At 43.4% G+C, this 576,716-nt stretch overlaps 1 protein-coding gene across 2 annotated transcripts; it reads left to right on the forward strand.

The window, feature by feature from the left end:
- The first annotated feature begins 129,685 nt into the window (after nt 1–129,685).
- Nucleotides 129,686–433,949, forward strand: adamts18 (ADAM metallopeptidase with thrombospondin type 1 motif, 18). Of its 2 annotated transcripts, XM_073070409.1 has the most exons (23): nt 129,686–130,000; nt 130,164–130,239; nt 131,207–131,505; nt 272,501–272,768; nt 288,030–288,229; nt 289,086–289,169; nt 290,675–290,834; nt 291,884–291,989; nt 299,939–300,076; nt 305,331–305,484; nt 323,389–323,484; nt 328,905–329,053; nt 351,520–351,692; nt 356,051–356,181; nt 357,877–358,000; nt 363,384–363,628; nt 376,342–376,483; nt 378,147–378,273; nt 409,231–409,435; nt 420,613–420,807; nt 424,454–424,678; nt 426,108–426,252; nt 428,331–433,949. In XM_073070409.1, the coding sequence occupies exons 1-23, from the start codon at nt 129,902–129,904 to the stop codon at nt 428,444–428,446; spliced, it is 3,657 nt and encodes a 1,218-aa protein (XP_072926510.1). In that variant the 5' UTR covers nt 129,686–129,901; the 3' UTR covers nt 428,447–433,949. The 2 variants fall into 2 exon arrangements, with proteins under 2 accessions (XP_072926510.1, XP_072926511.1); XM_073070410.1 differs by lacking the exons at nt 129,686–130,000; nt 130,164–130,239; nt 131,207–131,505 and having other exon boundaries at nt 272,518–272,772.
- The last annotated feature ends 142,767 nt before the right edge of the window (nt 433,950–576,716 follow it).

Here is a 576,716-nt window from a genome sequence, read left to right on the forward strand (position 1 = left end):
TTCTACTGACAGGAGAAGTGGCAAAGTCTGGTGCCTTAAAAACAGTCACTTTGGGCAGATGGGGCTTATCAGCCATGATTGACAGCTCATCTAGGAGAAGGAAAACTCTGATCCCTAGCCTGCACTGCCTTGAAGCTATACCCACTCATGGGGAAGGCTTCGGGAGTAAACCCCGAGGGAAAAATTCAGAGCTGGAATCCCTAGGGCAGCTCCACGTTGAGTTCAATGCTGACTGGCAGCTTCTGTGGTGGTGCTGGTAGCAAACAGTAATGGTCAGGTGTGTGGAGAGGGGGAGCTTGCTACATGGGCCCCAGCTTGCTCTGTATATTGTTCTGCCCAGGCTTGCATATCTAAACAGCCAGGACGCAACGTCCACGGTCGACCCTGACCAACGTAGATCACACGTAGATCTTCAATATGAATCGAATAGGTACATTCTCTCTTTTCACCATCTTTGTGGATCCTTCTGATTTGATGTGAAATAACATTACTAGTCAGATATTCAAGGGATTCAGTCCTCACCAGGGAGACAGACAGTGCAGTGTGAAGTGCATTTGGTTTCAGGCACTAAATATTGCTGTGGTCTCTTCAATTCATGTGTGAGCAGTGTCTCGGACCAGTTCCTTCCTGTGCTACCATTAGCTGTACGAGAACTTGGCCAAAGGCAACAAAAATGGTTTTGTGTTGAAAGACATTTCTAAGACAGGTCAGTGGTTGCCACTGCTTTATAACCTTCTATCTATACTTGGCAAAGGGCAGAATCTCCCTTCAGGGCCAACAACTGACATTTGAAACTCCAGAATACAACACCAATGTCTCTTGTCCTTTTATAAATATTTTAACAAGTTTATTGAGTTGAGAATACTCTTTTAAAAAAAAACACTCATGATTTTTGTGAAGAAAATAGTAATGAAAACCTACAGGGAATTAGAAACACACAGAAAAATCTCAAAAATGATATAGCATTTAGCGTATTTAACAAAGCAGAAGGTATCAGGACACTTCACAGGAATGTTTTCACAGAAAATTTGACACAAAAACTCTTAAGGCCAAAATAGGACTGATGACCAGAGGCTTAGGAAGAGTATTTCAGAGTTTAGGGCTTTGTCAGCTTGTAAAGAATGCATGGATTCCTATTCTAAGTGTAGTGTCAGGAACATGATGTATCAGTAAGGGCTGTGGAAGACTGCTGAAACACATGTAGCAGGAGCAAAAGATGTTGGAAATACTCAGCAGCTCAAACACTTTCAGACAAAGACAGCCAGCGTCCTAGCTGAAGGTTTTCTTTAGAATTCTGATGACAGCCATCAACATTAAGAAGGGACACGAGACCTGAGCGGAGATGGTGACCTCAAAACTTGATTGCCTCTTTCTCTTTCAATGCATGAGACCAGCATTTTCCATTTTTGTTTTAGCTTTCCAGAATTTACTAGCTGCTGGTGTAGTGGCATCCACAGCAGACTTCGAGGAGAATGATCCCGGATTCGGATCCTGCCGGCTCCTTGCACGCTTTCCACCTGCGGCGAGTTGAATGTCAAGTTAGCAATTCAGTCTCGTATAAATCAGACAGATGCTAAAGAAGTGGCAAAGTTGCCGTCCGATGCACCACAAGATGCGGAGAGGAACAAACATTTCCACTATCTGAAGTATTTTGGTTTTCTAAACTATATGTAGATTTTTTGTTCCAAGTTCATGGACATCTGTCATACATACTCATAAGCTGTTACATAAGTGATCCAGCATACAGTTTTAGAAAATAAATTTATTCTTAATATTTAACTTCCACAAAAGGTTTCAAAACCTCTTTCATCTTCTCAAAGGAACACATTGGTGATTCTGTCTCCAGAACTGAGGAAGATGGGTCTTTATTTATTTAGGCTGCACGATAGCGTAGTGGTTAATGCAATGTTTTATAGTACAGGGCACCGCAGGCTCAATTCCTGCTGCTGCCTGTAACGAATTTGTGCATTCACCCCATGACCGCGGAGGGTTCCTCCCACAGGCCAAAGATGTGCCGGTTGGTGGGTTAATTGGCCATTGTAAATTGTCCATGATTAATTCAGGGAATTGCTGGGTGGCGCAGGTCAAAAGGCTCAACACTGTATCTCAATAAATAAATATAGTGTGGAATAAGCCATTCTGGCCCTTCGATTCTAGCTGTCCAGCAACCCTGATTTAACCCCACTGTAATCACAGGGCCAATTAACCTACTAACTGCTGCATCTTTGGACTGTGGGAGGAAACCATAGCAGCTGGAGGAAACCCATGCATTTCACTAGAAGGACATACAGACTCTTTACAGACGCGGCTGGATTAAACTCCAAACTCCAGCGCCCCAAACTGTAATAGCATCATTTTTACTGCTACGCTAACGTGGTGCCCTATTGACTGGATTTGGTAGAATGTTGTGTTATTTCTTCCTCTCTTCCCTGTGGAACATCGTCTGGAGGCACTTTGAGTTCCATGACATCATTATTCTCCAGTATTTTTGTCATAGGATGTATGAGGTGTCCAGGGAGGAGTGCCTTTTCTCTGTCCATTCCAGGGCAGCTCACTCACTCATTTGGTCCACTTTGGAGACTCAGCTCTCACCTGTGGCTCCAGCTGTTTGCATGTGACAGCTGCCACACCATAAGACAGTAAGACCATAAGACGTAAGAACAGAATTAGGCCATTCAGCCCATCGAGTCTGCTCCACCATTCCATCATGGTTGACCCCATACACCTGCCTTCTCACCATATCCTTTGATGCCCTGACCAATCAGGAAACAATCAACCTCCACCTTAAATATACTCACAGACTTGGCCTCCACCACAGTCTGTAGCAGAGCATCCCACAGATTTACTACTCTCTGGCTAAAATAAATTCTCCTTACCTCTGTTCTAAAAGGTCGCTCCTCAATTTTGAGGCTGTACCCTCTAGTTCTAGATGCCCTCAACATAGGAAGCATCCTTTCCACATCCACGTACCTAGTAGTTTCAATATCAGCATCAGAATCAAGTTTATTATCACCTGCATGTGACGTGAAATTTGTTAACTTAGCAGAAGCAGCTCAAAGTAATACATAAAATAGAAGAGAAAAAATAAATAAATAAAATAATAACAATAATAAATAAGCAAGTAAATCAATTGCAGTATACGTATAAAACAGATTTTTTTAAAGTGCAATAAACAGAAATACTGTATATTTTAAAAAAGTGAGGTAGTGTTCACGGATTTAGGAATTCCATTTAGGAATCGGATGGCAGAGGGGAAGAAGCTGTTCCTGAATCATTGATTGTGTGCCTTCCAGCTTGCGTATCTCCTACCTGATGGTAACAGTGAGAGTGAGGTAGGTAGGTTTCAATGAGATTCCCCCCCCCCCCCCACCCTACACCCACCACATTTTTTCTAAATTCCAGCAAATACAGGCCCAAAGCTGCCAAAAGCTCTTCATTCCCACACTCCAGGTCACCGCTTCGACAGACAAGCTAAACGCGGTGAGGGTAGCCGGCACCCGCATACCCCGATGAGATCGGGACATGCCTGTCCTCGCGTGCAAAGTCAGCTCCAGCGGACTGGATGGATGAGTGAGATCCAACGGCCAGGAGGGCAGTTCTGTAACGCTCCGTGGAGAGCGAAGGGCATGACAAGGTACAGAAGTCATGGTCATTAACTGCAAAAAAGGAAGACCCTAGTTTGTGACACTCGTTCGACCACTAAACCCAGATGTCTGAGGTCAAGAGAGTGAAACTGCCCCAGTGCAATGGCTTTTCTACTTTAAAATCTCTCTCACAGAGGTTTCCTGACATCATCAGACACAATGGACAACCACCACCAGAATTAATTGTTTCAAATACTGCTTCCCATCTAACTGTATACCTTTGCTATCACTCCAATATCCCATTTCCAAACAACATTATTCTTAGACGGTGATAACACATGAACTCTGTCATTTTGTTTAAGATGTTTCTCTTCGTAGCTTGTGCCATTAACATTTTTGTCTCATCTGCCTCTCTTCCAGAAGTTTGGCTGAACTATGCTTAACTTTGGTCTGAGTTTTCCAAGACTTGGTATCTTAGCAGGGAAGAGAACCTATTATGGGATGTGGCCTTGTTCTACTGTTTAGCAAAACATTAGCTAATTGATGTCTCCTTGTTAAACTCAAGCACCTGTGTAACAAGCTGATGCACCGTCAATAACTCTCGGAGATGGGAGGCGAACGATAGGCTTTTATTAGCTGCAAGAGACCACGATTAGCAGCAAGAGACCACCACACAACATCCTGGAGACTGAGGGAGGAGCAGTGCCTCCAATCGCCTTTATACAGGGGTCTGTGGCAGGAGCCACAGGAGCAGTCAGCAGAGGGGCGTGTCCAGACAGGTATATGTAGTTCACCACATGAGCACAAGAAGTTCTGCAGATGCTGGAAATCTTGAGCAATACACAAAATGCTGGAGGAACTCAGCAGATCAGGCAGTATCCATGGAGGGGAATAAACAGTTGATGTTTTGGGCCGGGACTCTTCATCGGGACTGAAAAATAAGGGAGAGGAAAGCAGAATAAGATGGTGGAGAGGAGAGAAGGAGTGGAAGCTGGCAAGTGGTAGGTGAAACCAGGTGAGGGGAGAGGTAGGTGGGTGGTGTGTAATATTTGTTTTTTCAGTTTTTCTTTGACAGTTCTCACTGATCCCTCAGTTGCAGCACTTGACACTGGATGATCTACTGAAATAAGTGTGTGCTTACTTTTATTTTGATTTATAAACATCCTAAGTATAAGTGAACAAAACTAAAGAGCATTATCCAAAGCTAACTTCTATTGTAAATAATGACGTGAGGATATATTTCTCCTTTCTTTAGTGATATATTTATTGGTCGTAGTAAATCCAAAAATATTTTTGTTTGACTCATTTCATAGAGCTCTGGAGGAATGCAGTCTGCTTTTATTGATTTATTTACTTATTTGAGATACGGCATGGAATTGTCCTTTCCAGCCCTTTGAACCACACCACCCAGCAAACCCTGATTTAACTCTAGCCAAATCCCAGGACAATGTACAATGAACAATTAACCTACGAACCAGTACGTCTTTGGACCATGGGAGGAAACCAGAGCATCTGGAGGAAACACATGCAGTCACGGAGAGAACTTTCAAACTCCTTACAGGCAGCAGCAGGAATTGAACCCAGGTTGGCTGTACTGTAAAGTGTTGTGCTAACCACTATGTTACCATGCTGTCCCACGGTAATATTGTGTGGAATAATTAACAGTATGAAGAAGATTCCAGTTTAAGATGGCGTGTGACAACCTACTGGTGGTTTGAAAGCAAAGGAATTTGATTCAAAACATTACTAGTAAGACTTTTTTTGAAGTAATTTGTAGTAAGCTACCACCACAAGCAACGAAGAGGCGAGCAAAGGCAAAGCAAATCTGCGGGATGTGCCCTGCTGGTGCACTGCAGAATCAACACAATTGGAGTCGGCGCCATGCTGTGGGAAGTGAACAATTTGGAGAGAAAATGTTGAGACAGGGGAGTTCTGACTCCTGTCCAACTCTCCCGAGTGTAAGGGTGAACCGCTCTAAGTGCCATGCTGATTTGCAGAGGTTGAGAACAGCGTCTTTGGCAGCAAAATGCAGGGTGGCGCTTTCTAGGCCTAGAGTGACTGCGCCAGAGTCCGAGTCCCAAAGCGAGTACAATCCACAGTTTGGATAATTTAAATGCCAGCCCAGATTGACTGGAAAGGCAAGGTGTCGAGAGTCAGGAGAGGTTGGATCACTCTAAGTGCCGTACCGATTTGGATAGGCTCGAGAACAGCTTCTTCAGCTGCAAAATCTAGGCCCGGTGCATTTCACTGTGGCAGAACCCATGTCCTAATGCGAAGTATGATCCATTGTTCAGAAAAATAGCAATATACAAATTCACACTTGTATTTTTTTTAGCTATATGTTGTGTTTCAACACTTCCTGGTATTTTGGAAATTTTCTTCCTTGGGACTGGTAGCTGTTAATACACGTTGACTGCACTGGCCGTAATCTTTACCACTGCCTTGGGAAAGCATAATCAAAGACCTCTCCCAGCCTGGGAATTCTCTCTTCTCTGCTCTTCCATTGGGCAGAAGGTAGAAAAACTTGAAAGTACACACCATTAGGCTCGGAGACAGTTTCTATCCTGCTGTTAAATCGATGTCTCAATAGACCTCTTTATTATTTATTTAGCATGCAATGCAGAGTAGGCCCTTCCAGCCCTTTGAGCCATGCCATGCAACCCCCTGACAAACCCAATTACCCTAACCTAATCACAGGACAATTTGCAATGACCAGTTATCCTACCCGGTACTGTGGGAGGAAACCAGAGCACCCGGGGAAAACCACACATTCCACAGGGAGGGTGTACAGGCTCCTTACAGAATGGCACTGGAAATTAACCGCAGAGTACCCCAAGTTATATTGGCGTTGCACTAACCACTACACTACCGTGGCTCCCTCTTGTATGATAATGATAACTCTTGATCTCTCACTCTACCTCATCATGTTCATTTCCTTTGTAACTGTAACAATATATTCTTCATTCTGGTACTGCTTCTCCCTTTGTACTTATGTTTGGAACATGAGGGAAGGGGGCATCTCATTGAAAATTATCAAATGTTGAAAGGCCTTGATAGAGTGGAGGTGGAGAGGATGTTTCCTATGGTAGTGAGCCTAGGGCCAGAGGACACAGCTACAGAATTGAGGGATGTCCACTTAGAATGGAGATGAGGAAAAATTTCTTTAGCCAGAGGGTGGTGATTCGCTGGAATTTGTTGCCACAGGCGGATGTGGTGGCCAAGTCATTGGGTGTAGTTAAGAAAGAGTTTGATTAATCAGGGTGTGAGAGGTTTCAGGGAGAAGGGAGGAGAATGGGATTGAGAGGGAAATGGATCAGCCATGATGATATGACAGAGTAGACTCGATGGGCCAAATGGCCTAATTCTGCTCCTATGTCTTCTGGTCATATGATCTGTCTGGAAGACATGTAAAACAATGTTTTTCACCGTATCTTGGTACATGTGACAATAATTACTTCATAGTATCTTGTTCCTGCTCATCTACAAATTTTTACACAACACTGCAGCTTTGCGAAAAAATGAGTACTAATGCCAGGCGCTCTCGTACGATAAGAGTGAACTCTTGACCGTACCTTGTGATGCACCATCAATAACTCTCGGAGACGGGAGGCGAACGATAGGCTTTTATTAGCAGCAAAATGGAGCACAGCATCTCGGAGACTGAGGGAGAGGCAGTGCCTCCAATCGCCTTTATACAGGGGTCTGTGGGAGGAGCCAGAGGGGCATGTCCAGACAGGTATACACATAGTTTACCACACCTTGTTATGGCCTTGCAGCTTATTGTACACATGAACTGCACTTTATCCCTAACTGTACCCAGACGTGTGGTATTGTTTTATCTTCTGCTACATCAACACGGCATTATAATGAACTGATCAGAATGATCATTTCCTGTCAGTTTCCTTATGTACAGCCACTCCTGAAGCTAGCATCACTTTATGGACATACAAACAATCTATCTATGTATAAAAGGTATCTTATCATTTATATTTATTGTGTATTTTTATTATTGTGTTCTTTATCTTTGTGTGACTCTTTTGTGCTGCATCAGATCCGGAGCAACAATTACTTTTTTCTCCTTTGTATTAGTGCACTGTAAGATGGTCGTAGCAGCCTCTCTGGGTCCAACCAAAGGTGCTTGTCCTTTACGGCCTATTTACAATTGCAAGACGCTGCTGCTTATTGAGAACGTCAGGTAATGCAGGTCGACCCCATCAGTCAGTTGGAGGAGCTGGACTTGGTGCTGACCATGTCTCCCCCTGCTGCAGGAAGGAGTCAGAGTTTGTGTGCGAAGTCTAACAAATGGAGCCAGTGATTGTCTTGGACTTTTCTCATGTGATCACAAGACCCTGTTGGACATTGGTAATGTAGAATACTGCAAGTCCAGTTTACTGGTTCATTGAGGGGGAGCTGTGTAGCCTCAATTGTAATACGGATTAGGCACAAATGCTGCGGGGTCACCTGGTGCAGCCGCCCAAGGGAGAGACACCAGCGAGCTGGGGTGCAACATGTGTGCTGCAGTCAACTCTGGGCTGGGGACTGGCCCCTCTTGTCAGTTTTGCCCTCCAGTGTTCGCTCAGCGGAAGGCAAGCTACACTGCCTTCATCTGCGACAGTGCTAGGGCGTGATGCTTGGACTGCTGACTACATCCCATGCACATCAATCTGCAGAATGTGGCACTCAGGCAGTTGGGCTATGTTGTGCTTTCCTTTGTGTGACTGTTGTCTTATATGTGCTCTATGTGCCTTGTGCTGTGTATGGCTGTTGGCATTGTGTTTTGCACCTGGGCCCTGGAGGAAAGCTGTTTTGTTTGGCTGTATTCATGGGTATTCATGTATGGTTGAATGACAATTAAACTTGAACTCGAATTTGAACTTGAACTTGAAATAACATTAAACAATTTTGAATCTGTACAAGTGATATGCAAGACAGCTTTTTCACTGTACCTGAATACATGTGACAAATATAAACCATTTTACAATTTAACTAATTACTCCCATCTGCGTTCAGTGGGAGAATATGCATGTGATGTAACTGGCATGACAACTACCTCTTGACTACACTGTATAGGCAGGAAACAGATATTTTCATCAACTGATAAGCTCACTGTATTTGTCATATTGTCAGATATTATTCAGCTACTTATGCATTCATTTTGAACTGTCTTCGCTAGACCTCTATTTTACTCTGATTTACCTTTCTCCGTTTCCATCTGCTTTTTAATGCAAATCGGACGGGTTGAGGCTTGATGTAGATTGCTTATGCACCTGGCTTTAGATTGGAAAGGCAAACTGTGTCTTGTATACACAAGGGATTCTGCAGGTGCTGGAAACCCAGAGCAACGCACACAAAATGCTGGAGGAACTCAGCAGGTCAGGCAGCATCTACGGAGCGGAATAAAGTGTTGATGTTTCAGGCCAAGACCCTTTATTAGGACTGGAGAGGAAGGGGGCAGAGGTCAAAATAGGTAGGTGGGAGGAGGGGGAAGGAGTACAAACTGGCAGGTGAAAGGTGAGACCAGGTGGTTGGGGATGCTGGGTGGGAGGGGGAAGGAGGGATAAAGGACGAATCTGGGAGGTGATAGGTGGAAGAGGTAAAGGGCTGAAGAAGATGGGATCTGATAAGAGAGGACAGCGGATCATGGAAGAAAGGGAAGGAAGAGAGGCACCAGAGCGAGGTGATGGGCTGGTGAGGAGAAGAGAAGAGGTAAGAGGGAAACTGGAATGAGGAATGGAGAAAGAGAAAAGCAAGAAGGAGAGAACTTACTACGACTTAGAGAAATTGACATTCATCCCATTAGGTTGGAGACTACCCAGACAGAATATGAGGAGTTGGTCCTCCAACCAGAGGGTGGCCTCATATTGGCAGCAGAGGAGGCCATGGACCAACATGTCAGAATGGGAATAGAAAGCCGATTTGAAATAGGTGGGCACTTACGCAATATTATACTTGTGTGATTTTGAAGCATTCCTATTCAACACTCTGATTCAGCTTGAATCTTTGCCAAGATGCTGGAAGTCTGAACTAAAAACAGGAAATGCTGGAAACACAGGCAACATCTGAGGAGAAAGAAACAGTTAATATAATATATATTAAAAATTAAATTTATTGTAAAAATAAATAGAAATGGCCAATCACTGACATCAAACCAACTAGAGAAGGGCAGTGTTGGATCTCCTGTTAGGGAATGAGATAGGTGAGGTAACGGAGGTATGTGTTGGGGAGCACTTCGGGTCCAGTGATCACAATACCATTAATTTCAATATAATTATGGAGAAGGATAGGACTGGACCCAGGGTTGAGATTTTTGATTGGAGAAAGGCTAACTTTGAGGAGATGCGAAAGGATTTAGAAGGAGTGGATTGGGACAATTTGTTTTATGGGAAGGATGTAATAGAGAAATAGAGGTCATTTAAAGGTGAAATTTTGAGGGTACAGAATCTTTATTTTCCTGTTAGGTTGAAAGGAAAGGTTAAAAGTTTGACAGCGCCATGGTTTTCAAGGGATATTGGAAACTTGGTTCGGAAAAAGAGGGAGATCTACAATAAATATAGGCAGCATGGAGTAAATGAGGTGCTCGAGGAATATAAAGAATGTAAAAAGAATCTTAAGAAAGAAATTAGAAAAGCTAAAAGAAGATACGAGGTTGCTTTAACAAGTAAGGTGAAAATAAATCCAAAGGGTTTCTACAGTTATATTAATAGCAAAAGGATAGTGAGGGATAAAATTGGCCCCTTAGGGAATCAGAGTGGACAGCTATGTGTGGAGCCAAAAGAGATGGGGGAGATTTTGAACAATTTCTTTTCTTTGGTATTCATTAAGGAGAAGGATATTGAATTGTGAAAGGTAAGGGAAACAAGTAGGAAAGTTATGGAAACTATGACAATTAAAGAGGAGGAAGTACTGGCACTTAAGGAATATAAAAGTGGATAAATCTCCAGATCCTGACAGGACATTCCCTAGGACCTTGAGGAAAGCTGGTGTAGAAATAGCAAGGGCTCTGACAGAAATATTTCAAATGTCATTAGAAACGGGGATGGTGCCGGAGGATTGGCATATTGCTCATGTGGTTCCATTGTTTAAAAAGGGTTCTAAGAGTAAACCTAGCAATTATAGGCCTGTCAGTTTGACGTCAGTGGTGGGTAAATTAATGAAGAGTATTCTTAGAGATGATATATATAATTATCTGGATAGACAGAGTCTGATTAGGAATAGTCAGCATGGATTTGTGCGTGGAAGGTCATGTTTGACAAATCTTATTGAATTTTTTGAAGAGGTTACAAGGAAAGTTGACGAGGGTAAAGCAGTGGATGTTGTCTATATGGACTTCAGTAAGGCCTTTGACAAGGTTCCGCATGAAAGGTTAGTTAGGAAGGTTCAATCATTAGGTATTAATATTGAAGTAGTAAAATGGACTCAACAGTGGCTGGATGGGAGATGACAGAGAGTAGTGGTGGATAACTGTTTGTCAGGTTGGAGGCCGGTGACTAGTGGTGTGCCTCAGGGATCTGTACTGGGTCCAATGTTGTTTGTCATATACATTAATGATCTGGATGATGGGGTGGTAAATTGGATTAGTAAATATGCAGATGATACTAAGGTAGGAGGCATTGTGGATAATGAAGTAGGTTTTCAAAGCTTGCAGAGAGATTTAGGCCAGCTAGAAGAGTGGGCTGAGCGATGGCAGATGGCGTTTAATGCTGATAAGTGTGAGGTGCTACATTTTGGTAGGAATAATCTAAATAGGACATACATAATAAATGGTAGGGTGTTGAAGAATGCAGTAGAACAGAGTGATCTAGGAATAATGGTGCATAGTTCCCTAAAGGTGGAATCTCATGTGGATAGGGTGGTGAAGAAAGCTTTTGGTATGCTGGCCTTTATAAATCAGAGCATTGAGTATAGGAGTTGGGATGTAATGTTAAAATTGTACAAGGCATTGGTGAGGCCGGATTTGGAGTATTGTGTACAGTTCTGGTCACCAAATTATAGGAAAGATATCAACAAAATAGAGAGAGTACAGAGAAGATTTACTAAAATGTTACCTGGGTTTCAGCACCTAAGTTACAGGGAAAGGTTGAATAAACAACACACACAAAATGCTGGTGGAACACAGCAGGCCAGGCAGCATCTATAAGGAGCAGCACTGTCGACGTTTCGGGCCGAGACCCTTCGTCAGGACTAACTGAAAGGAAAGATAGTAAGAGAAGACTCCTGACGAAGGGTCTCGGCTGGAAACGTCGACAGTGCTTCTTCTTATAGATGCTGCCTGGCGTGCTGCGTTCCACCAGCATTTTGTGTGTGTTTTTCGAATTTCCAGCATCTGCAGATTTCCTCGTGTTTGCTCTGTAAAAGTTGAACAAGTTAGGTCTTTATTCTTTGGAGCGTAGAAGGTTGAGGGGGGACTTGATAGAGGTATTTAAAATAATGAGGGGGATAGATCGAGTTGACGTGGATAGGCTTTTTCCATTGAGAGTAGGGGAGATTCAAACAAGAGGACATGATTTGAGAGTTAGGGGGCAAAAGTTTAAGGGTAACACGTGGGGGAATTTCTTTACTGAGAGAGTGGTAGCTGTGTGGAATGAGCTTCCAGTAATAAGTGGTAGAGGCAGGTTCGGTATTGTCATTTAAAGTAAAATTGGATAGATATATGGACAGGAAAGGAATGGAGGGTTATGGGCTGAGTGCGGGCCAGTGGGACTAGGTGAGTGTAAGCGTCAGCACAAACTAGAAGGGCCGAGATGGCCTGTTTCCGTGCTGTAATTGGTATATGATTATATGTTTATTCAAGCATGCATATGGATGGGTTCATTGTCCATTCAGAAATCTGACAGAAGAGGGGAAGAAGCTGATCCTAAAACCTCTTGACCATGTCTGCATGCCTTTATGCAATGAGTTGCTGCCACGTGATTGGCTGATTAGATATCTGCATTAAAAAGCAGGTGTACAAGTGCACCTGATAAAGAATTAGCGACCTAAGTGTAGTTCAGGTCAATAACTTTTCAACGGAACTATTCATCTTGATTGGTGAATCTGATCAGGTATAATTCTTTATAATAACTCTTTTTGCTGAAAACTGAGAAGTAAGAAGCATTCCAAATTCCCTATCAGTGACTTCTGGCGAAACTTTCAAAGATAGGTATACTTGCCCTTAACTGACCTGTCTGTTACTGTGTCATAGCCCATGTTGATGCAGGACTGATGTTAGATTACTAAATCTTCAACTGATTTGGAATGGTGTGATGTACATTCCTTTGACTTTATGAGGTTGTTGCATTAATGCTGAGATTTTCAAATTGGGACTTAGATCCCTGGCTGATGCCTCATTGAAGTACACGCACTATAAAAAATATATTATTTCCATTATAATTAAAGAGAACAAGGTCATGGTAAAAAGAAAAGCTCTTCCCGGTAACTTTTAGTTTGCAGGTTGGATAAGTTAGGGGTAGAGTGCAGGAAAATGAGGGAAGATCTTCTGGAGGTAAACAAAATTATGAGGGGTATAGATAAGGTGACTGCATGCAGGCTGTTTCCCCTCAAGTTGGGTGAGACCGAAAAGAGAGATCACAGGTTTAAGGGAACTTGAGGGAAAAATTCCTACACTCAGAGGGTGGAGCGAGTGTGGAATGAGCTGCAGGTGGAAGTGCTGGATGCGGGTTCAAATTGTAACATTTAAGATAGTTTTGCTTTAGTATATGGAACAGTATGGAGGAACCAGGTGCAAGTAGATAGGACTAGGCAGAAAATCAGGTCAGCATGGACTAGATGGGCCAAAGGGCTTGTTTTGGTATTGACTTATTATTATCAAATATACAACAATGCGGTGAAAAGCTTGTTTTGGATACAGATCAAAATGATTGCACAGCGCATTTAAGGTAAAAAATGTAATAATGCAGAATCAAGTGTAAAAGCTACCGAAAAAGTGAGGTACAATATGACTCTAAATAAGGAAATAGTAATCAGGCATAAAGCAATGAATCCGGTGGAGCTTGTAATGATTTGATGTCAGTGATTGGCCATTTCTATTGATTTGTTATTTAGAGATCCAGCATGGAACAGGTCCTTTTGGCCCAACGAGTTGTGCCGCACAGCAACCCACCTAGCCCTACCACAGGACAATTTACAATGAACAATTCACCTAATAACTGGTACGTCTTGGACTGTGCGAGGAAATGGGAACACCCAGAGGAAACCCACAAGGTCACGAGGAGAACGTAGAAACTCCTCACAGACGGCACCAGAATAAATTCTGAACTCCAAAAACACACTAGTAGCAGCACGCTAACTGCGACACAACCGTGGCACCCTAAGTAGTTGGGGAAAAGCTTGGACTTGCTCAGCACAGATTTGGGCCACTTTCATCTCTGAAGCTGTAGAGAATGTGGAAGCAGCGGTCACTTTGAGTGGTTAAGGGTAAATAGTCCCCTTAAAGGAAGGTTGGGTAAGTGCATGAGGGGAATGAACGATTTGCTAAGAGCTATTTTGGAGGAGAGTGGATGTAGGCTGTAAATATCAGTTTAGACCTAATCATCACCTACTGGAGAGCATTTTGTGTGCGTTGCTCAAGATGTTTCATGAAGCAGACTCCCAAACTTTGTTCATTTATTCTTAAGAAAAGATAGATATCACTGGCAAATATTATCATAAATATTATTCATTATAATAGATAGGCATATGGATGATAGAAAAATGGAGGGTTATATAGGAGGGAAAGGTTAGATTGATCTTAGAGAAGATTAAAAGATTGGCACAACATCGTGGGTCAAAGAGCCCACCCACTGCTGTACTGTTCTATGTTCTATACATATTATAAATGTTATTAATTACTAATTGTCACTGATTGGAGGGGGCAATTAAGAGCCAGCCCAGTTGGGGGTTTTGAAGTCACATATGAGCAAGACCAGGTAAGGACATCAGATGTAATCGAAGACCCCACCCACCCAGCCTGGCCATTCTCTCTTCGCCCCTTTCCCATTGGGTAGAAGATGCAGGAGTCTGAAAGCACATGCCACTAGGCTGATGGACAGTTTCTATCCTGCTGTTATGCAAGGGCAAGGGGGCAGACTCTATGGACCAAATGGCTTAATTCTGCTCCTATATCTCAGATTGAACTGATTCAAGAGCTACTTTTTGATATATAGGTAGAGGAGAAGGCCTTTCATCTCTTAATGTCTGATGCACCAGACTGTGAGCAAGTTATTTGCCTCTTGAGGTTCTTATATAGAAGAAGAGGCCATTCAGCCCATTGATCGGGAGTAAGAACAGGAGCCAAACTCCTGGAGGAAATCAGTGGGTCAGGCAATATTAATGGAAATGAAAAAAAACAATCAAAGTTTCTGCCTTATATACTGTCTGGGGAGCCTCCAACCTGATGGCATGCATATTGATTTCTCCTTCCGGTAAAAAAAATCCCTCCTTCTCTCCTTTTCTTTTATTTCCCACTCTGAGCTTTTACCTTTTCCCACCTGCCTATCACTCCCCCTAGGCCCCTCCTCCTTCCCTTTCTCCTGTGGTGCACTGTCCACTCCTATCAGATTCCTTCCTCTCCAGCCCTTTACCTTTCCTACCCACCTGGCTTCACCTATCACCTTCCAGCTATCTTCCATCTCCTTCCCCCAACTTTTCATTCTGGCATCTTCCCCCTTCCTTTCCAGTCCTGAAGAAGGCTTGAAACGTCGACTGTTTTTTCATTACCATTGACGCTGCCTGACTTGCTGAGCTCCGCCACCATTTTGTGTGACAAGAAATTTGTTGTTTCGTGACAGCATTTCAGTGCAATTCATAAAAAATGCTGTAATTTACAATTAGAAATTCAGTATATAAAATTGTTGAATTAGATAAGTGGTGATAATGGGATAATTAGATCATGGGAACTGATAGGAAAGGAAGGTGGTGGGTGGAACCAGATCAGGGAGGGGTGCTGGGGAGCAGGGGAACAGTGCTGAGTAGGAGAGGGGATAAAGGAGTGTGTAGCTGATTGGCAGGTTGGAACAGGCGGAGGAGGGGAAAGGGACTGCGAAGTAAGGAACTTGATTGGGGGAGGTTCAAACTTCAAAGTAAATTTATTACCAAAGAATCAGAATCAAGTTTAATATGACCAGCATATTTTGTGAAATTTATTGTTCTACAGCAGCAGTACATTGCAATACATAATAATAAAAATTGTAAACTACAATAAAACGTGTGTGCGTCTATATAAGTTAAATTAACTAAATAGTGCAAAAAGTAGTGAGGTAGTGTTCTTGGGTTCAATGTCCACTCAGAAATCTGACAGCAGAGGAGAAGAAGCTGTTCCTGCAACGTTGAGAGCGTGTGTCTTCAGGCTCCTGTACCTCCTTCCTGGTGAGAATCAGGTACATTTACTACCTTGAGATTCATTCTCTTTCAGGTATTTGCAGGAAAAAAAAGAAATATAACAGAATTTTACAAAATGCTACAAATAAACAAACAAACACTGATAAACTACCAATGTGCAAAAGAAAGACTGCAAATAAAAATAATTGTGGGAATATGAGTTGTAAAGAATCTTTGAAAGTGAGTCTTTAGTGATAGAATCAGACCAGAATCATGGGTTCACAAGAGGAATCACAATCAAGTTTATTATCGCTGACACATCGTGAAATTTGTTGTTTTGTGTCAGTACTACTGGGCAAGACATAAAAAATTACTGTAAGCTGCTATGTATAAAAAAATAAATAGTGCGAAAGAAGAATAGTGAGGGGGTGTTCATGGGTGTATGGACCATTCAGAAATCTGATTGTAGAGGTGAAGAAGCTGTTCCTAAAAGGTTGAGTGGGAGGGTGTCTTCAGGCACCTGTACCTCCTTGTTGATGGTGGTAATGAAAAGAAGACATAATGATACAGAAGAGCAGAACAAGCTACTGACCTCTTTAGATCTCTTGACAGGAACTGGAGAAGGTCAAATGGTTAGTCAAACATAAAAAGAGTTCCCCAAAAAATAACCTTTCTATCCTTGTGCCTGTTCTCAAAGACTTCTTGGAGTCTCTTCCTTCAAGGTATGAGCAGCATGAATCTCTCCAGCTTCGGAGTCTGCTGGCAAGAACATATCATGTTGTGCCTTGCGTTCCCAATGAAAGCGGTGGAGTTCTCAGTGTGTGGTTACGTGCTGGTATGTGTGGCACTGCACTCGTTGCCAGGGACCAGATGTGGATTTCCGGTCCCGTTGTGTGCCCACTGGTGTCACTGGCAGAGCAGGGCCCTGCAGCACCTCAATCATTGTGTGATTCTGACAGCAGTAAAATTGTGCCCGGCTTGTTAAACACTGAACCGCAGTAATCTGTGTTTCAGGATTTCAGCTGGTGACACTGGCTACGTTTCTCACGGTGCTCATCTGCAGCTGAATAAAGCTGAGCACATTTCTGAGTTAATTAGCGGTGCAGTTTGTTAAAACAATGAGCAGATGACAGAACAGTGGTGACGCTCGTAACGACACTGCCTCGCTGCTCCAAAGACTCTGGGACAATCCTGATTTCCCGTGCTGACTGACTGCTCAGAGTTTACACATTATTCACCAGACTAAGTGTTTTTTCTGTGACTGCTCCTAGGTTCCTTAAGGTTGTTGAAGCCAGATGTGGTACCTATTAAATGTTCCCAATGATGAGCATCTCAAATAGCCTCTGACAACCAAGTCCAGCTCTTGGCCTTCATGTGTCATTTAGCTACTAAGCCCATTGGAACTGTTTCTACTGACAGGAGGAGAAGCGAAGGTGGGTTACTAGCAACTTAAAACCCAGTTGCCTTGGGCAGACGGAGCTCATCAGCCGTGGTTGGCAGCTATCTAGGAGGAGGAAAATTCTGATCTCAAACCTCCGCTGCCTTGCAGCTGTACCCCCTCATGGGAAAGTCTTTGACAGTAAACCTCAAGGGAAACGTCTGGAGATGCAGTCCATAAGGCAGTCCTATGTTGAGTTCAATGCTGACTGGCAGCACCCACTCAACACACAGTGCTCCAAGCCCCAGGGCAGCTGGTCCCTGGCCTCCAGTCTCAAATGGACTCGTAGATTCACAGTCCTTGGGTTTTGACTTCCCCAGTGGCCTCACAGACCCAAACTCTGGCATCAGGATATAATGGAGACTTCATGAGGTGAGTCTGAGTGACTGCCTAAGAAGTGGATATGTCTACAGAGCCTCATTTAGAGTCAGAGGTACAGAAAAAGCTGGAGGAACTCAGCAGGCCAGGCAGCATCTATGGAAAAGAGTTAACAGTCAATGAAGAGATGCCGCCTGCTGAGTTCCTCCAGCATTTTGTTTGAATTGCTTGGATTTCCAGCATCAGCAGTTTTCCTCCAGTTTATGATTAGAGTCAGAGATATAATGTTTGTGAACAATCAGCTTCAGACAGTTTGCAGGGAGATTGAACCAGTCATTTTGTCTCCATAAGACCCTGCAACCAATCAGTTTGTCTCCACAAGTCACCACAACCAATCAGTTTGTCTCCATAAAACCCTGCAACCAATCAGTTTGTCTCCACCATTACCTTTCACAGATGCTGTCTGACTCACTGAGTTTCCCCAGTGGTTTGATTCTCAGCTCCTAATGACTGTTGTTGTGTCCTATCAGAGAAATTCCCTTCATTCCATCTGATCTCTCCCAACTTCTCTGCTTCCTGACTAAACTGCTTTATCTCTTCCCCAGTTCTGAAATGATTTCAATCTTCTTGTTAATGCTATGTACATCTACCATTAACCGAGGGGGAGGTGTGTCTATGGACCCCAGGTTGGGAAACCCTGCCCTAGACGGACACTGTTCATTCATCCACAAAAAAGGATGGGATTTCCAGCAGTCCACCATTTCAATTCACCTGCCCATTCGCATTCCAGCATTTCAGTCCATGGTTTCTTCTGACATGATGAGGCTATATGCCAGTTGGAAGAGTAAAACCTCATATTCGGGCTGGGTGGCCTCCAAACTGATATGAATTTCTCCAACTTCCAGTAATTTCTCCCCCTATCCCTTCTCTCCTTTTCCATTCCCTATTCTGTTGTCCCACACACCCTTTCTCGTATCCTTACCTACCCATCGCCACCTTCAGGTGCCCCTCTTCTTTCCCTTTATCCTATGGTCCACTGTCCTATCAGACTCCTTCTTTTTCAGCCTACCTCTTCCACCTATCATCTTCCAAGTTCTTACTTCATCCCCCACCCTACCCCACCTATCCATCTTACTCAGCAGGTCTCACCTATCACCAGCAAGCTTGTACTTCTTCCCCTCCACCTACCTTCTTATTCCAACATTTTTCCCCTTTCTTTCTAGTCCTGATGAAGGGTCTCTGACCAAAATATTGACTGTTTATTCCTAGAGTTTTATGTCTCATTCTTGACTTTTGAAGAGCCTTTGGATCACAAAAGCATTGCCATCCAACAAGCCTATACCGTCTCCCTCAAGTACATTCTTTTACATCTTCTGAAGGAAGAGTGCTCTCTGAGCAATGATTGCATTCTCCAGGTTATTTGACTGTTATTATATTGTTGTTCGTGAGAGTCTTCTGTGTGCGACTAGAATATAAAAGCAAGGATGGAATGTTGAGGCTTTATAAGGCACTGGTCAGGCCTCACTTGGAGTATTGTGAGCAGTTTTGGGCCGCTTATCTAAGAAAGGATGAGCTGACATTGGAGAGGGTTCAAAGGAGGCTCATGAAAATGATTCCGGGATTGAAAAAGTTAGCATACCAGGGGCATTTGATGGCTTTGGGCCTATACTCACTGTAATTCAGAAGAATGAGGGGGAATCTCACTCAAACCTATTGAATATTAAAAGGCCTCGATGTGAAAAGGATGTTTTCTTTGGTGGGGGGAATCTAAGAGCAGAGGACACAGCCTCAGAAAAGAGGGGCGTCTTTTAAGAATGGAGATGAGGAGGAATTTCTTTAGCCAGAGAGTGGTAAATCTGTGGAATTTTTTGCCACAGGCAGTTGTGACAGCCAAGTCATTGGTCAAATTTAAGGCAATTTGAAAGATTCTTGATTAGTCAGGACATGAAGGAATAAGGAGAGAAGGCAGGAGATTGGGGCTGAGAGGGAAAATGGATCAACCATGATGAAATGGAGGAGCAGGCTCAATGAGTCAAATGGCCTAACTCTGCTCTGACATCTTATCGTCTTATGGTCTTATTGTCAGAAGTGTTTCCAAAAACAGCGACTGCATTTCATAAGTGTCTCACTGGCCATGAAGCATATTGGGACCTCAGATAGTGAAACTTCCACTGGAGACTGATTCCAGTGATAGCAATTAACCTATGAAATAGTCGCTTGAATCTGGTTATTTTCTAGGTTAAGTGTTATCAGTGGAATCTTTTTATCTCTCATCTGAATCTGAGAAGACCACAGCTGTTTTTTCCCTTTGTCTTCTCTTTGTTCTCTCAGCTCCTCTTTCTTTGTTCTTTTGTTCTTGTAAAACTTAATAAAATTGCCATTAGCAACATGAAAGGTGCTAAATAAATTCAGATCCTCCTCTAGTTCTTATCTGGGAGTGAAATCTAATCAGAGGCCAGCTCAGGGGCACTGCTGCTCTAAGCAAATACCTGTTCAACAGGCGAAACAGACCACGACTGAAACCCTTCCCGCTGACCAAAGGGCTGTCTCTCGATAATATCAGAAAACAAACATGCTTTTTTCTCACATCTTGACTTTTTCCCCACTCCCTCTCCAATTATTAAGTCTGGGGAAATAAAACATGCTGAATATCGCAAACTGTAATGAGGAGAAATCACATACACATTGCACATGTCTCTGTTTATGGTCCAGTTCAAGGAAAAAATATGAAAAGCAATAATTTGATATTGCTCTTGGACCTGGTACAGAAAGGCTACTACTGGTCTTCCTGCAGCTAATGAGCCTCGGCCTAATTTGACACCAAATCAGACTGTAATTCCACAGGAATTAACTCACTCAATTGCAACCACCTCAACTGTTTGGATCCCAATCACATTCCAACCTCGTCCCAATGAATTCTTGCCTGCAGTGTTCTGCGAGGACACATGTGTGTCACAGTTTCAATGATTGCAGATTCAGAAGTGTCCTGATTTAAAATATCAAAGCTTCAGGAAGGCAAAGAGGCCAAGTCATTGGGTATATTTAAAGCGGGGTCGATAGGTTCTTGATTAGACAGGGTGTCAAAGGTTATGGGGATGAGAGGGATCATAAATCAGCCATGATGGTGGGGTAAACTCTTTGGGCCGGTTGGCCTGATTCTGATCTAATGTCTTGTCATTTTATGGTCGAAGAGTATCATCAATGATGCAGACCATCTTTAACATTCATTTTTCACTCTCCTACTTTAAGACCATGCTTACATCTTCGTTGTGAGAGGTGGAAATCGATGTCCAGCCAACAGGGCACTGGTGAAGCTGTTGGTAAAGCTGTTTAGGCCAATCCCCTGTACAGTGGATACAACGGATTACAGAAAAATTATGAACAGCCATACCATTGACTTCGGAGGATCGCTGTGGGAAGTCATCAATGGCCTATACTCCACTGCAAGCTAAGGGTCCAAGAAGATGACTTTAAGACTATAGGATATTGCAGCAGAATTAGGCCATTTGGCCCATTGAGTCTGCTGTGCCATTTCATCATGGTTGATCCATTTTCCTCTCAGCTCCAATCTACCCAATGACTTGACCTCCACGGCCACCTTTTGCAACAAATTCCACAGATTCACCACTCCCTGGCTAAAGAAGTTCCCCTAATCTCTGTTCTAAATGGACATTCCTCTATTCTGAGGCTGTGTCTTCAGGTCTTAGACTCTCCCACCAAAGGAAACATCCTCTTCGCGTCCACTCTACCAAGGACTTTCAACATTCAATAGGTCTGAATGAGATCCCCCCTCATTCTCCCGAATTGCAGAGAGTACAGGCCCAGTGCCATCAAATGCTCCTCATATGATAAGCCTTTCAATCCCAGAATAATTTAAGTGAACCTCCTTTGAACCCTCTCCAATGTCAGTACATCCTTTCTTAGATGAGGAGCCAACGCTGCTCTGGGAGAAGACACAAGAGCTTGAAAGGCAGGACAGCCAGACTTAAAAACAGCTTTATACACACTGCATCCATGTTCCCATACTCTTAATTCTACCTCTCTTGGTTATTCTGTTGCTATTTTAGCATTTTATTTGTACTAGTTCAGAACTCACTACAGTTTTTGCACCATTCTGTTGTTTTGCACTTGTTGTAGTGTTTATTATTACCAGGTACATTCTGTAGACCCTTTATTAGGTACAGTAGTAGATCCCTGTGTGGTCTTCCGCTGCTGTAGCCAATTGCGGTAATGCCTGGTTGTTTGAGTTACTCTCACCTTCCTGTCAGCTTGAACCACTCTGGCCATTCTCCTCTGACTTCTCTCATTAACAAAGCATTTCCGTCCACAGAACTGCCACACACTGGATGTTTTTTACTTTTCACACCATTCTCTATAAATCTCAAACAGGGGTTTCCAACCTGGGGACCATGGACCTCTCAGTTAACGGTAGGGTCCGTGGCATAAAGAAGGTTGGGAACCCCTGCTCTAGGGACTCTCGTGCATGAAAATCCCAGGAGATCAGCAGTTTCTGAGACACTCAAACCACTTCATCCGGCACCAACAACCATTTCATAGCCAAAGTCACTTAGATCACATTTCTTTCCCCATTCTAATGTTTGGTTTTAAAAACAACTGAACCTCTTAACCATGTCTGGTGCCTTTATGCATTGAATTGCTGCAACATGATTGGCTGATTAGATATATGCACTATTGAGCAGATGTACTGGTGTACCTAATAAAGAGGCCGCAGAGTGTATATACTATAATGTCTCTCATTCGTCTCCATTTAACATCCTATTTCAACAAACGATGCAATGGTCTCAATAATTTGTGAGATCTGAACTGAATTGTGCCCAATTCTGTACTGTAACTCAGATAAACTTGAGCTCTGCTACACTTGCAGTTTGTGGCAGAGTTGTGATGGCCTCTGCTTTTTCTTTCACTGGCTTCACACCAAGGTACACAACACATTTCCAAAGTAGGCACCTGCTTCACATTCTCCTCAGGTACTCTCCCAAATGCTCCTTCCAAAAGCAGAAGCTATTTCTTCTGTGTTCTTGGCAATTAACAGTCCATCTTGGTTACACAAGCAATAATATGTCCATGGGTGGTCTGAGGCCTCAAACAGGGGTTCCCAGCCTGGGGTTCATGGACCCTTCAGTTAATGGTAAGGCTCCATAGTATAAAGAAGGTTGGGAACCCTTACTGTATTATGGTAAGAAGCTGGCACAACATGATTCTCTCGTCTATCACATTACAGGATTTCCAAACACCGAGATGATTGCAGTCTCCGCCTCTCCATCAGTTCCACATACCCAGAATCAGATTCAGGTTCATTATCACTGACATCCAGCATAGCATGAAATTTATTATTTTGTGATAGTAGTACCACACAATACCTAAACAATAACTGTAAACTACAATAAGAATGTATATTAACAGTAGTTCAAAACGAGAGCAACATACTGAGGTAGTGTTTGCGGGTTCATGGACCATTCAGGAATATGAAGGAGAGGAAGAAGCTGTTCCTAAAACACATGATAATTTAGGCTCCTATACGTCCTCCCTGATGGTGATAATGAGAAGAGGTCATGTCCTGGATGGTGAACATCCTTCTTGACGGATGCCGTCTTCTTAAGGCTGTGCATTTTGATGCTGGCCTTGATGGTGAGGAGGGTAGAGTCCAAGATGGGGCTAGCTGAGTTTACAACCCTCTGCAGCTCTTTTTCCCAATCCTGTGAATTGGAGCCTCCACACCAGATGGAGGTGCAACCAGACCATATGCTCTCCACAGTACATCTGTTGAAATTTGTCAGTGTTGTGACACCTTAGGAGCTGTACAGAAAGCAAGCACCTTGAAGATGGATGCTTATGCATATGGAGAGGTTTGTGAATCAGTGAGGAGGTAAATTGGCAGTTGATTGTTAAGAAAATCCTATGGAAAGTTAACCTATATTGCAAGGGAAATTGGCTACAAAACTGAAGAATTCTTACTACAGACAGTTGCTTTTTTTCTTTGAACAGGTTCCATGGTTCTTCTTTCTTGTTTTTCTTCGTTTCTTGGCTGTCTGTGGAGAAGATGAATCTCGGGGTTGAATACTACATGCACACTTTGATAATAAAGGTACTTTGACTTTGGTGATACTGCAGAGAGAACAGATAGAAGAAAATGTACCGCTTTTGTCTCCTTGTATGCACAGGAGCAGTTCAGACAAGGTTGTTACTGTGATAAAGGTGCTGACTTAAGATGAAATTAAACCCACACTCATTAGAGTTCAGATCTCATTGAAACACTCCAAAATTTGGGGTGCGTGACAAAATGAATGCTGCGAACTTGTTTCCCCTTTTGGAGAAATCTAGGTTGAGGGAGCAAAAATTAAGAATAAGGTGTCAACCATCTGAGATGGGGAGCCTTTAAAATCCTGACGAGACTGGACAGACTTGTGTAATGGTGGAGAGGTAGATTGCAGCTTTGGGGAAATTCAGAACTCTAAGGATAGAAGATGAAGCTAGTCAGTACTGAGATGCAGAGAAACGTTTATGGAATTCCCTGCCACAGAATAGAGTTGGGATCAACTAATTAAATAGATAGTGATCTAAAGATTAGAGAGGTCAAGGGACACTGGGAGAAAAGGGGAATAGGATCCTGAATTTGGAAGATCGGCTGTGATTTGGTTAAAGTTTATTACTCTACTCCTGGTCCTATTTTCTGTGTTTCTATGAAGAGGAAATGCAAAATTTTTGGAATTCTCTACCCCAAAGAGCTATGCAGGTTGAATCATTGATTAGATTCAAGACTGAGGTAGTTAAATCCATGGACTGTAAGGAAACAAGGGATGTTGGGAAAGGAGAGCAATGTAGACATAAGGCAAAGGTAACTTCAGACATAATCTGAAAATCAAAAGATGGCCAACTAGAAATCTAAAACAAGAACAAAATCCCTCAGCAGATCAGTCAGTTTCTACAGAAAGAAAAACAAAGCTGACTTTCACCATGATCTCTTGAGTGGCAAAGCAGACTTAGTCATGTGATCTATTCCTGTTCATATTTCTGATGTTCTTAATTCATAAACAGCAAAATTTTCTTTTCAGCACATAACCCATAATCTTTTTATTGTCTCCCTGTACATAACTGGCTCAATTTGCTTCATCACTGATGGTCATTCCATCAAGTTTTAAAATTCCCTCATTAGGCTCTCTTCAACGTATACAGCACTGTGCCTAAGGCACATACATATTGCAATGGTGCATAAGGCTTTTGCACAGCACTGTAACTTCAATTTACAACTTTCATTAAGAACTGAAAACTGTTTATTGCTTGAATTATTATCTACTATTTTCACATAACTGCAGAATACTCCCTAACAGTGAGCATAAAAGGCATTGAGCTCATCAGGGAGCGAACCTCACTTCCATTTACAGTTCTGTATATTATGTCTTTCCTGTTACCAAATCAGGCTTATCGTCACTCACACATGTCATGAAATTTGTTTTTTTTTGTGGCAGCTGTACAGTGCATTACATTAAATTACTACAGTACTGTCCAAATGTTTAGGCACCATAGCTACATATATGTGCCTAAGAATTTGCAGAGTACTGTAGCTCATTTAATTCACCTCTAATTGTTACTTCCTTGTGTGTTTTGATATCAATATTTCCCCTGAGTATGCTCTTGGGATGCATTATTATGTTAAAGGTTCTACATATTGATACGTCAGTGATAATAAACCTGATTCTGATCGTGATTCATGGATATTGTCAATAATGATTGGCTCAAAGTTGAGCCCTGATCCCAGGATAACCCTGCTTGTATCCTTCTCATACTATGTTTAGGAATTAGCAGCGACATCAAAGGAGAGATTGGTCAAAGGAGAGTATCGATTGTCCACACAATAGATTCAAAGCCTAGCCATAGAGAGGCAAGGTTTTCTATTCTTTTAGTGTCCAATTCAGGGCAAAAACAAAGTCATTCAGTTACTGGAAAGTGGGAACCAAGGCTTTTGAAATTTAATTATTTACTATGAAGTTTGGGTGGCGGGGTAGAGATATATCTCCTCCAAAGGAGATGTAAGGTGAACCTTTCTTCCACCAGCCTGCAGGTCACCCTTGGACAAAGTGTAGCACATGCATATCATCCTCCCTCCCCCCACCTCCAATCAGGATCATGTGAAGCCATGGAAGCAGGTGGTGAATGGTCATATGAGCAGCCGGTGCACATTACAAGCCCTGGTTACGCGACCAGTGACGCCAGGCAGACTAACTGAGGTCACCCTCTTGTTAAGTCACTGCCCAGAAGAAGGCAATGGCAAACTAGTCTGTGGAAAAATTTGCCAAGAACAGAGATGATCACGGAAAGATGATGATTGCCCACGTCATATGACACAGCACATAATGATGATGAATATGGAATATAAAATTGGTTTCAGACAATGAAACCACCAGATCAAAGGGAAGTTCTTTCTGACTCTTTGATTTTCTTTAGGGGAAGTGATCAGCAAATGTGATTTGTCTGGGTCTCCACACACTCCACTAGTACAACGGACTCTTTGTATTGCTCCATACTGCTCAAGCAGGTTATTTGGGTTGATCTATTGTACCAATACCTCCAAGAGGACCACAACCTTGTAATGAGGCTTGCGTGCCTCAGTGACCTGGAGAGCTAAGTTGGCTGGAGTCAGGGCTTTATGCTTTAGCTCTTGGTAGGGTCACCCATGCCGAACAGGTCAAAGGTTAGAGGCAAGACTAATAATCAACTGGTCCTCCAAGGTTGAGAGTTCACCTCAGGTCTATCAAACCTGACAGGTCCAAACAAAATTGTTACGGAAACAGCAATGAAGATTCCTTCTTTATCTGTATGCGACTGCAGATGGAGGAGCTTCTTTGCTGCCCTAAATGGCAACAGCGTAATGGGCAGTAAGCATTGTAGAGAGGTACAGTGCAAAAATTTGTTTGTGTACCGTCCAATCAGATCATGCCATATGTAAGTATATTGACATCGTACAAAGAAAAACTGAATGCAGAACGTAGAGTTGCAGTCACAAAATGCAGTGCAGGTAGCCTAGCAGTTACTGTAACACTTTACAGCACCGGTGATCTGGGTTTAATTCCTGCCACGGTCCGTTCTACGTTCTCCCCATTGCCAAGTGGATTTCCTCCAAATGCTCCAGTTTCCGCCCACATTCCAGAGACAAACGGGCAAGGATAAGTATGCTGTTGGTGCCGGAAGTGTGGAGACACTTGCTGGCCACCCCAGCGCATCCTCGGACACTTTTGGTTGTTAACACAAACGGCGCATTTCATGGATGGTTTCGATGTTTCGATGTACATGTGACAAATACAGCTGATCTTTATAAATCAATTGCAACAGATATGACAAGATAGACAAAAAAATCAAGAGTTCATCTTTTAGTGTATGTTAGTCCATCCAAGAGTCAGACAGCAGTGGGATAGAAGCTGTCCTTGTGTGTGTCAGTGGCTGTGAAGACTGCGATAATTTCAACCTTGCCTGTGATGCCCACACACGGTGGAAGCCTAAGTCAATCAGTAAGATGTATCTTTAAACGTCTTGATTAAATGAGAGCCATGTAATAATGTTAAAGGTACTTAACATTTGCATGCACATATATTTTAATTAACAAAATACTGGAATTCTTACAATCTCAGAATTATTCTGAGAGTAATTTATAATTTGTCAAAATAATGCAAGCAACATCGTGCGTGATGTGACTTTTCTAATGAGTCTGAAATTAAATCTGGTGTAATTTGAGGCAACTTTACTAATCGGAGCATATCCCAATAGCACAGACGCTGCAATCAACATCGCACATGGAATGTGCATGTTTTACATCAATTTATTCTTATACAAATATTGACAATACATATTTTCCATTTATTAAGCACCTGGTTTGAATATTAATAAGGATTGAGCACAAAGCGAGCAATCTTGCAATGTTTAAGTTAAAATAGCAAACAAATTGTGTTATTAATGGTGTTACATTGTAATGTAGTTTGGCATCGTCCATGCATTGAAATAACTTTGAATATTCCTGCATAAAAATGTTTTGAATCTTTGCATCCCTTTTATTCTTCTCCACTTGCTTCACTCACTTGACATCCACTCAGTGGCCACTTTAATAGTGGCCAGTGAGTGTATGCTCATGGTCTTCTGCCGCTGTAACCCATCCACTTCAAAGTTTGATGTGTTGTGTGTTTAGAGATATTCTCCTGCACACCACTGTTGTAATGCAGGGTTAATTGCGTTACTGTCGCCGTCCTGTCAGCTTGAAACAGTTTGGCCATTCTCCTCCAACCTCTCTCATCAACAAGGCATTTTCACCCACAGAACTGCTGCTCATCGGATGTTTTTTCTGTGTGTTTCTCATCATTCTCTATAGACTCTAGAGACTGTTATGCAGAAAAATCCCAGGAGGTTAGCAGTTTTTGAGATACTCAAACCACCCAATCTGGCACCAAAAATCATTCACTGTCAAAGTCACATTTCTTCCCCATTCTGATGTTTGGTCTGAACAACAACTGGACCTCTTGACCACTGAGTTGCTGCCACATGATTAGCTAATCAGATATTTGCATAAACAAGCAGGTGTATAGGTGTACCTAACCAAGTGGCCACTGAATGTTTGCCCATTATACCCCAGCCCCGGCAGAATCAGAATCAGTTTTATTGTCACTAACCTGTGAAATTTTAAAGAGCTGCATCTAAGTCATTGAGTGTGAGTCTTCAGGCTCCTGTACTTCCTCCCGGATGGTAGTGATGAGAAGAAGACATGTCTTGGATGGTGAGGGTCCTTAACAATGGATGTGATCACCTCTTGAAGATGTCCTCAATGGTGTGTGGGGTTGCATCTGTGATGGAGCTGGCTGAATCTACAACCTTCTGCCTGCCTCTTGCAATCCTGTACATTGGAGCCTCCATAACGGGCTTTGATACAACCTGTCAAAGTGGCCTCCACCATACATCTGTAGAAATTTCTGAGACTATTTTGTGGAGCTCCCCAAGTGATATGTGCTGCTGTGAACATTTCAAGCCAGCTTTGTACCGTATGGACAGAGTCTGCCGCACACTTGGGATGGAAATGTATCAGCGGTATCAGAGTTGGCCTTCCCACCAGTGATGTGGTAACATTGCATACTACTGGGAGGATGCCACTAGAGTGCAACTCCAGTCAGAGTAACCATGAATCGATATAAGGCCTGATGGTGCTGATGGCAAGCTGCTAGTTTAATGGAGGACTGGATGAAATAGATGTGTTAACCTATTTCAGAATCCCATACACTAAAGGTACATGCACACAGTGCCTTGTTCTCCATTAGACCTACCATTGAGTATGGGTGCAGTTCTGAGTAATTCTCAGCTAATGGCCTGGATGGACCAGAATTTTGATGGAGAAGTATTAAACAGTGATTCGCTAAGCTTGTTATAGCCAGGAGTGGTAATGGGGATAAGTTCCCACTACCTATTAAATACTCCCAAAGTCATGAATCTTGAATAGCCTCTTGCTGTTGGCCTTCGCATGTGGCTTAGCTACTAAGCCTGGCGGAACTATTCCTACCAACAGGAGAAGGGGCAAAGGCGTGATAGCAGTGCCTTAAAACCAGTCACTTCAGGCAGGTGGGGCTCGTCAGCCACGGCTGGCAGCTCATCTAGGTGAAGGAAAATTCTGATCTCCAACCTCCGCTGCCTTGTGGCCATACCCACTCTTAGGGAAGGCTTTGGAAGTAAACCCTGAAGAAAAATCCAGAGCTGGAATCCCGAAGGCTGTCATACATTGAGTTACAAGCTGAGCGGCAACTTCTGTGATGCCACTGGTGCCAAACCATATCGTTCTCAGGCGTTCCTTTGGATTCATCAGCTGCGTAGAGAGGGGGAGCCTGAGACACGGGCAATAGCTTGTTCTTCCTATCATACTGCCCTGGCTTGTATACCACGTAGACAGCTGGGATGCAACATCCATGGATGATCCTGACCAATAGAGGGGACTCAATAAGTAGTATTGCTCTATTCATCTGAAGAAGGTTACTGATCTTCATTGGAAAAAGTCCATTTAGTTAAGCATAAGAGATTGTGCAGTTGGTGGAAATCCAGAGTAACACACATGAACTGCTGGAGTAAATCAGCAGGTCAGGCAGCATTTGAGAAGAAGAATAAAGAGCCAACATTTCAGGCCAGGGCCCTTCATAAGGACTCAAACAACTGACCTGCTGAGTTCCTTCAGCATTTTGCATGTGTCAGTTTAGCTAAGTTCTTTATTTTTCATTATTTTTCTTTATTTCGCTGTATATTTATATTTTAGTTAAATAGTTAATTAATGCACTTTAAATACATGATTTGCTCATTAATATTTGGAAGAACCTTACTGTGTTCTTGCCTGGCTTGGAGGCGATGTTCTATAAGGAGAGGTTGGACAAACTGGAGCGACGGAGCCTGAGGGGAAATTTGATGGAGGTTTATTAGATAAAAAGAGGCATAGATAGTGTAGTCAGCCAGTAGCTATATCCCAGGGTTGAAATGTCAAATGGAAGAGGGCATGCAGTTAAGGAGAGAGGGTAAAAGTTCAAAAGGTTCTTGCTGTGCAAGGTTTATAGCATAGAGAGTTGTGAGCACTTGGAATGCAGTGCCAGGGGTAGCGTTGGAGGAAAATATGATATTGAAGAGACAGGCATGTGAATGTACAGAGAATGGTGTGGGAAGGGAGTTATGGACATTAAGTACGCACAAGCAATTAATTTAGTTAGGTGGTTAATTGCCAGTTGATTTAGTCCAGCATATTGTGCACCAAAGAGCCTGTTCCTGTGTTGTACTGTTCTGTGTTTTAACTCAACACAACCTTAACAAAACTGATGATCAGTTTACTAGCCTCAAATACCTGTACTGTTTCTCTATCTACATGAGACCCCTACCTGTCTCGGCCACATTAATCAGTTTCTTTCTTGAATCAATTAATGCTTACGTGGTAAAAGTCTGAGGGCTTACTTCTGGCTCTGATGCAAAGCTCATTCACAACTTGTGAGCCTTTCACCTGATTTCAGTGTAGATATTAAAGTTGAAATTCCAAGCCTGTGCAAGGACTGAGTTTGACATGCCCACTTTACATAATGGAAAGCAGGCAGAGGTTCTATCTGTGGATTCAATTCCCTAACCTTGGACCAGAACATTGATAGAACAAAAGTCAGTGTTTGCTATTCCGATAGTTGCTTGCCAGGCCTGTCATGCTCCACCCTGTGTACACTGAAGCCCACATCCTGACTCACATTAAGTTGTCTGTCGAGAAGCAAAATGCTGCATAAGCTGGATATTTGAGTAAATACAGCAAATTCTGGAAACCCTCAGCAGGACAGGGAGAAGCTGTGGTGAAGGAAGCAAAATTAATATTTCAGTTGAAAGGCTCTTCCTTCTCTCTCCAAGGATGCTGCCTGACCTGCTGAGTTTTTCCATCATTTTACTTGCACTCTCAGTCCCTCACACCATCTCCTCAGTCCTCACCAATTTACATCGGCTACTGGCCTAGAAAGGCTACAGTGCATTACCTTACTTTCAGATCTATTCGTACCCTTTCCCCCTCCATCCTCTACATCCTCCAGGCCTACAGTACTTCAAGGTCTTAATGTTCTTCCAGATTTTGGCTCTCCAAAATTGCAGTGATTTTTGACATTCTAGAAGCCCTGAACACCCACACTCCACCAAGCTTCTCAACCTTTCTGCACCCTTGTGAAGATGTTCCTTAAAACACATGTTTTTATCCAAGAAAACTACTCTCTACCTTTCAGTCAGCGTTAAATTTAAGTCCTGATGAAGGGTCCTGGCCTATTTATTCCTCTCCGTATATGCTGTCTGACCTGCTGAGTTCCTCCTGCATTTTGTGTGTGTTCAATATTCCTGGCATCTGCAAAATCTCAATTTTTTATGATAGTGCCCCAATAAGAATGCTTTACGTCACTGGTTTTTACATTACTGCAAGTTATGGTCAAGTCAGAATTAACTACCAACTTCTACTTTTTCTTTGCACATGACTCACTCATAATATTGAAGTAGTCCCTCCCAGCTACTGAGCTACATGGAGTGCTGTTGCAAGAAAGCAGCATCCATCATCAAGGACCTCCTTCACCCAGGTCATACTCTCCTCCCGCTGCTGCCATCAAGAAGAAGGTGCAGGAGTCTCAAAGCACACACCACCAGGTTTAGGAATAGTTATTAACACTCAACCATCAGGCTCTTAAACCAGCGTGGATCACTTCACCGAACATCACTCAACTTCACTCAGCCCCACACTTGAACTGTTCCCAAAACCAATGGCCTCACTTTCAAGGACTCTTCATCTCATGTCCCTGATACTTATTGCTTATTTATTATAATTATTTTGGTTTGTTTTGTTTGTTTCTTTGCATTTACTGTGAATGCCCGCAAGGATATTAATCTCAGGGTTGTATATGGTGACATATATGTCCATTGATAATAAATTTACATTGAACTTTGATCTTTATTTCATCTTACTGTCAGTATTTAACAAGCCACTAGGTGTCAGGTAGGAGCACGTTCACCAAATATCACCAAAAATTATTTGAGTAAGTGCTGTAATATTCTTTGTATTCGGCATGTCACCGAAAACTTGAACAAACAGAGTGGAGAGTAGCCTAACTGGTTGCATCACGGCCTGGTATGGATGCACCAAAGCCCAGGAATGGAAAAATTACAGGAAGTGGTGGATACAGCCCACTCCATCACAGGCAAAGTCCTTCCCACCATGGTGCACATCTACAAGGAGTGTCACCACAGGAAGGCAGCATCCATTATCAAGGACCGCCACCATCCAGGCCGTGCTTGCTTTTTGCTACTACCACTGGGCAGGACATACAGAATCCTTAGGTCCCTCACCACCAGGTTCAGGAACAGTTATTATCCTACAACCACCACCGCTCTGAACTGATCCTACAACCTACAAAATCACTTCGAAGGACTCTTCACAATGCATTTTCTCAGTATTATCAAAATGAATCTCAAGGTAGAATAGGGTGACATATGTGTACTTTGATAATAAATTTACTTTGACTTGAGTTTATAAAGGGCCCTGGTGAGAGCACACATTGAGTACAGGGTTGGTCTCCCCACCTAATAAAGGTTAGAAGAGATGGCAACAAAGATTTCCAAGTGTCACTCCTTGAATGACGGGGCTTTCTTATGAGGAGAGGGTAAGCAGATTGGGCAATGCTTTCTAGAGTTTAGAAGAACAAGAGATGAGCTCATTGAAATATACAAAGTTTTTATGGAGCTTGACAGATTATATGAAGGGATAATGTTTCTCTTAGCTGGGGCATTGATAATCAGAAGTTAGAATCTCAAAATGGTCACTAAGGTGAGGAATTTCTCCTGCTATGGAATAGTGAATTTTTTGAATTCTCTATGCAGAACTATGGAATTGTAAGACCATAAAAATAAAGAGATGGGAGCAAAATTGGCCCATTTGGCCCATTGAGTGAACTGTTGAGTATATTTGGGCTAGAGATTTACAGATATACTCAGAGACGACTTTATTAGATACACCTGTATACCTGCTCATTAATGCAAATATCTAATCAGCCAATCATGTTACAGCAACTCACTCCATTAAAAACTTGCAGATATGGTGAAGTGGTTCGGTTGTTTAGACCAAACATCAGAATGGGAAGGAAATGTGATTTAAATCACTTGGACTTGGTGCCAGACGGGGTAGTTTGAGTTACTGGGAAACTGCCGATCTGTTGGGATTTTCACACATACAACAGTGTCTGCATTTCAGGATCAGCAGAATCTCTTGTGTTTACTGTCCCCATGGCAAAGCTTCTCTGCAAATAGGAACACAGACAGACAGGGTAGTAAAGTTCAAAGTAAATTTATTATCAAAGTTCATATATGTCACCATATACAACACTGAGATCTATTTTCTTGTGGGCATACTCAATAATCCATAATAGAATAACAACTATAATAGAATCAATGAAAGACCTAACCAACTTGGGCATTCAACCAAAGTGCAAAAGACAACAACCTGTGCAAATACAGAAAGAAAAAAATAAGCAATAAATATTGAGAATATGAGCTGGAGTCCTGGAAAGTGATAGGAAGTTGAAAACTGCTACAGAAAAACCATGACATTAGCAGTGAAACCTTTCCCAGGTGGTACATACGCTTCTCCACATCTACTCTGTCGTGGCCTTTCAACATTTGTTTGGTTTCGATTCCTCCTCATTCTTCTAACTTCCAGCGATTACAGGCCCAGAGCCATCAAATGCTCCTCAGATGATGATCCTTTCAATCCCTGAATCATTTTCATGAACCTCCTTTGAACCCTGTCCGGTTTCAGCACAGCTTTCCTAAGATAAGGGTTCAAAAACTGCTCACAATACCCTTGCTTTTATATTCAAGTACATACAGTACAGAGCTGTACAGGCCCTTTGGCCCATCATGTTGTGCTAACCTATAATAAACCTATTCCATCCTCCCAGTTTCTTACTTCATTCCTCCTTTCCCCATCCACCCACCTTCTCCCTCACCTGCCAGCTTGTACTTCCACTCCTCCCCACCTGCTTATTCTGGTTTCTGCCTTCTTCATTTCTATCCTTGATGAATAGTCTCAGCCTGAAACATCAGCTGGTTATTCCCCTGAATTGTTGCCTCCTGACTTGCTGAGTTCCCACAGCATTTTGTGTGTGTTGCTCATGATCAATCTAACCCTTCCGTCTGAGGGAACCATACCTTTCCATTTTTCATTCATCCACGTGCCCATCTGAGAGTTGATTTAATGTCCCTAGTGTACCTGCCTCAACCATTAGCTCCAGTAGTGCATTCCAGACACTTACCACTCCTTCTGTATAAAAAAACCTAATAAAACTCTGGCATCTCCCCCTAGCATTCGTCCACTCACCTTAGAAGGATGGTCTTTGGTTCATCCTGGGAAAATGGTGCTTCCGGTCCACTCTATTTGTGTCTCTTATAATCTTAAACATTTCTATCAAGTACATCTCATCCTCCTTTGCTCCAAAGAGCTCCCTCAATCTATCCTCATAAGGCACGCTCTCTAACTAAAGCACCATACTGGTAAATTTTCTCTGCACCCTCTCTAAAAGCTTCTACATCTGTCCAATAATGAGGTGACCAGAATTGAACAAAAAACTCAAGGTGTGGTCAAATTAGAGTTTTATAAAGTGGCACCATTGCCTGGTGGCTTTGAACTCAATTGCCCAACTAATGAAGGTATCTGACATACCTCTACACTTCCCTCCAATCAGTTTAAAATTATGCCCTTCATATTAGCTATTTCTAGGAAAAAGTCTCTCCCTGTCCATTCTATGTATGCCTCTTATCACCTTATACAATTCTATCAAGTCACCTCTCATACTCCTTCAATCCAAAGAGAAAAGGCCTAGACCAGGAGGTCCCAACTATTCTTATGCCATAGATCAATACATAGAAACATAGAAAATAGGTGCAGGAGTAGGCGATTCGGCCCTTCAAGCCTGCACCACCATTCAGTATGATCATGGCTGATCATCCAACTCAGAACCCTGTACCTGCTTTCTCTCCATACCCACTGATCCCTTTAGCCACAAGGGCCATATCTAACTTCCTCTTAAATATAGCCAATGAACTGGCCTCAACTGTTTCCTGTGGCAGAGAATTCCACAGATTCACCACTCTCTGTGTGAAGAAGTTTTTCCTCAACTCGGTCCTAAAAGGCTTCCCCTTTATCTTTAAACTGTGACCCCTTGTTCTGGACTTCCCCAACATCGGAAACAATCTTCCTGCATCTAGCCTGTCCAATCCCTTTAGAATTTTATACGTTTCAATAAGATCGCCCCTCAATCTTCTAAATTCCAGTGAGGATAAGCCTAGTCGATCCAGTCTTTCTTCATATGAAAGTCCTGCCATCCCAGGAATCAATCTGGTGAACCTTCTTTGTACTCCCTCTATGGCAAGAATGTCTTTCCTCAGATTAGGGGACCAAGACTGCACACAATACTCTAGGTGCGGTCTCACCAAGGTCTTGTACAACTGCAGTAGAACCTCCCTGCTCCTGTACTCAAATCCTTTTGCTATGAATGTCAACATACCATTTGCCTTTTTCACCGCCTGTTGTACCTGCATGGTCACCTTCAATGACTGGTGTACAATAACACCCAGGTCTCGTTGCACCTCCCCTTTTCCTAATCAGCCACCGTTCAGATAATAATCTGTTTTCCTGTTCTTGCAACCAAAGTGGATAACCTCACACACATTAAATTGCATCTGCCATGAATTTGCCCACTCACCTAACCTATCCAAGTCACCCTGCATCCTCTTTGCATCCTCCTCACTGCTAACACTGCCGCCCAGTTTCGTGTCATCCACAAACTTGGAGATGCTGCATTTAATTCCCTCGTCTAAATCATTAATATATATTGTAAACAACTGGGGTCCCAGCACTAAGCCTTGCCCCACTATTCACTGCCTGCCATTCTGAAAAGGTCCTGTTTACTCCCACTCTTTGCTTCCTGTCTGCCAACCAATTCTCTATCCACATCAATACCATACCCCCAATACCGTGTGCTTTAAGTTTGCACACTAATCTCCTGTGTGGGACCTTGTCAAAAGCCTTTTGAAAATCTAAATATACCACATCCACTGGCTCTCCCCTATCCACTCTACTAGTTACATCTTCAAAAAATTCTATAAGATTCGTCAGACCATTAAGCTAGGGATCATGGACGCTGGGTTGGGATCTCCTGCGCTAGAGACTTGAAAGCAGGAACAGTAAAAACATTTAGAATTAATGCTGGCAAGCAGGATTAGTATAGGTAGCCATAATAGCATGAATATATCGGGCCGAAGGGCCTGTTTCTCTGCTGTACATGTCCATGACTTATAAACGTTACTCCCCCATCCAACCACTAATAATACATGGCTCAAAGTTTTAAATACACATTTAATGAAATGTCTGAGCTTCAACATAAGATCCAATTAGTTAACATCCCAGACAAAATTGGATGCCTGTACATTATCCTGTGAAATGTTTTGGCATTTTCACAAACCACCATTTGTCGACATGTCTGTTGGGTGGAAGATAAGTTCTTCCCAACATCTCCTGAACAATTTTTTTTCAATTATTGCTGGGTTTTCTAGTGGGCCACAAAGAAATTACACAATTTCACATTGATCATTGTCCTTCTAACTTTCCAAGCCCAGAGGAGAAAAAGAGCTTAAAAATATAATTAAAAAAAATAAATATTCTTTCCTTTCCCACATTTTCCTCTGTAATCCAGGCAGCTGGCTTATACACATTGATTGCTTTTTTTTCAGCATTTGCAATTCAGTGTGCACAACATGCTTCTGGTTTACTCATTCTAGCCCAGATTGCTGGGCCCCTCAAAGTCATCCAGTCAGACTCATTTTTCTGATATTTTACCGCAACTCACAAAAACCTCCCATGGGCTGAGAACACACCAGACGCAATCACGAAAACTCACCTCACCAGTGTCTCTACTTTCTGAGGAGGCTGAAGAGAGCTGGGCTATGCACATCTACACTCACGTCACTCTACAGATGCACAGTATCGAGCGTCCTAACAAGCTGCATCAGGTACTGCATGGTACGGAAAATGTACTGTGACGAACAGGAAGGCTCGGCAGTGGGAAGTCAGAAGTTGCCAACCAACACACACAAAATGCTGGTGGAACTCAGCAGACCAGGCAGCATCTATGGAAAAAAGTACAGTCGACGTTTCAGGCTGAGACCCTTCGGCAAGACTGGAGAAAAAAAAATGAGGAGTAGCTTTAAAAGGTGGTTACCCCTCATCTTTTTTCTCCAGTCCTGCGGAAGGGTTTTGGCCTGAAACGTCGACTATACTTTTTCCATCGATGCTGCCTGGCCTGCTGAGCTCCTCCAGCATTTTGTGTGTGTCGCTTGGATTTCCAGCATCCGCAGATTTTCTCTTGTTAATCAGAAGTTGCCAACGCGACATCGGCACCAGCCTATCCTCCATCAAGGACATACATGCAGAAAGGCGTCAGAAAAGAACGAGTAACATCATGAAGGATCCAACCCACCCAGCTCATGCACTGTTTGTCCCACTCCAATCAGAGAGGAGGCTGCGGAGCATCCGCGGCGCCCGGATCATCGGAGTCAGAAACAGCTACTTTCATCAAGCAGTGAAGCTGATTAACACCTCCACCCTTAAAATCACCACTATTTCTCATTTCCTGTCAGTCACCTTTTATATAGATACTCCTGTGCCAGGCATCACTTAATGGACATCCAGAGCATTGAAAATGTATTCAGTTCCCACTGCTCTTTTAACATTTTGCCGTCTCATTTTCTAAATTTAAAAACTATTGAAGTAGGATTTTTTGAGCAAGTCTGCAAAACATGGTGCAACTTGTCAAATCAAAAGAGAAATTTCAAAGCATGTCAACAATTTACTGAAGTCAAGTCAACCAAGTCAAGTCACTTATATTGTCATTTCAACCATAACTGCTGGTACAGTACACAGTAAAAACGAGACAACGTTTTTCAGGATCATGGTGTTACATGACACAGTGCAAAAACTAGACTGAGCTACGTAAAAAAAAACAACACAGAGAAAGCTAAACTACAGACCTATACTGGACAGCGTAAAGTGCACAAAAACAGTGCAGGCATTACAATAAATAATAAACAGGACAATAGGGCAAGGTGTCAGTCCAGGCTTCGGGTATGGAGGAGTCTTCACCAAGACCAAGGAGATGGTGGTGGACTTTAGGAGATCTAGGCCTCATATGGAGCCAGTGATCATTAATGGAGAATGTGTGGAGCAGGTTAAGACCTACAAGTATCTGGGAGTACAGTTAGATGAGAAGCTAGACTGGACTGCCAACACAGATGCCTTGTGCAGGAAGGCACAGAGTCGACTGTACTTCCTTAGAAGGTTGGCGTCATTCAATGTCTGTAATGAGATGCTGAAGACGTTCTATAGGTCAGTTGTGGAGAGCGCCCTCTTCTTTGTGGTGGCGTGTTGGGGAGGAAGCATTAAGAAGAGGGACGCCTCACGTCTTAATAAGCTGGTAAGGAAGGCGGGCTCTGTCGTGGGCAAAGTACTGGAGAGTTTAACATCGGTAGCTGAGCGAAGGGCGCTGAGTAGGCTACGGTCAATTATGGAAAACTCTGAACATCCTCTACATAGCACCATCCAGAGACAGAGAAGCAGTTTCAGCGACAGGTTACTATCGATGCAATGCTCCTCAGACAGGATGAAGAGGTCAATACTCCCCAATGCCATTAGGCTTTACAATTCAACCGCCAGGACTTAAGAACTTTTTAAAAGCTATTATTAATGCTTTTTGAGATAGTGATTTAGATGCATATCATATTTTTTTTTACTGAGTTAAGTATTGTATGTAATTAGTTTTGCTACAACAAGTGTATGGGACATTGGAAAAAAAAGTTGAATTTCCCCATGGGGATGAATAAAGTATCTATCTATCTATCTATCTATCTATCTATCTATCTATCTATCTATCTATCTATCTATCTGATAGCTTGGGGGAAGAAACTGTTACATAGTCTGGTCGTGAGAACCCGAATGCTTCGGAGCCTTTTCCCAGACGGCAGGAGGGAGAAGAGATTGTATGAGGGGTGCATGGGGTCCTTCATAATGCTGCTTCCTTTGCAGATGCAGCGTGTAGTGTAAATATCTGTGATAGTGGGAAGAGAGACCCCGATGATCTTATCAGCTGACCTCACTATTCGCTGCAGGGTCTTGCAATCCAAGATGGTGCAATTTCCAAACCAGGCAGTGATGCAGTTGCTCAGGATACTCTCAATACAACCCCTGTAGAATGTGATGAGGATGGGGGGGGTGGGAGATGGACTTTCCTCAGACTTCGCAGGAAGTAGAGACGCTGCTGGGCTTTCTTTGCTATGGAGCTGGTGTTGAGGGACCAGGTGAGATTCTCCATCAGGTAAACAACAAGAAATTTGGTGCTCTTAACAATCTCTACTGAGGAGCCGTCGATGTTCAGCGGGGAGTGGTTGCTCCGTGCCCTCCTGAAGTCAACAACCATCTCTTTTGTTTTGTTCACATTAAGAGACAGGTTGTTGGCTCTGCACCAGTCCGTTAGCCACTGCACCTCCTCTCTGTAAGCTGACTCGTCGTTCTTGCTGATGAGACCCACCACGGTCATGTCATCGGCCCACAGCCGTGTCATCAGCCCACGGTTGTGTCATCGGTTTTTAATTTATAATTAAAAACCAAAATTGCAAGGCTGAAAAAGTATCCATTGCCTTTTTTAATCACTACACTAACATTCCTCAGGTGCAATACTGTCTATTACCTTACCAACTAACCCAAATTGTTGATGTAGAAAATTGGAGGATCACGTGAACAAATACCCTATCTCTCTGTAAGGTCCAGCCGTACGGTGGATTTTCAACAGACCAGGTCAAAATGAAAGCAAAAAAAGCATTTAAGAAGAATCAGGGAAATGATAATAGAGAAGCAGAGATCAGGGAAAGGGTGCAAGATCATCTCAAAGGCAGTTCAGAGCAGTCCATCGTGAAAAAGTGGAAAAAAATATGAAAACCCAGTCACACTGTCTAAGCCAGGCCATCCCTCTAAACTTAGTTTTCAGAGAAGAATGACACTTGTAAGAGGCTACTGTGAGCTGCAGAAATCGGTGGCTGCAACAGAAGATGAAGTTCATGGCTCCACCAACTCTAATATCCTTGCACAGAAAGGGTATTTATCGAAGAGTGGCAAGGAAGAAGCCCTGGCTAAAAAGAAACGCATACGCTTCCCTGCAAAGACTTTGCAAAGTGTCACTTAGATGCCGGCTGGTGGCGTAGTGGCATCAGCGCTGGACTTTGGGGCGAGAGGTCCCGAGTTCGAATCTGGCCGGCTCCCTCGCACGCTCTCCATCCGTGCCTGGGTTGAGTGTCGAGCTAGCAACTCGACCTCGTAAAAAAAAACCTGGAGAGGGATGGGCTCCACCAGGTTTCAGATGCCCAACACATGCTGTAGGATGAGAAATTACCAAAAAAGAGACAGCAATTACCAAAAAAGAGATCAGTGCAAAAAGCTTGTCATGACGGCACCCCAACAACTCCACCAGGAGTTAAGGGCACACACACACTTAGAAGATACCACAAAGATGTGGAAGAAGGATGGGTGAAACTAAAGTGGAACTTTTAGGCATAATTACTAAGCATTATGTGTGGCATAAATCTAACACTGTGCATCAACTAGATAACATCATCCCGACTGTAAAGTATGGTGGAGGTTGCATCATGCTACAAGGATACTTTTCAGCAGCAGGGACTGGAAATCTGGTCTGGATTGAAGGGAAGATGACTGCTGCTAAATACAGAGAGATCCTGGATAAAAACCTGCTAGCTTCTGCCAGAAAGCTTAAACTGGGGAGGAAATTCATCTTGCAGCAGGACAACGCCCCAAAACACATTGGCAGAGCAAACATGGAGTGGCTTCAAATGAAGAAAATTGATGTCATTAAGTGGCCCAGTCAGAGTCCTGACCTTAACCTAATCGAACATCTCTGGCAAGATCTCAAGATTGCTGTCCACCACCGCTCCCCAACTAATCTGGCACAGCTTGAGCAATTTTGCAAGAAGGAATGGGCAAATTTTGTTCCATCACTTTGTGCAAAGCAAATAGAGACTTCTCCAAAAAGACTACTGGCTGTAATAGCTGTGAGAGGTGGTTCAGCTAAGTACTGAGCAAGGGGGAGTTGAACACGTTTGAATTGCTGACATTTCCGTTTTTGAATTTTTAGTTTTTCATGCTTTACAATTTTCCCTGCTTTTTTGGGCTCTTCTATGAAAAAAAGAGCTTGTGATTCACAAATCAAAAATTTCAGTTAAATTGATTAAAATCTCTGGCTGTAATACTTATTTATGTGAAGAAAGGGTTGGGGGATGAACAATTCTACAAGGTACTGAACAATCAATCTATGTATATGTAGCCTCCGTGCCCCCAGTTGACCCCCGTCCGCCTCAGGTAAACCACCAGTAGTGCAATACTTCAGTGTAATGCCCCCCTAGTACACACTCACAATACCCAAAAGCGAGTAAATAATTGCAACTTTATAGTGATTTCTTAGTGATGGGTTAGTAGAAACAGATAACCTAAAGGCGCCAAAGTAATAACCAGTTTGTCAGTTTGTGCACATATTTTAATACGCTGGAGCTCACGCCTCCGGTTCCCTTCCACAACGACCTTCCGAGCCTTCCTCCACCGTCCGAACCGCCGACGTCCAGCATCCGTTGCTCTGGAACCGCCGTCTGCTCCTCACACGCCTGTCCTTCTCGCTTTCCTCCCGAAAAAGACCGCGAACTCCCATTCAGCTTACACGGACAAGATAGCATAACAATTCTCCATTGGTTAGTTTTCCCCTTATCAATACCCATAACCCAAACATATGAGACACAGGATCCCATTACAACATTACAGAGAAGCCATTTCATTAGCCTGAACAGTTAACACCACCGTTACTGGTACTGAGAAACCTACATATATAAACTACACTATGTGTTTATATTTATTGTGATTTATTATTATTATTGTGTTCTTTATCTTTTGTGTTTTTGTGCTTCATGGAATCCAGAGTAACCATTATTTCATTCTCCTTCACAGTTGTGTACAGTAAATGACATAAAGCAGTCTTGAGTCTAGAAGCTTGATTCACAGGAGCAGAATTAGACCACTCAGTCCATTGGTTTTGTTCCGCCATTTGATCAAGACTGAATTATTTTTCCTCCCAATCCCACACTCCTACATTCTCCCGACAACCTTTAACGCCCTCACTAACTAATCCATCAATTTGCACTTTGAGTATACCCAATGACATTATCTTTCACAGTACCCAGTGACAATGAATACCACAGATTCACCACCCTCTAGCTAAATGAATTCCTCCGCATCTCTGTTCAAAAGGGATGTCCTTCTCTTCTGAGGCTGGTCCTAGACTCTCTGAGTCTGCGTTGTCTGTCCGCCACCCACTATGGTTAGTCTTTCTCATACATTCCCTCAGACTCTACCTGTTCACCCACAAAGGCATTTAAAGTAGCCACTTCACCCTTCAACTTGCATATCCTTCGGTTAAAAATTGTCAATGTTGATTGGAAGTGGTCGGCAAAGCCATAATAGAACAATAAAACATTGTTCATTGTGTTGTAATCTCAGGACTATGAAGTGTAAAGTTAGAACTTTTTGAATGATGAAAGATATAGACATTAAAATTTAAACAAATAAAAATTGCAGTCATAATACTGTGACAAACCAATTCTTCTGTCAACTCCGAAACAATCACAGCACAGGTATGAAGCCTACAGAGCCTGAAATGGGCTCTTTTGTGATACACAAGTACCAAAGGTCAGGTTTGGATTGATTTGGCCACCTCGGTGGTGTAGCGGTTAGTGTGACTCTGTTACAGCTCGGGTGTCGGAGCTCAGAGTTCAATTCCAGAGCTGTCTGTAAGGAGTTTGTACGTTCTCCCTGTGACCACGTGTGTTCCCTCAGTATACTCTGGTTTTCTCCCACAGTCCAAAGATGCACCAGTTAGTTGGTTAATTGGTCATTGTAAGTTGTCCTGTAATTAAGCTCGGGTTAAAAGGTGGGTTTACTGGGCAATGTGGCTCGTTAGGCCAAAAAGTGCCTGTTCTGTGATGTTTCTATAAATAAATAAATTATCACACATACATCAAAGCATACAGTATAATGAGTCATTTGCAGTAACAAACAACACATCCTAAGGATGTGCTGGGGTCAGGCCACAAGGGTGGCATCACATTCCAATGCCAATATTGCATGCCCACAATGTTCAGGAGAACAACACAAGTGACAAAAAAACCAACAAAACAAGGCAACAACAGCAAAATAAGCCCCCTTTCCAAACTCCCACCTATCCACCTAGTTACACACAGAGACAGGCCTCCAACCCAATACAGGTTGCCTCTGGGCCACCAGGTCTTGGCCCCAGACAAGGTGGGCTTGTGTCTGTCAGCTCAAATAAAAGGGCAAGTCTAATGGATTGAGGAGGAGGTGATTTTTATAGTGATACAGCGCAAAGTAGGCCCTACGGTCCTTCGAGGCACACCGCTCCAGAAACCCCTGAAAAACCTGATTAACCCTAACCTATTCATGGGACAATTTACAATGACCAATTAACTACCCGGTATATCTTTGCACCTTGGACTTCAGATGCAACACAGAGTCATATCATCTGCAGAAGTTCTCTGATGACTGAGCAATAATTGGGTGTGTAAAGGGAGGACGGGAGGATGAATTCAGGACCCTGGTGTAGGACTTTGTTAAATGGTGCAAGCTGAATCATCTACAGCTCAACATCAGTAAGACAAAGGAAATGGTGATGGACTTTAGGAAGACTAAGTCTGCACTGCTCCCTGCTACTATTGATGGTGAAGACGTGAATACGGTGAGGACCTACAGGTGCTGTACTTGGGGGTGCACCTGGATGACAGACTTGAGTGGAGCACCAATAAAGAGGCTGTGTACAAAAAGGGCCAGAGTCGCCTCTATTTCCTGAGGAGACTGAGGTCGTTTGGAGCATGCAGGCTTCTCCTTCAGATGTTCTACCAGTCTGTTGTTGCCAGTGCAACCTTCTATGTGGTGGTGGGCTAGGGCAATGACATCAACACTGGTGATGCCAACAGGCTCAATAACCTGATTAGAAAGGCTGGCTCTGTTATAGAAGTCAAACTTGGCACACTGGAGGCTGTGATAGAACACAAGACCCTACGGAAAATCCTGGCAATTCTGGACAATGTTTCTCATCCTCTGTATGCCACCTTGGCTGAACAGAGAGGTATTTTTAGTAATAGACTAAGACAATTGCACTGCTCCAAAGAGTGCTATATGAGGTCATTCTTACCCTCAGCCATTAGGCTCTATAATGAGTCAACCTACAGCCGGGGAAGTGATGACCCTCTCCTGTTAGACTGTTTGAGGTAACTTACCTTTTACTCTTTTTTACTTCTCTTCTAATATTTGTTATATTTGTATATCTGTGCACTTGTAATGCTATTGTGACACTGTAATTTCCTTTGGGATCAATAACGTTTCTACCTATCTATCGATATTGGACTGCGGGAGGAAACTGGAGGACCTGCATTCCACAGGGAATAAGTACAGGGACTCTTTAAAGAATGGTGCCAGAATTGAACTCTGAACTCCAGAACGCCCTGAGCTGTAATAGTGTTGCGGTAACTGCTATGCTACAGTGATATTGGCTGAGATACAAAGGTATAGATATATCTTAAAGGTATAGGTACAGTAATGTGCAAAAGGTTTGGGCACTTACATATAGCTGGGGTGCCTAAGAGTTTTGCTTAGTGCTGTATTTGTCAATGTGGCGCGGAAAGCAAGTTTGTAAACCTGGTGGGAGCAAAGGATGTTGGGGATGGTGAGGGTGGGGAGCTGCTGGGGTGGTGGGGGGGTGTGGGACAAGTTGCAGAGAAAGAGTGCCGGGGCAGGTGGCATTGGGTACAGACACACCCAGCCCTGAGACACCAGGCAAGGTCATTTGATTCCATACAATTAGTTTATTGATCATTACAAAATGTCTCTCCGGTGCTTCCCGTTCCCTCCCTCTCCTCTCCCCTTTTTCCTACCATGTTTCACCTCTCCCTGCTCCCTTCCCTCTCTCAGTCCACAAGACCCATATCAGAATCAGGTTTATCATCACTCACATTTGTCATGCAAATTGTCTTGCTGACAGCTATACAACATTTCCAGAATTGCTACAGTACTGTGCAAAAGTCTTAGGCACCCTAACTATATACCGTAGATTCCGGATTTTAAGCCGCTACTTTTTTCCCACATTTTGAACAGCTTTGAACTTTGCGGCCTTTAAAACGGAGCGGCTAATACATGATTTTTTTTCATGCCGCCTCGTAAACATTTTGCCTCGTAACAGTAGACCAATAAAATTGATGAGTAGTTCACAGAGGTCCAATGAAATTGTACGATAAATCAAGCGCACTTTCACAATTAAATTATTGTAAATCAGTCATTTGTACTCACCCTCATCAACATGGAAAACACTCGAAGAAAAGCATTGTGCTGCCTTTATGGCAGTTATTTAGTTTATAATATTTTCGCTTAGTAATTCATTTTCTAGTTAAAGTTAGAAGAGTTTTAACTATATTTGTTTTCTGTACTACATCGCGGGATGCTATGACGTCACACCCGGTTTCGCCGCGTCTTGTGGGATACCAGTTTGCGATAAACGGAAAGGAGAGGGCGAGCAGCGGAGCGAAACGCTGCTTTTAAATGCCGTTTGCGATAAACGGAAAGGAGAGGGCGAGCGGCGGAGCGAAAACGCTGCTTTTAAGTTAAAGGCGATCAATAACTTTTCCTGGTAGGCTGCAGTATATATATTTTTTACCAGTCGTTAGGAGATATTGGAATGTTGTTCAGTAAAGAAGTATACGCAACGTATATTTAAAAGTAGCCGCGTTACGGGCACGGTTCGAAAAAAAGCATTTGCAATATGTATTTGTTTTTGTTACCATATGGATTTAATTAAAAGTTAAAAAATCCTCACGTGTAATATCTTTCTGTGTAAATATCTCATATTACAACGTGGGACACCTGCGGCCGAAAATCCGGTGCGGCCTAAAATCCGGTACGGCCTTTACAAGTAAAAAATTGATTTTATTTCTAAAATTAGAGCCAGCGGCTTTTAATCAGGTGCGCTCTGTAGTCCGGAATCTACGGTATATGTGCCTAAGTCTTTTGCACAGTACTGTATATTTAGATAAAAGACCCACAAAGGTTGGAATTCTGAGGAATTCTAGCACCTCCGGGTTTATGTTGGGCTCTACATTGTGTCCTGCAGTGCAGCAAATGTGACAAATGTGCCAGTACCATCGCTCTGTTTATCTTGGACGTTGAAAAGGTCCTTGAAGATGCAGCTGCAGGATTTCAACCTGAAATGTTGACAGTTCCTTTCCTTCTACAGGTGCTGGCCAACCCGCTGATTTCCTCCAGCAGACTGTTTGTTGCTCCGGATTCCAACATCTCCACGTCTCCATCCAGGATTTACTTACCAGAGAGCAGAAGGAAGCTGTGCTAGCCACGGAAATAAAAGGGAAGTGCGTTTTGCAAACTACCTCCTGAGAAGGCGGAGGAGAGCTGGACAACGTGCACCCATACTCACGCCATCTTACAGATGCGCAGTCGAGAGCATCCTAACAAGGTGCATCGCTGCACCGTGCGGGAATTGAACTGCAGTGTACAGGAAGGTTCGACAACGGGTAGTCAAACCTGCCCAGTGCATCTCTGGCACCAGCCTACACACCATCAGGGACATATATACAGAAAGGTGCTGGAAAACCGCTAGTAACATTATGAAGTATCCCACCCACCCGGCTCATGGACTCTTCATCCCACCCTCATCATGGAGGAGGCTATGTAGCATCCACTCCAGGACCACCGGACTCAAAAACAGTTACTTTCCCCAAGCAGTAAGGCTGATCAACACCTACATAGCCCCAATCTCCACCACTTTATCATTTTCTGTCAGTCACCTTATGTACAGACACTCTTGTGTTTAGCATCACTTTATCGACATACATTTGATCAATGCATATGAGCTATCATATATTTATATTTATTGTATTTTTAAATTATTCTTATTCTTGTGTTCTTTATCTTATTGTGTTTTTTTTGGCTACATCGGATCTGGAGTAACAATGATTTCATTCTCCTTTGCACTTCTGTACTGGAAATGATATTAAACAATTTTAAAACACTCAGAAACTTAAAAACTTCATACCCTGAGTATTTAATAATTATCAGCTATACCAAAATTTGCACATAATAGAATCTTGCTGCTGAAGTGAAACAGTAAGATTGAGAGATTTTGCAGCCTTAATAGCAACAATGTTAATTGCTTCTGCATTCATTACTCTGTGAAACTAACTGCAGTTTGGGGAGTTCTGTACATGAACCGCACAGCATTTAAACCTGTCCCTATTGACCACGACCACAGAAGCCGATAACAAAGCAGCCAATCTTTCTTCAGAGTGGAGGGAATTGTAAAGGTTATAATCCACTGCAAAGTAGATAAAGTAAGATTTAAGACCAGATGACTTCGTGAAATGGAAATAATGACTGAAAACACTGATCAATCTTCATGATGAAATAATTGAAATTGACTAAGTTACCTGTTGGTGTTTCAAAGAGTGATGAGTTTAACACAATGGGCATTCTTGCATTATTCATGCTCCTGGGATGAATGAGGCCTCAATATAAAGGTAGCTAATGAAAGGAAAGCAGACTGCTGAAAGGCTGTTTTTTTAGTTGAGGGGAAGTAAACAGTATTATTTTTCAGGATAATATCTAGATCACAGTTCCAGCAACCCAGGTTTTATCCTGAGACAATTCTGGTGACCCACTCGCCCCCTTCTATTCCGCTCCCCTGACCTTGCGAATTGCTATCACCTCCCTCTGGTTCCTCACCTCCTTCCCTTTATTCCATGCACGTTGAATTCTCCTGCTTGATTTTTTTCTTCTTTGGCCCTGTATCTGTTCTTCCTATCACTTCTCAGCTTCTCACATCATCCCCTTCCCCACCCATCCCTGTCACTTAGTCTGACATATTACCTACCAGCTTGCTTTCCAGTGCTGATGAAGGATCTCTGACATGAGGCAGTGATATAGAGCAATGCGTAAAAGTTATTGTAGATTACAATATAAGTTACAGCTCTGAACCTCAGTTTTGCCCTCCAGACTTCACTAATCCCAGAACTCACCGATCATGTGTTTGACCTTTGGGCCACAACTCAGAATTTGCCAATCGCTGACCCTTGGGACTGCCACCCATATGGACTCACCCACCTGGAGATCTTTGGTCTCTGTCCTTAGCGCCAATCACAAGTTTTACCAGGATTCACCGATGCTGGGTTTGACCTTTGAGCATTGACTGCCAGACTCGCTTGGACCTCCAACCCAGGGACTTTCCAATCCTCGGGATTTTGGCCCTCCAATCTGCGACTGGCCGATCTGAGATCACTGTTCTCTCCTGCACGTGCTGAGCCAACCCCCAGCAACACTGATCTTCAACCGTGAAACACTTCGACCTAGACTCCAAGTACTGGCTCCTGCTCCTGTCTCTTTATTCTCCACACATCCCTGTCCTTAAACTTAATCTGATTCCTAACTCCCCGTGCTGTCCCAAAAACTATCCACACAAACCTAATGAAAACAACTAAATCTGAGCCATAACGCTGACTAATCTCTCAGCTTGGCACCATCTTGAACAGACATTGAAGGAGCCTCCACACAATCTCTTGGGACTGACTTCCAAAGATGAACATTGCATTGAAGTGGAGTTTAGTTACATTCAGGGATAAGACAGAAGACAAAACAAGGCATTTAGACAGGCACATGAACAGACAAGGAATAGATGGGTACACAGACAAAATGCTGGACGAGCTTAGCAGGTCAGGCAGCATCTATGGAAATCAATAAACAGTCGACATTTCAGGTCTTGATCCTATCCTGAAGAAGTACGAACTGCGAGCTTGTCCTCCTTCCTCTCCCCCATCTTCTTCTTCGGGCTTCTTTCCCCTTCCTTTCCTGTCCAGATGAAGGGTCTTGGCCCTTTATTCCTCTCCATTACATGCTGCCTGTCCTACTGAGTTCCTCCACATTGTGTGTGTTGCTTTGGAATATTCATTTATTCATTCATTCATTCATTGATTCGTGTATTGGGATGCAGTGCAGAATAAGTCCTCTGGCACTTCAAGCCCCGCTGCCCAGCAATCCCCAATTTAATCGGAGCCTAATCACAAGGCAATTGACAATGAACAACTAATCTACTAAAGAGTACGGCTTTGGACCTGAGGAAACCCATGTGGTCACTGGGAGAACGTACAAACTCCTTACAGGCAGTGGGAATGAACCCATGTCATCACTACTGTAAAGCAGTGTGCTAACCACTACGCTACTGTGCCGCCTTCCAGCATCTGCAGAGTTTGTTCTGTCATAGAAGGGTATAGAACATTTGCTGGCAAATAAGGTTTGTCAGAGTGACATCAGGGCCAGTACAGACATGATGGGGTGAAGGGCCACTTCCTATGCTGCAATGTTTGACTTTCTATGATAGGGGGTGAGGTTTGTGCCCTAACAAAAGGGATTCCCAAAAAGGAAAAAAAGATGTGTTGACTCTGAATTGTCCTGTCAGGAATTCATGCAACATGACAGGATGGGGCTGCAAACCCTCCAGTTCTCTGTGATTAATCTCTTGAACAGTGCAAAGGGAAGAAAAAGGAGAGGTAATACGTTGACAGGCAAAGCTCAGGACACAACAGGAAGGTAGTGGGATCAGTGAGAGGTGTTTAATTTAATTTCTCGCCGCCTCCTCACTACACATGCTATTCACCATGTTGGACGGAAGAGTGGAAGATTAAAAAGCCATCAGTTTCTAATTTTCTCTGTACGTTAATGCTGTCACCTCCTTCTCCTGCCCAAGGGAACATTTCTATAGAACCACTCTTTCCACTTTCTTTAATTTACATTATGGGAAGGCGAGTGTTTGTAACTATTCTACAATGTTAAATCCACATCCCTTCAGCCCCGTCCTGCCAACTCTGGTTGGATGTATTCCTGGAGGCTCTGTCACACCACATCCCTGTTCATTCAAACAGATTCCTTCTCCAGTGCTTGGAGAATATTGAATAAAGCCGATGGAAAAATTTAAAATGTTGGTACAATTTTTGAGTTTTCTTTTTTTCTCTCCTGGGATCATTCATAACAATGTCCTCAAATTAATCTTTAGTTCCTGGAGATTTCAGAGGAATTGTAGACCCATTTTTTAAATTTCTCTGCCAGTTTCTGATTTTGCCATTGGAATGGGAGGTCTAAATTTCAACAGGGCAAAGAAAGGAGCACAACTCCAACAGACACCCTGTCTCCCGATCCAAACTAAACCAGCATGAAATTACAACTGTGAAACTGAGGTATGCTGGTGCAGGCGCTAACACCCTCACTGAATGAAACCTGGCCAAATGTTTACCCAAGGAAATGAGCAAGAGTAGCAGGAATCCCATTGAGCTGGTGTTAGTGTGTCCTGTGCAGGAGAAAATGACTTCTTCACACTTGGGTTAAATGTTCCTGTTGTGTGGGATTGGCACCATCACATCCATGTGAGACAACTGTGTTAATGAACAACAAACCCTGTTTCTCTTGGATAAAAGCTAAACTGGTTTGCATATTTTTCCTAAAGCTCTTCTATTTATATCGGGAGTTATTTTCTCCCCCTCCTCTACCAAGCTATACACCTCCAGCCCTCCTCCCTCCCATCCTGCTTTGGTTGGTAGGATAGGACAGAGAGTTTTAATATACTTTGATTAGTTTAGCACTTACAGATCTTTGGGATGTTGGATTGCAGCCAATAAAGTGGAGCCATAGAGCACTACAGTACAGAAATGGGACAGTCAGCACATCCACATTTTGGAAGAGTAGGCCCTCTAATAATGTAGGGAATGCAGCAGCCAATTCGTATGCGGTGAGAGGTGCTGAGTGAGGAAGAGATGTTCGCCAAGTCAAAGTGGGCGCTGCTTGCTCCTCAGAGTGCTCAGGACTTCATAAACAAGGCTCCTTTATCTCAGGTGGCCCCTTATGATTGAAGATCATGTTCTTTAACTCCTACCTACAGGAAAGATGTAAACAAGGCTGAAAGAGTAAGAGAAAGTTCATAAGGATGCCAGGTTGGGAAGACCTGAGTTACAAAGAATACTTGAATAGGTTAGGACTTTATTCCTTTGAATGTAGGAGACTGAGAGGAGATTTGACAGGGATATACAAAATTACAAGGGGTAAATGCAAGCAGACTTTTTCCAGGGGCTGGGTGGGACTACAACCAGAGGTCATGGGTTAAGGGGGAAAGTTGAAAAGTTTAAGAGGAACATAAGGGAAAACATTTTTGTGAGAGTGTGGAATGAGCTGCCAGCACAAGTGGTGCATGCGAGCTTGATTTTAACATTTAAGAGAAGTTTTTGGATAGGTACATGGATAGTAGGGATTTGGAGGGCAGTGGTCCTGCTGCAGGTCGATGGGAGTAGGCTGGTTAAATGGTTAAGGCACAGACTAAATGGTATGAAGGGCCTGTTTATGGGCTGTACTTTTCCATGACTCTATCGGACCAATTGACTCTACCACAGTATGGAGTAGGTGGGGTTGAATGTGGTGCATCGTTGGGAGGTGCTATACTCCATGCCTAGTTTACCATGGTCTTGTGTGTTTTACCAGCAATTAGACCCAAGGTTCTCTATGTCATTCCGAATGCTGCTTCTGTTTATAAATAGCTAATGATTAGGGTTAGGGTTAGGGGTTATTATTACCTTTATACGTCAAAGTCAAAGTAAATTTCTTTTCAAAGTACAATATACTAACTTGCGATTCATTTTTATGCAGACATTTACAGGAAAATAAAGAAATACAATAGAATTTACAAAAACCATGCAAAATAAAGACAGAACAGCAAGTAAAATAAGTATTTTTAAAGGAAAATTACAGGCTGCAGATTGCAGCAGTAAAAATTAAGATATACTGTACAGTCCTGTACAAAAGCCTTAGGCACATATACAGTATATTGCTAGATTGCCTAAGATATTTGCTCAGTACTGTAGCAATTTTAAGTATTACACTGTACGGCTCAAAAATACAAATTTCATGACATATGTGAGTGATGATAAACCTGATTCTGATATGGATCTCTGTCGTGGACTGAGAGTCGGAAAGGAGCAGGGAGAGGGGAATCAAGATTGGGAAAAGGGGAGGGAGCAGGAAGCACCAGAGAGATATTCTGTACCGATCACTAAACCAATTGCTTGGAGTCAAATGACCTTGCCTGGTGTCTCCAGTCTGATGTGTCTGCACCCAGGCCACCCCCCCCCCCCCCCACCGGCAATCCATATCTGCCACATGCCCACACCCGTCCCTCAGTGGTTCACCTTCACCATTCCCAACATCCTTTGCTCCCACCAGAATAACAAACTCACTCTCCACTCTGTGTTGTCAAATACAGTACTATATACCCTAGCTACAGCATACAGTACATGTGTCTAAGACTTTTGCACAGTACTGTAACTTCAATTTACTGCTTGCAGTTTACAATTTACATTAAGAACTGAAGACTAGTTCTTGTTTGAATTAATATCTGCGTTATTCACTTAACTCCAGAGTACTCCCTAACAGCAAGAACAAAAGCTCATCAGGGAGTGAACTTCATTGCCATTTAAAGTACTGTAAATAACATCTTTCCAATTGTCTAATCATGTTCATCGTCACTCACATATGTCATGAACTTTGTTATATTTTGTGGCAACAATACAGTGCAATACATACAATTACTACAGTACTGAGCAAAAGCCTCAGGCACTTAGCATGCCTAAGGCTTTTGCACAGTACTGTGTACCTAGTAGCTTATTAAGGTGCCAAAGAAACCTCACCCTATCTTGTCAGCTTTTCCACTTGCATATCAATACAGTGAAAAGCATTGTCTGTGTCAATAGCCAAAACGGTGTGCTGGGGGCAGCCCACAAGTGTCACCATGCTTCTGTGCCATAATTTATTATCGCTGATCTGTCTTTGGAACATGGGAGGAAACCAGAGCACCTGGACGAAACCCACGCCATCCCAGCAAGAATGTACAAACTCCTTACAGGCAGTGACGACTATTGAACCCCGATCAGTGATCGATCGCCGGTTATGTAAAGCATTGTGCTAACCACTACCCTACCACGCAAACCCACAGGAGTTCTTCCCAGTAGCCATCCCTGCAATTTTTTGGGAAGGCTTCAGGAACATCCTTGAATATGTTTTCCATCTGATAATCTCTTGCTCTGACACAAAGTGTTTAAGGAATCTGTGTCATTATGAACAATAGGGCCTGCCTACTGGAACTGATTGTGCATAATTAGAGCCTCAGGGTTGGAGATATTGGCAAGGGATACACTCAAAATAACACACACAAATACTGGAGGAATACGCACAACACGCTGGAGGAACTCAACGGGGGCAGCACCCATGGAAACGAACAGTCAACATTTCAGGCCGAGACCCTTCATCAGGACCCGGCCCGAAACATTGACTGTTCGTTTCCACGGATACTGCCCAACCTGCTGAGTTCCTCCAGCATGTTGTGCGTATTGCTTTGACCCCAGCATCTGCAGTGTACTTTGTGTTTACAAATACTGGAGGAACTGATGTTGATATCGTGAGTCTAGACTCTTCATCAGGACTGAGCTCTGAAGGATCTCAGCTAGAAACATCAACTCCTTATTCCGCTCTATAGATGCTGCCTGACCTCCAGCGTTTTGTGTGTTACTCTGGATTTCCAGCATCTGCAAATCTCTTGTGTCTAAGATTCCCTCACAGGTTGGTTAGTTCTGTGTTAGCTCAATGTAACATGAACATTTTGTGTGCTTTAGCACAGAATCCAGGCTTCATTGCAGTCTACAGAGACCTTCAGTATCAAGGGGCTGTCTTTTGTATATTATAATGAGGGCCAACTAGCTACTGTGGATATAAAATATCCTGTTGTATTGTTTCCACAAGCAACAGAAAATCTGCAGATGCTGGAAATCCAAGCAACACACACAAATTGCTGGAGGAACTCAGCAGGCCAGGCAGCATCTATGGAAAAGAGTGCAGTCGACGTTTCGGGCTGAGACCCTTCAGCAGGTGTGGAGAAAAAAAGATTTAAAAGGTGGGGGGGAGGGGAGGAAGAAACACAATATGATAGGTGAAACCAGGAGGGGGAGAGGTGAAGTAAAGAGCTGGGAAGTTGATTGTGAAAGAGTTAAGGGCTGGAGAAGGGAGAAGGGGGAATATAATAGGACAGGACAGAAAGCCATGGAAGAAAGTAAGGAGGGGAGGAGCACCAGAGGGAGGCGATAAGGTGAGAGAGGGAAAAGGGGATAGCGATGGTGAAGAAGAAGGGCGGGGACATTACCGGAAGTTCGAGAAATTGTTTTTCATGTCATCAGGTTGGATCTCCCAGTGGCCACCCATTTTAATCCCACTTCCCATTCCCATTCTAATATGTCAATCCATGGGCTCCTCTAAAGTCACGATGATGCCACACTCAGGTTGGACGAACAACACCTTATATTCCGCCTGGGTAGCCTCCAACCCGCCAGCACGAACATCGAATCCGCAAGTGTCACCACAGATTCCAGTGCTGACATAGCCAACACAGAACACAACACAACAAGCGACAACAGCAAAACAGGCCCTTTATCCTGCCGATAGATTGGGAAGGTTTTGCAGGATAGGTGCTGGTGGTATCTCTCCAGTGCTTGAAGGTGCCCCCCTGGAACACACAGGAGGAAGATAGTCATGCAGTGGTTAAGTTACTGGGCTAGCAGCCAGGTTTCCGGCCTATTGATGCAGAGATACGAGTTAAGTTCCCACCATGGCAGCTGGGGAATTTTGGTCCAATTAATTATATTCAAAAATTTGAAAATATATTAAAACAAAAGCCAATCTCAGAAACAGTAACCATGAAACACCCAGACTGTCACAAAAATCCTTCAAGTAAAGGAACTGCCCTCTTTACCCATTCCAGTATATACATTAATCTAGACTCAAACAATGGAATAGGCTCTTTGCCCTTCCGACAGTAGTCGTAGGACAGTAGGGCATGTCCTGGATGGTGAGGGCCTTTAATCATGGATACCGCCTTCCTGAAGCACCGTCTCTTGAAGATGTCCCCAGTGGCAGAGAGGGTTGTGCCCGTTATGGAACTGGCTGAGTCTGTAACCCTCTGCAGCTGCTCGCAACCCTGTGAACTGGAGATTACACATCAGACTGGGATGCAACATGCCTTAGAAAATGAGTAAAGCTCTTACCTTTCAGGCTAACACACCAGACATGGATCCTGTGGCTGTTCAGCCCTCTAAGAAAACAATCTGAGGACTGGATTTTTTTTGTCATTCTGGCGCCTCCATAACTTTGGATCACTCTTCATTCGCCCACACTTCAGTGAAAGAAGTCACAACCTGCTCAATCTCTCTCAAGTCCTGGCAACGTCCTTATGAATCTCCACTGCACTCTTTCTATTTCACCATGCAGTGACAAACCTTGTGTGCCAGGCACTCGCAGAACCACATTGCACAAACAGTCACGATGTGGTCGACTAGCTCATTCAAAATTCAAAATAAATTTGTTATCGAAGTACATATACGTTGCAATATTCTACCCCGAGACTCATTTTCTTGTGGGCACTCACAGTAAATCAAAGAAATACAATAGAATCAATGAAAAACTACAAAGTAATACAGACAAGCAACCAATGTGGAAAGGGTGACTAACTGTACCCTACAATAATAATAATCATAATAATCATCATCATCATCATAACAAATAAATAAATAGTACTGAGAACATGAGTTGTAGAGTCCTTGAAAGTGAGTCTACAGGTTGTGGAATCAGTTCACTGTTGAGGTGAATGAAGTTACCTACGCTGGTTCATTCAGAAGCCTGATGCTGGTAGGGTAATTACTGTGCTTCAACTTGGTGCTGTGACATCGAAGACTCCCGTACCTCCTTCCCGATGGCAGCAATGAGAAAAGAGCGTGGCCTAAATGGTGGGGTTCCTTACTGATAGATGCTGCTTTCTTGTGACAGTGCTCCTTGTCTACATGCTCAGTGGTGGAACTACGCGTGGGTGAGTGATGGAATCTGTGGGATAAAGGTGCCAAGAAGAAAGCAGAGAGAGTAAAATGCAATGAAGTGGGAGCTCAATGATCAGCATGGACTTGATGGTTCAAAGGAGAGTGTCTTTCTAGGTATTTTTTTCTACAGAAGTGGTTTGCCATTGCCTTGTGAGCAGTGACTTTGCAAGACGGGTGACTCCAGTCATTATCAATACTCTCCAGAGATTGTCTGCCGGGTGTCGGTGGTTACATAACCTAGATGCACAATCTGCTTATATAACCATCCACCACCTCTTTCCATAGCTTCGTCTGACCCTGATTGGGGGCTAAGCAGGTGCTACGCCTCACCTGCAGGCTACTGGAAGAAAGGAGCTCCTTGTACCTCCTTCGGTAGAGACCTATCTCCACCCACCCTGCTACCTAGACCGAGGTAGTGCAAAAAGAACTGTTCAAATGTCAAAAACAGAAGTAGTAAATCGAGGATTCAAGGACATGCCAGCATCACCGGGAATAGGCGGCACGCTTGACACCACCACTGACCCGGGTTCAAATCCCACCGCTTCTGTAAGGAATCTGTACATTCTCCCCGTGTCCATGTGGATACCCTCCCGGTGCTCCTGTTTCCTCCCAGATCCCAGAGTCGTACGGGTTAGTAGGTTAACTGGTCACTCATTAGGCTAATTGGGCAGTGTGGGCTCATTGAGCCAGAAGGGGCCTGTTACCGTGCTATATCTCTAAATAAATAAAAGAAGTAGTTGTTTCAGAGGACTGATAGCAGTGGAGAAGAAACTTCTCCTTTGAGTCTAGTGTCCGGGTTTTCAAGCTCTTGAAACTTCTTGCAGGTAGAGGAGAAAGAAGGGAAATGTCGAAGACATGACTGGAGAGTGTTTAAAATCAGATCTGACCCTTGTGTTCTGTACTCAGCTATCTGGTATGCAAGAGGCTAATGGCACCTCATTAATGATCAAAGCTTCTATTTTCCTTAAAATTTGCTTTTTTGAAAGTTACATTTTGATGTGGTTGCTTTTATAATTTAAATTCCTAAACTGATGTAAATCCATGATTTAGTGGACGGAACACTGCCCGTCAGGCAATTACAGCCTCAAACACTAGCCTCACCGAGGCAAGTGCTTAGGCTCAGTATGTGATGTTCTTACTAAAAGAGGCAATCTCAAAGTTCAAAGTAAATTTATTATCAAAGTACATCTCTGTCATCATATACAACATGTAGATTCATGTTCTTAAGACCATAAGACAAAGGAGCAGAAGTCGGCCATTCGGCCCATCGTGTCTGCTCCGCCATTTCATCATGAGCTGATCCAATCTCCCCTTTAGTCCCACTCCCCCGCCTTCTCACCATAACCTTTGATGCCCTGACTACTCAGATACCTATCAATCTCTGCCTTAAATACACCCAATGACTTGGCCTCCACTGCCGCCCGTGGCAACAAATTCCATGGATTCACCACTCTCTGGCTAAAAAATTTTTTTCGCATCTCTGCTCTGAATGGGCGCCCTGCAATCCTCAAGTCATGTCCTCTCGTACTAAACTCCACCACCATGGGAAACAACTTTGCCACATCCACTCTGTCCATGCCTTTCAACATTCAAAATGTTTCTATGAGGTCCCCCCTCATTCTTCTAAACTCCAAGCAGTACAGTCCAAGAACGGTCAAACATTCCTCATATGTTAACCCTCTCATTCCCGGAATCATTCTAGTGAATCTTCTCTGAACCCTCTCCAATGTCAGCACATCCTTTCTTAAATGAGGAACCCAAAACTGCACACAATATTCCAAGTGAGGTCTTACTAGTGCCTTATAGAGCCTCAATATCACATATTCCTATATTCTATTCCTCTAGAAATGAATGCCAACATTGCATTCGCCTTCTTCACCACCAACTCAACCTGGAGGTTAACCTTAAGGGTATCCTGCCTGAGGACTCACAAGTCCCGTTGCATCTCAGAACTTCGAATTCTCTCCCCATTAAAATAATAGTCTGCCCATTTATTTCTTCTACCAAAGTGCATGACCATACACTTTCCGACATTGTAATTCATTTGCCACTTATTTGCCCATTCCCCCAATCTATCCAAGTCACTCTGCAGACTCTCTGTTTCCTCAGCACTACCGGCCCCTCCACCTATCTTTGCATCATCAGCAAACTTAGCTACAAAGCCTTCTATTCCATAATCCAAATCGTTGACATACAAAGTAAAAAGAAGCGGCCCCAACACGGACCCCTTTAGAACACCACTGGTAACTGGCAGCCAACCAGAATGGGATCCCTTTATTCCCACTCTCTGTTTCCTGCCAATCAACCAACACTCTATCCACGTATGTAACTTTCCCGTAATTCCATGGGCTTTTATCTTGTTTAGCAGCCTCACGTGTGGCACCTTGTCAAAGGCCTTCTGAAAATCCAAATACACAACATTCACTGCATCTCCCTTGTCTAGCCTACTTGTAATTTGCTCAAAAAATTGCACTAGGTTTGTCAGGCAGGATTTTCCTTTAAGGAAACCATGCTGAGTTCTGTCTATCTTGTCATATGCCTCCAGGTACTCCATAACCTCATCCTTGACAATTGACTCCAACAACTTCCCAACCACCGATGTCAAGCTAACAGGTCTATAATTTCCTTTTTGCTTCCTTGCCCCCTTCTTAAATAGCGGAGTGACATTTGCAATCTTCCAGTCCTCCGGAACCAGGCCAGAATCTATCGACTTTTGAAAGATCATTGCTAATGCCTCCACAATCTCCACTGCTACTTCCTTCAGAACACGAGGGTGCATTCCATCTGGTCCAGGAGATTTATCTACACTTAGACTATTCAGCTTCCTGAGTACTTTCTCTGTCGTAATTGTGACTGAGCATATTTCTCTTCCCTGACACCCTTGGATGTCCGGTATATTGCTGATGTCTTCCTCAGTGAAGACTGATGCAAAATACTCATTCAGTTCCTCCGCCATCTCCTTATCTCCCATTACAATTTCTCCAGCATCATTTTCTATCGGTCCTATGTCTACTTTCACCTGTCTTTTACTCTTTATATACTTGAAAAAGCTTTTAGTATCCTCTTTGATATTATTTGCTAGCTTCCTTTCATAGTTCATCTTTTCCCTCTTAATGACCTTCTTCGTTTCCTTTTGTAAGCTTTTAAAAACTTCCCAATCCTCTGTCTTCCCACTAGTTTTTGCTTCCTTGTATGCCCTCTGCTTTGCTTTTACTTTGGCTTTGACTTCTTTTTTCAGCCACGGTTGGATCCTTTTTCCATTCGAAAATTTCTTTTTCTTTGGAATATATCTGTTTTACACCTTCCTTACTTCTCGCATAAACTCCAGCCACTGCTGCTCTGCTGTCCTTCCCACTAGTGTCCCTTTCCAGTCAACCTTGGCCAGTTCCTCTCTCATGTCACTGTAATTTCCTTTACTCCACTGAAATATCGACACATCGGATTTTGGCTTCTCTTTCTCAAATTTCACAGGAACTCAATCCTGTTATGATCACTGCCTCCTAAGGGTTCCTTCACTTCCATCTCTCTAATCACCTCTGGTTCATTACACAATACCCAATCCAGTACAGCTGATCCCCTAGTGGGCTTGACAACAAGCTGTTCTAAAAAGCCATCTCATAGACATTCTACAAATTCTCAATCTTGAGATCCAATGCCGACCTAATTTTCCCAATCCACTCACATGTTAAAATCCCCTACTATGATCATAACACTGCCCTTCTGGCAACCCTTTTGTATTTCCTGTTGTAATTTATAGTCCACATCACTGCAGCTGTTTGGAGGCCTGTAGATAACTGCCATTAGGGTCCTTTTACCCCTGCGATTTCTTAGCTCAACCCATAAAAATTCTGTACCTTCCAATCCTATGTCAACTCTTATTAATGATTTAATATCATTTCTTACCATTAAAGCCACGCTACCCATTCTACCTACCTGCCTATCCTTCCGATACACCGTGTATCCTTGGATGTTCAGCTCCCAGAGACATGCATCCTTTAGCCACGTCTCAGTGATGGCCACAATATCATACCTGCCAATCGTAACTGTACAACAAGATCATCCACCTTATTCCTTATGCTGCGTGCATTTAAGTATAACACCTCAAGTCCAGTATTTGGTACTTTTTGCATTGATTGCACTGCAACTCATCTGAATGGCTGCAAATTTGCACCATCACCTACCTGTCCTTCCTGACATCCTTACTGCTCACTACCTTAGATCTATTTCTGTTTTCCCTTTCCTCCGCTTCATCATTCCAGTTCCCATCCCCCTGCCAAATCAGTTTAAACCCTCCTTAACAGCTCTATTAAACCTTCCCGTCAGGATATTGGTCCCCCTAGGATTCAAGTGCAACCTGTCCTTTTTGTACAGGTCACACCTGCCCCAAAAGAGGTCCCAATGATCCAGACACTTGAATCCCTGACTCCTGCTCCAATCCCTCAGCCATGCATTTATCCTCCACCTAATTCCATTCCTACTCTCACTGTGGCATGGCACAGGCAGTAATCCCGAGATTACTACCTTTGCGGTCCTTCTTCTCAACTGCCTTCCTAACTCCCTATATTCTCCTTTCAGGACCTCTTCCTTTTTCCTACCTATGTCATTGGTACCTATATGTACCACGACCTCTGGCTCCTCACCCTCCCACTTCAGGATATCTTGGACACGATCAGAAACATCCCGGACCCTAGCACCAGGGAGGCAAACTACCACTCGGGTCTCCTGATCGCGTCCACAGAATCATCTATCTGACCCCCTAACTATTGAGTCCTCTATCACTACTGCCTTCCTCTTCCTTTCCCTACCCTTCTGAGCTACAGGGCTGGAATCTGTGCCGGAGGCACGGCCACTGTTGCTCCCCCCAGGTAGGCTGTCCCCCCCAAAAGTACTCAAACAGGAGTACTTATTGTCAAAGGGTACAGCCACTGTGGTACTTTCTAGTACTTGACTCTTCCCCTTCCCTCTCCTAACCGTGACCCACCTGTCTGCCTCCCGTGGCCCCAGTGTGACCACCTGCCTGTAACTCCTCACTCTCCCTGACCAGATGAAGGTCATCGAGCTGCAGCTCCAGTTCCCTAACACAGTCCCTTAGGAGCTGCAGCTCGGCGCACCTGGCGCAGATGTGGACGTCCGGGAGGCTAGGAGACTCCAGGACCTCCCACGTCCGACACCAAGAACAACAAGCTGCCCTCACACTCATAATTCCCCCTTTCCTCAAATAACAGGAAAAACTGAAACCTAAACCTACCTTGCCTTGCCCGCTTCTGCCTAAACCCGTTGAGCCCAAGCCCTTAAGTCTTCACTCCGCTCCCGGCTCACTCCGCTGCCCGCAAACAGCACTGCCCGCTGTATAAGGCTGTGTCCTTTTTAAATCTTCCCCGTTTCACTGCCCAACGTCACACGCCTGCGCAGTCCGGCCTCTCTTAACTCCGATGAGAAGAAAAGATGAAAATGGCTCCCGCTGCATATTTACGGGCATACTCAGTAAATCCAATAACCAAAATAGAATCATTGGAAGTCCACACCCAACAGAGCGGACAGCCAGTGTGCAAAAGACAACAAACTGTGCAAATACAACAAAAGAAGAAGAAAAATAATAACAATAATAAATAAATAAGCAATAACTATCAAGAACATGAGATGAAGAGTCCTTGAAAGTGAGTCCATAGGTTGTGGGAGTGGCTCAGTGATGGCGCGAGTGAAGTTGAATGAGGTTATCCCCTGTGGTTCAAGAGCCTGATGGTTGAGGGGTAACAACTGTTCCTGAACCTGGTGGTGTAAGTCCTGAGGCTCCTGTGCCTTCTCCCTGATGGCAGCAACAAGAAGAGAGGATTACCTGTGTGGTGGAGATCCCTGATGATTGATGCTGCTTTCCTGTGTCAACCTGTCCTGTAGACGTGCTCCATGGTGGAGAGAGATTTACCCATGAGTGATGGACTGGGCCGTACCCTGGACTGTTATGTAAACTTGCATAAAAAATATTCATCCTTTGCAATATTTTGAACTGTTTATTCTTTTATTCAAATAAGCGACTCCATTTTCTTTTCTGGCCTTCAAAGAAATGTTACAAAGTATCCTTCATCCTATTATTATGAATTATTTGAAGATATCAACTGCAAGAAATATGTAATTAGGAGTATTAAATCCACTTTGTTGTATGCTCTACATTACTCTTATACCTTCTAATTTGTTGCAAACATGTTTCACCTTGAAATCAAATCTGAGGAGTCACTCCAGATAAAATGGAAATGCCTGTCTCTATGGAACTATCTACATTCCTGTTCTATATTTCAACCAATCACATATTACAGAGGTTCCAAATTCACAACCTGGCGGCTGGCAACTGAAAATGACATTTTGGTCATTGTGGACAAGTGATCAGTAATTTTTCACACACATTAATAGACAGGAAATCATCATTTCCCCAGATGTGTTTCCCACATCTGATCTTGGAATTAGCCCAATACATTTCTTCATCTGTCAAACTACCTGTAAAAAGATTCCTTTCCTTCCAAGACTTTTTCTACCCGTTTCCCCTCTTGCTATGCAGCTACACGGCGGCACAGCAATTAGCACAACACTTTACAAGCCAGCAATCACCAATCAGGATCCCATTCCATTCCCGCCGCTGCCTGCGGGAAGTTAGTACGTTCTCCCCTGACCGTATGGGTTTCTTCCAGGAAAGAATGCATGCATTAAGACTAGCACTAGTAAGCTGTGGGTGTGCTATGTTGGTTTGTCGTAAGCATGGCAACACCTGTGGGCTACCCCCCAGCACAATGCTTGCACTGTGTTAGCCACTACGCAAAAGATGCATTTCACAGTATGTTTCGATGTAAATGTGACAAATAAAACTAATCTTTCACCTTTAAATTTTATCCTCCTGGATGTTTTCCTGTTGTCTTATCAACAAGCACCTATTGCCAGTAAAATCATTTTATCACCTTTGGCATTGAAACATCACTGTTTGCTGCCATAGATGGGGGCATCTGTATCCACATAATTTTCCCAATCAGCGACCACATAGAAGTGGATTTGTGGTCAGTTTGGCACCCAGAAGGTGGCACCTTGGTCAATGGACCCTCTCCAGCCCTATACTGAACCGAAGTCCATTGTACATCAACCAACTTGAGAAAGTAGACATCAGTCTTAAGCAGCTCTTAATGCTCAGCTATTCACTAACTTGATCAATGAGAAGAAAAACACATTTCTGCAGCCCCTTTCAGGATTTCATGTTGTTGCAGAGAACTTTGCAACCAATTTGCTTTTCTGGATGTGTTTTTAAAAAAATACAGGTCTTTTGCTATGAAGTTTCCACAAGCAACATTGGACAATATAATACAGACAATTCCCAATGATATTGCTTGTAGGATGTGAGTTCCAAAACTAAGACACAATCGTTGCATAGTTTATGATCCACATGATATCCCCCCCCTCCCCCTCCCCCGTTGTCTGTTATCTAGCTCTATCTGCATGAACTTCTGTTCCCTTCTCCTTAATATGTACAGTGTACCTATCTTTCTGTGTAGATGCATCAAGTATTGATAAGGGAAATGTGTTAATCCCCCCACCCTCTAAACCCACTCCCACCAACTCATCACTGATTAGTCCTCTGGAATTTTTCATATCTCCCTAAGAGAGCCTCAACTTAGCAGCTCATTTGAAAGAACATACGAACAGAATTAGGCCATTTGACCCATCGAGTCTGCTCTGTCATTCCATCACATCTGACTTATTATCCCTCTCAACCCTATTCTGCCTTCTCCCCATAACTTTGGACATTCTTATTAATCAAGAAACCATCAAACTCTGCTTTAAGTATATCCAGTAATTTGACTCCACAGTTATTCGTGGTACTGAATTCCACAGATTCTCCACCCTCTTGCTAAAGAAATTCCTCCTTATCTAAATTTTGAAAGGATGTCCTTCTATTCTGAGGTTGTGCCCCCTGTCCTAGACTCTTCTAATATTGGAAACATCCTCTCCATGTCCACCCTATCTAGGCCTTTCAACATGTAATGGGTTTCAATGAGCTCCTCTTCATTCTTCTCAACTCCAGTAAGTACAGGCCCAGTGCCATCAAATGCTCCTCGTATCTTTACCCTTTCATTCCTGGGATCAATCTTGTAAATCTCTTAAGGGCCCTCACAAATGGTATTACATCCTTTATAAGAGGCCCAAAACTGCTTACAATACTCTAAATGTGGTCTGGCCAATGCCTTATCTTGATAACTCCTCATGTACTCCAACGGCACTGCACGTTCTCTGTAGCTGTTACAATGAATTATGTAATGATTTGATCTGTATGAAGACTGTGCAAGTGACTTGGTACATGTGACCATATTTCCAAGTCACGTGTACCAATGAATTGAATATTCACATGTACATGATCACTGGAAACACTAATCTGTTGACTCCCTTTGGATTTGGAGTCAATTTGATGTGGCAGAACTGGGGCAAGGTGAGGCAGCAGGCCCGAGGCCAAGAGCAAGGAAGAACCAAGGTTCGATTGTTTTAAGCACTGGGCTGAGTCGGAAATGTTCGCTACAGAGTGAATCAAGGTGGCAGCGTATGACCCCAGAGGGTATTGAAGCAACTGCCCCTGATGTTTGGATGATGGTTTAAGCACCAGGCCAGATTGCAAAGATTAAGGTGTTGGGGCCCGAGGCGAGGGATTGGCCAGTTCAGCTGACTGCTCCTTTCTGCACTGAACTAAATGAAATGAAATATCTTTATTGTGATTACATAGTACAATTTTCATGCACCAATACAGCAAAAATGGGTTTGCAACTCTCATAATCAATGCTATAAAACAACAACAAATAAAATAAATAAATAAACAATAAATAAAATCAAGTAACCAGCCAGTACAAGCAATGTCCAGCAGTACAAAAGCACAACTCAGATGCATGACAGCCATAAAACCAGTATTAAAAGTAGCAATAGAACAAATTTATGATGATGCTTGATCGATTGGTTCAGAGCTATTATAGCTCTGGGAAAAAAGCTATTTTTCAGTCTGGAAGCGCGAGCATAGAAAATCTTATAATGTCTGCCAGATGGAAGAAGTTTAAACAGATGAATGTATGGGTGTGTATCATCCTTACAGATGCTTGTAGCTTTCCTTAGGCAGCGTGAGCTGTAGGTGTCCTGCAGGGCTGGGAGCTGTGTCCCGATGATCCTCTGTCCGCTAGAGACGACCCACTGAAGTGCTTTCCTATCAGCTGCTGTACAACTGAGATGCCACACAGAGATGCAGTATGTTAAGATGCTCTCTAAGGTACAGTGGTAAAAGGTCACCAGCATCGGTTCAGGTAGACCAGCTTTCTTCAGCGTTCTGAGGAAAAACAAGCAATGCTCTGCTTTCTTAACTATTGTTGTGGTGTTAGTGGACCACGTAAGGTCTTCTGAGATGTGTATTCCCAGAAACGTGAAACTGGACGTGAAACTCTCTCCACTATGTCTCCGTTAATGTAGACTGGAGCGTACTCGTCATCCTGTGACTTCCCAAAGTTGATAATTAGCTCCTTAGTCTTTGCTGTATTAAGAGACAGGTTGTTCCCTGCGCATGCAGCTCACTAAATTCTGTACCTCCGCTTTGTACATTGATTCGTCTCGGTTGGAGATCAACTGATCACTGTTTTGTCATCTGTGAATTTGACGATGGTATTTGTGTTAAATGCAGGTACACAGTCGTAAGTGAAGAGGGAGTAGAGTATGGGACCCGATACACAACCTCGTGGTGTACCAGTGTTCAGGATAGTAGTGGAGGACAGGTGAGGACCCAGTCTCACTGCCTGTGAACGTCCTGACAAGAAATTCAGGACCCAGTTGCAGAGTGACGAGCTGAGGCCTAGCTGGTGGAGTTTGGAGATGAGCTTGCTGGGGATGACAGTATTAAAAGCAGAGCTATAGTCAACAAACAACATCCTCACATATGTGCCCTTTCCCCCCAGATGTGTCAGGACAGTGTGAAGAGCTAATGAGGTGGCATCCTCCGCGGACCTGTTTGCTTTATAGCATCTTTATAATAGTCTGGGGACAGACTCTGTGGACTTCAGTTCAGAACGCTCCTTGCTTGCATTTTTTGTTTGAATGATTTGTTTTTCTCTTCTCTGCACATTGGGTATTCAATGGGGTTCTTCTTTTTCATGGGTTCTTTTGGGTTTCTTTGTTTCATGGCAGTTAGGAGACTAATCTCAAGGTTTATAATGTATATGTTCATTGATAATAAATACATTTTGAACTTTGAACTTTGAATTTTGAATTGAATATTGTCAATTCCAAGTCACTGGAGGGAACACTGCATTTTCAGAGTTGGGCCCTTGAATCCAAACCATGAGATGTGGTGTGAAAGAGATGCCGAATGAACCAAGGTTGAGCCAGGTTATAAAAGAAATAAGACCATAAGGCATAGGAGCAGAATTAGGCCATTTGGCCCATTGTGTTTGCTCCGCCACTCAATCATGGTTGATCCTTCCCCCCACCCCACTCCCTGCCCTTCTTCCCAATACCTTTGATGCCATGTCCAATCAAGAACCTATTAATCTCTGCCTTAAATACACCCAACGACCTGGCCTCCACAGCTGCCTGTGGTAATGAATTCCACAAGTTCACCGCCCTCTGACTAAAGGAATCTCTCCACATCTGTTTCAAATGGATGCCCTCTATCCTGAGTATATGCCCTCCCTGTGAGGGAGCTTTCTTGCTTCCAGTGATCTATGTCCATATCCACCTATGAGCTCAAAGAACTGGGAACAACTATAGAAATAAATAGGCATCCGTTTGTCTGTGAGACCATGGATTTGCACCTTGGAAAGTTTCCAGGGCGCAGGCCTGGGCAGACTGGCAGTTGCCCACACTGCAAGCCTTCCCCTCTCCACGGTACCAATGTTGTCCAAGTGAAGGGCACTAGGACCCAAGCAGCTTAGCACCAGTGTTGTCGCAGAGCAATGTGTTGTTAAGTGCCTTGCTCAAGGACACAACGCGCTGCCTCAGCTGAGGCTCGAACTAGTGACCTTCAGATCATTAGACCAATGCCTTATCCACTAGGCCACACACCAACACAACTACTTCTTCATCATTTCTTCGGAGAAGTTACCCACTGAGTGAGGAGATCTCAATAAATTCATAAGCAACACACACAAAATGCTGGAGGAACTGCATTATTAGTCAGTTAGAATCAAACGGCATGTGAACAGACCCTCGGCCCATTGCAAACATGCACACGATCACGCACACATTTACACTCATTCTGTTCTCATTTATTTTATTTAGAGACACGGTGCACAACCGGCCTTCCAGCCCAATGAGCTGCACCACCCAAGATCCCACCTAGTTAACCCTAGCCTAATCACAGGACAAGTTTTTTACGATGACCAATTGAACCAGAGGAAACCTATGTTGTCACGGGGAGAACGTACAAACTTCTTCCAGATGGCGCCAGAATTAAACTCCAAACCGTAAAGGTGTCGCAGTGACCACTGGACCATTCTCCACACAGTCCTGCCCATTCCAGCCAGATTCCACCATCTGTCTACGCACTGGGAAGAATCTACAGTGGTTAGTTAACCTGCAAGTCTTTGGAATGTGGAAGGAGACTGGAGCTGTCACGAGCCCTGCGGACCCCTGTAGCCTGCCGTAGAATGCTGGGCTTCAAGGTTTTTCAAGCACGTGCATTTACTAATTGTTGTCTTAACTAGAATCTTTAAGTCCTTGTGCTTCCTGTTTGATCTTGTCATGTTAATTGTGACTGGCATGGGATTTTGGTTTTCTATGATTATTTTATGCAAACTCTCATTTAACGCAGTGGGCGGAGAATGATTTATCTTGCGGTGTCGCTCGGTCGTGCCAGCAAAGCTCTTGTTGGTGTTCCTTCGTAAAGCCTCTTGTTTCTGTCTCTGTGTGGCAGTCTGCCATTCCTCCGCACCTGGGCTGAGTCGTTGCCAGCGCTCACAGTGAAAGAGTCTGCCGTTACCCCGCACTTGGGTTGAGTCATTGTGAGTGCACACCGTGACAGAGTCTGCCGTTCCCCCGCACTTGGGTTGAGTCATTGTGAGTGCACACCGTGACAGGAGCATCCTGAGGACTCCTGTGCAGTCACAAGGTGACTGTGCAAACTCCAGACTGGCAGGATTGAACTGCTGGCACTGCAAGGCAGCAGCTTTACAAGTTGTACAACTGTCCTCCCACAGCCTTCTTCTTGTAGTTACGATGTGGGTCATAATTTACTCTCTATGTACGCAATTAAAATAAAATTAGTGCTAGAGTTATGTCAGTAGGTTGGATAATCTCAGTGCATTGCAAACAGAAGCCCTAGTTTAGAGAGGCCTTTGGCCAGGATCATGCGATTCATGGTAATGGAGGTTATGTCATCCATGTATTCACAGGGTTTTCCTCTGGCAACACCTCTTGCCTGAAGCAGAGAGACACAAGAGACTGCAGATGTTAGAAACAAGGCCAACAAGTAAACTGCTGGAGGAGCTCAGTGGGTCGAGCAGCCTTTGTGGGCGAAAGGAATTGTCAACGTTTCAAGTTAACATTGCATCAGAAGTGCCACCATCCAGTCCTAGTGCATAATCTCAATTCAAAGCATCAATATTGCCCTCGAACTCACCCCCAACACACAGATTTTACTTAACCTAGTCAGTAAGCAAACTGCCTTTGCTTTAAATACAAGAGAAGCCACAGGATCACCTGATCACCAGGTCAGTCTGATGAAATTCCATTCTCTGTCTCCCTCTCCCTCCATCACACATACATTCTCACACTCTCTCACTCTCACTCACACACATTCACTCACTCTCTCTCCCACTCTCTCTCTCCCACTTTCACTCTCTCACACACATTCACGCTCACTCTCACACATCCACTCTCTCTCACACACATTCACTCTCTCTCTCTCACACACACATTCATTCTCTCTCTCTCCCACTTGCTCTGTCTCTCTCTCTCTCACACACACTACCTCTCTCACCCATGTACATTCTCTCCACACACCCACACACCCAAACACACACACATTCTTGCTGTCTCTCTCACTTTTCTCTTTCTCACACATACAGACACATACACTCTCTCTCCCCCACTCACTCTGTCTGTCTGTCTCTCTCTCTCTCTCACACACACACACACTCTCTCCCTCCCACTCATTCTGTCTCTCTCTCACACACACACAGACACATACACTCTCTCTCTCCCACTCACTCTGTCTCTCTCTCTCTCTCTCTTTCTCTCATACACACAGACACATACACACTCTCTCTCTCCCACTCAGTCTCTCTCTCACACACACAAACACAGAAGCACATACACTCTCTCCCACTCACTCTCTCTCTCACACACACACACACACATACACTCTCTCTCACACACACACACACACATACACTCTCTCTCTCCCACTCACTCTGTCTCTCTCACAAACACTCTCTCTCACCCATGTACATTTTCTCCACGCACCCACACACGCACACTCTCTCTCTCACACACACTCGCTCTTTCACACACACCATCACGCCCGCACTATATTTCATGAAGTGGTGTCAGGTGTCCTCTGTACTGCGTGGAATGATAAGTTACTGTTGCAGTGAGGACTGCTGTATCAAGCACAAAGGCCCAGATGCAGTGGTCAATTATGAATTAGTTATTTGCTTTGCAATCCTCTAGTGATTAAAATTATTAACTCATGACTTACCTGCAGATAATCACATCTGTCATTCTGCCACTAATTGTATAATAACTGCAAAAATGAGAGGAATGCAATGGATCGAGCCTTTAATGCTGCCTTTGATGAATCTGACAGGAACCATGTTCCTCATGAAAGCTGCATTATCCTTTGCCCGCTGAAATGTTTGCTTTTTTTTAAGACTTTATTTTTACTTTAATGGTAAAAAATGACCTGAAAGACAATTTGAAATGGATAAGCCAAGCATTCACCTTTTTAAGGAGAATGGAGGAAAGTAAAGTGGAGGGGAGGATGTGAGGGGTAGGTTTCTACACAGTGAGTGGTGGGCACATGGAACGTACTGCCAGGGCTGTGCTAGAGTCTCAGATTTATGTTAGATAGGCACTCGGATGATGGGAAAATGAAGGGCTTTGTAGGAAGGAAGGGTTAGATTGAACTTCATCATTATTTGCCTGTAGGGAAACAATGAAGGTTCTTCATCTGTCTGTCCATACAGTTGCACACAGATGTAGAAGGATTCTTTATTGCTGTTTCTGTAACATTTTTTTTTACCAGTTGGGGTGTTAGCCCTGAGCGAAACCCCTGAACCTGGAGGGCCAGTGAGCCACCCTTAGTTTGGTCTCTACCCTTTGACCTGTTTGGCATAGGTGACCCTATCAAGAATCAAAGCATGAGGCCCTGACTCCAGCCGGCATAGCTCCCCGGGGCACTGAGGCACACAAGTCTCCAAACCCTATGAGAAGATTGTGGTCCTCTTGGAGGTAGAGTGACCTCAGAGTAAGACACAACATCATGGGCCAAAGAGTCTGCACTGTGCTCTTTGCAGACTGAGACCAGTTCACTAGTTCAACCACACATTATACAATAATCCTACATTTATCCCGAATATTTCATTCCCAACAATTGTCCCCAGATTCTACCATTCACTTGAACACTGGAGGAGTTTTACAATTGCCAATTATCTGCGTGTCTTTGGAATATGAGAGGAAAACAGATCTCCCAAAAGAAACCCCGGCAATTATAGAGAGAATATGCAAACTCTACATGGACAGCACGCAAGGTCAGGATTGGACCCCGCTCTCTGATACTACAAGGCAATGGTTCTACGACCTGTGCCATACTGTAAATAATTACTATAAATAAGCCATGTAAATAGGTTTATTATTATCAAATGGAATGAAGCACAGTGAGAAACTTTGTATGCTGCACATACAGATTGTTTCATTATACAGTGCATTGAGCTAGAACGAGGGAAACCAATAAAGTGTTCGAGTTACAGACAAAAGTGCAGTGCACACAGACAACAAGTTGCAGGTCCATGGGGAGGGAGGTTATGATGTCAGGATTCCATATTATCGTACTTGGGTACCGTTGAATGGTCTTGTAATAGTGGGCTAGAAGCTGTCCTTGAACTTGGTGGTATGTACTATTTTTTATCTTCTGCCTGATGGGGGAGGTGAGAAGAGAGGAATATCCAGGGTAGGTGACGGTCGCTTTAACCAAGGCAGTGAGAAGGGAGAGGGAGCCCCACAGCTGCCTGTAAGCAGCTTGTACATGCTGAAACCCCTGAGCTTCCTCGGGGTGCTCCCGTTTCCTTCCACAGTCCAAAGATGTACAAGCTTGGCCATTGTAAATCGTCCCGTGATTAGGCAAGGATTAAATCGAGGGTTTGCTGGGCAGTGCGGCCTGAATTGTCTATTCCACGTCGTATCTCAATAATTAACATAATTAATACATGCTCCACCCTCGGTGGGGAAGACATTGCAGCTCAAGTCCCTTTTAAATCTTCTCCCTCTCAGTTTAAGTCAGTGTTCTCTCATTTTAGACCCCCCTGAAGTGGAAAAGGGAATGTGACTATTCTACACCTTTCATGATTTTATACATCTAAGGTCACTCCTTCTGTAAGCAAGTGAGAATTACCGAAAAGAGAGGATTCCAGTCCTCTGTATGACCACGAGCTCAAACTTCAAAGTAAATTTATTGTCAAAGTGAATGTATGTCACCAGATAGAACCCTGAGATTCATTTCCCTTTGGGCCCACACAGTAACTCCAAGAAACACAATCGTATCAGTTAAACACTGGACCCAACAGGAAGGACAAACAGTGTACAAAGGACAACTGTATAAGTATGAAAGAAAAAAATAATAATAGTAATAATAATAATAATGATGATGATGATTATATATAAGCAATAAATATCAAGGACATCAGATGAAGAAAGTAAGCCTATTGGTTGCAGGAACAGTTCAGTGATGGGGCAAGTGAAGTTATCCCCTCTAGTTCAAGAGCCTGATAGTTGAGGGATAATAACTGTACCTAAACCTGGTTTGTTTTTGTTTCATATTGGTTGTTTGGTTGTTCGGTTGTTATATAATATACAAATACTATATTTGTATGTAGTTTTTCATGAATTCTGTTGTATTTCTTTATTCAACTGTGAATAGAAATATAGAGAACCTACAGCACAATACAGGCCCTTCGGCCCAAAAAACCTGTGCTGGACATGTCCTTACCTTAGAAATTACCTTGGGTTACCCATAACCTCGATTTTTCTAAGCCCCATGTACCTGCCTGCAAATAAATGATATCAAGGTAGTATATCATGAGTTCTATGTCCTAGGATAATAAATTTACTTCAAACTTTAAAGTTGGTTGAAAGGAACATGGAGGGCCATGTGGGTGGAAGGGTTAGATTGATCTTGGAGTAGGTTAAAGGATCAGCACAAGATCGTGACCGAAAGGCCTGTACTATGCTGTACTGTTCTAACACTCTATGCTCATTACTGAACCTGTGGTCCACCCTCCCTTACTTTGGGGGTCCTGAGCCAGATTTGCCAAGAAATTCTATCAAAGCTGATCCTCGTAACCGCAGTATACAGTAGCAGTAGCAAGCTGGCTCTGCTTCTGAACTCAATGTTATTGAAACTAATCAGACCAAATCTCAAAGACAGAGTACAAGGTATTGATACCATTATCTAATACTAACTCAGGGTGGGCATCTCAATTTCTGAACAAATTTGATGTAAGAAAGGAACAACCTCAGGTAATACCTTCCACAGGAGTGGCACAGTAGAGTCACTGCCTCATTGCACCAGAGACACGGGTTCAACCCTGACTCCAAGTGATATCTGCATTGTTTGTTTGTTTGTTTGTTTATTTATTTATTGCATTTGCACAGTTTGTCTTCTTTTTCACTTTGGTTGTTTGTTAGTCTTAGCTTGTATGTAGTTTTTCATTGATTCTATTGTGTTCTACTGTGAATGCCTGCGTAAATGAATCTCAGGGTAGTATATTGTGGCATATACGTACCGATAGTAAATTTAATTCGAACTTTGAACTTTGAACATATACCTGTAATACTTCGATAATAAGTTTGATTTAAATTTTGAACTTCGATCTGTGTGAAGTCTGCACATTGTCCTCATGATCTTTTGGGTAATCTTTCCACATCCAAAAGATTTGCAGGTCGGTGGGTTAACTGGTCGCTGTTAGTTGTCCCTCACGTGTAGGTCAGTGATAGAACCTGAGGAGAATAAGGTGGGATTTGTGGAATTGGGTAACAAGCAAGAAGGAGGAGGAGCTTGAGGCAGTGTCACTGGAGGGAAATGAACCTTTCATCGTGAGTGAACACTTCCCTGCACAAAGCCAATGATTTTCTCCATCTTTTTCTTTGTTCCAGCATCTGTAGCCCCTTGTGGCTCCAGGTTGTAAATGGGTGGTTGATGGTTAGTGTGGGCTTAATGAGCTGGAGGGTACGTTTCTCTGCCCCACCTAGAACTGTATAATGTCCCAAACCGTTTTATTGCCATTCATGTTCAGATCCTCTTGGCCCAAAATGTCGACTGTTCTCTTTCCACTAAAGAAAATGTTCCCTCCCCCTCCCTTCTTCTTCTGTTCTCCACTCTGGCCTCTTTCCTCTTCTAACTCAGTGGTCCCCAACCACCAGGCCGCGGACCAGCACCAGGCCGCAAAGCATGTGCTACTGGGCCGTGAATAAACGATATGATTTGTCGATATGAAACTATATGAGTCAGCTGCACCTTTCCTCATTCCCTGTCACGCCCACTGTTGGAACTTGAATGCATGCGAGGTCATGACCCACGCGTCATCCATGTCAGAGCGGGAAGAAGATCAACTCCTCGAGCTTGCAAATGACGGTGGGCTGAAAAGTATGTTTGACATAACATTTCTGCCGGCATTCTGGATCAAAGTCAAGGCAGAATATCCTGAGGTAGCCACGAAAGCACTGAAAACGTTGCTTCCATTTCCAACATCATATCTCTGCGAAGCGGGGTTTTCTGCAGTGAATGCAATGGAAACTAAATTGCGGAATATACTGGACATAAGGAACCCCCTTTGAGTATCGTGGTCTCCCATCACCCCTCGATGGGACCGTCTTGTTGCAGGGAAACAACCCCCGGGCTCCCACTGATTCAGCGATATTGCTGTGTTGCAATGATTTTATATGTTCATACTGGGAAAATATGTGCTGTGTGTTTAATATTGAATTCGTTAGATAAACCCTTTTAGAAATGAAACTGAGTGTATTAGCCACTTATAAGTGACTTAGTTGACTTACCACCTATGTTCCAGTCGTGATTAACACCTCCCCACCCCACCAAGCGGTCGGCAAGAATATTGTCAATATTAAACTGGTCCACGGTGCAAAAAAAGTTGGGAACCCCTGTTCTAACTTGCCTATCACCTCTCCCGGGGTCCCCTCCTCCTTCCCTTTCTCCTACAGTCCACTAACCTCTCCTATCAGATTCCTCTCTCCAGTCCTTCATTTTTCTACCCATCTGGCTTCACCTATCAGTTTCTAGCTAACCTCTCTCCCGCCCCTCCCCCACCCGTTTTGTTCTGGTATCTTCCCCCTTCCTTTCCAGTGCTGAAGAAGGGTCTCGGCCCAAAACGTCGACTATTTATTCATTTCCATAGAGGCTGCCTGACCTGCTGAGGTCTTCCAGCATTTTGTGTGTGTAATCTAGATTTCTAGCGTCTGCAGAATCTCGTGTTTATGTTTACACAACAAGTCTATGGTAATGGAAAGTAACGTGATTTGATTTTTTGTGATAAAGTTAATGCATAAATATTTGTCTGGACACCGAGGTATTTTCCTTGCTTCTCTGTCAAATAATCCCTCACAATATTTTTTCAGGTGCAGACCATATCTTAGTCTAAAGTTTCATTAAAAGGACATCCCATCAAAGATCATGGTACTGCATCAGTTCTCATTAGAGTATCAGCCAGGATCTTGCGATCAAATCTCGAGTGGGATTGGAACACACAAAGGGAAAGTGGTCCCGACTAAGCCATGATAAATACCTGAGGCAATTTTAATGCAAAGCAGCTGCTCCAAGTGCCTAATTATTATAAAATCATACAAATTGATGGACCTTGGGCTTACACCATGGGAATTAAATAATCAATGGGAGATTGTGTCTGTCATACAAAAAATGATACTGATTAAATCTGTCACCCACAACAGGATCACGGAATTAAAACCCAGAAATAAAGGTTTAGATATATACAGTTTGGAAATGGGCCCTTTGGCCCAACTTCTTCATGCTAACCAAGTTACCTAAGTTCAATCCATTTGCCTACATTTGGCCCATATCCCTCTAAACCTTTCCTATCCAAGTAACTGTCCAAATGCCTTTTAGATATTGTGATTGTACCCAGCTCTACCACTTCCTCTGGCAGCTTGCCCCATATCCTCATCACTCTCTGTGTGGGAAAATAGTTGCCCCTTGGGTCTTTTTTGAAAGCTTTCCCCACTTCGTTTAAACCTTTGCCCCTTTGTTTTGTATTCCTCTACCCATGCAAAGAGTGCTGTGGCTATACACCTTCTCCATGCCCCTCATATTTTGTGTAACCCTCCATACACAGCAGCTGAATCAGTTCACAGCCTTGGCGCTGCAGAGAAAGAATGAACATTCAAGGGAGAGTGAGTGAAATCAGCCCGGCCCTCATCTCCGTTCCTGACACTCAGGCTTCCAGTCTATCTCTGTCGGTGTTTAAATTGTCCAAACACCAGGTTGTGCTTCACTCTAGGATCCCCAACCCGGCTCTACGATACCGTTGGACCGCCCAGCATGAAGCCACTCCTGATCTCACCAAATCGGCTTGGCACTTGGAGTGATCCAACCTCACACCCGGGTTAGGTGGGTGGGTGTCAAACCTCTTCCACCGCGACTCCCCTCTAAATCACTCACTCCATCTCCAGCGATGATACCACCAACTCCGCCTGCAACCCCAGCTCGAGCAAATTGCACCTCGCAATGCCCCAGCACGGCTCATCTCCTGAACCAGACTCACTTTCGCCTGCTTCCTCACTGTCTGCAGCGATTGTTCACAAAAATTTGTTTCAGAAAAGATGTTATCAGTAATGTTTTTCATCAAATCTCTTGCCTTCCAATCTACCAGTAAGCTGTTGCACATCTTCGGTAGCATCATCTTAAACTGGAAGGGTGCCCTCTTCGATTTTACCAGCTTCTTGTTTTCAACTACTCTACCCTTGCAAAAAAAGATTGTGACTCTCCACCTTATCTGTGCCCCTCAGAATATTCTAAACCTCCGTAAGTGACCCCTCAGCTTCCTGCATTCCAGGAGAAAAAATCCCGCTCTCTCCAGCCTCTCCTTATAACCCAAGCCCTGCAGTCCCTGTAGCATCTTCATAAAACCTCTTTGCACCCTCTCCAGTATAGTAACAAATACTAGCAAGTGAACTGGGGTTGGGGGGTGATGCGGATCACATTAAAACCTGCTTGTTATTGACAGGCCAAGATGGAGTGGATGTGGAGAGGGTATTTCCTATAGTGGAAAAGACTAGGACCAGAGGGCACAATTTCAGGGGACATCCCTTTAGAACAGAGATAAGGAGAATTTCTGTCACCAAGAGGGTGGTGATTCTGTGGAATTCATTGCCACAGATGGCTGTGGAGGCCAAGTCATTGGATATATTTAAAGCCGAGGTTGGTAGGTTCTTGATCAGTTAGGGCATCAAAGGTTATAAGAATAGAGGAGAACGTTCAAAGATAATCAAAGTATGTATACTATACAGTCGGCCCTCCTTATCCGCGAGTTCCGTATGCGCGAATTCAACCAACCGCAAATCGAGAAAACCCAGAAGTTCTCTTCCAGCACTTGTTGTTCGAGCATATACAGCATTTTTTCTTGTCATTACTGTATTCCCTAAACAATGCAGTATAACAACTATTTACATAGCATTTACATTGTATTAGGTATGATAAGTAGAGATGATTTAAAGTATACGGGAGATGTGTGTAGGTTATCATGGATCGAGATCGAAAAAAATCAGAAGTTCTCTTACTAAGTAAGTCAGAACAGCTACATCCAGTATTATTTAGCATCAGTCAAACGTTTGTCTGGGAAAATAGTATATATTTTACCTTTCAGTGCATATAAAACACTTAAGAAACGTATGTATTTCAATAATTAAACCACTGCGTTGCTTAGTATTAATTGTAGCTTTCATCAGGGTAAGGCCTTTCTCACTTTATCCTTTAAAATTGTTCCGATCATTGACTGACTGTAGCCTAACGCTTTTCCAATGACCGATGGCGTTTCACCTCTTCCCGATCGCTTTATTATTTCCACTTTATTTTCAATCGTGATCGTGATTATTTTTGTGAACAGAAACTTTGCGGATTCAGAGCTCTGCCAGGTCCTAAAGACCACCGATCTGAGACAGGTTAAATAAGTTCTGGGGTTCTGCTGGGTCCTAAAGTCCACCGCACTAAAACAGGTTAAATAAGGGATTTGAGCATCCATGTTTTCTGCGAGGGGTCCTGGAACCAATCCCTCGCGGATAAGGAGGGCTGACTGTATTCAACCTTAGGATTTGTCTCCTTAAAGGCAGCCACAAAACAAAGAACTCCAGCAGAACCCATTAAAAACAAAGACCATAAACACTCAATGTGCAGAAAAAAAACAAATCATGCAAACAAAAAAGTAAGTAATTAACACTCAGAACTGAAGTTTGCGAGAGTGAGTCCACAGCCACGAAGCCAGTCATCACTGCAGCCAATCCGGGAGTCCATTAGTTGCAGGCCGCAGCCTCAGCTCAACACAGAGCTGAGAAAACCTCACAGAGCAGCAAGCTGAACACTGGCCCATCCCTTGCCTTTGGCACCAACACTCTGACCTTTTCAATCTGCCCCAGCACTTAAGTCAGCCAGACTATTAGGTCATTCCACGCTCTTTGACCCAGTGTCCTGCCTCCTCGGTTCTGCCATATTGAATTGCTATCAAGCCCGCTCCAGCAAAGGCTAAACATAGGCTCATTTGCTGTACTCGGGCCCAGGCCCCACTACCTCAACTTGGCATGTATCCACCATGTCACAACCATCCTGCACCTTCAAGAGTGTGTTTGAGAGAGATAATAAATCAGCCATGATTGAATGATGGTAAAGACTTGGTGGCTTGATTGGCCTAACTCTGCTCCTATGTCTTATGGTCTATGATCTAAATCTCAAAAAATCAGGCAATATGTCTGAGGAGGAAGAGAGTGTATATTTCAGAATTTGTCATTTTACCCAGAGGCCCGGAGGGGAAGTTCTCCATTCGTTGCCGTTGATCCCAAATTTTTTCTTCTCTGTATAGATGCCAACCCCCAGCATCTCTGGTTTTTGTTTCATATTTACAGCAATCCATATTGTCTTGCTTCTGTCACAGAATTTCTCTTTGATTACAGAGATTTTGATTTTGTGCGTTGGTCGTTGTTTTAATGCAGGGGATGATGGTGCAGGTTGGCTATTTCTTTCTTCTTCTTGTGCCCATTTCGCCACTGGCATTTAGGGTAGCAACAAAGGACCATCTCTGGCAGCGTTCATTGTTGTTTCCATGACAGTTTTGTTTGACCAGTCAGGGTTGTTAGCCCTGAGCTGAACCCCCGAACCTGGAGAATTGGGGGGGAACCACTCTTAGTCTGACCTCTACCCTTTGACCTATTTAGTATGGTTGACCCTACCAAAAGCCAAAGCATTAACCCCTGATTCCAGCCAGCATAACTCTCCGGATCATTGAGGCATGGAACTTCCAAACCATGACAAGGTTGTGGTCCTTTTGGAGGGTGGGTTGGAAATAGACATGCTTAATTCACGTGATGCTGTGATATCCTGAATGCACAGATCTGGTGCCGGGTCCATGAAAGAATTTAATGATGTGGCAGTTTACTGGAAAACCAAAATTACTACATATACTTTGAAATAAAGAAAATAGTAGCAATGCAAGTATGTCTAGGTGGATCTTTATAATCTTAAATCCTACTTAATATGACTGAAAGTATATCTGGTACAGTGGCACTGTGGTTTTGATAATGAACATAACAAGATAATTTGGATACATTCACAAATTCCTCCAAAACAGAAGAGGAATTTAAAATAATTAGATCTATAACTGTACCGTGAGTGTCAGTAATAGTGACTGGAAAACAACTAGATATTGTAAGAAACTACTTGGCTCGTTGACATCCTTGGGTTTAGTAACTAGTTACTAAATTGGCTTTTCTTCTCTAGTCTGGTCTATAAGTGATCCCAGACCAACAATGTGGCAGCGTCTCAACCATCTTGGTTTGAAGGCAATTAGACATGTTCCAAGGAAAGTAATGAGGACACGGCAGACCATTTGGCCCATCACATCAATTCTGATCATCAAAAAGGCCTTCAGTCCAATCCCACGCTCCAACATAAGGTGTGTAGTCTTGCAAGTCACTTTTCTTCATTTGTAAAGAGGATTTTGCACACCCCCCCCCCCCCACCCCACTTACCTACCAGACAGCAAGTTTGAAACCTCGCCATCTCTGGAAGATAAAATCTTTCCTCATCTGCCTTCTATAAATCTATGCCATTTCCATCCAGATTTCTAAACCTGAAGGAAGATCTATGCCCTTCAATATATTATAAACTTTAATTCTCTCTTCAGCCTCACCTATAAGAAAACAACCCCAGCATATCCAACCCTTCCTAATAGTCACGATTTTTCACTCCTCGTAAATCTCTGCACCATTTGTCATATACTTTCTCTTATTCTGCCAAAACCTCACTGTTGCTGCTGCTCTTTGTAGCATTTGTAATCCACAAATTAGTGAAAGAGCAGCTCGGGATGAGATGTCAGCTCCTCATGCTGCATATGTAGACAATGGCTGGTCCACATTCTATTGCCACCTGCCCATCTTTGATCTACATCCACTGTTGCCTTTAACTGGTATGGATTTTGTTGGCTTAAATCTCAGGTTTTCCAGCTGAAGCCGATACATATGATTGATAGAAAAGAAAGCAAATTCTAGATTTCTAACATTCTTAATAGTAATCTGGCCCAACCATGCCAACCAAGATACCCATAGAGGGTAGTTCCAATTGTCAGCATTTGGCCTGTATCCCCTCTGAACTCTTCCCATCCTTATACCTGTCCAAACATCTTTGAAATGTTGTTGTGCTGCTGCAGCAAATTTCTCTGACTGCTAGTTCCATGTATTTACACCACCCTCTCTGTGTGAATAATCTCACCCCCTCAGGTCCCTTTCAAATCTTTCCACTTCCATGTTAAACCTCTAGTTTGTTGATTCCCTTTCCTGGGGAAAAAGATTGTGTGCATTCACCCCATCTGTGCCCCTCATGATTGCAGACACTTCAAAAAGGTAACCTCTTATTCTCCTAGATACCTAGGAATAAGGTCCTAGCCTTCTCAACTTTTTCCTGAAGGAGTTCTGGCAACATTCCCATAAATGAAGAAAATGATATCTTTGCATAATGGGTTCACTCAACTTTCAACCCTCGTGGATTTTCAAAAATTCTCCGTACATTTTGATAAAAACTTGTTTTATTTTAAAGAATTCCCACAGGACATTTCCATACACATAATTTTAGCAGAAAGCGATTGTTATGCACATTTAAGTGCAGATTTAATGGGTAGTGCCAAATGCTGAGCCAACTGACTAACTACAAGCATGAGAACTACCACCAAAAGCAACAAGGGACGAGGTCCCTGGTCAACACTCTCAGCTTCTGAAAGGCTTGGCTTTTTCTATGCTGAATGCAGCTCCTTGTGTACGAACAGACCTCTGGTAGTTTGGCTAATCCATTTCTCTGTCAAGTGTTGGTCTGGTTAGTGAGTGTCAGCGAGCTCATTCTAAGCACAGAGTGTTGTAGTATCAAAGCCAAAACTGATTCATTTCCTATTGGGGAACCCTCGCCTTCCTGGACGGTTTAATGGATTAGGACTAAGCATAGGTCCCTGGCTGATCCTGGACTCGAGAGGACTAGAAGGTGAATGCAAGATGTAATGCTGAAGCTCTATAAGGCTTTGCTCAGACTATGCTTGCAGTATTGTGAGCAGTTTTGGATCCCTTATCTAAGAAAGGGTGTAGTGGCACTGGAGAAGGTTCAGAGGAGGTTCATGAGAACAATCCTGGGAATGAAAGAGTTAATATATGAGGAATGTTCAATGACTCTGGCCTGTACTCGCTGGCGTTTAGAACAATGGGGGATGGGAGAGGGTGCTCATTGAAACCTATCCAATATTGAAAGAACTAGATAGAGTGGACATTGAGAGGATGTTTCCTATAGTGGGGGAATCTAAGACCAGAGGACACAACCTCTGAATAGAAAGATGACCCTTGAGAACAAAGGTGAAGAGGAATTTATTCAGCCAGAATCTGTGGCATTTATTGCCAAATAGGGTTGTGGAGACCAAAGTCATTGGGTATATCTAAAGCAGAGGTTGATGGGTTCTTTTTTGTAAGGACCTCAAAGGTTGCAGGGTGAAGATAAAGTTCAAAGTTCCAAGTAAATTAATTACCAGAGTGCATACATATATGTCCCCATATACAACCCAGAGATTCATTTTCTTGCAGGCATACACAGTAAATCCAAGAAGCACAACAGAATCAATGAAAGACAGCACCCAACAGGACAGATAAACAGCCAATATGAAAAAGACAACAAACTGTACAAGTAAAAAAGGAAACAATAGATATAATAATAATAATAAATAAATAAGCAATAAATATTAAGAACGTGAGATGAAGAGTCCTAGAAAGTGTATTCATAGATGGTGGGAAATTTTCAGTGATAGAGAGAGAGAAGTTGAGTGAAGTTATCCCCTCTGGTGGAGAGGGATAATAAATCAGCCATGATAAAATGGCAGTGAAGACTCTATGGAGAAGTGGCCTAATTCTGCTCCTATGTCTTATGGACTTATGACCTTATGCTTCAACCTGAGATCTACCAATTAACACCATTCAGTAATTAACTGAAAGCCATTTAGTCTTTAGTCACAGGAGCAGAATTAGGCCATTCCGCACATCGAGTCTGCTTCACCATTCAATCATAGCTTATTTATTTTTTATATCAACTATTCTCCTACCTTGTACCCATAACGTTTGATGCATTTACTAATCAAGAACCCATCAATATCATATACCATACCCAGTGACTTGGTCTCCACAGCCATCTGTGGTAATGACAACTAAATGTTTGCTCAAAGTTAGCTGTTTTTAACCTGGTCTTTGCCAAACAGCCGTTTCAGAGCCTGATAGAATGAAAACTCAATGCTGAAGGTTTTGAGATAGACCAGCTGAGACAAGATCTCCTTTCACTGAAGGTACAAATGAATGAGATGCGATCTTTATTAACAATGAAGTGCTTTCATGGCTATCACTTCTGTTCTATTCCCTGGTTGAATCCCAGAATTCACGTTGTGGGATCATTCAGCAGAGAAATTAATCAAATATTTTTCACCATTAAACCAGTACCGCGTTACCATAGTATTGTCAATGAAAGTTATATAAAGAGCAAGATCCACAAAATGATTACTGGATCTTCTTGACTAAGTTGACAGTTATGATTTCAGCATGAAGGCATAGGACAGAAGGGCAGTCAACCTCCGTGAGAAGGAACTTGACTCCATCCCATAGCAGCCTAGTTAATTCAATCTTTTGGGCAACCCTAATCGACAAAAAGTTGGGAGGAGTATGTCACATCTCAATAGTAACAAGGTCTTGTGAACAGAGTATGCCAAAATCCTAAAACTAAGCACCAAAGAACTTTAGCTTCCAATGCACAACATCATCGCTCCCATCTAGGAAAAGGGAGGTTATTCTGGGGATCCCAGAGGTACTGCAATTGTAATTGTAAAGCATCCTCAGGAAAGGAGTCACTGGTAATTACAATAGGATAGGCTTTCTCTGTTGTTGGTCACAGGCTACACCATTGCCAGCTTCTTCCTCATCCACCTCCTCTCTGCGGCCGAAGATCTGCTCCCTAAGTGACAGCTGAATCGTAATGCTATCCATCCATCTGGAAGCAGTGTGCACAAAGAAAGGTACAGCACAGCACAGGCACTTCAGACCACAATGTTTTGCCAACCTTTTAACCATCTCCAACATCTATCTAACACTTCACTGCCACATAGTCCTCCATTTTTCTTCATCCTTGTGCTTGTCTGAAAGTCTCTTTAATGTCCCTGATGAATCTGGCTCTACCACCAACCTGGCAACTTGATCCACATACCCACCCTGCTCTGTGTAAATAGCATACTCTCTGACAACCCCATACTTTCCTCCAATCACCTTAAATTATGCCCTCTCGTATTAGCCATTGATGCCCTGGGATAAAGGTGTTGTCCATCTACTTGATCTATGCCTCTTATTGTCTTGTACATCTCTATCAGGTGAGTTCTCATCTTCCTTTGCTCTAAAGAGGAAAGCTCTTGCTTGCTCAATGACATGATCATCATTGCAGAACTCCATCAAAGCTGTAGGAAGCAGCAAAAGACACGACATAAACTCTTGAAAAATTTCTGGGCCCAGGCAGATATATTTGTGCTTTCCTTAGCCATAGATAAGATCCTGTAAGTCTGAGGGTAGCAAAGGTTGTACCTTAATCTAAAAAGGTCTCGAAGGGAAGCCAGATAACTATAAGCTGCTAAACAAGATAAAATATTGTCTACATGGACTTGTAGCATGACTCTACATGACAAGAGCCTGCTCAGTCAGCTGGTCTGGAGGACAAGGTTACATGAGTGCCAAAGTGAACTAGACAAGTAGATATAAGATTGACTTGGTTTGGTGGAAGGATTCAGGGGTTGCAGTAGACGGTTGTTTTTAAGACTGGAGACCTCTTATCGATGGTGTGCCACCAGGATTGGAACTGGGTCCCTGTTGTTTGTCGTCTATATTAAGAGTATAGATTAGAATGTAGGTCAAAGTCAATGTAGACAAAGTAATTTTATTATCTCAGCTCATATGTGAGACAATATACAACCCTGAGATTCATTTACTTGTGAGCATTTACAGCAAAATAAAAAAATACAATAGAATTTATGAAAAACTATGCAGAAATAAATATTGACAAAACTACCAATGCACAAAATAATACAAATCGTGCATATAAAAGAATAAATAAGACTGAGAACATCAGCTGTAGAGTCCTTGAAAGTAACACTTTTGATGACACATTGAGAACTTTGATTGTGTGCCAGTCTAGTTAAATTTTGCTCAACCATTCACGTCCAAAAGGGTTGCCCCTCCACCTTTCAACACATAAAGCTCTAACTGCGGCGTTTGGCCTTCATACATCATATTCACTTTCAGCTGGCCTTTGGGAGACTCTTTTTCACCTGTGTAGGTGTTTAGCATCATCGAAGTTTTTTCTGAAGGTAACTTAGAAAACAGTCTGTTGTAGTCAGCCTCTGAATCGCAGACAAAGCTGACCCTGTATCCAGCTCCATTTTCAGTTTTACACCAGACACATCTGTTGTGATCCATATGATTTTGCAGTCTGCTTCAGTAATGCTAGGCATAAGAGCTCACTTTTGTCAGACTTTATGTTGTCTGATTCAGTTTCACATTCCGTCACTTTATGCATTTCTTTGGTTTTATGTTTGAAACTTTTCACTCTGTGTGGTTTTTATCTTTGGTTGTGCTTTTTATCTGACTTGCACATTCTCTCTATGCAGTCTTGTTTGTGACACTTTCTGCAAACCTTTTCTTTGAACCAATGGTCATTTGCATCATGGGAAGATTTGCCACATTGGTAACATTTTGGCTTTAGTAGCCTTTTTTGAGTGCTTTAACAATGCATGACACATACAAGTCTGTCCTTTAATTCATCAGAAAGTCTATCTCCAAAGTCACGGTTTTGGGAAAGTTTGTGAAATTCTGAAATGTGTTCAGAAATGCTTTCATCTTTTGACTGGTTCCTTCTGTGTATTGTAAATATCTCAGCTATTACTAGCGGTTTTGAACTCGTGATTTTGCTTGCTGGTTTTTCAAGAGTTACTAAGTTACTGTATGTTCTAGCACATTAAGCTAGGAAATGTGGACACTTTCTTTACCTTATCCACATCACTTGTATTAAAGTACAGTTCAACCCTCTCGATATATAATACCCAGTTCTCATCAGCACTATCAAATTTATCAACTTCCCCAACTAAGCCCAACCTCATATTATTTTTACTTTAGCTTTGCTCGTTGTGCGTCTTTCACAGTGTACTCTGCACTGTTGCTCATGCGCCCTTTTCTTACATCCGTGACTGCCTTTTCCTTCTCCATACTGGTTCAGTTCACTCTTTCCTCTCGCTGCCTCTCTTCCTTCCTCTGAACTCTGTTGTCTCGTAACTTTGGCGCAGTTGGTGATATCCATGGACATTCAGGTTCATACTTGTTGCCAGTTTGTTGTTTCTGTACAACTACATATCAAATAAATAAAGGCATATGCTTAGAGGAAAGTTAACTCATATATTCACTTTGCAAGGAGAACCACAGTTCAATGTGCATGCGTAAGTCAGCAATTAGTGTGAGTGATGATAAAACTGATTCTGATATGGGTCTCTATTGTGGACTGAGAGTGGGAAGGGGGTAAGGAGAAAGGAATCATGGCTGGGAAAAGGGGAAAAGAGAGGGGAGAGCAGAAAGCACCAGAGTGACATTCTGTAACAGTCAATCAATCAAATGACCTCCCCTGGTTTTTTCAGCTTTGGGTGTGTCTACACACAGGCCACCCCCCCCCCCCACTGTTACCCTGGCACTCCTTCTCTGCCACCTATCCCAAACTTCTCCTGTGGCACTCCACCCTCGCTATTCTCAACATCCTTTGCTCCCTCCAGATTTACAACCTTGCCCTGCATGTTAACAAATACAGTACTGTGCAAAATTCCTAGGCACCCGAGCTATATATATTGCATGTGCCTGCAACTTTTGCTCAGTGCTGTAATTCTCCTTTATTTTATTCCAGACTCAAACCCATAAATTCACCAAGATAAGAGATTTTTAAAGTATCTCCGTAGAGTCATTAAATTGTGTAATTATTAGCAATTACTGTCGAAAATGCATGCTGGGAAAATCTGATGAGTTTTCCTACTCGTAATAATTGCAAGAGCAAATTCGGCAAAAGTGTACATTGTCTTTTGATGAAAGAGGAAAATTAATTAAAAGTTGAAAAACTGATTGAAACAGGTGAAGTTGCTAAACCTATTAAAAACTAAAAATGAAATTTGTAAAAAATCATTTCGAGTTCTCCCTATGGGAGATTACTTAAAAAACTGAAAAATAATTATCTGTCAAAAGACAATGATTTTTGGGGGGGAAAGGTAGCTGGTATCTTATTTCAATGTTGATACAAATATCTGCTACCCTCCCCCTGCTCTCTGCTCACACGGTGTGAAGTTAGTTTCTGATTCGGTATCTTGCTCTAAAAGAAATGTGTTAGTGATTTTGGCTTTGAAGTACGCTTGGGTTTTATTGCTGATTTCGACCATTTCAATACTCGTCTCACACTTTTGGATTAAATGCTTGGGGCATTGTCCGAGGAGCTCCAATGAGCTGTGGAGAGTGGATGAATATGTTTTAGCAGTTGAGCCGGAAAACACCAGACCCCAAATTTAAATTCTATCTTAAAACTGCATAGCCCCAGGCGATCTGAATTCAATCCAAGTCATCCACCTGGCTCACCAAGCCCATAGTTACTGCTGTCTGTCATCATGCATATTACTGTCTTCAGCCCAGACTGTGGGTCATTGAAGAGATCAGTCTTGCTCACTATGAATTAAAGAAATATTCCAGAATAAACTCATGTAATGGCCTATCCTGGACTTGCCTTTTATGTTTTTGCAGCTTGTGTGAAATTCTACCTTTTTGAGCAGGCAATATATTTTTTAAAATTCTTGTCTTTATTGCAATGTATGGCTTACTTTTCTCATTAATAAGGGAATGATTTCTATTCTAATGCAACAACTCCCCCACCCCAAGCATTGAGAAGGGGTAAGGAAGATGGGGAGCTGTGGGACACAGATTTCCTCCAGAAGCAACAATGTCTGGGGGCGGCAAGGTAGTGTAGTGGTTAGCACAATGGTTTACAGTACCAGTGACAGGGGTTCGATTCCCACCACCGCCTGTAAGGAGTTTGTCCATTTTCCCCGTGACCACGTGTGTTTCCTCCAGGTGCTCTGGTTCTGGGACAGACCGGTTGGGGGTTATTTGGATATTGTAAATTGTCCCATAATTAGGAGTGAATCAGAACAGAATTAAATCCAGGGATTGCTGGGCAGTGCAACTTGAAGGACTGGAAAGGCCTATTCCACACTGTATGTCAATGAATAAATGAATAATCTCTCAACATTAAATATCTAAACATTAATTTTCATCACATCTATGCTGTCCTGCCTAAGGTCAGCATAACATTGTGGGCCAAAGGGCCTGTACTGTGCTGTAATACTCTCTGGTCCATATTCTACCTTGTCGTCCCACTCTCCATGACTGTGTAGGTTTCCTCCAGGTGCTCTGGTTTCCTCCTGAAGTCCACAAACATATTGGTTCGTAGTTTAATTGGTCATGGTAAATTACCTCATGATTAGGCCAGGGGTAAATTGGGGGATGTTGGGCAGTGTGTCTTGAAGGGCCAGAAAGACCTTCACTACACTGTATCTAAGTAAATAAACACTAGACCACAGGTTTTGTGTCAACTTGGAGGCTTGCCTCAGACTTTGGACAATCAGGAGCCTTGTGGCATCACACCGGATGATGAAGGAACTCAGTTCAGGCAGCATCTGGAGAGGGAAATGGACAATCGATGTTTTGGGTTGAGATGGCTCACCTGGTCTGAGGGAAAGTTAGCATAAGAAGGTGACAGGAAGGGCTGGAACATAAGCTAGCAGATGATTGATGAATCCAGGAGCTGAGCACTTGCTGGCATGGAAGGATTTCTATTCTAGTCCAATCCTCACTCAAAGAACTGAGCAGGGTAGGTTAGGTAGGGTAGTGTAGGATGCAGAGTTCCTCCAGGACCAATAATATGCCTCTGCACTAAATATCTAAATGATAATTCTCATCACATTCTCCTCCCACTCCCTGTCTTTCCACTCTCCCCTTCTTCATTGCCAATCATCCCTCCTCACCTGTCACTGGCCAGCTCTTGTTCCACCTCTTTACACTGGCTATCTTTCTCTCTATCTTCCAGTCCAGATAAATGGTCTCAACCCAGAACATCCACTGTCCATTTCCCTCCATGGATGCTGGCTGACCCATTGAGTTCCTCCATCATCTTGTGTGTTGATCCAGATTCCAGCATCTGAAGTCTCTTATGTCAACTCATCCATTGTATTTGGCTCAACATAAGAACAAAGACACAGTAAGTTCTCAGTCTTTCATTCATTCACAAGACCAAATATTGCTCTTGACTGAGCGGCTTCCAAGAACATTAAAAAAAAGGGCTTAAGAGTCACCCACTTTATTGCGGGTCTAGAGTCACATAGTATGGAGGGAAAACATGCAAACTCCTTATAGACAGCGACAGATTTGAACCTGGGTCACTGGTGCTGTTACAAGTTTACATTAATGGCTACATTACACCCCAGAATTTTCTAATGCATTTCACCTATGGAATGTAGAACAATTGCACTGCAGGTGGAGGGAGAGAGGGTTGTGGTGATGGATGGAGTTCCAGCCAAGCAGGCTACTTCATCAGAAGGAGAATGAGCATCTTCAGAGTTGTTGAAACAACACTCATCCAGACAAGTTGACAGAGCTGGGCCTTTCACTCTGGTGCCTTACATTTATTTCCTCGTGTCATACAGGGAGGTAATTTGGCCCATTGAATGTAGGTTGGTTTGGAGTTCAATTCTATCGCCCATTTCCCCACTGATTTCTTTTGGGCCTGTACTTTCTTATCCCTTCAATTCCCCTGCTAAAGGCACTAAGGGTATTTATAGCAGCTGATTAACCCACCAACACCTACTTGGGACATGGGAAGAAATGAGAGCATTAGAAGGTCACAGTGAGAGCATATAAACCCAACACTCACTGGAGGTATGAGGCAAAAGCACCAACCTGTGCTATTGACCATCTCCGGTGGAAAGGCATCAGGGTGACATGGAGTGTCCCCCTTGTCACCGCCTAACATTTGTCAGTAAATATTAAGTTGCTCCCCAAGTTTCTAACCTTCTGAAAGCAGTTAGCTTACATTTAGAGAACAGAGGTCTTCTTTCAGTTAGCCCTGATGAAGGGTCTCAGCCCGAAATGTCAATTGTACTTCTTCCGATAGATGCTGCCTGGCCTGCTGTGTTCCACCACCATTTTGTGTGTGTTGCTTGAATTTCCAGCATCTGCAGATTTCCTCGTATAGAGCTCTTCTTAAACAGGTCCACTGCATTATGAAAGGATAAACACAAGAGATTCTGCAGATGGTGGAAATCCAGGGTAACAAACACAAAATACTGGAGGAACTCAGCAGCATCAAGGTCTTGGCCAGAAGTGCCGACTCATTATTCATTGGTTCATTCATACATTAGTGAGATCCATCATAAACTGGGGGACCGCTTCGTCGAGCACTCCATCTGCCAAAAGCGGAACCTCCCAATTGCCAAACATTTTAATTCCGTTTCAAACATGTTTGCTCATGGGCTCCTTTTGTGCCACAATGAGCCTACCCTCAGGGTGGAGGAATATTCACCCTGTGTAGTCTCCAACCTGATGGCATGCATATTGATTTCCCTCTCCCACCCTTCTATTCCTCACTGTAGCCCATTACCTCCTCTCACCTGCCTATCAGCTCCCCCTGGGTCTGCTCCTCCTTCCTTTCTCCTATGGTAAATTCTCCTCTCCTATCAGATTCCTTCCTCTCCAGCCCTTCACCTTTCCTACTCACCTGCCTGTCACCTTCTTCTCACTGAGCACACCTGCAATGCAATCCCTCATCTCCTAACAAGCAAACGTGATCAAAAATCATGGCTTAGTTTGGCATTGTTGCACAGCGGTTAGCTGTGGACCAGGTTTCAATCTCGACAACTTCTGCTTGTCTGTGACCACTCAGATGCTCCAGTTCCTCCTTACACCACAAAGATTAGATCATCTTCATTTGTCACACGTGCATTGAAACATCAAAATGTACAGTGAAGTGTATCATTTGTGTCAATGACCAACAAAGTTCGACGATATGCTTGGACGACACAATAGCGTATGGGTGGCACGATCACACAGTAGTTAACGTACTGCTTTACCGCACCAGCTGTAAGATCAGAGTTCAGTTTCCACCACTCTCTGTAAGGGGTTTGTAACATCGCCCCTGACCTTGTGGGTTTCCTTGAGATGGCCACATTCCAAAGACATAATCTTAGTGAGTTGTGGGCATGATATGTTGATGCTGGAAGCATAGTGACACTTGTGAAGTTAGGTCCTCTTGCAGGGTTTTGATGGTTGCTTTCCACCATTAAGTTCCTCCTGCAAATTGTTTTTTGCTGCAAGATGTACAGGGGGTAAATTGATCAGGGCATGTTCTGCCTTACTAAGCCAACTAACTTGGAACAGAAAACAAACTGCTGGAGGAACTCAGCAAGTCAGGTAGCATCTGTGGAAGCAGAGAACTGGACAACCTTTTGAGTTAAGACCTTGAATCAATGCAGGGTCTCAACCGAAAAGATATGCTGGCATTGGAGAGGCTTCAGACAGAGGTTCATGAGAATGACCCCAGGAATGGAAGAGTTAACGCATGAAAAGCGTTTGATGGGTCTGGGCCTGTACTCACTGGGGTTTAGAACAATGAGGAGCAATCTCATTGAAACCTATTGAATATTGAAAGGCCTAGCTACAGTAGACAAGGAGAGGATGTTTCCTATAGTGAGGGAGTTGAAGATCGGTGGGCACAGCCTCAATATTGAGGGACGGCCATTTAGAATGGAGATGAGGAGGAATTCCTACAGGCAGAAGTTGGTGAATCTGTGGAATTCATTGTCACAGATCGCTGTGGAGGTCAAGTCATTGAGTATTCTTAAAGTGGAAGTTGATAGGTTCTTGATTAGTAAGGGCATCAAAGGTTACAGAGAGAAGGCAGGAGATTGGGATTGAGAGGGATAATAAATCAGCCAGGATCAATGGCAGAGCAGACTCGTTGGGCTGAATGGCCTAATTCTCCTCCTAAGTCTTTTGGTCATATTGACTACCCTTCTGCCTCCACAGATTCTACCCAATCTATAGAGTTCCTCCAGCTGTTTATCTTTTCTGTTCTTGATTTGAGCATCTGCAGTTTCTTATGTCTCCAACTATTTCAGAGGTATTGGTTCAAGCCCCTCACTGAAGTGGCGAAGTAAATTGAAGTAGGCAGACCAATAGAGTTTTCAGGAATGGTGCCTGAAATGTCTGAACCCTCTCAGCTGTATCCCAAAGATCCCACAGTATTCTTGTAAAGATATTGCTGGACAATTTCCCTAGGTGTTCAAATTAATACTTATCAGTCAAGTTGTGTCTAAAACTAGATTAACTTGCTCATTCTAGGATCCTGTTGCAAATTCAGGAACCAATTTTGTACAATATTATTAATCAAAATAAAATTGACCATAAACCATTTTGCGAACTCCCACAGCTCTTTTTTTGCCATTAGTGTATTTGTTTTTGTTAATGAGGGTTTGAAGTTTTTCTCTGAATGAGTTCCATGCTTCCATAGTTTTCTTTGGCTCATGGCTTCCAATCTCAGGGTTGGAACCTATGGGCGCCTCCCCCGATCTTCTCTTCTCTTCTCTGCATATCCTGCCAAAAGACCAGCAACCCCTCCACAGTCCATCACAAATCTCTCTCCACCCAGCTCTCTCTAGAACCTTCTGATCCTACCATCCTGATTGGCTGACACAAAATTCCCAAGTTGAACAACATGGCTCCTTATCTTTAGCCAAAGCCAAAAGGTTCTACCAGCAGTGCGCAATGCACCTACAGAAAACTACTAAAATAAAATACCTCACAGCATACCAGTAGAAATCTTAACCAGGGCATTACAAACACATTTTACTGTATGCTACAATGTCCAGGTGATAAATAAATTTAAATCTGAATGTTGCTGAAATCAATTCACAAATAAGAGAAAATCTGCAGATGCTAGAAATCTGAGCAACACACACAAAATGTTGAAGGAACTCAGCAGTCCAGGCAGCATCTATGGAAAAAAGTACAGTCAATGTTTCCGGCTGAAACCCTTTGGCAGGACTGGAGAATAAAGAGCAAGAACCCCTCCCAAGTGTTGCTGAAATCATTTGGTTTATTGTTATTATTTTCACACGTGCCATGCTACAGTGAAAAATTGTCAGAATTTGGAGCTCAGTTAGAAGTTTGTACATCTTTCCCATGAGCATGTGGCTTTCCTTTGGGTCTTCCATTTTCCTCTCACAGTACAAAGATGTATCGATTAATAAGATGATTGGTCATTGTGATTGGGCTGGGCTTCAATGGATGGGTTACTGGGTGGTTGCAACTCATTTTTCTGGAAAGGCCTGTTCCAGAAAAGAGTCCATCTATTTTCTACAAGAGGTCTGTTCAATCGTCTGCCAGAAGCTGTCCTTGAGCCTGGTGATGGATGTTTTCAGACTCTTGAGAATAAAGAATGCTGAGGGTGGGTGGGGTCTTTGATTCTACTGGTGGCTTTTCCAAGCCAGCAAGAGGTGGAGACAGAGTGCATGAAGGAGCTTTTCTGATTTGCTGAGTGGTACCCACAACTGTTTGCAGTTGTTTGCAGTCTTGGGCAGAGCAGTCACCACGCCAAGCTGTTGTGAAGCTTCTACAACCTGCAAGTCTGTGTAATTCAGGTGAGTGTAGTGATGCAATGGCCTAGTGCTGGAATGTAAATAAGATGTTCATTCAGGCTCCCGGATGAAATTGGTTACTTGAGTGAGGCAACAGACAACTCGAGAACTGCACCTCCATATTATGGTTTAGCATCTTGCTTGGATGAGGGTGCCTTGGACAGCACTCACAGCTGCCTGGTCTTTGAGCTCTATAATGCCCTCCCTAAATCTCTCACCTCTCAAGCTCTTGGCCAGGCTCAGTCTATCGCCTGCGACCTCTTTATGTAGCACACTGATGAAATGGCTCAGAGCCCTTTGCAGGGTTAAGGTGATAGTATAAATACAAAGTTCTGGTGCACAATGAGTGAAGTAAAGAGCTAAGCCATTTAGGAGGGAAATCAGGAAGCCTCTCTATAAAGGAAGGGTGATACAAGGTTTCCTTTCTCACCCAAAAGGCTGTGATAATCAAAATTTTCAAAGCTGAGAGTGATTGGCTAAGGTTGGACAAGGGAGTCAATAGAGCAAAGGAGGTGGGTAAATGGAATCCAGCCATGATCTAGTGGTATGACAGAACAACTTTGTGCTCTCCAAAATGCCTACGTTCATCTGTGTAAACTCTGAGGGAGGATAAATATATCTTGAGCCACTGGCACAACCTCACTAGAGAACATTGGCCATTAATTCCAGCCAGTCTATACATTCAGTTCCACTCAGTCTATACATTCAGCCCCATAGAACCCAATGAAACAGAACATTTGTGAGAGAATATACTGTAACTAGCTGCCAACATTTACACAACCATTCTAACAACCAAAGACAAACTTTACCTTCATAACTTGCCAACAATGTTCCCTCTAATTTGTAATGACTGGTGTGTGCAAAAATCCGGTGCTGTACAGTTTTCTGCCCAGTGACATCATGTGCGCACTGAATAATTCCTTCAATAAAAACGGTATAAATAAGCCAGTCCTAAAATCTGCAGACAAATCATTGCAAAATCCATGTTGACAACGCCATCCCCATCAGAATCCGGAAAAGGAAATGTGATTGTGTACAATCGTGAAATACACTGAACATGCCAACAAGATAGAGGGTGACAACCTTTTATGTGCAGTTTGAATTCCTTTGTGCACTAGTAGCAACAGGAGAGTGCACACGCACACGTGCACACTTCAGTGGGAACATTGCTCACCGATATTCAAAATCCTACTATATCTTTTTGTCATAAGGTCATCAAACAATACAGCACTGATACAGGACCTTCAGCCAAACCAAAGCATCTTGTCCATCCAGCTAGTCTCAATTTCCTGTCTTCAGCCCATATCCCTCCAATTTCCACTCCACTATGCACCTGTCCGAGAGCTTCTTAAATGATACTACTGTATCTGCCTCAAACACTTCCTCTGGCAGCTGGTTCCATATACTCACCACCCTCTGCATGTAAAAGTTGTCCTTCAGGTCCCATTTTCGGAATCAGGTTTAATATCGCTGGCATATGGTGTGAAATTTGTTGTCTTTGTGGCAGCAGTAAATGCAATACATAATAATTTTTAAAAACTGGATTACAGTAAGTATATATATTAAATAGTCAAATAAGTAGTGCAAAAATAGAAATAAAAAAGTAATGAGGTAGTGTTCAAGGGTTCAATGTCTATTCAGAAATTGGATGGCAGGGGGGAAGAAGCTGTCCCTGAATCACTGAGTGTGTGTCTTCAAGCTTCTGAATCTCCTTCCTGATGGTAGCAATGAGAACAAGACTTGACCTGGATGAAGGGGTTTCTTAATGCTGTCCTTTTGAGGAATTGCTCCTTGAAGATGTCCTGGATACTACAGAGGATAGTGCCCATGATGGAGCTGACTACATCTTTTCCCTCTCACACATAAGCTAGGCACCCTCGTGTTGAATTCCCCTATACTGGGGTAAGGATTGTTACCATCAATGTTTATTCCTCTCATAATGTTAAACACTTCCATAAACTCATCCTTCATTCTCCTACATTCCAAGGAATGAAGACCTAGCCCACCCTACCTGTCCCTATAGCTCAGCACCGCTTTCAACACTGTTCCATTACTTTTCACGTCACCATAAGTATATTTTACATGACGTATATCTCCAGTTCAGAGGAAAGGTAAGTTCATCAACTAATTGGATTTAGTATCCTAATATTTCTGCCTTGGTCGTAAGGTACCTTATCGAGTTTGATACTTCACTCGCAATCAAATATGGGTGGCGAGGTAGCATAGCAGTTCGGATTATGCTCTACAGCACCAGTGATCAGAAGATCGGGGTCACTGTCCACAAGAAGTTTATACGTTCTTTCCGTGATCGTGTGGGTTTCTTCTGGGTGCTCTAGATACCTCCCACATTCCAAAAAGGATAGAACTCTTTGTAGTTTCTTGTAGTCCCGTGCAGAGCAGTTGTCATATCAAGCTGCACAGGTTGGAGTAGTAAGTTGTGGGCATGCTATGCCACCACAGGAAGTGTGGTGACAGTGGTGACTTCCCCAAGCAACATCTTCAGACAGGGTCTCGGCCCGAAACCTCGAGAACGCTTCTCCCTATAGATGCTGCCTGGCCTGCTTTGTTCCACCAGCATTTTGTGTGTGTTGATCTTCAGACTGTGTTGGTCGTTAATGCAAGCAACACAATTCTTGGCAATCTTTAAGACCGTAGGATACAGGAGCAGGGTTAGGCTATTTGGCCCATCAAGTCTGCTCTGCTGATCCATTCCCCTCTCAGCCCAATCTCCTTTCTTCTCTCTGTACCCTTTTATGCCATGTCTAATCAAGAACCTATCAACCTCTGCCTTAAATATACCCAATGACTCGGCCTCCACAGCCGTCTGCGGCAATGAATTCCACAGTTTCACCACTCTCTGGCTAAAGAAATTCCTTCTCACCCCGTTCCATAAGGACGTCCTTCTATTCTGAGGCTGTTTCCTCTGGTCTTAGACTCCCCCACTATAGGAAACATCATCTCCACATCCACTCTATAGAGGCCTTTCAACATTTGATGGGTTTCAATGTAATCCCCTCTCATTATTTGAAATCCAGTGAGTACAAGCCCAGAGCCATCAAACGCTTCTCATGTGATAAGTCTATTAATCCTGGAGTCATTTTCGCGAACCTCCTTTGAACCTTCTCCAGCTTCAGTACTTCCTTTCCTAGATAAGGGGCTCAAGACTGCTCTCAGTACTCAAGTCAGACTTCATCAGTGCTTTGTAAAGCCTGAACATTACATCCCTGCTTTTATATTCTAGTCCTTCTGAAATGAATGTTAAAATTGCATTTGACTTCCTCACCACTGACTCAACCTGCAAATTAACCTTTAGGGAATCCTACACAAGAACAGCCAAGTCCCTTTGCACCTCAGATTTTTGAATTTTCTCTCCATTTAGAAAATAGACTATATTTATATTTCTTCTACCGAAGTGCATGACCATACACTTCCCAACACTGTATTCCATTTGCCACTTCTTTGCCCATTCTCCTAATCTATTTCATCCCTTATGTCACCTCTCTGCTTCCTCAATGATTCCTGCCACTCCATCTGTCTTCGTATCGTCTGAAACTTAGCTACAAAGCCATCAATTCCTTCATCCAAATCATTGATATACAATGTTTTATGTTTCAACATCCGTGAGACAAATAAAGCTAATCCCTATTGTTTAAATTTACAGGGCTGCCTTCTCAGGTAGAAAAGAAGTTCATTCTACACTTTTAAGGATGAGCTTTGTAATTATTGCTCATATTAGTCAAACAGGAAATGCCCTTAAATCAGAGTCCAGTCAACGTAACTTCAAAAAGCAGGCAATAAACTTTATACAATAAATACTGGCGATCGGGAATCTGAAGAGAAAATGTTGGAAATGTACCTCGGACTAGTTTAGATCTGCAAACAGACAATGCAGGTACAAACCCTTCAGTCCCGTAATGATTGATGTTCTGGATGTTGCCTGCTTGAACTCATCATGTTTGCTTCTATAATTAACTTTCCTGAAGCTCTCCAATTTTCCAAGCTGAGGGAAAAGACCCCTCACACAGACATTGACTTTTTTAAAAATATCTGTGTCTAAAAAAAATCCCAGCACTTCACTGAACTGGATGAATCCACTCCTCGTATCCCACAACCGTCAGGTTCCCGAACCAGCATGGACAACCTCACTCACTCCAACTCCGTACAGATTCCACACACACTTTCAAGGACCCTGCAACTCATGTTCTCAATATTATTTTTTTATTTGCACAATTTGTCTCCTTTTGCACTTTACTTATTTGTCTTTGATTATGTATAGTTTTTCATAATTTCAATTGTATTTTTTCCTGATAAGTGTTTGCAAGAAAATAAATCTCAAGTTAGTCTATGGTAACGTATTTATACTTCGATAGTAAATTTACTTTGACTTTGGCCTAAGTTTATCACAAATTTGGGAATGTCATCCCAACTCAGTAGTTGCTCTGAGATTATAGGTTCAAGCTGCATTCCAGAGAGTTCAGGATAAAATCTATTTGGAATGTTCCTTCTTCAGGGGTATTAGAGAAGCAACGTCTGCAGTATTGGTCTTCTTCAACGAGATCTATAGAAGCAGCAAAGCTATATTTGGAATGGGAGGGATGTATTCTAAGGAAATATTCGACAGGCTATTCTTGTATCCACTTGAGCTTGGAACAGGGAAAGGGAATTTGATAGAAACATATTAGATGCAGATGAGATGCAGACACCATTTCGCTGATTAAAGCAATGATTGATTCACCAGGACTAAATGATAGAAGAGAAATATCCAGCTATTTGCTTCATCTTTCAAGCTAGATGAAGGGTTCTGACTCAAAATGTTGACTGTTCATTTTGTTCCTTAGATGCTGTTTGACCCAAAGTCTTGATGGAGTATATATGGAGAAGATGTCTCCTTTGTGGGAGAACCTATCACTAGTCATCACCCATTTGAAACAACATCATTTGTTCTTTCAGAGAATTATGAGTCTTAAAAATTCTGTTTCTTAAGGGGCAGTGGAACTGAGGTCTTTCAGTATCTTAAGATCAGAATTAGATAGAAACAGAATCAGGTTAATATCACCAACACACGTTATGAAATTTGTTGCTTTGCGACAACAGGATATTATAATACATAATAATAAAAACTGTAAATTGTAATAAGAAGTATATATAAAAAATAAGTTAAATAAGCAGCGCAAAAAGAGAGGGGAAAACATTGAGAGAGGTTTCATGGGTTCGTTGTCCATTTGGAAATCAGGAAGAAGCTATTCTTGAAACGTTGAGTATGTGTCTTTAGTCTCCTGTCCCCCTCATTTATGCTAGCAAAGAGAAGAGGGGATGTCCTGGGTGATGGAAGTCCATAATAGTGGATGCCGCCTTTTTGAGGTATCGCCTTTTGAAAGTGTCCTGGGTGCTGAGGAGGCTAGTTCCCATGATGGAGCGAGCTGATTTTTAAATCTTTCTGCAATGTTTTCCAATCCTGTGAAGTGGCCTCTTCATATCAAATGGTGATGCAACCAGTTCGACTGCCCTCCATGCTACATGTGTAGAATTTTGCTTCAGTCTTTGGTTGACATTCCAAATCTCCTCAAACTCCTAATGAAATATAGCCACTGTCGTGCTTTTTTTGTAATTGCATTAAGGATAGATCTTCAGAGATGTTGACACCAAGGAACTTGAAACTGCTTATGCTTTTCACTCCTGATCCCTCAATGAGGATTGGTGTGTGTTCCCTCAACTTGCTCTTCCTGAAGTCCACAATCAATTAGTTACTTGATAAGCATCAGGATGAATGGTTACTGCATGTAACTGGAGTTTGTGGAGTTGAAGTGCGATCGGATTAGCCAAAAATTACGTGTGTGGGATCCAAAGGTGAGTTTGTTAATTGGGTCTTAAATTGGCTTGGTGACAGGAGTCTTAGTGGAAGGATGTCTGAAGACAAGTGTGCAATTCCCACCACAGTTTCTCAAGAGTTTATACCGGATTTAAAACAGCAATGTGATATCAGTGAGCATGAATTCATCAGGCAACCGTAAAACCAACCCAGTTTACTATTATTATAGTCTAGCACTTCCACGGTATCCTGATCTGGATCAGGCTGGCTTGCGAGTGACTTCACTCCTCCAGGCCACACATTGAACAGTCCTGACGAAATGCAGTAGATATATTATTCTTCTCTGAGGATCGTCACTTTGCCGTGGCGGAGAGGCTTGTGAGATCCTGAGATGCCGAGACCAATGCTGCCCAGAGCTTAGCTCTGGTAGAGTCACTCATGGCGGTAAGGTGAACGGGAAGGATCCAAACAAAGACCTCAGCGGTGGAACTGGCAGAAGGTGCTGACACATCACAATGGCAGTCAAAGCAGAGGAAGGCTGCAGCAGTGAAAGTCCCCAGTCATCTTGCACTGGACCCTGACCCCAATCTCTCATGGGCCGCGTGGTGGCTGCCCATGCATCAGCCTCCCTACATTAAACAAAGTCACGCACAGGCGTTCTCCAGTGAGGGAATATTCCCTTAGGAAAACATCATACTCGACTCGAGTGATCGCACTATGACTGTAAATAGATTATTACCTCAGCAGGTGCAGCCCATGAGAACTCTGTGCAAAATGGGTTACATACATCCGTAAAGTGACCATAGCTCAGAAACACTTTATTAGCCACAACGTCTTCACATTATAAAATTTGTTTAATAGCTATGTTCTTTTTACTTGTAGTACTTAAATTTTCTGTTAATCATAACAATGGAAAAAGAAAGCGGAAAGATAGAGTCAACAGATTGACTTTTACTTTCTACTAGAGATACGGCACCAACATATCAGCTGAAAAAAAGTGTTGTATAAATGGATGTTGTACCAAGAGCACAACACCAGCCGCATTTGTTTTAGATGGAAAAGATTGGATAGAATCGATAGGTTCTGGCATTGTACTGGATGACTGGAAAATTGCAAATGTTACTCTGCTATTTAAGAAGGGTGGGAGGCAGCAGAAAGGAAACCATAGACCTGTTAGCCTGACGTCAGTGGTTGGAAAGTTATTGGAATCGATAGTTAGGGATGAAATTGAGTACCTGGAGGCACATGACAAAATAGGCCAAAGCCATCATGGTTTCCTGAAAAGAAAATCTTGCCTGACTAACCTACTGCAATTTTTTGAGGAAATTACAAGCAGGGTAGCCAAAGGAGTGTCACAGTCCGGTCCGTGGACTCCTCATTCCAGTTATTTCCTTTCCCCCGTGTTCTGTTGGGCGCCTTGATTAAGGCACCTGATCTTCATTTCAAACCGGCAGCATAAAAGGCTCTGGGTTACAGCTACTCGGTGCTGGACCGTCATCAGAAGTTCCTCACGGGTAACCTGTCACCAGAAGCCAGTCATCTCAGCAAGGCAGCTATGCTTGTCTCGGGGCTGCCAAGAAATGTAGACCCTAGTTGCTTCAGTGCCGGGGCCGCTCAGTGAATTCAGTCATTTTCGTGTCCAGCTGAGTTGCTGGCTGATTTGCCGCTACTCCAAGTAAGATCCGAATTCTGTCGTTTTCATGGCCGGTTGAGACTAAGTTGAGTCGGGAGCCTGCCGTGCGCAGTTCCTGGGTCAAGTCCGAGTCAAGATTCAAGTTCCAAGTTCCGAGTCCTGGTCAAGTCCGAGTACAAGACCAAGTTCAGGTTTTACCGGTTTGTTATCCAACATTACGTCCATGTTGACATTTTTGTCCTCGCTCCCTGGCATCTCTGGTAACTATCAATAAACACTGTTCTGTTTATACTACCCCTGTGTCTATGTCCTGCACTTGGCTCCACTCCCAATTCCTCCTTGTAACAAGGAGATACGGTGGATGTGGTGTACTTGGATTTTCAGAAGGTCTTTGACAAGGTGCCGTACAGGGGACTGCTTAGCAAGATAGAGCCCATGGAATTACAGGGAAGTTACTAGCATGGATGAAGCATTGGTTGATTGGCAGAGTGCAGAGAGTGGGAATAGAGGGATCCTATTCTAGCTGGCTGCTGGTTACCAGCGGAGATCCACAGGGGTTGGTATTGGGACCGCTGCTTTTTACGTTGTATGCCAATGATTTCGACGATGGTATTAATGGATTTGTGGTTAAGTTTGTCAATGATACAAAAGTAGGTGGAGGAATGGGTAGTGTTGAGGAAACAGAGAGCCTGCAGAGAGACATAGATAGTTTAGGGGAATTGACAAAGAAGTAGCAAATGAAATACAAAGTTGGAAAGTGCATGGTCATGCACTTTGGTTGAAGAAATAAACAGGCAGATTATTATTTATATAAATGGAGAGAGAATTCAAAATGCAGAGATGCAAAGGTACGTCAGAGTCCTTGTGCAGGATACCCTAAAGGTTAACCTCCAGGTTGAGTCGGTGGTGAAGAAGGCAAATGCAATGTTGGCATTCATTTCTAAAGGTATAGAATATAAGAGCAGGGATGTGATGTTGAGGCTCTATAAGGCATTCATGAGCCAACATTTGGAGTATTGTGTGCAGTTTTGGGCTCCTTATTTTAGAAAGGATATACTGACATTGGAGAGGGTTCAGGGAAGATTCACGAGAATGATTCCAGAAATAAAAGGGTTACTGTATGAGGTACGTCTGGCAGCTCTTGGGCTGTATTCCCTGGAGTTCAAGAGAATGAGGGGGGATCTCATAGAAACATTCCAAATGTTAAAAGGCCTGAAGAGATTAGGTATGGCAAAGTTATTTCCCATGGTAGGTGAATCCAGGACAAGAGGGCACGACTTCAGGATTGAAGGATGTCCATTTAGAACAGAGATGCAGAGAAATTACTTTAGCCAGAGGATGGTAAATCTGTGGAATTTGTTGCCATGAGAAGCTGTGGAGGCCAAGTCACTGGGTGCATTTAAGGCAAAGAGAGACAGGTTCTTGATTAGCCAGGGCATCAAGGGTATGAGGAGAAGGCAGAGGAGTTGGGATGACTGAAAGAATTGGATCAGCCATGATTGAATGGTGGAACAGACACGATGGGCTGAATGGCCTACTTCTGCTCCTATACCTTATGGTCTTACGGTCTTATGGATAAACTGAGAATAAAGCAAAGCAGACCAGAAAGAACACAAGCAGGAATTAAAATGTGAATAATACGATACCTACATTTGTTGTCTATCAGGAGTTGCCCAGCTGAGGAGATTGTTAAGGAATTTTGAACCTCCAACCTCCCAAGTCTCCCCATTTTGATCATTGCTCTGTTTTTCTCTTTTGGGCACCAAGATAGACAACCTCATATTTCTCCACGTTGTATTGTGAACCAGTTGCTTATATCACTGGAATCCTTTTGAAACCACTTTTCCTCCAAAGTTCAGAGTATATTTATTATCAAAGTATGTATAGCATATACAACCTTGAGATTCACCTTCTTGCAGGCAGCCACAAAACAAAGCAACATAGTAGAAACCATTTAAAGAAAAGCCCCGCACAACACAGACCATCAAACAACCAATGTGTGAAAAAAAAGAACGAGGTGTGCAAACAATGAAAAGTAAACAAATAACATTAACTGCAGCATCCCCAAAAATGAGCCTTCAGCCACGGAGCCCTTGAGAGGGGGTGAAGCCGGTGCAGGATCCATCTCTGTACTCACAGTTGCTGACTAATATCATCAGCAAACTCAGATATTTGGATCCCTCAGTGAAAGATTGGATGTGTGGGGTAGAGATAGGGCAGCGATAGTGTAGCCAGTCAGACTCTCACAGAGACGGAGTGGGTAGTTAGAGACTTTTCCCCAGTGTGGAAGTGTCACACAATAAGGGACATAGCTCTATGTTGAGAAAAGAGAAGTTTGTAGGAGAGGTGCAAAATAAGTTTCACTGCATAGAGTGGTAGGTACGGATGACATGAAGATAGATGGAGGGACTGTTGGTGTTGAGGAAGCAGTGAGTTTGCAGAAGGACTTGGGCAGGTTGAGAGAACAGGCAAAGAAGTGGCAGAAGGAATACAATGTAGGGATTTGTATGGTCATGCGCTTTGTTAGAAGGAATAAAGGTGTTCTGGTTTCTAAATAGAGAGAAAATTCAGAAACTGAAGTGCAAAGGGACTTGGAAGTCCTAGTGCAGTATTCCCTGAAATTTAACTGCTGGTTAAGCTGGTATTGAGGAAGGTAAATATAATATGAGCATTCAATTCGAGAGGATTGTAATATAAAAACAAGGATGTAATGCTGAGGTTTTATAAGACATTGACCAGACCACATTTAGAGTACCGTGAGAACTTTTGGGCTCTGTAGCTAAAAGATGTGCTGACATTGGAGAGGGTCTAGAGGAGGTTTATGACAATGATACCAGGAAGGAAAGGGTTAACACGTGAGGAGCAATCAATGGCTCAGTGTCTGTACTCATTGGAGTTTAGGAGAATGAGAGGGGAATCTCATTGAAACCTACTGAATATTAGAGTGGATGTGTATTTTTCCAACAGCGGGAGAGTCTAGGATCAGAGTGCGCAGCCTCGAAATAGAAATACATGAGTAGAAATTTCTTTAGCCTGAGGACGGTGAATCTATGGAATTGGGCTGAGGCCAAGTGATTGTGTATACTTAAAGCAGAAGTTAATAAGGACTTAATTAGTAAGGGGATCAAAGGCTATGAGGAGAAGGCTGGAGAATGAGCTTAAGAGGAAAATAAATCAGCCGTGATCGAATGGTAGAACAGACTTGATGGGTTGAATGGCCTAATTCTGCTCCTATGTCTTTTGGTCTTATATCATAAGACAAAAGAGATGGTGATGGACTTTAGGAAGACCAAGCAGGCACTGCTCCCTTTAACTATTGATGTTGAAGTCATGGATATCTTGAGGACCTACAAATACCTTCGGGTGCACCTGGATGACAGACTTGAGTGGAGCACCAATACAGAGGCTGGGTACAAGAAGGTCCAGAGACACCTCTAATTCCTGAGGAGAGAGAGGTCCTTTGGAATATGCAGGCCTCTCTTTCACATGTTCTACCAGTCTGTTGTCACCAGTATAATCTATGCAGGTCTTATTTTTAAGGTAACTTATAATTTTTATTCTTTCTTACCATCTTCTAATATTTGTATTTTTGTATATCTGTGCACTTGTAATGCCATTGTGACATTGTAATTTCCTTTGGGATCAATAAAGTATCTATCTATCTATCTGTCTATCCAGAGCCTGGTAATGGGGAGTAGGAGAGGACGGAAGATCAATATCAATTTTTATGAATAATTGAGACAGGCACATAGTCAGAGAATGAAGGGATGTGGATCATGTGCAGGCAAATAGGATTAGTTTAAGTTGGCATTGTGGTTGATACAAACACAGAGCTTCTGTGCAGTAAATTTGATGTTGTGGAGCTAGGAACCAAGCACTGGTCCTTGTGCTACCATATTAGTCACAGCCCACCAGCCTGACAACAATCCATTTTAACCTGCAGCCAAACCTTGCACATTGGTTGGTTACTTCATTAAAGCCCTGAACATATTTAACAATTGCAGTCAATGATGCATTCAATTAACAGTGTGCCATATCAGCTGTTTTCCAGAAACAATAAAGCCCCTTCGGAAACCTTAACTAAAGTTTGAAGGATATTGTTTTCCCACAGATGGGATTCACGAACTTGCACCCTTTAATTATAGAAAGCTGCAGTTCAGGCACACAAAATCTCAGTTGTTTGATTCTCTCCTGACTTGAGTACCTGAGATCATTGAAGTCTTCAAAGTTTGTGTTCTTTTCTCTGCATTGACGTCATCCAAAATTGACACACAACCTTTAATTATGTCTCTGCTAATTAATGTTCTGATCACAAACTTTGAATTTTTCGAGCAGCATTAGTACCCACAAGGCAGTTAGGAGTTTTTTTTTCCTCAAATATTGAATATTCTTTCTTTCCAAGGATGTTTATCTTTGCTGCAGTTTCCATGACTATGCAATAAAGTCAAGTTCTGGTAGTGTGATCACTCGAGTTGAGAAAGATGCTCCTATAAGGGGTTGTCCATTGGGGGGTCCTCAGTGGAGAATGTTTGGGTGTGACTTTGTTTAACATGGGGAGGCTGATGCACAGGCAGCCACCACATGGTCCTTGACAGATCAGGGTCAGGATCCAGTGGCATGAATGCAAGACGACTGAGGACCCTTTGCTTCTGAAACCTTCCTTTGTCTTCCCTTCCATTGTAATTGCCATCATCTTCTGCCAGCTCCACTGTTAGGTCTTGGTAAGATCGCTGTTTGTCTGGAACCTCCTCCTTGACCTTATCACCATTGGTGACCCTAACAGAAGCTAAACTCTAGATTGCTCTTGGGATTTCAGGAACTCACAAGCCTCGCCACCACGACAAGGTGATGATTCTCAGAGAAGAAAGCTCTACATAGATCCTAGTCTTGCATTTCAAAATCAGATCATCCTCATTATGTGCCGTGTTGTATGACATGGGTGATCATGGTCCCACGATCATCTTTGTTCTTGGCAAACTTTTCTACAGAAGTGGCTTACCACTGCCTTCCTCTGGGCAGTGTCTTTACAAGACGGGTGACCCCAGCCATTATCAACACTCTTCAGGGATTGTCTGGTGTCAGTGGTCGCATAACCAGGACCTGTGATATGCACCAGCTGCTCATACAACCATCCACCACCTGCTCCCATGACTTCACATGACCCTGATCGGGGGGCTGAGCAGGTGTTGAAACTTGCCCAAGGGTAACCTGCAGGACAGTGGAGGGAAGGAGCGCCTTACACCTCCTTTGGTAGAGACATGTCTCCACCGCACCACCCTAAAATCAGATCAAATGCTTCTAAATATCTCTGCCCAAATGAATCTCTTAACCATAACTTCAGAAGATTGTTTTCTGTTCTCCCCTGTTCACGATCCTCCATTAATTTCTGCCATAATTACCTCTCCAGTTCAGAGGTTTTCTTTTGTTCATTTTCTATCCTCATTATGTGCCCTGATTCAGGTGCCTAATTAATGCCAAGTTAGTAACCATTTTTAAATTGCTCTTTTAATACTGCTTGAGATTGGATTGAGATTGTTCCGAATCTATTATCCCCACCGCTGCACTGCACTGCACACACTTCAAAACATTTTTATAATGCTGTTTACATTGTAATACATGCTGGCATTTATGCATTTATTCACATTTTATTCCATATCCATCCTCTTAATATTATTTTATATATTTCTTTATTCTTTATAATTGGCCTAGTATCACAAAATAAAGGAGTCATTTTATTTATAATTGCACATTATTTTCCCTTGGAATCTGCTGAAGGTCTTTTCAGAAAATAAAGTATCTCATTGGTTACAGTTTAAGGTTGAAAATATAATTGTCTTACAGTGAATTCCATGTACATCAAGATGTCAATGATTATTTGATGACTTTGTGTGATACTGACTATAGGTTTCTTTTTTGCCAGTACTATTGAGAAAACTGTTCTCATCTTCTTTAGGTTCTCCTACAGGGTTAAGTTGAGAAGGAATTTGAGTCTTGGTTTAATGTTGAGATGTGTGGCCCATGCACTTCAAGCAGTTGCCAGTATAGTCATGATTCACCCTGCCTGTAACATGACAGTCGGGAAGAGAGTTACATAAATGCTGAGTGCAAGGAAGAGTTATTTGCATTACTACTGTACCTTTCATGATCTAAAATCATCCCAAAACTCTGCTAATGAGTGGTAGCAATGTGATGTGGGAAACACAGCAATAAGCTCCCACAAACACAAACATAGTAATGACAAGAACAGAACAACTTTGTTCTGCCTGCAGATTCTCCCTATGGCCACACACTTCAAATCAACTTCCTTTTCCCATACTGGCATGCCTGTCCATGACCTCCTGTACTGCCATGATGAGGCCAAACTCACGTTGGAGGAGCAACACCTCATATTCAGACTGGGTATCCACCAAACCCAATTAGAGAAACATTGATTTTTCTAACTTCTAGTCATTTCTCCATGCCGCTCCCCTTCTTCTCTCTTTTTCCATTCCCCATTCAGGTTCCTCTCTCACCCCTTCTCTTCTGCTCTCTTCCCTCTGGTTTCCCTCCTCCATCCCTTTCTTCCATGGTCCGCTGTCCTCTCCTTTTAGATTCCTCCTCTTCAGCCCTTTACCTCTTCTATCCCCTCCCAGCTTCTCACATCCTCCCCTCGCCCTCTCACCCACCTTCTCACATCAACACCCCTCCCACCCACCAACCTTTCGCCACACCTGGTCTCACCTATCATCTGCCATGACGTAGTCCCTGCCCCCTCCACAACTCATTTTCTTATTCCGGTTTCTTTTCCCTTTTTGTTCAAGTCCTGATGGATAGATATTGCCCAAAATGTCGACTGTTTATTCTGCTCCATAGATGCTGACCAACCTGCTGAGTTGTTCCATCATTTTGTGTGCACGTTGCTCAAGATTTCCAGCATCTACAAAATCTCTTGTGTTGTAGAAAAAGATATTGGTTGATGGATTTAAAAAATGGTCAGAGTCACTATGGAATACTTATACTATTTGGCCTAGTACATTAATGGAAGTGTTGTAACATAAACAAAATTCCTGGAGAGACACTGAAGCTGGTAGACACAGAAGTGTTTTATTTAACAAAAACGAGTAGCCGACATCATGTTGAGTTCCCTTTGGAGGAAGGGGCCGGTTTCACCCAATATTACATGACATTCTACATGCTAAAGATCAAAGAACAATTATCTAGTTACAATGTATCTACAATGTTTCCTTTGAATTACATATAATTTTCACACCCCCTTCTTTGAACACATATTGCAGACACCCAAAATGAATGTTAATTAGCATTATCTAGTTTTGTATTTAACTGATGTCCACAGCTCTAGGATACTATTGTCCAGGGCTGCATTTTAAATTTAATCTACAATCCACATGCAGATTTAAAGATTGGCTTCTGAAGTTAGTTGCTGAAGTTAATATTTGCTATATACCCTAATTCCAGAATATTCCCTAACAGAAAGAGCAGACTGGCTTCAGTTTAATTCCTCACACAAAATCTCTTCTCCTCAGAAACTCTATTGGGATTAAGTATGATTTGCATTCACACCAGTTTTATCAGTTCAGAGATGACTAATGTGACCAGTGCAGGAACCACATTGCAGGTGGCTGATGAGCATGTTGTTGGGTAGTTGGTGAGATGGTGCACCTCTTCCATCACTCCCATAGAGCCCAGGTGTAGTCCCAATGTCAGTGAAGCCCCCGGGTTGGCAGGTCTGGAGGATGGACCCCCAATGTCTACAAGTCTGTGGCCATGGTCTGGAGGTTGGAGTTATCAACAGTTGAAGAAAGGCAGTGGTTGCCAATAGTTACATTTCTGCAGGTGAAATGAAGTTTTTATTTGGAAAAGACTCATGGTAACTAGAATTGGATATATTGAATTGCAAACCTTAGAGGCTTAGACCATATGACCATAATTTATAGAAGCAGAATTGGGCCATTTGGCCCATTGAGTCTGTTCTGCTATTCAATTATGGCTAATTTATTTTCCTTCTCGACTCTATTCTCCTGCCTTCTCCCCATAACTATTGACACTCTTACTAATCAAGAACCTATCAACTCTGCTTTAAATGTTCCAAATGACGTGGACTCACAGCCATCTGGTAATGAATTCCACAGATTCACCACTCTCTGGATAAAGAAATCCCTCCTCATCTCTCTTCGAAAGGGACGTCTTTCTATTCTGAAGCTATGCTAGAATAGAAAGACTCAAGCACAATAGGAAATATCCTTTCTACATCCCTTCTATGCAGAGGTTTCCAACCTGGGTTACATGGATTCCTTGCTTAACGGTACTGGTCCGTGGCATAAAAAAAGGTTGGAAACCCTTGCTTTTCAATATTTAAGAGCTTTCAATATGATCCTTCTTATTCTCCTAATCTACAGCGAGAACAGACAGAGTTTTCAATATACCTTTAGGGGTATTAATAAAATTACATAAAATAGCTTACAAAGGGCTTTCTTGAATAAATAACAGGCCTGGAACAACATATCATTCATGTTAGTCCCAAGTGGTTTTGGCTTTCTGTTGATGAAATATGTATAATTTGGATTTGAATTCTCTCAAATCAAAATTAGGCCAAAACCGATTAGCGAGAGATGCTGGTTGAACGCACTTTCAGCTGTGCACCAGCTGTGGTGTAGATACATTTAGTCTGACATGCATCATTAAAGTTCCCCAATCTTCTGTTTTCAGTGTCAGAGAGGGCAAACTGCCCATTCAGACTTCCACCCCCATTAGATCAAAGTTGGCACATGGACACCAGGGAGAAGATGGATCCAAATGCAGCTAAATTTTGAATGCTTAACGCAAACTGTAAAATCCACAAAATCAGGTTTGATTTGACAATTTTACTGTCTGTTTAATTGTGTCCAAAATGGGTTAAAGCCTGAATGGCTGATGGGTGCAGCAGTTAAGAGTTCGAGAGTTGCCAACTGTACTGATTCTTTGGAGATTCCATGAATAAGGCTTCTAAGGATATTAATAAAATGACCTACTTCTCATTTTACTTCGGCAAGTCACCTTTTTAAGTATTGCCAAACGGTCAAGCACCATCCAAAAGGTTTTAACAAACTTCCTCCTCTCCGACCAATTGACTTGGAAAAGTGATACAACAAATGAAAGGATATGTTGGGATATCAATTATGGACTTTTGAGGTGGGGCAAGAGAAGTTTTGGTGCAAAACAAGCAAGAACAGGAGGAATAAAATTAATCAAGCTACCTTATTCACATATGCCGGTGATAATAAACCTGATTCTGTTTCTGATTCACCTCTCATCCTCCGTTGCTCCAAGGAGAAAAGGCCAAGAATGCTCAACCTATTCTCATAAGGTATGCCCTCCAATCCATAGTATTCCATGTCTGTATTTAACCTCTAACTTTATATTCATGTTTTAAAAATTATTTATGATAGTTGAATGTTGTTTTTTTGTTGCATGTTGCAACCACAAATTCCCAACACAATGGCTGGAGTCATTGACAAACCAGAATGGGTAAGAAGAGCAGTTTTCCATATCTCAAAGCCTTAATGGCCCAGTTGGATTTCTATGATAATCCAATAGCTTCACATTCCCCTTCAGTGTTATGAGTAAGAGTGCATTTCGATATTGCTGCTCACACTCTCAAGGCATTTTACAGGACTTTACAGCCAGGGAAGTATTTCTGTAGTGTAGGTATCATTGTGGTGTAGGAAATGCCCTGGCCACACGACACACAGCAAGCTCCCACAGCCAATGTTAAAATCATATACATAGGAGCAGAATATCTGGCCCATTGAATCTGCTCTGCATTCTATTATGGCTGATTTATTATCTCTTTCAACCCCATTCTTCCGCCTTCTCCCCATAACCTTTGATACCCTTCTTATTGAGAACCTATCAACCTCCATTTTAAATATACCCAATGACTTAGTTCCCGGCCATCCGTGGCAATGAATTCCACAGATTCACCACCCTCTGGCTAAAGAAATTTCCCCCTCATCTCTATTCTCAAGGGATGCCTTTCTGTTCTGAGGCTTTGCCCTCTGGTCCGAGTGATTTGTGTTTAGGGAATAATGATTGCCAAGGGCACTATTAAAAATTCTTGTGATTCTTGTGATCTGCTTTGAAGTTCAACAACAAAAATTTTACAGGTACATCAGAGATCCTCCATGTCTTTGATTAATAATTCTTCTTAATGACAACAGCTCTCCCTTAGTACTGTCATGAGCAACAGTCTAAATTTTTGCACACAAATCTCAGGAGTTGGACTTGAACTTATAGTTCCCTACCACAAGACTAGGGAGAGGTGCCCACTGCACTATTTTTGACACTGACAAGAACTTCTTATGTAGGATGTTTATTTTTAAAACAAATTGAGTTCTCAGATGGCCATATTTCAGGTAGCTGACATCACCCTTTGGTTTAAACTGCCTGTAGGCCTCTGAGAAAAGGATATCCTGAGAAAACTAAAGAGCTTGGAATTCCATTGCTTGCATTAACACTCGGAAAAACAACATGATCTGCTCTGTAGCAGGGCGTAAGCTAAGAATTCCTCGGATGGTTTATTGGAAGATTCGATTTGCATGTTCTCAGTTTATCCCAAAGTACCGGTATTCACTATCCAGTGAAGGGTTAATCCAGTAGAGTCATTGGATAGCAAACAGTAGTAAGAAGGGGTCATCAGTTAAGGGTGAAAGGTGAAACATTTGAGGAGAACATGAGGAGACTCTCTGACGGTGGTGTCTGAAAAGAGGATGCTGTCCAAGTTGCATGCCATCTTGGACAATGACTCCCATCCACTCCATAATGTACTGGTTAGGCACAGGAGTACATTCAGCCAGAGACTCATTCCACCGAGATGCAACACTGAGCATCATAGGAAGTCATTCCTACCTGTGCCCATCAAACTCTACAACTCCTCCCTCAGAGTGTCAGACACCCTGAGCCAATAGGCTGGTCCTGGACTTATTTCCACTTGGCACGATTAACTTATTATTATTTAATTATTTATGGTTTTATATTGCTATATTTCTACACTATTCTTGGTTGGTGCAGCTGTAACAAAACCCAATTTCCTTCGGGATCAATAAAGTATGTCTGTCTGTCTGTCTGAAATGTCTTCACTCAGAGAGTTGTGAGAGTGTGGTATGAGCTGCCAGCACAAGTGGTGCATGCGAGCTCAATTTCAACATTTAAGAGCAGTTTGGTAGATACATAGATGGTAGAGTATGGAGGGCTATGGTCCCCGTGCAGGTCAATGGGAGTGTACAGTTTAAATAGTTTGAGATGTAACAGATGGGCCGAAGGGCCTGTTTATGTGTTGTACTTTTCTATGACTCTATGTCTAGAGAATTTTGTACTTGTACAATCCCAGGCAGCGTGCATTAATTAATGAGAAGTTCTTGCATTTTTATGGCAACTTTCATATCCCTTTCAAGACATCCCAAAGTGCTTTACACCCACCATGATACCTTGTGTTCTTTGTTGCAACATAGGAAGATATTAGTCAGTGGAAAGTAGGTTGCAGGAAAATAGAGTCAGACAGCATGAAAACAGGCCCTAATGGGTCAGACCGCATTGGACGTGTTGTGAGCAACTTTGGACCCCCTTATCAAAGAAAGTATATGCTGGCATTGGAGAGGATCCACAGGAATGTTGTAGTGAACATGGAGAGGATGTTTCCTATAGTGGAGTCTACTGTCAGAGTACAAGGACATCCCTTTAGAACAGAAATGAGGAGGAATTTCTTTAGCTATAGAGTGGTGAATTTGTGGAATTCATTGCCACAGACAGCTGTGGAATTTAAGCCGTCAGGCTTATTTAAAGCAGAGGTTGATAGGTTCTTGATTAGTAAAGGTGTCAAAGATTATGGGGAGAAGGCAGGAGAATAGGGTAGAGAGGGGTAATAAATCAGCCATGATGGAATGGTGGAGCAGAGAAGAAGGGCTGAATGGCCTAATTCTGGTCCTATGTCTTATGATTTTATGGTTACATATTGGCTACAGGAATTTGCTGTGTGTGGTGTGGATAATGTGTTTGTTACACTGCAACAAAACAAATCAGAGATACCCCACTGCCTGTAAAGTCCTGTAAAATGCCTTGAGATTGTAAGCAGCAATATTAAAATACATGTCTTACTTTAACACTGAAGGCGATTGTGAAACTATTGGATTGTGGTAGAAACTCAGCTGCTTTATTTGGTCTTACGAGCCCATGCCAAGATATCCATCCAGGGTCATCACATTTGCTGGCATTTGGTCTATATCCTTCTAGACCTTTCCTATCCTTATACAAGAGATTCTGCAGATGCTGGAAGTCCAGTGTATCACATACAAAACACTGAAGCAACTGGCAGGAGAATGGGGCTGAGAGGGAAATGGATCAGCTGTAATGAAATGGCAGGGCGACTCAAGTAGCCTAATCTTGCTCCTGTATCTTGTGGTCTTATGGCATTTGTGCCCTGCAGATGTATCCCCACGACAAGAAACTTGAACTTCCCTTGGGAACTATCATGATGTGCTCCATAGTTACTTACCCTGTTGACTTTTTTTCTGAGGTGAGTGGCCACTGAAATGAGTCACAGAAAATAATCTTGCCCATCTCCTGGCCACTTTCTGTTCTGTTTCAAAAGGTTGCATATTCACGTCCCACTTCAGAAACTCGAAAACAGGCTGATCCGATAGTTTGGCACCGTGGCAATGCCTACAGACATAGTGTTTAATTGTTAGTGTCAATCAAAGGTGTCAAAGATTGAGACTGAGATTAAAAGAGAATAAATTTCACGGCTAGAGAGAAAGAATGAGGCTGTGGGATAACTCCAGGAGCTGGTATAGGTGTCATGGGACAACTGTCCTCCTTTCCGTGACATTTCACAGATTCTATGTAATGTCTCAAAAAGGAAGCTTAAACCATCTAGTCTGTCAGACAGATTCAGATTTCAGATCCATTGTACATTTAAACATGCAGTGAAATTAACAACCAACCCCACCTAAGGATGTGCTGGGGGAAATCTACAAGTGCAGTCACACAGCATGCTCCAACACAGCATGCTCACAATGTTTAGCAGACAATACAAACATCAACAATAACAACAGAATAAAAACCAGCAGCAAAATAAGCCCCTTTCTCACACTCCTACCCACCTACCCAACCCTTCACACATACCGTCAAGCCTCCAACCCCTGGTCAGGCTGTCTCTGGGCCTCCAGTCCTTAGCCCTGGTCTCTCACACTCACAGACATCCCACCTCCAACCTTCAGTCCCTAGCCAAGCCCTGCAGACTTGATCAACACAAAGTACATACAGATGCTGTGGTCAAATCAAGACGTACAAAAAAGCTGGATGAACTCAGCAGGTCGGGCAGCATCCGTTGAAAGGAGCAGTCAATGTTTCGGGTCGAGACCCTTTGTCCTGACAGGCAGATTGGGATGGCTATCCTCAGTGTCCTGGACAATACTTGATCATCAACCTAGGTCACCAAAACTAGTTACCATGGCATTGGTGTTTGTAGGAGCTTGATGTACTCACAATACCTACACCAACATCTACAGTGGCAAAACAATTCACTGGGTAGAAAGTTTGTGGGATGATTTGAACACCATCATGTAGATGCAAGATGAGATTAAAACATTGCGGTATCTAGTCACAAAGGGTGATGGACAATTAAACAGCTCATAGAGGAGGAAATGCCTCTCAAAGTCCAAACCTAATCTACCTGTTGTGAGAGGCGGAAATGGTTAAGGCCAGCTAACATGGCTCTGGTGAAGCTGTATAGGCCAATCCCCTGTACAGTGGATGCAATAGATTACAGAAACATTGATGAACTCCAACCATACCATTGACTTCATACGATGGTGGCAAGAGGTCATCAATGGCCTAGGCTCCACTGGGGGCTAAGGGCCCTAAAAAAAGAGAAAGGAGATGCCACCCTCATCCTCAATAACAGAGTGAGTGTGAAACACAAGACTGAAGCACTCCCTATTGTCCAGGCTGAGTGCTGAGTAGGCTCACCTTGGCTTCTTCCTAAAAACTCCACCAATACATAGGACAGTCTTCAGCCAATTGCACTCACTCCACTTGATATCACGAGGTGGCAATAAACAATGGAGCTCCTCCAGCATTGTGTGTGTGTGTGTGTGTGTGTGTGTGTGTGTGTGTGTGTGTGTGTGTGTGTGTGTGTGTGTGTGTGTGTGTGTGTGTGTGTGTGTGTGTGTGTGTGTGTGTGTGTGTGTGTGTGTGTGTGTGTGTCACTAGCATCTGCAGAATCTTTTGTATTTACAAAGAAAGATACAGCAAAGACTAGGGGAACCAGACAACAGCCTGATTAAGTTAGAGCCTGGTATTCCAGTACTTTTCGCACCTCTGGTCACAATTACAACAATTATTTATCAGGAGCATTGTGCACACAGGGCCCTTAGTATTGTGGATCAAGGAGCTGAACTACAGAGGGACTGCCCCTTGCAGTCATGGAAACATAAGACATAGGAGCAGAATTAGGCCATTCAGCCCATCGAGTCTGCTCCAACATTCTATCATAGTTGATTTATTATCCCTCTCAATCTCATTCTTCTGTCTTCTCCCCACAACCTTTGACATCCTGACTAATAAAGAACCCACCAACCAACCTTACTCTTTAAGTATACCCAAACACTTTGCCTGCACAGCCGTTTGTGGCAAAAAGTTGCACAGTTTCATCACCCTCTGTCTGAGGAAATTCTACTTCATCTCTGTTCTAAAGGGATGTTCTTGTTTTCTGAGTTTGTGCCCTCTGGTTCTAGACTCCCCCACAGTGAAAACATCCTCTCCATGTCCACTCTATCTAAGCTTCAACAGGTTTCAGTGAGATAACTCCTCATTCTTCTAAACTCCAATGAGTACAGGCCCAGAGCGTGGGACAGAGGAAGGCATCAAGGAGCTCTGGTAAACCTGAAACCGAAGGGAAGTCTCTCCAATGACAGGCAGTTGTGGTTAGTGGCTAATCATGCCAGGATTTTGCTGCCGGAATTCCTCAGGGCAGTGTACAAGCCTCAGCTACATTCAGCTGCTTCTTCACTGGCCTTCCTTCCATCAGAAGTGGAGATGTCCACGTATGATTGTGCAAGGTTCAAACCCATTCACATCGCAAAAGGAAAATGAGATGAACAAGTCTGTCTGAAGCAAGACCTAGATAACAGGTATGAGCTGGTAAGTGGCAAGTAACATTTGGACCACAGAAATGGCAGGCAATGACACTTGATTGATCACTTACCGTTGATATTCACACCTCTGGTCACAATTACCTGCAAGTACCTGAGCTTGAACATAACATCCTGGGGGAAAGGGGTGGTTACCACTGATGAGAAATGAACCAAAATCAAAGTCAAACTCGAGTGTAAAGATTTAAAGATTAGCTTTATTTGTCACATGTGTATGTAAACAATGAAATGCATCAACGATACACACAGTCCAAGAATGTGCTGGGCAGCCGACAACTGTCGCCATGCTTCCAGTGGCAACATAACATGCCCACAACCTATTAATCATAACTCATCCAGCACTGTGCAAAAGTCTTAGCCACATATATATAGTGTACCAAAGGTGTAGTACTGTGGTAATTTTATGCATTTCACTGTACCGCTGCTGCAGAAGAAACACAAATTTAATGACGTGAGTGACGATAAACCTGATTCTGATATGGGTCTCTATTGTGGACTGAGAGTGGGAAGGGGGCAGGAAGAGGTGAACCATGGTTGGGAGTAGGGGAAGAGAATGGGGAGGGAGCAGGAAGCACCAGAGAGACATTCTGTAATGATCTTTAAAGCAATTGTTTGGAATCAAATGACTGTGCCTGGTGTCTCGGGGTGGACGAGTTTGCACCCATGAATTCCTTCACTACCACCAGTTCCACAGTCCTCCCATGGTACTTGACCATTACCATTCCTGACATCCTTTGCTCCCATCAGATTTACAAACTCACTCTCCACCCCATGTTGACAAATACAGTACTGAGCAAAAATCTTAGGCACCTTACCTACGTATATATGTGAGAGGAAACCCACACAATCATGAGGAGAAGGTACAAACAGTATCAGATAAGCAGCATTCACAAGAAGAACATAAATTAGACATGAATTACACATAGTTTTTACCAGGAAGAACACAGTTATAACAAAAAGAGTGCAGTCCATTTTAGCGCAAGTGGTCACAGTGATGTAGAACATTAATAATTAGGGCAACACACACAAAATGCTGGAGGAACTCAACAGGCCAGGAGGCATCTATGGAAAACAGTAGAGTTGACATTTTGGCCCGAGACTCTTCATCAGAACTGGAGAAAAAAAAGCTGAGGGGTAGATTTAAAAGGTGCGGGGAGGGGAGTGAGAAACACGAGGTGAGAGGTGAAACCTGAAGAGGGAGGGATGAAGTAAAGAGCTGTGAATTTGATTGGTGAAAGAGAACCAGGGCTGGAGAAGAAAAATCTAATAGGAGAGGACAGAAGGCCATGGGAGAAAGAAAAGGGGGAGGAGCACCAGAGGGAGGCGATGGGCAGGCAAGGAGATCAGGTGGAAGAGGGAAAAGGTGGAGTGGGGGGGCATTACCAGACATTCAAGAAATCAATGTTCATGCCATCAGGTTGGAGGCTACCCAGATGGAATATAAGGTGTTGTTCCTCGAACCTGAGTGTGGCCTCATTGTGACAGTAGATGAGGCCATGGATTGACATTTTGGATTGGGAATGAGAAGTGGAATTAAAATGGGCGGCCATTAGAAGAACCCACTTCTTCTGGTGGGCGGAGTGTAGGTGTTCAGCGAAGCGGTCTCCCAATCTATGTGTGGTCTCACCGATATACAGGAGACCACACCGGGAGCACCAAACACAGTGTATGACCCCAACAGACTCACAGGTGAAGTGTCGCCTCACCTGGAAGGACTGTTTAGGGCCTGAATGGTCGTGAGGGAGAAGGTGTAGGAGCAGGTGAGGTACTTGCTCTGCTTGTAAGGATAAGTGTCAGGAGGGAGATCAGTGGGGAGGGATGAATGGACAAGTGTGTCTTGTAGGGAGCAATCCCTGCGGAAAGTGGTGGGGAAGGAAAGATGTGCTTGGTGGTGGGATCCCGTTGGAGATGGCGGAAGTTCCAGAGAATTATGTGCTGGGTGTGGAGGCTGGTGGGTGGTAGATGAGGACAAGAGGAACCCTATCCCTGGTAGTGTGGCGGGAGGACGGGGTGAGAACAGACATGCGTGAAATGGAAGAGATGTGGTTGTAGAATGGTGGAGGAAGGGTAGCCCTTTTCTTTGAAGAAGGAGGACATCTCCTTTGTTCTTTTATTTGTGATTAACAATTGGGGTCATGCCAGTTAGTTTAAGAACCAAATGTTTGAAGGGGAGTTGCTGCTCTAGAATCTGAGGGTGTGGGACTTCTGCACCTCCTGCCTCATGGCTGCAGTGAGAAGATGACATGGCCCCCGTGACCAATCACATAAGTCTCTGGCAATTTTGTAATTGGTGTATTATTGTCACATGTACCAAGATATGACACAGCACATTACGAGGATGATGACAGTGATATAGTGTAAAACTTTTGGCTGTGTTCCATCGAGACAGATCATTCCACAGACAAATATATCAACATCATACAAAAGGAAAGGTAGATAAGGGCCATGATGAGGTACATCAAGAGATTAAGAATTCACCTTCAGTGTGTATAAAACGTCCATTCAAGAGACTGATCACAGCAACGTAGAAACCGTTCTTGAGTCTGGTGGTATGTGGGACTACAATTACAGGCCAGGCACTAGGTATACTTCAATTATTGACTCTATTCCTGATGCCTGGAAACATTTCCTATACCACGAGGATCCAATTGGGATTGGGATGGAATAATCTCCACTTGCCCACCAGATAAATGAAGCTCCAAGAGCACTCAAAAAGTTCAACATCATCCTGAGCAAAGCAATCTGTTTGATCGGCACTCCAGTAACCAGCCTGGACATCTGTTCTCTCCACCGCTGATACACGCTTGCTGCAGTGCCGGATATCGACAACATCCACTGCAATTACTTGCCAAGGCAGTTCTGTCAGTGCATTGCAAATGTGTGGCCTCAATCACCAAGGAGGGCAAGGACAGCAAGTGCAAGTAAACAACACCACATCGAGCACAGAAACAGGCCCTTCAGACCATCTAGTCAATGCTTAGACCCATCTACCCACACCCGGACCATTGCCCTCCATACCCCTCCTAGCCACGTACGTGTCCAAACTCCTTTTAAATGTTGCAATTGAACTTGCATCCACCACTTCTGCTGGCAGCTCATTCCACACTTGCACCACCCTCAGTGTGAAGATGTTCCCCCTCGGATCCTCACTCTTAAATATCTCACCTTTCACCCTTAACCTAGTTCTCTTCTCCCCTAGTTCTAATCTCACACAACTTCGATGCCTGCCTGCTTGCATTTACCCTATCTATACCTCTCATAATCTATCAAATCTCCCTCATTCTCTTACATTCTAGGGAATAAAGTCCTAACCTATTCTGCCTTTCCCTATAACTCAGGAACTCAGGTCTCCGCAACATCCTTGCAAACTTTCTCTGCACTCTTTCAACTTTAATAATATTTTTCTTGTAGGTAGGTGACCAGAATTGCACACAATAATCCAAATTTGGCCTCACCAAAGTTTTATACACTTCAACATAACATCCCAACTCCCATACTCAGTACTCTAATTTATGAAGGCCAATGTACCAAAAACTTCTCTTTATGAACCTATCTACCTCCTGCAGGTTCCACTCAAGCTACATGGTAACTTTTTCAACCTGAAATTATTAACCTGCTCAGTTGAGGAAAAACACCAGAGACACGAAATTACCTCTGAAATGGTTTTTATTCAGAGAGGAGTTCGCGGCCCCACGCACTTCGGGCGTAAGGTAGCCAACTCCCAATTTGTCGGTTTACAAAGGTCATACTTATACCCAAAAGCAGGGTACTACATTCGCAAATATGGTTACCGATTCAAATTCATCAATTGATTGGCTATTGCATAGCTAAGCACGCAAAATACTCGGAATAAGCATAGAAGCAAGCGTAATACTTGGAATGGGTATGGACGCAAGCAAAACACTCGAAATAGGTATATAGCTCAAAATACTTTGCCAAACACATTGCCTTGTGGTCGCAAGGTTCCTCTTCTTTGTGGTTGCCACATGCTGTCTGGCATCTTATTTTAGCTACCTCTTCCCTGTCCTCCTACACTTCCCCAATGACTTATCCTCTCCCTGGTCCTGTCTACATATTTTGCTACACTTACCCCTCGCCCACCCCTTCTACACGTTTCCCTTACCCTCTTCACGTTCTCAACTTGACTTGAAAATGTATCAGCATTCATTCATTGTCATGAGGACAAGATCTTAGAACTCTCCCCTTGCACACATTGTGGGAAAACCTTCACCAGGAGGATTGCAGTACCTTAGGAAGACCAATGGTAGACCATTACCATTCCCAACATCCTTTGCTCCTGTGGTGAACTACATATACCTGTCTGGACACGCCCCCTGATGACTGCTCCTGTGGCTCCTCCCACAGACCCCTGTATAAAGGTGATGGAGGTCTGAGCCCAGCCTCTCAGTCTCCAGGATGTAGTATGGTGGTCACTCACTGCTTGTTCCTTCTTCCAGTCAATAAAAGCCGATACCTCGCTTTTGCGTCTCAGAGTGAGTTATTGATGGTGCATCAGCTCCCATCAGATTTACAAACTCACTCTCCACCCCATGTTGACAAATACAATACTGAGCAAGTACCTTAGGAAGATCAGCTCACCATTATTTCCTTCGGGGATTTTAAAGAGGTGCGATAAATTCTACCCTTGCCAGGAATTTCCAGGTTATCAAATGTGAGCAAATAAATTTTAAAAGGTGGTACTTAATTTACCTGTGAAACGAATGACACAATTATCGTTCATAGAATTTCGGATAGTGACAAGGAGGCGTATAGGGGCAAGGCAGATTGGCTGGTTGAGTGGTGTCACAACAACATTGCACTCAGTGTTAGTAAGACCAAGGAATTGATTGTGGACATCAGGAAAAGGAAGTCAGGAGAATACATACCACTGCTTGTTGAGAGGTAGCAGTGGAAAGGGTGACTGTGTGAGAACATCTCAGAAGGTCTATCCTCTACCCAACCTATTGACATTATCACAAAGGAAGCACAACAATAGCTATACTTCATTTGGAGCTTGAGGGAATTTGATATGTCACCAAAAGCTTTATCAAATTTCTACAGATGCACCTTGAAGAGCTTTCTGGCTGGTTGCATCACCTCCAGGTATGGAGGCCCTGATGCACCGGATCACACAAGACAACCGAGGTTTGTAAAGTCAGCCTGCTCTATTATGGACTCAACGTTCCCCAGCATCAAGGACATCTTCAAAAGGCTGTGCCTCAAGAAAGCGGCATCCATCATTAAGGGCTGTCACCATCTGGGAAATGACCTCTTCTCATTACCACCAGGGAGGAGGTACAGGACCTGAAGATGCACATTGAATGTATTAGGAATAGCTTCTTTCCCTCTGACAACAGATTCCTGAATGGTCCATGAAGACATGAATATTACTTCACTATTCCTTTTTTGCACTATTTATTAAATTGTTATTCTAAAATAACTTTTATTTTTTATGTACTGCTGCCACAAAATAACAAATTTCACGACATATGCCAGCGATAATAAACTCGATTCGGATTTTCACTGCCAGTATTTCCTTCGAGATCAGAGACCCACTTGGCATTTAATTTGCTAGTGTACTGTTTGCAGCGTTACAATGTTGTTTAGTTGGATTTGCTGAATGTACAATCAAATGAGCTGTGGTACCAAGATGATCAGATTTGCAGGGACCAGTCACAGTTTATAGAAATCTCATTCAAGCATCCTTTCGAACAGTTCATGTGGTCATTTGGATTCACTGGTACTGCAATGATAAGCAAATTCAACAATTGATAAGATCGAGTTGAGTTCCGCGCCATTTATAGGCCCAGTGTGCGGAGTTGATTCGCTGCCATTCATCCCTGAAATGGAAATCCGTGCACAGGGCTCTACGTGAATATCTGCGTTAAACACAAGCACTGGACCTCACCTTTCCCTGGTGTTAACCTTGGCTTAGCGGCAGCATTTTTGTCTCTGCATTAGAAAGCTTGTGAGTTCACTCCAGGACCTTGAGAGGAAATCCAAGGATATAACATTTGTGCGACACAAAGGGAGTGTCGCTCCACTCAAAGTTCAAAGTATATTTATCATCAAAGTACATATAAGTCACCATATAGAACTCTGATTCAGTTTCTTGAAGGCATACTCAATAAATCCGTAATAGAATAATAACCATAATAGAATCAATAAATGACCACACCAACTTGGCTGTTCAGCCAGTGTGCAAAAGGCAATCAACTGTGTAAATACAAAAATAAATAAATAAGCTAAAAATTTCGACAACATGACATGAAGAGTAATTGAAAATGAATCCATCAGTTGTGGGAACATTTCAGTGATGGGGCAAGTGAAATTGAGTGAAGTTAGACCATAAGATGATAAGACACAGGAGCATAACTAGGCCATTCAGCCCATTGATTCTGCTCCACGTTCTGAGGCTCCTGTGCTTTCTTCCTGATGGCAGCTGTAAGACGAGAGCATGACCTGGGAGTTGTGGGTTCCTGATGATTTTTCTGCTTTGGTGTGACAGCGCTCCATGTAGATGTGTTCAATGATGGGGAGGGCTTTGCCCATGATGGACTGGGCCGTAGTACCGGATGGGGCACAAAATATCCTATTGCACCTTTTCAAAGTCTCCTTGTCATTGTCCTTGAATGACATGATATGAGAATCTCAGCCACTAACTCTGCCTTTTGTGGTACGTTGTGCACAAGTTGTTTACTTCTTTTTCCGAGGATCATCAGCTCGTCGCAGCGGAGAGCCACGTGAGTTCCTGAGAGCAATTCCATCGGGAGCTTATCTCCTGGTAGGGTCACCTATGGAGATAAGATCAAGGGGGAAGTTCGCGACAAAGGGTGATGCAACCAAGAGATGCAGCTAGCAAAAGATGATGACACATCACAATGGCAGTGAAGGCGGAGGAAGGCTGCAGTTATCTTGCTGCTGGACCCTGACTCCAATCTGTCAAGTACCATGCCATGGCTGCCTGCACTACAGCTCCCTCACGTTAAACAAAGTCACACACAGGTGTTCCTCATTAAGGAAATAAACACTCAGGAAAACATCATCCTTGAATTGAGTGATTGATCTACTCTTCCTATATCACAACAGTGACAATCTTCAAAAAGAGCTTCATTGCCTGCAAAGGAATGTCCAGATCTACACAATCATTGAAGAAGTCCATTCTGTCCATCTATTTTGTGCCATTTCTTAACAGAAAGTTACCCAGGGTGTTCTATTGTGCGGTGCGTTTCCCACATCCTTCCACTGTTCCACCTCAATGACAGAGGGAGGATAGGGTCACAGAACACTACAACACATAAACAGGCCCTTCAGCCCATCAAGTCTATGCCAGCTCAGTCTTCTGCATGCACCCAGACCATAGACCTCCATACCCCTCTCATGCATGTTCTTATCCAAACCCCTAAGAGCTCAAATTTTACAGTTGAGCTCACACCTACTACTTCTGCTGGCAGCTCGTCTCACACTGACACCACCCTTCTGAGTGAAGAAGCTCCCCCTTAGATTCTCTTTAAATATTTCGCCTTTCATTCTAAATCCATGGCCTCCAGTTCAAATCTCAGTCAACCTGATACATCTGATTTGAGTCCTGCTCAAGGGTCTCAGAGCTGTGTATTCCCCTCTATAGACACTGCCTGACCTGCTGTGTTCCTGCAGCGTTTTGTCATGCGTTTGCTCTGATAGATCTGGTTTTTATTTGTAGGCTACTGTTCGATCTGCATTCATGATCCAGTCAGGTTATAAACCCGAGGCCCAAACCACTCTTTGAACTCAACACCACATGCTGTTTCTACTTCGTTCATTCAAATTGAATTTGTGGCTCCAGGCTACTAATTGTCCGGCTACTGGAGAATTTTTAAAATCTCAGTCCTACATGATTCTAACAGTTCTGTTAATTCATCGTAAACTTGCTAAACCTAAGGAAAGTAATCCCGGTTTCTCTAGCCTGTGTCTGTAACTAGAAGCTCTCATTACGTGTCTCCTGGAAACACAAGAGAATACAAGTGCTGTATCTCGAGTTCGGGAGGAACACAGTAGGCCAGGCAGCATTTGCGGAAGCAGAGGAATGGATTAACTTTTGTGACGAGGCCTGGCAACTTCTCCTGAAACCCTTCATAAAGCCTACAGCCTTTCCTCAAGGTAATGCCCAGAACTGTACACTTCATCTGTATCGCTCCACCAACCTAAATGTTTATTCTTTCCATCACTGCTGCAAGATGACCACAGCAAATGTGGTCACATCAGCAACCACAGGTCAATGCTTCTTTAACAATAGACAATAGACAATAAGTGCAGAAGTAGACCATTCAGCCCTTCGAGCCTGCACCGCCATTTTGAGATCATGGCTGATCAATTCCTATCAATACCCGGTTCCTGCCTTGTCCCCATATCCCTTGATTCCCCTATCCATAAGATACCTATCTAGCTCCGTCTTGAAAGCATCCAGAGAATTGGCCTCCACTACCTTCCGAGGCAGTGCATTCCAGACCCCCACAACTCTCTGGGAGAAGAAGTTTTTCCTTAACTCTGTCCTAAATGACCTACCCCTTATTCTCAAACCATGCCCTCTGGTACTGGACTCTCCCAGCATCTGGAACATATTTCCTGCCTCTATCTTGTCCAATCCCTTAATAATCTTATATGTTTCAATCAGATCCCCTCTCAATCTCCTTAATTCCAGTGTGTACAAGCCCAGTCTCTCTAACCTCTCTGCGTAAGACAGTCCAGACATCCCAGGAATTAACCTCGTGAATCTATGCTGCACTTCCTCTACAGCCAGGATGTCCTTCCTTAAGCCTGGAGATCAAAACTGTACACAATACTCCAGGTGTGGTCTCACCAGGGCTCTGTACAAATGCAAGAGGATTTCCTTGCTCTTGTACTCAATTCCCTTTGTAATAAAGGCCAACATTCCATTAGCCTTCTTCACTGCCTGCTGCACTTGCTCATTCACCTTCAGTGACTGATGAACAAGGACTCCGAGATCTCTTTGTATTACTCCCTTACCCAACTCTATACCGTTCAGATAATAATCTGCCTTCCTGTTCTTACTCCCAAAGTGGATAACCTCACACTTATTCACATTAAACGCCATCTGCCAAGTATCTGCCCACTCACCCAGCCTATCCAAGTCACCCTGAATTCTCCTAACATCCTCATCACATGTCACACTGCCACCCAGCTTAGTATCATCAGCAAATTTGCTGATGTTATTTTCTATGCCTTCATCCAAATCGAAAACATAAATGGTAAACAGCTGTGGTCCCAATACCGAGCCCTGTGGCACCCCACTAGTCACCACCTGCCATTCCGAGAAACACCCATTCACCGCTACCCTTTGCTTTCTATCTGCCAACCAGTTTTCTATCCATGTCAATGCCTTCCCCCCGATGCCCTGAGCTTTGATTTTACCCACCAATCTTCTATGTGGGACCTTATCAAATGCCTTCTGAAAATCAAGGTACACTACATCCACTGGATCTCCCCCGTCTAACTTCCTGGTTACATCCTCGAAAAATTCCAACAGATTAGTCAAGCATGATTTACCCTTGGTAAATCCATGCTGGCTCGGCCCAATCCTATCACTGTTATCTTTGAACTCAGCCACCTGGAAGGACAAGGGCTTCAGGTGCAGAAGAACACCATCACTTGCAGGTTCCTCTCTACAGAACAACAGGAAAATAGGAGCAGGAGTAGACCTTGAATCTCTTCAAGCCTCTCCTACCACTTAACATGATAATAACTGATCTGCCTCAGGGCTCTTCCATGCTAGTTCCACAAAAACTTGCAATTCCCTGGTATTTCAAATATGTACGTGCCTCCTGTTAAGATGCCTCCAGTGATCTACTCTCCACAACCCTCTGGAGGAAAGACTTCCTGAGAAGAAAGGGTTGAAAGATTGAAAGAGTCCACAGAAAGTTTACAAGGATGGTGCTGGAAGTTGATGAGCTAAAAAGCTCTTTATTCACTGGAACATCGGAGCGTGAGGGGAGATTTGATAGCGGTATACAAAATTATGAGGGGTATAGATAGAGCAAACGCAAGCAGACTTTTTCCCCCACTGACTTTGGGTGACATTGGAATTAGAGGTGAGAGGTTCAGGGTGAATTTAAGAGGAATCCGAGATGGAACTTATTCACTCAGAGGGTGGTGAGAGTGTGGAATGATCTGGTAGATGCGGATTCAAATGCAATATTTAAAGAGGTCTGGATAGGTACACAGATGGGAGAGGTATGGAGGCTATGGCCCAGATATCGACTTATGGGACTAGGCAGAATCTGGGACAGTTCAGTACAGACGAGAAGAGACTGCTGTAGTGCTATATGACTATATAACCCTCTGCACCAAGGAATTCCAATGTAGCTTAGCTTTAGATTTTCTTGTAATTACTTTCCCTGCATTTGAGGCTCTCCAGGCACACGCTGTGCTAATTTGGAAATAACACTGGCCATTCCTACATCAACAATGGACCATTAGAAACTGTACAGAATTGTGAATACTGCCACATAAAATCACAAAAATCAGCCTCCCCCCCCCATTGCCCTGAAAAAGCACTTCCCACTGCCTTAATAAAGCAGCCAGAGTAATTGAATACCCCTCCCACCCATCAGCCAGAAGGTACAACACTTGAAAGCACGTACCACCAGTTTCAAGGACAGCTTCTACTCTGCTATTACAGGACTCTTGAAGGACGTTTTGTATGACAACAGTGAACTTTTGATCTCTCAATCTACTTTGTCGTGACCCTTGCACCTTACGGTCTACCTGTAATGTAACATTACATTCTGCATTTTGTCACTCCTTTTCTTTTGGTACGATCTTAACTTTGAAATGACCTGTCCAGATATCATGTAAAACAAAGTTTTCTTTTACTATATGTGTGACAATAATAAATAATTACCAAAGACTTAACACAAAAGATCCTGCAGATGCTGGAAATCCAGAGTAACACACACACTATGCTGGAGGAACTCAGCAGGTCAGACAGCATCTGTAGAGATGTTGATGTTTCAGGCCAAGACCTTTCATCGGTACTAGAAAGAAGGAGGGGAAGAAAGTGAGGGGGTAGGCAAGGGGTATGAGTTAAAAGGTGATAGGTGAAGCCAGGTGGGTTGGGGGGGGGGGAATGAAGTCAGTAGCTGGAATGTGATAGGTTGAAGAGGTAAAGGATTGAAGAAGAAGGAATCTCATAGGAGAGGAGAATGGACCATGAATCTGAAGGAATCTGATAGGAGGGGAGAGTGGACCATGAGTAAAGGAAGGAGAGGGGGCATTAGGGGGAAGTTACTGCTGTTCATATTTCTTCCCCAAAAGTAGTGAATGAGTTGGTGAAGGTCACTTATCATAAACCTCTCATGGACAGTTAGGGATTGGCAGTAAACACTAGTCTTGTCGGCAACATCCACAGCCCATAAATTAATTAAAAAAAGGCAATTCTCCAGCTGGGGCTGATCTAGTTTTCTGTTGGTTTAGCCTAACTTCCTGGATTTTTGTGTTTTGCCTGGAGAGCCCAGGATCCTATTTGCTTTAACTGCTTCATTAATCTGTCCTGTCACCAACTTCAAAGGTATGTGCTTGAACACCCTCGGGTCCCTCTGCTTCCACCCTTGAAATTCAACCACTTAGCATGCATTGTCTTTCGTCTTCCTTCCCAGCAGCGTGGTAATTCTGTGCACACATGCCAGCCAGAAGGCTGGGACCGGCTCAGTGCCTGCACTAAGTGTACGTCTCCCCACATCACAGCGACTTTATAGGGCTGCTCTTTCGAAAATTAAAAGCAGTTGGGTTCCTCAGCTCCGCTCGCTCCAACCTCGCCCAGCTCTGCAGCACCAGTTGCTATTTCAGTCAGGACGTACTTCCCTCCTCTGAGGCAGAAAGTTACAGGTTCGAGTCACACTCTGGAGCCTCGAACTGCCATCCAAATGCAGTGCAGGATCGCGGAGGGTTGGAGGTACTGGCTTTTGGTCGAAATGTTAACCATAAGTTGGACCATAAAATAGTCACAGTATTATTTCAAAGAGCAGAGAAATTATCGTCAGTGTTGCTGTTGAGAACCAGTGTCATTCAGATCCATTTTCGTATCCCATGCACATTGAAACATACAGTGAAATGCATCATTTACAGTAACAACTAACACAAGCTAAACAACACACACAAAATGCTGGAGGAATTCAACATCTGTGGAAATAAACAGTCGATGCTTCCAGCCGAGACCCTCCTTCAGGACTGGAAACGAAGGGGAAAGAGGCCAAAATAAAAAGATTGAGGGGGAAGAAAGGTTGCTGGAAGGTGACAGGTGAAGCCAGGAGGGTAGGAAATGTAAAGAGCTGGAGAGGAAGGAATCTGATCAGAGAGGAGAGCGAACAGTAGGAGAAAAGACAGGAGCAGGGGCAGGCGAGAAGAAGTAGGAGGTCAAAGTGGAGAATAAAAGAAGAGGCAAGGGGGTCCCTTAAGTTTATAAAAATGAGTGGAGATCACAGTAAAACCTGGCTGATCCTGAAGAGGAATGAGGGGGAGATGCTGAGAATTTTCCCTTTGTGGGACCATCTCAATAGGTTCATATTAAAGGGTTGTCTTATTTTACAAGGGAGATAGACATGGGAGAGTACAGTATATCAAATCTGTATCGACCACGATGTCAAACTCAGTTCTGATGCAGGGTTTCGACAAGACAATTCCTGCCTCCACAGATGCTGCCTGAATCACTGAGTCCATGCAGCAGGTTGTTTGTTGCTCTGGGTTCTGCATTCTGGTTTCTTTTTATTATCTGGATGTAATTATGTATGACATGATCTGTTTGGATGGCAAGCAAACAATAGAAGGTAAAGATTAGCTTCCTTTGTCACATGCACACCGAAACCTGCAGTGAAGTGCATTGTTTGTGCTAAAGACCAGCGCAGTCTGAGGATGTTGTTGGGTGCAGCCATCAAGTGCCGCCGTGCTTCTGGCACCAACACAACATGCCTAAAGTTAACTAACCATAGCCTGCACGTCTCTGAAATGTGGGTGGAAACCAGAGCACTGGGAGGAAATCCACGCGGTCAAGGGGAGAATGCACAGACTTCTCACAGACAGCGGCTGGAATTGAATGCTGATCACCACCATTCGGGCGGTAAAGCATTACGCTGATAAAGTTTATCCCCAGACTTTCACTGCAGGTGATAACCTCCAAATCCCCTAAGTGAATAAAAGCAAATACTTAATTACAGGATGACTCAGATAATCTGAGAGTAATTGTATAATTGGTTCAGGAACGATTATTACCCCCTCAATCATCAGACTCTTAAACCAAAGGGGCTAACTTCACACAATTTCAGTCGCCCCATCATTGAAATGTTCCCACAACATTCAACTCACTTTCAAGGACTCTTCATTTCACGATCTCGATATTTATTGCTTATTTATTTATTATTTCTTTTATCTTTCCTTTGTGTTTGCACAGTCTGTTGTTTTTCGCACCTTGGTTTGTGCCCGTCCTGTTGGGCGCGGTCAACAATTGATTCTATTGTGTGTCTTGCATTTACTATGAACATAAATCTCAGAGTTGTATACGTACTTTTACTTTGAACTTTTGAAATGTAGTATTTCCCCGTTATTGTTACTGCAGTGTTTCTTTCGGTACCACTTTAGGCAGTACTACAGTCCCGTTGCAGTTAACATGTCTACTGTTTACTCTGAGAGCTTCATGCAAACAAGGAATTTCGTTGCAGGGTTCGATCTATAAGGTTTAAAGTGAGAACATCAGCACACCTTCAGTGTGTATTACGAATTCCCAGAGTCGCAAAGAAGCGATATCAGCAAATGCAGAGAAGCAGGATGAGTCCCGTGTGTGAAGTGGGGAATGGAGCTTACGCACAATTTGCCGCCCGGTGATTGGTCCCCGGGCTTGGCAAGTGAGCACGAGCCCGGTCTGTCTCCCCATTCATAGAATAGGGCTAAAGACAGGCGAGAAGCTCATCGCTACTCACAGGCAGCTGGGCTGCACCGGCGTCTCTCTCGCTCATCGCCAGCCAATGCAAAAGCAACATATCCCCACCGCCAAGCCTGAAGGAAAAGCAATACGACCAAAAATGCTGAACCAACGGAGCCCCAGTTTGCAAAGTTTGCATTCGTGTTCCAGGACTTAAGTGGCATTTGTATTAAAACAAACTCTTGCGAATGAAGTGCAAAAATGGATGGTCTTACCCTTGCGATATGGAATGTACCTAGCCCATTCTGCAGCTCTGCAATGCAACTTTTTACGGCGTTCTGGCTTGGCAATATTATGCAGGCAGGTGCTATGAGTTTAGTTCACTTAATTTATTAACTTTAGTGCGAGTTTTGTTGAAGTGCAAAATGCAGACATTCAGGCATAGTGCTTAAACTTTAACCTATTTCAATTTTGACTTGCCTCTTTTTAATTCTCTCTTCCCCCACCCCCGTGTATTTTGCAGATTTTGCACTTCTGCAGCGCTGCTCCCGAAAGCCAGCGGTCCCCACATCGTGCCCAGAACACTGGAGTTAACGACGGTTTGTAAATGTCGATATGTTTCACGATCCGGAGGGGGTGGGGTGTATATGTTCGCATGTATATGAATTTGTAACGCGTGCAAAAGGTGGTGCAAAGATGGGGTAAAGGGATGGGGGGGTGTACTGACCCTGAGAGGATCTTATAGAGTTACCGAGACAGGATGGGCATAAAGACATACACAGTCACAGAAACACAGTATGTATTTAAGAGATAAGCATAGACTGGGGCACTGCAAGATACCTTGCCTTAGGCGCACACATACAGACAAGAAACGTACTTCTCCAGGCACGCACTCATTCATACACACACTGATGCACAGGGTAACACAGACAGAGGCACGCAAAGGTAGATGCAGGAACTCTGGAATTTGCAGGGGTATGGACGCGGGAGACGCACAGACACAGGAGAGAGAGAGACACACACACAGGAGAGAGAGAGACACACACATACGTACAGTACACTCAGATATTCTTTACCGTGCGCAGGAGATCATTGTGAGTGAAGGGCTAGGTTTGCAATTCTCAAGCTTTGCCCCCGAGTCTTGTCCAGCTGAAACTTGCAGCTCTCCGGAGCTCGGAGACAGCTTGTTACACAGTTAGGTTCCGTGAGCTCAGCTCGGGTTTAAAAACGCAGCTCTGGTTGGAGTACCCCGCACTTATGGGGTGGCCGTGAGCTAAGCGCCGGGAATGGATGGCTTGAACCTGAGAAGGAGAGAGTTAATTCATTCCTTTCTCCAAAAAGATGACTTTCTCATTCCGCCCACGTTGCAGTTATAGTGCGATCTCCTCATAATGTCACCGGTCAATTCAGTGACTGTGAACTGTTATCGCAGTAATGGTCTTACCTACAGCGACGTGGTGCAAATTGTTAGAGCGCATTTAAGTTTTGAGGGGCGGGGTGCGGAACACTTTTTTTTGTCGGGTTGGGGGAATTTAAATCTTGTGTACGAATCTTTCCCGCTTTCAGATTATATATTGGTGACGCCTGTTGAAATTGGCCCTGACGGGGGTCATCTGCCTAAGAGCCGACACAAAAGATCAGCGCCTTCGGGGTCCCTGCACTACAAACTGTCCCTCCCGGGACAAGATTTAATCCTGGATTTGAGCCGCTCCAGTCTGTTGGCGAGAGGTTTCACGGTGTACACGCTGGGCCTGGATGGGGTCACAGAGAGACCCATGCCCGCCTCCCAGGCGAACTGCTTCTATCAGGGGTCCGTCAGAGACCGCGGTTCATCTTCGGTGGCCGTGTCCACGTGTGGGGGCTTGGTGAGTTTCTCTCTCTCTCTCTCTCTCTCTCTCTCTCTCTCTCTCTCTCTCTCTCCCTCACCTGCTGCCTTCGCGGTCGTTGCAAGTGTTAACACGTCCACGCAGCAACTCCGCACCGTTGACACTTCCATCTACACCCCCTCCTCCTCCTCCTGCAGGGAAACTGCTCCCATATTTCATCCTCCAATTCTGCAGGGGTTTTTAATCGTTTGTTCTTTCGCATTACTGTAGTTAGCTAGTCTGTTATCTCAGCTGCTCAATGTGAACTGCATTTAAAAAGAATTAAACTTGTTTTGTCAATGAATAGGATTCGGATTTAGATAAACCTGTTGTTATACACACCAGGGTGCAGTTACAGACCTTGCTCACGTGAAGTTCGCAGTATATAGAATATACACGGAAATAATACAAGGATCAGCGACTAGGGTAAAACAGCGGAATGTTGTTTTGCAATGTGAAACGAAACGATAAAATAATAAGTGAATACCCACAGAAGGTACAAGAGCCGAATTAGGCCATTCAGCCCACTGAGACTGCTCTATCATTCAGTTATGGTTGATTCCCACACTGGTGGGGACAGCATGATAACTGTCCCCCATCAGTGTGCGATGTTAGTGTAATGCTATTACAGTGCCAGTGGCAGGGTTCAATTCCCACCACTGTCTGTAAGGAGTTAGGATGTTTTCCATTGATCATATGGGTTTCCTCTCCCATTCCAAAGACTTGTGGGTTGGCAAGATAATTGGGCAGTGTGGGCTTGTGGGTCAGAAGGGCCGGTTACTGTGATAAATTGCTAAGTAGGAAAATAAATATAGGAGTAGAGTTAGGCCATTCAGCCCATTGAATCTGCTATGCTATTCCATCATGGCAGGAGAATGGAGTTGAGGATGATAAATCTGTCATGATGGACTGCAGAGCAGAATTGATGGGGAAATGACTTTTTTTCCATTCCTATTATTTTCCCACCTTCCCCCTGTAACTGGTGTGCAAGACTGGGATTGGTGGAGGTTGGAGAGCGGGGACGGGAAGAAAGGATTGATTACCCTTCGCTATTTGGCCCTGTCCAAACTGGACTGAGTTTGACTCTAGTAAGACGAGAGTCTGCAGATGCTGGAATCTGGAGGAAAAGAACTAAACTGCTGGAGGAAATCAATGGGTCAGGCAGCATCTGTGGAGGCAATTGGCAGTGGACATTTCTGTGGAGGAGATTCGGCACCTGGACAGAGAGAGTTGGATCCTACACTGTTGTAATCCAAATCAGATTAAACCTTGGTGCAGCTGCAGAAGGGCTGTTACCACAGATCTCTGGCAAACTATGTTCAATCCTGATCTCAGTGGAGCTTGCATGTTCCCTCTTGTGAATGTGTGGGTTTCCTCCCATGTCCCAAAGTCATGTAGATTACTAGGTTAATTAACTACCATAAATGGCTCCTAGGATTTGTTGGACACTGGAGGGAGCTGACATGTGGGCAGGTTAACAGAGTCTGTGCAGGATTCTTCACTCAGGATGGTATGAGTGTGGAATGAACTGCCAGATGCTGCATCAATTTCAACACTTGAGAGGTTTGGATAAGTACATGGATGGGAGGGCTATGGTCCAGGTGTGGGTCAATAGGACTAGGTAGTAAAACAGCCTACCATCATGGACTAGATCAGTTGAAGGACCTATTGCTGTGATGTAGAGCTCTGCAATTCTATAACTATAGTGTGGGAAGGTGGCTGATGGTCAGTGAGGTGGACTGAATGGTCTTTCTCTGTTGTATATGTCCCTGTCCTCTTTGACCCATTATCTTGGTCTTCCATTATGCTTAGCCACCCATTTGACATCAAGAACATCTTCAAAATGTGATGCCTCCACCATCTAGGCCTGTCCTCTTGTCATTGCTGCTATCAAGGAGGAGGTACAGGAGCCTGAAGGCACACACTTAATGTTTTAGGAACAGCTTATTTCCCTGTGCCATCAAATTACTACATGAACAGTGAGCCCACGTGCTGCAAAACAACAAATTTCATGACATATGCCAGTGATATTAAATCTGATGTGAATCTTGATGCTTGGTGTTGAGTCTGTGTCATCTTGGAGAACTTCACTGGAAACCTGTCTCCAGTTCTCTTCAGAAGCTCCAGGCCATCACTTTACAGTGCAACATTGTGAGGTCACATTTTGATACCCTCCATCATCGCATGTGAGGAGTTTGTTTCCCCAATGACCTTGTGGGTTTCCTCCAGGTTAACTGGTTTCCTCCTGCATTCCAAAGACATAGAGTATGGCTAGAGTTGGTAAGTTGTGGGCGCTTTGTTGATGCCAGAAGTGTAGTGACGTTACAGGCTGCTAAGCACAATCCTCGTTGATTTGACACAAGTTGGTCATTTCACTGTATGTTTCAAAATATGTGTAACAAATAAAGCTAGTCTTTATCCTGTATCATTTTCCATTCATACGAAGTGGATGTTGCTGCTAAAGTATCGTTGGTCATTTGGTGTTGATCCCCATATGGTCTGAACTGGGACCACAATTAGCAAGTAACTCCATTGATGAGTTTGGAGTCACACTCAGACTACAGCAGCTGAGGATGGCAGATTCCCTTCCTGAAAAACGTAAGGTAATCCCTTGGGTTTAAAAGTATAGGGCCACAAATTTGTGGTGAACTTTAATAAGCTGGAGTACTGTGCCAATACCCAGGTGTCCCGCTTTAAAGATGAGAAGGTTTTTGGAGAGATTTAGCAAAATGTTTCCAGGATTTTATTTTCTTTATTAAGAGATGCAGCATGGTAACAGGCCCTTCTGGTCCAACAAGCCTGTACTGCACAATTAGACCCATGTGACCAATTGATCTACTAACCTGCCTGTATGTCTTTGGAATGTAGGGGGAAGCCTAAGTGGTCATGGTGAAAATGTATAAAATTCTTACAGACAGCGCCTGGATTGAATCGGGGTCATTGGTGCTGTAATAGAGGGAGAGAACCTCTGGTTATGGGCATTGTGTCCCAGCGGTCTGCCCGATCTGCAAGCCAAGGCAGTCAATATGGAGAGCAAGCTGTTGTCCATGTCGCAGGCTCCCACTCTACATCACTGATAAATCCAAAGGAATGACGGTCACTGATACCATGTCACAGGAGTTGCCAGTCAGTGTTGAACTTGGCTCTGGATTTTTCCCTCTGGGTTTACGCTCGAAGCCTTTCCCATGAGTGGGTGTAGCCGCAGGGCAGTGGAGGTTTGAGATCAGAGCTTTCTTCTAGCTAATATGCCAACCATGGCTAATGAGCCCCATCTGCCCAAAGGGACTGGTTTTAAGCCGCTAGTAACCTGCCTTTGCCCCTTCTCCTGTCAATAGAAACTGTTCTGCCAGGCTTAGTAGCTAAGCCACACATGAAGACCAGAAGCTGCGCTTGGTTGTCAGAGGTTATTTAAGAAGCACGCTGTTGGGAGCATTGAATAGGTAGTGGGAGCTTGTCCCCATTAGCAGCCCCAGCTATAACAATCTACAGAACCTAACTGGTGCTGAAGTAGAGTTATGCTAACCACTGCCTACTGTTCCACACAGCGAAATGATGGTAGAAGCTGGGGTTGTTCTTGTTGGAACAGAGGAGGTTGCATTGTGATCTGACGGACAGACGTTAAAGATTCTCGAATTGGATTCATTGGCTACCTTGGAACCCACAGAACAGAAGAAGAAGCAAGACGTCCTCAATCAGAGGAAAGTCGCAGAATCAGAGTTAGAGACTGACCTTTCTATAGGGGGTCCCACCACTGGTCATGGACCTCCATGGTAGAAGGGTGGCATGATGGCAAAGTGGTTGGCGCACCGCTTTACAGCGCCAACAACCAGGGCTCAACTCCTGCCACTCTCCCCGTGACCGTGTAGGTTTCCGCTGGGTGCTGGGGGTTTCCTCCCACATTCCAAAGATGTATGGGTTAGGGTTAGCCAGTTGTTAGCCAGATTTTTAGATTAGATTAACTTTGTTTGCTACATTTGTATTGTATGTTCAAAACATACAGTGAAATGACCAACACAGTCCTAGGCTTTGCGGGGGCAACCTGCATGTGTTACCATGCTTCTGACAGCAAAACTGCATGCCAACAACTTGTTAACCTTTATTAATCTGTACGTCTTTGGACTGTGGGCGGAAACTGGGGGAAACCCAGGGGGACATGGGGAGAGGGTAAAAATTCCTTGCTGTGGCAAGAATTGAATCCTGTTGGCTGGTGCTGTAAAGCGTTCTGGTAGTGTCCTGCCCACATACCGTAATGTATGACTCTATTCTCCCCACTTTTCACGTAAGCTCTACAATCTACGTACACATGATCTACAGTGGCCGATTAGCTTGCTGAACTCGTGCACTTGGGATGTGGGAGGGAACAGGGCCACCTGGGGGCAGGCTCATGTGGTCACAGGAAGGATGTGCAAGTTCCACACGGACTGAACCTGGTCCACTGGAAGCCTCAGAGGCAGCAGCTTTATTATCTGCATCACCCCGCTGTCAGAGCAGAACTGTACAGTTTCAGTTGGAGCATTCAGATGGTGCTGGTTGTCCATTGGTGTCCGACGATGACGAGAAAACTCTGCGTGAGAGTTTTTTAAAGTGGAAAAGCCATTGCACTGGGGCACTTCCACCCTCTCGACCTCGGGAGTCCGGGTCCAGTAGCACGGTTAGTCATCGCGGCTGGAGTCTTCCTTAGTTGCTGTGGGTAACCATGACTTCTGTTCCCTCCTCATGCCCTTCGTTCTCCACAGAGCATTACAGAAACTGCCTTCCTGGCCATTAGATCTCAGACACTCGGTCCTCCAATCTCAGACACTCGGTCCTCCAGAGCTGACATTGCGTGCTAGGACAGGCATGTCCCTATTTCACTGGGGTATGAGATCCACTGGCTTCCCTCACCCGCCTGACGAAGAGGTATTCCGGGATGCGGCTGCTGCTGCATGCAGACAGCTAGTTGTAGCCATGGGTAAGAACTGAGAGTTGGTCATTCAAAAGGGAGCTGGATAAATAACTACAAAGGAAGGAAGTTGTTGGGTCTCTGAGGAGAGGACAGGGAAAGGGGACTCGCTTGATTGTTTTTAATTTGAACCATTATGGACTGAACAGGCATCTGATGAGGTCCCCATGGTAGGTTGATTCCGAAGTTAAAGATGCATGGTGGGATTCAGGGTGAATTGCAAGCTTGGATTAAGAACTGGTTTTCCCATGGAAGATGGCTGTTATTTTTAAGACTGTTTTGTTAAAGATTTGCTGAGTATGCCTGCAGAAAAATGAATCTCAGGGTTGTATGTGGTGTACTGATAATAAAATTCACTTGAACTTTGAGCATTGAAATTGAAAGATTACAGTAGCTTTATTTGTCATATGTACCTAGATTAAAATGAAATGTACAGTGCAATGCCTGGTTTGCGTTAATGACCAACACAGTCCGAGGGTGTGCTGGGGCAACTCTCAAGTGTTGCCATGCTTGTGGCACTAGCATGACATCCTGATGGAGGATATCTGCCCAAAATGTCTCTGTACTCTTGTCTATAGATGCTACCTGAGCTGCTGAGTTCCTCCAGTATTTTGTGTGTGTTGACATGCCCACAACTTACTAACCCTAACCCGTATGTCTTTGGAACATGGAGGAAACAAGAATGGACCCTTTCTGTGCTATAACCACTCAGCCACTGAGGCTCACTTTAAAATACCAGATTCAGTTAATTACCATTAAATCTGCTGCCTATAGAGGGCATCTGAATACAATACAATATAATACTTGCCTGAAAGGGCTGCAGAACTGGTTGCAAACACTCATTCAGATTACCGTACAGCGCAAGAACAGGCCTGAGCGGCTTGGCAAACTGATAAAAAAAAATAATTTTAATGACCTGGGCACTGTGCAAGGCCAGAATTTTAACCTCTGGAGGGGTGAAGACTACTGCAGTCAAGAGTCGGTTTTGTTGGTCTGTAGTTTTGGAATGCAATAGCACGAACTCCCTGAAGGTACAAGACTCGTAAGCTGGGATGAGAATAATACTCATGAAATCAATCAACTTGCTTGGCTACTGTACGTCTTTGCTTTCAGTGCTAAGGACCTTGCCAAAAGATTTACAGTTAATCCAAGACTGCTTCAAACACTTTTTTTTGTACATATTTCTGCCTGCCTTGTTGCTGTTTGGTATTGAACAGTTGTATTTTCTTAAGGATTCTGAAGTAAGCCATAATTTTGAGACTGGTGTCAGATCAGTCCTAGGAAGCGCATTTTTTAAATGCACAAGGTTCACTTGTGCTTTTCAGGGAAAGTAATCTGCCTTCTACATCCAGTAGGTGTGATAACTGACTCCAGACACGCAGACCTGTAAGCGCTAAACCTGCTCAGTATCAGGATCAGGTTTATTATCACTGAGATATGCAGTGGGGTTTGTTGTTTTGCAGCAGCAATACATCAAAAACACCCGATACAATAATGAAGATTTTTTTTTTAAAAAAAAGAGTAAGTAATCCAAAAAAGAGTGCAAAATAGTGAGGCTGAGTACATGGACCATTCAGAAGCTGTTCCTAAAACATTGTGTCATCAGGCTCCTGTACCTCCTCCCTGATGGTAGTAAGGAAAAGAGGACGAGTCCTAAATAGCGATTGTGTTAGAATGCATTATAAAGAACTTCATTTCCCAGTGGGCAATGCGAGGGGTTCACCTGGAACCGGATGCTACGGTGGTGAAGGGGTTGCATACACACAGGGTTGAGCAGCAGTTCTAAAGTAAACCCACACTAAGTTAGTCTTTATTTAGAGCAAACTTGAAAGTGGTGGTCCTTAATGATGGAAGCTACCTTTTTTGAGACATTGTCTCTTTTATTATTGAGATACAATGTGAAATTGGCCCTCCCAGCCCTTCAAGCCACACTGCCCAGTTCATCCTAGCCTAATCATGGCACAATTTACAATGACCAATTAATCTTCAATCGGTACATCTTTAGACTGTGGGAGGAAACTGGAGCATCCGGAGGAAACCCACTCGGTCACAGGGAGACCGTACAAACTCCTTACAGGCAGCGGTGGGAATTGAACCTGGGTCATCTGTACTGCAAAGCATTGTGCTAACCACCACGCCACGTTGCCGCCCCCATCAGGGAAAATGTCCTTGATGGTGTGGAGGTGCGAGCCCATGATGTATCCAGCTGAGTTTACAAACCTCCAACTTTTTCAGGTCCTGCGCTCTGGGTCCCCATGCATGCAGTGATGCAGCCAGTCAGGACGCTTACCAGGGTACCTGCTCACTGAGATGGTGCAGAAAGCCATTGGGGGCAATTAGGGACAAACGTCATGTGCTGATCATGGTCGATGGTCACGTTCAATGAGTGAATACAATGTATTTTCTTCCCTGAAGCATATCAGTGTTGCCACTTTTAATGATGACAATCTGTCAAATTTCTGGTCACTTGTGCTTTTATCAATTTTTTTTGAAGAAGTTCAATTACTAGGGTTTCCATGGTGGAATATGAGAACATCAGCAGATGTAACACAATACTGATCAATCACACAGCACAATGGGAGAGGATGCCGTAAAAAAAAAAAGCATAGTTTGCATTTACACAGCATGCCTCACAACCTCAGGCATTTTAGAGATTCAGTTCTTTTTGACATAGACTCGCTGCTACATTGGCAGCCCGTTTGTTCCTTGGAATCATGCAGCACAGAAACAGGCCAATTGGCCCAAATCATTCATGCTAGCCAGTGGACAGCCTTCCAATATTAATCCCCCCTTCTCAGCACTTACCCACGACCCACTATGCTGAAGCAATTTAAGTGCTTATCTAGACACTTCTTAAATACCAGCACTCCCCCAGGCAGTGAGCTCTGGGTACTCTCCACTCTGTGTGGGGCAGAAAGGTTCCCAGTGGAGGAAAGGGTTGGGGAGATGTGATAAGTAAGCTTGTTTAGACACTGTAGGGTACCTGAACACATTGCCCCTCCCAATCCCTTCAAACAAAAGGTGTAGCCATGGGCACTCGCATGAGTTTCATCAATGCCTGCCTTTTTGTTAGTGACGTGGAATAGCCTATATTCCAAGCCCACACTGGTATCACTCCCCAACTTTTCCTATCGGTGCTGCTTCCTGTAGCCATGCAGAGCTTGTTGACTTAATCAAACTTGCCTCCAATTTCCACCCTGCCCTCAAATTTACCTGGTCTGTTTCTGACTCCTTCCTCCCTCTTTCTTGATCTGTCTCAATCTCCGGAGACAGCTTATCTACCGACGTCTATTATAAACTCACTGATTCTTACAGCTACCTGGACTATACCTCTCCCATCTTATTACTTGTAAAAATGCCAACCCCTTGTCTCAATTCCTCCATTTCTGTCACATTTGCTTTCAGGATGAGACGTTTTATTCCAGAATTAAGAAGATGTCGTTCTCCTCCTCCAGAGAAAGGGGCTTCCCTTCCTCCATCATCGATGCTTACGTCGCTGCATCTCTTCCATTTCTTGCACGTCTGCCCTCGCCCCATCTTCCTGCCACCTCACTATAGGGTTCCTTATCCTCACCTACCACCCCACCAGCCTCTGCGTCCAGTACATAATTCTCCATAACTTCCACCATCTCCAACAAGATCCCACCACCAAGCACATCTTTCTATTCCTGCCCCCCTCACTTTCTGCTTTCCACAAGGATCGCTCCCTACGTGATTCCCTTGTCCAATCGTCCCTCCCTACTGATCTCTCTCCCGGCATTTATGCTTGCAAGGGGAACAAGTGCTGCAGCTGCCCCTACACCACCTCCCTCGCTACCATTCAGGGCCGCAAGCCGTTCTTCCAGGTGAGGCGACCTGTGAGTCTGTTGGGGTCGTGTACTGTATCTGGTGCTCCCAGTCTGGCCTCCTGTATATCGGTGAGCCCCGACCTAGATTGAGAGACTGCTTTGCCAACACCTAACTCTGTCTGCCAGAAAAAGCAGGATCTCCCAGTGGCCACCCATTTTAATTCCACTTCCCTTTTCCATCCCAACGTGTCAGTCCATGGCTGCCTCAACTGTTGCGATGAGTCCACACTCAGGTTCGAGGAGCAACACCTTGTATTGCATTGAGGTAGCCTCCAAACTGATAGTGTGAACATCGATTTTTTTTTTTTTTGGAACTTCCGGTAATGCCCCTCACCCCTTCACCATTCTGCATTCCCATTTCCCCCTCACCTTCTTACCTGCCCATCACCCCCTTCCAGTGATCCTCCCTCCTTTCCTTTCCTTCATGGCCTTCTGCCCTCTCCTCAGATTCCTCTTTCTCCAGCCCTGTATCTCTTTCACTAATCAACGTCCCAGCTCTTTACTTCACCCCCCCCCCCACTGTTTCACCCATCACCTTGTGTTTCTTCCTCCCCTCCCCCACCACCTTACTCTGACTCCTCTTTTTTTTTCCCTCCAGTCCTGCTGAAGGGTCTCGGCCCGAAACGTCGACTGTTCACACTTTTCTATGGATGCTGCCTAGCCTGCTGAGGTCCCCCAGCATTTTGTGTGTGTTGCCAAAAACTCTTAGATAGGCACATTGATTAAAAAAAAACAATGAAAGGTTATGGCCTATGTAGGAAGAAAGGGCCCCATGGCCGACAGGAGGTCCGGATCAGGGGGCCTGAGGGGTGGTAGGTGGTGCAGAAATCAGGCCTGATGGAGCCCCAAGTCTGCGAATCCACAAGTCCACTGGAAGCTGTGGATAGCTTGGCTTGGGCTTCGAGAACCAAGCATGTGAGAGGAGCGAGCGAGGGGACTCGTTTTGCTGTTATTGCTTTGTTGCTTGTGTGTTCTGCTGAGCATTGTGGGCATGTTATGTTGGTGCTGGAATGTGCCAACATGCAGGCTGCCCCCAGTATATCTGGGGGTGCATTGTAGTTAACACATTTCACTGTATGTTTTGAGGTCCATGTTGTAAATAAGACTGAATCTGGGGCCTGACAGGATGGGTTCTGGGTTGATGATGTCTAAACCAGGGGCCAGAGTCCCAAAATAAACAGGGTCATTTATTCTGCTGGCAAGATGCAAGTAGCCTCCTGTCTTGCAGCAGAGTATCTACTCGCCATCCAAAGATCAAGGTAACCTTTTGATCCTTGTGGAAGATTGACTCAGACAGCCCTGCGAAGACAGTGTGAACTGTGACCTTAAGAAGCCGGCGGTTGGTTCCTTTTCCTTTTGAATGGTCATCAGCATTTCTAACTCTCTTCCCCAAGATTTCCTCACTTACAGACCCTAGTCAGTTTGGATTGGCAACAACATCTCCCCCGCGGTCTCCAGCTGTCCAAGAGCACATCAAGTTTTGTGTGCTTAGCCCCCTGCTCTGCTCACTTTGCACTTAGACTGTGAGGCTAAGCACAGCTTCAATGCCATGTTCAAGTTTGATTCTGCCAATGAGAGCAAAGGTGGTGACTGTGACAGAGCTTCCTCCCACATAACTCTCTTCCATGTGCCCATCTATAAGTCTCTAAAATGTGCCTGAAGTGTCTGTCTCTACCACCACCCCCAGCAGCTCATTCCGCATGCCCACTACTCTGTGTATATAAAAAATAAAACTACCCCTGACATGCCGTGTTTACTTTCTTCCAATTATCTTAAGATGATGCCCCCTTGTATTAGTAATTTGCGCTCTGAAGGGAAAGTCTGGTTGTCCACTCGATCTATGCTTCTTATCACCTCGTACACCTCATCCTCTTCAAAGGGAAAAATAAATCTTAGCTTGCTCAAACTACCCTCATAAGACATGCTGTGCTATCTAAGCAGCATCCAGGACATGAATGGGTAGCTGCCCAACCCCCCCCTCCAAACAGCATTTGTATAAACAACACACACAAAATGCTGGTGGAACGTAGCAGGCCAGGCAGCATCTATAGGAAGAAGCACTGTTGACGTTTCGGGCCGAAACCCTTCGTCAGGACGTTCGGCCCGAAACGTCGACTGTACTTCTTCCTATAGACGCTGCCTGACCTGCTGCGTTCCACCAGCATTTTGTGTGTGTTGTTTGAATTTCCAGCTTCTGCAGATTTCCTCGTGTTAGCATTTGTAAGACACTGATCACCCTGGAGGGCAGATGGGGCTTTGGTTTAGCCCCTCTAACTTCAGGTGAGCAGAAACACCTAACTATTATGCAAAAACCGAAGTGGCCCATGAACAGCATGTCGAATGACACTGGAAGTTTCTGAACAGTTCTCCAGAAGAATAAGCCAGGGAGAATGCAGACGAAATCAACTTGCTTTTACACCCAGTGGCCACCTGTGCACCTGCTCATTAATGCAAACATTGTGTGGTAGCATAAAAACCTGTGGACGTGGTCAGGCGGTTCAGCTGTTGCTCAGACCAAGTGTCAGAATGGGGAAGAAATGTGATCTATATGACCTTGACGGTGGAATGATTGCTCTTGCCAGATGAGATAGTTTGAATATATCAGAAACTGCTAGCCCCCTGGGATTTTCATGCCGAACAATCTCTAGAGTTTACAGAGAATGGTGTGGAAAAACAAACAAAAAATCCAGTGAGCGGCATTTCTGTGAGTAAAAGCACCTTGTTGATGAGAAGGTCAGAGGAGAATGGCCAGGCCAGTTCAAGCTGTCATTAGCTCATAACTGTGTTGCTCCTGTACCTGATAAAGCAGCAGCTAAGTGTATGTAGAGCCATTAGCATAGCATGGAATCATCTGAAGTGTATAGCTGCTTTAAGCAAAGGCATGGGCAAGTATTGTAAGGAGTGCCTGAAAGTAATGAGCAAGTGAGGAGAGCATTGGGTGGAGGGGAGTTTCCAAAACCTGGATGCCGGGCAGCAGAGGGTATTTTTGACAGTAGTTAAAAGTTTAAGATCTGAGATGCTCAGTATTTATTTATTTATTTAATATTTATCCCTGACGTATGTTGGATGGCAGAGGGAAAGAAGCTGTACCTGTATCGTTGGGTGTGTGCCTTCCTGATGATGACAATGAGAAGCGAGCATGTCCTGGGTGATGGAGGCCCTTAGTAATGGATGTCACCCTTCTGAGGCATCTCTTTGAAGATGTCATGGAGGCTAGTGCTCGTGATGGAGCTGACTGAGTTCACAACTTTCTGCAACTTATTTCAATCTTGTGCAGTAGCCCCCCCCCCCCCCCCATACTAGACTGCTTTCCACAGTATGTCTGTAGAAATTTGCAAGTGGCTTCAGAGACAGACCAAATCTCCTCAAAGTCCTAATGAAATCCAGCCACTGTTGTGCCTTCTTTGTAATTGCATCGATAAGTTGGGCCCAGGATAGATCCTCAGATGTTGACACCTAGCAACTTGAAATTGCTCACTCTTTCCACTTCTGATCCCTTTTGAGGATTGGTGTGTGTTCCCATTTTTAACCTTTCTGGAGGCCACAGTCAATTCTCCGGTCTTACTGACATTGATTACAAGGTTGTTGCTGCGACACCATTCAGCTAGCTGATATGTCTCACTCCTGTACGCCGCCTTGTCACCATTTGAAACTCTGCCAACAATAGTGGTGTCATCTGCAGATTTATAGATGGTATTTGAGTTTTTCCTAGCCATACAGTCATGGGTGTAGAGAGAGTAGAGCAATGGGCTAAGCACACATCCCTGAGGTGTGCCAATATTGAGGTGGAGGTGATGTTTCTGATCTGTTCACATTGTGGTCTTCTGCTGAGGAAGTCATGGAACCAGTGGCAGAGAGAGGTAAAAAAGGCTCAGGTTTGAAGCTCTTTGAATATAACTGTAGGAATGATTGTGTTAAACACTGAGCTGTAGTCAAACACCAGCATCCTGACATAAGTATTTGTATTGTCCATGTTATCTAAGGCTGCATGAAGAGCTAATGAGATCACATCTGCTGCAGATCTATTGTGGTAATAGGCAAATTGCAGTGGGTCCAGTCCAGGTCCTTGCTTAAGGATATGGGGAGAAGACAGGAGCGGGGTACTGATTGTGGATGATCAGCCATGATCACATTGAATGGCGGTGCTGGCTCAAAGGGCTGAATGGCCTACGCCTGCACCAATTGTCTATTGCTGAGACAGGAGTTAATTTGTGTATTTTGCCCGGTTTGTTGTGTTTTGCACTCTGGTTGTTTTTAAGTCTTTGTGTGTAGATTTTCATTGGTTCTATTGCAATTCTCTGTTCTACTGCGAATGCTTGCAAGAAAATGAATCCGAATAGTACATGGTGACATGCATACTTGATAATTTAGTTTGAACTTTGAAATTTGACACACAATATATCGGAATTAGGTGATCATTCATGTAACATTAAGCCTCTGTTTAATATTGCTCACTAGAAGAAGTCAGAAGCTCATAAATTGGAAGGAGCAGGCTTGGAGCTTCTCTGCAGGAGCCCTCTAACACATTGTGTCACTGGATAGCCCTCGTCTTGAAGTAATGTCTGTCTCAGGAGCAGTGTTTATCCAGCTGAATGTACTGTCAAGATTGGCCCAGGGGTTTGTCATAAATTGTAAACTTCATAATCTTCTGAAGGATGATTAGAGTTGAGTGATTCAAAGAGTTTTCAAATACCCAGGATATGAAATAAGAGTTCAGTAGGCTAAATGACATGATTAAGGGCTAAGGATGCCTTAAGTATATGGTGATGTAATTTATTTCTCTTAAGAATTTATGGAAGTGCATGTCAATGCTGGGAAGTAGAGCAATTTACTTCGGGCATCTTCTGCTTAAGTTGACTGCTCAAGGCTTGTGTCTTGCGCAGTTGGATACATCTACTATGTTCATCTGTGCTGTCCTATGTTCCGTGAATCGCTACCTTATCGTGGTGAAGTTCGTGCTGATATCCCGAGAGTGATATTGTCCAGAACTTAGCTCCTTGTAGGGCCACGCTTGGCGGCCAGGTCAAGGAGGACGTTCCGGACAAAGTGCGATCCAGTCAAGACCTCAGTGATAGAGCTGGCGGACGATGATGACACATCGCAATGGCTGTGAAGATGGAGGAAGGCTGCAGCAGTGAAGTGCCCCTTGTCTTGCATTCCATGCCACTGGACCCTGACCCCAATCTGTCAAGGATAATGTGGTGTCTGCCCATGCATTAGCCTCCCCACTTAAACAAGTCACGCACAGGCATTTTTTCATTAATGGAATAACCCTTTGGGAGAACATCATTCTCGACTTGAGAGATTGGTCTACTGCTAACTTACTCACCTGCATCCTGTCCTCAATCTCCATTCCTTTAAATCATAAAGATTCTGCAGATGCTGGAAAGCAACACACACAAAGTGCTGGGGGAACTCAGCAAGTCAGACGGCATTTAAACTCTTAAATTTTTTTATGTTGGCCATCCTGAATAGTTTACGAGGTCATTTATTGTATTTTCAATTTTAATTTCAGATTTGAAGTGTTAGTCTTAGCTTATTGACCTTACTTTTCCTCTGTCAGTGTTTTTATTACCCCTGGATTTGACTAGTCAGACATATTCCCAGGCATTTTACTAACACTCTGTGGACCTGAAGCACTTCAAATCCTGGTTCACTTTTACCCATTACCTTTGTGCTTCATGTTGGATATTGCCTCTAAATCAAGGAATGACACCTTTTTGAAACTCTTGACTTCCTTCCAAAGCCTTCTGTATTGTTGCTATCTCCTGTTTTGCTGTCTTTCCGTTCTGGTCTGTTGCTTACCCAGTGTCTTGACGTTGGTTCATTACACCTTCAACTACTGAGACGTTTTTCCTTAACCTCTGCAGCTCTCCATCTGACTTTCCTGTTTCTAGGGCTCTTCTCAAAGCCTTGACTTTTGAACATTTTAAAAGTGGGGAAGCTACCAAGGAAATTCTGAGGTACAGAATCCCTGTAGTACAGCTTGGGGTGTCTGGGTTGATGTCCAATGTCACCTGTAAGGAGTTGTATGTTCTCCACTTGACTGCGTGGGTTTCCTCCTGGTGCTCCAGTTTCCGCTCACTGTCCGAAGATGTACCGGTTGTAGGTTATTTGATCATTGTAAATTGTCCTGTTTGCCGAAATTGTCTTAAATTGTGGGTTGCTGGTGGTGTGGCTGGAAGGGCCACACTAACAGCAACCCACGCTGAATCTCTAAATAAAATTACCATCATGTGGACTGATTGAGGAGAAAACATGGCTTTGTGCATGGTGCTTGACAAACCATTGTATAATTTTTTTTTTGAAGAGGTAACCAAAAAGACAGTGGAATTTGCCTGTTTAGAATTTGGCAAGATCCCGCATAGTAGTCTGGTCTGGAAGGTTATGACCACAGAAACCAGCGAGAGCTTGGTAGCTAGATTCAAATTTGGCTATGTGTGGAAAGCAGAGGGTTATGATTGAAGGTTGTTTCTCAGTATGGAGGTCAGTAACTAGCGGTGTGCCACAGCAGTTGGAACTGGGACCCTCATTATTCATCACTTAAATGTGACTGCACAAGGCTTGATAAGTAAATTTGCAAAAGACACAAAATTAGGAGGTGATAGTGAAGCTTATTGGAGATTACAGATGGATCCTGATCAGTTAAGGAAGTGGCCAAGGAGCAGCAAGGGAATGTCAATGCAGATAAGTGTGAGGTGATGCATTTTGGAGAGTCAAAGGTGGGTAGGAATTGTACTATGAATGGTAGGGCATTAGGAAGTGTAATGGAACAGAGAGACTTAGGAGTACCTGCATAGTTTGTTGAAAGTGATATCTTGTGTAGATGTAGTGGTGAAAAGGGCATTTAGTATGTTGGGCATAATTAGTTAGGGTGTTGAGTATTGGCATTGGGACAAAATATTGCAATTGTATAAGTCATTGGTGAAGCCACGCTTGGAGTACTGTATACAGTTTTGGTCAACCTGTTACTGGAAATATCTGGTTAAACTGGAAAGAATGCAGAGAAGATTTATGAGCATATTTTTTCTAAGCTTACTGATTCCCAGGGCTATCTTGTCTATACCTCTTCCCACCTTGTTCTCTTGTAAAAAATGCCATTCTCTGTTCTCAGTTCCTTCAGCTCTGCCACATCTGTTCCCAAGATTGAGGCTTTCCTGTCCATGACGACCTCCTTCAAAGAACGGGGTTTCCCTTCATCCTCCATTAAATCTTTCCTCGCCTGCATCTGCTCGATTTCCCAGACATCCATGCTCAAGGCAGCTTACCGTCACCTTAACAGGGATAGAGTTCCACTTGTACTCGCCTACATTGGAATCCAGCACACCATTCTCTGCACTTTCCACCTTTAATGGGACCCTACCATCACACACATCTTTACTTGCCCTCCACTCTGCTTTCTGCAGGGATCACTTCCTCCTTGATTCCCTTCTTCATTTGTTCCTTCCTACAAGTCTCCCTCCTGGCACTACCTGTGCAAATGGCTAGAGTGCTAAACCTGTCCATTCACCTCCACTTTCACCTGTGTTCAGGGACCCAGACAGTCCTTCCAGGTGAGGCAACACTCCACCATTTAGGGTCAGTTACTGTATCCGGTGTTCCCGATGTGGCCTCTTCCACATTGATGAGACCCGACTAAGATTAGGGGATTGCTTTGAGCACCTCCGTTCCATCCACTAAAAGCAGAAATACCTGGTGGCCAACCATTTTAATTTCTATCCCCATTCCTGTTCCAAAATATCAGTCCATGGCCTCCTCTTCTGCTGCAATGAGGCCACTCTCGGACTGGGGCAGCAGCACCTTGTATTCCACCTAGTTGGCCTCCAACCTGATGGCTTGAACATGCATATCTCTAACTTCTGGTAATTTCCCCCCCCCTCCCCTTTCTCCCTTTTTCAATTTTCCACTCTGGCCTCTTGCCTCGTCTCCTCACCTTTTTATCACCCCCCCCCCGCCCTCCCTGGTGTTCCCCCTTCTTCCCTTTATTTTATGGTCCACTCTGCTCTCCAATCAGATTCTTCCTTTGCCCTTTCCACCTATTACCTCCCAGCTTCTTCATTTCTACCCTCCACCCACCTGGTTTTACCTGTTTCCTCTTGCTTGTCCTCTTTCCTTCACCCTCCTCCCCCCCCCCCCCCCCCACCTTTTACTCTGGTATTCCTTTCCAGTCTTGCTGAAGCGTCTCGGCCCAAAACGTCGATTTGTTTATTCATTTCCATGAACGCTGCCTGACCTGCTGAGTTTCTCCGGCATTCTGTGTGTGTTGCTGTGGATTTCCCACATCTGCAAAATCTCCTGTATTTATTAGCATGTTGCCAGGATTAGGGGGGCCTGAGTTACAGGAAGAGGTTGGCCAGGCTAGGTCTGGAACATAGGAGAATGAGGGGACCTTAGCACCACGACTAAGGTTGAACATGGGGCACCTTATTGTGAGACGACAGGTCACATTGAGCTCTGCAGGCACAGAGCTCTCACCAAAGTACTGCTGATGCTGGTAATTGAAATAAGTTGGTGTAAAGCTGGATAAGTTGACACCAGGGCATTAGACTAAAAATGTGGGTAAAGAGTGGGTTTTATAGATCTTAGAGATGTAGAAAGAGCCTGTGAAGCATAGTGGTTCTCATCTTAGTGGAGAAAAGTGGGCATACATTTATTATCAAAGTACTGTATGAATGTGACGTCAAATACTACACTTGGATACAGTTTCTAGCGGCCATGCATTGTAGGACAAAAATATAATAGATTTGATAGAAAAACTACACACAAGGACTGACAAATTGTGCAAATAAAAAAAAGTAATAAATAATACTGAAAATGTGAGTTGTGGATTCCTTGAAAGTAAGTCCAAAGGTTGTGTTCGGTCGGTGATCAGGTCAGTTTATTCAAAAGGAGTTTATTCTTCATTGTCTCTTGCTTAAGAGAGATCTTCAGTTGACAATGACTTGAAAAGGTTTCTCTGATCCAGTAAATGCATTTTTGGAATGATAAATGAGGAAGGGAGATTCATTATTTCCCTTTGACTGGTATTGTAGAGCAAATGGGAGGTGGAAGAGTGTTTGCACTCACTTATGCTGACTGCACCGCGACGTTGCATGGGGCAGCCTGGTGGTGTAGTGGTTAGCACACTGCTTTATAGTGCCAGCTGTAAAATTGATCGGTATTCAAAATCCGCCACTGTTTGTGCATTCTGCCTTGGAGCGTGTGGGTTTCCTGCAGGTGCTCCGGTTTCCTCCCACATACCAAAGATGTACAGGTGAGGATTCGTAAATTGTGTTCACCTGCTGAGCTCCTCCCAACATTTCGAGTGTGTTGCTGTGACCGTACTGTATTGGCGCTAGAAGTGTGATGACCCTTCAGGAGCTCCAGTACATTGCCAGACTGTGTTGCCGTAAATGACACATTTCACTGTATGTTTTCACTTGCATGTGACAAATAAAACTGATCTTGTCTTGTGTTTTTGCAATTTCCATGATGTTTTTGATGTTCATCTGATCAATATCAGCATTTGTCTTTCTGCGGCTGGGTTTCTGCATGTGGGGCCTCTATTTGACTCCATTGGAACAGCTCGTTCTCTCGCTAGTCTCTCGTGCACCTCCTCTTCTTCACATGCAGTAGACTCTTGAGTGAGCGCCAAAACCACTTCCCTTCATCTTGACATCAGACTCATACCATTGCGGCTGTCGGCTTACAAGTTTGGAGTTGAGCTCTCAGCTCTTGCTTATTTGGAAGTGTCGTGTTTTCTAAGTCTGCTGGATGTAAACCTATCCCTGTGCCAAAATCTGAACTCATAACCTGAGTAAGCACTTCAGTGCTCTGGAAATGGGGAAAGGAAGAGATATGTTGGGTTTGTAAGTGAGAGATTGCTTTATCTTGTGGGAGAATCTGGAATAGTTTTAATAAGGGTTGTCTATTTGTACCATAGATGACATGATGTCAGTAACAACATGGAATTGATTATGGTTTTAAGGAAAGTGGAGAGGATACATACCAGTCCTCATTGGGGGTTCAGCAGTGGAAAGGGTGAGCCATTTCAATTTCCTAGGTGTCAACATCTTTGAAGATCTATCCTGGACCCAACATACTGATTTAATAAAAAGAAGGCATGACTACAGCTATATGTCATTCGAAGTTTGAGGAAACTTGGTATGTCACCAAAGGCTCTTGTAAATTTCTGCAGCTGTAACTTGGAAGAGCTTTCTGACTGGTTACGTCATGGTCAGGTATAAAGATGTCAAGGAACAGGATCGGAAAAAGGGTTGTAAACTTGGCTAGCTCTACTGTGGACACTTGCCTGCCCAGCATCCAGGACTTCTTCAAAAGGCAATGCCTCAAGAAGGTGTCATCCATCACTAAGAACTGCCAGTGCCCAGGGCAGGCCCTCTGCTCATGGCTAACATCAGGGAGGAGGTACAGGAGCCTGAAGCGTGCTCTCAGTGTTTTAGAAATAGATTCTTCCCCTCTTCCACCAAATTTCTGAATGGTTGATGAACCCGAAAACCGCACTTCACCATTTTGCTCTCTTTTTTGCATTATTTATTTATTATTTGATTTTGTATTTTGTAAAGTAATTTTTATGTATTGCACTGTACTGCTGTAAAACAACAAATTTCATGACATGTATCAGTGATAATAAATCTGATTTTTTTTACTCTCTGAAGTTGGTGTTTCTTTGGACAATTGAAGTGTCTTTAAAAGAAGTGTTAGATATGTGCTTGATAATCAAATGGCTAAAAGGCTTTTGTGCTTAGATTGGGTTTAAGTTATGAGCAGATTGACTGGGGGGGTTCTTATTGAATGACAGAGCACGATCGAGTTGGAGTAGCCAACTCCTCTGATTAGTGTATATATGCAAGTGCATCTATTCCTCTGAGGTGTTCAGCTGATTCCCTGTCTGTCCTCATGGGTGAGTATTTAAAGTAAAATTGGATAGGTATATGGACAGGAAAGGAATGGAGGGTCATGGGCTGAGTGCAGGTCGGTGGGACTAGGTGAGTGTAAGTGTCGGCACGGACTAGAAGGGCCGAGATGGCCTGTTTCTGTGCTGTAATTGTTATGTGGTTATATAGAAGGGCCTGAGGAATCTTCAGAGAGGAATAGAGGAGGTTTTTACATGAGGAAATCTGCAGATGCTGGAAATTCAAGCAACACACACACAAAATGCTGGTGGAACGCAGCAGGTCAGGCAGCATCTATAGGGAGAAGCGCTGTCGATGTTTTGGGCCGAGACCCTTCGTCAGGACTAACTGAAAGGAAAGATAGTAAGAGATTTGAAAGTGGGTGGGGGGGGGGGGGGGGGGGGAGGGGAGGGGAAATTGCAAAATGATAGGAGAAGACCGGAGGGGGTGGGGTGAAGCTGAGAACCGGAAAGGTGATTGGCAAAAGGGATACAGAGCTGGAGAAGGGAAAGGATCATGGGACGGGAGGCCTAGGGAGAAAGAAAGGGGGAGGGGAGAACCAGAGGGAGATGGAGAGCAGGCAGAGTGATGGGCAGAGAGAGAAAAAAAGAGGGGGGAAAAGCTATCACCTTTCCAGCTCTCAGCTTCACCCCACAGATTTGACAGATTTTAAATTTCATTTTTTTTCTGTTCTTTTGTATTTCAACATTTTTGGCAAACCATTTAACTTTTAACTTTTACCCATTTCCATCTGTGCATAAACTGAAAGAAGTCCTGCTTCTCAGTGAAGGGAGATGAGTAAAGAGTGGTAGGTTACCTTCCATAAAGGACTGTTGTAAAACGAAACATAGCAAACACAATAATCCATGTTCTTATGCATATGTTTAACTTAAACTGGAGTTGGAGTAACACTATTTCATTTGTCTGTATTCACGGGAATACAAGTGTGGTTGAATGACAATTAAGCTTGATTTAAATCACTTTCGGGATTTGGGCATTGCTGGCAAGACCTAGTATTTATTGGGTCAGCATGGTAGCGCAGAGATCAGCACAACGCTTTACAGTACCAGTAACTCTGGCTCAATTCCTGCTGCTGTCTGTAAAATGTTTTGCATGTTCTCCCCGTGACCGAGTGGGTTTCCTATTGGTTTCCTCCCACAGTTCAAAGGCGTGCCCGTTGGTAGGTTAATTGATCATTGTAAATTGTCCCATGATTAGGCTGGGGTTAAATTAGGATTGGTGGGCAGCACGACTCAAAGGGCCAGAAGGCCTATTCCATGCTGTATCTCAATAACTCAGTCATTTGTAAATCCCTTCTGAGCTGCTGCTGCTGGGAAAGCTGACTTCGGAGAGGGTGTTTTAAGATTTAGACCCAGTGATGTTAAAAGATTGGTGATAATTTTTCAAGAGGACATGCCTTTACTGTGAATGGAGTAAGTTACAGGAAAAAATGTGGGGCAAGTTTATTTACACAGTGGAGAGTGCCAGGAGTGGTTGTGGAGGCAGGTATTATGGGCGTATTTAAAAAGCTCTTGGGTGGGCATAACATTTGGGAAGCAATGGATATTGTGTGGGGGGCAGAGGTGATTAATTTAGTTGTGAATCTTGGCACAATATTGTGGGCTGAAGGACGTGTACTGTGTTGCACTGTTCCTAAGTGTCAGGAGTGCTGTCTGAACTTGAGAAGTAAACCCTTTGCACTGCTCCTTCAAAGCTGCGTGGGTGAGCAGTCGCGCTGTAACTGAAAATGCTGTCATGCATGTAGCATTTGTTGCTGCGCAGTTGAAATTTTCGTTTGTATATTAATATAATTTTAAAGTTGTGTAAATATAATTTTGCAACTGTGCTAATATAATTTTGAAATCTATCCTAATATAATTGTGATAATGTATTGCAACATTAAATTGAAACATTTTAGAGCTTCAAAGTTTTCAAGTTTCAGTGCTGTTACAAATTGTAACACAGAATGGAAGCTCATTGTTAATAGACTACCAGCCCACTGAACACTGATGCTGTGTAAATTTAAATGTTCAAAACATGAAAGAGTTTATTTGTTACTGTATTTCATTGTACACTTCAATTAATAAATAAAATCAAAAGTGTGTGATTTTTCAATTTTCATTCTAAATATTCATAGTATGCGTATTACAGAAGATAACATTTAAAGTGCTGCACAGTTGTCAGGCTGTGTTTACTTTTTTTTACAAAGAAGAGAAGGAATGCTGCCCCTTTTGGTTACAGAGTCTGTACCCTCACCCGTCCCAAATGTACAAGAAATATACTCATCTAGGTTGAAATCTCAAATGGCTTGGAATTGTAAAGTCACCTTAAATTCACTCCATTGGACTCTTGTGTGTGCGGAAGCAGCCTTGGGATTGATAGGACCGTGCAGAGGAAGCATTGGTTTGTATTTGTTCTTGGGTTTACAGTAGTCTGGGGTTTAAATGTAGTGGCCCTGGTCAAGGTTAAAGTAAATTTATTATCAAAGTGTATACCGTAGATTCCGGACTACAGAGCGCACCTGATTTTTAGCCGCTGGCTCTAATTTTAGAAATAAAATCATTTTTTTAATTGTAAAGGCCGCACCGGATTTTAGGCCGCACCGGATTTTCGGCCGCAGGTGTCCCACGTTGTAATATGAGATATTTACACAGAAAGATATTACACGTGAGGATTTTTTTAACTTTTAATTAAATCCATATGGTAACAAAAACAAATACATATTGCAAATGCTTTTTTTCGAACCGTGCCCGTACGCGGCTACTTTTAAATATACGTTGCGTATACTTCTTTACTGAACAACATTCCAATATCTCCTAACGACTGGTAAAAAAATATATATATTGCAGCCTACCAGGAAAAGTTATTGATCACCTTTAACTTAAAAGCAGAGTTCGCTCAGATCCAAAGCCGCTCGCGTAATGCGCTCCCCCCTCCTTTCCGTTTCATCGCAAACGGCATTTAAAAGCAGAGTTCGCTCAGATCCAAAGCCGCTCGCGTAATGCGCTCCCCCCCTCCTTTCCGTTTCATCGCAAACGGCATTTTTCCCACAAGACGCGGCGAAACCGGGTGTGACGTCATAGCATCCCGCGATGTAGTACAGAAAACAAATATAGTTTAAACTAAGTAGTCAGCACAATGCTTTTCTTCGAGTGTTTTCCATGTTGATGAGGGTGAGTACAAATGACTGATTTACAATAATTTAATTGTGAAAGTGCGCTTGATTTATCGTACAATTTCATTGGACCTCTGTGAACTACTCATCAATTTTATTGGTCTACTGTTACGAGGCAAAATGTTTACGAGGCGGCATGAAAAAAAACCATGCATTAGCCGCTTCAGATTATTGGCCGCAAAGTTCAAAGCTGTTCAAAATGTGGGAAAAAAGTAGCGGCTTAAAATCCGGAATCTACGGTATATATGTTACCATACACTACTTGGAGATTTACTTCCTTGTAGGCATTTAGAGGCAAATAAAGAAGAATTGTAGAATCTACGAAAAGTCACACATGAGCAAAGATTGACAAACAACCATTATGGAAAAGATGACGAAATGTGCAAATAAAGGCAATACTGAGAACGCAAGTTGTAAAGCAGTCCTTGAAAGTGTAGAATCAGAATTGTGATGATTGAATTTATCCATGCCAGTTCAAGAGCCTGATGTTTGTAGGGTAATCATAAGCAGAACCGGGTTTAATATCCCTAATAATGTGAAGTTTCAAATTTCAAAAGTAAGTTTATTATCAAGGTACATATAAGACACTATTAATAACCCTGAGATTCAATTTCTCGTGGACATACTTGATCTATAGATTAATTACCATACCCGAATCAATGACAGACTGCCTAACTTGGGCATTCAGCTAAAATGCTGAAGACAACAAACACTGGAAATATGAAAGTAAAGTACTAATAATAAATAAGCAATAAGTATCAAGAACATGAGATAAAGAGTCCTTGAAAATGAGTCCATGGGGGCACAGATGAGTCCTTGTTGATATTAAACCTGATTTTTGATTCAGTGTGTTCAGGAGCAGCTATTGCTTTACATTGATCTGGTGATGTGGGACCCAAGGCTTCTGTACCTCCTGCCCTCTGGGAGTGGTGAGAAGTGAGCGGAGCTAATTATTGTTACACACAACAAGATTGAAAGAAGGGTGTAAAGCTCTTGTATTTTTGAAATACCTTATTGGCATTGAGGTTAAAGTTATCTCTCTTGACCTTTGTGGGAGGATGGGCTTTGTTTGAGATCCAGCTGGTGTTTACTGGATCCATGATAAGCCTTGAGCCTGTTTACATTAAGAAAGTTCATTTAGATTCCGGCTCAATTAGCTAGGTTAGTGGGGAGGGGAAGCCCTTGTCAAGGTTTTACAGTATAAATTGTTTCATTAAACTGAGCAGGAGCCATGTTTGTTTGTTCAGGCAACCATGTTGGCTGTTCGGTTGATAAGAGATTTGGAATGAAGATTATTGCTGCTTGAAAGGACCTCTGTTTACCTTCATCCACTCCTTTCATGTTCCTTTTCAAACTGGGCATTAATTTAAGCCCACGAATGAACTGGCCCTTGCAACAAGCTGCTGGAGTGTGAGGCAGTGAGATGCCGTACTGTTGAACTCTCAGTGCCAGTGAAACCTAGGTGTATGAGCCATGAATATATTTCCCTTCTGTGCGTATTGTATTGTTGCGCGTTTATTATGGTTAGTTTGTCACGTGGGTTGGGGTGTGGTAGAAGTGAATGTGTGTAGTCTCAGTCAGTTCAGTCCAGTTGACAGAGGGTGAGCCGGGGCGATTTCTTTTTGTTGACTGCTAATTGGAGCGCTTATTTCGTTAGTTTCATTTAATTACGCTAGTTGTTCTTATTTTGCTAAGTTGCTAGTTTAGTTTTGTTAAGATTTTTAAACTCTATCATATCGTTCGCCTTTGTGGATTTTGCAATAAAGGATTGAACAGAGTTGAGATTTATCAGCCGGTTGAGTGGTGTTGCAGTAACAACCTTGCACTCTGTCAGTTAAGACCAAAGAATTGATTGTGGACTTCAGGAAGGGTAAGATGAGGGAACACACACCAGTCCTCAGAAGGATCAGAAGTGGAAAGGGTGAGCCTTATCAAGTTTCTGGGTGCTGGTATCTCTGAGGATCTATCTTGGACCCAATATATTGACACAGCTACAAAGAAGGCATGATAGTGGCTATATTTCATGGGAAGTTTGAGGAAATTCGATATGTCACAGAAGACATTCGGAAATTTCTACAGATGTAACTTGGAGAGCATTTTAACCGGTTTTATCATTGTATGGGGAGGGGGAGGGAGGAAGGACCAAAATAAGCTGTAGAGAGTTGTAGATTTAGTCAGCTCCATCATGGGCTAGGACATCTTCAAGGAAGCACGCCTCAAGAATGCGACATCCATCATTAAGGACCCCAATTACCCAGGTCATGCCTTATTCTCATTGCTAATATCAGGGAGGAGGTACGGGAACTTGAAGACACACACTCAATGATTCAGGTACAGCTTCTTCCCCTCTGAATGGACATTGAACCCTGAACACTACCTCACTACTTATTTTCTACCTCTTATTTAACTACTTAATATATATACTTGTAATTGCCGTTTTGTAATATTATGTATTGCATTGTACTGCGGCCTGTTACGTACCCCGTAACTGAGTCACTTACCAGCAAAGATAGAGAGGTCCGTTGAAGTCTGATGGTACTATTTTTAAAAGTCTTTATTTATAAAGAGGCACAAAAGTAAGGTTAAGACAAACATTCAGATAATACACGTCGTCAATGCTCAATCTAAAGCGCCGGTATAGTAATAATCATCAATAAGAAATGGCTCTATCATTTTGTCTAGGGGTAAAAATATTGTCTGATGGAAATATAAAAGTCTCTCCAAGTTCATGCAGGCTTTAGCCTTTGGGGACCGCTGGGTTTTCACTGGTTGGAGAGAGAGAGAGATTTTGGTGAGAAAAGAACTTGCCCAGTCTTTTAGGACACAAACCGTTGAATCGGGAACGTGGGTTCCCCGTCGTTAGTTCGAAGTCCTTTTCGGTGTTATCAGCCACCCGTTCCCCAGGCCAGGGGAAACGGACCACACGTGGCTTCCGAATAGCTTCCCGTTATCATGGGAGTGATGAGCGATGGTGTCTCCTTCTGGTGCGTCGCTAAGGGACTGCCCCCTGCAGCCCCTCTTTTATCTTGACTTGCAGGGTTGTAGATGTCAATCAGGGTGGGGTGATGCAATCCCCAGCCCACATTGCCCGAGGGTGTGCACGTAGCCCAGCCCACGTTGCCCTGAGAGCTGGCACGTATAGGATCGCAATCCACAAAGGTGTCTCCAAGAAACAATGGCCAAATCTGTTGCTTTGTCTTTCTGAGGATTCTGTCTCATTTCCTGGGTCCAAGACCCGAATTAATAGCGATCTTGCGATTCTCAAGAAGGAGGGGGCTGGGATCATAACAGGCCGTTAAGACAAATTTCATAACATAAGCTGATGATATTAAACCTGATTCTAAAAGTACTTTTTTCTGACTTGGAAATTAGTTATATGGAAACTCGTCATACGGTGTCAGCTCCCATACTCAGTCGCTCAGCAAGTTTCGGTTTGCTGTCAGTGACCGCTACACTGGGTTCTGAAGTAATTGGAACATTTCAGTGTATCAGGCAAAAGTAAAACCAAAAGATGCATTCCTGCTTTGGTTGTTTGCTTTTGTGTAGGTTTTCATTGATTCAGTTGTATTCCTTTGTACTGTGAATGACCGCAAGACAATGAATCTCAGGATGGTCTATGGTGATTTATATGTACTTTGACAATAAATTTAATATCAAGGTACCAGGGTGGAACAGTAGCGTAATGTTTTACAACACCAATGTGCTGAATATAATTCAGAATCAGAATCTGGTTTAGGTTCACCGACAGATGTATAGCGTGAAATTTTTTGCTCTGTGGCGGCAGTGCATTATGATCATCATCATTATGTGCCATGTCATATGACATGGGTGATTATGGTCCCATGGTCATGATTGTCCTTGGTAATTTTTTCAACAGAAGTGGTTTGCAATTGCTGCCTTCTGGGCAGTGTCTTTACAAGACCATAGGATATAGAGACAGAATTAGGCCTTTTGGCCCATCGAGTCTGCTCTGCCATTTCATCGTGGCTGATCCAATTTTTCTCTTGGCTCCCATCTCCCGCCTTCTCCCCATGTCCCTTCATTGCCCTGACCAATCAAGCATCTGTCAACTTCGACCTTAAACATACATAAAGACGTCACCTCCTCAGCTGCCTGTGGCTTACTAATACATACTAATATTAATACTAATATTAGCAAAACTAATACATACAATACTTATTATACTGAGTTAAGTATTGTATGTATTAGTTTTGCTACAATAAGTGTATGGGACATTGGGAAAAAATGTTGAATTTCCCCATGGGGATGAATAAAGTATCTATCTATCAAAGAATTCCACAGATTCACCTCCCCCTGGCTAAAGAAATTCTTCCTAATCTCCATTCTAAAAGGATGCTCCTCTATTCTGAGGCTGAATTTTAGTAAATATAGGCCCAGAGCCATCAGATGATCTTCATATGACAAGCCATTCAATCGTGGAATCATTTTTGTGAACTTCCTGTGAAGCCTCTTCAATTTCAACATATCCCTAATCTACTCCATGGCGCCTCATTAGTGCTTTATAAAGTTTCAAAATCACATTCTTGCTTTTAGAATCTAGTCGTTCTGAAAAGAATACCAACATTGCATTGCCTATTTCATCAGTAATACCATGGGCTTATAGCTTGATAAGTACCCTCATGTATGGCACCTTGTCAAAGGCCTTTGAAAATTCTAGTACACAACATCCTTTGTTTATCCTTGTTATTTCTTCAAAGAATTCCAACAGATTTGTCAGGCAAGATTTTCCCTTGAAACCATGTTGACAGCAACCTATTTTATCATGTGACTCCAAGTACTCTGAGACTTCATCCTTAATAATCGACTTCCCAATCCCCTGATGTCAGACTAACTGGCGTATGGTTTTCTTTCTTCTGCCTCTCTCCCTTGAAGAGTGGAGTGACATTTGCAATTTCCAGTCTTCCGGAACCATTCCACAGTCTAGCGATTCTTTGAAAGATCATTACTGTGATCTCTTCAGCCACCTCTTTCAGAACTCTGGGGTGTACACCATCTGGTTCTGGTGACTTCTCTACCTTCAGACCTTTCAGTTTCCCAAGAACCTTCTCTAGTTGTGGTAAATTCGTATACATAACCCCTGACACCTTGAGCTTCCACCATACTGCTAGTGTCTTCCACAGTGAAGACTGATGCAAAAATACTTACTAAGTTCATCTGCCATTTCATTGTCCCCCATTACTACCTCCCCAGCATTGTTTTCCAGTGGTCCAATATCCATTCTTGCCTCTCTTTTGCATTTTATGTATCTGAAGAAACTTTTAGTATCCCCTTTAATATTATTGGCTAGCTTACTTTCATATTCCATCTTTATCTTTATGACCTTTTTAGTTGCCTTCTGTTGGTTTTTAAAAGCTTCCCAATCCTCTAACTTTCTACTATTTTTTGCTCTATTGTATGCCCTCTCTTTGGCTTTTTTGTTGGCTTTGCTTCTCTTGTTAGTCACGGTTGTGCCCATCTTTCCTTCAGATGTACATATCCCGTGCCTTCCAAATTGCTTCCAGAAAGTTCAGCCATTGCTGCTCTGTCATCATCCTTGCCTGTGTTCTTTTTCAATCAATTCTGGTCATCTGCTCCTCTCATTCCTCTGTAATTCCCTTTACTCTAGGGTGATTCCAGCCATTATCAATACTCTTCAGTGATTGTCTGCCTGGTGTCAGTGATCGCATAACCAGGACTTCTGATCTGCACCAGTTGCTCATATGACCATCCACCACCTGCTCCCATGGCTTCACATGACCCTGATGGGGGGCTAAGCAGGTGCTTCACCTTGCCCAAGGGTGACCTGCAGGCTAGCAGAGAGAAGGAGCACCTACAACCTCCTTTGGTTTGGATGTCAATCCACCCTGCCATTCAACCTTATGAAAGGCAGAAATAAAAATTATAAATTACAATAAGAATAAAAAGAATCAAAAATTAGTGTAAAGAGAGGAGGAAAGAAAAAAAAACTGAGGAAGTGTTCACAGGTTCATTGTCCATTCAGAAATCTGATTGCAGAGGGGAAGAAGCTGTTCCTGAATCAGGCTCTTGTTCCTCCTTCCTGTTAGTAACAATGAGAAGAGGGCATGTGCTGGGTGATGGGGGTCCTCAATGGTGGATGCAGCCTTTTTGAGGCATCCCCTTTTGAAGGTGTCTTGGATGCTGAGGAGGTAAGTGCCCATGATGGAGCTGGCTGAGTTTACAACTTCCTGCAGATTTTTATTGAAACTTCGCTGTGGCCCCGTCCATACCTCGCGGTGATGCAAACAGTTAGAATGCTCTCCACGGTATATATGTAGAAATTTGCGAGTGTCTTTGGTTCCATACCAATTCTCCTCAAACTGCTAATGAAATATAGCCACTGTCATGCCTTCTTTGTAATTGCATCAATGTGTTGTGTCTGAGAAGGTTGGTCCTATTTTGTCAGGAGTTAAGAGCTTGAGTTATTCAGCACAGAAACAGGTCTTTTGGTTCAACTTGCCTGTGCCGATCAAGTTCCCACCGCTGTTGGTAAGAAGTTGGTACGTTCTCTCCACCCTGGGTGTTCTGCTATTCCCCCATAGTCCAAAGATGTACGGGTTAGTTAGCCAGTTGGTCATGAGTGTAATTGGACAGTGCCAGCTTGTTGGGCTGGAAGGGCCTGGTAATAGATAATAAGTACATTTACTTTGAACTTCTGCAATTTTTGCTGTCCTGCTCAAGGAAAACAACAGAGTACAAGGACAAATATCCTGTAATCTGACTCATTTCAGATTTTTAAACAGATATCTTTGTCATAGAAATTCTTCCGCACACTGCGGTTTTTGGTTCACCCAAGCAACTAGTCAATTTGCCATAAGTGTACAAAAATGCACCACAGACGCTGTTCTGGATTCAGTGTTCCCAAACTCTTTCGTGTTACAGACCAATACCATTAGGCAGAGGTCAGTGGTCCCCAGGTCAGGAAGCCCTGCCTGGGATGAAGTATTGCGATGAATGATCTGAGGAGTTGGTTCCTATTTTCTCAGGAGTCAGAGTTTGAGTTATACAGCATGGGAACAGGCCTCCTGCCCAACCTGTCTATGCCAACCAATTTACCTACCTGAGTTTGTCCCATTTAACTGTGTTTAACCCCAATTCCTCTGAATACCCACCACACTCTGGGTGGGGAAGAATGCCCTTTGGTCACTTTTATATCTTTCTCCTGGTCCCCTTTAATTTCTCCTCTCAGTTTGGACTCTTTGACCTTGGGCTAAAGACTGGGACCATTCACCTTATGACAGTGACCCTCATGATTTTATAAAAATCCTTGGGTCATTTGTCAGGCACCTATGCTTGGGGAGGAGTCTAATGAAATGTGATCTTATTGAAATGTGTTAGATTCTGAGGGCACTGACCAGGGAACTTGCTTGTTCTATGTAGAACCCTACAAGCCTGCTCCGCCCAATTACATCCATGTGACCTTTTAATTTGTACATCTTTGGATTGTGGGTGAAAACTGGAGCACAGGGAGAAAAGACACGTGGTTGTGGGGAAAACATGCAAACTCCTTATGGACGGCAGCGGGAATCGAACACTGATCACTGTCACTGTAACATATTACAGCAACTGCAATGTTACCACGCCAAACAAATGTCTGTGGTTGGGTACCGTCTTTGATTATGCCGGCTGCTTTACTGAGGCAGTGAGACGTATAGACAGTCCATAGATAGGAGGCAGTTTCCGCGATGTGCTCGGCTGTGTCCATAAATCTTTTATTTTGCTTATTGAGATACAGTGTGGAATAGGTCCCTCAAGCCACACTGCCCAGCAATCTTGACCTGAAACATGGACTGTTTATTGATTTCCATAGATGCTGCCTGACCTGCTGAGTTCCACCGGCATTTTGTGTCTGATGTTTTGGGTTATTATTGCCACATGTCCTGAAGTACACAAAAGCTTGTTTTGCACGCTGTTTTTACAGATCAGATCATTACTCAGTGCGTTGGAGTAGAACAAGGTAAAACACTGACAAAGAAGAATAAAGTGCAACAGCTACAGAGAAAGTGCAGTGCATGTAGGCCATAAGGTGCCAAGATCATAACATGGTGGATTAAGACTTCCTGTCCAATTTATCAAACTAGAAACTATTTAATAATTTTATAACATCATGGTAGAAGCTGCCCTTGAGCCTGGTGTTGCATGCTTTCAGGTCTTTGTGTTTTCTCCCTGATGGAAGAGTGTAGAAGAGGGAATGTTTAGGGTGGGTTGGGTCTTTGACAAAGATGGTTGCATTAGAGAGGCAGTGAGAAGTGAGAACGGAGTCCATGTATTTTCTGCCCAATGGAAGAGGGGAGAAGAGAGAATGATTAGCTTTATTTATCATACGTGCATTGAAGTATACATTGATATGTGCTGTTTGTGTCAGGGACTGAGGATGTGCTGGGTGCAGCCTACGAGTGTCACCATGCTTCCAATGCCAACGTAGCACGCCCACAACTTACTAACCATAACCCATACAGCTTGGCATGGCAACTGCGGTGCAGGTGACCCCAAGAAACTCCAGAGATTTCAATTTCAAATAGCTACTATTGTTACTGTAGGAAACATAGCAGCTTATTTGTGCATTAGCAGGCTCCCACAGGCAGCACTTAATAACAAGCAGATGATTATTTTTCCTGCTTGGTTACTGGCTATGGGACATTAGGTTGCTCTACTCCAAATACTTCAGTAAATAATTAGTGGTTTAAGTTCCCTAATTTCCTTGATAACGTGCCTTGGGATCATTTTTATCTGCGTATGGGAGTGTATGCAACACCTTCAAATCGTGCACAGTAGCATAGTGGTTGGTTAGTGTAATGCATTGCAACACCAGCAATCTAAAGATGGGGTTCAATTCCCATTGCTGTCAGTGAGGAGTTTGCCCGTTCTCACAATGACCATGTGGATTTTCTCCAGGTGCTCTGGTTTCCTCACGTATTCCAAAGACCTACAGTTTCGGGTTAGTGGGCATGTTGTGTTGGCACAGGAAGCTGCCACCAGCACATCCTCGAACTGTGGTCATTGAGGCACACTCCATCTCATTGTATGTTTCAACGTACATGCGTCAAGTACAGCTAATCTCTTTCAACGGTGTTGGTTTCCCTCTGAACTTCACTCGATGAGTACAGGTTGGCAGGTAATTTCCCTTCTCACTCCTTCCCCTTCCCACACGTCCCTTGTTCTGGCTTTGACTCCTTCCTTCCCAATCCTGATAAAGGGCCTCGACTCAAGATGTTCGCTGTTTATTCCCCTTCATACATGCTGACTTCCTCCAGCATTTTGTGTGTGTTGCTCAGGATTTGCAGCATCTGCAGAATCTCTGTGTTTAATAATTATTTGCAATTCCGTTCTTGTTGCCCCAGTATAGGAAGTATGTTTGCCAATTAATCAACTTGAATAAATCTGTTCATCCTTGGACAGATTTTATAGAATGGCTTCATTCAATCAACATCATTTGTGGATTGGACTCTGTAGTTCATGTTATTGATGTCTTTCTGGTTACTCTTTTTTATTTGCGATTTTGATCGGAATGGACAGGCTCTGCGGCCTGCGGTCAATGAATGACGCATTGCTAAATTCAACCGAACTGATCTAAACTGAACATTCCGAGACTGTTCCAATTACTTTGTGGTTTGATGTTTTATATTCTGTGTTTTCTCGCTTTTATTTTTGCTGCTTGCGTGATTTGTTCTCTTTTTTGTGCTTTGGGTGTTTGATGTTTCCTTTGAACTGGTTCCATGGTGTTTCTTTGTTTTGTGGCTGTCTGGGAAGATGACTGTCAGTGTTGTGGACTGCGTATGTACTTTGATAATTAGTGTTCTTTGAATCTTTGAATAAAATTAAATGAATTTTGCAAATAAAGTGGAAAACAACAACAACAAAAAAATGAGGTAGTGTACATAGGTTCATCGTCCATTCAGAAATGTGATGGCAGAGGGGTAGAAGCTGTTCTGGAAATACTGAGTGTGTGTCTTTAGACTACTCTATCACCTCCATGATGGTAGCATTGAGAAGAGGACATGTCCTGGGTGATGGGCGTCCTTAATGATGGATGCCGCCTTTTTGAGGCATCACTTTTTCAAGGTGTCCTGAATGCTGAGGAGTCTAGTATTCATGATGGAACTGGGAGAGTTTTTTCTGATCCTGTGCAGTGGTCCTTCCTTACCAGTCAATGATGCAACCAGTTAGAATGCTCTTCGCGGTATATCTGTAGAGATTTATGTGTGTCTAATGTGTTGAACCAATTCTCCTCAAACCCCTAATGAATTATAACCGCTGTTATGCCCTTTGAAATTGCATCAATATGTTGGGTCCAGGATAGATCTTCAGGGATGTTGACTCCCGGGAACGTGATACTGCTCAACTTTTGCAATTCAGATCCCTCAATGAAGACTGGTGTGTGTTCCCTCGTCTTCCCCAAGTCCACATTCAATTCTTTAATGTTGTGTGTAAGGTTGTTGCTACAACATCTGCCAACTAGCTGATCAGTCTCACTCCTTGTGTCTCCTATCAACGTATGAAATCCTGCCAGCAATAGTTGTCATTGGCAAAGTTACGCAGATGGCGTTTGAACTGTGTTCTACACAATCGTAGGAATAGAGAGAGTAGAGCTATGGGCTAAGCACACATCTTTGAGGTGCACCAGTGTTGGTTATCAGTGAGATGGAACTGTTATTTCCGATCCACACAGATTGTGATCTCCTGGTGAGGAAATCAAGGATCCAGAAGCGGGTAGAAGCTCAAGTTTTGTAGCTTTTTGATTAGAATGGAGGGTATGATTGTTTTGACTACAATCAGTGTTTAATAAACTGCAGCCTGACATGGGTATTAATAATGTCCTAGTGATACAAGGCCCTGTGGAGGCCCAGTGAGATTGTTTCTGTTTAGACCTATTATGGCATTGGTCACATTGCAGCAATCAGAGTCTAACGACACACTGGTTAGTAGGTCAATTGGTCATTGTAAATTGCCCTGTGATTAGGCTAGGGTTAAATCGCTGGGTTACTGGATGGCACAGCCTGGCTTGTTCTGCACTGTATCTCAATATAAAAATTAAAAAATAAAATAAAATTTCAGATTCAGATTCATTTAGTTACCACACGAACTTCGAAACATACAGTGAAATGCATTTTTGTGCCAACCGTGAGTTGGTAAAAACAGATTCATCTTTGCAGCTTCAAATCAAGTTATCCAGCTAAACCAACAAGACAGTTTGTTCAATGTGAGTCTCAGGCGCCTTGTGTTTTCACATCAATAAATGTTAATTATGTTAGTAGAAAGGACTCTGTCATTAGTGGTTCAGGTCTTGATGTCTCACTTTGTGGAGGGAATTTGGGATTAGAATTCCAAACCATTACTCTCTATTGAGCAGATGCTCTGTGATTTTCCATCCACTAACATTAAAGGAGAGGAGAAAATATAAATTTGCTATTTGTGGGGTGCTGAAGAGTTATTTTGCCTTTCTTTATAATCCCTGTTCTTTGTATATTTGTGTTTAATGGAGAGAAAATTTAACACTGAAAGACAATAAGACTTCACATCCCTCAACATCTTTGTTGTTGTAACGAGTTTGGAACTGGGGGGGGAATGGGTGGGGAAGCTTTGTATTACACAAAGGTTGGTATCTATGTGGAATGAGCTGCCAGGGCAAGTGGTTGAGCAGGTATTAATAACTTTGAAAAGACAGTTGTCTAGGTATGAGGATTTGGAAAGGTTTAGAAGGTTGAGAGTGAACACTGCAAATGGGACCAGCTTCAGTGGAGATCTTGGCTGGTATGGACCAGATCAGCTGACGGGTCTGTATCCATGCTGTGTAACTCTGTGACTAATTTAATGGGGTGGCATGGTAACATATTGGTTTGCATAATGTGGTTTCAGCACCAGCAATCTGGGTTCAATTCTGATGCTGCCCGTAAGGAGTTTGTACATTCTTCCCGTGACCGCTTGGGTTTTCTCCGAGTGCTCCAGTTATTTATTTATTTATTTATTTGCCCTGGCTCATATCTTAAAACTGTTGTGCTGTAGGTATTTCACTTAGCACTGTTCTGCCTTCAGCCGGTTTGGGTTATCGTTGAAGATGAGGGATGATATGGAATGTGTGCCATCCAATTAGCGGGAGATTTTCTTGGTGAGGGGCAACAATGTTGGGCTCAGGGTTTTGTTTGAGAGGGAGATGAAGAGAGAAGATGCTGAGGGAGAACCGGTCGTAGCATACGATCCAGTGGGAGACCCTTTTGTTCGAGATGGATTGTGAGCATCCTTCAGAGGTGGTGCATGCTTTATATTGTATGGATTATAGAGTCGGAGTCATAGAGCACTGCAGCACATCTCACCCGTCTGACCCATGCTGAACTATTATGTTTCAACATTAACCTGTACCCAGATTATTATCTTCTATACCCTCCCATCCATGTACCTATCCAAATTTCTCTTTAATGTTGAAATCGAATTTGTATCCCATCACTTCTGCTGGAAGCTCTTTCTACACTTTCACCACCCTCTGAGTGAAGAAACTACCCTTGAAGAAGTTACCCTTGAAAACCTACACCCTTCAGCCCTAACCCATGTCCACTGGTTCTATTAGTTCGGGTCAGTGGGTTAATTTGTCACATGGGTGTTTTTAGAATGGGACAGTTTCACTGGGCCGGAAGGGCCTGTCACTGTTCTGTATCGCTAAGTAAATTAAAATGAAACTTTGGTTAAAAGAGCAACATGATCCAACCAGCCTCCAAACTGACGTTGTCCACTTTCTATCTTTGGATCTTTGCTCAGTGTGATGGGAACTACACACACAAAATGCTAGAAGAACTCAGAAGGTCAAGCAGCATCTATGGAGGGAATAAATTTTCAACATTTCAGGCTGAGACTGGTTATTAGTTCCTTTAGCATGTTGTTAAGATTCCCAGCATCTGCAGAATTTCTTGTCTGTTTTGTAATGAAAACTCATCATCATAATGTGCCGTGTTGTATGATGTGGGTGATATGGTCTCATGACCATGATTGTTTATGACAAATTTTTCTGCAGGAATGGTTTGCCAATGCCTTCTTTACAAGATGGTTGATCCCAGCCATTATCAATGCTCTTCAGAGATTGTCTGCCTGGCGTCAGTGGTCACATAACCAGAACCTGTGATAGACACTGGCTGCTCATACAACCATCCACCACCTGCTTCCATGGCTTCACGTGACCTTAACAGGGGGACTAAGCACATGCTACACCTTGCCCAAGGGTGACCTGCAGGCTTATGGAGGGAAGGAGCACCTTTCTCCTTTGGTAGAGACTTATCTTGACTCTGCCATCCACATACTTCAAAAATCTTTTGAAATTCTGTGAGCCACAGAATTCAGAGAGCTCCGCACTACACTGAATCCTTGGAGAGAGGAAGAGACTGGTTATCTGCATGCTATTCTTGGTAAATAAACATGAATTCCCTGTTAGCCTAGCCACTTGTGTAAATCGTTCAGCCTCCAGCACTCTAGCGTAAACGAGAATGGATTCATAGAGTCATACCTGTTGTTGGAAGTGTTTTGTGTTCTTCTGTCATTGTTCTCAAGTGGTTCAAGCCTATAAATGCTGTTCTGGTGAGTGTCCAGCTGGCAAAGGGGACTTGGCAAGTATGTTGTGTGTCTGAATCCGCAACTTGCAGACTCGCTTTCAAGGATTCATCTTCTCAGTATAAATGTATTTGTTTGTTTTCACAATTTGTCGTCTTTTGCATGTTGTTGTTTGTCAGTTTTTGCTTATTTTTTTCTTTATAAAGGCTTTATTTTCCTGTAAATTCTTGCAAGAAAATGGATATCAAGGTAGCATGTAGTGACATATGTGAACTTTGATAATTTACTTTCAACTTTGAGAGAATAAGTAAAAATAGCGATGGAGAAGTAAGGAGAGTTGGGGTGGGACTGAAAGGGATTGCCTTGCTGGGAGCTAGCAGTGGAGTAATGGGCTAAATATGGGAGAGGGGTAGTGTAGTGGTTGGCACAATGCTTTACAGTTCCAGTGACCTGGGTTCAATTCCTGCAGCTACACGAAAGGAGTTTGTATGTATCCCTGTGACCGTGTGGGATTCCTCTGGGTGCTCCGTCCGGTTTCCTCCCACTTTCCAAAGTACCACTGGTTGGTAGGTTAATTAGTCATAGTAAATTATCCCGTGATTAGGCTAGGATTAAATTGTGTGTTACTGGGCAGCGTGGCTTGAAGGGTCAGACGGGCCTATTCTGCACTGTATGGCAATAAATGATAAATAGATATCCTCCTTTCGTGTCATAGTAAAGATTCTGGGTGGATGATTTGTGTTGATTGGAAGGCTTGGGGAAACGGGACTGCACAGAGAACTGTCCTCTTGTGTTGTGGGGAAATATAAATTTGAGACAGCGCATGTCCTAAATTCGAGTCCTAGAACACTACAACACAGAAACGGGCTCATCTAGTCCATGTTGAGCCATTTATCTGCCTAGTTCCAATGACCTACAGCTGGGCCATAGCCCTTCATGTCCCTCCCATCTATGTACCTGTCCAAGTTTCTCTTAAATGTTGAAATCGACCCTGCATCCACCACTTCCTCTGGCAGCTCGTTCCACGCTCTCACTGCCCTCTTAGTGAGGAAGTTTCCCTTCGTGTTCCCCTTAAACATCTCACCTTTCATTCTTAATCCATGGACTCTAGTTGTCGCCCCACCCAACCTCAGTGAAAAGAGCCTGCTTGCATTTACCCCATCTATATAAATCTCCCCTCAATCTTTTACGTTCCTGAGAATAGAGTCCTAATTTATTAAATCTTTTCCTGTAACTTGGGTCCTTGAGACCCATCAAGATCCTTGTAAATTTTCCCTGCACTCTCACAATCTTATTGACGTCTTTCCTGTAGGTAGGTGACTGAAACTGCACACAATCCTCCAAATTAAGCGTCACCAACATATTATACAATTTCAACATAACATCCCAAGTCCTGTTTTCAAAACATTGATTTATGAAGGCCAAGTGTGCCAGAAGCTCTCTTTGTAACCCACTCTATCCGTGACGCCACTTTCAAGGAATTATGGTCTGTATTCCCAGATTCCTCTGTTCTACCACACTCCTCAGTGCCATGCCACAGACTGCTTTATGGTTAATAAGAAAATCTTTGTAAAATGGTTACCAGATCAGAATCTTGGACGATTAATCCAGAAACATGAGTTAAGATTTCATCTGGTTCATTAGTGATCATGATGACACCATCAATTTGTTCACTCATGTCTTGCATGGAAGGGGAAGGGAATCTGCTGTCCTTGCAGCTGCACAAGGCACTGCTCAGGCCTCATTTTGAGTGTAGTACGGGCCACCCTGCTACAGGAAGAATCATTCAACTGGAGAAGGTACAAAGAATGTTATCAGGACTGGAGAGCTTTGGTTATAAGGAGAAGCTGGGTAGGCTGGGACTGTTTTATAGAACAATACAGCAGTACAGTACAGCTTTCTTGGCCCACAATGTTATACCAACATTTTAACCTACTCTAAGATTAATGTGACGCCTCCCTTCCATGTGGCCCTCCTCTACCACAATCACTGGTAGTGTGTTCCATGCATAGTCCACTGTGTGCAAAAAAATAAAACTTAACTCTAATGGTTCAGAAGAATGGGGGGGGGGGGGAATTTCACTGATTGATAGAGTGGTCATGGAGGAGATGTTTCCGATATTGGGGGAGTCTAGCACTAGAGGCACAGCTTCAGAATACAAGGGCATCTATTACGAACGGAGTCGAGGTGGAATTTCTTTAGCCAGAGGGTGGTGAATCTGTGCAATTCATTGCCACAGACAGCCGTGGAGGTCAAGCCATTGGGTATATTTAAAGTAGCGGTTGATAGGTTCTTGATTAGTAAGGGTGTCAAATGTTAAATGAAGAAGGCAGGAGAATGGGATTGAGAGGGATAATAAAATCAGTCATTATTAAATCGTGGAGCAGAACAGTTAGGGCTGAATAGCCTAATTCTACTTCAGTGATATCCAGTGGTGGTGGATAAAATCTTGAGGGGCATAGATAATTTGAAGAGCCACAGTGTTTTCCTCAGGGTAGGAGCAGCATAGGTTTTAGACGAGAGTGAAGGATTTAATGGAATCTAAGAGACAAATTTTCACACAGGGTGGTGGTTATATGAAATGAGTTGCTAGAAGAAATTTTATTTCATTTGGAGCAGGGGTTCCCAACTTTTGTTTATATATGCCATGGACCCCTACTATTAACCTAGAGGTCAGTGGACCCCAGGTTGGCAATCCCTGATTTAGGGGTACAGCGCAGAACAGGCCCTTCCAGCCCTTTCAGCTGCACTGCTCGACAGTCCACGGATTTAGTCTCGGTCTAATCAGTGGGACAATTTGCAATGACCATTTAACCTACTAACTGGTACGTCTGTGGACTGTGGGAGGAAGCTGGAGCACCTGGAGGAAACCCACACACATAAGAGAAGGAATGTACGAACTTGCTTGCAGAGGATGCCAGAATTGAACTTCAAACTCTGGCATCACGAGATGTAATATACCGTGCTAACTCTATGCTACCATGGCAGCAGAATGGTAGAGATGGATACAATGATGACATCTGAAAGGCAGTTGTACACATGCATAGTTAGGAAATTAGAACATCAGAACATTTTCGGCAAGAGTGGGCCATTTGCCCCTACAAAGTTTGGCAAAGTCCTATTCATGTAGTGTGTTGAAATAACTATCAAATACAGATTTGAAATTCTCTAAGGTCCTACTCAACTACATATCTAGATAGTTTGTTGCATGTGTCCACAACTTGCTGTGTAAAGAAATGCTTCCTGATGTCTGAAATCTTCCTTTAACCGGTCTCCACCTATGGCCCCGTATCCTTGATGGATTAGTCTTGAGGTAGCAGCTGGCATCCACTTTATTTATACCCTTAATGATTCTGTCATGTCTCGTCTCATTCTACAACTACTTTAGGCTTCATAGATCGTACCCTGCAGACCTAGGATGAGTCTAGTTGCCCTTCTCTGGACTCTCTCCAATGTCTTCACATCCCTCACACAATATGGAGACCCAAATTGTACATGGTACTCAAAGTGTGGCATCATAAGTGCATTATACAGCTTAAGGCGAACATCTCTAGACTTGAACTCCGCTGCGCACATTATATAGCCCAACATTTTATTAGCCTTCCTAATCGCTTGTGTGCATTGTCTAGGTGTTGATAGCGATGAGTCTACCAGGACGCTGAAATCCTTCCAATTCAGTGCACTTACCAACTCAATCCACCACCCCGTTGTATATTTATATCTAGTATTCCTACTTCCTATATATAATACTTTACATTCACATTAAATTTCATCTGCCATTTATCTGCCACACCTGGATTTTGTTTAGATCTAGCTGTATTGATTCTGCTGGCTAAAATGTTGTCAGTCCATCTCCCTGATTTTGTGTCATCAGCAAACTTCACTAGTTTATTTGATGCGTGCTTATCCAAATCATTAATGTAAATTTTAAAACAGCAGCAGCCCCAAGATCGATCCCTGCCGAACCTTACTTTTAACATCTTTTTGGTGTGAAAATGATCGTCTCACCATAACTTGTTTTCTGTTTTTGAGCCAATTTTGCACCCATTCGCACATTGTGAGACCCTACCTCCTGTAATTTGATTATTAACCTCTTATGGAGTACCTTGTCAAAAGCCTTCTGAAAGTCCGAGTAAATGATATCAACCACTCTGAATTCATAACTTTTAGTTGCCTCTTCATAGTATCTCAGCATATAAGTAAAACATGATTCCCCCTTTCTGAACCCATGCTGACTTTCTGCTAATATGTCTATTCTTATCAACGGCTTTTCCACCTCATTTTTATTACTGTTTCCATTATCTTGCCTGCAATACAAGTTAAGCTTATTGGTATAGTTACCAGGGTCAGTGCAGTCACCCTTCTTATATACTGGGGTAACGCTTGGCCAATTCCAGCCCTTAGGAATTTCACCAGTCTTCAATGACTTTTGGAAAATACATGTTAGGGGTTTGTATACATAATCACAGACCTCTTTAATTTAACTTGGATATATGTTGTCTGGCCCTGGAGATTTATTAACTTTCAGCCTTTTCAGCTGAAGTAGGACATCACTTTATAAGATCTCTAAGTCACTTTAAACAACATGATTTTTCTCCTCATTTACTAGCATATTGCTAACATATTCATAGGAAAGTAGTTCAGTAAAACATTAGTTAAGAGTAACACTCCACTATTACTCCTAATACACTTAACTTCCTCCTTGACTTTTCTTTTACTACTAAGTATTGAATAAATCTCTTGGGGTCAATCTTAGTATTATCAGCAATATCCTTGTCAACCTGCCTTTTGGCAATCCAAATTTTCCAATTGCCCTATGGTTAACATCATTTCTATCTTTTCTGTATTCCTTATATAGCTGTCTTTGATAATTTTTATGAACATCTTTTATTCATCATGTAATTGATATATTTTTATTTCTTTCCCAACCTTAGGTATGAACATTTCCTGCACTGCATGTATTCCATCTTTAAATCAACCCCATTGTTCCTCAACTGACCAACGTCAAGCAGTTCCTTCCAGTTTACCTTCTGAAGTCTTTGCTGCATCTGTGCAAACTTTGACTTTCTGAAAATCAATTTAGTGGCTTTGGTTTTTATTGATATACTCTCCCAATAAAGCCTCAAGACTAATAATGTTATCACTTATTCCTAAAAGCTCAACACCTTCCATCCTCAAAATTCTATCCTGGTTGTTACAAAATATCAAATCTAAGCTTCACCTCTTGTTGGTACATTGACAAACTGGGTCAAAAAAACAATCATTCTATAACTCAATGAATTCACTTTCCTGTAATCCATTAATCATTGGGTTCTCTCACTCAATGTTTGGGAAATTAAAGTCACCCATAACTATAATGTCACCCTTAGAACTTGCTTTTTTAATATCCTGAAATGGGCTAATTGTGTGCAGTACACAAAATGTACTGTAAGTTACAGGAAGAAATACACAAAAACATTAAATGAGTTGAAAAGTTGAGCATTTAAGCTTCTCTTAAATGTACAGAGATAAAGTGAAAGCTTTTGTTAGCATGTCATCCAGGGTGATTATTTCATTCTTGAGAACATCAAGAAAGTACAGAAGAAAAAAAAACGATCCAGCTGCAATTAGAGAGGAAGTGTAATGCAGGCAGATAATCAAATGCAACGTTCACAATGAGGTAGATTATGAGATGAAGTGTTCATCTTTATCACATAAGAGGTCTGTTCAAAACTGTTACAATAGTGCCATAGAAGGTATTCTTGAGTTTGCTGTTTTTGAACTTTGGCATCTTTCTTTTGCCTGATTGGTGGGGAGTAAAGAAGAGGTATTTAGTGGGGTGGGAGGGATCTTTGATTGTATTGGCTGCTGCTTTCCAATGGCAGCAAAACGTGTAGACAGAATCCGTGGGGAGAGGCTGGATTCCGTGATACACTGAGTTATTTCCGTGACTCTGCAGTTCCTTTCTGTGACGGACAATGGCCATACCAAGCTATGATGTATTGAGGTAGGATGGTAAGAAAAGTGCCTGTATTGCAGAAGTACTTTGAAAGGCCATTGAGACCTGTGGGACTTCCTGAAATCGAATTGAAAGTTTCTAAATAAATGCAAGTCTTCCTGTGTAACCTGTCCTGCAGCTGTGAATGGACACATTGGACCCAAACACATAGAAGAAACCCTGAAGTTCATTATCAGAAATGACTGCAGCTTATCTACATCGTTCAACCCATATATTCACCCCGACTACCTATAAACCTGATTCTGATATGGATCTGTATTGTGGACTGAGAGTGAGAAGGGGGCAGAGAGAGGGGATGGAGAGGGAAGCACCAGAGAGATGGTCTGTAATGGTCAATAAACCAATTGTTTGGAATTAAATGACCATCCCTAATGGCACAGGGCTCTGTGTCTGCGCCTACGCCACCCCCTCCCTACTCCTGGCTGTCCTTCTCTGCCACCTGTCCCATACCCCTCCTGAGATGCTCCACTCTCACCATTCCCAACATCCTTTGCTCCTGTCAGATTTACAATTTTACTCTCTACTCCATGTTGACAAATACAAAACTGCAAAAATCTTTTATTTTTTATAAATAAAGATTTTTTTAAAATCTTAAACATATATATATTTAAGACATTGGCATAGTATCATAGGAACAGAATTAGACCATTCGGTCCATTGAGTCTGCTCCACCATTCAATCATGGCTGATATCCCCCCCCCCCCTTTTCAACTCTATTCTCCTGCCTTCTTCCTATTGCTTTTGATACCTTTGGTAATCAAGAACCTATCAATCTCTGCTTTAAACATACCGAGTGACTTGTTGGCCTCTATTGCCGCCTATGGCAGTGAAATTCACAGATTCACCACCCTCTGGTTAAATAATTTCCTTCTCATCCCTGTTCTAAAGGGATGTCCTTCTATTCTGAGGCTGTGGCTGCTGGTTCTAGACTCCCATGATTGGAAACATCCACTGGATAATTTCAATATTCAGTAGGTTTGAATGAGATCTTCCCTTCATTCTTCTAAACTCCAGTAAGTACAGGCCCAGTGCTATTAAACACTCTCCATACTGCTGCATCTGTCTCCAAGCCATTTGTGTAATATGCCACCCATAGTGGTGTTGTGTCTGTTTCCCATTAGATTGTGTCATTCTGCATTTTTTTAAACACGTAATAAATTTACAAAAAATTTAGGGAGCATCTCCGGGTGTTTTGTGGTGGAACTGATTTAAGACGTTGATAATTTTTGATCCCACAACTGAAGCAAAGGCTTAATTCATCTGGGACTCAAAAGCAAAGTTAACCAACTGCTCCACCACCCTTCCCCCGCTACCCCATTCCCCCCCCCATACTATAGTTTTAGAATCACAGTGCTCACTTTATTTTACAAGTTCACTTTGCTTTGAAATTATTGCATACTCTGTCATGTAGGTTTAGATTTTGTTTTTCATGTCTGGGTCTTGGGAAAATCTTGTTTTTGTGTGCGATCAAACCAGGATGAGAAGATGCTAGGACTCCATAAAACATATTTCCTGGATTCTGGCAGATGTCAAAGTTTCCTAATTTTGCTGTGTTTATTGATTTACAAGTATTTTGCTGTTGTCTCACCAGTGAGTGTGTCTTGTACCTCAGTGGGCTTCAGTCTAGTCCCTGAGTCAGCCGGTTGTTTGTACAAATTCCACTCCAGATATCTGAGTGCAGACTTGGTACGTCACCACAGACCGTAGCAAGTTTCTCCAGGTGTACTCTGGAGAGCATTCTGGCTGGCTGCATCACCCCAGTGTGGAGGCTTCAATGCACAGGATCGTAAGAGGCTTATAGATTCAGCCAGCTTCACCATGGCCCACAAACCTCCCCACCACCGAGGACATTTTCAAAACATGAAGTCTCAGGAAGGCAGGATCCATCTTGAAGGACTCTCACCATCCAGGACACGCCCTCTTCTCACTAGTATCATCATGAGGGTCGTGAGTGTGAAAAAGGTTGCCAGTGCAAATGGTGCACGCAGGCTCGATTTCAATGTTCAAGAGCAGCTTGGATGGGTACATGGATGGTAGGGGTATGGAGGGCTATGGTCTGGGTGCAGGTTGGTAGGTGAGGGCAGTTTAAATGGTTAGGCACAGACTAGATTGGACGAAGGGCTTGTTTCTGTGCTCAGACTCTGTGAGGAGCCTGAAGGCCCAAACTCAACGATTTAGGAGCAGCTTCTTCCCCTCTGCCATCAGATTTCTGAACCCATGAACAGTATCTTGATATTCCTCTTTTGCATGATTTATTGATTTCCTTCGTAGCTTATAGTAATTTGTTACACCTGCATTGCACAGCTGTCGCAAATCAGCATGCAATATTTTACAACTTGCATCGGTGACAATGAACCTGATTCGGATTCTTGGTTGACGCTCCTCGTGCAGCACTGAGGGAGTTAGCGCCCGAAACATGGCGACACTTGCTAAATTTTATTATCGAAGTACAAATATGTCACCATATACAACCCTGAGATTTGTTTTCTTGTGGGCATGCTCAGTAAGTCTAAGGAATAGTAACTATAACAGGATCAATGCAATCTCAACTAGAGTGCAGAAAAGAACAAACTGTGGAAATGCAAATATAAATAAATAGCAATATGTAACGAGAATATGAAATAAAGAGTCCTTACAGGTGAGATCATTGGTTGTGAAAATATCTCAATGATGGGGCAAATGAGTGTAGTATCCCCTTTTGTTGAAGAACCTAATAGTTGATGGGTAATAACTGTTCTAAGTGGTGCATCTTTGGACCTTGGGAGGAAACCGGAGCACTGGGAGGAAATCTACACACTCATGAGGCGAATGTACAAACTACCTACAGACGGCGCTGGAAATGAACTCTGAACTCCATAATTCCCTGAGCTGTAATAGTGTCGTGCTAATTGACACACTACCGATGAAGGGTATTGGCCTGAAGCGTCAACTGTTTACTCCCCTCCGTAGATGCTGCGTGACCTGCTCAGTTCCTTCGGCACTGTGTGTGTGTGTGTTGTGTGTGTTGTGTGTGTTGTGTGTGTTGTGTGTGTGTGTGTTGCTCTGGATTTCCAACTTCTGCAAAATCTGGTGTGTTTATTCTGGCTTGGGTTGTAGTTCTGAGATTGACACAAGTGCAATCTCTTTCCTATGATCTGCCTCATCCCTTCTGTTGATCAGGCCCAATTACAATGGAATTAATCTGACCTAATAAGGAGAAGGCAGGAGAATGGGGCTGAGAGGAATAAGTGAGCCGTGATGGAATGACAGAACAGACTTGATGAGTTGAATGGCCAAATTCTGGTTCTGTTTCTGATGCTCATTGGTGAACATGAAGTTTGGGTTGTCCGAAGATGCTGCTTTGTGCTGGTTGACCCCACAACCTTGTTGTAAGGCAGTGAATGCAGAAGCCCTCCCCTAGCCTTGCAGTAGGTTGGTGGATCACGCAGATGAGGCAAGAACTTGTCTGATCGCTTCTTAATCCATAAATTTCTGTGAATCTTTGATCCTGCCGCTGTGCAGCCTGATCGTGACAATCCTTCTGAGCTGCGTCTCTCTGCAAGGAACGGGGTGGGGGGTGGGTCATGTAGAAGAAATAAAAGCATAGTCGATTTCTAAATGGGAAGCAAGTTCAGAAATCTGAGGTGCAAAGGGACTTGGGAGTTCTCATGTAGGGCTCCATGAAGGTTAATTTGCAGGTTGAGACGGTGGTAAGGAAAGTAAATACAATGTTAGCATTCATTTTGACAGGACTGGAATATAAAAGCAAGGATGTAATACTGAGGCTAAGTAAGGCATTGGACAGACCGCACTTCGAGTATTGTGAGCAGTTTGACGTCCTTTATCAAAGAAAGGGTGTACTGACATAGGGGAGAGTCCAGAGGAGGTTCACAAGAATAATTCTGGAAATGAAAGGATTATCATATGTGGAGCGTTTGATGGTTCTGGGCCTGTGCTCACTGGAGTTTAGAAGAATGGTGTGGGGGGGTGGGGGGATCTCATTGAAACCTATTGAATATTGAAAGGCCTAGACAGAGTGGATTTGGAAAAGGTATTTCCTAATGTGTAGAACAGCCTCTGAAGGATATCTCTTTAGATGAGGGGGAACTTCTTTAGCCAGAAGGTGGAGAATCTGTGGAATTCATTGCCATAGATGGCTGTGGAGGCCATGTTATTAAATATATTTAAGGTGGAAGTTGACAGGTTCTTGATTAGTGAGGGTGTCAAAGGTTATGGGGAAAAGACAGGGGAGTAGGGTTGAGAGGGATAATAAATCAGCTGTGATGAAATGGAGGAGCATAATAGATGAGCCTAATTCTGCTCCTATGTCTTCTGGTCTTATGGGAGCAAATACAGGACCTGCCGGCTGTTTAGTGGAGAGACTGTCTCTCCTCACCTGGGCTGTGACCTTTCACTGTGCACCTCCTCTGTTTGAAAGCACGAGCAGCAAAAACTTTCATCTTAATCTGGAGAAAGTGTCCAATTTAATGCAGAGAGCTTTTCCGATACTTGAGTGTCCTGCCCATTCCAAATCACTCTGATGTTTGTGGAGTTACATTTCTGTATAGGGTGCTCACAATTAATCAAAGATGATTTTTTCCCCCCTGTTTGGACTGTTGCCAACAGCTCTGCAGAGCTGAAGCACACAAATTTCAGGAGTAATTCTGAGATGGATGTGTTTGAAAAGTGGAATGTGAAAGCAATGTCATAACTAGTTTTTTTTTTAACAGTTGAAGAAAATGATTTAGGGTTGTCAGTTAAAATGATTTGTGTCACAGTTCTTGGATTAAATGAGGGGGATAACACCAAGCGAAGGAAGGAAGAATTGATTTAGGGTGAAAAGCACTCTGGCTCAGATCAGGAAGTGTTTGTAATGTGAGTACTTATAATCTTCATATTGGAGGAAGTGTTGGACTGAATCCCTGTGTGATCTCTCAAATGGATGTAAAACGTGCTCTGGCAAAGTTGCAATGAAGAGCAGGGGAGTTATTTCCAGTGTCTTGGTCAATACACACTCAGTGGCCAAAGTACTCCTATGCACCTTGATATCACAATATCTAATCACCCAATCAAGTTGCAGCAACTCGAAGCATAAAACCATGCAGTGATGGTCAAGAGGTTCTGTTGTTGTTCAGACCAAATGTCAGAATGGGGAAGAAATAGGATCTATCTGACTTTGATCATGAAATGTTGGATGATGCCAGTTGAGGTGGTTTGAGTATCTCAGAAGTGGCTGATGATCTGGGGTTTTCATGCACAGCAGTCTCGAGAGCAGGGATTCCCATCCTGTGGTCCACAGACGCCTTGATTAAGTGTCAAGGTCCATGTCATGAAAAGGTTGGGAACCCCTACTTCTAGAGTTTACAAAGAATGGTGCAAGAAACACAAAAAACACCCAACGAATGGCACTCTGTGGATGAAAATGCCTTGTTAAAGAGAGGTCAGAGAAGAAAGACTGGACTGATTCAAGCTGACAGTAACTCAAGTAACCGTGCGTTTCAACAGTGGTGTGCAGAAGGAAATCTCTGAACGCATAACACATCGAACCTTGAACTGGATGGGTACAGTAACAGAAGATAATGAGCAAGTGTAGGTCCCAGATGCATCTTCACTGAAGTCAAAGCATAATGGAAGTAGTCAGCAGGTCAGGCAACATGTGATGAGGCAAACATTTTCAGTAACATAATAGAAATACTATTAATATATAAAATAATTGCATTTCTCTCTCTAAGGATGCTGCTTGATGTGTTGAGAATATCCAGCATCTGCAGTTATTGTTTTGGCTTACCAACTTTACAAACAGAACATTACAGCATAATACAGGCCCTTTGACCCATTTTGTTGTGCTGACCTTTTAACCCACCCTATGACTGATCTAACACTCCTCTCCTACATAGCCCTCTTTTTTTTTCTCTGTTGTTGATGTGCCTGCCTACAACTTTCTTAAATGCTCTTAATACTTCTAGCTCCGGCATCATTGCTGGCAGACATTCTAAGCACCCAGAACACTCTTGTGTAAAATTGTTAATACCCTCTTGTATTAACCATTTCTACCCTGGAAGAAAGATTCTGGTTATTCACCCTATCTATGCGTCTTGTCATTTTGTACACATCCTCCAAGTCCCCCTTTCATCCACCTTCATTCTAAAGAGAAAAGCCCTCGTTCTCTCAATGTTCGTGTTGGTGGAAGCTTGCTATGTTCTCTTTGCTGGAGATTCAAGAGCACCTCGTTGACCATGCTTCACCTGCATTTCACTGGGTGTAGAAGGCTTTGAGATGTCTGAGAAGGAATACCTAAGCTATAGTTATGGATATCTTCCATTTGCCTCAAAAATTGTTCCTGCTCTTTCTCTTTATGTTACTGACCTACTCGAGCAGTCCTGGGTGGAGTGCTTCCATTCCAGTTTGGTGGGCTCTGATGAAGCCAATGTGATAATCACAGACCCTTTCATGGATTGGGTGGTTGGTTTCTGTGTGGTTGTGAGGTAGTGTGTTCTTTCCCTCGCATCTCAAAATACTGAAGGCAGGGTGGGATTTGAATGCACATTCTCTGGATTATTAGTCCTTTTACATGTCTAACACAGCTACCAAATGAAGGTGCTGAATTTGAAATCATGTCAAATGTAGAATGCAAATTTTAATGTGTATTTAAATTGTGAAGTTAAGGATGACGCAGCATACAGAGTGACCCAGTGCTCTGATGCCACTGTTCACTACTCCTTAGCTCTTTTTCTCTGCAAACTTTAGCCTTTGTGTCATAATGACAGAGTAATACAGTATGAAATCAGGCCCTTTGGCTCAGCTAGACTATGCTGACCATAGTTCCTTGCTCAGTTCCATTTACCTCTGGTCCATATTGCTCTAAGTATTTCTTATCCACATACATGTTTAAATATCTTTTAAATGTTGTAGTAGTACTGGTCCTTTCCACTTCTGACATCTCGTTTCATGCACCCACCAGCCTCTGTGTGGAAAAACCTGCCCTTAGGATCCACTTTGAATCTGATGAAGGGTTTCGGCTTGAAGCATCGACTGTTTATTCCTCTCCGTAGAAGCAGGCCAGGCAGTGGTGCTCCTCCATGATTATGTGTGTATTACCCTTTAAATCTTATGCCCTCTCTACCTTTCCATTTCTGCTGTTCAGTTTGTTTTCATTGGCCTTTTCAATAGGAACTTTTCATATATCAGCTCACTGTGCTAAAATGCTTTCCAATGCTGCTGACGTTCCTTTGCCAATAACCTTAAAACTGTGTCCTCTGGTTTCCAGCTCTTCCACCATGGAGAGTCGTATTTGTTTAATTATACCTTTCAGTATTTTGACCACCCCTTTCAAATTCCACCCCCCCTCCCATCTGCTCTCTGTAGCTTTTCATGTCTACTTAACTCCATGCTAAAGTTCCAGTCAATCTCCTTTGACATCTGGAGAAAGGCAAAATACTTCATACAACTGGAGTGTTCTGACTCCTACTGTAATTATTTGCCCTTTTTATTCTGTGTTCAGGATACTTTTTTCAGCAACATTCTCGACTTGTTCTTGGACCATAAGACACTGGAGCAGAATAAGGCCATTTGGTGGATTTAATTTTCCACTCAACCCTGTTCTCCTGCCTTCTCCCTGTATCCTTTAATGCCTTTACTAATTAAGAACCTGTCAGCCTCTACTTTAAATATATTTGATGATTTGGCCTTCTCAGCTATCAGTGGCAATTCCACAGATTCATTATTCTCTGGCTAAATACATTCAACCTCACCTGATCTAATGGGATATCTTTCTATTCTGAGGCTGTGGCCTCTGGTCCTAAACTCCCCCCGCTATAGAAAACATCTTCTCCACTCCACTCCACTCTATCTAGGTCTTTTAATATTCAATTAGTTTCAACGAGATTCTTCCCCCTCCCCCCCCCCCCCAAATCTTCTATACTCCAGTGAGTACAGGCCCAGAGCCATCAATTGCTCCCATATGTTAACCCTTTCATTCCTGTGATCATTCTCATGAACCTCCTCTGGACCCTCTCCAATGCTAGTACATGTTTTGAATGAGGGGTCCAAAACTGCTTACAATGCTTCAAGTGTGGGCTTGGTCAATGCTTTAGAAAGCCTCAATTCTTCACAGAATTGTGTATAATGATCTTCTGCACCCAGTTTAAAATTTAAACTTGTGGAACCATTGGTGTTATTTATTCTATCCGCTGCTCTCAGTGTGGCCTGCTCTATATTGGAGGATTAGGGGATGGCTTTGTCGAGCACTTTCAGTCCATTCACTGTGCTGCCTGGGATCTCCCAATGGCCAGACATTTTGATCTGCTTCCCTTTCTCACACCAACATATCTGTCTGTGGCCGCCTCCGCTACCAGGTTGTGGTCAAATGAAAATTCAAGGAACATCATCTGACGTTACACCTCTGCTGTCTCCAGCAATGTGGTGGGAACATCAGATATTCTCAAACTTCCTGAAACTGCTTCCTCTCTAACAATTTTTCTCTATTTTGATTAATTCTCTCTCCTCCTGCTCTACCTGGTCCACATTGCCCTATGTCTTATCCCTCCCTTGCTCTCTCTATTTGCCCATCACCCACGCACTCCTACTGATTCTCCTACCCACCTACCTCACTTTATTCCATGTTCCACCATCCTCTCCTATCAGATTCCATCTTCTTCAGCCTTTTGTCAAATCACCTATCAACTCCCAACTTTTGACATAATTCTGACATGCCCTCATCTGCCTATCTTCTTCTCACGTGGATCTACCTATCACCTGCCAGTTCTTACTCCACCACTTCCTTCTGTCTTTTTAGACTAGCTCTTTCTCCTCTCATTTTTTTTTTGGTCTAGTTGAATCGTCTCGACCCGAAACATCGACTATCCATTTCCCACTGCAGATGCTTCTGAGTTACTGCAGATCCGGTAACTGCAGTCTCTTGTGTCTCTTTTAAAGTTATTGTCCCTCTCTTTGTTCTCTATACTAAGATATAGTCATTTTGAAATATTTTCAGTTAAACTTATCTGGCATGTTTTACCTAAATATATACATCCTGTTTCAATGTAAATGTTGAATGTGGGTACTATATTTCTGCATTTTGTTTCACTGTCAAACTTTGAAGTAATATCCTGCGTATGGTGTAAAATTTATACGTGTCAGATAGTTTATAGACATATGGTTCTTTCTGCTATGTATTGATACCAGTATATTAAATATGATTTAATTCATCACAAAGATCTAGGTGACTTCAGCTGCTTAGACTTCAGGTCTGGAATTTCCTCCCCAGATGTCTCTGGCTCTCCATCCTTCACTAAATCTATCTTTGGCTGGTCTGTTGTAAAAGCCCCCTTTGTGGTTCAGTGTTAACTTTGGTCATAATACTGCAGCAAATGTTCTATAAACATCAGTAACATAAATGACCAGGAAATCCATTGCAGTGACGTTGGTCAGAGCATAAATATTGGCAAGGTCTCCAGAGCAGACTCTTTTCTTCTTTGAAGCAGTACCACGAGATTCCTTTAACATCCACCTGAAGGGGAGATATTTTATTTTATTAAATTAGATCAGCGGTTCCCAACCTTTTTAATGCCATGGACCCCAACCATCAACTGAAAGGTCCATGGACCCCAGGTTGGTCACGCCCAATTTAGAGATACAGGTTGGAACCCATCTATTTGACATTAGCCTGATCACAGGACAATTTACAAAGACCAATTAACCTACTAACTGTCCGTCTTTGTACTGTGGAGGGAAACCGGAGCACCTGGAGGGAACGCACACGTTCGCGTATAAACTTCGTACAGATGGTGCTGGAATTGGACTTTGAACTCTGGAATGCTCCAAACTGTAATAGTCGTGCTAACTGCCACGCTACAGTGGCACCCTATTGTCAATGTTAATGCAGGGGTTCCCAAACTGGGGTCCATAGACCCCTTGCTTAAAGAACATTAGGTCAATTTGAAGTTTTTGACAAGAACGGGCCATTTGGCCTGACAAATCTTGTCAAATTCCTATTCACATTGTGTGTTGAAATAACTATTGAGTTTAGATTTGAAAGTCTCTGAGGTATTACTCTCAACTATACAACTAGGTAGTTTGTTCCACAACTCGCTGTGTAAAGAAATGCTTCCTGATGTTGGTCTGAAATCTCCCTTTAACCAGTCTCCACCTATGGCCCCGTGTTCTTGTTGATGGATTAATTTTGACGTAGCAGCTGACTTCCACCTTACTTGTACCTTTTGATAGTATTGGTCCATGGCATGAAAAAAGGTGAGAACCCCGGGTTTAATCCTAAATTTGACAATGCGGCGTACCATTGGCATGTCATGAGAGCTTGAATCTCTAGCATTTGAACTTGCATTGTCTTGATTCAAGAGAGAGTGTTTCCCTCTCTTTACTTTAGTGAACCAGATGGATTATTGCAACAATCCATAGCTTAGTGATCCACCATTACAAATACTAACTTTCTGTTCCAGATTTATATAGTTGTTTGATTTTATAATTTTCTGATTTCCCAATGATTGACTCCTCACAGTTTGTTGTCTTTTACACACTGGTTGAACTTTGAGCTTGTTTAAGGTGACAATAATCTGGGTCTCTGACCATATTTCAATAATTTAATCACTATGCTGCTTCCTTCTTAAACAAAGTGTTAGGGCATAGTAGAAAGGTTTGCAAGAAAAAAAAAGTAGAAACATAAACTTGCAGATAAATGATTTTGTTTCTCTCGTTGAACCCGACGCATGGTCTGAACATTCCTCCAGAGGTGGGAGTTCTTCCGTCAGGGTGCTTCTTTTCGACAGCCCTTGGCTTGGGGACTGAGAGTAATATTTCAAAGTTAACTTTGTTGTTAATTAGCTCTTGTCCCAAGTTGAAGAAGTCAGCACATTGTGGTGTACTGAGTTTGGATTTATCCTCCAGTGGGATTACAAATCTGAAATGTTCTCCTCACCCTGCTCCCCATTTGAACCCCCACCATGTCATTTCCAAACTTCAAGCTTCATAGACTTTCAACTAGAGGGAGCAACCAGTCAGCTGCATAGAGGGGCATCTTAAAGCATTGCACTACCACGATGCTACTTCACTTGAACAAGAAGAATAAATCTTGGGTCTGAGTCCATAGGACACTCAAAGGAGGTCACCAGTGGTGTGCCTCAGGGATCTGTTCTGGGACCCTTTCTCTTTGTGATTTTTATAAATGACTTGGATGAGGAAGTGGAGGGATGGGTTAGTAAGTTTGCTGATGTCACAAAGGTTGGGGGTGTTGTGGATAGTGTGGAGGGCTGTCAGAGATTACAGCTGGACATTGATAGGATGCAAAACTGGACTGAGAAGTGGCAGATGGAGTTCATCTCAGATAAGTGGGAAGTGGTTCATTTTGGTAGGTCAAATATGATGGCAGAATATAGTATTAATGGTAAGACTCTTGGCAGTGTGGAGGATCAGAGGGATCTTGGGGTCCGAGTCCATAGGACATTCAAAGTAGCTGCGCAGGTTGACTCTGTGGTTAAGAAGGCGTATGGTGTATTGGCCTTCATCAATCGTGGAATTGAATTTAGGAGCTGAGAGGTAATGTTGCCGCTATATAGGACCCTGGTCAGACCCCACTTGGAGTACTGTGCTCAATTCTGGTCGCCTCACTACAGGAAGGATGTGGAAACCACAAGTGGGTGCAGAGCAGATTTACAAGGGATGTTGCCTGGATTGGGGAGCATGTCTTAAGAGGATAGATTGAGTGAACTCGGCCTTTTCTCTTTGGAGCGATGGAGGATGAGAGGTGACCTGATGGAGGTATATAAGATCGTGAGAGGCATTGATCGTGTGGATAGTCAAAGGCTTTTTCCCAGGGCTGAAATGGCCTGCACCAGAGGGTGCAGTTTTAATGTGCTTGGAAGTGGGCACACAGGATATGTCAGGGGAAAGTTTTTTATGCAGAGAGTGCTGAGTGCGTGGAATGGGCTGCCGGCGGCAGTGGTGGAAGCAGAAACGATAGGGTCTTTTTTTTTTAAGAGACTCCTGGATGGATACATGGAGCTGAGAACAATAGAGGGCTATGGGTAACCCTGGGTAATTTCTCAGGTAAGGATATGTTCAGCACAGCTTTGTGGGCCGAAGGGCCTGTATTGTGCTGTAGGTTTTCTATGTTTCTAAATATTTTCCAGGAAATAGGAATAATTCCTTTGCTCCTCCTCAAAATCTCACAATGAAATCTTTTGCATACTTAGTGCTGGGTCTCAGTAATTAGACAGTATGAGCCCACCTCAGTTAAAGTTGTGAAATGGGATTTAAATCTCCAAATCCTTGTGAGTGCTACACATACTAAACAACATTGGAAAAGGATGCCAATGCATGCATTTACATTCTTGTTATTACAATAGAAAATGATTTTGCAGAGGTGAATGTGGAAACAAAGGCTATAAATATCAAGGTGTTCCTTTGTCCTGGTTAGTGAGCTTAAAGAAGGTCATTTTGTTTGTTATTGTTCAAAGTGACTTTATTATCAAGGTGCATATTTGTCACCATATACAACCGTGAGATTCATTTCCTTGCAGGTATACTTAATAAATCTAAAAACCATTAAAAGAATCAATGAAAGATCGCAACAACAGGGCAGACAACCAGTGTGCAAAAGACAGCCATCTGTGCAAAAGCAAAAAGAAAAATAAATTAAATAAATAAATAAGCAGTAAGTATTGAGATCACGGCAAGAAGAGGACTTGGAAAGTGAGTCCATAGGTTGTGGGAACAGTTCAATGATGTGGCAAGTGAAATTGGGTGAAGTTATCCCCTTTGTTCAATAACCTGATGATTGAGGGGTGCTAACTGTTCCCAAACCTGGTAATGTGAGTCCTAAGGCTCCTGTACCACCTTCCTGATGGCAGCAGTGAGAAGAGAGCAAGACCTGTGTGATGGGGGTCCCTGATAATGGATGCTGTTTTCCTGAGACAAAGTTATGTGTAGATGTTCACAATGGTGGGGAGGCCTTTACCCACGATAGACTGGGACTGTAGGATATTCCGTTCAAGGGCATTGATGTTTCCAGACCAGGCTGTTATGCAGCCAATCAATATACTCAGCACTACACATCTATAGAAGTTTGTCAAAGTTCTAAATATCATGCTGGGTCTTTGCAGACTCTCAATTAAAGGTACTGCCCTGCTTTCTTCATATTTGCACTTACGTGCTGGGCCGAGGACAGACCCTCTAATATAATAACACTGAGGAATTTAAAGTTATTGACCTTCTCCAGTCCTCTTCCGATGAGGACTGGCTCATGATCCTCCAGTTTCCTCCTCCTCAAGTCAATGATCAGTTCCTTGGTCTTGCTGGCGTTGAGTGAGAGGTTGCAGTTATGGCACCACTCAGCCAGATTTTCAGTCTCCCCCGGTGATGCTTCATGCTTTAAAACTAAAAAGATGAACTTTTTCAAAGTGAATATGCCCTTTAGTCCATGATGTCTGTGCAGAAAACGATGTCAAATTAAACAAAATCTCTTTTGCTTGTACATGATCCATATCCCTCCATCTGTCCGTCTAAAAATCACTTAAATACCACTACCTTATCTACTGGGTGGCGGGATGGAGAAACATCTCTACTAAAGGAAGTGCAAGCCACTCCTTCCCTCCACTAGCCTGCAGGTCACCCTCGGGCAAGGTGTACCACCTGCACAGCAGCCCCCTGATCAGGGTCATGTGAAGCCATGGGATGGTCGTATGAGCAGCTGGTGCAGATCAGAAGTTCTACTTTTGTAACTGATGACAGGCAGACAATCTCTGAAGAGTATTGATAATGGTTGTGGTCTTCTGGCCACTGCCTAGAAGAAGGCAATGGTAAACCATTTCCGTAGGAAACAAAAATTGCCAAGGACAAACATGGTCATGGAAGGACCATGATCCCCTGTGTCATATCACATGGCAAATACCGAGTGAATGTTTCTATGTCCACCACCATCCCTGGCAGCATGTTCCAGGCATCTACCACTTGAGTAAAAACAAACTTCTGCATCTCTTTTAAAGTTTCACTCTATTACCTTAAATTATGTTCACTGGTATTTGACATTTCTACTGTGAGAAAAAGATTCTGACTGCCTCCAATAAATCCATAAACTTCTATCAGTTCTCCCAAGTAACAACATCCAAGAAGTTGGAGGAATTCAGTAGGTCAGGGAACATGTATGGAAAGGAATAAGCCGTTGATGTTTCGGGCCAAGACCCTTCATCAGGACTGGTTTCCCATCAGTCAACAAAGCTCCAAAGAAAACAACCCAAGTTTGTCTAAGAAAAGATAAAATAGGAGCAGGAGTAGAGCATCTGGCCTGTTGAGCCTGCTCCACCATTCAATAAGATCATGACTGATCTGGCCATGGACTCATCTCCACCTACCTGCCTTTTCCCTCATAACCCTTAACTCCCCTACTATGCAAAAATCCATCCTACCTTGTATTAGTTCAAACTTGATAAGTCTCTGATAAGCCTCTTTTGCTGTCCAAAACTTCCACATCTTTGCAACCTGGTAATTATAGACCAGTGAGCCTTGCGTCTGTGGTGGGAAAGCTGTTGGAAAAGATTCTTGGAGATAGTCTATGGGCATTTAGAGAATCATGGTCTGATCAGGAACAGTCAGCATGGCTTTGTGAAGGGCTTGTCTAACAAGCCTGATAGAGTTCTTTGAGGAGGTGACCAGGCATATAGATGAAGGTAATGCAGTGGATGTGATCTATATGGATTTTAGTAAGGCATTTGACCAGGTACCACCTGGTAGGCTTATTCAGAAAGTCAGAAGGCATGGGATCCAGGGAAGTTTGGCCAGGTGGATTCAGAATTGGCTTGCCTGCAGAAAGCAGAGGGTCGTGATGGAGGGAGAAGGAGGATGAGAGGAGACATGATAGAGGTATACAAGATATTAAGAGGAATATATAGAGTGGACAGCCAGCGCCTCTTCCCCAGGTAAGGGGTGGGAAGTTCAAGGGGGATATTAGAGGAAGGTTTTTTACTCAGAGAGTGGTTGGTGCGCGGAATGCACTGCCTGAGTCAGTGGTGGAGGCAAATACACTAGTGAAATTTAAGAAACTACTAGACAGGTATATGGAGGAATTTAAGGTGGGGGGGTTATATGGGAGGCAAGGTTTAAGGGCCGGCACAACATTGTGGGCTGAAGGGGCTGTACTGTGCTGTATTGTTCTATGTTCCTGTAATTGGGCGACCAGAATAAACCTGCCTCTGAAATTCGACCATCCAGATTGTAATGCTTTACACCTACTCAGATTAAACACCTTAAGCGTGAAATAACATGAGTATAAGGAAGTTGTAGGGTTGTGGGAGAGAATTGTATTTACCTCGGGTTGCACAGTCTGCACAAGCCAAGCCAAGGTGCAGTGAACTAGAATGTCTTTGCTGCGGGACTCTCATTCCATGCTCTCTTGGGTTTCAGTTTCTCCCTCAATTAACATTCCTTCTTGTGGAGTGAAGTGGAAAGTGGACCCTCTCTCTTTCCTCTCTGTCACCGGCTGGAATGACTGTAATTGACCTGAAAGACACTGTCTCCAACTTTGCGGTGGCTTAAACTGCTGGAATGAAAACAATGTAAAGGAATACACTGACAGAAGTGCTCCCAGCCCTGGGGAAATGTCTGGTCTGTAGGTTATGCGCAGTAGGAGAAAGAGCTGTTAACTGAACAATTCTGCCCTTGCTTTTTTCTCGTAAGGGGGCTGCTGCATTCCCTCAGGAGTGAGGATCACACACAGAATGCTGATGGAATGCAGCATCTATAGGGAGAAGCACCGTCGACATTTCAGGCTGAGACCCTTCATCAGGACTAACTGAAATAAAAGATAGTAAGAGATTTGAAAGTAGGAGGGGGAGGGGGAAATCTGAAATGATCGGAGAAGACCGGAGGGGGTGGGGTGAAGCCAAGAGCTGGCAAGGTGATTGGCAAAAGGGATACAGAGCTGGAGAAGGGAAAGGATCCTGTGATGGGAGGCCTAGGGAGAAAGAAAGGGGGAGGGGAACACCAGAGGGAGATGGAGAACAGGCAAAGAGTGATGGGCAGAGAGAAAAAAAGGGGGAGGAATAAATTAGGGATGGGGTAGGAAGGGTAGGAGGGGCATTAACCGAAGTTAGAGAAGTCAATGCTCATGCCATCAGGTTGGAGGCTACCCAGACGGTATATGAGGTGTTGTTCCTCCAACCTGAGTATGGCTTCATCTTGACAATAGAGGAGGCCATGGAGTGAGGATGACTTGTTCTCGCTTTTCTGCTGAGCCTCGTGGAGGAATCGCAGACTCTTCCACAGGTGGGGCAGACCGTGGCTTGTGGGCAGTCATGAGGTAGTGCATTCCTTTCACATTACCACAGGGTGTCTGTGTGCTCCCTCCAGTTTCTTGATACCATCGTAAACACTCCTTCTGTGGAACTCAGTGGGAATGTTGCACTCCTTCAGGGAGGCTTCAGGCACATCTTAGAGTCTTCTAGAGACAATGGAGACCTGCAGGGGCTAGAGTCTGGAGCAAACCGCAGGACTGATGCAGGGAATCATAAGCACGAGATTCTGCGGCTGCTAGAGTATGGGACATTGGAAAAAAAGTTGAATTTCCCCATGGGGATGAATAAAGTATCTATCTATCTATCTATCTAGAAATCTTGAGCAACATTGTTGATCGACTGTCCTTATGAAGGGTCTCCCAAAATGTCAGTTGCCGAAGTCACTGCATAGATGCTACCTGACTTGTTGAGTTTCTCAAGTATTTTGTGTGGACCAATGCAGGGTGTCTACCTGAAACTTTGGCCACCCCTTTACCTCCGTAGATGCTGTTTGACCCGCTGAATTCCTCTAGTAGTTTGCTTTGTCTTTGCTTCTTGAACTTTTTCCACTGGTAATCTCATCCTGCTGGCTCAGAGTAGTGTGTCTGATTTGGGAAATGGATGGTCAACGGTAGAGTTGAGGCCCTTCATGAGTCCTGATGAAGGGTCCTGACCCAAAATGCCGATAGTCCATTTTCTCCCATAGAAGCTGCCTGCCCTGCTAAGATTTTCCAGTATCTTGATTTTCACTCCAGATTCCAGAATCTGCGGTTGGCTAGGCCTCCAGTCTGTTTTGGGAGTTTGGCTGAACAGATTCAGATTTGAACCGGTTCATGCTAAAGTTTATTTCCATTTGATTGTACATATATACAACCAAATAAAACAACATTCCTCTGGACCATGGTGCACTCACAGAATGCATATCACACACAACACATAAAACATAAATAACTTAATAAAATATTTTAATTCCATGCATGTAGTGCGCAGCACAGATAAGCAGTAAACTGCTGGCTGTCCTCGTGCCGAACCACAGGGTATTCATTAGTCTCACACCCTGAGGGAAGGAGCTGCTGTGCAGTCTGGCAGTTGTTATTCACACTGAGGTGCAATGAGATTTCTTGCTCACAGAGTCCCAGGAGCTGAGGTGTGTTCCTATCTTTTAATGCTAAGTAGTCGTGCATACTCATCAGGATCTAGCAATTCCTCATTTGTACACCACATGGAAAGTGTAGGAGGAACTCGGCAGGTCAGGCAGCGTCTATGAAAGGGAATAAACAGTCAACATTTTGGGCTGAGACCCTTCGCCAGGATTTCATCTGACCTGAGTTCCTCCATCATTTTGTGTGCGTTGCTCAAGACTTCCAGCATCTGCAGAATCTCGGGTGTCTCACTTGTACACCTCTGCATCTGTGTGGTAGATGCTTCGAGGACCACATCGGGGGGAGAGTGTAAATCCCACTCGGCTTGCACTGCAGTTCTGCATTGTTGAAGCTGCATTTTTTCCAGCTGCAAATGTTCCTGAGAAAACACCTGGTGGATATCACAAATTACAAAGTTCAAAGTAAATTTAATATCGAAGTACATGTACAACCCTGAGATTCATTTTCTTGTGTGCATACTGAATAAATCCATAATAGAATCAATGAAAGACCACAGCAACTTGGGTGTTCAACCAGTGTGAAAAAGGCAACAAACTGAGCCAATACGAAAAGAAAGAAGTAATATTAATAATAAAGATATAATAAGTATTGAGATGAAGAGTCTTTGAAGGTGAATCCATAGGTTGTGGGAGCACTTCAATGATGAGGCAAATGAAGTTATGCCCTCTGGTTCAGGAGCCTGATGGTTGAGGGATAATAACTGTTCCTGAACCTGGTGGTGCGAGTCCTGAAACTCCTGTACCTTCTTCCTGATGACAACAGTGAGATGAAGACCATGACTGGGTGGTGGGTTCTCTGATGATGGATGCTGCTTTCCTGTGGCAATGCTTCATGTAGAGGTTCTCACTGGTGATGAGGACTGGTCCAAGTTCACTGCTTTTTGTAGGATTTTTCATTCAAGGGCTTTACTGTTTCCATACCAGGCTGTGATGCATCCAGTCAATGTACTCTCCAACACACATCAAGAAACATTTGTTAAAGTTTTAGATGTCATGTCGAATCTTCGTAAACTCCTAAGGATTGAGTAAGAGGTCGTTGTTGTAGATCATTCGGGAATCTGATTGCTGTTCCTGATCATTGGATGTGAGTCCTCAGACTTATGTACTTCCTTTCTGGTGGCAGTATTGTGAAGGAGTAATGGCCTGGATAGAGATGATTCTTTGATGAATGTCACATTCTTCAGGCACTTCTTTTTATGGATGTCTTTTTGTAGATGGCCTCCCCACAATAACAATAGCAATGCAGAGTAAAGTGTAACAGCTACAGAGAAAGTGCATTGCAGGTAGATAATAACATTCAAGATCATAGTGAGGTAACTGTGAGTTCATGAGTCCAACTCATCGTACTAGGAAACCATTCAATTTTCTTTATAACCGCAGCATTTAATAGCCTGACGGTACATGTTTTCAGGATTTTATATCTTCTGCCCAATGGAAGAGGGAAGAAAAAATGTCCATGGTGGGTGGGATATTTGATTATCCTGGCTGTTTTACTGAGGCAGCAAGAAGTACAGACAAGCCCACGGAGAGGTTGGTTTCCATGCTGTGCTGAGCTGTAGTCAATATATTTGTTCTTAACTATAAGCGTGAACTCAGTACAAGTTTAGGATTGGCCTGGATTGGGGATCTTTGTTCTTCAGTCTGTGTGGTTTCATCATATCACTATGTATTTATCAGTTCAGCATCAGGGGAATGATTTAAGAGAAAGAATAACGAAAGTAATTTATTCACCAGCATTCAGGAGGGGATATTGACTGACGCATAAATGGGAAAATCAACTTCCCTCACTTTTGAACCTTTCTAAATCTGTCAGCTTTATATAATCACCTTTTCCAAAAAAAAAATTCAAACAATCTTCAAAAAAGTCAGTTTTCATATTTAGATCGTAACCAGATGTTTCCCCCAAGTTGGACCATCAAATTTATGTGGATTCAGCATCTCTTCAAAACACACCAAAGCCACCACCCACCACTGTGTATGCAATGCTGTGGTCTAGTCTTTAACATAACTGATTTCAATCAAACAAAAAACCGGGAGACAAAAAAGAGTTGACCAATATTTAAACGTTGGCTTTTTACCTTGGAGATATTTTTAATCCTTAGCCCATGATTGCATATTCTTCAAAATCTTCAGCAAATTTCTGCAGATGCACTGTGGACAGCATTGTAACTGGTTGCACCACCATCTTGTACAGAGACTCCAATGCCCAGGATTGGGAAAGCTGCAGAGGGTTGCAAACTCAGCCAGCTCCTTCACGAGCATGAGACTCCCCAGCAGTGAGGATCTCATCAATAAATGATGCCTTTAGGAGACTGCACCTTCATTATGTTCCATCATAGAACCATAGAATATTACAGCACAGAAACAGGCCTTTTGGCCCTTCTTGGCTGTGCCGAACCATTTTTCTGCCTAGTCCCACTGACCTGCACCCGGCCCATATCCCTCCATACACCTCTCATCCATGTACCTGTCCCAAGTTTTTCTTAAACGCTAAAAGTGAGCCCGCATTTACCACTTCATCTGGCAGCTCATTCCACACTCCCACCACTCTCTGTGTGAAGAAGCCCCCCCCAATGTTCGCTTTAAACTTTTTCCCCTTCACCCTTAACCCATGTCCTCTTTTTTTTGCTGCCCTAGCCTCAGTGGAAAAAGCCTGCTTGCATTCACTCTATCTATACCCATCATAATTTTATATACCTCTATCAAGTCTCCCTTCATTCTTCTACGCTCCAGGGAAAATAAAGTCCTAACCTATCCAACCTTTCTCTGTAACTCAGTTTCTCAAGTCCTGGCAACGTCCTTGTAAACCTTCTCTGCACTCTTTCAACCTTATTCAATCCTTCCTGTAATTCGGTGACCAAAACTGCACACAATCACATATCCTCTTTTCATTACAAACATATGGCAGGAGGTGAAGGAGCTTGAAGACACACATTTGCTATTTTAGGAACAGCTTTTTCACCTCCGCCATCAGACTCCTAAGCGGTCAGTGAATGCTACCTCACCAATTTTGCTCTCTTTTTTTTGCACATTGTATTTATTTATTTTCTTTTTTTTAATTTATATGTTTCTTATGGTACATCCCTACCAAAGGAGATGTTAAGATGCTACTTGCCTCTGGCTGCAGATCACTCTTGGGCAGGTCACTGTTGAAAATGACTGGTGACACCTGTCTTGTAAAGTCATTGCCCAGAAGAAGGCAATGTAGAGAAGTTTGTCAAGAACCATCGTAGTCAGACCATGATCGCTCATATGATAGGACAAGGCACATAGTGATGATGAGTGTATTTTATGTATTGCACGGTACCACTGCCACAAAACAACAGATTTCAAGATATGCCAGTGATAATAAATCTGACTGTAATTGGGAGAAGCGGGTGTAGGCGGAATTAGACTAGACTTTAGAATATCTGTATAGAGACATTAGAACCATACAACCATAGAACATTACACACAGGAACAGGCCCTTCAGCCCTTCTTGGCCGCTGTTTTGTCAGATTGGAGGAGCCGCACCTTACATTCCGTCTGAGTAGCCTCCAACTTGATGTCATCGATTTCTCAAACTTTTGATCATGCCCCCCCTTCACCATTCCCCATCCCCTTTTCCCCCTCTTGCCTTATCTCCTTTCATGCCTATCACCTCCCTCTGGTGCTCCTTCCCCCTTTTCTTTCTTCCATAGCCCTCTGTCCTCTCCTATTAGATTCACCCTTCTCCAGCCCTGTACCTCTTTCATCAATTAACTTCCCAGCTCTTTACTTCATCCCTACCTCTCTCGGTTTCACCTCTCACCTTGTGTTTCTCCCTCCCCTCCCTCCACCTTTTAACTCTACTCCTTTTCTCACCTGTTGTGCTGAAGTGTCTCGCCCCGAAACGTCGACTGTACTCTTTTCCATAGATGATGCCTGGCCTGCTGAGTTCCTCCAGCATTTTGTGTGTGTTGCTCAGATTTCCAGCATCTACAGAATTTCTTTTGTTTGCTGTTTTGTCCACATAATTTGGCATTACTTTGCTTCTGCTCTTCAGTGATTAAACTTAGTGTGTTCTTCATGTGTGTGTCTACTTTATGTCCAGACTGCCCCTCTCTTTCTACCAACCCATTATGCTTTATTGTTTCTAAATCCTTGGTGTATCTCTTTTGAATTCTGGTCTGTCAGAGGATAGCCAATGAAACTGTAGGTTAAGTGGGGTTTACGTTGGTCTCCTTGATTTGCATTAGCAGGAAAAGAGGATGAATGCAGTGTCATACAACACTACAGCACAGAAACAGGCCTGTTAGCTCATCTTGTCCATGCCAAACTATTAATCTGCCTTGTCCCATTGACCTGCACCTGGACAATACCCTTCTCTACCCCTCCCATCCATGTACCTATCCAAACACCTCTTAAATTTTGAAATTGAACCTGCATCTACCACGTCCATTGTTCCGCACACTCACCACTCTCTGTGAAGAAACCCCCTCAGTTTCCCCTTAGATATTTCACCTGTGATCCTTAACCTATGACCTCTAGTTCTAGTATCACCCAACCTTAGTAGAAAAAGCTTGCTTGCAATTACCCTATCTATACCCCTCATAATTTTGTATATTTCTATCAAATCTGCCCTGAAATCTCTGGTACTTGAGATTTATTGTCTATTGTCTGTCTGTGTTAGATTAATGTCCAATATCAGAAAGCAAAGTTGAGTTTAAAGAAGAGTTTAAAGTTTAAAATAAGTTTATTATCAAAGTACATGTATGTCACCATATACATTCTTGTGGGCACTCACAGCAAATACAAGAAGCAACACAGAATCATTGAAAGATGATGTTGTCCCAACAGGATGGACAAACAACCAATGTGCAAAAGACAACAAGCTGTGCAAATACAAAATAAAATGAAATGATGAAAATAAACAAGCAGTAAATAGTGAGAAAATTAGTTATAGTCCTTGAAGGTGAGTCCATTGGCTGTGAGAACAATTCAATGAAGGGGAAAGTGAAGTTATCTCCTCTGGTTCAAGAGCCTGACGGTTGTGTAGTAATAACTGTTCCTGAAAGTGATGGTGAGGGTCCTGAGGCTCCTGTACCTTTCTGATGGCAGCAGTGAGAAGAGCATATGACCTCGATGGTGAACTGGAAACCATAATTTTACTAGGAAGGGGTGAGTGTCATACTCTTGCTTTTATTTCATATGTTTTTAGTTCCTTGAGGAAATAGGAATTGACTTACTAAATTGGAGTTGCATCATGAACATCTGTGCTGGGATTAAAACAGTATGAGTTTATAAAAGTGTTTGATCAGTTTGTAATTGAGAAGATGTTTCCACCCTTTGGATGAATCAGTTAGAGACTGTAAAAGCAAGGGTGTACTGCTGAGCCTTTATAAGATGTTGGTCAGACCAAATTTGGAATATTGTGAGCAATCTTTGGCTTCATACTGATGAATGATGTGCAGCCCTTGGAGAGGGCGCAGAGGAAGCTTACAAGAGTGATCCCAGGAATGAAGTTCTTAATATATGACAGGCGTTTCATGCCTCTTGATGAGCTCAGAAGGATGAGGGGGTGGATCGCATTTAAATGTACCAGATACTGAAAGGCCTGGATAAAGCAGATGTGGAGAGGATGTTTCCATTAGTGGAAGAGTCTAGGATCCATAGGCGCAACCTCAGAATAAATAAAACTGAGATGAGGAATTTATTCAGCCGAAGATGATGAATCTGTGGAAATCTTTACTACAGAGGACTGTGGAGGCCAAGTCATTGGGTGTATTTAAGGCAGGGATCGATAGGTTCTTGATTGATAAAGGGGTTACAGATTATGGAGTGAATACCTGGTTAGCCCTGCCGATCAGGGTCATATGAAGCCATGGGAGTGGATGGTGGATGGTCGTTTGAGCAGCTGTACATATTGCAAATCCTGGTTACTCGACCACTGACGCCAGGCAACCTCTGAAAAGTATTGATAATGACTAATGTAACCCGTCTTGTAAAGTCACTGCCCTGAAGAAGGCAATGGAAAACACTTCTGTAGAAAAATTTGCCATGAACAATCATGGTCATGGGACCAAGGTTGCCCACGTCATACAACATGGCACATAACGAATGAACAACCTGAAGATGGAAGCTTGAGATTGAATAATTACCTCAAGTACAAGGACTTGTATATTTATATCTTTGTGAGATGGTGATAATAACGTTCAAATGTAAAGCACTCAGAAAATACACCTCACCAGCCACTTTATTAGGCACACCTGTTAGTGCAACTATCTAATCAGCCAATCGTGGCAGCACCTCGATGCATGGAAGCATACAGACATGGTCAAGAAGTTCAGTTGTTGCTCAGTTGAAGTATTAGAATGGGGATGAAATGTAATCTAAAAAATGTATAAAAACATTAAAAATGAAATGTAATCTAAGTGACTTTGACTGTGGAATTATTGGTGCCAGATGGGGTGGTTTGAGTACATCAGAAATGACTGATCTCCTGGGATTTTCACTCGTAGAAGTCTTCAGAGTTTACAGAGAATTGTGCTATAAACAAAAAGGCATTCAATGAGTTGCAGTTCTATGGACAAAGTCACCTTGCTAATGAGAGGGATCAAAGAAGAATGGCCAGGCTTGTTCTGGCTGACAGGAAGCTAACAGTAACTCAAATAGCCATGCATTATTACAACAGTGGTGTGCAGAAGAACATCTCTGAATGCACAGCATGTTGAACCTTGAATGAATGGGCTACAGCAGCATAAGTCAATTAACATACACTCCGTAACCACTTTATTAGGTACCGAGTGCCAATCTACAGAGAAGAATGTTTGGGCTGTGATGGAATGTGACTGTCATCAAGTTGCTCTTGCCTTATCTAATGAATGCATTGGAAACCTGGCACCTGGCATTGCTAAATGGGAACAGTTGCTCAGCCAATCATAACACAGCCTCTCAGTAGGAACAGTGATGCAGTAGGGGTGATGTGGTGACTCAGTAGGACTGATGACTCGCTGCATCAGAGAGCTGGATTCCATCCTGGTGTTGGGTCCAGTCTATGCTGAGTTTAAATGTTCTCCTAAGGAGCCTGTAGGTTTCCTCCAGGCGATCAGGTTTACATAAGATGTAGGAGCAGAATTGGCTGTTCGGCTTATCAAACCTGACCTGCGATTTGATTGGTTGATTTATTTTCCTACTGAAAGCATTCTCCTGCCTTTCCGCCATAACTCATGATACCCTTACTAACTAAGCACTTATCCTCCTCCGCTTTAAATACGCAACAGTGACTTGGTCTCCACAGCCACCTCTGGCAATGAATTCCACTGTCTGGCTAAAGAAATTCCTCCTCTTCTTTTTTGTAAAGGGGCATCCTTCTATTCTGAGTCTGTGCCACAACCCAAAGGTGTGCTGGTTGGGAGGTGAATTTGCTGCGGTAACTTGCCCCCTCTGTATCAGTGAGTGGTAGAAACTAAGGGGATTTGATGGGACAGAGGATGGGAATAGAAAATGGGATGCACAAAGGAGTAATGTGAACAGGTGGTTGAGGGTCTGCATTGATCCATTGGGCTGAAGGCTCTGGATACTTCAGTATTTATGGTACATAAAATCCCCAGTCCACCCAACAGACATTTAATCCTCTAGTGAAGGTTAAAAATCTGTCCTGAATATAAAATCCTTTCTGTGGAATTAATCGCATTGGGATTTGGTAGACGATAAAGATTTTGGTCTATTATAAAGCATTTTCACTTTGTTGGACGCACTATGTTTGACACTGGACCCCTGAAACAGGTATGCTGTTAAGAATAAGATTAGCTTTACTTGTCACATGTACATAAGGTGACCATGCAGTCTGGGAATGTTGAAGAGGCAGCCCACAATTTTCACCTCACTTACATAGTGTGCTCACAGCTTATGAACCCTGTCTCTATCCGTATGTCTTTGGAATATGTGAGGAAACGGGGCACCCAGAGAAAACCGATGCAGTCCTGGGGAGAGCATAGAGACAACGCTGGCAATTCAAACTCGATCTATTTTGCAGCTGTCGCCTGCAAAGTGTGAGGCTAACCTCCACATACCATACCGGTTCCCAGTTCTGTTATGGGAAAAGTTTTCTGTGCAGACTATGGTAAGGGTTTAAGGATGTGCTCAAGGCCCCTCTGAAGAAATGCAATGCCCACAATGACTTCTGGGAATCTGGTCCATGACTACTCCAAGTGGAGTCGGAGCTTTTGGGACACTGTTGAAAACTATGAGAATGTACCCTGAGGAATATACAACAGGTGTACATTAGTGGCAGAAGTATCGTGCCACTTCACTAACTACCCTCATGTCTGCCCCATCGGTGGGTGAGTGCAGTTTTACTTTTGCCTCGTTAGGTACTTCGGAGTGGAAGCACATCCTCCTTCACCCTGTGTGATGCTCCTTAAATATCTCAAACTTAGGAGATACTGCAAATCTTGAGCAACACACACAAAATGCTGGAGGAACTCAGTTAGTCAGACAATATCTTTATTTAGAAGGACGTGAACTATCTTAATTTTTCAACGGTTCAGTCGTTGCCAAGTGACCAAAGCAGTGGTGACCAATAGTACTTCCATCCTGTACGTCATTGTTCAAAATGAATAGTCCTGATGTGGTTTAGACTTGAGCGTATTTGACTATTCTTGATTGAAATTGATGTGGTATGGAAGAAATAATGATTTTAATTGGCTTTAATCCCAATGACGATCTTGTAATGAAGTGTAAATGATTCAAATTGATCTGGTGATGAGTAATGCCATTGGGATTCTCAGACATTTGGCAAGAGACTGGTGAAAAATTTGTTAAATGTTAGATATCAGTTTTTTAAAGTTTACCAAGTCCGCTGGAGGTCTGTCCTGGGGTTTAAGGTCTTTGTATGTGCGTGGAGAGCAGTTTGAGGGAGAAACAGGGCTTGTTTTGCTTGTTGTGTTGGGCATGCTATGTTGGTACTGGAATGTGTGGTAACACAGGCTGTCTCTTGTGCACCCTCAAAGTCCAAGTAAAATTTATTATCAGAGTGCATACATGTCACTGCATACATTTTTCTTTTTCTGCAGGCATACTTAGAAAATCTATTGTAAACAGACAGACCGACAGACAGACATACTTTATTGATCCCGAGGGAAATTGGGTTTCGTTACAGTCTCACCAGCCAAGGATAGTGTAGAAATATAGCATAAGTAAATTATGCCAAGTCCAAGACCAGCCTATTGGCTCAGGGTGTCTGACCACTCCAAGGGAGGAGTTGTAAAATTTGATGGCCACAGGCAGGAATGACTTCCTATGTCGCTCATTGTTGCATCTCGGTGGAATGAGTCTCTGGTTGAATGTACTCCTGTGCCTAACCAGTACATTATGGAGTGGATGGGAGACATACAAATCGTGTAAATGCAGCTATAAATAAATAATGAGCATGAAATAACAAGATGAATGAGTCCTTAGATCAGCATAGTTATCCCCTTTTGTTTAAAAGCCTGATGGTTGAGGGGGAAGTAACTGTTCTTGAACCTGGTGATGTGAGTCCTGAGGCAATTGTACCTTCTGTCTGATGACAGCAGCGAGAAAAGAGCCTGGCCTGGGTGGTGAGGATCTCTGATAATGGATGCTGCTTTGCTAAGCAACGTTTCACGTAGATGTGCTTGATGGTTGGGAGTGTTTTACCCATGATGTACTGGGTACCGTGTCCATTACTTTTTGTAGGATTTTCTGCTCAAAGGCACCGCTGTTTCCATACCAGGCCATGATGCAGCCAGTCAGCACACTTTCCACCACACATCCATAGAAGTTTCCCTAGGTTTTTGATGACATGCCAAGTCTCTGCAGGTTGTTCAGGAAATCGAGGCGCTGTTGTGCTTTCTCTTCAATTATATTTATATGATGGGTCCAAGACAGGTTCTCTGAGATGATGACACCCAGGAATTTAAAGTTACTGATTCTCTCCACCTCTGATCCTCCAATGAGTACTGGCCGATGGATCCCTGGTTTCCCCCTCCTGAAGTCTACAATTAGTTGCTTGGTCTTAATTGACATTGAGTAAGAAGTTATAGTAATCACACCACTCAGCCAAATTTTTAATCTCCCTCCTGTTTACTAATTCATCGCCACCTTTGATACAGCCCACAACAGTGGTGTCATCAGCAAACTTGTAAATGGTGCATTAGTTGGTACAGCAAATTTCACTGTGTGTTTCAATGTACTGTATACGTGACAAAAATAAACTTGAATCTTGAAAGACTTGTAAGATTATTGACTAACAGTGGTGTTTACACCTGTCTGGTCAGTTGAATTGACAACAGCAGAGCAGAATGTGGAGATAAATAGAACTGGAGAAGTTGAGCTTTGTTCTCTTGGATCAAGTAAAGACCTTAAGAGATATGTTAGAGGTTTTCCAAGAGATATTAAAGCTCAAGTGAACAGAGGAAAAAACTCTCTCCGTTAGCCTGTGGTTAAAGGCCAGGGGATACACCGAGCATAGAAACAGGTCTCTTGCCCACCATGTTTGTGCTGACCAGGCACCGTCCACTTACACTAATCCTACACTCATCCCATTTTCTTCCCCACCTCCCCACCACCATTCACATGAACTCTCTCCAGATTCAGGAGAATGGAGCTTGAAGGGATATCGGCTGAACACAGGAAATTGGGACTAACCAGGCAGACAGTGTGTTTGGCATTGACTAGCTGGGCCAAAACGCCTGTATCTATGCTGAGTTGCTCTGTGATCCTATGACATACAGTAGCACCCTGGTGTCATTACTCTGTAAGGGCTAGACCAAGAGGTAGTAAAGTATACTATAAGGGCTTAGTATAGATGAATAACACACACAAAACACTAGAAGAACTCAGCAGGCCACACAGCATCTATGGAAATGAATACACAGCTGAATTTTGGAAACATAGAAACATTGAAACCCTACAACAGAATACAGGCCCTTCGGCCCACAAATTTGTGCCGAACATGTCCCTACCTTAGCAATTACTAGGGTTACCCATAGCTCTCTATTTTTCTAAGCTCCATATACCTATCCAAAAGTCTCTTAAAAGACCCTATCATATCCACCCCCACTACCGTTGCTGGCAGCCCATTCCACGCACTCACCACTCTCTGCATAAAAACACTTACCTCTGATGTCTCCTCTGTACCTACTTCCAAGCACCTTAAACTTGTGCCCTCTTGTGGCAGCCATTTCAGCCCTGGGAAAAAGCCTCTGACTATCCACACAATCAATACCTCTCATCATTTTATACACCTTTATCAGGTCACCCCTCATCCTCCGTCGCTCCAAGAAGAAAAGGCCAAGTTCACTCAACCTGTTTTCATAAGGCATGCTCCCCAATCCAGGCAATATCCTTGTAAATCTCCTCTGCAACCTTTTATGGTTTCCACATCCTTCCTGTAGTGAAGCAACCAGAACTGAGCACAGTACTCCAAGTGAGGTCTGACCATGGTCCTATATAGCTATAACATTACCTCTCGGCTCCTAAATTCAATTCCACGATTGACGAAGGCCAATACACCGTATGCCTTCTTAACCACAGAGTCAACCTGCGCAGCTACTTTGAGTGTCCTATGGACTTGGACCCCAAGATCCCTCTGATCCTCCACACTGCCAAGAGTCTTACCATTAAAACTACATTCTGCCATCAAATTTGACCTACCAAAATGAACCACTTCCCACTTATCTGGGTTGAACTCCATCTGCCACTTCTCAGTCCAGTTTTGCGTCCTATCAATGTCCAGCTGTAATCTCTGACAGCCCTCCACACTATCCAAAACACCCCCAACCTTTGTGTCATCAGCAAATTTACTAACCCATCCCTCCACTTCCTCATCCAGGTCATTTATAAAAATCACAAAGAGTAAGGGTCCCAGAACAGATCTCTGAGGCACACCACTGGTGACCGACCTCCATGTTGAATAAAATTCAATCAGATTCGTAAGGTATGATCTGCCCTTGACAAAGCCATGCTGACTATTCCTAATCATATTATACCTCTCCAAATGTTCATAAATCCTAACTCTCAGGATCTTCTCCATCAACTAACCAACCACTGAAGTAAGACTCACTGGTCTATAATTTCCTGGGCTATCTATTCCCTTTCTTGAATAAAGGAACAACATCTGCAACCCTCCAATCCTCTGGAACCTCTGCCGTCCCCATTGATGATGCAAAGATCATCACCAGAGGCTCAGCAATCTCCTCCCTCATCTCCCACAGTAGCCTGGGGTACATCTCATCCAGTCCCAGCAACTTATCCAACTTGATGCTTTCCAAAAGCATCAGCACATCCTCTTTCTTAATATCTATATACTCAAGCTTTTGGGCTGAGACCTTTCTTTAGGACTGGAAAGGAAGGGGGAAGCTGCCAGAAGTAAAGGGTGGGGAGAGGGGAAGGAAGAGTGCTCAAAGGTGGCAAGTGAAGCCAGGTGGGTAGGAAAGGTAAAGGGCTGGAGAAGAAAGAAGAAGAGGAGAGCAGACCATAAGAGAAAGGGAAGGAGAAGTGGTCCTTGGGGAGGTGGTAAATGAGAAGAAGTAAGAGGTCAGGGTGGAGAAGCAGGGAGGGGAGGGTTATTTTTTTTTAACAGAATCAGAAATCAATATTTATACCATCAGGTTGGAGGCTACCAAAATGTTGCTCCTCCATTCTGAGGGTGACCTCATCATGGGGCACAAAAAGTACCTGATGATTTGTTAGCATGGAAGTGAGGACCAACTGGCTTGATTCTGTGCTGTATGGCTATAACTCATGAAATCAATAATGCACACGGAACTGAATATGCAGTACATTGCTGCACTATCGACATATGGCAAGTTTGCAATTCATTTGTGTTCATCAAATACAAAACCTTATATCAAAGCTCCAAGTCAATTTGTTACCAAAGTACATATATGTCACCATATATGACCTTGAAATTTGTTTTATAACCATATAACATATAACCATATAACAATCACAGCACGGAAACAGGCCATTCCGGCCCTCCTAGTCCGTGCCGAACTCTTAATCTCACCTAGTCCCACCTACCCGCACTCAGCCCATAACCCTCCACTCCTTTCCTATCCAATTTTACCTTAAATGACACAACTGAACTGGCCTCTACTACTTCTACAGGAAGCTCATTCCACACAGCTATCACTCTCTGAGTAAAGAAATACCCCCTCGTGTTTCCCTTAAACTTTTGCCCCCTAACTCTCAAATCATGTCCTCTCGTTTGAATCTCCCCTACTCTCAATGGAAACAGCCTATTCACGTCAACTCTATCTATCCCTCTCAACATTTTAAATACCTCGATCAAATCCCCCCTCAACCAATGTAGGAGGGACGGGTTAGGTTGATCTTAGAGTAGGTTAAAAGGTCTGCAGAACTTCTTGTGCTGAAGGGCCACTACAATGTAGTGTCTCGTGTTCTGTTTTCTATAATGGATGCTGAAGCACCTCTGTTTGAAGATGTCCTGGAAGGTGGGGAGGCTTGTGCAGCTGCCATTTGATTCCCTGCTGCAAATCAGGAGAGTGCAGGGGAAAGGATGAGATGGGATTTGAGGGGGAGGGCACAACCTGAGAAGATTTCACCAGGAGTAAGATGTGTTGACTGATACTGTCCTTGCATGGTGAAGTCACAGCATTGTTTCTGGGATGTTGGGGAACTGTAGTGCTTTGCTTCATTTAAGCTCAAAGTGAAATCAGATGACTCATGTAATGTGAGGAATTCAGTAAAACTACATGGGAAACTATCCATCATTTTGACTGTAGTCTCCCTGATTGAAGTTGATGTTGGATTCAAATGTGTTACTTCAAAGCACAGACCTCAACCATGGGTAATTTGGTAAAAGGAATAATCAGCAAATCTTACAAGATCAAACAAAATTGTACGTTATCAGCAACAAATGCTCAAGCTCTTTTATGCATGCGATCAAGCAGGATTCGCCCTTTTGACCTTCTGGATCCGTCCTCACTCCCTTGAGTCCTATTCCTCCATATTGTGTTTGGTTTTGGTTAATTCTTGTCACATGTTCCACAATCGCACCACCCTTTGAATTCCCCCTCAGACTTTATTTGATTACTTCACCTTTCACCCTAAACCTATGACCTCTAGTTTTAGTCTCACCCAACCTGAGGAGACGAAGCCTGCATTCACTCACGCTGTCTATACACCGGGGTGGAGATGCGTCTCTACCAAAGGAGGTGTAAGTGGCTCCTTCCCTCCACTGGCCTGCAGGTCACCCTTAGACAAGGTGTAGCACCAGCTTAGATCTCCGATCAAGGACATGTGAAGCCATGGCAGCAGGTGGTGGATGGTTGTATGAGCAGCTGGTGCACATCACAAGCTCTGGTTATGGGACCACTGATGCCAGGCAGACAATTTATGAAGAGTATTGTTAATGGCTGGGGTCAGCCGTCTTGTAAAGACACTGTCCAGAAGAAGGCAATGGCAAACCACTTCTGTAGAGAAATTTGCCAAGAGCAATCATTGTGATTGAAAGACCATGATCACCTACGTCATATGACACAGCACATAACGAACAAAGGAACTATACCTCTCATAGGTTTTTATTGTACTTTGGAACCTCTACCCCTTTCAGGTAGGTAACCAGATTCACATAAATCTGAAGGTAATGTGCATCAATCTTTAAGGAGGCGCTCTCGGCACCTGAGAGCAACCTGAATTCCATTGATAGCCACAATTGTCTAGCTTCTTTATACCAGACTCTTGACTCATTGTTAAGGGCCCAGTGTTTGTCAATTAGAAAAGGTCTACACAATGTTTTGATTCCAAGCTAGGAAGATGAAGACTGACAATATTAACATTTACAGGTAAATGTTTGTGTTACACATACAAAATGATGGAGGAACTCATCAGGTTAGGCACCATCTATGGAAATGATTAGACAGGTGATGTTTCAGGCTGAGACCCTTCGTCAGGGCTGGAATGGAAGGGGGAGGATGCCAGAATAAGGTAGGGGGAGGGGAAGGTGTACAAGCTGGAAGGTGATAGGTGAAGAAGCGGTGGATGAAGTAAGAAGCTAGGAGGTGTTAAGTGGAAAAGGCAAATGGCTAGAAAGGACGGAATCTGATAGGAGAGTGGACCGAAGGAGAAAGGGAAAGCAGAGGGGCACCAGGGGTGGTGATGGGTAGGTTAGGAGAAGAGGTAAGAGGCCAGAGTGGATGGTTTGTGTTGATAAAACACCAAGTCAAGATTGGGGTTCTAATGCTAAGTGGCATTGCACAGGGCACAATGATAGCTTTGTTCTTCTGGAGCCTTGGGAAAGAATTTATCTTTTCTGCAGTGTGTGCGCAGAGGGGAATCTGCCAGGGTTATTCTTGTGCTGTGAGTGTGTTATCCACAGTGACTGTGGGGAATTTCAGGTTGTCTGCATCACCTCCCATTGACGAGAACTCCTCTTTGACGGGCTGCAGCTTTAAGTAAGAGGGGCTGGTTTGGTAGATGACCCGTGCTTTCTGACTCACATTTGGACAGTGTAAAGGTAGAGTTGGAATTATCTGGTTGGGCCCCCATTCTAAGAAAGGATTCTCTGGCATTAGAAATGGACCAGAGGAGATTTAAAAAAATGAAAGGGCTAATGTATGAGGGGATTTTGATGGCTCTGGGCCTGTACTTACTGGAGTTTAGAAGAATGAGGGATGATCTCATTGAAACCTACCAAATATTGAAAGGGCTAGATTGAGTGGACATGGAGAGGATGTTTTCTATAGGGCCAGAGGGCACAGCCTCCAAATAGAGAGAAGTCTGTGGAGTTCATTTCCACAGACAACAGAGGAGGCCAAGTCATTGGGTGTATATAAAGTGGAGGGTGATAGACTTAATTAGTAGGGGCATCAAAAGTTTTGGGGAGAAAACACGACAATGGGGCTGAGAGGGAAATGAAGCAGACTTGACGGGCTGATGGACCTGTTGAGACAGTAGAATCAGGATCAAACGTGAAGTACGTTGTTTTATGGCAGCAGTACATTGCAATACATAATGCAATACAACTGTACATTGCGATAAGAAACATACATACACAGAACTGCATAAATCTTAGGCATCCCAGATTTTGGATATGGTTTCAGATGGTAGGCCTCCACAGAGACTTGATCTCCACATCATCGAGGCTTTCTGGGATTACCAGAGAGACAGAAGCAAGTGAGACAGCCAAAGTCTGCAGTAGAACTGTGGCAAGTTCTTCAAGATGCTTGGAATAACCTACCAGCCAATTTTCTCCTAAAACTGCATTACAGTGTACCTAAGGGAATTGATGCAATTTTAAAGGCAAAGAGTGATCACACCCAATAATGATTTGATTTAGTCTTTTACTGATTATTTCTCTTCATAGTATTTTTGATATTTAAAATAATTTTTCATTTTATTATCTTTGAAAGCATCTTTGCTTTACAGGTTCTTTTACATGTGCCTAAGACTTTTAGATAAAACTTAAATAAGTAGTGCAGGGAGAAATCATAGAAAAAGAGAGAAAAAAAGTAGTGATGTAGTTTACATTAGCTTACTGTCCATTCAGAAATCTGATAGCGATGAGGAAGTAGCTGTTTCTAAAACATTGAGTTTGTGTCGTCAAGCTCCTTTACCACATTCTTGATGGTAGCAATGAGAAGAGGGTATATTGTGGGTGATGGAGGTCCCTAGTGATGGATACCACTTTTTCAGGGATTGACTTTTGAAGGTCCCCTGGATGCTGGGGGAGCTAGCTGGGGATAGAGCTGGCTGAGTTTACAACGTTATGCAGCTTTTCCTGATCCTTTGCAGTGACCCTTCCATACCAGACGGTGATGCAACCAGTTAGAATGCTCTCCATGGTACATCTATAGAAGATTGCAAGAGTCTTTGGTGAGAAGTCTTCTCAAACTCCTAATGAAATATAGCTGCTGTTGTGCCTTCTTTGTAGCTGCATCGATATGTTAGGCCCAGGATAGATCTTGAAACCCAGGAACTTGAAGCTGCTTACCCTTTCCACTCATGATCCCTCGATGAAGAATGGTGTTTTTTTTCTTTGACTTTGACTTAAACTGCCTGGTTTAGAGAGTATGGATTATGATCAGAGATTAAGGGAGCTAGGGCTTTACTCTTTGAAGAGAAGGAGGGTGAGAGGAGACATGATACAGGTGTACAAGATATTAAGTGGAATAGACAGAGTGGACAGCCAGCGCCTCTTCCCCAGGGCACCACTGCTCAGTACAAGAGGACATGGCTTTAAGGTAGGGGGAGGGAAGTTCAAGGGGGATATTAGCGGAAGGTTTTTCACTCAGAGAGTGGTTGGTGCGTGGAATGCACTGCCTGAGTCAGTGGTGGAGGCAGATACACTAGTGAAGTTTAAGAGACTACTAGACAGGTATATGGAGGATTTTAAGATGGGGGGTTGTATGGGAGGCAGGGTTTGAAGGTTGGCACAACGTTGTGGGCCGAAGGGCCTGTAATGTGCTGTACTATTCTATGTGCTATGTTCTATGTTCCCTTTCATGTAGTCCACAATCAATTCCTTGGTCTTAATGACATTGAGTGCAAAGTTGTTGCGACACCACTCAACCAGCAATCTCTCTCACTCGTGTCGACTCCTCATCACCATCTGATATTTTGCCAACAATAGTTGTGTCATCAGAAAATCTATAGATGACGTTTGAATTGTGCCTAAGCACACAGTCGTGGGTGTAGAAAGAGTAGAGCAGTGAGCTAAGCACTCATCCCTGAGGTGTGCAAGTGTTGATTGTCAGTGAGGAGGAGATGTTATCTCCAATCTACACTGACTGTGGTCTCTCGATGAGGAAATCAAGGATCCAGTTGCAGAGAGAGGTACAGAGGCCCAGGTTTTGGACTTTGTTGATTAGTACTGAGGGTTGGGCTGTAATCAATAAACAGAAGCCTGACATGGGTATTCCTGTTGCCCAAGTGAACAAAAGGCTGTGTGGAGAGCCAGTGAGATTGCATCTGCTGTAGACCTATTGTGGCAAATGTACCAAATGTCCATGTGTCCGAGATCACTGGAGGCCTTAGAATATGGACTGCCTTAGGGTTAGAGGTCTGTGTACGTGGGTGGGTGAGAGGGAGGAACAGGTTTGGTCTGCTGTTGTTGTTTTTCTTGCTTATTGTATTCTGTGTTATGTGTGATATGTTATTATGCTGAGCATTGTGGGCATGCTGTGTTGGTGTTTGACTATCCATCCATCCATCCATCCATCCATATCTATCTGTCCCATGAAGAACAGGTCCTTCTGGCCCAATGAGCTGCACCACCCACCAAACCACCTACTTAACCCTCCCCTAATCACACTTTAAAAGTAAATTTATTATCCTTCTAGTTTTTCTGCAGATATTCTCAATAAATCTATACAATAATAACCATAACATTGAAAGACCGCCCAACTTAGCTTTCAGCCAGAGTGCAGAAGAAAACAAACTCTGCAAAAACAAAATAAAGAAATGATAATAAATAACTAAGCAGTCAATATTGAGAACATGAGATGAAGAGTCCTTGAAGGAGAGCCCATTGGTTGTGGGATTATTTCAATGATGGGCAAGTGAAGATGAGTGAAGTTATCTCCTTTGGTTCAAGAGCCTGATGATTGAGGGGTAGTCAGTGTTCCTGAACCTGGTGGTGTCAGTCCTGAGGCTTCTGTACCTTCATCCTGATTGTAGCAGTGAGAAGAGAGCATGACCTGGGTGGTAATGGATGCTGCTTTCCTGTGCCAACGTTCCATGCTGATGTGCTCAGTGGTTGGGAGGGCTTCACCGAAGATGGTCTGGGTTGTATCACCACCTTTTATAGAATTTTCTGTTCAATGTTATTGGTGTTTCCATACCAGGCTGTGTTACAGCCAGTCAATATACACACCACTACGCACCTGTAGGAGTTTGTCAAAGTTTTACATGCCGTCTTGGACCTCTGCAACTGCTGTGGAAGTAGAGGTGCTGCAATGACCAATATATCTACTAACCGGGAGGCGTTGGAATGTGGGAGGGAACTGGAGCATCTGGAGGAAACCCATGTGCTCACGGGACAGACGTACAAACCTGTTGCAGACGGTGCTGGAATTGAACTCTGAACTCTGACACCCCGAGCGTAGCTCCCGAAAACTTGCAGTGTTGGTTGTTAACGCAAACAGCTCATTGCATTGTCTGTTTTGATGTACATGTGATAAGTTAACTTGAATCTTAAATTCGCACACAGACAGCAACCGAGGTCGGGTTTGAACCCAGGTTGACGGTACTGGGGGTCGTGGCATATTCTACCCTGCCACTAGTTATCCTCCATTTCCAAAGTTGCTTATAGGCACATGAACTATGATCCTGGGTGACAATCCCAGGCCACATGCGCCAAACCTGAGTTAAAACCTCGAAATCTTCGAGCAAGGATTCTATAAAGGAAAATAACTCATTAGGGATGTGCAGCCCCGAGGATTTCTTCAGGGGAACTTTCACACTGACGACAGAACCTTTGAGTTGCCTTGCGTTGCAGAAGGATTAGAGGTAAAGTTAAAGAAAATATACATCAGGGTTGTTTTTTGTTACTCCATATGTTTGGAATAATGAGCAAATGGAACCCTTGGGAAAAATCATCTCTGCAGTAACTTTATAATGGGAAATGAAAAGCAGATAGAATTTTATAGCAGATACAATGCTGTCATATGATCTTTCAGAAGTATCAAAATGACTTAAACGGATGCAATACCTTGGCGTATTTCAATGCCTCAATGGCGTATCTGTCTGATGTACTGTTTAATGGTTTTGGCTGTCTTTGTTTACCTGCATTACTGGAGGCCTGATGAAGTACTGTTGTTATCTTTCCCATTGCATCAGGCTTTATTTTGGTCACAGTGGCGTAGTGGTTAGCGTAACGCATTACCGTACCAGTGACTGGGGACCTGGGTTCAATTCCCGCCACTGTCTGTGTGCCCTCCTCCTGGAATGCGTGGTTTTCTCTGGGTGTTCCTGTTTCCTCCCACGGTCCAATGAAGTACCAGTTAGTAGGTTAATTAGTCATTGTAAATTAGTCCCATGATTAGTTCGATAGGACCTATTCCACACTGTAACTCAATTAATCAATAAATAAATTAATAATAATAAAAAACACCTCCAGTACTTTAATTCACAAGGTGCTTTGGTTTTAAATTCGGATTTATTTTTTACATGTACATTGAAACATACAGTGAAATGTATCGTTCATGATAACAACCGGCACAACCCAAGGATGTTACCTGTATTGGAAGGTATATCTTATGAGAATAGGTTGAGTGTATGTGGCCTTTTCTCCTTGGAGCGATGGAGACTGAAAGGTGACCTGATGGAGGTGTATAAGATGATGAGGGTCATTGATCGTGTGGATAGCGGGAGGCTTTGTCCCAGGGCTGAAATGGCTAACATGAGGGGGCATGGCTTTAAGGTGCTTGGAAGTAGGTACTGAGGGGATGTCAGGGGTAGGTTTTTCACACTAGAAAGTGGTGGGTGTGTGGAATGAACTGCCAGCGGCAGTGGTGGAAGCGGATAGAATAGGGTCCTTTAAGAGACTCTTAGGTGCGCTAGGGAAATCCTAGGCAGTCTCTAGAGTAGGTTACATGGCTGACACAGCATTGTGGGCTGAAGGGCTTGTAATGTGCTGTAAATTTCCATGTTCTGTGATGTGCTGGGGGTGACCTGCAGATGTCACCACACATTCCGGCGCCAACGCAACAAGCCCACGTGGTCAGCAGAACAAGAAGCAGCAACGGCAACTACAATAAACCAAGACAACAGCAGCTAAACAAACCCCTGTCCCATCCCTCCCACTCACACGCACAGCCAGACCTCCAACCCCAGGTCCGGCCACCTCCGGGCCTCCAGTTCTTGTTCCCAGACCCTCAGACTCACAGGCACTCATTAAGTTGTTGTATATCAATGCTAAGGGAAGGTTATATATTGCACTTTGTTGTCAAATTTCAGCAGTTGGCTCAATTCAGTGACAATCAGATGCAGAATAGAATGCCTGTAATGTATCTTTCTGCTAAACCGTACTGGGGCATAGTATGTCAATAGCAGCTCACCAGAGACTTCTATCCTGGGCCAGTCTTTTAAACTGCCCCCAGTTGTAGCCCATCTCCGAAGACTCTTTTTCTCCCGGGGATGAAGCCTCTGGAGCTTCTGTTGGCGTTTCTGTAGCTCTGGGTTTCTACAGGACGGGGTTGCTGGCTCCATGCCAAGCCTCCTCCTTTTGCGGCTGGCTCGCGACCATCCACGGTAGAGTTCCAGTGATGTATCTCTGGTCCGATATGCTAGAACTTCCACTCTTGTTTCCAGCATTTGGGTCTGTTGTTTTAAGGCAGGATTGGCGTAGACTACACAGCTACTTTTATACATGATCTTTCGGCCTTCATCATACGAAACTACCTTCAAAGTCAAAGTCAGGCTTATTGCGATATGCAAGTACATGCATGCACAGGTACAATGAAAACATGCTTGCAGCAGCATCAGTCAAGTGCATTGATTTTTTAACAATTAGCTTTTATGTGTCATGTGTACAGTGAAGAATACAGTATAATGTGTCGTTTGCATCAAATCAAATCAGCTTGCAAATGTCACCATGCTTCCAGTGCTAACATAACAAGCCCACAATTTACTAACCCTAGCTGTACATCTTGGCAGGAAACTGGAGCACCCGAAAGAAGCCCATGCGATCACTGGGAAAACGTAGAAATGGCCTACAGACAGCAGCCAGAGTTGAACCCTGTTTGCTGACACTGGAAAACGTTACGCTGCCATTCACACCGTAGCATAGTCTGCACCAGTCACTGTGAAACGTCACACTGACTGAGGCTGTAGGTTTCCAAGTCTGTCTAATTCCAAACCTTAGCCTTTATCTTTCAGAGATGGAACTGTGTTCCCATCCGGCCTAGAACATGAGTTCAGAGGACAAGATGGAGCTCAAAGTGGCGCCATGGTAGTGTAGAGGTTGGCGAGCGCGATTACAGTTCTGGCATCCATGGTTACCGTAGTGGTTAGGACGACACTATTATAGCTTGGGCATTGGTGTTTGGAGTTCAATTCCTGCGTCCTCTGTAAGGAGTCTGCATGTCCTTCCCATGGGATGCGTGGGTTTTCCTCCCAGAGTCCAAGGACATACTGGGCAGGTAAATTGGTCATTGTGAACTGTCCCGTGATTAGGTTAGGGTTAATTGGAGTTGCGGGGTTGTTGGGACAGCGAGGTTCGAAGGGCTGGAAGGGCCTACTCCATGCTGTGTCGCTAAATAAATAAATACTCTCCAACCACTAGAAGAGATGCACTTTGTTTGAGAGGTTTTAAGATATGGAGCCCATTTCTGCTGTTTCACAATATGCTCAGATGAAAGACCCTATTGCTTTGTCCAATGAAGTCTCTCCCAAATTCCCAAGCAACATTCCATCCCAGGCTGTCATGATCAAGGAGCAAGTACTTGTCTATTGGTGATCTTCTTTTCTCTGTTCTTCCTGTGACCACGTGGGTTTCTTCTGGCTTCCTCCCACATTCCAAAGATGTAGCATTAGGGTTAGTGGGTTGTGGGCGTGCCACGTTGGCGACTCTTACGGGCTGCCCCCGGCACAGTGCAAACATAGACGTAAATGTAACACTTTCACCTCATGTTTCTACATACATTAACATATAAAGCTATTCTGTATCTTCTCCCCAAAGTGGCTCCTATGACTATGGCTGTTACTGTGCATTGGATAACATTCGTTGGGTGGTGAGTGATACTCGAGGTTTTGTGTTCATTTTGTAGTCAAGGGGTAGACAAAACCTTAATCTGATCGGATCTGGACTGAATTGAAGCTCAAATCTCAAGAACAGAAGACTGGTGTATGATCAATTTCACCATTTAGCTTGGCTTTATGGGCCAGACCACACTTGGAGTATTGTGCGCAGTTTTAGCCACCTAAGAAAGGGTGTGGAGGCATTGAAGAGGGTCCAGAGGAGGTTCATGAGAAGGATTAACACCTGAGGAATGTTTGATGGACCTGGGCCTATTCTTGCTATAGTTTAGAAGAATGGGGGGGGAGGCGCGTAATCTCATTGAAACCTATTAAATATTGAAGGATCTAAACAGAGTGGATATGGAGAGGATGTTTAATATAGTGGGGAGTCTTGCACGAGTGGGCACAGCCTCTGAATAGCAGGATATCCCTTTAGAACAGAGATGAGGAGGACTTTCTTTAGACAGAAGGTAGTGATTCACTGGAATTCATTGCCACAAATAGCTATGGTGCCAAGATATTTAAAGAGGAGTTTCATAGATTCTTGATTAGTAAAGGGAGAAGGCAAGAGAATAGGGTTGACAGAGATAATAAATCAGCCATGATGTAATGGCAGAGCAGAATTGATGGGCCAAATAGCCTAATTTTGCTCCCAAGTTTTATGGTCTTATAGTTGTTGGACTGGTCCAGTAAGCTAAGCTTTCTTATATTACTGTACAGCTTGTTGCTTAATATAACTGCTAATTATCACCTTCTGCATCGTTTATTGGTGTGGATTTCACAATCAAATACTTATGGTTCATTACTTTTATGATTCCTTTGGTTAATTTACAGAAGTTCATGGTGTTTAGGAGAATACTCGTGTTGAGTACAGTGTCAAACAGCAACTTCAAACATTTGGTTGAAGAATCTTTATTGAGGCATTGATTATTGATCATCATCATTATATGTCATGTCATGTGACATGGGCCATCATGATCTTCCCTCTGTCTTTAATGTGCTTGTGGGGAAGACTCCCTTCATGCTGTTGTTCTTATGCTTTACTCTATCCATGACCATGATTGTTCTTGGCAAATTTTTCTACAGAAGCGGTTTGCCATTCCCTTCTTCTGGGCAATGTTTTTACAAGATGGGTGACCCCAGCCATTATCAACACTCCTCACAGATTGTCTGCCTGGCGTCAGTGGTCACATAACTAGGAATTGTGATATGCACCAGCTGCTGATATAACCATCCATTACCTGTAGATAGTCACACGCTAACCCAGACCTGGTATTATAGTCACACGCTGACCCAGACCCGGTATTATAGTCACATATCCTTCCTTGGTGCCTTCCCCCTAGCCCATTTCCCTCCAGCCTATTACTTCCCAGCTCTTCTCTTCATCCCTCCCCCCACTTCTTATCCCCCCTCGACCATACCATGTTACTTCACTCTGGATGAAGGGTTTCGGCCCGAAACGTCTTCACTACCTCTTTCCATAGATGCTGTCTGGCCTGCTGAGTTCTGCCAGCATTTTCTGTTTTTTTTATTTCCAGCATCTGCAGATTCACTCGTGTTACCTGTTCCCCTGGTTTCGTGTGACCCTGACCGGGAGCTAATCAGGTGCTACACCTTGCCCAAAGGTGACCTGCAGGCTAGTGAAAAGAAGAAGTGCTTTACACCTCCTTTGGTAGAGACGTATCTGCACGCCATTGCCCAATGTGTTATAAAGTAATGTGCAGGAAACAGTCCAAAGGGAGGCAAAGAATGATTGGATGAAGAGATGGAGAGCAATAAAAAATTAAAGACTAAAGTAAATAGTTATTTAAAAATCTTTTATTAGAAGGATTTCTAAAAAGGGGCAGCATGATAGCATGGTGTTTACCAGTGCCACTGGTCGGAAGATTGGGGTTCATTTTCTGCCTCTGTCTGTGAGGACGCTCTCCCTGAAACTGTGTGGGTTTCCTCCGGGAGCTCTGATTTCCTCCCACATGTGCAGGTTGTGGCGTGCTAGGTTGGCGTTCAAAGCATGTGGTCTGCACCCAGTGTTGGTCATTAGTGCAAATGGCACATTTCACTGTTTGTTTCGATGTTTTGATGTACATGTGAAAAATGAAGCAAACCTTAATCTTAAGATCAGAAATCGTGATCAGAAATAGTCAGCAATTAAGGGCAGTTAAAAATTATTTTTGTCCTGACCAGATCAACCCCAATCTCTCTCCCACGTTTAGTTGGTTATCTGGTGGTAATGTCACCTCTGACTTTGTTTTCAGTGCCAAATGTAAGAGTGAGGTAGTGTACTGCTGCTTGTAGAGATACTGGGCATGTTGGAGAGTAATTTCCTCATTTTCAAGTTTAACCACATATAATGTACACAGATGTTAGAAGTTACTGCCCGATTCTTCTTTAAATAAGTGTTGATAGCCTCATGCTTATCCTTAAGGCAAAGTCTGTGTCTTTGACTGTAAACGATTACCGTCTCATTCATTTAGTCACATCTTAATTGAAAGAAAGGTTTGAATTTTTATTGCATTTTTCACAGGCTTCAGATTGTCTGACAGTCAGTGAAATTCTTTTTGATGTATAGTCACCATTTTAGTGTAGGAAATGAGGAAAGCAGCTTGCGCACAGAAAGCTCCAGCAATGTGATAATCACCAGATAATCTGTTTCAATAACAATGTTTGAGAGATTACTGTGCAGGGACGCTGGGGAGAACTCGCTCTTCAAAGAGAAGTGTCATGGGATCTTTTACATTTACTTGAGAGAGTAGACGGGGCCTCTTAAGAGCTCAGTGGTAAGACACTACTGACTACCGACTCTCCCTCAGATGGGCGAATTCTGATAATTTACGTCTAGCTGTCAGCCCAATGAACAAGGAACAAAATCCCTAGGAGAATTGAAACACTTTGCTCACCTCACTCTCTCCCACTCACAAACCCAGATCTCAACTGAATCAGAATCAAGTTTAATATCACCGGCGTTTGATGTGAAATTTGTTGTTTTGCAGCAGCAGTACATTGCAATACATAGTGAAGAAGTGACTTACAGTAAGTATACATATATGTGTGTGTGTGTGTGTGTATATATATATGTAAAAAGTAGTTAAATAAAATAAATAAGTAGTGCAAAAATAGAAGTAATGAAGTAGTAAAAACACAAAATGCTGGCAGAACTCAGCAGGCCAGACAGCATCTATGGGAGGAGGTAGTGACGATGTTTCGGGCCGAAACCCTTTATCACGAGTGAAGTAACATGGGATGGTCGAGAGGGGATAAGAAATGGGGGGAGGGATGAAGTAGAGAGCTGGGAAGTGATAGGCTGGAGGGAAATGGGCTAGGGGGAAGGTGGAGAATTATGGGAAATAAAATAGAAAGAAAGGTAGGGCTGGGGGGAGATTATAGTGAGGGGGGGAGAAAGAGAGAGAAAGAGAACCAGACTAAAATAATAGATAGGGATGGGGGTAAGTGGGGGGCAGGGGTATCAACGGAGGTCTGTGAGTTGGATGTTCATGCCGGCAGGTAATGAAGTAGTGTTTGTAGGTTCAATGTCCATTCAGAAATGGGATGGCAGAGGGGAAGAAGCTGTTCCTGAATCGCTGAGTGTGTGCCTTCAGGCTTCTGTACCTCCTACCTGATGGCAGCAATGAGAAGAGGGCATGTCCTGGGTGATGGGGGTCCTTAATAATGGACGCTGTCTTTTTGAGGCATTGCTCCTTGAAAATGTCCTGGACACTAAAGAGACTAGTGCCCATGATCGAGCCGACTGTGTTTACAGCTCTCTGCAGCTGACTTTGATCCTGTGCAGATGCTCCCCACATGCCAGATGGTGATGCAGCCAGTTAGAATGCTTTTCATGCTGCAAATGTGCACACAGCTCCTTTTAGTTACGCACGATGGGGGTCTTTCTCATCAGGGCAAGAAACTCACCACCCCCTTCAGTTTGCAAGCTGGTAATAAAAAGATTCCAACTTCATTCACATTCATTAACAGCTGCTGAGCTGTTAATCGGAAAGGAGTTTCCACCAAATTCTTGAATTTAAAAACAGAACATGGAACGGTACGACACAGCACAGGCCCTTGGCCCATGCTATTACACTGACCTTTTAACCTACCTACTGGTCACACACTGAAAATATACGGGGTAGTGCAAGATGTATCTATTGGTGCAGATGGTGCCGCTGCCTGTGTCAGAGAGGCATCGGAGGAGTTAGTGCACAAAGATGGTGTGCAGTATAACAGCGAGTGGTCATTGTAGCCACTTTTCTTGTGATCGCGTGACCCTGTTGGACATTATTAACGTGGAAAAAGTCCAATTCACTGATTTATTGGCGTTCAGCAGGGGGAGCTGCGTGTCCTTGGTCCTAGCGAGGACTAGGCCCAAAGCCGTGGTGTTGCCTGTTTACAGCCACCCAGGAGAAAGCTATTGGAGCCAGTGCACTCCATTGGAGTGCTGGGGGCAGTGCCCCTCAGTGTTTGCTTAGCAGAAGAGAAGCTATATTGTGTTCGATTGCAGACTGCTGCAGCATTCATGGACTCAGGGTCCTGCGCTACCCCGTGTGTTTTTTGTGTGTGACTCTGTTTTACTGATATCTTGTATGTGCTTGCTGTTTTATATGTGCTCTTTGTGCCTTGCGCTGTGTGTGACTGTGTTTCGCCTCAGAGCAAAGCTGTTTCATTTGGCTGTTTTCATGTATGGTGGAATGACAATTAAACTTGAATCAATCTTGTTCAATTTAAGCATTCTGTCTTGCATAGACCTCCATTTTTTCTATCCTCATCCATGTGCCTTTCTAAGAGCCTCATAAATGCCCCTAATGTATCTGTCTCTATCAACTGGCAGGATGTTCCACACTCCCACCACTTTTTATGTAGAAAAAAACTTAACTCTGACATTCCCCCCCACTCCTCTAATCACCTTAAAATTAGACCCTTTCATTTTACCCATTGGGACAAAGTCTGGCTGTCCACTTGATCTATGCCTCAATCCACTCGATATATTGAGCAGGTGCTTCAGAGCAGGGGAGTGGGATGCTAGGAGAAAAGTCAGTGTGAAATGTTTTGATTGATATGAAATTCAGGGGAGGGGTGGGAAAAGATATTTGGTGATGTGGGCAGGGATAATCAGTTTTAAAATATGCTAGTGTCTTGTGCGGCAAGTTATTGAACTCAACGCTGGAATGTGAGAAATGAAAGAACAATGTTTGATATTCTCTTTGTATCTAATAATAAATCATCCCTGCCTCTTTGTACCTTCTTCTCCATCTCTACGTATCAATCATCAAACAATATATTTGATCTTTTTTTTAATATGCTTTGATTTTATCCTTGTATTACCAAAGTTTTCAGGAATCATAGGGAGATGTCAGTGAAGAGTTCTGTTAAAATCTGTTTCCTTTTAACATGCTCTAGCTATGACTGTCACACTGTAATTCCATAATTGTGCCTTTTAAGGGAATAAATTTAGACCCATTGCTTCTTGCGGGGTGGCAGTGTGGAGATACATCTCTAGCGAGAGAGGTCCTTCCCTCTGCTAGCCTGCAGGTCACCCTTGGGCAAGGTGTAGCACCTGTTTAGCCCCCAGATCAGGGTCATGTAAAGCCATGGGAGCAGGAGGTGTATGAGCAGCTGGTGCACATCACAGGTTCTGGTTAGGTGACCACTGACACCGGGTAGACAATCTCTGAAGAGTATTGATGGTGGTGGTGGTCTCCTGCCTTGTAAAGTTAATGGCAAACCACTTCTGTAGAAAAATTTGCCAAGAATAATCATGGTCATGCAGCTATGATCGCCCAGTCATACGATACAGCACATAATGAACAAAAGTTTCTTGCAAGCTATAACAAATTCAGGGATGTAATAAAGGTGCATAGTGCTAATCATGGAAACAACATCTATCTATTTAGTTATTCAGAGACACAGTATGGAACAGACCCTTCCAGCCCAACAAGCTGCACATCCCAGCCATCCAGCTATTTAACCTTAGATTGATCACAGGACAAAAACAATATTTCTCCATTCTTGGGCATTGGTGTTGCCATACCAGGCTGTGATACAACCAGTTAGAATCCTGTGCATATATAGAAGTTTATCAAAGCTTTTAGTGACATGCCAAGCCTATGCAAACTTCTAAGAATGCAGAAACACTGTCATGCCTTGCTTGTGACAGTGCTAATGTGCTGTCCCAGGACAGATCCTCTGGTATGTTAATGCCAAGGAATTTAAAACTACTGACCCTCTTTATCTCTGTTCCCTTATTAAGCACATGTTCATGGACCTCTGGTTTCTTCTTTCTATAGTCAATAATTAGCTGTTTTGTTTTTGCTGTTGTTGAGCTGAGAGATTGTTCCGTGGTACCACTCAACCAGATTTTCAAACTCCGTCCTATATGCTGATTCATTGCCTCCTTTGAGTTGGCCAACAGCAGTGGTGTCATCAGCAAACTTAAATATAGTGATAGAGAGCTGTACAGAATCAGAAGTATGAAGTGAGTAGAGCAGGGGGCTAAGCACACAGCCTTCTGGTGCACCTGTGTGGATGGTGATCGTGGAGGTGATATTGTTGTCAATCTGACTGGAGTCTGCAAGTGAGGAAATGGAGGATCCAATTACCGAAGGACGTATCAAGGCCTAGGTCTTGGAGCTTGTTGATTAGTTTTGAGAGGGTAATTATGTTAAATGATAGTGATAGTGTTAAATCTATGCGAACTTCTATGGAAATAGAGGTACTGCCGTGCCTTATTTGTGACCACACTTATGTGCTGGTCCCAGAAAAAATTCAAGATTGTTTGCAGAGCAACGCACTCAGAATGTTAGAGGAACTCAGCAGGTCAGGCAGCATCTGTGGAAAAAAGTAAACAGTCGACGTTTCAGGCCAAGACCCTTCTTCAAGATTGTTTAATGTCAATTGCTGTACTCAAATGTGAAGGAGAATGAAATAATTGTTACTCTGGATCCGATGCAGGACAAAAAAACAAAAAAGATAAGGAACTTGATAATAATAATGCACAATAAATATAACTACATAAGATAGCTTATAACAAAGACTGATTGTACGTCTATAAAATGATGGTAAGCTGTACATAAGGTAACTGATGGGAAATAATGTAAAGTAGTGTGCTTAGTGGGTGGAGGTGTTGATCAACCTTACTTGTTGGAGAAAGTAACTGTTTCTGAATCTGGTGATCATTGAATGGATGCTGTGCAGCCTCCTTCCTAATGGGAAAAACGGGCCAGAGCAGAGTGGGTTGGATCATTCACGATGTTACTGATCCATTTCCAGCACCTTTCTGTATATTTGTATTTCCTTGATAGCAGGTAGGCAAGTGAGGTGATGAATTGGACAGTTTTGTCTACTTGTTGTCGAGTTTTCTTGTCTGCTGCAGTGCAGTCTCTGTACTAAGCAGTGATGTATCTCTGTTCCCTTATTAAGCACATGTTCATGGTCCTCTGGTTTCTTCTTTCTATAGTCAATAATTAGCTCTTTTGTTTTTGCTGCTGTTGAGCTGAGAGATTGTTCCGTGGTACCACTCAACCAGCAGTGCTGTCTACTGCGCATCTGTAGACTGACATGAGTATGGGGATGTGCAAAGTTCAGCTGATGTTAGATCCTCTGATACGTTATTGGCAAGGAATTTAAAACTACTGACCTTCTCTGTCTCTGTTCCCCAATGACGACTTGCTCATGGACCTCCAGATACTTCCTCCTGCAGTGTTTGGTTTGCTGAGATTGACTGAGAAGACTTGTGCACCACTTTATTTCTGTGACCTCAAGGGATTGTAACGCATGAGAGTATCCCGAGACCACAAATGGTACTTTAGACATAGGAATCCATTTGAAAATATTTTAACTCACACATTATGAAGAACGGGTCTAGTTCAGTCAAAAAAAAAATTACCTTCAACCACCAATTTAACAGCAGCATTCAATCGTAGAAATTTTAAATTGAAGGTGAGGTTTGGCCCTGTGAGATACTTAAGTATTTAGAGTCAAGTTGATAAATTATTCATCATTATTAACTTAAGTTCAATTCATTTAAGACAGGACAAAGTCAATCATTTTTGTAATTTGGTAGTGATGCTTGAGGTGGCTATATATTTAAAGATTATCTTTACTTGTCACGTACATTGAAGCATACAGTGAAATGCGTCCTTTTGCGTCAGTGACTAACACAGTCTGGAGATGTGCTAGGGTCAGCCCGCAAGTGATACCATGCTCTTGGCCCCAACATAGCATGCCCAAAACTTACTAACTCTAACCCGTATGCCTGTTCGGAATGTGGGAGGAAACTGGAGGAGACAGAGGAAACCCACGAGGTCACCAGGAGAATGTACAAACACAAATACTGGCAGGAATTAAACCCCAGTCACTGGCAGTGTAAAGTGTTATGTTAGCTGCTAAGCTACCGTGCTACCCCGATGATACAGATATAGGCCATGCTGTTTAGATGGTCCCACATTGTGCCTCATGTACTCTCTCTTCTCTTCTGAGTAGAGTTATAGAGTCATACAGCATGGAAGCCGGCTATTCAGTCCATCTAGTTCCTGTCACCAAGATGGTCTCATCTGCTCGCACTTGGCTCATGTACTTCTAAGCTTTTCTTATCCATGAATCTGTTCAAGTGGCTTTTAAATGTTGCTAATGTATTTGTCTCAACCACTTCCTCTGACAACTTGTTCCAAATAGTCTCTGTGTGAAAATGTTGCCCCTTAAGATCCTGCTAAATCTTTTCACACTCACCTTAAACTTATGCCCCACACACAAAATGCTGGTGGAACGCAGCAGGCCAGGCAGCACCTATAGGAAGAAGTACAGTCGACGTTTCGGGTCGAGACCCTTCGTCAGGACTAACGGAAAAAAAGAGATAGTAAGAGATTTGAAAGGGGGAGGGGGAGACCCGAAATGATAGGAGAAGACAGGAGGGTCAGGGATGAAGCTAAGAGCTGGGATGTTGATTGGCAAAAGGGGTACAAGACTAGAGAAGGGGGAGTATCATAGGACAGAAAGCCTTGGAAGAAAGAAAGGGGGAGGGGAGCACCAGAGGAAGATGGAGAACAGGCAAGGAGTTATTGTGAGAGGGAAAGAGAGAGAGAGAGAGAGAGAGAGAGAGAGAGAGAGAGAGAGAGAGAGAGAGAGAGAAAATAAATAAATAAATAAACAAACAAACAAACAAACAAACAAACAGATAAATGAATAGAGATGGGGTAAGAAGGGGAGGAGGGGCATTAACGGAAGTTAGAGAAATCAACATTCATGCCATCAGGTTGGAGGCTACCCAGATGGAATATAAGGTGTTGTTCCTCCAACCTGACTGTGGCTTCATCTCAACTGTAGAGGAGGCCATGGATTGACATATGGGAATGGGACGTGGAATTAAAATGCGTGGCCACTGGGAGATCCTGCTTCCTCTGGCGGACAGAGCCCTTAAACTTATGCCCGCTAATTCTTGATTCCTCAGTCATGGGAAGAAAGATGAGTACCTTCACCCAATCTGTCCACTTCATGATTTTATACATCTCTGTAAGTTCACCCGCTGCCCCGTTTTCTGTGCTCCAAAGGATAAGTCTTGGCATGTCCGGTCTCTCCTGCTAACTCAGTCCCTCACTCCTGACAATGCTGTCGTAATCTGTCTGTCAGCGTGAGTGTCCGCTCTCTTCCTCATCAGATGTTTCTGTAACCCTCCCTTTAGCTGCACCCCAGTTCCAAATTCTCACCAGATTTTCAGTGAAGATGCTTTATCTGGATTCCCTATTGCTGACTTTTACAGATACCGTTTCTTCCTACAAGAGAAAACGAATCTCAGGGCTGTATATGGTGACATATATGTACTTCAACAACAAAGTTACTTTGAACTTTGAAACATTCTCTACATCACAGTGGATCTGCATGCAGTACCTCATCTCTCCAGTGACCTTATATTGATAGAGTGGATGTGGAGAGAATATTTCCGACAGTGGAGGAGTCTAGGACCAAAAGACACAGCTTCAGAAAAGAAGGACATCCCTGCAGTGATGAGGAGGAATTTCTTTAGCCACAGGATGGTGAATCTGTGGAATTAACTGCTTTGGAGGCCAAAAAAATTGGGTATATTTAAAGCAGAGTTTCTTGATTAGTGAGGGTGTCAAAGGTTAAGGGTAGAAAGCAGGAGAATGGGGTTCAGAGGAATAATAAATCAGCCATGATGGAATGGTGGAGCAGACTTGATGGGATGAATGGCCTAATTTTTGGTCTTAGGGGTTTGACTCTGACCTTCAGTGCTATCTGTGTGGAATCTGCTTGCTCTCCCTGTGACTATGTGAGCTTCCCCTGCACGCTGCAGTTTCCTGCTGCATCCAATGCATGTATTGGTTGCTATATTAACTGGTCACTCTGAGTTGTCTCTACAGAAGGGCAGCATGGTGGAGTAGTGGTTAGCTCAATACTTCAGAGGAGAGGCAACCTGGGTTCAATTCCCGCCTCCGACCCTAAGGAGTTTGTATGTTCTCCCTGTGGCCACATGGGTTTATTCTGGATGTTCTAGTTGCCTTCCACGGTCCAAAGACAAACTGGTTGGTGGGTTTAATGGTCATTGTAAATTGTCTCGTGATTAGGCTAGCATTAAATTAGGTGATTTAACTGCTGTAATTCCGACTGTATAAGGGTGTTTGCACCCTAAGTGTGTTTCCTTGCCTGTGAAGTACCGTGGAACGTCATGGTCAGGAAGATGCTTCATGAATGCAAGTTATCTTTCTGGTGGCATGGGGTTCTGCTGCCCACGATGCTCCACCTCCTGGTGGTAACGTGCGGTTGCAGCTAGAACGTGGAACATAAAACAGTACAGTACAGGAACAGGCCCTTCAGCCCACAGTGTTGCACCAAACCAATTAAGCAAATGATGCCTAAATAAATTAATCCCTTCTGACAGAACGTGGTCTTTATTCATCCATTCTCCATATATTCTCCTCCCACACACCCCTCTCCTATCTCTCTCTACTGCAACCCCGATAGTACACTCCAGGCAGCCACCACTCTGTGTACAAACACCTTCTTTGAACTTTCCCTCTCTCACCTTAAATGTATGATAAATATTCTTAAATTCATCTTAATCAGAAAGAGCCTCTGCAATTACAGGAAAGTTACTAGCTTGTGCAGAATTGGCTGACTGGCAGAAGTCAAAAGGTGGTAATATAGGGGGCTGCCGGTGACTAGTGGTGTTTCATAGGGGTTGGTATTAGGATCACTAATAACACCACAACACACACAACATGCTGGATGAACTCAGCTGGTCGGGCAGCATCCATGAAGCAGAATAAACAGTTAACATTTCGGGCCGAGACCCTTCAAATTCCATAGATTCACGGTGCAGAACCAAATTCTGGAGTGGGTGTTGGGAATGGAGCTGGAGCCAGGATCACAGTCCGGAATACCAGGGGTCAGGAGCCCTTCCTCAATCACAAGAAGATCTGCAGATGCTGGAAGTCCAAAGCAACACACACAAAACGCTGGAGGAACTCCAGAAGGCATGAGAGGGAACCGCGAATGAGGAATGGTGAAGGGGGGGTGGGGGGCAATTACCGGAAGTTCAAGAAATTGATGTTCGAGAAGCGAAGGTGTTCGATGAAGTGGTCTCCCAAAATACCTACATAGATTGGGAGACCACTTCTTTGAGCAGCTCTGTCTGCCACAGTGGCCACCCATTTCAATTCTATTCGCTTTCCCATTCTGACATGTCAGTCCATTGCCTCCTCTACTGGCGAGATGAGTCCAGTTGGAGGAGCAACACCTTATATTCCATCTGGGTAGCCCCCAATCTGGCATGAACATCCATTCCTTGAACTTCTGGTAATTGGCCTCCCACCTTCGCCATTCCCCATTCTTGATACCCTCTCACACCTTCTGTTCTTACCTGCCCATCCCCTCCCTCTGGTACTCCTCCCCGTCCCTTTCTTCCATGGTCTTCTGTCTTATCAAATTCCCCCTTCTCAAGCCCATTAGCTCTTCCACTAATCACTTCCCAGCTCTTTACTTCACATCTCCTGGTTTCACCTATCACCTGCCACTTTGCACTTCTTCCTCCCCTTCCCCCACCTTCTTACTCTGACTCCTTCCCCCCTTCCTTCCCGGCCCTGATGAAGGATCTCGGCCCTAAACGTAGACTGTTTACTTTTTCCCATAGATGCTGCCTGACCTGCTGAGTTCCTCAATGCTTGTGTAGTCCCTGCTTACTGGGTTTACTGGAAAATACATTAATGTACCATGTGTGCAATTTGTTTAAAAAATAAGTGAAATAAAGGAGCAACACATACACCAGAAGCACCAGAGAGACATTCTGTAATGATAATAAACCATTCCCAGCATCCTTTGCTCCCACCAGATTCACAAACTCTCTCTCTGTTCCTCATTAATAAATACAGCACTGTGCAAAAGGCTAAGGCACTCTAGCTACTGTATACAGTGTATGTGCCTAAGACGTTTGCACAGTGCTGTAAACAGCTGAAGTAAAAGGAATCTTCCAATGAATAAACAAAGGTGTATTCAGTTATAAATAGGCGTAACATCCTGCAATCTGTAAAGTCTGGCACCAACAAAGTCCCAGGTTATCAGAATTTTATATTATTTTTATCTTTGTGAAATTTATGTTCCTTTGTTTTCCTGTTCCGTAGACTGCTGTTGCAATACAGCAAATTTCACAATATTTGTCAGTGATTCTGATGAAGAACAACATTCCACTGGTCTCTCTGTACTTGTGTGGGACATGTAATGATCCCCGGTCAGGTCTCTGAACACCGTGTTTGCACCTCTACTGATTCCCACGTTTCACCATTCAGAAAGTCTCCTGCTGTGCATCCATGGCATGCTCTCTTCTCACTACTGCCTTCTGGTAGGAGGTACAGTGGCGTGCAAAAGTTTGGGCACCCCTGGTCAAAATTTCTGTTACTGTGAATAGCTAAGCGAGTAAAAGCTGACCTGATTACCAAAAGGCATAAAGTTAAAGATGACACATTTCTTTCATATCTTAAGCAAGATGGCTTTTTTATTTCCATCTCTTACAGTTTCAAAATAACAAAAAAAAGGAAAAGGGCCGGAAGCAAAAGTTTGGGCACCCTGTGTGGTCAGTACTTAGTAACACCCCCTTTGGCAAGTATCACAGCTTGTAAGCGCTTTCTGTAGCCAGCTAAGTGTCTTTCAATTCTTGTCTGGGGGATTTTCACCCATTCTCCCTTGCAAAATGCTTCTAGTTCTGTGAGATTCTTGAGCTAACTTGCATGCACTGCTCTTTTGAGGTCTGTCCACAGATTTTTGATTATGTTTAGGTCGGGGGACTATGAGGGCCATGGCAAAACCTTCAGCTTGCGCCTCTTGAGGTAGTCCATTGTGGATTTTGAGGTGTGTTTAGGATCATTATCCTGTTGTAGAAACCATTCTGTTTTCATCTTCGGCTTTTTTTTTTACAGACGGTGTGATGTTAGCTTCCGGAATTTGCTGGTATTTAATTGAATTCATTCTTCCCTCTACCAGTGAAATGTCCCCCGTGCCACTGGCTGCAACACAAGCCCAAAGCATGATTGATCCACCCCCGTGCTTAACAGTTGGAGAGGAGTTCTTTTCATGAAATTCTGCACCCTTTCTTTCTCCAAACATACCTTTGCTCATTGTGGCCAAAAAAGTTCTATTTTAATTTCATCAGTCCACAGGACTTTTTTCCAAAATGTATCAGGCTTGTTTAGATGTTCCTTTGCAAACTTCTGACACTGAATTTTGTGGTGAGGACGCAGGAAAGGTTTACTTCTGATGACTCTTCCATGAAGGTCATATTTGTGCAGGTGTTGCTGCACAGTAGAACAGTGCATCACCACTCCAGAATCTGCTAAATCTTCTTGAAGGTCTTTTGCAGTCAAACAGGGGTTTTGATTTGCCTTTCTAACAATCCTATGAGCAGTTCTCTCGGAAAGTTTTCTTGGTCTTCCAGACCTCAACTTGACCTCCACCGTTCCTTCTAACTCCCATTTCTTAATTACATGATGAGCTGAGGAAACAGCTACCTGAAAATGCTTTTCTATCTTTTCCTGCTTTGTGGGCATCATTTATTTTAATTTTCAGAGTGCTCGGCAGTTGCTTAGAGGAGCCCATGGCTGCTGATTGTTGGGACAAGGTGTGAGTAGTCAGGGTATTTATAAAGCTTTGAAATTTGCATCACCTGGCCTTTCCTAACGATGACTGTGAACAAGCCATAGCCCCTAATAAGCTAATTAAGGTCTGAGACCTTGGTAAAAGTCTCTTGTGGTGCCCAAACTTTTACATGGTGCTCCTTTCCTTTTTTTCACTCTAAAATTGTACAAAACAAAAATAATACACTAATCTTGCTTAAAATGTTGAAAATAATGTTTCATCTTTAACTTTATGACTTTTGGAGATCAGTTCATCTTCTACTCACTTAGCAATTCACAGTAACAGAAATTCTGACCAGAGGTGCCCAAACTTCTGCATGCCGCTGTATATGTGGTGACATATATGTACTCTGATAATAAAATTTACTTTGAACTTTGTGCCTTAGGTCCCACACCTTCAGGTTCAAGAGCCCTACAACCATCAGGCTCCTGAACCAGTGTGGATACCTACACTCACCTCAACTCTGAGCTGATTCCAGTGACTCACGTTCTTAATGGTATTTATTAGTTTATTATTTGCTCAATTTGTCTTCTTTTGCACATTGATTTGCTAGTTGTGTGTTTGTATTGCCTTTCATATATTCTACAGTATTTCTTTATTTTCCTGTAACTGCCTGCAGGAAAATGATTCTCAAGGTAGCATATGGTGACATGCATGTGATTTGATAATAACAGGTGGGTAGGTATCAATATTTCCCTCTTGCATGGGGAGAAATGGATTGGAGTGGATTCATGGCATCAAAGGTTAGGGGGAGAAAGCTGGTGAGTGGGGCTGAGGAGGGGATAAAAGGGTCAGTCATGTTTGAATGGCAGAGCAGACTTGATGGGCCAAATGGCCTAATTCTGCATCTATGTCTTATGGTCTTGTTACATGTATCAAAGCCTATTGAGTCTGCCATCCAGACAGAAGTATGATAGAGATGGTTTCTCTCTACAGTCAATCACAATCCTTCACATAGCGAAGGTTGGCGATTTAAGTTCTACTCCAGAGGCCTGGGAATCGGCATCTAAACATACACTGGTGTGCTGTATTAGTGGACGTGCCGTCGTTCAGATATGATAATAAATTAATAACTTTCCTACTTTTTTTCGGATGGATGTGAATGCTTCTTCTCTGATAAATAATATCCGTGGTATCCTGGCCAGTGTTGACCTCATCTCTGGCATTTGTGAGATTTTCCTGAGAGCAAATTGTCTACTGTGTTTCCTAATTTTCCTAGTGACTTTGTCTTTGAAACAGTTTAGAATGTGCCATGTAAATGTGAATTCATTCACCAGGTTAGATAGTGATCAGATGTAATACGCATAGGAAGATTGTGGAAGCAGTATTAAACAGGTGGTAGTGGTTGTTGTCCATCAATTGCAACGATGACAGGAAACCTGTGCAAGGGCATTTTTTTAATCACTAATTTTTATTGCAACATCAACAAATTACATTCAATACAACCAGTTGCCAATTACATTTTGACTGTTTAACCCAGCCACCCCCCCAACCCTCATCGCCATCCCCCCTCCACCCCTCATCCTCATCCCCACCCCCCTCTCCACCCCTCCCCCCTCCACCCCTCTCTACCCCCCCCATCCCTTTCCCCTCCACCAACCAACTGAATAGTAGTGCATACACAGACAGAGCAACACGTACAACAAGTTGGAGGACCTCAGCAGGTTGGGCAGCATCCGCGGAAATGAGCAGTCAACGTTTCGGGCCGAGACCCTTCGTCAGGACCCGAAGTATTGACTGCTCGTTTCCACGGATGCTGTCTGACCTGCTGAGTTCCTCCAGCTTGTTGTACGTGTTGCTTTGACCACAGCATCTGCAGTGCACTTTGTGTATACACAGACAGAGCATTCCTATTTTAACAAAAGATCTTTTAAGTCAGATATCAAATTTGTCCACATTAAGATGGTGTTTGGTCTTGCATCATTTACTCTTGCTGATGATAATTCCAGGTAAGAAATGTCCAGAAAGCTCCGAAGCCAGTGAGTACTTGAAATATCATGAGGAGGTTTCCAACGCTGGACTACAATCATCTGCCAGCCAGACTTTGCGTGTTTTTGTTCCATAAGGGAAAGGTGGTAGTCACCATTTAGAAGATGTACAGTGGGGTCCATTAGTAATTGTACCCCTGTTAGTTCTGTAAGAGTACTGATAACCTTTCCCCACAAACCAAATACCCCTGGACATTCCCATACAACATGTATAAAAGAACAAATGGTACCGTGGAGGCAAAATGAGCAATATGGGTCAGGAACCCGTCCCATTTGATGTCTATTCTCGGTGTTAAATATGCTCTATGACAAAATTTCAAGTGTATATACCGATGATCTGGGTTTTTTGAAGCACCGGCAGCATTATCCCAAATCACATTGCAAAGGCATCTTTAAGGTGGGAAGGCTATTACACTGAGGTAGTTCCACTCTTTGGAAGTCCCGGTTCAGTGGAACGAACGTGTGTGACAAATTGGGGTCTTCCTTGGTTGCGGTGGATGACCTCTCCACAGAGCACTGCAATGCCGCCATCCCGGCCGCTGGCTCTCGCTGTGGATGTCAGCCGCCCAGACTGCTGGGACAGGCATACCTCTGTCTCACTGGGGTATGAGGCTGCCAGCTAACCTCACCTGGTTCAGCCTGCTCATCAAAGCAGTGTACCGGGGTGTGGGCGCTGTTGCATACAGACAGCCACAGGTGAGAGCCGAGTGTCCGGTGGGGACCGAAGGAGATTGAGCTGCCCCAGAGTGGACACAACAAGCTCCTACACCAGAAGTGTTATCCCTCCCTGGACCACTCCATGCAGCCCAAGAATTAAACTAACCAATTGAAATAGTCAAATAACCGGAATCAGAAATACTGCAGATGCCAAAAATCAGAAATTAATTCGGGAAAGTGCTGGAAAGACTCAGCAAATCAAGCAACACTGTAGAAAGGGAAACAACATTATAATTTCAGGTCAAAGTCACAACAGTAGAATTGGTAAACACTGTTTTGTTACGTAGGATGCCATGAGAGCATTATGGTTAGCATGACACTATTTATCTTGGGGCATTTTAGAGTTTGGAGTTCAATTCCAATGCTGTTCAGTCAGGGATCTCTGTATGTCCCCTCCATAAAATGCGTGAGATTTCACCGAGTGCTCTGGTTTCCTCCCACAATCCAGAGATATATTGGGTAGGTTAATTGGTCATTGTAAATTGTCCCGTGACTAAAGTTCAAAGTTCATTTATTATCAAAGTACGTATGCAGTATATAACCTTGAGATTCATCTTCCTGCTGACAGCCACAAAACAAAGAAATACCATGAAATCCATTTAAAAATTGAAACATCCAACAAACAAAAAAAGAACAAGTCATCCAAATGGAAAAAGAAACAAGTGAGAAAGACAGAATATAAAACGTCAAACCACGAAGTCATTGAAGCAGTCTAGGAAGGTTCAGTTTAGATCAGTTCAGTTCAACTTAACATTGTATAATTCGTTGACTGCAGGCTGCAGAGCCAGTCAGCCCCGATCAAAACCGCATAAATTAGCAATTAGTAAAAGAATAACCAGAAAGCAGGAACGCATCATAACATGAACTACACAGAAGACTCCGGCACAATCCTCCGGCAGCATTGAGCGAGAGGGGCAAATGCAGATTAGGTTGGGTTATGGGGTTGCTGGGGTGGTGTGATTTGAAGGGTCAGAAGGGCCTGCTATGTCCTGCATCCCCAAATAAATAAATAAACAAACAAATAAATAAATAGAGAAGAAAAAATAGTAAAGTCATAGAGCACGCAGAAACAAGCATTATGGCTCATCTAGTTTGTTTGATCCATCTAGTTTCAAATCGTGCAATTGGACTATAGCTCTTCATCCTTATACCTATCCAAACTCCAAAATGTTATGATTGAACTTGCGTCCACCATTACCACTGGTAGCTCGTTCCATTCTCGCAGTCTCTGGTGAAGAAGTTCACTCGGAGTGTGGTGTGATAGACACCCTTGGCGCGGCACGGTAGCGTCATGGTTAGAACAATGCTTCACAGTCCCAGCGTTCCCTCTGCTACCTGTAGGGAGTTTGTACATTCTTCCTGTGACCCCGTGTGTTTCCTCTGGGTGCTCCAGTTTCCTCCCACAGACCAAAGATGTACCGGCTGGCAGTTTAATTGTTCAGTGTAAATTTTCCCACGATTAGGCCAGGATTAAATCGGGATTGTTGGACGGTGCAGCTCAAAGGGCCAGAAGGGCCTATTCCACGCTGTATCTCAATAAAAATAAATTTGCCCTCAGGTTCTCCTTAAGTATTTCATCTGGTAAACTGGCTTTAGTTGGCATTATTTAGAGAGCTGCAATATCCGGGATGCTGAGAGAAGAATCTGACTTTGCTGGTGTAAACAATAGACTGTATCTGACACTTGCTGTATTCATTGTTTACGTTGATGGACATGGGCATGTACATCAGGAGTGGAAAGGTTCTGATCTTCTCAGTGGTCGTCCGCCTTGCGCTGTTGCTGCTGCTGCTGTACCAATTACACAATCATCTTCCGTATGACCATTACATAGACAGCACTTCAGGATTGGAATCAGGTTTATTAACAGTAACATGTTGTGATATTTGTTGTTTAGTGCCAGAAGAACAGTGCAATGCGTAATAAGAATACTGTAGGTTACAATAAGAAATGGATGGCATCTGTTAGTCTCGCGAGATCATGGATCTGCACCTGGAAAGTCTTGCAAGTGTCCTCTCCAGGGCGCAGGCCTGGGCAAGGTTGTATGGAAGATCGGCAGCTGCTCAAGCAACAAGTCTCCCTTGTCCACGTCACCGATGTTGCCCAAGGGAAGGGCAAGGGCTGATACAGCTTGGCATCAGTGATGTCGCAGGAGTTGTCAGAACGAGGTTGAAGGCAACGTCAGTCTGCCTTCGGGACTCCAGCTCCGGGTTTGTCCTCGGGGTTTACTCCCGAAGCCTTTCCCATGAGTGGGTATGGCCACAAGGCAGCAGAGGTTTGAAATCAAGAGTTTTCCCTCTCTTAGATGGATTGCCTTCCCAGGCTGACGGGCTCCATCTACCCGAAAATATATAAAAATATAAGAAATATATAAAATATATATAATAAGTCGGGCAAAAAGACAGCAAGATACTGAGGTAGTGTTCATGGGTTGGTTCATTGTCCATTCATAAATCTGATGGCAGAGAGGAAGAAGCTGTTCCTAAAATGCTGAGTGTGTGTCTTTTTTTATATGTATTCATTTATTTTGTGCATGACTGTATGCGTGCACGCTTTTTTGTATGTACTGCGTATGTTTTGCATCTTGGCCCCAGAGGAATGCTGTTTCATTCAGTTGTATTTATGTATGGTTGAATGATAACTAAACTTGAATTTGATTTGATTCAGGATCCTGTACCTCTTCCCTGATGAGAAGACAGCATGGCCTGGGTGGTGGGGGTCCTTTAACGATAGACACTGCCTTTAGAGGCATCGACTTTTGAAGACGTCTTTGATGGTGGGAGGGTGTGTGTTTAGTTCTGCGCTGTGATGGAGCTGCCTGAGTTTACAACCCTGTGCAGCTTTTACCGCTCCTGTGTGTTGGCACTTCCACATCAGGTGGTGATGTAACGTGGCAGAATGCTCTCGGTGAAACTTGCTGGAGTCTTTGGTGACGTACAGAATCTCCTCACTCCTAATGAAACATAAACACAAGAGATTCTGCAGATGCTAGCAATCCAAAGTAACACGCTCAAAATGCTGGATGAACTCAGCAGGTCAGGCAAGCACCTATGGAGAGGAATAAACAGTTGATGTTTTGGGCCAAGGCACTTCAAACGGATGAAATATAGCCTGATTCCTAATGAAATATAGCAACTGGTATGCCCTCATCACAATGCAGGTTCAAACAGACTGGCTGTGGTTCGTCCATTGTTAAAGCTTTTGTACTGCTACTGGTTCCAAGTGGAGACTTAGATGATGCAGGGATGCAGCGGAAGGCCAGGAATGACAAGGCTCTGCTCTACAAAATTCAATGGGATTGCCAAGGAATTTTGCATTAAACCACTGGGTTATTTTGATGCCAACACAAATACATTAGCAGTGAAAGTTGCGGTTGGGTCTGATGGACTTAGATGACTGTTTATCCATGAGGTTAATGCTAAATCAGATGCCTCCAGTCTAAACATGTTCGGCTTTGTTTACGGGTCACTAGTCAGTTTTGGAAGAATAATTAAACCACTTGCTGTTGAATCTGAAATTCTGAAATTAGGATAATGGTCACCACAAGTACAAGCATAAAAGGCTGAATGCTGTATCAAAGTAAAATTATTACCAAAGTATGCATGTTACCATATTCTCCCTTGAAATTCATTTTCTTGCAGGCATTTACAAGAAAATAAAGAGATACAATAGAATTTATGAAAAATTACACATAAACAAAGACTGGCAAACAATCAAAGTACAAAAGAAGACAAATGGTGCTAATTTAAAAAATAAACAAGTAGTACTGAGAACTTGAGTTTTAGAGTCCTTGAAAGTGAGTCTGTAGGTTGTGGAATCAGTTCAGAATTTTAGACTCACCAAGCCGTTTAGCACAGTAGCAGGCACTTTGGCCCATCTTGTCCCTGCTGACCCAAATGTCTGTTTAAGACCATTCCTTTTCACTGTGTTTGACCCATATCCCACTAAACCTTTCCTATCCATCTACCTGTAATTGATTTACTTGTTTATTTATTATTATGTTTTATTTTATTTATTATTATTTCTTTCTCTCTCTGCTAGATTATGTATTGCATTGAACAGCTGCTGCTAAGTTAACAAATTTCACGTCACATGCTGGTGATAATAAACCTGATTCTGATTCTGACTTGTATCATTCCACGAACTGATGATTCTTAGTCAATCGACATTTAAATCTACAAGAAAAAAAGTAAAATGGTTAAGCCTGCAGTCTTCATCAGAGTTGGTGACTGAGGTTATAAGGGAAGCCTTGCCCACCCTGTTAATTGGTTGCAAACTCACTGGTACTGATTGAAATTGTTCATTGTCTTTTCCTGTCTCTGCTTCTTTAACAAGTGCCCCATGACATACACCTTCAAAGTTGTTGTTTTGTGGCAGCATTACAGTGCAATACATAAAAAATACTATAACCATATAACAATTACAGCATGGAAACAGGCCATCTCGGCCCTTCCAGTCCGTGCCAAACGTTTACTCTCACCTAGTCCCACCGACCTGCACTCAGCCCATAACCCTCCATTCCTTTCCTGTCCATATACCTATCCAATTTTACTTTAAATGACAATACTGAACCAGCCTCTACCACTTTGACTGGAAACTCCTTCCACACAGCTACCACTCTGAGTAAAGAAATTCCCCCTCGTGTAACCCTTAAACTTTTGTCCCCCAACTCTCAACTCATGTCCTCTTGTTTGAATCTCCCCTACTCTCAATGGAAAAAGCCTATCCACATCAACTCCATCTATCCCCCTCATAATTTTAAATACCTCCATCAAGTCCCCCCTCAACCTTCTATGCTCCAAAAAATAAAGACCTAACTTGTTCAACCTTTCCCTGTAACTTAGGTGCTGAAACCCAGGCAACATTCTAGTAAATCTTCTCTGTACTCTCTCTATTTTGTTGACATCTTTCCTATAATTCGGTGACCAGAACTGTACACAATACTCCAAATTCGGCCTTACCAATGCCTTGTACAATTTTAACATTACATCCTAACTCCTATACTCAATGCTCTGATTTATAAAGGCCAGCATACCAAAAGCTTTCTTCACCACCCTATCCACATGAGATTCCACCTTCAGGGAACTATGCACCATTATTCCTAGATCACTCTGTTTTACTGCATTCTTCAATGACCTACCATTTACCATGTATGTCCTATTTGGATTATTCCTACCAAACTGTATCACCTCACACTTATCAGCATTAAACTCCATCTGCCATTGTTCAGCCCACTCTTCTAACTGGTCTAAATCTCTCTGCAAGCTTTGAAAACCTACTTCATTATCCACAACGCCACTTACCTTAGTATCATCTGCATACTTACGAATCCAATTTACCACCCCATCATCCAGATCATTAATGTATGTGTCAAACAACATTGGACCCAGTACAGATCCCTGAGGCACACCACTGGTTACTGGCCTCCAACCTGACAGACAGTTATCCACCACGACTCTCTGGCATCTCCCATTCAGCCACTGTTGAATCCTTTTTCTTACTTCAATATTAATTCCGTGTGGAAGGTTATAAGTTACAAAAAAGAATTTTTAAAAAGTTGTGGAAAGCAAGAGTAAAATAATGAGCTAGTATTCATGGCTTCATGGGCCATTCAGAAATCTGACGATGGATTGCAGTGATGTAGCTCCCTCCTCAGATGCTGCATAATATTTTATCTTTTGTCATTAATTTATGACCTCTAGTTCCAGCCTCATTCAAGCTGAGGGGAAAAGTGTGTGTGTGTGTGTGTGTGTGTGTGTGTTTCTACCTTTCACTGGGGTGTGTGTCACTCTGCCACACCATTGTGCCATTTGCCAGTAGAATGTGGTGTCAGTGCACCTTTACAGTGACTATCTCTAGTGAGTTGTATAGCTGCTTAGTCAGGTCTCATGATGTCATTGGAATGTCCCTTTCAACAATGAGAGAATTAACAAGCTGGCGTGACCTAGTCTGAATGGCACTATTCCACAGCTCAATGTACTATTGAGCCTTCAGCTTCAATTTATGTCAGGGAAGTGGAGAAATGGGTGTAGTGGGAACACCGACACCATAAGATGTGTGCCTGAAGCTGGGCAAATAAATGTCAGGTCCACTGGCCTGGATCAGGTGCAGAAATACTTTGTCCAGTTTTGTGATTGCAATGATTTTAGCCAGAAATCTAAGTAAACCCAGTCTATTTAGATTCATTTACTTGTTACATCAAAACATACAGTGACATTTTTCCTATAGTCAGAGGGTCTGGGACCAGAGGGTACGGCTTCAGAATAGAGGGGCATCCATTTAGAACAGAGATAAGGAGGAATTTCTTTAAGCATAGATTGGTAAATCTGTGGAATTCATTGCCACAGTCAGATGGCAATGGAGGTCAGGTCAATGGGCACATTTAAAGTGGAGGTTAAGCTCTTGATTAGTCAGAGCATCAAAGGGTATGGGGAGAAGGCAGGAAATGGGTTGAGAGGTAATAAATCAGCCATGATGGAATGAATGGCAGAGCAGACTCGATAAGCCAAATGGCCTATTCTGTCCTTGTGTCTTATGGTCTAATGGAAATGCATAGTTTGTGTTAACGTCCAACATGATAACCTACTTACAACCTATTATGCCACTGGCATTGACGGCAGCAATGAAGGTCCTCCATCTCGGGCAGTGTTCAGGGCTTCCTTCATCATGTCAGTAGTTTCCACTCAGTTTTCACTACTGTCCGTCATGCAAGTCCCAGGTGGAGACTCAGGAATACCATCGCACTCGGATGTAGAAGGATTCTTCATTGCCTTTTCTGTAAAAGTTTTGGTTTACCAGTCGGGGTTGTTAACCCTGAGCTGAACCTTGGAACCTGGAGGACTGGTGGACTACTTTTAGTCTGTCCTCTACCCTTTGACCTGTTTGGTGTGGGCGACCCTACCAAGAGCCAAGGCATAATGTCCTGACTCCAGCCAACAGTGATAACCTACTCTGAGTAAAAATGAATCTTGCATGCATACTGCTTAAAAAGCAGCACAACACAACTGCACTGTTGAGGCTTCTCCTCCAACCCTCAGTAATGAGGAACTTCCTTATTTAATAACACCCGCTCTTCTATTTTGAATACTATTGCTCCCCTTAAACTGAAAATGCCTAAGCCTAAAGGTTTGCCTTGGCTTAATGACACCACCAGCACCAGAGAGAGTGCAGAATATCCGAACGAAAGTGGAAGTGTGATAAGCCTCAAATTTCTTTGGAAATTTTGAGAAACAGTCTTCACAAATATCAGGAAGCAGTTAGAGCTGCGAGAGCAAAATACTTTTCTGACATAATTTCTAACAACTCTCATAATCCCAAGGTCTTATTCAGTACCATAAATTCTGTCATTTGTCCCGTCCCTAGTAACAGCTTCGATGTGTCCCCTGCTAAGTATGAAGGATTTTAAAAATTCTTCATTAGCAAAGTTGAGGACATTAGAATGAACATTTCCCCCCCCCCCCCCCCCCCCCCGTGACCTTGCTGTCTCACTGGTCTGTTCATCTAAACTGGACTGCTTCCAACCCATCACGCTTCCCTTCCTTACAAAGATTGTGTCCGCCATGAAACCTGCAACCTGCCCTCTTGACATTGTTCCCACTGCCCTCTTGAAGGATGTTTTTGACATAGCCCATCCCAGCATCCTCTCTGTTATCAACAGCTCCCTGCCCACTGGTACCATTCCAACCTGCTTCAAGCGTGCCATGGTCCAGCCCCTCCTGAAAAAACCTAACTTAGACCCTACCTTACCTAGTAACCACAGACCCATTTCTAAACTTCCATTCTCGAAAAGGTTATTCTCAGTCAATTGCTGCCCTACTTACACCAAAACAACATCTTGGAAAGATTTCAGTCAGGTTTTAAGGCTTATCATAGCACAGAGTCTGCCCTGCTGAAAGTGTACAATGACCTCTCCCCTCTCTATCGACTCTGTGGACTCTGCCATTCTAATTCTTCTTGACCTTAGCGCAGCGTTTGATACGGTTGGTCATGCCATTTTAATAGACCGTCTCCAGTATAGGATCGGTGTTGATGGCACTGCCTTAAACTGGTTTATATCCTACCTCAAAAATAGAAACTTCTCCATCAACAAAGGCAAATTTTCTTCTCCCCCAGCTAGTCTCTCCTGCGGGGTCCCACAAGGTTCCATCCTAGGTCCCATTCTTTTCTCTATACATATGCTTCCCCTCGGCCAAATCATTCAAAAATACAAGATTTCTTTCCACTGTTATGCTGACGACACACAGCTTTATCTCCCCTTGAAACCAAACGACCAGTCAAATCCAGTCAGCCTCATGATCTGCCTTGAGGACATGAAGTGTTGGATGGCACAAAACTTCTTACAGCTGAATGAATGCAAGTCTGAAGTTGTCCTATTTGGCTCCCCTGACTCCATCAAAGTGATTACCAACAGTCTTGGTAACCTGTCCACCCTTGACAAACCCCGTGTTAAATCCCTTGGTGTGATATTTGATTCCACCTTTAAGTTTGACAAGCAAGTTAATGCAGTAGTAAAAGCCAGTTTTTTTCTAGCTTCGTACTATTGCCAAAATCAAGCAGTTTCTCTCTTTCAAAGATTTCGAGAAAGTTATCCACGCCCTTATACCCTCCGCTTGGACTACTCAAACTCCCAGTGTGCTGGGATTAGTCAGTCGTCCCTGTCCCATCTGCAACTGGTCCAGAACGCCACAGCCAGGATCCTGACAGGTGCCCGGAAGAGGGATCATATTACTCCTATCCTGGCCTCCCTCCACTGGCTGCCAGTATGGTTCGGAATTGATTTTAAGATTCTCCTGTTCGTTTATAAAGCCTAAATGGGCTGCCCCCCCCCCCCCCCCCCCCCCCCCCATATCACGCACCTTCTAACCCCTTATTCTACGTCCTGGTCCCTCAGGTCACCTGACTTGGGGCTCCTGGCTGTCCCGCGATCTAAACTTAAGCTCAGGGGCGACCGTGCCTTTGCTATTGTAGCCCCTCGACAGTGGAACAGCATTCCCCTCCCTATCAGATCTACCCTCTCCATCGACTCTTTTAAATCCAGACTCAAAACTTACTTTTATTCACCAGCGTTTGAATCCTGATGTGGCTGATTTTTGGCTTGTGCCTAGGCCCTTGTGTTGTTTCTTTTGTGCCTGTAAGCTGTTTGCCTTGTTGGTTATGTCTGTGTTTCTTATATTTGTGATTTTAGCTATTCTGCTCTGATCTCTACAGCACTTTGGTCAACGTGGGTTGGTTTTAAATGTGCTATATCAATAACTTTGACTTGACAATTCAGTCTCAAGGCTGTCCTTTCTATACAACAGACCAAGAGGAGATGTGCAAGGCAGGTTCTTTGCACAGAGTGGTGGCTGGAATCAGTGCAGGCACTAGTGACGGAAGCAGCTCTGATAATAGTGATTGACAGGCTTTTAGAGAGACATATGGATATGTAGGGAATTTGGGGATGTGGATCTTGTTCAGCAGACGAGAATTAGTTTAATTCAGCATCATGTTCACCATAGACATCATGAGCTGAAGGCCCAGTTCCTGTTCTATGTTAAACCAAGCTGACATTCAAACTTTGCAAATTTATGGAGGGACCAGAGAGTCAAAATGGGTCTGAATGTGGTCCCAAGGGACTGTGTCCTGGCTAAAGTCATTAGTCTTCAATCCCTTGGGTTTAAATCAGTGCTGATGTGAATTAATGTAATATAAACCATACTCACAATGGTATCCTGAATCTGTGCACATTAGTACATCTGAGCACAGTTTGGAAATTGCCCAATCCAATTGTGCCATCTTTTTAATGAATCCAGTCTGACATCTCTCATTATTTATATCTTAGTGTCAGGGCTGTGCTTTTCAAACTAATTTGTTCCCAGTAACTCTGTTCCCCAGTACCAGTTGGAACCCTTGTGCAGGGCTGATTCAGCTCTATTGAGTCCAGCTTTGAGCAATGATTACTGGTTTGAAACAGATGCTGAGAACACAAAGTTCCTTTTGTATTGCCTTATTATAAGTACAGTTGAAAGCTGAATTTAAAAAAGAGCTGAAACAGCTTGCCAAGAAATTTTATGCTTAGATCAGGATTATACTGGGATCAGGAGATTCATCAAGTCTCCAAAAAAAAAGATCTTACTCCTCTTGCAGTGATGAAGGCTGGTGTAAACCCAATGTACATACTGAGCAGAAAGGATTTTATTTCTAAGAGTTAATGCTGCATCAGCAGTTATGGGGAGCAAATTTGTTTGGTATTGAAAATTGAACGCAAGAAATTTGTATTTAAATGCCACGGAGTTCTGTAAGAAGGCAACTTGGAAATGACTTTATCCTTTTGATCGTCTTCAGCTGCTGGAAGCTGTGGCTATTGCTGCTGCAGTCTCTGGAGTTCCCTCTCTCTGTTCAGTTCTTCCTGTTTCACTTCCTAAAGCAGTGGTTCCCAACGTAGGGCGTACGCCCCACAGGGGGGTAATTTGATTTTTAAGGGGGGCAATTCGAGAATGAGTTATTAACAGTGAATTTTTTCTAGTAAGTCTGTGTGAGTATGAGTGTGTGTGCGAGTTAATACATATGTGTATATACAGTATGCATACATAAAAATACTTGTGTGTATGTACATGTGTAATTGCATATGTACTGTATATATAGTGTATCACCATCATTACAACCATCAAATGGCTTTCATAATTAAATTAATGAATTGACTGATGTAGGAAGGAACGAATGAACAAGTCCAAACGCGTAAGAAACTCGTACGAGGTCGCGCCAATGCTGCTTTTTGCAGTAGCTTTCGGTTCTTGGTGGTGTGAAGGTGTGTACATTGCGTCATCTCTTTTAAACGGTGTATCTGTCTTTGTTTGCTGTAGAAACGAATCGGCATTGTTTTATTTATTAATTATTGTTATTTTAATATCACTTAATGTTCTTTTTTTTTTACAATTTCTTAGTAATTTCTTCCTCAGAACTTTAACAGTCCTTTGGTTCTTTTATTTTTCTCTTTCATGAATGCCATGTTCTTTGGAAGCTTGTTTAAACCAAGTTAATGGTCTTTTAGGGTTCCTCCAGGTGAATAGGAGTTCACTTTTTGAATAATAAGAATTAGATATCACCACAGGGGGCATCAGGATTTTAGAGGTGTTTAGGTGGGGCATGGCCAAAAAAAGGTTGGGAACCACTGTCCTGAAGCTTCCCACAGCCTTCAAGGTTTAAGTCACCAGCCCACACATCAGTGGTTTGTGTAAAGGGGCTCCTGTGCTTGGTTTGTCTTACTGCCTAAAAGCCGTTAGACCAGGTGTCCCCAGCCTGGGGTCCAGAGACCCCTTGCTTCATGGTATCGGGTCATGGCATAACAATGTTATGTGTTACACTGATTCTCGAGTCAGTACAATAGCAAGTGCTGAAGGGCCTGGAATGTGTTGTAATGTTTCCTATTCTATAAGTGCAGGTTGTTTTGAAGAATCAATCCATTGGAGTACTATGTCGAGTGAGAGAATGAGAAGGGATTCTGATTTCCTCAAAAACATGCATTAAAAACATGCCAGATTAAACCCCTTTTGGTTAAGAGTTTGAAGAGAAAAGGTTCAAGAGTTTGCAGTTGTACTTTGAGCAATTGGAAAGTAAGGAGTTTAGTCTCACAGTGCTCTACATAATAGGAGCTGATGCAGAGTCACAAAGCAATACATCAAAGAAACAGGCTCTTCAGCCCCACTCATCTATAACTATATCAATCCATTTGTGCACGAATGTCAAACAAGAGAAAGTCTGCAGATGCTGGAAATCCAAGCAACACACACAAAATGCTGGAGGAGCTCAGCAGGCCAGGCAGCATCTGTGGAAAAGAGCAGGATTGGAGAAGGTCTCAGCCCTAAATGTCGACTGTACTCTTTGCCTGGTGTGCTGAGTTCAGCATTTTGTGTGTGTTGCGCATGAATGTAGTCTTTTTCAAAGTACAAGTTCAAAGTAAATTTGTTATTGAAGTACAGATATGTTATCATATATTATCTGAGGTTCATTTTCCTATAGGCATATACAGGAAAGTAAATGAAGTACCATATAATTTTATGAAAAACTAAAGTTCAAAGTTCAAAGGAAATTTATTATCAAAAGTACATATATGTCACCACATACAAACCCGAGATTCATTTTTGCAGGCATACTCAGTAAATCCATGGTAGAATAATAACAATAATAGAATCAATGAAAGACCACACCAGTTTAGACAAAAGACTGACGAACACCAATGTGAAAAGAAGACAAACTAATATCTCTGAGAACATGAGTTGTAAAGAGTCCTTGAAAGTGAGTCTATAGGTAGTAGAAGCGGTTCATGTTAGTAGTGATTGAAGTTTTCCATGCTAGTTCAGGTGCCTGATGGTTGTAGGGTTACTAGTCTTCTGTAGCTGCTGCCCAATGGTAATTCACCTGGAAGACAGTCCTTCCAGGTGAGGCAACACTTTACCTGCGAGTCTGCTGGAGTTGTCTATTGCATCCGGTGTTCCCGGTGCGGCCTCCTCTACATCGGTGAGACCCGGCGCAGATCGGGGGACCGCTTCGTCGAGCACCTCTGCTCCGTCCGTCACAATAGACAGGACCTCCCGGTTGCCACCCATTTCAACTCTGCCTCTCATTCCCATCTAGATATGTCCATACATGGCCTCCTCTACTGCCATGATGAGGCCAAACTCAGGTTGGAGGAGCAACAACTCATCTACCGTCTGGGTAGCCTCCAGCCTGGTGGTATGAACAATGAATTTTCCAATTTCCGGTAATTCCCTCCCCCTCCCCCTATCCTAGGTCCCTCTCTGCCTCTCTCCCCTTTCAACTTTCTGCTCCTTTATCTCTACAGTTCTTCCATGCTTATCCCCTCCCCCCTTATCCTTCCTCTGATTGGTTCTCCACCTGGCACCTCTAGCCCTTCCCCCTCCCCTATCTCTATTACTGGGCTTCAGCCCTCTCTCTCCTCCCCCCCCCCCATTCCTGATGAAGGGTCTCGGCCTGAAACGTTGGCTACTCTTTTCTCACGGATGCTGCCTGACCTGCTGAGTTCTTCCAGCGTCGTGTACGTATTCTTTGATCCGCAGCATCTGCAGTTGTATTTTTGTGCCCAATGGTAATAGTGTGAAGATAACGTAGCTTCGATGGTGGGGTTCTTTGATGATGGACGCTGCTTTCTTGGGGCATGGCTCTATATGAGTATACATAACGTTGGGAATGGCCATGCCCGTGATGGGCTGGGCTGGTTCCACCACTTTCTGTAGCCTTTTTTGCGTTGTTAGTGTTCCCAATCATTTCATGCAATGGCTGTAGAATAATCAATTTAACGAAGTTGTCTTCCAATGTAATTAAGGCTTATTTATTTTCATGTGTGTTGTTTTTCTGTCAAAGAGAACAATGATGTTAGATTGCAAAGTCCTTGGTTTTGGTGCCTTAGAGCAATACAGCACTGTTGCTTCCATTAACTGAATGAAGGATAGACCATGGGGAAGTGGATAAAGGCTTGGGCTTCTCTTGTTGCTCAATTTCAGAATGCGTGTCACAGGCAAAGCAGAATCAAAATCAGGTTTATTACAGCCGGGTGTGGCAATGGGGACAAGCTCCAACTACCTATCGAATACTCCCAATGGCGTGCACCTCAAATAGCCTCTGACAACCAAGTCCAGCTCCTGGCCTTCGTGTGTGGCTTAGCTATTAAGCCCAGCGGTACCATTTCTACTGATGAGAGGAGGGGCAAGGCAGGTTACTGGCACCTTAAAACCAGTCACTTCGGGCAGATGGGACACATCAGTTGTGGTTGGCAGGTCATCTAGGAGAAGGAAATCTCTGATCTCAAACCTCTGTTGCTTTGGGGCTATACCCACATATGGGAAAGGGCTTCAGGAGTAGACCCCGAGGGAAAATTCTGGAGCTGGAGTCCCTAAGGCAGTCCTGACTGGCAACTCCTGCAAGGGTGCTGGTACCAACCTGTGTCAGTTTCTGCCGCTCCTTTGGGTTCATCAGATGCGTGGAGAGGGGGGTTTGCTACATAGTCAACAGCTTGCTCTCCATGTTATACTGCCCTGGCTTGCATATCTAGACAGCTGGACACAACAAACATGTTCAGCCCTGAACAAGAGGCTTCATTTCATCATGTCGTGAAATTTGTTGTTTTGTGGCAGCAGTACTATACAAGATATATCAAAAACTATGAATTGAATTGACTTTATTTCTTACATCCTTCACGCATATAAGGAGTAAAAATCTTTACGTTTCATCTCCATCTAAATGTGCAATCTGCAATTTACAGAAATTTGTAATAAATAGTATATATACCAGGACAGTCAATATAACATAGAAATATAATTGTATCAGTGTGAATTAATCAGTCTGATGGCCTGGTGGAACAAGCTGTTCTGGAGCCTGTTCGTCCTGACTTTTGTGCTGCAGTACCATTTCCCGGATGGTAGCAGCTGGAACAGTTTGTGATTGGTGTGACTCAGGTCCCCAATGATCCTTTGGGCCCTTTTTATGCAACTGTCTCTGTAATTGTCCTGAATAGTAGGAAGTTCACATCTACAGATGTGCTGGGCAATCTGCCCCACTCTCTGCAGAGTCCTGCGATTGAGTGAAGTACAGTTCCCATACCAGGCAGTGATGCATCCATTCAGGATGCTCTCAATTGTGCCCCTGTAGTAAGTTCTTAGTATTTGGGGACTCAGACCAAGCTTCAACCGTCTGAGGTGAAATAGGCGCAGATGTGAGACCACGTGAGATCCTCAATGATGTGTATACTGAAGAACTTAAAGCTGCTCACTTTCTTAACCCCAGATCCGTTGATGTCAATAGGGGTTAGGCCGTCTTCATTCCTCCTGTAATCCACAACCAGCTCCTTTGTTTCTGCGACATTGAAGGAGAGATTGTTTTCTTGACACCGCTGTATCAGGGTGATGACTTTTTCTCTGTAGGCTGCCTCGTTATTATTTGAGATTAGGCTAATCAGGGTAGTATCGTCAGCAAATTTAATTAGCAGATTGAAGCTGTGGGTGGCAACTCAGGGGTATACAGAGAGTAAAGTAGAGGGCTTAGGACACAATCCTGAGGGGCATCTGTGTTGAGGGTCAGAGGATATATTTTGTAGATATTGTAGATAGATTTCAAGGGTGATCAATAGATATCACCTTAGAAACCTTGGCAGCAATCTCTCCTCAAAAGTAGACATTGACTCAGTGATTAGCCACTGCCTGAGTGTGCGACTGGAGCCTATGCAAAATTAAAGAAAAGAGTCTTTGAAGATGTGACGTACAGAGGGATGGACTATGGAGGTATAGATACCACTGGACCAGACACACCCAGGCAACATCCTTGATGAAGATGGCAGAGTTCATCATCAAAACATCGGTTGTAATCGAAACCTGTACTGGCTAGAAGCCCGAGAAGAGCTTATATATCATATACCCCAGGAAAGCACCAGATCCTTTTCTCATGTGGCCTGCAGGTCCAAACAAAACTTTTGGTCTATAGAGCAGCTGTCCTTCCTGCATTATTGTATGTATCCGAAACATGGACCACCTGCAGCAAGCATCTGAATGTGTCTACTGTAATAATACCACTAAAGGTCCTTATAGCAGACTTTGAGGATCATCTGGAAGGACAGAAATACTAACACCAATGTTCTGGAGAGGGCCAACATGAACAGCATCTCCAGCATGATAAGGCAACACCAACTCCGATGGATAGTACATGTTATTCAGATGCCTAACTCATGTCTCCCCAAACAAATGGTGTACTCCCAGTTGAAGGAAGATCAGCAGCCCCTGTTGGGCAAAGGAAATGCTTCAAAGATAGCATGAAAATCAGCCTGAATAAATTCAACATTACATCTCAAAGTTCAAGGTGTTGAATGGTGAAGAAACTCATCATTACATTAAAAAGCTGGGAAGACATTCAACTCAATAGATACACCTGGAGAAAATCTTTTCACGAGGGAGTTGTGCTCCAAGAGAGTGACCTCTGCTGTGCCACAGTGAGCAAACAGCATCTTTGCAAGGAAAGACTGACCAACCAAAGGACCCAACCACTAACCACAGCCACCACTTACTCTTGCCCACACTGCACCACAATATTTGGATGCTGCAGCGCCACCTGAGGGTCGACCAATAGTCAAACCCTTAGGAGAACATCAGACTCGCCTCGAATGATTGCCCTTCTACTCAACTGCTAGATTGATAGAGCCAAAGAGGAATAGTGAGGTAATATGCCTGTTAATGATAAAATGGGGCACTGCGTGTGCTGTCATGAGTTATGCTATGGACTCTAGCCCAAATCCTTCATGTTAAGGAAGGCCTGAAACAACCAACCCATGTTATCACTATCTGGCCTTCAAACTTGACACAAAACCTGTTAGCCTACATCCTTTCTGATCTACCCATATTCAGATTCCAGCATTTACATTCTCTTGATGTCTCTTGGCTGAAAGGCCTATTTATAGGCCCCATGACGCTTTGATCTCTTATTGATGTAGTTCAGCATTGGACTTCCGGCGCATGAATGCGAACTCACTTTCGGCTGTGGTTTGATGTTCAATGTCCTCAACGCTGAACGTGCTTTACTATTTGCACGATTTGATCAAGGTGCTTTGGCGTGCAGCTGGATCTGTGGTTGTGGCCTGCAGCCATTGACTCAGTGCTGAACTGACTGGCTCGATGGCTGTGGATGCCCGTTGGCTGCAAGAGCAGCTTTACTCACTTCACTGGCCTGTGGCTGTGGACTCGGTTTTGGGGATTCAGTGGCTTGATGTTTAATGTTCTGTGTGGTCTTTGTTTGCTTTTTGTTGTTTGTGTGATTTGGTTTTTTTCCCACACGTTTTTTGATGTTGTTGTGTGGGTTTTTTTTTCTTTAAATGGGTTCTACGGTCCTGCTGAAGGGTCTCGGCCTGAAACATTGACTGTACTCTTTCCCATAGATGCTGCCTTGCTTGCTGAGTTCCTCCAGCATTTTGTGTGTGTTGCTTGGATTTCCAGCATCTACAGATTTTCTCTTGTTTGTCTATGGCGTTTCTTTGTTTTGTGGCTGCCTGCAAGAAGGTGAATCTCGAGGTTGTGTACTGTATACATACCTTGATAATATGCATTGAACTTTGAACCCTAGCTGACAGGATCGTAGATGGTCGGTTCTCCAACCAGTGGTTTGTTGGGCACGGATGTTGTGGGGCAGATTTGTGCCAATGGCTCTCAGCTTCCATGGTTGTCCAAAGTTCAAAGTATATTTAATTATCAAAGTATGCATACTTTACACAACCTTGAGCTTTGTCTTTTTACAGGCAGCTACAAACAAAGGAAAACAATAGATCCCATTAAAACAAAAGACCATCAAATACCCAACATGCAGAGGTTATTGGAGCATGCATAAGGTGAACGTTTACTTGCATTAAGCCCACTGCTTAGTGATATATTCTCATGGAAGGAGCTGATCGTGAGCGGTAGTCTTAACATTGCACTGCAAGTACAGCTGTCACCCCTTGTCACCCCTTCTCTTCATTTGTCCATTCTGGTGTCCCTCTTACCTCTTCCCTTCACCTCACCCGCCCCTATCACCTCCCTCAGGTGCCCTCTTCTTCCCCTTTTTCCCATGGTTCACTATCATCTTCAAACAGATTCCTTCTTCTTCAGCTCTTTACATCTACTGCCTGTCACCTCCCAGCTTCTTACTTCATATCTCCCTTTCCCAGTCACCCATCTTCTCCCACTTACCTGGTTTCACCCGTCATCTACCATCATCTTTCTTTCCCCTCCTCCCCGCTTCTTATTCTGGCTTCTGCTTCCATCATTTCCAGCCTGTCTTGCTGAGTACCTCCAGCATTTTGTGTGCTATTCACTTTCAGTTTCAGCCATAGAAGTGGTGTAGATCTTAGATAATTTGGTCATTATGTGGCATCTTGTATGATGTGGGCAATCATGGTTTTTCCGTGACCGTGATTGTTCTTAGCAAAATTTTCTACAGAAGTGGTTTACCATAGCCTTCTTCTGGGCAGTGTCTTTAAAGATGGGTGGCACTAGCCCTTATCAGTTCTCCACAGAGATTGCCTAGTCACATAACCAGGACTTGTGATATGCACCAGCTGCTCATATTATTATTACCTGTTCCCTGGCTTCATGTGACCCTGACTGGGAGGTTAAGCAGGTGCCACACCTTGCCCAAGGCTGACCTGCGGACTAGTAGAGGAAAGGAGTGGCTTTACACCTCCTTTGGTGGAGACGTATCTGCACCCTGCTACCCAGTTCTTTATCTTACTGTGTTTTTTTTTGGTGCTGCATTGGATTCAGAGAGACAATAATTTAGTTCTCCTTTGCATTGGAAGTGACATTAAAAATCCTGAATCTTGATTGTTGGGTTTAGCACATTCACTCGTGGTCTAGTCCTGCTCGGATCCTCTGATGCTTCTGAAGCCCCCTCAAACCGTGTTGTTCTTAGACGCAAACAGTGCATTTCACTGTAGGTTTTGACACGTGACAAGTAAAGTTAACCTTTCTTTTACTAATTTTCCTTGTTCTCCACCCTGCCACCCAGGATCTTAGATCACCTCTTACTATTATAACATCTATAATTATTACACAAAGATATTATATCAAAATAAATGTAATTATAGGACTGTTTGATGAGAACAAAGGAGTGTGGTTAATTGGATGCCTTAACCAAATAGCATTTAAAACTTGTTGCATTGTTGTGTTTCCTTTTCATTTTGCCTTTCCCCATCCCTCGTGATGATGCTTCTCATTTCTGAGTGCATTGTTTCGATGCAGCTGTTTCCTTAAAACAGACAGACATCCTTGTCAATAATACACGCAGGAACGGGCATCAACTGGCAGCGTGGGAGTGCCACCGATTGCGAGTTCTCCATCGGGTCGTCTGCCGTGGCCGAGTTCCTCGGCTCCTCTTGCTCCCAGCAGACGAGCCACACACCGAGATTTGGCACAACCTACCCTGGACCTGCAGCTGAACACTTGTTGGAGGGGAGAGCGAACAAAACCAAAGAAAAATGAGCCACAGAAATGATTTTGGCAGGCACAGTGATAGATATTTAACAAGGAGAACAGCAGGGCACGTTAATGAGAGACCACAATATAACTGCCTCTCGAGGAGGCAACGCTCAAAGTAATAGCGGGAATCCACATACTGTTGGTATTGGTTTATATTAATGTCACATGTAACAAGATACAGTGAAGTCTGCCTTTTGTTTTGTTCGCGTAGATCAAATCATTACCCAGTGCATTGAGAGAGAAGTCAAAGTAGCAACAATGCAGAATAAAGTGGAACAGCTACCGAGAAAGTGCAGTGCTTGTAAGCAATATAAGTGTAAGATCATAATGTGATAGAATAGAACATTTAGAGAAACTTGGATAAGTACATGGATGGGTGGGCTATGGAGGGCTATGGTCCAGGTGTGTCCTTTAGCCTGGTGGTACATGCTTTCAGGCTTTTATATCTTCTGCCTGATTGGGGGGGGGGGAAGAGAATATCTGGAATGGGTGGGGTCTGAAAAACATTGAGTGAGCAGAGCTGCAGACCTCTGTACTCATTCTTTGTTTGGAGGACTTGCTGCTGGTACTGAGAGCATCCAGTCAGTGGCCACTTTATTAGGTAAAGGGGGGGGGGGGGGTAACCCGGTGTGGTTTTCTGCTGCTGTAGCCCATCCACTTCAAGGTTCGATGTGTTGTGCATTCAGAGTTGCCCTTCTGCACACCACTGTTGTAACACGGGTGTATGAGTTACAGCCGCCTTCCAGTCTGGCTATCCATTCTCCTCTGACCTCTCTCACTAACAAGGCCTTTTTGCCCACGAGACTGCTGTTCACTGGATGGTTTTTGTTTTTCGCACCATTCTCTGTAAACTCTAGAGACTGCTATGCATGAAAATCCCAGGAGATCAGCAGTTTTTGAGATAATCCAACCACCCATTTGGCACCAGCAAAATCATCCATAGTCAAAGTCACTTAGATCACATTTCCTCCGCATTCTCATGGTTGGTCTGAGCAACAGCTGAACCCCTTGACCATGTCCACATGCTTATATGCATTGAGTTCCTGTCACATGATTGGCTGATTAGATATTTGCATTAACAAGCAGGTTTACCCAATAAAATGGTCACTGAGTGTATTTCATGTGCCTGCATTTTCAAGTAAGGATTACATTTCGTGGAGTTGGAGTCTGTCTGAGTACATCGATAACCGTGCAATGTAGCAGCTCTCTGTTTGTGAGCAAACAGATGTGGCCTGCCCTGGAACATTGAGGAGGAAACCTGGAACGCTGGGCTGTGATTACATATGTTTTACTTTAAAACCATTTCTAGGTCAGACCATAAACCAACATTTATTTTTCTAGTAATCCAAGATCCTTGTAGGAGCTCTTTACAACAAGGCAATGACCATGAACCCTAGTTCATATATAATCTAGACAGGCACTTCAATGCATTATGGAAGGAGTTCTCAGTAGTGTGGTACTTAATAATCGACCTCCAAAAGCCACAGCTCACGATCAGAAATCTCATTGCTCTTTGAGGAGTTTTGCAAACTGCAAATTCTCAGTAGCACTGAGATTGGTAATTGGTTCATTATTGTCACGTATTACCAAGATAGAATGAAAATGTTTTGCTTTCAGGCCGTCTGGACAGATCATTCTGTACATACAGTACTGTGCAAAAGTCTTGGGCATATATATATATATATATATATATATATATATATATAGGGTGCCTAAGACCTTTGCACGGTACTGTAGTAATTTTATGTTTTACACTCTCCTGCTACTGCAAAAAAAAAAGAAATTTCATGACATATCTGAGTGATGATAAACCTGATTCTGATATGGGTATCTATTGTAGACTGAGAGCGTGGCAGCGGCAGGAGAAGGGAATTATGGTTGGGAAAAGGGGAAGGGAGAGGGGAGGGAGTGGGAAGCACCAGGGAGACATTCTGTAATGATCAGTAAACCATTTTTCTTGGAATCAAATGACCTTGCCTGGTGTCTCAGGGCTGGGTGTGTTTGTACACATGCCACTCTCCCCACCCTGGCACTCCTCTCCCACGGCGCTTCCCTCTGGCCATTCCCACCATCCTTTGCTAGCGCCAGATTTACAAACTTGGTCGCCGCTCCACGTTAACAAATTGCAGGACTGTGCAAAAGTCTCAGGTACCCTAGCTACATATATGTGCCTAAGACTTTTGCACAGTACTGGAAACATGTTGAAGTTCAAAGTAAAATGTATTATCAGTGTACATACATATCACTAAATACAACCCTGAGATCCTTCTTCTGCGGGCATGCTTAGCAAATCTATAGAACAGTAACTGCAAACAGGATCTGTAAACTGTAAACATCAGGAACTGTAAAGTGTAAACAAACTGTGCAAATGCAGATACTAAATAAAAAACAATAAATGGTGAGCATGAAATCACAAGACACAAGGGTCCTTAAATGAGTGTAGCTATCCCCTTTTGTTCAAGAGCCTGATGGTTGAAGGGTAGTAACTGTTCTTGAACCTGGTGGTACAAGTACTTGTACCTTCTACCTGATGGCAACAATGAGAATAGGGAATGAATGGGGAGGGTAATTTGAAAAGTGCCAAATAATGCTACCTAGTACATGGTTTAGGGTGGCATGGCCACATAGAGGTTAGCATAACACTATTACAGTGCTAGTGAGCTGGGTACGATGTCTGTAAGAAGTTTGTACATTCTTCCTGTGACTGTGTGGGTTTCCTCCGGGTACTCTGGTTTCCTCCCACATTCCAGAGATGTATGTGTTAGTAGGTTAATTGGTCACGTGGGTGCAATAGAGTGGCACAGGCTGGTTGGATTGGGAAGGGTCTGTTCCTGTACAGCATCTCTAAATGTAAAATAAAATGCAAAACCTTTCCTTAGCAACGAGCTTATGCAGATTTAGTGTGTATATGTCTTCCATCTAAAATATAAAACTTCAGTGAAACGAGTTGTGTCACACGTTCACGTGAACTCCTGTCTATTTTCGTTTTACACAGTTGTCAATCCTTGGTCAAATGTTCACATTCTGGCTCTCCTAATGGGCAGCTAACTTTTGTCCTTTGAGACTCCTAACCACAGTGACTATCCGACACCATGCAGTGTGTTCGGACGGGGTTGTGAAGGAAAGAGGAAATGATTCCAGGCAAACCTCCTCCCAAACCCATGCCAAAGTCAGATCTGAGCCAACTGCTGTGACTTATGACATTGGGCACGGACGGGCTCACTTTCATCTCATGCCACGCACCACCTTCCAGGTTCCTGTCCCACCCTCATCCTGTCGTCAGTGTTACTCAGCCTGTTGGGGTTGCTTTATTATTTTAACATGTGCTGAGGAACAGTGAAAAACTTGTCAGATTCAGATCCAATTATCTCATGAACATCGAAACTTAAGGCTCAACTACCCTCTGCTAGCCTATGGGTAAGCCTTGGTTGGGCAAGGTGTAGCACCTGCTTAGACCCCGATCAGGGTCACATGAAGCCATGGGGGCAGGGGATGCATAATCACAGGTCCTGGTTCTGCGACCACAGACACTAGTCAGACAATCTCTGAAGAGTATTTGCAATAGCTGGGGTCACTTGTCTTGTAAAGACACGACTCAGTAGAAGGCAAAGGCAAACCACTGCGAGAGTCATAGAGAGGTACAGCACAGAAACAGGCACTTCAGCCCATCTAGTCCATGCTGAAGTCAATTAAACTGCCTACTCCATCACTGCACTGAGACCATAGCCCTCTATATCCTGATTATTCATGTACCTATCAAACTTCTCTTAAATGTTGAAATCGAGCTTGCAAGCACCACTTGTGCTGGTAGCTCATTCCATACCCTCAGGACTCTCTGAGTGAAGAAATTACCCCCTAATGTTCCCCTTAAACTTCTCACCTTTCACCCTTAACCCATGACCTCTGGTTGTGGTCACACCCACCCTCAGTAGAAAAAGCCTGTTTGCATTTACTCCATCTACACCCCTCAGAATTTTGTGTAACTCTATCAAATCTCCTCTCAATCTTCTACGTTCTAACGAATATAGTCCTAACTTATGCAATCTTTCTTTATAACTTGGGTTCTCCAGATCCAGCAACATCCTTGTAAACCTTCTCTTTATCCTTTCAACCTTACTTACATCTTTCCTGTAGGCAGGTGATCAAAATGGCACACAATACTCCAAATTAGGTGTTGGCAATGTCTTGTACAACTTCAACATAACATCCCATCTGATGCACTCAGTACATTGATTTATGAAGGCCTATGTGCCTAACATTCGGGTAGATGGAGCTCGTCAGCCTGAGAAGGCAGTCCATCTAAGAGAGGGAAAATTCTGATTTCAAACCTCCGCTGCCTTGCGGCCATACCCACCCATGGGAAAGGCTTCGGGAGTAAACCCTGAGGGCAAACCCGGAGCTGGAGTCCCTAAGGCCGTCTGACATTGTCTTCAACGTCGTTCTGGCAACTGCTGCGACGACACTGGTGCCAAGCTGTATCGACCTTTGCCTTCCGTTGGACAACATCGGTGGCGTGGAGAGGGGAGACTTGCTGCATGGGCGACAGCCGGTCTTCCAAACAACCTTGCCCAGGCCTGCGCCCTGGAGAGGGCTTTCCAGGCGCAGATCCATGATCTCGTGAGACTAACGGATGCCATATGTGCCTAAAGCTTTCTTTATGACCCTAACTACCTGTGATGCCATTTTCAATGAATTATAGTCCTGTATTCTCAGATCCCTTCCTTGTAACACACTCCTCCGTGCCCAACTGATTATGGTGTAAGATCTACTCCGGATAGTCCTGCTGAAGTGCAAAACCTCTCACTTGTCCACATGTGAAAGAAATTCATCCTTATCTAGAAATATAGAAAACCTACAGCACAATACAGGCCCTTCGGCCCACAATGCTGTGCTGAACATGTACTTACTTTAGAAATTAGCTGGGGTTACCCATAGCCCTCTATTTTTCTGAGCTCCATGTACCCATCCTGGAGCCTCTTAAAAGACCCTATCATATCTGCGTTCACCACCATTGCGGGCAGCCCATTCCACACACTCACCACTTTCTGAGTAAAACATTTACCCCTTACATCTCCTTTGTACCTACTTCCAAGCATCTTAAAACTGTGCGCTCTCGTGTTAGCTATTTCAGCCCTGGGAAAAAGCCTCTGACTATCCACACGATCAATGCCTCTCATTATCTTGTACATCTCTATCAGGTCACCTCTCATCCTCCATCACTCCAAGGAGAAAAGGCCGAGTTCACTCAACCTATTCTCATAAGGCACGCCCCCCCAATCCAGGCAACATCCTTGTAAATCTCCTCTGCACCCTTTCTATAGTTTCCACATCCTTCCTGTAGTGAGGTGACCAGAATCAGGCACAGTACTCCAAGTGGGGTCTGACCAGGGTCCGATCTAGCTGTAACATTACCGCTCGGTTCCTAAACTCAATCCCACGGTTGATGAAGTCGAATGCACTGTATGCCTTCTTAACCACAGAGTCAACCTGTGCAGCAGCTTTGAGTGTCCTGTGGACTCGGACCCCAAGATCCCTCTGATCCTCCACACTGCCAAGAGTCTTACCATTAATACTATATTCTGCCATCATATTTGACCTACCAACAATGATAACCTACTCTGGGTAAAAATTAGTCTTGCATACATAATGCTAACAAAAACATCATAGCACAGCACAATTCACTGCCAGGAGCCTAAGCACAAGGCCCTGACTCCAGCCAAAGTAGCTCTCCGAGCCTCCGAACCCTACGACAAGGCCGTGGTCCTCTTGGAGGTTAATATAATGTGCTTTAGCTTTACTTGTCACATATACATTGAAACATACAGTGAAATATGTCGTTTCACATCAACAAACAAGGTTTGCACTGGAGGCAGCTTGCAAGCAACATTCTCTCTAGCTTTTGTTTCAGCTGCATGGACCAACCAGTGATCTGAGCAAGAACTTTTTACATGGCCTGAAAACTGTACGGCACTCTCATAAAACATTTTGCAGTGTAAAAGGAAATTCTGGCTGCGTGGCAGCAAAGGCCATGTGGTCGGGAGCACCTCAGTCACTCTGTGGCCGCGCAGCCTCGAGGAAACAGTGGCCGCAAGTGTCGCTATTTTTCCAGTGCCGACACCGTGAGTTGCATGCCCACATCTCACTAAGCATAATCCTGAACGTATGTCTTCTGGAATCTGGAGCACTCAGAGGAAACCCATGCAGTCATAGGTGGAATATGCAAACTCCAGACTCTAATGGCAGGAATTGAACCGTGATCGGTGAATGCTGCTTCTATAAGAGTGTAGTGCTAACCGCTACACTGCCGAGATACCCAGCCTGATACCACTTCCACTTCTCAAATTTTCATGCTAATGGTTGCAGTACTTCCTGGGCTAACTTTTTATTTTAGAATGTTGATGTTAGAAGTTCCCTGAGGCACTCTTTAATTAAACAATAAAATGCTCTGTTTTAGCTTTTTGACAAGACAGGCATTTTTAAAAAAAAAAGCATTTGGCCCTTGATAAATCTTCCTTTGTACTGTTTTGTTTGGCCAACTATTTAATTAGAAAAGTTTGCAAATTATAGTTGGCCACCCAGGGTTTGAGAAAGCAATGAATTTGCTGTGACAACCATAAAGATCAAGTGCAATTATCCATTCAGCTGGAAGAACTCAACAGGTAGAGGGAATTGGATAGTTGACATTTAAGGTCTAGGCCCCTCCTCTCAACTGTCCATTGATGATTAACTGTCATTGACAATTGTCAACATTAACTCACACAAAATGCTGGAGGAACTCAGCAGTTTGGGCAGGATCTATGGAAGTGAATAAACAGTCGACGTTTCGGGCAGAAACCCTTCCATTTTCAAGATTCAGGTTTCTTTATCCCAGTGTACATTAAAACATACAGTGAGATGAGTTGTTTGCACTAACAACTAACACACCTGAGGGTGCGCTGGCGGCAGCCAGCAAATGGCGCCAAGCGTTCCAGCGCCAACACAGAACATAGCAAAACAGAACACGACAACCAAGAAAGCTACAAGAGCAGAAAAAGTCCCATTCCTCCCTACCACCGGTGCATATATTAAGTCCCAAGTGGGGGCATAGCAGCAAAGTGGTTGGCACAACATTTTACGGTACCAGCAATCTAGGCTGAATTCCCACACCTGCCGATAAGGTCGTTGTACAGACTCCCTGTGACAGCATGAGTTTCCACTGGGTGCTCCACTTACCTCCCACAGTCCAAAGATGTAATGGTTGGTAGGTTAATTGGTCATTGTAAATTGTCCTGTGACTAGGCTAGGGTTAATTTGGTTCATTGCGAGGCAGAATGATTCGAAGGAACGGAACGGCCTACTTCACGCTGTATCTCAATAAATGAATAAAGTATTCTAAACTCTATGACAGCTTAGCTCCTTCTGCCTCCAGTCGACTCGGATTTCCCTCCACAGACGCTGAGTCCCTCCAGATTCCAGCGTCTGTAGCCTTTTTTGTCTCCATCGATTCCTGACAGTATCAGAATCAGGTTTATTATCACCGGCATGGGACGTGAAATTTGTTAACTTAGCAGCAGTTCAATGCTATACATAATCTAGCAGAAAATAAAATAATAATAATGATAAACAAGTAAGTAAGTCTTATTCAGTATACTTTATACAGTATACATATATTGACTAGATTAAAAATTGTGCAAAAAACAGAAATACTACATATTAAAAAAAACGTGAGGTAGTATCCAAGGGTTCAATGTCCATTTAGGAATCAGATGGCAGAGGGGAAGAAGCTGTTCCTGAATCACTGAGTGATTCAGCCTTCAGGTGTCTGTACCTCCTACCTGATGGTGACAGTAAGAAAAGGGCATGCCCTGGGTGCTGGAGGTCCTTAGTAAAGGCTGTTGCCTTTCTGAGACACCACTCCTTGAAGATGTCCTGGGTACTTTGTAGGCTGGTACCCAGGATGGAGCTGACTAAATTTACAACCTTCTGCAGTTTCTTTTGGTCCTGTGCAGTAGACCCCCATACCAGACAGTGATGCAGCCTGTCAGAATGCTCTCCATGGTACATCTATAGAAGTTTTGAGTGTATTTATTTACATACCAAATCTTCTCAAACTCCTAATAAAGTATAGCAGCTGTCTTTCCTTCTTTATAACTGCATTGATATGTTGGGACCAGGTTAGATCCTCAGAGATCTTGACACCCAGGAACTTGAAACTGCTCACTCTCTCCACTTCTGATCCCTCTATGAGGATTGGTATGTGTTCCTTCGTCTTACCCTTCCAGAAGTCCACAATCAGTTCTTTCATCTTACTGATGTTGAGTGCCAGGTTGCTGCTGCGGCACCACTCCACTAGTTGGCATATCTCACTCCAGTACGCCCTCTCATCACCACCTGAGATTCTACCAACAATGGTTGTATCGTCAGCAAATTTATAGATGGTATTTAAGCTATGCCTAAGCACGCACCCCTGATTTGCACCAGTGTTGATCGATAGCAAGGAGGAGATGTCATCACTAATTTGCACAGATTGTGGACTTCTGGTTACGAAGTCGAGGATCCAATCGCAGAGGGAGTAACGGAGGTCAAGATTCTGCAACTTCTCAATAAAGATGGTATTAAATGCTGAACTACAGTCGATGAACACCATCCTGACATAGGTGCTTGTGTTTTTGAAGCAAGTGGGAACTTTTGTCCATAGCAGTGAGAGGTTGAAAATGTCCTTGAATACTCCTGCCGTTTGGTTGACACAGGTTTTCAGAGCCTCACTATGTACTCCATTAGGACTCTCCATTAAAGACAGCCTAACATCGGCCTCTGAGACAGAGATCACAGGGTTATCAGGTGCAGCAGGGATCTTCACAGCTGTAGTTGTATTCTCCCTTTCAAAGCGGGCATAGAAGGTGTGTTGAGTTCACCTGGTAGTGAAGCATCACTGCCATTCATGCTATTGGGTTTCGCTTTGTAGGATATAATGTCTTGTAAACCCTGCAGGAATTGTCGTGCATCTGATGTTGCCTCCAACCTCGATCGAAATTGTCTGTTCGCTTTTGAAATAGGACTCCGCAGATCATACCTGGTTTTACGGTACAGGCCTGGATTGCCTGACTTGAATGCCACAGATCTAGCCTTCCGCAGACGACATACCTCCTGGTTCATCCGTGTCTTTTGGTTTGGGAATGTGCAGTTAGAGTTTGTGGCACACATTCATCCACACAGGTTTTAATGAAGTCAGTAACAACTGCAGCATACTTACCCAGGTTCATCTATAGCAATATCAATTGCTGTGACACTGGCTGCTATTTTCAAATTAATAATTAAGAATTTAAGATAAATTTATTATATATGTCTCTTCTATTTTTCTCTCACTTCCTCTCAGAGAATTTAAAGACATTGATGAGTTTGGCTTCGGGTATTTTTTGCAAATGCCATTGGAACAGGGAAAAACAACATTTTTCAGAAGGCCTTTGACAAGGTGCTGCACATGAGGCTGCTAAACAAGATAGAAGCCCATAGTATTACAGTAAAGATTCTAGCATGGATAGAGCATTGGCTGACTAGCAGGAAGCAAAGAGTGTGAATAAAGCGGGCCTTTTCTGTTTGGCTTATGGTGACTAGTGGTGTTCCACAGGGGTCTGTGTTGGGACTGATTCTTTTTGCATTGTATGTCAATGATATGGATGTTGGAATTGGTGGTTTTATGGCCAAGTTTATGAAGGATATGAAGTCAAATAGTTTTCAGGAAGAAGGCTGCAGCAGGTCTAGGAGAATGGGTAAAGAATTGGCAGGTGGAATACAGAGTCAGGATGTGTATGGTCATGCTCTTTGGTAGAAGAAATAAGAGGGTAGAATATTTTATATATGGAAAGAATATTCAAAAATCCAACGTGCAAAGGGACTTTGGAATCCTTGTGCAGGATTCCCTAAAGATTAATTTGCAGGTTGTGTTGGTAAGGCCTCACTTGGAATATTGTGAGCAGATCTGGGGCTGAGATGTAAGAAAGTGATTACATTGGAGACGGTTCAGAAGAGGTTCACGAGATTGATTCTGGGAATGAGAAGGTTACCATATAATGACCGATTGATGGTTTAGGACCTGTACTTACTGGAATTTAGAAGAATAAGAGGGAGGGTCGCATTGAAACCTATCAAATTTTGAAAGGTCTCAATTGGATGTGGAGAGGATGTTTCCTATGGTAGAGGAGTCTATGACAAGAGGGCACAGCCTCACAATAGAGCCTCAAATGGAGTTGGGGAAGAATTTCTTTAGCTAGAGTGTGGTGAATCTATAATCTTTGTTGCCACACATGGCTGTGGAGGCCAAGTCATTGGGTATATTTAAGGCTGAAGTAGGGAGGTTGCTGATTGGTCAGGGCCTGAAGGGTTACTGGGAGAAGGCAGGATTTAGCTGGTACAAGGTAAAACAATAACAGGATTCAGAATAAAGTGTAACAGCTGCAGAGACAGCGCAATGCAGGTAGATAATGATGTGCTTGATCATAGCAAGGTAGATTGTGAAGCCAAGAGTCCAACTTACCGTACTAGAAAAGCGTTTAATAGTATTAAAACAACAGGATAGAAGCTGTCCCTGAGCCTGGTGGTACGTACTTTCAGGCTTTTGCATCTTATGCCTGATAGGAGAAGGGAGAATGTCCTGAGTGACTGGGGTCTTTGATTATGCTGGCTGCTTTATTGAGGCAGTGAGAAGAGTAGACAGTGTTCATGGAAGGGAGGTAGGTTTCTGAGAGGGAGTCACTTTCAGGGACTCTACATCTCAGCTTATCATTTATTAACGTGTTTGTATGTTTGTATTTGTTTGTATTTGCACAGAATGTCTTTTTGTCAGTCTTTCTTCAGGCGTGTAGTTTTTCTTCCCCTTCTTGATTCTATTTTATTTCTTTGTTCCACTGTGAACTCCTGCAAGAAACGGAATCTCAGGATAGTATATGGTGACATAAACATACGCTGATAATAAATATACTTTGAACTCTTGAGATTTGATGTACTGAGCTGTGTCCACAACTCTCTGCAGTTTCTTGCAGTCACATGCAGAGTAGTTACCATAACTCGCTGTAATGCACCCAGACAGAATACTTTCTATGGTGCATCAATAAAAATTGATAAGAGTTGTCGGGGAAATGCCAAATTTCTTCAGCCTCCTGAGGAAGTTGAGACAATGGTGAGCATTCTTGGCCAGGACATCAATATGGGTGGATCACGACAGGCTGTTGGTGACGTTCACACCTAGGAAACTGAAGTTCTTAATCCCAACACCGCTTATGTAGACAACAATCTGCTCACTGCACCCGTCTTCTTGAAATCAATGGCCAGCTCTTTTTTTGACATTGAGATTAGCTAAAGATTAAGATAAGCTTTATTTGTCACATGTATATCAAAACATACAGTGAAATGCATGGTTTTACATCAACAGTCATCACAGTTTGAAGATGCATCGGGGGCAGCCCTGAATTGTCAATATGCTTCTGGCGCCAAAATAGCATGCCCACAATTTACTAACCCTAAATTTTTTTGCTACATGGGAGGAAACTGGAGCACCCAGAGGAAACCCATGCATTCATCGGGAGAGCGTACAAACTCCTTAAGGGAGCAGCGGGATTTGAGGCCTGATTAGTGATTGCGGGCTGTGTAACCAGCTAAGCTATTATGCCGCACCATATTGTGAAAGGGAAAGGTTGTGGTCACGACTGTGTGTCACTAAGCTCTCTATCTACTCTCTGCTCCCGACGCATCGTTATTTGAGATGTGACCCACTACCGTAGATAGTAGAATTTGTAGACTTGTAAGGAAGATGAGGCAGCAGCTATATTTCATTAGGAGCTTCAAGAGATTTGATTTGCCACCTAAAACACTCAAAAACTTCTACAGATGTGCCTTGGAGAGCATTCTGACTGGCTGCATCATTGTCTGGTGAGGGGATGAGGCTACTGCACAGGATCGAAGTAAGCTGCAGAAAGTTATAAAATTAATCAGCTCCATCACAGGTACAAGCCTCCGTAGAATCCAAGATATCTTCAAGGAACTGTGCCTCAGGAAGGTGCTGTCTATCATTAAGGACTCACCACCCAGGACATGCCCTCATCTCATTGTTACCATCAGGAAGAAGGCACAGAAGCTTGAAGGCACACACTCAAAAATTCAGGAACAGCTTCTTCCCCTCTGCCATCCAATGTCGATGGGACATTGAACCCGTGAACAGTACCTCACTTCTTGTTGTTATTTCTTTTGCACTACTTAATTTAACTGTTTAATTTAAATCTATATATACTAACCGTAATTAATTTTTTTCATATTTTTATCATGTATTGCATTGTACTGCTGCTGTAAAGCTAACAAATGTCATGACATTCGCCAGTCATGTTAAACCTGACCCTGGTTCTGAAATTTGGGGTTTCCTTCAGCGTGAGGTGCTGCTGTATCAGTGCCAACCTGATAGAACTGAAGTTTGAGGCGTATGAACTGAAGAGAAACGAGGTGCTAGCAGGGGTTGCAAGGCCACGAGTAAAGCAAGGATGGTAACGCAAGTCACAACTCAACCAACCGAAAGACAAGAAAAGCTTTCACATTGACAGTGCCATGTTTTCACAGGGATTACTGTGTGTTTAAGTTTATTCGGGGTTTAGTGTGATACCATTCATGTTGGAAGAGATGAAGGCAAGCTTTAGTATGTGCACTAGACCACTAAAAGTGGATTACCTGCACCTTTTTTATAAGCTCTTTGTCACTGACAAGGGAGGGCATATTTTGACAATTAGTCTGCTGTTATTTTCCTAAACTGTGTTGGGAGTAATTTAGGACTAAGCCTGTTTACACAGGTCTCTGACTGACAGTCACCTGAATCTGGTTTAATTAAATACTAATCAGGTAATTAAGTGAGTCCATTTGATGATGTTGATAATACACACGTTTTCAGTGGGTTATTGATACCCTGTGGGGTTTTCCCACAAGTGACACTCCAAATGAGTGTGGAGTTCCCTGTTCTGCTGGTGCTCCTGGAGCTAACCACAAACTGTGGACTCACTTTCGAGGACTCTTTATCACATGTTCTCTATTTATTGAACATAAATAGAATGTAGAAACCTACAGCATATTACAAGCCCACAATGTTGCATGGCCCTCTATTTTTCTAAGCTCCATGTACCTATCTAAGAGTCTCTTTTTTAAAAGACTCTATTGTATCTGCCTCTACCATCGTTGCTGACAATGACCACTCTCTGTGTGAAAAACATGCCTCTGACATCCCCCCTTGTGACTGCTTCCAAGCACTTTAAAACTATGCCTCCTCGTGTTAGCCATTTCGGCTCTGGGGAAAAAGCCTCTGGCTATCCACACGATGAATGACTCTCCTCATCTTCTGCATGTCTATCAGGTCACCTCTCATCCTCCGTCACCCCAAGGAGAAAAGCCAAGTTCACTCAACCTATTCTCATATACTTTCCAATCTAGGAAACATCTTGTAAATCTCCTCTGCACTCTTTCTATAGAATCCACATGCTTTTTGTAGTGAGGTGACCAGAACTGAACACAGGTGGGGTCAGAAGCTTTATATAACTGTAAAATTACCTCATGGCTCTTGAACTCAATTGTTTTTTTTATTTTCTTTTGCATTTTAACAGTTTATTGTCTTTTGCACATTGGTGGTTTGTCTGTCCTAATGCCCTTCCCTTGGACAACACTGGTGGCTGGAGAGGGGAGACTTGCAGCTTGGGCTACTGCCGGTCTTCCATTAAAAAAAAACTTTGCCCAGGCTTACACCCTGGAAACTTTCCAAGGTGCAAATCCATGGTCTATCGAGACTAACGGAAGCCTACAGTTTGTCTGTCCTGCATTGATTCTATTGTACTTCTTTGGATTTACTGTGCATGCTCACAAGAAAACAAACCTCAGGATTTTATATGGTGACATATACAGTTTGTACTTTGACAATAAATTTACTTTGAACTTTGAACAAACAACTGAAAGTCAACCTGGACACTTAAGACCACATTGAAAACATCTCAGTGCTCTAAGCTGCCAGAATGCCCCTGTGCCACACTCTCACCTCTAAATAAGAAGGTCTACTTCAGAGAAGGGCACGTATTTCTTGTCTGCATTACTGGAGAGCTCTACGTTATAGGAGGCATTGCTTGCGTTTATTTTGCGATGTTGGTGCCAGAAGCAAGGCGACACTTGCAGGTTGCCCCCAGCACAATATTCGGACTGTGTTGGTCATTGATGCAAACGATGCATCTCACTGTGTGTTTCAATGTTTTGATGTACATGTGACAAATAATGCTTCTCTAATCATCTTCTTTTTAAATGGAAGTCCTGCCTGGACTTACTCCTACTGACGCTGAAGGTCCGAGGATGCACATTAAAAAAAGAATCAGTTTATCTCCCAGTCTCTCAATCTACGTACTTAATTAAAAATACATAAAAACTGGTCAAAGTCAAGTTTATTGTCATGTGCACAAGCAGGAGTGCAATGAAAAACTTAATTGCAGCAGCATCTCAGGCACATAGTATCAAACACACAACATTCACAAGAAAAAAATGTAAATTATAAAGAAATATCAGAACCAGGTTTAATATCACTGGCGTATTTTGTGTAATTTGTTATGTGGCAGCAGTACATAAATTATAGTAAGAAGTAAGGACCAAATTAGAGCAAAATATCCATTGTAGGGTGAAGTGATTAAGTGGTCATGGTGTTGCCAGAGTGAGGTAATGATAAGGGTTCAGGAATTGAATGGTTGAGGGGAAGTAGCTATTCTTGAGCCTGATGCTATGGGACTTGGGGCTTCTGTGCCTCCTGCTTGATGGTAGCCATGAGAAAGGGAAATTTATTTATTTAGAGATACTGCACAGTAACAGGCTGTTCTGGCCCAAGGAGCTCACACCATCCAATTTACTGAGTAACCCAAACGTCCTTGGAATGTGGGAGGAAACTGGAGCACCTGGAGGAATCCGACGTGGTGGTCATGGGGAGAGCGTACAATCTCCTTATAGACAGAGGCGGAACTGAACCCAGGTTGCTGGCTCTGTGAAAGCATTATGCTACCTTGCCTTTTCCAAACTTGATGATAGATGTTGCCTTCTTGAGGGAGTGATTCACGTGGATACTACTGATGGTGGGGAGGGATGTGCTTGTGTTGTACTGGGCTAAGTCTACAACTTTCTCTGCAGTTTCTTATGTTTCTACAGTTTGAATTGATGCAACCAGTCAGGATACTTGCAAGTCTTGGATACTTTCAGGTTATTTTTCCCTTCTTTCCTGGGAGACACCAGAACATTGGGCTTACATCATTGGCTATGCATCCAGGCTAAGCAACAGGATAGGAGAGCAATGGAAGGGAGTGGAACAATCACAGAAGCAACACCATAACCGCCTAATTTCACATCTATAATAAGTCCTTTCTCTCTTTCGCTGGGATTCTCATCCTTGCATTTTGCACCTCAAGGGTTAGCTGTTTCTGTATACTCCAGGCTGCCCTCCCAACTCTGAAATACAGAATCACAGCAAGTTCCCTTCACTGATATCGCCATGTCCTCTCATAGTTCAAAGTTCAAAGAATGCTTATTATCAAAGTATGCATATGTCACCAATACTTCCTTGAGATCCATTTTCTTGCAGGCATTCACAGTAGAGCAAAGAGGTACAATAGAATCATTGAAAAACTACACACAAACAACGACTGACAAACAACCAATGTACGAAAGAAAGCAAACTGTGCAAATACAAAATAATAATAAATAGCAAATAAATAATGCAGCTTTCTTATAGGGAGATTACAGGTTGCGGATTGCAGTGATAGTAGTTCAGAAGATGTATATTTAGTATAGAATGGCTCCCAAGCAAGCAGCATTTTCAATGTTTTTCTCACTTGCAGAGTGCCATGTTTGCACTTGGAGTACTGTGAGCAGTTTTGGGTCCCTTATTTCAGAAAAGGTGTGTTGACGTTGGAGAGGGTCCAGGGGAGGTTTATGAGGATGATTCCAGGAATGAAATGGTTAATGTGTGAGGAACATTTGATGGCTCTAGGCCTGTATTCTCTGGAGTTTAGAAGCATGAGGGGGGATCCCATTGAAACCTATTGAAAGGTCTAGATAGAGTGGATGAGCAGAGGATGTTTCCTACAGTGGGGGAGTCTGGGACCGGGGGCACAGCCTCAGAAAAGAGGGGTGTCCATTTAGAACAGAGATGAGGCCAAAGGGTAGTGAATCTGGGGTATTCCTTGCCACAGATAGCTGTGGAGGCCAAGTCATTAGGTATATTTAAAGCAGAGGTTGATAGGTTCTTGATTAGTCAGGGTGTAAAATGTTACAAGGAGATGACAGGGGAATTAGGTTTAGAGGGATAATAAGTGAGCCATGATTGAATGTTGGAGCAGATTCGATGGGCTACAAGAAAATACACGTACTTTGCTAATAAATTTTTGTTGAATTTTGATGTTCTATGCTCAGTTCTAAACAAGGAACTACCATCAGACCATAAGACAAAGTTGCAAAATTAGACCATTCGGTTCATTGAGTCTGCTCCACCATTCAATCACAGCTGATTTATTGCCCCTCTTAGCCCCATTCTCCCATGCTTTTCTTGCAACCTTTTATGCCTTTACTAACAAAGAACCTATCAACCTCTGCTTTAAATATAACCAATGATTTGCCTGGTGGCAATGAATTCACCAGATTCACCACCACCTGACCAAGCAGCCATTCCTCAGTACTTGTCACATCAGCCCATCCCACCACCTTTATTTGCTTTCATGCTCTGCCTTCCTTTCTGATCAGATTCCAGCATCCACAGGGCTTTCTTGCCTCCATCTGTCACCTCCCAGCCTTTGCCATTATTTACACTTGACTCCTCCTCCATCTGCCCCTCACTCCTAGCCTGGATCCACCCATCACCCGCCAGCTCCTGTTTCACCCTTAATCTCTTTCAGCTGTAATGTTGCAGCTCTATAAAACTCTGGTTGGACCACACTTGGTGTTCAGTTCTGAATCATTGCATTAGAGGAGGATATGGAAGCATTAGAGAAAGCACAGAGGGGATTTATTAGGATGTTGCCTGGATTTGAGAGGATTTTTTATGAGAATAGGCTGAGTGAGCTAAGGATTTTCTCTTTGGAGAAAAGGGGGATGAGAGATGACTTGATCAAGATGTTTAAGATGGTAAGACAGAGTGCCACATTATAAACAAGAGAATGTCTACAGATGCTGGAAATCCAAAGACAGATTGAACAGCCAGGACCTTTTTTCCAGGGCTCCAATAGCTGATACCACAGGGCCTCCTTTCTAGGTGAGTGGAGGAACGTTTCATTGGGTTGTCAGAGGTAGGTTTTTCCACAGAGTGATAAGGGCCTGAAATGCTCTGCTGGGGTTTGTGGTAGACATAGATTAGGGACATTTAAGAGACTGTTTGATAGGAAGATGGATGATAATAGGCTATGTAGAATGGAGGGATTAGATTGATCATGGAGTAGTTTATAGGTTGGCTGAACATTGTGGGCTGAAAGGCTCACCCTGTGCTGCATTACCCTGTATTGTTCAATCAAAGATTAGGAAGAGGGAAATGCATGCAGACCATTAAAGAGCACATTAGTTTTTCTTAGAACAGTGCTTAACATAAGATTCAAAATTGTTTAATGTCATTTCTAGTACACATGTTCAAAGCAGTACAAATAACTGTTACTCTGAATACAATGCAACACAAAAAACCTGCAATAAGATAAAGAACACAATAAATATAAATACGTAGGGTAGCTGTGTAAAATACGTACCTGTAGATAGATTAGATTTGCATTCTGAAGTAAAGGCATAAAGGGGCGTAAAGATGGTATCATTTAAAATACTAATGTATATAAAGACTGGGAAGAACATTCAGGTTAACACACTCAAAATCAGGGGTGTCAAACTCATTTTAGGTCACGGGCCGGATTGAGCAAAATGCAGCTTCATGCGGGCCGGATCAGTCGGACACGTACGAACGCAGCTTTCGTTGCCTCCGTTTTTTCAGCCTGCTCTCATGTGTCTCAGTCTCTGCTATAACTACAAAGTGTTTCACTTTACAAATTCCGTTTCTTATGAAGAAGACTGCCGAGCAAGACTGCCGAATAAACACTAAAAACCCTGAAAACCTGGTACCTGAATAAACTCAGCATTAGCCATATCATACACCATAGGCGCTTCGATTACTGGGGCCAGCTTTAATAGTAATTAGATATTATCTCGCGGGCCAAAGATAATTCTGGCCCGCGGGCCTTGAGTTTGACGTATATGCTCAAAATGATGGAGGAGCTCAGCAACTCAGGCAGCATCTATGGAAATGAATAAGCACTCGATGTTTCAGGCTGAGACTGGAAGACGCCAGAATAAAAAGGTAGGGAGAGTGGAAAGAGGCCAGCTGGAAATTGATAGGTGACGCCAGGTGGGTGGGAAAGGCAAGGGTTGGAGAGGAAAGAATCTGATAGGAGAGGGGAGTGGACCACAGGAGGAGAGATGCCGGGGGAAGTGGTTGGCAGGTGAGAAGAAGTAAAAGGTCAGAGTGGGGAACGGTGGGGGTAGGGAGGGTGGAAGGATTTGTTTACTAGAAGCAGAAATCGATATTCATGCCATCAGGTTGGAGGGTACCCAGATGGAATATGAGGTGTTGCTCCTCCTCTCTGAGGGTGGCCTCCTCTTTGCACAAGAGGAAGCCGTGGAGCAACACATTGGAATGGGAGTGGAGATTGAAATGTTTGGCCACCGGAAAGTCCCACTTGTGGCAGATGGCTTGGAGGTGTTTGAGGAAGCAGTCCCCATTTCCCCTGGGTGATAAGGACAGCTGAGTCAAGTCATAGATGTAATGTGAGAGGGGAAAGATTTAAAAGGGATCTGAGGGGAAATGTTTTCACTTGGAAGCTGTTGGGTATATGGAATGAGCTGCTGGAGGAAGTAGTAGAGACAGATACTGAGATAATTTTTTAAAAGCTTTTGGACAGTACATGGATAGGAAGCATTTAGAGAGCTTTGGGCAAATGGGACTAACTTGGATAGACATCTTGTTTGCAGTGGACGAGTTGGCCTGAAGGACCTGTTTCTATGCTGTATATAACTCTACGACTGATCATCTGTCATCCCTCTCATTACCATGACGCTTTTGGATGGAGAGTTCATATTTCTCTTTTGGCTCCGGTGACTTCTAGGACTACAGGAATTGGATAATGCAACAAGTAGGTTGGACTGTAATGTGCTCACAGTTCAAATGTACTCTGAGGCTTACTGAGTTTGTTTATATGATAAACAGCTACTCAGGAAAGGTCCTTCAACAGTAAGTGGTATTTACAACAGACATGATAGAAGCATCTGGACATGAGCAAGAAAAAGCATAAATAGAAATTGGGATATTATATTTAAATCCACACCCCTTTTTCTAGTTCTATAATCCCACACATCCTCTCCCACCTAATCACCCACTGGCACCTTTGGGTCCTTTTCCTACTTGTGTGCTCACCAAAGGCTCTCAGCGACATGGTGCCCAACCTCCAGAATTCATTTCAGAACAGTCCCCCGCCCTCCCCACCATCTCCACCTCTGATTCATTTCTCCTCTGAAATTTGGTGATACCACTTCTTCTTCCTCCCTTTTGGCTGGCCTTTTGTGTCCTTGTTTCTCTCTGGGGACATCACTACTCTGAAGGTGCAAAATTTACCTAAGTCACAAGCACATCCTATTATCTTCCCAGTCTGATGTCCCTACTGTCTTTTTCTGCAGGTACTGACAAGGGGTACACACAAAAAACGTAGAGGAACTCAGCAGATCAGGAGGGAAATAACTAGTTAATGGTTAGGCCAAAGAGCTAAACAGAATCAGGTTTATTATCACTGACATATGCCATGAAATCGGTCCACACTCCTCTCCTATCTGATTCCTTCTTCTCCAGCCCTTTACCTTTCCCACTCAAATGGCTTCACCTATCACCTAGCTATCATCCTCCTTCTCTCCCACACCTTTTTATTCTGGCATCTCCCCTTTTCTCCTCAGCTCTGAAGAAGGGTCTTGGCCCAAAACGTTGACTGTTTATTCATTTACATAGATGCTGCCTGACCTTCTGAGTTCCTCCAGCATTTTGTGTGTGTTGCTTTGGATTTCCAGCGTCTTCAGCCTTTCTCGTGGTTATGTCATGAAATTTGTTATTTTGTAGCAACAGTACAGTGCAATAGATAAAAATATAAGTTACAATAAAAACATTTATAAAAAAGTAAGTTGTGCAATAAAGAGAACAAAATACCGAGGTAGTGTTCATGGGTTCATGGACCGTTCAAAATTCCGATGGTGGAGGAGAAGAAACTTTTCCTGAAATGTTGAGTGTGTGTCTTCAGGCTCCCGTTCCTCCTCCCTGATGATAGCAATGAGCAGAGGGCATGTACTGGGTGCTGAGGTTTCCCAGTGCTGCCTAATTGAGGCATTGGTTTTTCAAAATATCCTTGTGGTGAGGACACTCATGTCCATGATGAAGCTGGCTGAGTTGACAACCCTCTGTGCTTTGGTGTTTCCAAACCAGACAGTTCGAGAGCTCACAACAGTACATCTGTAGAAATTTGCTAGAATCTTTGGTGAGCTAGACACTTTATAAAATTTTGCTTGAGTGCCCATTCATGACTGTGTCCTGATAAAGGGTCTTGCCCTGAAACGTTGACTATACTCTTTTCCATAGATGCTGCCTGGCCAAATGAATAATTTGAAAGCCTTTTGGACATGTATGGAGGCAAGAAAGGTTTAGATGAGGTGTTCCCAACCTGTTTTATGCCATGGACAAATACCATTAAGCAAGAGGTCCATGGATTGCAGGTTGGGAGCTTCTGGTTTAGAGGGAAAGGGTTTCCTCTCTAGGCCTTTGTTTTCATGCTAGGTGCAATCAGGAATTGAGAATTTCCTGCTGCATTTGAGAGGCTGATTTAAGAAAGTCAAAACTGAGAAACTGCACTCTATATCAAAGAGAGACACACCATCTCAGTGCAGAGAGCTGCACTGTATTCAACTTTAGTGTTCCTACATGAGGGGTATGGATACAGCAATCAAAAACTAGAGGGCATTGGCTTAAGGTGAGAGGGGAAATATTTAAAAGGGACTTGGGAGGCATTTCTTGATGCAGGCAGTGATGTGTATTTGGAACGAGCTGCCAAAGGATGCGATTAAGGCAGGTGCAATAACAACATTTAAAAGACACTTGGATGAGTACGTGGGTAGGAAGGGTTTAGAACGGGTTTCTAGCTGGAGTACGTGGAACCCTTGCTTAATGTTATTGGTCTATGGCACAAAACAGTTTGGGAACCCTTGCAAATGGGACTGGCTTAGATCGGCATTTTGGTAGGAGTTGGGTCAAAGGGCCCGTTTCTGTACTGCATGACTCAAGAATGAATTACAATTCCGTCATATCTCCTGTAACTCCTTCACCATTCGTGCTGTAGGAATGTCTTTACCACGTGAACCTAAACTACCTTAAGGATCACACAGAAAATGTTGGAGGAACTCAGTAGGCCAGGCAGCATTCATGGAAAGGAATAAACTGTTGACACTTTGGGCCAAGACCCTTTATTAGAACTGATGCTGCCCGGCTTGCTGAGTTCCTCCAGCATTTTGTGTATGTTGCTCGGATTTCCAGCATCTGCAGATTTTCTCTTGTCTGGGATTGGACCATCTCACGGATAACTGAGTGACGTTCAGTAACTGCTGGTCGCGCTCATATCAACATGTGATGTAATGCACATCTCGACTGGAAACATCACCCATCTCTCTGCCTGACCTATGGAGTTCCTCTTGCAGTTTGCATTCTTCTTCAAAGTGTTGTACTTAAGCCCATCACCCTTAGGGGGACGTAGGGCACAAACAGCAGCTCGCCAGAGACCTCTGTCCTGGTCTTTCAGGTTGTCCCCAGGTATATGCCATCTTCCTCTCACAAGGATGAAGTCTTTGGGGCTTCTGTAGGCATTTGTGTAGCTATGGGTTTTTATGGGATGGTATTGCTAGCCCCATGCCCAGCCCTCTTCCTTTCACAGCTGGGCTTGGGACTGTCCCTAGCAGAGTGTGTTAGTTTACAAAGAAGCATTGTGCAGTTCTGGAAGTGCAGAGAGGTTTCTTGTCCATTACGCCCCCCCCCCCCCTTCCTAAATTCTCCTCCATGCTTCCTCAACACCACTATCATATGGCACAGCAACAGGTCCTTCATCCGAACTTGTCCCATTCAGCCTTGTTTGGCCTTAGCTCATTGGACACTGTAAAAATGGATGTACAGCTATCTTGACTTAACTGCCTTGTATGTCACTGCTTCACAAACTATAATTTGGCTTCGTGTTGACACACAAAATGCTGGAAGAACTCAGGTCAGGCAGTATCTATGGAAGGGAATAGAGTTGGCATTTCAGGCTTAGGCTCTCGGCCCGAAACGTGAATACATTTCTTCCATAGATGCTGCCTGACCTGAGTTCCTCCAGCGTTTTGTGTGCGTTACTCTGGATTTCCAGCATCTGCAGAATCTCTTGAGTTCATGTTGGCACTGTTAGTCTGCTAGAACAAGGGCCCCCTTGAAGTTGATCAGCAGCCCTGACCTGCTAACACACAGCCCTCAACATGTTTGAGATTTAAGGCGTCACCTGGCAACCTCCTGTGTGTTTCAACAAATAGTAAGGGGGAAAAAAATCCCATTTGTCTTCCAGTCAGGTTTAATACGGAGCCAAGAAAATGAATACCTTATAATTCCATTGCCTCATCACCTGGCACCGAGACACAACTACACCTCAGCTGCTGGGCAGCGACCTCATGCCCTCTACAAGCGATCAGTGGAGCAGAGACTACAGCAGCAACTGGTGGGTAGAGAACCAGATCACCAGCATCACTATCTCCATTCTTCCCGCCACCAACAGCACAAGTACCAGCAGCGAGAGAGAGACCAAAAGCAACACTACTGTGGGCGGCGAAAGAAATGTATGTAAGGAACTTTTTAATTACTTATTTTAATTTGATTTAAGTATATATACATATACTGTCTAATTGATTTGAAAATACCTCTTGTGCACTTGTGGATATTGAACTCATGAACTGTTTGCATGCAATTGCTTAACCCTCTCATAAAGTAACTCTGATTGTTCTGCAATAGATGGGCTCCCAAAAATCTCCTGTTAGTTAGTCATCTCAGAATCAGAAAAGGTCATTGAGAATCAGGTTTAATATCAGAATTTAAAGTTCAAAGTAAATTTTATTATCAGAGTATATATTCATCACCACGTACAACCCTGAGATTTATTTTCTGCAGGCACCCTTAGCAAATCTACACAGCAGTTACCAAAACAGGATCAATGAAGGATCAACTGGAGTGCAAGAAGACAACAAACTGTGCAAATACAAATATGAATAAATAGCAATAAATAACAAGTCCTTAAAGTGAGATCACTGGTTGTTGGAACATCTCAATAGATGAGTGCAGTTATCCCCTCTTGTTCAAGAGCCTGATGGTTGAGGGGTACTAACTGTTCTTGAAACCGGTGGTGTGAGTCCTGAGCCGCCTGTACCTTCTACATGAAGGCAACAGCGAGGAAGGAGCATGGCCTGGGTGGTGAGGATCTCTGATAATGGATGAGGCTTTCCCATGACAGCGTTTCATGTAGATGTGCTGAATGGTTGGTAAGGCTTTACCCGTGATCTACTGGGCCAAATCCATTTTGGCCTTTTGTTGGATTTTCCAGACAAAGGCATTAGTGTTTCAACTCTGATGCAGCCAGTCAAATGTTTAGGGCCAAGACCATCAACTTGCCTGAAACATTGATTGTTTATTCATTTCCATGGATGCTGCATGACCTGCTGGGTACCTCCAGCATTTTGTGTGTTACTCTGGATTTCCAGTATCTGCAGAATCTCTTGTGTGCATATGACACTATATAGTAACCTGAGATACATTTTCTTGCAGGCATTCACAGTAGAACAAAGAAATATAATAGAATCAATGAAAAATACACAAAAATAAAGACTGACAAACAACCAATGTGCAAAAGACGATGAACTGTGCAAATGCAAAAATAAGTAAATAAACAAACAAACAAACAAGTAATAATAAGAACCTGAGTTGCAGATTCTTGAAAGATTTGCTAAATAACAAGATGTTCCTCTTGCTTGAAAGACCAATGGTTGATTTATAACATTTAAATTCTGGTGCAACATGGAATTTGTGGCTACGGGCTTCGCTGGCAGTTATTAGCCATTTCTCATGTCCCTTTGGTAGATAAGAGTAGGAAATATTCAAACACTCAGCAGTTGCAGCAGCCTCTGCAGGTGGAGTAATAGAGCTGATGTTGTACCTGTAAGACTTATCAGCAGAATTAGGAAGGAGAGTTCTTATAAAGGATTTCCGACCAGAAACACTCACTGTGTTTCTCTTCTCACAGATGCTGCCTGAGTGTTTCATCATTTCCGATATTTTCTACTTTAATTGCAGCTTTCCAGCAGCTGCTTAAAAAAATAATCAGAATTATATGTAAATCTGGATTGAAATTTTCCCCAGATCAGGGAAGGAACCTACAGTTCTCTTGTTATGCAGAAAAAAAATGCTTTTAGAAGCCAACATAAGGCAACTAAAAAACTAAAAAGGAAAAAATGGAATACAAAAGTAATCTAGGTAATAATATTGAAAAGGATACCAAAAGTTTCTGCAGATACATGAAGTGTAAAAGAGCGGCAAGAATGGATATAGGACGCTGGAAAATGATGCTAGAGAGGTAGTAATTGGGAGCAAGGAAATGGTAGACAAACTGAATAAGTATTTGCATCAGTCTTCATTGTGGAAGACACTGGCAGAATGGTGGAAGTTCCAGGTATCAGGAGTCATGAAGTTTTTGAAGTCACAATAACTAGAAAGGTGGTTCTTGGAAAACTGATAGGTCTGAAGGTAGATAAATCACCTGGACCAGATGGTGTACACCCCAGGGTTCTGAAAGAGGTGGCAGAAGATATTGTGGAGGCATTAGCAATGATCGTTCACGAATCACTAGATTCTGGAATGGTTTCCAAAGATTGGGAAATTGCAAATGTCACTGCACTCTTCAAGAAGGGAGAGAGGCAGAAGACAGGAAATTATAGGCCAGTTACTCTGACCTCAGTGGTTAGGAATAAGTTGGAGTTGAGTTTTAAGGATGAGGTCTCAGGGTACTTGGAGGGACATGATAAAACATGCCATAGTCAACATGATTTCCTCAAGGGAAAATCTTGCCTGACAAATCTGTTTGGAACTCTTTGAAGAAATAACAAGGAAGATGTGAGAGTAAGCGTTCGGCACGGACTAGAAGGGCTGAGATGGCCTGTTTCCGTGCTGTAATTGTTATATGGTTATATGATAGACAAAGGAGATTCAGTTGATATTGTGTACTTGGATTTTCAGAAGAGCTTTGACAAGGTGCCACACATGAGGCTGCTAAACAAGCTATGAGCCCATGGTATTACAGGAAAGATTCTAGCATGGATAAAGCAATGGCTGACTGGCAGGAGGCAAAGAGTGGAATTAAAGGAAGCATTTTCTGGTTGGCTGCCGATGACAACTGGTGTTCCTCAGGGGTCTGTGTTGGGACCGCTTATTTATGTTATATGTCAATGATTTGGATGATCGATTTGATGGCTTTGTTGCAAAGTTTGCAGACAATATGAAGATAGTGGTGGGGAACGTAGTGTTGAGGAAGTGGAAAGGCTACAGGAAGGCCTTCAACAGATTAGGAGAATGGGCAAAGAAGTGGTAGATGGAATACAGAGTTAGGAAGTGTATGGTCATAAAAGGGGTAGACTATTTTCTAAATGGGGAGAAAATACAAAAATCTGAGGTGCAGAGGGAGTTGGGAGTCTATGTGCAGGATTCTCTCAAGGTTAATTTGCAGGTTGAGTCTGGTGAGGAAGGCAAATACGATGTTAGCATTCATTTCAAGAGGACTAGAATAGAAAAGCAAGGATGTAATGTTGAGACTTAAGAAAACATTGGTGAGGCTGTAACATGAGTATTGTTAGCAGGTTTGGGCCCCTTATCTTAGAAAGGATATGCTGACACTGGAGAGCATTCAAAGGCAGTTCACAAAAATGATTCCATGATTAAGTGACTTTCGTATGAAAAGTGTTTGATGGTTTTGGGCCTGTATTCACTAGAATTCAGAAGAATGAGGGATAGCGTGGATGTGGAGAGGATGCTTCAACTCTTGCCCAGACCTCAGACCCCAAAACAGGACCAGAAACATAAGCATTGTGTATCTGTGACTAATCTGTTTTGGGTGTCATGGAAGTATAGTGGCTAGCACAACACTATTATAGTTCGGGGTGTCGGGGTTCAATTCCGGCACTGCCTGTAAGGAGTCTCTGTACGTCCTCCCCATTGAATGCGTGGTTTTCCCTGGGAGTGCCATTTTGTTCCAAAGATGTACCGGGTGGGTTAATTGGTCATTGTAAATTGTCCCATGATTAGGTTTAGGATTAATTGGGGTTGTTGGAGGGCTGCTGGGCAGTGTCCAAGAGCCTACCCTGGATTGATGAAGTCCTCTGTTGATCAGGGCTGACCGTGGATGTCTAGATACGCAGGACAGGGAAGTTCAATATGGAGTGCAAGCTGTTGCTCAGGTAACAAGCTCCTCCTCTCCACCCAACTGTTGAACCCAAAGGAGTGGCAGAGAGCGATACAATTTGGCACCGAAAGGATCGCAGGATTTGCCAGCCAGTGTTGAATTCAACGTAGGATTGCCTTAGGGACTCCAGCTCTGGACTCTCTCTCATGGTTCACTCCTGAAGCCCTCCCCACGAGTGGGTATAGCTGCAAGGCTACAGAGGTTTGAGATCAGAGCTTTCCCTCTCTTAGATGAGCTGCCATGAGTACGGCTGATAAGCTCCATCTGCCCGGAGCGACTGTTTGTAAGGCACCATTAACCTGTCTTTTCCCCTTCTCCCGGTCAGTAGAAACGGATCTGCCACTTGTGAAGGCCAGGAGCTGGGCTTGGTTGTCAGAGGCTGTTTGAGACACACGCCATTGGGAGCATTTAATAGATAGTAGGAGCTTATCCCCATTGCCATCCCCAGGCTATAACCGCCTTAAGGAACGTAATTGGCGCTGTATTGCTAAATAAAATAAATCAATAATGCTTTAGCACCAAAATCTGGGTCAGCACTCCATTCCACTTCAATATTATTGGCAGATTATGTCCAGTTTTCATGTTGGAACAGAGTTGATGGACTGTTACTGCTGTAATGCCATAGGATTTTAAACTGAATGCTTCGTTTTGTCATACCCTGTGCTCTTTACCATCGCCATTAAATCTTGCAGCAGGAACGGCTCTGCCAGCTCTCAGACAAGCCATTGCACCTCTCTTTTCCCTGAAGCAAAGTTAAAATACAGAATCAGAATCCAGTTTGTTATCACTGACTAGCACTCAGTGGCCACTTTATTGGAGATAGGAGTTGCCCCACCCAGTGCACTCCTCTGTTACCGTAGCTCTTCAAGTTTCAACGTGTTGTGTGTTCAGAGCTACTCTTCCTCACACCACTGTTGTAATGCGTGGTTACTGAGTTACTCTCGCCTTCCTGTTTAATTTATTAAGTATGCTGGCAAGAAAATGAATCTCAGGGTTGTGTATGGTGACATATATGCACTTTGATAATAAATTTACTTTGAACTCTGAACCATTCTTGTCACTTCTCCTCCGACCTCTCTCATTAACAAAGTGTTTTCACCCACAGAACTGCTGCTCACTCTATGTTTATTGTTTTTCGCTACAGAGACTGTTGTGCATGAAAATCCCAGCAGGTCATCGGTTTTTGAGATACTCAAACCACCCTGTCTGACACCAACAATCATTCCATGGCCAAAGTCACTGACATCGCATTTCTTCCCCATTCTGATGTTTGGTCTGACTGGGAACTGAATCTCCTGACCGTGTCTGCATGCTCTTATACATTGAGTTGCTGCCACATGATTGCTTGATTAGATATTTTCATTAACGAGCAGGTGTACAGGTGTGCATAATAAAGTGGCCTTCAGGTTCTTCAGCCCATCTGTCACCTACCTTTCAAAAACTGTTTTTCAGTAATGCCGTGCCTTTTCCTCAGACTCAGGGTGCCTTTGCCACTTAAAATAGTACTTGAGTTGGAGCACTTGTCTGCTGCTGCATTTGGCTCAGTTGGCATTGCCTCAGTCATAAGGTACCATGCTCAAGTCCCCCTCCTGTGCTGAGAACCCAATTTGGCACTCTTGCTCTTAGGGATGCCGGTGAGTTGAAGCTCCTACTTGTTGTCTCCACTGTAAACCTCCAGTGGGACTTGCCTGTGTTCATAATCGCAATGTAACGTGGCCAGTATACCTCCTCACCTGCCATCAGCTCCATCTGGTGTCCCTCCTCCTTCCCTTTCTTTCATTGTCCATTCTGCAATTCACTCCATCACCCCTCACCATATACATCACTCAGTCTCATTTTGTGTACATGCAATCACTATGTATATGGCAGTTACTTGTGCACTGTATTTTATAGAATTATTTTTATATTATGTATTGTTCTTTATGATTAGCCCATGCTAACCAAGGCGATCGATCATTTAAGCTAGTACCTTTTGCCTACATTTTACCCATATCCCTCTAACCCTTTCTAATCCACGTACTTGTCTTTTAAATGTTCACAAATACGAGAAAAATCTGCAGATGCTGGAAGTCCAAGCAACACACTCAAAATGCTGGAGGAACTCAGCAGGCCGGGCAGCATCTCTGGAAAAAAGTACAGTCGACGTTTGCTCAGTATGGAAATGAGCTGTCCTGCCGATGAGCCTCAGCCTGAATGGTGGACAGAGCATTTTTCCATAGCTGCTGCCTGGCCTGCTGAGTTCCTCCAAGCACTTTGTGTGTGTTGTTTGTCTTTTAAATTTTGTTTTGTACCTGCTTCAACTACCTCCTCTGGCAGCTTGTTCTGTATACACACCAACCACTTTGTGAAGAAGTTCTCTTTCAAATATTTCCCCTCTCCCCTTAAGCCCATGTTCTCTTGTTATTTTGCTGTAGAAAGACTGTATGCACTCACCCTATCTAGGCCTCTGAAGACTTTATACTGCACTATACAACAATCTCTCAGTCTCCTAAACTGCAGGGAATAAAAATCTTATTTATTTATTTTTAGCTATGGCACAACGAACCCATGCCAGCCAATTACACCCATGTAGCTAATTAACAGTCTAACCCACAAGACTTTGCAATGTGGAAGAAAATCGGAGCACCCAGAGGAAACCCATATGGTCACGGATCAACTCCTTACTCCCAGTGACGGGAATTGAACCCAACCCGCTGGCTCTGTAATCGCGTTACGCTAACCACTACACTACTGTGCTGCCCCAGTAAAGTCCAAGTCTGTCCAGCCTCTCCGTATAACTCACTTGCTTGGATCCTGGCTGCATTCTCATAGACTTTCTTTGCATTCTTTCCAGTTTACTTAAGTCTTTCCTATAATGTCATTATCATTATGTATGACTTGGGCAATCACGGTCTTCCATCTGTTTTTCCATCTGCTGTTCTTATTCTTTTCTCCATCTTTGACCATGATTATTCTTGTCAAGTTTTTCTTCAGAAGTGGTTTGCCATTGCATGCTTCTGGGCAGTGTCTTTACAAGACGGGTGACCTCAGCGATTATCGATACTCTTATGAGATTGTCTGCCTGGTGTCAGTGGTCACAGAACCAGGGCTTGTGATCTGCACCATCTGCCTATATGACCATCTAGCACCAGCTCCCATGGTGTCAAGTAGCCCTGATCAGGGGAGGGGGGAACTAATCAAGAGCTTCACCTTACCCATGGGTGACCTGCAGGCTAGCAGAGGGAAGGAGTGCCGTACACCTTCTTTGGTAGAGTTGTATTTCCACCCAGAACCCAACTTTCCAATTACAGGGTTGTCAAAACTGTACACAATACTGTAAATATGGCCTCACCAGCATCTTCTGCATAATATCTCTCCACTCGTACTGAACACCCGGAATGAGTGCCAGATGCCTTGTTCTCCATTCTGTCTACCTATGATGCCACTTGCAGAGAACTATGACTGACCGATCGGTGACTGAGGGGCAGCCACACCACACAATTCTGTTGTCCATCAGGATCGCAGTACAAACACACAGAACGATACAGAGAAGATAGCAAGCCCTGTACCTAAATATTAAGCAACACACACAAAATGCTTGAGGAGCTCAGCAGGTCAGACATCATCAATGGAATGGAATAAACAGCTGACGTTTCAGGCTGAGACCCTGCTTCGGGACTGAAATGGAGGTGGGAAGACACTAGAATGATATATGACCTAAATGTTGTTGTACCAATTTAATAAGGGTGCCACGATAGTGTAGCGGTCAGCATGACACTATTACAGCTATGGGTGGGTGTTCCGGAGCTCGTAGTTCAATTCAGGTGCTGATCGTAAGGAGTACCTCGTCCCCATGGAATGCATGAGCTTTGTGTGGGTGATCTGGTTCCCTCCCATAGTCTGAAGGTGTACTGGCTAGGTTAACTGGCCATTGTAAATTGTCCAGTGATTATGTTAGGGTTTATTGGAAGTTACTGGGCCGAAAAGGCCCACTCCACACCATACTCCTAAATACATAAATAAATAAATAAATAAAGTGCTGGAAATTCTCAGCAATACCAGGCTTGTATAGTAGTTCCAGCATTCTGCTTTGGATGAATATTTCCAGGATTTTTTGATTTGCCCCTTGAATTCACTGAAGTGTTCTAGCCAACATTTATCCACAGGACATAGGAGCCGAATTAGGCCTCTAAGTCCATGAAGTTTTCCCTGCCATTCCATCAATGGCTGATCTTGCATCCCATTTTACCCCATTCTCCTGCTTTCTGAATTAGTTGCCTCTCATATCCAATCTTCCCTGTAATTTGCAACGGCCAGTGCGCGCAAAAATCTAGTGCTGTGCAATTTTTTGCTCAGTACAATATGTGCACACTGAATAATTTCTTCAGTAAAAACTGTATAAATGAGCCAGTTCTAAAATTTGCGGACAAATCATCACAAACTCCACGTTGTCAACATCGTTAACTTCAGAAAACGGAAAAAGGGGATGTGATTGTGTACGATCGTGAAATATAATTAACATGCCAACGAGGTAGATGGTGACGACCTTTTGTGCGCAATTTAAATTCCTTTGTGTGCTAGTAGCAAAAGCTGTATACGTACGCACCTTGGGGAGAACGTTGCTCATATCCCCTTCAAATTTCCCTCCTCTGACTTTAAAGATTTGCCCTCTAGTTTTAGACTCCTCTATGCTGGGAAAACATTTTTCGTGATGTTAGTCCCTACTGCAGGGCGTGGTTTGGCAGGTGGTTGGTGGTGGAGATCATGGAGTAGGTTGATTAGCACAGACTACCTTCCTCCAGCGTCCTTGCACTCTGTAAAAAAAACATTTATCTTGCTGGTAAATTCACACCTTATCTATTGACGCACCTGGGATTTGAGATGCTCTTCCCCTGCCAAGAAACCTTGTTTCATAAGTATTCCCTCAGGCTTTTGTCTCTCTCGTGCAGCCTCATGGAGATAACTCAGAGAAACCTGTCACTCAGAAAAAAATACTTAGTGCTGTCTAAACAGTGCCAGAATTTAGCTCGGTCAGCAGAAATGATAATCTTTTTTTAATAAAAAGCTTATACAGTTTCTTTCTCCTGAGCGTTTAATACTTGGTGAAGGATATTTCTACAGGTGCCGGTAGCCATGGGCTTAACCAAAAGTATTCTCGCTTATGATAGGCAGCTGCCTGTTGCTCTCATTTAGTGATGGAGTCACAGAGTCGTGAAGTTAAAGAGGAGTACTGCACAGAAACAGGCCATTCAGCCCACCAGGTCTATTCTGACTATCAGTCACCCATTAACAGACCGTCTGCATTAATCCCATTATTTCTATTCTCCCTCTACATCCCCATATGCTTCCACTTGCCTACAGGCCAGAGTATTAGTGGGTTACTGTGGCCCTTACATCCACCAACCTGCATGTCTTTGGGATGTGGGAGCTGGGTAGATTAGTAAGTTTGCTGATGACCACAAAGGTTGGGGGTGTTGTGGATAGTCTGGAGGGTTGTCATAGGTTACAGCGGTGCACCAATAAGATGCAGAACTAGGCTGAGAAGTGGCAGATGGAGTTCAACCCAGATAAGCGTGAAGTGATTCATTTTAGTAGGTCAACTTTGAAGACAGAATATAATATTAATGGGAATACTCTTGGCCACATGGAGGGTCAGAGAGATCTTGGGGTCCATGTCCGTAGGATGCTCCAAACTGCTGCACAGTGCTGCTAAGAAGGCGTATGGTGCTTTGGCATTCATCAACCATGGGATTGAGTTCAAGAGCTGTGAGGTAATGTTACAGCTATATAAGACCTTGGTCAGACCCTACTTGGAGTACTGTGATCAGTTCTGGTCACCTCACTACAGGAAAGATGTGGATACTATAGAAAGAGTGCAGAGGAGATTTACAAGCATGTTGCCTAGATTGGAAAGCGTGTCTTATGAGAATAGGTTGAATAAGCTTGGTCTTTTCTCCTTGGAGTGACAGAGGATGAGAGGTGACTTGATAAAGGTGTATAAGATAATGAGAGGTATTGATTGTGCGGATAACCAGAGGCTTTTCCCCAGGGCTGAAATGGCTAACATGAGGGAGCATAACTTTAAGGTGGAAGCAGGTACAGAGGAGATGTCAGGGGTAAGTTTTCCACACAGAGAGTGGTGGGTATGTGGAATGCATTGCTGGCGGCAGTGGTGGAGGCAAATACAATAGGGTCTTTTAAGAGACTCTTAGATAGGTTCATGGAGCTTAGAAAAATAGAGGACTATGTGATAGGGTAGCTCTAGGCTCTTTCTAAAGTAGGTTACATGGTTGGCACAAAATTGTGGGTCGAAGGTCCTGTAATGTGCTACAAATTTCTATGTTCTATCAACCAGTTAATTTGGAGGGTGTGCAGGCCTTTACTTCCTGCAAAGTGAAGCCTAACGTCATGAATGGCAGTGATACTTCATTCTCAGAGGAGCTCAGTGCCTCTTAAGCTGTGAAAAGGAGAATAAAACTACAGCGATAAAGATCCCTGCAGCATCCAGTGACCCTGTGAACTCTGTCTCAAGGCTGGCATCAGAATGTCTTTCAAGAAGGTGATCACTTGCAAGGCAACAGGCTCCGATGTTGTGCTATGAAAATCTGTGACAACCAGCGGGTATGTGTGATCTAAGACGTTTTCAATCTCTCATTGCTACAGTTGGAAGTTCCCACCTGCTTCAAAAGGGCAACAATCATACCAGTGCCCAAGAAGAGCAGGGTGAGCTGAGTTAACATCTAACATTCAGTAGGACTCACATCTATGGTGATGAAGTGCTTTGAGACTGATTGCAGCTAGAATCAACTCTTGACTAAGCAAGGACCTGGACCCACTGCAATTTGCCAATCGCCACAATACATCTACTGCGGATGTGATCTCTTTGGCTCCTCAGTGTGACCTTGGATCACCTGGACAATACTAACACTTAAGTTAGGCTGCTAGTTATTGACTCCAGCTCTGCGTTTAACACAATCATTCCTACAGTTCTGATCAAAAAGCTCCAAAACCTGGGGCTCTGTACCTCTCCATGCAATTGGATTCTTGACTTACTCGCTAGAAGATGAGAGTCTCTGTGTATCGGAGATTACGTCTCCTCCTCACTGCTGTGCCTCGGGTGTGTGCTTAGCCCACTGCTGTACTCTCTCCACACCCATGACTGTGTGGCTAGGCACAGCTCAAATGCCATTAATAAATTTGTTGACGATGCAACGATTGTTGGCAGAATTTCAGATGGTGACGAGAAGGTGTAGAGAAGCGAGATAGATCAGCGGGTTGAGAGGTGTTGCAGCAACAGTTTTGTATTCAACGTCAGCAAGACCAAAGAATTGATTGTGGACTTCAGAAAGGGTAAGACGAGGTGATACCAGTCACCGGTCCTCATCTATGGATCTGAAATGGAAAGGGTGAGCAATTTCAAGTTACTGGTTGTCAAAACCTCTGAGGATCTATCCTGGGCCCAGCATATTGCTGCAGTACAAAGAAGACACCTACAGTAGCTATATTTCATTATGAGTTTAAAGAGACTTGGTATGTCACCAAAGACACTCGTAAATGTCTACAGATGTACCGTGGAGAGTATTCTAACTAGCTGCATTACTGTCTAGAATGGGGGGGGGGGGGTGTGCTCCACATGATTGAAATAAGCTGCAGAAAGTTGTAAGCTCAGTCATGTTCATCATGGACACTAGCATCCAGGACGTCTTCAAGGAATGATGCCTCAAAAAGGCGGCATCGATCATTAAGGACCCACATCACCCAGGACATGCCCTCTTCTCATTGCTAACATCAGGGAGGAGGTACAGGAGCCTGAAGGCACACACTCAATGATTCAGGGACAGTTTCTTCCGCTCTGTCATCAGATTTCTGAATGGACATTCAACCCATGAACACTATCTCATTACTTTTTTTTTTCTCTTTTTGCACAACTTATCTAACTTTTTAAAATATATTTATACTTCTTACAGTAATGTACTGATTTTATTATTATATATCACAATGTCCAAAGGTTCATTTTATTATCAAAGTATGGGTACAGAATACAAATTTGAGATTTGTCTTCTCCAGATAGCCATGAAATGCAGAAAAAGCATGGAAGTCATTGAAAGACAGCAAACCTCCCCACACGAAAAATAAAAAGAAACAAAAGCTCACAAACCCCAATCTAACAAATCGCCCACCTGGAAAATAGCAGCTAAAACATCAACTCCAAACCCTCTCCCTTGCAAAAAGATAACAGATTCCCCAGACTAGAAGAACAGCAAGAACATCAGACCCCAAATCCCCAACCCTTGCCTCGCGCAAAAACTTAACATATCGCCCACGAGGGCGTTAGGCCCCAAAACCCCAAACTCCCAATCCACCAATTGGCAATGAAAAAGAGATCACAGAAAACTGTAGGAGACGATAGTCCACACCAATAATCACATAAATCTCAGAATTTCGAAAACATTCTCCATCAGCATCGAAGACAGCGATTGCTCGAATTTGGTCTTTCCGTGGAGAATGATTGCCAACCCACAGCTTCCTTGGAGAGTGCCTGCCGACCCAGCCTCCTCTGCATTCACCTCGATGTTTCTATCTTCCTCACTGCTTTGATGAGCAAGAAATATAGCCGATCATTACCCTGCGCTCCGTCTCTGATCTTCTCAAAGCAGCTTGTGCTCACGGTTCTGTCCTGGAATTTTCAGGGGACAGCAGAGCACTAGATTGCTCAATCAAACTCCAAACTGTAAGTCATAGGTTGTAACCATTTCCAAAACCCAACTAAAATGAAAAGAAGATGTAGAAAAAGTGAAATAATTGACTATCTGAATTATGTCGCCCGAGGCATCGTTGTTCACTGGCGGCATCTCGACCAGAAATTTTACTGAAACTGTACTGCTGCCACATAACATCACATTTCACATTGTATACCAGTGATTTTCCACCTGATTCTGATTCGGCTGTGGAATGGTTACACATTAACGGGAGAATGTGCAAACTCCACACTGACTCCTCCTGAAGTCTCCAACTCTGTGAGGTATTAGATCTACTAAATGCCCACAGTACTGCTCCAGCGCCCTCCAATCAAACACCATTACCCAGTCACATGCATGAGAAAATCTACTGCTGTTCTGGATCCCGCTCATCAAGCCCCAGCTGAGATCCACGCTCCCTCTTGAAGACTTTGTGATCCAGTGTCCTCATTTTTAGTTGAGCCTCTGTTCAGACCTCTTGCTGGAGGTACCTGCAATCTTCCTTGCAAATCCTCCCAGGTCCAGCTGCTTGGTGAAGGGGAGGCTAGGGAAACAATTCAGATTGCCTATTACCCTCCTTCACCCGGCTCCCCAAGCTCCCACCCAGTTCCCTGATCCGTTATGACACCGAGGGCATTTACAAAGTTCATCCACTCTTGAAGAGTAGCAAGCACAAGCCAAGCAGAGAGTGGCGAGTCGTTCACATAAATATTAGGATTCCGCATTCCCTGTCCATAGGTTGGCTCTCATGGACTGGAATGGGATTATGTTGTGCTTTTCTCTGTCTTCCATGGCTTCCTGATGTGCTTAAAAGATTCAAAGTACATTTATTAGCAAAGTATGTATACGATACACAAGCCTAAATTTTGTCTTCTCACAGACAGCCACGAAACAAAGAAAACTCTGGAACCCATTCAAAGAAAAACATCAAACCCCTCCCTTTGCCAAAAAACCCCCCAAATAAAAACAAATCACACAATCAGCAAAAAAAAATGAGTGAGAAACACAGAATGCAAAGTGCAAAATCAAAAAGAGTCCAGCTGTATTTAGTTCAGCTCAGTTCATTTCAATCTAACTCTGTGTTCCAGGCCGCCCTGATTAAAAAGGCACAGAATAGCAATAACAAAAGGAGGTCTAGAAACAAACTGCATTGACTAAAAGTTACAAATGTTGGACCATTGTGAAAGCCACAAGGGTTTTCTGAATGCTCCGGTCCCTAGTATCAGGATTGCATTATAATAACCTTTTGTGGTACCAGAACACATCCCCCACAGTCAAGAAAGCTCACCAATGCCTATACCTTATTGAAGAGGCTGATGAGAGCTGGTTTATGTACATCAGTACTCACAACTTTCTACAGTTACATAGTTGAGAGAACTTTAGCACTGTGTGGTGTGTAAACTGTACTGTGGCAGACAGGAGAGCTCTACAGTGGGTAGCGTGTTACTAGAACCAGCTTACCCAGCAGCAAGGATGTGCATACAGAAAGGTGCTGTGAAAAGGCCAGCAATATCATAAAGGATCCCACCCATCCTGCTCATGGACTCTGTCTCCCATGCCCGTCGGGGAAGATGGTATGCAGCATCCATGCCAGGACCGCCAAACTCAAAAACAGTTATCTCCCCCATGCTGTCAAGCTGATCAATGCCTCCACACATTAACCCTCCCTATCACCACTACTTTGTGATTTCCTATCAGAGTCACCTTATGTAGCTGATGTCACTTTATGAACATAACATTCAGTCTAGGTATACACGTTAAGCTAATCTTATGTACAGTGGAGTCTGTTTAATTGGGACACATTCGGACCAGTACTTTTGTTCCAAATAAGAGGCTGCCTCAATTAGCCAAACTTTCATGGAAATAGTTAAAAAGGTATTAAAAAAAGAAAAACTGCCATTTAACTGAGAAACAAATAGTGAATTTAAATGAAATACTGATCAAATGAGAGCACTACCTATTCTAATAAGGTATTATAAAACTCAGTAATAGTTATAGACAAAGGAATTCATCCAGTGGATGCTGCTCTGTGTTTTTTGATTGACTGTAAATGAACAAAATCAGTGCAGATAATATACTGCCTTGACTATGACACCCTGTCTATGACTGCATCGTCCTAATCTCCATTTTCATTGTAACATTCAAGATATTTGTCCATACCTTTAAATTCTTTGTAGTCCTTAACTTGTTGAAGTAGTGAAATCCTTTCATTTTCACTCCAAGCCTGAAAGCTTGAAACCACGGTGCACAAACAGAATTTTGAATGGCCTTACTGCATATTTCTCACCAATTATCAGTGACAAAAATCACTGCTTTTTGAATACGAACACAGACAACTGACATTACTTCAGAACTCTTTGTTCTAAGCACAGTGCAGCATCTATTGGTCACACTAGTGCTGTGACTAACACAAGTTAGAAACTGTTCAGTAACAGCCTCCTGTCCCAATTAAGCAGCATGGTGTCCCAAATAAACAAAGGGAATCCCAGCTACTTTCTCGATTAGTTTTTGTTCTTTAAGAGTTGTCCCAAATAAGCGGCTTTCCCAATTAAACTGATGGCCAGTTAACCAGACTCCACTGTTTTTATACTTGTGTTCTTTAATGTGTTCTTTATGCTTATTGTGTGTTGTTTATGCTGCATCAGATACGGATTAACAGTCATTTCATTCTCCTTTACACTTGTGTACTGACAATTGACAATAAATAATCTCGAATCTTGAGTTCGACTTCACATTGAAACCTTTACAGGTCGATGCATATTGTTGGTTGTGAATGGCTGTGCTCTGTGTCCCTGATATGTGGTGGTTGCAATAAGTGGCCTTTGATTTCCCTTTGAAACTGAAGATTCTCTGCTTTCTCCTCCCTTACACCCATTCTATAGACATGCCTCATCCTCCAGCAGAGGGTATCCACATCCTGCCCGATGAATACAGCCCCAGGGGCAGGTTAAAGCGCACTGCCCTTAATTCACCGAAGAACCAGGGGCTGACCGTCGAGACTCTGGTGGTTGCGGACAAAAAAATGCTAGAGAAGCATGGCCAGGAGAACATCACCACCTACATCCTGACTGTTATGAACATGGTAGGCCTTTGTGTCAATGGCAGCCATTGTTGTCGTGTCCAATGTCGGTGAGCTCAGCTACAGCCACCTTTGGTGTGCAGATGTCGCTGATTAACTTGTAGTTGGGCCAAAATCCTGCTCATATCCGCGGATCATCGTTCCCTGGTCTTGGTCATGCTATTGTGACCACAGTCCAGTGGAACTGCAGGGCTGGCTTGTGGTCCTGTATGCTTGACTGCTCCATTTTCCCATGTAGGATTATTTTGTTATCCAGCAGTTCCATATAACAGCACAGTCATTAGTAAGTCCTGTAAGGAATTCAGAACAAAGAAGTTCAAAGATCTTAAAGATTAGCTTGATTTGTCACATGTACATTGAAACATACAGTGAAACGCGTCATTTGTGTCAGCAACCAGCTTAATCTGAGAATGTGGTGCTTGCGGCACCAATATAGCACGCTCGTAACTGACTAACCCCTGACTGTACATTTTTGGAATGTGGGAGGAAGCAGGAGCACCCAGTGGAAACCCACATGGTCACAGGGAGAACGTGAAAACTCCTTACAGGCAATGACGGGAACTAAAACCCAATCACTGGCGCTGTAAAGTGTTGTGCTAACTACTATGCTACTGTGCCCTTTCTGAATCAAAAAACATCTTTATTCAAAGAACAGTGGGAATGTGGAACATGTTTCCACAGGTAGTGGTTGGGACGTACAGTATGGATTTTATTTGCGGTAGAGTGGTAAAAGCTCGTGAGAGAAAATTAAATGGAAAGTCATCGAGAGGTGGGCGTCTTTGGCAAAAATCTGTTGGGCTGAACGTCGCAGTTTTTGTTGCTACTCCTTTTACATTCTGAAATGTTATTTTTCTAACAGGTGTCCAGCCTTTTCAAAGATGGGACGATCGGAAGTGACATAAAGATTATGGTTGTGAGCCTACTGCTCTTGGAAAAGGATCCAGTAAGTTATTCTCATGCTCCTAATAACCGTCCTGTACATGAGAAACATTCCTAAGCTGAGCGCTAACAGCTAGCAGGGGGCTCCCAACCTTTTTTACGCAGTGGACCAAAGCAAGGGGTCTGTGGACCCCAGGTCGGGAAGCCCTGAGCTAAAGTAACTGATAACTGAGGTAATTGCCGACTGTCTTGATCAGCCATTGAGAGATTGGGTGTAATAGTGTCAGGATTAAGAATGCAGACATCTGCACTTTAGTCAGTGGTGATCTCAGAATGGTGGGGCAGCCCTTTCAAAGTGAGATCAAGAGAGTGGTCAGAATCAGGTCTATTGTCATTAACATATGTTGTGAAATCTGTTCTTTTGTGGCAGCAGTACATGCAATACACAACAATAATAAATAAATAGATGAATGAACGAATGTGAAATGACTGCAGAATAATGAGGTTGTGTTCATGGACTGTTCAGAAATCAAATAGGGACAGGAAATAGGTAGTTCCTAAAATGTAGAGTGTGTGCCTTCAGGCTCCTGTATCTCCTTCCTGATAATAGTAATGAGAAGAGGGCATGTCCTGGATGGTGAGGGTTCTTAGTGATGGATGCCGCTTTCTTGAGGCACTACCTTTATAAGATGTCCTCGTGCCCATGGCGGAGCTGGCTGAGTCTTCAAACCTTCCGCAGCTTCTTTTTGTTCGATCTTGTACATTGGAGCCTCCATACCAGGCTGTGATGCAACCAGACAGAATGATCTCCATGCTATATCTCTAGAAATTCGCTCTTCGGTGATGTACCAAATCTGCTCAAACTCCTAATGAAGTACCGGCATTGGCACACCTTCCTGGTGACTGCATCAATAGTTTCAGTCCAGTTTAGGTCTTCTGAGGTGTTGATGCTTCAGAACTTGAAGCTACTAACCGTTTTCACTGTTGACCACTCAATGAGGACTGGTGTGTGCTGTCCTGACTTCCACTTTCTGAAGGCCACAATCAGTTTATTGCTCTTACTGATGTTGAGTGCAGGCTTCTTGCTGCAACTCCACTCAACCAGCTGATCTATCTCAATCCTGTATGCCACCCTCAACAGCATCTGAAATTATGTCAATGATAGTTGTGTCTTTGGCAAATTTACAAATGGTGTTTGAGCTCTGCCTGGCTACATAGTCATGAGTGTAGAGAGTAGGTCTTCATGTGAATGATTGCAAACCTTTGCAACTCTCTTTTCAGTTACTCAACATTGTTTAAATTAACATCAGTAGACATTGAGGGTTTGGTAGATATGGGGTTTGGACAGGGAAGTGGACAACCAGAATCAGAATCATTTTTAATATTACTGACATATGTAATGAAATTTATTGTTATGTGGCAATCATGAAATTATTGGATGATGTTGCAGCCAAGAAGGGTCACGTGGCCCACTCATGTTTCTTAAGTTGGGTGGAGTCTTAGCACGTCGCAGTTGTGGAACTAATTGTGAAAAAAAAAATTTTGGGCGGTGTTGGTTTCTTCTTTCAGCCCGGTTTGGTGATCAGCCATCACGCAGACCAGTCGCTGAACAGCTTCTGCCAGTGGCAGTCGAGGTTGATGGGCAAGGACGGCAAGCGGCATGACCACGCCGTGCTGCTCACCGGGTTGGACATCTGCTCCTGGAAGAACGAGCCTTGTGACACCTTGGGTAAGCAAGTGCCATGATCCTCAAATTTGGTGGTATGTTCAAAGTAAGTTTTTTATCGAAATATGTATATGTTTTGGAACATGGGCACAGCACAGGTACAGGCCAGGCAACTTTGCTTCTGTTCAAAAAAGGGAGTTATATAACATCCTCTTGGTAACATCAATGGAGGGACAATTATTAGAGCAGCTACATCCCTCTTTTGAATTCTGCCATGGGATAGACACATGGATGAAAGTAAAATGGAGGGCTATGTGGGAGAGAAGGGTTAGATTAATCTTGGAGTAGGTTAAAAGGTTGGCACAAGAGTTGAAGAGTGTATGTGTAGTGTAGGCCTCCGTTAGTCTTGATAGACCATGGATTTGCACCAACACGTGCAAGAGTATATACTGTGCTGTAATATTCTATGTTCTAGATTTCACTTTTTGACAATATAGCCCTCCAGCAGCATTGTATTCATTGCAAATATTTGTAAAGTACTTTTGGTGTAAAGATTTCACAGGGAGTTTGCATGCAATAACGTGTGGGGTCCATTGTCATTTGAATTTCAGGAAGAGAAAAACTGAGAAAGTAGGAGAATGGGATTGAGAGGGACAATAAATCAGCCGTGATGGAATGCTGGAAGGGACTCAATGGGCCAAATGGCCTATTTCTGCTCCTGTGTCTTGAGACCTAAGCAGAGTGGGATAGCCCATAGGAATGGGAAAGCGTGTGTCAATGTCACTTAGCCACAGGCTGTCTCGCATTTGATGCAAAGAGTTGGTTTTTTTTATTTTGGCATGATTGAAAGTTCCCCAGATGCTCAGCAGAGTGTTCAGCTCCAGGTCTGTGGAGCCTTTGGCATCATTTGGGTTGCTAGGTGAAGCAAGCTCGTCCATTGGAAAGTGTGTGCGTGGAAAAAGGAAGTTTTAGAGGACAGCTCCCATCCTCTGGATAAAGCTCCACCGCGCCCTGATGGGACTCGGACTCGATTAGTCTACTCACTCTGGAGGTGTGCTGCGTGTTGTCCTTTGTGGAAGGGAGGGTTAATGGAACTTTGATCTGTTTTGCAGGCTTTGCTCCGATCAGTGGGATGTGCAGCAAGTATCGAAGCTGCACCATCAACGAGGACACAGGATTAGGCCTAGCTTTTACCATCGCTCATGAATCCGGACATAAGTAAGTGATATTGATCTATATATCGCTGCCCTCCCACTCTCACAGAGTCTTCGTCCACTTTTTGGATTGCCTTACTGAATCAAAGAAAAGTCCAGCACAGGAACAGGCACTGAGGCCCATCTATTCCATGCCAAATTTTGTCAGAAGTGAGTTGATATGTAAGAGTTATGAGCAGTAATAGACCGTGTGATTCTCAAGTTTGGTACTCCACTCAGTAAGATTGTGATTGAGCCAAGAAGGCAAGAGAATAGGGCTGAGAAAAGAGAAACAACTAAGGTGACAGAAGATGGGCTGAATGGCCTAGTTTGCTTCTATGCCTTATGGTCCTGTGGTGTGGTAGTTCAAATTTAAGTTTCTATATTTTTGCTTTTGACTGGGTGTTGGGGGGTGCATTGGGTGATGGAAGATGGCAGCATTCTCTAGGAGTGGTGTTGGAACAAAAAGATCAGTTTTGACGATGGAACATTTTGCAAACAGAAAGCCAATCTCATCAGCAGTCGCTTATAAAAAGGAAGAAGGGGTTGGTGCTCCAGAAATTACAGTCGGGTCCTGGAAATAATCTGAGGAAACTGCTGTTTCCTTTGTTCCAGTTATTAGAATTCACCCCATGTGAATTTATTTTGTGGATTTTTGTTTCAGTGAACTTGCATACTCTGTCTTGGGCCTTGTGTTAGTAATGTGTAAAGAAGAATAGAGTTCGTTTGTTGGGTAGAGAGCTCATTAGTTACACAAACCCTGACTTTAACCCAGAATTATATCCAAAGAGTCATAATCCTTTAAAGAAGGATAAATAAGCATATCTACAGGTAGTGTAGCAGTTAGTTCAACACTGTAAGTTCGGGGTTCGATTCCCACCACTGTCTTTTAGGAGTTTGTACATTTCCCCCATAATAACATGGGGTTCCTCCAGGTGCAACAGTTTCCTCTGACTTTCCCAAGATGTATAATTAGGGTTAGTGAATTGTGGGCACCTTATGTTGGCATCAGAAATGTGGCGACACTTGTGGGCTGCCCAATACAATCCTCTCTGATTAGATTTGATGCAAACGGCGGATTTCACTGTATAGTTCAATGTTCATGTGACACATAAAGTTAGCCTTTAATCTTATAGCAAGTGTTGCCTCCACTGCTGGTGCTTTACAGCCATTAAAACACCCAATATGAATTCAGCAGCATCAGAAGCAGGCACCCAATTTGCACTCAGTGAGATCCCCTCCGCAGTAATGACCTGTTTGATTCATTAGCTCAAAGACACCAGTGATGATCTGGTCAAAATCCTGCATCAGCCTGCGCCAGCCTTCAAGCACATGTCCACACAAACCCATTCTGTGCTCCCTCCGTTACTCTCAACTCTCCCCGAATGGTATCACTCACCTCCACACTGGAAGCAATTGCCAGTGACCAGATACCATCCAACTTGCTATGGGAGGCAAGTGATGCAATGATGACCCATATGGTCACGGAGAAGATGCAGATTGCCAAAAAGACTGTGTGCGTTCACTTTTTTTTGCCCCTCATGGAAGAATACTGAAGTTGCATGCAATGCACTACTCTGTACAGAGATTTTGCGCCTGTCAGTAAGTCAGTTAGCAGGGAAACAAGCCCTTTGGCCCATTGCTTACCAAAATGCCCTTCTAAGTGAGTCCCATTTGCTCACGCTTGGCCCATATCCTTCACACCTGGGGTTCCCAACCTTTTTTACACCATGGACCAGTACCATTAAGCAAGGGGTCTGTGGACCCCATGTTGGGAACCCTTGCTCTTGCTCTACACCTTTCCTATCCATCTACTTGTCCAATTATCTTTTAAAAGTTATTGCATCTGCCTCAGGCACTTCTTTTGGCAGCTCATTCCAATTACACGCCACTGTCTGCATCAAGAATTCCCTCCCAGATCCCTTTTAAGTCTTCCCGTTCTCACCTTAAACCTATGCACTGTAATTTTTGATTGCAGTGTACATTTACCGTATCTATGCCCCTCATGTAAAAACACAAGTTGAATGCATTGCACCACTCTGGACTGAGGTGTTGTGCCTGTCTTTCATGTAGACGGCATTTCCTCCGCCTTGACCTTCATAAATCAGTCCTTCAAATGATGCAAGACATTCTCGCCGCCTAATGACGCCCACTGTGAGAACAAAGGCAGAGGGAAATTTATATATAGCTCTGGTATCACATAGGAGTGGTAGATAACTTGGTGTTGGATTAAAAAGTAAGGAGGTCTTAGGGCAGATGCACAAAGGTTTGGGCAAAGCGGCAGATTTGAAGTGGAAGGAAGGTGATGGACTGGAATGAGTTAACAGAGGTAGTATTGTAAGTGGGCAGTTTGGTGGCATTGAAAAGGCTTTTGGTTAGACGTGTGAAAATGAAAGGATTGGAGGTATCTGGATGATACCCAAAAGGAGGACATTTAGTATAAATTGGCATCAAGATTGGCTTACTATTGCAGCCCAAATGGTACGTCCGTGCTGTACTGCTCTATGTAATGTTCAGCACCATTTCTTTGTGCACCTCCCCAGTTCATCAATCCTCTGCAGCAACATTTTGAGCGAACCATTGTTCTACTCCACAAGCCTTGCTCACCACAAATGCGTGATCAAAAATCAAACTGCAAATATTGGAAATCCCGAAACCCCCCCCAGAAAATGCTACAATTCTCAGCAGTTCAAGCAGCATCTAATTTGGCCTGACCTGCTGAGTATTTCAAATGTTTCACCTGCCCTTAAATCTCCACCCTCACTACTGTTCAGGGCCCCAAACGGTCTTTCCAGGTGAGCCGACATTTCACCTGTGAGTCTGTTGGGGTCATACACTGTGTTTGGTGCTCCTGTGTACCGGTGAGATCCAACGTAGATTGGGAGACCGCTTCACCGAGCATCTATGCTTCATCCGCCAGAACAAGCGGGTCTCCCAGTGGCCACCCATTTTTATTCCACTTCCCATTCCCATTCTGATGTGTCCATCCATGGTCTCTTCCACAGTCGGGATAAGGCCACACTTAGATTGGAGGAACAACACCTTATATTCTGTATGGGTCTCCAACCTGAAGGCATGAACATCGGTTTCTCAAACTTCCATTAATGCCTCCACCACCACACCCCCACTGTGTCCCATCCTCTTGTCCTCCTCTCATGTTATTTCCTTGCCCGCCCATCACCTCCCTCTGGCGCTCCTCCCCCATTTTTCTTTCTTCCTTGGCCTTCAGTCTCTTTCACCAATCGACGTCCCAGCTCTTTGCTTCATCCCTCCTGCTCCAAGTTTCACCTATCGCCTGGTGTTTCTCTTGCCCCTCCCCCCACCTTTCAAATCTACTCCTCAGCTTTTTCCCTCCAGTCCTGCCGAAGGGTTTCAGCCCGAACGTCGACTGTACTCTTTTCCATAGATGCTGTCTGGCCTGCTGAGTTCCTCCAGCATTTTGTGTGTGTTGCTCGGATTGCCAGCATCTGCAGACTTTGTCTTGTTTGAGTATTTCCAGTGTCTTCTGTTTATATTTTCACAACCAATGCCCTCAGCTCCCTAGATTCTTGCTCCTTAACTTGGAATCTCTTTCCGCCACCTCTATCCCACCTACACTTCCACCAAAGGTGAATTTTATGCATTGGTGAATGATTTCACTCTCTTAGCTGTTTTAAAATCTGAATGCTTTTGATGGATTAAATAAATGCAAAGCATTTCCAGTCAATAACTGGTGATTTAAGGCTATTCTTAAAATAGCCAGAGGTGAGGGAAGGAGAAATTGCTTTTAAGCAGTGAAACGTTTTGTTCTGGAATGTGTTGCCTGAGGCAGATCCAATAGGAATTTCCAAAGGACATTTGATATTTCTTTGAGTAGGAACTTGGAAAGCAATTGTGGAAAGACCTTATAACCTCTTCAAGTAGCCACTAAATTCATTATAAATCAGTTTGCCCACTGTCCATGGATAACCAACAGGAAGATGAGATTGGGTTTCCCTGAGCATCCTGTCACCATGCAGTGTTTGATACTGAGTTATTCATAGAGTCATAGGTCAATACAGCACAGAAACAGGCCCTTCGGTCCATCTTGTTCATGCCAAACTGTTATTCTTCCTTATTCTTCCATCAATCTATACCTGGATCATAGCCCTCAATATAACCTCCATCCATGTATTTATCCAAACCTCTTAAATCTTGCAATCAAACCTGCATCGGCTACTTCTCCACTCGTTCCGTAATCTCACCACCTCCTGAGTGAAGAGGCTCCCTCTCAGGTTCCCCTTAAATATTTCACCTTGCACCCTTAACCTGTGACCTCCAGATCAGTCTCACCTAACCTCAGTGGAATAAAGCCTGCCTGCGTTTACTCTGTCTATACACCTCATGATTTTGTATGCCTCCATCAAATCTCTCCTCATTCCCCTGCGCTCTATGTAATTGAGTCCTAACCTTCCAGCCTTTCCCTGTAACTCATCATCGCAGTTGTCCACGGTAAGGAGCAGGTAGAAAATGGCAGAGGTGAGGGACTCTCAATAAGCACAAATCTACAACCCCCAGCCTCAGGAAAACCTAATTCCACTGTTCTATCTCTGAATTCATCTTTTCAAAGCAGGTTTCTATATTTAAACAAGCCTGTTCAGGCTTCGGCTAAGAAGACATCAATGTGACAGGCCAGCAGCTGGCGAGAAGAGCATGGGTGCGGGGTGGGAGTTAGAATGTACTGCACTGTGTATTTATTACAGGCTGTAGATCGAACAGATGGAGGATCCTCTTACGCAAGCTGAAACTAGTTTCCTGCAGACTTTTAATTATGGTGTTTCACTGTTGGAAGCAACTTCTGTTACGGTCAGTGCCAAACACTTCGCTGAAGAGCAAGGCTCTCCCTTCTTCACAAGTAAAGTTGCTTTGTTGGCCGTTGCCTTGGCCCTAACGGAGAACTTCCCATTTAAAGAAAAAAAAGCAACTCATTACTATTGTAGCTACTGTTTTGTAGTGTAGCCGTGGGAGTTAGGACTGCAGGCTCCCTTCTGGCTACCGCTGAACCATGAAGCCCAGACTGGCTGCGGAATTGGAAGTGAGATGCACAGACCAGATGTGCGGTGTTCGAGCCCCTGGTTATGCTGCAATTAACACTTGGGACAGCTGCAGTGCATCACAGAATGACGGAGGTGTTACGGCACTGGGGGGGGGGGGGGGAGAGGAGCTATTTGGCCCATTAAGTCGAAACTGGCCCACTGTCGAACCACCCCACTTGTCCAATGTCTCCAATCTTTCTCCACAGGCTCACAGATCATTTGATCGCCCGTGCTGATTCAATTCCTCCGTGAAGGCTCTGATCCTCATTCCAGCACCTACAGGCTGGGAGATCCACCCTCTAAGTGATAAAGTTTTCCCTTACAGAGCAGGTGTTTCCAACCTGGGGTCCATGGACCCCTTGCTTAATGGTATTGGTTCATGGCATGATAAAGGTTGGGAACCCCTGCCAGAGAGCTACGGTCATATTACATTGAGACAGGTCCTTGGTCCCACTAAAGTCCATGTCAACCATCAAGCATATTCCTACATGAATCCTATTTATTAGAGTAATTGAGTAATTCAGCACAGAAATAGGCCCTGTGGCCTAATTGGTCCATCTGACCTCAGTATCCTCCCAGTTCCCTGTATTTGACCTGTAAGTCTTAAAAAAACCCCTCCTCTCCTTACACCTATTCAGTGGCTCTTAAATATGGGAATTTTATTTATTTATTTAGAGATAACAGCATGGTAACAGGCTTTTATAGTCCAAGGAACCTGCCCAGTTAAACCCACAAGAACAACTAGCTTGCTAACCCATATGTCTCTGGAATGTGGGAGGAAAATAGAGCACCCGGAGCAATATCACACGATGATCGGGAGAATGTGCAAATGCCCTAGACAGCAAAGGAATTGAACCCAGGTTGCTGGTGCTGTAATCTCGTTACGCGAACCACTATATTACTGAACCGTCTGCGCCTGGCAGCTCGTACCAGGTACTCACTACCCTCCTTGCATAGAAGCTACCTCTCAGTGCTCTTAAATCTCACCCCTCCTATCTTGTATCATGTCAGTCCAGGGTAGTGACTTGGGGAGCGTTGAAGATCAGAGGTTCTTAGGAGAACCTAAGAAAATTGGCATTGGAGGTAGACAGGCGAGGTGAGGATGATGGTTTGTAATGGCCTTCATTCATCGGGCATTATCTGTAAGAATTGAAATGTCATGTTCAAAGTAAATTTATTATAAGTACATGCTCTATAAATTAGTTATAATTATTTATTTTTTCTCAACTCAAGCTGGTAAAATCTGAGTTACGGGAATCGCCGAGCACACTCATCTCTCAATCGCTAGGCACTTTTGGCTATTCTAGTGGTGATTAATATTGTGGCTTTCTGGAGCTTTACATAAATATTGCTCTGTGGCCTAATTTTTAATGCTGTTGTGTAGTGCCATACCCTGTTCATGTTCCAAAGTCTTTCAATTTCCTCTTTTAATTCAGCATATTTCTGGGCTTTTTCACTTACTGATTTCTGTATGTTGCGTGATTTTGGAGTGCTGATACCTATTAAGTAAGTTGTTTTTGCTTGTTTATCCTGTATTATTACATCCAGATAGTTATTATGGATTGTCCTCTCTGTAATAGGGGATCAATTTGTAGGACTCTGACTTTGAAACTGCACCAGGCTTGTATTTATATTAAGGTGTGGTGTCTTTTATGAGTTTGGATCTTAAAGCCAGTTATTGGAAAATGATGTTTGTCACTTGACTGTGCCTGTGTAAGTTATCAGATTGAGTTAAACTGCTGCAGGACCCTGTAATGTGTCGGATTGTTTCTAGTTTCTCTTGGCATTTTCTGTATTTACCATCTTGAAATTGTTGGTCTCCTATTATGTATTTTGATAACTTTTTTTGCATTAACCACCTAGTATTATATTGCCACAAGGAACCCTTCTGTTTCTGGGAAGAGGTCCCCGACTCTGAGCCAGGCACTTGATGCTTCCTTGTGGACATCTAGTCTGATCAGATCGTGGAGAGGTCTTCCATGGAGGGTCACGCTCTTCCATTGGTTAACTTTTTCTTCAATAGTGATAATTTCCTAATTTTTCTGGGTTGTACTTTCATTTAAGTATATTGGTATATATTTCTTATCAGAACTGCTTATGCTTGTGTAGAGTGCTGAATCCTGTTTTCATTGATGAAAATATATCCTTAGAAATTGTGTCATTACTATATAATATTATTATATGTGTTATCATTTACTTCCTTACGATTCATTTTCTTGCAGGCATTTACAGAAACAATAAAGACAATAGAATTTTATGAAAATCTATACATAATAAGATGCAGGTTGACAAACATCTAACGTTCAAAAGAAGAGAATCTATGCAAATAAAAATAATACTAAGAACTTGAGTTATAAAGTCCTTGAAAGTGAGTGTTGCAGTTGTACAAGATGTTGGCAAGGTTGTACTTGCAGTACCGTAACACATACAAAATCCTGGAAAGGAACTCGACAAGTCAGGCAGCATCTATGGAGGGAATATACTGTTGACATTTTGGGCCGAGACCCTTCATCAAGTCTGCAAAGAAAGGGTACAGAAGCCAGAATAAGGAAGTGTGAGGAGGGGAAAGAGAATATACTAGAAGTTAAAGAAATTGATGTTCATGCCATCAGGTTGGAGGCTACCTAGACAGAGAATGAGGTGTTGCTCCTCCAACCTGAGTTTGGCATCATCAGGGCAGTAGAGGAGGCCATGGAGAGGCATGACACAACTCAAATTGCAGAGAAGACAATTTTCACTGGAAAGAATGCAGAAAAGATTTATGATTTGGGTAATATGGCTTTACCTGAAGTTAACAGTAAATAAAAATTTGTACTCATATCAATGGTTTTATTTTCATGTACATTATTCCCATGTCAAAATTCTGCAGTGCATTGATAAAGTTCTTTTAACATCTGTCACCCTTTACTTTCCAACAAAGCTTTGGCATGATTCACGACGGAGAAGGGAATCCATGTCGGAAAACCGAGGGGAATATCATGTCTCCCACCCTGGCTGGGAACAATGGGATCTTCTCATGGTCTGTGTGCAGCAGGCAGTATCTCAGCAGATTCCTCAGGTAGGTTCCACACGGGTGGCAGGGCCTTCCCTTTGTAATTAACCAACTTACGATTCGATCTCTGAGCATAAGTCATCTGGAACAATAGGTAAACTGGAGGAAGAACCTGACACCATTTGGAGTTTTGTGTTCAGCTCTGCTGGCCTCATTATAGGAAGGATGTCGAAGCTTTACAGAGCATGCGAAGGAGATTTACCAGGGTGCTCTCTGTGTTAGAAAGCATGTCTTATGAGGAAAGGTTGAGCAAGCTAGGGCTTTTCTCTTTGAAGCAGAGGAAGATGAGGGATAGCTTGTTCGAAAGGCAGAACATTATAAGAGGTGTAAGAAGAGTGCCTTTTTCCTAGGGCTAATACAAGAGTACATACTTTTCAGATGATTGGGCGGTGTAAGGGTGATAGGTTCTTTACTGAGAACAGTATGTGTGTGTGGATGAGCTGGAGAAGATGTGGCAGCATCTCTTCATTTTTATAATTTTAGAGAGATTTGGCATCTCATCAAAGTCTCCGACAAATTTTCTACAGATATGCGGGGAGATGTCAGAGATAGGTTTTTTCACAATGAGCGGCAGGTGCATGGAACGCACTGCCAAGGGTGGTGGTGGATAAATATACATTAGAGGCATTTAAAAGTCCCTTAGATAGGCAAATGGATGAAAGACAACTGGAGAGCTATGTGGGAGGGAAGGGCGGCGTAGATGAAAAGGTCGGCACAGCATTATGGGTAATGTGTGTGTACTGTGCTGCACTGCTCGTTGTTCTATATTCTACACAGCTGAACAATTGGCTTCTCAGTGGCCAGTGTAATGTAGTAACGTGGCCCATGGTATTTCATTGTTGTATGGTCAGACAATTGATGTCAGACTGTGGAAGAAGAGATTAAGGAGAGTAACCAACTCCAGCACAGTACCACAGCTGAACGAGCTGCTGCTCCACAACTCCCGTTCAATCCTGACCTCAGGTGCCCATCTGTTAAAGAAAAGCTGCACCTTCTCCCTGTGGATTTTCTCTGGGACCCTCAGCCTCTTCCCGTATCCCAAAGATGCGACAGGTTTAATTGGCTGCTGTGAATTGTGTAGGCGGGTGGTGGAGTCAGAGGCCCCGTGCCGTAGTGCAGTGGCGAGCGCAGCTCTTTACAGCGCTAGCAACCGGGGTTCAATTCCTACCGCTGTCTGTAAGGAGTTTGCATGTTTTCCCCAATGACTGCGTGGATTTCCTCCGGATGCTTCGGTCTCCTCCCACAGTCCAAGGATGTAACAGTTTGGGTTAGTAAGTTGTGGGCATGCAAGTTAGCACCAGAAGCGTGGAAACATTTGCAGGCTGCCCCCAGTACAGCCTCAGAGTGTGTTGTACTGGGGTTCCCCACCTGGTGTCCACAGAGCCTTTGTTTAATTGTTTTGGCCCATGGCATTAAATAAGATTGGGAACCCCTGGTGTACATCAGTGATGCAAACGATGTATTTTACTGTGTTTTGATGTACATGTGAAACATGAAGCTAATCTTTTAAGACTGGAGAGAGTTGATGGAAATGGGGAAGGAATCAGTAGCTCGGTGTAGGATTAGTGTAGTTGGGTGGTTGATGGTCTGCACTGTTCCTGTGGGCAGAACGGCCTGCTTCCCTGCTACTCAATTCTGAGACACTGTGGTCCAAGTGATTGGAGCGGAGGTGTATGATGCAGGAAGGTGAGAGGCAGTAAAGGTTTGGAGACAGAGCTTGAACGTCGAGGGTCACAGCAGCTGAAGTCATTCTGATCTGTGGTAGATCAGGATTGGAGGAAGGTTAGGTAGGTGTTTCCTTTCCCATCCACGTACAAATTCCTTTAACCACAGTAACTGTACCTGCCTCTACCTCTTACCCTGGCAGCTCATTCCTATATCCACCATTCTCTTTGTGAAGAATGCACCCCTCAGATCTACCTTAAATCTTTGAATCTTTCTCCTCTCTGCTTAGATCGATGTCCTTTAGCTTCAGACTCCCTTACTTGGGCAATAAGACAGCGACTATCCAACTAACCATGCCCCTTATAAACTTATAACCCTCTACAAGATTAAAGATTGAAAGTTTAGCTTTATTTGTCATATGCAAATCAAAACATACAGTGACAGGCATTGTTTGCAGCAAATCAAATCAGCAAGAATTGTGCTGGGTAACCAGCAAGTGTCACCATGCTTCCAACATAGTACGTCCACAACTCACTAGCTCTAGCCTGTATGTTTTTGGAATGTGGGAGGAAAGTGCAGCATCAGGGGGAAACCTATGCAGTAACGGGGAGATGATACAAATCCCTGACAGATAGCTACGGAAATTGAAAATGAGATTTTGCAGATGCTGGAAATCCAGAGCAACACACACAAACTGCTGGAGGAACTCAGCAAGTCAGGCAGCATCTATGGAAGAGATTAAACTGCTGACATTTCAGGCCAAGACTCTAAATATTCCATCACATTACTGATGTCCTTCATAGCTGGTGTAAAGGTTTTAGGGAATCAAGAAGCAAGTTATCATTAGACTGCAGTTCACATTTCTATAGTTCTTAAAGATAGATTTGGCAATAGTCCTTGTGTTCCCTCGTCTATATTTAACAAATTATTACCTCAAAACAAATGTGATATTTTAGCCGATGAATTCAAAGTTGGTCAGATGACATCTCAGGGGTGCATCTCAGCCAGATGATTCATTCAATGGGATTCGTGTATAAATGTAAAAGTCAAGTATGGACAACACACATAAAATGCCGGAGGAACTAAGCAGGTCAGTCAGCATCTATGGAAAGGAATAAACAGTCAACTTTTTGGGCCTAGACCCTTCATCAGGACAACTGAACCCCTGTCAGTGACTCCTAACAACACCCCCCACCCCCAACCTTCTTCACTCCAAGGAAAACCATTCTAGCCTGTCCAGCCTCTCCTAATATATTGAGCTGTTCAGTTCAGACAAAATTCCTGTGAATCTGTCTTGCACTCTCTGGCTTAATCACATACAGTGTGAGAGCCACTACTGTGCATGGTTCTACAGGTGAGGAGTAACGTAATGATTTGTAAAACTTTAACAAGATATCTCACTCTGTGCTTATACTGCTGAAAATAATCACATAATACAAACCTTCTTCACCACTATGTCTACCTGTGATGTCACTTCCATGGAACTATACACAGCAGATTTCGATTAATCGAGCCATTGGTTAATTGGAGCAGCCTCTTATTTGGAAGAACTCTTAAAGAACAAAAGCAATTGAGAAAAGAGCCAGGATTCCCTTCGTTTATTTGGGACACTACACTGCTTAACTGGGGCAGAAGACTGTTGTTGAATATTTTCTAACTAGTGTCAGTCACGCACACATCATGTGACCATTCAACACTACACCGTATTAAGAGTTAATAGTTTTTAAAAAGTGTCATTTGCATGTTTGTGTTCAAAAGAAGGTGATTTCACTCACTGAAAGTGGGTGAATAACAAACAATAAGACGATTCAGAACTGATTTGCTCACTGCGGTTTCAAGCATTCAGGCTTGAAGATGTTGGAAAATGAAATGATTTCACTACTTCAACAAGTTGGGAACAATGAAGAATTTGAATGTATCGACTATCATCTTGAATGTTAAAACTAAAATGACGATTTGGAGGATGCAGTCATCGAAAGCACTCTCTGCACTTGGTGTCTGCACTGATTTTATTCACTTACAGTCAATAAAAAGGACATGAAAGCATACACTAGATTAATTCCTCTGTCGATATCTATTAGGAATTAATGCACAGTTTTATAGTACTGTAGTAATTTTGGTAAGGTTCTAATTTATTCTATATTTCATTAAATACATAATCTGTTACTCAGTTTAACAATAGTTTGTCTTTAACTATTTCCATGAAACTTTGGCTAATTGGGACAGCCGCTTAATTGGGCCAAAATGTACTGGTCCCAATGTATCTCAATTAACTGAAATCCACTATACCTGCACTTCAAGTCCTCTGTTCAGTAACACTTCCCAGGACCCTGCCAATCACTACGTGTGTCCTGGACAGGTTCAGCTTGGTAAATGGGGTTATTAGTACAGGGCTGAGGCTGATTAGTCAGGTTAGGTCGAGTTTCTTGCAGATATGCACAAGAACGGTGAGGGACAGCTACAATGAGTAAATTGCCAGAAGCATCACAAGCGCAGACAGCACACAGCATAAAAAGAATGCAAAATGTGCACAAGTCAGTGAAGAGAGTTTAAAAAATGCGGAAACTAGATCTTGGTGCAAAAAATACAAAGAAACAATTAGAGGTGAGTTCATGGCAGTGCAAGTGGTCCGCTAGGGTTAGGGTTGAGCTGGACAGTTCAACAACCTGATGGTTGCAGGAACATAGCTGTTACTCAACCTGGTGCTGTGAGACTTCAGGCTTCTGCTTGACAGCAGCAGCATGACCCAGTGGGATCTTGGAGACAGATGCTGCCTCCTGTAGAGCCACAGAGAACTACAGCACAGAAGGAAGCCGTTCTGTCCATCCAGTCCATGCCAGACCTTTATTTTGCCCAGTCCCATCTACGTGCAAATGGTACAAAGCCCTCCGTACCCCTCTCATCCACGTACTTATCCAAATTTCTCTTAAATGTTGAAATCAAACCTGCATTCACCACTTCCGCTGGCAGCTTGTTCCACATTCCTACCACCCTCCGAGTAAAGATCTTTCCCACTAGGCTCCCTTTAAATATTTCATCTTTCACTCTAAACCTTTGACCTCTAATTCCAATATCACCCAACCTTGCTGGAAAAAAGCCTGCTTGCATTTACCTTATCTATAACCCTCTGTTAAATCTCTTCTCATTTTCCCACACTCCAGGTAGTAAAGTCCTAACCTATTCAACCTTTCTCTATAACCTTGGTCCCAATGCTATAGATGCTGTCAATGGATTAGCTATGGCAGTTTTATTGAGATAACAGTGTGGTATAGACCCTAACAGCCCTTCGAGCTGTGCTGCCCAGCAATCTCCTGATTTAATCCTAGCCTAATTACGGGACAATTTACAATGTCCAATTAATCTACCAATCGGTACGTCGTTGGACTGTGGGAGGAAACCAGAGTGCCCGGATGAAACCCACATGGTCACAGGGGGAGAACGGACAAATTCCTTACAGGCAGCGGCAGGAATTAAACCCGGGTCGCCTGCACTGTAAAGCGTTGTGCTAACCACTACGCTACCGTGCCTCCCGCTTTGTTTGCTGGTCAGTCACGCTCCCCTTTTCTCACGAGTTTGAACTATGTTTTGTTCACAGTACAGCTCAGGCTTCTTGCCTGGTCGATGAACCGAAGCAGCTCTATGAGTACCAATACCCCAGCCTGCTGCCAGGCCAGCTCTACGATGCAGACACGCAGTGCAAGTGGCAGTTTGGATCAAAGGCGAAGTTGTGTTCCCTCGACTTTGTGAAGGTACATTTTTGTCCTCTTTTGCTCAGCTACTTTCTCATTTTAATCTTGTCTTTAAAAGTCAATAAAAGAAACTCTTTGATATTTCTATTCTTGGAATGCAGGAGACTGAGGAGGGATCTTAAGAAAGCAGTTAAGAACCTCTTAGACAGGCACGTACATGATGGAAAAATGGAGAGCTATGTGGGAGGGAAGGGTGAGATTAATGTAGCTTAAAAGGTCAGCACAATGTCATAGGGTGAAGGGCCTTTGCTGTAACGTTCTATAGTATGCTCTATGTTTACAGAGGTGTACAAACTTGGTAGGGTATGGATAAGGTGAATACAGACAGTTTTTTTTTCCCCAAAGAAGGGGAGCTAAAACTTGAAGGCATAGTTTTAGGGTAGGATGTGAAAATCTGTTGTCCCACCCACTTTGCCTAGATGTGGTTCAATAATAATAATATCTGCACTTTTCATGCAGATAGTGTGTTCAAAGTGTTTTACGTTGGGATAAGAAAGTACAAACATGCAAATAAAAGCGGAAAAGAGGTTAGTTAAAAGCAAGGTTAAGTAAATAGCTTTTGAACTGGTGTTTAAAAGTATCAACTGAATCTTCATCCCTTACAGTCTTAGGTATTGAATTCCACAGTTTCAGAGAGTAGTTCAAAAAAGCTGACCTGCCAATTATCTTTTGAGGGAGATAGTTTAAATTTAAGAGACCAATGGAAGAAGACCTGAGAGCTCCAGCAGGATTATAAAATGAAAAGGATTCTGTGATATACTCTGGTCCAAGACTATTGAAAGATTTAAAAACAAGTAAGATAACTTAAAAATCGATTCTAAAAGATAGAGGAAACCAATGCAGAGTAGCTAGTACGGGAGTGACACGTTCCCTCATCCTGGTTTTGCTTAAAAGTCTAGCAGCAGCATTCTGAATCAATTGAAGTTTGTCAGTAGTTTGCTTTGGAAGGCCAGTAAAAGTGCATTGCAGTAATCTGGTCTATTCGATCCAAAGGCGTGAATTAGTTTTTCCGTGTCAATACCTTTGCAATATTTCTTTAAGTGTAGAAATGCAGCTCTGGTTACTTTCTTTATGTGGGATTTAAAATTCAAATCTGAATCAAGGATCATACCCAGGCTAGTTACTTCTGATTTTACAAAGGGGGGTCGAGTTCTCACATTTATCAAGAAGTTTATCTCTTTTGGCTTCTGGACCGAGCGGAAGTATTTCAGTTTTATCTTTATTTCATTTTAGGGAATATTTGCTCATCTATTTGTTTATTGCAGCCATACCAGAAGTCAGAGAAGATAGAGTGTTATCATCATCAGGCTCAACCGAGATATACAATTGTGTGTCATCTGTATAAACGTGGAAATCAAGTTTATGCTCTCTAGTGATGGCTCCTAAGGGGAGCATGTATAAGGAGAAGAGCAGGGGACTAAGGCAGCTTCCCTGAGCAACAGCAGAAGTTATATTTTATCTCTTAGAAAAGTGCTCTCTAAGACAGATAAAAGAAATTTCTCTAAGGTTTATGAAAAAAAACAATTAAGGAAACTATCAGAGAGGTCAATCCCGTACTCAAGGCACCCTAAGTGAATGTGGTGGTCAGTTGCGTTTGAAGGAAGCCCCTAGATCTTAAAGAATTAGAACTGAGACTGTGTTGGGGTCAGTGCTGAGCCTAAGGTTGCTGACAATTTTGTTAAGATCTGTCTCCGTGCTGTGGTTTGCACCTAAAATCTGACTGGGACTTCTCTTGAATATTCTCACTAAAAAAAAAAGTTGTAGAGTAGTTGAAAATGACTTTCTCAAGAATTTTTCCCTGGAAGGGAAGATTTGATAGACGTTCGGTCTGTAATTACCTGGTACCTCACTATCAAGGTTTGGCCTTTTTTAAGGATTTGACAGCTGCAGTTTTGAAGATGACTGGAAAAACTCTAGTCCTAAGGGAAGTGTTAATAATTTTCCTAATGGAATTTAAAACACCATTAAATGAGCCCTTTAAAAGTGTGATAGGGGCAGGGTTGGGACAGTAAGTTGCTGATTTACTCTTTTGTTAGAATCTTGCAGAGTTCTGAATCAGAAATACCTGTAAATTTTCACATGGATGCTGTCTTTATAAGAGGTTGGCTGTAGAAGTTACCAGTATTTGTACCTATAATCTCCCTTATGGACGTAAATTTGTTTTTTCACGAAGTATTGTGAATTCCTCACATTTTGTGGCAGATGCTTGACTGAGGACACTATAGGTTGGGACAGGATTCAACAGTCAGTTTATGATTGGGAATAATATTCTTGAATCACCACTATTCTCTGTAATAACCTTGGACAAATAGACTCTCCTTGCAGAGCGTATAGCAGCTTTAAAAGAGCCTAGTTTTTCCTTTGAAATAATACGGTGGACTTCTAGTCCAGCTTTCTTCCAATTTCACTCAGCTGCCCTGCATGATCTCCTGAGATTGCGATCAGAATGAATCATCTCCTTATTTCATGGGCATTTATGGATGAATGAAAAGTGCCAGTATTGTCAGTGCATGCATGAAAGAATGTAATTAATTTGGAGCATCAAACGATCTGCTGGAGGAACTCAGAAGGTCAAGCAGCATCTGTGGAGAGAAAGGAATTCTCAGTGTCTTGATGCAGGGTTTCAACCTGAAACATTGACTGTTCCTTTCCTTCCACAGATGCTACTGAACCCACTGAGTATCACTTGTGTAGTCTCTTGTGTTTTTGTAAAATCTGGTGAAGATGCTAGAATTCTCAGCAGGTCTCCCAGCGTCTGAGGAGAGAGGATAAGAGTTAGTGTTTCACATTGGTCCCTGGACTGCTCTCAGAGCTCTCAGTCACTCCGTGTCACTTCTGTCCTAACTCCTTCTCTTCCTCCTAAAGTTCAAGTTTAGATATCATTCAGCTATACGTGAACACAGGAAAAACAAAACAGCGTTCCTCTGGGACCGAGGTGCAAAGCACAGTGCCGACAGTCAAACACAGCACAAGGCACATAGAGCACATACTGTATAAGATAACAGTGAACATACAGCCACACAAAACTATAGTATAGCCCAAGTCCCTGTGTCTGTTGATGTTGTCACAACAACAACTCTGCAACAGTCTGCAGATGAAAACGATCCAATTTGTCTTTCACCAAGTGAACACTGGAGGGCAGCACTGATGCCAGCGCAGGTGCTATGCCACACCACCACTGGCGTCGTCTCTCCTGGCTGGCTACAACAGGGCACGAGGCCTCGGCTGCACCACTCCCCTGCTGTCGGTCCTGCCACTAAGCCCGGAAACTGGACTTGCAGCACTCCATATTACCAATGTGATTACGCTGCGAGGTGGTCATTCGCTGTTAGGCGGCACACCGCCACCGTGCTCAGGCTCCAATGCATCTCCGTAGCCGGCAACCACATGGCCCGCACCAAGTCCAGCTTCTCCACCAACATGACACTTGCCAATGGAGTAGACCTGTAGTACTCGAAGTTCTTAACATCCAGCAGTGTCTGGCCATCGTAGAAAATAACAGCCTTTAGTTGGCCCCGTAGTGACCACTGTCTCCGAGAGCATTGTCATCTTGCTGGAAGTCAAGAATAGACTCCCTTTTTCCTCACTGCACCGCTTCAGTCTCCGTTTCAACTGATTCTCCTCCATACTCTCTGGCACCTTCAATATGGTCGATCACCAGATGCACCTTCCCCATCACTACCAGGCTCAAGGATGTTAGATGGCTCCCTATTATGGTAAGATGGACTCTTGACCTCACACTCTACCTCGTTATGATTTTGCACCTTATACTGCACTGCAGCTTCTCTGTAGCTGTTACGCTTTATTCTACATTCTGTTGTTGTTTTACCTCATTCTCTCTCAAAGCTCTGTGCAATGATTTGATCTGTATGAACAGTATGCAAGAAAAAGATTTTCACTGTATCTCAGTACATATGACAATAACAAACCAATTCCAATTACTTCATAATTCACCATTCCTAAGTGATGTTTTATGGGATTTCTTTTATATTTGTATTTATTATGTTTTTTTAAATTGTGGTCTTTTAAGTTTATTTTGTGATTTTTGTACTGCATCAGATCTGGAGTAACAATAATTTTGTTCTCCTTTACCCTTGTGTTCTAAAAAATGACAATAAATAATCTTGAATTTTGACTATTTTATTTAGTGGTACAGTGCAGAACAGGCCTCTGACCCACTGAGCCTGCACCATCCAGCATCCTACCTGTTTAACTTTAGGATAAACAGTTTACAATGATCGATTAACATACTAACTGGATGTCTTTATACCCTGGGATCAAACCTGAAAACCCTGAGGAAACCCAAATGTTCATGGCTCTGGAAACTTAAATTCCATTCACAAATTTATTATCCGCAGCAATGCTTGTCCCTCTTCTTACAGCAGCTGTAGGGTATGTAACACCTGCCTCTTTTTCTGTCTTCCCTTTCTAACCAACCAGGGACCCAAATGCCTCGACCAGGTGAAGCGACGGTACACTGGCAACACACAGAAAATGCTGGAGGAACTCAGCACGCCAGGCAGCATCTAGGGAAAAGAGTAAACAGTCGACATTTTGGGCTAAGACCCTCCATCAGGCCTGGAAAAAAACTCCTCCAGTATAGCGTACTGCATTCGGTATTCACAATGTGGTCCCCATAATATGGATGCTAGCATGAATAGAAGATTGGCTGACCGGCAGGAGGCAAAGAGAGGAAATAAAGGGGGCATTTTCTGGTTGGCTGCTGGTTAGAGGTGGTGTTCCGCAGGAGTCAGTGTAGGGATTGAATGATGGATAATAGAATTGATGTTTTTTTTTTGGCCAAGTTGGTGGAAGATTCAATGACAGGTAGAAGGGCAGATAGTGTTAAGGAAGCAGGGTGTCTGCAGAACGTCTTAGATTAGAAGAATGGGCAAAGAGGTGGCAGATGGAATATATCGGAAGTCTACGGTCATGCACTTAGTAGAAGGAATAAAGGGATAGACTGTTTTCTAAATAAGGAGCAAATTCAGAAATCGGAGGTGCAAAGCAACTTGGGAAACCTTGCAGTATAAGATTAACTTGCAGGTTGAGTCGGTGGTAATAAAGATAAAGGCAATGTTGACATTCATTTCGAAGAGGCTAGAATATAAAAGCAAGTATGTAATATTGAGGCTTTATAAGGCATTGGTCAGACTACACTAGGAACATTGTGAGCAGTTTTGGGTCCTTTACCTAAGAAAGGATGTGCTGGCATTGGAAATTGTCCTGAGGAGGTTCACTAGAATTATCCTGGGAATGAAAAGGTTAACATGAGGAGCATTTGATGGCTGTGGGCATGTACTTGCAGGAGTTTAGAAGACTGAGGGGTGATCTCATTGAAACTTGTCCAACATAGCAAGACATAGATGGAGTGAACATGAAGAGGATGTTTCCCATAGTGGGAGAGAAACTAGGGCCAGAAGACACAGTTTCAGAATACATGGATGTCTCTTTGTAAAAGAGATGTGGATGAATGTCTTTAGCTAGAGTGTGGTAAGTTTATGGAACTGATTGCCAAAAGTATCTTTGGAAGCCAAGCCATTGGGTATATTTAAAGCAGAGGTTGATAGGTTCTTGATTAGTAGGGCATCAAAGGTTATGGGGGGAAAGCAGGTGAATGGGGTTGGGAGAAATAATAAATCAGCCATGATTGAATGGAGTTGACTCGATGGACCAAGTGGCTCGATTCCGTTCCTATGTCTTACGGTTTACAATAACAAGCTGAGCAGCAGTTATTGATCGACTCGCCTCGACTGGTGTTTAACTGCCCATTCACGTGTTGACACAGTTCGGGTTGTAAGCAGCTTGCAGAGAGGGCCTGATTTATTTCTCATTAACTATGCCTGACTTGATGAGAGTACAATTTGGAAGGCAATGAACCACATAGCCGGAAAAACTCATTTACCCTGTTAATCTCACACAGCCTATAGGCTGTGTGCACCTGGCACTGAATCTCTACCTTTTCCCTAGGCAGCGAGGATCCCTCAGCCATAAAATCACAGAAGCGATGAAACATTTGTATTATTTTGCACTTCATCGGGATACCCTAAAATAGTACTTCCTTTGGTTAGTTTTTCTTTAGGTATAAGTAACTCCATCAACAAGTAATGTATGTCAGTGTAGCAATTAGTATAATGCATTACAACGCCAGTGACCTGGGTTCAATTCCCACGCTTTCTGTAAGAAGCCTGTACCTTCTCCCTAGTTCCTCCAGTGTTCCAGTTTCCTCCCGCGTTCCAAAGACGTATGGGTTAAGTTTGGTAAATTGTGGGTATGGTATGGTATGTTGCCTTTGTAAGTATGGCAACAGTCTCGGGCTGCCCCACCGTCATATCCTCAGACTGTGTTGGTCGTTGAGACAGAACGATGCATTTCTCTCTATGTGTCGATGTACATGTAACAAATATAGCAAATCTTTTAAGTGTAGGATGGTGCATAAGAGAGTTTTTGAAAGAAACAAATATTGCTTTAGAAACAAAGAAGATTCTGCAGATGCTGGAAATCTTGAGGAACACACACAAAATGTTTGTTTTGGGAGTTTTTGATTTATCGTAAAATTTTATTTATTGCTTTAGGATCTTTTGGCTCAGCCTGACTTCGGGCCCGACATTGGGAGGAGTTATTTCTTTGTGGATCAAACAATGCAGCATTGTTTGTATACATGGAGTATAAATCCCATGAAAGTGAACCTTTTGCAGCTGCGGCACAGTACATTATGTTATTTATATTATGTATATTATTTATTTGACATTTTTTCCTGACGTTTTTGGTGCTAGCCCGCTCCAGGACCTCCGTGTCTGGGACTTCGTCCTGCCACCGTAAGTGGAGAAGTCTGCGGAGGCAGCTCAAGTGGAAGTGGTTGAGCTGTTTAGCGTGTCTGCTGTAGACAGTCCAGGTCTCGCTGGCATAGAGGAGGGTGGTGAGAACCACTGCTCGGTAGACTTTCAGCTTGGTGGTAAGGCTGAGTCCTCTCCGCTTCCATACATTCTCACGGAGTCTCCCAAAGGCGGCACTGGCTTTGGCAATTCTGTTGCTGATCTCTGCATCTGTGTTCACCGCTCGTGATAGAGTACTGCCCAGATAAGTAAAGCTGTCGACTGCCAGTAGCTTCTGCCCTTTTACTGTGATGTGTGGTTCCTGGTAGGGCTTTCCGGGTGCGGGCTGGTACATAACTTCGGTCTTTTTGGTGCTGATTGTAAGTCCGAAGTTGTCACAGGCTCGTGAGAGGCAGTCCATTTCTTGCTGCATCTTCTGCTCTGTGCTGGCGTTGAGGGCGCAATCATCAGCGAATAAGAGGTCTCTGACGACGGTCTCCTTTACCTTTGTAACAGCCTGTAGACGCCGGAGGTTGAACACCCCACCGCCAGTCCTTTATCTGTCATGTATACCATCCTGACAATCGTGGAAGGTGTCATTCAGCATAGCAGAGAAGACCATGCTAAAGAGTGCAGGGGTGAGAACACATCCTTGCTTCACACTGTTCGTCACTAGGAAGGCTTCTGACTCGTCACCATCATCCAAAACTTTCACCATCATGCCATCGTGGATCTGCCGAACAATCGTGATGAACCTGCTAGGGCAGCCAAACTTCTCCATTATCTTCCATAAGCCATCTCTGCTGACCGTATCAAATGCCTTGGTCAGATCGAGTTGTGCTGGTCGGTTGAATAACCAAATGGTTGAAGGGCCGTAGCTGTTCTTGAACCTGGTGTTGTGGAGCTTCAGGTACCTCCTGCCTGCTGGTAGTTGTGAGATGATGGCATGGCCCAGATGGTGGGGGTCTTTGATGATAGATAATACTTCCTTGAGGCAGTAACTCATGTAAGTGCTACCAGTGATGGGGAGGGATGTGCTGGTGAAGGATTAGACTGAGTCCACTAACCTCTGCAGTTGGTTACATTCCTGCACATTCGAAATAATTCACCAGACGATAATGCAACCAGTCAGCGTACTTTAAACAGTGCACCTGCAGAAGTGTGTGAGAGTGATTGGTGACAAGCCAAACCTCCTTAACCTACTAAGAAAGTTGAGGCACTGTTATGCCTTCCTATTGATTTCATCTATGCAACACACACAAAATGCTGGAGGAACTCAGCAGGTCAGGCAGCATCTATAGAGGGGAATATATAGTTGATGTTTCGGGCCGAGACCCTTTATCAAGACTGGAAAGTAAAGGAGAAGAAGCCAGAATAAGAAGGTGGGGAGGAGGGGAGAAGGAATATAAGCTGGAAAGGTATAGGTGACAAAGATAAAGGGCTGAAGAAGACAGAACCTAATTGGAGAGGACAGTGGACCCCAGGAGATTATTCTCCTTCAGAGTTGCTGCCAGACCTGCTGAGTTCCTCCAGCATTTTACATGTGTTCCTTTGTATTTCCAGCATCTACAGCATCTCTTATGGCTATGATTGTATCTCTGTGCTGGGCCCAGGACATAGTCCAAGTCTCGGATGAGGATTTGAACGTGAAATTTACTCAAACACAGCAACAAGAACAACACCACCGAGCCAGATTCAGTGAAACATGTGTTGCTACCAGTCTGTCGAGTGTCAGCCTTTGAAGTGCACCTCAAGAAATCTTTGTAGCCACCTTGTAGTCCATGGGAATCTGACTGATAATCAAAGACAACTTTTCCCCCCATTGTTTTAAAAGGACTTTAGCCTATGCACAGCTGAGTAAGCCCCAGCAATGTCAAATGATTACACTAAGTTAATGAGCAGTCAAACATCCAAGATTCACAGCGCGAAACGAATGGATTTTGTTTTAACACTGATCGGTCAGTAAGATAGGATTTGACAGAATGACTTTTCCAACTGTGCCATTGTTACCCTCTTTAATGAGGAACGTTGCCAGCATTGGCTAAATGCCAGCAGCTGGTTTGGTGCCAGACCACGGGGTTCAGTTCAAGAGCCACTCTATCCGAAGTCTGTGTACAGATTGATTTCCATTCCTTTAAGAACAGCATGGCGCCGTTCAAGTTCAAGTTCAAATTCAAGTTGAATTGTCATTCAACTATACGCGTGTATACAAATACATGAAAATGTTTCTCCGAGGTCAAGATGCAAAACACAGTGCATACGTTCAGACACAGCACACAGCACATATAACTACAATAACACATCCAGTTGCAAAGACAATACTAGCACAACTCCCTGAGTGGCATTGTTGTGTTTTGTAACTTAAAACCATAAAAATGAATTGAAAGGGAAACAAGAGAGCCGAGAACTCGAGTCTAACTTCATCTTTACTTTTAAGTGAGGCACACATGTATTACATGGTAGCGTGATGACATATGCCGTTAATGTACTTTTACATATAACCGACGTTGCATTATATATACCACAAAGAATGCTAAATCAAACAGTATATTGACAAAATTACCCAGATATTACTGAAATATTAAATATACCGCAGGCATGGCGGGTAGACTGATGGTACCTGGGATGTTGTCCTGGAGCCATGTTTCTGTAAGAACAAGCATGCAGCGGTTTCTCATCATGTACTGCCGCAGCCACACGTGAACACAATCCAGCTTGTCTTCCACCGAGCAAACGATGAGAGGGGCCAGACCCCAACTCAATCTGGACGCCAGTGTGTTAGCCGCCCCTCGGCACTCTCCCGCACTGGCAGCTCATCCCCTGGATGACCGCAACAGGTGAAGCCACAGCATGAGGGCCTAGTCAGTGCAACAACTGCACCGGTTATTAGGCTGCACACGGTCTCCAACGCCTTCTACCCTGGGTGTCTGTAGCCTGTGACGACACGGCACTCAACAAGCCCATGCTGAGCAGCTCCACCACTATTCAGCAACTAATTGGTGAGATAGGTATGTAGGACTTGGTGTTCTCAATATCCAGTATGTTCTGCGATCATAAGAAAGGCGTAAAGGATAATTACACCATTGGTTGGGCCCAGAGAGGCTGCTGTGATGAAGCGCACCACCATCTTACCAGCGTGGGCAATACAGCTTGGGGTGTCGAGAAGTTCTGAGTTAAATTCCAATGCCACCTGTAATGAGTTTATACATTCTCCCAGTGACTGTGTGGGTTTCCTTTGTGTCCTCTGATTTCCTCCCACAGCTCAAAGACATTCATGTTAGTAGGTTAACTCGCTGTTATAAATCGTCCTGTGATTAGGCTAGAGTTAAATAGGTTTGTACTGGGCTGAATTTCCATTCGGAACTCTGATGGCACAGGGTATGAAGTTGTTCCTCAGTCATTGAGTGTGTGCCTTCAGGCCCCTCTTCCTCTTCCTGATGGTAGCAGTGAGAGGTGGGCACAACCTGGGTGACGGAGTCCTTAGTGATGGATGCTGGCCTTTTGAGGCATCATTCCTTGAAGAAGTCCTGAATGCAGGGAAGCTATCGCCCATGATGGAGCTGACTGAGTAGGCAACTTCCTGCAGTTTATTTCAATCCCATGTAACTCCCCCTTCCCCCATACCAGATGGTGATGCAGCCAATTAGAATGCTCTTCATGGAACATCTTTAGAAATTTACAAGTGTCGTTGCTGATAAACCAAATCTCCTCAAACTCCTGATACAATATAGCCACTGTTGTGCCTTCTTTATAAATGCATCAATATGTTGGGCTTAGGATAGATCCTGAGAGATATTGACACCCAGGAACTTGAAATTGCTCACTCTTTCCACTTCTAAACCCTTGATAAGGACTGGTGTGTGTTCCTTCATCTTATTCTTTCTGAATGAAGTGATTATGAGCTCGACAGTCCAGCTTATCATACTAGTGAACCATTACTAGTCTTAAAACAGCAGGGTAGAAGTGTCCTTCAGCTTGGAGGTGCACACTCTCGGGATTTTGTATCTTCTGCCCAACGGGAGGTGGCAAGAAAGAGAATACTTGCTGCTTTACCCAAGTTTAGACAAAGTGCATTGATGGGAGGTTGGTTTCCATAATGAGCGGAGCCTTGTCGACATCGCTCTGGTTTCTTGCAGTCTCAGGCAGAGAGGTTACCCTGCCAAGCCTTGATGTACCGGAATCGGATGATTTGTATGGTACATCAGTAAAATTTGATGAGATTCAAAGGGGATGTGCAACATTTCTTCATCCTCCTGTATTGATGTGTCTAATGTAACTGTGTAATGCGTTTACAATTTCTAACTCCAGTGGGACTATTACTTTACAGTCCATTTGAGAGTCAAGATGGGGCCCTTTTCACCTTGCGATTTGAAAAGCATACCTATGCAAGAACATTGATTGGAAATATGCTTTGGAATAACACACAAGAACAGGATTGTGTTGCTTTCATGCCTTAGTTGAGGTTATTTTCACTCAATCTCTCATTCACATTTTTTTTGTACACGTGCATTAGCTCACGTTGCTCCCAATCATTTTACATACTAATGCGACTCATGGAATCAGATCAAGCTGTATAAAATGTTGGTGAGAGCTAGTTAGGAGTATTGTGTGCAGATTTGATCACCTACCTGTAGGAAGGATACAAATAAGATTGAAAGAGTACAGAGAAAATTTACAAGGATATTGCCAGGTCTGGAGGACCTGAGCTATACAGAGAGATTGACTAGGTTAGGACTGTATTCCTTAGAACATAGAAGATGGAGAGGAGATTTGACAGAGGTATACAAAATTATGAGGGGTATAGACAGGGTAAATACAAGCAGGCTTTTTTCACTGAGGTTGGGTGGGACTGAAACCGGAAGTCATGTGTTAAGGGTGAAAGGTGAAAAGTTTATGCGGAACGTGAGGGGAAACTATTTCACGCAGAGGGTTGTGAGCTTGGAATGAGCCACTCACACAAATGGTGCATGTGAGCTCAATATCAACTTTTAAACGAAGTTTGGGTAGGTACATGGATGGTAGGGATATGGAGGGCTAAGGTCCCAATGCTGGTCGATAGGAGTAGGAAGTTTAAATGGTGTCGACATGGACTAGAAGGGCCAAAGGGCCAGTTTCTGTGCTGTACTTCTCTGTGACTTCTGTGACTAAAAGATTCACTGCAAATTTATAGAATTTAATCTGAAAAGGATTACAGAGAAATGCCATCCCCCATAATTCTTTGACCTTTATACATCTGGCAGATGTGGGAGAATTCAATTTCCCTGGAACATATGCTATTATTACAAATGGGCTCATAATACCACAAGTCAGTTTGTTGCCAAAGTATTAAACTGCCTGTTGTAAGTAAGTACTTTAAATTTAAAAAAATCCTTTATTCATGTTCAACATTCCCACATTTCCCTTTTGTGTTCCTTTGGTGATTTTTTTTAAGCTAGTCACAGAACTTTATTTCTGTCCAAGGTATGTCAGCTGCTTAAAATCAAAAGTAGATAGATAGATAGGCAGAAGACCCTGGAAAGGCATATAAATTCATGCACCACACACAAAATGCTGGATAAATGCCTGATGTAGGGTCTTGGTCTGAAACACTGACTATTTATTCCCCTTTATAATGGCTCTTGACCTGCTGAGTTCCTTCAGCATATTGTGCATATTGCTCTGAATTTCCAGCATCTGCACCATCTCCTGTGTTCCTAATTTCATGTGGCACCTGGGCATCAAGAGTGCAGTTAATGATTCAGGCAGAAGACTTCCAGTTCAAACTCTGACCTAAAAGTTTAACTGTGTTCCTAATGTGTCCAATCTGATATAACTGTAATCTACCTCAGGTTGTCCTCCATGGGGTTCACAAACCTGTCATAGGATTTGGAGGCTTGCGTGCCTCAATGACCTGGAGAGCTTGTGCTTTGCTTCTTGGTAGGATTATCCATACCAACCAGGTCAAAGAGTAGAGGCTAGACTACGAGAGGTCCACCAGCCCTCCAGAGATAACAACCCTGACTGGTAAAACAAAATTGTTACCGAAACAGCAATGGAGAAGAATCCTCCATCATCTGTGTGCGATGGTATGGACAGACAGGGATGGAGGACCTTCCTTCATTGCTGCCCTCAGTGGTAGCAGTGTAACTGGCAGTAAGTAAATAAACTACCTCAAGTTATAGGGTCAAAGAGTAACACAGTGCAAAAGCGGGCCTAGAAACATCCCTCTGTCTCCATAGATGCCGCCCTGACCCACAGAGAACCTCCAGCAGTTCATTATTTGGTTCTAACTGAACCATCCATGAAAAACAGCACAAGGTTCAGGTTGGATACCTGTTTCACACTCAGCGGAGGGGAAGAGACCCAGTCTGGTGGCATCTCCATTCAACCAGACTGACCAGAACTGGATTTCATTCCACTCAGTTTTAGCCAAACCAGTCTGGTGAAAATGAGACCAGCTCTAGGCTGAGTGGCTGTTTGGCTTCACTGGGAAATACACTGGAGAACGGCGCAGTAGTGTAGCAGTTAGCGTAACATAACGCCAGCGATCCGGGCTCAATTCCCACTGCTCTGTACCTTTGTGGAGACCATATAGAGTGTAGGGTGACATGGTAGCGCATGGTTAGTGTAATACAATTACAGTGTCGGAGATCAAGGTTCAATTCCCGCCACTGTCCATAAGGAGTTGGCACGTTCTCCCCGTGACCATTCCTCTCTCCTGTAGTTTCCTCCCACATTCCATTGTTGGTGCTAGCAGCACTTGTGGGCTGCTCCCAGCACATCTTCAGACTGTGTTTGTCATTAATGCAAATGACACATTTTATTGTATGTTTCGATGTCCACGTGGCAGCTCAAGCTAATCTTATTTGTATCTCAGTGGAAAGAGGTCACCTGGCCACAGCTTGATTTGACAATCTCTACAAAATTCTGGCAATAGGAACTGCAGTGGACCCTGTCTCCTCCTCATCCACTGGCTAACCCAGGTTAGAATTAAGGGTATAGGGAAAAAGATAGAAGGTAGTGAAAACCCGAGATAAAGTAGATGACAAGCAACAACCGATCTCTGCTGTACACTACTAGTCACAGTGATATGGTTCTCTACTGTGGACTGAGAGTGGGGAATCATGGTTGGAAAAGGGAAAGGGAGAGAGGAGTGAGCTCGAAGCACCAGAGAGACATTCTGTGATGAATTTTAAACCAATTGTTTGGAATCAAATGAATTTGCCTAGTGTCTGCACCTGGACCACCCCGCCTCCCGCCCTTGACATTTATTCCCTATCACCTGTACCATACCCATTCTGCGGCACTCCACCCTCACCATTCCCAACATACTTTGCTCCCGCCAGATTTACAAACTTGCTCTCCGCTCCATGTTGAGAAAGACATTACTCTACAAAAGCCTTAGGCACCCTTCTCCTCAGGTGACCTTTTTATTCTGGCGTCTTCCCCCTTCCGTTTCAGTCTTGAAGAAGGGTCTCAGCCTGAACCGTCGACACTATTCATTTCCATAGATGCTGCCTGACCTGCTGAATTCCTCCAGTATTTTGTGTACGTTGTTTTGAATTTCCAGCATCAGCAGGATTTTGTGTGTATTATTATGATGGTTGCTTTCCAGAGCAAAGTATAGACACAGTCCATGGAGGGAAGGCTGATGTTCATGGCGGACTGAGCTGTGCCCACAACTCTCTGTAATTTCTTGTGGTAACGGACAGAACAGTTGGCATACCAACTTGTAATTCATCTGGACTGCTCCTCCCATTGGCAGTTATTCAACAATAGGCTAGTCCACGTGGAACTCAGTGGAATATTGGCCTCATCTCCCAATGTCAAAGCAGCTGAGCAAGATGGCGGTGCGACGCAGTTTCCAGCGGCCACTCCGGAGTTGATATCTGTTATTTGTTAAGCGGGGTGCTGTGCACAATCCTAATCTGATGAAAAACAGACATGGGAGCACGGAGGAACATCTGGAAATCTTCAGGAAGGCCTTCTTTGTTGCTGCTGCTGTTGTGAGGTCTGGGTCTCTGCTGAGAAGAGCAGGCCCCCAGTCCTCGGGGTCGCATTGCTGGTGGCCGTTGGCGGGGGTGTCATAGTGCACTCGGCAGAGGATGGTGCTCAGAGGGGATAGTCGGAGGCTCGGAGGTTTGACGGACTCGGAGTCTGTGATGGTCGGGGCGCTTTCACTGTGTGCTGCGTCTGCGAGACTGGGTCCGGCGAAGCCTTGGAAGTCCATAGCGGGGGTATTCCCTTTTGCCGCTGGCGTGGGATGACGAGTCTATCGGGGCCCTGAGGACTTGTGGAAACTGTGTGGTGGTTTCTTTCGAACTTATAGTCTTTTAACATCTATTTTTACTGTGCCCATAGTCTGTTTTTATTAATTATGGTATTGTCTGCACTGTTGTAACTATATGTTAACTATAACTATATGTAACTATGTGGTTTTGTGTAGGTCTTATAGCTTTAGTTTTTGGTTTGTTGGGTGGTAGAGTTGGTCTCCTGACTTGGTGTGTCTGGGTAGTCTTGTTTTGTCTGGTGGGTTTGGAGCTCCTTTCCGCTAAGATGGTAGCGCGATGTTAATACGCAGCAGCCTCTCAGGACTCTAGATTTGGGGATTACCAAACGTTATGTGGTTTTTCTGGTGTAGACTGTTTTATCATGTGCTTTTGTGATATCATTCTGGAGGAACATTGTCTCATTTTTTAACTGCATTGCATTTGTGGTTTCTAAATGTCAATAAACTGAAACTGAACTGAACTGAGTTGGAGCCATCATTTTTTAGATGTCAGATCAGGATCTGAAGATCTTGCAGGTCTTCTTGTGTGAGGACATGCGGAGCCTTCTGCAGGAAATTAGCTTGTAGGAATTGTGAGGAAGAGATCGAACTGGTAATGGAATGGAGAGGATAAACACAGATTCTGCAGATGCTGGAAATCTTAAGCAACACACTCAAAACGCAGAAAATTCAGGAAATTTTGAGCAAATCTCAAGTTCCACGTGGACTTGCCTGTTGTTGAACACTGCCAGTCGGAGGATCAATCCAGCTGTATCACTGCTTGATGTGCCAACTGCTCTGCCCATGACCGCAAGAAATTACAGAGAGTTGTGAGCACAGCTCATTCCGTCATGAATGCCAGCCTCCCCTTTATGAACTCTGACTAAACTCTGCGGTGCCTCGGGAAAGCAGGAGACATAAGCAAAGACTGCTCCCACCTCAATCGTTTTCTTCCATTTCCAACAGGCAGATGATTAAAAAAAGCTTGAAAGCACATACCACTAGGTTTGAGGTAAGAAAATTCTAGAAATCTTGAGCAACACTGCTCATGGGATGTAGAGGACACTGGCTTTATTGACGAAATACAGTACTTAGCAAAAGTCTTCCAGCACGTTTATATGGCTAGGATGCCTAAGACTTTTGCACAGCACTGTAGCCTTTCATTGCTCGAGCACTTATATACATAAAAAAATGATGCAGTTGGTAACGCCATGAGCTCAAGGCACCAGAGACTAAGTTCATGCCAGACTGCATCATGTGGAATTTGTTCATTGTCTCTGTGACCTCGTGAGGTTCCTCTGGCGGCCCAGTTTCCACACGCCTCCCGACAGTGTGCGAGTTGAGAGATTCACAGAGGGGGAGTACATTGCCTCGAATGTTTTCAGTGAGTGGTTGAATTGGTGAGGGAACTGTTGAAAATATGGGGGGAGCAAAAGTGGTTCAGGGCAGGAGTGGTGTAATTTGATGCTTGATGGCTGGCATGGGTGCAGTAGGTCGAGGGGTCTATATCCATCTGATCATGATGCCACCTTAAACTAATCCCATCTGTCCGCACGAGGCCATCTGTCTTCCCAGAAATAACTTCTCACTGAAGATTAGTGAAAGCCAAAATGAAACTTAATATCTTTCTGTCAGTTCTTTTAATCTTCCGCTAAAATTATTCAATAGTGACCTCAGCCCAAGAGACCAGCTCTCGCTTATCTCATTTATAATCAGTCTAGCTTAAAGTGAAATTTGGAACAAGTATGTCCAAAAGCCTAATGTTTAATAATATTATCATGGTGGGTTGCTCATATTTCTGATTATGTCGACCATATCTCTACTACAATATAAAGGTGACTGTTGTTCCGTAGGTATAGCAGTGAGAAGTCATTGGCCTCTCCTTGTGCCTATTGTGGGAATGAATAGTTGGATAACATTCAGTAAAATTATCAGGAGCTATTCCTATGAGCTGACAGACCCATAAAACCATGGAGACATAGGAGCAGGATTAGGCCATTTGGCCCATCTAGTCAGGTCTGCTGTTCCATCATGGTAGATTTATTATCCCTCTGAACTGTTGAGACCATTTCTAATCAAGAACCTATCAACCTCCGCCTTAAATATACCCGGTGACTTGGCCTTCACACAGTCTGTGGCAATGAATTCTATTGACTCATCACCCTATGGTTAAAGAATTACTTCCTCATCTCTGTTGTAAAGGGATCTTCTTCTCTGGGATTGTGGCAAAGGACCAAAGGGATACAGATTAAAACTTCTGGGCAAAAGCTGCGAGCCTGATTCTGATCAGGAGCTCATTCAGTGTAATGATGGAGATGAAATCAGTCAGTGCCTCAGAAAGAGAATTAGATTGTCCTTTTCAAGTGCATTATGAGAGCAAGATAGTGGGATGGTGTTCATGGACCATTCTGCAATCTAATGGTGGAGGGGTAGAAGCTGTTCCTAAAACATTAAATGTGCATCTTCAGGCATCTGTACCTCTTCCCTGATGGTCATGATGAAAAGAGGGCATGTCTTGAACGGTGAGAGTCCTTAATGATGGATGCTGCCTTCTTGAGGCATCGCCTTTTGAGGATGTACTCGATGGTGGGGACATGATGGAGCTCACTGAGTCTATAACAGCCTTTTTTTGATCCTGTGCATTGAAGCCTCCAGTCAGAATGCTGTGCATAGCACCTGCGTAGAAATTTGCTGGAGTCTCTGGTGACATGTGCTCCTAATGAAGTATAGCTTCCTGAAGTCCATGATCACTCCCTTGGTCTTGCTGCAAGGTTGCCGTTGTTTCATGGTGCTATATTGCATGTAGTTTTGCTGACACTCTTCCTTTTCTATTCATTTTAGGATATTTGCAAAGCTCTTTGGTGTCATAGGAGTGGCCACAGATGTGAAACTAAGTTTATGCCAGCTGCAGAAGGAACAATGTGTGGACTTAATAAGGTGGGTGTCTTCTGGGCATCAGACAGTGCCACCAATATTGCTAGCGGATGGTTAGTACATGACAAAATTCAATCTAGATGATGTGATTTCAAAGTACAAAGTAAATTTATTATCAAAATACATATATGTCACCATGTACAATCCTGAGATTCATTTTCTTGTGGGCATTATCAACAACTCTAAAATAATAGCTATATCAGAATTAATGGAAGACCGCCCAACTAGGGTGTTCACCAGAGTGCAGACAACAGTAAACTGTCCAAACACAAACAAAGAAGCAGTAATAATAAATAAGCAGTAAGTATCGAGAACATGAGATGAAGAGTACTTGAAATTGAGCCCATTGGTTGTGGGAACATTTCAGTGGCGAGGCGAGCGAAGTAATCCTATCTGGTTCAAGAGCCTAATGGTTGAGGGGTAATAACGTTTCCTGAATGCTGGTGGTGCAAGAAGAGAACATGTCCTGGGTGAGAGCATGTCCTGAGCACTTCTAGACTTACAATGCTTCAGGCAGTCGAAGAAGAACAAAGCTGATCCAAGTTGAAACCTTGCTGGTTCCACTCAAGTATCCTAAGGGCTCACTTATTAATACCTCTCCACCACTGTGTTAATGGTAAGGACATTTACCCCTGATGCAATCTACATGAATTTAAAGGTTAGATTTATTTCTCACATGTAGGGGCCATGAAAAGTCCTTTGCAAGGATTAAGGTGAATTTCAAGGCATTCTATATATACATCATGAGCAAGAGGAGAACTAGGAAGAGGGTGGGACCACTCAAAGGTAAAGGGGGAAACATTTGTTTGGATGTGGAGAATATGGGTGAGGTACTTAATGAGTACCTTGCGTCAGTATTTATCAAGGAAAATGATATGGAGGACCAGGAGATCAGTACTGAGTGTATAAATACGTTGGGGCATTTAGAGGTCGAGAAGGATTTGTTGGGCCTCCTAATGAGTACTAACGAGGAGAAGTCTGCAGGGCCTGATAGGATTTACCCCGGTTATTGATGGAGGCAAGAGATCAGATTGCTGGGCCCTTGACCAATATCTTTGTGTCCTCTCTAGTCACAGGCAAAGTCCCGGAGGATTGGTGAATGACTAATGTTGTGTCTCTATTTAAAAAGTAACAAGAGAGAATCCTGGGAACTAAAGACCAGTTAGCTTCACATCAGTTGTAGGGAAATTGCTGGAGTAAATTCTTAGGGATGGGATACAAGAGCATTTGGAAACCCATGGCCTAATTAGGGAGAACCAGCATGGCTTTGTGTGTAGTAGGTCATGCCTTACCTACTTGATTGAGTTTTTTGACAAAGTGATAAGAGAGTTTGAAGTGGGTAGGGTAAGAGAGATTGAAGTGGGTAAGGCAGTGGATGGTGTCTTCATAGATATTAGTAATGTGTTTGACAAAGTCCTCGTGGGAAGCTAACCCAGAAGATTAAGATGCATGGGATCTGTGTCTGTGGCAAATTGGTTGTTTGGATTCAGAACTGCTTTGTGCATAGAAGACAGAAAATAGTGGTTGAAAGGATTTATTCAAGCTGGAGGTCTGTAATTAATGGTGTTCCACAGGGATCTGTACTGGGACTTCTGCTGTTTGTGTTGTATATAAGTGACCTGAATGAAAATGTAGATGGATGAGTTAGTAAGTTTATGGATGATACCAAGATTAATGGAGTTTTACATAATGTAGAAGACTGGCAAAGAAAACACACAATATAGATCAGTTACAGATATGGGCAGAGAAATGGCAGATGGAGTTTAACCAAATGGGAAATGTCACACCTTGGAAGGGCAAATGCAAGGAAACAGTATTATGTTAAGGGCAAAATCCTTAATGTTGTTGCTGAGCAGAGGGTCTTGGGGTCTAAGTTCATAGCTCTTTGAAAGTGGCTATACATTTAAATTGGGTGGTTAAGAAGGGCTTTTGGAATGCTTGCTTTTATTAGTCAAGCCACTGAGTTCAAAAGTCAAGCGATTATTTTGCAACTCGATAAAACCTTGGTGAGACCACATTTGCAGTATTGCATATAGTTCCAGTCACTCCACTATCAGAAGGATGTTGAAGCTTTGGAAAGGATGTAGAAGAGGTTTACCAGGATGCTGCCTGGTTCAGAGGGCATGTGCTATCACGAGAGGCTGGAGAAACCTGGGTTATTCTCTCTGGAGTGCTGGAGGCTGAGGGGGGATCTGATGGAGGTTTATAAGATTATGAGAGGCATTGATAGAGTGGACAGAGAGTATCTGGGTAGAAATGTCTAATACCAGAGGGCATGCACTGAAGGTGAAGATGGAGGGATATGGACATGATGTAGGTGAGAGGGATTAGTGTTTGGGTGTTTTTGGTTTGCTTTTTAGCTGGTTTGGCACAGTATTGCAGGCCAAATGATGTGTTCCTGTGCTGTGCTGTTCTACGTACATCAAAACCTACAGTGAAATGTGTCGTTCTCATCAACGACCAACACAGTCCAAGGTTGTTAGTGTTGCCATACTTCCTACGCCAACATAGCATGCTCACAATGCCCAACTCAAACCCGTAAGCTTTTTTTGAAATAAGGAGGGATACGTGGTCAGGGAGAGAATGTACAAACTCCTTACAAACAGCGGCAGTACTGAACCCGGGCTGCTGGCACTGTAAGGTGTTACGGTAGCTACGCTACCATGCTGGCCTCGTGCTATTGAGTTGACTGATCTCCAGCTGGTTTCAGGGGCCCCAGTCTTGAAGGTTGATGGTCGGTGGTTGTCTTCAACAGAGCCAGGCAGTGCACATCCTGAGCATCTTTACCCCTGCCTCTTTGCATTCTATGTCAGTGCCTTCGGGATAGAAAATTGAACCCTGTTTCAATGTCTGCTTTAAATAAGGTCTACTGGAGTGCTGAGATGACGGAGCGCACACTGACATCTCGATGAGGTTACAGCCCAGTACTTGGTACTCAGCATGAAGTTTGAAAGTGCGTGCTGAGAGGAGATACTGAATGATAAATGGCAGAGTGGAAGTGGAAGGCATGAGATGAATGTTGGCCCACCGCCAAGGCCGGGTTGCTAACGTTAATTATACTGTATCTCTTTCTTCCCCAACAATTAGACCACAGAAGTTATCACATGATTGCAATTTGCTTGCTACAGGGGGTCCCTGCAGAAAGGAATAAACATGGTCAGGGCTAAAGCGATTACCTCAGCTGGAATCAATCAGTTAATGTTGCCTTTTATGTCAAGTGTTAATCCTCTTAGTGAAGACTAGAAATGGTGGGGCGAAATGGAACTCCAAATGAAACTGCTGTTTACTGGCCGCTTTCAGCTCAGCTGGACAGTCTAGCTTGAGAAGCAAAGTGCCAGTCTCTATAAGCCAAGAATTAAGGATACTTAGCAACAGAGAGCGGGAAAGCCAACAGTAAGTAGATACGGCCCAGTCCGTCAGAGGAAATACTCTCCCTACCATTCAGCATGTCTGCAAGGGCCCATACCACAAGAAAGCAGCATCTGTCAACAAGGACCCCCACCATCCAGGCCATGCCCTCTTCTGTCTGCTGCCACTGGGAGGGTGGTAAAGGAGGGTCAGGGACAGTTATCACCCTTCAACCATCAGACTCCTCTACACTCACCACAACACTGAACTGATTCCATAACCTATCGACTCATTTTCAAGGACTCTGCGACTCATGTTCTCAATGCTATTTACTTATTTCTTGATTATTGTATTTTTTTGTGTTTGCACTGTTTGTCATCTTTTACACAATGATTTTTTTGTCAGTCTTTGTGTATAGCTTTTCATTGATTCTGATATGTTTCTTTGTTCTACTGTGAATGCCTGTAAGAAAGTGAATCTCAGGGTAGTATATGGTGATGTATGAGTACTTTGAACTTTGCTGTGAACTTTCTTGAGTTTTATTTGAGAGATTTGTCGCTTCGGAGACGTTTTTGCAAGCCAGCCTGTCTTTTTGCACGGCTCCTGAGTGTGGTCTGCTGAGCATGTATTTGGGCTCACAATGCCGTTCACCCCTTTACACTGGCCCACTTGACCAACCCACTCTCAGTCCTGATACAGGGTTTTGACTCAAGACATTGGAAATTCCTCTCCTCCCACAGATGCGTCTCAACCTTATCTCAAAAGATAAAATACTTTATCTTTTATCTGGAAATACAACATGATAACAGGCCCTTCCAGCCCAATGAACTCGTACCACATAGTTGCACCCATGTGACCAATTAACCTACTAACCCGTATGTGTTTGGAATGTTGGAAGAAACCCATGCGGTAGTATCTACAAATCCCTTACAGATACCGGTGGGAATTGAACCCAGGTCACTGGCTGCAACATAAATCCCAATAGGTTGGGACTTTATTCCCTGGGGTGTAGGAGAATGAGGAGAGCTCTTATAGAGGGATACAAAATTATGAAAGGTGTAGATAGTGTGAATGCATGCAGGCTTTCCCCCTCAGGAAAGTTACTGGCATAGTTAGAGCTTTGGCTAATTGGTAGGAGGCAGCGAGTGGGAATAAAAGGATCCCTCCCTGGCTGTCTGCCAGTGACTAGTGGTGTTCCACAAGGGTCGGTGTTGGGACCACTTCTTTTTATGCTGTATATAAATAATTTAGATGATGGACGGCTTTCTTGCCAAGTTTGCAGATGTTTTGAAAGTTGGTGGAGGGGCAGGTAGTGCTGAGGAAACAGGTAGGATGCAGAAGGACTTAGATTAGGAGAATGGACAAGGTAGTGGCAAATGAAATACAATGTTGGGAAATGCATGGTCATGCACTTTGGTAGAAGAAATAAATGTTCAGGCTATTTTCTAAACGGGGAGAAAATCGAAAAATCTGAGATGCAAAGGGACTTGGGAGTCCTTGTGCAGAGCACCCTAATTCTCTTTCTTTGCAAACATCCACAAAAACAAAGGAGTACCCCAGAGAATGAATGACAGTTAAATATTCCAGTAATATTGTAAGTATATTGTTTGATTAAGAATTCTTTGTTTAAAGAATGCATTACAGGTTATGCCATGTCATACAAGCATATCTCTCTAAAAGTAAAAACAAAGCTCACGTGCGCGAGTTATCCCGGCTCTGTGTCATTCTTTAATTAGTTTTAAATGTTTTGGAGTTACGCAGCATAACAACAACCAATATGCAGAAGACAACAAATTATGCAAATAACAACAAAGCTAAAAAAAGTGATAAATATTGAGAACATGAGTTGTAGAGTCCTTGAAAGTGAGTCCATAGGTAGGGGCAGATACATTAGGGACATTTAAGAGACTCTTAGATAGGCAATGGATGAAAGAAAACCAGAGGGCGATATGGGAAGGAAGGGTTTGAGTGAGCTTAGAGTAGGTTAAAAGGGTCAGCATAACATCACTGGCCGAAGGGCCTGTCAGGTGCCGTAATGTTCACTGGTCTAACCCCTGGTTCCTTTGCTTCATCAGTGGTGTCGGCGAGGTCAGTGCCTGAAACTGGGTGACAACGGGCCCAAGCCCATCAACGGTCAGTGGTCCGGCTGGTCAGAGTGGTCGGAGTGCTCCTGGACCTGCGGCGGTGGAGTATCCTACCGGGAGAGACACTGCAACAATCCAAAGTAAGGGCAGTTGCACGGGTTGTGGCTAGATCGCCCAGCGTTTTACCGGGGAAGCCTCCTGTTGCTTTGTCAGGAGAGGGATGTCAATGACAGCTATTGATTTTGTGGGCATTCCCAAAGCCCTCACCTTGGTTTCCTCATTTAGCATGGCAGCCATTCAGTTTAACCCTTTATGGACTCCAAGAGCCAACCCTATTGGTCATAAATCACCATTGTGTCTCTCTTATAGAGCCTTAGAGTTAAACAGCATAGAAACATGCCATTCGGCCCAATTCACCCTCTCCGACCAGGTTGACTACTTGCGGTAATCTCAGTTGTCTGCATTTGTCCCATATCCTTCTCAGCCAGGGGTTCCCAACCTGTGGAGTCCACGGACCCCTTACTTAATGGCATTGGCCCATGGCATAAAAAGGGTTGGGAATCCTTGCTCTAAATCTTCCCCATCTATGTAACTATCCAAATGCATTTTGAATATAGTAATTGCACCTGCTTCTATCACTTTCTTTTGGCAGCTCATCTCTGTAATGTGTGCGCGGAGCAAGACTGACAACGGAGAGATATGATTCAACCTTTTTACTGAGTCGTGTTAGTAACGTGCATGCTGGGCAACTCTAAGAGCAGGAGCAATGAACCGAGCCCACCGAGGCAAAAATCATGCGTGTTCAAAGTCCGCACCAAAAAGAGAGTGCCTTCTGCATGCAGGAGGTCCAGTCCTAAACCGTGCGATCTATCGGTCACGTGCACTTGCCATATTCTCGCAGTCAATCTGATACAGTTCAATTCCATATTCTCACCACCATATCTTTGGCAAAACTTGCCTCCCAAGCCTCTCTTTACACCTGTTCCCTCTAATTTTGGACTCCCCTTACCCTGTGCAAACCCTCATGATTTTACAAACCTCTTTCAGATCACACCTCAGCCCCCTGTGCTCCAGGTAGAACAGTTTCAGCTTATCAATTCCCTCTGGAAAGCTTAAACCCTGCTGTCTCATCTGCCTCCCAGCCCAAGTATTTACTGAAGAAGACCAGTGGTAGCATTTATGTCTTTGCCATCAACACTGAAAAAGAATATCTGGTCACTCTCGTATCTCTAGCTTGGAATCTTGGAATGAGTGGTATGGTAGCACTGCGGTTAGTAGTGGATTACAGCACACTGGCTGTAAGGACAGGGTTCGAACACCACCACGGTCTGTAAGGAGTTTGTACGTTCTCCCTGTGACCACATGGGTTTCCTCTGGGTGCTCTGGTCTCCTCCCACATTCCAGTGATGTATGGGTTAGGGTCAGTGAGTTGTGGGCATACGGTGTTGGTGCCGGAGCTGTGCTAACAATTTTTGTTTCTTTATATCCTGTGTTTTTGGCTTGTTGTCGATTGTGCGATTTGTTTTTTTCCGCTTGGGGGGTGGGGTTCGGTGTTTTTCTTTTGAATGACATCCATGGTTTTCTTTGTTTCATGGCTGGTTGGAGACGACGAATCTCAGAGTTGTAAACTGCATACACACTTTGATAATAAATATACCTTGATCATTTGTAGGCTGCCCTAGCACAATCCTCGTGATTTGATTGGGCACACACAACACCTTTCACTGTATGTTTTGATGTACCTATGACAAGTAAAGCTAATCTTTCAAAATCCTTTCTGTCTCATTGGAGACTCAAAAGATTCTGCAGACGCTGGAAATCTTGAGCAACAGACTCAAAATGCTGGAAGAACTCAGCAAGCCAGGCTGCTTCTATGAAGGGAAATAACTAGTCGACATTGCGGACCGAGAACTGATGGAGGGTCTTGGCCCGAAACATTGACTGTTTATTTCCTTACAGAGATGCTGCCTGACCTGTTGAATTTCTCCAGCATTTTGTGTGTTAGTGAATGTCATTGGTTTGGGAGCCAATTTTTAAAGCAGAAGACAAGGGGATGTCATACAGATGCATTTCTATTGCTGGTTACTAAGCTACTGTTATCAAAACTTAAAGGATGGTTGTTCAAACCTGAAGTTATTTGAATAAGTAGTTTGCATGGGTAGTGGCTCTGTTAGCTTAGCAAGACACAACCACACCTGGCAGGCAGCTGACAGCACCTTAATAACTGCTTTATCTGGAATAGAACGAAGCATGCCCTACCCTGTACCCAACTTGGAGGAGGCTGCAGGATTAACACTGAAGTAGCACCCTACACACTATGACAGATTGAAATCAGCAGTGGTGGCAAATCGAGGGGAGGGTTGTAGTAGGGATATACTGGTGGGTGTAACAAACAATCTGCTGGAGGAACTCAACATTCAAAGTAAATTTATTATCAAAGTACATATATGTCACCATATCCAACCCTGACATTCATTTTCTTATGGGCGTGCTCAATAAATCCATTTTCCATAACAGAATCAATAAAACACCGGACCAACTTGGACATTCAGCTAGTGTGTAAACACAACAAAACTGTGCAAATACAAAAAGAAATAATAATAAAAAATAAATAAGCAATAAATATGGAGAACATGAGACGAAGAGTCGTTGAAAGTGAGTCCGTTGGTTGTGGGAGCATTTGAATAATGGGGCAAGTGAACTTGAGTGAAGTTATCCCCTCTGGTTCAAGTGCCTGATGGCAGAATGGTAATGACTGTTACTAAACCTGGTGGTGTGAGTCCTGAGGCTCCTGTACCTTCTTCCTGATGGCAGCAGTGAGAAGAGAGCAGGTCCTGGGTGGTGGGGGTCCCTGATGATGGATGCTGCTTTCCTGCAACGCGTTTCACCAGCTGTGTTCAATGGGAATTGTCTGACATCTTGGGTTGAAACCCTGCACCCGTCCTAACACAGGGTTTAGACCCAAAAGGTCAGCTATTTCTTCTCCCCCTACAGATGCTGCTCGGCTTGCTGAGTTCTTCTTGCAGCTTGTTTGTCGCTCTAGATTCCAGCATTTGCAGTCCTTGTCTCGTTACTGCTGGGTGTTAAGGTGGCATGGCAGCATAACGGCTGGTATAATGCTTTACAGATTGGGGTTTGATTCCTGCCACTGTCTGCAGGAAGTTTCTGCATTCTCCTCGTGACCACTTATTTTTCTCTTCCTGTTTCCAGAGATGTTCAGGTTAAGGTTCATAAGTTGGTACCAGAAGCATGGCAGCACCTACAGGCTGCCCCCAGCCACCTTTTTACTCTGTTGGTTGTTGGCGCAAATGACTTTCACAGGTACATTGATGCTTCTATGTACTGCACATGTGACAAATAAAGCTCATCTATCTTTTGAGTGAATAATTAAGCTGAATAATTACAGTAGGGCTGTTCAGGAGAATTTATAAGGAAAAGGCATAGAAATTGTATTTTTATTTAGAAATATGTGCAGAGTAGGCTTTTCCACCTCTTCAAACCATGCTGTCACAGCAAGCCCCGACAAACACGATTAACGCTAACCTAATCACAGGACAACTTACAGACCATTTCACTTCCCCAATAAAATAGGGTCTTTTAAGAGAGTCTTAGATAGGTACATAGAGCTTAGAAAAATAAAGGGCTATGCAGTAGGGAAATTCTAGGCAGCTTCTAGAGTAAGATACATTGTCAGCACAATACGAGGGGTGATCGATAAGTTTTGTGGCCTATGATAGGAGTCAGTTTCATTTATTTTCAACATAGTCCCCTCCTACATTTACACACTTAGTCCAGTGGTCGTGGAGCATACGGATCTTGGACCTCCAGAAAGTGTCCACAGCAGGGATGATTGATAGGTTCGTGGCCTAAGGTAGAAGATGAGTTATACAGCTCCCATTATGTGCACATGCAGGTCAACTCTTTGAGTGATTATGCAGAAAGTTTGAAGTTAATAACTCGTCGGGGGTGATTGATAAGTTCATGGCCTATGGTAGAAGGAGATGAGTTATTAACTTCAAACTTTCTGCATAATCACTCAAAGAGTTGACCTGCATGTGCATGTAATGGGAGCTGTATAACTCATCTCCTTCTACATTAGAAAAACAGTTTCTCCTGATCTCTGTCCTAAATCTTCTCCCCTGAATCTTGAGGCAATGTCCCCTAGTTCTAGTCTCGCCTACCAATGGAAACAACTTTCTTACTTCTATCTTATCTATCTCTTTCAAAATCTTGTATGTTTCTATGAGATCCCCTCTCATTCTTCTGAACTCCAGAGAGTATAGTCCCAGTTTCCCAGTTTTTTGAACAGTGTGAGGAATTGTGTAGAATTAAAGCATGTCAGTGGGGTAGACTGAGATAATACACATGACGTCATTGAATGTGAAGCAGTCACAACAGGTTCCCTCCTGTTCCTTTCCTTCCGACTTCTTGAAAAAACAATGAACAAATGGTGTGGATTAATAACGAATCAGATTTTCGCCAGAATTAAGTTCACACCAGGGTCACTTAATAGATTATTCATGGAAAGGGAGTGTCTTGGCTGGAAGACAGTGAATATTTTTTTCTCTCTGTTTAACCTGGCATACGGTGAGCATTCCAGGTATGTGCGGAGAGGGACGGCACTCTTCCGTCCTGCAACTCATCGCTGGTTAGGTGACCGTTCTAATGGGTGTTACACTCTGAGGACTCTGCAAGTCCCTGCAGGCCAGGCAACACCACATTGCATGGACTTTGACAACACAGCACGTAGACAACCGGAATTTTTCTGATATTTAACTGTTACTTAATCTCAGGTGAAAGGTGTCAAGCCAAAGCCTCAACTCTCCATCTCTTTCCACAGAGGCTACCTGACCCGCTGAGCTCCTCCAGTATTTTGATTCTTACTCTAGATTCCAGCATCTACAGTTTCATGTCTGCCAAACAATTTCACCCAGTCTGAGGTACTCCCTGTGTCCTACCCATTGCTCTCCCACCACCTTCCATGTCAACTAAAGGAACCTGTTTCTCTCCTTCCCAGTGCTGATAAAAGGTCCCGTATCTGAAATGTCTACAGTTTCTTTTTCCACAGATGTCACCTGACCTGCTGAGTTATACCAGGATTTTCTAATTTTGTTTCAAGTTTTGCCTGGGTGGTGGGGGAGATGTTTGCCATGACCGAGGAGTATGCAGGTAGGGTACCATCTCAGAATAAAGAGGAGGTCATTCAAAGTTTTAAGTAAAAATTATTATCAAAATATATATATGTCGCCATAAACAACCTTGAGCATTCTTGTGTGCATACTAAACAAATATATAGAATAGAAACTAGAACGGAATCAAAGAACAACTGCCAAACTAGGATTTTCAACCAGAGTGCAGAAGACAACAAACTGCAAATGCAAAAAGGAGGAACAATAGTATAAATAAACAAACAATAAATATCGAGAACATGAAGTGGGGAGTCCTTGAAAGTGAGTCCATTGGTTGTGGAAATATTTTAATGATGGAGCAAGTGAAGTTATCCCCTTTGTTCAAGAGCCTGATGGTTGAGGGGGAGTAATTGTTCTTGAACCTGGTGGAGTGAGTCCTAAGGCTCTTGTACCTTCTTCTTGATGGCAGCAGTGAGAACGGAGTACATCCTGGGTGGTGGAGGTCCCTGATGATGGATGCTGCTTTCCTGTGACAGCATTTTATCCAGACATGCTCAACAGTTGTGGGGGTGGGGGGGGGGGCTTTACCTGTGTTGGGCTGGGCTGTATCCACTACTTTCTGTAGAATTTTCTATTCAAGGGCATTGGTGTTCCCATTCCAGGCTGTGATGCAGTCAGTCAGTATACTTCCCGTACACATCTATAGAAGATCTCAATGTTTTAGATGTCATACTGAATCTCACAGACTCCTAAGGAAGTAGAGGTACCGCCAGGCTTTCTTTATAATTGCACTTAGCTGCTGAGCCCAGGACAGGTTCTCCAAAATAATAACACCCAGGAATTTAAAAATGCTAACACTCTCCATCTCTGATTCTCTGATGAGAACTGACTCATTGCCTGTAGTTTCCATTTTCTGAAGTCTATAATCAGCTCCTTGGTCTTTCTGACATTGAGTGAGACGTCGTTGTTATGATACCACTCAGCCAGATTTTCAGTTTTCCTCCTGTATGTTGATTCATCACCCCCTTTGATTTGTCCTATGATGTCAGCAAACTTGAATATGGCATTTGAGCTCTGCTTAGCGAGAGAGTCATAAGTATAAAGTGAGTAGAGCAGGAGGCTAGGCACACAAACCAGAGAAATGCACACAAAATGCTGGAGGAACTCAGCAGGCCAGACAGCGTATATGGAAAAAAATGCAGTCATTGTTTCAGGCCGAGACCCTTGAGAAGGACTGGAGAAACAAAGATGAGGAGTAGATTTAAAAGATGGGGGAGGGGAGAGAGAAACACTAGATGATAGGTGAAACTGGGAGGGGGAAGGATGAAGTAAAGAGCTGGGAAGTTGATTGGTGAAAGAGATACAGGGCTGGAGAAGGAGAAGTCTGATAGGAGAGAACAGAAGGCCAGAGAAGAAGTAAAAGGGTGGAAGAGCACCAGAGGAGGTGATGGGCAGGCAAAGATATAAGACAAGAGAGGGAAAGGGGGATCGGCAATGCTGAAGGGAGCGGGGGGCTATTACCGGTTGTTCAAGAAATCAATGTTCATGCCATCAGGTTGGAGGCTACCCAGACAAAATATAAGGTGTTGTTCTTCCAACCTGAGTGTTGCCTTATTGCAACAGTAGAGGGGGCCATGGATTGACATATTGGAATGGGAATTGGAAGTGGAATTAACGCAGTGGCCACTGGGAGATCTCGCTTCCCCTAGCGAACGGAGCGTAGGTGACTGGCGAAATGGTCTTCCAATCTACATCAGGTCTCACCAATATACAGGAGACCGGATTGGGAACACTGGACACTGTATATGGCCCCAACAGACTCACAAGTTAAGTGTCGCCTCACCTGGAAGGACAGTTTGAGGCCCTGAATGAGCTGATGTAGCTCTTGTTCTGCTTGCAAGGTTAAGTGCCAGGAGGGAGATCAGTGGGGAGGGATGAATGGACAAGGAGGTCTCATAGGGAGCGATCCCTGCGGAAAGCAGACAGTGTGGCGGGGGGGGGGGGGAGGGAAAGGTGTGCTTGGCGGGGGTGAATCTCATTGGAGATGGTGGAAATTCTGGAGAATTTTGTGCTGGACGCAGTGGTAGGTGTACACAGCCTTGTGGTGCACCTACGCTGATGGATGTTGTGGAGTACATGTTGTTGCCAATCTAAACTGTCTTGGGTTTGCAAGCGAGGAAACCCAGAATCTAAATGCACATTCAGGAGGAGGAAATGAGAAGAAATATCTACACTTAGAGAGTGGTGAATCTTTTGAATCCTCTATCCAGAATATTGTGGATATTCTGTTATTAATTGCAGAGTGGAATACTGGAGGAATGAAGAGATTGGAGGGAGGGAAATGATAAGGTGGAAGATTAGCCGTGATCTTGATCAATGGGAAGTAGGCTTGATATTCCAAATGGCCATCTCTTGCTCCAGTTTCTTCTATTCTTAAGTTCTTATGTGCTTGGTTCATTACCTATTCTTGTATCTCCTCAAGAAAGCAGTGTAATCCACTGCAGTGATTTGGATAAACTCCTGCAGTACCAGTGAGCAAGAAACTCCAGGATTTGGGCAGAGGAAATGAAACTACTTCAGAATATTTTCAAATTCGGAAGATGCAAGAGGCCGTACGAATCTTCATGCTCCTGAACCTTCTCCCGGAGGGAAGTGGGACAAAAAGTGTGTTCAGGACAGTTATTATTACCCCTCAAGGAAATGTGTGGATGGCAGTGCTCCCATCACCTGTTGCCGTTGTTCTCCTTCGGCCCAACTTGTCCATGCTTACCAAGGTATCATCCTGAGTACAGACAGTCACCGGGTTACGAACGAGTTCCGTTCCTGAGTCTGTCTTTAAGTCGGATTTGTATGTAGGTCGGAACAAGTACATCCGGTATTACTTAGCGTCAGTTAATCAAACATTTGTCTTAGTATATAGTATATATTTTACCTTTCTATGCATATAAAACACTTAAGAAACGTATGTATTCTAATAATTAAACCACTGCATTGCTTAGTAATAATTGTAGCTTTCATCGGGGCAGGGCCTTTCACATGCTCCATTATTCTCACTTTATCCTTTAAAATTGTTGCGATTGTTGACCGACTGTAGCCTAACGCTTTTCTAATGACCGATGACATTTCACCTCTTTCCAAATGCTTTATTATTTCCACTTTATTTTCAATCATGATCGCTTCCCGTCAATGGAACAGAAATACTGTGGGTGGCGGGTCCCGACCTGCGCCGGCTCCCCAGCTCCGCTGGGTCCTAAGGACCTCCGCACTGAGACAGGTTAAATGGGACAAGTGGGGGCTGTGCTGGGTTTGGGTATTTGATCCTCCACAATATTCCGCGTGGGAATTTAAACTGGAGGTGGCAGTGTTTTTTTTATGAGGTCGAGTTGCGAACTGACATCAACACGGCACGGATGGTACGGGAGTCACTGGATCGACATCAACCCGGCGCGCTCGGGAGCGGTCTATCACTGGATCAAACTCGGGAACCTCTGTTCTCGAATCTTGAGCCCGCCGACCAGAATGGTGGGGGGGGGGGGGGGTGGCGGGGTCAGGGTGAATCTTGCTAAGAAAAATTTAAGCCAAATACAAAGTTACACACTCAACACAGCGTCAACGACAACGACTTAAAATGGCGGACGGCGTCGGTGATCTGACTTAAAATGGCGGACAGCGTTCTCCTTCCTCAGTTCGTAAGTCCGAGTTGTCCGTAAGTCGGACGTTCGTAACTCGGAGACTACCTGTAGCTGCTATATGCTTCCTTTTCAAATTTCAAAGTAAATTTATTATCAGAGTACGTATATGTCACCATGTATGACCCTGAAATTTGTTTTTTTTGTGGGCATACACAGTAAATCGCAGAAACACAATAGAATCAATGAAAGACCACACCCAACAGGGCAAACAACCAATGTGCAAAAGAGAACAAACTGTGCAAACGCAAAGGAAAATAGTAACAACATTAGTAATATTAATAATAATAAGAAGAAATAAATTTGGAGAACATGAGATGAAGAGTCCTTGAAAATGAGTCCATAGATTGTTTGAACTGTTCTGTGATGGGGAAAGTGAGGTTGAGTGAAGTTCTCCCTACTGGCTCTAGAGCCTGAGGTTGAGGGGTAATAATAACTGTCCCGAGGCTCCTACCTTCTTTACTATTACCTTTGATTCCTACCCCTCTAATCCAGGGGTTCCCAACCGTTTTTTATGCCATGGACCCCTGCCATTATCTGAGGGGTCTGTGGACCCCAGGTTGGGAACCCAGGCTCTGAACCTTCCCAGTCCATGTCCATGTACCTCTTCAAATGTCTTCTAAATATACTTTATACTTTATTGTCACCAAACAATTGATACTAGAGCATACAATCATCACAGTGATATTTGTTTCTGTGCTTCGCACTCCCTGAAGTACAAATCAAAATAAATATAATAAAAACTTAAATTATAAATCATAATTAGAAAATTGAAAAGGGAAAGTAAGGTAGTGCAAGTCAGGTCCAGATATTTGGAAGGTATGGCCCAGATCCGGGTCAGGATCTGTTCAGCAGTCTTATCACAGTTGGAAAGAAGTTGTTCCCAAATCTAGCCGTACAAATCTTCATGCTCCTGAGCCTTCTCCCAGAGGGAAGTGGGACAAAAAGTGTGTTAGCTGGGTGGGTCTTGTCCTTGATTATCCTGGCAGCACTGCTCCGACAGCGTGTGGTGTAAAGTGAGTCCAAGGATGGAAGATTGGTTTGTGTGATGTGCTGGGCTAGGTTCACGATCTTCTGCAGCTTCTTCCAGTCTTGGACAGGACAACTTCCATACCGGGTTGTGATGCACCCTAGAAGAATGCTTTCTACGGTGCACCTATAAAAATTAGTGAGGGTTTTAGGGGACAGGCCAAATTTCTTCAGCTTTCTCAGGAAGTAAAGGCGCTGGTGGGCCTTCTTGGCAGTGGACTCTGCTTGGTTAGACTAAGTCAGGTCATTTGTGATATTCATCCCGAGGAACTTAAAGCTTTTGTCCTGTTCCACCTGCGCACCACCGATGTAGATGGGATTGTGCAGTCTGCTACTCCTTCTGAAGTCAACAACAATTCCTTTGTCTTGCTGACATTGAGGGATAGGTTATTGTCTTCACACCATGCCACTAGGTTCTTAATTTCCTCCCTGTACTCAGACTCATCATTATCCAAGATACGGCCTACAATTGTGGTGTCATCAGCAAACTTAATATATATTGAGTTCGATGGAAAATTGGCTACACAATCATGGGTGTACAGTGAGTACAGCAGGGGACTGAGTACACAGCCTTGTGGGACACCGGTGCTCAGAGTGATAGTAGAGGAGAGCTTGTCCCCTATTTTTACAGCCTGGGTCCTGTCTGTGAGGAAGTTGAAGATCCAGCTGCAGATCTGAGTGCTGAGACCCAGGTTCCAGAGCTTAGGAATCAGTTTATTTGGAATGATGGTATTAAAGGCAGAGCTGTAGTCGATGAAAAGGAGCCTTACATATGCGTCTTTATTCTCCAGGTGTTCTAAGGAGGAATGTAGTGCCAGAGAGATGGCATCTGCTGTTGACCTGTTGCTCCGGTAGGCGAATTGCAAAGAGTCGAGGTTGACCGGTAGGTTATGGTTGATGTGTGCCATAACCAATCGCTCGAAGCACTTCATAGCAATTATTGTAACCATGACTGCCTCTGCTGCTTCCTCTGAAGCTTTTTCCATCTCCACGCTACCCTTTGAGTGAAAACTTGCTTCTCAGTCCCCTTTAAATCTTTGCCCTCTCACCTCAAACCTATTCTTGGTCGTAGATGTCAGAGACTTGCTGAATTGTCAGACGGCATCTGGAGAGGGCATCCACTTGAAGTTAGCATGTGCCGGGGTGGGCATTGCCAGTCAATGTGCTTTTTTTTTCCCCTCTTACTCTCTCCCTCTGTCTCCCCTTTATCTTTAGTCACCAGTAGTTTCAACCCTTCTGTCCTTTCTCACATTGTACATTTCTCCACCCCTCCTTAGTCTATTTCTCACTTTGTCTTTCTGTGTCTCCCTTTTACCCCCCACCCCACCCCACCCCACACCACACCATTTCTATGATGACCGTCTTTGAAGAAGTATGTGTGTTGGAAATGATCCAGTGTCTATAACAGTCTCAAACAAGCCCAACCTTGCTGTATAACTCAAGCATCCTATGCTACACAACGACCCAGTGAGTCACTCTGTACCCAATCCAGTACAATCATGTCCTTCCTTAGTCTATGGGAAGAGAGATCTCAGAGTTGTATACTGCATGAGTACTTTGACAAAAAATTTACTTTGAAATGAATGAACTGTTGATGCTTCAGGTTGAAACTCTTCATTTCCAGAGTCGCCGCCTGACCTGCTGAGTTCCTCCAGTATTCTGTGGTGTCTTTCACAACTTCAGGGCACCCCAAAGCACCTTACAGTCAATCGAACCACATCAAAAGAATTGTCATTGCAATGTAGGTAGTGTGGTGCCCAGTTAGTGCGCAGCAAGACCCTGGAAGCAGTGGTGTAATAATGGCCAGGCAATCTGTTCCAGTGAACATGATTCCAGGACAAATATTGGCCAGGGCACTTTGAATAATTCCCTGGGATCTTTCATGTCCAATTAAGAAAGAAATGTGAACCTGGAATTCTTCTAGAGAGATGGTATACTGAAATGGTATCATTTTCTCAGTTCAGCACTGGTATATCAGCGAGATGTCCATAGACACATCTAGATATCCATAAGGGAATGCCGCTGACTGGCACATTCCATGCTGCTGGAATACATTCTAAAGGTCGCACTGAAGCTCCGTGCAGACACCACAAAAGCTCGGTAGGGAAGGACCACGGTGTGGAGTTCTTCTGCTGTTGGACAGGAAGAAGCCAAGTTGGGTGAGAAAGCTCCTTTAGTATTGTAGTAGTGTACCACTACAGGCTACATGAATGACAGTGGTGCTGCTTTTAAAATGTAATTTACCACCATGAACATATCATCTACAAGTGTAAGAATGAAAAGGTGTTACATGGTTTATTCTTATAAATAGTTTTTATTATGAATGTCATCGTCATCATTATGTACCAAATCATTATGACGTAGGCAGTCACGGTCAACGACCATGATTGTTCTTGGCAAAATTTTTCTACAAAAGTGGTTTGCCATTCTCCTGGGCGGTGTCTTTACAAGACAGGTGACCCCAGACATTATCAATACTTTTCAGAGACTGTCTGCCTGGCGTCAGTGGTCACATAACTAGGGCTTGTGATATGCACCAATTGCTCATACAACCATCCACCACCTGCTCCCATGGCTTGATGTGACTCTGATCGGGGGGCTAAGCAGGTGCTACACTTTGCCCAAGGGTGACCTGCAGGCTAGTGGAAGAAAAGACTGTTTTACACTTCCTTTGGTAGAGGCGTATTTCCACACCACCACCCACAATAAGGTATATTTCGGAATTATTTGTCTGGGTCATGGTTTCAAGTATGTGAGAGTGGGATTTGAACCCTTGTCATTATGACCAATTCAGGAGACCAGCCATTGATCCGTAACTGACCAGTCAGAGAAGCAGATTCAATCTATTTGACATTTTCTCAGTGCCACTATACCGTCTGCTGTGTATCAAAGTTGGCATTCAATGATACGAGGGGTGAGTCATGGCCTAAGTTAGAAGGAGGTGAGTTATTAACTTCAAACTTTCTGCATAATCATTCAAAGAGTTCAGCATGGACATGGACATCTCCTTCTACCTTAGGCCACAAACTTATCAATCACCCCTGCTGTGGACACTTTCTGGAGGTCCAAGATCCATATGCTCCACAGCCACTGGACTAAGTGTGTAAATGTAGGAGGGGACTATGTTGAAAAATAAATGTGCTAGGTTTTCTAAAATTGACTCCTTCTACCTTAGGCCATGAACTTATCAATCACCCCCCCCCCCCCCCCCCCCTTTACTGTGGATATGGACAGTAGTCAGTCACAGTGAGCACACTAGAGCCTGGTTCCCAAGGTGTTTCCTGTAGAGTGCATTTAATGGATGAATATTCCATTGTTAATTAACATGATTGCAGGCAAGAATTACATCAAAGGAAATAGATAGATACTTTATTGATCCCAAAGGAAATTACAGTATCACAGTAGCATTAAAAGTGCTTAGATATAAATATTAGAAAAGAAGAAAGAATAAAAAATAAGTTACCACAAACAGTCTAACAGGAGGGTGTCATCACTTCTCTGGCTCCAGGTTGACTCATAATAGAGTCTAATGGCCGAAGGTAAAAATGACGTGATATAGAGCTCTTTGGAGCAGCGTAGTTGGCTAAAAGTGCTTCCTGTTCAGCCAAGGTGGCACGCAGAGGGTGAGAAATATTGTCCAGAATTGCCAGGATTTTCCATAGGGTCCTTTGTTCTACCACAGTCTCCAGTGTGTCCGGTTTGACTCATATAACAGAGCCAGCCTTTCTTATCGGTTTATTGAGCCTGTGGCATCACCCGTGCTCCAGCACATCACCGCATAGAAGATCGTACTGGCAACAGTAGACTGTTAGAACATGTGAAGGAGAGGCCTGCATACTCCAAAGGACCTCAGTCTCCTCAGGAACTAGAGGTGTCTCAAATAGATTTTCCTACTGCCATTCGTCTGTTCTTTCTCCTGTCACTTTCTTTCAGCGGCACGGTAGCGTCACAGTTAGTGTAATGCTGTTAAAGTGCCGGCACCCAGGTGCAATTCTGCCACTGTCTGCAAAAAGTTTCTACATTTCCCCATGACCACGTGCATTTCCTCCCACATCCCAGAGATGAATGGGTTAATAAGTTGCACGCAAGCTATGTTGGCGCCGAACGCGTGGTGACACTTACGGGCTGCCCCCAGCACATCCTTGGACAGGTCAATGACGCAAACAATGTATTTCACTGTATGTTTTGATGATTCGATGTACATGTGACAAATGAGATAATCTTAAATCTAATCTTCCTTATTTTCAATCTCACACCCTATTTTTCACACTCACACGCAACTTACTGCATTTCTCATACACCCTCTCACTTTCTCATGGTCTATTCCCTCTCACACATTGTCTCACTCACACAAAAGCTCCTCAGGCATGGAGGCTTATGCACATTCTCCTAGTCACACAAAACACACACTCCCCCCTACAATTTTCCAGACAGTCCCCTTAATCTCTGTCACACACACTCATATAACCCCTCTCTCTCTCTTTCTCTCTCTCTTTCTCACTCTCTCTCACCCTCACGCTTCTCTCTCTCTCTCTCTCACTCTCTCTGTCTCATACACACACGTAATTGTACCTGTGTAAATTGTATGAAAGGATAACCAGTTAATGTAATGGTTAACATCATCAATGGTTAACATACAGGCCACAGAGAAGACTTCTACAGCAAGTTGTTATTTAAGACACAGATCTTGTCATAGTCCTAGAGAATTTGGTTCCTAAGGTTGTTGTAGCTGGGAGTGGTAGTGGGGTATAAATTGCTTCAGATGGCGTGTGACTCTAACAGCCTCTGACAACCAGCTCCAAATCTTGGCCTTCACGTGTGGCTTAGCTACTAGGCTCGGCGAAACTATTTCTGCTGACAAGAGATGGGACAAAGGCAGACCTCTGTCACCACAAAACCAGTTGCTTTGGACAGGTGGGGCTCGTCAGCCTTGGACGGCAGCCCGCCTAGGAGAAGGAAAACTCTGATTTTAAACCTTGCAGCCATACCCACCCATGGGAAAGACTTCGGGAGTAAATCCCGAGGAAGAAATCTGGAGCCCGGGTTCCTAAGGCAGTTTAATGAGTTAGGTCTTTAATCTTTGGAGCGTAGAAGGTAGAGGGGGGACTTGATAGAGGTATTTAAAATTATGAGGAGGATAGAGTTGATGTGGATTGGCTTTTTCCATTGAGAGTAGGGGAGATTCAAACAAGAGGACATGAGTTGAGAGTTAGGGGGCAAAAGTTTAGGGGTAACACGAGGGGGAACTTCTTAACTCAGAGAGAGGTAGCTGTGTGGAACGAACTTCCAGTAGAAGTGATAGAGGCAGGTTCGATATTGTCATTTAAAAAAAAATTGGATAGGTATATGGACAGGAAAGGAATTGAGGGTTATGGGATGAGTGCAGGTCAGTGGGACTAGGTGACAGTAAGCGTTCGGCACGGACTAGAAGGGCCGAGATGGCCTGTTTCCATGCTGTAATTGTTATATGGTTATATATGATGCTTACAACTTCACTCTGGCAACCTCTGTGATGACACTGGTGCCAAGCTGTATCGGTGCTTGCCCTTCCCTTGGACTACATCAGTGACGTGGAGAGGGGGATCCGCAGGCATGGGCAACAGTCGGTTCCTCAAATCTTCCTGCCCAGGCTTGCACCCTGGAGAGGACACAGCCCACCAGAGGCGCAAACCCATGATCCTGTCTGATCAACAGCTGCCTGCTACTAGAATCATTTAGCACAGAAACAGGTGATTCAGTCCAACAGGTACATCTGTGCCAACCAAAATGCCCCATCCAAACTGGGCCCATTTGCCAGCATTTGGCCCATAACCATCTAAGCCTTTCTAATCCGTGTACCTGTCCAAATGTGCTTTCAACTTTGTTGCTGTACCTGCCTAAACAACTTCCTTTGATTGCTCATACCACATACATACCACACTTTGTGTAAAAAACTTAGCTCTCAGGTTTCTATTAGATCTTTCCCCTCTCACCTTAAACCTTACCCTCTGGTTTTTGATCCCCCCAGCCCATTATCTGATCTGGAACCTGAAACATTAACTCTCAGCACAGCATTTTCCGTTTTACTTTCTGGTTATTTTTACCCTGCTGTTTGTGAGGACATTCCATGCACTAATAGCCATACTTGTATTATATTCTATCAGTGATTACACTTTAAAAAAAAATGGTTATGGTCTGCAGAGCACCATGGAACAACCTGCGGGCATAATAGCTACTGTATGAATGCAAGTTTGTTTTTTATCAGTGATCCAGATCCCTGAGCAATTCTAATTTTCTCCTTAGCTCACCATTCCCCACTCATTGCTTTAGTTTTTAACAGCGGTGCCCAATAACACAGGGGCGCCATAGTAGCACAGTGGTTAGCATGGCGCTGTTACAGCTTGGGGCGTCAGAATTTCATTTCCAAAGTCACCTGTAAGGAGTTTGTTTGTCCTTGAGAGCACATAGGTTACCTCCGGGTGCTCTGGTTTCCTCCCACAGTCCAAAGCCGTATCGGTTAATAGGCTAATTGTTATTGTAAGTGCTGCTGTGATTAGGCTGGGATTAAATAGGTGGGTTGCTAGGGGGTGTGGCTTGTTCAGCCAGAAGGTATTTCTAAATTAAATAAATAAATAAACAAGCAGAACCCAACTTGCTCACTTGGCTAATTCAGAGCTCGGAACAAGCGTCAACTTTGTCAGTCCATACCCCCTCTTGTGCCACAATGAGGTCATTCAGGGTGGAGGAGCAACACCTTCTATTCCATCTAAGCAGTCTCCAACTTGATAGCATGAATATCGATTTCTCCTTTTGGTAAAACAGTATCCATCCTTCTTCTATTCTCCACTCTGACCTTTTACCTCTTCTCACTTCCTGAGTTAGCCAAAGAAGTGCCTCTCACTTCACCTAGGTCCCCAGCTCCTTCCCTTTCTCTCATGGTCCACTCTCCCCTCCTATCAGATTCCTTCTTCTCCAACCCTTGACCTTTCCCACCCAGCTGGCTTCACCTATCACCTTCCAGCTTGCCTCTTGCCCCTTCCCCCATCTTTTTATTCTGGCATTTTCCTCATTCCTTCTCAGTCCCTGATGAAGAGTCCTGGCACAAAATTTCGACAGTTTATTCATTTTTATAGATGCTACCTGACCGGCTGAGTTCCTCCAGCATTTTATGTGTGTTACTTTCTGCCAACCCTCCTTTGTTTAAGTTTTGTAGCAGATACCCCCTCAATAAATTACTTCTCTTCTAACAGTCTGTGCAAAGCAACCTCCTAAAGATAGGTAGAATTGGAAAACAGCCAGCAGTATATGACTCTTGAGAGATTTGTGCTGAAACCACTTCACAAGTGACATGTTTTCTCTCTGTAGTTAATGGGTATTTATTAGGAAGTGATGATTTCTCCACAAGAAAATAGATGTCTGACAATATCTTTGGATTTATCGAGGAGCAAGGCAGTATATTTAATCGCGCTCCTGAGTTTCATTGCAGATTAGCCTCTGTGTTTGGGCACAGTTGGGAATCTTTGGCTTCCTGCACAGATGTGTTCCTGCAGCTGGAAGACATCCAACCTGCTAATAATAAAATCTGTTCAGTCAACCTTGGGGAGTGATTTAAGATCTGCCCCCGGGATGTGTGGCCGCTGTGTGAGAGCTTTAATAAGCCATATATTTTGGAAATAGTTCTTTGTAAAGAAGAAAATTCAGGTGGTTTCTAAAACAAATTGACAACAGTATTTGACACTATCATATTTATTTGAGTGTCACAGAGGGAAATATTTTATCTCTGATACTTTTCAGTGTTCTTCATGAGCAGCATCTATAGCCACCCTCATTTTGTCATTTAGGAACAATTTCTTCTCTGTTATCAGATTTATGAATGGACAATGAACTCATGTTCACTACTTCACACTTTTTTTTATTTTGCATTACTTATTTAATTATATATATATTTATACACACACATTTCATATATATGTATTTCTTACTGTAATTTATATTTTTATATACTGCACCTGGAAAGCAGCACATTTCTTAGCACGTGCCAGTGTGCTAAACCTGATATTAAACCTAATTTTGATTCTGTCTCTAAGGAATTTTTACATTCTCCCCATGACCATGTGGATTTCCTCCACATGCTCCAGTTGCCTCCCATGTCCCAAAGATGTACTGGTTGGGGTTAGTATTATGTTGGCACCGGAAGTGTGGCAATGGTTGTGGGCTGTCCACAGCACATTCTTGGACTATGTTGTTTGTTGACATAAATGGTGCATTTCACTCTGTGTTTCGATGTGCATGTGGCAAGCAAAGCTTACAGTATCTTTAAACTTTTGAGTGAGTGAGGGGTTTTCTCTTTGGAATTACACAACCACTCCACAGTCTCTCACCTCCTCTGCTTCATTCAGTTAACATAGAGCTGAGGGTCCATGGGCCCCTCGGATAATGGTAAGGGTCCATGGCATGAAAAGGTTGGGGATTCCTGACAAAATGCAAGTAATTTCACTATGTAATGGTAGCTCTTAACACTTCAAAGGGAAGTTTGCCGTATCGAGCACTGAAACAGACCCATGCAGTCTATAAGCACCCAATTACACAATCTTATCAAGAACATTCCTATCGATTCCCTCCAGAATCCACCATACATCCACACACTAACAGCAATCTTCTGTGGCCATTTATTTGTATTTATTTATTTAGTTGTACAACAAGGCGCAGCCTCAGAATAGAAGGATGTCCCTTTAGAACAGAGACAAGGATGATTTTCTTTAGGCGGACTGTGGTGAATCTGTGGAATTCATTGCCAGAGAAACCTGTGGAGGCCAAGCTATTGGGCATATTTAAACTGGAGGTTGAAAGATTCTTGATTAGTAAGGGTGTCAAAGGTTACTGGAAAAGGGAGGAGACTAGGTTTGAGAAGGATAATAAATCAGCCATGATGGAATGACAGAGCAGAATCAGTGAGCCGAGTGGCCAAATTCTGCTCCTATGCCTTATGGTAATAGGCCTTTCTGGCCTAATGAGCCAGTGTTGCTCCAATTTAAACTCCCATCTCTTCAGGATGCAGGAAGGCAATGGAGCACCTATGGGGAAACCCTCATGGTTATCAGGAGAACATTAAAGATAAAAGATCAGCTTTATTTGTCACAGGTACATTGAAATATTGAAGCATACAGTGAATGCTTCATTTGTGTCAGCAACCAGCAGAGTCCAACTACGTGCTAGGGCCAGTCTGCAAGTGTTGGCAGGCTTACATAGCATGAACACATTTTACTAACCCTAACCCTTACGTCTTTGATCTGTGGGAGGAAATGGGAGAACCTGGAGGTTATCCGGGTGGCTGTGGGGAGAACGTCCAAGCTCATTACAGACAGTAGCAGGAATTGAGCCCTGCTCACCAGCTCTGAAGTAGCGTTACACTAATTGATACACTACTGCACTAGTTCATGCAGCCTCCAGAAAGACAGCTGTGGGAGGTCAGGACCGAATTGGGGTGAATGAGGTTGCAAGGTGCAACCCATGGTCCTACCATTACTTTGCTTAAACATGTACATTTTCAGAATGTCCTTCAGAACAAGGCAAGAAATTTAAAACCAACGTACCAAACTGCACGTTGAGTCAGAGATTCTCTGGAAGCAGTGGGCCCTCTTATACCTTCTCTTCTCCTCACTTGCCCATTACTTCCCCCTGGTGCCCCTCCTCCTTCCTATTCTCCCATGGTCCACTATCCTATAAGATCCTTTCTTCAGTCCTTTACCTCTTCCACCTACTCGGTTCATCTCCCCCCTCACATGGTTACACCTGTCACCTTCTAGCTTGACGTCCTTGGGTCACGACGAAGGGTCTCGGCCTGAAACGTTGACTGCTCATTTCCACAGATGCTGTCTGACCTGCTGAGTTCCTCCTGCTTGTTGTACATGTTGCTTTGACCCCAGCATCTGCAGTCTACTTTGTGTTTACCTTCTAGCTTGCACTCCTTCCCTTCTCCCACCTTCTTAGTCTGGCCTCTTCCCCTTTCCTTTCCGCTCCTGATGAAGGGAGTTGGCCCAAAACTGTTTATCCCTCTTCATAGATACAGCCTAACCTGCTGAGTTCCTCCAGTATTTTGTGCGTGTTGCTCTGGATTTCCAGCGTCTGCAGAATCTCTTCCATGTCTGCTATATTTCTTAAAAGAGGTTTTATATCAATAGATGAATCTCTTTGCTTATCTCATTGAATGACAGAGCATAGAGCACCCAGATTGGGAGACTGGTGCCTGGCATTTAGTCAACATGATTGGCCCAAGTAGCCTTCCAGTGAATTTGGAAGTTATGATGTGGCACAGTAGCGCTGTGGTTAGCACAATGCTTTACAGTACCAGTAAACATCACAAACATGCAGACCAGCTAGCACATACCTGGCAATGCTGGACATATTTTTGGGAGGAATCCCCTTCAAATTCTTGATACTTCCTAAACATTTTGCCTTCATTAGAGCATCATTTATGTCCCTATAATGAGTAAGAGTTTAACACACAACCTGAAAGCCTGAGAGTGGTGAGCCACCCACTTTGCCCCAGTGAAGATGGACAATCAGATTGGATTTTATGGTAAGACAATGAACTCTATTATGCTTATTGTTCTATTATTTATTTATTTAGTATGCCCTCAAGAAAATGTATCTCGGTGTTGTATATAGTAACATATATGTTCTTTGATAATAAATTTACTTTGAACTTTGAAAGTGCTGAGGAACTCAGCAGGTCAGGCTGTATCTATGGAGGGAAATAAACTGTTGACATTTCAGTCTGAGACCCTTCATCGGGACTAGAAAGGAAGGGGAAGAAGAAGAGAGAATAGGAAGGTGAGGGGAAGGGAAAGAGTACAGGCTGGCAGGTGATAGGGGAAACCAGGTGAGAGGGAAGATAGGAAGGTTGAAATCAGAAGCTGGGAGGGGCTGGGTGGAAAAGGTAAAGGGCTGAAGAAGAAGGAATCTGATTGGAGAGGGGAGTGGACCATGGGAGAATGAGAAGGAGGAAGAGCATCAAAGGGAGGTGATAAGCAAGTGAGGTGAAGAGAATTGGCTTTGATTTGAGGGTGACGCATTGGTTAGCTTAACACTATTATTGCACAGTCTCATGAATGCATGGAACGACAGCCAATCTACTGGAGGAATTCAGTGGATCAAAGAGTCATATTCTTTATTAGAATAAAGAAGCAGGCCCTTCTGCCCATTGTACCCATGCTGATATGATCTGTTGCCAAGTCCCATCTACCTGTACCTGTACGAAGGACCTCCATACCCTTCTCATCCATGCAGCTGTCTAAAATTTCCTTAAATGTTGCAGTTGAACCTGCATCTATCACATCCGCTGCCAGCTCACTCTACACTTACATCACCCTCTGAGCGAAGAAGCTTACCCCTCAGTTTCCCTTAAATATTGCAGCTTTCATCCTATACCTATGACCTCACGTCTCTCCCAAACCCAGGGGGAAAAAGCCAGTGTGCATTCAACCTGTCTTTTATAGGCATCCATTAGTCTCGAGAGACCATGGATTTGCGCCTTGGAAGGTTTACAGGGCGCAGGCCTGGGCAGGGTTGTAGGGGAGACCGGTATTTGCCCATGCTGCAAGTCTCCCCCCTCCTCGCCACCAATGTTGTCCAAGGGCACCAGTGTCATCGCAGAGCAATGTGTTGTGAAGTGCCTTGCTCAAGGACACAACACGCTGCCTCAGCTGAGGCTCGAACTAGTGACCTGCAGATCACTGGACCATCGCCTTAACCACTTGGCCACGCGCAAACACTCAACCTATCTATACCCCTCATAATTGGTATACCTCCATAAGATCTCCCTTTATTCTCCTGCGCATCAGAGGATAAAGTCCTAACCTATTGAAAGTTTGAAGTAAATTTATTATCAGAGTGCATATATGTCACCATATATGACCCTGAGATTCATTTTCTTTTGGGCATACTCAATAAATCTATAGTAGAATAATAACCACAATAGAATCAATTCCTAATATTCCTAACCTACTGGGACTTATGGGGCAGAATGGTAGTGTAGCGGTTAGCATAACCATATTATAGTGCCTGTGAGCCGGGTTCATTACCCATCTCTATCTCTAAGGAGTTTTTACATTTTCTTTGTGACCGAATGAGTTTTCTCCAGGTGCTCCGGTTTTCTCCCACAATCCAAGGAGAGGGTTAGTAAATTGTGGCATGCTATGTTGGTGCCTGAAGCATGGTAATACTTGCGGGCTGCCCTCAGCACATCCTTGGACTGTGCTGGTTTTGACACAAGTCAAGTCAAGTCACTTTTATTGTCATTTCGACCATAACTGCTGGTACAGTACATAGTAAAAATGAGACGACGTTTTTCAGGACCATGGTGTTACATAACACAGTACAAAAACTAGACTGAACTACGTAAAAAACACAGAGAAAGAAAAACAACTACACTAGACTACAGACCTACCCAGGCCTGCGTAAAGTGCACAAAACAATGCAGGCATTACAATAAATAACAAACAGGACAATAGGGCAGGCAAACTACGCATTTGGCTGTATGTTTTGTTGGTCGTGTGGCAAATGAAACTAATCTTAATCCTGAGTGTGATTGAAGATCAACAGTTAAGGTGGGTAGTGTACATGTCAGCAGCTCAAGTGAATCTGATGAGGCGACCAGGAGGATGGATGGACAAAGAACAAGGCGGGGCTTAAGAGTTGACAGAGAACGGTGGACGCCGGTGTAGTAGGTGTTTCATTTCTTGGTCCGTACACTCAGTGTGTCTTCTTTCCATTCCGTAGGCCTCAGTACGGTGGCAAGTTCTGCCTAGGATCCACCCGGACCTATCAGATGTGCAACATCCAGGCCTGCCCAGGCAACGGCGTTGATTTTCGAGCTCAGCAGTGTGCCGAGTACAACAGCAAACCCTTCAGGGGGTGGTATTACAAGTGGAAGCCCTACACAAAGGTTGATGGTAACTATTCAAATGCTGCGTTTTAATGGGGCTTCGTTGAGAGTGTGTATGAGTCTCAAGTGCTTCCCCGTCCAAACCTTGGGCTACTGGCTGGAATTCTGCTGTGCCTGGCATGTACTTGCTGTCTGTGCTGTACCGGACTCCGCTTTCTTTCAGCCAGTCTCACCCCAGACATCGCAAATTCCATTCCTTTCTCCTTCCTGATACTCAGATCCACGTTAAAAAACCTCAGCTGTCAGTCCTGACAGCAAATTTCACATTCTTACTATCGAGCTATAAAGCTAGCAGGCCCTTCAGCCCGTCAGGCCTGTGCCAAACATTAATTGCCCTTTACTACTAATCCTACAGTATTCCCAGTTTTTAAATCTTCCACATATTCTAATCGACTTTCCCAAGATCGTGCCTACACACCGGGAGCAAATTACAGGGAACAATTAACTCAGCAGTCTTCATGGTACACAGAGCACAGTAGAAACAGAATCTAAATCAGGTTTAATATCGCCAGCATATTGTGGCGAGCATTTTGTCCACGATGACAGACGAGAAAAGCTCGTTTACCCCAGCTTGTGTCTTTATTGCGACAAGCACAAAAACGGAACGGGTGCTATGAGATCCCACTCACTCATATACTGATGAGGGAGGTGATGATGACACACTGGTTACAGTTAGGGTGACTCACAGACATACATGTAATTAAATGTATAACCCAAGCTAAAATGTAGCAATAAATGAACTTGCACACCCCACCATAATCCCATGAAAGCATTTTAAACAAGAACAATAAATAGCAATGGCCGCTAGGAATTCTGGGTCGGGCTGTCGACCAAGCCTGACCCCAACCCCAGAGCGTTACACTGCCCCCACCTGAGGGTTCAGCCATCCCCAACAACCCCAGAGTCCAGAAGTCCCGGTGGTGGTCAGTGACACTGCTGGGTTGCCCCCCACCCCAATCCCCAAAGGAGGCACTGTCTGCTGAGGCAAGAGGCAGGGCACTCAAGAGTGTCACTTCCTCCCTGTAGCCTCGCTGGGTTGGTGGTGGCCGAGGGCCAATACGGTGCCAGCTGGTCCTGGTGCAGCACAGCTGTCTTCCACCGTTCAGGCAACCGCACCCCAATGTACCACACAGGAGATGCGGTTAATCACCTCTCCCAACAGATTCCCAGCTTGGGGGGTTGTTCCTTCTTCTGGGTGGGGCAATTGGGGCCCCCACCATGTACTGCAGCACTGGCACCCTAGGCTGGTGGTCCTGCCCCTTCTGGGACGTGCGAGTGTCACAGCAGTGCACGAACAACTCCACGTCCTGCCTGTACCCAGGCCGGCGCCCGCCCGACATCTTGGCAACTCCGAAATGGCCGGCCCCCGCCAGCCCGTGCGCCACCCAGGCCAGTAGAAGCGGTTGCGCAGTTTGCCCAACGTCTTTGTGGCCCCGGAATCGCTGCTCCCGCCAGCCTATAAGCGAACCGCAGCACTGTGGTGCCAAGCCCTCAGGGGACCACCAGCTGCAGGAGATGTCTGCTGTTGTCAGAAAAAGGCTACCACTGGAATAGCACCTTAACAGTGAGAGTATAGGGCTTTGTTCTCTGGGTCCAGGGCGGAGACCTCTACCCACTTTGGCTGCCGTCCCACACTCACCATCTCCTCACCTAGGCCAGCATGGGATCGCTCACCTGCTCATTGCTGCTAGTCAGTGGTGGGTAGGTCTACCTGGCTGTTGGCTGCCACCGCTTGCCCCCGGTTCTGCTGGGCTGCTGTGGGGTGTGCTGCACCTCGGTGGGCCGCTGTGAGACTGGTAGTGGTTGTTCTGCACCTACCTGGACCTCTTCCTGCAGCTGCCCTGCCAGAGAGCCACGGCTTCAGCGCCGAGGTACAGTGTTGCCCCCCGACGCATCCACACGGGCCCCCAGTCGGAACAGCCGGTCTAGGCTCCCAGACGTCGGGCAGCCAAACCTCCTGCCCCACTGTGTTTCTCCCCACTGCGATACGCAGCCGCCTCTTCCCTCTCATCCCTGCAACAGTCGGCGGTGGCCATAGCCAGCTGGACTGCTGTTATTGTTCATCCAGGTGGGGATGGCTGGTCTGTGTTGGGGCAGACACAGGGACTGGTGATGGTTGACCCCGTGTATACCATTCACACAGTACAAAGACACTTGTTCATTTTATCCAGGTTAGCCTCCAAACTTGGACACTCCATAACTACTAAAATCTCCTTTGCACCCATCCCATTGAAAATCCCTGCTCAATTGTAAAGACCTCAATTGTGTCATCTTCTGCTTTGTGGTCACACGGTACTGTAATCCCTGCGGTGAGCCACATAGCCCTGCATACAATTTATTTCCCCTTCAGTTAGGCCATTCAGCCATCGTGGCTGATTTATTATCCCTCTCAACCCCATTCTCCTGCCTTTTCCCCATAACGTTTGATGCCTTAATAATCAAGAACCCATCAACCTTAGCTCTAAATATACCCAATGACTTGGCCTCCACAGCCACTTGTGGCAATGAATTCCACAGATTCACCGCCACCTGGCTGAAGAATTTCTGCTTTATCTCTGTTCTATAGGGAATTCCTTGTATTCTGAGGCTGTGCCCTCTGGTCCTAGACTTCTCCACTATAGGAAACATCCTCTCCACGTTCACTCTACCTGGGCCTATCAATATTCAATAGGTTTTAATGAGGGATCCCCCTACTTTACTAATCTTCAGTGAATACAATCCCTGAGCCATCAAACATTCCTCATACATTAACCCTTTCATTCCCAGAATCATTCTTGTTACCCTCCTCTAGACCCTCTCTGATGCCAGCACACCCTTTCTTTTATAAGGAGCCTAAGACTGCTCACAATATTCCAGGTGTGGTCTAACCAATACCTTATAAAGCCCAGCATTACATCCCTTCTTCGTTCAGTTTAATATTCTGAATTCTTGATAGGACATCACAGATTATTTAGAATGGTTTCAAATTAAATCCTTCCACAGTGTGCTAGCCAAGGTTTACACCTTCATATGCCATCATTTTCTGGTTGTCAGACCACTGCTATAAACGAGGACTTGCTGTGTGCAAATTGGCTGACTGGTTTCACACGTAGAGTTCAGAATTGTACTTAGAGTGCCTATAAAAAGTATTCATTCCCCCACCCCCCCCCCAGAGTTTACATGTTCTATTGTTTTACAATAGTAATTTGGCTTTTTGACACTCATCAACAGAAAAAGTCTTTTTTGTGTCAAAGTGAAAACAGAGCTCTACAAAGTGATCTAAACTAATTACAAATATAAAACACAAAATAATTGATTGCATAAGTATTCGCCCCATTTAATATGACACACTGGTGCAGGCAATTGGTTTTAGAAGTCACGTAATTAGATAAAGGTAGTTCTGTTTTTGGAGACCGATGTGCAATCAAGGTGCTTCAATTGATGGCATTAGAAGTAAACCTTTATCTGGAAGGTCTGTCTGTAACCTGTAATCAGTAACCTGGCAAAAACTACACCATGGAGACAAAAGAATACTCCAAGCAACTCTAATACAGTGTTCAGAAAACCATAACCCAGGAAAGAATGGATAGTTTTCTGAGCACTCTATCTATCTCCAACTTTCTTTTTACCCTGTGGCAATTTGAGTCTGTGGGCAATTCAACTAGAAGTGGCTTCACTTCTATTTCTGAGAAGACATTCAAAAACAGCTAAGCAAAATGGATTCCTGCAAGTTTTAATCCTATAAAACCAGGCAGAGTGATTTTAAAATAATCAGTTGGTTATTAATGAGAAAAGCATAGGATTCAGGGGAGCGAGATCTTCACCCAGAGAGAGGGGAGAAATGAGGAACTCACTACCTTGAGGAGAACCTGAGGTGAAGATAACCAATCAACAAGTTGTAGATGTGGTTGAATGAAGAAGAGTTTGAGAAGGGATTTGTGGATCAATAAAGTATGTCTGTCTGTCTGCCTGTGTTGTAGGAGCACTAGCCATTTGGCCTGTTGATGTAATACTGTGCTACTTTCAGGAATTGATTTTATCACTGGCTAATCTTCTGAAGGAGCGTTTTCATACTTGTGAAGTATCTGTTCTTAGTCATTCCTGGTTCCTGGGCTTCCATTGCTGGAGTACCATCACTGATGAGGTTTAGCCATTGTTTACTGCTGTCTAAACATATCTTATCAGAACTGCCCCGGGGATTAGCCTGTGGATCAAACTGACATGAGTCCAGAGATTGATGTGTCTGCCTTCTGTCTCTTCCTGTCACCATCTGATATAATCTGCAGCTCATAAAGACCAGTACAAGTGAATGGCAGATAGCTATACAATTCTGGCTTCTGCCCTGTGGTGTGGTTTTAAGTAACGATTTTGATTTTGTACTTGCAGATGAAGATGTTTGCAAGCTGTATTGCATTGCTGAGGATTTTGATTTTTTCTTCGCCATGTCCAACAAAGTGAAGGATGGTACCCTTTGTGTTGAGAACAGATTTGATGTCTGCATTGACGGCATGTGTGAGGTGAGGTGCTGAATACTTCCTGTTGTGGATAGGCTAAAGCAACATGGATTATAACAAGACTTCCCTTTTTTTATACTCTAGAGACCTGCAGGGTTCCTATTATTAAAAATCACAAAGAGAATATATTTTGAAGAAAGGAATATATGAGGACTGTTGTAGAACAGAGGGACTGGAAATATAGATCCACAATTCTTTGAAAGTGGCATCACAGGTAGAAATCTTTTGGCATACTGGCCTTCATAAATCAAAGTACTGAGTACATGAGTTGGGATGTTATGTTGAAGTGGTGTAAGATGTTGGTGAGGCCTAATTTGAAGCGTTGGATGCGGTTTTGGTCACCTATGTACAGGAATGTTGAAAATAAGATTGAAAGAGTGCAGAGAAAATGGACAAGGATCTTTCCAGGGCTTGAGTTATAGGGAAAGTTTGAAAAGGTTAGAACTTTATTCCTTAGAGTGTAGGAGAATGAGGGGAGATTTGATAGAGGTATACAGAATTATGAGGGGTATAGATAGGGTGAATGCAAGCAGGCTTTTTCCACTGAAGTTAGATGAGACTAGAACTAGAAACCATGGGTTAAGGGTGAAATGTTTAAAGAGAACATAAGGGGGCAACTTCTTACTCAGAGGGTGATGAGAGCGTGGAACGAGTGGCCAGCAGAAGCAGTGGATGCGGGTTTGATTTCAACATTTAAGAGAAATTTGAATAGGTATATGGGGCAGGGAGGGCTATGGTATAGGTGCAGTTCAAATGGACTAGGCAGATGAACAGTTCAGCATGGACAATGTAGTCTAAAGGTCCTGAATTTGTGCTATAGTCTTCTATGACTCTGTGAGACAGATGCCTCAATAATCTCTCACTGAACACGATAGGTAGCTGACCCTCAATAAGATTTTAGTGCTGGAATTGGTTTACTGTTGTCACATGACCGACATGCATTAAAGTGCTTGTCTTGCATAGTTTATACAGATCACATTGCATCGAGCTAGAACAAGTTAAAGCTATAATAATGTTAAATAAAGTAAAACCTACAGAGGAAGTGCAGTGCAGATAAACAATAAAGTGCAAGATCATAATAAGGTTGATTGTGAGGTTAGAAGTCCATCTTATCATAGAAGAGGTTCATTCAAGTGGGATGGAAATTGTCCTTGAACATAGTAGTATGTGCTTTTGGCTTTTACCCGACGGGAGAGGGAAGATGGGAGAATGAGAAAATCTTGGGTGCCTAAGACCTTGTACAGTACTGTACATCAAGATAGGATGCTTTTTATAGAACATTGATAAAAATTGGTAAGGGTCGACAGGGACATGTCAAATTTCTTTAGCCTCCTGAGGAAGCAGAGGGATTGGTGAGCTAGCTTCAGGATCTGGGTGTGAGAGCGATAAATATAAATTCTTTCTGCACAAAAGAACAGCCAAGCAAGGACTGCTTCTTGCCTCTCTTCTGTCTGAGGGACAATTGCAAGCAGCCCAGAATCATTCTGATTGCCTGCACTTCCCATCCACTGTTGACATGACGTACAGCTTGGATGTTGGAAATGGTCAGGGGTAGGGGGAAGGGAGTAGTAAAACTGGTTAAGTCCTTGATTAGCTGGGGTCAAACAGAACGGAAAGGCCCAAGGCGAGGGCACTTCTCAATCTGTGTTAAAGTAGTTATTCTAACCTTAATCCTTAATTGGTGAACTGTTTCTTCAGGCAGTGGGGTGTGACCGAGTTCTGGGGTCAAAGGCCACCATGGATGCTTGCGGAGTGTGCAACGGAGATAATTCAACTTGCAAATTCTTTCAAGGGCAATACCTTCAGCAGCACCGGGCAAACGGTAAGTGCATCTAGTACATAGAACATTACAGCACAGGAACACACCCTTTCGCCCACAATGTTGTGCAGATCTAGTTAAATTAATAAGCAAATGGCCAACTAAACTAATCTGTTCTGCCTACATAATGTGCATCCCTTTTCATTTTCCTGACATTCATGTGCCTATCTAAATGTTTGTTAACGTATCAGCCTCTACCGCCACCCCAGGCAGTGCATTCCAGACACCCACCACTCTGTGTAAATAAAACTTACCCTTAAAACGTCCCCATATACCTCTAACAGACATCTGTGGAGGAGTGTGTAACACATTCATCTAGTAATGTCTCTTGGAAAGCATTACTTAAATACCTTTGGCAGATCTGCTCGAACTTAGAAAACCATCCTGCGTCCAACAGAGTCTCATAGGTTCAAAGAAAGAGGGTTTTAGTACTGAAAAAATATTATTGGTCCGTACGTATATCACAAGAGATTCTGTGATGCTGGAAATCCAGAGCAGCATTCACTAAGTGCTGGAGGAGCGCACCAAATCTATGCAGTGGAATAAATGGTCAACATTTTGGGCTGGGACCCTTTACCATGAATGGGAAGGAAGTAGAGAGAAGCCAGAATTAGAAGGTGTTGTGGGTGAGGGGAAGGAGTACAAGCTGGAAGGTGTTAGGTGAAGACAGGTGAGGAAGTGGTATGCTGCCTGACCTGCTGAGTTCCTTCAGCATTCTGTATGTATAATTCTGTATTAATCCAGCTGCCTTATGGCTTATCATGGGGTGTCACGGTAGCATTGCGGTTAGCACAATGCTATTACAGCTCGGGGCATCAGAGTTTGAAGTTTAATCCCTCCATCCTCTGTAAGGAGTCTGAACATCCTCTCTAGAATGTGTGGGTTTTCTCCAGATGCCCTGGTTTCCTCCCACAGTCAAAAGATGGACTGGTTAGAATCTGCTGGAGGAACTTGGCAAGTTAGGCAGAATCTGCTGAAAGAGCTGGTCAGGTCAGGCAGAAACTGCGCTGGAGGAACTTGGCAGGTCGGTCAGAGTCTGTGATGGAGGAACTCAGCAGGTCAGTCAGAGTCTGTGATGGAGGAACTCGGCAGGACAGTCAGAGTCTGTGATGGAGGAACTCGGCAGGTCAGTCAGAGTCTGTGATGGAGGAACTCGGCAGGACAGTCAGAGTCTGTGATGGAGGAACTCGGCAGGTCAGTCAGAATCTGTGATGGAGGAACTTGGCAGGTCAGTCAGAGTCTGTGATGGAGGAACTCGGCAGGTCAGTCAGAGTCTGTGATGGAGGAACTCGGCAGGTCAGTCAGAATCTGTGATGGAGGAACTTGGCAAGTCAGTCAGAATCTGTGATGGAGGAACTTACTTTTTGAGCTGAGAACCTTCATCTGGACTGGCAGAAACGTGAGGAGGATAAAACAGAGTTAGTGTAGGATTGGTCCCTGTTGATTAGTGTAGAGTTGGTGGACTGATGAACTCTCTGACTGTGAGACACGTTTAGCTTGATTTGTCGCATGTACGTCAAAACACAGTAAAATACATTGTTTTGTGTCAACAACCAACACATTTCGAGGATTGTGCTGGGAGCTGTTTGCAAGTGTTGCCACGTTTCCAGCACCAACAGACAATCCTGCAATTTACCCATCCTAGCCTGTACGTTTTTGGAATGTGGGAGGAAACCAGATCACCTGGAGAATTCACTAACTCTTTACAGACAGTGGTGGGAATTGGACCCCAGTTGCTGGCGCTGTAAAACACTGTGCTAGCCACTATGTTGTCATACTGTTCTGTGTACAATCGCTGCGTGTTTTAATCTTACTCCGATACGCAGTTGCACTGACCGTAATAGAACCAGGCGCTGAGAGAGGCTTCCATCGATCAGGGTCGACCATGGATGTTGCATCCTAGTTGTCGAGATATGCAAATCTGGGGAGTCAAATATGGAGAGAAAGCTGTTGCCCATGTAGCAAACTCCCCCTCTCCATGCATCTGTTGAACGCAAAGGAACAGCAAAGACCAATGCTGTTTGGCACCAGCAACTTCGTAGGAATTGCCAGTCAGTGTTACACCTTGGGGGCTCCACCTCTCTATTTTTCCCAAGGGGTTTACTCCCGAAGCCTTCTCCATGAGTGAGTGTAGCTGGAAGGCAACAGTGGTTTGAGATCAGAGTTTTCCTTCTCCTAGATGAGCTGTCAACCACAGCTGATGAGCCCCACCTTCTGGAAGCAACTGGTTTTAAGGCTCCACTTAACCCACTTTGGCCCCTTCTCCTGTCCCTACAATTGTTCCACTGGGCTTAGTAGCTAAACCACACGTGAAGGCCAGGAACTGGACTTGGTTGTTAGAGGCTATTAGAGGTGCATCCCATTGGGAGCATTTAGTAGGTAGTGGGAGCTTGTCCCCATTACCACCCCCGTCATCATTATCAACTTTGAGGAACCAAGCACAGGAAGAATAGAATAGAACAATCACAACTACACAACTGAGCTGGGGTGACTTTCTGCGCTACTGTTTCATTGAACACAAATCTCAAAAGACGCAAGTCACTGGGAACAATTTTAGCTTAATATGATCACATAATGCTCATGGTTCCTAACAGTTTCAAAGACGCTTTTTCAGCTCCACTTAGTCAGTATTAAATACATCCCTCTGTGATCTCATGAATCTGATTGCTTTGAGTTATAAATCTGGAACAAGAAATGCAGTTTGGAGTGAGATTCGGGTCTACTATCTTCCCACAAGATGTCTGCATACATCATTTGAAAATATACTAAAAAATTTTACAGGATCTAATAGAACCTTACACTCTGTTACCATGTTTGAGTGGGTCTGGTGTGGTTCTTTCTTCCGCTCCTCCATTTGATCAGATCGTGACCTCAGCCTAAATTATCTGCCTTGATCTTTTATCCCTGGATATCTGCAACATGTGATGAGGAGGCAAAGTGGTTAAGCTACAGGTGAAATAGGCAGAGGCCTGAAGTTTTGATGAGCAGATTTATGAAAATGGCAAGTGTACATCCAAATTTATTTATCAATATATATTGATTGGTTTTCATCAATCAATATATTGATTACAGGAGATGGGGTGTTATGTTGAAACTATGTAAGGTGATGGTGAGGCTTAATTTGGAGTATTGTGTGCAGATTTGATCACCTACCTACAGGAATGATGTAAATAAGATGGAAAGTGTAAAAGAAAATTTACAAGGATGTTGCTGGGGCTGGAGTTATGAGGAAAGACTTGAATAGGTTAGGACTTTATTCCTTGGAACGTTGAAGATTGAGAGGAGATTTGATAGAGGCATACAAAATAGTGAGGAGTATAGACAGGGTAAATGCAAATAGGCTTTTCCATTGAGGTTGTCTGGGACTACAACCAGGGGTCATGGGTTAACGGTGAAAGGTGAAAAGTTTACGGGGAACATGAGGGGAAACGTCTTCACTCAGAGGGTTGTCAGAGTGTTTGCTGCCAGTGCAAATGATGCATGCCATCTTGGTTTCAATGTTTAAGTGAAGTTCGGATGGTAGAGGTATGGAGGGCTGTGGTCCCAGTTCAGGTTGATGGGAGTAGGCATTTTAAATTATTCAGCATTTTCTAGATGGACCGAAGGACCTATTTCTGTGCTACACCTTTCTATAGCTACTCTATGACTATTCAAGGGATGTGGTCTTCACAGGCTGAGCCAGCACTTAATTGCCTATCACTTGTTCCCCCTCTGAAAGTGGCGGTGAGCTGCCTTCTCGAATCACCGCCGTCTCCGAAGAGTGAAGGAGTTCAACAATTTTGACCCAATAACCATAAAGGAAAGGCGATATATTTCAAAGTCAGATGGTGTGTGGCTTGGGGGGCAACTTCCAGCTTGAGGGTCTTCCAATACTCTTGCTGCCCAAGCTGATCGAGGTTGTGGGTTTGAATGTGTCATCTAAGGAGTTCTGGTGAGCCAGTACTCAAAATGAATTTGGAATAATGGACAGGTAACAATGACCAGGAAACAATGGAACTGATCTAACATTCTTCATCTACCATCCTTATCTGAACTGGTTTAGGTTCATCTAAGGACTTGAAATTAGTCCTGGTTTATGTGGTTATTAGGGATGGATAACAGCTGTTGCCCTTGTCTGTGAAGCAACATCCTAGGAATAAAGTCTTGAAAGCTTCAGTTGTTCCCAGAGATGTAAAATCTTAAGAAGGTCCTTCCCGATGTTCCTCCTAAATGATTTAATTCTAAGATTGTGCCCCGTTTGATTTTGATCTCCATGCTAGAGGGAATATCTGAACCTTCGGAATCCTTTCCTGATCTTGGCTCCCACTGCTGCCTGTAAGGAGTTTGTACGTTCTCCCTGTGACTGAATGGATTTTCTCTGAGTGCTCAGGTTTCCTCCCACAGCCCAAAGATGTAGTATGTGGTAGGTTAATTGGTCATTATAAATTGTCTCGTGACTGGGTTAGGGTTAAATCATGGGTTGCTGGGCAGTGTGGCTCAAAGTGTTGGAAGGCCTGCTCCACGCTGTATCTCAATAAAATAAAAAAAAAATGTTGCCCTGCTTTTCTCATTGAAATGGAAGTGTGCATCAAGTTTGTACAATTTGTCATGTTTTCTTCAGAATCTCAGGGTTATCTTTATTTAACTGTAAGCTATTATTATTTTCAAATCCCGGTGTTGTCAACCATTCAATCTTCAATCAAACAATTATTGTCTAGCTTGGGTCTTGGATGCAGGGTAAAATAATGGTAATATTAAAAGGAAGTCTAGTTATAGTTAATGCATACAAAGTGCTGGAGGAACACAGCAGGTCACATAGTGTCTATGGAGAGGCATAAACAGTCTGCTTCAGGCCAAGACCCTTTATCAGCACTGGAAAGGAAGGGGGTAGAAGCCCGAATAAGAAGGTGGGGGAAGGAAGGAGTACAAGCCAGCAGGTGAGAGGTGAAGCCAGGTGAGTGTGATGGTAGGTGGGTGGGGGGAGAGGGCATGAATTGAGAAGCTGGGAGGTGATAGGTGGAAAAGGTAAAGGGCTGAAGAAGAAGGAACCTGATAGGAGGGGAGAGAGGACCATGAGAGAAAGGGAAGGAGGAGGGGCACCAGGCAGAGGTGATAGGCAGGTGGGGAGGGAATGGGCAAAGGGGGAGCCAGAGTGGGGAATGGAAAAGGAGAGGAGGTGGAGGAGAGAGTTCTGATTAGATCCCATGCTTCTGAATCACAATACAGAGAACACACTTAGAGGACTTTGATAAATGTTTTTATTTTATTTCAAGATATAGCACAGTAACAGACCCTTCTGTACATTGGACCCGATGTGAGCAATTAACCGACTAACACGTATGTCTTTTTTGATGTTTGAATGATCTTGCTTTCCACCCCAAGTCACTCCTCTCCCTTTGCCTTGAAGAGTACTACGCTGTTGTTACCGTTCCTGCCGGGGCTCGCAACATCCACGTGCGCGAGCTGGAGATCTCCACTAGTTACCTGGCCGTGCGCAACCTGACGGGCAAGTACCACCTGACTGGAGATTGGACCGTTGACTGGCCAGGGAAGTTCGTCTTCGCGGGAGCTGAGTTCAGCTACCAGCGTTCTTTTGACAAACCCGAGAGCCTGTTTTCAGCCGGACCGACTAATGAGTCGCTCGTCTTTGAAGTGAGTCGTTTTTCTATGCCCCCTTCTTGTACGCTCCCATCACTTGTGTGTGCCACAAAATTACCCGTGACAGCTTGGCAGCTGGCTGGAGGACTCAGTGGGATTGGTGCCACTGGGGAGCTCTCCTCCCAGCTTCTAATTTAATTACAGCCCATCGCAGTTTTCTGAGAACGATTTCCCCAGCGAAAAAGTTTTCTAAATGGCCGGCACTTAATCACTGCAGAGATGCTGGAATGAAAGGGTGATGTGTGTCCCGTGCACAGTATTTTCATCATTAGATTCTCAGCTTTGAAAAGGAACTGTTTGTGGTTTCTTTTATTTCTCATTCAGAATGAGAATTAAAATCCCAGACAGTGTGATGTAATGGCTGGGTCCTCATCTTATTGTGGCAGATGAAAGAAGAGTCTAATTGGATGCAACAGGTTACAAAATATTGACGTTAGTGCTTTGAAGAGTTTTTAATTGGGGGCCAGATGAGGGAAGCACACCAGTCAAGGGGTAGCAATGAATGGTTTGTGGGATTTTTGTTCGTCACACATGAGCAGTTTTGGGCCCTTTATCTAAGGAACGATGTTCTGTCATTGGAGAAGGTTCAGCAGACGTTCACAAAAATGATTCCGGGAAGTGTTTGGTGGCTGTGGCCTGTACTCGCTGGAATTCAGAAGAATAAGCAGTGGCCTCATTGAAACATCGAATGTTGAAAGGGTTCAGTAGAGTGGATGTGGAGAGGATGGCTGCTATGGTGGGGAGTCTAAGAACAGAGGACACAGCCTCAGACTAGAGGGGCATCCATTTAGAATGGAGATGAGGAGGAATTTCTTTAGCCAGAGTGTGGAGAATCTGTGGAATTCATTGCCACAAGCCGCTGAGCAGGTCAAGTCCTTGGGTATGTTTAAGGTTGATAGATTCTTGATTAGTCAGGGCATAAATGGATACAGGGAGAAGGCAGGAGATTGGAGCTGAAAGGGCAAATGGATCAGCCAAGATGAAATGCTGGAGCAGACTCGATGGGCCAAATGGCCTCTTTCTACTCCCATATCAAATGAACATGAATTTTGGATAGCAGCTTTGCTTATTATGATACATTATATTTTCCCTAAACTAATATTTGCAATATCTGTCTCTTTTCATAAGTTTTGCTAAACTTGATTGATAAAATGTGGCTGCAGTCAAATCCACTTGCACCAAGACACACGTGCACACAAACATAGATGCACATATAAACACACAGATGTGCATAGACACATATACACAATCACCTATGTATGCATGAACACTCACATACTCTCCTACGCCGCGTACATCCACATAAATTACACTTTTATGCTTCTAAGATACGAACAGCTTTATCGTCACACGTGCATTGAAACAGAGAGTGAAATGAATTATTTGGGTCAAATCAGATCAGCAAGGATTATGCTGAGGGCAGCCTGCGGTGTCGCCACCTTCGGGCGCTAACGTAGCGGTCGGTGTCAGCATGGAATGGTAGTTATTCCTCATCTTAGTATGGCTCCCCCACTAATACAACATGCATAAATTAATCAAAACTAAATTATACTTGCAGGTAACTTAGCGAAATAAACAAAAATAAATGTTCGTGCAGGTTTCGGGAAATACAGTCTGAGGTAGAATTAGGACTTGTTTTTTTTAGGTTGGTTCAAGAAGCTGATGACAGTGGGGAAGAAGCTGGTGCTGAACATTGAGATGTGGGTCTTCAAGTTCCTGTACCTCCTGCTTGATAGTATTCTCCCAATGATCGCTGGTGACGTTACGTGATTGCTCTAGATACTATAGAAACGTGCCACATCCTTACACATGCAGACATGTAGAGACTTTGTATCACCTATATGTCTGCATGTAGAAACACATGAACGCACATACACAGTAAACACACCACACACATACAATAGTACACGATCCACAGCTCTACAGAAGTATTATGAAAAGCTTTATTTGTATTCCATCCAAATATGAGTACTTTGGGATAATAAAAAGGAAGAAAAACAGATTTAGAATTTAGTGTTGTAGTTACAGAGCAAGTTTGGTGCAGGTCGAAAAATAAGCTACAAGGTCGACTGAGAGATCGAGAGGTCATCTTTTAAATTATAAGAGGTCTGTTCAAGGGATATGATAGGACAAAATTGGATGCCAGGTTACATCCGAAGCAGGTGATCAAAGGTTTTGTGGACGTTGAGATTTCTAGAGTCGGGGAGTCTAGGACCAGAGGATATAGCCTCAGAATACAAGGATGTCCCTTTTGAATGGAGATGAGGAGGATGGTGAATCTGTGGAATTCTTTACCACGGATGGTTGTGGAGGCCAAGTTATTTGTGTATTTTGAAAGCAGAGGTTGATTAAGTTGAAGTTTAATCATCATTTAACCACACACGAATACCCATGGATACAGCCAAATGAAACAGTTCTACTCTGGCGACAAGGTGCAAAAGATAGTACCAACAGTCATTCACATCATGAGGGACATATTGCACATATAAGATAGCAGTAAAATACAGTCACGCAAAAAAAAAGTCATCTAAGACCCTGAGTCCATGAACGTTGCAGCAGTCTGCAGTCAAACACAATATGACTTGTCTTCTGTCGAGCAAACAGTGGTGGGGGTGGGAGGGTGCACCAACACCAGCTTGGATGCCGCGCCACACGGGGAGAAGGCAGGGAAATGGGGTTGAGAGGGTTGATAAATCTGCCATGATGGAATGGTGGAGCAGACTCCTTGGGTCGAATGGCCTAATTCTGCTTATGGTCTTGTGGTTTTGCTGTGTAAAAAAAAACACACATTAGAGATAGAAAAGCGATTCAGAGCGGGAGTTCCAGCCATTAGATTCTTGACAATTATGTGTATAGTTAGTGACTGAAATCAGGGATGAACAAGAAACCAGGAGAAATCTTGTTAGGCTGGTGGAGTTGAGGGGAAAAACCACGATTTTTGAAGAAATGGATCTTAAGTGTGCTGGATGGGGTTCAGGCCAGAAGGAGAGTAGTAATATTCATCAGTGTGTGGTGCAGTTGGACAGCACCTTGCTCCTCCATCCTGCTCCTCCCTTCAGGGAGGTGATGAAACAGACAGAACCGTCAACAGTCTTTTGCCCTGATGGGACTAATAGTGCACCAGCAGTGGCCATTGGCACTCTGTATGGAGTTTAGGCCCTATCCAACTACAATCTAACAGACAGGACTAAAGAAAGGGAGACATTTTCCTGGTTATGTTGGGTGGAGCAGGTGGAAGACGGAGGATTTTAGTCTGTTGCCTCAAATATCTGGTCTGTTCTTATGGGTGCCCTGTATCAATGTTAGAGTTTCAAAGCTCATATACTGTACGTGCAAAAGTCTTAGGCATATATATACTTAGCTAGAGTGCTTTAGACTTTTGCACAGTACCATAAATAGCAAAGAGGTTCGCTCCCTGATGAGCCTGATACCTTTTTGTGCTTGCTGTTAGGGAGTATTCTGCAATTATGTGAAAATAGCAGATCATAATTCAGACACAATACAGTTGTCAGTTCTCAATGTAAATCTTTAACTGTAAGCAGCAAATTGAAGTTACAGTACTGTGCAAAACCCTGTGGCAACCTAGCTATATATAGGTGCCTAAGATCTATGCACTGTACTGTATATCACCATATACAATCCTGAGGTTTATTTTCTTCTGGGCATACACAGTAAATCCAGGAAGCAATAGAATGAATGAAAAACCGCACGCGACAGGATGGACAAACAGCCAGTGTGCAAAAGACAACAAACTGTGCAAATGCAAAAGTTAAAATAAATAAATAAATAAACAATAAATATTAAGAACATGAGAAGCAGAGTGCTTGCAAGTGAGTCCAAGGGTGCTGAATGTTCCCAGAGTAGAGTTACACTGGGTGGAAGACATAAAACTATAAATATCAGTTCGGTGTCAAAAGCAAATGTCAATTCTTATTATTGGTGAGTAATTCAAGGACGGCGGCTCATGTAAGTAGAATGGCAGAGAGGAACTTGTTTCAGCGGCAAAGGGCTGGAGTGATATTTGATTCCAGTGGTGAGGGATAAGGATAGATTTGTCAAGGAAGTGGAACTGTGTCCCATTAATCTCACTGTGCTCTCTGTGTAAACATTCTCCACAAACTCTCCCCCACCCACCACCCAATAAGCCTCACGGGGCGACACAGTAGCATACCGGTTAGCACAACGCGATGACAGCTGGCGGCGTTGGAGTTGAACATTCAATTCTGGTGGCATCTGTAAGGAGTTTGAACATTGTTCCGTGGGTTTCTTCTGGGTGCTCAGATTACCTCCCGCAGTCAACAGACATACCAGTTAGTAGGTCCTGTGCTTAGGCTAGTGTTAAATAGGTGGGTTGCTGGGCAGCTCAGTTCATTGGGCCAGAAGGGCCTGTTGTACTCTGTTTCTCCAAGTATAAGTAAAATGAGACAAAACGAGTGAATCTGCAGATGCTGGAAATACATAAAAACACAAAATGCTGTCTGGCCTGCTGAGTTCTGCCAGCATTTTGTGTATTTATAAGTAAAATGAGGATCTGTTCAGGTCCCAGGACGATATTAACTTCTTCACCACAGAATATATGCTTGCAGCAAACGTGTTCAGCCCTTGAGGAGATGCTAAAGTTGCTGTTCTTTAAGGGTTGTGAAACTGGTGCCAGGAGGGTTTGTAATGGCAGTTCCCAATGACTGTGTCAAGACTAAACTCTTGGACAGGGACCCGCCATCATTTAATAACAAGGGAGTAGACGAGGACTAACAGTAGAGACACACACACTCACACGGTGCTGGAGGAACTCAGCAAGTGGTGGAGAATAACACCTTCTTGTTCTGGCTTCTGCCCCCTTCCTTTCCAGTCCTGATGTAGGGTCTTGGCCCAAAACTCCATAGATGCTGCCTGACCTGCTGAGTTCTTCCTGCATTTTGTGTGTGTTGCTCAGGATTTCCAGCATCTGCAGAATCTCTTGTGTTTATAATAATCAGGAAACATGTGTCCCATACTCTTTGGGAATTTAGAATGGGGGGAACCCAGAAGAACTTCACAGGGTCACAATAACTCCAGGTAGATAGCAGCTGCGATCAGATTGAGCCAGTGCCTGGCGCTGAGATGCAGCAGTCTACCCACTCTAGCACTGTGCCACCCTTGATGGCTCAACATCCTGCAAAGGAAACCTCAGTCAAAACTGGCGTCGCAATGCAGCAGTTCTGAAAGCTGTACTGTCGTGCTGTGCTTACGACATATTGAATGATACTCGGCCCAAGAGTTTAAACCTGAGGTTCAGAGAGCTGGAGGGAGCCTTGTTGGTGAGGTTCTAAACTAACGATTAGGGGAGCAGAGATTCAGAGAGTCCCCACATTGGACAAAGATTATTGCAATTTTTTTTTCTCTGAGAAGGTAGCTATTCGAATGCTGAGACCAAGGTTCAATCTTTAGCTAACAATGAGAAGGTCAAGATGACCCATGTACGGTAGTTGATTGCCATCAGACCGATGCTGAAATAAGAGAACAAAACCAAAAGATGTAGGAGCAGAACTAGGCCATTTGGCACATTGTCTACTCCACCATTTCATCGTGACTGATCCATTTTCCCTCTCAGCCCCAATCTTCTGCCTTACCCCCTCCCCCCCTTGTATTCCTTCATGACCTGACTAAACACGAATCTATCAACCTCTGCCTTAAATATACATAAAGACTTGGCCTTCACAGCTGCCCATGAAAACAAATTCTCCGCTCTGGCTAAAAAATTCCCCCTCATCTCTGTCCTAAATGGACATCCCACTTTTCATCCTGGATGAGGTCCATTGCACCAACAACCATGCCTCATTTCACATTTGAGCCTGCTCTGTGCCTTCACTGGCACAGAACAGTACAGCATAGAAAAGGGCCCTTTAGCCTATGAAGTAGATGCTGACCATGATGCCATTTTAAACTCATCCCAACTGCCAGCACTTGATCTATCTTCCTCCATTTCCTTCCTCTTCATGCCCCTCTCTAAATGCCTCTTGAAGGTTGCTCTTGTATCTGCTGCTGCCACCACCTCCTCTACCAGTGTGTTCCAATCACCTAAAAAAACTCCTCAGAAGTTTCCTGGAAACTTCCCCCATCTCACATTAAACCTATGTGCTCTATTGTTTGTTTCCAACCTGAAAGAAAACTCTTATCCATGAAGCAATGTGAAGCAAGGCAAAGCTTTTGGGACAGTAGACATCCAGGTGCAGCGTGAGTCTGGTGGGAATCCGCTACAGCACTGTGCAAACGTCTTAGGCATGTATATATAGTTAGGGTGCCTAAGACTTTTGCACAGTACTGTATATTGTTTAAAATAGGAAGTTGGTTGGGAAGCAGAAATAAGAGAACTTAGCTTTGTATTAGCTCAGTCGTGTTGTGTTATTTGATAACTCGAACGACATTATATACATTACTGTGCAAAAAGTCATAGGAACTGTATATAAATATATGTGTGTGAGTGTGTGTGTGTCTGTGTCTGTCTGTGTAATACTTTTGCACAGTGCTGTATATGGGTTATTTTGACAATCTTGCTACCATGGCCTCTGCATTGTGTATAAGAGGAGTTCAGTTAAGGTGGCTACTTTCTGTGAGAAAGATTGTAATAATCTTTAAAACAAAATATGCAGGATCCAGCAGAAGCAGAAACTAATCTTGGGAGCACATTGAGGTGTTGGTGGCATTGTGACCTCAGTCAGTAGCTATTGCTTAGTTAGAGAGCCTTGTGGAGAAGGCTAATGTTTGTACCAGTGTCCAGTTTATAATGCTGCAATCAAGAGCCCTGCCCCTCAAGTACGGCTCAGTGTCCGAAGTCATTTGTCAGGCAGTACCCAAACATGTCACCCCCATGAGTATATCCTGCGTGCCCACCTGAAGTGGTCAAGAGTTATTGCTAGACAGAGAATCTCTGAAGTGCGACGAATAAAAATATCTGGTGGGAACACTTGACCTCAAAGTTAAAGAGAGATAGAAACCACTGACCTTTGAGCTCTCCCAGTGCTCTTTTGGAAGGTTTATTCTTCAGCTGAGGGTTCTCTCCCCTACCTTGGACTCATTCAGATTTAAGATTTCTGTGTGAATTTCCCCCCCCCCACTTCACCAAGGGAGCTGTGATGATTATAATGTTTTCTCGTGGCTGTAATTGTGGGACATCGGTTGATAATGTTAGTGTGTGAGTGGATGAAGAGGGCATTCCTATCAAGATCTGTAACACTACCCACTGAAGCTTTGCACTGTGATGTTACAGGATGCAGGAAAATAGATGAAAGTGGAAGCGATCCATATTCCAATGGGAATTATCAGCTTAAAATTCACAAGTAATCAGTCATTCGTTCCCAAGCAAATCCTTTATTTCCCCTTGACTTGTGTCATTGATGCTTTGAAATGTGATTTAACCAGAACAGTTGCCCTCTCTTGTAAAGAGATAAATGCATATTGACCTCTACAAGAAAAAACCTGGAAATCATTTTATTGACTATTTTACTTAAGTGTACTCTGCCTGAAGACATGAGTACACCAGGTGTGTTTTAGTGACAGCCAGTAGTTTTCATGATTAATACAACTCACCTTACTGAGTTGTGAACTCAGTCAACTCCCTCACGGGCACTAGCATCCAGGAGGTCTTCAAGGAGCGATGCCCCAAAAGGAGGCATCCATCATAAAGGATCCACATCACCCAGGACATGTCCTCTTCTCATTGCTAACATCAGAAGGGAGGTACAGGAGCCTGAAGGCGCTCACACAATAATTCATGTTGAATTTTGTGGGTGGCAGAGTGGAGGTAAGCCTCTACCAAAGGAGGTGCAAGGCACTCCTTCCCTCCACTAGCCTGAAGTTCACCCTTGGGCAAGGTGTACCACCTGCTCAGCCCCCCGATCACAGTCACGTGAAGCTGTGGGAGCAGGTGGATGGCTGTTTGAGCAGCTGGTGCAGCTCACAAGTCCTTGTTATGCAACCACTGACGCCAGGCAGACAATCTCTGAAGAGTATTAATAATGGCTGGGGTCACCCATCTTGTAAAGACACTGCCCAGAAGAAGGCAATGGCAAACCACTTCTATAGAAAAATTTGCCAAGAACAATCATGGCCATGGAAAGAGAAAAGAAGAACAGTTAGCATGAAGGGGTCTTCCCCACAGGCATTGATTGGAGTAAAGACGGATGGAAGACCTTCACCACCCACATCATACAACATGGCACATAATGATGCTGATAAAGGTAACTATGATGCCAGATGCTTCACAGCTCACCTGCTTAGACATTTTCAGGTATTGGCACAGATGAATGAAAAGATAAGAAGGAGATATCCAGAGTGATAGAGCTCTGGAGGAGCTCACTCTACTCAAATATTGGCAGATGCCTCCCTAGTTCATTTCTCCACTCTTCACATTCCTGTAGCACCTGCAATTAATTCAGCTTCGAATGCAGAGGATTCCAGTTAATTGGGACAAATCAGGACCAGTACATTTTGGTCCAATTAAGCAGCTGCCCCAATGAGCTGAAGCTTCATGAAGATAGTTAAAAAGACAAACTACCATTTAACGGAGTAACAAACTATGCTTTTAAATAAAATACAAAACAAATGAGAACACTACCAATACCACTGGTGTACTATAAAGCTGTGTATTAATTCCTAATATTTATCGATGGATAAGCTGTTTTTTTTGAGCGGAAATGAACAAAATCAGTGCAGGTACCTGGTGCAGATACTGGGCTGCCATCATACGTTGCTGTTTAAGATTGCATCCTCCAAATCTTCATTTTCATTGTAATATTCATGATTTTTGTCGATATCTTCAGGTTTCTTGTAGTACCTAACTTGCTGAAGAAGTGAAATCATTTAATTTTTCACTCCTGGCCGTTTCTGACATTTTCCAGCCTGTGTGCTTGAAACAGTGGTGGGCAAAACATTTTCTTACTGTTATTTCTCAAGAAATGTCTGTGACCAAAATCACTGCTTTTTGAACACAAGCACACACAACTGATGCTCTTTAAAAACTGTTTTCTCACAGCCCGGCATTGTGTCTAACGGCAGACGATTGACTTTAGTTTGAAAATGTTCGGCAACAGTCTCCTGCCCCAATTAAGTGGCATAGTGTCCCAAATAAATGAAAGGAATCCCGGCTATGTTCAGGATGTGGATTTGTTTTAAGAGTTGTCCCAAATAAGCAGCTGTCCGGATTAACTGATGGCCCAATTTACTGGAATCCACTGTATTTAATTTATTTTTTTATCTATCAATTCATTTATATATTTAGAGATACAGTGTAGAACAGGCTCCTTTGGCCCAATGAGCCATACTGCCCAGCAACCCACCTGTTTAAAACAAGCCTAAACATGCGACAATTTACACTGACTAGCTCTTTAGATTGTGGGAGGAAACTGGAGCACCTGTGGTCATGAGGAAAACATACAAATTCCTTAAAGATGGCATCAGAAATGAACTCCGAACTCCGTAAAGCCCAAGCGTCACTCTAACCACTACACTTCCATGGCGCCAATTCCCTTTTGAAACAGTGAATGTGCTTCAGGGACCCTTTCATTGATAAATATTAAGGTCTTTTCAAGATCCCTTAATAAGTTTAGGACTAAAAAATATGAAATTCAGATCAATTTATACATATTTATGCATTTATCACATGTATATTGGATTGAATTCACTTTATTACTTATATCCTTCACATACGAGGAGTAAAAACCTTTACATTATGTCTCCGTCTAAATGTACAATGTGCAATTTATAGTCATTTGTAATAAATAATATGTACAACTGGGCAGTCAATATAGCATAGAAATACAATTGCATCAACGTGAATTAATCAGTCTGATGGTTTGATGGAAGAAGCTGTCCCGGAGCCTGTTTGTCCTGGCTTTTATGCTATGGTACTATTACCTGGATGGTAGCAGCTGGAATAGTTTATGGTTGGGGTGACTCGGGTCCCCAGTGATCCTTCGGGCCCTTTTTACACACCTGTCTTTGTAAATGTCCTGAATAGTGGAAAATTCACATCTACAAATGTGCTGGGCTGTCCGAACCACTCTCTGCAGAGTCCTGCGATTGAGAGAAGTACAGTTTCCATACCCGGCAGTGATGCAGCCAGTCAGGATGTTCTCAATTGTGCCCCTGTAGTTAGTCCTTAGGATTTGGGGATCCATACCAAACTTCAACTGTCTGAGGTGAAAGAGGCACTGTTGTGCTTTTTTCACCACACAGCCGGTATGTACAGACCACATGAGATCCTCGGTGATGTGTATGCCAAAGAACTTAAATCTGTTCACCCTCTCAACCCCAGATCCATTGATGTTAATAGGGGTTAGTCTGTCTCCATTCCTCTTGTAATCCACAACCAGCTCCTTTGTTTTTGCGACATTGAGGGAGAGGTTGTTTTCTTGACACCACTGTGTCAGGGTGATGGATTCTTCTCTGCAGGCTGCCTTGCTACTATTAGGCCAATCAATGTAGTGTCATCAGCAAATTTATTTAGCAGATTGGAGCTGTGGGTGGTGACACGGTCAGGGGTATATAGAGATAAAAGAGGGGCACTGGTGTTGAGGGTGAGGGAGCTCTATCTTACCACCTGCCAGCAATCAAAACATACAGTGAGATGGGTCACTTGTATTAATAACCAACACATCCTAAGGATGTGCTGGGGGCAGCCCACAAGAGTCACTATGCACTCTGGTGCCTTTGACTAGACCAGCGCCATCAGTCATCATAGTGAACGATACCACTGAGTGAGTGCCAAAAGGATCCGCAGCACAGCTGGCAAGAGATGTTATCCCCCTGCCTGAGGGGATAATTGATAACGAGCAACAAATTATTTATTCCCAACGCTTGTCGTTGTCTCCTCTGGCTTCCACTATGCCTGAGGCTAAACTCAACAAAAGCAAGAATGCAGACCCAAGAGGGGAAACCTAACACAGTGCCTCATTCTGATACCAAAACCTATATTTATCAGGATTTAGAAAGCCGTAAAATTTACTGCACTAAAATCCTGTGGTCAAGAGGGTACCATTTTGTGGTTAATGTCATTCAGGGGCATGTAAAGGCAGATGTGAGAGACATGTATCGGGGACAAGGACATGCTGATACAAGCTTTTCTTAATGCCAATCGTAAATTTTTGGGAAGAGCTGATAACCAGTTGGAGGACTCAGAATGTTGGTGTTTAGTGAGGCTGCAGAGCAGCGCCTGAGAAAGCCGTCTCGGTCTGTGAATTCTTTCAGAGGATGCAGGCAGAGAAGGATTTAAACAGAGAGATAACTGGACTCTCTGGAGCCGGGAGGAAAGGTCAAGGAGAAGAGTGATTGTGTTGCCCATCAATCTCAGCCTTACAATTTGTGAGCTTATCTGAGCATTCTGGTGAATGCACGGTCTTAAACACAAGAGATTCTGCAGATGCTGGAAATCCAGAGCGGCCCACACAAAACGCTGGAGGATCTCGGCAGGTCGGGCGACATCTATGGAGAGGAATAAGTCGTTGATGTTTTGGGCTGAGATCTTTCTTCAGGACTGAAAAGGAAGGGAAAGAAGCCAGAGTATAACAGAAGATTGGAAAGAGGAATGCTGGAATGTGCTCTCTCTCCTAGGGTTGGGGAAATCAAGAAATAGAAGGCATAATTTAAGTTGAGAGGGGAAAGATTTAAGGGGAACGAGGTACAACTGTTTTTTAAAACACACTGAAAGTATATAGAATGAGATACCAGAGGAAATGATCAAGACAGGTATGATAACTTTTAAAATGCGTATGGACAGGTCCATGGATAGGAGAGGTTTGGAAGGATATGGACCAACCACAGGACTAGCCTGGATGGGCATCATGGTTAGGATGGACCATTTGGGCCGAAAGGCCTGGTATTCCTGCTGTATTACTCGATTAGATTTGATTCTAAGAGCTCAGTTCATAGACTGAAACCTTGTAAATGCAAGGGAATAATCCATTGGTCATGACTCCTGGCTGTTTTTCAAAGGAGACTGTTGGCTCCAAAAAGTTTATGTCAGCTCTCAGTATGATTCCAGAAGTCCAGTTCCCCAACTTATTTCCCTGTAATCCATTCCTTCTCAAATGTCTGTCTGATTCTCCAGTCACCCACCCAATTCGACAATTGAGATGTGGGAGGGGATCGGAGTACCTGTGGGAAGCCCGCACTGTTCAAACTCCACACAGTGGCAAGGCCAAACATGGGTCACTGGAACCAGCACCCGTATGCCACTCGGAAGGAACTCAGGAATGGGATCCTGGTGAGAATCTGGTCATCATACCTGTTCTGTTTTAACTTCCTTATAGAAGGTAGACTTTGCTGACAAGAAACCAGCATGCATTGATCTGGGGCTGATAAATGATGGGTTTCTTTTCCCAGTGACATGTCAGAGGGCATTTGAGTGTTAACCATGTTGTTGTGGCTCGGAGATCAATTGACCAAATGGGCAGTATGATAACATAGTGTTTAACGCATTTTTTTACAGCGCCAGTGATCTCTGATCTGGGTTCAGTTCCTACCGCTGCCTATAGGCGTTATACATTCTTGCCACGACAGCTTGCTTCCCTTCGGTTTCCTCCCACATTCCAAAGACATGCAGGTTAGGGTTAGCGGTGGAGAGCATTAATTTACACTAATCCTGTTCATCAACTCTTTAAACCCCCCCCCCCCAACCCCATTCCTCCCCTCTTTTGCAATCTTTGCCCCTACCACCCCCTCTCCGCCAACAGATTCTGTTACAAGGCAAGAATCCAGGTATTGTGTGGGAGTACACTTTACCCAAGTCTGCTAATGAAAGCAAGGCCACTGTTCCGAGGCACAACTACACCTGGGTGGTCGTGAGATCAAGTTGCTCTGCATCATGTGCTGGAGGTGAGTACCTCTCTCATTCATCTGAAGAAGAAAGCTCTTTTCTTAAGCTCTCCCCAGAGAGAGAGAGAGAGAAAATGTTAACATTTTCTGTTGGAAGCACAGTGTATGGCTTTGTCTGCTTTGTAGCCCATGGTCTTCAGAGCAATATCAGGCTGGTAAAGTTTCCTTTGGTGCTCTGTTCTCTGAGGTCCACTACCGCAGGCCTAGCTCAATGCGGTGGCTTAGTAGGATGACATGAAAACCCACGTCTTTGGTGCCCCTCCTCCTTCCCTTTCTCCCATGATCCACTGTGCTCTCCCCCAGCATTTTCTCTGTGTGTTGCTCAAGATTTCCAGCATCTGCTGAATCTCTTGTGTTGGAGGGGCATGTAGTGTAGCATGCTATTGCAGCACCCAGGTTCAATTCCTGCCGCCGTCTGAGGAGCTTCTTCGTTTTCACCGCGACGGGGTGGGTTTCCTCCAGGTATTCCGGTTTCCTCCGGTATTCCAAAGATTGGTAGGTTAATTGGTCACAGGTGTGTAATTGGACAGCAAGGACTGATTATCCTGTTACTCTGCTGTTTCTGTAAATAAATAAAAGGAAAGAAACGTTGAAGACTAGAGAGTAGGTCCCTTTCCCCCTTCTCTCATTTTCCATTCCCCATTCCGGCTCCCCTCTTACAGACAGACAGACATACTTTTTTGATCCCGAGGGAAATTGGGTTTCGTTACTGCCGCACCAACCAAGAATAGTGAAGAAATATAGCAATATAAAACCATAAATAATTAAATAATAATAAGTTAATCATGCCAAGTGGAAATAAGTCCAGGACCATCCTATTGGCTCAGGGTGTCTGACACTCCGAGGGAGGAGTTGTAAAGTTTGATGGCCACAGGTAGGGATGACTTCCTATGACGCTCAGTGTTACATCTCGGTGGAATAAGTCTCTGGCTGAATGTACTCCTGTGTCTAACCAGTACATTATGGAGTGGATGGGAGACATTGTCACTGCTTCTCTTCTCCTCTCCTGCCCATCGCTTCCCTCTGGTGCTCCTCCTCCTTCCCACTCTCCTATCAGATTCCCTCTTCTTCAACCATTTACCTTCTCCACTTATCACTTCACAGCTTCTTAGTTCATGCTCCCTCCCCCGCCCACCCACTTTCCCCCTAGCCTAATATCACCTGCCTCCCCCTCTCACCTTCTTATTGCAACTTCAGACCCCTTCCTTTCAGTCTTGATGAAGGGCATCAGCCCAAAATGTTGACTGTTCTTCCCCTCCATAGACGGGCAAGGAAAATGGGCTAATGAGTTGTCTTTTTTTTTCAAAGAATTTTCACAGGTAGAGCAGACTAACGGGTCATTTTCAATGCTATAAAATCTTCTGGTGAGTAAGAACTCTCTCTCTAGGCAATGAGACGAGAAGAAAGATTTTCCCTCTCAAACCTATGATCGAATACTGGAGAAGACTTAATGGTCTGAATGGCCAAATTCTGCTCCTATGACTTATGGTCTTATAACTCACATTTCTCCGTGCACATTTTAATTCATGGCAGATTAGCATAGGAAGTTTAGCCTTTCCAGTGGAGTGGCTTATCACCACCTTTGGTTATCAACCTACAAACTCTCCGTGAAGTCTTTATCTGGATTAATTCAAACATTAACACCCTTTTAATTTCTTCACAGGAAAAATGGTGACCATGGCCTATTGTCTGCAGGACCACCTCATTCAGGTCAACACCAGCTTGTGCACAGCACACACAAGGCCTGTGACAGGAACGGTAACCTGTAACACTCAGCCATGCCCTGCAAGGTAAATGCTGACAAATGATCCACATGCACATGGGGAGTTCCTTTACAGTTACAGGCTGACCACGGGTTAGCAACACATGACTTGAAAGGTCTAGGTAGAGTGGACGTGGAGAGGAGGTTTCCAACGGTGGGAGAGTTTACAAGAATGTTCACAGGAATGAAAGGGTTAACATTTGAAGAGTATTTGATGGCTCTGGGTCTATACTCACTGGAGTTTAGAAGAACAAGGGGATCTCATTGATATCTGGCAAATACTAAAAAATCTAGATCGAGTGGATGTGGAGAGGACGTTTCCAACAATGGGAGAGTCTAGGAGCAGAGGCACAGCCACAGAATAGAAGGATTCCCCTCCAGAAGAGAAGAAATTTGCTTAGACAGAGGATGGTCAGTCTGTAGAATTCATTGACAAGGTGGCTGTGGAGGCCAAGTTGTTGGACATGTTTAAAGCAGAGGTTCATAAGTTTTCACTGTGGAAGACACTAGCAGTATGCCTGACATTGTAGTGTGTGAAGGAAGAGAAGTGGGTGCAGCTACTGTTACAAGAGAGAAGGTGCTCAAAAAGCTGAAAGACCTAAAAGTACATAAGTCACCCGGACCAGAGGAACTGCACCCTAGGATCGTGGTGGCATTAGAAATGATCTTTCAAAAATCATTGGACTCTGGCTTGGTGGGAAAGGACTGGAAAATTACAAATGTTACTCCACTCAAGGAGGCTGGCAGCAGAAAGGAAATTATAGACCAGTTAGCCTGACCTCAGTGGTTGCGAAGATGTTGGAGTCAATTGTTAAGCATGAGGTGATGGAGTACTTGGGGACACGGACAAGATAGTACAAAGTCAGCATGGTTTCCTTCAGGGAAAATCCTACCTGACGAACCTATTGGAATGCTTTGAAGAGATTACAAGTAGGATAGACAAAGGGGATGTCGTGGATGTTGTATATTTGGACTTTCAGAAGGCCTTTGACAAGGTGCCACAGTTGGCTGCTTACCAAGTTAAGACCCATGGTATTACAGGAAAGTTACTAATATGGTTAGAGCATTGTCTGGTTGGTAGGAAGCAGTGAGTGGGAATAAAAGGATCCTTTTCTGGTTGACTGCCAGTGACTGGTGGTGTTCCGCAGGGGTCGGTGTTGGGACCACTTCTTTTTATGCTGTATATAAATGATATAGATGATGGAATAGATGGCTTTGTTGCCAAGTTTGCAGAAGATTACAAAGATTGGTGGAAGAGCTGGTAGTGTTGAGGAAACAGGTAGGATGTAGAAGGACTTAGACAGATAGGAGAATGGGCAAAGAAAGTGGCAAATGAAATGCAATGTTGGAAAATGCACGGTCATGCACTTTGGTAGTAGAAATAAATGTGCCGACTATTTTCTAAACGGGGAGAAAATCCAGGAATCAGAGATGCAGAGGGACTTCAGAGTCCTTGTGCAGAACACCCTGAAGGTTAACTTGCAGGTTGAGTCAGTCGTGAGGAAGGCAAATGCCATGTTAGCATTCATTTCAAGCATTCTGGAATACAAGAGCAAGGAGGTGATGCTGAGGCTTTATAAGGCACTGCTGAGGCCTCACCTTGAGTATTGTGAACAGTTTTGGACTCCTCATCTTAGAAAAAAAAGTGCTGGCATTGTAGAGGGTCCAGAGGAGGTTCACAACGGTGATCCAGGAATGAAAGGGTTATCATATGAGGAACGTTTGATGGCTCTGGGTCTGTACTTGCTGAAATTCAGAAAGATGAGGGGGGGGGGGGGGGTCTCTTTGAAACCATTTGCATGTTGAAAGGCCTAGACAGAATAGATGTGGAAAGGATGTTTCCCATGGTGGGAGAGTCTAGGACAAGAAAGCACAGCCTCTGGATAGAGGGGCGCCCTTTTAAAATAGATGTGGAGACATTTCTTTAGCCAAAGGCTGGTGAATTTGTGGAATTTGGTGCCACGTGCAGCTGTTGAGGCCAGGTCATTGGGTGTATTTAAGGCAGAGATTGATAGATTCCTGATTGGACATGGCATCAAAGGTTACGGGGAGAAGGCTGGGAATTGGGGTTGAGGAGGAGATAGAAAAAAAGGACAGCCATGATTGAATGGCAGAGCAGACTCAATAGTCCAGATGGCCTAATTCTACTCCTGTGTCTTATGGTCTTACGGTCTTAATTAGTAAGAGTGCCAAAGATTACGGGGCAAAGGCAGGAGAATGGGGTTGAGAGGGAAAATTAATCAGTCATGATGGAATGGTAGAGCAGAATCATTGGGGCGAATGGCCTAATTCAGCTCCTATATCTTAAGGACACCCATAGATATGAATGGGCTCCCATAGTATTATTTAATTCAAAACTTCAGCACAGTATTATTAGATAAAATTTTGACGAATGACACACTTTCATTCCTACAAATGGCTGAACTACTTTTCTCTGTCTCCCACTTTTAGTAATTTTTCATTTTTAGTAAGCTTATATGTTTTTGATGTCACTGTGAAGGTCAAGTGATTTTTGTATATTTTTCAACTTATGGACAAAATCTGATGGAAGGTCTTCTACATCTCTGAAAGAAAAATGAAGCAGGAATTATATCATTTAAATGGTGAGGGATTACTGAGCTCAGAGATGGATCTGCATGTCCTGATGCTTAATTCACAGGAAGTATATATGAGAGGAATGGACTACCAAGGTCATCATCATTATGTGCCATGTCGTATGACATGGGCAATGATGGTCTCATGACTATGATTGTTCTTGGCAAATTTATCTACAGAAGTGTTTTGCCATTGCCTTTTACTGGGCAATGTCTTTACAAGATGGGCGACCCCAGGCATTAGCAAAACTCTTCAGCTTGTCAGTGAGTGGTCGTATTACCAGGACTTGTGATATGCACCAGCTACTCCCATTGCTCCACGTGATCCTGATCGGGGTAAACGCGGGTGCCCAAGGGTGACCCGCAGGCTAGCGGAGGGAAGGAGCATCATAAACCTCCTTTGATAGAAACCCATCTCCAACCCGCCAACCATACCAAGGTAGGAAGGTTATGATTTAATCACAGCGGGTGTCATTGAGATCAAACCTGGAGTGCTGAAAGAGCGTAGATGTCTTGAAAGCAGTTCGGAGAGGCTTTACTAGACTGATAACTGGATCAAGAGGACTGTTTTATGAGGAAAGATTGGACAGACCAGACTTGTGTCCATTGGAATTTAGAAGTGTGAGAGGGGCTTAAGTGTAATATTGAAGGAACTGAGGGGTCTTGACGTGCTGGATGTGGAGGGGATGCTTCCACATGCAGGAGAATCTAGAAATAACAGTTAACAAACAAGGCACCGGAGTTGTTCAGCAGATCTGGCAGCACCTGCGATGGACAGTCGACCTTTCAAGTCAAAATCCTTCATTCTGGTCTGAAAGGTAGGAGATAACCAATATAATTGCTAAACTGTGAGTCAAATGATAGAGGAGGGATGTAAGGAAAATTGATACTAAAGGAGAAGGAAAAGAGAATGCATATATCGATATGAATAGATTTGTTATAGTTATGGAGCAACCCAGCACAGAAGCAGGTCCATCTCGTCAATGTGGAACTGTTACTCTGCCTAGTCAAATCGAACTGCACCTGGACAATAGTCCTCCGAACCCCTCCCTATCCATGTACCTATCCAAACTTCTCTTAAATGTCGCATTGAAGCGCTCCTCCACCACTTCCACTGGCAGCTTCTTCCACACTTGCACCACCATTCATGGACCATTCAGAAATCTGACGGCAGAGGGAAAGACGCTGTTCCTAAAACATTTAGTGTGGGTGTTCAGTCTCCTCTAACAAGTTGAAGTTTATTGTCATGGTCATGGAGTACTGTGCAAAACTCTTAGGCATCTATGTATAGCTAGGGTGCCTAAGATTTTTGCACAATATTGTAAATGGCACTGAGCTTCAGTTCCTAATGAGCTCGATGCCTTTTATGGTTGATGTTGGGGAGTATTCTGGCATTGTGTGAATATAGCAGTCTTCAGTTCTTAGTGTAAATTGTAAATTGCAGCAGTAAATTGAAACAGTACTGTGAAACATCTTAGACACCCTAGCTCTATATTTTTTTATATATATATATATATATATATATGTGTGTATAAATATAAAACGTGTGTGCCTAAGACTTTTGCACAGGACTGTACGTATCCATGATAGAAATAAATTAGCTTTCAATTCAAAATCCTTCATTCTGGTCTGAAGGATAGAAGATAATCAATATAATGGCTAAACCTGACAGACACAAATTATACATAATTTCCTCAACATTTAGGTAGTAAACCAATATAAACATAATGACATTAGTAGAAGCACAAACAAGAGAAAATCTTCAGATGCTGGAAATCTAAGCAAGACACACAAAATGCTGGAGGAACTCAGCAGGTCAAGAGTAAAGAACTGACGTGGGCCAAGATCCTTCGCCAGAACATCAGTAGGTGGTGGGGAGAGCTGTATTGTTGATGAGTTCTCCAGTCTCTGTTGCCTCTTGAATTCACTGGGGTTTCTATAGCAAGCAATGCTGAAGCCAGTCATGGAGTCAAAATCATTCAGTAGAATAACAGGCCTTTCAGCCCACTGAGCCTGTTCTAGCCATCAAGAACACATTTATACTAAGCTCACACTGAACTCATTTTTATTATACCCTGCATTCCCATAACCTATTTCCTGCACCACCCCCCCAACTCATCTACACACAACGCCAACTAAGCAACCAACCTGCATCTCTTTGAAGTGTGGGAGGAAACCCTTGTGTTCGCAGGTAGAGTGTGCAAGCTCTCCACAGGCAGCTTCAGAGGTTAGAATCGAACCGAGGGCATACAATGATTTCTCAAACTTCCTGTACACCCCACTCCCCTTCACCATTTCCCATCCCCTTTTCCCCCCCTATACTCTTAATACTCTTCAGGGATTGGCTGCCTGGTGTCAGTGGTTGCATAACCAGGATGTGTGATATGCACCGGCTGCTCATACGAACCTCCACCGCCTGCTCCCGTGGCTTCTCGCAGCCCTGATTGGGAGGGGCTGAGCAGGTGCTACACCTTGCCCAAGGGTGACCCACAGGCTAGTGGAGGGAAGGAGCATCTTACACCTCCTCTGGTAGAGATGTATCTCCACCCCACCACCCCATCGTAATGACAAGCTAAACATCACAGCCACACTGAAGGAGACTCTGTCACCCAATCTCAGCCCATAGTTCATCGCTTGTAAGCAATCATCCACAAATGCTTCGCTAGTGGTAGCTGTACGATGCAGGATCAGTTCAAATAGCTCAGCTTTTGTTACATCTCCACGTCACGGTAGATTAAAGTAGGTATCGGTGAAAGTGACATTAAAGGTGCAGCTATTTGTTCCAGTTGTGATGTGTAAAATAAAGCGTTTGGGTATTTTCAATAGGTTTTTCCAAACATTTAATTAATTAAATCTGGCTGTCAGCATTATTGATGTGCCAGCATGCTGTGTGTGTGGGTGATCCCACAGTGAGAAACACAAGCCTGAAACATAAGGAGCAGCATGCCGGCACAGGCGAGGGAAGATTTAGGCAAGCAGCGCCATCAGGAGTGTGGCTGACCCCAGGGATTAGTAGGAGATCCAGCCTGCAGTGGGTTCAGGGCAGAAGCAGGAAATGCGTGAGTTGTCGGGGACACCTGTGAAGGCCAGGTAGACTGATCCCATGCGGGCTGAAGAGTTACAGCAGGATTTGCCAATGCTCTGACTTTCTCAGTGGGAGAGAACAATGACCATACTTAGATTCAGATTTACTTATTTATCACGGACATCAAAACGTACAATGAAATGTGTCATTTGTGTTAACAATCAAGACAACCTTGGGATATGCTTGAAGCAGCCCGCTCGTGTTGCCACACACTCTGGTGCCAATACAGCAGGCTCAGAATCTTCAGCAGAACAACAGAAGCAACAAAAGAATGTACAATGTCCTGTGTATGTTACTCAAAATGGCTTCTTTGGTTTGTTAAGAGTAGGAATGCTTCTTTGTCTGTTAAGTGTTTCTCTTTAGACTTTAGACTTGCTGATATCGGGATTGTATTCATTTGTTAACCAATGGAGAATGTTATTTTGTCTTGTGAGGCTGGGAGCTTGGGGGTTTTCGCGGTTTTTTCAGGGGAGTCGGGAAGGAGACGCTGAGGAAGGTGGACGTGCGCTGCACTGCTTGGTTGACCACCGGGGTGGTCCCAGGTGCAAGGACGTGGAGGTCGGAGGAAGGTGACGAGGGGTCGAATGGTTTGATGGTTGAGCTCCAACGATGTGCACTAAACTAACTGAACTTTGATAAGTTGGCGCCTTTTACTTTTTCTTTTCTTTCATATATACTGTATTGCATAGTACTCTTTTAGTTTTAGTAAAATCTTTAAAGTGTATTCCATAACGGTATCTGGTGTGAGTTTGATACTTTGAGTGTGCGCGCGGCATAAACTTGATTCCCACAGCACCTGCGTGTACGGGAGGTGGGGTTGGTGAGTGGCTGGATCTCCTTTTCCCCTAGACATATACCAGCCTGTTGGGTGAGTGTTACAAGAACAATAACCACAAAACAACGCAGCAACAAAACAAGGCTTTTTCCACATACACCTCTGACCCCAGAACTGCAGACAAGTTGCCTCTGGGCCTCCAGCAGACTTCTGGACTTGCAGACATCAGGCCTCTGGCTTCCCCAGTGATCTCACAAACCTGCAGAACTAGGTCCTCAGCCGTCAGACCTTGACTGCCAGGCTTCCCATTGACCCCAGGACCTGACGATGACCAGAGCCTGAACTCCAGGCCTCAAACTCTGAACTCGTCAGTGATGGTGTGCCACAGAAATCTACGCTTAGAAGAGAACTGATTGCACTTGACCAAGTTTAACTGACCCAGTGAAGAACTAAACAAAGACTGGGAGTTGGGAATAGGATATCAATTAAATTCAAACCAAGAATAAACATTTTTAAACTACAGAAACTGGAAGTATTTATGTGGCTTGATAAGGTGGACGGTAGCAGTCTTTTCCCCAGGGTATGCGTGTCCAAAACTAAGGGGCATGGATTTTGGGTGAGTGGGGGAAAGATTTCAAAGGGACCTAAGAGGCATACTTCTTTTAATTTTATTTATCTTGCGATACTGTGCGGAGTAGGCCCTTCAAGCCTCGTCACCCCAGCAACCCCACAACCATGATTAACACTAATTCAATCACCAGGACAACTTACAATGATCAATTAACTTACCCAATATGTCTTTGAACTGCGGGAGCAAAGCGGAGCACCCGGGGAAAACACACATATTCCATGGTGAGGAAGTACAGAGACTCCTTACAGAAGGGTGCTGGAATTGAACTCCGAACTCTGGAATGCCCCAAGCTGTATTAGTGTCACACTAACCACTAGGCTACTGATGGTGGCAGGGATATGGAAGGAGCTACCGGGGAAGTGGTTGAGGCACGTACTGTAGTATCATTTAAGAAGTAATTTAGTAGGTACATGGAGGAGGAAGTCTGGTGGGATATGGGACAAACACAGGAAAGTGGGACTTGCTGGATACACAGTGTGGTCGACATGGAATCGTTGGGCTGAAGGGCCTTTATCCGTGCTGTATAGTTCAGTGGCTTTGGATGGTGAAGGATTTTAATGACAGATGCCACCTTCTTGAAATGCAGCCTTTAGAAGTTATCTTCAACGGTGAAGATGCCCTGATAAAAATTCACAAACTTCTGAGAGGCATAGGTGCAGCGGACAGCTGATGTCTTTCTCCCCTAGGGTTGAAATATCTAATGCTAGAGGGAAAAGGGTAAATTTCAAAGGAGATGTGCAGGGCAAGCGAGTGGTTGGTGTCTTGCCTGAGACAGATATGACAGAGACAATTAGATAGACACCTGAGTATGCAGAATAAGGAGGAATGCGGACCAGGAGCAGGTAGAAAGGATGGTGTAATTAGACTTTAGGTTGATCACTTTGGAATATCGCGGTGGGCCGAAGAATCTGTTCTTGTTCTGTGCTGTTGTACTGTACGTTCCTTTTGCCAGTGACCTCAGAATCAGACAGTAAATGGTTGGTACAAACTAAGTGGGCCAATGGACTTGTTTTATTGCTTCATCTTTGACTAGGTGTGTGGTGCAAGTGGCTTCTATTAATAAAGCAAATAAAATGGAAACATTCAACAGGGCATGTAACATCTGTAAGAGGAGAGACAGGAGAAGACCCTCAACCTAAACAGTAACTCTGCTTCTCTCTCCACAGATGTTGCTTGACATGTTGAGTGTTTATTGAGTTTTCTGTTTTCACTTCTGATTTTCAACATTTTCAGTACTGTGCAAAAGTCTTAGGCACATATATGCAGCTAGGTGCCTAAGACTTTTGCATATCACTGTATTTGTCAACATGGAGTGGAGAGCGAGTTTGTAAATCTGGTGTGAGCAAAGGAAGTTGGGAATGGTGAGAGTGGAGCGCCACGGGAGGGGTGTGGGACAGCTGGCAGAGAAGGAGTGCCGGGGCAGGGGGTTGCACAGGTGCAGACACACCCAGCCCTGAGACACCAGGCAAGGTCATTTGATTCTAAACAATTGGTCTTTACAGAATGTCTCTCTGGTGCTTCCTGCTCCCTCCCCTCTCCCTTCTCCTTTTCCCAGCCATGATTTCCCCTTTCCCTACCTCCTTCCCTCTCTCAGTCCACAATAGAGACCCATATCAGAATGAGGTTTATCATCACCCACAGATGTCATGAAACTATTTTTTTTTGCAGTAGTATAGTGCAATACATCAGATTACTACAATACTGTGCAAAAGTCTGAGACACCCTAGCTATATATATATATATATATATATGCGCCTTAGATTTTTGCACAGTACCTATGTCTTTTTTAACTTTCTCTATTGAGATTGTAATCCCTCCTCGTTGTTCAGTTAATATCATGCAGAACATATCGGATGTTTTGCCATGTTATGGAGGTGTGGTCAACAGTGTCTCTGTTCCATTGGCTCACAAACACAGACAAACATGCACAGTCAACACTTGATCCAAATTCAGCCTGATGAACATCCCTGCCCATTGCAAAAGACAGGCAGCCTCTTCTCTACTGAGGCTATTGGGTAGCTGTCTGAACACAATCCTGTAATTCTTGGGTAGGTGATTTGCGTGCATTCCTGTAATTCTTGAGTAGCTGGTTTGAGTGCCAGCTGCTTTTACTCATCAACCCTCGTACTGCATTGTTGATGGCTTACTGGGTATCTCCAACATCCTAGCTTATCTTGCAGATTTCTGCATCTACAGTCATTTGCTTCTGAAGTCAAGGATTGCTTCGTTGTTTGAGTCACCACTTTTCCAACGGTGCGTTGTAGCAAAGCCCATGCTTCCCTTGGATGGACTTAAAAGACCCCAATGCACCACTGAACGCATATTTGTCCTTCTATGCGATTGACTAAAAGATAGTTAGCTGTGGATTATCACACTTAAATCATCAGCTCTATTTTCCCTGTATTACAACTTTTAAATAGTACTCAATGTGCTGATAAAGCTAAAGATTAGCTTTATTTATCGATGTACTGTACATCACAATACACAGTGAAATGCAATATTTGCATGAAATCCGATCAGCCGACAAGCATCGCCAAGCCTCCAGTGCCAACATAATCATGCTGACAATTTACTAAAACTAACCCATATGTCTTTGGAACGTGGGTGGAAACCGGAGCATCCGGAGGAATCACATGCAGTCATGGGGAGAACATACAAGTTCCTTACAGGCAGCGGTGGGAATTGAACCCTGATCAGTGATTGCTGGCACTGTAACATGATGCACTAACACCACAATACAGTGTTGCGCTCATGTGGTGAGAAGTTAAAAATAAACCTGCTTCTTTTTTGTTTACCCTATCTGGCGTTCCTCTGATAAACCTGGTTCCAGAGACCCTGGTGGAGTTCATTGCCACAGAGATGTACAGCTTGAAAATAGGCCAAATTATCAAATATCTGTCTTGTTATCAGAATCCGAATCACTTTTTTTGCCAATACGTGAAGCATACCAGAATTGATAGTGGTTCGCTCCCAAGCATAAAACGCAGGACAATACCATAACAGACAACACAATAGCAACCAACAGTTTACAAGCCAATAGTGCAAATAGCCAGGAGCAATCACCGATCAGCAGAACAGTCACATGTGCAAATGTCAGAAATCAAACTTAAATAAATGTGAAAGTATGAACAGTCTGAATAATTATCAATAGGACAAGGAGAGCAGGAAACACCATTTAGCAGATGTTGTGCAGGGACAGTTAGCTGTCAGGGCTGTCAGACTACATCCACACTTTATTTTGAAAACGCCAGTTTCACATAAAAACGATAGGCGTCCACACCTTGCGTTTTTGAAAATACCTCCATCCACATTAAAACGGGTATTTGGACAAATCTCCTCCTACTGGGCATGCGCAGAACACATCTACAGAAAACAAGCGACTTGTTTGGTGTCGAATCTCGCAGTGAAAGCCCGCGTTTGTGCAGTTACAGACTAGAAAAACTTAAAAGGAAATTGCCAAACGACGGACAGCTGTTGGCTCTCATGCAGGAGGACTTAAAACAAAAAAAAAACAAATACTGGAGCGTATGGAGGCAACCGACAGAGAGTTCACAGACAGTATGACCCGGCTGACAACGAACATTGAAAAACTGACTAACTTTGTTGCATTAATAAAGCACCTTGTTAAATGTATAAAACATGTCTGCATCAGTGTTATCTTGTATTTCCGTACGATGTTACATTAGGCTGTTACACATCTATTGTCAGAGAAGTACTTGCATAAATAGGCAAACCACCTTCATACAAGCAAGGACAGAAAACAGGGCAAAGTGAGTATACTTATTTATTCAGTAAGATATGGATCAAAGTATTTGGTGAGTACATTTCTAACTCTTCTGGCTTCAGTCTCATTGCCATCTGTTCTGAAATTGTTAGGTTGTTCCAGCACATCATGACACCATTTCTAGAAATCTCCAGTCACCCCGTCCACACTGCTCTGCCCAAGCAGCGTTTTCAAATTTACACACTCTGGAGGGCGTTTTAGAAAAGCTCTGTTTTCGGGGGAGGAAAATATCGTTTCAGAGTGGACAGAGAGTCAAAATGAAGAGAAAAAGCTTTGGTTATGGATTTATCAGGTCTAGTGCGGACGTAGCCTCAGAGGCTGTTGAGCAAGCCTCCAGGTGGCTACGGATCTGGAGGCGTGAGCTACGCACCCTTCCCTGGATCAATGCTGCTGGGACACAAGCCTGGGCAAAGCTGTCTGATGTTGGATGACCCCAGGATATATCACTGATGATGTGTCCCAGCACATCCTAGGCCGTACCTCGGCATCAGGGCCTTACACCTGAGTGAGTTTTGTTGAGAAACTGAATATCTACAGGAAAGACGCCTCAGAGATGACAGTGGAGGGTGGGTGGATCTCATTGAAACCTACAGAATGTTGAAAGGACAAGATAGGGTGGATGTGGAGAGAACGTTTCCTGTGGTGGAGGTATCCAGAACAGGAGGACACAGCCTCAAAATTGAGGGGTGACATTTTAGACAGAGAGCTTCTTTAGCCAGAGAGTAGTGAATCTTTGGAATGTTCTGCCACAGACTGCGATGGAGACCAAGTCTGTGAGTATATTTCAGGCAGAAATTGATCGTTTCCTGATTGGTCAGGGTATCAAGGATATGGTAGATGTATGGGGTTGAGAGGATCAAGGATCAGCCATGATGGAATGGTGGAGCAGACTCGATGGGCCAAATGGCCTTCTCCTACTCCTATATCTTATGATCTTATGGTGCAGATCCTGGTGGTAGTGGACTGTAATGTTTCCCTGATGACAATTTGGCGAATAGGTGACTACTATGTTGGATGGAGTCAGCAGTAACTTTTTGAGCTCTTTTCTTTGCTCTGGTGATGAACAGGTCTCCTTCTGTGGGTCAAAGTATTATTGATCACAGTTGGGAACCTTTACTACATTAAACTTGGTGAAAGCTGTTGGGTTGCATGTTCAGTGTTCCACCCAACAATAGTTGTCAGGAGAGCTGCCAACTGACAATTTTCCCCTTTTCTCTCTGAATGAGAATCTGGCCACCATTCAGACATCATTAGTGCAGTCTGCTCCGCTGATGAATGGTTGTTGTCATAAACTCTCTTATCACTTTTGACTCTACGTGCCTGAGGAGCACTGTATTTTAGAGTCGGCTGCTGCACATTGCACTGGTTCTTGTTAAAGAGCAGCCTTAGGAGACAGGAAGCTTTTTTCCCAGCAAACATTCGTCTCCAAGGTAAAGGATTGTATAAACTAAGAGTGTGTGTAAAATCCTGTCTCCTGCTTCCATCGTATGTCTCTCCCGTTATTTCTTCTTCTTCCCTTTTTAACCACCCTGCTGAGATGAAGCTGCATATTTTGCATGTGGCAACTGATTACCCAGTTGTGTGCCCATTTTTGTACACTCAGATCCCGGTGAAGCTGAAGTTGTGTTCCTCAGAGGTGGACTGCTATGTAAATCAGCGCTATGTGGGGTCGTGTAAATGTGTGCCTGATAAAAAAAATCAAACCCGTGATATATGATATATTATTTTATGTATACGCAGTAATTTGTGGAGTAACAAATAGTCCTAACCTGTACATCAGTGGATCAGGAACACATCACAGTGGCAGTGAAGGGAAGTGGGTGGTGGTTACATCTTAGAGGAACCAGATTCCGGATTCTCCTCTAACTTTGGATTCTTCTTCAAGCAGGCGTCAAGATTTGACTGCCTTGTCTTACGTATCCTCTCATGAAGCAGTTCTCAGTAGCAGGAAATCATGTCGAGAACACCTCTCTTCGCCTTATTGCTTTGCCCCCAGTCAGGGTCATTCTCGATGAACTGGTCCATGACTTGTGTGGTCGTGGTGATGCTAGTGTGAGGAATTTTGTGGTGAGGTTTCTTGCTGGTGTTTCCTCTCCTCCGTCCGTATCCTCAGATTCACCCAGGATGCGTTGCTCTGCCAATTCTCAAAGCTCCTCGTTATTAAGGCTCTCACAATGAGTATGCAGTATCTCTTCAGCGTCATCATCATTAACATCCTCACGCCGTATCACTTACAGTTTCACATCCATGCTAATACTTTTCCTAGATCGCTTAAATGCACTACTCTGTCTGGAACTTCCCAAACATTAACGGTGAATGAAATGGAATAAATTGGTGAGGGAGCAAGAATGTTTGCATACACTGGGAAGGCAGAGCGTGAACTAATATGTGATTGGCTGTGAGTGTGAGGTGCTCTCATTGGCTGATTGTATGTTTACTGTAATGGTGGCCACTCATGAGAAGTTTTAAATGTTGTTTAGAATGAATTTCTGTCATTTAAAAATGTTTCAATAAAGAATTGGATAATCGTGTCGTAACGAATCAGTGTTATGCGAGGTAGCGTTATGCGGAGTCTGAGAGTACCAACACGCTACGTAACATAGCTGTTAGCACGCTGCTCTTACAGCTCGGGGCATTCCATAGATCTGAGGGTAACTGCAGCATTGTTATATAAGAAGTCTCAGTACGTCCTCCCCATGGAATGCCTGTGTCTTTCACAGTGAAGACTGATACACTGTACTTATTCAGTTTGTCCACTGTTTTGTTGTCCCCATTACTAGCTGTCCAGCACCATTTTCCCGTGGTTCAATGTCAACTTTCACCTTTCTTTTACACTTAATGCATCTGAAGAAATTTTTGGTATCCTCTTTAATATTATTGGCAAGCTCACTTTTGTATTCCATCTTTACCTACTTAATGAATTTTTTAGTTGCCTTCTGTTGGGTTTTTATAGCTTCCCAATCCTCTAACTTTCCACTAATCTTTGCTCTATTATATGCCCTCTCTTTGGCTTTTATGTTGGCTTTGAATGCTCTTGTTAGCCACAGTTGTGTCATTTTTCCTTCAGAATACTTCTTCCTTTTTGAAATGTATTTATCCTGTGCCAAATTGCTTCCAAACTCCAGCCATTGCTGCTCTGCCATCATCCCTGCCAGTGTTCTTTTCCAAACAATTCTGGCCAGCTGCTCTCTCAGGCCCCTGTAATTCCCTCTAATCGACTGTAATACTGATACATCTGACTTTAGCTTCCCATTAGCTGCATTTTCCCAATCTAGCTGCATATTGAAGTCCCCCATGACTATTGTAACATTGCCCCTTTTGTGTACATTTTCTATCTCCCACTGTAATTTGTGGGCCACATCCTTACTACTCTTTGGGGTCTGTATACAACTCCCATCAGGGTCTTTTTATCCTTGCACTTCCTTAGCTCTATTGACAACGATTCAACACTTTCCGACCCTACGTCACAGCTTTGTAATGATTTGATTTCATTTTTTTTCCAACAAAGCAATGCGTCCCCTTTGCCTTCCTGTCTATTCTTTCAATATAATGTGTATCCTTGTAAATCAAGCATGATCCTGGCCATTTCTCTCTTCCTCAGTCTGTACACTGACCTACTCAGGAATTGGGCATAAGCTCCACTCATGCCCATTTTGACAAGACCTGTTTCATATTCACACCCCCTATCTCACCCCATCTCCCTTTCGGTTCCTTTTCCCTCTCTTTGACTGCATTCATCTATCATCCACCTGCCAGTGTATCCTGAACCCACCCCACCTCCCTCCCTTACCTAACATGACCTCTCTGCCACCTCATACCCCTCCTCAATCAACATCACTTCAGTCTACCACCTCACCACCACTTCAGTCTCTCATCTCACTACTTCTCTTCCCCTCTTCATACTGACCTTCTTCCCTCCACTCTCACCTGAAACGTTAACAGCTCCTCTCCTCCCCAGGTGTTGTGTATCTTCCAGCAGATTCTCTGCTGCTCTATTCTGAACTGGGATCTTGTAGGAACTCAAGATAATTGAAGTAGGAGTGAGCTACTCAGCTCCTCCAGCCTGCCCTACAATCCAGTATACACCCTGGCCTCAGCGCCTCTCCCTGGCCAGCTTCCTGTAGCCCTCAATTCCTTCACCATTTAAAAATACACTTAGTGGCTAATTTATTAATTAACTTCTGTACCTAATAAAATGGCCACTGAATATGTCTCTGCATGTTCACAGTCTTCTGTTGCTGTAGTCCATCCACATCAAGGTTCAACATGCCGTGGTTTAGAGATTCTTCTCTGTACACCACTGTGTAATACATGGTTATTTGAGATACTGTAGTCTTCCTGGCAGTTTGAACCAGTCTGGCCATTCTCCACTGACCTCATTAAAAAAGTGCTTTCACCCATAGAACGGCTGCTCAATGGACGTCATTTGTTTTTGCACCATTATCTGTAAACTCTTGTGACTGTCGTGCATAAAAATCCCAGAGGATCAGCAGTTTCTGAGATACTCAAGCCACCCCATCTGGCACCAACAATCATTCCACAGTCAAAGTCACATAGATCACTTTTCTCTGCCATTCTGATGTTTGGTCTGAACAACAACTGAACTTCTTGCAACACAAGCAAAATACTGGAGGAACTCAGCAGATCAGGCAGCGTCTATGGAAAAGAGTACAGTCGACGTCTCGGGCTGAGACCCTGGGGCAGCACTGGAGAAGGAAAGCTGAGGAGTAGATTTAAAAGGTGGGAGGAGGGAAGAGAGAAACATGGTCAAGAAGTGAACTTCATTGCTACCACATCATTGGCAGATAAGATATTTGCATTAACGTTCAGGTATTTCAGTGTACCAATAATGTGGCCACTGTGAGGATAGCTATCATCTCTTTAAATACAGGTAACGATCCAGCTCCACTTCTCTCTGGATAGAGAATTTCAGAGATTTACAATCTACAAGAAGCTCCTAAATATCACAATCTTAAATGATTGTCCTTTAATCTTGAAACTGACTGCAGTAGCCCTGCACAATGCATTCCTCCACCCTCATTTTCACAAGGGTTATCATGCTCGTGAATTTTTGTGTGTTGGGAAGACATCTCTGGATACTGTTCTTGACAGTTAATAGTTTTTTACTTTACGTGCTTGTCTCCCTTGATTTATTATGGCCATTAATCTCGTCAAATTAAACTGGTTACTAACTGCGGTGAAGCTGCATGGATGAGAGCTTGTTAGTCAGTGTTATAAAACATGTCTGGAGGGAAAATAATTAGTTTGTCAATTCCAGCTGGAAGAGTGGGTGGGACAAAGTAGAAGATACACAGTGGAGCGCTAAGACCCAGCTGCCTCACAGCGCCAGAGACCCAGTTTTGATCCTGACCTCGGGTGCTGTCTGTGCGGAGTTTGCAAGTTATTTCTGTCTGCATGGGTTTCCCTTAATGGGTGCTCGGGTCTCCTTACACATCTCAAAGGCATGAGGGCCGTTTGATTAACCGACCACTGTAAATTCCTTCTGGTGTGTAAGTGAGTATTAGTGGAATTGATGAGAATAGGGTGATTAAAAACAATAGGCTAATGGAGGATTAGTGTAAATGGCTGGTTAATGATCTGTACAGATTTGGTAAGGCTCAGGGCCTGTTTCTTTTCTGTATGCCTGTATGTTTCTCTGTCCTCTGCCAGCAAGGCCTTGGGACGGAGGTACAGTGCATTACCATTGCAACCTGTTCATAGACGTTTATTTAGCTTCTGATTTGTGAAGATTTCAGTTAAATTTGCACTTTCTTAACATTAAATAAGGGCAAAAAAAAGTGCTGGAGGAACTCAGTTGGTCAGGCAGCATCAATAGAGGACAAAGGAGCATACAGAAGAAAAAATATTAATTAATCATGAAAGGTACCCAACATTTACAAGAAAACACAATTAGAACAACAAAAGGTCTTATTTTACTACAAGGTGGTCAAAGTGGCATCGCTAAACTGACATGAATATGGTTTTGCAAGTAGGTTCGAGAACCTAATTCTGAAGGGAAGTAGCTGTTCTTGAACTGGGTGATGTGGGAATTCAGGCTTCTTCTGTACCTTGGCCCGGATGGCGGGGATCTTTGATCGCCTTCGTGCGGCGGTGCCTCCTGTAGTTACAACCAATGGTAGGGAGGGATGTGCCCGTGATGTAATTGGCAGTATCAATGACTCTCTGCACTTTCTCCATTCTGGCACTGTTAAACTATGATGCAACCAGTCAGGATACTTTCAACAGCAGATCTGTAAAAGTTTGTTGGTCTGTAGTTGACATTCCTCACGCTCCTTTCTGAGCCTACACTTTATTACTAGTCATTATTCATTCTGTTTGGGATAATGTTCAATGGATTGTTTACTCATAGATGAGAGGTTATTTGTAATATTCTGGTTTTAACAAGGCTGGCTTTCTGAAGTATGCAGCCTCGACCATATTTTCCCCCTGAAGGAGGTTTGTTTTTGGAGTACTGCTAGCCCCGTCATGCTTTCTGTTTGTTCAGTTCAAATCGTTACACAGTGCACTGAGTTAGAATAAAGTAAAACAGTAGTTTGTTTGTTATACGCTGTGTCATACGACGTGGGCGATCATGGTCTTTCCATGACCGTGATTGTTCTTGGCACATTTTTTTTACAGAAGCGGTTTGCCGCTGCTGCTTTTTGGGCAGTGGCTATACAAGACAGGTGAGCCCAGCCGTTAACAATAACCTGGTCTTGTGATGTGCTCCAGCTGTTCATACGACCATCCACCACCTGCTCCCGTGGCTTCAGGTGACCCTGATCGGGGGGCTAAGCAGGTGCTACACCTTGCCCAAGGGTGGTCTTCAGGCTAACAGAGGAAAGGAGAGCTGTCCACCTCCTTTGGAGAGCCTTACGCCACCCATAAAACAATTAGTATTGCAGGAAAAAGTGCAAAAGTTACCAAAGATGTGCAGTGCAGGTAAATGATAAAGTGCAAATCATAATGAGGTGAATTGAGGTCAAGAGGCCATATTATCATTCAGGAGGTTCATTCAGGAGTCTGATAACTGTGTGTATTATGTGGGTGTGAGTGTATTTATCCGTTGTATAAGAGGTTCTCCCTCCAGGACTGGTTCTATATTGGAAACTACCAAAAGAGAAAGTAGATCTTGGTGCCTAACTCAAAACCACATTGTAAAACAATATCCATTTTCTGAATGTGGCCATTGCTTGCAATTCCAGCATTTATTGACCTTCCTTATTTGCCCCGAGAAGGTTTCAGTGAACTTCTGCAAGCGGCCTGGTGCACATAGTCTAAATGGTACAGTTACAAGGGAGATGGAGAGTTTATTGCTGGCAGTAATGTTGAAATGAGAACATAACTCTAACTTGTTGTGATGTGTGTAACTGAAAGAGAAATTGTGCAGGCGTGTTAAATTGGTGGAAACGTTGCCATCCATACAGTTCACTTGTTCGTTTCAGTACATTGACGCAGTAAAAAGAAAAACAATGACAGAATGCAGAATGAAGTGTTACAATTACGGGGAAAGTGCAATGCAGGCAGATAGGCTTAGTGTAGTAACTGTTCTGCCCGTGGCTGTGAAAACCTACAGAAAGTTGTGGGTGCAGCTCAGCACATCACAGTAACCAGCTTCACACACAAAATGCTGGAGAAAATGCTAAGTCAGATAGCATCGATGGAAAGGAATAAATAGTCAACGTTTCGGGCCGTGACACTGCTTCAGAACCAGCCTCCCATCTATGAGCTCTGTTTATGCCTCAGTAAAGCACCAACATAATCAACAGCCTCACCTTCCCCAGATATTTTCTCTTCATTCTCCCACTGGGCAGAAGATACAAAAGCCTGAAACTATGTGCCACCAGCTTCTATCCCACTGTAATCAGTGGCTTATATGATAAGTTGGTCTCTTGGCCTTATAATCTACCTCATTATGATTACCCACAATTTATCGTTTACTTGCGCTGCGCTTTTTCGGTATCTTTTACACGTTATTCTGCATTATTATTGCCTTATCTTATTGTAGCTCAATATACTTTGTAATGATCTGATCTGTAGAAACAGTATGCAAGACAGGCATTCCACTGTATCTCAGCTCATGTGACAATACCAATACCAAGAAGATGAAGGCCATAATGAGGTCAAGAGCCCATCTTATTGTACTAGGGCACTATTCAATAGACATAGCAGTGGCATTGAAGCTCTCGTTAAGCTTAGGGAATATGGCTTCCAGCTTTTGAATCTTAAGTTTGATGGGGGAGGGGGAGAAGCGAGAATACTTGGTGGGTCTTTAGTTGCACTGTCTGTTTTACTGAGGTGGAGAGAATTGTAGATAGTGTCCATGGACAGGAGAGGCTGGCTTCCACAATGCATTGTGCTGTGTTCACAACTGTCTGCAGTTTCTTGTGGTCACGGGCAGAGCAGTTGCTGTACCAAGCCATGATTCATCTGGAGTGGACGCTCTCTGTCGAGCATCTACAAAAGTTGATGAGGGTCAAAGCGGACATGCCAAATTTTTTTTTAGCCTCCTGTGGAAGTAGACAGACTAGCAAGTGAGATCAGCAGTTTGAAAGACTCTTGGTGAGTTCCTGCAATGGATTTTGTAGATTGGTCTACCCTATGAGGTCACAAAGCATCCATGAAAGAGGGAGTGAACATAAAGTTCAAAGCTCAAAGTAAATTTTATTATCAAAGTACATATATGTCACCATATACAACCCTGAGATTCATTTTGTCAGCATACACAGTAAATCTATAGATTAATAACCTTAACAGAGTCAAAGAAAGACCACCCAACTGGAGCATTCAACCAGAATGCAGAAATCAACAAACTGTGCAAATACAAAAAGAAGAAATAATAATAATAAATAAATAAGCAATAAATAGCGAGAGCACGAGATGAAGTCTTTGCAGTGAGTCCATTGATTGACTCCAGCGATAGGCAAGCGAAGTTGAGTGACGTTATCCCCTGTGGTTTAAAAGCCTGATGGTTGAGGGGGAGTAACTATTCCTGAATCTGGTGGTGTCAGTCCTGAGGCTCCTGTGCCTTCTTCGTGATGGCAGGAGCCAGAAGGGAGTATGGCCTGTGTTGTAGGGATCCCCGATGCTAGATGCTGCTTTCCTGCAGCAGCGTTTCATGTTGATGTAGTCAAGGGACGCATCTACTACTTTTTGTAGGATTTTCAAGGGCGTTGGTGACTGCATACCGGGCTGTGATCCAGCCAGTCGACATACTCTCCACCATATATCGGTAGAAATTTGTCAAAGTCATACAGTAATTGATAATTACTCTGTTATTGTCATGCCTACTGAGATACAATGGGAAGCCAGAGAGTGGTGAATCTGTGGAATTTATTGCCACAGGTTGCTGTGGAGGCCAAGTCATTGGGTATAATTAAGGCAGAGGTTGATCGATTCTTAATTATTCAGGGCATGGAGAGTTATGTGGAGAAGGTAGGAGATTGGGGCTGAGAGGGAAATGGACTGGCCATGATGAAATGACAGAGCAAATTTGATGGGCCAAATAGCCTCATTCTGCTCCTATATCTTATGATCTTATAAGTGGCCCTTTCAAGAGTCTTATCTGAATCAGAATCAGGTTTATTATCACAAGCATGTGACATGAAATTTGTTAACTTAGCAGCAGCAGTTCAATGCAATACATAATCTAGCAAAGAGGGAGAAAAAATAATAATAAATAAAATAAAACATCATAATAAATAAACAGGTAAATCAATTACATATATTGAATAGATTTTTAAAAATGTACAAAAAACAGGAATACTATATATTAAAAAAGGTGAGATAGTGTCCAAAGCTTCAATGTCCATTTAAGAATAGGATGGCAGAGGGGAAGAAGCTGTTCCTGAATCGCTGAGTGTGTGCCTTCAGGCTTCTGTATCTCCAACCTGATGGTAACAGTGAGAAAAGGGCATGCCCTGGGTGCTGGAGTTCCTTAATAATGGACGCTGCCTTTCTGAGACACCGCTCCCTAAAGATGTCCTGGGTACTTTGCAGGCTAGTGCCCAAGATGGAGCTGACTAGATTTACAACCTTCTGCAGCTTCATTCAGTCCTGTGCAGTAGCCCCTCCATACCAGCCTGTCAGAATGCTCTCCACGGTACAACAATAGCAGCAGGATGGAAACCGTCCTTTTAGCTGAAGGTGTGTGCACTCAATCATTTGTACCTTCTGTTTGATGGCAAGTAGAGGAGAGATTAATTGGGTTGGGAGGGGCTTTGATTATGTTAGCTGTTTCCCCGAGGCAGTGCAAAGTACAGATGGATTGTAGGAAGGGAGGTTTGATTTCATGATGGACTGGGGTGTGTTTACAATTCTCTGCATTTCTTGCAGTCTTGGGAAAGAACAGTTGCTTTATCATGCTGTGACGCATGGGGTCGATGGGGTGCTAATAAATGAAAATCTTCATTCCGGATATCACTGTAGAAATACCCTTCCAGGGAGATTTTCAGAAGCAGTATCAGAAGGCGGTGGGTGGCAGAATGATCTACTGTACCAGTGACCCAGGTTCATTTCCTACTGCTGACTGTAAGGAGTTTGTACGTTCTCTCCATGACCCTGGGTTTCTCCTCAGGTTTTCTTCGGCTGCCCCCATTTCCTCCCACAGACAAAGATTTATCAGTTGGTAGGTTAGTTGGTTATTGTAAATTGTCATGAGATTAGGCTAGGGTTAAATTGGGGATGCTGGGCAGCGATGCTCGAAAGACTGGAAAGGCCTATTGCACTCCGCGTCTCAATCAATCAATAAATAAATAACTCTTTATTTCCAGTATGTGAAACACAACAGAATGGATTGTGCTTCGGTGCCAAATATATTATACAGGGGAATACAATAACAAATAACACAATAGCAACCAACTCTTATAAAACAACAATGCAAACAGCCATGAGCACTCAGCAATGAGCAGAATGGTTACACGTGCAAATGTCAGAAATCAAACTAAAATAAATGTGAACATATGAATAGACTTAGCAATTATCAATAGAACAAGGAGAGCAGGAAAGACATTTTACCGATATTATGCAGGGATAGTTAGGGTATTGCGTCTGTTGAGAAGCTGGGTAAGTACAGGAAAGATGCTTCAGAGGTGATGTGTAGTCCTAATGGTGATGGACTTCGTAGCGTCTCCCTGATTCAATTGGGGTTTTTTTTTGGGGAGGGCGGGTTGGTTTCTTTCTACCATGGCAGGTTCACTATGGGCTAGCCACATAAATGCTATGTCTATAAGAGAGTTCAGATACCCTATGGCAAGTGATTCACTTCCTGACACCCAAATCCCTCCTGCATCTATTAGACACATCAGGTGCGTTGTATTCAGATTCACATTCCTTACCTGGATGTGTGCGGCTTCGACACTCAAAGCCTGACATTGTCTGGGAAAAAGTGGCCACCTGAGTGGTAACCCACCCAATGCAATGAATATCGGTGTCCCCCTCCCTCCATCTCCAGCATATATTGTGAGCTGGGTGGAATTTGAAAGCACTTTAGCCTTGTGTAAAATTAATATTCAAGAACGTCACTATAACTTTGCAAAAATCTATTTGATCATTGTAAATTTATTAGAAATGTATTTCTTGCCCTGCTCATTAATGGATTAAATGTTGAAATTCCTTCCCCAACTTTGGTTTGACAACACTTGGAGTATTGTATTCAGATTCACATTTATTTATCAGATATACATCGAAACATACAAATATGCAATTTGCGTTAACAACCAACACACCCAAGGATATGCCGGGACAACTATGTGGACTTTAGCAATGTCCCACATGGAAGGCTGGTCAAGAAGAATCAGGTACTGGCATTCAGGATGAAGTAGTAAATTGGATTGGACATTAGCTGTGTGGGAGAATCCAGAGAGTAGTAGTCAATGGTTGCCTCTCTGACTGTGACTGGTAGGGTGCCGCAGGGGTTAATGCTGAGTCGGTTGTTGCTTCTCATCTCTAGCAATGATCTGGACGATAACGTAGTAAATTGGATCAGCAAATTTCAGGATGACACCAAGTTTGGGGGTGCAGTGGTCAGTGAGAAAGGCTATTAAAGCCTGCAACGGGATCCAGACTAGCTGGAAAAACAGGCTAAAAATGGCAGATGAAATTTAATACAGAAAAGTGTGAGATGTTTTAGCTTGGGAGGACAGACCAGGGTAAGTCTTCCATGGTGAGTGCTGAAGAGTGGGGTAGAACAGAGGGATCTGGGAATACAGATCCATAACTCCCTAGTGAAAGCGGTGTCACAGGTAGATTGGGTCATAAAGCAAGCATTTAGCATGCTGGCCTGCATAGATCGAAGTACTAAATACAGGAGTTGGGATCTTGGTGAGGCCTAATTTGGAGTACTGTGTGCAATTTTGATCACTTACCTACAGGAAAGATGTCAGTAAGATTAATAGAGTGCAGTGAAGATTTACAAGGATGTTGCCAGGAATTGAGAAGCTGAGTTACAGGGAATGGTTGAACAGGTTTGGACTTTATTCTCTAGAGCGTAGCAGAATGAAGAGAGTTTTAATGGAAGTATATGAATTTATGAGGGTTACAGACGGTGTAATCGCAAATAGCCTTTTTCTACTGAGCTTGCATCAGACTAGAACTGGAAGTCATGGGAAAAGGGTAAAAGGTGAAATGTTTAAGGGGAACATGAGGGGAACTTCTTCACTCAGAAGGTGGTGGGAGTGTGGAATGAGCTGCTAGCCAAAGTGGTGGATGCGGGCTCGATTTCTACATTTGAGAGAAATTTGGATAGGCACATGATAGGAGAGGTATGGAGACTATGGTCTGAGTGCTGGTTGATGGGACTCTGTAGGTTAACAGTTCAGCGTGCACTGGATAGGTCGAAGAGCCTTTGTCTGTGCTGTAATGCTTTACAATTCCATATGTGTCACCACAGATGTCAATGCCAGCACAGCATGCCCACAATGCTTGGCAGAACAATGCAGAGAGCAACAAAACAGAACACACCAAGCAAAAACAGCAGAACAAGCCCCATTCCTCCCTCCCACCCACCCAGCTTCACGCATGTACAGTCCTATAACCCCAGCGTAGTTTTCAGCCTCCAGACTCGTGGATTCAGTCTGGTTGCCTCATTATAGGAAGGATGTTGAAGCTTTAGAGGGTTGCAGAGGAGATTTACCAGATGCTGCCTGGATTAAAGGAAGTGACTTATGAGGAATGTCTGATTAAGCTAGAGCTTTTCGCTTTGGAATGAAAAAGGATGAGAGACAACTTGATTGAGGTATATAAGACGATAAGAAGCATAGATATAATGGACAGCCAGCATCTTTTTTTCCCAGAGCAGAATTGGCTAATACACAAGGGTGTAATTTTAAGGTGATTGGAGGAAAGTATAGGGAGAGATGTTATAGAAGTAGTTCTTCATGCAGACAGTGGTAAGTATGTGGAACACGCTGCCAGAGGTGCTGGTTGAAGCTGATGCATTTGGGATATTTAAGAGTCTCTTTGATAGGCAAATTGGAGGGCTATGTAGGAGGGAAGGTTAATGTTAGTGTAGGTTAGAATGGGCCAAAGGGCCTGCACTGTGCTGTGCTGTTTGATGTCTAATATTCTAACAGCGTTGTGCGAACACCTTGGCCAAAAAGTCTGCTGAGGTTCAAGATGCTGCTTCACCATCACCTCTAATGTGGTCTTTGCAAGCAACATCCTTTTTCCAAATAGTATAAAAGAAACATCTAAATGTTGCCCCATGCATTAGACATGTTCAACATTGGTTCCTAAAATTAAGATTCAAAATATAGAAAACACTCACCAGGTAAGGCAGCATCTGTGGAAAGAAGGGAGAACAGGGAAGCATCAAGGTTAACATTTGGAATTCTGTGGAAGAGTTAACATTCCATGTCAACGACTGTTTTTCAGATGAAGGAGTATTAGGGTTAAATCATTAGGTATTTGTCTTTCCACAGATTGATTGATTATTTACCTATCTATTCATCCATTCATTCAGTTAGAGATACTTCACAGAATAGGTCCTTCCGGCTCTTTGAGCTGCACCACTGAACAACCCCTAATTTAACCCTCACCTAATCACGGGACGATTTACAATGACCAATTAACCCACCAACCGGTTTGTGTGTGAACTGTGGGAGGAAACCCACACATTCCACAGGGAAATGTATAGACTCTGTACAGTGGACGTTGGGAATGAACTCCGAACTCAGATGACCCGAGCTGTAATGGTGTCACACCAAATGATATGCTACCGCGGCGCCCGCCCTATTGAGTCTTTTCAGCGCTTTCTGTTTATTTTTTGGTTCAGGTTTCCAACACCTCTAGTATTTTGATAAAAGTCAGGGTCGCTCTGTGTCGGTAGAGCTGCCGGATTAGCTTGTTCAGTTATATCAGCTGCAGTCACTTTCTCTTTATTCATCCTGTTGAAAATTAAATGCTTCCTTGAAGGCTGAGGAACTGAAGTCTTGTGGGTTTGTGTTATGAGAATGGTGGCTGGCTGGAATTTCATCAAAGTCTTTTAGCCCTACATAAAACCTTGACAGTTATCCAGAACATCATCGCTAAACCTTTGCAAAAATTCATTTGACCATGACATATTTATTGGATCAGGTACAACCTTTTGAATCTCTGCCAAGTTGTATTATGGCCGGCAATTGAGTGTGATATAGTCTGTGTTCCTGAGCTTAGTTATAAATTTCAGCCCAGAGGAATATTCTACATTGTAAAATTCACATAAAAGTTAAGTCGATTTTTGAATGTTTCTGACAGATCACTATAACAGAAGTTAGAAAGTTCCAATTTGTTCTCTGGTTTAGTCAGTCCCAGGATTTCTAGGAATTGGAGGGGTGGTTGCTCGTAGTTAAATGCAACTGCACTCTGCTTTCTACAGTGAATTGATCTCAACTTGAGCCGAAAAGGACCCATCTATCGGTCGCAAGCTCAGGGTGGTGAGCGTATAATCTGATAAAACAGTCAGATTAAACCTTGTCAGGTTGGCTCAGTACCCTATCTATTTCAGGTGGTTTGCTACATATTGGTACATTTGAAAAACATTTTTGAGATTATTATGTTATTAAAAGGGATTGTGGGGTGAAGATATATCTCTACCAAAGAGGTGTAAGGCACTCCTTCCCTCTGCTAGCCTACAGGTCACCCTTGGGCAAGATGTAGCACCTGCTTTGCCCCCCCAATTAAGGTCACATGAAGCCATGTGAACAGGAGGTAGATGGTAATATGAGCAACTAATCCATTTCAAAAGTCCTGGTTACGTGACCACTGACGCCAGGTAGACAATCTCTGAAGAGTATTGATAATGGCTGGGATCACCCGACTTTACTGCCCAAAAAAAGGCAATGGTGAACTACTCCTGTAGAAATCTTAGCGAAGAACAATCATGGTCATGGAATGACCACGATCACCTACATCATATGACAGAGCACATAATGAACAAATTATATTACCAACAATGGTCAGAACGCTCATATTTTGTCAGGTGAGCGTTGGCTTGGATTAGTCATGTTTAAAGTTCAAAGTTGGATTATCTACTTTCAGACTCTCGAATGGACCTCTTGTACGATAAGATAGATTCTTGGCCTCACAATCTACCTCATAAGGGTCTTGCGCTTTATCGTGTACTTGTACTGCACTTTCTTTGTAGCTTTTATGCTTTATTCTACATTGTTAATGTTTTCCTTATTTTAACTCAATCTACTATGTAATAATTTCATCTGTGTCAAGTTTTTCACTACGTCTTGCTATATGTGACAACAATGAACCAAACCAAAAAAATCCTCCTCATTAAAAATCTTTGGATACTAATTAAAATAGTGATGTGAGATACTGGCATCATCTATGGAGCTGATCTTTTGATAGAAATAGTGCTATGTTCGCTGGTTACTGAACTGATTTAGTTCAACCTACCAGCCCACCCACCATCAAGGACATACTGTATATACAGAAAGGTGCTGGAAAAAGGCCAGTAACATCATGAAGGATCCCACCCACCCTGCTCATGGACTGTTTGCCCCACTTCTGTTATGGAGTAGGCCATGTGGCATCCACGCCAGGGCCACCAGACTCAAAAGCATTGTAATAGACACAAAAAGTTGGAGGAACTCGGCAAGCCTTACAATATCTATGGAAAAGGGTAAACAGTTGACCCAGTAAACAGTCAAGATGAAACATCAGAGTTAGAAGGTAGAGGGAAGTGAGGAAGAAGTACAAGGTAGTAGGTGATAGGTGAAACCAGGAGAGGGGATGGGATGAAGTAAAGAGCTGGGAAGTTGATTGATGAAAGAGATAAAGGGCTGGAGAAGAGGAAATCTGATAGGAGAGGACAGAAACCATGGAAAAAAGGGAAGGGTTAGTAAGGAGATAATGTGAGAGAGAGAAATGGGAACAGGGACTGGTATAAGAGAAGTGAGGGTCTTTACCATAAGTTCAAGAAATGGATGTTCATGCCATCAGGTTGGAGGCTACCCAGACAGAATATAAGGTGTTGTTCCTCCAACCTGTGTGAGGCCTCTTCATAGCAGTTGAGGAGGCCATGGACTTCTCATCTCTTTGTTCCAGTCCTGATGAAGGGTTTTGTCCTGAAACATCGACTGTTTACTCTTTTCCATTGATGCTGCCTGGCCTGCTGAGTCCCTCCAGCATACTTTGATTTGCAGCATCTACAGATCTTCTCTTGTTTGAGACTCAAAATCAGTTACTCTCCCCAAGCTGTAAGACTGATCAACTCCTCCACCCACTAACGCACCCCTGCACAGCCCCCACCACCACTACTTAACATTTCCCGTTGGTCACCTTAAGTACAGACACTCATGCCTAGTGTCACTTTATGGACATACAATCAATTGGTGTATCTAATATATTTTATGTATTCATAATTATCGTGCTTTTTTATTATTCTGTTCTTTATTGTGTTTTTGTGCTGCAACGGATCTGGAGTAATAATTATTTTGTTCTCCTTTACACTTGTGTACTGGAAATGACATTAAACGATCTTAGATTGTGATTGAAATCTTCAACTTGAACAAATTCCTGAGAAACTTACAAATTCACTAAAATACAACCAGCGTGACCTGCTTTTGACAGTGCTGCCTGTTATAAGTAGCAGGTATGAGAGTCCTCGGAACATTGAGATTATTTTGTTGGAGAAGTCAGCATGTACAAAATGGATAGTTGTTACAAGAGCAGCGATACACTGCTGTGCCTATCAGTCGTTCTGCTCTGATGTTAATTCACTTTCCCCAGACTGTCAGACACAATAATTGCCTTTCACTGAGTCCCCAAATGGTGGTTATCAGTTTTTATGCTGTGAGCTGATGCCCACTTAGGACTGAGACTTCCCAGACACATTTCTACACTGGCAGAGATTGGAGTCTCTTAAATCAACTGTCTGGAAAGTGCTTCTTTTGTTAACATCTAGTAGTGTTTGTACTTGTGGAGCATCTTGTTGCAATTAAATGCTTCGATTGGATCTACCTCGGGACCAAAGTCGATAGAGGGAAGCTAATAAAATGCTGAATGACAGTGAAGTCAAAGTCAAGATGTCTATAAGGAGTTTGTATATTCCCCCCGTGACCATGTGGGTTTCTGCCTGGCGCTTTGGTTTCCTCTCACATTCCAAAGCCGGACGGGTGGTCACATGGGTGTAATTGGGGGGTGCAGTCTCATTAGGCCAGATGAGCCTATTTATTAAATAAATAAATAAATAGAATTATTTGCATTGCTCTCAATGGAAAGTACCTTGTATAAAGTGCCGATCTGCATAGGTTAAAGGTAAATGATCAAAGATCAACTTTACTTACCATAACATTTACATATATAAGAAATTTGTTCTGCCGTTTCGGTGTGACCTGCAATAAAATAACATTCAGCATTTATAAAAATATCACTTAAAAATAAAATTAGAAGTACAGATATGGAATAAAATGCTGGAGGAACTCAGCAGGTCAGGTGGCATCCATGGAAATGAATACGGTCGACGTTTCAGGCTGAGACCCTTCTTCAGGACTGAAAAGGAAGGGGGAAGACACCAGAATAGAAAGATGACGGGAGGGGAAAGAGATAGCTAGAAGGTGCTTTGGTGAAGCAAGGTGGGTAGAAAAGAGAAAGGGTTGGAGAGGAAGGAATTTGATAGGAGTGGACCATAGGAGAAAAGGAAGGAGGTGAGGACCCAGGTGCAGATGATAGGCAGGTGAGAAGAGGTAAGAGGCCAGAGAGAGGAATAGAAGAAGAGAGGAGGGAGAAGGAAATTTCTTTTTTTTACCAGAAGGAGAAATCAATATGCATGCCATGACGATGGAGGCAAACTTAGCGGAATATAACATGTTGCTCCTCCATCCTGAGCGTGACCACATCATGGCACAGGAGGAGGAGATGGACTGCTATGTCGGAATGGGAATGGGAATCAAAATTAAAGTGTTTAGCTACCAGGAAATTCCGCTTTTGACGGATGGAGAGGAGGAGCTCGGTGAAGTGGTTCCCCCAATTTATATCGGGTCTTGCCAATGTAGAAGAGGCTGCTTTGGTAGCACCAGACACAATAAACAATTCCAGCAGATCACAGGTGAAGTGTTGCCTCACCTGGAAGGACTGTTTGTACCCCTGAAGGGAAGTGAGGAAGTATGAGCAGGTGTAGCATTTTGGCCACTTGCAGGAATAAGTGCCTAGAGGACCATGGACAAGGGAATGATGGAGGGAGTGATCTCTGTGGAAAGTGTAGAGAGTGGGGGATATGTTTGGTGGTAAGATCCCTTGGACAATGGTGCAAGTTACAGAGAATGATGTGTTGGATGCAGAGACACGTGAGATGGTAGGTAAGGGTAAGAGGAACTCTGTCACTGAAGAGGTATCTGGAAGATGAAGAACTTGTCATTATCACCTGTCTTCCCTATATTTCCATGGTTTCTGGAAGGATCACCAGGATCCTGAAGAAATGTGAGATTAATACCATCTTCAAACCTATTTGGAAGCTCAAATCCCAGGTTATGTGGGAGAAAGATGACCTGGGACTCAGGACAGCTGGCAGTGACAGGACTCCCTGTGAATGCGGAACAGTGGATATTGGCCCAGCAGGACACATGGTGCAAATCCACCTTAAGGAATATAGGAGGTGTATCCATTTGGGGTACCCAGAGAAATTGCCGGTAGCAGGACGTTGTGTTCGCAATGGCCGTAGGTTTGACTGTGACGGCACAGGACTGTACTGCTGCGCCAATGTCTTTTGAGACTGCCTGGAGAAGGAAGACATTGAAATAAAATTAGAGAGAAAGAATTTTTGCAAGCTCTAAGTAAGAACTGGAATTCAATTGTAAACAAGGTGGAACAACAGAAACCTGATTGAGGACTAACCAATCAGGAGGGACCGACACTGTGGGAATATATACCACTGGAGTAGACATGTCCAGGCAGCATCCCTGATAAAGATGGCAGAGTCTGTCGTCGAAACATCGGTTAAAATTGATACCTGTAGCCGATCAGAAACCCGAGAAATATATATGCCGGTAAAGCACATAATCTGTTTTCACATGAAGCTAGATTTACATGTAAAATATCCAAATTTTGTACACAACATGAGTAAGCAAAGTTTTAAAGTATGCGAGAAGATTAATATCAGCTTAGAATTCTTTAAATTACCAAGACTGGTTAAACAGTGTACTGATAATCAAGAATAAACTTTTATATAATGTTAACACAAAATATTGCTCAGATAGCATTCTCCTTTATGAACTAAAACAACAGATACAGATGATGATTTTGATGGTGGAAACGAAAGAAATATGAAAGGACTGTGCCTATGACGTTCAGTCTGGCTGAAAATCTCAATGAAAACAAAATGGCTGCCCTCCTGCTGTGGTCCAGCTGAATTTCAAATGAAAATCAGCAGGGCTATTACTTAACAAATAAAAGCCTGAACAAATATGTATGTTTTTATTTTTATCAGCTACATATAAGCCAAGTCACTAATCCTATTACAGATATACATCTAACAGAAGATGGAGGAAGAAATGGATCTCATCTGAGGAGAAACATCTGGGTCACATTCCTGGTTGTGTTAGTGATGGGTTGGGTCTTGTCACATTTCTCTGATCTTCATCACCCGGCTCACGCATTTTGTCTTGTTCCTTTTCTGTTCCCTTCACAGCTGGTCTACGGGCAAGTGGGATGAGTGCAGCAGGTCCTGCGGGGGAGGGGAGCAGACCCGCCAACTCCAGTGCATCCGCGAGGTGGCCTTCCAACGCGACCAGGCCGTGCCTCACTCCATGTGCCCCATGGTAACACCCCCTCAAGTACAGCCCTGCAACATCCAGGACTGCCCTCCTGAATGGAGCACAGGACCATGGACCCAGGTAAACCACATAGTGCCCACCTATCCATATTTGTCTTTTAGGGACTCATTGAGACTGGATGCTAACAATTTTGCAGCATGTCTGTGGGTGGGATTCTATTCTAGACCACCAAACATGGTACTTCCTTCTTTATTAATTCTTTGGCCAACATGTATTGCCCATCCATTCTTCTGCTAACAGATGGCGAATCTGTGGAACTCATTGCCACCAAGTCACCAGGTGTCGTTAAGGCAAAGATTGATAGGTTCTTGATTGGGTACAGGGTTAAAGGTTATGGGGAGAACACAAGAGAAAGGAGCAAAAAGCAGCCATGATTGAATGCCAGAGGAGACATAATGGGCTAAATGGCCAAATTCTGCTCCAATATCTTATCTATTATTCTTCTTGAGAAGCTGATAGTGAGCTATCTTTCTGAATCTCTTTTGTCCTTGAGCTGATGGTACTCTCACAGTGCAGTTGGGTAGGTTCAGGCTTTGTGACCCCTTGTGACCGTGTCAGCCATCAAATACCTCATCCACCTGCAGTTAGCCTGTAGTCTAATCTGCCTATTAACAAGCTCGTTCAGATACTCCTTAAATGGTGTGAGGGATGTGCTCTTTAGGGCCACGTTTATCATGCCACATATGCAATACATCGTCTGCACATCCAATATCTTAGATGGATGAAAGCTGCCTTATGACTCCATGGGCTGAGGCACGATTCTAAACTTGGGCATTACCTGGCTGGAGTTAGTACATTCTTCCCCAACCTGAGTTCCCTTCAGGTCCTCAGCTTTCCTCCCACTTTCTGAAGAAATACTGATAGTTTGATCAAATGTGGCTTTTGGTACCTAAATGTAGATTAGTATCAAACGAGAAAAAAAGGGAAGAACAGACACAAAAGGGAAGGTGATGGAGAACAGGGACACGAGGGAAGGTGATGGAGAACAGGGACACGAGGGAAGGTGATGGAGAACAGGGACACGAGGGAGGGTGATGGGAGAACAGGGACACGAGGGAAGGTGATGGAGAACAGGGACACGAGGGAAGGTGATGGAGAACAGGGACACGAGGGAAGGTGATGGGAGAGCGGACACAAAAGGGAAGGTTATAAGATTATTGTTTGCAGAGCTGCAGGGATATCAGACAAGATGGATGAAGGTAATGGTTTGGCTCTGCTTAGATTTGGCATAGACTCAGTGGGCCAAATGGTCTCCCTCCATGTCATAATAAGCAAGCAGTAAGAATATGCAAACCTAAAATAGATGAGACTACGTGCACACATCCATAAGCAAAAAGTGCCTCTCATACTGATAACACTAATGGCTAAATATGGTTTCACACCATGGAGTAATAGAGCTGTACAGTATGAAATAGGCCTTTGGGCCCAACTCTCCTTGCCAGTTGTGCTGATTGTCCAAAGACACACACTTAACTTTTTAGGAACAGCTTATTCCCCTCTGCTATCAGATTTCTGAACAGTCCATACATACTACTTTGCTATTCCTTTTTTGCATTTTTTTTGCAACTTATTATTCATGTTTTGCTCTGTACTGCTGTCACAAAAACAACGAACTTCATGAGATATGTCAGTGATAAAAAAAAAAACAGATTCTGATGCTGAAAACAAGATATTAGAGCAGAAAAAACCCGTCCATTGTAGCGCATGAGGGGGCCTGAGGTGCTTCATTGCTGAGGAAGGATTAGGGTTGTACAGGTTGGTTCAAGAGCCTGATGGATGTAGGAAAATAGTTGTTCGTGAACCTGGTGGTGTTGGGCTTCAGGCTTCTATCTATCTATCTATCTATCTATCTATCTATCTATCTATCTATCTATCTATCTATCTATCTATCTATCTATCTATCAGTAGCAGCAAGAATAGGACATGGTCTAGATGGTGGGGATACTTGACGATAGATGCGGCCTTCTTGTTGCAGTACCTCCTATAGATGCTGACAAGGGTGGGGATGACTATGCTCATGATAGACCAGGCTAGATAGACAATCCCTATCAACTCCTTAGAAAGATGTGACATAAGGATCGAAAGATGTAGAACCCTTGTGGGTAGAGTTAAGAAACTGCAAGGTAAAAAGCCCTTGATGAGAGTTATATACAGGCCTCCAAATAGTAGCCAGAATGTGTGATATAAACTTCAACAGGAAATAGAAATAAGGACATGTAATAAGGGCAAAGTTATGATAGCAATGGTGATTTCAATGAGTTGAATTGAATTGACTTTATTACTTATGTCGTTCATATACATGAGGAGTAAAAATCTTTACGTCTCCATCTAAATGTACAATATGCAATTTATAGTAATTTGTAATAAATAGTATGTACAACATGGCAATCAATATAACATTGACATACAATTGTATCAGCATGAATTAATCAGTCTGTTGGCCTGGTGGAAGAAGCTGTCCCGGAGCCTGTAGATCCTGGCTTTTATGCTGCAGTACTGTTTCCCGGATGGTAGCAGCTGGAACAGTTTGTGGTTGGGGTGACTCGGGTCCCCAGTGATCCTTCGAGCCCTTTTTATACACCTGTCTTTATAAATGTCCTGAATCATGGGAACTTCGCATCTGCAGATGCACTGGGCTGTCTGCACCACTGTCTGCAGAGTCCTGTGATTGAGGAAAGTACATCTCCCATAGCAGGCGTTGATGCTCTCAATTGTGCCCCTGTAGAAAGTTCTTAGGATTTGGGGGCCCATACCAAATTTCTTCAACTGTCTGAGATCAAAGAGGCACTGTTGTGCTTTTTTCACTACACAGTGGTGTGTGCAGACCACATGAGATTCTATGTGATGTGTATGCCGAGGAACTTAAAGCTGTTCACCCTCTCAACTCCAAAACCATTGATGTCAATGGGGGTTGTTCTGGCAGACTGGCAAAATCAAGTTTGTGCTGGATCCCAAGAGAGGGAATTAGTAGAATGCCTCCAAGCTGGCTTTTTAGAGCAGCTTGTGGTGGGGAATGGAAATATTGATTTGGGTACTGTGTAATGAACCGAGTTTGATTAGGTAGGGAGTTTAAGGCAAAGGAAACCAGTGATCATAATATGATAGAATCCACCCTGCAGTTTGAAAGGGGAAAGATATAAGTCAGATGTATCAATGTTACAGTGGAGTGAAGGGAATTACAGGAGCATGAAAGAGGAGCTGGCCAAAGTTGATTGGAAGGGGACACTAGCAGGGACAAAACAACAATGGCTGGAATTTCTGGGGGTAATTTGAAAGATGCTGGATAGATACATCCCAAAGATGAAGAAGTATTCTAAAGCAAAGATGAGGCAACCATAACTGACAAGGGAACTCAAAACAGCATAAAATCAAACGAGAGCTCATATAAAATAGCAAAAAAAAAGTCATGGGAACTTAGCGGATTGGGAAGCTTTTAACAAACAACATAGGGTAACAAAAAAAGCCCAAGGAGAGGAAAGATAAAGTATGAAGTGAAGCTAGCCAATAATATAAAAGAGGATATCAGAAGTTTTTCTTATATAAAGGGCAGAAGCGAGGTGAGAGTGGATATTGGATTGCTGAAACATTATGCTGGAGAGGTAGTAATGAGGGATAAAGAAATGGTGGAGGAACTTAATAATTATTTTATGTCAGTCTTCACTGTGGAAGCCACTAGCAGTATGCTGGAAATTCAAGAATGTCAGGGGACAAAACTGTTTGTTGTTACTATTACTAACAAAAAGGTGCTTAAGAAGGAAGAGGTCTGAAAGTAGATAAATCACATGGATCAGATGGACTACATCCCAGGATTCTGAAAGAGGTGGCTGAAGAGATTGTGGAGGCATTAGTAATGATCTTTCAAGAATGACAAACAAGAGAAAATCTGCAGATGCTAGAAATCCAAGGAACACACACAAAATGCCGGAGGAACTCAACAGGTGAGGCACCATCTATGGAAAAAATTCCAATCGATGTTTCAGGCCGAAACCGTTCAGCAGGACTGGCACTTTGTGTCTGTTGCTCATCTTTCAAGAATCACTAGATTCTGGAATGGTTCCAGAGGACTGGAAAATTGCAAATGCCACTCCACTCTTTAAGAAGGGGGGGGGGGGTGGGAGGGGCAGGCAGAAGAAGGAAATTATAGGCCATTTAGCCTGACTTCTGTGGTTGGGAAGATCTTGGAGTCCATTATTAAAGATGAGGTTTTGGGGTACTTGGAGGGACATGATAAAATAGGCCCAAGTTCTGCATGGTTTCCTTAAGGGTAAATCTTGCCTAAGGAATCTGTTGGAATTATTTGAGGAAAAATATAAGCAAGATAGACTAAAGGAGAGACAGTGGATATTGCTCACTTGAATTTCCAGAAGCCCTTTGACAAGGCGCCACACATGAATCTACTTAAGAAGTTAATAGCCCATGGTATTACAGGAAAGATAATAGCATGGATAAAAGATCAGCTGTCTGTCAGGAGGCAAAGAGTGGGAATAAATGACGCCTTTCCTGGTTGGCTTCCAGTGATGTGTGGTGTTCCACATGTTGGGACCACTTCTTTTCAAGTTATATGTAAATGATCTGCATGATGGAATTGATGGCCTTATGGCTATTAATATGAAGATATCTGGAGGGGGGCAGGTTGTATTGAGGAAGCGGGGAGCCTACAAAAGGACTTGGGCGAATGGGCAAAGAAATGGCAGGTGGAATATAGTGTCAGGAAGTGCATGGTCATGCATTTTGGTAGAAGGAATCAAGACATAGACCAGGTGTTCCCAATTTTTTTCAATGCTATGGACCCTTCTAAACGGGGAGAAAAATCAAACAATCTGAGGTGCAAAGGAGGTTGGGAGTTGTGCTGAATTCCCTGAGGGCTAGGGTTCAGGTGGAGTCTATGGTAAGGAAGGCAAATACAATGTTGGTATTCATCTCGAGATGACCAGAATATAAAAGCAGGATGTAATGTTGAGGTTTTATAAGGCACTGGTCAGACCTCGCTTGGAGTATTGTGAGCAGTTGTGGGCCTCTTATCTAAGAGAAGATGTACTGATCATGGAGAGGGTCCAGAGCAGGTTCATGAGAATGGTTCTGGGATTGAAAGGGTTAAAGTGTGAGAAGCATTTAATGACTGTGGACCTGTACTCGCTGGAATTTAGGAAGATCTCAGTGAAACCTATTGAATATTGAAAGATCTGGGTAAGGTGGATGTAGGGAGGATGTTTCCTGTAGCGGGTGAATCAAGGACCAGAGGGACATGCATTTAGAACAGAGATGAGGAGGAATTTCTTTAGCCAAAGGGTAGTGAATCTGTGGAAGCCATTGCCACAATCGACTGTGGAGGCCAAGTCACTGAGTATATTTAAAGCAGAGGTTGATAGGTTCTCGAATACTGAGGGCATCAAAGGTTATGGGGAGAAATCAGAAAATGGGGTTGAGAGGGGTAATAAATCAGCCATGATGGAATGACAAGGAAGACTCAGTGGACCGATTATCTTAGATGTGCTCCTGTATCTTATGGTATCCACTAATCTCTGCAGCCTATGCTCTGGAATTGCTTTACCAAGCTGTGATGTAACCAGTCAGAACACTTTCAATGGTGCATCTGTAGAGATTATTTGGTAACTTGCTGAATCTAGCTGGCTAAATGAACAAAATTGCCATCCTTCTGGCTGTGTATCTCTTGAGAGACACATTTCCTTATGAAGGGCTTGTAATATTTTACAACTGCTTCAAAAGTATCCTCGGATCAACACTTGTGTGCATGTCCTGCTGCACGTAACTTATTTTTTTTAAATAAGAAGAAGATAGGCCTTATTTGTCACGGGTACCTTGAAACAACAAATTATGCAGTGAAATGTGTCACTTGCATCAGCGACAAACGCAGTCCAAGTACGTGCTGAGGACAGCCCTCAAGTTTTGGCACGCTTCTGGCACCCAGATGGCATACCCACAACTTACTAAAACTCACCCATGTGTCATTGGAATGTACAAACTTTTACAGACAGCGGTGGGAATTGCACCCATCTCTGGCACTGTATTGTACTGCGCCACCATGCTGCCTTTTTAAAAATTGTCCATAATTGCAAAAATTCAGTGGTTACACATTTTTATTGTGTATCAATTGAATTTGCCAATGCCGCAACTTCCTTAGGAGTTTGCAAAGATTTGACACGACATCTAAAACTTTGACGCACTTCTATAGACATGTAGTCGAGAATATATTGACTGGCTGCATCATGGCCTGGTGTGGTAACACCAATGCCTTTGTAGGGAGAATCCTCCAAAAAGTAATGGATACAACCCAGTCTATCACGAGTGAAGCCCGCTCCACCGTGGAGCATGTCTACACAAAACATTGTAACAGTAAAGCAGCATCCATCATCTGGAATCCCCACCAACCAGGACGTGCTCTCTTCTTGCTGCTGCCATCAGGAGGAAGGTACAGGAATTCAGAGCCCACACCACCAGGTTCAGGAATAGCTATTGCCCCTCAACCATCAGGCTCTTGAATCGAAGGGAATGATTTCACTCAACTTCACTTCATCATTAGATGTTCCCACAACTAACGGACTCACTTTCAAGGACCCTTCATCTCATGTTTTCGATATTTATTGTTTGTTTATTTATTATTATTCTGTCTTTCTGTTTGTACTTGCACAGTGTGTCTTTTGCACACTGGATAAATGCCCAATATGGTGTTGTCTTTCACTGTTGCTGTTAGGGTTATTAAACTATTATGGAGTTATTGAGTATGCCCACAAGAAAATGAATACCAGGGTTGTATATAGTGACATATATGTACTTTGATAATAAATTTACCTTGAATTTTTGCAGAGAGCCAGGAATTTACAGACATCTTCCCTGGAACTATGAGAAAAGGACAGAAAAGTTCAGGCCCTATGTAAAATAGACCCTTAACTGTGCTCTGAAATGTCCTAACACGTTATTCAATTCAAGGGCATGTCAGAATGGATAAAGCATAAGGATTTGCTGGTGACTTCCTCATATCCCGAATGTACAAAAATAAACTTAGTTCAAATCGGATTTGGAAATCCCTTTGTACGGACGTATTCTCCTGTAATAGAAGCCTTTTTTGGATGCATTCCAGCACTTACAAGCAGCTTTTCATTTCCTATTAGACATTTGAATAGAGCTGAAAGGAATGAGGCTTCTCTGAAAGCACTTTGTTATTCTTTCACACAATGTTGCCGCCCTCTGAAGGTTGTATTAAGGATTTCACTTGCTCTTCTGACAGCAGTAAACTAAACCACACCTGTTTAGATCTGGTGAGCTGTCAGTACATAGCGATTTGCAATTTACTACCCGCCAGTGATTTAGAGCTCCTGTCTCGGGACAATCATGTTTCAGTCACAGTCATCATACAACCTGTGGGTCCTAATCGACTTCATTTGCCAAGAAGTCACGTGCCTGAACAAGGATACTCTAAACTCCACACAAAAGCAATCCTACTGGCAATTCTTTTATTCACTTAGTGCATTGTACAACATTTCCGGTCTCAGAGTTACTAGGAATAGAATAGGCGAGAGGACTGGAAAAGATGTATTGGAAAGAAAGTGATCTATTGGAATGGTAACAGAAATGTACAAATCTAACTTTAAGGGAAGACTAACAAGCCAATGGTCTTTTATATAGACTACCAAACTTAATGGTGACCAGATACACTCTTTACCCTTTGGAAGGGTGAACACAACAAATATATACATAGGAGCCTCTGTAGACAGGGTTGTAAAGATAAGGGTCAATAATAAACTTGGTGTGAAGTTCTGGTGAAGCATCTTTATCCAGAGGGTAGAGAGGAATGTAAAGGGAATTTAAAACACATTGCCTTTTATAAATTAGGCATTAATTGAGTTGGGGTATGATCTTGAAATGGTACAAAACATTACTGAGGCTGAATGTAGAGTATTTTGTGCAGTTCTGGTCACCTACTTACAGGAAAGATATCAATGAACTTGAAAGATCATGTGAGCAAAAGATATAGGAGCAGAATTAGGTCACTTGGCCCATCGAGTCTGCTCCAACATGTCATCATGGCTGATACATTTCTCTCTCAGCCCCAATCTTCTGCCTTCTCCCTATATCCCTTCGTGCTCTGACCTATCAACAACTGCCTTAAATATGTCTAATGACCTGGCCTCCACAGCCACCTGTGACAACAAATTTCACAGATTCACCACTCTCTGGCTAAAGAAATTCCTCCTTATCTCCGTTCTAAATGGAAGCCCCTCGATTCAGAGGCTGTGTCCTCTGGTCTTAGACTCTCTCACCATAGGAAACATCCTCTTCACATCCACTCTATCAAGGCCTTTCAACATTTAATAGGTTTCAATGACATCCCACCTCATATGATGAGCCTTTCAATCCCAGAGTCATTTTCGAGAACCACCTTTGAACCCTCTCCAATGCTCAGCAATGCAGAGAAAGTTTCCCAGAATACTGCTGGGACTTGAGGACCTGAATTACAGAGAAAGGTTAAGTAGGTTCGGACCTTATTGCCCGGAGTGCAGGAGAATGAAGAGAGATCTTACAGACGTATATAAAATCATAAGGGGTATAGATAGGGTGAATACATACAAGTTTTCTCCCCCTCCGGTTGGGTGAGACTAGAACTAGAAGTTATAGATTTAGGGTGAAAGGTGAAATATTTAAGGGAAACCTGAGGGGGAGCTTCTGAGAGGGTGGAACGAATTGCCAACAACACCTAAGTTTGGAGAGGGTTATGAAGGGCTATGGTCCGGGTACAAGTGGATGAGAGTAGACAGAAGATCAGGTCAGTATGGACTGGATGGGCAGAAGGGCCTGTATCTGTGCTGTAGTAGTCTATGACCTTACAACATGGCAAACCCAGGAACCAAGTCCATTCTTGTCACCTTGGTCTAAGTATGTTTTACTCAGTAATAATGTATTTCAATGTATTGTGTGTTTATTTCATTTGAAGAAGGTGAAATAGCAGCTTATTTTTCGAGATCCAGTGACCAGCCCCAGAATTAAGCACCCACTTTGAAAGCCACTTTGGAAAGTCTAAGCCCTCTCTGCACCTTCCTCCATCGAGGAGGTGATAGGAATCTATGTGTTTGACAAGTATCTATGGTAATTTATACGGCGGTGTCAGTGAATAATTGTTTTAGCTTGGACAAGTTGCACGTTCTGGCTCCTGATACAATCTTGTGGTCCAGACTGCCACCTGGAATTTAACAATGAAGACCGAAGCTATAGAGATTACCTTTGTCTTGATTTGAATACCTTTAGGCATAGTAATTTATCATTCGTTAATCTGGGGGAGGTGTGTTATTGCAATCCATATATCTGTAAGTGCGGAATACTTCTTGCAAAGTTCAAAATGCGCACTTGCTGGAAGTCTTGGATAGAGAACAGAAAACGCTAGATATACTCAGCAGCACAGGAAGTATCACAGCAGGGGGAAGCCAGAAATAGCGTTAGAGGGCAGCAAAATTTCAAAGTCAAAGAAAGTTGATTATCAAAGTACATACAGTATATGTCACCATGAGATTCATTTTCTTGTAGGCATTTAGAATTAAATAAAGAAATACAACAGAATACAGAAATAAAGTTAGAATTTATTGGTGAAGCCATCATAAATTGGGCACCTCTGCACCACCTGCCACAAGTGGGACTTTAGGATGGCCCAGCTTGCCTGTGTTTGGCTCACATTCTTCTCATTGCACGTAACAATCCAAGTGTCCTTTAAACATTGTTATTGTGTCTGCCCCAACTATTTCTTCTGGCACCTCATTCCATTAACAAATCCTCTGTGTAAAAAGAAACCTCTCTCTCAAGTCTGTAATCCTTGAAGTCTTTTGCCTCTTGCCTACTACAGCTGAACTGTGCCTGAATTTCATAACTCTCTCTTTCCTCCATATTCCTTAAGGCTTCCAATTAAGAAAAAGAAACATCAGTCAGCATTGTGTCCGCAGGTTTTCTCAAAGCTGCTGCAGTGAAGGTGCATGTAAGCATAGAGTTCTAGTACAGAGCATGATTTTGTCTTTGTTGTGTCTGTGCACAACTCTATATCAATTAAATAAAGGCACACATGCTGGAGATGGCTTTAACAGGTGTATTCACATTGCAGTGAGAGAGAGAACAATGAACATGCGCAGACAACAGATCGGTATGTAGTGCTAAGGATGGGGGGGTGTCATTGCTCTGAAAGAAATAGATCCATACATTACAGTCTGGATAGTCAGAGAAGCAGTCTTTAAAGCGAGGTACTTATCTAAGTGGTGGCACATCTCTGCCAAAGGAGCTGTAAGGCGCTCCTTCTCTCCATTAGCCTGCAGGTCTCCTTGGGGCAAGGTGTAGCACCTGCTTAGCCCCCCCACCCCCGGGTCAGGGTCACGTGAATCCATGGGAGCAGGTGGCGGATGGTCGTATGGGTGGCTGATGCATATCACAGTTCCTGGTTATGTGACTACTGACGCCAGGCAGACAATCTTTGAACAGTATTGATAATGGCTGGGGTCACCTGTGTTGTAAAGACGCTGCCCAGAGGAAGGCAAAGATAAACCACTTCTGTAGAAAAATTTGTCAAGAACAATCATGGTCAAAGACCATGATTGCCTGTCTTAGACATAGCACATAATGGTAATGATGATGACTTATCTAGGACGTCCAGTGCTTTCCCATTGGTAAGGATAGATTTAAAGACATTGTACTGTGATTTCTAGATGGAAAAGAAGTTCCATAAGATCCTTCTCAATATTTTTGCCATAAAAACAAACAAGTTAAATTTCTGTAGTCCCTTATCATCTCGGGATACCAAAAAGTTTTACAGCCATTGAAGTCTTTTTGTAATCACAAAGGCCTACAGACACTTAACCTGTTTCAGGAATAATGTTTGAAGGGAACTGTCAAACAGAATGTCAAAGAGAATTCCTTGCAGTTTCACAGGACCTATTTGTATTGCAGGAGGGGAAACAAGATGTTTAGCTTTTTTTTTACATTATACCTGAGAGCACCTCTGACAATGTGGCACCTCCATGGCCTTTTGCTGAAGTGCTAACCTGGCTGAGGAAGTCATTGGTATATCTGAAATGGAAGTTGATAGGTTGCTAATTAGTAAGTGTGTCAGAGGTTACGGGGAGAAGGTAGGAGAATTGGGTTGAGATGGCAGAGTGGATTTGATGGGCTGAATGGCCTAATTCTGCTCCTATGTTTTGTGTTTTTGCAACCTGCACCTTCTCCAACTTCTCACATTCTTTTTCCAGTGTTCCAAAACCTGTGGCCGGGGATTGAGAAAGCGCAACGTCTACTGCAGAGGCACCAACCCAACGTCCAAACCGCACACCGTCCCGGACAGCCTGTGTAGCCAGGAAACAAAGCCGAAGAATCAGGAGATGTGCGTGCTGCGGAGGTGCCCGAAGAATGACCGACTGAGGTGGATCACATCAGCCTGGGCGGAGGTCTGGCATTGCCTTACTGATAAGGGGGAATGTCTTTGCGACCTTGTGGATGGTACAATCCCAGCAAGCAAGCTTGTCATTGGCATACATAGAATATACGTGCCATGAAATTCATTGTGTTGCAACAGCATAGCGTATTATAAACATGACAAACTTAAATTAACCTAAGTTATGTTGTCATAGCATCACAGATAATAAGGGTTATTAAGGAGTTTTTTGCACATTGACCTTCATAAATCAGGGCAACACAGTAGTGTAGCAGTTAGTGCAGTCGCCTTACAGCATCAGCGATCGTGAATTGGGGTTGGATTCCTACTGCTATCTGTTAGATGTTTGTATGTTCTTTCTGTGACCACTTGGGTTTCCTCCAGATGCTCTGGGTTTCTCCCACGCTCCAAAGTCATGCATTTGGGGTGAGTAAGTTGTGGAATTGCTATGCGTGGTGACACAAGAGCTGCCCAGTACAATCCAAGCTGATTTCATATGATACAATTAAAGCATTTCACTGTATGTTTCGATGTACACGTGAGCAAGCTAATTGGGGCATGAGTACAGAAGTTGGGATGTTCTGTTGAAGTTGTTTCAAATGTTGGTAAGGCTATATTTGGAGTATCGTGTATAGTCCTAGTCACCCACCAACAGGAAAGATATTAATAAAAGTGAAAGAAAGAAAATTTAAAAGGATGTTGTCAGGACCTGAGGACTTGAGTTATGTGGTGGTATCCAGTCTAACAGCAAGTGATTACCTTAGTCGTTTTTCTTGTGTTTTCTTGTTGGACATTGGTAATATGGAATGCTAAAGGACCGGTTCATCGGTTTATTGGTGAACAGCAGGTGCTGATGGCAGGGGAGCTGCGTGGCCTTGGTCATAATAGGGACTAGACCGCAACCTGTGGTGTCCCCTGTCTGTAGCCGTCCAAGAGAGAGTCAGTACTGGAGGTGTCAGTGCTGCCCTCCAGTGTTCGCGCAGCAGAAGACAATCTATCATGTTTGACTGCAGACTGCTGCAATATTCATGGACTCGGGGATTTGGACTATATATTCTTGTGTGACTGTACTTCGCTAGTATCTTATACATGCTTGCTATCATATATGGAATGAAGGGGTTAACATATGAGGAGTGCTTGGCGGCTTTGGGGCTGTACTCACTGGAGTTCAGCTGAATGCTTGGGGATCTCATTGAAACCTACCAAATGTTGAAAGGACTAGATAGGATGGATGTAGAGAGGATGTTTCCTTTGGTGGGGATATCCAGAACTAGAGCCGACAGCCTCAGAATTGAGGGGCAATCTTTTGGAATGGAGGTAAGGAGGATTCTTTTTAGCCAGAGAATGGTGAATCTGTGGAATGCTCTGTCACAGACTGCGGTGGAGGCCAAGTCTGTGGGTATATTTAAGGCAGAAGTCAATTGTTTTCTGATCGGTCAGGGCATCAAAGGATAAGGTGATAGAGCAGGTGTATGGGAGTGGATAAGACCATAAAATATAGGAGCAGAAGCAGGCCATTTGGCCCATTCAGTCTGCTCCGCCATTCAATCATGGGCTGATCCAACTCTTCCGGTCATCCCCACTCCCCTGCTTCTCCCTGTACCCTTTGATGCCCTGGTTAATCAAGAACCTATCTATCTCTGCCTTAAATGCACCTAAAAATTTGGCCTCCACAGCCGCTCGTGGCAACAAATTCCACAGATCCAGGATCAGCTATGATGGAATATTGGAACAGGCTTGATGGGCTGAATGGCCTAATTCTGCTCCTATGTCTTATGGTTTTATGTCCTATATGTGCCTTGTGCTGTGTGTGCTGTTGGTGCTGTGTTCTGCACCCTGGCCCCAGAGGAATGCTGGTTCATTTGACTGTACTCATGAATGGTTGAATGACAATTAAACTTGAACTTGAAGCTAAAGCAGACATTCTAGTGGCTGCACATAGTGGATAATTCGACGTGCAAGGATTAAAAAAAAACATCTTGACTCCTTGCAACAATCACAGTACTTCATCTCTGGCATTTAGTTTTATAAATTTCAAGGGGAATATATTTCAGAAGCTGCGAGGAATAATTGAAAATCAAAATGCTGAAATGGGAAACAGGAACTGAAATGCTGGAAACAGCCAGCAGGTCAGGCAGCGTCCGTGGAATGAGAATCAAGCTTCATGTCAAAGAGCCTTTATCAAAATGCACCACCACCTTTCTGCTGAGCATTGCCCAGAGGAATCAAAGACACATTCTAAACCTTTAAATGTATAAATCAGAATCAGATTTATTATCACTGAAATAAGTCATGAAATGTGTTGTTTTGTTTCAGTGGTACAGTGCAAAGACATGAAAGTTATAATAAGTGTAATAAAATAACATGGTGCAAAAACAGAGGTCGCATTCATGGGTTCATTGTTCATTCAGTAATTTGATGGCGGAGAGGAAGTCACTCTTCCTAAATTACTGATTTCTTGTCTCCTGTACCTCCACCCTGATAGTAACAACGAGAAGAGGGCGTATCCTGGATAGTGAGGGTCCTTATTGACAGATGCCATCTTCTCGAGGCATTGCCTTTTGAAGATGAATTTGATGATGGGGAGGCTGGTGACGATAATGGAGCCGGCAGTGCTTAGCTGCAAATATTGAGAGGAAGAGGAGTTAACTATTTAAGGTTATCTTTATAGTGGATGTTAAAAATAAATTAGATTTTCTGTTTGCTCTAAAGTCAAATTCAATTAGCAGCGATTAGTTGGAAAGAGCCAAAAGAGAGAAGGTAATTTATAGGGTGACTTGGTAGTGTTGTGGTTAGCACAACCCTTTACAATACAGGCGATCCAGGTTCAATTCCCACCGCTGCCTGTAAGGAGTTTGTATGTTCTCCCCACAGTCCCAAGACATGCTGGTTCGTAGGCTAATTGGTCATTGTAACTTGTGCTGCGATTAGGCTAGAGTTAAATCAGGGGATTGCTGGGCGGCATGGCTTAAAGGCCAGAATGCCTGTTCTGCACTGTATCTTAATATGTAAATATCTATTCTATGCTGGTATGGTATAGCGGTATCACTGGCATTGCTGATTTCAACCACTTGCACTGATGGAGTCGACAATTTTCTTCATAGTTGCTTACTTCTCAACGGGAGGAGGAGGGTAACTGAGCAGCAATAGGGATCTCTTTGCCATTTTATATGCTGTGAACTTGTGATCATCTTTGAATGCTGTTTACAGCACAGTACCTAGCAGTTATTTACTTGGAGATACGGCACAGCAATAGGCCATTCTAGCCTAACGAGCTGGCACCATCCAATTACATCCATATGACCAATTAACCTACTTCAGCTTAATCCTATTACAGAACCAATGATTACCAATTGGAGTTCAGTTCCAGCCGCCATCTATAAGGACTCTGTACGTTCTCCCCATGATGGTGTGGGTTACTTCCTGGTGCTCTGGTAGCTTCTCACCTCCCAAAGAAGTATGGGCTAGGGTCAGTAAGTTGTGGGCATGCACCACTTGCAAGCTGCCCCCAGCACATATTCGAACAATATTAGTCTTTGGCGCAAATGGTGCATTTCACTGTGTGTTTCTATATTTCAATGTGACAACCGAAGCTAAATTTTTAATCTTTAATATATTACTTCTCGTGTAAAACAGCACTTTTTTTTTGCCTCACACAGTGCTCGGTGTCCTGCGGTCCCGGCGTACAAAAGCGGGAGCTGAAGTGCAGCGAGAAAAGTCTGTCGGGAAAGTACGTCCCCTTCCCTCAGAGGAGATGTCGGCACCTGCCCAAGGCAAAAGTCGATCTTGAGCGAGCGTGTAACCTGGGTGTCTGCCCCAATCCTTCCATGAACCAAATCCTTAATAACGCCGCACCGGCATGGTACGCGTCGCCATGGCAACAGGTAGGAGGCCAAGGCCTGATGTTGATTCAGGCCCAGAAACCGCAGTAAAGCCGTGCAGTTAGATCCTGTGGCACTTTCTTTTCCTCAGTGTCATGTAATTGAATATTGTTTGCACTTGCAGTAAACTTTATTTGTCACTTTTGTGCTAGGTCACATTGTACCAATCAGGAAACTTGTCTGATTATTCCTGTTATCGGTCAACCTTATGATCCCGACCCAATTTCTACGTCTGGGATACGTAATGGTGCCATTTGCTGGGCAGTGTTGTTCATTGGATCATTGTGGGGAATCTTGGCAGCGTTATCCTGGGGTTGGCATTCCTTGGCTTTATCCCAGCAACCCAAGCATGTACTGGACCCTTGGCTGGGTGCCAGTGTGAAACAACTTCATCCCTTGCTGCAGCACTCCTATCCGCCTGTTCTCAAACTTGTCTCCCAGTACCACATCCAAGGCCACTCTCAGCTTGATTGTTATTCTCAACTCCCTCCGTTTCACTCCATGTACAGTTGGTCCAACCTCCTCCAACGTATACCGGTGGACTTCCTGTTGAAGATCCTTCAGGGGAACTGTTCATCTCCTACACCTCAATATAACACAAGCCTCCCCCTTGCTGTTAAAACCATCTCCCAAAGATGGTTAAAAATCAAAATATTGTGTTAGGGCTGGTGCTGAGATAAGAAAGGACCTGAAAATGCACAAAAAAACAATCAGAAAGGTCAAGATGGGGCCACACTGCAGTTTCCATTGCGATTGTGTCTCAGACGTAGTTGTCTTTTAAATTTCATAGGGATGACTTTGGGGACGGAGAGGGAAATTATGGGTCAGGTTAGCATTTAGGGACAAGAGTGTGGAGGAGTTAGAGGGCAAAGCTCCACTCCACAGTCGGATGTCTGTGCGAGCAGTGGACATGAGGGCTGGTCAGCCTGGAGTTTGGGGTCCTGTGATTGGCTAGTCCAGGTGTTAATACCGAAGGTCAAATCCCAAAGGTCGTGTAGAATTCCATGAAGTCAAAGGCTGAATCCTGGAGACTGAGCACTGTTTGTGCAAGTGGGTTGATGGGAGGTAAAGTGATGACACTGGTTGGTCAATATACTCTGATACCTGTCTTTTAGTATTTGCCAAGGAAAACTTACACCCGAGCAATGTTTCCTTTCACCTGGAGCTATGTGCCAAACTCCCATGTGCATGTTCAGATGGTTATAAGAGATTAGGGAAGAGCTCCCCTTACTGACTGCGCTGACAGACCTAATGGGCCTTCAGTCTCATAATCAGTCCTTACACTCCAAACAAAACCAGACTGCCTTGTCATTGTCACTTTGTCGTGGACACTTACAGCAGTAACTGTCCTCCAGCAATGTACTCATTTCAAACAGCCAGAGTACGTTAACAGTAATTAAAGGCAGGTCTGCATTTCTTTCCTTCCGTGCAGTGTACGGTAACGTGTGGGGGTGGAGTCCAGATCCGAACCATGCATTGCCTGCGGCAGGGGAGACCCTCGGTGGGATGCCTCATCCACCAGAAACCAGCCGTGTCGAGAGCTTGTAATACAGTCTTCTGTCCATCATCCAGGAAAGGTAAATCTCCTCTTGGGCGGCAGAGGCCCCAACGCTCTAGCAGAAGGATTGAGCCATCTGACAGTGTTTTGAATACAGGAGGAAAAGATTAGCTTTATTTGTCACATGTACATCGAAACGTACAATGAAATGTGTCATTCTGCATCAACGACAAGCACAGTCGAAGTACAGTATGTGTGGCCACACTTCCAACGTCAACTTAGCATGCTCACAACTTACTAACACTAACCCACAGGAAACCGGACCACCTGGAGGAAACCCATGGGGTCACAGGGAGAACTGCAACAGCAGTGGGAATTGAACCTGGATCACTGGCACTGTAAAACATTACAGTAACTGCAATTCTATCATACCACTGAGGAAGGATGTTATCCTGCAGTTTGTTAGACTATTGTGCATTGTGTAAATTTGAACTCCTTATCAATGGTAGATGGGGCGGCATGGTAGTGTAGTGGTTAGCACGCTTTTGTGATCCGTGTTCAATACCTGCTGCTGCCTGTAAGGAGCTTGTACGTTCTCCCCCTAACCGCGTGGGTTTCCCTGGGTGCTTCTGTTCCTCCCAAAGTGCAAAGACGTACCAGCTGGTAGGTTAATTGCTCATTGTAAATCGTCGCATGGTTAGACTAGGATTAAATTGGGGGGTTGTTGGGCAGTGCAGAAGGGTTTATTCCATGCTATATCTCAATAAATAAATTTCATTGAGTGAGGCAAGACTGAATAGATTGGAACTGTATTTCCTGGAGTTTGGAAGAATAATAGGAGAGCTTTTTGAATTGGAGAGTGTAAAGTGTTTGGCAGTCTAGGACCATGGGTCACAGATTGAGATTAAGATGTAAGGTTTCTTCTCTCAGCAGGTAGTGAATCTTCGGAATCCCTGGAGGGTTATAGAGATGTACTGAGCCAGGCCATTCAACCCAACCCCTTATTGCCAACCTTTTCACCCATCCGTAGTAATCAATTGGTTAAGGTAGCAGAGAAGGCAAGGCGCGAGGGAGATGGGTAGAACCAAGAGAATATCTCTGATAGGGCAAGACCAAGTGACCTATCTGTAATGAAGATCAGATTAAATTTCTTTGTTTATTTTTATTTAGAGATACAGCCAGTAACAGGCCCTTCTGTACCGATGAGCCCATGACGCCCAATTACACCCACATGACTAATTAACTTACTAACTCATACGAGGTGTTGGCGCGTGGCCTAGTGGGCAAGGCATCAGGCTAGTAACCTGAAGGTCACTGGTTCGAGCCTCAGCTGAGGCAGCGTGTTTGTGTCCTTGAGCAAGGCACTTAACAACACATTACTCTGCGACGACACCGGTGCCAAGCTGCATGGGTCCTAGTGCCCTTCCCTTGGACAACATCGGTGGCGTGGAGAGGGGAAGGCCTGCAGCTTGGGCAACTGCCAGGCTCCCATACAACGCTGCCCAGGCCTGCACCCTGGAAACTCCAGGCGCAGATCCATGGTCTCTCGAGACCGACAGATGCCACCACCATACGAGGAAACCAGAGCATCCAAAGGAAATCTGCATGGTCATTGAACCCTGGTCGCTGGCACTGTAATAGAATTACACTAACCGCTACACTGCTGTGTGCTGACCCTTGCCTATGTACGGTGTCGTGAATGCAAAGGCTGTGGGTTCGACCAAAAACGCTAGACTTACAAAAGAGCTGACCCAACGTGACAACAGGCAGCTGTGGCCAGTTCTGATACAGGTAGAAAGGAAGTTGTAGAGTCTTAGAACTCTACAACACAGGAACAGGCCGTTTGGCCCATCTAGTTTGTGCCAAACTGTTATTCTGCCTCGTCACTGAAGTGTGAGTTATTTGCAAAACAAGAATTCCACCTTGAATCTAAAGACTTGCCATGAGTGAGATCTCTGGATTACCAGTACAGATATCTGTTTTAGTAATCTGAGACAGCCACAAAGTACTGTAACAGCTAAGACTGGTAACAGGTTGACATATTTGAGATTAAATGTTTTTGCAGCTGGATAGGAGAAGTATCAAGAGTATTATGTGATTTACTGTACGTTGTGGGTTTTATCCTTCACTGTCTGATGTTTTCTTCTCCCTTTGCAGATCTCAACTGTGTTGACTACTTTAGCTGGTGTCACCTGGTGCCACAACATGGTGTCTGTGGCCACAAGTTCTACGGCAAGCAATGCTGCAAGTCCTGCAACAGAACCAATCGATAGCGATCAGCATCATAGCCGCTGTGCTCACCTCGACCTCCTCTCTTAAACACCCCCCTCCTTTCCCCACGGCTCTCCCCAACAAGATTATTTATTGGCTGCGGTCAAGAAGGATTGACTTAGTCCAACAAAAGGGCGGATGCCTAAATCAGCGCCCCTTGTGGTCCTTTATTGAGGTGGTTGAGGGACAGGTTTGGACAAAGGTCAGTAGGCTGTTATGTCACCCTTACCAATGATTGATGGGCCATTGGTATCCAGCAGGACTTGAAGGACTAATAATGAAGATGAGATGATCCGTTGGTGCTATACAGACTTTGAAACTTTAAAGTATTTGCCAGCAAATCCAACTCTTGTTGATGGTATTTTATCCAGCTGGATAAATAGAATATTCATCAGTGTGGAGAATCAGACAATTACCTAGGTATAAAAAAATATATATATATACATAAAATGTGCATTTTTGTAAGAAATATTAACAGTTTGTGTGATTGTTTTCATATGGGTTTGCGTGTGTTTGTGAGTGAGTGTGTGCATGAGTGCGTGTGTGTGAATATTCTATATAAAACGAGCCTGTGGACTGCGATTGCTTTGTGAGAGAACAAGGTTAATGCACTTACTGATGGATGGGGGATTACTGTCTTCACAAGAATGTCAAGCGCGACATTAAGAATGTGGTGCTAATTTCCAGCCTAACAGCCTGTCCCAAGCTGAGCTACCAGCCTTTCTTTTAATGTAGGAATAATGTAAGCTTCATGCACCAAACTGCCTGTTGGATATTCAGTATGTGTGTGTTTGCATGTGAGAAATATCATTATATCTTTACAATGGAAAATCTTCCTTAATACTTCCATAAACTAATGTACAGAAGTTCTGAAAAGCACGGAGTATTCACAAAGTCCATGATGGTCCTGATCTAAATTGAAGCTAATCCTGTCTACATGCACATGGTCTACAGTACTGTCAATGAGGAGTGGAAAAGAAGTTTGTAAATCTGGCGATAACAAGGAATGTTGGGAATGTCAAGGGTGCAATACTTAAAAATTACTACAGTACTGTGCAAAATCTTAGGTGCTCTGGTAATACATAAGTGCCAAAAACTTTTGCACAGTACTGTTTCTATATAAAGTTGCTGAGAGAAAGATATGTATTTTAAAGGAAATGTTTATCAGAAAGATCCAGTGATTCTAGGAGAAGGACTTAAACTGTCCTGTGTGTTTACTAATTCCATGATTGTCCCCTGTGGCAACTGGTGAGTGATACTGGAAACTACAATGTCATTAGGTAGGTAATCACACAGCGTGGAAGGAAACCATTCGCCTGTCAAGGCTGTGATTGATCTCTGCAAGAGCTTATCTCAGACCTGGCTGCTGTACCCTCTACATGATGTAGATAAAAGCCAGGCAGTGCGAGACTCTAATTCATCCGATGAAGTCTTCACAACATCATTCCCAAAAGCCCAATCTTCCTCCCACCACAATCCTTACAGGGAAATAAACAGTACCAGCACATGGATACAAACAGTGTGCAAGGGAGATGGAAGCAATGTTATGGACTCCCTTTCTTGTCCATCCTGGATTATAGAAAGGTGTACTCCAGGACAACACTCAGAGGATCTACTAGCACTGTGTATTGCACCGGTGAATTGGGGTCATGCTTGCCAAAGACTCCTATAAGTGCGAAATGCACAATGTAGTCATCCATGTGCATTAATTTGCTTCCTTTGGAATTCAGCAAAACAAAGGGCAAATTTCCACCAGCCTGGCCACTGACAGTGTTATTGGGCTACATCAGTTTTTCACCAAGATGTACATACACATATTTATCCACCAGAATACCAACCTATACCTTCATTCTGCCTCACTCTCATTGTACACCGTGTACTCCATAGGAATGTCAACTCTGCCTGGAAACTTTGTTTTGGAGGTTCCATCACATGATACAACTAGGCCATCAACCCCCTACAGGATTTATGCTGCCAACCTCCTCTGTTCACCATCAAGGCAAACTGCCTTTACTCAACAAATCTGGAAAGCAAACAGATTGTTTGTTAAATAATAGGCTCTTTACCCCATCTCCTTTGTCGTTCCAACAAAAATGTTGACAAAGTTAAAATAATGCACACTCTTGCTGAACACCTTCCATGTTTTGCTAGTAGAAATTGGTTAGTGATTAATATAAAGCTTCTGAAGGCTGCTGGGCCATAAGATATAGGAGCAGAATTGGGCCATTCATCATGATCTATTTTCCCTCTCAACCCAAATCTGCTGCTTTCTATCAATATCCTTTCATTCCCTGACTTAGCAAGAATCTATCAACCTTTGCCTTAAATATGCCCAATGACTTGGGCCTGTGGCAACAAATTGCACAGATTCACCACTCAATGCTGATCTCTGTTCTAAAAGGACGTCCCTCTGTTCTGAGACTCCTAGATGGATTAATTTGTTGAACAACATACCAAAGTACCAGTGGATAGTTTTTTCTCTTGTGAAATCAGTCAGTGCTTGCAGAAGTAATTTCACTTTGTGTTCCAATAAATTTTCAAGAAGATTCTGCACTGTCTCAGATACTTCCCATCAGATTTTCAAGTTCCAGTTTATTGTCATTCAATCATACACATGTATACAGCTAAACAAAACATCATTCTTCTGGGGCCAGTGTGCAAAACACAATGCATACAGTCACATACAGCTCATATAGTACGATCCAGCTCATAGGCAACTGCAGAGCACCCTGGACCATTGTGGAAGGAGATATGTAAATACATTCATATAAATGTTCAGCATTTTCTTTCCCTTTCTTACCTAGAGCTGAGCAATGCAGCCCAGAAACGGGGCTTTTGGATCAATGTGACTATCCCAATCAAGATGCCCATTTAAGCTAATTCCATTTATCAGCATTTGGCCCACATTCTCTCTAAAGGTTTGCATGTTCCTGCTTCAGCTATTTTCTCTGGCAATGCATTACATATAAGCACTTCCCTCTGCCTGAAGAACTTGCTTTGGGTTTCTTTTAAATCTTTCCCTTCTCACGTTAAATTTATGCCTTATAGTTTTTGTTTCCCTTTCCCTGGGAAAAAAGACTGCGTGCATTCACTCTACTGTGCCCTTCGTGATTTTAAACACCTTTGTAAGATCGCCCCTTAGCCTCCTGCGCTCCAGGGAATAAAGTACCAGCCTGCTCAACCTCTTCCTGTAACCCAGGCACTCGAGATCTGGCAAAGCTCTCACAAGTCTTCCTTGCACTGTTTCTGCTTAAACATGTGTTTCTCGATAATAGGGTAACCAGAATGGTACACAATACTTGTGTAGGTTTTGCTTGCTTTAAATCCAAAAATGTTTTTGATTCTAACTCTCATGAAGATATTGAGTTTTACTTTCTCCCTATACCCTTTTTATAGAAGTACCTCCTGAATTTTAGTTGCTGCTGAAGGGTCCCGGCCCGAATCGCCGAGTGTTCATTAGTTTCCATCGATGTTCCTGACCTGCTGAGCTCCTCCAGGTTTTTCTGTGTGTAGCTCTGGATTTCCAGCATCTGCAGAATCTCATGTTCTTCCTGAATTAGATTCCTCCTTTAGATTTATTAGTGATTAACACTTTGCCATTTGACCAAGATATTGCTGTTCTGATCTTGGCTTTGCTCCATGTCCTGTCAATTCCCCTTAACCCTTGATACCCCCTTAATCCTAAAATCTTATTTCAATCTTGAATTTTTCTTACATTGTTGTGCCCCCTGGTGTTGTCTGCAAATGGAGCCGTCCCTAGTAGTGGTATGATCACTGGTTGATTATGATGTTTTCTAAGAGATTGCCTATTGGTGGGTCTTCAGGTGGATGTATGTACCGGATCACGTGTTCTGGTCCAGTGGGGGCAAGAGTAAGTGGTCGCTGTGGTTAGTGGCTGGGTTTTTTTCTTGTTTAGTCTCTCCTTTCATAGCTGCCTCTTGATCTCTGTAGCACAGGGTTCATCACCCCCATGCAGCATAGAATTCTTCCAGCTGTTTATATTGATTGCAATACCTTCCCAGTTTTTAGATGTAATGTTGAATTTCGTCAGGCTGATTTTGATATTTGAGGCTTTTTCTTTGCTCACCAGAAGCTCGTTTGCGTTCCTTCAACTAAGAGTAAAGGATTTGTTTATAAAAGGGATAGATAAGATAGAGGTAGGAAAGTTGTTTCCACTGGTAGGTGAGACTAGAACTAGAGGACATAGACCCAAGATTTGGGGGGAGTAAGTCTGGGATGGCGATGAGGAGGAACTGCTTTTCCCAGAGGGTGGTGAATATGTGAAATTCTCTGCCCAATGAATCAGTGGAGGCTTCCTTAGTAAATATATTTAAGACGAGGTTTTTGCACAGTAGGGGAATTAAGTGTTATGGGGGAAAGGCAGGTAGGCGGACATGAGTCCATGTCCAGATCAGCCATGAGCTTATTGAATGGCGGAGTTGGCTCGATGGCCAGATGGCCGACTCCTGCTCCTATTTCTTAGGTTCTTCCGTTTGGAAAGACATCTCTAGTGCTATCATGGTCACACCAGTCATAACTTTTAACTGCAGTCTTTTCTGGAGAATGGCAGACCTTTCTTCACACAAGTCAAGATAAAGCTGGTTGTCGGATGGCATCGCAGTATTGAGATAATGAAGACAAATTAGGAGCCCAGTGAGTGTTCAACGACTGGACTAAGAAAAACTAAGTGCCTAGTTGCCAAATGTTGAGTAGAATCCCCATCAATTCAGCCAGTACAGCCCACACAAGAGATGGTGAAATAAGCACAAGATTAGCTAGGGGAATGAATGGGATGGGTGGTGAGATTTTGGTGAAATGAGCTGAACTTGATGTTTCTGTCTGTCTATAGCTCAACCAGCTACTGTAGGTGAGAGGAAGTAGAGGCAGTATGGAGTTACCGGGCGTGTGAGAGACAAGTGCTTTCAAGGAATATGTGGAGGAATGCAATAATAAGAGTTCTCTAAGAGGTAGTATAAACTTGACAGGCTGAACAGCCTCCTATGCCGTGAAAAAACCTGGAGTGGTATGGCTTAGTGAAGGGAAGGGAAAAGAGCAAGTGGGGTCCCAGCCTAATTCTATATTTTTTTATTAGGGAAACAGTGAATTATGAGATTGGAATTCTGTCATGCACCTTTGTTGCCCAAAACCTAACTTACGGGGAGTGAAAATCCTGATTTGTTAGAAAACTGATTAGAATTTTGGAGAGGCTGGAAGATAACTATTTTAAGCCCTCTTTGAAAAAGCAAGATTGAGGGAAAAATACACGTACTTTAATTCTTCTTGCCATTTATTTCAGAAGTTGATTCGTATATTATGTATCTGATGGTTTGCTTTCGAGGCCTTTTTAAACTAAATATTATATTGCTTGTACATTTTTTAATTTATTATCAAATTCATGTAGTGGGTCTCCCCATGTACCAGCCAAGCAGGAACGTGAAAATATTGTGATGGTTGCAATGTGTTATTGAAAGAGGCTGTAGTTTGCTTTTTATATGTGCATTAATACTGTATTATTTAATTTTTGTAAATCTTTTTGTAATAAAATTCATTCACATATTAGCTTGTTCTTATCTGAAAGGGATTATCTTGCAGGTGTGGAAACAGCTGAATGGTACGGAGTCTTGTTTTAGGAGGCAACTAAGAATTTAATTTTAATTATGATCCTTTTACCCATCTTAAGACTAAATGGCTCAGGGGAAGGTTAACAGGTTCCTTTAAGTCTTTTACAAAATTCGGTAAAATCTTGGCCTCCTTGCCTCTCCAGTCAACTCATGGATCCAAAAATCTGTCTATTCTTAGTATTTAAATATGCAATGATTCCACATTGATAGGTTCTTGATTAGTCGGTGCATCAGGGTTACGGAGAAAAGGCAGGAGAATGGGGTTGAGAGGATTAATAAATCAGGATGAAATGGTGAAGCTCATTTGATGGGCCAAATAGCTTAATTCTGCCCCTATGTCTTATGGACAGCTTGATTAGACAGAAATTCCCAAAGATTCATGACCCACTGAAAGAAGAAGCAAAAATGGCCAACCTCTTATTCTGAGACCATGACCCCTGATTCGAGAAGGTCCTGCTGGGAGATGTACCCAATATATCACCAGGATAATGTTCGTTTTGGGAAGATGGGGCTCATCAGCCGTGGTTGGCAGCCTACCTAGGAGAAGGAAAACTCTGACCTCAAACTTCCGTTGCCTTGCAGCTCGAGAAGACTTCGGGAGTAAACCCCGAGGGAAGAATCCAGAGCTGGAATCCCTAAGGCAGTTCTATGTTGAGTTTGACATTGACTGGTAACTCCTGCAACATCACTGGTGCAAAACTGTATTGGCCTCTGCTGTTCCTTTGGGTTCATCAGATGCATGGAGAGGGTGAGCTTGCTGCGTGGGCAACAGCTTGCTCTGCATATCGTGCTGCCCCAGCTTGCGTATCTAGTCAGCTAGGATGTAACATCCATGGTCGATCTTCACTGAGCTTCAGTGATAGCTCTTTTCACTTTATCCACTGAAATCTATTTTTATTAAATTGATATTTTATTTCAAGATACAGTACAGAAAAAGCCCTTCCGGCCCAACGAGGCTCACCGCCCAGTAATCCACTTATTTACCACTAGCCTTACAATGACCAATTAACCTCTAACTGGTATGTCTTTGGACTGTTGGAGGAAATACGAGCACCCGAAGGAAACCCAGGTGTCCATGGGGAGAACGTACATACTCCCTACAGACAGCACTGGAACTGAACTCCAAACTCCGAAACACCCCAAACTATAATAACATCTCACTAACCGTTACGATATTGTGGCACCCTAAATGAATCTGGTGTTTTAATGTTTTCTCAGTCTACTTCTGATAAGCCTAAATTGCATCTTCGCAAGATTTTTATTTATTAACCCAGCTCTTTTCACCATACCCAGTTCCATTGAAATCTACTTTTAGTATATTATTCTGGTGTTCTAGCTTTTTTAAAAATCCACATCTGAAGATAGATAGGTCAGAACAGCAGTCAAAAATTCTAGAATCTTCTCATAAAAATGGACTCCAAGGGAGAAGGAAAGTAAGTTGATGAATTAAGAGTAGATTGAGGTAAACTGGCATCTCATTGTAAAGAGGCGATGCCAGCTTGATCCACTGCTGGTGTAGGTAACTGATAAACAAATTTTTGAAAAAGGAATTGTTGGGCATGAGAGACAATACATTCTAGGCAATTGCCCACGTTATAGAATTATAGCACCACGGTGTGTAGCAGTTAGCATGTGGGTTTCCTCCGGGTGCTCTGGTTTCCTCTTATCAATCCAAGGACTTATTGGTTAGTAGGTTAATCAGTTATTGTAAATTGTCCTGTGATTAGGTTCGTGCTAAATAGGTGGGTCATTGGGCGGAGCATCTGTGAGCTAGAAAGGCTTGTTCCACACTATACATCTAAATAAATAAATTAAATTAAAATTGCTTTGTTAGGAGCTAGTATGAAACAAATGGCCCAAATAGCCTCATGTACTGTATATGTAAATCTTCAGTCAACATAAGTAACTCTTACCAGAAGTCTGGCAGATGTCTCTCACACATATAGGCTCTTGGATGTTGATGCAACATTATGTTCATAGTTCAACGTTAATATAGAGTCCTATAGAGATTGCATGAATACAAGGCTATAGAAGCGGACCTTGGCAACCGACAAGTCACATGAACCAGAAGCAACTTTCAAACTTAATGGCACTTAAGAAGTTAATGTAAGCCCCTCCCCTTTCTATGTTAACTGTCAGCGAGTGTTTGATTTACTTTTTTAATAACTTTGATTAAGTTTGTAGCAGCCTTACTCCCCCTGTGAGCTGACATCATTTATAAAACGCCATTTGCTTCTTCTCAACAGAAAATGTCTACATTAAAGGCATTCCAGTGTCTGTGGTATTAGACAATGCTTGCCTGAGCAGAATAATCCCTTCTGGGGATATTGGATGAGGTTTAATTCACAGTGTGCGTGGAAAATGAATTTGTGATTATCACAACTGCCACTTAGAATTCCTACAAATAGCAAAAGCATTTCTTCATGTTATAGATTTTTTCAGAGGTCCTAACTGCAGTAACAAAAATGATATTGATAATGCATAAATATTGGACAATGGAGGCATCTGGTACGGGGCAGCATAGAACAGTACAGCACAGTACAGGCCCTTCGGTCCACAATGTTGTGCTGACCTTTTAACCAACTCTTAAGATCAATCTAACCCTTCCCTCCTATATAGCCCTTCATTTATTTAAAATCATCCACGTGCCTATCTAAGATTCTTAAAAGCCGTTAATATATTTGCCTGTACCACATCTGGCAGTGCATTCCACACACCCACTACTCTGTTAAAAAAAGATTACCTTTGACATTCCCCTATGCTTTCCTCCAATCACCTTAAAATTATGCCTCCTTGTTTTAGCCATCTCCACCCCAAGAAGAAGTCTCCTGTTGTCCACTTGATCTATGCCTCTTATCATCTTGTACACCTCAATCAAGTCACCTCTCATTCTCCTTCACTCCACAGAGAAAAGCCCTAGTTCGTTCAACCTTTCCTCATAAGATATGCTCTCTAATCCAGGCCGCAACCTGATAAACCTCCTCTGTACCTTCTGTAAAGCTTCTACATCCTTCCTGTAATGAAGCAACCAGAACCAAGCACAATAATGTGTTCCAACCCGAGTTTTACAGAGCTGCAGCATTACGTCAAGGCCCTTGAACTCAATTCCCCACTAATGTAGGCTTCTTAACAATATATGCCTTCACCATAGATGTATGCCTAGACACCATATGCCTTCTTAACAATCCTATCAATTGCACGGCAACCTTGAGGGATCATTGGCTCCACACTTCTAAGAATCCTGCCATTAAATCTGTATTCTGCCTTCAAGTTTTTTTGTCCTTCCAAAATGAATCTCTTCACACTTCTCCAGGTTGAGCTCCAGTTGCACAGTTATTAGAGAATGGAGGCATCTAGTACAAGAGAGCGGAGGGTATTCGAAAATTAGAGGGGAACCCTGAGGAAAAACTTTGGTAACAAAATTTGGACTCAGAATCTGGAACACAGTCACAGTGGGTGCTGGAGGCAGAGACCCTAACATTTAAGAACTCTTGACTGGGGTTTCACAACCTAGGGTCCACAGACCTCTTGCTGAATGGTATTGGGCCATGGCATAAAAAAGACTAAGAATCTTTGCTCCAGACAAACACTTGAAAAGCCAAGGTAATGAAATCCATGGACCAAGTGCAAGAATAGAAGTAGATTAGTATAGGATGGTCAGAATAGATACAGTGGGCCATAGAGCCTGGTTCTATACAAGTCCCTGTGACTCCAAAGTTCCTGTGAATGGTCAAGGTGTTATGTGATGTATTACTCGGACACCGCACTGAGTAAGTGACTGGGTGAAGACTCAACTATTAGCTTAGGAAAGAATGTTAGCCTCCCTTTTCCCAGTCTCTGTGCAATGATCTTTTTCTGTCTATACTTCTCACTGCCTTAGTAAAGTAGCTAGCACAATCAAAGACACTTCCCACCCTTCTTCCATCATTCAGAAAATTTAACTTCCTCAGTGTTATCATTTCAGAGGATCTATCCTGGGCCCAGCACACATTACGAACAAAATGTCTCTACTTTTCTAAAAGCTTGTGAAGATTTGGCATGGCATCTAAAACTTCGAGCAACTTCTATAGATGTGTGGTGGTGAGTATATTGACTGGACGCATCATTGCCTGGTATGGAAGCACCAAGTCTCTTCAATGGAACATTCTACAAAAAGTAGTGGGTATGGCCCAGACCATCACAGGTAAAGCCCTCCCCACCACTGAGCACATCTACACAGAGCATTGTAACAGGAAAGCAGCATCCATATCAGGGACCCCCACCTCCAGGGTCATGCTCTCTTCTCTCTCGTGCCATCAGGAAAGAAGGTACAGGAGCCTCAGGACCCTCACCACCATGTTCAGGAACAGTTACAATCCCTCAACTATCAGCCTTTTGAACTAGAGGTGATAATGTTATTCAACTTCACTTGTCCCATCACTCAACTGTTCCCACAATGTATGGACTCACGTTCAGCGACTCATTTATCTCATGTTCCCAATATTTATTGCTTATTGTTTATTATTATATTTTTTTCTTGTATTTGCACAGTTTATTGCATTTTACACACTGGTTGTCTGCCTGTTGGTGCTGTCTTTCATTGATTCTATTATGATTATTGCATTTGTTGAGTATGCCAGCAAGAAAATAAATTTCAGGGTTGTATATGTACTTTGATAATAAATTTATTTTGAATTTTGAAATTTTGAATACAAAATCCTGGAATCTTCTACCATTAGGCTCAAGGACAGCAGCAGACATTTGATGAAGAAACCATCTTAGGGCTTCCTGGTCTTCCAAATGCAATATTAAAACACTGGAGCATGTTGACTTGTAGATATTTATACCCACATCCAGAGGACCAACTCAAGTGAAATCAATATGAACATAAGCTTTAAAGGGAGAAAAGAAAGAGAAACTGTTTTTCGTGGCTTAACAATCAATAATTAGAGGGAGCAGTTAAAGCGGAAGGTCCATGCAGGGCTCTCAGTACCATTAACTGTGGTGTTAACTGTTCAGGCTAACAAAATGGCTTCTCTGTAATGTTGTTTAAAGCTGTAATGGGTTTCTGTATCTGGCATTTTTGGGTTATAACTGCAGATAAGGGGGGGGGGGAACTAACCAATGGAGAATTGTTATGCCATCTTGTATGTGTGAGCTGAGCGGGAGTTTGCGGGTTTTTATTTCGGGAGGCGAGCGAGGAGGACGGGCGTGTGAGGAGCAGACGGCGGTTCCAGGGCGGCGGATACTGGACGTTGGCGGTTCGGACGGTGGCTGAAGGCTTGGAAGGTCATTGTGGATGGAACTGGAGGCGTGAGCTTCAACGTATTAAAATATTATGTGCACAAACTGATAATCTTACTGATTTGGCACCTATAGGTTACCTGTTTCACTAACCCATCACTAAGAAATAACTATAAAGTTGCAATTATTCACTCGCCTTTGGTGTATTGTCTGATATTTGTGTTGTGAGCATGTACTGGGGGGGGGCATTACTTCGTATTTACATTGAAGTATTGCACTGTTGGCGGGGCGACGGCAGTTCACCCTAGGCAAACGGGTAAATAGGGGGCACGGATGCTACATACAAAAGGGCAACTTTGGAAACAAGAGGCTAGGATTATGAAGTTACTACCTGGTGGAGTTGGGGGGGGGGGTGTCTCCATTCAATGGTAGCCTTTAAAAGGAAATAGAATTATGCCCCGGGGAAAATAATGAAGTGTTATGAGGAAACTCAGAATGGGGCAAGCTGGATTTCTCGTAAAAAGAGTTCCTACCACTGCCTGTAAAGAGTTTGTACATTCCCCCCCATGACTGCGTGGATTCCCTCCCACAGTCCAAAGACATACCGGTTGGTAGGTTAATTGGTCATTGTAAAATGATTAAGTCAGGGTTAAATTGGGGGTTGCTTGGAGGCAGGGTGGAAGGCCCTACTCTGCACTATAGATAAAAGAAAATTAAATTTGAAGAAGTACAGAGCACATGGGCCAGGTGGTCTCTTCAACAACTCCATTCAAGGATAATGTGAATTCATATTCACTGTCTCCCTCTGTTTCTGACAGGGCAGTTTAGAAGCCTTTGCTAAGACAGTACAGCCAGATAGGATTTCGAATAGACATGTAACGGCAAGAAGGAGCATCCATCACTCCTAGGAGTTCCTCAGGTTCTTCACTAGATAATTACTTTGAATTTCAAACATCCTCAGAAGCTGCTGTGTGCTTGACCCTATCATAGTATCTTCTTGCAGAGATTTCAATGAACTGGAGCCAGTCTTTGCCATCAGTTTATAGTGGAATGTTTATAAATTTCAGTGATAACTGGATTCACATCCAATTATTGTCAACCTACTTTGGAAAGAACATAAAGATCCTAGAGAGGATGCAGAGTGGTTGCAAATATGAGAGATCTTAGCCACTGGGATAGACTGACCCTGTTCTACTTGTTACAGTGTTTGATGCAGTAAGACTAGTTGATTAGACCATAAATATTTTCAAGTTAGACATAGATTTATTTTATTTATTTTACTTATCTTAATTTTATTTATGGATACAGCATGCAACAAACCCTTCCAGCCCAATGTGCAACACCACCCAGCATCCCCCCTACTTAACCCCAGCCTAATCATGGGACACTTTTTGCAATGACCAATTAACCTACTAACCAGTATGTCCTTGAAGGAAACCAGAAAGCCCAGAGCATTCATGGGGGGGGGGGGGGGGGGGAATGTACAAACTCCCTCGAGATGTCAGAATGTCAGAATCGAACTCTGAACTTCAATACCCCAAGTGTAATAGCATTTGCCAACTACTAACACTGCTGTGGCACCCTGTGCATTAAGGATGTCAAAGTATGTGAGTTAGATGTGAGTAGGAATTGAGATGGTTATGGTGTTGTTGATTGGTGAATGACTTCTTCATCCATGTTTCTACGTTCATTTTGTAGCAGCGTGGAAGGTGGTATGAACGCTCGATAGCATTAAAATTTCTTAAATCAGCCATGCGTAAGCGAGATAGGCACATGCATGTAAGAACAATGGAGGGGTTAGGAGGGATCATGGAGAAGGGTTATGTGTTGTACTGTTCTATATCTGTCAGGGTGAGAGCATTCAAAAGAATCGTCACGCGTGTGGACAAATTAGCTCTCATCCCCAGTCCTCATTGGGAGACATGTTTCTTCAAGGTGGTCTCAGTTGTGAGCTTTGGAACCTGGACAATCATTTTTCCAGTATCACTCCATTCAAGTTATTAAAGAAGTTACCATGTAGCACTGCGATCACCTCTCAGTCTTCCAAAGTCCCTTCCGGCTAATACAGTTCTTTGTTTGCTCTCGTTTATTATTGAGCCCCATTTGTTCAATTACTCTGCTTCTGTCCTGCAGAAGACCATAAGACTGTAATTCATAGGAGCAAAAGTAGCCGTTCAACCTCTTGACCCATCTGCTCTGCCACTCCATCACAGCTTATTTATTTTCCCTCTGAACCCCATTCCTCTACCCTCTCCCTGCATCTTTTAGCATCTTCACTAATCAAGAGCGATCAATCTCCACTTTCAATATAGATAGATAGATAGATACTTTATTCATCCCCATGGGGAAATTCAACTTTTTTTCCAATGTCCCATACACTTGTTGTAGCAAAACTAATTACATACAATACTTAACTCAGTAAAAAATATGATATGCATCTAAATCACTATCTCAAAAAGCATTAATAATAGCTTTTAAAAAGTTCTTAAGTCCTGGCGGTTGAATTGTAAAGCCTAATGGCATTGGGGATTATTGACCTCTTCATCCTGTCTGAGGAGCATTGCATCGATAGTAACCTGTCGCTGAAACTGCTTCTCTGTCTCTGAATGGTGCTATGTAGAGGATGTTCAGAGTTTTCCATAATTGACCGTAGCCTACTCAGCGCCCTTCGCTCAGCTACCGATGTTAAACTCTCCAGTACTTTGCCCACGACAGAGCCCGCCTTCCTTACCAGCTTATTAAGACGTGAGGCGTCCCTGTTCTTAATGCTTCCTCCCCAACACGCCACCACAAAGAAGAGGGCACTCTCCACAACTGACCTATAGAACATCTTCAGCATCTCACTACAGACATTGAATGACGCCAACCTTCTAAGGAAGTACAGTCGACTCTGTGCCTTCCTGCACAAGGCATCTGTGTTGGCAGTCCAGTCTAGCTTCTCGTCTAACTGTACTCCCAGATACTTGTAGGTCTTAACCTGCTCCACACATTCTCCATTAATGATCACTGGCTCCATATGAGGCCTAGATCTCCTAAAGTCCACCACCATCTCCTTGGTCTTGGTGATATTGAGACGCAGGTAGTTTGAGTTGCACCATATCACAAAGTCCTGTATCAGTTTCCTATACTCCTCCTCCTGTCCATTCCTGACACACCCCACTATGGCCGTGTCATCAGCGAACTTCTGCACATGGCAGGACTCCGAGTTATATTGGAAGTCTGATGTGTACAGGGTGAACAGGACCGGAGAGAGTACGGTTCCCTGCGGCGCTCCTGTGCTGCTGACCACCATGTCAGACCTACAGTCTCCCAACCGCACATACTGAGGTCTATCTGTCAAGTAGTCCACTATCCAATCCACCATGTGAGAGTCTACTCCCATCTCCATTAGTTTGTGCCTTAAGATCTTGGGCTGGATGGTGTTAAAGGCACTAGAGAAGTCAAGGAATGTAATCCTCACAGCACAACTGACCCAATGACTTGGCCTACACAGTTTTCTGTAGCATTGAATTCCACAGATTCTCCAGCCTCTGGCTAAAGGAATTCCTCTTCTCTTTTTAAAGGGACATCCTTGTATTCTGAGGCTATGTCCTCTGATACTAGACTCTCCCATTCTCTCTCTTGTTGTAAACAGGAACTCTCTCTCTCCCTCTCTCAATGGTTATCTGGAAAGGATGTAGTTATAGATGTACTAGAATATTTTTATTCTCTCCTTTGGTTGGGAAATATCCTCTTCATGTCCACTCTATCTGGGCTTTTCAACATTCAATAGGCTTCAATGAGATTCCCCCATGCATTCTTCCCAGGTCCAGTGAGTTCGGGCCCAGAGCCAGCAAATGCTTTTCACATGTTAACCCTTTCATTCCAGGGATCATTCTCATTAATCCTTTCATTCTCTTCTGGACACTCGCTGATGCCAGCACCTGGTTTCTTAGATAATGGGTTCAAAACTGTACAATACTCCAAGGATATTCTGACCAGTGCCTTATAAAGCCTCAGCATTACATCCTTACTTTTATATTCTGGTCATCTTGAAATGTGTGCCTACATTGCATTTGCCTTCCTCTTCATTGTCTCATCCTGGAAGTTAACCTTTTAGGGAATCTTGCATGAGAACTCCCAGGTCCCTTTGCCTCTCTGAGTTTTGAATTTGCTCCCTGTTTAGAGAATAGTCTGCAACTTTATTCCCTCCACCAAAATGTATAACCACACATTTCCCTTCACGGTATTCCATCTGCCACTTTTTTGCCCATTCTCCAAATCTCCCTAGGTCCTTCTGTAGAATCCCTGCTTCCTCAACATTTATTGCCCCTCCACCTACATTTGTATCATTTGCAAACTGGACCACATAGCTGTCAATTCTGTCATCCAAATCATAGCATATAACATGAAAAGAATTTGTCCCAACATCAAACCATGTGGAAGACCACTAGTAACCAGCAGTCAACTCATTATAACAGTGAATTTAGTTCTCTATCTTTCTTTATGTTCCATATCTAAAAGCAAAGCTGTAGAAGAAGCCTACAGCAGTCACCCAGCATAGCTGGTTCTCCCCTTCCGCCTCAATCTCTGGTTCTTCCTGAGAAGGGAGCAGTGTTTTTCCTATGGCTTGAGAAACATTGGATGGAAAAATGCTCCAGTCAATGAACTTAGAGCATAGAATGTTTCTAGAACTAGAGAACATAGCTCCACGATTCTGGGGAAACAGATTTTGGATGGCGTTGAGGAGAAACTGTTTTACCTGTAGTTGTGCAGCTGTGGAACTCTCTGAATGAAGGAAGCAGTAGAAGCTACAATAAGACCATAGATATAGGAGCAGAATTAGGCCATTTGTCCCATCGAGTATGCTCTACCATTTCATTATGGCTGATCCCTCGCCCTGTCGGCCTCAATCTCCTGCCTTCTACCTTTAACCCTTCGTGCCCTGACTAATCAAATATCTATCAACCTCTGCCTTAAACGTACGCAATGACTTGGCTTCCACAGCCAACTGTGGCAACGAATTCCACCCATTCACCACTCTCTGGCTAAAGAAATTCCTCATCATCTCCATTTTAAATGGACATTCCTGTATTCTGAGGTCGTGCCCTGTGGTCTCAGTCTGTCCCACCATAGCAAACCTCCTCTCCACATCTACTCTGTCAAGGCCTTCCAACATCCAATGGCTTTCTGAATTCCAGTGAGTACTGGCCCAGAGCCATCAAACACTCCTCATATGACAAGCCTTTTAATCCCGGAGTCATTTTTATGAACCTACTCTTGCCCAAAACTGCTCACAATACTCCAAGTGAGGCCTCACTAGTGCTTTATAAAACCTCAACATCACAGTTTTGTTTTTATATTTTAGTCCTAAATTATGATTAAATAATTCATTACCTGATTAATATTTTGAAGACACAGTGAGACAGAATTTTGCATACCAGGTGAATTAAAAGTTATAGGGGAAAGGCAGGTAAATGGAGCCAAGTCCACGACCAGGTCGGCCATGATCTTATTGAATGGCGGAGCAGGCTCGACGGGCTAGATGGCTGACTCCTGCCCCTATTTCATATGTTCTCATGCCTTCTGCTGTTCAGGGTCTAAGCTTCTCAGTCACCTGTCCTTCAACACAGGAGGAATAAACCACCAAATCCCTCATACGTGTTTTGCCACTCAATACGATCACAGGATTCATTCCCTTCCCCTTCATCCCCATTGAACTTCAAACTTCCAACTGAGCAAAGTGTACTGGGCAGGCCAGTCCCCGTTGAGACCAGGCACAGAGGAGGGTTCTCTCAATGAGTGGCACTGCTCCCTCTGCTTACGATGGTTCAGACAGCCAGTGACTGCCACCAACACCCACATCTGCCTTCCGCCCCTCCTCCCCAGCTCACAAGCTGTCAAAATTTTCATCTATGTTAAATAATCGCAAATATTTTTGGCATTTACAAGCATTCAATGCACTTAGGTACTGTTTTAAAGTAAGAATACTAATGAAATAAAATTTTTAAAGTGTATTTTTAATTGAAATGCTGAAGAATATAATTACAAACAATTACATATATTGAGCTAAACGCAATTAATTTAAAATAAAAAAGTAAGTTAACTTATCACTCTCCCTGTAGCCGTGCCTTCCAATTAAAGTGAAGTGGACTCATTGGACTAATGCCAGATCAACTCTTTCTTGAATCAGTGCTTTGCCTTTCACCATCAGGCTTCTGAAAGTGAACAACTTCACTTCCCATGACGCTAAACTGATTCCACAACCTATGGACTTACTTTCAAAGACACGACAACTGATGTGCTCACATGTTCTCAGTATTATCTATTTATCTAAACTATTTATTTACCTATTGTTTGTTTATTTGTCTATATATTTATCTGTTGTTTATTTATTTATTAGTATTATTTGTGTGTTTGTATTTGCACAGGTTGTCTTTTGCACATTTGTTGCTTGACAATTTTTGTTTGTGTGTAGTATTTCATTGATTCTATCGTATTTCTTTGTCCTAATATAAATGCCTGCAAGAAAATGAATCTCAGGATTGTATATGGTGACACATACGTGCGTACTTTAATAATAAATTTACTTTGGACTTTAAAGTATATGTCACCATATACAACTCTGAGATTAATTTTCTTTCCGGCTTGCTCAACAAATCTATGCAATAATAACTATAACAGAATCAATGAAAGGCCACCCAACTAGGGCATTCAACCAGAGTGCAGAACAACAAACTGTGCAAATGCAAAAAGAAGAAATAATAATATAAATAAATAAGAAATAAATATCGAAGACATGAGGTGAAGAGTCCTTGAAAGTGAGTCCATTGGTTGTGGGAACATTTCAATGACAGGACAAGTGAAGTTGAGTGACACCATCCCCTTCTGTTCAAAAGCCTGATGGTTGAGGGGTAGTAATTGTTCTCGAACTGGTGGTGCGAGTCCTAAGGCTCTTATACCTTCTTCCTGATGGCAGCAGCGAGAATGCTATTTCTTCCTAAACTACAGCTTATAAGAGACTGCATACAATTTCTTTCTTATTGGCCATTTTTTGCAGTGATTTCTTTGTTAAAAAAGTAGAGTCATAGAATAATATAGGCCAAAACAAGCCCCTTCAACCCAAGGCCAAGCTGACCGAGATGATTGTCCCATTTGCCAGTGTTAGGCTCACATTCCTCTCAACCTTTCATATGCGCAATGTATATCCTACAAGATGTACAAATTATCAAAGCAGACTGGATTTTTTCAAACATGTCGACAAACTGCTAAAGAGACATAGTGCCATGGTTAACGGTTTGTGCAATGCTATTATATCTCTGGACATTAAAGTTCAGAGTTCAGTTCTGATGCTGGACTCTCTGATGGTGGTGTCTGAAAAGAGGATGCTGTCCAAGTTGCATGCCATCTTGGACAATGACTCCCATCCACTCCATAATGTACTGGTTAGGCACAGGAGTACATTCAGCCAGAGTCTCATTCCACCGAGATGCAACACTGAGCGTCATAGGAAGTCATTCCTACCTGTGGCCATCAAAATTTACAACTCCTCCCTCGGAGTGTCAGACATCCTGAGCCAATAGGCTGGTCCTGGACTTATTTCCACTTAGCATAATTAACTTATTATTATTTAATTATTTATGGTTTATATTGCTATACTTCTACACTATTCTTGGTTGGTGCGACTGTAACGAAACCCAGTTTCCCTCGGGATCAATAAAGTATGTCTGTCTGTCTGTAAGAATTTCAGGATCAGAATCAGATTTAATACGTCGTGAAATTTGTTAACTTTATGGCAGCAGTACAATGAAATGCATGATAGATAAATAAATATAGAAAAAAACTGAGCTACGTTAAATATATATATGTCTATTAAATAGTTAAGTTAAAATATGTAGTGCAAAAATACAGAATTAAAAAAGTAGTGAGGTAGTGTTCATGGATTCAATGTCCATTTAGAAAGCAGATGGCAGAGGGGAAGAAGCTGTTCCAGAGTCGCTGAGTGTGTGCCATCGGGCTTCTGTAACTCCTTCCTGACAGTAACTGTGTGAAGAGGGCACACCCCGGGTGGTGGGGTCCTTTATGATAGATGCCACCTTCCTAAGGCACTGCTCCTTGAAGATGTTTTGCACACTACGGAGTTTTGCACCCACGATCGAGCTGACTAATTTTACAAGTTTCTGCAACTTGTTTTGATCTTGTGCTGTAGCCCCCTCCACCCCCCCATCAAATGTTGATGCAGCCAGTCAGAATACTCTCCATGGTACATTTGTAGAAGTCTTTAAGTATTTCAGTTATCAAACCAAATCTCTTCAAACTCCTAATGAAATATCACCGCTGTCTTGCCTTCTTTATAGTGCATCAGTATGTTGTGTCCATGTTCGATCCTCAGAGATCTTGACTCCCAGGAACTCGAAAGTGCTCACTTTCTCCACTTCTGATCCCTCTATGATGATTGGTTTTTGTTCCCTCGTCTTACCCTTCCTGAAGTTCACAATCAGCTCTTGGTTCTTGCTGACGTTGAGTGCAACGTTGTTGCTGTGAAACCACTCACCTCACTGGTATATCTCGCTCCTGTACGCCCTTTTGTCACCATCTGAAGTTCTGTCAACAATGGTTGTATCATCAGCAGGTTTATAGATGGCAGTTGAGCTATGTCTAGCCACACAGTTCTGGGTGTAAAGAGAGCAGAGCAGAGCACACCTCATTGTGGAGCACCAGTGTTGATCGACAGTGAGATTTAGATGTTATGACCAATCTGCAGGTTGTGGTCTTACAGTTTGGAAGTTGATGATCTAGTTGGAGAAGGCGGTATGAAGCCTAGGTTCTGTAGCAAAGAGTTGTGGGAATGGTGGTGTTAATGCTGAGCTATAGTCAATAAACAGCACCCTGACAAAGGTACCTGCATGGTCCATGTGATCCAAGGCTGTGGGGAGAGCCATTGAGATTGCATTTGCTGTGGACCTATTAAGGCGACAGACAAATTGCAGTGGGTCCAGGTCCTTCATGAGAAGAGATGTTGGTTCTAGCCGTGACCAACCTCTCAAATCATTTCATCACAGTAAATATGCTGCCGGGCGATAGTCTTAGAGGCAGCTCACGCTGCTCTTCTAGGGCACTGGTATAACTGTTGCCCTGTTGAAGCAGGTGAGAACTTCCAACTGTAGCAGTGAGAGGTTGAAAATGTCTTTGAATACACCCGCCAGTTGGTTGGCACAGGTTTTCAGAGTCTTACCAGGGAGTCCAATGGGCCCTGCTGCCTTGCGAGGGATCACCCTCTGCCTGGGTGACATGCCTGACATTAGCCTCCGAGGCAGAGATCACAGGGTCATCAGATTCTGCAGGGATCCTCATAGGTGTGGTTTTATTCTCCCTTTCAATGTGAACATTAAAGGCATTGAGCTCATCAGGGAGTGAAGCGTCACTGCCATTCATGATGTTGGGTTATGCTTTGTAGGAAATAATAGCCTGCAAACCCTGCCAGAATTGACATGCATCTGATGTCACCTCCAACCACTCCCAGAATTATTTCTCGGCTCTTGAAATAGCTCTCTGCAAGTCATACCTGGTTTTCTTACACGGACTTGCATTGTCTGACTTAAATGCCACAGATCTAGCCCACAGCAGACGACAAACCTCCTGGTTCACCCATGACTTTTGGTTTGAGAAGGTACAGTAAGGTACACACTCATCCATACAGGTTTTGATGAAGTTGGAGACAACTGTGGCATACTCATCCAGGCTCAAAATTGACTTCCTGAACACAGTCCAGTCCACCAATTCAAACGCAAACACGAGGAAATCTACAGATGCTGGAAATTCAAGCAACACACACAAAATGCTGGTGAAACGCAGCAGGCCAGGCAGCATCGATAGGGAGAAGCGCTGTCAACATTTTGTCGGAAGATGGGGCCCTGTGGAAACCCATCCTCATATTTGCAAGGAGCGAGCCATTCATAATTATATGAATGTGACAATAAGTCCAGCAAAATGTTGCAGAAAGCTGAAAAGCTTCTAGAAAAATACAGAAACAGCCATACCTCAATTACTGGAATATTTACTGAACAATTACACAAATATACGTGATTATATAAAAATTCAAGCAAGCATAGAAACGATTTAGTTATGAGGAAAAATAACATCTCCATTCTCCGGCAATCTTGTACTCTCCTATACTTAGAGAAAATGTATGCAGTGACCAAAGTTCAAAGTAAACTTGTTATCAAAGAGCATATATGTCACCATATACAACCATGAGAGTCATTTTCCTGCAAACATACTCAATAAATCCATAGCCGAATAATAACCATAATAAAATTAATTAAAGACTGCACCAACTTGAACATTTAACCAGTGTGCAACAGTCAACAAGTTGTGCAAATACTTAAAGAAAAAAATAAATAAATAAACAAGCAATAAACATCGAGAACATGAGATGAAGCATCCTTGAAAATGAGTCCATATGTTGTGGGAACATTTCAGTGATGGGGCAAGTGAAGTTGAGTGAAATTATCCTTTTTGTTCAAGAGCCTGATGTTTGGGTGCAATAGCTGTTGCTGAACCTGGTGGTGTGAGTCCTGAGGCTCCTTTACCTTCCTCCTGATGGCAGCTGCAAGAAGAGAGTATGTGCTGATATTAGGGGTTCTTGATGATGGATGCTGCTTTCCTGCAACAATAGTTCATGTAGATGTGCTCAATGGTGAAGAGGACTTCACCCGTGATGGATCGGGCCATATCCATTTCTTTTTGTAGGTTTTTCCTTTCAATGGCATTGGCATTACCATACCAGGCTGTGACGCAGCCAGTCAAGATGCACAGCACTACACATCTATAGAAGTTTGTCAAAGATTCTCAACATTTTATCAATGTTGAAAATTTGCAAACTCTTAAGGAAGTAGAGGCACTGCCGTGTTGTCTTTGTAATTGCACTTCCATGCTGGGCTCAGGACAGGTCCTCTGAAGTAATTACACCGAGGAATTTAAAGTTGCTGACCCTCTCTGCCTCTGATCCAACGATGAGGACTGGCTCATGGACCTCTGGTTTCCTCCGTTTGACGTCAATAATCAGTTCCTTGGTAAGAGGTTGTTGTTATGGCAACACTCAGAGCCAGATTTTCAATCTCCTTCCTATATGCTGATTCATCACCACCTTTGATTCAGCCAATGACAGTGATGACATTAGCAAATGTGAATATGACATTGGAGCTGTGCCATAGTCATAAGAAAACTGTTGTGCGTAAAATCTCAGGAAATCAGCAGTTCTGGAGATACTCAAACCACCATATCTGGCACCAAAAATCACTATATGGTCAAGATCACTTAGATCACATTTCATCCCCATCTTGATGTTTGATGTGGGCAATAACTGGACCTCTAGCCCATGTTTACATGCTGTTATGCCACATGATTGGCTGATTAGATATTTGCATTAATGAACAGGTGTACTTGTGTACCTAATAATGTGGTCATTGGGTGGATTGTGCATTCTGTTATTGTTTTCACTTGGACTTCCTCAGCACACTGGTATGATGAAATAATCTATTTTGATAGCATGGAAAACCAAGTTTTTTTTACTGTACCTCATACATTTAACAGTAATGAGCACATATGCCACTTTCCTCTGGGACTGAATCTTAAGTGAACTGAGGGAAAATCTTTGCTGTTTCAAATCTGAACCACCAGATGGTGCAGAGTCTAAGTCTATAGCTAACCTGAAGTGTTAGTAATAAACATCTTTATTTTAAAAAAATAATTTGAGTTCTTTGGCTTATTATTTTAATCATAATTTGAACAAACAGTCAACTGTGTGCTATGGAAACAGGCTGTAAAGTACAGAGACCTTTGCTGATTGATTAGATGAAGATTAGCCTTATTTGTCATGTGTACATCGAAACATGCAGTGAGATGTGTCATTGGTGTCAAATCAAATCGCCGAGAATTGAGGAGGCCGTGCTTCCAGCGCCAGTGTAGCATACCCACAACTGACTAACCCTAACCCATATATCTGTGGAATGTTGAAGGAAACCGGTGCACACAGAGGAAACCCACGCGGTCACGGAGAGAATGTACAAACTCCTAGCAGACAGCAATAGGAATTGAACCCCAGTCAGTGATCGCTGACACTGTAAAACTAACTGCCATGCTACCATGCTGACCCTACACTACCTGTAGGTAATACAGTTGGGACCCTCTTCTTTAAAAGCAGTCAAGGCAGCAGATCAGTTTGAATTGATTGTTTTAGATTACCTTAACTGTCGGAGTAGACATTGTGTGCTTGAGTATGAGAAGCTACAAATCCATGAGTCCACTGGAGGCAGGAGGCCAAAGATGCCCCATCCTGTGGTTGGAAGACTGTGTATGTGCATGGGTGGAAGGAATGGGGTTTGATTTGCAGTTGTCACTTGGTCACCTGGTGTGCTCTATTTCGATATGTTCTGTGGCGTTCCGTCCGCTAAGCATTTTTCACTGTATGTTTTGATGTACATACAGTATGACCAAATAAAACTAATATTTATCTCTTTAAAAGGTGCTGGGAACTGGAGCAACTCAGAAGTTTGAGCAGCATCTGTGGGAGGAAAGGAATTAATACTTTGGATCTAGTTTCCTTTATTGGCACACTTGATTTACTGGGCATGCTCAGAACTGCATGTTGACTTAAAAATGGAAATTCACACAGTTTGTTAAAAAGAAATGTAATAACATATCATTACTACATTACAGGGGTCAATTAGTGGCAGGAAATAGATATTGAACTTGCCATGCCTTGAAATTCATATGAGAAGGAATATCACTGCCAGGGCCCTCACACAAAGCAACAGCAACTCTTAGAACAAATCCATGTTAATCCATCTGGCTGGGACTGTGCAATTCCTAGCTCAATGTCTTTGGACATTTAAAATAAATTACAAAGCTAATTTCCTTCAATGACTGAAAGTTGCCATCTCATCTGGTCTGGTCTATAGGTATCTCAGGACTCATAGTAACCCCTTAACATCCCTGCAAACATCCTCATCACATTCTACAGGGGTTGTATTGAGAGCATCCTGAGCAGCTGCATCACTGCCTGGTTCGAAAATTGCACCATCTTGGATTGCAAGACCCTGCAGAGGATAATGAGGTCAGCTGAGAAGATAATCGAGGTCTCTCTTCCCGCCATCAAGGACCTTTACACTACATGCTGCATCCGCAAAGGAAACAGCATTATCATGCACCCCTCATACAATCTCTTCTCCCTCCTGCCGTCTGGGAAAAGGCTCCGAAGCATTCAGGCTCTCATGACCAGACTATGTACCAGTTTCTTCCCCCAAGCTATCAGACTCCTCAATACCCGAAGCCTGGACTGACACCTTGCCCTATTGTCCTGTTTATTATTTATTGTAATGCCTGCACTGTTTTTGTGCACTTTATGCAGTCCTTTGTAGGTCTGTAGTCTAGTGTAGTTGTTGTGTGTTTTTTTTTTATGTAGTTCAGTCTAGTTTTTGTACTGTGTCATTTAACACCATGGTCCTGAAAAACGTTGTCTCATTTTTACTATGTACTGTACCAGCAGTTATGGTCGAAATGACAATAAAATGACTTGACTTGACTTGACTTGTAAAGTGGCCCAACAAGTCACTCAGTCCAGGGAAATAATGGATGGACAATACGTGGTTCAAAGTAAACTTATTATCATAGTACACATTTGTCACTATGTATAATCCCAAGATTCATTTTCTTGCGGGCAATCATAGTAAATCCAAAAAGCACAATAGAATCAATGAAAGATCACACACAATAGGATGGGCAAGCAGCCAATGTGCAAATGACAACAAAGTATAATAATAATAATAATAATAATAATAATAATAATAATAATAATAATAATAATAAGAAGAAGAAGAAGAAGAAGAAGAAGAAGAAGAAGAAGAAGAAGAAGAAGAAGAAGAAGAAGAAGAAGAAGAAATAAGCAATAAATATCAATTGTTAATTTATTTGTGGTAATATTACTTCATGTGTTGTGTGTGAGTTATATATACTGTTATATGCAAGATGTTGTGCATCATGGTCGGGAGAAAAATTGTTTCATTTAGTGGTATACATGTACATGGTTGAATGTCAATAAACTTGAACTTGAAATTGAACTCTGTTAACTTGAAGCACTCCCTTGCATGTGAACTTTCTTGATCATCTTTAAACATTATGTTTTAAGTTTAGATTTCATTTTCAACATGTAAGCTATCCCCACCAGCTGCCCCATTGTTAGCCCGAGTGGTGTGATGTAGTTTCAGAGCCTGTTGAAATATTATGACATTTCAGGTGATCCATTATAACATGGTTTTGAGATCTCCTTTTCCCACATACAGAGCACACAAAATAGCATTGTTTTACTGTTGGCCTCTTGCCTCTTCACACCTGCTCAATCAGAGGCTTTGGAACATCACAGAGGGGAAGTTCTGGGAGATCTCACAATGGATACATTGATCTACCACCTTGTTTATGTTGGCTGGTATTGGTGGTGAGGGAAACTCTACCCTACCTGTATAAAGGTGCAGTAGACAGCTAATGCAGGCGTCCTCTCTTCACAGCTTCCATTCCTTTCTGCATCACAGCTACTGGAAGCGTTGAGGCGTTTGAAATTTATTGGCTGGGACTTCAATAAATCTCACTACAAGGAGCTTTCTTTTGTGGAGGGAAAAAAGAATATGACACCTCTACAGTAGGACCAGCTGAATGAAGATATCCTTTTCTTAGAGAATTCTCCGACAATCGTCATCGAGGTGGAGAGGCTTCTGAGTTCCTGAGATCCTGAGAGAGATAACCTCCACCTGGAGTTTAACCATCTGGTGCTTAGCTTCTGGTGGGGTCACCCATTGGTGGTAAGGCCAAGGAGGAGGTTCCACACAAAGAGTGATCTAACCACGGTAGAGCAGGCGGAAGATGATGACACTACACAATGGCAGTGAAGGCAGAGGAAGGCTTCAGCTGTGAAGGGACCCAGTCATCTTGCATTCCATGCCACTGGGCCCTGACCCCAATTTGTCAAGGACCATGCGGTGGCTGTCCACGCATCGGCCTCGCCATTTTGAATAAGGCCATGCATAGACATTCTCCATTAAGGGAATCCACCCTAATATCCCAGATTATAGTACCTATAAAAAGTATTCAACACCCTCCCCCCCTTGGAAGTTTGCATGTTTTATTGTTTTACAACATTGAATCATGGTGGATTTAATTTGGCTTTTTTGACACTGATCAACAGAAAAAGACCATTTTGTTTCAAAGTGAAAACAGATCTCCACAAAGTGATCTAAATTCATTACAAATATGAACTAAAAAAATTATTGATTGCATAAGTGTTCAGCCCCTTTAAGTCAGTATTTAGTACATCCATCTTTGGCAGCAATTTCAGCCTGTGTGGATAGGTCTCTATCAGCTTTACACATCTGGACACTGTAATTTCCCCCCCTTTGTTCTTTACAAAACTGCTCAAGCTCTGTCAGATTGCATGGGGATCACGAGGGAGCAGGCCTTTTCAAGTCCTGCTGCATATTCTCAATTGGATTGAGGTTTGGACTCTGACTTGGCCACTCCAAAACATTAACTTTGTTGTTCTTAAGCTATTCCTGTGTAGCTTTGGCTTTATGCTTGGGATCATTGTCTTGCTGGAAAACAAATCTTCTCCTAAGGCACGGTTCTCTTGCAGACTGCAACAGGATTTCCCTGTATTTTGCTGCATTCATTTTACCCTCTACCTTCACAAGCCTTCCAGGGCCTGCTGCAGTGAAGCATCCCCACAACATGATGCAGCCACCACCATGCTTCATGGTAGGGATGGCGGGTTTTTGATAATGTGCGGTGATGGTCAAAAAGCTCACTTTTGATTTGATCAGACCATAGAACATTTTTCCGGCTGACTTCAAGTCTTCCACATGCCTCCTGGCAAACTCTAGTCGGGATTTTGTTTAAGTTCTTTTTTTACCTGGCTTTCCTTTGCCACTATCCATAAAGCTGCGACTGGTGAAGCACCCGGGCAACAGTTGCTGTATGCACAGTCTCCCCCATCTCAGCCATTGCAGCTTGTAACTCCTCCAGAATTGTAACTGATCATGGTGGTCCCCTTCACTAGTCCCCTTCTTGGACAATCACTCAGTTTTTGAGGACGGCCTGCTCTAGGCAGATTTACAGCTGTGCCATATTCTTTCCATTTCTTGATGATTGACTTAACAGTACTCCAAGGGATATTCAGTGACTTGGAAATTTTCTTCTATCCGTCTCCTGGTTTATGATTTTCAATACGCTTTTTTCAGAGTTACTTGGCATGTTTTTTTGTCTTCGTGGTGCAGATTTTGGCAGGATACTGACTCAGATGCCTTGTGCAGGAAGGCACAGAGTCGACTGTACTTCCTTAGAAGGTTGGCGTCATTCAATGTCTGTGGTGAGATGCTGAAGATGTTCTATAGGTCAGTTGTGGAGAGCGCCCTCTTCTTTGTGGTGGCGTGTTGGGGAGGAAGCATTAAGAAGAGGGACGCCTCATGTCTTAATAAGCTGGTAAGGAAGGCGGGCTCTGTCGTGGGCAAAGTACTGGAGAGTTTAACATCGGTAGCTGAGCGAAGGGTGCTGAGTAGGCTACGGTCAATTATGGAAAACTCTGAACATCCTCTACATAGCACCATCCAGAGACAGAGAAGCAGTTTCAGCGACAGGTTACTATCGATGCAATGCTCCTCAGACAGGATGAAGAGGTCAATACTCCCCAATGCCATTAGGCTTTACAATTCAACCGCCAGGACTTAAGAACTTTTTAAAAGCTATTATTAATGCTTTTTGAGATAGTGATTTAGATGCATAACATATTTGTTACTGAGTTAAGTATTGTATGTAATTAGTTTTGCTACAACAAGTGTATGGGACATTGGAAAAAAGTTGAATTTCCCCATGGGGATGAATAAAGTATCTATCTATCTATCTATCTATCTATCTTCAGCGATTGGACCATACAGATACAGGCGTACTTTTACTCCAATCAATGGAAACAACTTGACCGCACACAGGTCTCCAAAAACAGATCTCCATTTGACTAATTAGTGAGTTCTAAAACCAACTGGCTACATCAGTGATAACTTGATGCATCATATTAAAGGGGGGGGGGGGTGAATACTTATGGAATCAATCATTTTGAGTTTTATATTTGTAATTATTTTAGATCACTTTATACAGATCTGTTTTCACTTTGACATGACAGAGTTTTTTTTACAGTGCCAAAAAATCCAAATTAAATCCACTGTGATTCAATGTTGTAAAACAATAAAACATAAAAATTCCAAGTGGGTTGAATACTTTTTATAGGCACTGTAAGTCCTATGTGATTAACAGTGGTGAAGGGAGCAGGACTGTGAGATCTGGAAGCTCTTCAGAATATGTGGATCATGGACCCTCTACAGCCACCTGAACACTCTTAGAAGACATACATAATCATTTTGGAGAACATGATATTTGACGCAACTGATCACACTACAACTTCCTTAGAGACTTGTGCACCCTGTAACAGCACTAATGGTTGTAACAACAAATTTCAACAGTCTCTTGTATTAACCATAATGTAATGACATAAGGGTAAGTTTCTACCCTCACCACCTATCCTTATGGCGAATACAAGGAGGCATAATTTGAAGGTGATTGGAAGAAAGTTTAGGGAGGTATATCAGAGCTAAATTCTTTACACAGAGAACAGTGGGTGTGTGGTACTCAAGCCAGGGGTGGTGGTCGAGGCAGATACGTTAGAGACAGTTTAGAAACTCCTAGAGAGATACATTCATGATAGAAAATTGAGGGTTCTGCAGGAGGGAAGGTCTAGATTGATCTTCGAGTAGGTTAAAATGTCGGCAGGCGAGCTTAACTTGTTGAGGGTCACCAGTAGGCCTCATAACCCGATGAGTTAGGGACGTGCCTGTCCCAGCATGTGTAGTCATCTCTGGGAGACTGGGCTGATAACACCTACATTGAGACCCAACAGCCAGAAAGGCAGTGCTGCAATGCTCCATGGAGAGTGAAGGCATGACAAGGCACAGAAGACATCACGGTTATCTACTGCAACCAAGGAAGACCCTGGTTTGTAATGCTTGCTCGTGCCAGTGGACCCGGACATCTGAAGTCGAGAGAGTGGAATTGCCCCAATGCAACAGCTTTGCCACTTTAAAAGCTCTCGCATGTGTTTCCTGTCATTATTGGACATGATGGACACCCACCATATGTTTTGTTTGGCAGCAGTGAAGTGCAGTGCGTAAAAAAAATACTGTGTATTATGTCTTTCTGGTTGCCAAGTAATACTTATACCACTGGACTAATACAAAGCTACGTACCCTTATTCATGTTTCCATACCACCTTCTTATCTTAACCAATGTACAGGTTTGCACAAATCTGAGGCAACATTGCTATATCAATGTGCCCAAGACTTTTGCACAGCTCTGTTAGTTACAATAAGAAATATAAAAGAGTAGTGCAATAAGAGAGGAAAATGTGAGATAGTGTTCAAATTATTCAGAAATCTGTTGGCAGAGGGGAAGAAGCTGGTCCTAACAACCTCCCCCTCTCAATGCAGTTGACGAAGCAAAGGAACAGAAGAGACCGATGCGATTTATACCAGCAATGTCTTAGGAGTTACTAGTCAGCTTTGAACTCAGCGTAGGTTTGCCTTAGGGACTCCAGCTTCAGGGTTTACTCTCAATGGCTTCCCCATGAATTTGATAGAGCTGCAAGGCAGCGGAGAATTCAGAATTTTCCTTCTCGCAGATGAGTTGCTAACTACGACTGATGAGCCCCAGCTGCCAGAAATGTAAGGAGATAGTACACTGCCAAAGCAAGGCCCAGATGTGCAGAGGGATCTTGGGATCCAAGTTCACAGCTTCCTGAAAGCGGCCACACAGGCTGCTCTGGTGATTAAGAAGACATATGGCATGCTTCCCTTTATTAGTTGAGGAAATTAATTCAAGAGTTGGGAAGTTGCGTTGCAGCTTAATAAAACTTTTAGAGTATTGCATTCAGATCTGATGCAGTGTTGACCTGAAATATTAAAAATCCCTTTCTTTTCCACAGATGCTGTTCATCCCTTTGACCTCTTCCAGCAGAATGTTTGTTTTCAGATTCCAGCATCTGTGCTCTTGTGAGTCTACATCTACCATGGTTTAGAATGATTTACCTTGACGTTTCTGTGCATTCTCTTCACTATTAGCAATTCCACTTAGTTCACCAGCACAGGATCTTGAGCACACTCTAGGGAGTCAACAGAGCCTTGGTGTCACTGCAGAAATGCTTGTAAGTTGTCATGTGGAGATATTATTGAATACAGGAGGAGGAAACCAGAGGTCCATGAGTCAGCCCTCATCAGAGGATCAGAGTGGAGAGAGTCAGCAAATTTAAATTCCTCCATGTTACCATTTCACAGAATTTTAGCACAATAGCTTCTCTACTTTCTTAGAAGTTTGCAAAAATTTGGCATGTAATTTAAAACATTGATAAAACCGTATAGACGTGTAGTGGAGAGTACATTGACTGGTTGTATCTCAATCTGGTACGGAAAATCTGAACCTTGAGTAGAAAAGCATGCAAAATGTAGTGGGTATGGCCCAATCCATCACAGCTATAGCCCTTCCACCACTGAGCACATCTACACGCAGTGCTGGTGCAGGAAAAGAGCATCCACCATCAAGGACGCACACCATCCAAGCCATGCTCCCTTCTCACTGCCGCCATCAGGAAGAAAGTACAGGAGCCTCAGGACCCTCACCACTAAGTTCAGGAACAGTTATTACCCCTCAACCATTAGGCGATTGAACAGAGTGGATAACTTCACTCAGCCCCAACAATAGACTATCGTACTGTAAAAGGATTCGATGAGACAGAGTTTGTCAAATATGTTCAGGAAAGTTTCCTTAATCATAGAAGCCCCAGTGAGAGAGCGTGTGATACTTGATCTGCTATTAGGGCAGGTGACAGAAGATTGTGTAGGGGAATATTTGCATCTAGTGATCACAATGCCATTAGTTTCAAAGTAAATATGCAAAAAGATAGGTCTGGTCCTGGTTGAAATTCTAAATTGGTAGAAGGCCAATTTTGATGGTATCCAAAGGGATCTGATAAGGGTGGACTGGGACAGGCTGTTTTCTGGCAAAAGTGTACTTGGCAAGTGGGAGGCCTTCAAAAGTGAAATTTTGAGAGTACAAAGCTTGTATGTGCCTGCCAGAATAAAAGATAAAGATTACAGGTGTCGGGAACCTTGGTTTTCACAAAATATTGAGGCCCTGGATAAGGAAAAAAGGAGGTGCTTAGCAAGTAGTGGCAGGTAGGAACAAATGAGATGCTTGTGGAGTATAAGAAATGTAAGAAAACACTTAAGAAAGAAATCAGGAGGGTTAAAAGAAGGTACGAGCTTGCGCTGGCAGACAAAGGTGAAGGAGAATCCTAAGGGATTTTACAGATATGCTAAGAGCGATAGGAATGCAAGGGACACAACTGGTCCTCTGGAAAATCAGAATGCTCGTCCATGTGTGGAGCCAAAGAGATGGGGGAGATCTTAAATAGCATTTTTGCATCAGTATTTATTCAGGAGGTGGGCCCAGAGTCTATAAAAGTGAGGCAAAGCATCATCAACTTCATGGACACTATGCAGATTACAGAGGAGGAGGTGTTGCTGACCTGAGGCAAATTAAAGTGGATATATCCCCAGGGCCTGACAAGGTGTTCCCTCAGACCCAGCGGGAGGCAAGTGCAGAACTTACTGGGGCCCTAGCAGAGGTATTTAGATCATCCTTAGTGACAGGAGAGATACCAGTGGATTGGAGGACAGCCAATGTTGTTCCACCGTTCAAGAAAAGGTTCTAAAAATAAACCAGGAAATTAAAGGCCAGTAAGCCTGACATCAGAAGTGAGAATGCTTTTGGAAGTTATTCTGAGGGACCGGTTATATAAATGTTTGGATAGACATGGACTAATTAAGGACAGCCAGCATGGCTATATGCATGGTAGGTCATGTCTCACCAACCTATCGGGTTTTTCAAGCAAGTTATCAGGAACGTTGATGAAGGCAAAGCAGTGGATATTGTCTACATGGACTTTAGCTTGGCATTTGACAAGGTCCCACATGGGATGCTGATCAAGAATGGTCAGTCGCTTGGCGTTCAAGATGAGAAAGTAAATTGGATTAGATACTGCCTTTGTGAGAGAAGACAGAGAGTGGTGGTCTGACTGGAGTCCTGCGACTAGTGGTGTGCTGCAAAGATTGGTGCTGGGTCTTTTGTTATTTGTCATCTATATCAATGATCTGGATGATCATGTGGTTAACTGGATTAGTAAATCTGCAGATGACATCAAGATTGGGGATGTAGTAGACAGCCAGGAGAGCTATCATATGGCTTGCAGAGGGATCTGGGCCAGGTGGAAAAATGGGCTGAAAAGTGACAGATGGAATTAACGCAAAACAAGTGCAAGCTGTCGCACTTTAGCAGATCAACCAGGGTAGGTCTTACACGCACTGAGGATTGTGGCAGAACTAAGGGATCTGGGAATACAGGTCAATGATTAATTGAAAGTGGCATCACTGTTAGATAGGGCCCTAAAGAAAGCTTTTGGCACATTGAGCTTCATAAATCAATGTGTTGAGTACAGGATTGATGGGATGTTATGTTGAAGTTGTAAAGGACATCGGTGAGTCCGAATTTGGAGTATTCTGTGAAGTTTTGGTCACCTACCCACAGTTTAGATGTAAACAAGGTTGAGAGTGCAGATGAAATATGCAAGGATGCTGATGGGTCTGCAGGATCTGAGTTAGACCATAAGACCAGGAGACATAGGAACATAATTAGGCCATTCACCCCGTTGAGTCCCCTCCACTATTTCATCATAGCTGATCCTGGATTCTGTTCAACCCCATACACCTACCTTCTCACCATATCCCTTGATGACCCAACCAATCTGGAATCTATCACCTTCTGCTTTAAACATACCCACAGACTTAGCCTCCATCGCAGTCTGTGGCAGAGCATTCCACAGATTCACCACTCCTTGGCTAAAAAAAATTCATCCTTACTTCTGTTCTGAAAAGTTGCCACTCAAGTCTGAGGCTGTGCCCTTTAGTTCTGGATACCCCACCATAGGAAACTTCCTCTCCACATCCATCCTATCTAGTCCTTTCAATATTAGGACGGTTTCAATGAGGTCCCCCACATGTTCTTCTAAATGCACTGAGTACAGGCCCAAAGCAGCCAAACAGTCCTCATATGTTAACCACCTCATTCCCGGAATCAATAATCTATCAGCCTCTGCCTTAAACATACATAAAGACTTGGCCTCCACAGGCATCTGTGGCAAAGAATTCTACAGGTTCACCACTCTCAAGCTAAAGAAATTCCTTCTCATCTCCATTCTAAAAGGACGCCCCTCTATTCGGAGGCTGTATCATTTGGTCTTAGACTCTCCCCCCATAGGAAAAATCCTCTCCGCATCCACTCTATTCAGGCCTTTTACCATTCGAGAGGTTTCAATGAGGTCACCCCTCATTTTTCTGAATCCTAGTGAATACAGTCCCAGAGGCATCATATGCTCTTCATGACAAGCCATTCAATTCTGGAATCATTTTTGTGAACCTCATTTGTACCCTCTCCAGTTTCAGCACATCCTTTCTATGATGAGAATGCTAAAACTGCTCACAATACTCCAAGTGAGGCCACACCAGTACTTTACAAAGTGTCAGCAAGGCATTCTTGCTTTTATATTCTAGTATATTTTATATTTATTGTTTGTTTGGTTATTTATTATTTATTTTCTGTTTTGTTCCTTTGTATTTACTGTGAATGCTCCCAAGAGAATGGATCTCAGGTTTATGCCTGTGCTTTGATGATAAATTTATTTTGAACTTTGAACAAGTGTTAAGACCAGTAATACAGTAGGTGTCAGAGTTTCCTCTTCCAGTCTAACACTCACTCTCCAGTTCTTAGCTCTGCTCAATCTGTTTCTGAAATTCATCACTTTGTAATTGGTGGTAATATTTGACCTTAAGATATGGGAATCTTTCTCTCTCTGTTTCTCCACCTCTCTCCTTCTCCACTTTTTTGTGCAATTCTTTAGACAAAGGTACTTTGATTGGTACATGGACGAGCAGGGCTGTGAGGGATAATGGGCTGAATGCAAGAATTTGGGACTAGTGGGAGGGCATCATGATCAGCAAGATTTGTTGGGCTGAATGGCCTGTATCCATGCTGTAATGATCAATGACTCTATTACATCTGGAGCAATGTACATAACTTTGTACATAACATAACTAAGGAACTCAGCGTGTCAAGCAGCATCTGTGGAGGGAAATAGACAGTTGACCTTTTGGGTCGAGACCAAAATGCCACTGTTTATTCATTTCCATAGATGCTGCCTGATCTGCTGAGTTCCTCCATCATTTTGCTGTTTGTTGCTCTGGATTTCCAACATCTCTGTTGTTTAAGATCCTGGTGGCTGGGGGAGCCTGGGACCATTCCTTCAGCAGCAGCGCCACCTACTGTGAATCAGTGGATTGGCAACAGAGCGCCTCGAGATGGCAGCCAATGAGAGAAACCATTGCAAACAGTCAGCCCCACAGCAAGTAGGTCAAAGGGCAATTGTCAGATTACTCAATTGATTTAAGAGGAAGGATTAATTGCAACGACTGTGCCAAATTAAATAGAAATTATTCATGCCATTAGCAGTTTGCATCTAAAAGTGTGGGTCTTATTAAATTAAGAATTGAAACCAGCAATTAATCTGCTTTCTTGTACGTGTCATTATGGTTTATTACTTCACAATTAGCAATAATGGCCCTATGTTGTCACACAGAAAGACTGAAATTGCAGGGTATTCAATGGCTTCTGTTTAAGTACCTAAAGGAAATGACTTCCAGGTTTAAATGTCCCATATGCAGAAAATTAAGGATTGAAGATTACCGTAGTTTTGTCATATGTATGTTGAAACATCGAAACATACAGTGAAACTCATCATTTGCGTCAATGGCTGACAGTCCAATGATATGCTGGGGGCAGACTGCAAATGTTGTTATTTCTAGCGCTAACATAGGTTGTCCACATCCAAATGAAGCATTGTGGAGGATCGGAACATTGAGATAGCAGGGTACGCTGCGTCGAAATAAGCATCGCTGCAGACTGTAACATTGAAACAGTGAGCTGCTGACCTCCCCTTTCGCTGTAGCGGGAGTGACACCTCTCTCCCTTGTTAGTGATAGAGAGAGCCTGTTTGATATGTCAAAGTGGTGGGATGAAAACTGTTTTTGATGGACTCTAGATCATGGTCTCTTTGGAACTTTGCTTTTGCTTATGTGACGGGTGGTGGGAGGGGGGCTGAAGCTTTTGCTGAGCAAGGTGGGAGGAGGGGGAGGGGTGTTGCTTTGCTGCTGCTTGAGTGTGGGGGGGGGGAAGAGGGGGCTTTGGGGTCCTAACGTTTTCCTGTCATTCATTCTTTAGGGTTTTCTTCTGTTTTTTTGGATGTCTGCATAAAGTAAGAATTTTAAGTTGTATATCTCATACATCCTCCAATACTAACTCCATCGCAGCCCATTATCCAGTCTCTGTTGCTTTGTGGGATATTGCTGTGCTGGTTACATACAGGCCTCTAAGCAGTCACCGGGATGTGAGGTACAATCTGCAATGGGAGATAGAAAAGGCATGTACAAAGGGCAATGTTACAATGGTCATGGGGGTCTTCAGGTAGATTGGGAAAATCACTTTGGTGCTGGATCCCAACAGAGGGTATTTGTAGAGTTCCTATCAGAGACTTTTTTTTAGAGCAGCTTGTGGAGAGGCCCACTAAGAAAAATACAATTCTCGATTTGGTGTTGTGCTATAAGGCAGATTTGACTAGGCAGCTTAAGGTAAAGGAACCATTAGGAGGCAGTGATCATCATATGATAGAATTCACCCTGGAATTTGAAGGCAGATGCTAAATTCAGATATATTAGTATTTGTGGTGAACTACATATACCTGTCTGGACATGCCCCCCCCCCCCCCCCCCCCCCCCGTTGACTGCTCCTGTGGCTCCTCCCTCCGTCCCCGGTATAAAGGCGATTGGGGACTCCACCCCGGTCTCAGTCTCCAGGATGGTGGTCAATTGCTGCTTGTTCGTTCTTCCAGCCAATAAAAGCCTATATCTCGCCTCACGTCTTGGAGAGTTATTGATGGTGCATCAGTATTACAGTTGAGCCAAGGTAACTGCAGTGGCATAAGAGGGGAGTTGACCAAAGCTGATTGAAAGGGGCCATGAGCAGAGATGGCATTTGAAAAACAAATGGTGGAGATTCTGGAGGAATTTGGAAGATGCAGGATCACAGGGAAGATGTTCTCCTTTACATATGTGTACTGAAGAATAATAATAAATAAGTTTGAATCTTGAATCATTTTATCCCAAGGCAAAAGAAGCATTCTAAAGGGAGGGTGAGGCAACCATGGCTAACAAGGGCAGTCAAAGTGTCGTCCATGAATGAATTAAAATATGGTAGAAGACATTGAACTTGGATGAGTCAAGGACAATGGAAGAAGATGAACCAGATATATTTGGTCTTTGTTGTTGCCATGTGCTTGAAGGAATGGAGGCTGCCATTTTATGAAGCTGCTCAGTAGCCTCCATTTTGTGAACTGTTTGATAGACTGATTCTTGCTGTGGGATAATTTAAGCAAAGCAATTGAACATGGACACGAGTTTCTGCTATTAATCTGCTAAACCTGAGGTCATTCTCAGATAAGCTGTTTATTGTGTACAATGGCAGGTTTGCAGAAGTAATCTTGTTATCTCAGCCCAGTGTTTGAGTGATCTTAATTGACTGGTTTGAACCAGAGTCAAAAAGAACAAATGAAGTCATGGCATTAAAGGAAAGACACTAGTATGGACAGAAGGTTGGCTGACTAGCAGAAGACAAAGAATAGTAATAAAGATGGCCTTCTCTGATTGGCTGATGGTTACTACTGGGATCCATTGTTTTTCACATTATATATTAATGAGCTGGATGATGAAATTGATGTCTTTGTGGTCAAGTTTGCATATGATATAAAAATAGGTGGATGTGCAGATAGTATTAAGGAAGCAGGGAGTTTGCAGAAGGACTTGGATAGCTTGGGAGAACGGGCAAAGAATTGTCAGATGGAATACTGCAAAGGGAAGTTTATGGTCATGTCCCTTGGTAAAAGATATAAAGGTACAGACTACTTTCTAAATGGTAGGTGAATTCAGAAATCAGAGATGCAAAGTGACTTGGGAGTTAGAAACATAGACATAGAAAACTTACAGGACAGTACAGGCCCTTCGGCCCACAAAGTTGTGCCAAACATGTCCCTACCTCAGAAATTACTAGGCTTACCTATAGCCCTCTATTTTACTAAGCTCCATGTACCTATCTAAAAGCCTCTTAAAAGACCCTATCGTATCCGCCTCCACCACCATTGCCGGCAACCCATTCCACACACTTACCACTCTCTGAGTAAAAAACTTACCCCTGATATCTCCTCTGTACCTACTCCCCAGCACCTTAAACCTGTGTCCTCTTGTGGCAATCATTTCAGCCCTGGGAAAAAGCCTCTGACTATCCACATGATCAATGCCTCTCATCATCTTTACACCCCTAGAGCAGGATTCCTTAAAGGTTAACTTACAGGTTGAGTCAGTAGTAAGGAAGGTAAATGCAATGTTAGCATTCATTTTGAGAAGACTAGAACATAAAAACAAGGACGTAATGCTGAGGCTTTATAAGGTGTTAGTCAGACTATATCTGAAGCATAATGACTGATTTTGTACCCCATATCTAAGACTGGGGTTGGAGAGGGTCTGGAGGAGGTTTATGAGAATGATACTGGCAGAGAAACAATTAACATGTAAAGAGCGTTTGATTACTCGGCGCCTGTATTTGCTTAAGTTAAGAATGATGAAAGGGGATCTGAAATCTACTGAATATCAAAAGACCTGAATGGACTGGACATGGAGAAGATGTTTTCAGTAATGGAGATGTCTAGCACTAAAGGGCACAGCCTCAGAATAGAGGGACAACTATTTAGATCAGAATCCTGTATTCAGGGATTCATCTTTGAATCTGGATGAGTATGCTGCAGTTCTTACCAACTTCACTAAAACCTGTGTGGATGAGTGTTTGCCTACAAAGACTTGCTGTACATCCCCAAACAAAAAGCCATGGATGAACCAAGAGGTGTCTGTGGCATTCATGTCTGGCGACCCAGGCCTGTACCAGAAAACCAGGCATAACTTGCAGAAGGCTATTTCAAGGGTAAAGAGGCAATTTCGAACAAGGGTAGAGGTGACATCAAATGTACGACAACTCTGGCAGGGTTTGCAAGGCATTACTTCCTACAAAACGAAACCCAATAGCATGAATGGCAGCGATGCTTCACTACCAGATGAACTCAATGCCTTCTATGCCCGCTTTGAAAGGGAGAATATAACTGCAGCTGTGAAGATTCCTGCTGTACCCGGTGACCCTGCGATCACTGTCTTGGAGGCTATTTTTAAAGAGAGTGAACCCTCGCAAGGCGGAAGGTCCCGATGGAGTACCTGGTAAGGCTCTGAAAACCTGTGCCAACCGACTGGCGAGAGTACTAAAGGACATTTTCAACCTCTCAGCTGCTACAGGCGGAAGTTGTCATTCACTTCAAAAAGGCAACAATTATACCAGTGCCTACGGAGAATAATGTGAGCTGCCTTAATGACTATTGCGCAGTAGCACTCTCAGTGATGAAATGCTTTGAGAGGTTGATCATGACTAGATTGAAGTCCTGCCTTAGCAAGGTCCTGGACCCATTGCATTTTGCCTATTGCCACAATAATCAACAGCAGATGCAATCTCAATGGCTCTTCTGTCAGCTTAGACTACCTGGACCACACAAACACCTACATCAGAATGCTGTTCATCGACTATAGTTCAGCATTTAACACCACCATTTCCACAATCCTGACTGATAAGTTACAGAACCTGGGGCTCTGTATCTCCCTCTGCAATTGGGTCATCAGCTTTTTAACCAGAAGATCATAATCTGTGCAGATTGTTGATAACATCTCCTCACTGACGATCATCACTGGTGCATCTCAGGGATGCGTGCTTAGCCCACTGCTCTACTCTCTCTATACCCATGACTGTGTGGCTAGGCACAGCTCAAATACCATCTATAAATTTGTTGATGATACAACCATTGTTGGTAGAATCTCAGATGGAGACGAGAGGGTGTACAGGAGCGATATATACCAACTAGTGGAGCGGTGTCACAGCAACAACCTTGCATTCAACGTCAGTAAGATGATTGCGGACTTCAGGAAGGGTAAGACGAAGGAACATGTACCAATCCTCATAGAGGGATCAGAAGTGGAGAGAGTGAGCAGTTTCAAGTTCCTAGGTGTCAAGATCTCTGAGGACCTAACCTGGTCCCAATATATTGATGCAGTCATAAAGAAGTCAAGACAGCAGCTATACTTCATTAAGAGTTTGAAGTGATTTGGTATGTCAACAAATACACTCAAAAGCTCCTATAGATGTACCATGGAGAGCATTCTGACAGGCTGCATCACTGTCTGGTATGGGGGTGGTGGGGGGGCGTGGGGAATCTTCTGCACAGGAATGAAAGAAGCTGCAGAGGGCCGTAAATTTGTTCGGCACCATCTTGGGTACTAGCCTACAAAGTATCCAGGACATCTTCAGGGAGCAGTGTCTCAGAAAGGTAGCGTCTATAATTAAGGACTCCCAGCACCCAGGGCATGCCCATTTCTCAATGTTACCATCAGATAGGAGGTACAGAAGCCTAAAGGCACACACTCAGTGATTCATGAACAGCTTCTTCCCCTCTGCCATCTGACTCCTAAACAGATATTAAACCTGTGAACACTACCTCATTTATTTAATATATATTATCTCTGTTTTTGCACAATTTAAAATCTATTCAATATACATATTCAGTAATATATTTATTTATTTTTCTCCTATATTATGTATTGCAATGAACTGCTGCTGCTGAGTTAACAAATTTCACGACACATGCCAGTGATAATAAACCTGATTCTGAAAAGAGGTAAGGAAGAATTTCTATAGCCAGAGGGTGTTGAATCATTGCCACAGTCAGCTGTGGAGGTCAAGTCATTGGGTTAATAGCTTCTTGAATAGTAAGGATGTCAAAGGTCACAGGGAGAAGGCAGGAGAATGGGGTTGAGAGGGAAAATTAAGTCAGTCATGACTGAATGGCCTAATTCTGCTCTCACATCATATAAATCAAGTGACTTTCCCCTTGTCTCTTTCCAACTACAGTGGCAGGTTGAATTGTTAATGTAGCAAAATGTCCCTCACAGTATGATATAAAAGATGTGCACTGACACATGACATAAGGTTGTATGAAAGATTGAAAGATGAATTAAAATTTGGACCAAGAGGAAGGAAAGAGTTGTGAAGAAGAGGTGAAATTCAAGGAGGAAACCCATATCCTTAATGTTGTTTTTCTGATTCCTTTATTCATTTTCACAAGATATGCATCATCAGAAGGGGCAGAATCAACTGTCCATCCCTGACTGCATTTGAGTCGATAGTGGCAAGTCATCTTCTGCAGCCACTGGAGTTTGAGCTTGAAGGTAGACAACTGAGTAGAAGTTCCAGGATTTCAACCCAGAGGTAATGAAAGAGTAGTATTATGGTTGCAAAGAAGGGTAGTATGCTACTTGGAGGGGCTCTTGCCTGTACAGGGAATCTCAAGCACCCACTGAACATAGAACATAGAATATTACAGCACAATACTGGCCCTTCAGCTCAAAATATTGTACTGACCTTTCAACACACTCAAAGATTTTGTAACCCTTGGGCCCATGGACACCTTACTTAATGGTATTGGCCCTTGGCATAAAAAGGCTGTGAACCCCTGATAAACATTAGTGCTTGAAAGTTTGTGAACCCTTGTAGAATTGTCTCTATTTCTGTAGAAATATGACCTAAAATATGATCAGATCTTCATGTAAGTCCTAAAACTAGATAAAGAGAGCCCAATTAAATTAATAGCACAAAAACTTTTATACTTGTTCATTTACTGGTTGACAGGTATTTGTTGGAAAAAGTATGTGAACCTTTGCTTTCAGTAGCTAGTGTGACCAACACCCCCCCCCCCCCACCCCGTGTACCGCAATAACTTCAACCAAACATTTCTGGTAACTGTTGATCAGTCCTGCACATTGGCTTGGATAAATTTTAGGCCATTCCTCCTTACAAAACTGTTTCAAATCTGAGATATTGTTGGGCTTCCTTGCATGATCTGCTTGCTTCAGGTTCTTCCACCACATTTCTATAGGATTATGGTCAGAACTTTGACTCAGCCATTCCAAAACATGAATTTTCTCCTTGTCAGACTATTCTGTGGTTGACTTACTCTTGTCTTTTGGATAATTGTCTTGTTGCATTATCCAACTTCTATTAAGCTTAGGTGATGGACTGCTACCCTGATATTCTCCTGTAAAATGTCTTGATACAACTTTGAATTCATTGTTCCCTCAACAATTGCAAGCTGTCCAGGCCCTGAGGCAGCAAAGCAGCCCCAAACCATGATTCTCCTTCTACCATGCTTCACATGTTGGGATGAGGTTTTAGTGTTGGTGAGCTGTGTCCTTTTTCTTCCAAACATAGCAATGGGCATTTCTACCAAAAAGTTCAACTTTGTCTACAGAACGTTGTCTCCAGAACTGTTGTAGAACATCTCATTGTTTTTTTGCAAACTTGAGACATGCAGCAATGTCTTCTTTTTTGGAAAGCAATGATTTCCTCCTTGGTGCCCTTCCATGAACACCATTCTTATTTAACATTTTTCTTTTAGTTGACACATGAACAGAGACTTTAGCAAGTTCTAGAGATTTCTATAGGTCTTTTTTACTACCTTTGGGTTCTTTTTCACTTCTTTCAGCATTGCATGTTGTACTCGTGGTATGATTGTAGCAACACTACCGAGTTTCCTCCACTTGGAAGCAATTTCACCTACTGTGGATTGATGAACACTCAGGTCTTTAGAAATGCCTTTATATCCTTTTCCAGCTTCATGCATCCCTATAATTCTTCTTCTCAAGTCCTCTGAAATTTGTCTTGATCGAGGCATGATGCATATAAACAGATCTTCTTGAGAAGAGCAGGCTCTTTTAAAGGGCGGGGCACCTCTACAGTCCACACTTCCAATCTCATCTCATTGATTGGAACACCTGACTCCAAAAATCTTTTGCAGGAGTCATTACCCCAGAGGTTCACATACTTTTTAAATAAATACATGTACTAAGGATTATTTTTATCAACAAATAAATGAACAAGTACAATGTTTTTGTGTTATATATTTAATTGAGTTCTCTTTATCTAGTTTTAGGACTTGCATAAAGATCTGATCACATTTTAGGTCATATTTATGTTTATATAGAGACAATTCTACAGAGTTCATGAACTTTCTAGCACCACTGTAATCTTTCCTGCCTACATAGCCCTTATATTCTGTCATCCATGTGCCTACCTAAGAGTTTCATAAATGCCCCTAATATATCTGCCTCTACCACCATCCCTGGTAGAGTGTTCCATGTACCCACTACTCTCATGTAAAGACCTTATCTCTGACATGCCCCCTATACTTTTCTCTAATTGTCTTAAATTTGTTTCCCTTTATATTAGCTATCATCGCTATTTCTACCCTGGAGGGAAAAAGGTCTCTGGCTATCCACTCGATCTATGCCTCTTATCATCTTGTACCTCATATTAATTTTTAACACATTGCACTGTAGTGCTGCTGCAAAACAACAAATTTCCCAACATACTGATTACGATGGCTATGGATTCAGTGAAGGTGTTGGTCTCAAGGAGCAAGGTGAGATCATTCTACTTTCTCTCATTGGAGATGGTTCCTCCCTATTTATCATTTCTCATCTGGTGTTGCCTTGACCATACTGCACAGATACTTCATGACTGTGGTCTGAGGAAGGGCAGTTGTGGGAGACTGATGAAGAGGACCCCCAAACATGTATCAAAAAGATTCTGTGTTCAGATAGTCTCATAATAGCTCAAAGCACTGGAGAATGACAAATGCCATTCAGCCTAATTAGAGAAGATGCACTGAAGGCTTTATTTCTCCCGTTGACACAGCATCATGTTTTAGTAACCAAACCATTTTGGGTGTTTCCAGCAATTCAATTAGAATTCTCTTGAATTTCCCTTATTTCAACAACCGTTTCAGCCTGGGTGAATTGGTATATTGGAAAGAGCAAGAGACAAACCTGAGTGCACACACCAGAAGAGATTAATAGATTGTTTCTCCTTTTAAATTCCAGTCTGAATTGTTTAATTGATTATGTCAGTCAGAATTGGATTTATTAACTATGTACACCTTGGAAGATTCATTAGAATTTCATTGTTGCCTCAAATTTGACCTCATTTAATCTTAGTCAGTTTTAAATTAGAAGTCCATGAATTAAAATCTTCAGCCTGTGGTTGTAAAGAGACAGGGAATGTGAAATATTTAATACTGTACAAGGCACAGATGCATTGTTCACACACACTTAGTCCTCCTTGAGTCATGCTGAAGTATTCTTCCCCCATAACACAGCTTTGGATTTCGGATTTACTTAATTAACGGAATTCAAGCTCGCCAGCAGCAGTAACAAGATTCCATAAAACCATTAGACATAGGAGCAGAGTTGGGCTATTCAACCCATCGAGTCTGCTCAGCTAATCGATCATGGCTGTTTCCCCCCCACCCCCAACCCCATTCTCCTCCCTTCCTTTGACATCCTCACTAATCAAGAATCTATCAACATCTGCTTTAAATACATACTCAAATTCTTTAACCCCATTACTACCTTTCCAGTGCTCTGATGTCCAATCTTGCCTCTCTTTTACTCTTTATACAGCACTATGCAAAAGTCTTAGGCATGTATGTGTACGTAGCTAGGGAGCCTAGGACTTTTGTACAGTACTATAAATGGCAATGAGGTTCGCTCCCTGATGAGCTCAGTGCCTTTTGTACTTGCTGTTGCAGAGTATTGTGGAGTTAAGTAAAAATAGATAGTAATTCAAGCAAAAAACGGTTTTCAGTAAATTTCCTGTAAATTGCTAGCAGTAAACTGAAATTACAGTACTGTGCAAAAGTCTTGGGAACCCTAGCCATATATAAGTGCCTAAGAATTTTACACTGTACTGGGCACCTGAAAAATCTATTGGCATCCTCTTATATTACTGGTTAACTTGCCTTTATATTTCATCTTTTCTCTCCTTAATATTAGTTGCCTGTTGTTGATCTTTAAAAGGTTCCCATTTCCGCTAGCTTTTCACCAATTTTGCTATATTTTATGCCTCCTCTATTGCTTTGGTGCCTTTTTTTTCATTTCTGTCCTCTTCTTTAGGATGAACCAATCCTGCATCTTTCAAATTACTCCCAGAGAGTCCAGCCGTTGCTGCTCCAGTGTCATCCCTGTTTGAGTCCCCTTGCAATCAACTGCCTGATTTGAATTCACAGTCTGAAAGGCTGGAGGAGGCAAAATTCCTTATCACATTAAACATGTACTTGGATGAACAGATGGGGTGCTGTTACCTACAGGATGCGGAGAGAGAATATTAGACGAACGTTAGTAATGAGACAACAGGGAGAGTGCAATGAGCCTAAATGAGTTACTTTGGCTAATGTGGATACAATGATGAAACATTGAATTTTAATGACTGATCATTAGCCTGGTCTTTGTGTTAACAGACCAGTTCTTCAGAATCGAGGATTGCTTGCTTGGTTTTCAGGTGGTTAAAGAGCGCCTTGTGACAAATGAGGCAGGTGATGACTGGATGCGATAGCCTGGTGAGATGATTAGGGTCATAGAGCACTACAGCACAGAAATGGGCCCTTCAAGGTTCAAGATTCGTTTATTATCAAAGAATGTATAAATTATACAACCTTGAGATTTGCTTGCTCACAAGTAGCCGTAAAGCAGGAAACCCAAAAGAACCCAATTTAAAGAAAGAAATAATAAAAATAAAAGACCAACACCTGACACAAGGGACAAAACCATGCAAACAATCGAGGTGAACATCAACACTCCAAACCAAACTGGAGTCCTCCGATCCAAACTCCAGAGCAGCCTGGAGTAACTCACTTATCAGTTCATCATATTAGTGGGCACGGAGCGCAGCAGACGGGGTAGTCTTTATAGTTTCAGTGCCACAAAGAACAAGTGAAATCAGCTACCGTCCCAACCGACCCCTGCTTTTTCCGTCTATCTGAGCTGATGTCACACAGGAACAGCTAAAGACTGCGCAGAGTAAGCGAAACCAGCTCTTGCCTCTGATCTGGGCCGGCATTTAAATTGTCTAAACAGCGGATTGTACCTTGCACTAGGACTCATCTACTGCCAAAGGCTCCAGACCTAGTACACGCACTGTCCAGCAACTTGCTCTGGGCGCCTATTTTGCCGCCCAGCCCGAAGCCTCTCTCAAGCTCTTCAGATCAGCTCAGTGCCCAGAATGATGCAACCTCGCTCCTGGGCCAGTCGAACGAGCACCAGAACTTCTCTGCCCGGGCCCCAACTTCTCCTTTTGGTGCCCAGAGTGATCCAGCCTCTAGTTCCATCCGGTCCGTTCCAGCCTGGTCATCTGCCAAGTTCCATCTCCTAGCAGCTGGACCATTGCCCTCCAGACCACTCTCATCCATGCAGCTATTAAAACTTCCCTTAAACGTTGCATTCAAGCCTGTATTTGTCATCTTCACTGGAGGTTCATTCCATTTTTACACCACTCTCTGTGTGAAGACATCCCCTTTAGTTTCCCCTTAAGCAGTTCACCTTTCACCCTTAATCTATGCCTTCCAGTTCTCAACCATGGACAGAATAGAGGGGATGTTTTGTTGAAAGAGTAGAGCTGAATTTCTGAGTGCATACAACCACAATCATGCCAGCAGGGCTCTCCTCAACTACAGGAAGGAGGTACAGAAGCTTGAAGTCCCACAACACCATTTTCATAGCTACTGTACTCCCCTTTAACCATTTAGTTTTTGGACCAACACAGCCCTAATCACTACTGCTTAGCAACACCCTGACCACTTTGATCACTTCGCACTAAAGTGGACTTTGATTTCCTTTTTTGTTCTAACTGAGTGCTTTCTTGTAAAAAAAAATGTTGAAGTTATGATTTTCTTCTTGACGCTGGTTAAATGATGCAAAGCACCTGTGGTGCTGGAAGTAAGTTTTTCATTGTACCTATGCATTGAGGTACTTGTGCATATGATAATAAAGCTGACTTTGAAGTATGGACATATTGCTACATCTAGCTGTAAAAGTCCTGCAAATCTAACTCCACCTACAGAAATGGGACATGAGACTGGAGATGCTGGAATCTGGAGCAACACAGAAAGTGGCTGGAGGAGCTTAACGGGTCAGGCAGCATCTATGGATGGGAATGGACAGTTAACATTCCGAGTTGAGACCTTTCATCTGGCTTAAAAGATAATTTTATTTATTTAGACCCCTTGTAACAATGAACAAAGACACCAGAACGACGCAGCTGGTAGGTGCTCCAGTTTCCTCCCACTGTCCAAAGACACCCTAATGGTAGGCTAATTGTTCATCGTAAATTGTCCCTGTGATTAGGCTGGGGTTAAATTGGGGGCAGCTAGCAAGTGTGGCTTGAAGGGTTGGAAGGGCCTATTCCAAGCTGTAACTCAATAAACAGATAAATAAAAATGTGGAGGGAAGGGATGGAACAAGAGTTGGCAGGAGATGGGTGGGTCCTACAAGGAGGTTGCTGGCGGCAAGATGCAACATTGAAAAGAGAAGGTATGGCTTGTGATTTCTGAATGGTTGACTTCTTACTTTTACAAGAATTTCAGAAGGATAGTACCTTCACTGTTGCTAACAGCACCCTCATCTTGAATGCCCTTTCTCCACTTCTAACAGTTGTAGAGCAGTGATTGCCAGGAATCAGTGAGGAGGTCACATTTCTTTGAAGAGTCCTTGAGTGCAACATCTCAGCTGATAATCTCTTACCAAGACGGGCTTTGCACTTAAATATCCAAGACAAAATAGACTCAAACAACTCGCTCATGCTACACCAATCACACTGCTCTCTAATATCAAGAACTTCACAAAACCCTAGAGAAAACAATATATCACAAGGAGAGGCCCTTCAGCCCATAATCTCTATGCATATCATGATGTCAAATTAAACTAATCCTATCTGCTTGCATATAATCCATATCCCTCCATTACCTTCAGCAGGAAAGCTACAAACATGAAACATTAAATATCTAGGAGCCTGATTCCACTGGAGGCTGAAGGCAGAAGACATCCTGCCCTGGGGTTGAAAGATGATGTGTTTGCATTGGGAAGAACAGGGCTTGTTTTGGTGCTGTTGTCCTTCCCATCCTGTGCTACAATAATACCATACTCAGGGTGGAGGAGCACACCTTATATTCCGTCTGCGTAGCCACCAACCTGATGGCATAAATATAGATATTTCCCCCTCCTCCTTCCTCTATTCCCCAATCTGACATTTTAGCTCTGCTCACTTGCCCAGTACTTCCTCCTGGGTCCCTTCTTCCTTCCCCTTCTCCTATGGTCCACTCTACTCTCCTTTCAGATTCCTTTTTCTACAACCCTTGACCTTTCCCACCCATTTCGCTTCACCAATCTCCTTCCAGCTCACCCCCTTCTCCTTCCTCCTTCTTATGCTGGCACCTTTCTCCATCCCGAAGAAGGGTCGCAGCCCGGAACATCAGTTTTATTCACTTCCGTAGATGCTGCCTGACCAGCTGAGTCCCTCCTGCATTTTATGTGTGTTGCTCTACATTTTCAGCATCTGCAGAGTGTCACGTGTTTACATGCTGTTGCTTGTTGTGCTCTGTTTTTGTGTGTTCCGTGTTGTTCTGCTGAGCATTGTGGTGCCAGAATGTGTGGTGACAACTGCGGGCTATAACCGGCACAGTCGTGTGTTCTGGTCGTTAATGCAAATGACACATTTCACTGGATTCCATATACATGTGATAAACAAATCTGAATCTGCATTTGTTTCTTCTCTCTCAGATTCTGCCCGACTGGTACCAACAACACATTTAGTTTCTAGTTCCGATGTCCGGCATTTGAGTTATTTCACTTTGAAGAACCATTGTTTATGGAAATACTTGGTGCCGATTACAAGCTGGAAGCATATAACAGCTCAGTCAGTGTCACTGGACAGAGGAACAGAATCAACGTTTAAGATCAAACACAAGGAAATCTGCAGATGCTGGAAATTCAAACAACAACACACACAGAATGCTGGTGGAACACAACTGGCCAGGCAGCATCTATAGGGAGAAGCGCTGTCGCCGTTTCGGGCCGAGACCCTTCGTCAGGACTGACCGTCTTACTATCTTTCCTTTCGGTTAGTCCTGACGAAGGGTCTCGGCCCGAAATGTCGACAGCGCTTCTCCCTATAGATGCTGCCTGGCCAGTTGTGTTCCACCAGCATTCTGTGTGTGTTGTTGTTTGAATTTCCAGCATCTGCAGATTTCCTTGTGTTTGATCTTAAATGTTGATTCTGTTCCTCTGTCCAGTGACACTGAGAAGTGTCATTGAGACAGAGAAGTGGGAGAAGTTAGCGATTACATCTTGAAGCAGACCTTCTCTCATCTTTTCCTTGCCCTCTTTGTGGAGAGTCAAAGTCATAGAGCACAGAAGTAGACCCTTTGGCCCAACTCATCCATCTTAGTGAGTCAGCTGCATCTGACTACATTTGGCCCGTAGCCTTCCAAACACTTCCTCTCCATCTATTTCAACCTAAAACTTATTTTAGTCTCGATAACTTTTCCCAGTGATTTAACATTTCCTCCAAGTATGTTGACCTTGGTGTCTCAACCATTTGAGTATTTTCAAAATACCATTCTAAATTACTCTGATCTTTCAGAAGAATTAGGTGAGGATGACATTTCAGTCAATAAGTAACAAGATTGGGTGTTATTTTAATTCATTTTACAGGGTGTGGTCATTATTCGCAAAGCCATGTTTTATGGCTTAACTCCAAATTCCCCTGCTGAAATCAAAGTTCTTATTCTAGTTCATTGTCACCTGACTGTACATATATACAACCAAATGAAACAACGTTCCTGCGGACCATGGTGCACCCTCAAAACATATATTACACACAGCACATTAAACTAAATATTGTCATCAATAACTTCATAAATTATAATTCAAAATGCATGTAGTGTGCAGCGCAGGTAAGCAGTGAACAGCTTGCTGTCCTAGTGATGAAACCTCGGTGGTGACAGGCTATTCATTAGTCTCACTGCCTGAGGGAAGAAGCTGTTACCCAGACTGGCAGTCCTGGTTCTAATGCTTCTGTACCTCCTTCCTGTCGATTGTGGGTCAAAGAGATTGTACGATGGGTAGCAGGTATCCTCAGCAATAATTCAGGCACTTTGTCTGCAATACTCCTGGTAAATGTCACAAACAGGGGAGAGGGAGACCCCCGTGTTCCTCTCGGCAGTTTTTACTCGCCTCTGTAAGGTCTTGCAGTTTCCGTAGCACACAATGATGCAACCAGGCAGGACACTCTCAATGGTGCTCCTGTAGAAAGTTGTTAGAATGATAGCAGGGAGACTTGCACACCTCACTCTCCTCAGATTGAGGTATACTTTGTAGTGAAGGTGTTCCTAAATGTTGTGTGGACAGGGGTGAAGAGGAACTGCAGGAAGCAGACGGAATTCCCAGGTTACATTCCACCAAAGCACATAAACAGGAAGTGTTGGACACAGCCCAGTCCATCAAAAGCAAAGTCCTCCCCACCATTGAGCACATTTACATGGAGTGTAAATGAAATCAGCATCCATCATCAAGAACCCTCACCATCCAGGCCATGCCCTCTTCTCACTACTACGGAAGCCTTAGACACCACTCCACTAGTTTCAGGCATAGTTATTACCCTTCAACCATTCAGCCATCAGGCTTTTGAAGTGGCATGAATAACTTAATTCACCACATTTTGCAACTTACAGGTTCACTTTCAAAGACTCTCTACCACTCATGTTTATTTTGTTATTTAGAGATACAGTGCAGAACGGCCTTTCCGACTGCACTACTTAACTCTAGCCTAATCGCGGGACAATTTACATCGAATCACCTAATTGCTACATCTTTGGAATGCGGAAGGAGATGTAACATCCAGAGGAAATCTACGCTTTCATGGGGAGGGACTCCTTACGGGCAGCATTGGACTTGAACTCTGAACTCCGATACTCTGACGCTCTGAGCTTTAATACTTACTTATGTAAGCCCAGCATCCCTACCAGAGCATTGGCTGCTGACAGTAGCTCACCAGAGTCCTCTGCCCTGCTCCAGTCTTTCACATTGTCTCCAGGTGTAGCCCATCTCTTTTCTGTATCCTTCCTCTCCCAGGGATGAGGTCTTCGGAGATTCTGTTGGCGTTTCTGTAGCCCTGGGTTTTTACGAAATGGGGTTGCTAGCCCCATGGCCAACCCTCTTCATTTCATAACCGGGCTTGGGACCGTCGATGGTGGAGTTGATCTGTAATATCATTGCACTAACTACTACACTAACGTGACGCGCCCATGGCATTCTCATTATGATCATTATCAGTATTTTTATTTACACAATTTGCCATCTTTTGCACAAAGGTAGTTTGTCAATCTTGTTTAGGCACTGTGTAGCTTTTCATAAATTCTGTTACTTTTCTCTATTTTTGATAATGAATCTGAAGATGGTATTAGATGACATTTACATACTTTGATAATAAATTTTACTTTGACTTTGAGGTTGGAATACTGAGCTTGGGGTGGAACCACTAATGGTGTTCTTTCCATGGACATTCTGTCTTGGTCCTTAGTGGCAGGGGTTGGGACCTTTTGCCAGTACAACCCAGGTGAGTAACTGCAGTGTCTTCTACAGGTGGCATTGTGTGGACATCTATAACGAGTGGTGTCATCAAGGACACATACCATCCAGGCCATGCTCTTTTCTCATGTTGCCATCAGGATGGAGATACAGAAGCCGTAGGTATCACAGGAACAGTTATTATCTTTCAGCCATCAGGCTCCTGCACCAGTGTGGACACCTTCACTCACCTCAGCACTGAAGTGATCACTGAACACAACCTACAGACTCACTTTCAAGGACTCTACGACTCATGTTCTCATTTATTTATTTGTTGAGATACTATGCAGAACAGACCCTTCTGGCCCTTCGAGCCGTGCTGCCCAGCACCCCCAATTTAATCCTAGCCTAATTAAGGGGCAATTTACAATGACCAATTAATCTATCATCCAGTTTTTGGACTGTGGGAGGAAACCAGAGCTCCGAGGGGAGACCCGTGCGGTCTCGGGGAGAACGTACAAACTCCTTAATATTTGTATTTTCACACTTTGTCTTCTTTCGCACATTGGTTGCTTGTCAGTCTTTGTTTGTGTGCAGTTTTTCATTGTTTCTCTTGCATTTCTTTGTTCTACTGTGAGTGCCTGCAGGAAAATGAATCTCAGTGTTGTATATGGTGACATATACATTATTGGATAATAAATTTACTTTGAACCTTGAATGCTTAACTTGATGGATGAGGTGTTAATCAAGCAAGCCAATTTGTTCTGAATGTTACTAAGTCTCTTAGCGCCATTGCAGTCATCCAAGTAACCACAGCTCTAGTAGAACTCCTGACTTGTTTACTTGTAAGTGATGGGAAGCCTTGAAAAGGGAAGAGGTGAGCAAAGTATAAATTAAGGAAAAAACAGGACTTAAGTAGAGCGAGGTAAGTGTTATGATGGCTGCGTAATGGTAATGGGACTTCAGTAGCTAGCTGCATCGATCATAGTTCAAAGTAAATTTATTATCAAAGCACATATATGTCACCATATACAAACCTGGGATTCATTTTCATGTGGGCATACTCAATAAATCCATAATAGAATAATAACCATAACGGCATCAATGAAAGACCATTTGTCTTTTGTTCGGGCAATGTGCAAAAGGCAGCAGACTGAGCAAAATTCAAAAAGAAAGAAAAAATAATAATAAATAAATAATCAATAATTATCCAGCACATGAGATGGCCCAGAGAACAATCAGACATTGGAGTAGAATTAGGCTATTCAGCCTATCAAGTCCGTCATTCCATCATGAGTGATTTATTATCCTTCTCAATCTCTGCTTTAAATATATCCAATGACTTGGCCTCCATGGTTGTCTGTAGCAATGAATTCTACAGATTCACCACCCTCTGGCTAAAGAAATTCCTCCTCATCTCTGTTCTAAAGGGATGTACTTGTATTCTGATCCAAGTCTCTCCCACCGCAGGAAGCTTTCTCTCCATGTCTTCTCTGTCTAGGCTTTTAGGTGTTTGATAGGTTTCAATGAGATCCCCCTTCATTCTTCTAAACTCCAGTGAGTACAGGCCCACAGCCAAATGCTCCTCATAGAACATAGAACAGAATCATACAATACAGACCCTTTGGCCCACAATGTTGTGCTGACCTGTTCACCTACTCTAAGATCAATCTGACCCTTACCTTCTACAAAGCCCTCCATTTTTCTGTCATCCATGTGCCTATCTAAGAGCTTCTGAAATGCCCCTAACATATCAGCCAGCATCTATCAGAGGTCACTTTGTTAGCAATTCAGAAACATATAGGGTAATATATCTAGAAACAGACAGGGTAACTGCCAGCAGACTTTCTCCCCTGGAGGTCAAAGGTTAAGGAAAGGTGTAATATTGAACAGGAACCTGAGGGGGAACTTCTTCAATCAGATGGGGTAGGATTAGAGGTGGTGAGAGTGTAGAACAAGCTGGAAATGGTGGATGCAGGTTCGATTTCAACATTTCAAGTTCAAATACATTTATTATCAAAGTATGTATACAACCTTGAGATTTGCCTGCTTACAGGCAGCCACAAAAACAAAAGAAACCCCATCGAACCCAATAAGAAAGAAGGCCATCAAACACTCAGGGCACAAAAAAATGTACAAATCATGCGAACAATAATGTTCAAAACTGAAGTTCATGAAAGTGAGTTCACAGCTGATCCAGGAGCCCATTAGCTGGAGGCTCAGTTCAGCACAGAAATGAGTAAACCTTGTCAAGCAAAGAGCTGAACACTGGCTCATCCCTTGCCTCAGGCCCTGAAATTTTGGCTTAAATTGGCCAAACCTTGGGTCGTTCCTCACTCTCAGGCCTGGGCCCCACTGCCTCGACTCTACCTTGCCTCAGATCTGCTGCCTCAAGTTGGCTCCAGGCCCTCACCAGCAATGGCAAAACATTGGCTTGTTCCTCACTCTTGAGTCCGGGCCCTGCCGCCTCAATTCAGCCAATACCCGCCATGCTGCAGCTGTCCTGCACCTTTGAGACTTCAATTCACACTGCAAAAATGCCAGGTCGTACAAGCAGTTCAAAAGCTCAATCCAAAAGGAAAGTTACAGGCTCTCGATTACAGTGATTATGCTCCAGACTAATAAAGTATTTAATAGTTCTGTTTGCTCTCAGTAAGTTGTCGCTGCGTTTCACCAGCAGCATCTTGAGAGAAGTTTGGATGGATAGCAATGGAGGGCTATGGTCTGGGTGCAGGTCAATGGGACTAGGCAAAGTAGTAGTTCGACATGGACCAGATGGGCACAAGGGCCTGTTTCTCTGTTGTAGTGCTCTATGTCTTGATATATAGTCCATTGAATTATTAGCTGCTGATAGTTGTGATTGCTGTTGAAGTACTTGGCTCTACATGTCTTGGGGCAGTTTTTCTGGAATGTGTTCTGAAGTAAGAGATTACACTTGAAACTTTAACTGCCAGTTGCAATATTTAAAGAAAATCAAGGGACTGTGGTACTAGCAAAAACTCCTCTCTTAACTGTCATGACAATAAAAAATAAGTAGCTGATACTTCACGAATGTTATTGGAGATATTAAAAATCTATGCTGGCTTGCATCTGTTAATATGAGATGGTTTATTTTGTTGCTCAAGTTAACTGATGCATCAGAGAATGGCCCAGAATGTGTTCTGGCCCATTCTATCTGAATTTATAGAGTTGCTGCAATATAAGTTGTTACAGAGCTTAGCAAATGTGAGCAATGTTCCTAAAACACAATACTATCAGGAGCCTAATGTCTGGCTCCGGCATCCTGTTTGTTCAGTAGTTGCTATCCACAAGATCACAATATATTTTATTTCAGAACAGGATTGCTCTTACTTGTGCAGCTGTGACATTGCTGAAACTGCCTAATTCTATTAACCCGTTCAATTATATTATTTCTCTGGTTGACCCTCATAAATATTCTTGCCTAAAGCTTGTTTACCTTCAGAGACAAAAGTGAATGAACTGGAAAAATCATGAGAACATAACAACGTAAGAAATAGGAGCACCCCATTGACCCTGCCCTGCCATTCAATAAGATCATGGCTGATCTGTCCGTAAACTCAGCTCCATCTACCTGCCTTTTCCCCATAACCCTTAATTCCCTTACTATGTAAAAATCTATCTAACTGTCTCTTAAATATATTTAGTGAGGAAACCTCAACCGCTTCCCTGGGCAGAGAATTTCACAGATTCACCACTCTCTGGGAAAAACAGTTTCTCCTCATCTCTGTCCTAAATCTTCTCCCCAAATCTTGAGGCAATGTCCCCTAGTTCTAGTCTCACCTACCAATGGAAACAACTTTCCTACTTCTATCCTATCTATCCCTTTCAAAATTTTGTATGTTTCTATAAGATTCCTTCTCATTCTTCTGAACTCCAGAGAGTATAGTCCTAGGCAACTCAATCTCTCCTCATAGGTTAACCCCTTCATCCCTGGAATCAACCTGGTGAATCTCCACTGCACTGCTGAAATCTGAAGTTTAAAGTTAATTTATTGTCAAAGTATGTATACGTCACCATATATAGTACTGTGCAAACATAGTAGGCATACATATGTAGCTAGGATGCCCAAGGCATTTGCACAGAATTGTAAATGATGAACTCTCTGATGAGCTTGATGCCTTTCATGCTTGCTGTTCAGGAGTGGTGAGGTGGAGATACCTCTCTACCAAAGTAGAGCTCTTTCACTCTGCTAGCCTGCAGGTCGCCCTTGGGCAAGGTGTAACACCTGCATATACCCAACACCCTCCAAACCACCCCAAACCGATCAGTGTTATGTGAAACCATGGAAACAGGTGGTGGATGGTCGTATGAACAGCTGGTGCAGATCACAAGTCCTGGTTATGCGGCCACTGGCGGCAAGCAGACAATGTCCGCCAGAGAAAGCAGGATCTCCCAGAGGCCACACATTTTAATTCCACATCCCATTCCCATTCTGATATGTCTATCCATGGCCTCCTCTACTGTCAAGATGAATCCACACTCAGGTTGGAGGAACAACACCTTATATACCGTATGGGTAGCCTCCAACCTGATGGCATGAACATTGACTTCTCTAACTTCTGTTAATGCCTCTCCTTCCCTTCTTACCCCATCCCTGATATATTTAGTTTTTCCCCCCTCCTCTTTTTTCTCTCTCTGCCCATCACTCTGCCTGTTCTCTATCTCCCTTTGGTGCTCCCCTCCCCCTTTCTTTCTCCCTAGGCCTCCCGTCCTGTGATCCTTTCCCTTCTCCAGCTCTGTATCCCTTTCGCCAATCACCTTTCCAGCTCTTAGCTTCATCCCACCCCCTCCGGTCTTCTCCTATCATTTCGCATTTCCCCCTCCCTCTCCTACTTTCAAATCTCTTACTATCTTTCCTTTCAGTTAGTCTTGACGAAGGGTCTCGGCCTGAAACGTCGACAGCACTTCTCCCTATAGATGCTGTGGGGCCTGCTGTGTTCCACCAGCATTTTGTGTGTTGCTTGAATTTCCAGCATCTGCAGATTTCCTTGTGTAATCTCTGAAAAGTATTGGTAATGGCTGGTGTCATCCATCTTGTAAAGACACTGCCCAGAAGAAGGCAATGGTAAACTACCTAGGTAGAAAAAATTGCCAAGAACAATCATGCTAATCGAAAGACCATGATCACTCATGTCAATAAGACATAACACATACTGATGATGATGATGATGTTAGGGAGTATTCTGGAGTTATGTACATATAGCAGATATTAATTCAAGCAAAAAACAGTCCTCAGTTCTTAATGTAAACAGTAAATTGCAAGCAGTAAATTATGTGCGTGTGTGCGCGTGTGTGTGTGTGTCTGAGACTTTTGCACCATACTCTACTACAACAAGATTCATTTTATAGGGCATAATGAAGCACTATACAAATGTGAATTTGTTCTTACATTATAAAATCAGGGGTATTTCTCCTCACTAAAGATTACCAGCAGATGGTGCAGAGTCCTTGTATGGGGCAACATCTCCTGCAGATATTGGCTGGAAGCTCTCAGAATTAAGGAAGCAAGATATGATTAAAGCCAAGGCTTGTCTGCAGCGAGTGCTGAATTCATATTGTTTACTGACGTTGTCAAGCCTTTAAACTAGTTAATTGCCTCTGTCAGTCTCTCAAACATGAATAAAGCAAGAGCAAAATTGATTGAGAAGCCCAAGAGAAGCCTTTATTCCAAGGGACAGCTGGAGAGGAGAGTTGGACAGGTTAACTGGAGCATCTTCATCATTAGGGAGTATTCAGTCCATTTCCACTGAAACCAAAACACTTTCTTAAGATGTTGTACTCGAGCCCATCGACCATCTGGTGCTAAAATGTGCCAGTGCATTGTAATGAAACTTGCAAATTCAGGTATGCATGCCAGAGCAGCTTCCTGTGGTCTGGTTGGCAGGGTCAGCTTTAATTCTTAGGCTCTTGGCACCTTCTGAGAGGTTGCAGCTTGTATGTAACTCTATCCCATGAATTAAAAAGGAAAGAGCTTCGTGCATGCTTCCCCACGAGTGATTACAGATTAATTCAGCCAGTCTGAGGCTGGAATAAACAGTGAAAAAAAAAGTGCGGACTGAAGAGACATTGTTACGTTACTTAACTAGAGTCACAAGACCCCTGTTGATGCACCATCAATAACTCACGCCGAGACTTAGGAAGTGAGATATCGGCTGTTATTGACTGAAGAACAACACTACATCCTGGGAAATGAGGGAGAGCAGCAGGCCACAGTCGCCTTTATACAGGGGTCTGTGGGAGGAGCCACAGGGGCAGTCAGCAGGGTCTTGGGAGGAGCCACAGGAGCAGTCAGCAGGGGTCTGTGGGAGGAGCCACAGGGGCAGTCAGCAGGGTCTTGGGAGGAGCCACAGGAGCAGTCAGACAGGTATATCTAGTTCACCACATTCACCCCCCCTTTGTTTAAAAAAAAATTCCCAAGCATATTTACAGGTTAAGTCGATCAGGTGGTCGAATCGTTCGCTGCGATCTACGTAGCTCCGGCTGCAATTGCACAGGAGACGGAGGTGATGACGGCACAGGTGCCGGAGGTGGTGTGTGCTCCGGAGGCGGAGAGTGGGTTAATTCTGTCCCAACAGGAGGTGTCAGGGATCCCTCGCGTGTGAGCGAGGTCCCTGGAACAGACGCATACGGAGTCTGTGTGGGGCACGGTGCGCGCGGAGTCACCTCGGGTACAGGGTGCATAGTTACCGTGGAGTGCTCGGGGTAGTGGTCTGCTGCTCCGGCGGGCGCCAGGTCGCGGACAGAGACCGTGTCCTCCCGCCCATCAGGCAAGACCACGTAGGCATACTGGGGATTAGCATGCAGGAGGTGAACCTTCTCGACCAGTGGTGAGTACCTATTACTCCTCGCATGTTTACGCAACAGCACTGGCCCCGGGGACGTCAGCCAAACTGGCAGGGTGGTCCCAGTGACAGACTTCCTGGGAAAAGAGAATAAGCGTTCGTGAGGGGTGGCATTAGTGGACGTACACAACAGGGAGCGGATAGAGTGGAGTGCCTTAGGGAGGACCTCCTGCCATCGGGAGACCGGCAACCCTTGTGACTTAAGGGCTAAAAGTATGGCCTTCCACACTGTGGCATTCTCCCTCTCCACCTGGCCATTCCCCCGGGGATTATAACTCGTGGTGCGACTAGTAGCTATGCCCCTAGCAAGCAGGAACCGGCGCAACTCGTCACTCATAAAGGAGGACCCTCTATCACTGTGGACATAGCAGGGATATCCGAACAGAGTGAAGAGCTGGCGCAGGACTTTTATGACCGACGTGGTAGTAGTGTCGGGGCAGGGAACGGCAAAGGGGAATCGCGAGTACTCGTCAATAATACTGAGAAAGTAGACATTGCGGTCGGTGGAGGGAAGGGGGCCCTTAAAGTCAATACTCAGTCGCTCAAAAGGGCGGGTGGCCTTGACAAGCTGCGCAGTGTCAGGACGGTAGAAGTGCGGTTTGCACTCAGCGCAGATCTGGCAGTCCCTGGTCATCGTCCTGATGTCCTCCAGGGAGTACGGCAGGTTCCGGGCTTTAATGAAATGATAAAACCGGGTGACCCCCGGGTGGCAAAGTTGGGCATGAAGGGCATACAGCTGGTCGAGCTGGGCACTAGCACACGGTCCCCGGGATAGGGCATCAGACGGTTCATTGAGACTGCCAGGCCGGTACAGGATATCGTAAGTATAGGTGGAGAGTTCTATTCTCCATCGCAAAATTTTATCATTTTTGATTTTGCCCCGCTGTTGGCTGCTGAACATGAACGCAACTGAGCGCTGGTCGGTCAGCAAGGTGAACCTTCTGCCGGCGAGATAGTGCCTCCAGTGCCGAATAGCTTCCACTATGGCTTGGGCTTCTTTCTCCACCGTGGAGTGCCGAAGTTCAGAGCCTTGAAGGGTACGAGAAAAAAACGCCACTGGCCTGCCTTCCTGATTGAGGGTAGCAGCCAGCGCGACGTCAGAGGCGTCACTCTCTACTTGGAAGGGAATGGTCTCGTCTACCACATGCATCGTTGCTTTGGCAATGTCCCCTTTAATGCAGCTGAAGGCCGCACGGGCCTCGGCAGAGAGGGGAAAGGTGGTAGACTTGACCAGGGGGCGGGCCTTGTCCGCGTAATGGGGAACCCATTGGGCGTAATAGGAAAAAAAACCCAGGCACCGCCGGAGGGCCTTGAGAGTAGTGGGAAGAGGGAGTTCTAACAGGGGGCGCATACGGTCGGGGTCAGGGCCAATGACCCCGTTCTCCACGACATACCCAAGGATAGCGAGTCGTGTGGTTCTGAACACACACTTGTCCTTGTTATAAGTGAGGTTCAAAGCATTGGCCACCTGGAAAAAACGTTGGAGGTTGGCGTCATGGTCCGACCAGTCGCGACCACAGATGGTGATGTTATCTAGATAGGGAAATGTGGCCGTCAGTTTGTACTGGTCCACCATCCGGTCCATCTCCCTCTGGAAGACTGAGACCCCATTTGTGACACCAAATGGGACGCGCAGAAAGTGATAGAGCCTGCCACCCGCCTCGAAGGCGGTGTAAGGGCGGTCCTCTGGGCGGATGGGGAGCTGGTGATAAGCGGATTTCAGATCAATTGTCGAGTACACCTTGTACTGAGCTATCTGGTTGACCATATCCGCGATGCGGGGTAGGGGGTACGCGTCAAGCTGCGTGAATCTATTGATGGTCTGGCTGTAGTCCACAACCATCCTATTTTTCTGCCCAGTCCGAACAACGACCACCTGGGACCGCCATGGGCTTGTGCTTGGCTCAATGATCCCCTCCCTGAGCAGCCGCTGCACCTCCGAATGAATAAAGGCCCTGTCCCCCGCACTGTACCTCCTACTTTTAGTTGCCACAGGTTTACAGTCGGGGGTCAGGTTGGTGAACAGCGATGGGGGAGGGATCTTGAGGGTGGAGAGGTTGCAAATAGTGTCAGCAGCACAGCTATCGGCATGGTGCTGGGCGGGATGTGTGGTTCGGTGTGTATGTGTGTGTGGTAACGGAGTATATGGCGAAGTCCCACCAAACTGAGGATTCCTGACAGTGAGCGGTGGGAGAGGCCCGTCATATGCCATAGTCACACTTTCGAGATGGCTCTGGAAGTCCAGCCCCAATAGCACAGGTGCGCACAGCCGAGGCATGACCAGGAACGCAAAGTTCCGATATTCTGTGCCCTGCACCACCAATGTCGCTACACAACCCACCCGGATGTCTGTGGAATGCGACCCTGAAGCCAAGGTGATCTTCTGACGGACCGGCCGTGTCACGAGTCCGCAGCGTTTCACTGTGGCCGGGTCAATAAAACTCTCAGTGCTGCCCGTGTCAAACAGGCAGCTAGTCCTGTGCCCCTCCACCAGGATGTCCATCATCGACCTTGCGAGCTGGTGCGGAGCGCTTTGATCGAGGGTCACGGAAGCCAGCGGTGAACGGGGCGTGTCGGGGGCGGGGCCTGGTGACGCCGGCAAAGTTGGCCGCTCACATCCGGGCATGCAAGATGGCGAGGCGGGGGCGGGGCCTGGTGACGCCGGCAAAGATGGTTGTCCACATCCGGTCATGCAAAATGGCGGCCCCCAGGTCTCAGACGCAGCGCTGCTCGACCCCGGGCGTGGTTTAGACTTACATACTATGGCGAAATGGCCCTTCTTCCCACAGCTGGAACAAGTCGCTTCGCGCGCCGGGCAGCTGTTTCTGGCATGTTTCAGAAGCCCACAAAAGTAACAGAGTTTCATACCTGGCGAATTCGTGGGGTTTGAGATACCGCGACTGGCAGCGGCGTTGGCGAATTCGCTCGGAACCGGGGAATCGCGTGGCTGGACCTCTTCGGCGTATAGCTGCGCAGCCTCTATCGAATCGGCCGTCTCTATCGCGGAGCGTAAGGTAAGATCAGCTTTTTCCAGCAGCCGCTGGCGGATACACACTGACCGGACCCCAGTCACAAAAGCGTCTCGGACCAAGAGTTCCTTATGCTGTTCTGCTGTGAGCGCTTGGCAGTCACAAGCCCGCGCGAGTGCCTGTAGTTCGCGGAGAAATTCAGCAGTCGACTCCGTAGGCCGCTGTTTTCGTGTTGCCAAGCGGTGCCGTGCATAAACTGGATTTACTGGCCGCAGGTACTGTCTTTGGAGGGCGGCAAGCGCCTCCTCGTAGGTGGATATGTCCCTGATGAACGAATAAACTTTTGGGGCGACCCTCGAGAAGAGAAGTTTGTGCCGAACAGCCGAGTCGGTGGCACGAACCTCCTCTAAGTACGATTGGAAGCACACCAGCCAGTGTTCAAAGGCAAGAGCTGCTCCAGGGTCTTGGGGGTCCAAGTCTAGGCGTTCTGGGCGTAAAGCGGTTTCCATGTTGTAACTTTCAGTCAATAAAATTGATGCACCATCAATAACTCACGCCGAGACTTAGGAAGTGAGATATCGGCTTTTATTGACTGAAGAACAACACTACATCCTGGGAAATGAGGGAGAGCAGCAGGCCACAGTCGCCTTTATACAGGGGTCTGTGGGAGGAGCCACAGGGGCAGTCAGCAGGGTCTTGGGAGGAGCCACAGGAGCAGTCAGACAGGTATATCTAGTTCACCACACCTGTATAAAGGCGATTGGAGGCACTGCTCCCCCCCTCAGTCTCCAGGATGTTGTGTGATGGTCTCTTGCTGCTGACAGTGCTTTCTTCCAGCTAATAAAAGCCCATCTCGCCTCACGTCTCCGAGAGCTATTGATGGTGCATCAAAATGCAAGCAGGCTTTTCCCACTGAGGTTGGATGGGACCAGAACTAGAGGTTATAGTTGGAGGGTGAAAGGTGAAATGTTTAAGGGGAACATGAGGAGGAGCCTCTTCACTCAAAGGGTGGTGAGAGTGTGATTGAGCAGCCTGTGCAAGTGGTGGATGTGGGTTCGATTTCAACTTGTAAGAAAAATTTGAATATATTCAAGGATGGGAGGGGTATGGAGGGCTATGGTCCAGTTGGAGGTCAATGAAACTTGGCAGATTAATAGCTTGGCATGGACTAAATGGGTCAAAGTGCCTGTTTATGCACTATAGTGTTCTATGACTCTAACCTACTGGTGCAATGCTACACTGCCACCATAGAGAACATCCTCACATGAGCCATTGCTGTTTGGTTTGGTGCAGCACCATCTCACAATATATGTAAAGGTCTAGAGCAAACTTATCAGGGCAGCTGAAAAGGTCATTGGCTGCAGCGAACCATCACTGCAAGACTTGTATATGTCCAGGACAAAAGAGCAGGCAGGAAATATCATTGCAATATCACTACCCACCCTGCAAACTGCCTCTTCCAAAAACTCCCTTCTGGAAAATGCTATATGAAAATCTTCATGGCATCTTAAAAATTTCTACCCCAGTTAATCTGACCAACCATTCTGGTTAGCAGCTCTACCCCTTCCATCTATTATCTCAGACTTGGCACTGCACTACAAACACATTAAAACATGTTTTATGATGATGTTTACATTGTAAATGCATGATAGTATTTAAGTAAATATGTATATTTTATTCTATATCCATACTTTTACCTCCAACTTTATTCTTATATTGTCTTTATAGTTGTTGAGTGTTGATTTTTGTTGTGTGTTGCGCCAACGCACCACAGCAAATTCCTAATATGTATATGGTGAATAAAGTTGATCGTTGCCAGCTTGCATCTTTTTAGTATTCTTGCAAAGAAATAACCTTTGTCTTAATTTCCACCATTAAGCACATCTTCAAGGAGCGTTGCCACAAGAGAGCAGTATCCATCATCAAGGGCCCCTGCCATGTTCTCTTCTTGCTGCTGCCATTGGGAAGGAGGTACAGGAGTCTTAGGTCCCACACCACCATGTTCAGGAACAGTTATAACGCTTCAACCATCAGGGTTCTGAACCAACTTGGATAACTTTACTCAGCTCAACTCTGAACTGATTCAGCAACCTATGGATTCACTTTCAAGGACTCTACAACTGATGTTCTCAGTATTTATTTTATCTTATTTGCACAATTTTTGATTATCAGTCTTATGCTTATATGAAGTTTCTCGTTGATTCTTTTGTAATTTCAAAGCATCAATCCAATTTAAAGGAAGATACGGAAGTCCAAAATGTGGGGTTTATTTTGGGAGAGGAGTACATGTATCATGTGATGCGTGATGATGTATGCAATTATCATATTTATACATATAACTCATAATGAGTTATTTAAATGAACAAGAATGCTTAATCAATGAGTAGATAGAAAACCTACAGGCCCTTCAGCCCATAAATCTGTGCCAAACATGTCCTTACCTTAGAAATTACCTAGGGTTACACATAGCCTTCTATTTTTCTAAGCTCCAATTACCTATCCAGGAGTCTCTTAAAAGACCCTATCATATCTGCCTTCACCACCATCGCTGGCAGCCCATTCCACACACACACACCACTCTCTGTGTAAAAAATTTACCCCTGACATCTTATAACCATAAAACCATATAACAATTACAGCACAGAAACAGGCCATCTCGGCCCTTCTAGTCCGTGCCGATGCTTACGCTCACCTAGTCCCAGTGGCCCGCACTCAGCCCATAACCCTCCATTCCTTTCCGGTCTATATACCAATCCAATTTTATTTTAAATGACAATACCGAACCTGCTCAATACTGAATCTTCTCTGTACCTACTTCCAAGCACCTTAAAACTGTGCCCTCTCGTGCTAGCTATTTCAGCCCTGGAAAAAAGCCTCTGACTATCCACACTATCAATGCCTGTCATTATCTTATACACCTCTATCAAGTCACCTCTCATCCTCCATCACTCCAGAGAGAAAAAGCTGAGTTCACTCAACCTATTCTCATAAAGCATTCTCCCCAATCCAGGCAACATTCTTGTAAATCTCCTCTGCATCCTTTCTATGGCTTCCCCACATCCTTCCTGTAGTGAGGTGACCAGAACTGAGCACAGTACTCCAAGTGGGGTCTGACTGGGGTCCTACATTGCTGCAACATTGCCTCTCGGCTCCTAAACTCAATCTAATGACCACACAGTCAACCGGCGCAGTAGCTTTGAGTGTTCTATGGACTCGGACCCCAAGATCCATCAAATCCTCCACAATGCCAAGAGTCTTACCATTAATGCTATATTCTGCCATCATATTTGACCTACCAAAATGAACCACTTCACAGTTATCTGGGTTGAACTTCATCTGCCGCTTCTCAGCCCAGTTTTGCATCTATCAATGTCTCGCTGTAACCTCTGACAGCCCTCCACACTATCCACAACACCCCCAACCTTTGTGTCTTCAGCAAACTTACTAACACATACCTTCACTTCCTCATCCAGGTAATTTATAATAATCACGAAGAGTAGGGGTCCCAGAACAGATCCCTGAGGTATATCACTCGCCACTAACCTCCATGCAGAACATAACCCACCTACAACCACTCTTTGCCTTCTGTGGGCAAGCCTGTTCTGGATCCACAAAGCAATGTCTCCTTGGATTACATGCCTCCTTACTTTCTCAATAAGCCTTGCATGGAGTCCCTTATCAAATGCTTTGGTGAAATCCATATACACTACATCTACTGCTCTACCTTCATCATGTGTTTAGTCACTTCCTCAAAAAATTCTATCAGGCTCGTAAGGCACAACCTGCCTTTGACAAAGTCATGCTGACTATTCCTAATCATATTATGCCTCTCCAAATGTTCATAGATCCTGCCTCTCAGGATCTCTTCATAAACTTACTAACCACTGAATTAAGACTCACTGGTCTATAATTTCCTGGGTTATCTCTACTCCCCTTCAACATCCGCAACCCTACAATCCTCAGGAACTTCTCCTATCCCCATTGATAATGCAAAGATCATCACCAGAGGCTCAGCAATCTCCTCCCTTGCCTCCCACAGTAGACGGGGTACATCTTATCCAGTCCTGGTGACTCATCCAAATTGATGCTTTCTAAAAGCCCCAGCACATCCTCTTGCTAAAGGAGATAGAATTGTGATCACTATCTGCAAAATGATCTTCCACCAAGAAATCTGACACCTGACCAGGTTCATTTCCCAATACCAGATCAAGTACAGCCTCCCCTCTTGTAGGCTTATCCAGAACACACCTAACAAACTCCACCCCATCTAAACCCCTTGCTCCAGGGAGATGCCAATCGACATTTTGGAAATTAAAATCTCCCGCCACAACAACCCTGTTATTATTACATCTTTCCAGAATCTGTCTCCCTAGCTGCTCCTCGATGTCCCTGTTACTATTGTGTGGTCTATAATAAACCCCCAGTAGAGTTATTTACCCCTTCCTGTTCCTAACTTCCACCCACAGAGACTCCATAGACAATCCCTCCATGTCTTCCTCCTTTTCTGCAGCCATGACAATATCTCTGATCAACAGTACCACGCCCCCATCTCTTTTGCCTCCCTCCCTGTCCTTTCTGAAACATCTAAAGCCAGGCACTTGAAGTAACCATTCCTGCCCCTGAGCCATCCAAGTAATGACCACAACATTATAGCTCCAAGTACTGATTCATGCTCTAAGCTCATCTGCTTTGTTCATGATACTCCTTGCATTAAAATAGACACATCTCAACCATCGGTCTAAGCGCATCCCTTCTCTATCACCTGCCTATCCTCCCTCTCGCATTGTCTCCAAACTTTCTCTATTTGTGAGCCAACCATCTCTTCCTCTGTCTCTTCAGTTTGGTTCCCACCTCCCCCCCCACAAATTCTATTTTAAAATCTCCCCAATAGTCTTAACAAAACTTCCCACCAGGATATTGGTCCTCCTGGGATTCAGGTGCAATCCGTCCTTTTTGTACAGGTCACACTTGCCCCAAAAGAGGTCCCAATGATCCAGAAATCTGAATCCCTGACCCCGCTACAATCCCTCAGCCACGTATTTATCCTCCACCTCATTCTATTCCTATACTTACTGTCGCATGGCACAGGCAGTAATCCCGAGATTACTACCTTTGAGGTCCTGCTTCTCAACTTCCTTCCTAACTCCCTGTAGTCTGTTTTCAGGACCTCCTCTCTTTTCCTACCTTTGTCGTTGGTATCAATATGTACCACAACCTCTGACTGTTCTCCTTCTCACTTCAGGATTTCTTGGACGCGATCAGAAGCATCCAGAACCCTGGCACCTGGGAGGCAAACTACTGTCCGTGTTTCTTTCCTGCGTCCACAGAATTGCCTATCTGACTCCCTAACTATACGGTCCCCATATATTCATGATTGCTCAAGTATAACTGAAATTTTAAAAACACAAGAATTGTATTTCTTAGTTTTATTGCGAACACCTGCAAGAAAATGAATCTCAGGATAATGAATAAACTCTTCTTGGGCTTTCAGCCGTGTACAGGTATAGATTATAACCCATGTTTTGATGGCAAACTCTGCCATCTTCAGGGCATCAACGCTGGTGAAGATGGCAGAGTTTGTCATCGAAACGCTGGTTATAATTGATACCTGTACCCGGCTGAAAGCCCGAGAGGAGTTTATTCGTCAGATGCGCTGGGAAAGCACTGGACCCTTTTTCAATCTCAGGGTAATATATGGGGACATATACGAGGAGTGATTGATAAGTTTGTGGCCTAAGGTAGAAGGAGTCAATTTTAGAAAACCTAGCACATTTATTTTTCAACATAGTCCCCTCCTATATGTACACACTTAGTCCAGTGGTCGTGGAGCATACGGAACCCTTCTTTGTAGAAGAGGTCCACAGCAGGGGTGATTGATAAGTTTGTGGCCTAAGGTAAAAGGAGATGAGTTATTAACTTCAAACTTTCTACATTATCACTCAAAGAGTTGAACTGCACATGCATGTAACAAGAGTGTCTTGGACTTCCAGGTGGTCCACAGCAAGGGTGATTGATAAGTCCGTGGCCTAAGGTAGAAGGAGATGAGTTATACAGCTCTCGTAATATGCCAGTGCAGTTCAACTCTTTGAGTGAAAATGCAGAAAGTTTGAAGTTAATAACTCATCTCCTTCTACCTTAGGCCATGAACTTATCAATCAGCCCATGCTGTGGACAACTTCTGGAGGTCCAAGACGCCGACTTCTACAAAGAAGGGATCCGTATGCTCCACGACCGCTGGACTAAGTGTGTAAATGTAGGAAAAATAAATATGATAGATTTTCTAAAATTGACTCCTTCTGCCTTAGGCCACGAACTTATCAATCACCCGTCGTACATACATACCTTGATAATAAATTTACTTTGAACTATGATTTCATCCTGTTGCAAATGATCTAAAGCTTTAGCCGTGCTCTGTATTTACACTCTCCACTCTAAATACTGAAAGTCAGCTTCAATTTGGTTCACTCTTGACTACCTCCTCAGTTTATTAAAGATGGATAATAAATCCAGGCGTTGCCAGCAACATCAGCATCCATGAATAAACTAACTACATGAGGAAAAGGTATGAGTACGGCTCCGCAGCTTTGTGTGCATAATCTAGTTTTTTATCTCTCTCCTATGTGGCTCTGACGGCGAACACTGCTGTTCGAAGATGAAACTTTAAACTGAAGCTACTTCTGGTGATCCAATTCAACTCATCCCGAAAGACGGTGGTGATTGAGCCAGCATTTATGGCTTGATAAGCATCAGCTGAACAGATAAATCTCCTTTCCATTTCTGAGTACATTCTGCATAAATTGACTGCTCAGTTATCTCCATAAATCTAATTGGTACATCACAGGTAAGCCAGATGCATTTATCCGCAAGCTGATACTTTTTTTTAAACAAGATATTTACTTGCATTTATTGTTCCTTTAAGGACATCTGAAAGCCTCTCACAGTCAATGTAATAAGTTTAAAGTGTGGTTGCTATGTAACCACTTGCAGGCAACATGGCTCCTGAAGCTACACTGTCATAGCGTCCAAATAAACAGCTTTAGTAATATTGATTGAGGGTTACATACTGACTGGGGAGACATTTTCTGCTTCTCTTTGAAACTGTGCCACGGAATAATTTACATCCACCTGAGAGAGCAGACGGATTCCTTGATTTAAAAGTCTCACACAAAGGAGGAGCATATGTGCAAGGAAGAGGCAAGTGACCGCAGTCCAGCGTAGGATTCCAGACCAATTATAATCACAGAGTCGTAGAGCACTACAGCCCAGTAACAGGCCCTTCGGCCTATCTAGTCCACCGTTATTCTGCCTAGTCCCATCTGGACCATATCCCTCCATACCACTCCTCATCCATATACTTATCCAAACTTCTCTTAAATGTTGCAATTGAGCCCGCATCTACCACTTCCTTTGCAGTTCGCACCACACTCACACTAAGTGAAGAAGCTCCTCCTCTGGATCCCCTTAAATATTTCGCCTTTCACCCTAAAGCCATGACCTCTAGTTCTAGTCTCAGCCAACCTCAGTGGAAAAGCCTGCTTGCATTAATCCTGTCTATACTCTCCAAAATTGTACTGTATATTGAATTGAATTGACTCTATTTCTTACGTCCTTCACATACTTGAGGAGTAAAAACCTTTACGTTCCGTCTCCATGTGAATGTGCAATGTGCTAATTAGCAAATTGTTATAAATTGTATGTACAGTGAGATATACAACAGGACAGTCAATATAGCTTAGAAATACAATTGCAACAGCGTGAATTAATCAGTCTGATGTCCTGGTAGAAGAAGCTGTCCCGGAGCCTGTTGGTCCTGGCTTTAATGCTGCGGTACTGTTTCCCGGATGGTAGCAGCTGGAACAGTTTGTGGTTAAGGTGACTTGGGTCCCCAATGATCCTTCGGGCCCGTTTTATGCACCTGTCACTGTAAGTGTCCTGAATAGTGGGAAGTTCACATCCGCAGATGAGCTGGGCTGTCCGCACCACTCTCTGCAGAGTCCTGCAATTGAGGGAAGTACAGTTCAAATATATCAAATCTCCCCTCACTCTCCTACACTCCAGGGAATAAACTCCTAACTTGTTAATAATTTCCCTATAACTCAGGTCCTCAAGTCCTGATAACATCCTTGTAGATTTTTCCTGTACTCTTTCAATCTTGTGGACATCTTTCCTGTAGCTAGTGGACCAGAACTACACACATTAGTCCAAACCGGACCTCACCAACGTCTTATTCAATTTCAACGTAACTTCCCAACTCTTGTACACAATACTCTGATGTACAAAAGGCCAAAGTACCAAAATCTCTCTTTACAACCTTACCAACTTGCAATGCTGCTTTCAAGGTATTATGGATCTGTATTCCCAGATTCCTCTGCTCTACTGCCCTCCTCAGTTCCCTACCATTCCCTGTGTCATATAGGCCAGGAACACATAGGGAAATTGTTGCCATAGTACCAATCCAACAAAGAAATCTGAACATGGAACTTTACAGCACATTGCAGACCCTTTGGCCCCCAATGCTGTGCTGACCTTTTAACCTATTCTAAGATTAATCTAGCCCTTCTCTTCTCCATTGCCCTCCATTTTTTTATCATCCATGTGCCAATCTAAGAATTACTAATGTATTTGTCTCTACCACCTCCCCTGGCAGGGAATTCCACACAACAATTACACTCTGTGTAAAAACCTTACCTCAACATTTCCCATATAATTTCCTCCAATAGCAAAATTAATTCCCCCTCGTATTAGCCCTTTCTGCTCTGGGAATAAAGTCCCCTGGCTATAAAGCAGGATACTAAAAGTTTTTTCAGTTATATAAAGAGTAAAAGGGAAGTGAGAGTTGATACTGGACCACTGGAAAATGATGCTGGTGAGGTAGTAATGGGGGAAAAAGAAATGGCAGATGAACTTAATGGGTACTTTGTATCTGTCTTCACTGTGGAAGACACTAGCAGTGTGCCAGAGGTCCGTGAGTGTCAGGGAGCAGGAGTGAGTGGCATTGCTATTACAAAGAAAAAAGTGCAAGGCAAACTCAAAGATATTAAGCTGGATAAGTCACCTGGACCGGATGGACTGCATCCCAGAGCCCTGAGAGATGTTGCTGAGAGATAACAGTTGCATTGGTCATGATCTTTCAAGAATAACTTGATTCTAGCATGGACCTGAGGATTGGAAGATTACAAATGTCACTCCACTCCTTAAGAAAGAAGGAAAGCTAAAGAAAGGAAATTATAGGCCAGTTAGCCTAACCTAAGTGGTTGGGAAACGTTCAGAATCTATTATTAAGGATGAGGTTTTGGGTTATTTGGAGACTAATGATAAAATAAGTCAAAGTCAGCATGGTTTCTGTAAAGGGAAATCTTGCTGGGAAAATCTGTTGGAGCTCCTTGATGAAGTAACAAGCAGCGTAGACAAAGGAGAGGTAGTAGATGTCATTTACTTAGATTTTCAGAAGGCTTTTGATAAGGTGCCACACATGAGGCTGCTTAACAAGATAAAATCCTATGGCGTTACAGGAAAGATACCTGGCATGGATAGAGGAATGGCTGACAGGCAGGAGGCAGTGAGTGGGAATAAAAGGGGCCTTTTCCAGTTGGCTGCCAGAGAATAGTGGTGTTCCTCAGGGGTCAGTATTGGGATTGCTATTTTTCACATTGGATAATGGAATTGATGGCTTTGTGGCAAAGTTTGCAGATGATACAAAGATAGGTGAAGGGGTGGGTAGTGCTGAGGAAGCATTGGAAGAATGTGCAAAAAAGTGGCAGATGGAATTCCCAGTGTTGGGAAATGTATGATAATGCATTTTGGTAAAAGGAACAATAGTGCAGACTATTATCGAAATGGGAAGAAGGTTCAAACAACAGAGGTGCAGAGGGACTTAGGGCTCCTTGTGCAAGACTCCGAGAAGGTTAATTTGCAGGTTGAGTCTGCAGTAAAAAGGCAAATGCAATATTGGCATTTATGTCAAGGGAAGAGAAGACAAAGCAAGGAGATAATGCTGAGAATTTATCAGATACTAGTCAGGTCATACTTGGAGTGTTGTCAACAGTTTAGGGTCTCGTATCTCAGAAAGAATGTGTTGCCCGAGAATGAAGGGGTTAACATATGAGGAGTGTTTGGCAGCTTTGGGCATGTACTCACTGGAATTTAGAAGAATGTGGAGGATCTCATTGAAACCTACCAAATGTTGAAAGGACTAGATAGGGTGGATGTAGTGAAGATATTTTCTATGGTGAGGGTATAGAGGGCACAGCCTCAAATGTGAGGAGCGAGCTTTTACAACAGAAGTAAGGAGGAGTTTTTTTAGCCAGAGAGTAGTGAATCTGTGGAATGCTCTGCCACCCACTGCAGTGGAGGCCAAGTCCGTGGGTATATTTAAGGCAGAAGTTGATTATTTCCTGATCAGTCAGGGCATCAAAGGATATGGTAAGAAGGCAGGTGTAAGGGGTTGAGTGGGATCCAGAATCAGCCATAATGGAATGCAGAGCAGGCTCGATGGGCTGAATGGCCTATTTCTGCTCCTGTGTCTTATGGTCTTATGATCTCATCCACTTGATCTATGCTTCTTGTCTTGCATGCCTCTATCAAATCCCCTCTCATCCTCCTTCACTCCAAAGTGAAAGGCCACAGCTCACTCAAGCTATCCTGATAAGACATGTTCTCTAATCCAGGCAGAATCCTGGTAAATCTCTCAAAGTTCAAAATTCAAAGTAAAGTCTATTATCAATGTAGATATACATCACTATCTACAATGCTGAAAGTTGTTTGCACCCAGTGAGTGTGAGAATTGTGGTGTACCTGATAGCTACATCTGATTGGGATGATAAATGGCAGAGGGTTTATTTTCAAGCTGGGATCATAAACACTTGGGATCTGATCCATTGGCACAGTGGATGAACATGCCACATCATATTAAATCTGGACGGGATCCTAGCTCAGCAGACAGAGTGGAATTGAACATTGCTCTTTAACTTTCATATCCCTCAAAGTTGATTTCCATTTAATATGCGAGACCACACTGGTGTGGAAAATCATTCCAGAGATTTCTGTATCATAAACCTGTCATGGTGACTAATTGAAGGAATGACACTGATATATAATAGTGGTGATGTCTATCTCCTGTTTCCCCGGCAATTAAATGCTTTATGTCTCACTGCATCTGTCACTGCAGAAATCTGATCAGGAGAATCTCTCTGCACAGGCCCATTTCCTCGCAATCTTCTATGTTGCAAGAAGCTTGCTTTAATCATTATTTTATATCCTAAAAATAAGTGTTCTAGAAATGCTATCACTTAAAACAACTTACAATATTTCTTCACTGTTTTGTAACTCTAAGTTGGTCCTTCTCTTCCTCGAAGAGGAGACGTCTATTACTAGCAATAAAGAACATAAAACAAAAGCATAAATAGGGTGAATGGTAACAGTCTTTTTACCCAGGGTAGAAAAGAGAGCCCTGATGGAAAGTCTTGGCCTGAAATGTCAACTGTTTATTTCTCTCCATAGATGCTGCCTGATCTGCTGAGTTCCTCCAGCTTTTTGTGTGTGTTGCTCTTAAAACCAGAGGACGTAGGTTTAAAGCAGTGGTTCCCAACCTTTTTTATGCCATGGACTAATACCATTAAGCAAGGGGTCTGTGGATCCCAGCTTGGGAACTCCTGGTTTAAAGTCAACAGGGGAAAATTTTAAACTTTAAAGGTGACCCAAAGGGCAGGGTTTTCCTCACATATAGAGACATGAATCTGTTGATGCTGGAATTTCTACACAAAATGAAAATAATGCAGGGGGGATTCAATGGGTTAGGCAGCATCTGTGGAGGAAACAGGAAGTTGATTTTTTTGGGGTCAAGACCCTTCACATGGACTAAGAGGGAAGGGAAACAGTCAGCATAATGAAGTGAAGGGAAGGGTTGGAGCAAAGAGCTAGCAGGTGATGGATGGATTCATGTTCATATGAAGGCGGGCTCTGTCGTGGGCAAAGTACTGGAGAGTATAACATCGGTAGCTGAGCGAAGGGCGCTGAGTAGGCTACGGTCAATTATGGAAAACCCTGAACATCCTCTACATAGCACCATCCAGAGACAGAGAAGCAGTTTCAGCGACAGGTTGCTATCGATGCAATGCTCCTCAGACAGGATGAAGAGGTCAATACTCTCCAATGCCATTAGGCTTTACAATTCAACCGCCAGGAGTAAGATATGTTAAAGTGCCGGGGTTGATTGTATTTAATGTATTTAAGTAAACTACTTAAGAACTTTTTAAAAGCTATTATTAATGCTTTTTGAGAGAGTGATTTAGATGCATATCATATTTTTACTGAGTTAAGTATTGCATGTAATTAGTTTTGCTACAACAAGTGTATGGGACATTGGAAAAAATGTTGAATTTCCCCATGGGGATGAATAAAGTATCTATCTATCTATCTATCTATCATATGGGAATGAAACAAGCTGCTAGAGGAAGTGGTAGAGGTGGGTGCAATAGCAACATTTATTTGGACAAGAGAGGTTTAGAGGGGTATGAGCCAAAGGAGGAGTGTTTGATGACTCTGGGCCTGTACTCACAGGAGATTAGAAAAATGGTGGTGGGGTGGAATCTCATTGAAACTTACGGAATCTTGAAAGGAACACGCACTAAATAGTGAAGGAACTTGGCAGGTTAAGCAGCATCTGTGGAGATGAATAAACAGTTGATGTTTCCGGCTGAGACCCTTCATCAGGACTGGAAAGGAAGGGGCAATTCACCAGAATAAAAAGGGGAAGGGAGGGGAAGAAGGATAGTGAGAAGGTGATACGTGAAGCCAGATGGATAGGAAAAGTAAAGGCTGGAGAGGAAGGAATCAGATAGGAGAAAAGTGCGGTTTATCGGAGAAAGGGAAGGAGGAGGGGATGCAGGGGAACGTGATAGGCAGTGAGAAGAGGTAAGAGGCCAGAGTGGAGTGTAGAAGAAGTGTGGGGAGGGGGGGAGGGAATTTTTTTACTAGAAAGAGAAATCAATATTCATACCATCAGGTTGGAGGCTACCCTGATAGAATATAAGATGTTGCTCCTCCACCTTGAGGGTGACCTCATTGTTGCACAAGAGGAGACCAAGAGCAGACATGTTGGAATGGTAATGGGAATTAGAATTAAAATACTTGCCCATCAGGAAATTCTACTTCTGGCGGATGGAGTAGAGGTGCTTGAGGAAGCAGTCCCCCAATTTATGATGGACCTCACCAATGTAGAGGAGGCTGCATCGAGAGCACTAGACAGAATAGACAACCTCATCAGATTCACAGGTGAAGTGTTGTCTTACCTGGAAGGACTGTTTGGGGCCCAGAATGGAGGTGAGGGAGATGGTGAATGGGCAAGTGTAGCACTTTAGCTGCTTGCAGGGGTAAGTGTCGGGAGGGAGTTTAGTAGAGGAAGGATGAATGGACAAGGGAATCACAGAGGGAACAATCTCTGTGGAAAGTGGGAGGAGGTGGGAGGTAAAGATGTATTTGGTGGTAGGATCCCTTTGGAGATAGTGGAAGTTGTGGAGAATGATGTGTTGGATATGGAGGCTCATGGGATGGTAGGTAAGGATGAGAGGAACTCTATCACTCTTAAGGTAATGGGAAGGTGGTGTGAGTGCAGATGTTCGGGAAATGGAGGAGATGCAGATTAGGGCATCATCAATGGTGGAGGAAGGGAAGCCCCATTCTTTGAAGGAGAACATTTCTGATGTCCTGGAAAGGAAAGGCTCAACCTGAGAACAGATGTGGTGGAGATGAAGGTACTGAGAGAAAGGGATAGCACTTTTACAGGAGATGGGCTGGGAAAAAGTCTAGTCGAGATAGATGTGGGAAATGGTAGTGTTATAAAAATTTCAGTTTGTCTCCAAAGATGGAGAAACAGAGATCAAGAAAGGGGAGGGAAATGTCAGAATATAGAAAATCCTAGATAATGTGGATGTGGAAAGAGTGGGGAAGTCTAGGACCAGAAGGCATGGCCTCAGAATGGATGGACATCCATTTAGAATGAGATGAGGAGAAGAATTAGAAATTGTACACATCAAACATCTCTTTACCCTCAGGTTGTGTGAGACTAGAACTAGAAGTCATAGGTTTATGGTGAAAGGTGAAATATTTAAGGGGAACCTGAGGGGTAATTCTTCACTCAGAGGGTGGTACGAGTGTGGAATGAGCTGCCAGAGGAAGTAGTGGATGCAGATTCGATTGCAATATTTAAGAGATCTTTGGATAGGTACTTGGATGGGAGTGTTATTGAGGGATATGGTCTGGGTGCAGGTAGGTGGGACTGGGCAGAAGATCAGGCCGGGATGGACCAGATGGACCAAAGGGCACATATTTGTGCTGTAGTGCTGTATGACTGTGGTTTAAGTTACAGAGATGAAGAGATGGAAAGAGTTAGTTACTGCCCATTATGCCGTTGGCATTTGGGGCAGCAACAAAGCTTTTCTTCATTGCTGTTTCCATAACAATTTTTTTGTCCAGTCATGGTTGTTAGCTCTGAGCTGAATTCCCCAAACATGGAGGACCAGTGGACCACTTTTAGTCTAGCCTCTACCTTTTGATCTGTTTGGCATGGATGACCTACCAAGAGTCAAAACACAAGGCTCTGACTCCAGCCAACATAGATCTCCAGGTCATTGAGGCACGCAAGCCTTCAAACCATGACATGATTGTGGTAGGGAGAGAGATTCTGTGAAAATGTAGAGAACAAGACAGACTGGATGACAAAAGGTAAGAAAGGGTGTGAAACTTTGTGCTTGCTGCAGTCTTTGTTGCTCTGGGACAGAGCAGAAAAAGATGTCTCATGGGCTATATATTGTGCTCCAACGGACTAATTCATAACAAAACAGTTTTTTTCTCTAAGAACATGTATTATGTAAATCCTGCATTTGCAATAGACTGTTGACTGAACAAATGTTATTACTTCTCTCTAGGGCAATTCTCTGCAGAAGCATTCTTCTAATGCATCTCTCTCACTGGCATGGTTACTTGGATTATCTGTCTGTTTGCATTTACAGCTCCACAATGAGTCATGGTGTTTTACAGCCTTGTCACTCCTGAAATAAGACTTACTTATTACCTCCCCGTTTTTCTTTTCTCTACACCTGCACACCAGTCAAATAAATGTAAATCTACTTTTTTTCCCCCCTCTCCATTTCCCTGTGTTGAAGGATAACTCTTGAACAAAATTGAAGGAATGTGCCAAGCACTCTGCCTCATCTGTACCTGATTCGAAGAGAGCCTCATCTCCTCTTGTCTCTGGAAAGCAGTCTTGGTCCAGGACTCTGCTGTTCATCTAGTAACCTGTATTCCCTGCTCACCTCTGTGATCGCTGCCCTGAATTGGAGTCAGAATCGTCTAGCACAGTAAAATGCCCACCTCTGTACCTCTCTCCTTCTTTCTTTATTTCATTCCCCATTCTGGTTACCCTCTCACGCCCCTTCTTCTCCTCACTTGCCCACAACCTCTCTCTAGTCCTCTCCTCCTTCCCTTTCTACCAGGGTTGGGACTCACACCACCAGGTTCAGGAACAATTACTACCCCACAATCATATGTCTCTTGAACCAAATAGTACAATTTCATTCAGCATCACCTACCCTATCATTGAGATATTCCCACAGCCAAAGAACTCTCTTTCAAAGACTCTTATCTCACGTTCTCAATATTTATTGCTTATTTATTTATATTATTGGTTCTTCTTTTTGCATTTGTGCAGTTTGTTGTCCTACATTCAACTAATTGGGCGGACTTCTGTTGACGCTGACATGGTTATTATTGTATTGATTTGTTCAGTATGGCCACAAGAAAATGAATCTCAGGGTTGTATATGGTGACATATATGTAATTTGTTAATAAAATTGACTTTGAACTTTGAACCCGAACCTGAATGGCTTGGAATCTGATTCGATAGTGGCTTCTAAAGTTCTTAAGTTCTTTCGCGACCTGAGAATTTTAGATCAAATAGGAGTTGAAAAAGGTCACTCAAGCCGGGCCCAATGTCCAATAAGATTAGCGTTATTTGTCACATGTACACTGAAACATATGGTGAAATGCATCATTCGCATCAATGACCAACTCAGTCTGAGGACGTTCTGGGAGCAGCCTGCAAGCATCGCCATCATTCAGGCACTATTACAGCCTGCCCACAACTTGCTAACCCTAACCTGGACGTCTTTGGAATGTGGGAGGAAGCCAGAGCATCTGGAGGAAAAGCACGTGATCACAGAAATTAGAGACAAACTCCTTACAGACAGCTGCACTGTGCCGCTGGCACAGTAGTAGTGTGACTCTAACTGTTGCATTACTCAGCCACCCCTAAGACTTACAGCCTTATATTTTTCTACAAGTTTGATGCCCAGAATTAAAATGAGTTCATTAGTTAATTCCTAACCAGGTTTAGCATAAGTTATTTTTGCTCATGTTCCATTAATAATTCCAAAGATTCCTTATTTAAAAAAAAATAGCTTTCACTATATCCTGCAAGCATTCAGCCCACCAGCGAATGTTTCCATGGCCTTAATCAGAAATATTGTTAATTTAGTGACCTATTATTGTGCCAAATGCCCGAGTTATTAGATTTCTATCTGGATTTTGTTAGGTTGGTGGCACTTTGTGAACTGATACAACATAGTCACTGGCCGCTCCTAATTTTTCCCTGAGTTCAAACCGTTGGTACGGCAAAGACTGAATCAGTCCTTTGAAGATGGTTAACTCCGTGCATTAACTCAGACGTACACATTGTGCCAGCAAACAGAAAGGGTAGGTCAGCAGCTCAAGAATCTAGCTTGACTTCCAGCACGTTGCATTTAGTGACACACAGGAAAGGTATTTGTTTTTTTTTTCTTTCAATCTTTGCTCTAATTGCATTTAAAAAAAATTCAAATGCAATAAACTTAATTGATACTTGCTCTTTATAGTTTGGCTCTTCCTTATGTGACATCCCATCTCATCAAACTGACAGACTGATGTCAAGGCTCATTTAGCACGAAGACAACTCTGATGCGATTGCTTGAATCAGAAGCCTAGGGTAGGTACTTTGAGACAGCAAAGCAGATGAAGTGCTATTTATGGGGCCATTTTGTGATAAGAATTAATGATTGAGGTGGTTCAACAGAAACAAAACCCTGCTCTGTAAATTCTCAGCAGAGGCAGATCAGTTTAACAGTATTAAATGCCAGAAGATGGCATCATTATGTGGAGAGGGAGAGTGGGATCTTCCATTTATTAATGACAACGAACAGGAGCAATTCCTTGCAGCACTTTCAAATGCAAATCAAAAGGGAAGCAAAAGGCAGGATCTCATAGTGGTCACTCACTTCAGTTTGACTTCCCATGATGACATGGTCCATGGCCTTCTCTACGGCCATGATGAAGGCAAACTTAGGTTGGAAGAGCAACTCCTCAAATTCCATCTGGGAGGCCTCCAACCTAATGGCACAGATTACAATTTTTCTGATTTCTGATACTTTCTCCCTTCTCCCTCCTTGCTTTTGTTCCCCATTCTGGTTATCCTCTCACTCCTCTTTTCCTCACCTGCCCACCACCTCCCTCTGACTCCTCTCCTCCTTCCCTTTATTCTAGGGTTCACTGTCCTCTTCTATAAGATTCCTTGTTCTTCAGCCCTTTACCTTTTCTTATTTTAATTCCCTTTACCTTTTCAGAAGAAATGACAATTGACCAGCAAGGCAAGAGGTTCTGAACAAGCCCCGCTATTCATAAGTGGTGAGGTAGTGGAAAGAGTCTCCAGTTTCAAGTTTTTGGGAATGAACATCACCACTGAGCTCTTTTGGTCCATTAACACAACCTCAACAGTAGGGAAGGGACTACAGGGACTGCACTACCTGAGGTGCTTAAACAGAGCTAATCTGCCTCAAAAATTGCTGGCCAACTTTTAGCGATGTGTGATAGAGAACATATTATACAGAATGACAGTGTGGTACTCTAGCTGCAGCAAGACAGATCACAAAACACTCCAATGGGTGATTAGGATGGCTCAGCACATCACTGGGATTCAACTACTGGACCTAGAAACAATCTACAACTCTCGATGTCAATGTGTGCTCATAACATTATTAGAGACCCATCCCTTCCCAAGCACTGTCTGTTCAATCTCCTGCCATCTGGTAGGAGATGCAGAAACATTTTAGCCAAGACAGTAAGACTGAAAAACAGCTTCTTCTCAAGAGCTGTGGTGCAGCTGAAAAATGCTACATCTCAGCTTGCCAATGGCCTTTGAGAGATACAAACTATCAAAGTCACTTGTTGTATGTAAATATGGGATTTTTAAATTATAATGCATTGAAAATATGGACAGGAGGAGCACTGCAGACCCAATGTCTTGAGCAATGACAATGAAGTTCTATTCTATTCTATGCGCCCCACCCACATTTTTACATCACCCCCTTCCCCAATCCACCCAGCTTCCCCCTCTCCTGGTTTCACCTGTCACCTGACAGCCTGTATTCCTTCCTTTCCCCACCCTTTCTTACTGTAGCTTCTACCACCTTCTTTTCCAGTCCTGATGAAGGGTCTCAGCCTGAAGCATTAACTGTTCATTCCCGTCCATAGACTTGCTGAGTTCTTCAGCATTTTGTGTGTGTTGAGTAAGTTTTAGTTTGCAACTTCAGGGAAAATGTTTAAACTTACTAAAATGGTTCCAGGGCCGGTAACTTCAGCAATATATTTACTTGTGTAGTAGGAGGCTGTTCTGCCATTCTGTTCCGGTCTATGCTGGCTCACTGCTGAGTCTTTCCTTCAGTCCCCTGCCCTGCCCCCTGACAGTCTAGTCTGTTTCACCTGCTTGGATTAGAATAGAAAAACTAGAGAAAGTTCTCTTAGGAGAGGAAATTTGATTAAAATGGATAAAATCATTTTTGGTTCAAAACTAGAAAATTTTGAAAATATTTGACAGGTCCGACAGAATCTCTGGATTGACAATGCATATTTCAAGTTTCCAGTTTAAGTTTATTGCTTCAGGCATACATGGTGGTCAGCCATTGTGTCCAACACTGACAAGAAGCCTGTGTGGGAGAGTCTTGAAAGTGGAAAACCATTGCACTGGGGCAGTTCCACTCTCTCAGCCTCTGAAGTCTGCGTCCAGTGGTATGAACAAGCGTCACAAACTGGGATCTTCACTGGTTGCAGCGGGTGACCATGATGTCTTCTGTGTCTCGTCAGGTCCTTCGCTCTCTATGGAGTGTTGCAGCACCGCCTTCCCCGCCGGTAGGTTTCAATCTGCTGGAGCTGACTTCACCAGGGCGGGCATGTCCCTATCTCACCGGGGTGTAAAGCTGCCGGATACCGTCAGCTGGTTTAGCTCACCTGTCGAACCGGTGTATCGGGACGTGGCCACTGTTGGACGCAAACAGCTACATGGTGCCTCAGGTGAGAACCGAGCGTCCGGTGGGATGCAAGAGTGAGCTGCCCTGGAACGGACACGACAAGTCGCTTCACCAGAGGTGCTACCACTCCCTGGGAACCCTATTACAGAGGCGTACAGACCCGGGATAGAAATACCCTGAAAATTAGCTTTTTGCAGCAGTAGCCCAGTACATTACAAAGATGACGTAAGTTAAAATAAACTGTACTTGACTTGCAAGACTAAACAAATTAAATATTACAACAGGTTGAGTTCTGATGAAAATTGAAAGTTTGCAGTGTTCTTTTTTATTCAGAGATACACATGGTAACAGTCCTTCTGGCCCAACAAGCCCACGCCACCCGTTTACACCAGAGTGACCAATTTAATGGATAACCCATACGTCTTTAGAATGTGGGAGAAAACCCATGCCGTGATGAACTTACGGACAACTGTGATAATGGCACTGTAACAGTATTTCTCTAACCTCTCTGTTACCGTGCTATCCCTATGGATGGATGGATGGGAAATCTTTGGGAAAGAACTGAATCAATGTCCAGGGAGGAATATTATGGCTAGTTGTAAGGAGGAAAACCAAATGGTGATCTTTATTGAATATTCTAATCCTTCTGTTAAGGTAATGCTGTCATGGTTCAACATCGAGAGCAATGACTGGTACCTGGAAGTTTCGCTTCGCACCATCAGTGTTGAGAAAGTGATCAAGTTATTCAACATCTCAGTTGAGACCCCTCAGTTGATCTGCTAAACTGATATCTTAGGCCCCAGCTCTTCAGGGTCAACCGTGGATGTCACAAACCAGACCAGTACGTTATGGAGAGCAAACTGTTGCCCATGCAGTAGGCTCCCCCTCCACGCAGCTGATGAAACCAAAGGAATGGTGGACACCAATACGGTTTGACACCAGGAGTTGCCAGTCAGTGTTGAACTCAATGTAGCACTGCCTTAGGGACTCCAGCTCCGGATTTTCTCTCGGGGTTTACTCCTGAAGCCTTCCCGATGAGTGGGTATAGCCGCAAGACAGCGGAGGTTTCAGGTGAGCGTTTTCCTTCTCCTAGATGAGCCACCAACCACTGCTGACGAGTCCCATCTGCCCAAAGCGACTGGTTTTAAGGTGCTAGTAGCCTGCCTTTGGCCCTTCTCCCGTTAGTAGAAATGGTTTTGCTGGGTTTAGTAGCTAAGCCACATGTGAAGACCAGAAGCTGGATTTGGTTGTCAGAAGTTATTTGAGGCGTATGCCACTGGGAGCATTTAATAGATAGTGGGAGCTTACTCCACTACCTTCCCCAGTTATGACAACTTTAAGGAACCAAAACAGATAAGTGGTGCAAAATATCCAGCAAATGCTGGTACCATAAGGCAGGGTGGGCAGCATGTGTGTCGAAAGCCTTTCATCAGAACCGGGAAAAGTCAAAGGTTTAAGATGCAGAGAAAGTACAGTGGGGGGGGGAGAGGGGTAATGGGGGAGGGTGGGTAGAAGTTACTGAATATTAGAAAGGATGATGGTGCTGGTGTAAGAGTGTTGGTGAACAAAAGAAGATATAATAGGAACACAGGTTCCCATCTGCCTGCCTGTAATCTATATCCTAACATTCCCTGCCTGTTTAAGTACTTGTCAAAATGACTTATAAATATAGCTACTGGATCTGCAAATCATAAGCACAAGAGATTCTGCAGATGCTGGAAATCCAAAGCAATGAACACAAAGCACACCAGGTCCAAGAACAGTTGCTAACCCTCAGGTTTGAATAGAAGAGGATAACTACACTCACTTGGCCCATCATTGAAATATTCTTATAACCAATGATCTCACTTTAAGGATGCTTTACCTCATTAGCTCATGTTCCTATTATTTATTGCTATTTATTTATATTTGCATTTGCACAGTTTGTTGTTTTCTGCACTCTGGTTGATCTTTCATTGATTCTGTAACTATTCTGTAGATTTGGAATTATAGGAAAGAAGTTAACAATATAGAGAGAGTACAGAGAAGATTTACTAGAATGTTACCTGGGTTTCAGCACCTAAGTTACAGAGAAAAGTTGAACAAGTTAGGTCTTTATTCTTTGGAGCATAGAAGGTTGAGGGGTGACTTGATAGAGGTATTTAAAATTATGAGGAGGATAGATAGAGTTGATGTGGATAGGCTTTTTCCATTGAGAGTGGGGATATTCAAACAAGAGGACATGAGTTGAGAGTTAAGGGGCAAAAGTTTAAGGGTAACACAAGGGGGAACTTCTTTACTCAGAGAGTGGTAGCTGTGTGGAACGAGCTTCCAGTAGAAGTGGTAGTGGCAGGGTTGATATTGTCATTTAAAAAAAATTGGATAGGTATATGGACAGGAAAGGAATGGAGGGTTATGGGCTGAGGGCAGGTAGGTGGAACTAGGTGAGAGTAAGCATTTGGCATGGACTAGAAGAGATGGCCTGTTTCTGTGCTGTAATTGTTATATAGTTATATATGGTTATATTTGCTGTGTATGCCCACAAAAATGAATTTTATTGTTGTATATGGTGACATATATGTAATTTGATAATAAAATTTATTTTAAATTTTGAAACTGCTGGAAGAACTCAGCAGGCCAGACAGCATCTATGGAGGGAAATAAACAGTTGACATTTTGGGCCAATATTGAAGTGTGAAATTACCAGAATTAAAAGTACAAGATTGCTCAAAATGTACAACACAAAGACCAATCATCTTCTCAATTCAAAGACTATCAAGTCCAGGTAATTGTAAAGTGTCCAATCAAAAGATTAATTCTTGTTTCTCATCTCTACATGAGACTTTGTTGGAACAATATTATAATCTTAATTCTTGTTTTCAAGTATATGGACACCAACTACTCATAAAGGGCCACCTTAATAAAATTTCAAAAGTTCAAAATAAATGTATTATCGAAGTACATATATGTCATTATATATGACCCTGAGATTAATTTTCTTGTGGGCAAACTCTGTAAATCTAAGTGACATAATAGAATCAATGAAAGACTGTACCTAACAGGGCAGGCAAACAGTCAATGTGAAAAAGACAGCAAACTGTACAGATGCAAAAGAGAAAAAAATAATAAATAATATAGTACAAAAATATGGAGAATATGAGATTAAGAGTCCTTGAAGATTCTGGGAATTGTTTCGTGATGGGGCAAGTGAAATTGAATGAAGTTATCCCCACTAGTTCAAGTGCCTGAACCAAGTAGTGTTGGTCCTGAGCTGTTGTACTTTCTTCCTGATGGCAGCATCGAGAAGAGAGCAATCTTTTTCAGTACATGATGCACTATCAATAACTCCAAAAGACTGGAAGTAGAGTAAATACTGAAAGGCTTTTATTAGCAGTAAAACGGAGCACATCCATGCCGGATGACTGCCCTGGACTGTGGGAGGAGCAGTGACACAATCACCTTTATCCAGGGGTCTGTGGGAGGAACCACAGGAGTAGTCAGCACAGGGGCATGTCCAGACAAATATACATGGTTTACCACAGTGCAGATCACCTAGATCTCTCTGTTCCTTAAATTCTGTCCACTGGTTCTCTCCTCAATTTAGTCAGTCTACTTTGGTACATGATGATAGAAAGCAAAGGGCTATGTGAAAGGGAAGACTTAGATTGATCTTGGAGTAGGTTAAAGGTAGGCATAACATCATGAGCTGAAGGGCCTCTACAATGCAGTAGTGTTCTGTGTTCTGACTACTAGTGGCCTTGCAATTGTCTTGGACTGAACTCTAGGCTGTATTTTTCTGTCCTTCTCTCCATCTCTTTCTGTCTTTAAGAAGCTCCTTAAAATAATGTTTTTGATCACTTCTCCCCCTCTCTCTCTGAGGCTCCTTTGAAGTGCCTCAGGGCACTTCGTTACATTACAGACACCAGATAAATGCCTATTGTTATTCCTTGATCACATTTATTATTTCTGTTGAATCTCATTTCCACAAAGATGGGCACATATGCGGCTCTGCATAGAATTTGTAAAATTGGCTAGCTTGGTCTTTTGGGTTTGGCAGTGCGGAGCAGAATGTGATCCAGATTAGTTGATGGCTAGGATTTTCTGCCCATAATCCTTTTCTTGTCTTGTAAGTGTAACACAGCACCGTGAAGTGTGAAGTCTTGTGTCGTCAATGTAAGTCAGGAGGCGAACAATTCTTATTAATTGTCCAGCTGTTCTCACACACTAACTTCATCTGAAGAAGAGATGTTTGTCACTCAATGCAATTCTGGTTACCTCTATTGTTTCCAAAAACTACAGAACTGTTTTCCTTGCATCCCTGTCTCATTCTTCCTCCTGATCTTATCAATTATAGTAATTGGTAACATCCAACATTTAGTCAAAGTTTATTGTCATATGCCCAAGTACATGTATGCACAGGAGTAATGAAAACCTTAGATGTAGACACAGAGTATCATATAAATCTGAGTATTAAGTATTTATTATATACTATTAGTAATAGTGTGATCACCTGAGAGGTTGCCAATTGGTGAGTCCTCAGGGGGCTTTAGAGGCCAATCCAGGATCTGCATATTTATTTACTGAGATACAGCGGGGAATAGGCCCTTCAACCCTTTGAGCATCCCCTGATTTAACCCTAGCCTAGTCACGGGATAATTTACAATGGCCAATTAACCTACCAACATCATTGGACAGTGGGAGGAAACTGGAGCACTCAGACAAAAGCCACACAGTCATGGGAAGAACGTACAAACTCCTTACAGACAGTGGTGGGAATTGAACCTGGGTCTCTAGCTTTGTGCTTACCATCATGCTACAGTGCCACACTAATGTTGATTCTAGTGATCTCCTTAATGTGCGTGACTCTGTTACAGGTGGGGAAGCTAATGCAAGGGTACTCTGCTTGGCAAACAAAGGTTTCATGATTCAGCTCTCTATCTGGCATATCTGGATGAAAATAGTGGAATGGTCACAGCCCTGAGAAAGGCCATTTAGCCTGTCATGTTTGTTCTGTTTCTGTCAATCTCATTTGTAGATTCCTTCCCCACGTCCTTGAAAACCATTTTCCTTCAAGTGCTGAAACCTTAGCCATTGTTGGTATACATTCCCGATATTGGTTCAGTCATTGGTGAACTATCCTCTGCCTTGATTTTTGACTTTAACACTTTTTTTTTGCTATCAGAAGATGTGTGAATAATGAAATTGCTTTCCCCAAAAATATCTTAATATCTTGTAATATGGAAAGCGAAGTTTATCCCACTCCAATTCTTCTTGCAAATGGTTGGGAATTTTCCACCATGAAGCAAATGAAGCCTAGAGTTTTGAAAGTATGTCATTGGGGTGAAAGAAATAATATGTTTTTAAAAGATCAGGGAATTGAGTGCTACAGGGAGACTATGCTACTTCCTGGCCTGTGTTTTCTCTTGTTAGTGTTTTGCAGTTCCTGGGACACTTGTAATTACCCTTCCGTTGCTGGTACCTGCTGGGGACTGCTTGAAAACAAGGTCACTCCCACTCCCACTCTCTCTTCTCATTCTGCGCCATAGAAAGCATTCCACCTGGTTGCCTTACAGCCTGGTATGGCAACTGATCTGCATGTGACCACAAGAAACTCTAGCACTGTGGTACAACTCAGGACATCATAGGAACTAACCTCCCCTACGGACTGTGTCTGTAATTCTCGCTTCCTCTGTAAAACAGTCAGCATCATCAAAGACTCCACCCACCCCTGACATTCTCTCTTCTCCCCTCTCCCATTGATTAGAAGGTGAAAAACCTGAAAGGCTTCTATCCCTGATGCACCATCAATAACTCACTCTGAGACGTAGGAAGCGAGGTATTGGCTTTTATTGACTGGAAGAATGAACAACACTACATCCTGGGGAATGAGGCCGGGCTCAGGCCTCAATCGCCTTTATACAGGGGTCTGTGGGAGGGGCCACAGGAGCTGTCAGCAGGGGTCTGTGGGAGGAGCCACAGGAGCTGTCAGCAGGGGTCTGTGGGAGGAGCCACAGGAGCAGGGGGTCTGTGGGAGGAGCCACAGGAGCAGTCAGCAGGGGTCTGTGGGAGGAGCCACAGGAGCAGTCAGCGGGGGGTCTGTGGGAGGAGTCACAGGAGCAGTCAGCGGGGGTCTGTGGGAGGAGCCACAGGAGCAGTCAGCAGGGGTCAGTGGGAGGAGCCACAGGAGCAGTCAGCAGGGGTCTGTGGGAGGAGCCACAGGAGCAGTCAGCGGGGGTCTGTGGGAGGAGCCACAGGAGCAGTCAGCAGGGGGTCTGTGGGAGGAGCCACAGGAGCAGTCCAGACAGGTATATGTAGTTCACCACAATCTCACTGTTATCTTAGGAGACCTCTTGTACGATAACATGGACTCTTTGCCTCACAATTGACCTTGTTATGATCTTGTTCTTTAAAGTGTACCTGCACAGCACTTTTTTCAATATCTTTTACACTTTATTCGTGCATTGCTGTTCTTTTACCTTATTCTACCTCAATGCACTGTGTAATGATTTGATCTGTTTAACCAGTATGCAAGACAAGCTTTTCATTGTATCTGGGATGTGACAATAATAAACCAAATGTATGGATCTGTATAGAGTCCTTATGTCATGTGGTGTCCTGTTAGACTGCTGTAGTGAGGGCTAATAACTATAAATAGGGATGTGGGTTGTGCTAATGTGACAGGGAACTGTAGGCAAAGTCCAGAAGTAGAGAAATGGAATGCAGCAATGACGGCACCCAAGTTTAATTATGTTATAGAGTTCACGCATTGTTGTAATAGAAAATTGGATTTGCTGTTAGACCTGTGGATAATAATCTTCTTCTGTAAACAGGACCAAGTCTGTTACTTAGTTAAGTCTTCCCGTTTTCACCATTCTGTTACCAAAATGGAGTTTTGCTGGTAATATCTCAATTGAGAATGTAAAAGCTGTGCCAAATTCATTCCTGGGTAGATCAGCTTTAACTGGACACCTGGTGCACACCAGTTTTTTAAATAAATTGCCCATTTTTTGAACACCAACTACATGCAATCCTTCAATTTGCTCCTCCAGAGACTACGAGACAAGCTTTGGTTCTTTGAAGTCGAGTCAAAATGGTCAGAGCAGATTGATAGGTTTCTCGAATGGAGTCAGGCCATTTCTTTGTACTGAATGAACACATCCCATGGGGCTGTTTACAGTAAGATGTTTCTTCAGCTGTGATTCTGTGGGCAAGTGCCATTTCAAGTCTAGTAACTGGCTGCTTAAACATAATCTTGGGAACATTTACTTTTAATTGCTTTTATTCTGGAATATTGCTAAAGAAACACACAGGAAGTTATTAAGATGAGCTAATAGGATGTTATATACAGTAAGGATGTATGGGGTGTCCAGGGAGAGGTAGCACCACTGCTGAAGGGGCTTGCAATGTCCATTCTGGGGCAGCTCACTCACCTTGGGTCCCATCGGACTCTCAGCTCTCACCTGTGGCTCCAAGTAGCTGTTTGCATTTGACAGCCACACCCTGATACACTCCTTCAATAGGCGGGCTAAACTAGGTGAGGTTAGCCAGCAGGCCTCAGTGAGATAAGGACATACTGTACCTGTACTAGTATGCAAAGTCAACTCTGGTGGATTGGGTGGATAAAATAGACAGTGAAATCCAATGGCTAGTAAGGCGGTTCTGCAATGCTTCATGGAAAGAGAAGGACGGGAGAAGGCACAGAAGTCATGGACATCTAATGCAACCAAGAAAGAACCCAGTTGTGACAACTAATCACACCATTGGGCTTGGACTTTCGAGGTTGAGAGAGGGGAACAACACCAGTGCAATGACTTTTCCATTTAAAAATACTTTCCCACACAGGTTTCACATTTTTCATTGTCTGATACAATAGACAACCAATCAGGAACGTGGTAGGAAGTCCGAGAGTATTCAAAGAATGCAGACCAATAAAGGAACAATCCATTCAGATCACGTCTGCGCCGATTCTAACTCATCCCATCCGTCTGTACCTGGTTTGTTTCCCTCTATTGGTATGTCCCTACTCAACATTCCCAGTTCTTACAGATGTACCATAGAAAGCATCTTATCCAGAAACATCATAACTTGGTATGGCTACTGCTTTACCCAAGCAGCAAGAAACTGGAGAGAGATATGAACGGAGCCCTGTCCATAATGCAAATCAGCATACACTGCATTGACTCTGTCTACATTCCCCGCTGCCTCAGGAAAGCAGCAAATATAATTGAAGGTGGTTTCCCATCCCAGTCATTCTCCCCCATCCCTGTCCCATCAGGCAGATGATACAAGTGCTTGAGAAAACGTATGTGAGGTAGATCAGCTGGTTGAGTGATGCTGCAATAACAAACTTGCACTTAATGTCAAGAAACTGATTATGGACTTCAGAAAATGGGAAATTGGGAGAGCACAAACCAGTCTTCATCTAGGGGTGAGCAGTGGAAAGGCCAAACAGCTTCAAGCTCCTCGGCATAAACATCTCAGAAGATCTATCCAGAACCTGACATACTGATGAAATTACAACTAAGGAAAACCAGTGGTTATACTTAACTTTGAAGGGTTCTTTTGTGTGTAACAAAGGACCCTAGCAAATTTCTACAGATGGACTATGGAGACCATGTTGCATCACCATCTGGTAGGCAATGTAGGTGCTGTCTCAAGAAGATAGCACCTATCATGAGGGGAAATGTCTTCACTCAGAGGGTCATGAGAGTGTGGAATGAGCTACCAGCACAAATGGTACATGCAAGCTTGATTTCAACATTCAAGCGAAGTTTGGATACACACATGGATGGCTGGGGTATGGAAGTCTCAGTGCAGGTCGAAGAGAGTAGGCAGTTAAATGGTTTTGGCATGGACTAGATATGCCGAAGGATCTGTTTCTTTGCTGTACGTATCGATGCCTCTATGACTCCATAATATAAAAGTGCTATTTCCCAGGATCGGAAAAAGCTACAGAGGGCTGCAGACACAGCCAGCTCCATCACAGCCATTAGCCTCACCATCATCGAGGACATCTTCAAAAGGAAATGCCTCAAGAAGGTGGCATCCATCATGAAGGACTCTCAAATTTGGGACATATGCCAAAAACAAGGAGCTAGTTGTGGACTACAAGAGAAGTGGAGACAGGCTACCCCCTATTGACATCAATGGATCTGGGGTTGAGAGGGTGAACAGTTTTAAGTTCCTCAACATAAATATCACAGAGGATCTCATGTGGTCTGTCCATACTGGCTGTGTTGTGAAAAAGGCACCACAGCACCTCTCTCACTTCAGGTGGTTGAAAAAGTTTGGTATGGGCCCTCAAATCCTAAGGACTTTCTATAGGGGCACAATTGAGAGCATCCTGACTGGCTACATCACTGCCTGGTATGGGAACTGTACTTCCCTCAATTGCAGGAAACTGCAGAGAGTGGTGCGGACAGCCCAGCACATCTGCAGGTGTGAACTGATTATAGAATGTCTCTCTGGTGTTTCCTGTTCCCTTCCTTCTCCCTTCCCATTTGCCCAGCCATGATTTCCTTCCCTCTGCCCCCTTCCCACTCCCAGCCCACAACAGACCCAAACCAGAGCTAGGTTTACCATCACTCACGTACTGTTCGTCATGAAATTTGACGTTTTTTGTGGCAGCAGTACAGTGTAATACATAAAAGTACTACAGTACTGTTCAGAATTTACAGTAATTTTTATGCATTGCACTGTACTGCTGCAGAACACCAAATTTCATCACATATGTCAATATTGATAATTCAGATTCTGATTCTGAACAGGCAGAAGGGCTACTTATATTCTTTTGTTATAAGACTCTTGAATGGACCTCTCATTCATTAAAGATGAACTTTCAGAGATCCAACAAGGATGAAGGAACAGCAATTTATAGTCAAATCAGGATGATGTATTCCCAAGATTTTTGTTGATGGCTTTGCAATGAATTAAATTAGCTAAGACTACTGGAGGAAATCAAGGTAGTTTTTATGGCTTCTACTTATAATCACCTCTGTACATTTGTTGCCATCAGTTTTCTCAGATATTTGGCTCATTATGTCTGTACCAGGTCATTGAAAGAGCTGTTACAGTTGGACGTAAGATGCTGATGAGGCTGAATTTGGAGTCTTGTCTGCAGTCCTGGTCACCTACCTACAGAAAAGTTATCTATAACTTGAAAGAGTGAAGAGAAAATAAATACGAATGTTGCTGGGACTTGAGGGCCTGAGTTATAGAGAAAGGTTGAATAGGTTCGGTCTTTATTGCCCTGAGTGCAGGAGAATGAGGGGAGATCTTATGGAGGTATACAAAATCTGATAGGGTGAAAGTACACATTCTTTTTTCCTCAGGTTGGGTGAGACTAGAACTAAAGATTATTGGTTTAGGATGAATGGTGAATATTTAAGGATAATCTGAGTGGGAGCAGATATCTTCACTCAGAATGTGATGTGAGTGTGGAATGAGCTGCCAGCAAAAGTGGTGGTGGATGTAGATCAATTATAAGAGAAGAGTGGGTAGGTACATGGATGGAAGAATTATGGGGGGCTATGGTTCAGGTACAGCTAGATGAGGCTAGGCAGAAAACAAGCCTGCACAGACTAACTGGGCGAAAGGGTCTGTCTCTGTACTATCATGCTTTATGTCTCAAATACTCTAGGTCTGCTGTCACTTCTAATCTTGAAGCTTTAGTCCACAATCCTTTGGAATTCCTTACCTTCCATTTTCCATGGAAGTTACAGTGTCAGTAGCTGTCACCACCTCATTAGATTAGGTGCCTCAAATCCCAACAACGCTGGGATTTTCCCAGTGGTTTTTCCAGTTATCTTGAATCATTGAACTCTGCCTATTAATACTCATTACAACCAACGGCTTTTTCTCTTTCTTCGCTAAAATCTCTCATTTCCTTGAAAACTTCCAACTGGTTACATCTTCGTCTTCCCTTTTCCAAAGAGAATTGTCCAAACATCTCCCCATGTTATTGGTTTATTATTATCACATGAACTGAGATATAGTGAAAAGTTCGGCTTGCATACTGTCATACAGATGAAATCTTTATAGTACATTGAGGTACTACAAGTTTCAGCATTGACGAGCTTTCTTGGCTGAGATAATCAATGCAATTGAACCAGGGCTACTGAAGTTCCTCATCCCTGGTTACATCCTGCTGAATTTTTGTGTCCATTGCAATACTTTTATGTCCGAACTAACCCAGAAATGTGCACAACAAAGTTGTGGTATGATTTCTCCACTTCACTTTAGTTACACCAACTCTTAATCCTATTGCACCACCTTGCTCTTTAAGGAATTATGTATTTATACATGAAAATTTCTGCTCCTTTACACTTTCCTAAATAGTGCCATTTATAGCTCATTGTCTTTCCACATTGGCCATCCCAAGATGCCTCAGTTTGCATATCTCTGCACAAGATTTCACCTGCCAGGGCTCTGCCAAATTTACCAACAAATCTACATCAGTTTGGAACTGTAAACATCATCGTTGCTATACACTTTTTCAGGTTTCATACCATTAGCAAACTTTTCAGCACTGCTTGCTACACTGATGTCTAAGTTAGCTTGTTAAAAAACACCCTCTTCCCTCTGGGAGAAGTAATTCAAGAGCAATCTTTGTACATCTGAAAATATTTTCACCGCAGGAAGAAAACATATTGTATCATCTGAGATTTCTGGCAGCCGAAGTTTTTCTTAAGGTGAAGTATGATAGAAACCTGGCTCTGGAACGGAGAAGCAGATGTTACCGAGTGTAGTCTGCATTTCACACGGTGCCACAGAATCGCCTAAAGGCTTTTTAATCAGAAACCATCTGGTTTTGGCAGGCCAGTAGCCCACTGTTACCACACTGACTTCCCAACCAGATGGCCGAGAGCTTCAAATCCCAGACCTGTCTGTTACTTTGATCCACCGGGAGAAGCTGGGCTGTGTTCCCACCAAGTTGTCGAAGGTCAAACTTCTTGTGGTCACTTCTCGAAAGGTACATGCAATTTTCAGTTGTCAGACTTTATTTATTGATTGAAATACATAGAATATATCTTTATAGTAAAAATCGGGCTGTGTGACATTTGTGATAAGATATTTCCTTTAGAAACTGGAACAACTTTTTTTTAACTTTTTAAGAAAAAGACCGTCAGTAGTCAGTTATTAAATTAGAAATATAGAGCTGTAGTAGTTTTAGTGTGATTATTCCAGTTGAGTATAATGTTGTTACAAGGGGTTATTCCCTTAATGGAGAACACCTCTGTGTGACTTTGTCTAACATGGGGAAGGTGATCCATGGGCAACCACCACATGGTCCCAGTCAGTTCAGAGTCTGGGTCCAGTGGTTTGGAGTGTAAGATGACTGTTGCAGCCTTCACAGCTGTTGTGATGTATCATCATCTTGCACCAGCTCCACTGTTGAGGCTTCACTTGACTGAAACCTCTCCCCCTGACCTTGCCACCAAGGGTGACGTTACAGGAGCTAAGTTCCAGACTGCATTGCTCTCAGGATTTCAGGAACTCACAAGCCTCTCCACCACGACAAGAGAAGATAGAGTTGTACGATACATCTTTATATGATAAGATGGACAACAGACCTCACAATCTACCTCATCATTCCCTTGCATTTTATTGTTTACCCTTGCTGTACTTTTTTTTGGTAACTTTTACACTTCATTTTGCAATTTTTACACTTATTCCAGTTCAATACACTGTGTAATGATTTGATCTGTTTGAACAACACACAATTCAAGCTGTCTCATTGCATCTTGGTAAATCAGGCCATAAGACATAAGAGCAGAATTAGGCCATTCAGCTGATCAAGACTGCTCCACCATTTCCTCATGGCTGGTTTACTGTTCTTCTCAACCCCATTTTCCTGCCTTCTCCTTGTAACCGCTGACACCCTTACTAATCAATAACCTATCAATCTCTCCCTTAAATATACCCAATGAGCTGGCAGTCTAGGGCAATGAATTTCACAGATTAAAAGTTCAAAGTAAATTTTATTAACAAGGTACATATATGTCACCGTATACAACCATGAGATTCATTTTCTTGTGGGAATTCAATAAATCTGCAGAATAATAACCAAAACAGAATCAGTGAAAGACTGCCCAACTAGAGCATTCAACCAGAGTGCAGAAGATGATGAACTACAAATGCAAAAGGTGGAAATAATAATAATACATAAGCAATAAATATTGAGAAGATGAGATGAAGAGTTCTTAAAGTGAGTCCATTGGTTGTGGGAACATTTCAATCATGGGGCAAGTGAAGTTGAGTGAAGTTATCCAGACAGAATCAAGAGCCTGATGGTTGAGGGGTTGTAACTGTTCCTGAACCTGGTGGTGTGAGTCCTGAGGCTCCTGTACCCACTTCCTGATGACAGAAGCAAGAAGAGAGCGTATCTTGGGTGGCGATGCTCCCAGATGATGGGTGCTATTTTCCAGTGACAGCATTTCTTATAGATGTGCTCAGTGGTGGTGAAGACTTAACCAGTGATTGACTGGGCCATATCATCTGCTTGTTGTAGTATTTTCCATTCAAGAGTATTGGTGTTTCCATACTGGGCAGTGATGCAGCTAGATTGCTTCATCACCAATGTGACACTAATAAACTAATATAAAATATAATATAGAACGAGGCCCTTCAGCCCATGCCTATGCCAATCATAGTGTCTATCTAGACTAATCCTAGCTGCCTGCATTAGTTTCATATCCTTCTATGCCTTACTCATTCAAGTACCTGTCCAGCAGCTCTTGAAAGTTATTAGTTCCTGTCTCCTCCACCATCTCTGGCAGCTCATTCAGACACTAAAGGCTCTTTACATGGAAAGATTTCTCCTTTAAACCTCCTTCTCCTCAACTTACACCTCCACCCTTTAGTTTCAGATGTCCCTACCACTGAAACAAATACTGGCTATCAACCTTATCTACACTCAGTACCTCCTGTAACTAACTAGGCTAAAATTTCAAAAGTTGAAAGCTCAAATTAAATCTTAATACGAAAACACATATATGTCACCAAATACAACCCTGAAATTCACTTTGGCATTCACTGTAAGTACAAGAAACACAATAGAATGGATAATCAACCAATGTGAAAAAGACAACAAACTGCACAAAAACACAAAGAAAAGAAATAATAATGATAATAAATAAGTAAGTAAGAAATGTCAAGAACACAACATGAAGAGTCCTTGAAATTGAGTCCGTAGGTTGTGGGAACAAGTTCTGTAATGGGCAAGTGAAGTTATCTCATTTGGATCAAGATATTGATGGTTGAGGAGAAATGCCTGTTTCTGAAACCTGGTGAGTGGGTCCTGAGGCTCCTGTACCTTCTTCCTGATTGCAGCAGCAAGACAAGAGCATGACTTGAATGCTGCGGGTCCTCAATGATGGATGTTGCTTTACTTTGACATGGAAGGCTTTACCCATGATGGACTAGGCCATATCCATTACTTTTTGTAGGCTTTTAAGTTCAAGGGCATTGGTTTGGCCATTGTGAGTACTTTTGTGGCCTTTAGTTGCTGCAGCTCATCCACTTCAAGGTTCAATATGTTGTGCATTCAAAGATACACCACTGTTGTAACCTTCCTCTCTGTACATTCTCCTCTGACCTCTCTCATTAACAAGGTGTTTTCACCCACAGAGCTGCCGCTCACTGGACATTTTTTGTTTCTTGCACCGTTCTCTGTTAACGCCAGAGACTGTTATGCATGAAAATCCGAGGAGATTAGCAGTCTTTGAGTTTCTCAAACTACCCCATCTGGCACCAACAATCATTCCATGGTGAAAGTCACTTAGATCACATTTCTTCCTCATTCTGATGTTTGGTCTGTACAACAACTGAACCACTTGACCATGTCTGTGTGCTTTTAAGCATTGATTGGTTGTCATATGATTGGCTGATTAGATATTTGCATAAATGAGCAGGTGAACCATATACTTAATAACTGAATGTATGTTTCTCATAGTGAAGTCGAAAAGTTCAGGTTTTGGAACAGTATTTCATTGTACTAATATACATTCGGAATTAAATTTGGGTTTGCCCCCTAACCATAAACTCAGAGAGTCAGATGAATACGTGGATTTGAACACATTGCGTTCATGTAGAAGAATTTAAAAGTTTGTTTACTGACTCCTGCTTGGGGGATTTTTGAGCTCATTATTTGCAAATATTTTATGGGAATTACATGCAAATTATGTGTGATTTGGTAATAATTATCACCCCATCCTAATTTTCTGATCTTAATGGCTATAACTGTGTTGAGGGCAATTAAGAGATTCCTGTAGGATTTTGCTGGCAAATTTTGACTTGCCTTTAATGGAATGGGAAGTAATTCAGATCCCGTCAGCCAGTATTCTAGCTGTGATGGAAAATTGTAGGAAGGCGACTTGCTTCAATTGTGCAAAGTTCCTTCTCAACCACATCTGGAACACCAGCATTTGGCAAGATACATTGACCTTGGAGAGGCAGCAGCAAAAACTCACCATAATGCGCAGTACTTGTATCATCTTCATTCATGAAGATTCTTAATGAAGATTTCCAAGATGGTGGCGCGACGCAGCTTGCAGCAGCCACTCCGGAGCTGATTATCTGTTATTTGTGAAGTGGGGTGCCGTGCGCAATCATAATCGATTGAAAATGGATGTGGGAGCATGGAGGAACACCGGGAAATCTCCAGGAAGACCTTCTTCATTGCTGCTGCTGCTGTGAGGTCCAGGACTCTGCTGGGAAGAACAGGCCCCCAGTCCTCGGGGTTGCGTTGCCGATGGCCGTTGGCAGGGCCATCTTAATACGCTCGGCAGAGGATGGTGCTCGGGGAAGCTGTGCCGGAGGTGATGGTCGTCGGCTCGGAGGTTCGACGGACTAGGAGTCCGCTGCAGTCAGGTCGCTTTTGGTGTGTGCTGCGTCTGCGAGGCTGAGTTGGGCGGCGCCGTGGAAGTCCATAGCGGGGATATTCCCTTCTGCCGCCGGCATGGGATGGCGAGTCTGTCAGGACCCTGGGGACTTGTGGAAACTGTGTGGTGATTTCTTTTGAACTTATAGTCCTTTAACATCTTTGGACTATTTTTACTGTGCCCACGGTCTGTTTTTTTTTATCAATTATGCTATTGTTTGCACTGTTGTAACTGTGGTGAACTAGATATACCTGTCTGACTGCTCCTGTGGCTCCTCCCACAGACCCCTGTATAAAGGCGACTGTGGTCTGCTGCTCTCCCTCATTTTCCCAGGATGTAGTGTTGTTCTTCCAGTCAATAAAAGCCGATATCTCACTTCCTAAGTCTCAGCGTGAGTTATTGATGGTGCATCAGTAACTATATGTTGTAATTATGTGGTTTTGTGCAGGTCTTGCAGCTTCAGTTTTTGGTCTTGTTTGTCTGGTGGATTTGGAGCTCCTTTCCATGGAACGCGCTAAGACGGTAGTGCGATATTAATATGCAGCAGCCTCTCTGGACTCTGGATTGGGGTTTGCCAAATGTTATGTGGATTTTCTGGTGTAGTCTGTTTTGTCATTTGCTTTTGTGATAGCATTCTGGAGGAACGTTGTCTCATTTTTTAACTGCATTGCACTTGTGGTTTCTAAATGACAATAAACTGAATCTGAATCTGAATCTGAATCTGAATCTGAATTCACTTTACATGGTCATTCTTAATACTGTTTAATTGCCCAAGGTTCTCATCCTGTCACACACCATCCAAATTGCATTTTCCTTCTCTCCCATCTTCCTTGCAAATTGCAAACATTTCCCTCACTTTTCCAAGTTCAGATTATAGATCAAAAGTTAACTAATGTTTTGTTTTCTTCCACAAACACTAGTTGATCTGCTTTGCATTTTGATAATTTTCTATTTTTTAAATTGTTTCACTAACAACACATGGGAATGATACATGACTATATGAAAGCACAGAGTCATAGAATCATAGAAAAGTACAATCGAGAAACAGGCTCCTTGGCCTACCTAGTTCATGCCGCAACATTTAAACTGCCTACTTGCATTAACTACTTGATACGACAGCTGGATGTACAGCATTGAATATTTCATTGATTCAAGGAAATTCTGGACAGTGTCTTTATTAGGTGGATGACCACACCCATGATAAATACTCTTCAAAGATAATCTGTCTGGTGTCAGTGGTTGCATAACCAGGACTTGTGATAGGCAATAGTTGCTCAAACAACCATCCATCATCTGCTGCGATGGCTTCATTATATCCTAATCAGGGGTGCTAAGTAAGTACTATACCTTGCCCAAGGGTGACCTGCAGGCTAGCGGAAGCACGATTGCCTTACATCTCCTTTGGTAGAGATGTATCTCCACCTTGCCACCAGGACTGACTTGTACAAATCCCTTTTTACAGCACATGGTCCATAGTGTTCTGTACCTTGGTGATTTAAGTGTTTGCGTAGGTACTTGTTAAATGTTGTGAAAGTCCCTCTCCCCTCCATCTGTCAATCATTTCAAAGTCCAACTACCATCTGAGTGATAAAAATTCTTTACCTCCCTCTAAACCAGAGATTCCCCACCTGGTGTCCATGGTGTCCTTGCTTAAGTGTCATCGGTCCAAGGCATAAAGAAGGCTGGAAACTCTTGATCTAAGCCCTTTTCTCCTCACTTTAATTCTGTCATTATAAACTCCTGTGCTGTGTGGAGAAGGTACGACTGTTCACAACAAATGATCTGCTGGAGGAACTCAGCTGCTCAGACAGGAAATATGGAGGGAAAGGAATTTTTGGTGTTTCAGGTCAAAACCCTGCATCAGGTATGACCTCCGTGGTTTACACTGCTCTTCTGCTCTCCACCCACTAAAACTTCTCTTCAAGGTATTGTCACCTCTGAAGTTTTCCTCCACACTTCGACGAGTTTCGTGAGACCCTCTCTCACTGCTCTACTTCTATGTGCTCTCCTGCTCTTTGATCGTATCCAGCTTCTGCAGCCACTCGTAAGGAGAAAGCTAAATTTGATTTGCCTTCGGTACATGCTAAAATGGAAGCTTATAAAACAAAATGGTGAAAGTCTGGGAGGTGAGATTGTTTTGAGAAAGAAGAAGAGAACCTGTCCATTGCCATGCTTTGAGAACTTAGTACAAGTACAGCCTTCACAGTAGATAATGGCGAAAAAAATTTGCCTGAAAAAGTACTGGGGTAAAAGTGATGTCAGATTATTGAATGGTATAAAAAGGGGTAATTTCTTTATTCAAGTGTGAATCTGAGTTACGACTGGTGCTAAGAGCTGGAGATAGAGGTAAAAACATTGAGAGGGGGAGAGAGAGAATGGAAAAGCTGCCAGACATCTGAGGTTCTCTCTGGAAGTATATCATGTGGCATGGCTTTGTGATTAGTTGATAAGTTGTTTTGTCTCTTTCACTACTTTATTAACCATTTTTCTTTCTTTCTAGTTTTATTATTTATATATGGCAGTGTAGTGATTAGCACAATGCTATTGCAGCTTGGGGCGTGTGAGTTTGGAGCTCAATTTCAACACTATCTCTAGGAAGTTTGTACATCCTTCCTGTGAGTGTGTGCATTTCCTCCACGTGCTGTGGTTTCCTTCCACAGTCAAAAGGCGTACCAGTCAGTAGGTTAGTTAATCATTGCAAATTGTCATATGATTAGGCTAGGGTTAAATAGGTTGGTTGCAGCTCATTGGACTGGAAGGGCCTGTTCTGTATCTGTAAATAAAACTCTAATTATGTAATTTCTTATAAACTTCATCATGAGTTCAGTGCCTCACTTGCTTTCAGATACCTCTTGCTGATGAATTAGAAAAGAGCAAGAGACAATGTTTTAAAAATATTTTTATTACACTTGTGCCTCCATTTCACAAGTGTCCACCTTGCCTTTACCAGCTTTTTGTGAACATCTAGCATTTCCGAATGTACATATAATGGTGGGACCTTTCAATAATGCACTGTGCTGTAGAGTGTTGTCAGATGCTAAGCTGAAATTCCTAAAGGACATTTGACTCACGTACTTTCAATCAGAATATGCATGGTTTTCTATTCACTCTATCTTTCACTCTTCACAAGATGGTGAAGCTAGTATCTAGGCCAGTGTTTTCCAACTGATGCACCATCAATAACTCACTCTGAGACGTAAAAGCGAGGTATCGGCTTTTATTGACTGGAAGAAGGAACAAGCAGTGATTGACCACCATACTACATCCTGGAGACAGAGAGGCCGGGCTCAGACCTCCATCACCTTTATACAGGGGTCTGTGGGAGGAGCCACAGGAGCAGTCATCAGGGGGCGTGTCCAGACAGGTATATGTAGTTCACCACACCAACCTGGCGTCCACTGACCCCTTGGTTAATGGTAAGGGTCCATGGCATAAAAAAGGTTGGGGACCCCTTGATCTAGGGCAATATTAATTACACTTTCTCAATCCCCCTGATCTGAATTGCAGATTGCATCAAAAGATAGTTAAGAGTTAATCACATTACTTTGGGTCTGGAGTCACATATGGAGTGGTCCAGACAGAGGTGTGAATGCCCTTCACTAAAGATTTTTGTCATGTCAGACACAACAATTCTGCCACTTTGTGGTCATCTTAGCCAATATTAATTTTAAATTCAAATATTAAACAAATTCAAATTGCGTATGTTTCCATATCCTTGGTTATGTTCTTTGAATACCAGTCCAGAGATTTAAGCATGAATTCTTTGAATTAGACCATGTTTTATATTGTCTGCAAGAACACGTGAATTAGGAGCAGGAGTGGCATACCCAGTCCTTCAAACCTTTCATTATAGTTACTTGTTCAGGCGGTCTCCATACTTGGAGATAGATAGATAGATAGATACTTTATTCATCCCCATGGGGAAATTCAACTTTTTTTCCAATGTCCCATACACTTGTTGTAGCAAAACTAATTACATACAGTACTTAACTCAGTAAAAAATATGATATGCATCTAAATCACTATCTCAAAAAGCATTAATAATAGCTTTTAAAAAGTTCTTAAGTCCTGGCGGTTGAATTGTAAAGCCTAATGGCATTGGGGAGTATTGACCTCTTCATCCTGTCTGAGGAGCATTGCATCGATAGTAACCTGTCGCTGAAACTGCTTCTCTGTCTCTGGATGGTGCTATGTAGAGGATGTTCAGAGTTTTCCATAATTGACCGTAGCCTACTCAGCGCCCTTCGCTCAGCTACCGATGTTAAACTCTCCAGTACTTTGCCCACGACAGAGCCCGCCTTCCTTACCAGCTTATTAAGACGTGAGGCGTCCCTCTTCTTAATGCTTCCTCCCCAACACGCCACCACGAAGAAGAGGGCGCTCTCCACAACTGACCTATAGAACATCTTCAGCATCTCACTACAGACATTGAATGACGCCAACCTTCTAAGGAAGTACAGTTGACTCTGTGCCTTCCTGCACAAGGCATCTGTGTTGGCAGTCCAGTCTAGCTTCTCGTCTAACTGTACTCCCAGATACTTGTAGATCTTAACCTGCTCCACGCATTCTCCATTAATGATCACTGGCTCCATATGAGGCCTAGATCTCCTAAAGTCCACCACCATCTCCTTGGTCTTGGTGATATTGAGACGCAGATAGTTTGAGTTGCACCATATCACAAAGTCCTGTATCAGTTTCCTATACTCCTCCTCCTGTCCATTCCTGACACACCCCACTATGGCCGTGTCATCAGCGAACTTCTGCACATGGCAGGACTCCGAGTTATATTGGAAGTCCGATGTGTACAGGGTGAACAGGACCGGAGAGAGCACGGTCCCCTGCCGCGCTCCTGTGCTGCTGACCACCGTGTCAGACCTACAGTCTCCCAACCGCACATACTGAGGTCTATCTGTCAAGTAGTCCACTATCCAATCCACCATGTGAGAGTCTACTCCCATCTCCGTTAGTTTGTGCCTTAAGATCTTGGGCTGGATGGTGTTAAAGACACTAGAGAAGTCCAGGAATGTAATCCTCACAGCACCACTGACCCCATCTAGGTGAGAGAGGGATTTGTGCAGTAAATACATGATAGCATCCTCCACTCCCACCTTCTCCTTATACGCAAACTGAAGAGGATCCCGGGCGTGCCTGGTTTGTGGCCTCAGACTCTGTATTATCAGCCGCTCCATGGTCTTCATCACGTGCGACGTCAAGGCAACAGGTCTGAAGTCATTCAACTCCTTTGGTTGTGGTTTCTTTGGTACCGGGACAATACAGGATGTTTTCCATTGTCTGGGTACTCTTCTCTGCTCCAGGCTCATGTTGAAGATGCGCTGTAGTGGTTCTCCCAGCTCAGTCGCACAGGCCCTCAGTAATCATGGGGATAAAACCCTGTACTGCGAAGAAAACCATGAAGTAAAACAGTGCTCTACATTTTTTAGTGTGCAGACTTTTCTCTTGATTCCCTTAAAACCCAGAGAGTTGTCAATGCTTTGACTGAATTCAGCAACTGAACCACCACAACCCACTGGTAAAATTCCAAATTTCCCTGCCCTCTGCCTGATAAAACTTCCCCACATCTCAATCCTAAATTTCTGCATTTCCAAGTAGTAAATGTCATACCCCTCATATACAGACTGTGTTCCCCTTCATCTGGACTCCTCATCCTGGAGAAACACCAGACCATAAGACCGTAAGACATAGGAGCAGAATTAGGCCATTCACCCCATCGAGTCTGCACTGCCATTTCATCACAGCTGATCCATTTCCCCCTCAGCCCTATTCCCCGTAACCTTTCACTCCCTGACTAATCAAGAAACTACCTGTAACTTCCACCTTAAATACATCCAATGACCTGGCACCTACAGGTGCCTGTGGCAACAAGTTTCACAGATTCACCATCTTCTAGCTAAAGAACTTCCTCCTCCTTTCTTTTCTAAATGGATGTCCCTCTATTCTGAGGCTGTGCTCTTTGGCTCTCCACTCGCTCAACATGGGAAATACCCTCTCCACATGTACTCTACCTAAGCCTTTCAACATTCTATGGGTTTCGATGAGATCCCCCCTTATTCTTCTAAATTCCAGTGAGTGGAGGCCCAGAGCTATCAATCGCTCCTCATACGATAAGCCTTTCCTTTCCAGAATCATTCTCGTGAACCTTCTCTGAACCCTCTCCAATGTCAGCACCTCCTTTTTAAAAGAAGGGGCAATGCATTCTCCATGCATCTAACTTGTCGAGCCTTCTACAAACTGTGCAAGTCTCAATGAGGTAATCTCTCATCCTTTTAACGCTAGAGATTGTCACACTTTGTATATCAACACTGAATATTCAGTCCTAATGCTGGCACCTCAGTCAATTGACATGGAATGGTTTAGAACAGTCAGGGTAAACTGCGAGGCCATTTGCTGATAAATCAGAGTATATCCAGCTAAACCATAGACTGGAGGGGAACAAAGCCTACAAGGTAACAGGGGAATTTCATTTAATTATCTCACTTCCACTGAACTGACAACAAGAGATAAGGATTTCTGATGATAGTTTGACAGATAATTATCTCATAACCACTGGTGCCCATTCGTGAGGAGACGTTGGGAGAGAGAGGAGAATAAACTGCTCAGATTAATAGCTTCTCTCATTTCTAACTGAAATAAGGTTTGGCAAAATGAGGCCAGCTTTGCAGCTGTAGCTATGATTCTGCAGGAGGAAGCGGGAGAGGCTGTGAGGGGAAGCACCAAACACTTAATGCACAAGGAGTAAAATCAAGATTCAGGCTGATAGGGCGGTTAAGAAGGTATGTGGCCTGCTTGCCTTCATTAGTCAGGGGGATTGGGTTCAGGAGCTGCAAAGTAATGTTGCCGTTCTATAAAACTCTGAGCAACAGCCACTCTGGTTAGACCACCCTTGTACACTTGGAGTATTGTGCTCATTTCTAGTCACCTCATTATTAGAAGCACATGGAAGCGTTAGAGAAGGTACGGGGTGGGGCGGGGGGGGGGGGGATCTACGAGGATGTTGCTTGGATTAGAACACATATCTTAAGGAAAGATTGAGCGAGCTAGGATTTTTCTCTATGGAGCGGAGGATGAAAGGTGACTTGATGGAGGCATATAAAATTATGAGAGGTGTAGATAGAGTGGACAGTCAGCACTTTTACCCGGGATGGTAACAGCCAAAGCCAAATGACATCCATTGAAAGCCGGTGGAGAAAAGTTTAAGGGAGATGTCTGAAGTAGTTTTTTTTAAACCTCACTAACTCTACTTATTCTCTTTTTGCACTAGTTACTTAATTTAACTTTTTAAAATATATATACTTACTATAATTTACACTTTCTTTGTGATTATGTTTTGCCATGTACCGCTGCTGCACAATAACAAATTTCATGACATAACCATGAGAAAGTCTGCAGATGCTGGAAATCCAAAACAGTGCACGCAAAAATGCTGGCGGAAATCAGCAGATCCAGCAGCATCTATTGAAATGAATAAACAGTCAACATTTTGAGCTAAGACCCTTCTTCAGGAATGAAAAAGAAGTGGAGAAGGTACCAGAATGCAAAAGATGGGGGAAGGGGAAGGAGGAAAGCTAGAGGGTGATAGGTGAAGACATATGGGTTGGAAAGATGAAGTGCTGGAGAGGAAGGAATCTGATAGAAGAGGGGAGTAGACCATAGGAGAAAGGGAACAAGGAGAGAATCCAGGGGAAGTGGTTAGGCAGGTGAAAAGAGTTAAGAGGCCAGAGTGAGGAAGAGAAGAGGGGAAAGGAAGGGAATTTATTTTTACTGGAAGGAGAAATCGATATTCATGCCATCAGGTCAGAGGTTACCCAGATGGAACGTAAGATGTTGCTCCTTCACCCTTCAGTCTATGGACTGGAATAGGAATAGGAATTAAAATGATTGGCCACTGGGAAGTTCCACTTCTGGCCAATGGAGTAAGGGCGTTTGATGAAGAAGTACCCCAATTTACACCGGCTCTCACCATTGTAGAGATGGCTGCATCAGGAGCACCGGACACAATACATGATCTTAACTGATTTGCAGGAGAAATGTTGCTTCACCTGGAAGGACTGTTTGGGTCCTTGAATACAGGTGAGGGAGGAAGGCGTAGAACTTTGGCCGCTTGCAGGGATTAATATTGGAGGGAAGATTAATGGGGAGGGACAAATGGATAAGAAAATTTCACGACGTACGCCGGTGATATTAAACCTGATTCTGACTCTAATTTAATATATAGTCAGAGAGTGACACATGCCTGGAATGCACTGCTGGAGTTGTTAGCGATCGAACAACAGAGTCATTTAAAAGCACATGGAGGTAAGGAAAATGGCCGGTTAAGGGCTGTGTAGGAGGGAGGGGTTAGATTGATTGCAAATTAGGTTTGTACAGCTTAACATCGTGAGCCAGAGGACCCATACTGTGTTTTATTGTTCAGTGTTCTATGTTCATATGGTCAGTCTAAGGTGAAACTTCCACTTGTCTTGTACTGGTCATAAACTGAAGATCCAGAGTGCATTACAGTGAATATTTCAGTGAAGTTATAACAAAGCCTATGTGTGCACATCAAACTCGTATGGACTGTACAGTGAGACGGTGCAGTACACTGTGCAAAAGCTTTGCACTTTTGACTTGAGGCTTGTTTCGTAGCTGGATACCAACCCAACTTTGAATAGGAGTAAGGGAATTCTTCCTGTTGTCTCTGCCAATATTTAACCAGGCTATTAGGCCCATTAGTCATGTTCCAGCTCAGAACAACAACAACAACTATTCCCACCACTCCCCTGATCACTGCTATTATTTTGTCCTTTCAGGTAAACCCAGTTGTCGTTTAAATACTCTAATTGAATCAAATCCACCAGTTCCCTTTAAAATCCCAACTATTTGATGTGGGGAGAAAAACGTTTCCCTCAAGTTACTTCTGTGTATTTTGCCAATTGCCTTCCCTTTCTGCCATCTGGTTCTTGCTCCTTGTCACTAGGAATAATTTCTGTTTATTGACATATAGCGCAGAATAGGCTCTTGTGAACCTTTGAGCCACACTGCTCAGCAACCCCCAATTTAACCCTAGCCTAATCATGCAAAAATTTACAATGACCAATTATTCCTTCTACCAATGTGTATGACCATACAGTTCCCTACACTATATTCCATCTGCCACTTCTTTGTCCATTCTCCCAATCTGTCTAAGTCCTTTACAGACTCCCTTCCTTCTCAATACTACCAGCCACTTCACTTATCTTCATACATCACCTGCAAACTTGGCCACAAAGCCATCGATTCCTTCACCCAAATCGTTGATATCTAATGTGAAAAGAAACGGTCCCAACACCATCCCCTGTGGAACAATACTTGTCACCATCAGCCAACCGGAAAGGCCCCGTGTATTCCAACTCTGTGCTTCCTGCCAGCCAGCCAATTTTCTATCCACGCTAGTATCTTTCCTGTATATGAGGCGTTCTGATCTTCTCAAGCAGCCTCATATGCATCATCTTGTCAAAGGCCTCTGAAAATCCAAATAATCAACATCCACTGACTCTCCTTTGTCTATCTTGCTCGTTATTTCCTCAATGAATCCCAACAAATTAGTCAGGCAAGCCTTCTCCTTAAAACCATGCTGGCTTTGGCCCATTTTATCATGTGCCCCCAAGTATGTTGAAAGTTCATCATTAATAATGGACTCTAACCACTGAAATCGGGTTAACTGGATTAGAATTCCCTTTCATCTGCCTCCCTCCCTTCTTAAAGAGTGGAGTGACATTTGCAAGTTTCCAGTCCTCTGGTACTATTCCAGAAACTTGATGCTCTAGAATTTCTGGCATATTGACAGTATTTTCCATATTGAAGACTGACACAATATAATAATTTTATTCATCGGACAATTCTTTATTCCTCTCTTGTACCATTTTCTAGTGGTCAGATATCCACTCTCACTTCTCTTCTATTCTTTATATTTGAAAAAAAAACTTTTGATATCCTTTTTGATATTATTGGCAGGATTGCCCTCATATTTCATCATTTCTCTTCCTATGGCTTTTTAGTTGCTTTCAGTTGGTCTTTAAAAGCTTCCGAATCCTCTAACTTCCCACTAGTTTTTGCTATATTCTATGCCCTCTCTTTTCCTTTTATATTGTCTTTGATGTCACTCATTAGGCACAGTTGCTTCATCCTCCCTTTAGAATACTTCCTCATCTTCAGGATGTATCTATCCTGCATCTTCTAAATTGCCGCAAGAAACTCCAGCTATTGCTGTTCTGCCGTCATCCCTGCTAGAGTCCCCTTGCAATCAACTTTGACCAGCTCCTCTCTCATGCCTCTGTAATTCCCTTTACTCCACTGTAATACTGATACATCTGACTTTATCTTCTCCCTCAAACCCTAACTGTATGCCTTTGGAATGTGGGAGGAAACCGGAGCACCTGGTGGAAGCACATGCAGTCACGGGGAGAACGTGCAAACTCCTTACAGACAGTGACAGAAATCGAACCCCGATCGGTGATTGCTGGTGCTGTATTAGCTTTCGGCTAACCGCTATTTATTTTATTTTATTTAGAGATACAGCACAGAACAAGCTCTTCCAGCCTGAAGAGCTGTGCGGCCCAGCAACCCACCTATTTAACGTCGCCTAATCACAGGACATTTCACAATGACCACTTAGCCTGTAACCAATGCGTCTTTGGACTGGGGGAGGAAAGTGGAGCACCCAGAGGAAACCCACATGGTCATACGGAGAATGGACACACTCATTACAGGCGGTTGAGAATGAAACTCTGACACCCCAAGCTGTACTAGCATCACGCTAACTGCTACACTTCTGTGGCAGCCAAGTAAATACAATTCTTTAGCTGTACAGTGTAAAAGTACAACGTGGGCTATGGCTATGAAAAGTGACATAGTAATGCAAATACTTTTCTTTAGATCATCTGTTCCCACCATGCAGATTAAAGAAAAAATATCAAACCAAGAAAATTCTTTGTACAGTCCTATGTACATACTCTTTACTCCAAATACTTCTAGCACTTGACGCAGCACCTCAGAAGGGTTCAGATACCCCCTGACTTGCAGTGTCTGCATTACAGACCAAGCTGTGAATGAAATAAGGAGACACTTCCTTATTGACAATGTATCAATTAACCAATGGGATTGATCCACCAGTTTGAGGATGTTTGTGCATCAGAGACAAAATGCAGCAAGCTGTTGCATACAATATCAACTTCAATCTTAGTAAAGTTGTTTAGAAGATAGCCATTTATTTAAAAACAAATTGTCTCCCAGTCAGATGTCCCTGTTGATTTGCAACCATTACTTCGAACCGTTGTCATTCTCATAACATGGTCCAGCTCTCTTAAGCCCATCCTAATTAAGAATATAAATTGTGAGTGAGTTTGCATCTGCTTCCACAGTATATTCAGCAGAGACTGTGCCTTTGTTATGGGAAGAAAGTTAGATAAAGTTTGTGCAAGACTTATCCATTCTCCTTCAAAGAAAAGGGGCATCCCTTCTTCCATCATCAGTGCTGCTCTCAACCCGCATCTCTTCCAGTCACGCACATCTGCCCCCTCACCATCCTCTTGATGCCATACCAATGATAGGGTTCCCCTTGTCCCTACTTATCACCCCACAAGCCTCCATGTCCAGCACATAATCCTTCCACCACCAAGCACAACTTGCCCTCCCCCCCTCACTTTCTGCTTTCCACAGGGACTGCTCCCCACACGACTCCCGTGTCCACTCATCCCTCTCCACTGATCTTTTAGTCTTGCAAGTGGAACAGGTGTCACATCTGCCCCTACCCCTCCTCCCTTACTATTATTCAGAACCCCAAACAGTCCCTCCAAGTGAGGCGAAACTTCATCTGTGAGCCTGTTGGGGTCATCTACTATATCTGGTGCCTCTGGTGTGGTCTCCTGTATATTGGTGAGACCCATCCACTACAAAAAGCAGGATTGACTGGTGGCCTCCCACTTCAATTCTACTTCCCATTCCCATTCCGGCATGCCAGTCCATTGCCTCCTCTACTGCCATGATGAGGCCACACTCAGGTTGGAGGAGAAACACCTTATGTTCTGTCTGGGGAGCCTCCAACCTGATGGCATGAACATCGATTTCTTGAACGTCTGGTAATTGCACACCCTCTTTCTCACCTTCACAATTCCCCATTCCTGTTTCCCTCTCACACCTTCTTTTCTTACCTGCCCATCACCTCCCTCTGGTGCTCCTACCCCTTCCCTTTCTTCCATTGTCTCCTGCCCTCTCCCATCAGATTCACCCTCCTCCAGCCCTTTATCTCTTTCACCAATCAACTTCCCAGCTCTTTACTTCACCCCTCCCTCTCTCCTGGTTTCACATATCACCTGCCACCTTGTACTCCCTCTCCTCCTCCCACCTTCTTGGTCCGACTCTTTTCCCCTTCCTTTCCAGTCCTGCTGAAGGCTCTTGGCCCGAAATGTCGAATCTACTCTTTTCCAAAGAAGCTGCCCGACCTGCAGAGTTCCTCCAGTATTTTGTGTGTGCTGCTTTGGATTCCCAGTATCTGCAGATTTCCTCATGTGTGTGACATACCCGTTCTGTCCCTGATGCCTACCAATGACCATTTCAATAATAACCTTTTTTATTTTACATAGCAACATAGAAACATAGAAAACCTGCAGCACGATACAGGCCCTTCTGCCCAGAAAGTTATGCCGAACATGTCCCTACCTTAGAAATTACTAGGCTTACCCATAGCCCTCTATTTTTCTAAGCTCCATGTACCTATCCAAAAGTCTCTTAAAAGACCCTATCATATCCGCCTCCACCACTGTTGCTGGCAGCCCATTCCATGCACTCCCCACTCTCTGAGTCAAAAACTTACCCCTGACATCACCTCTGTACCTACTCTCCAGCACCTTAAATCTGTGTCCTCTTGCGGCAACCATTTCAGTCCTGGGAAAAAGCCTTTGATTATCCACATGACCAATGCCTCTCATCATCTTAAACACCTCTATCAGGTCACCTCTCACCCACTCCCCCCCGTCACTCCAAAGAGAAAAGGCCAAGTTCACTCAACCTATTCTCATAAGGCATGCTCCCCAATCCAGGTAACATTCTTGTAAATCTCTTCTGCACCCTTTCAATGGTTTCCACGTCCTTCCTGTAGCAAAGCAACCAGAACTGATCACAGTACTCCAAGTGGGGTCTGACCAGGGTCCTATATAGCTGCAACATTACCTCTTGGCTCCTAAATTCAATTCCACGATTGATGAAGGCCAATACACCATACACCTTCTTAACCACAGAGTCAACCCACGCAGCTGCTTTGAGCGTCTTATGGACTCGGACCCCAAGATCCCTCTGATCCTCCACACTGCCAAGAGTCTTACCATTAATACTATATTCTGCCACAAGTGAGAGTCAGTTTGCCTGATCTGGTGGAGCATTCATTTCAATTTTAATTGAAACCCGGTGTCAAGCCAAGTCAAGTCACTTTTTATTGTCATATCGACCATAACTGCTGGTACAGTACACAGTAAAAATGAGACAATGTTTTTCAGGACCATGATGCTACATGAACAATACAAAAACTACACTGAACTATGGAAAAACAACACAAAAAAAAACTACACTAGACTACCAACTTATCCAGGACTGCATAAAGTACACAAAACAGTGCAGGCATTACAATAAATAATAAACAAGACAATAGGCACAGTAGAGGTCAGTAAGTTGGTGTCAGTCCAGAGTCTGGGTATTGAGGAGTCTGATAGCTTGGGGGAAGAAGCTGTTACATAGTCTGGTCGTGAGAGCCCGAATGCTTTGATGCCTTTTCCCAGATGGCAGGAGGCAGAAGAGATCGTATGAAGGGTGTGTGGGGTCCTTCATAATGCTGTTTGCTTTGCTGATGCAGCATGTAGTGTAAATGTCCGTGATGGCGGGAAGAGAGACCCCGATAATCTTCTCAGCTGACCTCACTATCCACTGCAGTGTCTTGCGATCCGAGATGGTGCAATTTCTGAACCAGGCAGTGATGCAGCTGCTCAGGTTGCTCTCAATACAACCCCTGCAGAATGTGATGAGGATGGGGGGTGGGAGATGGACTTTCCTTAGCCTTCGCAGAAAGTAGAGACACTGCTGGGCTTTCTTTGCTATGGAGCTGGTGTTGAGGGACTAGGTGAGATTCTCTGCCAGGTGAACACCAAGAAATTTTGTGCTCTTAACGATCTCTACCGAGGAGCCGTCGATGTTCAGCGGGGAGTGGTCGCTCCGTGCCCTCCTGAAGTCAACAACCATCTCTTTTGTTTTGTTCACATTCAGAGACAGGTTACTGGCTCATTTCTCAGGACAACTGGGTTGTAGAGGAGGCTTGGGAATCAGAAGAAACCCAGTCAGCTATGTCTCAAAATGGATTTAATAGGTCAGAAGCTGTTCAGCAGGACTGAGGTGCAATTGGATGTTGGTGTTCCCATAATCAGCAATATGATAATCAACTGGGATCTGGCAGTGTAAGGGTTAATTATTGGCTGAGCGGATTAGGTGGCGGATGGAGCACAAATTCTCACAACATTTAAGATGTATGGAGCTGAACACTAGGCGGCAGCGTAGCGTGGCTGTTAGCAAACGCTATGACAGCACCAGTGACCTGGGTTCAATTTCACCACTGTCTGTAAGGAGTTTATACCCGGTGACCTCAATATGTGCGGCTGGGAGACTGTAGGTCTGACACGGTGGTCAGCAGCACAGGGGCGCCGCAGGGAACCGTACTCTCTCCGGTCCTGTTCACCCTGTACACATCAGACTTCCAATATAACTCAGAGTCCTGCCATGTGCAGAAGTTCGCTGATGACACGGCCATAGTGGGGTGTGTCAGGAATGGACAGGAGGAGGAGTATAGGAAACTGATACAGGACTTTGTGATATGGTGCAACTCAAACTACCTGCGTCTCAATATCACCAAGACCAAGGAGATGGTGGTGGACTTTAGGAGATCTAGGCCTCATATGGAGCCAGTGATCATTAATGGAGAATGTGTGGAGCAGGTTAAGACCTACAAGTATCTGGGAGTACAGTTAGACGAGAAGCTAGACTGGACTGCCAACACAGATGCCTTGTGCAGGAAGGCACAGAGTCGAATGTACTTCCTAAGAAGGTTGGCGTCATTCAATGTCTGTAGTGAAATGCTGAAGATGTTCTATAGGTCAGTTGTGGAGAGCGCCCTCTTCTTTGTGGTGGCGTGTTGGGGAGGAAGCATTAAGAAGAGGGACGCCTCACGTCTTAATAAGCTGGTAAGGAAGGCGGGCTCTGTCGTGGGCAAAGTACTGGAGAGTTTAACATCGGTAGCTGAGCGAAGGGCGCTGAGTAGGCTACGGTCAATTATGGATAACTCTGAACATCCTCTACATAGCACCATCCAGAGACAGAGAAGCAGTTTCAGTGACAGGTTACTATCGATGCAATGCTCCTCAGACAGGATGAAGAGGTCAATACTCCCCAATGCCATTAGGCTTTACAATTCTACCGCCAGGACTTAAGAACTTTTTAAAGCTATTATTAATGCTTTTTGAGATGGTGATTTAGATGCATATCATATTTTTTTTACTGAGTTAAGTATTGTATGTAATTAGTTTTGCTACAACAAGTGTATGGGACATTGGAAAAAAGTTGAATTTCCCCATGGGGATGAATAAAGTATCTATCTATCTATCTGACCATGTGGGTTTCTTCCGGGTGCTCCAGATTCCTTCCACAAAGGTGTACAGGTTAGGAGGGCTGTTTTCGATTGATTAAAATAAAACACGGATTAGGCCCTGCTCAGCAAACCCCAATTTATCCCCAGCCTAATCACAGGGCAATTTACAGTGAACAAATAACCTACTAACTGGTACATCTTTGGAATGTGGGAGGAAACCCACACATTCCACAGGGAGAGTGTACAGACTCTGCACAGATGATGCTAGAATTGGACTCTGAACTCTGAAGCCCTGAGCTATAATAGTCTTACGCTAACCATTACATCATCATGGCACCCAAATAAGATTCGTAGCTAGAAGACAGCTAAATAGTATGGAATGTGAAATGAATAAGCTTTTTGAGACAAATTATGAACCTTATATCACTTTGGTAGATTACACGTGACTTTGAAACCCAAAATGGCCTTTAGTACTTTCACTAATAGTTTTAAAAACACATCCCACTCTGCAAAAACTCATTTTAGGGAGGCAGCACCACCACCCCGCCCCCTGAAACCCCATATCACACCCCCCACCCCAGTCGACCTTCAAGGGTGTATATATACAGGACATTCGATTATGAAAGAACACAACCATTTATTTGATCACATATTGAAACTGTTTACACACACACACACACATACACACACACACACACACACACACACACATATATAGATTTCCTATTTCTTTTGTAAACTTTCCTTGTACTGTGATGTGACTTGCTTGGCTGATTTGAGCATTTTGCCTGGAATGGCAGGTTTTGGTCATCGACATGACATGGACAACTGTTTTCTGTGCTATAAGACTATCTGTGAGTCAGGATTGATCCAGCGTCTCTGGTGCTGTGGAGCTTCCTTCCCCAGCCTCATAGATTTTATGTTTGGGATATTGAACTGAGTTGTGATGCTGTGGAGACATTAACTGCATGAAGAAGGAAACAAAAGAAATTGGATTAATCAGAGAATGGACATGTATGTGAAGTGAAGAGGTGTGGTTAATGCTTCTTATCAGGAGACTTCTTTGATTCTTGCAGAAGCAGCAACAAATATATTTTAAATACTTGTGCTTGATTGCATTCAAGAAGCTCGACTCCAGGCTGATTATGACCTCCACTGCAAACCGATCAATCTCTTGGCTTGTTCTGGCTCCCAGAAGAACTTTGCATAATGGCTGCTGCAGATGAAAACTACGCCGCGCCAGTTTAAAAATTAGGAACTGGACACAGTGCAGGATCGTCAGGTGATAAGGGAAAGGAAACGGGTGTGAGGAAACAAACTCTGGACAGATGAACTGATGAGGGCTCGCATTCATGCAGCTGGTCTGAAAGGTAAACTCTCCCTCTTGCTTGCTAGTATCGGAGCCCTGGGTCGTGGGCAAGGTTTAATTGACGTGGTTTGTGGACTCTGTAGCTTAAGTTAAGATGTTCTGGTCGCTTCTTTTATTTGCTATTTTGTACAATTTTGATCGAGGTGGACTGGCTCTGTGAACTGAAGTTAACGAACACCACAGCACTAGGTTGAACTGAACTGAGCTGAACCGAATATGCCTGGACTGGTTTGATGTTTTTAGTTTTGGTCTTTTATTTTCTGCGGTTTTCCCTCTTTTTTTGCTGTTGGCATGATTTGTTTTTTTGTTTTTTTGCGTTTTGGGGGTTTGATGTTTTTCTTTGAATGGATTCCAGTTTTCTTTGTTTTGTGACTGTCTTAAGGTTATATACTACATACAAACTTTGATAATAAATGCACTTTGAATCTTGAAGCTCCTGTTCAATAATTGAAAACATTATTGAATTAATTGGATCAATTTACATATTCCTGTAACCTATGCCGCTGTAGCGTAGTGGTTAGTGTGATGCTAATACAGCTTGGGGCGTCAGGGTCAGAGTTCAATCCTGGTTCTGTCAGTAAGGAGTTTGTATGTTGTTCCTGCGGGCATGTGGTTTTCCTTTGGGTACTGCAGTTTCCTCCCACAGTTCAAAGACATACCGATTTGTCGGTTAATTCATTGTTGTAAATTGTCCTGAGATTAGGCAAGGTTTAAATAGGTGGTTTGCGGGGCAGTGTGGCTCATTGGGCCAGAAGGGCCTGTTCCACACTATCTCTAAATAGATAAATAAAGCTCTCTGTGTAACTCAGATCCTTACGTCCTCTCATCATTCTTTTAAATCTTCTCTTTACTCGATCCAGTTCAGAGTCAGAGGGTCATAGAAAAGTGCAGACCAGAGACAAGCCCTTCAGCCCATCTAGTTTGTGCCAAAACATTTAAGCTGCCTACTCCCATTGACCTGTCCTGGCACCGTAGCCCTCCATATCCTTACTATCCACGTATCTATCCAAACTTCCCTTAAATGTTGAAATCAAGCTCACCTACGCCACTTGTTCTAGCAGCTCATTCCACACTCTCACAACCCTCTGAGTGAAGTTTTCTCTCATGTTCCCCTTAAACTTTTCACTTTTCACCTTTAACCCATGACCTCTAGTTGTAGCCCCACCCAACCGCAATGGAAAAAGCCTGTTTGCATTTATCCCATCTATATTCCTCATATTTTTGTATAGGTCTGTCAAATATCCTCTCAATCTTTTATGTTCCTAACCTATTCAATCTTTCCTTTTAACTCTGGCTCTTCACAACCGGCAACTTATTTGTAAATTTTCTCTGTACTCTTTCAACCTTTCTGCAGGTAGGTGACCAAAACAGCACACAATACTCCAAATTAGACCTCTCCAGTGTCTTATACAACTTCAATATAACTCCCATCTCCTGCACTCAATACTTTGATTTATGAATGCCAATAATTTTCTTTACGGTCCTATCTACCTGTGACGCCACTTTCAATTAAACAGTTTAATGATATCTTTCCTATAAAAGGGGACCAAAACTCTAACAGTACTCCAATTACCTTTGTGCTGTTGCAACAATGTGTGGGATGAGAAATGACAAGAGCCATGCCTGTTCTTAGTGTAAATTATTGACTATTTTCCAGTGTGCAGAGACATCACCCAGTGAGTTATCATTGGAAAGGAACAAAAAAAAACACATTAAAAAGTGACAGGGAAGTATTAGTTGAATGGATTTGGAAAAAAAACGATGGAAAGAAGCAACAGACGAGATAAATGAGGCATTATGAAAACAAATCTGAATTTCTATGATTTAAAAGTCCAATAATATTTTCAGTAATTAAATCTCCACTGAGTTTGTTTACAAGTTAAACAGCATGGTGTTCATATGTAGCAGGCTTAGCATCATCAGTGAAGAGGTAAGTAGATTTAATTTTTTCAGGTCACTGATCTTCATTGATCTGATCTAAAACTTTAATGTTCACCAAACCAAGACAACAATTTAAAAGCGAAATCTGAAATAAAATTCTGTTAACACACAGCAGGTTAGGGAGCATGTGTGGAAAGAGAAACAGTATTGCTTCGTGATAAAGATTCTCAAGTGACACTTTGGCCTGGATAGCAGGGGTGTCTAAATCTGGAGGTTAAAGGTTTGAGATGAGGTGTGAAGGGTTTGGAGGTGGTGAAAGGACGATCTCTTTTCTCTCTGGAGATGGTTGCAGTCTAGATCACACTGCCTAAGAAAGTGGTAGAGGTCGATATTCTTAAACATTTAAATAGCATCTGGACGAACATCTTGAATCACTGAGGCATGGGTCAGTATGAGGGAGAAATGGGTCATTTGATTCATGCTAACCTACTTGCGCACCTACGCTAGTCTGGTTTGCCCAGATTAGGACCATTTTTATTGAAGAACGTTACGTTTGGCATGCATATGATGGACGGAAGAGTCCGTGTCTCTGCTCTGTGGCCAAGTGACCATGCTATGGAAAGTAGGCTGTGACCCTCACCCCGGCCTGCAGAAATATCAATCCAATGTTAAGTCATGCACTGTGCAAAATTCTTTGGCACATATATATATATATATATATATATATATATATATAGCTGGGGGTGACTAAGACATTACATTATTTATTTTATATATTGCACTGTACTGCTGCCATAAGTAAAAATCAAATTTCATGTTGCATTTGAGTGATGATAAATCTGATTCTGAAATCGGTCTCTATTGTGGACTGTGAGAGGAAAGGGGGCAGGGAGAGGGGAATCATGATTGGGAAAATGTATCAGAGGGATATTCTGTAATGTTCAATATTCCAATTATTTGGAATCGAACGACCCTGCCTGGTGTCTCAGCACTGGGTGTGTCTGCACCCACTCCCCTGGCACTCCTTCTCTGCCACCTATCCCACACTCCTCCCACAGCGCTCCATCCTCGGCATTCCCCACATCCTTTACTCCCGCCAGATTTACAAACCTGCTCTCTACTCCACATTGATAAATATAGTAATGTACCAAAGTCTTAGGCATCCTAGCTATATTTTCTGCCTAAGACGTTTGCATATTACTGTAGCTGACAAGAATTGCGCACACTTAGCCTCACCAATGTCTCAGAATCAGGTTTATTTTCGCTCCAATATGTCATGAAATTAGTTCCTTTTCGTGGCAGCAGTAAGGTGCAATACATAAAATTATTACTGTATTGTGCAAAAGCCTTAGGCACTCTTGCAATACATATATGCCTAAAACTTGCACAGCACTGCATTTACGGGAAAGGTATCAATCAGTACAGAGCAAATTTGCAAGGAAATGAGTGGAACCCGAGGACCTGAATTATAGGGAGTAGTTGAATAGGTTTCAACATTATTCCCTGGAGCAGAGGAGAATGAGACAGTATTTGATAGAGGTGTACAAAATTATGAGAGGTATAGTTAGGGTAAATGAAAGCAGGCTGCTTCCACTGAGATCGGCTGAGACTGAAATGGAATGTCTTAAGTTAAGGGAGCAAGGTGAAATATTTAAGGGGAACCTGAGGGGGAGAATTCTTCACTCAGGAGGTGGTGTGAGTGTAGAACAAGCTGCCAGTGGAAGTGGTTTTGATTGCAACATCTGAAAGAAGTTTGGATAAGTATTGTGCATGGATGGTAGGGCTAGGGTCCAGTTGTAGGTCGATGGAATTAGACAGAATGGTGATTTGGCCCGCACTTGATGGCCCAAAGGACTAACTTCCGTGCTGTAGTTCCCTACAACTCTACGCTGTTTTTTTAGGGAAAGTTACGTATATGAAGGAGAAACAAACAGAAGAGTCGTTCTTATGAAGGGTCTTGGCCTGAAACATTGACTCTTTATTCCCCTGCACGGAAGCTGAGTTCCTCCAGCATTTTGTGTGTGCTGCAGAAGAGTGTGTTGAGCTAGTTGGATGAAAGAGCTGGAGGTTGCGAGTTTTCACCACAACCCTGCTGCAAGTCCTGTGTGCAATGTGATCGTTACGAAATGGTCGATCAATGGTGGCACAAACTTGCTAGTCCATCGAGGCAAATCACAAGGCACCAATTGATTTATATTTAAAATATGCTTGCAAAACAAATATCGAGCTGCAGAAAGCAACTTGCAGGAGCATTGAAATTATGTGGATCAGAGAATTATTGAGAGCAGCAGGCGGACAGAATGCAGGTGCAACTGATATAGTATGTAGAACACCAGAACGGGTCACTTGGCAAAACTAAACTGAGATGGTATTTACACCCAATGTGTGTAACCTCCCCCTAAGTGGAAAAAGTGTACATGCTGGAAATATAAACCATACCCAGGGACAGAGCGAATCAGGTTTATTATCACTGACACATGTCATAAAATTTGTTGTTTTGTTGCAGTAGTACATTGCGGGATGTAAGAATTACAATAAGTTACAAAAAATAAATAACAAAGGTCTTAGACACACATATCTATCTATCTATCTATCTATCTATCTATCTATCTATCTATGTATCTCTACAGATATATAGCTAAGATGCCTAAGGCTTTTGTACAATACTGTAGTAATTTTATGTATTGTCCTGTACTGTTGTCACAAAACAAAAACAAATTTCAAGACAAATGTGAGTGATGAGAACCCCGATTCTGATATGGGACTCTATCCTGTAATGATCAACAAACCGACTGTTTGGAATCAAATTACTTTGCCTGGTGTTTCAGGGCTGGGTGTGTCTGCACGCACACCACCTCCCTCCCCTCCCTGGCACTCCGTCTCTGCCACCTGTCCCACACCCCTCTCGCGGCACTCTGCCTTTGCCATTCACAACATCCTTTGCTCCCGTCAGATTTACAAACTTACAAACTCGCTCTCCACTCCACGTTGACAAATACAGTACTGTGCAAAAGTCTTATAGGTACAGCTAGGACCCACACACATGCACTTGATGGGCTGAATAGCCATCTATGTTGTAATGAACTATAAAGATAAAATTCATTAAAAGTGTGTCAGATGGGGGTATATAAACTTAGACACAATATCTTACAGTGCAGAAGGAATCCATTCATTCATTTTGAAAGATTTTTCTAATCTGTCCTGATCCCCTGGTCTTTTTTTATTGTTTTACAAATAAATATATATCCAATTTAGAAAGTGCAATTGAATTTCTTTCTACCATTTTATAGGGCAGATTGACCATTTTGGCAAAGCCTTATTAGTAATTCTGTTAACTTGCTCATTCCCATTTCTTTTTCTGCTTTCGAGGAGAAGTTACAGGAGCTGAAAGCCCAGATGACCAGACTCTAGAACAGCTTCTTCCTCACTGCTATCCGACTCCTGAAGCAGTCACGTCTTTTACATCCCCTTCCTGGTGGTGCGGCCACTTTCTCAAACCTTTCATTCTACTCTTCTCTTATGATGAATGGTCATTTTATTTAATCTACTCTAGTGTGTACTATTGTACTTTGCCCCATTCTGATGTCTTGTACTTGTCGTACCATTTATTTATTATTTATTGTACACTGTTTACTTTGTGAGCTTCATGCAAGCGATGAATTTCATTGCATCCTGGTAAAAGCAACAATAAACCAAACTGATTCTGATGGTGCATTGGTCACTGCAGTATTGTGAACAGTTATGGCCCCTGATTTTAGAAAATAAGTGCTGGCATTTGAGAGGGTCCAGAGGGGGTTTACAGGGATGATCCCAGCATTGAAAGGGTTATCATACGAAGAACATTTGATGGCTCTGGGTCTGTACTGGCTGGAAATCAGAAGGTTGGGGGGGGGGGGGGTATCTCATTGAAACCTTTCAAATGTTGAAAGGCCGAGAAAGAGTAGGTATGGAAAGGATGTTTCCCATGGTGGGAGAGTCTAGGACAAGAGGGCATAGCCTCAGGATAAAGGGTGCCCTTTCAAAACAGAGATGCAGAGAAATTTCTTTAGACAAAGGGTGGTGAATCTGTGGAATTTATTGCCATGTGCGGCTGTGAAAGTCCGGTTGTTGGGTGTATTTAAGGCAGAGATTGATAGATTCTTGATTGGACATGGCATCAAAGGTCATGGGGAGAAGGCCTGGAACTGGGGTTGAGGAGGAAATTAAAAAAAAGGATTAACCATGATTGAATGGCGGGGCAGACTCAGTGGGCCAGATGGCCTAATTCTGCTCCAATGCCTTACGGTCTTATTGAGTTAGCTCACTTCACCAAAACCATTGGATGTGATCACAGCTGAAGCAGGTTTCAGATACAGACTCATAATATATCGCATCTCTCGTGAAACATGCAGTGAAATGCATCACTTGTGTTAACAGCCAGCACACCTAATGCCAGAAGCCCACAAATGTTGCCATTCAATATAGCAACACATATGAAGTCCTGGAGGAACTCTGCAGGCCAGGCGGCATCTATGGAAAAGAGTCAACAGTTGATGTTTCAGGTCGGGACCCTTCATCAGAGTCCTGATATAGGGTCTTGGCCCAAAATGTTAACTGTTTACTCTTTTGCATAGATGCTGCCTGGCCTGCTGAGTTCCTCTTGCATTTTGTGAGTGCTGTTTGGATTTCCAGCATCTGCAGATTTTCTCTTGTGTGTGACAACATAGCATGCCCACCATTTTCACAGAGCAGCAGAGACAACATCGGCAAAAGAAGCCCCTCACGTCCCTACTTCCAACCCACCCACCCACCCACTCATTCACATCCACATAGAGACAGCCATCTAACCCCAGGACAAGGTGTCTCCAGTCGAGTCAGAATTGCAGACTTTGGGCCTTTGACTTCCCCAGTGGACCTGCAGACACAGGCTTCAGCCACTGGACCTTGATATCCAGTCTTTCAATTTACCTATGGGCTACGAACTAGTACTTGTAATGATGACACATGAGGTCTTTGATGAGGACCCCAACCTTCAGGCCTCAAACACCAGCCTCTCCAATGAACAGGTCTCTGAACAGCCTCGAACTCCAGACTAACTGATGACAGGACCCCAAACTCCAGGCCTCGAACTCCGGACTTGCTGATGACAGGACCCCAAACTCCAGGCCTCGAACTCCGGACTCGCTGATGACAGGACCCCAAACTCCAGGCCTCGAACTCCGGACTCGCTGATGACAGGACCCCAAACTCCAGGCCTCGAACTCCGGACTCGCTGATGACAGAACCCCAAACTCCAGGCCTCAAACTCCGGACTCGCTGATGACAGGACCCCAAACTCCAGGCCTCGAACTCCGGACGCGCTGATGACAGGACCCCAAACTCCAGGCCTCGAACTCCGGACGCGCTGATGACAGGACCCCAAACTCCAGGCCTCGAACTCCGGACGCGCTGATGACAGGACCCCAAACTCCAGGCCTCGAACTCCGGACTCGCTGATGACAGGACCCCAAACTCCAGGCCTCGAACTCCGGACTCGCTGATGACAGGACCCCAAACTCCAAGCCTCGAACTCCGGACTCGCTGAGGTCACCGGCTCTTGTGCCTCCTACTTGCATGGAACTCCAATCATGACCCTAATGATGGCTGTCTGACCTGGGGATTGGGGGTAGGCCACTGGCCCTCATCTTTAACAATCTGCCAGTTTGACATCCGACCACGGATGTCCTTCCTCACATGTCCATTTCACTGGCTTTCAAACATAGAATGCAGGCCTATACTCTGGCATGATGTTTAATTCCCTAAACCCTACCTCCCATCTCCATCTCCACTTCCAAAACCATTCCTATAACAAAGTTAATAACTAAGTCCAAGCACTGACCTCAACAGAGACAGCAGTTTGGCACCATTTTGACCAGAAGACCCAACACCCTTATCAAGAGGAACATCAAATTGTCACGAACACCAAACAAATGACCCAGTGGGGATAATTTTATTAGTAATTGACAGTATTGTTTCCAGGCGAAGTGGCAGTGACTGAGTAATATCCTGTCAATCAAACCTGCGGAGTGTTTTGCCATAAATGACCAAGCTGGATTTTATGCATGTAGTTTTTATGTAGGTTGGTGAATCTGTGGAACTCATTGCCATGGGCAGCTGTGAAAGCCAAGTCATTTGGGTATATTTAAAGTGGAGGTTGATAAGTTATTGACTTATAAGGTTGTCAACGGTTACGGGGAGAAGGCAGGCGAATGGGGTTGAGGGGGATAATAAATCAGCCATGATGGGATGGTGGAGCAGACTCGATGGGCCAAATGGCCTAATTCTGCTCCTATGTGTCTATGTGTTTTAAGACATCCTCCAATGCCTGCCTTTCTCTGTGGAAACCGTTAATTCCATTTATGCTCTTGAAGCTGGCTCTGATTTTTAAGTAAATTAATTTTATTTGCTGTACAGCTGTGTATTCTGAGAGTTAAATTCCCTACCCCTCTGCTGATACAGTCTTGTCAAGCAGCATTCTCCTTTGAGAAATCCCAGATATCCTTACCACAGATAGAGATGCACACTTTCTTCTAATTCTGTGTCTGCTCTGCTACCTACTAAAGGTGCCAGCTAGCTCCAGAAGTGACACTGATCCCCTGGCACCTTGCCTAAGAGGCTTTATTTCTGTGCCAGTGGCATTGTGAAGCAATTAAAAATGAAACGAAATTTGAGTGCTCTCTCTCTGCCCGAAACACATCGTGTTTCTCCCCGGCTATGGCTTGTTAATAGTCACATCTGTATTAAAATGGAAACAAATCACATCGGCTGACAAGCAAGTTGTAAGACTGCAGTGCTACATTGGAAACAGGACAGTATTTGACATCTGTGACAACTCACAGCTTAGTTATTTATTTTTCTCTGAATCTGAAGATAACTGGGGTAGATCTGCGAATTAAACCAAACAACTCTGTTATGTATTTTGTGGAGAACATTGGGATATGCTAAGGGTACGAGTAAATTCCAAGCATGATGTACACTCAGTGGCCAGCTTGTTAGTTACTTCCTGTATGTTCTTGCTTTTCTGCTGCTGTAGCCCATTCTCTTCAAGGTTTGACGAGCCGTGCATTCAGAGATGCTCTTCTGCACACCACTGTTGTAACGTGCTCCTGTCAGCTTGAACCAGTCTCCCCATTCTCCTCAGACAGGTTTCACTAACGAGGCATTTTCACCCACAGAATTGACGCAGAGCGGATTTTAAAAGTTTTAAAAAATTGCACCATTCTAAACTCCATTGTAAATTATTTAAGTATTTAGACTATTATTTAAATAGGGAGAGAATTCAAAGTTGAGGCCTTGGTGAGACCGCACCTAGAATATTGTGTGCAGTTTTGGTCCCCTAATCTGAGGATAGACATTCTTGCCATAGAGGGAGTACAGAGAAGGTTCACCAGATTGATTCCTGGGATGGCAGGACTTTCATATGAAGAAAGACTGGATCGACTAGGCTTATACTCACTGGAATTTAGAAGATTGAGGGGGGATCTTATTGAAACGTATAAAATTCTAAAGGGATTGGACAGGCTAGATGCAGAAGGATTGTTTCCGATGTTGGGGAAGTCCAGAACGAGGGGTCACAGTTTAAGGATAAAGGGGAAGCCTTTTAGGACCGAGATGAGGAAAAACTTCTTCACAAAGAGAGTGGTGAATCTGTGGAATTCTCTGCCACAGGAAACAGTTGAGGCTGGTTCATTGGCTATATTTAAGAAGTTAGATATGGCCCTTGTGGCTAAAGGGATCAGAGGGTATGGAGAGAAGGCAGGTACAGGGTTCTGAGTTGGATGATGAACCATGATCATACTGAATGGCAGTGCAGGCTCGAAGGGCCAAATGGCCTACTCCTGCACTTATTTTCTATGTTTCTATGTTCTGAGATGCAATGGGACTTGTGAGTCCTCGTGCAGTATACCCTTAAGGTTAACCTCCAGGTTGAGTCGGTGGTGAAGAAGGCGAATGCAATGTTGGTATTCATTTCTAGAGGAAGAGAGTATAGGAACAGGGATGTGATGTTGAGGCTCTATAAGGCATTGGTAAGACCTCACTTGGAATATTGTGTGCAGTTTTGGGCTCCTTATATAAGAAAGGATGTGCTGACATTGGAGAGGGTTCAGAAAAGATTCACTAGAATGATTCCGGGAATGAGGGGGTTAACATATGAGGAACATTTGACCGCTCTTGGACTGTTCTCCTTGGAGTTTAGAAGAATGAGGGGGAACCTCATAGAAACATTTCGAATGTTGAAAGGCATGGACAGAGTGGATGTGGCAAAGTTGTTTCCCATGGTGGAGAGTCTAATACGAGAGGACATGACTTGAGGATTGCAGGGCGCCCATTCAGAACGGAGATGCAAAAATTTTTTTTTAGCCAAGAGGGTGGTGAATCTATGGAATTTGTTGCCACAGGCGGCAGTGGAGGCCGAGTCATTGGGTGTATTTAAGGCAGAGATTGATAGGTATCTGAGTAGTCAGGGCATCAAAGGTTATAGTGAGAAGGCAGGGGAGTGGGACTAAAGGGGAGATTGGATCAGCTCATGATGAAATGGCGGAGCAGAGTCAATGGGCGGAATGGCCGACTTCTGCTCCTTAGTCTTATGGTCTTATGGTAAATTCCTGTGAAAATCACAGGAGATCAGCAGTTTGTGAGTGATTCAAACCATCATGTCTGGTATCAGTAATCATTCCTCAATCAAAGTCACTTAGATCATATTTTTCCCCATTCTGATGTTTGGTCTGAACAGCAACTGAACCTCTTGACCATGTCTGCATGCTTTTATGTATTGAGTTGTTGCATCGTGCTTCTGCATTGTTAATTTCAGGACTTCATTTAAAAACTCATATTATTTTGGAAAGAGTCAGTGGCTGAGGATGACTGAGTTTATTGAGGAAAAAGGGTACGTACGTATAAACCAGACTATTGTTGTATGGAATAGGTAACTGATAGTTTGTGAGGGATCTGTTCAGTTGTGGGGAAAGGATTAATCTAACAATTTGTTTAAAATACAGCAGGAGGTAAGACTAAATAAGCTTTGTGATAAATGTCTTTGAAAACACACACAGCTAACCTGAATGAAACAGATATCAGATCTTATTTTGATGATCATTACAAAAATCCAATAATATTGGAATTGATTGATTATGGTCACATGTACCAAGATACTGTTCTTACAGATCACACAGTGCACTGAGGAAGAACAAGGTAAAACAATAACAGCGCAGAATAGAGTGTAAAGACTACTGAAAATAGTGCAGTGCAGGTAAACTACAAAGTTCAAGTTCATAATGAGGTAGGTTGTGAGGACAGGAGTCCATCTTATTGTAAAAGATGTCTTATTGTTCAAGAGCCTGATAACGGTGGTTTAGAAGGTGTGAGACATGTCCCCGGAACAGCTTTCATATAGACTTCTCCAACCAGAGTGACTATTCTTCTCCCTAGATCAAATACTTGAAGAAGAACCAGAAGGGTCCTGCTAGAGCAGGGGTCCAGTTGGAGTCCATGGACCCTTCAGTTAATGGTAGGGGTCTATGGTATAAAAACAATTGGGAACCCTTGTGCTAGAGGAAGGTTTGTGTTTATTTATTGTTTCGGAGTGTGTACCTGAGAACATCTGTGATCAATCTCAATGTTTCAATCCAAAGGGGAGCCAGACATTGCCTTGCAACGGACTTTCCCCAGTACTGTAAAGAGCATCAGGACTATCACAAAGGCTGCTGAGAGACCGTCCAAAGGGCAATGGATCGGGAAATGTGACCTGTTGGGACACAATGCTGCTGGGAGACAAGCCAGGACCTGATCCACCCTGGCTGGGTCACCTGTGCGTGAGTGTCTAATGCTAAAAGACCTGAAACGCCCGGTGACCCCAGGTTATATTACTGATGATGTGTCCTAGTTCATGCTAGAGTGTATTTCAGCATCCTGTTGATGTGCTCTGCCTTTATTTTACACTCAGTAAATCAGTGAGTGACCATGATTTAACACTTACTTCCTATGACATTTCTAACCAGGAGCAGAGGCGAAGACAGCAGGCTGGGAATCTACAGCTGAAGCTAAATGCTGTACCTGGAAGAGATGCAAGAAAGTAATCGCAATGCTTATGAGATTTATTATTTTGTTTTAGGATCAGTAGCACTGAAAGCTTTTAGCTTGGCTCAGAGGATTTTGATAATGTTATTGTGTGATGATATCGAGTCTACTGACTGCAAGCTCCAAACTTAAAAGAGAATATTAAGCTCTATCCAATATAAATATCTACGAGTACCCTTACTATAGGAAGATTATAATGTATCAATCTACACTTCAAGGACTAGTTTATTGCACTGTTAATCTCCATGATGAGCGCTAACTGTCAATAATCACCGTTTGAGTGGTGAGTTAACCCCCCCCAACAAAGAAAGAGATACTTCCAGCGAATAAGGTAGTTTAAACAGAGTTTATTTTTAATGATACACATTTGATTTAGATGAATAATTCTTGACATTGACTTAAAACTGACAGCGGATTTTTAACTTACAAAAGCTTTCCAAAATAGAAAATATTTCTAAACTACAAACACAGGTAGAATTCTTACAAATTAAGAAGACATGCCAATGAGTGTCAGGAGAATGAGTCGTCCGCCGCAGAAATTGAAGGCAGACGAATGAATTCCAAATCTTCTTTCTGTCACTCTCTCTTTCTGTCATTCCATCTTGGCATTCCTAACAATCCCCAGTGCTTTCAAATATTTATACTGTTTTGCTATTAGTTGACATCATCTATCTGTGATATTTTTCAGGAGCATTCAAGGATCAAGGATAATTTTATTTGCCAAATACATTTACATGTATTAGGAGTTTGATGTGATGTGTTGGTGTGACGTTCTACAAAAATCAATTATAAAGAATAAAGAATTATATAAAAATAAAGTTAGAAGTAAAGATATGGAATCAAATGTCGATAAATACCAGCAAAGGTTCAAAGGTCAAATTTAATGTCATTTACGTTGTGAAATGCTTTTTCTTTGCAAACATCCACGAAAACAGAGAAGTACCCCAAGAATGAATGACAGCTACATGTGAGAACGCCAAAGTACCCCCCATTTCCCCCTCCCACACGTAAGCGGCAGCAAGCAACAATCCCCCTCCCACCACCAGTAAAAGAAAAGGCGCATTGATACTATCACCGAGCCCAAGCGTGCGCTAAGCAATAGCAAAGACACAGACCAAAGTTACCCCAAAGGCCTTGCATTTCATCTGACATTAGACAACCCACAGGTTCTGTCTCTCCCTGGCAAGATGTCCCCCATCTTCACAGCGAGCGGGAGACATCACAACAACCCACCGGTTTACGATGTTAAAAGTCTGTATCATCGCTTTTTTTGGAGCCCTGTGCCTGAAGATTGCAAAGACCTCGGGTCTTCGGGCCCACAGCAAAAGATTTCTGGCCTCCACGTCGATGCACGGGTCTCCGGCTGTGACACCAACCCTTGATCCCCCCGTCTCCAGAGCCCCGAGATCTTAGGCTCCCGAATGCGATCGAGACTCTCAGGCCGAACCCTTGACATGCCGAAAAGCAGTCAGTCGTGGAACCCTGAGAACGGGTCCCACTCCCACAAAGAACCGAAGCCTGCGTGTAACTCCAGGTCAGGGTCTTCAAAAAAAAACCCTGAAAGGGGAAAATAGAGATAATAAAGGTAGAAATAGAGCTGTTTCCGAAGATGCAAGCAAAGGAGTCTCCGATAGGCACCATCTTTCCTCCTAAGCTTCGCCTCCATGCACTGTATTTATATTATCAACATTATAAAAAATGGTTTGAAGTGTTTACAGTGCAGTGACAGGGGTAATGGATGGAGGGTGGAAGCTAATTAGATTGATTGATAAGTCTCTATCAACGGAGCTGTAAGGAGCTCCTTCTCTCTGCTCACCTGTAGGTCAACCTTGGGCAAGGTGAAGCACCTGCTAAGACCCCAACCAGGGCTACGAGAAGCCATGGGAGCTGGTGGTGGACGGTGGTATGAGCAGCTGGTGCAGATCACACATCCTGGTTATGTGACCACTGACGCCAGGCAGACAATCTCTGACATGAAGAAATCTGCAGATGCTGGGAATCCAAAGCAACACACGCAAAATGCTGATGGAACTCAGCCAGCCAGGCAGCATCTATAGGAAAGAGCAAACAGTCAACGTTTTGGACCGAGACTTTTCATCAGGACAATCACTGAAGAGTATTGATGAGTATTTACCCGTCTTGTAAAGTCTCTGCCCAGATGAAGACAATGGCAAATCACTTCTGCAGAAATATTTGCCAAGAACAATCAAGGTCACCATGATCACCTCCATCATATGACGCAGGACATAATGATTCTGATGATCAGATTAACTACCAGGGGGAGAAACTTTTAAGGTGGCGTGAAGTTTTTGATTTTATTGTCCTGTAGCACTTTCTAGAGGGGAGCTTTTGGAAAAAGCAGTTTGCCAGGTGGACGTCTGCAACGATTTTCCTGCCTGCTTCTTTGTCCTGGACCCATGCAAGAGGGTAGACTGCAGCCAATGACCCTTTCTGCTGACCCGATAGTTTGTGAGGGGATGTTGCACCGAAGCAGACAGTAATAGCTAATGAGAGGAGGTAGAGATCCTCAGACGACCCCACTCAGGTGTGAGGTACACATAGGACTCCGTAGTAGAAATTAATGATGAAGATTTATTCATAGAATAATACAGGGAATAATCAAACTAAGAGCTCACTCCAGGATCTGAGCACACAGAATGGTGGTTCTCACTGAACGTGAATCCAAGACTCAGCAACGAACGCTGGTCCAGAATAACCCTTAAAGAGAACATAAACCACAGGAAACCCTTGTGGGTCGAAATCAAAAACTAATCACTTAAGAATGAGAAGCGCTGGGAAACTGTATTAACGTAACGAGCGCCATGAGAAACACAGTGACAGCTTCATGATAAAAATGGTCATTAAACAACTCCGACAAACTCAAGTGAATGATGTTCAGGTGCGTTGAGACCTGCCGTTACCTGGCGCCCGTCACCGATTGGTCTCTCTCCCTCTCTCTCCCTCGATGTCGTCGGGGGATGGTGCCGAAGTCTGGGTCTGTGGTTTGTGGATTGGAGTGCATTTCCTGGCCGCTGCTTGTTTTGTCGCTATTTTAGGTGACTTTGAACCGGGACAGCCTGCAGATAATGAACACTGAGCTGAACTGAATATGGACTCATTCGATTTTGTGTTTTATTGTCTGTGCTTTTGCTCATTCTCCCTTCTTGTCCTTTGCACGATTTGTTCTTCTGCGTGTGGGGGGGGGGGGGGGCTTTTCCCACAGGAAATATATCCTCTGCTGAACCTTCTGTTAGCGACGGAGATAATGACAGGCCATTTGAATGCAACTTTTAATTAGGCCAATATGGACCCCATTGTTTCTCTTGAATATAACATTGGCCATTGAGAACCTTATTGTTTTCTGTTTATAACAAGAGGCTGAGCAAAGGAATATTGGTTAGAAGTTTAACTTTGTCAAGGACTCTAACCTTTGGAAGCATCATGCTGCTGTGCTGGAAAGCTAAGGTTAGCTATCAGCCCCCTGGGCCCTGGAAAGTAAATATTCATTCAAAATTCAAGCTTTATGATTGTTCATTGTCATTCCTCAGTGGAAAGGAGAACAAAATTATTGTTACTCCGGATCCAATGCAGATTAAAAGCACAATAAGCATTACAAAAATGATAAATATAAATAATAAAGCAATCCTATAAATCAAATGTACAAGTAATTGTCGAGTGTGGCTGGATATACATAATATTAGCTTATGTACAGTACCGTGCAAAATTCTTACGCACACATGTACAACCCTTGCACAGTACTGTATTTATCAATGTGGAGCAAAAAATAAATTTGTAAATCTGGTGGGAGCAAAGAATGTTGGGAATGGTGAGGGTGGAGCACCACGGGAGGGGTGTGGGCCAGGAGTAGTGGGGCGAAAAGGTGCAGAAGCGCCCAGCCCTGAGACACCAGGCAAAAGGCATCTGCTTCCAAACAATTGGTTAATTGATCACAACAGAATGTCTCTCCGGTGCTTCCCACTCCCTCCCCTCTCCCTTCCCCTTTTCCCAACCATGATTCCCCTCTCCCTGCCCCCTTCCCACTCTCAGTCCACAATAGAGACCCATATCAGAATCAGGTTTATCATCACTCACATTTGTCATGGAAATTTGTTTTTTTTGTGGCAGTAGTACAGTACAATGCATAAACTTACTACAGTACTGTGCAAAAGTCTTAGGCACCCTAGCTATATATATGTGTACCTAAAACGAGTGCACAGTACTGAACATAGACTGATTGCATATACATATGTGATGCTAGGTGTTGTAGTATCTGAACATAAGGTACTCTGAAAGGAAATGATAAAGTGCCAAATTGAATCTTTCTGTGGTTCTTGTGACATCATGCTTTATCCATCAATGGAATAGTTTTAACGTGTAACTGTTGCACAGGGAACATCTGAAGCACAGCTGGCTTTTGTAGGTGGCAATATAATAATGAACAGACATCCTGTTGATACAGGTGGCTAATTTTGAATAGAAAAGCAGGCTTCTGTTCTACTCTCTATATACCCATGACTGTGTGGTTAGGCATAGCTCAAATACCATCTACACAACCATTGTTGGTAGAATCTCAGGTGGTGACGAAAGGGCGTACAGGAGTGAGATATGCCAACTAGTGGAGTGGTGCCGCAGCAACAACCTGGCACTCAACGTCAGTAAGACGAAAGAACTGATTGTGGACTTCAAGAAGGGTAAAACGAAGGAACACACCCAGGGTGTGCCCTTCTCTCACTGTTACCATCAGGTAGGAGGTACAGAAGCCTGAAGGCACACACTCAGCGATTCAGGAACAGTTCTTCACCTCTGCCATCTGATTCCTAAATGGACTTTGAAGCTTTGAACACTACCTCACTTTTTTAAATATACGGTATTTCTGTTTTTGCACATTTTTAAAAATAATCTTTTTGATATACGTAATTGATTTACTTGTTTATTTTTTATGTTTTATTTTATTTATTATTATTATTATTATCTTTTTTTCTCTCTCTGCTAGATTATGTATTGCATTGAACTGTTGCTGCTAAGTTACCAAATTTCACGTCACATGCTGGTTGATAATAAACCTGGTTCTGATTCAGAAGTGGAGAGAGTGAGCACCTTCAAGTTCCTGGCTGTCAAGATCTCTGACGATCTAACCTGGTCCCAACATATCGATGTAGTTATAAAGAGGGCAAGATAGCAGCTATACTTTATTAGGAGTTTAAAGAGATTTGGCCTGTCAACAAATACACCCAAAAACTTCTCTAGTTGTACTGTGGAGAGCATTCTGACAGGCTGCATCACAGGCTGGTATGGAGGGGTTACTGCACAGGACTGAAAGAAGCTGCAGAAGATTTAAATCTAATCAGCTCCATCTTGGGTACTAGTCTACAAAGTACCCCGGACATCTTCAGGCAGCGGTGTCTCAGAAAGGCAGCATCCATTATTAAGGACCTCCAGCACCCAGGGCATGCCCTTTTCTCACTTTACCATCAGGGAGGAGATACAGAATCCTGAAGGCAAACACTCAGCGATTCAGTAACAGATTCTTCCCCTCTGCCATCTGATTCCTAAATGGACATTGAATCTTTGGACACTACCTCACTTCTTTTTAATATACAATATTTCTGTTTTTGCACGTTTTAAAAAATCTATTCAATATACGTAATCGATTTACTTGCTTATTTATTATTACTATTTATATTTTATTTATTATTAATATATATATTTTTTCTCTGCTAGGTTATGTATTGCATTGAACTGCTGCTGCTAAGTTAACAAATTTCAAGTCACAAGCCGGTGATAATAACCTGATTCTGATTCTGATTCTGATACTGATTTTGATTCTGAAACTCTTATGTCTTGGTTGCTTTAAAGAACTCTTCTGCTAATGGAGATGGCTTTTCTAATATTGTTTTATAGCAGAAAGGTGGAGGGACCTTCCACCACAGAAATAAGATGACAAACTCCAAAGGGAACAACAAACAATGTTCTGGAAGAACTCAGTGGGTTGTGCAGCATCTGTGGAAAGAAAGGAATGATCAACATTTTGGGTCGAAATCCTGCATCAGGACTGAGAATGGAGAGGCAAGATAAAGAGCTTCTGAGTTCAGTTCTTGCCTCCGTTTGTAAAGAGTTTGTATGTTCCCCTTGTAACTGTGTGGGTTTCCTCCATGTGCTTTGGTTTCCTCCCACAGTCCAAAGACATATAATTAAGGTTAGTGAGTTAAGGACATGCTATGTTGGACTGGACGCGTGGCAACACTTATGGGTTGCCCAACATTATCATCGCTGATTTGATTTAACACAAACAATGCCTACCACTGTATGTTTCAATGTATGTATGACAAATAAAGATAATCTCTCTTTAATTCCCCCCCCCCCCACTGTTGCTGCTCAACCCCTGAATTCCTCCAGCAGGTTGTACATTGGTCCACTTTCCAGCATCTGCAATATCTCCAAACTCAAAAAATCATTATCTAATCCTTGCTTCAGCCTTTCAGGAGGTGTAAGTCTTTCAGGAAGTGGAGCACTTCCCAAAAACCTGCCTTCAGTAATGGCTCGGCGAAACACCCATTTCAAACTCTTTGATTCTCTCCCATGTAAGCATCTGTAAATCTGTTACTGCTCACACTGAGTTACTGTCATAAATCTCAACCACTGTGTAACTGTAATCAAAATTACAACAGTAATCCTTAGAAAAATAATTACAAAAAATGCCTTTACAATCCTTAGAGGGCGCAAATATCCATGTTACTAGCGCTGTGCTGATCAAAGTATTTATGGCTCAGTGTTAACAAGCACAGAAAATTCATTATTGTGGGACAAAGATTTGCAAATACTTCTTGCAGATTATGAGATAGTATATCAAACAAGCTCTTTTCAGATGAACAGATTCCGCAGGGTATTTTATTAATTAACTCAACGAAAATTAAACAATCCCAAATGATTGGGAATTTCTTTGACCTGTCAGAACATTGGAATGATTTTTTCCGTCTCTCTAATATGGTGACTGTTTGTACAGAGGCACCTCGGGGAAATCTTTCTTTCGAAGGATGCACATTTATAACTCAGAAACTCAACAGGGTTTGTTTAATAATCAGGTAATTAATCTTTCACCAAATAAGAACTGAATTTATTGAGAGCACACAGACAGGGAAGAGGACATAGTGAAAGCTTATTACAGTAAACATTGCCCAGAAATATAGACTGCAGCCACGGAAGCTGTGCAGCAGAGAAGGAACATATTTAACCTGTGGACAATGAATTCCAGATGATATCTACTCTGCTTAACAAAAGGTTTTACTCACAATCTTCTGTACTTTTGCCCTTTTCTTTAAACCTTCAAGCCTTGTATAGAAAGCACCTGCTAATGGGAACAACATCTCTCTAGCTACCCAGTCTAAGCCCAGACTCTGATTCAGTTCTTTATCACACGTGCATTGAAAAATACCGTGAAATGTTGTTTGTGTAAAACAGCCGAGACTTTCATAACCTCTCCCGCACTCTCCCTTCCTTTTGCTTTATTCTCACTTTTCCAAATGATTGAACTGCTGTAGTTTAAAGTCACACTTCAAGCAATCTCACTGACTGTGGTTTTGCCCTATCATCCCTCTCTCCTTCCTCGCAGTCTCACTACACGCTGTATCTACTTGTATGCAGACTACCCCATCGTCTGCTCCATCACTCCAGTTCCCATCCCCTGCCATATTAACTTAAACCCTTCCCAACAGCTCTAGCAAACCTGCCCACAAGGATACTGGTCCCCCTTGAGTTCAGGTGTAAGCCGTACCTTTTGCACTGGCCATAGATTCCCTGGAAGAGATTCCAATGATCCAGAAGTCTGAAACTCTGCCTCCTGCACCAATTTGTCAGCCGTGCATTCATCTGCCAAATCATCCTACTCTTACCTCACTGGTGCATGCTACAGACAGCAATTCTAACCTTGAGGTCCTGTTTCTCAGTTTTCTACATAACTCCTTATGTTCTCTCTTCAGGACCTCATTCCTTTTCCTACCTGCGCTGTTGGTACACTGTCCCACTCACACAATGCAGATCTCAAAATGGCCACTCAGTTTAAACCTAACTAACTTACGTTGACCTTTGCCAAGTGCCTAGTAGTTCACTACGATCGAAGCTGCCGAAAAATCCCGAAAGGCCCGAGCTTTTTTTAAATCAATAAATCATCAATAAGTGACGGCTTACAATGAGTGAAACCCACTGAAAAGAAGGGCAGATGGAATATAATGTAGGGAAGTGTACGGTCATGCACTTTGGTTGAAGGAATAAGTGCTCAGACTATTTTCTAAATGGGGAGAAAATTCAGAAAGCAGAGACACAAGGGGACTTGGGAGTCCTTGTACAGGATTCCCTAAAGGTTAATTTGCGGGTTGGGTCAGTGGTGAAGAAAGCAAATGCAATGTTATTACTCATTTTGAGAGGACCAGAATACAAAAGCAAGGATGTAATGCTGAGGCTTTATAAGGCATTGGTCAGACCACACGGAGTATCGTGAGCAGTCTTATTATCTAAGAAAATGTGTGCTGGCATTAGAGAGGATCCTGAGGAGGTTCATGATAATGATCCCAGGAATGAAAGAGTTAACAAATGAGGAGTGTTTGATGGCTGTAGATGTGTACTCGCTGGAGTATGGAAGAGTGAGAGGGGCTCTCACTGAAACCTGCTGAATATTGAATGGCCTAGATAGAGTGGATGTGGAGAGAATGCTTCCTACAGTGGTATTCTAGGTAGAGTGGATAGTATACTACTATACTATAGTAGTTTAGAAGGATGTCAGAGGGTGGTGAATCTGTGAAATTCATTGCCAAAGATGGCTTATGAGGCCAAGTCATTGGCTATATTTAAAATGGAGGTCGATGGGCTCTTGATTAGTCAGGATCTTATCAAAGGTTACAGGGAGAAGGCAGGAGAATGGGGTTGAGAGGGATTAATAAATCAGCTGATGGAATGGCAGAGCTGAATCAATGGGCTGAATGGCATAATTCTGCTCCTGTGGGCTATGGTGTTATGGTCTCATGATTTTTATTGGGAGAGAGTGTTATTTTTATATTTCTTATTGTAACTCACAGTAATATTTGATGTATTGCACTGTATTGTTGCAAATTTCATGATATATGACAGTGATAGTAAACCTGATTCTGAAATAAATCTAGTTTCCCATGCAATCAGTTTGAGGAAGGAGCTCTGCCTCAGACCGGGGTGGCACAGTGATGGCGGTGGGTAGTGTTGCCGTGGCATAGATCCAGTAGTCAGGTTTTGATCCTGATCTGTGTGCTATCCCAGCACAATCAGAATCAGAATCACTTTACTGCCAGTGTGTGAAACACACCAGAATTGATTGTGGTTTGGTGCCGAGCACAGTTTCAGCACATTCTGGCTAAAGAAATTCCCCCTCATCTCTGTTCTAAATGGACACCCTGCTATTTTGAGCCTGTGCCCTCTGGTCCTAGGCTCTCCCACCTGAGTGAGTTTTGCTGAGAAGCTGGAGCGCTACAGGAAAGAAGAGGGGATGTCCTGGATGGCAGAAGTCCTTAATGATGGATGCTGTCTTCTTGAAATACTGCCTCTTCAAGCTACCTTCAAAGGTATTAAGTGACATGAGTGCGTGGGGGGGGGGGGTGGGAATAGCATTGATGGAGCTGCACTGAGAGCCAGAATCAACTTAATGGACTGAATAGCCTCCTATTTTGCAAGAAACATTCAAATTCTTGTACAAGTGTGATACAGCAACTGTGTAATGCACACATCAGCACAGCATCTTCAGTTATTATTCCACTAATTACTACTTTTAAAAAATGAATTAACAATCTGTAGTATAGATCTTTTTCCCAGAAAGAGAAGCAGAATATAATTCATCAGTCTAATATCTTACTCTGTCTCTTAGTACTATTCTCTTCCTGAAATGTGTCTGATTAGTTTGTAAATGCATTTATCCTGACCGACTCAATAGATCCTCCTGCCCTCCCATATCACAGCAGCAGCTGCCTTTCACATGGTGTTTTATTAATTGTATGATGCAGGCATTGTCCCTTCTCCTTTGTCTTTCTTGACATTGAGGACATCTTCAAAAGGCGAATCCTCAGAAAGATGGCATCCTTCGTTAAGGACCCCGCCGTCCAGGGTGCGCTCTCTTCTCATTAGCCATCAGGGAGGATGCACAGGAGCATGAAGGCACGCACTCAGTGTTTCAGGAACAGCTTCTTCCCTTCCATCGTCAGATTTCAGAATCAGGTTTGTTATCACCGGCACACGTCATGCAATTTGTTAACTTAGCAGCAGCAGTACAATGCGATAAATGATAATATAGAAAGAAAAATAACAAATACTTCAATCAGTTACAGTGAGTATATATATGTATAATGAACAGATTAAAAATAGTACAAAAACAAATAATATACATTTTTAAAAAAGTGGGGTAGTGTTCGTGGGTTAAATATTCATTTAAGAATCGTACGGCAGAGGGGAAGAAGCTGTTCCTGAATCACTGAGTGTGTGCCTTCAGGCTTCTGTACCTCCTTCCTGACGGTGACAAAAAAAGAGGGCATGCCCTGGGTGATTGGGGTCCTTAATAATGGATACTGTCTTCCTGAGGCACTGCTCCTTGAAGATGTCTTGGTTAGTTGAAGATGGCGGTTAGTACCCAAGATGGAGCTGACTAATTTTACAACTTTCTGGAGCTTCTTTCAGTCCTGTGCAATAGCAACACCACCCGCCCCCCACCCACCAGACAGTAATGTGACCTGCCAGAATGCTCCCTATGGTACATCTATAGAAGGTTTTGAATGTTTTAGTTGCCAAACCAAGTCTCTTAAAACTCCTAATGAAATATAGCCACTGCCTTACCTTCTTTATAGCTTCATCGATTTGTTGGGACCAGGTTAGATCCTCTGAATTTGAAACTGCTCACTCTATCTGCTTCCCATCCCTCTGTGAAGATTGGTTTGTGTTCCTCAGTCTTCCCTTCTAGAAGTCCACAATCAGCTCTTTCATCTTACTGACATTGAGTGCAAGGTTGTTGCTGCGATACCACCCAACTAGCTGGCATATCTCACTCTGAAATGCACTTTCCTTTCCATCTGAGGCCATTTAGAACGGAGTTCAGGAAAAACTTTTACACCCAGAGAGTTGTGGATCTATGGAATGCTCTGCCTCAGAAGGTAGTGGAGGCCAATTCTCTGGATGCTTTCAAGAAAGAGTTAGATAGAGCTCTTAAAGATAGCGGAGTCAAGGATTATGGGGAGAAGGCAGGAAATGGGTACCGACTGTGGATGATCAGACATGCTCACATTGAATGGCAGTGCTGGCTCGAAGGGCCAAATGGCCTACTCCTGCACCTATTGTCTATTATAATATTAATTTAGCAACATGAAGTGGAGAGTGAGTTTGTAAATCTGAGAGTAAAGGATGTTGGGAATGGCAAGGATGGAGCGCTGTGGGACAGGTGGCAGAGAAGGAGACACACCCAGCCCTGAGATACCAGGCAAGGTCATTTGATTCCAAACAACTGGTTTATTGATCATTACAAACGTCTCTCACTTCCTATTTCCACTCCCCTTCCCCTTTTCCCAACCATGATTCTCGTCTCCCTGCCCCTTCCTACTCTCAGTTCAACCTATATCGGAATCAGGTTTATCATCACTCATATATGTCATGAAATTTGTTTTTTTGTGTGTGGCAGCAGTACAGTGCAATACATAAAATTACTACAGTACTGTGCAAAAGTCTTAAGGCACCCTAGCTAAAGTCTTTTGCACAGTACTGTACATTCCCAGATGTGTGGAGGAAAGAACATCAACTCAACCTCTCTAACATCTTCTCCACCCCCTGCCTAGAACTTCAGCCTCTCACTCTGACAGTGACTCACCAGAGTGCCTGGAGGTAAGAGGTTTCTGATGTTACCCCACCAGTTGTTATTTTATTATGGCCACTAGAGGGTGCTACACACCAACAAATACTGGAAAGGGCTGAATTTTTCATAGTTCCAAATATTGAAGGTAATTTCTAACTGGAAAAAAGGACAGATCTAGGAGTGGAATTTACATTTCAAATGTTATTGGGATTTGATTATGCTGACGTAAAGTTAAACCATCAAGAGATATTTTTGGTTTCCAACACCTTTCCCAACTTTCCATGTGTTTTAAAAGGCGGCTTAAAACTGTTACCATTTTGACAAAGGCTTTGTTCATCTCTTATACCTTGAAATCAAATTAATTTGATAACACAAATTGTGCTTGGGACTTCTTCTACCTTAAAAGTGTCACTTAGCTGCAAGTTTTTCTTTTATTTTCTCTCATATTTAAGATGTATTGAGTAAAGGGCAAAGAGGTCAAGGGATGTGAGGGAAAAGCTGGAAGAGGTCAGTGTATCTGGATGATTGGCTATGATTGTACAAATGATAGTGTTACGTACCCCATAACTGGGTGTCTTACCAGCAAAGATAGAAGTATCCGTTGGAGTCAGGTACTATTTTCAAAACAGTGTTTATTAGTAAAATATACAAATCAATATCAACAATGCAAATATACAGATAATACACGTTAGCAATACTAAACCTAAAAGTGTGGGTATAATAATAATCAATAATAAACAAGCTCTATCGTTGTCTAGGGGATAATGAATTATCATGGGAAAGTATAAAGTTCAGTTCAGTTCATGTAGACTGAGGTAGTTGTTGATTCTTTTGTTGTAACCGTTGGAGGGAGATAGAGAGAGAGAGAGCGAGCAAACAGTGACAGCTACAGTCATTCAAACCTTCCTTTACTTTCTTGATCCATCGATGTGTTGTTGTGGCCATTCAGGTATGACCCCTCTGTCCTTTAGCTAGACCGCTCTTCTATGGTGGACCCGTCACCCAGGCAAGGGTGGACACACACACAAGCCCCCACCGGCCTCGCTATAAACACTGCGAGTTAAAATTGACCGATCCTTCGTTCGGTCTCCGATACCCCACACTTTCTCGTGGGTTCCAACGCTTAAGCAGTGCTCACTAGTGAGTCTCTTGGTGTGTCTCCCCAGACCTCACTTTTATCCCTACTCACGGGGTCTCAGATGTCAATCAGTTTTGAATGGCTTAGCCCATCAAACCAGCCCACTCCGGCTGTCCACTGAGGAATTTTAATGAAAAGAATAGTACCAAGTAAACAGCCCTCTCCAAAAGACATAACAGTAAATCAATGGCTCCTCTCCTCCCTCTTATCAGCAGCAGATGTTCCAACTTGTTTTCCTCTTAATCTCTCGTTCTCTCTCATGAGCAGCGTGGTAACAGTAACAGTTTGTGATTCTCCCGGGGGGGGGGGGGGGAAGATATGGGCAACTCTGTACCCTTCTGCCCATCAGAGTTGTTCATCCTTCGTAACAATAGAACAGACATGAAGGACTGAATGGCCTGCACTTGTTCGTAAGTTTTATACCCCCCTCACTGTTTAGTATGGAGGGGCCACCGCACAGGATTGGAAAAAGTTGCAGAAGGTTGCAAGCACAGCCAGCTCCATCATAGACACTAACCTCCCCAGCATCGAGGAGTTCTGGTAAGATGGTGGCACGCTTGGACACAGCGGCCTTTCCGGATCCAAGCAAAGATTTATTTGCTCATCCTTTATATTCTTCTTCATGATCATAAGATACTGCTGGATATTAAGAGTATCTATTATTGCAGGTCCACCCCACCATCAAATTGCTGGACAGCGATGGAGGCGGATTTGTTGCACACGCATGGTGGGGTGGGGTTTGGTGATTCATGTCTTTCTTTCAACCAGTTCTGCAGTTTTCCACATTTTATGGCTATCTGGAGAAGATTAATCTCAGAGTTGTATTCTGCATTCATACTTTGATTATAAAATGAGCCTCTGAACCTTTGACCCCGCTGGAGATGGATAATGTAGAGTCTGGTTCACTGGTTCATTAGCCGGGGAGCTGCTTTCCCAACAAACCCCTTATTCCTTGGGGTCACCTATTGTGGTGGTGAGGAAGGAGTCACCAGAGCTGGCGGTATACAGCTGGATTCAGCGCTGTGTTGGGGGGGGGGTGGCCCCTCAAGGTGTTTCCATATCAATCTGTGCAGCTAGTCAATAAACCCTTCACTGCACATCCGCAGAAGTTTGTCAAAGTTTTAGAGGTCATGCCAAATCTTTGAAACTCCTAAGGAAGCAGAGGCACTGTTGTGCTTTCTTTGTAATTGCACTTGCTCCAGAGATAGCTGCTGAGTATGTCAGTGCTTGATCCAAAAGATGGTTGTTATTAGCTAGGAATACATTTGCAAAATCTTTGCTCAGCTTTAGATCTAAACTCCTAAATAAGATATTCAAATTTGCTTGAGTTGTAGATTGAGGAAGTGCCCTGATAGACAACACATGTTAGCAGGTTTTTGAGATGCATTATTATAATGTCGGACCTGCAGGGATATTAAATTTATTTATTTAATGTGATGCACCACAGTTTCCCTCTATTCAAACTGGGAATTATAATGCTCTTCATTCCATGCGTGTACTGTTTGGCTGCCATAGTTACCAAAGGCCTGATAAGCCATGCACAAGCTTTGTATAAATATTAAAATTTAGATGCCTTTGCAGAAGGGGAAAAAAAAAGTTTTCCTTCCAGTAAACACCTGTAAAACAATGGCAACAAGAAGGCTTAAATTCACCAAGTCTGCTAAAATTCAAATTAATTCTTTGACTGAGCAGTGATAGCTCAGAGAAAGATGATGAAGTTTCCCAGTTCTGTGTTTAATCACTTTAGTAATAGCATAAGTGTGAACATTAACTGTTGGGAATTAAGTGAACTTGGAGGAATTTAACAGGTTTAAATTGATTTTACCAAGTTTTCAAAACTCAAGATGTATTTTGAATGGCGAAATGGAATCTGAAATGGAGCCGTCATTGGTGCCTCAGGTTAGCTTTTTGTTTGAAGTAGCTGTCTTCAATTGGACTAGAGAGCATAAGGGTAGATTGAGTGAGCAAGGGCTTTTCTCCTTGGAACGAAGGAAGATGAGAGGTGACTTGATAGAAGTGTTTCGGATGATAAGAGGCACGGATCGAGTGAGCAGCCAGAGAGTTTTTACCTAGGGCAGATATGACTGAAACAAGGGAGCATAATTTTAAGTTGACTGGAGGAAAATAATAGGAGGATGTCAGAGGTAAGTTTTTTACACAGGAAGTGGTGATTGCGTGGAACAACCTGCCAGGAATGGTGGTAGAGGAAGATACATTTGTTAATTTGTTCTGTGCCGGTGTTTTATGACATGGATGACCATGATCGTGATTTTTCTTAACATTAGTGGTTTGCCATTGGGCAGTGTCAATACAAGAAGGGTGATGCCAGCCATTGTCAATACTCTTCAGAGACTGTCTGCCTGGTGTCAGTTGTCGTGTAAGCAGGACTTGTGATATGCACCAGCTGCTCATACGACCATCCACCACCTGCACCCATGGCTTCACGTGACCCTGATGGGGGGGGGGGTGGTGGCTACACCTTGCCCAAGAGTGACCTGCAGGCTAGTGGAGGGAAGGAGTGTCTTTGGTAGAGACATATCTCCACCGTGGCACCCTGCAGATACATTGGGGACATTTAAATAACTCTTAGGTAGGTGCATAGATGATCGAAAAATTGAGGGCTATGTAGGAGGGAAGATTTAGATTGATCTGAGAGTAGGGTGAAAGGTTGGTATAGCATTGTGGGCTGAATGGTTTATACTATGCTGTAATTTTCAATTGTGTTGTGCTACCTTTCATACTGAACTAGACCCTATATTCAAACCAACAGTGGAGTGAGTGGGAAGGATTAATTGATCTTCAAACTCTCAGTCCTCCTGGCTCTCCTAACTTCTCCTTCCAATCCATAAATGCCAGTCGCTGGAATGGCAGACATTCTTGGATGAGTAAATCACAAACACAAGAGATGCTGGAAATACAAATAAAGTGCTGGAGGAATTTAGCAGGTCAGCCAGCTACTCTCGAATGGAAAATCCTACATAAAGTAGTGGATACTGCTCAGTCCATCACGGGCAAAGTTCTCCACACCATTCAGCACATCTACATGAAGCACTGTCACAGGAAAGCAGCATCCATCATCAGGGATACCCACCACACAGTTCTTGCTCTCTTCTCACTGCTGTCATCAGCAGAGAAGGCCCAGGAGCCTCAGGACTCACACCACCAGGTTCAGAAACAGTTTTTAGCCTTCAACCATTAGGCTCTTTAATCTTCACTCAACTTCACCTGCCCCATCATTGAAATGTTCCCACAGTCAATCAATGTCTGTAGTGAGATGCTAAAGATGTTCTATAGGTCAGTTGTGGAGAGCGCCCTCTTCTTTGTGGTGGCGTGTTGGGGAGGAAGCATTAAGAAGAGGGACGCCTCACGTCTTAATAAGCTGGTAAGGAAGGCGGGCTCTGTCGTGGGCAAAGTACTGGAGAGTTTAACATCGGTAGCTGAGCGAAGGGCGCTGAGTAGGCTACGGTCAATTATGGATAACTCTGAACATCCTCTACATAGCACCATCCAGAGACAGAGAAGCAGTTTCAGCGACAGGTTACTATCGATGCAATGCTCCTCAGACAGGATGAAGAGGTCAATACTCCCCAATGCCATTAGGCTTTACAATTCTACCGCCAGGACTTAAGAACTTTTTAAAAGCTATTATTAATGCTTTTTGAGATAGTGATTTAGATGCATATCATATTTTTTACTGAGTTAAGTATTGTATGTAATTAGTTTTGCTACAACAAGTGTATGGGACATGGGAAAAAAGTTGAATTTCCCCATGGGGATGAATAAAGTATCTATCTATCTAATTCACTGTCAAGGACTCACGTTCTCGATATTTATTGCTTATTTATTTATATTATTGTTCTTTCTTTTTGCATTTGCACAGTTTGTTGTCTTCTGCTGTCTGGTTGAACACCCTAGTTGGGCGGTCATTCATTAATTCTGTTATAGTTACTATTCTGTAGGTTTGTTAAGTATGCCCACAAGAAAATTAATCTTAGAGTTGTATATCGTGACATATATGCACTTTGATAATAAAATTCACTTTGAACTTTGAAGATCTATGGAAATGAATTAACGGTTGATGTTTCAGGGCAAGATCCTTCATCAGGACTGGAAAAGAAGAGGAAAGATGCCAGAAAAGGTGGGAGGAGAAGGAGAAGAAGCTAGAAGGTGCTAGATGAAGCCAGGTAGGTGGTGGGAAAGGGGGAGGTGAGGTAAGAAGATGGGAGGTGATAGGTGGAAAAGGCAAAGGGCTGAAGAAGAAGGATTCTGATAGGAGAGGAGATTGGCCGTGGGAGAAAGGGTTTTTGGATGAGTGTGGTTTAGAATTGAAGGAGCAAATTATCATCGCGTACTGAGATACAGTGAAAATTTAGCAAGCTATCAATACAGATCAATTGAAAACATAAATACATAGAGATGGTACAAGCAAAAGCAATAACAGAATGCAGAAGTTCCTGTTACTGAGAAAGTAATCTCAAGAATTTAGAGAAAAAAAAGTGCCTCGTGTTTATTTTTTGCCTCCATTGCTTCTCCTTACCATTCGAATGAATGGTCTCCAAGTTCTCTGGTGAGTCTGACCTGGTGCAGGTTTAATGAACAGAACAGCAAGTGTAAGTTCTGAGCAGATGCATACTTCTTATTTTATTTTGAGATACAGCATGAAACTGGCCCAGCAACCCACCAACTTAATCAGAGGACAATCTAGTGACCAGTTAATCTACTAACCTGTATGTCTGTGGATTGTGGGAGGAAATTGGAGCCCCCGGAGGAAACGCCTGTGCCACTGGAAGGAGTGTGCAGACGTGCTTACAGCGGGTGCTGGAATTGAACTTCTGACCTGACAGTCTACCTCTTTCTAGCCCTTGCAACGTATTGTCGATGTGCAGACATCCTGAAATTCGTCCTCTTCACAGACACTCTCTGCTGTTGAGTGGATGGGACTGAGACAGTATGCTCAGTGCAGAGCGAGAGTTGGAACTTGCTGATACGTGGTGGGCCAGGGCGGAGTCTGGAAGGTGAGGGGTCAGTGCTAGGAGTTTGAGGCGGGACAGCAGACATTTCCAAGAGTTTCCAGCCCATTGTTAAGAACGGAGGGCAAAAAGCATGTCAACTTTCAGATTGGTGCTTATCAAGAGTACGATTAATAAACGTGAGGTTGAGAAGCAAGAATAATCCAGGCAAGCGAGGGTCATGGTAGTTTAGCACTTAGCATAGCCCTTTACAACACCAGTGATTGGAAGAACAGGGTTCAATTCCTGCTGCTGACTGCAAGGAATTTGTACGTGTGTGACTATATGAGTTTACTGTGGGTGCTCGGGTTTCCTCCCTGATTCCAAAAGGACACTTGGGTTACAATTAGTAGGTTGTAGGCATGTTATCATGGTACTGAAAACAAATGTGGGCTGCCCCGTCACATCCTCAAACTGTATTGGTTGTTGATGCAAACGACGTATCTCAGTATCTCAGTATATGATTCAGTGTATTTGTGATAAATGAAGCCAAACTATTATCTTTATTTCTCTTTAATCTTTTCACACAGAGGGTAGTGGGTGGATGGAACAAGATGCCAGAGGAAGTTCTAGAGGCAGCTGCACCTATGACTTTTAAAAAGCATTTGGACAGGTACATGGATGGGAAAGGCTTAGTGCAGGGGTTCCCAACCCTATTTCTGTCATGGACCAGTACCATTAAGCAAGGGGTCCGTGAATCCCAGGATGGGGACTCCTGCTTTAGAAGCAACATCCTGCCGCAAAAAAAAACATATTTCATGATATATGTGAGTGATGATGAACCTGGTTCTGATATGTGTCTCTATTGAGGACTGAGAGTGGGAAGGGAGCAGGGAGAAGGGAATCATGGTTTGGGAAGGGGAAGGGGAGAGGAGAGGAAGTGGAAAGCACCAGAGAGACTTTCTGTAGTGATCAATGAACCAGTTATTTGGAATCAAATGACCTCACCTGGTGTCTCAGGGCTGGGTTTGTGGGCATCTGCCTACAACACCCCACCCCCCCTCCACCCCGGTATTCCTTCTCTGCCATCTGTTCCACTCCTCTCCCACGGTAGTCCACACTCGCCATTCCCAACATCCTCTGCTCTTGCCAGATTTACAAACTCGCTCTCTGCTCCACTTTGACAAATACAGTACTGTGCAAAAGTCTTAGGCACCCTAGCTATGTGCATGTGCTTTTGCACAGGACTGTACATATAATTAAACTGAGTACCATATGTAGTGCCAAAAGTGAGAAAAACTATTGAGCTAGTGTTCATGGGTTGATCGTCCAAGTAGAAATCCGATGGCAGAGGGGATGAAGCTGTTCCTTAAATGTTGAGTGTGTGTCTTCAGGCTCCTGTACTTCCTCCGTGATGGTAGCAATGAGAAGAGGTTATGTCCTGGGTGATGGGGGTCCTTAATGATGGACGCTGCCTTTCGATGGTGTCCTTGATGCTAGGGAGGTTGGCGCCCTTGATGGCACTCAGAAAGGCTTGTGCCTACATGGACAAATTGTACATGCCTGTCTCTGTGCTCAGTAAATCTATGGAATTTTTATAATTTGGAATAAAGTTAATCAGGAGACCAAGGACCACAGCCATCTTTGCAGTGTTGGAGACCTTTGGGAGTCATTAGATGAAACACGTATGTTATCTCCAGGCACTGGGAACCAACACTGCCAAGCGTCTCATAGAAATTACAAATCTCAAAGCAAAATAATGATTTCTGTTTTCACATGAGTGTTTATAGAGATTGCATCCATTTAAATTTTCACCTTTAATGAACTTTGGCACAGAAACTGGTGCAGTAATAGCTGAATCTTCACACGGCCCTTGTGCAGCGTGGGAGAGCTTATGATGTTGTCTTGAAAACTATTTAATGCTGTGTTACCTCTGCCTTCCTTTCCAGAGCTCTTCCACAAACAACAAGGATATTATCGGGCTTCCAATAATGAGTAACATTGTGTATACGCAATAAATAGTGGAAGTCACTAAGCCATACACAGCCCAACACACACAAAATGCTGGAGGACTTCAGCAGGTCAGGCAGCATCTATGGAAATGAATAAACAGTCGACGTTTCAGGCTGAGATCCTTCATTGGGACTGGAAAGGAAAAGGGAAGGTGCCAGACTAAGAAGGTGGGGGGGAGGTAGGACGACAAGCTAGAAGATGATAGGTGAACCCAGGTGGGTGGGGGAGAACATAAGAAGCTGGGAGGTGATTGGTGGAAAAGGTCAAGGACAGGAGAAGAAGAAATCTGATAGGAGAGGAGAGTGGGCCATGGGAGAAAGGGGAGGAGGAGGGGCACTAAGGGGAGGTGATAAGTAGATGAGAAGAGAAGAGCTGCCTCAAGGAGGTAGCATCCATCGCCATGAACCCTCACCATCCAGCTAAGGTCCTCTTCTTGTTACCCTCATCAGGGAAAAGGTTTCGGGAACTGAATGCAGAAACAGCTTCTTCCCCTCCGCCATCAGAGTTCTGAATGGTTCGTAAACCCAATAACATCATCTCATTATTCATATTTGTTTTGTACTATTTATCTATTTTGTTATTTATGGCAATTTTACATTGTTTTTTGGGGTGTATGGGGTGCCCAGGGAGGGGGTAGCACCTCTGGTGATGGGGCTTGTCGTGTCCATTCTGGGGCAGCTCACCCGCCTTTGGTCCCCACCCAGCTCTCCCCTGTGGCGCCAAGTAGCCGTTTGTACGTGATAGTGGCCATACTGCTCCGGCAGGCGGGCTAAACCAGGCGAAGGGTAGCTGGAGTGCTGATATCCCAGTGAGATAGGGACAGGCTTGTCCTAGCATGCAAAGTCAGTTCCAGTGGAATGGGTGGATGAGATCAACAGTGAGATCCAAGGCCTGGTAGGCGGTTCCGCAGTGCTTTGTGGAGAGCGAAGGCCATGGCAAAGCACAGAAGAAGCCATGGTCATCCACTGTGACTGAGAAAGATCCCAGTGATGAATACTTGTACCACTGGATCCGGACTTCCAAGGAACTGCCCCAGTGGATTGGCTTTTCCACTTCAAAAACTCTCCCATACGGGTTTCCTGTCATCACTGGATATGAGGGACAACCACCTCATTGTTACACTGTACAGCTGCCACAGAACAAAACTTCACATCATATAGTTCAGTGATAATAAATCTGATTCTGACTCTCATCTTCACTTCCCAGTTTGATTTCAATAAAAGAACACCTGGAGCATAATTGAGGACTGGCTGCATTGTCTGAACCCTAGATCAGTGAGTTGATAAGTCCAGAGTTCGAGGCCTGGAGACCTGGGGGTCACTGGTGAGTCTTGGCGTCGAAACCAGACGTCCAAGCCCGAAGGTCAAAGACGAAGACGACGAGTGCAGAGGTTGAGGCCTGATGGCTGAAACCCTGGGTCTGTAACTCTGTGAGTCCACTGGAGAGGTCAGACGCCTGATGTCTGAAAGTTTCGGAGTCCACTGGAAGCTGGAGGCCTGGAGGTAGGCTGTCCTGGGGTTGGAAGAGTGTCTGTGTGTGGGAGAGAGGAAAGGGGTCTGTTTTGCTGTTGATGTTTTGTTGCTCTTCCTGTTCCAGTGAACTTTACGGTCATGCTATGTTGGCACTGGAATCTGTGGTGACGCCTCGCTGGCTGCCCTCGTTCAGGTGTTAATACAAGTGATACGTTTCACTGTATGTTTTAGAACATGTAAACAAGTGAACCTGAATTCTGAAATCTGACCATCTTCTGGATGAACTAATAAACAAAAATGAGACAAGGGATAGGAAAGAGAGAGCAAAACTGGTGGCATGGTGTTAAGACAATAATCTTTCCCTCAGAAGAATGAAGGAATTAGTCATTGGCTTCGAGGTGTGGGGTGGAGTACACACCCCTGTCTTTGTATCAATGATGTTGAGGTGGACTGGTTAAGAGCTTCAAGTTTCTTGGTGTAAATATCATCCGTAATTTGTCCTGTCTAGCCACGTGGACGCTATGGCCATGAAAGTACACCAAAACCTCTACTTTGTCAGAAGGCTGAGGAAATTCAACATTTCCCTGATGACTCTCAGTGGTTTTTTATAGGCACACTATGGAAAACTTCCTTTCTGGATCCACCACAGCTTGGAATGACAACTGTTCCATCCAAGACAGAAACTGCAGGTAGCTGAGAATGCAGCCCAGTCCATCGTGCAAACCTTACTCTTTCTTACTGCCTCAGGAAAGCAGTCAACATTATGAAGGACCACTCCCACTGTGGTCATTCTCCCTTCTACCCTTCCTATTAGGCAGAAGAAACATAACTTTGAAAGCATGCACCAGGAGGTTCAAAGACAGCTTCTATCTGGCAATTATCAGAATGGATGATACATGCTAAAAGATAAGGGTGGGATGTAGATAGGTCTTTACCAAAGGAGGTGTAAAGCCTCCTTCCCTCTGCTAGCTTGTAGATAACCCTTGGGCAAGGTGTAGCACCTGCTTAGCCCTCTGATCAGGGTCTTGTGAAGCCTTGGGAGCAGGTGGAGGATGATCATATAAGCATGATTACATTGCAATTTGTGGGAACTTGATATGCAAAGATTGGTGGTTCTGTTTCCTACAACATTTCAGTAACATCACTGCAATCTGCTTCTTTCACGGTGAAGAATTTTATGGTGCCCTGGAACAGTAGGATATTAAGACCATAAGACCATAAGGCATAGGAGCAGAATTAGGCCATTCAGCCCAGTGAGTCTGTTCCAATGTTTTATGGTCTTATATTCTCATCATCATCATTATGTGCTTTGTCGTAAGATGTGGATGATCATGGTCTATGACTATTATTGTCCTTGGTAAAGTTTTCTACAGAAGTGGTTTGCCATTGCCTTCTTCTGGGCAGTGTCTTTACAAGACGGGCGACCTCTGTTATCGATCTCTTCAGAGATTGTCTGCCTGGTGTCAGGGGTCGCGTAACCAGGATCTGTGATATGCACCGGCTGCTCATACGACCATCCCGCACCTGCTCCTGCATCTTCATGTGACCCTGATCTGACGGGGTGGGGGTGTTGGTGGTGAGGGGCCTAAGCGGGTGACCTGCAGGCTAGTGGAGGGAAGGAGCACCCTACACCTTCTTTAGTAGAAACATGTTTCCTCCTCGACACCCATTTCTAGTCCTATTCTACTCCTCTTGAAATGAACTCCAACATTCCATTTATCTTTCTTACTCAATGTCTTGTAGAAGTAATTAATGGGAAGCGAGCGATTACTTGCACCAGTCATGGCTCTGTTCTGTAATCTACAAGCGTCTCACTGAAGGATGGATGAATGGAAACTTACTACAAGGAGATTAATAATTTATAGTTTTCCTAAAAGCTGACTGGTGAATATTCCTACCTGTCCATGAGAAGGATGGTTCATAGAACAAGTGCTGTGAAGTCCCCTTCCACAAGCTAAATCCGGTAATTCGCACTGCTTTTTCCCCATTTATGCTAACTCTTGCTGCCAGTTTCAGTTTGGCTTTTTTACTGAACACCACCCACGCACAGATTTGGCAGGCTTTTAGAGAGATTGCTGAAATATCACGAGCTGTTGAACAAATGTCAACCTGGCTCACGTTTGAAGTTCAGATTAGGAGCATTAGCACACAGTTAGCGATG

The sequence above is a fragment of the Hemitrygon akajei genome, chromosome 17 (genome assembly GCF_048418815.1).
Source record: "Hemitrygon akajei chromosome 17, sHemAka1.3, whole genome shotgun sequence".
Lineage (NCBI taxonomy): Eukaryota > Metazoa > Chordata > Chondrichthyes > Myliobatiformes > Dasyatidae > Hemitrygon > Hemitrygon akajei.

Coding starts and splice junctions, on each gene's coding strand:
- adamts18 (XM_073070409.1), top strand. CDS start 129,902: ATGGATGGTCTTACCCTTGCGATATGGAATGTACCTAGCCCATTCTGC. Junction 291,990..299,938: donor GCTCATGAATCCGGACATAA/GTAAGTGATATT, acceptor TTTCCAACAAAG/CTTTGGCATGATTCACGACG. Junction 351,693..356,050: donor GCCCTACACAAAGGTTGATG/GTAACTATTCAA, acceptor TTGTACTTGCAG/ATGAAGATGTTTGCAAGCTG.